The sequence below is a fragment of the Muscardinus avellanarius genome (genome assembly GCF_963383645.1).
Source record: "Muscardinus avellanarius genome assembly, chromosome: 16".
NCBI classification, from domain to species: Eukaryota; Metazoa; Chordata; class Mammalia; order Rodentia; family Gliridae; genus Muscardinus; species Muscardinus avellanarius.
Genome location: NC_137802.1, coordinates 27,267,250 through 27,843,965, shown reverse-complemented (window position 1 = coordinate 27,843,965; position 576,716 = coordinate 27,267,250). Strand labels below are relative to the sequence as shown.

The following is a 576,716-nucleotide window of genomic DNA, read 5'->3' as shown; positions in this document are numbered from 1 at the left end:
CAGGGACCGCACTGCCTCCCTGGATCCCATAGCTGGTCCTGGGTTCCAGGATGCCGGGTAATGACCAGAGGGTGTGCAGGAAGGGGACAGCAGGAGGAGGGGCCACCCAAGTCCCTGCTCCTTGGAGCTGCCCTGTCCTGCTGGGATGTCCCTTGTGTCCTTCAGACTCCAGCTCCTCCCTGGGCATCCTCCATGGGCTACCCCAGGAATCTATATGTGAGCAGTACTTAAGAGTACTTACTTTGCCAGGTACAATGGTGCACGCCTATAATCCCAGTACTTGAGAGGCTGAGACAAGAAGATTGCAGGTTTGAGGCCAGCCTCAGCAAATTAGTGAGATTCTGTCTCAAAATTTAAAAAAAAAAAAGTGCTGGGGGTGTAGCTCAGATGTAGAATACCCCTGGGTTCGATCCTCAGTATGAGAAAAAAAAAAAAAAGAAAAGAAAAGAGTACCTACTTAGTTCAGGCTGCTATAACAAAATACCCTAAACGAAGTAGCTTAGAAACAATAGAACCTTCTCACAGTTCTGGAGGTGGGACAGTCTAAGACGAAGATGCCGCACATTCCACGTCTGGTGTGGACCCGTGTCCTGGCTCTCAGATGGCGCCTCCTTCCTGTGTCCTCACAGCTGAAGGGACGAGGGTCTCTTTTTTTATTTTTTATTTTTTTATTTTTTTATTTTTTTTTATTGGTGCATTGTAATCATATATCACATTGGAATACAAGACTTGAGAGGATATACAAGCACACATCATCCAATTAGCCCTCATCCACTCCCCATCCCATTCCCTCCCCCTCCCTCGATCCCATGCTTGTTTGGTGATTAACTTTGATACATTTGTTTTTGTACCTCCTGCGTTTTAAAGAGGCTCCATCCTCCCCTATTCCATACCCTCTGATTAGTCACCTTAATTGCTTCACTATAGCGCCCTTTCTATAGCTCGACCTCTTCCTGTTGTCCCTTTCCTCCTAGTTATTGCTGATTAGGGGAAGCATCTGATTTTTATTTTCTGTGATATTTCTCTGTGCATGCCGCGTTGCAAGTACCGATCCCACTCTTGACGGCCCCAGTAGTGGCCTGGCTACCCGGTGGACTGATCCAGACCTCGCTGGCTCAAGCAGAGGCCTTGCCTCATGGGAGGCCCTGATTCTGGTCTCGCTGGCCCCGACACCAGCCTAACCCCTCAGCTGGTTCCGATCCCGGCCTCGGAGGCCCCAGCACCGGCCTTGCCTCATGGCAGGCTCCGATCCTGGCCTCACTGGCCCCAGCACCAGCCTTGCCTCACGGCAGGATCCGATGATGGCCTCGCCGGCCCCAGCACCAGTCTAACCCTTCGGCAGGCTCCAATCCGGCCTCGGAGGCCTCAGTAGCAGCCTTGCCTCACGGAAGGCTCCAATGCTGGCTGCTGGCCCCGGCACCGGCCTAACCCCTCGGCAGGCTCCGATCCCGGCCTTGGAGGCCCCAGCACCGGCCTTGCCTCACGGCAGGCTCCAATGCCAGCCATTGGCCCCGGCACCAGCCTAACCGGGACGAGAGTCTCTTTACGAAGGGCTTCACCTTCACCTGATCAACCCCTGAAGGCCCCACCTCCTAATATCATTATCTGGAGAATTAAGATTTTAGCACATGAATTAAGAATTAAGAATTAAGATTTTAGCACGGTCAGGACAAGGGGCATCAATATTCAGGCAAGAGCAAGGAATTTAGGTTCAAGAGCTTGAATCCAATCAAACCCTTAGATCTCGCACCTAGTGAACCAGGCATTGCGTCATAGATGGAGCTGCTTCCTGGTGGAGCTGATTGAACTGCAGAACTCGCTGGGTACAACTCTGCCCTGGCAGTGAGGCCACTGGGATCTACCACTGTGAGCCCAGTGATCCGAGGCGGAGCCTTAGCCTCCCTGAAGCTAAGGACAGTGGAGGCCATTCATTCATTCTCTTCTTTCTTTTTGGCTCTAAGTTTGTTTTTGTTGTTTCATATTTTTATAAATAGGGCTACACCCCCAGTCCTATTTTATTTTTATTTTGAAACAGGGTCTTACTAAGTTGCAGAGGGACCTCACTAAATTGCTGAGGCTGGCCTTGAACCTGCGATCCTCCTGTCTCTGTCTTCCAACTACTGGGATTATAAGTAGTTGAAAGTAGCAGTTGTCTGGCTTCTGATTCTGGGTATATTTTTTTAATGAAGTATTTTCAACATCAGAATAACAAGCGCCCCTTGTGCACATCTCAGCTCTGCCAAATTTCAACACTTTGCAGTTTGCTCCACAACTTAAGTGAAAGGAGCATCATGACCTCACAGCTCTGCTTTCCATGCCCTCTGCGCCCTCCCTGGCGTCGCTCCCCTCCCCTCATCCTTCTGCCTGCGCCACAGGAGACAGTGTCCTGCATCTGCTGTTCCTCATTTCTCTTTCTTGCACATGTGTTTATACTGTAAACATATGCATGCATCTGTAGACAATGTGTGGAGTTGTTTTGTACGATTGAAACCTTTTCATAAAACATACAAGCTATGCATCCTACTTTTATTTGTGCAATATTTTGTTAGATTTATCCTGGGTGACCTTCCACAGTTTATTATCCATATTCCCATTAATGGACATTTGGTTGCTGCTGCTGCTTTGTTTGTTTGTTTGTTTGTTTGTTTGTTTGTTTGTTTTTGCCATCACAGAGAATACTGTGGTGTATGTATTTTGTTTGTTTATTTGTTTGTTTCTTTGTTTTTGCGGGTCTGGGGATGGAACCCAGGGGCATTCGACCTCTGAGCTACACCCCCTGCCCTATTTTTTATTCTTTATTTTGAAACCGGGTCTCACTGAATTGCAGAGCCTAAGTAGCTGAGACTGTCCGCGAACTGCGATCCTCTGGTCTCAGCCTCCCGAATGCTGGGATTACAAGCATGCGCCACCACGCCCGGCTGGTGGTGTATGCATTTTGTATGTGTTTACACATACTGGTCTCCTTGTGCCCACATGAAACACTTTTTCTAGAGTATATATACTTGATATGTAACAAACAAGTAGCTTACAACAATAAGAATTTATTACTTTTCTGCAGGTGGTTCTTCTGCCCTCTGTGGTGACAGCCAGAAGATCTATAGATCCATAGATCCACAGAGCTGGCCTGGGCTTCTGCACAGCATGGTGCTGCAGTCCAAAAAGAGCATTTCTAAACACGAAGGTTGAAGCCACAGGTCTCTTAAGGCTGAGCCTTAAAAGTTACCCAGCATTGCTTCCACTGCATTTTTTGGTCAAAACAAGCCAGCCAGGATTCAAGGGAAATAGAAATAGACTTCAGTGAGATGAGTGGCAAAGAATTGTATTTTGTCTTTAATTGCGGTTGGGTTATTGCCAGTGTACGTGTTTACTTTTTGTTGTTGTTATTGCTGTGTGTTTTTTGTGGCACTGGGAGTTGAACTCAGGGGCATTGTACTTCTAAGCTACACTCTCAGCCTTTTTATTTTTTGTTTTGAAACAGGGTCTTGCTAGGTCACTGAAAATCTCACTAGCTTTCTGAATGCACCTGTGATTCTCCTATCTCAGCCTCCCAAGTACTGGAATTACAGGTGTGCACAACTATGCCCAGCCCAATGTATTTTTTTTTTTTTTTTTGTACTTGGGATTGAACCCAGGGGCATTCTGCCTCTGAGATATATCGCTGGTCGCATTTTATTTTTCATTGTGAAGCAGAGTCTTGCTAAATTGCTGAGCCTGGCTGTGAACCTGCAATCCTCCTGTCTCAGCTTCCTAAATAGTGGAATTACAGGAATAGGCCACCATGCCCAGCTCTAATGTACGTTTTTAACCTTACTAGATAATATCTAATTGTCCCGCAAAATAGATGTTTCAGTGTTTAATTCTATCATCCGTATAAAGCTCTTGCCTTTCCACAACTGTCTCCTGATCCTCCGTGTTGTCAGATTACACAAGTTTTAGCCAAGCATGACGGCACATGCCTGTAATCTCAATATTTGGCAGGCTAAGGCAGGAGGATTGCAAGTTCAAGGCCAACCCCAACAACATAGTGAGCCCCTCAGCAACTTAGCCTTGTTTTATTTTATTTATTTATTTATTTATTTATTTATTTATTATTTATTTATTTATGGTACTGGGGGTGGAACCCAGAGGCTTCCTACCTCCGGGCTATACTCCCAAACCTTTTTTATATTTTATTTGGAAACAGGGTCTCACCGAGTTGCTGAGAGCCTCACTAAGTATCTAAGGCTGGCTTCGAACCCGTGCGATCCTCCTGTCGCAGCCTCCCAAGTGCGGGGATTACAAGTGTGTGCAACCACGCCCGGCCTTAGCCTTGTTTTAAAAGAAAAAAGAAAAGGATACAGGTGCCAAGCATGGTGGTACGTATCTGTAATCCCAGTACAGGGAGGCTGAGACAGAAAGATCTCAGGTTCGAGGCCAGCCTCAGCAGTTTAGTGAGACCCTGTTACAAAATAAAAATTAAAATAGGGATGAAGGTAGAATGCCCCAGAGTTCAATCTCTAATACAAAAAAAGATTATATGAGTTTTGCCAGCCTGATGGGTATGAAATATTATCTCATACTGCATGAAGCTTTGTTTCCCCAGTGAGTTTAGGCATCCCTTTATAGGCTCATTGATGTTTGTAGGGTTTTCTCTCCTATGGGCTACATTTCATATTCCTGGACTATTTTTAAGCGAGTTTGTCTCTTTCTTATTGACACGTAGGAGTTCTTTATATATTCAAGGCACTACTCCTTTGTCAATTTCATACACTACAAATACTGAGTCCCTGGAGGAGGCTGGAGTAGAAGCTGGTTTAAAAGAGTTTAAGTGGAGTCAGCCAAAGGGCTGGGAGTGACTGGCAGCTGGACCAGGGAGTTGGGAAACTGGACAGCGCGTGTGACCTGGCCATGCAGGCGCCGGGAGGCCACCAGGAGGGAGTGCAGTAAAGGAGAGCAGCCTCCTGTGAGACTTCTGATGCAGGTGGTTGGGCTCATCGTGCTGGGTACTCACGGAGGCCTCAGCCTGCCTGGCTGCCCTGTGGAAACCGCACCTCGCTTAGGAAGGCTCGAGCGCCCTGTGGAGTTGCGGGGGGGGGGGGGTCATGCCGCCTCGGACTGAGGAGGAGGCACCGGTGTAAAAAGAGCCGCACCTCCACTTGAGGCGGCTTGTTTTCTGGATCTCCAGATGCCAGTTAGACCTTTGGGGAAGCAGTAATTTCAGGCCGTCCAGCCTATAATTCAGAGGCCCTGCTCTCAGGCTTGGCTGGCCTGTGAACCAACAATACCTAGCTCTGTGCAGCCTGTTCTGGAAGCCAAGAGAGGACGGCAGCCTGGAGCAGGAGCAAGAGAGGCACTGAACATCCCCATTTATGCTGTTCCTTGGGATGGTGAACTTGGCAAGATATACAGTGTTAAAAGAGATAAAGCAAGCCGGGCGTGGTTGGGCAGGTCTGTAATCCCAGTACTTGGGAGGCTGAGATAGGAGGGTCTCAGGTTTGAGGACAGCTTCAGCAAGTAGTGAGACTCTCAGCAAGCTAGCAAACTCTTGTTTCAGAATAAAAATAAAATAGGGCTGGGGGTGTAACTCGGAGGTAGAATGTCCCTGGGTTTCATCCCTGTCGGGGCCCACTCGGCAGGACCGAGGTGGCACCCAGGCTTGTTGCCAGCGTGGACTCAAGATGGCGCCTGGGCTTGCAGCCAAGTCACGAGGCTCACGAGGCTGGCGGTGCCCTGAGCCTGCGCAGTGAGCCCTATCAGGCGCCTTACGGATGATTAGTGACGCAGCGCCTCGTGCTACCACCTGCCCGCCCAGGAGAAGGTTAAAAGCGCGCATGCCCTAGCGGGCGGGAGCTAAGAGGGTTGGTGGAGTGATGAGGGAGAGGATAGAAGACTGATGTTGTTTTTACCTGAGAGGGCGTTGAGAGAGCATTGAAACTGGGGTAATAAAACTGCTTGAGGAAGATCGTATAAGAGTCGTCACTGCGACTGACAAGTGGTGGCCTGTACGGGGACCTTCGCTTTGATCAGAACCTCGGCAGTCCAGGGCAGCTGGCTGGTAAGTACTCCTTTGACTCCGAAAAGGGAGGAGGAGGCTCCGTTTACGGAGGGTTATTTTCCCCGATCAAAGGGGGCTCCATTAAGGAGGATATTTTTTAGTGTAAGCAAGTTACCCCGATCAAAGGGGGCTCCATTAAGGAGGATATTTTTTAGTGTAAGCAAGTTAGAGAATCAGGCTGGTCCTGATTCGACAAGATAGGAGTAAATAAGGCTCGCGGATAAGCGAGGCTCGCGGATAAGTGAGGGACAGCGCTGTGAAGGTTCGCAGGTGTTGCGACGAAAAGGTCTAAGGTTGCTAAAGTGAAAGCAGCCATTTTAGAAAATTTGAAAGCGAAAGAGATTTCTAAGAAGGAAGAAGCTCTGTTAGAATTCATAGAAAAAATTAAACGCCCTAAACCTTCCGCTCCTCCCCCTCCCTCTCCTAATCCGCCACCATAGATGGAAGACACCTGAGGTTAGTTGGAAAAGGCGCCTAATGTGTAAAGGATAGGTCAGAAGATTAGTTCCTAACGTAAGAGTTGTAAACTGCTGCTCGGTACCGTAGAGATGAGTTGTTTTCTTTAAGATCTTTGGGGAATTATTTCTACTTTCCCTCTTCCTTTACCTTGGTTAATGATAGTTTAGGTTGTTTTATTGATACCTGTTTTCTGACTTTCTGCTATGCTTCTATGCACCCTTGGAGACTTTGGAATTTCTGCTCTTATTGCTGTAATTGTGGCCTCTGTGGCCGTGGCAGTTATTGCAGCCACTATGAATGCTCTATCCTCACATGTGGCTGCTGGCATGGCTCAGCAAGCTCAATTATCTGGACTATATGTATAACGTATGTGCAGTATCAGAATTTCTCCCATGCAGGCAATTTGTTTCGTCAATTAAGCAAGACGCTTCTAGGAACTTGGAGCCGTGAATTTGAACACACCATGATTGAGCTACGAGCGTCCATCGCTGCAATTAATTCTACCCGCATAGAAGTCGCCGCAGTACAACAATGGATGGACTTAATACATGGAACATTGGGTTTTTTAAAAGACTGGGGTGGCATGGCGTTCTGGGCATTCTTGCTGGTGGTAGCATGATGTTTCATGGTTGGATATATCAGGCGAACTCGACAACGCACACTGCAACAACAGCGCATATTGGTGCAAGCTCTGGCAGCCCTTAAAGCTGGCTTATCTCCCCATGTATGGCTCAGTATGCTGGATCGGTAGTCAGTGACGGGTAAGATCGTCCCCGGGACCTTTCAACCTAAGACAGGGAAACAATCATGCTATTGTTCTCCCAATGACGGGTAAGAATGGTCCTTGAGGGTCGGCAACCTAAGACAGGCACGATCCCGAGCCTTATTTTAATAAAACAAAAAGGGAGATATGTCGGGGCCCACTCGGCAGGACCGAGGTGGCACCCAGGCTTGTTGCCAGCGTGGACTCAAGATGGCGCCTGGGCTTGCAGCCAAGTCACGAGGCTCACGAGGCTGGCGGTGCCCTGAGCCTGCGCAGTGAGCCCTATCAGGCGCCTTACGGATGATTAGTGACGCAGCGCCTCGTGCTACCACCTGCCCGCCCAGGAGAAGGTTAAAAGCGCGCATGCCCTAGCGGGCGGGAGCTAAGAGGGTTGGTGGAGTGATGAGGGAGAGGATAGAAGACTGATGTTGTTTTTACCTGAGAGGGCGTTGAGAGAGCATTAAAGAGGAACGGGAACTGTATAAGAACCTGGGGTAATAAAACTGCTTGAGGAAGATCGTGTAAGAGTCGTCACTGCGCACGACACATCCCCAGTGCCAAAAAAGTATAAAATATCGTGTAATACAAAGAAGACAGAAGTGTCTCCGTGTCTTTAATAATCCGTCTTCAAAATGTATATAAAGTTGTGTATGCAAAAATTTTCATTATAGCGTCATTTAGATTTTTTTCTCTTTTTTGGTACTGGGGATTAAACTCAAGGGCATTCCACTCTGAGATACACCTCCCAAGCCCTATTTTATTTTATTCTGAAGCAGGGTCTTGTCAGGTTGCTGAAGGTCTCAATACTTGCTGAGGCTGACCTCGGACCTGTGATGCCCCTGTCATGGGCTCCCAAGTACTGAGATTACAGGTATGTGCCACCGTGCCTGGCTTAGATCGTTTTTAAATGTAGTACTCGGCGGTAATTTATTTATTTAATTAATTATGATGCATCTGTGATGGGATATTTCACGGAGCCATTTGCAATGTCCCAAGTGACTGTTTAATATCCCAGAGAAACGTATACGTTGCTGAGTTCCTTTCCTAAAGGGTGATGCCCTCTCTTTCATCTTTCTTTCTTTCTTTTTTCTTTCTTTCTTCCTTTGCAGTACTGGGGATGAAACCCTAAGGTGTTCTACCTTCGAGCTACACCCTCCTGCCATATTTTAATTATTTATTTATTTGTGGTCCTGGAAGCCCTTCTACCTCCAGGCTACATTCCCAGACCTATTGTTTTATATATTTTTTTTTATTTGGAAAGAGGGTCTCTTAAGCCCGCACAGCTGGCTTCAAACCTGCATGATCCTCCTGTCTCCGTCTCCCAAGCGCGGGGATTACAAGCGTGCGCCACCACGCCCTGCTAATTCTTTATTTTGAAACAGGGTCTCACTAGGTTGCTGAGGGCCTCGCTAAATAGCTGAGGCTGGCCACGAACTGTGATCCTTCTGTCTCAGCCTCCCAAGTACTGGGATTGCAAGTGTGCGCCACCACGCCCAGCTTGCTGTAGTGTTGTTGTTGTTGTTGTTGTTTGTTGTTGTTCATTGTTCTCCTCCTCTTTTTTTCCTCCTCCTCCTCCTCCTCCTCCTCCTCCTCCTCCTCCTCCTCCTCCTCCTCTTCTTCTTCTTCTTCTTCTTCTTCTTCTTCTTCTTCTTCTTCTTCTTCTTCTTCTTCTTCTTCTTCTTCTTCTTCTTCTTCTTCTTCTTCTTCTTCTTCTTCTTCTTCTTCTTCTTCTTCCAGTACTGGGGATTGAACCACCCAGAGGCATTGTACCTCCAAGCTACATTCCAGCCCTATTTTTTTGGGGGGGGGGGTCTTCTTTTATTTTTGAAACAGGGTCTCACTGAGTTGCAGAGGGCCTCACTAAGTAGCTGAGGCTGGCCGCGAACCACAATCCTCCGGTCGCAGCCTCCCGAATGCTGGGATTACAAGTGTACGCCACCACGTCCACCTTGTCTCTCGTCTATAACCACAGTCCTACCAGTAAAACCAGGAAGCAAACACAGATATGTGGGTCGGGTTGCATTTTCCAGAAACAGAGGCAACGGTATCTTGCATCCCACAGGTCGTTTTACCACATGACGTCAACAGTCCTTCCACTGAGAGGTGGAGGTCTGCGTTTCCTTCCTCTTGAATCTGGACAGGCTTGTGACCCCCACAATGAGGCAGAAATGATGCTGTGTGGCTTCAAAGGCCAGCTCAGGAAAGGTGACACAGTGTTTACTTTTGTTACATTCTTAGAGCCCAGAACTTCCATATAAGACGGTTCCGAGGCCGCCCTGCCAGGCGGAAGCCAAGCACACAGAGAGGGCGTGTGTAGGTGCTCCTGCCAACAGACTCAGTCTGTGGGAGAAGTCTCTTTTCTCTGTAATTCACCAAATCTGTGGTAGTCTGTTACAGCCGCAGAAAAGGACTAAGTCTCTGATTACATGCTGGGCTGCCTCCCTCTGCGGACACCCTCCTCACTCTACTGGGTCTCTGACTCCCTATATTACCTACCACCCTATGTGAGCACCCTTTTCACTGAGCTAAGCTGTACCCCAATGCCACCCCTCTCAAGTCTAACTCCTTGCAACAGACACCCCTAGGAGAGAGGACATCTTCCTTGCTTTATGTGGGCTCCCATACCCGTGCAGCGCTGTCCCCGTATTCATCTCCTCCTGTATTAGTCTGCTTTTTGTTACTATCATGAGATATCTGAGGCTGGGTACTTTAAAAAGCAAAGAGGTTCATTTCACTCACAGTTCTGGAAGTTCAAGGACAGGGTGCTAGAATAAGCTTGGCTCTCCTGAGGCCTCCTGGGAGATGGCATCAGAGGCAGGAGCCTTTGCCAGCAGGAGATGGCACAACTAGACAGGACGCCAAGAGCGATTCAGAGGCCAGGCTCTTGAAAACTAACCTGAGTCAGTTCCTTCCAAAGGCAGCAGCCCCAGTAACCAGACCACATCACACAAGCCCCGCCTCTTAAAGGTCCCTCCACTGTGTACAGCCACATTGAGGCCCAAGCTCCCAGCGCATGAAAACTTAGGGGGCAAGCCGGGCGAGGTGGCGCACGCTGGTAATCCCCGCGCTTCGGAGGTGGAGGCAGGAGGATCGCTAGGTTTGGAGCCAGCCGCGCGCGCTGGCTTAGGAGACCCTGTTTTCAAAATGAAAATGTAAAAATAGGTCTGGGAGTGTAGCCCGGAGGTAGAAGGGCTTCCAGGAACCCCAGTACCACCAAAAAAAAAAAAAAAAAAAAAAAATTTAGGGGGCAAACTGAAGCCAAAACCAAGTCATAGCACCACCCCCCCACCCCCCTACCCCCCCACCCCGCGTGTAGACCCCTCCTCACCTTGCTCTGCCTTGGACACCCCACAGGGGACGGCCTTCTGGGTGAATGCCCTTCTAACCTGTTTGGGGTTGGACACTGCTCTGGGCCACTAGGACTCCCCATCCCCTCACCACTCCTGGGATGCCTACCTTGCTCTTGGTCTCTTGAGGAGACCAAATTATTTAGGAAGGTTGGGGGAAGAAAAGGGAAGGGAAAGGAAAACAGAAAGGGAAGCATTATTATTATTATTATTATTATTTATTATTATTATTATTATTATTATTATTATTTTAATGTGGCACTGGGGGTTGAACCCAGAGGTATTCAACCTCTGAGCCACATCCCAGTCCTGTCTTGCTATTTATTTTGAAACAGGGTTTCACTAAGTTGCTGAGGGCATCACTATGTTGATGAGGCTGTCTGCCTACCTGCAGTCCTCCTGTCTCAGCCTTCCAAGTACTGGGATTACAAGCATGCGCCTCCACATCCAGAAATCTTGATTTTAAGGAACTGTTCTTTATTTAGAAAGGACACTGAATTATTTAGGGTTCTGCAGAGAAACAAAACCAATAGGAGACATGTATATAAAGGGGATGGAACCCAGGGGCATTCTACCTCGGAGCTACACCCCCTACCCTATTTTGTATTCTTTATTTTGAAACTGGGTCTCATTGAGTTGCAGAGGGCCTCACTAAGTAGCTGAGGCTGGCCATGAATGTCGATCCTCCGGTCTCAGCCTCCCAAAGGCTGGGATTACAAGCACCACCACGTTGGGCTCAGCAAACATTTTTTTTTTTTTTTTTTTTTGGTGGTACTGGGGTTCCTGGAAGCCCTTCTACCTCCAGGCTACACTCCCAGACCTATTTTATATTTTTATTTGGAAACAAGGTCTCTTAAGCGAGTGCGGCTGGCTTCGAACCTGCGCGATCCTCCCAAGCGCTGGGATTGGCAAACATTTTTTTAAAGCAACCCTTTAATACAATGCAAAAGAGCAGTCAGTATAACAAATAGCGAGAGTTTGAAGGGATTTCTGGATTACTGGGAAGAACCTCTATACTACTGTCACTGTGTAGGGACCGAGGTCTCTCCAGAGGCAGAGGAGGCCTCTTCTGCGACCTTGCAGGTTCTTGACCACGTTGCAGAGAAGAATTTAAGGACAGAGCAAGAGATGTATTATAGCTGGGCGTGGTGGCGCACGCTTGTAATCCCCGCGCTTGGGAGGCGGAGACAGGAGGATCGCGCAGGTTCGAAGCCAGCCGCGCTGGTTTAAGAGACCCTGTTTCCAAATAAAAAAAAAAAAAGTATAAAAATAGGTCTGGGAGTATAGTCCGGAGGTAGAAGGGTTTCCAGGAACCCCAGTGCCACCACCACCCCCAAAAAAGATTTATTATAAAGGGAAGGCACACGCTCTCGGAGTCAAGTGTGGGCCATCCCAAGAGTAAGGCGCCAGAGGCCAAAATTTTGTTACAGGACATAATTAGGTGGAATATGGATGGTCCGAAGGGGCTGGACTGCCTTTGGAATTAGGACACATTGAGTTAGATCACGTTTCCCCTTTAGGGGTCTGGTCTGTAGGCTTCAGCATCTCTCACTGTCTCTGACCATTGGACCAGAGGGCTGTGGTCCAGGTGAGTGTTAGTCCCATCCTCAGGAGGGTAAGTGTCTCTTTTTCTTGCTCCTGTTTTTGCTACATGCCAGAAAACTTAGAGGGAACTGAGAAGTTGCAAAGTGACTTATGGGCTGTTGAGAAAAAGGACAGGCCCCCGTACAGCCTGTCCTTTTTCTGTCCCTTAGGCTCTTTGTCCAGCTCATGGGTTATTTATGAGTTGTTTGTTCTATATTTTAACAGGAATATTTGTCCTTTAGAGACTGTATTCTCTCTGTATTCCTAAATTTATTGCTACCTTATGATCAATATGGTACTAGTAAATAATAAATATTATTTTAATAATCAGTATACTAAGTTAAATCCTTGGGGGGAAAATGTTACGGTTTTTCCTGTGTCGTGTGTGTGTGTGTGTGTGTGTGTGTGTGTGTGTGTGTTACTGGGGATTGAATCCAAGGGCATTCTGTCTCCAAACTATTCCCCAGCCTTTTTTATTTTTGAAACAAAGTCTCGCCAAATTGCTGAGGCTGGCCTCAAATCCATGATCTGCCTGTCTTAGCCTCTCAAATACTATGATTACAGGTGTGTGCCACAACCCCCAGCTCTCTTACATATTTTAAAATAAACATTGGATCAACATTTTAGGACGTGTGTGTGTGTGTGTGTGTTGTTTTGTTTTTACTTAACAATATATCACAGCCGGGCATGGTGGCACACACTCTGAATCCCAGCATTAGGGAGGCTGAGACCGGAGGATCACGGTTCACGGACAGCCTCAGCTACTTAGTGAGGCCCTCTGCAACTCAGTGAGACCTGGTTTCAAAGTAAAGAATAAAAAAAATAGGGCAGGCGTTGTAGCTCAGAGGTGGAATGCCCCTGGGTCCCATCCTCAGACCTGAAAAAACAAACAAACAAACAAACAAACAAAAACCAATATATCACACAGTCTTCATGATAGCCCATATTATTTACAGCATCAATGTAAATGGCCAGAGTTGTTCCATTGTATAGCTATGTAGTCCATACAATATATCCATACAATGGAGCAGCTCTGGAAAATTATGGTTGCAATGATTTCTTTCATTTTCCCTTTCTTTCTTTCTTTCTTTCTTTCTTTCTTTCTTTCTTTCTTTCCTTCTTTCTTGGTACTAGGGATTGAACCCAGGGGCATTCTACCTCCGAGCTATACCTTCAGCCCTTTTTATTTATTTATTTGTTTGTTTTTGTTTCTTGTTTTGAAACAGGATCAAGCTAAGTTGCTGAGAGTCTGTCAGTTGCTGAGGCTATCCTGGAACGCCTGATCCTCCAGTCTCCGTCTCCCAAGTACTGGAGCCTGGGGAAAGAGGTTGGTTTGCACTGAAGCTTCACCGGGAGACGTCTTCTCTACATGGTAGACTTCTGTTCTGCTCAGCAGCCACGGGCTCTGTGTGTGATAGTAACTCAGGGCCCAGAGAAACTGAGGGAACACAGCTGCTCCTGGGTCCCCACCCCCACTCAGGGCGCACGGAGCAGTACAGAAACGAGAACTCCCTGATGGGCCTGAGACCCTCTCAGTCTTCTCTTCTAGACCTCCTTTGTATTTTGAAGCATTTAGCTCCTTTATCTGTAAGGAACTCTTCTGATACTACAGCGAGGTTCTGGCTTAAATTTTTTCCCCCAAAGTTCTAGCTCCAGCCGGGCGTGGTGGCACACGCTTGTGATCCCAGCATTTGAGAGGCTGAGACCGGAGGATCGGAGGATCGCGGTTCGTGGACAGCCTCAGCTACTTAGCGAGGCCCTTGGCAACTCAGTGAGACCCTGTTTCAAAAATGAAAAGACTAAAAAATAGCTCTGGGGGTGTAGCTTAGAGGTACAATGCCCCTGGGTTTCATCCCCAGTACTGAAAAAAAAATTTTTTTTTTCCCTCCAAAGCATTGACGAAATCAATTCCTTGTTGACCCGAAGTATCATTTTACCATGTTCTGGATCGCTTCCTTAAATCACACTACTAAACACCTGCTTTGAAAGGTGATACTAATTCCTTAATGACTCTCCCGGCAGGTGTTCAGCCTGCTTAGACTTCACAAGGCTTCACCATTGACCAGGCTCAGGTTTTCCAGTTGCTACTAAGATATCCTGTGTGACTTGTAAATTATTTGCTGAAATTCTGGAGCAGTGGTAGAAAACTTTTTTAAAAACCTGAGTATTTATTAGGTGCTTTCTCTGTACAGGCTCTGTTCTAAGCCCTTGATGTTTAATTTAATTTATATCTCAATACAAGTTACTGAAACATTCTTTGGCAGCTGAGAAAAACAAGGCCAGAAAGATCTTGTGGTTAACTTAAGATCCCTCAGTGTGACACTGTGTCTGCATTCATTTTAAACAGTTATAATAGTTTCTCTCTCTCTCTCTCTCTCTCTCTCTCCTCTCTCTCTCTCTCCTCTCTCTCTCTCCTTTCTTTTCTTTCTCTTGGTACTGATATTGAAGCCAGGGCATGTTACCTCTGAGCTATAACACCAGCCCTTTTTATTTTTATTTTTTATTTGGTTTTTGAAACAGGGTCTCTAAATTACTGAGGCTGTTCTGGAACCTGCTATACTTCTGTTTCAGCCTCCCAAGCAGTAAGATTGCAGGCATGTGCCACCGTGCCTGGAGTAATAGTCCAATAGTCCTTGGTGAGACTGACAAGTATTTAAACACCTCTGTTGAATATTTGGGTTGTTTATGTTTATGGTGTGTGTGTGTGTGTGTGTGTGTGTGTGAGAGAGAGAGAGAGAGAGAGAGAGAGAGAGAGAGAGAGAGAGAGAAAAGAGAAATAAGAGAATAGAGATAGGAGGGGGGCACTGGTAAAAGCAATACTAAGTAAAGACAGATATATATTATCTCCAAGCCTCAAACCCAAGTAGGCCAGGAAGAAGGAAGTCCGGGAGTAGAGAGAAGCAAGGCACTGGAGCTGCCAGGTGTGGAGGAGGGATGGAACCAGGCGACACCGCCTTCATGCCGCACCTGCACTCCTCACACTTTATCCCCAGCCAGAAGCTCCACTGGTCCAAGCCTCTGGCTTGCTCCTTCTCCTGGGGCCCCCGTCAGACGCCCAAGCGCTGAATGTCTGCCCAGCTCTTCTTGCCCAAAGCCTGCTCTCTGGGTAAGCTTGTGTGGCCACACAAGACGCCTGGTGGACTGTGCCTGTGGAGGTGGGCAGGGCCGGCCACCATGTTCTCCTGGCTCCCTGTATCCCCACGTGGGGTAGGGTCATTCTTGTCCACCCCCTTTGAAGTTAAGCTTGGCTGTGAGACGTGTCCTGGGCGACACTTTCAGAGCTAACATTTGACTCACCATGTCCACAGCACTCAGCCATGCTTTAGTTTGGGGAAACCTCCGTTCTGGAACTAGGTGGATATAGATGTGGGGCAGAGCCTGCGGCTGCTCCAATGGAGAGAAATGAGCCTCGCTGCTCAGAGCCAACAAGATTTGGGGTTGTGGTTGTTGTCGCAGCCTTGCGTAGCCTGTCCTCACTGATGCTGTCCTTCTGGTCAAATACTAGGACCCCAATTTCTGGTGACTTCCCATTTGCAATAGTCAATCCATTCTTCTAGAAATTACTGGACTATATATCAAATCGATAAAAATTTTGCCAAACATGGGGCCACATGTCTGTCATCCCAGTACTTGGGAGGCTGAGACAGGAAGATCCCAGGTTTGAGGCCAACCTCAGCAACTTGGCCAGAACCTGTTCCGGATAAAAAATAAAATAGGACTGTGAGTATATCTCGAAGGCAGAATGCTCCTGAATTCAATCTCAGTACCAAAAAGAATTATAAAAACTCCCCACCTGCACCTACCCGAACTATGCCTAACACGTTCAATCTTCTAATGAATTATAGGAAATGAGCCCAGTTTGGTGAGACTTCTTGCTGACCCAGCGGAAGCGCTGAGCGCGCACCCGGGTCCGCAGGAGTGTCCAGCTCTTCATACCTGGCTTTGGGGTTGTGCCCGGAGCTCCACTGACGAGCCCCGCCCTTTAGGAAGCGGTCACGTGGGCTTCCTTGGCTCCTCTCCAGTTGTCCGACTTCTCACACACTGTGTGGATTATTCTCTGGTTGCAAGGGCAAGTTTTTGCAGTCTCTTCACTCGTCCTCAACTTCAGTCCCACCTCCAATCTGTCTTCTTTAGTTTGAAGAGTATTCCGAGGACGAGCGCAAAATAAAAGCTGAGTGGCCCTGCTCCCTCCATCCTGTATTTACAGGACGTCCAAATCCCCGAGCCCCGACCTGGCCTTGACTTTTTTTCCCCCTTTCTCTGAATAAACCTTTAAAAAATTCCTTTGTGTTTGTTTTAGCACATTTCACAGGCCTCGGCTCATTTGGGATTAATTTATTTTTCCTCACGCTATTCCTGAATATTTATTTAAAAGTTACTTGATTGAAAAAATCCTGAAGTGATACATATCCAAGATAAAAATTACCCATGATTGTGGAAAATAATCCAACTCAAATTTTCCCGATGTTTTCTAATTTATTTTTCTTTATGCATATCTGGGGTGGGAAAAGCCTTGGGACTGAACCCAGGGTCCTTCTACCCCTGAGCTACATCTCCTTTTTATTTTTCATTTTGAAAATGATCTCCCTAAATTGCCCAGGCTGGCCTCGAACCAACAATTCTCCTATCTCAGCTCAGCATCCCAAGTACGCATATTTTATTTTTAAATATTGGCAGCAATGTTATCTGTAACATTTAAATATTTTTTCAAATCTAATACAGATACACAAAAGGAAAAACCTACATCTAAGTGGATTAACATAAAGCAGAGGTCAGTCCTCATTCTCCAAAGTCACAAGGCGGTAGGCATGGTCGGTCAGCTTCCCAGCAGCCCTCCTTGTGCCTTCTGCAAACCTGTAACCACTTCTTGAGGTGAATCTCCTCCTTCCTCTGTGCAGTGCTGGAGACTGAACCCAGGGCCAGCACAGGCCACGCAAGCGCCCCACCTCTGAGCCACATCCTTCGCCCTCCTCCTTACTTTTGCATATGGCTTTACCCACTAACCACGGGCTCCTAAGCCCCGGTGTGCTCTCACCTGCTTTTGAACCTCAGGTAAGTGCAATTCTAGGCATGTCCGCCTCTGTACTGGCTTGTTTTGCTGCAGGAGATCCATCTATCTTGCTACATGTGGCTGCTATTGAGTCATCATCTAAACATACCGAAAAGTAGTTATCCTTCCCATTTCTGATGACTATTTAGGTTGCTTTTAGTTCATGGCTTTTATAAGCTATGAACACCGTGTGTGTCAGGGGCTCCACAGCGTAATGGTCAATACTGTGTCTCTTGGTGCCCACGTGTGTGAATTTCTGTTGGGTATACGCCTGGGAATGAACTTGAGTCAGAGGCCAGGTAGATGTTCTGCTTTAGTATACGATGCCAAACAGTTTTCCAGAGGGGTCATAACAATGTAGCCTTCCATTGGCCGCATGTGAGAATAGCCATTGCTCTGTAACCTTGTCGACACTTGTAACTGTCACTGTTTGACTTTAGCCATTATGATGGATGTCTAATGGTATCACATCATGGTTAATGACCAAACCGAGCATCTTTTCATGTGTTTATTGGCCATTTGTATATGTCTTCTGTGAAGCACTCTTTCAAATCCCTTGCCTGGTGTTTTGTTTGTTTGTATGTTCAGATTTCGTGCCATTATTTACCCTTTTCTGATTGATTTGAAATCATTTTAAACTATGTCTTGAATGTGGGTCTCACAGTGTCGCGAATATCATCTTTCACCTATGGCTTGTTCTTTCTTTCATTCTCTTAATATCTTTTGATACTCAGAAGTTCTTAATTTCGTAATATAGTCAAAATTAGCATTCATTTCCTTTATGGCTGGCATTTCCTATGGCCTGTTGCCAAAAAAAAAGTTTCCCTCCATGAATTCTTGGAGAACTTTACCTCTATTATCTAGAAGGCTCCCTTGCTTTCTCTTTATTCCCTTCTTCTTTTCATCCTTTCTTCCACCTTTCACATTTATCTCACATTGTTTGTTGGAATTATATAACGTATATTCTTTCTTTGAAAGAATGTGCAATTATGTTTTCCAATGTCAATTATTGAAAAGTGCTGATTTCCTACTACTCTACAAGACTACTTATGTTGTTCATCAGATACGTGTATTATGTACATACATACACATCCACTAGCCATGGGCCCATATACACACGCACACACACACAAACACACGCACATACACACGCAGACTGGTTTATTTGTGAACTTTATCACTCTATTCTGTATTACATTAATTAATTTTCGTTCTTACATCTGTCCTTATATCATACTTTTTTTCTTTTTTGTGGTACTGAAGATTGAACCCAGGGGCATTCTATCTCAGAGGTTCATTCCTGGAACTTTTTTTTTAAACAGAGTCTTGCTAGATTGTTGAGAGTCTCCCTAAATTGCTGAGGCTGGTTTCAAACCTGTGATCCTCCTGTCTCTGCTTCCCAAGTACTGGAATTATATCTGGCCCACAACATATATCTTATTTCATGTAAGTAATGACAGTTCTATTTCTTCCTTTTTTTTTTTTTTTTTTTTTTTTTTTTTTGCGGGTCTGGGGATGGAACCCACAGGCATTCAACCTCCGAGCTACACCCTCTGCCCTATTTTTTTATTCTTTTTTGGTGGTACTGGGGTTCCTGGAAGCACTTCTCCCTCTGGGCTACACTCCCAGACCTATTTTTACATTTTTATTTGGAAACAGGGTCTCCTAAGCCTGCGCGCGTGGCTGGCTTCGAACCTGCACGATCCTCCTGTCTCTGCCTCCCAAGCGCGGGGATTACAAGCGTGCGCCACCACGCCCGGCTTTATTCTTTATTTTGAAACAGGGTCTCACTGAGTTGCAGAGGGCCTCACTAAGTAGCTGAGGCTGTCCGCGAACCGTGATCCTCCTGTCTCAGCCTCCTGAATGCTGGGATTACAAGCGTGCGTCACCACGCCCAGTTTATTTCTTCCTTTTCAATGTTATCTTATTACACTTGACTAATACGTTGAATACAATTAATGATAACAAACATCTTTATTTTATTTCTAATTTCAAAGGGAAATTTTTCAACATTTTACCATTACATATAAAAGTTAATAGGGCTTGAACCCAGGGGCATTCTACTGCTGAGCTAAACCCCAGTTCTATTTTATTCTTTTTTTTTTTTTTTTTGTGGTACTGAGGGTGGAATACAAAGTCTTTCTACCTCCTGGCTATACTCCTAGACCTATTTTATATTTATTTGTAAACAGAATCTCACTAAGTTGTTGAGAGCCTCACTAAGTAGCTGAGGCTGGCTTTGAACCTGCGTGATCCTCCTGTCTTAGCCTCCCAAGTGCTGGGATTACAAGTGTGCACCACCACCCCGGCCTTATTCTCTATTTTGAAACAGAGTCTCACTAAATTGTGAAATACCTAAATTGCTGAGGCTGGTTGCGAACCTGTGGTCCTCCTGTCTCAGCCTCTGAGTACTGGGATTACAAACGTGCACCGTCATGCCCGGCTCCAAACTTTTTTTTTTTTTTTTTGCAAGTCTGGGGATGGAACCCAGGGGCATTTGACCTCCGAGCTACACCCCCTGCCCTATTTTTTTTATTCTTTATTTTGAAACAGGGTCTCACTGAGTTGCAGAGGGCCTCACGAAGTAGCTGAGGCTGTCCGCGAACTGGGATCCTCCGGTCTCAGCCTCCCAAATGCTGGGATTACAAGTGTGCGCACCACGTCCGGCTTCCTAACTATTTTTTTAATACCAACTTTTTTTTTCAAAATGTCCTTCTCAAATTAAAGAAGCTCATTTCTATTCCTAGTTTTCTAATAATTGTGAATAGATATTGAATTTTATCAAAACCTTTGCCCCTGTCTATATTGATAATAATGTCGTTTTTAGTCATGCTTGCAGTGTAATAAATTGCATTGATTTTCGTGGGGTGGGGGGCACTGGGAATCGAACACAGGTCCTCTCATGTGCTAGACAAGTATTCTACAATCAGTCTATACTCCTGCAGATACCAGCAAAAGCCACGCTCTCTCGGCATCTGCATTTTCGCAGTTAAATAGGCAAAATCTCAAAGTGAGAAATAAGCCCGAGAGAAGGTGTGCTCGCTGGCCAAAAGCATCTTTCCAGTTTTAGATATTCTTGCATAACTATTATTCTTCTAGTATTCTTTTAACTCTCTACACGAATTGCTCCGGTGATGTGAGAACAGGACTATGAAAGAAATTGAGTCTGAGGAAATAAATTCTCTAATAATTTGTCCAAACGTCCTTGGCTCTGCTCAATAATAATAAAAACTGGCCAGAACTCAGATGCTGTGATAAGCACTCCAGCTGCAGCAATCACAAATGGCCTCCGACCCTCATTCCAATCACTAATTTAGGTTAAGCTATTAACTCCGGTAAGGTAGCTCAGTTTAAGGTAACTCTGTTTACCCTTGAGATCCTGCCTAGAGACAGAGAAGATAAAAACCTTGTGTGTGACCGTAAAGCAATTTAGTTGATAAACAACTTAGTTGCCCAAATACAATAGACTCAAGGAGAAAGATTGTTGACTTTTACCTCAGTATGAGCATTCATGGAGACAGAGACTGACCGCATGGTTAGATATGAATATGACAAAATAAAGGACAGACGTTTTAAGTATATATGTATGAAGGAAAGGAAATACCGTAAGAGTAAGAAAAGCATTTTTGCATGAAGAAGAGCTTATCATAAGAAAGTCCCAACTGGGAAAGGAAGGAATTAGAAGGTTAAAAGCAGGTTGCAGAGGGTTTGTGACAGGGAAATGGATTATTAAAGATGGATAGACCTTTAATAGGCTTGTGTCTAAAGAAGAGTGTTCAGCAGTTAAGGAAATACATCTGACAATTAAAACCAAGAACCTTGTGGTGTTGTTTGTGGTATTTTGCCTGCCAAACTGTGTTGTGAGTTTGCTTAAGCTTTCAGATTTAGAAGGTAAAATGCCAACACCTGGAGAAACTCTATCACATCCACCTGAATCACCACATCTCCCCACACTTGCTATATGAACTGAGCCCAAAAGATGGAAAGTTCCAAGAAAGTCAAAGAAGATTCCCCGAGAAGCCCCCAAGCCTTGGGCATGCCTGTTTGGAACTGCTTATCTGCAAAACCTGAGAAAGAATCCGGAGGGAGTTAATCTCTCGAAGATCAACAGCCAGCTGAAGGACTAGTTTTATTACCTTTGTTTACATGTCATTCATTATTATTTCACAATGATTACACCCACCTCCCTTTTCTCATTATTAACTTTACTGGTGAAGGGTATAAATTTCTTGGAGTTTTTGTAATAAAGTGTCTTTGGCTCAAGAAGCCTTTGTCCGCCTCAGATTCTTTCCCAAACGTCGTACCTAAAAACTTAGGGAATTCATAGAGGGGAAAGAATCACTGCAGATAAGTTTCTGCAGGACATCACCTGCCTTTTGCCCCATCTTTCTGAGGCTCCCGGTCGTGAGTGGACTTGCCCCTCCCACAAGGACTGAGCCCGTCGGTAACATACTCCCAACCCTAACTTTCAAATGTTAAGCCAACTTCACATTTCTAGAATAAGCCAAATTTGGTTATTTATAAATAGATTTGTAAATATTTTGTTTAGAATTCTTACATCTATGTTAATAACAAGCCTGGCCTATGATTTTCTTTCTCTTAAAGCGGCGACTAGATTTTATTGTGAAACTCATCTGACTTCACAAAATATATTAGAGGAAAATGTGTCATTTTATTCTCTACAAGTGTTTGCAAAATGGTATTATATCTTCTTTAGACAGAATTTGCTGGCAAAGACATTGAGGCCTATAGTTTTTCTTTGCCAGCAAATTTAAAATTACAGATTGAATGGTTTTTATAGTAATAGGACTACTTACAGTTTTTATTCTTTTTTGTGTCACTTTTAGTAGCTTGTATTTTCCAAGGAATTCATTAATTTCATCTAATTTTCCAAATGCATTGGCATAAGTTCACATTTCCTTATCTTTTCAATATTTGTGGAACTTCTGGTACGATTGCCACTTTCAGTGCATTTATCTTATTCATAGTTATGTTGACAATCTTTTCAATCTGCTTGAGGACCATCTTCCTCAATTTTTCTTAGTCAAACCAGTGGCTCCTATTTAATTGATGGAAGAATTGTACAATGTAGCTGGGCGTGATGGTGCACACCTATGATCCAAGTACTTGGGAGGCTGAGACCAAAAATCATAAGTTCGAGGACAACCTCAGCAAATAGTGAGACTCTCATCAACCTAGTGTGACCTTGTTTCAAACTTTAAAAAATAAGGGTATAGCTCAGAGGTAGAATGCTCTTGGGTTCAATCCCCAGGACCACACACACACACACACACACACACACACACACACACACACAGAAGTATACAAGATAATTCACTGAAAAGGGAAAAGTACTTTTGAGCAGATACAATTAGAGTGCCAAAGTTTAACTAAAACCTTAAGGTATCTGAGCCCCCAAAAGAGGGAGAAAAGAGAAGAGAAATGGGGCTATTGCTACCCCAAGGAGAGGACAGGAAGGGGACAAGTCTGCAAACAGGGCCTGGTGTGTGAGCCTGGTTTTACCAGGCACTACATCCTGGGGAATTGAACCCAGGGACATTCTACCTCTGGAGTTACATCTCCGGCCCTCTTTTTCTTTATTTTATTTTATTTTATTTTATTTTATTTTATTTTATTTTATCTTTTGGTGGTACTGAGGATGGAACCCAGGGGCCTTCTACCTCCAGGCTATACTCCAGACCTATTTTATATTTTATTTGGAAACAGGGTCTCTTAAGCCAGCTGAGGCTGGCTTTGAACCTGCACGATTCTCCTGTCTCAGCCTCCCAAGCATGGGGATTACAAGCGTGAGCCACCACGCCCAGCCTTTTATCCTTTATTTTAAACAAGGTCTCACTAAGTTGTGGATAGCCTCACTAAGTAGCTGAGGCTGGCCTTGAACCTGTGATCCTCCTGTCTCAGCCTCTCAAGTACTGGAACTACAAGTGTGCACCACCATGCCCAGTTTACGTGTTCCCGTTGAGAGTAATAAATGGGTGTAATAGGAAGAGCACTAGAGTTAGTATCAGCCCAGGCCTGGTTCTAGCGCTGCTCTTACTGCCCGGGGGACCTCAGACATACCATTCTGCCTCTGTCAACTAGTAAGGTAGATTGTATTATTAGTCCCAAATGTTTCTGTCCTTCCCCTTGGAGTATTATACATCCCCACCCTGTTGGTAAGATTTGGCTGGGTGATTTATTGAGTCCATGAAATATGAGCAGCAAGTGGGCGTGGTGGTACACACTTGCAATCCCAGTTCTTGGGAGGCTGAGACAGGAGGATCACAGGTTCGTGGCCAGCCTCAGTTACTTAGTGAGGCCCTCTGCCATGTAATGAGACTCTGTTTCCAAATAAAAAACAAGTAAGCTTGGCAAGGTGATATACCCCTGTAATACCAGTATTTAAGAGGCTGAGATAGGAGGATCACAGGTTTGAGGACAGCCTCAGAAAGTAGTAAGACTCTCATCAAACTAGTGAGACTTTGTTTCCAAATAAGAAATAAAATCATAGCTCAGAGATAGAATGTCTCTGAGTTCAATCCCCAGAACCACACAAAAAAAGAAAGAAAGAATAAAATAGGGCTGGAGTGTAGCTCAAAGGTAGAATGCCCCTGGGTTCAATCCACAATACCACAAAAAGAAAAAAAGAAAAAAGTGTGAGCAGCATTGAATTGATATGTGTCGGTTCTGGGCAGGACCTTTAAGAGCCTTCACACTTCACAATGACCAGCTGGTTGTCTGTCTCTTGGCCAGAGGAGGATTTCTATATAGTCTGGGGCTTTGCAGAGATGTTTGTGAGCTGCTGTTGGGGGTAATGACTTATTAATTGAGCATAAAATTTTTTGGTACTGGGGATTAAACCCAGGGTTATTCCACCTCCAAGCTATACCACTCCCAGGCCTTTATAACTTTTATTTTTAATTTTGAAACAGGGTCTCACTAAGTTGCCAAGACTTTCCTTGAACCTGCAATCCTCCTCTCTCGGTCTCCCAACTACTGAGATTACAGGTGTAGACCACCATGCCTGGCTCTTAAGCTTTTTTAAAAAAATCATGAAATAACTCACTTTTTTTTTTTTTTTTTTTTTTTTTTTTGGTGGTACTGGGGTTCCTGAAAATCCTTCTACCTCCGGGCTACACTCCCAGACCTATTTTATATTTTTATTTGGAAAGAGGGTCTCTTAAGCCAGCAAGGCTGGCTTCAAACCTGCGCAATCCTCCCGTCTCCACCTCCCAAGCGTGGTGATTACAAGCGTGTGCCACCATACCCGGCAGTAACTCACGTTTTTACTTCTTTTATGAAGTTCAGAAGTAGACAGCCTGGATCTGGTGTGGTGTGGTCATATCACAGAATTGTCAAGGTTGTAGGTTCCCTGCCAGCTCTTGTCTCTGTAGAATGTATCCCCTTGGTCCAAGATGGCTACCAAAGTTCCAGTCATTGCATGTGTGTTTTAGAAAGTGGGATGGGGTGAAGGAAAAGAAAGAAATAAAATACTCTCTTTCTCTTGAGGAGACTTACCAGAAGTCACTTATAACAGCAGGGTGAGGGGAGAAAGGTAGACACGGAACAGAAAGAACAAGAAGCAAAGGAAACGGAGAATAATCAAAACCACTGGGGCAAGGCCAGTGCCAGGGCCAACAAGGCCAGGATCAGAGCCTGCTGTGAGGCAAGGCTGGTGCTGGGGCCTCCGAGGCTGGGATCAGAGCCTGCCGAGGGGTGAGGCCAGTGCTGGGGCCTCCGAGGCCGGGATGGGAGCCTACCGAGGGGTGAGGCTGGTGCCGGGGCCAGCGAGGCTGGGATCAGAGCCTGCCATGTGGCAAGGCCAGTGCTGGGGCCTCCGAGGCCGGGACCAGAGTCTGCCATGAGGCAAAGTCAGTCCCAGGGCCAATGGGATGGGAGCCTGCCATGAGGCAAGACCACTGCTAGGGCCTCGGAGGCCGGGATCAGAGCCTGCCATGCGGCGAGGCTGGTGCTGTGGTCAGCAAGGCTGGAATCGGAGCCTGCTGTGAGGCAAGGCCAGTGCTGGAGCCTCCAAGGCCGGGATCAGAGTCTACTGGGTGGCCAGACTGGTGCCGGGGCTTTCAAGAGTGGGATCGGAACCTGCAATGCGGCATACACAGAGAAATATCACAGAAAATATAAAATCAGATGCTTTCCCTAATATGCAAAAACTAGGAAGAAATGGGTAATAGGAGGAGATCTAGTTGAAGAAAGAGCCCAATGGAGGAGCAATTAAGGTGACCAATCAGAGGGGATGGGATGGGGGAAAATATAATCTATTTAAAACACATGATGTACATAAATGTATGAAAGTTAATCACTAAATCAAGCATGGGATCGAGGGAGGGGGAGGGAATGGGATGGGGACTGGATAAAGGCTAATTGGATGATGTGTGCTTGGATATCCTCACAAGTCTTGTATTCCATTGAGATGTTTGTCCACAATGCACCAATAAAAATATATTAAATTCTTAAAAAATTTAAAAATAAAAGAAATAGAGATGGGAAAAAAAAACCACTGGGGCAAAGCCAGTGTCCTCTTGGGCAGCAATAATACAGAGCTGCCGGTGTGCTTCCAGCTCCTCTGCGGCCCAGGCTGGAGCCAAGCGGGAGGCAGGGCCTGGACTCCCAGCTTGTCTCCCGGAGAACTCACTGTGAGAGAACTTGAGGTCATGCTGAAGGTCAGGCCAGGAGCCGAGTCCAGACTTCTTGAGCCAGGAGGGAAAGGCCAAAGAAAGAGCTAGAAGGTAAGTGGCAGGAGGATGTATCAGTCAGGGTAGGATACGCTGAGGAAATAGATATGGAATGTCTAGAAACTGAAGCAAGAAAGGCTTGCGGCTGCTCCCAGAGTCCAGGGCCAGGCTCTAGGTTGGTCTTGGTTCAGCTCTTCACTGTTGGGCCTTTTTTTTTTTTGAGGTTGTATTATGGGAGGTTTTAGATATATGCAAAAGCGGAGGAATGGTATGATGGAGCCACTTTCAGAGAAATCTAGACTCCGCCTTTGCACCTCTACCCAATTCTCTACCTACCTTTCCCAGGCCGGCGAGGTGGTACACAGCAGAGCTGGAATTTGGACTCAGCCAAGAAATCCTTCCCTCATAGATAATACAACTCATGGCAGCCAGGTACAAAGGTGCACACCTGCCATCCTACTACTAAGGAGGCTGAGACGGAGAATCACGACTCTCAGCAACCTAGCTAGACCTTGTTTCAAACATTGAAAAGGGCTGGGATGTAGCTTGGAGGCAGAACATCCCTGGGTTCAATCCCTAGTATCACAAACACACACAAAAAGACACTTGGCCATCCTCATCTCATCTCAGCTCCAGTAATCACATCTCAGGTGGAGAAAAGCTGTGTGTGTTTCCCGCAATAGGGGCTGTAGCTCAGCGACCTCGTGGGATGGGGCTCCATCCCATTGGGGCGACCCCCGTGTTGGAAGCCGTCCTTCCTCCCCTTTCGGTGTGAGTCATCCCTTGGCAGCCAGCAGAAAGGAGCTGATGTTCTTCCCCCCATACGAGCATCTGTTCTCGTGCTAAACTGTGATGCATGAAGAGGCAGGATGAGTGTACCTGGCTCTCAGCTGCTTCTCTGGAGACAGTCACTGAGGGAGCACTTATCATTCTCGTTTGATAATAAAATGACTCAGCATCCCTCATGATGCTTTGGAGGCGAGCAGCTAATTGCCAAGAGGAAGGCCGGAGGGAGCGCAGAGAGCGCACGTCCTCACCACGTGGCCTGCACCCCCCAAAGATGTGCCTGTCTCACTTCTGGGTTTTTTAATATTTATTTATTTATTTATTTATTTATTTATTTATTTATTTATTGTTGTACTGGGGATGGAACCCAGGGCATTCTGCCTCTGAGCTACACCCCCACTCCTTTTTTATTTTTTTATTTTGAAACAGGATTTTGCTAGTTTGCTAAGGGTGTCACTAAGTGGCTGGGGCTGGCCTTGAACCTGTGTTTCCCTTGCCTCAGCCTCCCAAGATCTGGGATTATAGGTGTGCACCACTATTCCCAGCCATCACCTTCTTTTTGCAGGGGAGGAAACTGAGGCTTGCAGTGGCTCAAGGAGTTGCCCAAGCTCCCACACAAAAGGCAAAAGGCATTCAAATCTATCTCATCTGTATTTGTTCTAGTACCTTCTTTTCCTCTTCTGTAGAAGAGATTCAGGACATGCACAGGGAAACTTCCAGAATCTTTTCTCAGCGCCCTTTCTTGGGAAAACTTTCATTAGACTTCCTGCTGGGCCCTCCACTCCTGGGCCATCACCCCCTCCCCCGGCGATGGCACCCTGGACAGTGGTGGCGATCCATGTTAATTATGAGACAATGCACTCTAATCTGCACCCATGGCAGACATCATTAATCAATCAAGGCACTCTTCTGGATAGATCAGTCCCAACCTCCAAATCCTTCTCAGCATTCGGACCCAGCAAGCCAGGGCCTGTCAATCATACTGACACATGGGACAGTGTATCCTCCTGCTGGGCTAGTCTGCGGGGCATAGAGATACCACCTGGTGAGTGAGTGGCAAAGCCAGGCAACAGCCTGGACTCAGTCCATGCGGCCCGAGTTCTTTCTACTGACTCATGAGCATGGCGCAAATGACTGGGCTTCTGATTTAACTGAGCATCGAGGCTTTTTTTTTCTGGGGTGGGGGAGGAATGGTTCTGGCGATTGAACCCAGAGGCATTCTGCCTCTGAGCTATGCCTCCAACCCTTTTTATTTTTTCATGTGTAAACAGGATCTCACAGAGTTGCTGAGGCTGGCCTGGAACCTGCTATCCTCCGGTCTCAGCCTCCCAAACACTGGGATTACAGGCATGCACTGCCATGTCCTGCTAATGCTGAGGCTTTATGTCTGTGTGGTCCTAGGGATTGAACCCAGGAACATTCTACCTCCCAGCTACACCCCAGCCCTGTTTTATTTTTTATTTGGAAACAGGTTCTTGCTCAGTTGCTGAGGTCAGTCACAAACCTGTAATCCTCCTATCTCAAACGCTCAAATACTGAGATTACAGGCCTGGGCCACGACATCTGGCTAATGACGGGCTGTTAGAGGTTCCTAGTAGTCTTCAATGTGCAGGCAAGATTGAAAATCAGCAAAGTGTCCTCCCTCCATTAGCATCATTGGCCATATTTTCCTGGTGATAAGAATTACCTGGGGCCACTTGTTGAATGTACATAAGTGTCCAGCGCTCTCTCTCTCTCTCTCTCTCTCTCTCTCTCTCTCTCTGGAATACTCTGATACAGAAGGTCTAGACAGGGGCCAGGAACCTGCATACCCATAGGCCTCCTGGTGATTCTGATCCTCAGGGAAGTGGGGCAGTGCAGTTGGACACAGGCTCAGCTGAGGCTCTGGTTAGAAAACCCAAGAACAAGGCCAGTCAGCTACCGAGTGGACCTGGGAGGGACCTGGGCTTTATCTTTTGAAATAGTCGTGACGATTTCTGTCCGTTTACAGAGCAGTTGCCCTTTCTCTCTCAGTCTCCAATCTAGATTATTACGTAATCCATCTCAAGAATTTATAAGAATAATATCGCCTTCATGCCTGGCTTATGTAGAAAAGGGACAGCGAGAGTCAGGTAAAGTAGAACACAGAGGGGAGGACGAAATGAAAATTATTTGTCTATTTTAGACATGCAATTTTCTCTAATGTTCTGTTCTCTTGTTTGGCTGTCCTTCTGGGAGCTCAAGGACCTTTTAAGGTGGAGTGAATCCTGTGATTGTTCTCAGGGGAGACGGTTAGGCTTGGGTGGCTGAAACGTAGGTGGGGATGGCTAGAAGCTGAGCCAGGTGCCCAGCCCTGAGGCCTGGGCCAGAGCGCCCACTGCATGCTGCCTGGGCCCAGGTGAGAGAGAGATGTGCCAGGGGAGAGGTTTCACCGGTGTCAGGTGCCAGCTGCGTTCCTTACGCCACACGAAGTTCCTTCAAAGCATCGACAGTGTCTCCACGTCACAGGTGAGGAAACTGAGTCTCAGAGACCCTGCCAGTTTTTGGCTTCATCGAGGTACTTCTCACTCTGAGAGGAAATCTGTGTCTAATCCAATTCCCAAAACTGCTAAGAAGAGCCAGGTGCGTGGAGGCATTGTAGAAAGAATAAACTTGGCATTTGAAAGAACGGAAACTTGCCGTGCATGGTGGCGTGCGTTTGTAATCCCAGTACTTGGGAGGCTGAAACAGGAGGATTGCAGGTTCAAGGCCAGCCTAAGCAATCTAGCAAGATACTGCTTAAAAATAAAAAAAAATAAAAGGGCTGGGGTTGTATCTTGGAGGTAGAACACCCCTGAGCTTAATCCTCAGTAACCCCCCGCCCAGAAAAAGGAATGAAAACTAGAGTCATTTTTAGTTGTCCTTGAGCTAAAGTGGGCAAATCGAGAACATGAAAGAAACATGTCTGTATTTAAGAGCAGGCTGTGAGTGTGTACCCAAAACTTTCAAAGGTGTGCACACCTTTTGACCCAGCCATTGCACCTCTAGGAATTTATCCTCTCAGAATAGTGGGGTAAGCAGGGAAAAAGGCACAGTAGCACTGTTTACAGTTTTTTAAAAATGGAAATAATGACCAGGCGTGGTGGCGCACGCCTGTAATCCCAGTGCTTGGGAGGCTGAGACAGGAGGATCGCGGTTCACAGCCAGCCTCAGCTGCTTAGTGAGGCCCTCTGCAGCTTAGCAAGAACCTGTTTTAAAATGAAGAATAAAAAATAGGGCTGATGCCGGGTGTGGTGGCGCACGCTTGTAATCCCTGCGCTTGGGAGGCAGAGACAGGAGGATCACGCAGATTTGAAGCCAGCCGCGCGCGCTGGCTTAGGAGACCCTGTTTCCAAATAAAAATGTAAAAATAGGTCTGGGAGTGTAGCCCGGAGGTAGAAGGGCTACCAGGAACCCCAGTACCATCAAAAATAAAAATAGGGCTGAGGGTGTAGCTTGGAAGTAGAATGCCTCTGGGTTCCATCCCCAGTACCGCAAATAATAAATAAATAAATAAATAAATAAATAAATAAATAAATAAATAGTAATAATGGCCAGACATGGTCATGCATGCCTGTAATCCCAGTCTTTAGGAGGCCGAGATAGGAGGATCATAGGTTTGAATTCAGTCTCAGCAATTTAGTGAGACAAGACCCTCAACAACTTAGCGAAACTGTGTTTGAAAATAAAAAATAAAATTGGGCTGGGGATGTAGCTTGTAGGTAGAATGCCTCTCAGTTCAATCCCCAATACCAAAAAAAAAAAAAAAAAAAGGAAATTGTAATTGTTCAACACTGACTTTATAAATTATAGCACATTCACACAGGAAAACAACATAAAGAAAAATGGTCCTGTGGACATATGTATGTTGATGCAGAAAATCGTCCATCGCATACTTGCTGAGTGAGAAAAGCATGTGCTGGGCAGTCTGTCCGATGTTATTGTGGGTATGTTCAAAACAGGCAGTAATAAATTATCAGATTATTATAAATACATCAGCTATGTAATACATACCAAGACATTGCAGTGGGTAATTGGATTATTATCTCCAGATAGGAAGGATTAGAGATCATTTCTCTTTGGTTTAGCTTGTTTATTTATCGGAGATTTTTTGCTTTATTGCCCATTTTTTACCCTTTCTGGGAACATATGTTGCTTGTATAATTAAATGAAAGTTCAAAATGTCTTTCAAAGCAAAACACTCCCAAGATCCTGCATAACTGGCTGTTGTTAGGGTTTCTTCAGAAAGAGACTGCTGAGCTGGGCCACGGGAAGGGGACTAATGCCACCAACGACCAGGAGACAGAAGGCAAGCCTGGGGGAGGGGGCGGGAGGGGGCATCCCTATCAGGGGTCCAGGCCAGACAGGACCAGGGAGGCACAGAGGCTTGTGGACAGCCACAACTCACCTCACAGAGACACGCAGCTCACGGGCCCCATGGGCAGGTCTCATAGTGGCTTCTCAGCTGGCCCCAGGCGTGTGGAATTTGGCCCCTGGCACAATCCTGTCCCCTCTGTGTATCTATGCCAAGCCAGCAACTTACATAAACCTTGAACCCTGTCCACAGCTGGGGTCACTGGTCCTGGGAGCGTCTAGCTGCTCAGAGATAATAGGGTGCATGGAGGGAGGGGGAGAGTTTATGATGATGCAGGGGTGTCCAGAACAGGGGGCCTTGCAGAAATATGGGGCCAGGCGTGGTAGTGCACACCTGTAATCCCAGTACTTGGGAGGCTGAGACAAGAGAAACGCAGGTTCAAGGACAGCCTCAGCTACTTAGTGAGACACTCGGCAACTTAGATCCTGTTTCTGAATAAAAACTAAAACAGGGCTAGGGGTGTAGCCCGAGGTAGAATGCTCCTGGGTTCCATCCCCAGTAAAACACACACACACACACACATACACAGCAGAAGAAGAAGGAGGAGGAGGAGGAGGAAGGAAGGAAGAGAGGAAGAGAGGAAGGGAGGGAGAGAGGAAGGAAGGGAGGGAGGGAGGGAGGGAGGGAGGAAAAGGAAGAGGCTGGCCTGGGCATGGGTAGTCAGGTGGTCCTGGGTATCACATGACAGCTGGCTCTAGCCTGGGGAGAGGGGTATGAGTGTGTGTGTGTGTGTGTGTGTGTGTGTGTGTGTGTGTGTGTGTTGTGGTGTGGTGTGTGATGCTCAGGACCCAGGAGAGGGCCAAATTACTGCTATTTCTCAAAGCTTGTAAATTTTCTGGGTGAACGGGCAGGCACTTTGGCTCTGGTGGCCCTTGGAGGAAGCCCATGTGGAAAGTGAGGCCGTGAAGGCAGTGGTGTTTCAGAGTCACCAGGTGGCAGTGCCCACAGACGGGGCAGAGGAGGCCAGGCGGGGTGGCCTGGAATGACTGAGTGGCTGTCTGCCCTACCTGTGTGTGTTCCCTATTGCTGCTGAGACAAACTACCATACACTCGATGGCTTAACACAAGGCAGTTACCATCCTACCTACCGTCCCAGGGATTCGATGTTCGAGCACAAGGTTCTGGCGGTCCTTCTCGAGGCCCATAATTGTATGTATCCCCCCCATAATTATCATCGGTAGTTGAACCCAGGGGCATTCTACCTCTAAGCTATGCCCCAGCCCTTTTTCTATTATATATACATATATATAATGTTGTGTTTGTTTTTGTTTTGAAACAGGGTCTTGCTAGGTTCTGAGGCTGTCCTCAACCCTGCCATCCTCCTGTCTCCACCTCTCCACCACTGAGATGACAGGTGTGCGCCATCATGCCCAGTTCCTCACATTATTATTAAGTCACTTTTAAGCAAATGTCCGGAAGGGCAGGCGGGGCCTCTCAAACATGCGAGAGAGCAGAACTCCTGGAAGGACCGGGGCTTCCGGTAGCGGTTTTAGGCGTTACGGTAAGTGGTCACCCAAACTCACTGGTCAGTGTAGCTCCGGGACTCGTAGGACTCAATACCAGTGGGGAATCCAGGGCCTAAGGGATAGGGGTGTGTCAAAGCCACGGGGCTGTCCTGCAGCTTTTCTCCAAGCTGCCAGTACTCATTAGGGGAAAACTAGCCAAACATGGCGGCACATGCTTATAATCCCAGTACTTGGGAGGCTGAGACAGGAGGATCCAGGTTCACGGCCAACCTCAGCTACTTAGTGAGGTCCTCCACAACTTAGTGAGACCCTGTTTCCAAATAAATAAAAATAGGGCTGGGGGTGTAGCTTGGAGATAGAATGTCCCTGGGTTCAATTCCCAGTACCACAAAATAGAAAGGAAGAAAGGAAGGAAGGAAGGGAGGGAGGGAGGGAGGGGTCGGATGTGGTGGCACAGGCTTTCCCAGCATTCAGGAGACTGAGACCGGAGGATCGCGGTTCGATCTCAGCTACTTAATGAGGCCCTCCATAATTTAGTGAGACCCTGTTTCAAAATAAAGAATAAAAAACAGGGGAGGAGGTATAGCTCAGAGGTTGAACGCCCTTGGGTTCCATCCCCAGACCTGCAAGTGAAAGAAAAAGAAAGAAAGAAAGAAAGAAAGAAAGAAAGAAAGAAAGAAAGGAAGGAAGAAAGAAAGAGAATTGTTGTCTTTGTTCATGGTGGCTGGTTTTTACAACAAGAGAACACCATCTATCAGATTATTTTTCGAAATTTGCTTTGCAAGCAGAAGCCCCTAAGTGTAAGAAGTGCCAGGAACTCACTGTGCCTCTGGGTGATTTGAAAGGTTCCTCTCTACATCCAGGGAGTGAGGAGCCCCCTGGGGAGGGCAGGCAGCAGCCACGTGCCCCATCTGGGCGCAGCTCCCTGGAAGAATGGCCACCCTTCTATAGTGCCTCCATTGTGAAACATACCTCTTGCCTCCACCTGGACAGGGCTGGGTTTGGGGGATAAAATGAAAGCACTTGGGACCCACTCAGAAAAATGAGATTTCTCTCTGCGTCTTTGACCTTGGACAACCCACACATTCTCCAAGCCTGCCCGGGAACTGAGTGGTGGGAAAGAGAGTCTGGTCCATACGGATCCCTCCCTCCCTCCCTCCCTTTCTCCCTCCCTCCCTTCCTTTTTCTCTCCCTCCCTCCCTTCCTTCCTTTCTTTTTTTTTTTTTTTTTTTCTATTTTTGAGTCAGCCAATTTCCTGGTGTATTGGTCAGCAAGGACCACTGACATTGGGACGCCTAGGTTCTAGTCCAGCCCCTGATCCTCTCCCAGTACGACTCTAAGAAAACCATTTGACTGGTCCGGGCCTCAGCTTACCCATTTGTAAAATCAAGGGTGAGACTGGATGATCTCCCTAGTGTTCTCTAGGGTTACAAGATGCATCCAGCTCGTGCTTGAATATATACGCCAAGCTCCCATGTGTCCCTTGCTTCCTTCCTCTACTCCTGGGGTCTCAATCCCGCCCAGTCACTGGAACCAAAGCCCCTGACCACGCCTGCCTGGGCTCACCAGTGTCCAGCCCAGCACCTGGCCCTCCAAAGACTCAAAGTGTCACGGGAGCCTGGCACGGGCCAGGCCCACACTCTGTGCGCGGGAGGGAAGTCCTCCATTCCGGTGCGGCTCTGCACGCGGACAGCAGAATCCCAGGGAACCGGTTGTTAAGGAGCTGGCAGCCGGCTACCAAGTTAGATAATGATCACTTGGGTTTTTCCATCTCTGTTTACCTTGTGTTGAGTACACGAAAATGATGTCATTTCTGCACCGTCCAGCTGGCGCAACCGCCAGGGTCTCTGGGCCTCCCCTCTGGCCTCCTCTGGGGCTGCCCTCTCCTCGCTGATTGCGTGGATCGCAGCGTGCAGGGGTCGTGGGAAGGCCAGCAAGGCCGTAGGCGCCACTTCAGAGCCTGTCCCAGCCTCACCGCCCCTGCCAGGCTCAGCCCTTATCCTCACCAGGAGGACCCGGCTCGTCTCCTCGGCTTTGGAAAGGGCACCTTTCCTGGGGTTCGGCCCCGAGAAGAAAGCTTGGCCTGGCCCAGTCTTCACTGCCGCTTCCACACCCAGCTCTCGGCCACCAGAGTCTCTACGTTCCTTTTCTTGTTGTTCTTCTTCTTCTTCTTTTTGTTCTCTATCTGAGAACCACCCTCCCCACCCGCAGCGCTATTTTATTTTTTATTTGGAAACAGGGTCTTGCTAAGTTGCCACAGGTCTTCCTAAGTTGCTCAGACTGGCTTCGAACCTGTGACCCTCCTGTCTCAGCCTCCCAAATACTGAGATTCCAGGGGACACTGCCTCCCGCCACCCACATTCCGGAAGCCTTACTTCTCCCCAAGATCTTCCTCCCCAGGACCTCGTTTCTCACACTAACTCTTACTCAGCCTCCCTCCTCAGAGGCCCTTCCGGAGCCGCACATCCCTCCTCTGCGCTCCCTCTAGGTCACCCTCTGGAGAGTCACATGGCAAACTCCGTGGGACTGGGGGGGGGCCTGAGGTTTGCCACTGATCGACTGATTGTCCTAGGAAGAGATTGCGAGGGGCTGGAGGGAAGGGGGAGCCTGCTGGGGTGGTAGGGAAAGCTTCGAGGAAGAGCGGGCGGGACCTGGCCTGCAGGAGGGGCCCTCCTGGGACTCAGGCCGGACACCCTGAGGCCTGCTGCCGCCCTCCTTCCTTGCCACTCTGCCTGGCTTTGGGACGACTGCCTGAGCCCATGTGCCGCCCTGGTAGTTGCTTCAGGGGCAGCCGCCAGGGCTGGTGAGGATGGATGCGGCAAGGAAGGGTAAGCTGCCCGGTCAGTAGACATGCACAGTGGACCAGTGGGCGGTCACAGCACCCCTGGTAATTAGATCAGGGCCTCAGGAAGGAACTGGGACAGGGAGGCAGCTCCTAGCAATACAGAGGAAGGAGCAAGGGCTCCTCCCTCATTTTCCCAGCGAAAGCTGAGGGAAGATTAGTAGTAGCCACTGTGGCCCTTGGCTGGTTTCCTCTGACCCGGTCGCAGTGGGCTCCACTGAAAGGGTCTGCTGTGCAGAAAACTGGCTTCTACCAGAAGGGCAGGGGGATGGAGGGCCTGGAGCTCCTAGCCTGGCTCCCGTCTAGCAGCCTCTCTAGAAGAGGTGTCTCCTCGTTTCTTGAACCTGCGCCCAGTGTGCAGACCCGATGTAGAGGAGAGCAGAAGGGCTCTCAGGGGAAGTAGGAGGTGAAGACTGAGGAGCCCCCAGGGCAGGAGGGGCTATCCTGAACCCCTGCTGTGTGCCAGGCTCTAAGCAGGGGGCTGCGGTGACAGGAGGGACAAGACTCCTTCCCACACCCAAGGATACCTTGTCCAGAGCTAGAGACAGACAGAGGCGTCCTTTGATTCAATCTGCCATGCAGAATAAGCTGAGGAGTAGGGTTAACTGTGTAGACAGTACTCCTACCAAAAGATGGCATCAAATTACCAATGGCAAACTGGGCATGGAGGTGCACGCTTGTAATCCCAGTACTTGGGAGGCTGAGACAGGAGGATTATAGGTCCATGACCAGCCTCAGCAACTTAATGAGGCTCTCTGCAACTTAGTGAGACCCTGTTTTAAAATAAAAAATAAAATAGGGCTGGGAGTGTATAGCTCAGAGATAGAATGCCCCTGAGTTTAATGCCCAGTACCACCCCCCACACACAACAATTAACAAAGGCAATCCTACTGATCCTTTACAATACCCCCTCAGAGAGGTAGGAAGCTCACATTTTATACACGTTTACATGTGGGATGTATTTGGTTTTTTTGTACTGGGGATTGAACCCAGGAGCATTCTTTCTTTGAGCTACACACTCCCAGCCCTTTTTATTTTTATTAAAACAAATTAATTAAGATGGGCATGGTGGTGCACACTTGTAATCCCAGCATTTGGGAGGCTGAGGCAGGAGGATCTCAGTTTGCAGACAGCCTTAGCTACTTAGGTCCTTTGCAACTCAGTGAGCCCCAGTTTCAAAATAAAGAGTAAAAATAGGTCTGGGGTTGTAGCTTGGAGGTAAAATGCCTCTGGGTTCCATCCCTAGTACTGAAAAAAAATTAGTTAGAGCCGGGTGTGGTGGCTCACGCTTGTAATCCCAGCATTTGGGAGGCTGAAACCGGAAGATCACAGTTTTTAGGCAGCCTCAGCTACTTAGTGAGGCCCTCTGCAACTCAGTGAGACCCAGTTTCAAAATACAGAATAAAAAACAGGGCAGGGGGTGTAGCTTGGAGGTCGAATGCCCCTAGGTTCCATCCCCAGACCCACAAAAAAATTAATTAATGTATTTATGTTTGTAATAGGATATTGCTAAGTTGCTCAGGGTCTCATTAAGTTGTTGAGGCTGACCTTAAACCTGCAATCCTCCTGTCTCAGCCTCCCAAGTATTGGGATTATAAGCATGCACTACCATGCCCTTCTTACATATAGGACATATCTGTACATACACTCAAAGCCAGACAAGTTACCTTAACCGCTCTGAACCTCAGTTTGACTTCTGTTACAGGAATTTACATTACAAAGCTGTCGTGAGACTAAGAGACCTTAGGTGATGGGTCTCAGCCCTTGGTAGGTATCAGAGTATCAGTATCAAAGAGCAAGTGGTCACCCTGGCTATGGAGGGGGATGGCAGATGGGAGCAAGGGTCTTTGACAGATGGAGAAAGTTGGGACCTCAATATGAGAAGCACAAATGATATGGGGCCAAACCTCGGGCGTCCAGGCTGCCGGGCACTGCCTGGACCTAACCTCTTTCCCCAGCAGGGCCAGGGAAGTCCCTAGCCTGCTCACCCCGGGCTCCCGGCCAAGCCCACTGGTGACCCCCACCTCCGGGTGCTGAGTCATGGGGTGGAGGAGCTAATCCTAACCTGGAAGTCCCCCCCAGCGGGGCGGCTCACACCTCCCTCACTCCTGGCTCCCGCCCACCCCGCTGTCCTGTCTGTCTCCCTAGCACAGCCACTTCCTCCCGCCAGGCAGGGCCAGCAGTTGCGCCGCCTATAAATAGAGGAGTGAAATTCCTGGTGGCCCCATGAATGGCGTGAAGGGCGCTGACATCCTGCTTCTGCCTGACTGAGCCCTGAGTCATCAGGCCCCTGCCGGAGGCCGCCCGGGCGGGTGGACCAGGCCTGCACTGCTGCCTCGGCCTCAGAGGAAGCCTCAGGGCAGCCGGAGGGTCCCCAGGGAGGCTGAGTGAGGCTTAAAGAAACGCGGCTGGCATTTCCGCCCGCGAGGCCTGCCAGGGCCGCCGGGCTGCTGGGAAGGGAGCGTGCTGAGGGTCCCGTGTGCGATTTGCCTGTGCCACTCAGAGGCCGCGGGCTCCAGGAAGCTCCCTGCCCTGCCCCCTCAGCTCCTAGCTCCCACCCGCGTTGCTAATTCAGAGGCCAAAATCAAACTATTACAGAGAAGCCCCCCTCCCAGGAGCTCAGAAAATCAATGGGTAGGCTAGAAAAACAGGCCTGGGCACGGGCAGGAGCCAAGACAGCTTGGAAGGCCAAGTGGCTGGAAGGGCAGGCAGGGATCTGGGACCGGAACAGGACGCAGTGGGTCCCCACCGTCCTTCTCATTCCACCCAAGAGCTGGGGGCGGGGCAGGCTCCTCCTGGCTGGATGGGAGTCACCGTTCACTCTCTGGCAGGTTTGGGCAGAGAGAGCCTCGTGGACGCTCTCCACCGGAGAAGAATGTCCCCCGAGGCACTCAGGCCTGAAGGAGCAGTCTGGGTGGGCCAGGCCAGCACACGCCCACCGGAACCTCTGAGCCTAGATGCGGCCTGCTGGGAGACGCCACGCCACGGGGGCTCTGTCCTGCGGCTTCTGCCCCGGCCACCCCAGTGGGCTCACACTCACAGAACGCGTTGCGTTTTGTTCTTGTTTCTTCCGTTCACCTCCGCTGGGTCACGGCCTTCACACAGGTGAGTCCGTGTCCAGTCACCACGGCACACCTGGCACATTCTTGTTAAATGAATGAATGAGCAGGCTGCGCACAGGTGGGCACACACAGCCATGAGCGCTCGTGCTCCCACACGCATATGTACGCATGTACATATGAGTACACATGTACATATGTACGCATGTACTTGCACACCGGCTTTCCTCTGTGGTTTAAGGAGCGTGAGCAAGCTGGGATAGGAGTGTGCCTCAGAGGTAGAATGCTCCTGGGTTCCACCTCCAGTACAAAAAAAATGCAGCAGCAGCAGACGCACCCTCCTGAACAGCTGCCCCTCGCTGTCACCTCCAGCTTTTCCTACGGGAGCACCACAGAGCAGGACCCCTGTGCAGCTGCGTCCCCTGTGACCCATCCGGGAGTGAGATATTCTGATTCATCTGCCTCCGCTGCCTGGTTCTGTGGTCCAGGCCAAATTTGGGGGCTATAGGGTTTACATTACTGTGTTTCTCTTAAATAGCCCGAGCTACAGAGAGAGGGGGGTGGGGGGGGGAGACAGAGACAGAGACAGAGAGACAGAGAGAGCTAGGGACTGACCCCAGGGACTCGCACATGCTAAGCAAGCCCTCCATCACTGAGTCACATCCCCAGCCCTTTTTATTTTGAGACAGGGTCTCACTACGTTTCCCAGGCTGGCCTCGAGCCTGCGATCCTCCAGTCTCAGCTCCTGAGTTACGGGATTACAGGCATACACCACGCCCGCTGCTCTATACCTTTTGTGCCTCCCTGCCCGTGGGTGTGCTGGTCCTCCACCTAGGGGGTGTTTAGCTCCTCTCCATCCTCTACCCTTGCTCGTCTTACAAACTCCTAGGTACACTTGCACACCCTTCCTGATTTCATCTCCTGGTGTGACTGTGAGCAACATTCATTGTTTCTGCTCCCTCCTCTCCAATTTGTTCTGAATTCTCAATAAACACAGATGTCTAGGCCCACGGGCTCAGCGAGGCCCTTGAAGACTCACACTCGTCTGAGTCAGAGGTGGCTGGAAACATGGAGGGCTGATTTTGGTTGCCACCAGGGCATTTAATGGGAGGGGCCTGGGAATGCTAAGCACTGTCCCTTCCAAGCGTCCATCGCAGCCCTCCGGAGATACGAGCTGCTTCCTGCTGGCTAGAGAGCCCAGGCCAGGTCTCCCTCATGTCATGAGGCAGCTGGGCACCAGGGGGTCACTTCCTTCTCCCTGGGGAGCTCTCCTGGGAGGTGGTACTGGGACTCTGCAAGCCCTTCCATCCTTGCCTGATCCTGGCCACACTGCCCGTGCCAGGGAAGTTGTGGGCAAGGTGTCCAGGAATGCCTGTGGCACCCACCAGCGACGGCACCTTCTCCTGCCCATGCTGGCGGCCAAGTGTCCTGACGTGGCCGGGTGTGCCTGCGGCCATCAGCCAGTGTGCCCTCCAAGGTGAGAGCTTGTGGGCCGGGGCCAGAGTCCTACAGTTACAGTGTCCAGCTCCATGAGCTCGTCCAAGCACGGGGAAGGAGCCTGGGCGCCAGCAACCACCATCGATGCTCCAGGGCCCAGCCTGGCCAGGGAAGGTGGGGGGCAAGACTGGTGTCCTCTACATCAGCACCCCACTTCCTAGGGGCGTGGCGAGCCTCCCTCAGGCCTCGCATATTCAGACTCCTGCGATCACTAGAGGGACTTTTTTTTGGCACAGTTAATTATACATCATATATTCAAAGAGACACAAACATTCATGTACAAATCCCTCCATTACCGGCTCACCGTTCCCATACATGTTAGTGAGATTGGAAATGAAAGCTTCTCATAAAGACATAACCTGACGTGAACTTTTCCCTTCCTCAATCCTTGTTTCCTTTCTACACCTCCCTCCCCCAGCCCCCTTTCACTATTTACTGCTTTCTCTCCTCATCTGACTGAAGTCCTAGAAGGGACTTAAAAAAAAAATAAACTTATACACAAAAGCCAGAAACAACAGGATAAGACACCCCTGTAATTCCAACACCCAGCTATGACCAGACCCAACCCATGGCCCATTCCGCTTCATCCAGAACCCCCATCCCCATCCCTCCTCCAGTATTGTTTTGAAGCAAATTCAGGCAAGACATCATTTTGTCCATAAATATCTGTGTGTATCTCTAAATGGACTCTCTTTCTTACAAAAGCCAAACAGAAACACAATGACAATACCATTATCACCCCCCCAAAATAATAATTCCTAATATTATCAAAGAGCTGGCCCATGTTTAAATTCCTAATTATCACATAATTGCTCTTTGGCAGTTTAACTTTAAATTCAGATCACTTCTACACATTGCAGTTACTCGGTACGTCTTTCCAGTCTTTTGTCTTAGAGGTTTTTTTGCTTTTGTTTTTTATTGCAGTTTATTGGAAGAAACTAGTTGATTGTCTTGTGGCGTGTGGCCCTGCCTGCGTTTCGCTGATGGCTGCCCTGTGGCATAAGTCAACAGGTCCCTCTATTCTCAGCTTTTCCTGTAAGGTGGTAGTTAAAAGTAGAGGTTTGGTCAGATTCAAGTTTGTGTTTTGTTTTATTTTGAGACAGAGTCTCATTAAGTTGCCCAGTCTGGCTTCGAAACCATTATTACCCTGCCTCAGTCTCCCAGGTCACTGGATTCTTTTTTGTAAGACTATGTCACTAGGTCGCATAGAGATTTATTGGGTGGCACATGGTATCTAATTCTCTTTTTGTATGATTTTAGCAACAATGCATCAAGCAGTTCATTCAGACTTGGAAAGTAGAATTGTATTTCATCCCTTTTGAACTAATTAGTCGAACTCCATTATGGCTGTAATCTCAGTACTTGGGAGGCTGAGACAGGAGGTGGAAGCAGCTTCAGCAAATTAGTGAGGCTCTCAGCAACCTAGTGAGACCTGATTTAAGAAATAAAATTGGGCCGGGCGTGGTGGTGCACGCCTGTAATCCCCGCGCTTGGGAGGTGGAGACAGGAGGATCGCGCAGGTTCGAAGTCAGCCGCGCTGGCTTAAGAGACCCTGTTTCCAAATAAAAATATAAAAAATAGGTCTGGGAGTGTAGCCCAGAGGTAGAAGGGCTTCCAGGAACCCCAGTACCACCAAAAAAAAAAAAAAAAGAAGAAATAAAATTGGGCTGGGGTATAGCTCATAGGTAGAATGCCCCTGGGTTCAATCCCCAGTTCCACAAATAATAATAATAATAATAATAATAATAATAATAATAATTTCACCAGATATGGAGACACATGCCTGCAATCCCAGCGACCTGGGAGGTTGAAGCAGGATGATCATGGTTTTGAGGCCAGACTGGGCAACTTAGTGAGACCCTGTCTCAAAATAAAACAAAAGGGATTGTGGATGTAGCTCAGTAGTAGAGCACCCCAGGTTCAACCCTCAGCACCACACACAGACAAAAAAAATTTTTTTGAAAATTTCAAGATGGTACTGGACATGGTGGTATACATCTGTAATCCTAGTACTTGAGAGGCTGAGACAGGAGGATCACAGGTTCAAAGCCAGCTTTCAGGAACTTAGATACCTTATTCCAAAAATTAAAAAAATTAAAAGGGCTAGAGTTGTATCTCAGAGTTCGAACACCCCTGGGTTCAATCCCCAGTCCCAACCAAATTAGAAAAAAAAAACAAACTTCAAGATGGTGACAGTGGGTCCTTAAACCAACCACAGTGACCATGTGAGCATAAGGCTCTGCGTGCAGGGTCAGGCCATAGAGCTGGCCCAGCATCGTTCAAGGGCACATGGACACGTCTCTGATTCAACAAAATATGAGCCACACCCAACAACCCAAGTCAAACAAGCTTTGGTTAAAAGGGGAGTTTATAGTAAATAGGGCTTAAAGTCATTCTTACAAAGTAAATGTTATTTCTTGTCTTTTCAGTGTGTGTGTGTGTGTGTGTGTGTGTGTGTGTGTGTGTGTGACTGGAGATTGAACCCAGGGGCATTTTACCTCCAGTCTACATCCCCAGCCCTATTTTTTATTCTTTATTTTGAAGCAGGGTCCCACTAATGTGCAGAGGGCCTCAGTAAGTAGCCGAGGCTGGCCGCGAGCCTGCGATTCCCCCTCAGTCTCTCAAGTATTGGGATTACAGGTGTGCGTCTGGCTTTTGTTCATCTTTTGAATCAAACTGTGGTCGAAGCTGTAACAATTTGATTGTGGAAAAGAGAATGTGAATGTTGATAACACAAAAAGTATAAAATATTACAGCTGATGAAGGTGGGGGGTGAATAAGCAGAGAAGATAGAGATATCCATACACTTTCTTATCTTGAACAGGTTGGGACAGACAAGAAATACTGCTTAAAGTTGAATAAAAGAAGTAGGCATTTGTGTGTGTGTGTGTGTGTGTGTGTGTGTGTGTGTGTGTGTGATGCTGGGGAAGAAACTCAGGGGCATTCTACCTCCAGGCTGCACCCCTAGACCTCTTTGATATTTTATTTTTTTAATGGAGTCTCACTAAGTTGCTAAGGCTGGCTTTGAACCTGTTATCCTCCTGTCTCAGCCTCCCAAGTACTGGGATTACAGGCATGTGCCATTACACCTGGCTAAGAAATAGGTATTTAAATACAAGTGAGCAGTAGATAGATACTAGGAGTACTATAACTTTTCAAAATTGAAAAGGAAGTGAAGCTAGGTATGGTGGTTCATGCCTGTAATCCCAGTGCTTGGGATGGTGAGACAGGAGAATTGTAGGTTTGAGGCCAGCCTTAGCAATATAGCAAAACCCTGTTTCAAAATAAGAAAATAGGGCTGAGGGTAGAATGCCCCTGGGTTCAATCCCCAGTACCACACAAATAAGCAAATGAAAAGGAGATGAATAGTGTAAGCTAAATTCTCATGTATCTTACAGAAAAGCCAGTAGATATTGGTCTAAAGTTATGAATCAAGAAATAGATATGTAATATCTAGAGTTATGGTGGTAAATATCAGAAAAAAAGTACGAAAGGAAATATGTGAACTTGTGTGCCTCGGGAGAAAAAGAGAACAGGGCAGGGTCTAATGATGGCCTCTGTGAGCTCTTTTTGCTTTCTGGTTTGTTAGCATGTTCCTGTACTATTGATACTAACTAAAAGGTTAAAAGCGGGTGGGGATCTATTGCCCCAATGAAGCCAGACCCGGGACTGGTCTCAGCTAAAAGCTTAGGGCTTCCTTCTCAGGCTCTACCACTTGGCACTGTGGAGTCAGGTACTTACAGCTCATGATCCATGAAGGAAATTCAGAATGTTCAGGAAAGGACTTTGATTGGGTCACGTGTTCAGTCTTTGGACCAATCCAGGGTGTGCCAGACTGTGATTGACTTTACTAAGATCACATGACCACCTAGTTGCCAGGTAGGTTGAGATGCTCCAGGACCACATGGAATGCTAAAGAGGCAGTGTTCCATTAGAAGGCAAGAATGGATGCTGAAAGAGAAAACTAGCACGTGCTCATGCCAACAGACAGCGCTGCCAGGACACACAGTCCTCAAAGGCATGCAGAGCACTATTATTTGTGTGTAGTTTTGAGGACTGAACTTCACCAGGGTGTTCTACCTCTGAGCTACTCCCCAGCCCTTTCTATTTTTCATTTTGAAACAAGGTCTTGCTGAGTTGCTGAGGGTATCACTAAGTTTCTGAGGCTGGCTTTGAACCTGTGATCCTCCTGTCTCAGCCTCCCAAGTACTGGGATTGCAGGCATGCGCCATGATGCCCAGCTAGTGCTATTCACTTTTAAATCTCTCCTTCATGCCTCTCATAATGAACATGTTAATATTTTTAATTGAATATATGAGCCAATAAAGAAATGAGTAAGGCCCTAGAAAGAAAGCTTTCTAGAAAAATTGTGAGATTATGACAACAGGGGATCCGTTTGCCAAGACAGACTCCTGACAGCCACTCCAATGGGCTCAGAGGTCAACCGGGGACAAAGAGAGGGCAAAATGGGTCCTTCCCGTACCCTCCCTGGCAGGGTCTGGAAGGCAGGGCACCTGGAGGAAACAGTGGGCAATAGGCCTTCTTCATTTGTTCATTACATAGACATTTATTGATCAGCTGCTGTGTGCCAGACACCAGGCACCTGGGACAAACCCGTGCCCTCGGGAAGCCAAACCCAGGGCTTCACCTGTGCAGAGCAGTGCGGCCCCGGGGACCTGTATCCCAAGGTTGCATCTTCCTATGCTGTGTTAACAGTATGAACCGTAGGTGCCACGGTGATCACTTACATAGAACCTGCTGTGTTAGGGCTAGTTCAGTTAAGTAACAGAAACTCACCTTGAAGGGGTTTGAGCCAAAAAAGACAAGAAAGAAAAGAAGTTTGGCCAATGTATTGATTTATTTTCTTTTATGCGGTACTGGAGATTGAACCCAGGGGCATTCTGCCTCCGAGCTCCACCCCCAGCCTTATTTTTTTATTCTTTATTTTGAAGCAGGGTCTCACTAATTTGCAGAGGGCCTAAGTAGCTGAGCCTGGCGTCGAACCTGCGATCCTATCTCAACCTCAAGTACTGAGATTACAAGCATGTGCCACCACGCCTGGTTTGCCAATGTATTAATTTCCAAAAATATCAAAGGCTAGCTGGGTGTGGTGGTGTACACCTGTAATACCAATACTTAGGAGGCTGAGACAGGAAGATTGCAGGTTTGAGGCCAGCCTCAGCAATTTAAGACCCTGTTTCAAAAGAAAGAAGAGAGCCGGGCATGGTGGCGCACACTTGTAATCTCCGCACTTGGGAGGCTGAGACAGGAGGATCGCACGGGTTTGAAGCCAGCCTCAGCTACTTAGTGAGGCTCTCAGCAACCTAGTGAGACCCTGTTTCCAAATAAAATATATAAAAAAAGGTCTGGGAGTATAGCCCGGGTAGAAAGCCTCTGGGTTCCACCCCCAGTACCACCAAAAATAAAAAAATAAAAAGAAAGAAGAGGGAGAAAAGAGAGGAGAAGAGAGAAGAGGAGGAAGAGGAGGAAGGAGGAGGTAGAGTAAAAAGGAGGGGGGAGGAAGCAGAAGAAGGAAGGAGGAAGAGAGAGGCGGAGGAGGAGAAGGAAGGAAGAAGAGAGAAGAAAAAGGAGAAGAAAAGAAATAGGGGTAGGGTGTTGCTTATTGCTTACAGGTAGAATGTCCCTGGGTTCAATCTCCAGCACAAAGAGGGGTGGAATCTGAGGCTAACTGGCACCTGCTATGGCTGGACCCAGGAGCTGCAAAGACATGCCAGGGCTTTATGTCCTGCGCCGTCTCTTGCCTCTACTTTCTTGTGACTTCATTCTCAAGTAGCCAAAGAGTAAGAATGGCCTCTGGTAGCTCCAAGCTAATGATCTCAGCAAAGAGCAAGTTTCTCCTTCCTAATTTTTCCAGCAAACCTTTGGGGGCAGCGTTTCAGTGATTGGCTGGATGTAGGTCCCATGCTGATGACTGTAGTTGGTGCTTGGGGGTGCGGTGATGGCCTGGATCTGCTGGAGCAGCACCATTTATTCCCTTCCTCCATCCTCAGTCCCCATAGAGACTGAGAACGGAGGGAAGGGGAGGAGGTGATGAACAGAAGCCTCAACAAGGCCGCTATGCCCGGGCCCTATGCACAAAACTAAGCTAAGCCTCCCAAGGGTCCTGTGCAGTAAGATCATTCGAATCTGCACTTCACAGATGGAGCAACTGGCTCTGAGGCTACTTAGTATCTACTTAGTCACCTACTTAGTACAGGAGCATTAGGGAGTGGATTCCTTTGTACCAGACAGGTTGGTGGGAGGCTAGCGCCTCTGAGGTGCAGCAGAAAGTCAGAGGACTTGACTGATTAGACCTTGTGGGTGGAGGACAGAGATAAGAGGGAGTGATGGCTGATGAACTTGGTGCCTTCCTCGTCTCCTTTCTGCTCCCCCAGCCCCGTATCAACATAGAACCCAGTCGCTCCCTTTCCCCCGTCACTGCATCTGTTCTCCGTCAACGCCTGGGCGTGGAGCCCTGGGAGATGGAGCCTTGCATGTGCAGATAGAATCCCAGGCAGCAAGAGCGAGGGGCAGTGAGCGGGACGGAGGGCCAGTGATGGAGCACGGCCTCATCCAGGGATGGAGAGCAGCTCACCCACCTATCTCCAGCTGCTCAGAGTTCAGCCCACAGAACTCACTCCCCCACAGTCAGCCTGTGCTCTCTGGCCCCGCCGGTGCTGTTTGGGAGCCCGTCCCTTGTCCTGAGCCGATGTCTAGTGGGATCAGACTCTGGAAGAGCAGCAGGTTGGTTTGGATTGTGGGACTTTGGGACCCTGTGGGATTCTCAGCCAAGAGTCAGATGGGCAGGGGAGCTTCTGAGGGGAAGAGGAGGCCTGCAGGATGTATATATGCACTGCACCCACATCCCAGCTCTGTAACCTGACATTTCTGTGCCTCTATTTCCCTTGAAGTAAACTGGGGATGACAGTACCTCCCTCTAGGGTTGCTGAAGGGGCATACCAAGAATTTAGTTCAGTGTCTGGCCCCTGGGGGGGAAAGTGAACTGGTTATCAATGGATTTTTGCCAGAGGCTTCTGGGGGCACTTAGCTGGACATCACAGCTAAGCTGCATCCACCAGTACTTCCAGCGGCCGGCCAGCTCAGATGAAGCAAGAGCTGTGTCGGCCCACACGGTCAGAGGGCCTCAGGTGTCTCTGGCTTCGGTACAGTTGGCCCCATGGGCAGCTCAGGGTCCGAGGGAGAGAGATGACCCAGCGGGTTCACAGCATCGCCATCAAGGGAACGCCTCCCTTGTCCTCCATGGGCTGACCTAGGCCGAGACCAAGGGGCAACGCGGCTGAAGCACCTGGGCAGCCAGCCTGGCATCCTCCACGCCTCTGAGAGTCCTTGACCGTTGGTGCCTGGCCAAAACCCAAACAAGCCAAAGGTTTCTTTGTTTCTGGCTGGAACGACTTCAGCTGCAGATTTTCTTGTGGCTCAGTGCTCACAGTGCAGTCAGCGCAGATGGGCAGTCATCGACATATCGCGCAGAACTCATCTGGGGAAGCAGACGTTGGCTTCCTGAACACGTCTATTTAGATTTGATCTTTCCAACCCTAGAACCCACAGGGGAGGAGACTAATAACATGGGTCTAGAAGGGCGAAAAGGTGAGGACCAAGACACAATTGGCAGTTCCAGCAACCATTGTTGGCACCAGGAATCTGATAGCTCCTTCCCCAACTAGCACCTTTGATTAAGCATCCAAACATGCGTGCTCCGTTCCTCCAGCTACAGCACGGTGCCAGCCCCAGGATCAGCAGCTGTTGGCCTTGGACTAGTCATCCTGCCTCTCTGAGCCTGTTTCTTCAACTGGAAAGTGAGCCTGACATCTTTCTCCATTGTTGGCTTCATTGTCAAGTGGAGAGCGGGTTGGCCACCAGCAGCTGCAAGCTTACATCTACACATGAAAACTGAAGACACACCCAAGACTGCTGTGTAAATGTTCAAAACAGCTTTATTCATCATAGCCAAGCTCGGGAAACAGCTTAAAAAACATCATCTGATAAGTGGATAAACAAACCGTGGCATATCCTTACAATGCAATGCTACCCAGCAGAAACAAGGATGGATCTCAAAAATATGTCCAGAAAAAGAAACCAGACACAAAAGTCTATGTTAAGTCAGGTGTGGTGGTGCACGCCTGCAATCCCAGTACTTGGGAGGCTAAGGTCAGAGGGTGCAGGTTCTAGGATGGGTTCAGCAATGTAGTGAGACTCTCATCAACCTAGTGAGACCCTATTTAAAAAGTAAACTAAAAAATAAAAATAAAAAAGCGTCAGGCATGGTGATGTTTATAATCCCAGCACTTGGGAGGCTGAGACAAATGGATTGTAGATTTGTGGCCAGCCTCAGCAGCTTAGTGAGACCCTGTTTCAAAATAAGGAATAAAATAGGGCTGGGGTGTAGCTCAGAGGTCAAATGCCCTTGGGTTCAACCCCTGTACCACACACGAAAGGAAGAAAGAAAGAAAGAAAGAAAGAAAGAAAGAAAGAAAGAAAGAAAGCAAGCAAGCAAGCAAGCAAGCCGGGCGTGGTGGCGCACGCTTGTAATCCCCGCGCTTGGGAGGCAGAGACAGGAGGATCGCGCAGGTTCGAAGCCAGCTGCGCGCGCTGGCTTAGGAGACCCTGTTTCCAAATATAAAATGTAAAAATAGGTCTGGGAGTGTAGCCCGGAGGTAGAAGGGCTTCCAGGAACCCCAGGACCACCAAAAAAAAAAAAAAAGAAAGAAAGAAAGAAAGAGGAAAGGAAAGGAAAGGAGGAAGGAAGGAAGGAAGGAAGGAAGGAAGGAAGGAAGGAAGGAAGGAAGGAAGGAAAAAAAGAAAGAAAGACTGGTGATGTAGCTTAGAGGAAGAATGCTGCTGGGTTCAATCCCTAGTACCACATACACTAAACAGAAAAAAAGTCCACATTATGTGGTTACCTTTAAATTATAGAAAAGGCAAAAGGAATTTCTAGAGAGGTACATCAGTGGTTGCCTGAGGCCAGAGGCACCGAACATCAAGGAAAATGAGGGAACTGTTGGAAATCAGACATGATAGTTACAGGGCTGCACACGTTTAACTAAACTCATGAATATTACCCTTAAAATGGGGGTATGCTGTGTGTGGTGGTGCACACTTGTGATCCCAGCATTTGGGAGGCGGACAGCCTCAGCTGCTTAGTGAGGCCCTCCGCAACTTAGTGAGACCCTGTTTCAAAATAAAGAATAAAAAACAGGCAGAGGTTGTAGCTTAGAGGTCGAATGCCCCTGGGTTCCATCCCTAGACCCGCAAAAAAAAAAAAAAAAAAAAAAACCGGAGGTATGTTGTGATCACATGCACGCCCCCAAAATATACCTCAATGGCGCAAATTTTTAAAAATAAGACCAAAGAAAAACCCTGTCTGCATTGGGAACTGTGACAGAAGCCCAACTCAGGTTGGTGTTGGCAAAAAAGAAAGGTGTTGGCTCACATCCAGGTGTCCAGGGGCTTCCTGGGCAGCAAGTGCCTTGTCCGGAAAGCTGACTCTCCTGGGTTCGCTCCTCTTCGTTGGCTTCCCTGTCCAAGCATCTATCTTACTGACTCAGCAACTCCCACAGAGAGTGCTGCTTTCCCCATAGTTGCTTCACTGGTCTCACGGGGGCGTCTCAGGAGTCTGCGTCCAGGCCGCGATCACATGCACACCCCGAACGCCAGCGGGGACAGGGAGGGGAAAGGTGATCCCTGAAGAAAAGGCAGCGTCATCAGGAAAAGGGTCAGGGCAAGCCAGCAGCTGGCTGCCACCTCCCCAAAAACCCACGGAAGGGAGTGTCACTCATCCCTGCGCCCTGACAGCTCTGCGATGGCCGGGACACCCGGGAGGGACCCCACACTGGAGCTCAGGGCTGCTTTCTGTGATGGCAGAGGCCTTGCCCGCTAGCCACAAGGGCCAAAATGAAGGCGGGCACTAACTGTTTCTCAACAGAAAGTCCTTCCTGTCCAGGGAAGCTGGTGGGGAGGAAAACTTCTTGGAGCTTGGGCATCTGAACAAACCCTGCTCCGTGGGGCCAGACCACAAGGGAATCCAGGGCAAAGACTGCAACTGCCCCAGCTGAGTTCAGCCTGGGTAGGAGGCCAGAGCAGAGTGTCCTGAAAGGTCATTCTTGTAGGACCAAGGACGGAGGGCCCATCCACCATGGCAAGGCCTCGGCTTTACCTCTGGAGCAGCGCACCGACTGGCATTCACTGTGTGTGCCCCCAGGTGGGCATCAGCGTCCTTCACTCAACTGTACTCCTGGAGGGGAAAGGCAGCAGGCACTTCGTACCTGCACACAGAACAGGCAGAGGAAGCAGACATTTCCGCAGGGAACTCTCCTGCCCTGACAACGGGGCATGAGGCCCAGAGGACACAGACCCTTGCCAAGGTCCTCAGTTCCAGGCCTGAGGCTTCTCCCACCCCAGGACCCTGCTCAAAACTCTCGCCTCAGCCACGTCTAGCAGCTAGGGTGCTGCTCTGAGCTGAGGGTAACGCCCCATCCCTATTTCCCAGTGATGGTGGACATGGAAGGTCACAGCGGCTGTCCACGGCCCTGCTTCCCGGGCAGGCACTGGCTGAGTGCACCTGCACAGACCTCCTGCTTGCTGGAGCGCAGGCTTCATGGCTGCCTTGCCCAGGTGTGCACTGTGCTATAAAGGGCTGGGGGGAGAAGGTGAGACCCAGCTGAGGGAGGGGCCCATGGCAGTTAAGGAAGGAGTGCCCCAGGACTCTGGGGCCCTACTTTCCAAAGGAAGCCCGAGGGCCTGGCCCAGAGCCTCAGGGCTCCAGGAAAGTGGTGCTCTTGGCTCCCACCCCACCCATGTCCCAGGCAGGATGGCCCTCTGGCTGTGCAGACCCATGGAACAGCCCACCACTTCCTGGAGTCGCCAGTGCGCCCGCCCGTCCTCAGCTCCCTGCACTGGCAGCTTGCCCAGCCAGCCCTCAGGCCAGGCTTCTGGGGGTGGCTTAGGAGGGAGGGGCAGGGGCACCCCAGCAGGGCCTGGAACCAGCCCCATGTGGAGTTGTGCACCTTCCTGGCTGCCTGAGCGGGGAAGCAGCAGGCCGAGGTCTTGCAGATCTAAATTCCAATTCTGCCATATCTCACCTCTGTATCGTCCGGCAAGTCCTCCAATGTCCTTAGCCTGCTTTCTGTCTGAACGTGAGGATCAAAAGCAGCAGAGAAAATTACGGAAGCGAGAGCCTGCCAACTGCAAATGGTCTCAGTCCTCCCCGCGGCTCTGCAGACAGGGCTGGAGGGGCCTCGCCATCGCTACTTGTACCTAGCCCGACAGCTCTCCACTGGCTACTTAACAGAGCCGCCTCTGTTAAGCTACCTATTCCCGGGCTCCTCGGGGCCCCTGCAATTCAGATCCAGTTGGTCTTGGGTATGGGCCCAGAAACCAGCATTTTTTAACACTCCCCAAGTGATTCTTGGGTGTAACCAGGGATAGGAAGCGCTGCAGGAGCCCCTGGGCCAGGACCTCGCCCACACTTCTCGCATCCTGACTAGCCATCAGCCTGTCAGCTAGTGCTGCTCCAACTGCGTCCCGCAAGGTCTCCGTGCTTCCCGGCTGGGCTGGGGGTGCCCTCTGCACAGCCCACCTGGCAAAGGCAAAGCTCCCGCGGGCTCAGGGTCCGCAGGCAGAGGGCAAGGCAGGAAGGACACAGTTCATCAGCAGACAGCATCTCCAGGTCTGGACACCTGAGAGCCTCTTCCACCCTTCTAATGATGAAGAATGCTCTACAGCATTTTGAAAATAATTTGTTCCAATTTTCCAAATGCTCTATAGCATTTGAAGGCAATTCTTCTATAATCAGGGAAAAACAGTAATCAGTTTTATTTCTGATGTATTGCCTTTTTATATTTGTGTGTGTGTGTGTGTGTTACTGGAGATGAAACCCAGGGGCCTTTTACCTCCAGGCTATATCCCCAGACCTATTTTACATTTTATTTGGAAATAGGATCTCACTAATTTGTTGATCCTCACTAAGCTGCTGAGGCTGGCTTTGAACCTGTGATCCTCCTGTCTCAGCCTCCCAAGAACTGATGTGTTGCCTTTAAAAAAAAATGAACTGGGTGTGGTGGCGCACACTTGTAATCCCTGTGCCTGGGAGGCGGAGACAGGAGGATCGCGCAGGTTCGAAGCCAGCCTCACTGGCTTAAGAGACCCTGTTTCCAAATAAAAATATAAAAAATAGGTCTGGGAGTGTAGGCCGGAGAAGGGTTTCCAGGAACCCCAGTACCACCCCCCCCCAAAAAAAGATGTATTGTCTTTTGCAAATGTAAAGAATGAGAAACAAGCCAGGCATGGTGGTACACGCTTATAATCCCAGTACTTGGGAGGCTGAGACAGGAGGATTACAGATTTGAGGGCAGCCTCAGCTACTTAGTGAGGCCTTCTGCAATTTAGTGAGACCCTGTTTCAAGAAAAAAACTAGGGCTGGGGGTGTAGCTCAGAGGTAAAATACCCCTGGGTTCTATCCCCAGTACCGGGGGGGGGGGGGGCAAGTTAGGTACAGTGGTGTACTATTATAATCCCAGTGCTTGGGAGGCTGACACAGGAGGATTGCATGTTTGAGGCCAGCCTCAGTAACTCAGGTTGACCCTGTTTCAAATTTTAAAATAAAAGCAGCTGGGATTATAACTCAGAGGTAGACTGCCCTTGAGTTCAATCTCCAGTACAAAAGAAAAAAAAAAAAAGAAATGAGAAACACCAGCAGGAACAAGGCTTTTGGGGGATGGATGAGCAGGGGACCAGGCACCGCAGGGAGGGGATGGTGGGTCTGTGTTGGCAGAGCCCTGGGGACTGAGCAGTTGTATCGCCCTTGGCAGCTGGACACAGAAGATTCTCATTCCATGAGAGCCCTGCCCATCTTTTATCAAAAAGGACTAAATATCATCCATGCTTAAACTTCACCTTAGAGCAGCAATGTCTCCTGGGTGGGAGGGCGGAGGCCGCTGAGCAAACCTAGCCCCTTAAAAAGCCCTCCCTGGCAGAACCGTGCACCGGCACCGCACGGCAGGACAGGCGGGAGCCCAGAGCAGGGCTGAGGCTGGCAGGAGGGTCTCCTGGTCGCGGCCTGCATGTGCCCAGCGCTGGAGGCATCATCTGGGCCAGGGACAGCTTTCCAGCTGGGGCCTTAGAGATATCTTCAGGTTGACTCCCCTGCTGGGCCCTGAGGCGCTCGGACCCAGGGTGGCCCGTTGGAGCAGGCTGGGTGCTGCTAGCTGCTCTACTCCCCTGCCCATCTGCCCACCCCCGAGCAAGCCACCGGCCCAGCCAGATTCTGTCGCTCTGAGATCCATCCGGTGACACCCCTGTGGACCGGCAGTGCTGCGTAAGAGTGGCGTGTCACAAAGTGCTTCCCAGCTGGGCGTGGTGGCGCATGCTAGTAAGCCCAGCATTTGGGAAGCCGACACTGGAGAATCGCAGTTCGCGAACAGCCTCAGCTACTTATGCCCTCCGCAACTCAGTGAGACCCTGTTTCAAAATAAAGAAAGAAAAATTGGGCAGGGGTGTAGCTTGGAGGTCAAATGCCTCTGAGTTCCATCCCCAGACCCGCAAAAACAAAAACAAAAAAACAAAAAAAACCCAAAGTGGCTCCTGCTTTAGAAGGCATTTCTCCCACTGGGCATGGTGGTGCACACTTGTAATCCCAGCACTTGGGAGGCTGGGACAGGAGGATCGCAGGTTCATGCCCAGCCTCACCTACTTAGTGAGGCTCTCTGCAATTTAGTGAGACCTTGTTTCAAAATAAATAATAAAAAATAGGGCTGGGGGTGTAGCACAGAGGTAGAACACCCAGGTTCTGTCCCCAAGGGCTGCAAAAAAAAAAAAAAAAAAATATATATATATATATATATATATATATATATATATATATATATATATATATATGTAGATATTTTTCTGCTCTTCACAGGAACTCCAAGACAAGGTCAGTTGAAATAATTGTGGGGTTGGAAAAGGTGGGAGCACCTGTGAGAAGGGCAGAGACCCATGAAGTGAAGGGAAGGAAGAATACCCAGCCAAGAAAAAGCTCCAGGGTCACAGCAGAGGGGGAAGGCCCGATCTTCACAACCACCTCATGGTTGCCACATGGCCAGGTCTCTGGGTCTTGGAGAGCAGATGCCAAGGCCCCTTCTGTTCTCCAGAACGATGCAGGTTCCCACTCAGGTACCTTCTCCCCACCTGCTGACATCTTGGGGAAAGGTGGGGAGCGTCGTGTCCAGCCCACCACAGCCACTTTAACATAACTGACCCCAAGGACAACCTTCTTTGGGTGCCGCCTGTGCCACGAGGCTCTTCTGAATTGGTCACATGCCAACCAGAGACACCTATCCCAACACAGAGGCCTCCAGAAGAAAAGGTGTAAAATGCATGCAAACCAAGCCAGGCGTGGAGACACAGGCCTGTAACCCCAGTACTTGGGAGGCCGAGACAGGATGATCACAGGTTCAAAGCCAGCCTCGGACATTCAGCAATGCTCTCAGCAACTTGTAAGGTCCTGTTTCCAAATAAATTAAATAGGGCTGGGGGTGTAGCTCAGAGGTAGAATGCCCTTGGATTCCATCCCCACAAAAAAAAGTATCCAAAGCAACATAGTGACCAAATTGTCTGAATAATCTACAAGTCCTCATTCATTTTGGGGGGGTACGTTCCAATCTGACCCCAGGAAGTCCATTTCATCCCAGGGGGACAGGTGGCCGCCGCAGTCGCCCGATGCATATTGCAAGAACAATAAGGATTTTTAGGGGCATTATGACTGAGTCAGAAAACACAGCTGCCCCTGAAAGTCCCTCATTTTTCTTGCTGTCCTTGCACACTCTCCAGGTGAGTAGGACCTCCAGGTGAGGAGAGGTGGAGATGGCGTTCCCATGGGAAGCTCTGTGGCTGGCGGTGTGGCTACAGGGGCTCCGCAATTGTTCCCATCCTCTGCCAGGCCGGCAGCCAGCCTCCCTGCCTCCCGCAGCAGGCCAGGAGGGGCCGGCCCTTGTTCTGTCCAGAGCCAACTCAGAACCTGATGCCCTCTGGCTGCAGAGGACCGCCCTGGAGAAACTGAGCAAAGCGGCCGAGTGAAGGTCTCAGGCCTGATAGAACAGGAGAACAAGAAGGAGGGCCTCCCGCCTTCTTCAGGGGCTGAGGAGAAAGAGGACCAACCTGGAAAGCGCCTGCGGCGGGAACTGCCTCGCTCTCCCTAGCCCCTTTTGAAGGACTTGGGGATGGGAGGTTTGCAGAGGACCGAGCACCTGAACTCTGTTTCTCTGGAGCAGCCCGGGTAACCCTACAAAAGGGGCCTGGAAGAATCTAAGCTCCCTCCACCTCTTCCATTTCAAAGCAAAAGAGGAGAACTTCAGCTCTGTCACAGAGCCTGACTGTATGTAAGACTCACAGCCCTAGGTCCTTATCCCTCGAGGGAGGTCAGAGGCTGCGACCACCCACTCAGCAGGGGAGGCGGGGAGGGGTGCTGCGTGAACCAGGACCCCAGTCCTGCCCTCCTGCTTCTACAGGAGCTGCACGTGGCCCCGAGCAGGCAGGTGGGTCCTGCTGCTCGAACCACCCAGATGCACTACAAACACACGTTTGAAGACTTCTGGGATATCCTAGTCCACAGGCTCTGCTGGGAAGTGCAGGCTCGAAGGACAGGGAGGCGGAGGGTCAGAGAGCAGCCAGTGAGAAGAAAGGGAAGGCACCAGTAACTTGATTTTTTTTTTTTTTATGGGAAGATGAAAGAAAAATTAAAAAGCTTTCATAACTAGGACCTTACGATTCTCCTTAACAATACGATCTCTTCTGCTAGGCCTGGGGGAGCCACCAGAACAGCAGAGGGTCGACTCCCAGCACCAGGGCCTGGACCAGGAAGGCCCCCAGCAGGCTGCTCTGCACTGACCCCGGCCTTTCACGGGATGCCACCCATCAATGGGAAACTTGCCCCCTGAAGCCAGGCCACTCCACCCAGAGCCCTAGCACTGGAATCTGCCCCCCTGGTGGGGGAGCCTGCCCACCCTTGGGTTCTGGGGGTGCTGCAAGAAATTTGGCCTCTCAGAACACACCTGGCCCTGCTGTGCTGACAAGCGCATTCACGGGAAAGACAGACCTGAAGCTACGATCTGCTTACCCATGTGCAGCAGGCCTCAGTTTTCACATCTGGGAAGAGAAACAGCAACCCGACTCCATAGGAAGATGGAGAATGAAAGGAAAGAAAGTGGTCACAGGCGCCCAAGCAAAGTGCATTCCCCTCAATGCCAAGGGCAGGGCTGGACCCCGGACGACTCTTCCGCCGTGAGGGTGGCGGCAGGGGCCAGGCACGTGTCACTGTACCCAGCACTGACGCTGTACCTTCTCCCCATGCTCCAGGACCCTTCCCTCTCAGACCGTCCAGAAGCTGCCCTGACGCCCTGCTCCCACCTTGGCCCTCTCAAACGGTCCTGGCACCTGCCATCTCACCTGGGGCTTTCTGCGCCAAGTGAGCCAAGGTCACAACCATATTATACACCAGCCGCAAAGCCAAGCCAGCCAAATCACAGCGATAGCCACACTCCAGCAGCAAAGCCCAAGCCGTCTCTACACGCTAGCATCTGGACCACTTGAACACGACTGCACCAAGCTGAGACGCCCGTCCCTACAGCCGCCCTGACCCTGTCCTCACGCCGGAGGGGGCGAGGCCCGGCTCCCACTTACCCGCACACGAGCCTGGCAAGGCTACAGCCCTCTGTGCCTCTGTCTGCACCTTGTGAGACTGCAGTCACCTATTTGTTATTTATTTACGTCTTTGGTACTGGGGATTGAACTCAGGTGCACCATACTTTTAGGCTACACCCCCAACCCTTTTTATTTTGAAACAGGGGCTGCTCTCTAACCTGCGATCTTCCTGTCTCAGCCTCTCAGTACCAGGATTACAGGTGTGAACCACCGCGCCCAGCAGGAGTTGTCTATGTCATGGGGTTATTGGGAAAACTGAGTGCAAAGGGGCTTTGAACTGTGCCTGGCCCAAAGTGTTCAATCAAGTCCAGCCACCAGCACCGTCTCCTGCTTTGTTTCTGGGCGGCCTTCCTTGCCCTCCCATCCCCTCGGGCTGGGGTCCGTTCTCCCTGCTCTTCGTCCCAACACATACCCAGGCTCTGCCTTAACTTGGGAAGAGCACAGTTCTGTGCGTCACAATCAGATGCACTTATTACAATGCTGATTCAGGGTACCCTGAAGGCTGTCCAGGGGCCCTGGAACCTGCACTGCTAACAGATTCCTCTGGTGAATCTCAGAGATGCCCGTCTTTGGGAAACACCACTCTGGCACATCTTTTTATGTATGTTTGTAGTACTGAGTATTGAACCCAGGGGTACTCTACCACTGAGCTACATCCCCAAACCTTTGACTTTGAAACATCATCTTGCTAAATTGTCCAGGTTGGCCTCAAACTTGCAACCCTCCTGCACCAGCCTCCCAAGTACTGGAATAATAGGCATGTACCACTCTGCTGGGCTTCAGGGCTGTCTCACTATCATAGCTCAGAGTCAGGAGGGCCACACTGGGCAGTGGCCAGAAGACCCCCTGTGCAGTGCTAGGTATATGAAGATGACCCCTCTTGGCTTGGCCAATTCCACCAGCCTTCCAAGTCCTGCCTCTGTGACCGGCCTGTGCCTGGCACACGGGGATGCTGAGGTGCGCCCTTTCTTCTGGGGCTGACAAGCCACCAGCGCATACGAGGAAGCTGCAGGGTGAGGAGGGTCCACCGTAACACAAACTGTCTAAAGTAGCCAGCAACACAGAAAACCACGGTGGAAAAGGAAAGCCAACTAGATAACAGCTCTGGTTTGGAATTTGCTTTAGAAAGAAAACTATGCATGGGCCCCACCCTGGCTGAGGAAGAAGGTGGTCCTGGCAGAGGACACCAGCCCTTGCGCCTGGGAAGGCCAGGCCGAGAGTCAGGGGCCAAACATCTGTAGGGTCCTGCCTCTCTCCACACGCCCAGGCTGCCTGCTCCAGGCCAGAGCACTGTGGAGGTCAGGGGACTCGCCTGGATTCCAGCCTCTGCCGCAGTTTAAAGCCGTGGAGGCCTTGCTGGACCACCCTCCTCAGATGTTCCCAGAGGGGACGAAGCAGCCAGGAGACCTGAATTCAGTGCCAGAGCTGCTGGGTTCAACCTATCTCTCTCTGCCAGAAATTCGCTAGTAAGAACACACGCGCTCACCCCTCAGCTCCCCACACTCCACACAGGCTCCTGAGATGACCCTGCCTGGCCCAAGCCGATGGCCAGCACACCACGGGGCTTGGCTCAGAGAGTGGAGGCCCAAGCGCCTTTGCAAGGCTGGACTGGGGCCGAATGAGTTGGTCTACACAAATGCACGCTCCTGCTCTCTGGCCAGCCCAGGGAGGGCAGCCCCTTCCTTTCATCTGAATTTCCAGACCATCCGGAGGAGCCATGGCAAGCGGTGGCTCTGACAGGAAAGCTTCCACTTTTATCTCTGTAGAGGCAACTCAGGGGAGGGAACAAGACCAGTAGACCAGGCAGGCAGACAGCAGGCTACAGTGCCGGGAAGAAAAACGCCTGTGTTTAAGGATGCAGTTATCCCTTGGACTGGAAGTTGGTAACTACGGCCAACGGGCCTAATCCAACCCGCCACCAGTTTTATAAAGTTTTATTAGAACAGATGTGTACTCACTCACTGGTGTATTTTTTTGGTGGCGTTCAAGCTACAATAACCATGTTCCTCAACCTAGTGTGAGGCTACATCCTGATAAGTCCACTGTACACTGAAAATATTGCCAGGCACAGTGGTACACGCCTGCAATCCCAGTACTTGGGAGGCTGGGACAGGAGGCAATAAAATAGGGCTGGGGGTGTAGTTCAGAGGTAGAATGCCTCTGGATTCCATCCCAGCCCAAGTTGTAAAAGTGGTTACTGCACCTTACGTACAGAAAGTCCTGGCTGAACGACACAGGCACTGCAGAGGTTGTCCAGGCCGTCTCTCCTTCGGATCAGGGATGAGCAGGAGCGGCAGCCTGGTGCCGTGAGAGTATTGTATCACATGTTGCTAGCCCAGGAAAAGATCAGAATTTTTAAGCCAGGCATGGTGGCGCACACTTGTAATCCCAGCATTCGGGAGGCTGAGACTGGAGGATCGCAGTTTGCAGACAGCCTCAGCTATTTAGTGAGGCCCTCCGCAAATCAGTGAGACCAAGTTTTAAAATAAAGAATAAAAAATAGGGCAGGGGGTGTAGCTCAGAGATCAAAGGCCCCTGGGTTCCATCCCCAGACCCCCCAAAAAAATAAATCAGAATTTTTTTTTTTTTTTTTTTTTTTTTTTGTGTGTGTGTGTGTGTGTGTGTGGTACTGGGGGTAGAATCCAGGGCCTTTTCTACCGCCGGGCTACACTCCCAGACCTATTTTATACTTTATTTGTAAACAGGGTCTCACTAAGCTGCTGAGAGCCTCACTCAGTAGCTGAGGCTGGCTTCGAACCTGTGAGATCCTCTTGTCTCAGCCTCCCAAGTGCTGGGATTATACGTGTGCGCCACCACGCCCGGCTAAAAGATCAGAATTCTAAGAACGGTTTCTATGAAATGTGCATTGTTTTTGCACATTTTGTGAAGTTGAAAAATTGTTAAGTTGAACCACTAAAAGTCGGGGACTGTATGTAGCTGCAAGAGAGATGCCGTGCCCTCAGTATTTACTATTTTTTTACAATTACATATTTACTATTTGGACCTTTACAGCAGAGTATGCTACACCTGTCTTTGATCAATATTTGCGGTATGCATGGGCACAGAGCAGATAACGGGATACAACGATGAGCAGAACCTTCTCTGCTTTCAAGGCCCAGGGCCAGAGGGCTTCCAAGGGCAACCCGGTGAGCTGTGTGGGCAACTCCGGCTGTCTAAGGGCTGGCTGGACCCTCCTTAGGCCCACAGGCTCTTCCCGTGGCTGAAGGAGAAACAGGCCCTGGAAAGCTGTACTCTGCCCTGTCTCTGGGTGCATAGCCTGTTGTCGCCTTAATTAAGTAGATGCTACTATGCGGCTACGATCTCTTGTTCAGACCCTCAGACCTAGGTTCTGAAACTTAGGTATGTTTCAGAATTTTCCAGGGCTCAGGAATGTGGTGTCTGTGTTGCATATTACGCAACAACCCAGCAGGGCAGCACCCGTAATCAAATACATTAACATCACTGCAGTGAAATAAATGAATATTCACACTCCCCAGGATAAATATAGACCATCACAGTCTCAGGTCAGTTTGGGTCAGGTTTTTCCAAGAATGCAGTTACAAAAGAAACTTGTGGTTTTCAGAGTTTTTTGGAGTTCAGGACTTGGGAATGAGGGTGGTGCTGCTGCATGCGTGGTAACTGCAAAGGCTGGGTCTCCACTCCTCCCGGTAATGTCCCTGCCATGCTTGGACATCACCCCGGCCAGACAGCCCTTGCTGCCACCAGGCACGAAGAACTCACACCCAAGGCACACGGCGAAACACACCGAGGGCACACACACCACCAGCACCGCTTTTCCGCCCAAGATCGGCTACTGCCAAAAAATGGAGAAAGTTCTAATCAATGCCAGCTCTCATCTGCCCACTTCATGATCAGGAGCAGAGAGAGGCTGACGTTTGATGGATAGTTTTTCCAAGTCTGTTTAGTTGGGACAAGTACAATCAACTCTTTGTGTGTGTGCGTGTGTGCATGCGCGCGTGCGTGTGTGTTATGGGGATTGAGCCCAGGGGCATTCTACCTCTCTCTGAGCTATATCCCCAGCCCTATTTTATTTTCCTTTTGAAACAGTGTCTCGCTAGGTTGATTAAAGTCTGTCCTCGAACCTGTGATCCTCCTGTCTCAGCCTCCCAAGCCCTGGGACTGCAAGCGTGGCCACCACGCCCTGCTTCATCACCTGTCTGTGGTCACCACTACTGCCTGCTGGGCAGGTGCATAGGTTTCTCAAGGAGCAGGTGAGTGGGTGGGAGCCCAAACTTTAAAAATCCATTATTTTTCTCCCTTGTGTACTTACTCAGAGCCTCCCTGTGGCCGAAGTTTCCCATTTGGAAATCTAAAGTAATTTACCTCATCACAAATTCCTAACAGCTAATTAGAAAAAATGTACTAATTGGATAATCTGGGTTTCAGATGTTCTAATTATACTCCTTTGGGGGAGGGAAGCAAAAATATAAAATGTAAAAGCACCTCTTCCAAAAATTGTAAAATATTCAGAAGGCCTAAAGTATACAGTTCTAAAACATACATTTTAATATGGTAGTGATAATACAAGATTTGTGTATATGTGTGTATGTGTGTTACTGGGGATTGAACCCAGGGGCATTCTACCTCCAAGCTACAAGCTACACTCTCAGCCCTATTTTATTTTTTTTATTTGGAAACAGGATCTCTCTAGATTGCTGAGGCTGTCCTTGAACCTGTGATCCTCTTGTCTCAGGTTCTCAAATACTGGGATTACAGGTCTGTGCCACCATGCCCAGCTACAAGAATATTTTATTTTATTTTATTTGTTTTTGTGGTACTGGAGATGGAACCAAGGGAAATCCTACCTCTAAACTACACCCCCAGCCCTATTTTTTATTTTTCATTTTTGAAACAAGGTCTCACTAAGTTGTGGAGGACCTCACTAAGTTGCTGAGGCTGGCTGCGAACCTGCCATCCTCCTATCTCAGCCTCCCAAGTACTGGGATAACAGGTGTGTGCCACCACGCCCAGTTTAAAAGAATATTTTTTTTGTTGGTGGTGGTACTGGGGTTCCTGGAAACCCTTCTACCTCCGGGCTATACTCCCAGACCCATTTTTATATTTTTATTTGGAAACAGGGTCTTTTAAGCCAGAGCAAGCGGCTGGCTTCAAACCTGCACGATCCTCCTGTCTCGGCCTCCCAAGCACAGGGATTACAAGCGTGCGCCACCACGCCCGGCTACAAGAATATTTTAATACACATTATCTATATACAGATGGACATCCCCTATAAAATATTTCAATGACAACTCCCACCAGATGTCTGGAATTATATGGATTTCCCCCCTTTTCAGCGCAACATGGTTTTAGCATTCTGATTCAGTTTCTTAATTGAGTCCTCCCACAAGTGAGTACCAGAAATTTCCTCATCGCCTGAGATTTCTAAACCCCAAATTGGGAAAGAGGTTCTTGAGTCCACTGGTGATCTCTAGCTCCCCCAGCACCGGGCAGATTTTTGCAAGCGATTTTACTCCATGACTGGGCAACGCCTTTCATCTATGCAGGACAGGGTCTTCCTGGGAGAGTATACTGGACAGGGTATTCCTCTAAACACCTAATGCCTAGAAGTGTCCAGTCAACATGGTGGGGCCTGGCACGTGCTGCCCACCAACTGAACGCAGCCGGAGAGCTGCAGGGCTATATTTAGTCAAGGCTGACTGCCCCTCACAGGAGGGGGCCAGTAGGCAGAGGATGGCCACCTGCAAACTCCAGGGCCCTCAGCCCAGCCTGCCCCGTGGAGACCCTCTAGGGTGCTGAGCCTACATGCAAAGATCACAGGTGCACCTCTCTGCCCTCCGCAGGACACAGCCGTCTGACCAATGTGGCAAGCCCCACCAGGGGGGAAGCACGCCCGGCCTGGAGGGAGGACACAGGACTCACCGAGCACGGGGCTGGCGCCACCACAGCCAGTCACGTTTCACTTTCTGGGTTTTTTTCCCCCCTGGGTCACTTCTCACCCTGAAGGAAGAACATGTCCTTTAAATGCCAAGAGAGCGAATCCTCAAAAATGTTTCTTGTCATTTTCTTTTTGTCTGAGGACACTGTTTTTTCTCTGAAGACTGGGTAACAGGCTTTGGTGAAAACCCCAAGTACGTAACTTCAGTCCCCTGGGCCGCTTGGCTCTAATATGATTACACATCTAAATGCAATAAACGGAGCAAAGTGGTATTATTTTTCTGGGAAAAACCAACATCATAAAAGGGTCTTTATTGAATCAAGGGCCCGTGAACTGTTCTCTTGCCTAATTATGGCTCCCCAGCGAACGAGACCGGGTTTCCAGGCAGGACTCCGCACAGTTCTCCGGCCCAAAGAGCAATGGGATATTTGTCACAACTTGTCTAATTACAACAGAATCCACCAAGAGGAGCGAAGGGAGAATGCCAAGATAGGCTGGTAGCAGCCCTCTCCCCCGCTCGGGCTCAGGAAAGGTGGGGCCTGTTCGCAGGCTGCTTCTGATTGCAGAAGTTGCCCCCTACTCCATCCCTACCCCCTTACATTCAAAATGAGGATCCTGGACCCAGCCCCTTTCCAGGGTCAGAGCTAAAGTGGTTTTCCGGTGCTAAGCCTATCTCTATAGAAAAGGCCTATTGTCAAAATGTCATCTCTTGCCAGACGTTTTAACATTTAACAGTGAGGTCTGGCCAAGGTTAGCGTGTGCCCAGCCCTGAGCAAGGGTGAGCACTTGCCGCCCCGACAGGAGGAGACTGTGGCATGAGTATATGTCTCAGGCGGGGGGGGGGGGGGGGGCTGCCCTCCACACCAAATCAGCCAGCAGCTCCCTCCATTTTTCCCAGACCTGCAGGGGTCTCCCCACACGTGGGAAACTATCATTTTGCTTATACTCAAGTTCAAGTATCTGTTTGATCACCCCCAAACTTCCAAGAGCAAAGACCTTTTTTTAACGTATCCCCATACCCATGGTCTTAAGCACAGCAGCAAGCTCAGCAGAAAGAGATTCAGAAGACCATCACCCGGGCTCCAGCAGCGACCTGTCCCCTTGGACAGACTCCAGCAGTGAGCCCATGATCCCATCCCGGGAAAAGTGGGTGGCTCCTGGCCTCCTTGTCCCTCCCAAGCTGTACCAGAAGTCTCCCTAAAAGAGCAGGAACTACCTTCAGCCTGGCAAGGACTTACCGTCTTCCAGCACTTTCTCTCCAGCTATCAAGCCAGCCTCAGGTCATCCTGCCTTGACCTCAGTGGGGTTTGTTCATCCGCCTCTGGGCCTGGCAGTAAACTCAGATGTCACTTGGGAACAGCTACCACGAGCCAACCCCCACCACGGCTTCATACCTCCTACAAGCATTCTTCTTCGATCTTTGTAATGTGGCACAAAATTTCAAAGTGGGTGTAAATTTCCGGGCAGGGAAACTGAGTCTTGGCAAGCATCTCTATTCCTGTCTCAAATCAATGCCTGTCCCCCAATCCTGTCTTAACCAGGCAGGAAAAAAAAAAGAAAAAAAGAAAAAAAGCCTTTCCTCTCCTGGAAAGCCAAGTTCTATGAGTGCTGAACTATGATGCAATTTAACTCTTTTCAGAAAAGTGGGAGAGGAGGTCTCCCTTACCAAGCAAAAAAATAGAGGAGTATTTCTTATATGTTTGCTAGGGAGACCAGAATCGAACCACCCATCAGGAGAGGCCGGTGTTTGCTCTTGAACCCTACATCCCTCAGGGCAGCAATCCAGCCAGAGGAAGCAAGCTTCATGAGAATGAACCGCAACGTCTTCTCAGGCAGATCCAAATTTCCCAGCTGCTCATCTCTGCATCCTTCCCACACCCATCCTGTCCCTCCAAACCGCAGCCCCAGGTTCCACCCCGCACCCTCCCCTGCATCTGCACCTCCTGGTTTGGGCTCTCAGAGGAACAGTAAGGCTGCAGGGAGGATATGGTTTATTCAGTCCCATCGCCCACATGACAGAGAAGAATGCTCTCAGGCCCAGCTGAGATTAAAATCAGGCAGTAGTTCTTTCCACAGGCACCTTCCTCCCCAGTTCTCCTGGGCTGCAAACACAAGGGGTCTGGCTACAGGGCGATTTCAAAATTGCCCAGGCTGAGCCAAGGGGAGGGAGGGAGAGAGCACCCGCAGTGGGTGAGAAGTCACCTGCTCTGTCCCTTCTGTAAGCTCTGCCCTTTGCCCAGGGCCAGTTAGGGGTACGAGAACCAACACTGAAAAAATGATGATCCATCCCACCTCCTGTTTGAAATGCTAAATAAAACCATCTCTGCGCCGTAGAAAAGCACAAGTCCCAGCCTGACTGCATATGGTGGTGCTCGCCTGTAACTCCAAGACTTGGGAGGCTGAGACAGAAGGAACCTTGGGAGGTTCAAGGCCAGTCTCAGCAACTTAGCAAGACCCTTGGCAATGTAGAGAAATAAATAAAAATGAAAAAAAGTTTATGTTTCAAAATAAAATAAAACAGAATAGGATGTAGTTTGGAGGTGGAATATCCCTGAGTTCAATCCCAGGTACCAAAGAGAAAGAGAGAGAAAATGAAACAAAAAAGACCAAGTCCCGCGAAATTCTGATTTTTTCTCCATCTGATCGCTACTCTCAGTTATTTTTTTTTTAAATATCAAATTCTTTCCTTCACTCCTTTCTCTGTCCCGACAGGGTGCCAAGCTTGCCCCTCAGGTGAGTGAGCGTGCAATCCTGGAGCAGCTGTGGCAATTCAAACGCCTTTCGTGGGACCTTCCCAAGATGTGCTCAGCATTGGACGAGATGTGCTCAGCACTGGAGAGTCAGGGCTTTCCAGGCTGGCTGCACTGCAGAGCAGATGTGCAAGGCGCCACATCTGCAAACCAGGGTTCCTTTAAGGACTGCGCTGGCTACTCCAGACCCCCCCCCCATCTCCTGTGCTCAGGCTTGCCAGCCCCCAACCTAGAGGACTGCACCCAAAAGGATGGGTGTCCTGTTGCTCCAACGCCAGCTATGAGATCCTGGGAGAGGTCCTTCCCCTCCGCTCTGCATCTCAGCCTCAGCTATAAAGTGAGAACTCCCCATGCCCCTCAAACGCCGGCAGCTATCACGCCCATCTCCGCCAGCCTGGCCCCTGGCACACGGGTGGTGGGCAAAAAACTAAAAGGACTAAGACTCGAGACGAGCAAAGGGCTCCTAGATATTAGCCCTGCTTTCTGATTACAAAGCTGCTGTACACCGTGGGTTAAGGAACTTGCCGGAGGCCATATGCTTGCAAGCTGCAGAGTCGGCCTGAGAACCTGCCAGACCCACAAGCCTGAAGTCTCAATCACTCTACACCATCCTCAGCCAACATGCATGCACAGGCAGATTCAAAAGAGAGCCCAGAGGATGAGGACTACCCACCAAAGACCCACAGGGCTGTGCCAGGCAGCGCACGAGCCTTATGAGGTACGTACCATACCTCGTTTCACAAAGGGGGAAAGTGGGGCACAGGCATCACTTGACGAAGCCATGCAGCTAGCAGGAGAGTAAGAACTGGAATCCCAGCACATCGGGCCCCGAGCGCCTTTGTGGCCCTCACTGAGCCACTTCCACAGAAAAATCCTTCCTGGAAACCAAAGTGACCCTTCCCTTTTGAGATGACTTTCTTTGGGGGACTTATCACAGAAGAGTGCTGTGCTCTTGTGCAAAAGAACTGCGACTGGCTAAATATTTACCAACCTGCAAAGGAGCCTGACAGAGCAACCAACTCTGAGCTGTTGCCAGACAAGGGGAGAGAGAATCCATACCACCAGGATGGTTCAGACAGCTCCGCTTTGAGCCAAGAGACACTGAAGGAGAACTAAGGAAGCAGCTCAGAGGCCTGGAAACCCTGGAGGCATTTCTAAGTATCAGAACTTCCAAAGTTATCTTCTTGGCCTCTTGGCTAAAATCAAGTGTACAACTTCCAGAGTTGGTAGGACTTGGAAGTAGAGCCAAGAGGACCAGTTTCTCCCAATATATCCTTTGCCATTCCAATCCTGCTAGGCAAAACTTGACCTCTAATCTTTAATAGGTTGGAATTTTATTTTTTTAAGAAATAAGCTAGACGGGTGAGGTTAATTATTCATCAGGTTGCAATTTACTTAAGAGTTGAGGAAAAGTTTCCTCACAGTAGGCAGGCCCTGGAGTCCAGCATGGGTCTCCCTGGGGGTCTGGCTAAAACCCTCTCCTCTCTCGAGCTTTCCACCTTGCATTAGCGGCTTCCTGAAGAAGGCTTCAGGGCAAAGAAGCCTAATGTTCAAGGCACTTCCCCTCCAAACCTGGAGGTACCCATCTCTGAAGGGTGGATTGGGGGCAGGGCTGAGGTAGGAAGGAGGTGACGGCTTCTGGACACTCTGAGAATTCAAAAGGGACTGCAAAAAGCACAAAGCTGTCAAGTAAAACACAATTCCTAAAGGTACTGGCTTAACTCGAAGCAGAAATCAGCTGCTGGAGACCTGGCTAGTCCTGCCTAACTAATTCAAATCATACTTTCTTTTTCCTTGTGGTAATGGAGATGGAACTCAGGGGCGTTCTACCTCAGAGCTATACCCTCAGTCCTATTTTAATCTTTTATTTTGAAACAGGTCTCGCTAAGTTGTGAAGGGCCTCACCAAGTTGCAGAGGCTGGCCAAGAATCTTCCTTCAATCCTCCTGTCTCAGACTCCCAAGTACTGGGACTACAGGTGTGCGCCACCACACTGGGCTCAAATCACATTTTGCAAAGGGGGTGGGGGACATGAAGGAAAATCCAATAAATTAATTATCAAGTCATTTCGTGAAAAACCTCAAGCGGTGAGAATGAGACACAGCTCGATGGAGAACCGCAAGCCCCTGGCCCAGGCGAGGGTGCAGCCAGGCTCCTCGGCCCGGCCACCAAGTCCCCGGGCCCCAAGCCGGCCCCCTCCAGGGTGGGTGCCAAGCAGCCAACTGGGCATGCTCTTCTGCAGCACATTGCTCCAGCCCACTTCTGTGGCTGCTTTATGACCACAAAATATTCTGGAGATTTCTATTTCATTTGCTTTTTGATACGGATCCCCAGGGCTGGAAGAGGTATTGGTTCAATGGGTAAACTTTGTTCCCCCACCTGATTCAGTCAATGGCCCCAAAGAAAGCATTTTTCTTGATTAGGGGCAAGGCCTCCTGGGGAAACCACCTACCAGTCCCACTCCCAATTTTGTCTCAAAATTGAGAATTTCTCAAGATGCTTCCGATGACCCTGAAGCTCGCCTGACTGCCCTCCACACCTGACTCACTTCTGTTCCCACCCCTACACAACGCCAGAGCAGGCGTAGGGTCCGCAGCATAAGCACCGTTCCCACCAGGACCACTCGACAGAAATGTCGCTCTCAGAGGACTCTGCACAACTTCCAACCTGCCCAGTCTGGTTTCTCTCTCCACTCCTCCACGCTTCTAGAAACCTCTCCTGTTTCCCAATGTAAGAGAGCCAGAGGTACCCTAAAAGTATGCCAACTTGCCCTTTACACAGTTTAAGTCGCCTCACTGTATGTCTCTAAAAAAGTACTTCCAAGTCCCTGTCACCGAAACAACACAAAGCAAAAAAGAAAAAGTCTCAACACCGGGCAATTCACGATCTCGGTGGTGGTGGTGGTGGTGGGGGGGGTGTCTGGGAGGAGTGTTGAAGAAAACTTATTAGAGGATTAGCGTTTAAAGAAGGAAAATTTCCGCATCAAACCTGAAGAGGGCTGGCATATGGTATATACGTTACACATGTCGGGGAACAAAAGACCAGCCAGTTGGACATAGACCCAAAAAAGCGACTTTTTAAGAAGTGGTGTGCAGGGGAGGGGCTGGGGCTTCCCACCCCACAGGGGCAAGCCTAGAAATCAGGCTCGGTCTTCCCCACCCCCAAGCTCAAAATTGCCGCCTGGGAGCAGGGGGCGCCCGGCAGCGAAGCCAGCCAGGTAGGGAGGAGGCTGCTCCCTCCGGGAGCGGGGAGCGTCTCTCCCTCGCCCCATCACCCAGAAGGGATCCGGCTCGGCGGGGAAGGCTCGGACGACGGGCGGTAACGCGCTCGCTTCTGGGAGCCCTGCCCTCCCCCGGCGCAGGGCCGGGACCCCCGACTCCGCACGGTCCCCGCAGCAGGGTGGGCGTGGGGGGCGCGGTGCCCGGGACGCCGGCCGGGGGGCCGCCAGGCCAGGCAGGGGCCGCAGGAGACGCCGGTCCTGGGGGCCGAGGACTGGGACTTTGTAGGCCAGTTGAACCGACAGCCTCATCTCGCCCGCAAAGACCCAGCTCTCAGCTCCCGTCCGCCTTGGAGTTCGGGGCGCGGCGCCCCCGACGGCTTCCGCGGGCTGGGTCCCCCGCGCGGCGCCCCCCAAGAAGTCACCTGCTCCCCGGAGGGGTCCGCCCCGGGCCGCGGCGCCGAAACCGGTCCTCGAAGGGTTACACGGCGCCCGGCGCGGGCGCGGGCCGGGGCGAGGGGGCGACGGGGCGCGGGGCTGCCGCCCGGGGGGCCGCCGCCGCGGCCGAGACCCGCGCCCCGGGGCCGCGCCTGCCCGCCCGGGCCCTCGAAAGCCGGCGGACCCGCCCGCCCGCGCCCGCCGACCTGGCTCCACGTGCTGGTGACACATCAGGAAGGCTGCGCCCCGCGGAACGGCGCCTCCACCGCGGCCGCCCCGCCCCGGCCCGCCCGCCCGCGGGGAGGGGAGGAGGGAGGGGAGGAGGGAGGGGGAAGAGGGAGGGGAGGAGGGAGGGGAGGAGGGAGGGGAGGAGGGAGGGGAGGGCGCGCCCCGCCCCTGCGCGGCCCACGCCGCCCCGGCCCGGCCAGCCCCCAGGGCCGCCCCCCAGCCCGCCGCCCTGCCCACCCCCAGCCCGGGGAATTTTCCCTTTTCCTGCTCCGACCCGTCCGAGCCGCGGCCGGCGCCTCCTCCCCGGCCCCGCGCGGAGCCCCCTGCCGGCCGCTCGGCTCCCGCCGCCTCCCCTCGCCTCCCGGCCCCGGAGCCCGGCCCGGGCACCTATCTCTGGCAGCGCATGGGCGGCAAATCAAGTAGATAAGAAACGCAAAGCGCCAAGTGCAGGCTCCGCTCTGCTTCTCGAGATGATAAATTTGCGTTTTTAACAGGCAGGGCCAGGTGTCTGCAGACAACCTCTGTTCCTAACCGCGCTTTTGGAAAAGCTGAGTCCCTTTAGGAGGACTGGGAAGGGGGGGCGGACAGAACAGCTGGACGCTCTCCCAAGATGAGGGGGGAAAGGCGTCAGTGGAGCCCCTTGGGTGGGGGGGAGGCATGGGGAACTAACTGCGTATTCATTGGGGACCTGCCTAGACCACCCGTAGGCCTCTGCCCAAATGCCCCGCTGCAGTCCTGCAGGGACTCCAGAGACTGGAGGAGAGGGTGATGAGGAAGCCCGAGTCACCACTGAACCTGAGTTTCCCTTCGGGAAGAGCCTTGGAGTCACGAAAGAAAATACCGTGACACATCTGCCTGTGGCCTGACATAGATATTGGCTAGCTTCCGGTCTTCTCTTTCCTGGTCCTACTAACCCAAATCACGCCTCCGATCCTCACTGTGGCGGAAGCCGGGTGGCTCCTCTGTTCAAGCCGCTCTTCCCCTGCACCAGCCCGCGGGGATTCCTGCAGAACAGACAGATGTGCAAGACCAGCTGCTCGCAGAAGAATGCCAGGCTCTGGAAGGGATGGAGGGCAGAGGCGCCCAGTGGCCGGAAGGGGCCTGCTGCTGGCCTGGGTCTCTGTAATCCCCACTTGTGGGAGCCCAGGATAGGAAGGAAAAACAGAGGAGGATGCCCTGGCATTGCTGGTGAGGCCCTGGGTGCTGGAGGGGGGCTGGGATTCTTGTTCTGCTTTCTCTTCCCCCTTTATTGCCCTCTGCAAATCTGACAGACTCTTAGGATCTGTGAGACTGGAGGAGCCTGAGGAGCCAGTGTCCTGGGGGGATGAAAGGGCAGGGTTGTAATGGGTTTACCCAGGCACTGATCCCAGAGAAGCCCAGAGAAGATTAAGATTTGCTCCCCAGGCCTGAAATCTCCCTGCTGCCCCCTGACCACATCAAAGCACATGTCCGTGGGGGGCACCTAATCCCATCAATGGAATCAGAGCCCCACGAGAAAGGGAATTCTGCAAAGTTGGGGCAGCAGCAGGACATAGCAGAGAATGGCAGATATTAGGGCTCTGGCCTCCCTCACATCCCACAAAACCCAGCCCACAAACAGACTTCTTAAGGTGGCCCGTGCAGAAAGGTCAAGCACAAAAAACGTGGGCAGCCAGGCCACTCAGTGGGACTGAGCCTGGCTCCAGGAGCAGGAAGGGACCCGCAGGCTCCCAGCCGCACCTGGGGAAAGTGCCCCCGTGAGACAGACGCTTCTTGGCACCAGCGTCCCCACAAGGGAAGTCACTCTCACAGGAGACGGTTGTAGGTGGAGAAAACTATAAAAATGGGGTTTCGAATGTAAATGTTACAGCGAGGCCAAAGTGGTTAAGGCGACCCAAAGCAAAGTCAGGTATTTAGTAAATTATAGCACAAGTGGTATCTGATTAAGGCAGAAACGGTGAGAGTGGTGTGCACGTTACTAAAGTGAGAAAAACACATCTGCAGCCATCTTTAGAGACACCTCCTCAGCCAACACCCTTCAAACCCTTCCCATCATGCCCATGATGGGAAATGCGTGTATGTGGTATAAAGATCTGTACATATATATACATGTATACAGAATATTTTTACACAAATATATTTTCTATGTTATCCTATTCTGTTCTATTGAAAAGTGCTATTTGTGCCAAGCATGATGGTGCACGCCTGTCATCCCAGCTGTTGGGAGGCTAAGTAGGACAAAAAGCTACCTTAAAGAACATGCTACAGTGGTGGTGGCCATGATGATGATGGTTCTCAGTTAGTAAAGAATCTCTAGGTGCCAAGAATCTGTGCTCAGAAATTCTCCAATAATTAAACCAGGTGTGGTGACCCACGCTTGTAATCCCAGTACTTGGGAGGCTGAGACAGGAGGATTGTAGGTTCAAGTACACTCTCAACACAGTGAGCCTCTCAGAAACTTCACGAGACCCTGTTTCAAAATAAAAATAAGCCAGGCATGGTGGCGCACGCTTGTAATTCCAGCATTTGGGAGGCCGAGACAAGAGGATCACGGTTCACGGACAGCCTCAGCTACTTAGGCCCTTTGCAACTCAGTGAGACCCTGTTTCAAAAAAAAGAATAGCTGGGCGGGCGTGGTGGCACACGCTTGTAATCCCCACACTTGGGAGGCGGAGACAGGAGGATCCCGCAGGTTCGAAGCCAGCCTCTCTGGTTTAAGAGACCCTGTTTCCAAATTTAAAAATATGAAATTGGTCTGGGAGTGTAACCCGGAGGCAGAAGAACCCCAGTACCACAAGAAAGAAAGAGAGAGAGAGAGAGAGAGAGAGAGAGAGAGAGAGAGAGAGAGAGAGAAAGAAAGAAAGAAAGAAAGCAGGCAGGCAAGCTGGTAGCAGGGCGTGGTGGTGTAACCCAGAGGTAGAAGAGTTTCCAGGAACCCCAGTACACGAAAGAAAGAAAGAAAGAAAGAAAGAAAGAAAGAAAGAAAGAAAGAAAGAAAGAAAGGAGAAAGAAAGAAAGAGAAAGAGGCTAGTAGCCGGGTGTGGTGGCACACACTTGTAATCCCAGCATTCAGGAGGCTGAGGCCAGAGGATCGCAGTTCGCGGACAGCCTCAGCTACTTAGTGAGGCCCTCCATAATTTAGTGAGACCCTGTTTCAAAATAAAGAATACAAAACAGGGCAAGTAGTGTAGCTTGGAGGTCAAATGCCCCTGGGTTCCATCCCCAGACCTGCAAAAAAAAAAAAAAAAAAGGGCTGGAGGTGTAGCTCAGAGGTAGATGCCTCTGAGTTCCATCCCCCAGTACTGCAAAATAAATACATAAATAAATAAAAATAGACCTGGGGATGTAGCCCAGAGATATAATGCCTCTGGATTCTTTCCCCAGTGCCACACACACACACACACACCAAAAAAAAAAAAAAAAAGAAATTCTCTTATAATCACACAAGGCCCCTACGAGGTAGGTGTTTTTACCCATGTTTTACCAGTGAAATTCTTTGCCGGGGTTCATGGTCCCTTGGCTGGTAGGTGCAGACCTGAGGCCAGCCCCTCACCAAACAGCTTCTCCCTGGTCTAATGCACTCTCCGCCACCCCACCCTGACCTCCTGCTCTGACCAAGTATCTCAGAAAAGCCCAGACTCCGGGCATTTATGCCACTCTGGCCCTTTCTACAATGCAGTGCACCTTTCCAAGTCGGCCTCGTGACTCTGCTGTTTGCCTCCATAAATGACTCTGCAGGCGCTGGGCTGCTTGGCCAGCCATCCTCGGAGCTCCTGAAGTGGTCGCAAAGGCATGACACAGGAAAGCAAGCTGTACCGGCTACCCAGCTGCACACACGTCCTGGTAGTTGGGTGGGACCCACCTGCCTTGAGGACAAAACCCCAGAGCTGGAGACACTTGACCTTGTTCTCTGGCCCCCTCATTCTAGGTTTTCCCAGGCCTTCTCTGGCCACCCTATTTTAAGTTACAGCCCCTGAGCCAGGTATGGTGGTGCACGCTTGTAATCCCAGCATTTGGGAGGCTGAGACAGGAGGATCATGGGTTGCAGACGGCCTCAGCTACTTAGTGAGGCCGTCTGCAACTGAGTGAGACCCTGTTTCAAAATAAAGAATAAATCAGCCGGGTGTGGTGGCGCACGCTTGTAATCCCCACGCTTGGGAGGCGGAGACAGGAGGATGGCACACGTTCGAAGCCAGCCCTGCTGGCTTAAGAGACCCTGTTTCCAAAAATAAAATATAAAATAGGCTTGGGAGTGTAGCCCAGAGGTAGAAGGGTTCCATCCCCAGTACCACCAAAATAAATAAATAAATAAAATAATAATAAAATAAATAATAAATCAAAAATAGGGCTGGAGGTAGCTTGGAAGTAGAATGCTCCTGGGTTTCATCCCTATAACTGCAAGGAGGAGGAGGAGAAAAGAAAAGAAACAGGTTTCAGAGAGTCTCATTATGTTGCTGAAGCTGTCCTTGAACCTGTAATCCTTCTGTCTCAGTCTCCCAAGTACTGGGATTGCAGGAGTGCGCTCCACACCTGGCTTCACGCATTTATTTTTTGGTATAGTCTATCTCCCTGCTGTTGATTTCTGTCTCTACGCCTCAGAATACAAGCTCCACACGGGGCAGAAATCGTTGCCTCTTTCACACACTGCTGAGCCCCAGGGCCTGGCACATAGTGCCCCATCAGTAAATGTCTGCTGAATGCCTTTCAAGCTGCCTGTACCAGGCTAAGAACCTGACACATGCCAATCGCAGCAGTTCTCTCTCAGAAGACCACCGTATCCCCCATGGGCTGGAGCAGACACTGCCTGTGGCCTCTGGAGCCTGAACTGAATGAGGCATTTTGTATCGACACGTGTTACTGTTCTCTGCAGGTGATGAGTGCCTGACAACCCTGCGCTGTTGAGTGGCAGGGCAGGAGTGAGCGCCCCTGGTTTACAGGTGCAGAATGGAGGCTGGGGTGGAGTAAGATGTACCCCAATCAGCTTTTCTTTTTTTTTTTTTTGGTGGTACTGGGGTTCCTGGAAACCCTTCTACCTCCGGGCTACACTCCCAGACACCTATATTTTTATATTTTTATTTGGAAACAGGGTCTCTTAAGCCAGTGATGCTGGCTTCGAACCTGCGGGATCCTCCTGTCTCCGCCCCCCAAGTGCGGGGATTACAAGCGTGCGCCATCACGCCCCGCCCCAATCAGCTTTTTCCAATCGACTCTTGCCAGTCGACTCCCTCTTCTGCACCATCTGGCCTATCAACGTGGCATCAACTCAGGACAGCTGATTATTCTGGCTTCTTTCCAGCTGTTTGTCATCAGTCAGAAAGCGCTTTGGCAGGAGACATGGGTGCCCTGGTGACCAGAGGGAGAAAAGGACTGCAAGCCATCTGAAAGGGTTTTGTATGTGGCTATGGAATTCTCAGGGCTCATTTTCTCTGCATATTTCATTCAGATGGCAATTTGCCTGGATTTTGTTCCCTCAGCCTAGATGGTTTGGACAGAGGGAGAGCCCCAGAATCCATTCAAAAGACTGGCTGGTCCCAGCATGGTAGCGCATGCTTGTAATTTCAGTATTTGGGAGGCTGAGATGGGGGGAATCACAGGTTTGAGGCCAGCCTCAGCAACTTAGTGAGGCCCTTTGCAACTCAGTGAAACCCTGTTTCAAAATAATGAATAAAAAATAGGGCTGGGGATGTAGCTTGGTGGTAAAATGCCCTTCGGTTCCATTCCCAGTACTGAAAAATAAAAATAAAAATAAAAATAAAAATAAACAGCAGTGGTGAGACAAGCTCTCCACCACCAGGGGGCATCTCTCCCCACTGGCAATGCTCAGGCTGTGCTTTGAACTGGACTTGCTTTTCCTGAGTGTGGGGGCAAGGAGGCAGAGGTCTGTGTGTGCTTGGAGTGGGGGCTCCTGGGAAGAGAGGCTGCTCCTGTGGCTGCTGTCCCAGGATGCCACCTTCTTCCCCAGGGTCTGTGGAAGGCAGGTGGGCAGGATGAGTGCTTGGAGGTCTGGAGTCCTGAGAGCCCTCAGGTGGTGCAGAATCAAGCCTGGGCCAGATCCCTCACCTTCTATGACAGAATTGACAGCTATCTTTCCACCACTAGGGTATGCAGTGGGCACTGTGACTGTCAACAGACTGTGTTCTGCTATCAGAGCCGCAGGGTCAAAAGCCCCGAGGAAGCCACCGCCAGGGAGTGGCTGGGGGAGGGCTCTGTGCCTGCTCACCTGAGTGCAGGAGTGCTCCCTCTTGCCCGGGGCTGAGCCATGGGGCACCCAGCAGGGATGGGATGTGCCCCTGCCTCTCCCTTGCCTCCGGACTTGAATGCCGAGGTGGACTCTGGCCGTGTGGGGCAATATCTGCTCTCCCCGTGGACCGGAGCCCCACAGGGCTACGAGTGTAGACACTCACTGGTCACCCAGGTAATTGCAAGACTCGTCTGTCCCCAGGCTTTGCGCTGACTTGGCGTCGCTGTTGGTATCCCTGCCAACCCCTCTCACCACCTCGACCCCTGTCTCTGGCCCTTCACCTTTAGGGGCCTATGTGTCCCCAACATCCACACATTGACCTCTTCTGTACCTTCTGCACCAAAGGCCTTCTATTCCTGAGCTACACCGCCAGGCGATTTTATGTTTTATTTTGTAACAGAGGCTGTGAGCCTCCTCTCAGCCTCCCAAGCACTGGGATTACAGGCTGCACCACCACACTTGACTCCTCCAGCATCCTCTACGACTTTGGCTCGGCTCCTCCATGACATCCTTTGCTCCTAATTGGGGTGAAATGCTCTGTCCCAGCTATTGCCAGAAGCCTGATGTTCAGCCTAGGAGCTCCTTTTCATCAGGAATCCAAGGTAAGGCACAGGATTCAAGGCAGTACCCTGTAGTGCAGGGACTCCTTCTGACTACTGGGATTGTTGTTGTTGTTGTTGTTGTTGATGTTTGTTGGTGTTGTTGATGTTGTTGTTGTTGTTGTTGTTGGTGGTGGTGGTGGTGGTGGTGTGTGTGTGTGTGTGTGTGTGTGTTACTGGGGATGGAAACTCAGGAGTCTTCTACCTCCAGGGTACACCCCCAGACCTATTTTATTTCTTTTTTTAATTTTTTATTTTTTTTAATTTTTGGTGGTACTGGGGTTCCTGGAAGCCCTTCTGCCTCCGGGCTACACTCCCAGACCTATTTTTACATGTTTATTTGGAAACAGGGTCTCCTAAGCCAGCGCGCGCGGCTGGCTTCGAACCTGCACGATCCTCCTGTCTCAGCCTCCCCAAGTACTGGGATTACAGGTGTGCACCACCACACCCGGGTCCATCCCTTGAATATTTAGACTTTCATCTAGGCTGGGGGAGGGGGGCTGCACACCTACAATCCCAGTAGAGAGAGGCAGAGACAGGCAGAGACTTGGGAGGCAGAGAGGGGAAGATCACAGGTTAGAGACCAGCCTCAGCAATATACTGAGACTCTCAGCAACCTAGCGAGATCCTATTACAAAACACAGAATAAAAAGGCAAGGGTAGCTGGGCGCGGTGGCGCACGCTTGTAATCCCCGCGCTTGGGAGGCTGAGACAGGAGGACCACACAGGTTCGAAGCCAGCCTCAGCTACTTAGTGAGACTCTCATCAACTTAGTGAGACCCTGTTTCCAAGTAAAATAAAATAATAGGTCTGGGAGAGCCGGGCGTGGTGGCGCACACTTGTAATCCCAGCATTCGGGAGGCTGAGACCTGAGGATCGCGGTTCGTGGACAGCCTCAGCTACTTAGTGAGGCCCTCCGCAACTCAGTGAGAGCCTGTTTCGAAATAAAGAATAAAAAAATTGGGCAGAGTGTGTAGCTCAGAGGTCAAATGCCTCTGGGTTTCATCCCAGACCTATTTTATACTTTATTTGGAAACAGCTTCTCACTAAATTGCTGAGAGCCTCACTCAGTAGCTGAGGCTGGCTTTGAACCTGTGCAATCCTCCTGTCTCAGCCTCCCAAGCGCTGGGATTACAGCGTGTGCCACCACGCCCGGCTCAAGAACATCTTTTTCACTTATTAGGATTATAGAGTAAAAACCAATATTCCTTGCTGTCTGAGCTCAGTACCCTGCTTCCTGATAACCTGAGATTCGCTGATGCTCAATTCACCTAGAGCTCACCACGGTCAGCTGTGCGGCAGGTGTCATGAAAAGCAATGTGCTTTTATTTTTTGGTCACATCACCAGGCTATACGACGCAGAATGAGGGAGGTAAGGTTCTATTCATAAGACACCTTGGGTTAGTATGCTCCATACAAGTGTTAGCATTGAAAAGGGATCAGACAGACTGGAACGGATCAAAAGGGGCGTCCAGGAACCGAAGTTACTGATGTCAGGTCATATTAAGTCGGGCTGTTTAACGTACAAATGATAGGAGGAGCGTCATGCCTGGCTGGGGACCAGATTAAAAGGGCCAGCTTGGCAGGAGGCAAGCCCCAGCGAGGTGGGCTTCGCGGGCCTGCAGGCAGGGACGCCCGCGGGCTGCCTAGCCGGCCCTGGCAAGGACCCGCTGTGGGGAGGCCACCTCTCGGGAAACCGCACCTTCTAAAGAAGGCCCCGGGGTGTGTGGGGGGGGTGCAGTGATGGACGCGCAGCCTAGGAGGCCCGAGCAACCGAGCCCTGCATGCTGGGCCGCGGAGCTTGTAAGGGAGGAGGGCGTTTGAGCACAATCCGAAGAGGAAAAAAAGTCCTAGTTGGAGGGGTGATTGGAGAACGAGCAGCTCCCCAAGGAAGAATTCCAACCTTTAACCTAAGGCACGGACGGGGTTCGAACCCGCGATCTTCGGTTTACGAGACCGACGCCTTACCACTTGGCCACCGCGCCTGACAGCCGAGAGAGCGGCGCAAGCTCTCAGTGGAGGGGAGCCGGCGCGCGCGGAGGGCGGGGCGGCCTATTGGCCCCGCCTCGTGTGGGCGGAGCCCGGAACTAAACGCAGACAGGCGCGCCCCCCTCCCCGCGCTAGCTCACTCCTGCCCCCTGCCGGCCGCAGCGCGGCACGGTCCCCGCCTGGAACCCCAGGGCACCGCGCGGTCGGCCTGCAGGAAGGGCGGGCGGGGACCAGGGGCAACAGGAGCAAAACCTTCCCCTTACACCCTGCGGGCCTCGGACACCACACAGCCGCCGAGATGGGCGGGACGGTGGCGCGAGGAGAGGCGGGGTGGGGGTCCAGCCGACAGCGCGGAGGGGTGAATGTGCAGCCACCGATGGCCGGGCGGTGGGACCGCCCAGGGGACGTCCTGTTCTGGAGGCATCTGGAATAATAAGTGTCCAGACGCAACAGAGCTGATTATAAACACAGGACGCAACAGCACCGGTGTTAATAAAAGCAAGACGAGGGACGACACTCACCAGGTATTAAGGCAAAAGGAAAGACGAGCGACGTAAGAAGACTTCTATGGGAAAAGAGGGAGCGGAAGGACGAGACAGGGCTGGGGGACGACAGCCGGGACGTGGGTGGGGGGATGGAGCCCAGGGGCCTTCTACCTCCGGGCTACACCCCCAGACCTAGTTTATTTCTTATTTGGAACATGCGCTTGCTAAATTGCTGAGTGCCTCACTAAATGGCCGAGGCTGGCCTCGAACCTGCGATCCTCTTGTCTCAATCTCCCAAGTACTGGGTTTACAAGCAACAGTGATCTCCAAAGGGGACTTTAATTTACCAGGTTAGGTTGTTTCTTTTTCTGTGAAAGAGGCAAAAGTAAGGGTTTGGGGGCACATGTGCGTATGCTCCTGCATACTTTTTCTGTAGGTCTTTTGTATTGCGGATCTTTACATTTAATTTTAGAAATTTAAAAAAGAGAGCCGGGCAAGGTGGCACACGCCTGTCATTCCAGTACTTGGGAGACTAGGACAGGAGGATTGAAGGTTCGAGGACAGCCTCAGCAAGTAGTAAGACTCATCCACCAGCAAGACCCTGTTTCAAAAAAAAATTAAAATAGGGCAGAGGGTGTAGCTTGGAGGTAGAATGTCTTTGGTTCTCAGGAGAGAGAGAGAGAGAGAGAGAGAGAGAGAGAGAGAGAGAGAGAGAGAGAGAGAGGGAGACAGACAAACAGACAGACAGACAGACAGACACTGATTTAAAAAGGAACAAGGTGAGGCCAGGCTCACGCCTCTAATCCCAGCATTTGGGAGACTGAGACAGAAAGATCTGTTTGCGGACAGCCTCAGCTACTTAGGCCCTTTGCAACTCAGTGAGACCCTGTTTCAAAATAAAGAATAAAAAAATAGGGCTGGAGGTGAAGCCTGGAGATAGAATGTCCCTGGGTTCCATCCTAGTACTGAAAAGAAAAAAAAAAAAAAAAAAGGAGCTGGCAAAGTGACACACATCTGTAATCCCAGTACTTGGGAGGCTGAGACAAGAGGATTACAGTTCTGGCCAATTTTGGCAATATATAGACCATTCACAATTAAGGGAGACTGTTTCAAAATAAAAATATAGGGTTGGAGGTGTAGCTTAGAGGTGGAATACCCCTGAGTTCAATCTCTAGTAAATAACACACACACACACACACACACACACACACACACACACACACACACACACACGAAGCCGAGCATATAGTGGTACAGGCCTGTAATCTCATGGGGAGACTGAGACAGGAGGATCAGAGATTCCAGGCTGGTTTCAGTGACTTAGTGAGGCTGCTCCAAAATTTAAAAATATCTGGGGTGGTGGCACACACTTGTAATCCCAGCATTTGGGGGCTGAGACAGGAGGATCTTGGTTCGCAGCCAGCCTCAGCTACTTAGTGAGGCCCTTTGCAACTCAGTGAGACCCTGTTTCAAAATAAAGAATTAAAAAAAAATAGGGCTGGGGGTGCAGCTGGGAGGTAGAATGCCCCTGGGTTCCATCCTTACTACCACATAAAAGAGGGAGCTGGACGTATACCTGGGAGGTAAATGTCTCTGGTTCAACCTCTAGTACCCCCAAACATTTTTTAAAATAATGAAGTCACTCTGTCTTCATTTATGTTTATCCTGTAGCCACTGCATGTGTCTCTCCTCCTGCATCTCTCTACTCTCCAGAGGGGGGGAAGGGGTGGAGGAAGAGGCTCCACCTGGGATGGGCAGGGAGACCAGCTGCCAGCCTTCCTCAGCGCCCCACCCTCCTGTCAAGCTTATTGTGTGTTTAGTAAGGAAACAAAACAGAAACCCCCACAAAATTGATCATCGTACCCACTCTAAGTATACACATGTAGTGTTAACTATTTGCATGTTGCTGTACAACAGAACTCTAGAATTTTCCCAGTTTGCACAAGTAAAACCCTAGTCAATGAACAGCCATTTTCCTTTTCAGCACCCCCCAAGTTCCTGACAACTGCCATTCTTTCTATTTATAAGAAGTTAGCGGGGCGTGGTGGCCCACGCTTGTAATCCCAGTGCTTGGGAGGCTGAGACAGGAGGATCACAGGTTCGAGGCCCTCAGCAACCTAGTGAGACCTTGTCTCAAAGAATAAAAAACTGGGCTGAGGGGTGTAGCTCAAAGATAGAATGCCCCTGGTTCAATCCCCAACACCACACACACACACACACACACACACACACACACACACACACACAACTAGATGGGCATGGTGTTGCACACCTGTAACTACAGTACCTAATTGGGAGGCTGAGACAGGAGAATTGCAGGTTCAAGACCAGCCTCAGTGAGATCCTGGTCCAAAATAAAAGGGCTGAGGGTATAGGTTGGAGGTAGAATGCCCCAAGGTTAAATCCTCTGTACCAAAAAATAAATAAATAAAAATAAAAAATCTATTTACTTTTTATGTTATTTTACTTATTTATTATTTTTTTTTTTTTTTTTTGCAGTACTAAGATGAAACCACGGGCATTCGACCTCCGAGATACACCCCAGCCCTATTTGTTATTCTTTATTTTGAAACAGGGTCTCACTGAGTTGCAAAGGAACTAAGTAGCTGAGGCTGGCTGCATACTCGGGTCCTCCTGTCTCAACTTCCCAAATGCTGGGATTACAAGTGTGCACCATCACGCCTGGCTTTATTTACTTATTTATTTATTTATTTATTTATTTATTTATTTATTTATACTGGAGATAGAACCCAGAGGCTTTCTAACTCCAAACTATACCCCCAGCCCTATTTTTTATTCTTTCTTTATTTTTTGGTGGTACTGGGGATGGAACCCAGGGGCTTTTCTAACTCCAGGCTATCCTCCCAGACCTATTTTATACTTTATTTGGAAACAGGGTCTCACTAAGTTGCTGAGAGCCTCACTAAGTAGCTGAGGCTGGCTTCGAGCCTGTGCAATCTTCCTGTCTCCGCCTCCCAAGCACTGGGATTATAAGCGTCTGCCACCACACCCGGCTTATTCTTTATTTTAAAACAAGGTCTCACTAAGCTGTGGGGGGCCTCATTAAGTAGCAGAGGCTCTCCAGAAACCATGACCCTCCTGTCTCAGCCTCCCAAGTACTGTGATTACAAGCGTGTGCCACCAAGCCTGGTGAAATAAAATATCTAAGAAACTGACTTTATCCAAAACTTCAGATACCTTCAAATATTCAAAACTTCAGATATAAATGGAAGCATAGAGTATTTGTATTTTTTGTATTTTTCATATAGATATCTAGTTTTTTAGCACCATTCATTAAAGAGACAGGCAAACTTTTTAAAAGCATAAAGAGAATTCAAAGGCCCCTAAGTCCCGCACCTAGAGAGAATCACAATGTGTATGTTCAAAACATCGCAATTCTTTTATTCTGAGGTCAGGTGGTTCTTGCATATTGTGATAAATGATAAATCAGGATGGCAACTGTTAAAATTGACGGAGTCTTACAATTTAGTGGCAACTTTTAGGCTAGTGTGGTGGTGCACACCTATAACCCAGGACACCTGGGGGGCTGAGGCCGGAGGATCACAAGTTTGGGTTCAATCTCCAATAATGGAATAAAAAAGTTATGTTAGAAACCCTCTCCCCAGTGTGGAGGTGTTGGGAGGCGGGACCTAGGGGGAAAACAAAGAGTTTAGGTTCTGAAAAGACTCTGGGCTCACCGATGGGCGGATGCTCGTATCCAGAGCAGGGATTTTACCAAGGGAGGGGTTTGGCCCCCCCTTGCCCTCTCGCCCTCTCCTCATCTGCCATGAGACGGTCCTGCAAGAAGGCCCTTACCACACGCCAGCCCTTGATCTCGGGTTTTCCAGCCTCCAGACTGTGAGCCAGTAAGTTTCTGCGCATTACTAATTCCCCAAACCAGGTGTGGCTCACCTGTAATCCCAATACTTAGGACATTGAGACAGGAGGATCACATTGCTCAAAACCTATAGGCCAGGCATCTCCCGGAGTGAGCCCTAAGGTGAACTGTGGATTTAGATGATAAATGTGTCAGCAATTGTTAACAAATGTTCCACTCTGTGGAGGAGGCTGGGAGGGATCCAGGGGGCAGGGGTCTAGGTTCTAGGACGGCCTCAGCAAGTAGTGAAACTCTTATCAACCTAGCAAGACCTTGTTTCAAAATAAAAAGTAAAATAGAGCCGGGCGTGGTGGCGCACGCTTGTAATACCCGCGCTTGGGAGGCGGAGACAGGAGGATCGCGCAGGTTCAAAGCCAGCCGTGCTGGCGTAAGAGACCCTGTTTCAGAAATATAAAAAATAGGTCTGGGAGTGTAGCCTGGAGGTAGAAGGGCTTCCAGGAACCCCAGTACCACAAAAAAAAAAAAAAAAAGTAAAATAGAGCCAAGCATGATGGCACATGCCTGTAATCCCAGTACTTTGTGAGGCTGAGACAGGAGGGACACAGGTTCAAGGACAGCCTCAGCGAGTAGGGAGACTCATCAACCCAGCGAGACCCTGTTTCAAAATAAGAACAAAATAGAGGGCTGTGGATGTAGCTCAGAGGTAGAACGCCCCTGGGTTCAATCCCCAGTGCCACACACTCATACACAAAATAAAATTTTTTTAAATAATAAAAAATAAAATAGGGCTGGGGGTGTATCTTGGAGGTAGAATGCCCCTGTGTTCAATTCCCAGTACCACATGCACACAAAAATAAATTAAATAAATAAATAGCTGGACATGGTGGTTCGGGCTTGTAATCTCAGCATTTGGGAGGCTGAGACAGGAGAATCACAGTTTGTGGACAGCCCCAGCTACTTAATGAGGCCCTTTGCAACTCAGTGAGATCCTTTTTCAAAAATAAAAAATAAGCCAGGCGTAGTGGTGCACGCTTGTAATCCCCGCCCTTGGGAGGCGGAGACAGGATTGCTCAGGTTCAAAGCCAGCCTTGCTGGTTTAAGAGACCCTGTTTCCAAAAATAAAAAAATATATATAAAATAGGTCTGGAAGTGTAGCCCGGAGGTAGAAGGGTTTCCAGGAATCCCAGTACCACCAAAAATAAATAAGTAAATAAAAATTTAAAAAATAAATAAAAAAATAGGGCTACGGGTATAGCTCAGAGGGAGAATGCCCCTGGGTTCCATCCTCAGTATCACACTAAATAAATAAATAAACATTATATAGTGCTATTCTTTTTTATTATTATTTTTGGCGGGTCTGGGGATGGAACCCAGGGGCATTTGACCTCTGAGCTATAGCCCCATCCTATTTATTTATTTATTTATTTATTTATTTATTTGCGGGTCTGGGGATGGAACCCAGGGGCATTCGACCTCTGAGCTACACCCCCTGCCCTATTTTTTATTCTTTATTTTGAAACAGGGTCTCACTGAGTTGCAGATAGCCTCACTAAGTAGCTGAGGCTGTCTGTGAACCGCGATCCTCCGGTCTCAGCCTCCCGAATGCTGGGATTACCAGCGTGCGCCGCCACGCCAGCCGGCTTAGTGCTATTTTGTTAGAGCAGCACAAAGCTGACTAAGAGAGAAGCCAATCTGAAAAGGCTCCATATCCTATAATTCCAACTATATAACACTCCGAAAAAGGCAAAACCATGAAGGAAGATGCTTGGTGGTTGCTGGGGGTTACGGAGGGCATTTGGACTGGCTGAGCACGGCGGAGTTCTAGGTCAGTGGAGCGAGCCCATTTGTTACTGCAGCGGTGAGTGTCGCTCTTTGCACATTGGTCAAAACCTATAGGCCAGGCATCGCCCGGAGTGAGCCCTAAGGTGAACTGTGGATTCGGATGATAAATGTGTCAGCAATTCTAACAAATGTTCCACTCTGTGGAGGAGGCTGGGAGGGATCCAGGGGGCAGGGGTCTATGGGAACTGTTTTCTTCTCCATTTTGCTGTGAACCTAAAAACTTCTCAATAATAATAATAATTAATAATAATAATAATAAAATTAATAATAATGCCTGTTAGAAAAAAACTAAAAATATAGTAATTCTGGGATCCCTTCTCTCTGAGCCCCGGCTGAGTTGCCCTCAGCACTGGGCCACATCGGCTGCTCCTTGGTGCTATCGTCAGGGTGGGCACACTCAGGTCCACTCAGCCGGGCGGGCCTGGGAGCCTGACTCTGTTTCTCCCAAGAGTGACCAACAGAAGCTGTGGTCTCTGACTTCTATTGTCTAAACCTATCTGTACCATTTAATTAATTTATATATGTATTTTGCGGTACTGGGGATTGAGCCCAGGGGCATTCTACCTCCAAGCCTACATCCCAGCTCTATTTTTTATTCTTTATTTTGAAACAGGGCCTCACTAAGTTGCGGAGGGCCTCACTAAGTAGCTGAGGGCAGCTGCGAACCTGCGATCCTCCTGTCTCAGCCTCCCAAGCACTGGGAGTACAAGTGTGCGCCACCGCGCCTGCTTAGTACCATTTTTCATGTAGAATTTCATGTGGAATTCAGATGTTCTGAAACTTGAGTAAGAACTGGTTCTAGCAGGTAGGAATCTGACCATATTCACCTTCTTCTTCCTCATCCTCTTCCTGTCCTCCTCCTCCTCCTCCTCCTCCTCCTCCTCCTCCTCCTCCTCCTCCTCCTCCTCCTCCTCCTCCTCCTCCTCCTCCTCTTCTTCTTCTTCTTCTTCTTCTTCTTCTTCTTCTTCTTCTTCTTCTTCTTCTTCCCCAGGGGCATTCGACCACTGAGCGACACCCCCAGTCCTATTTTTTATTCTTTGTTCTGAAACAGGGTCTCACTGAGTTGCGGAGGGCCTCACTAAGTAGCCGAGGCTGGCTGTGAACCGCGATCCTCTTTCTCAGCCTCCTGAATGCTGGGATTATAAGCGTGCACCCCCAGCCTGGTGGTGTGTTCACCTTCTTGCATCAGTGATTCCTGCAGCAGTTCTCTGCGAACGCCTGCCACCTGCCAGATGCTGTGCTTGGTGCTGGGCCGTAGCAGTGAACTGAACAGTGCAGATCCCTGCCCTGGTGGAGGTTTTTGTTAGAGGTTTTAATTTTGTTCTGTTTTCAGTGCTTGAGATTGAACCCTGGGTGCTGGACAAGCCCTCTACCACTGAGCTACACCTCTAACTTTCTTCTCCTTGCCTTTTTAAAAAATTTGAGATAGGGCTGGGCATGGTGGCATATGCTTGTTTGTAATCCCAGTACTTGGGAGGCTGAGACAGGAGGATCGCACAGGTTCAAAGCCAGCCTCAACTACTTAGTAAGGCCCTCTGCAACTTAGTGAGACCCTGTTTCAAAATAAAAGAATAGTCAAGCGTGGTGGCACACGCTTGTAATCCCAGCATTCGGGAGGGTGAGACAGGAGGATCGCGGTTCGCGGACAGCCTCAGCTACTTAGTGAGGTCCTTAGCAACTCAGTGAGACCCGGTTTCAAAATAAAGACTAAAAAATAGGGCAGGGGGTGTGGCTCGGAGGTCAAATGCCCCTGGGTTCCATCCCCAGACACGCAAAAAATAAAATAAAAAAATAAATAAATAAATGAATAAAAAAATAGGTCCAGGTGTATAGGTTGGAGGTAGAAAGCTCCTGGGTTCAATCCCCAGTACTGCAAAATAAATAAATAAATAATAAAATAGGGCTGGGAATGTAGCTGAAAGGTAGAATGCCCCTGAGTTGCAGTTGAATCCCCAGTACTACTAAATAAACACACACACACACACACACACACACACACACACACACACACACACACACACACCTGAGGATGCTGTGTAAGGAAAGTTCCTGAAGGGTGGCAGGCCATAAGGCATCACCCGGCCAGCAGCCTGCACACCTCCAGACACAGCAGGTGGCCATCCTAGGCTGCCCAGCCCTGCTAACCTTCAGCTAACACCTGTGTGGGAAAATAATTAATCTTTCTTTCAACCCCTACCATCTGAGGGGAGTTCGTGACACAGTAATAGTAGTTCAAGCTGGGCACAGAGGCACACACCTGTAATAGCAGTTCTTGGGAGGCAGAGACAGGAGGATTACAGATTTGAGGACAGCCTCGGCAATTTAGCAAGACTCTGGTTAAAAATTAAAAATTAAAAAAAGCTAACCAGTTATGACGGCACATGCCTGTAATCCCAGTACTTGGAAGGCTGCAGTGGGAAGATTGCAGGTTCAAACCTCTCAGAAACACAGTGAGACCCTATTTCAAAATAAATTAATAAAATAGAGCCAGGGATGTAGTTTAGAGGTAGAACACCCCTGGGTCCAATTCCTGGTACCACACCAAAAAATAAAATAAAATAAAAAGGGCCGGGGGATAGCTCAGAGGTAGAATGCCCCTGAGTTCAATCCCGCTACCAATAAATAAATCAAATAAAAAATAAAAAGGGAGCCGGGCGTGGTGGCGCACGCTTGTAATACCCCGCACTTGGGAGGCAGAGACAGGAGGATCGCACAGGTTCGAAGCCAGCCACGTGCGCTGGCTTAGGAGACCCTGTTTCCAAATAAAAATGTAAAAATAGGTCTGGGAGTGTAGCCTGGAGGTAGAAGGGCTTCCAGGAACCCCAGTACCACCAAAATAATAATAATAATAATAATAATAATAATAATAATAATAATAAATAAAAAATAAATAAATAAAATAAAATAAATAAAAAGGGAAACGGGACGTGGTGGCGCATGCTTGTAATCTTAGCATTTGGGAGGCTGAGACCAGAGGATCGCGGTTTGGGGACCTCCTATTACTTAGCTATTACTTAGTGAGGCCATTTGCAACCCACTGAGACCCTGTTTCAAAATAAAGAACAAGCTGGGCGTGGTGGCGCACGCTTGTAATCCCGGCGCTTGGGAGGCAGAGACAGGAGGATCGCACTGGTTCGGAGCCAGCCTCGCTGGCTTAAGAGACCCTGTTTCCAAATAAAAAAATACAAAACTAGGTCTGGGAGTGTAGCCTGGAGGTAGAAGGGCTTCCAGGAACCCCAGGACCACCAAAAAAAAAAAAAAAAGAATAAAAAATAGAGCAGGGTGTGTAGCTCGGTGGTCGAATGCCCCTGGGTTCCATCCCCAGACCCCCCCACACACAAAAAGAATAAAATATAGGGCTGGGAGTGTAGCTCAGAGGTAGAATACTCTGGGTTCCATTCACAGTTTTGCAAATAAATAAATAAATAAAATAAAAAGAGTCAGAGGGTGTCGTTCTGTGGTAGACTGTCCCTGACTTCAATGCCAGAAAGCACGCACATATACACACACTGCGTGTTCACAGACACGTGTTCATCTGCAACCCTGACGCCTTTCTGTTCTAGGTTTGAGGGTTGCTGCTGATTTGCATGGAGTAGATAAAACTTTAGTTATGCTGGCGGGTGTGGCGAAGGCCGTGCCCAGCTCCCCCTCAGCCACCGTTTCATCTGTTGCCTCGCCCACAAACTGGAGACCAGCCATTAGCCACCGGGCCAAAATTAGTTAAAAATAGAACGGGCTTCTCCATTATTCAGTGCTAAAGGAGACGGGAAGGAATGCCAGCGTGCCCCCTCTTCACCCTGGCTCAGCAGCAAACTGGCCCTCTTCCCTCCGTGAGCTTTCAAGCCTCCAGGAAAGCTCCAGGTAAGGCTGCGGAACTCAGAACCTTTTGGAGACTATGTGGCCACATTTGTTTTGTTTTTGTCGTTCTAGGGGTTGAACCCAGGGCATTCTACCTTGGAGCCCTTTTAAGTTTTTTATTTTGAACCTGATTCTCACTAAGTTGATGAGGCTGGTCTATGTTTTTTTTTTTTATTCTTTATTTTGAAATAGGGTCTCACTGAGTTGCAAAGAGCCTCCACTAAGTAGCTGAGGCTGTCCAGGAACTACGAACCTCCAGTCTCAGCCTCCCAAGTACTGAGATTACAAGCGTGTGCCACCACACTTAGCCTGACTACTTTTCAGAGTTAGCATAATTTTCATAATTTCCCCCTCCCTTCTGTCTGTCTGTCTGTCTGTCTGTCTGTCTGTCTGTCTGTCTCTCTCTGAATGTGTGTGGTACTAGGGATAGAACCCAGGGGCATTCTACCTCTGAGCTCCACTCCCACTCCCAGCCCTATTTTTTTTTGGGGGGGGGTCTGGGAATGGAACCCAGGGGCATTCTACCTCCGAGCTACACCCCATGCCCTATTTTTTATTCTTTATTTTGAAATAAGGTCTCACTGAATTGTAGAGGGCCTCACTAAGTAGCTGAGGCTGTCCACAAACCGCGATCCTCCTCCGATCCTCCCGTCTCAGCGTCCCAAATGCTGGGTTTACAAGTGTGCGCCATCACGCCCAGCTCCAGCCCTATTTTTTATTCTTTATTTTGAAACAGGGTCTTACTAGGTTACTAGGCAAACTGGAGAACCTGAAGGTTTGGAACTCTGCTTCCCCTCAGACCCCAGCCCTTAAATGAAGCTTTTACATTGGTTTTCTTTCTTTCTTTCTTCCTTCCTTTCTTCTTTCTTTCTTTCTTTCTTTCTTTCTTTCTTTCTTTTATGGTACTGGGGATGGAACCCAGGTGCCTTCTACCTCCAGGGTACACTCCCAGACTTATTTATATTTTATTTGGAAACAGGGTCTCACCAAGCTACTGACAGCCTCACTAAGTAGCTGAGGCTGGCTTCGAACCTTTTGGTATCTGCTGGGGCGTCTTGGACCAAATCCCCTATGGATACCAAGGGGCACTGAGGGACTGAGGCAGGTAGAAAGAAATAAAAGAGGTAGAAAGGGGCCTGGTATGGTGGTGCATGCCTGTAATCTCAGTGCCTGGGAGGCTGAGACAGGAGGATCACAGGTGCAAGGCCAGCACATGATAACTTAGCAAGACTACATTTCAACATTAAAAACAAGCTGGGTGTGGTGGTGTATGCCTGTAATCCCAGTACTTGGGAGGCTGAGATAGGAGAGGCACAAATTTGAGGATAGCCTCAGCAAGTAGTGAGATTTTCAGCAATGTAGCAAGACCTTGTTTCAAAACAAAAAATAAAAATTGGACTGGGGCACAGTGTAGCTCAGAGGTAGAAGGCCCCTGGGTTCCATCCCCAGTAACACAAAAAAGAAATTAATTAGAAATATAATAGAGATAGGGTATTGCTCAGAGGTAGAGCACCCCTGTATTCAGTCCCCAAAAGAAGCAAACGAGAAACTATAATATAGGGCGCATTCTCAGCATTACCTGTAGATCAGAAGAGAAGTCAAGGTCAACCTAAGGATCCCGAGAACCGGCCAGACCATCATAACCTTCTGTGATCACCAGCCTGGCTCCATCCTACTCACCCCTCACCAAGTTCCCTTGGGGGTGGGGGAGGAGAGAGAAAGCTCATGCCCCCAAAGTGCCTCTCTCCTCTTTTTTCTTTTCTTTTTTTTTTTTTTTTGCGGGTTTGGGGATGGAATCCAGGGCCATTCTACCTCTGAGCTACATCCCCAGCCCTATATTTTATTCTTTATTTTGAAACAGGGTCTCACTGAGTCGCAAAGGGCCTCACTAAGTAGCTGAGGCTGCGAAGATCCTCCTCTCTCAGCCTCCCGAATGCTGGGATTGCAAGCGTGCGCCACCGCGCCCGGCTGCCTCGCACTCTTGAGGTAGCCTGGACTCTGTCCTGAGAATCGTTCACTTCCTAGTACCGTTCTTCCTCTTTGCTAAAACATGATGTGTCAGGAACCTAGGATGGTCAAGTGGAGGGAGGTCTCCTCTGCCCCCTTACAGTGACAGACAATGCTTTTTGTTATTTTATTTTGTTCCTTTTTTTTTTTTTTTTTTTTTTTGCAGTACTATGGGTTGATTCCAGGAACGCTCTACCTCTGAGTTACATCCCCATCCCTTTTTATTTTGAGGCAGGGTCTCACTAAGTTGCGGAGGCTAGCTTTGAACCTGCAATCTCTGCCTCAGCTTCCTGAGTCACTGGGATCACAGGTGTGCGCCGTGACGCGGGCTGGACTACAGTATTAACGACCTCTCTGAGACCCCCGCTGGCCAAGCCCAGGGACTGGCGGGAGAGGGGAGGCAGGTAGGGAGAGGAAGAGCGCCGCCAAGTGGACGGCCAAAGGGGCGCCCTGCTTGCACCTCAGTGGAAACCTTCCTTGACTTCTCACAAGATCCCAGGGGTCCTTGTATACCACCTCACCTCGAGCCGAACGCTGTAGTCACCTGAGGAGCTTTAAAAATGGCCCATGTTGGAGGACTTCCGGGAAGATGGCGACCGAGAAAAGTGGGGCTTAAGAGCCCCGCTAACAACCAATCTCCATTACCACAAAATCAGCGCCTTTTATAGCCAAAAAACACCATCACCAGAGAAACAAAAAAATCACCAGGCTCCAGAGAGAAAGCGGACTGAGAAAAGAGCTCAGAACCACAGAGGAGATACACCGGCCTCACGCCCGAGGACGCGGCAGCAGCGCCATACTGCCGGCGGCAGCGGCGAATTCACCGGACGGCTACGGCAAGCCGAGGTGAGCCGCTGCGGAACAGCCAGGTGGGATCTTTCGGGGCAGGGAGCATCTAAAGCTCCCAGTGGCTGAGCTCAGCACACGCTGCAGGGACTCAGAGTGGAACTCAAAACCAGAGAAGAAAAAATACGCCAAACTCACGGCCGAGGGCGTGGCAGCGGCGCCATATTGCCATCGGCGGCGGCAGCAGTGAATTCACCGAGTCCAGTACAGCTATATCTGCGTACTCAAGAACAGTGAGTCAAATTGCGGGCCACAGAGGAGAAATCCCAGTACTGTACTCCCTGGGACTTGACCCAGTGGGGGAGTGGCGGTGGCAGAGATATCACACCATAGGAGAACGTGCAACCTGGCACCCCCCATAGTTTAAAGCAGCCTCTATCGACTCCCTGGGTCGGAGACTCTGTGATACAACCCAGTAAAGGAGTAGTGGGGTCAGAGATACTACAGACTCGAGATCCAGAGCACCTTAAGCGAAGTCATAGTGACCCAAGGGAAGAACCCAGAGAAGGCACAAACTTCCGAAATCATGGGAAAGAGGAATAACACTGGAGCAATGAATGCTCACAACCCCACAACATCAGAACCCGATAAAACAGAAAATCAGAGATTTCTAGAAGATCAAATCAGGAAAATAACTGTAGAAATAATAGAGGTGCTTCGAAAAGAACTCAGAGAGAGCCAAAAAGAGATAAAGGATGCAATTAATGAAGTAAAGGCCTCAATTCAAAGCACAAACAACCGATTAGACCACATGGAGAACAGAATCTCGCACTTAGAAGATGATCATTCCAAAAATGAACGCATAGTTTCTAATCTAGAAAAAAATATCCGACAGCAGGAATCTGACATTGAAGAAATATGGGACCATTTTAAGAGAGCTAACCTAAGAATAATTGGAATAGAGGAGGGAAAAGAAAGTGAAACCAAAGGGATCAACAATCTCTTCAAGGAAGTAATAGCAGAAAAATTTCCAAACATAGAGCAAGAGGTTGATACACAGGTCCAGGAAACTTATAGAACTCCCTTTAGACAGGATCGGAGAAGAGGATCCCCACGCCACATAATTGTCAAAATGACCAATGTGGAAGCCAAGCAGAGAAACTTAAAGGCAACAAAAACAAAGGGCCAAGTGACATTCAGAGGCAAACCAATTAGAATCACTCCAGACTTCCCAAACCAAGTCATGAGAGCCAGAAGGGCTTGGAGTAACATATTCCAAACTCTGAAAGAAAACAACTTCCAGCCAAAAATTTCCTACCCAGCAAAACTTTCTATCAAATTAGATGGAGAAAGAAGAAGCTTCCATGACAAACAGAAACTGAAGGAATTTATGTCTTCAAAACCAGAGCTAGAGAAAATACTCAAAGAGATTAACTACAAAGAAGAAATAGGTAACACACACCAGAACCAGAGAAACAAGATTTTCCATCCAACAGACAACTAAGATTGGTTATCTGTGGAGATTCATTATTTATGTTAGTCTTTTACCTACCTCTAAATTGTATTGTTTGCCTTTATTGTTATTAATTTTTAGGATGTCTAGTTGGAATATTAATATACCTTCAGATATAGCATTTGGAAATATTTTATCCCATTCTATTAGTAACTGTTAACTCTGTTTACATTGTCTTTGGATATACAATATTTTTTTTATTTTTTAGGGAGTTTGTATACTCTTCTGTTGCCTGTGCCATTGAAATCATATCCAAGAAATCACTGCCAATTTCAATGTTGTGAGGTTTAATGACCCAGATTTTCTTCTAAAAGTTTATAGTCTTAAGATTTATATTTAGGTCTTTTATCTATTTTGAGTTAATACTTGTATATGGGATTAGGTAAGGATCCAATGTTATTCTTTTCCATGTAATTATTATTTTTCAACAATATTTAGTTAAAAGATTATTATTTCCACCACCAAATGTTCGTGGAAACCTTGTCAAAAATAACTTGACAATATAGGGAAGAATTTAGCTCTAGGCTTGTATTTAACTCCAATGGTCTATATATCTGCCTTTAGAACAGTACTACACTGTTTCAATTATTGTAGCTTTATATGGTTTGAAATCAGAAAATATATATCTTCTAGCTTTGTTCTTTTTCAAGATCGTTTTGGGTATCTAGAGTCCATATTCCATATTAGGATAGATTCTTTTCTGAAAAATAAATATATAAATATATGATAGTTTCACCTAAAAAAAATAGAAAAAAAAATATTCTCTGGTAAGAAAGAAAGCAAAAAGTAATATTGAAATGTTATCTTTAAGTCATCAAAAGCTTGGTATCAGACAAATGAAACTGTTATGTGAAATTATCATTTTTAATTTTGGATAAAGTGCTATAATACTAGATGTCAACCAGTAAGCCAAGCATGGGAAGGAGGGATGGGGAGAGAATGGGGTGGGGATCGGGTGGGGGCTGACTGGGCAATGTGTGCATGTATGTCTACAAAAGTTTGTATCCCACTATGATGTATGAATACAGTGCACCAATAAAAAATAAATAAATACAAAATGGAAAAAAATAAATAAAATAAAAATGGTCCATGTTAGCTGGTGTGGTGGCTCACACTTGTAATCCCAGAATTTGGGAGGCTGAGACAGGAGGGTCCGGGTTCGAGGACAGTCTCAGCTATTTAGTGAGGCCTTCTGCAACTCAATGAGACCCTGTTTCAAAATAAAGAATAAAAAATAGGGCTGGGGATGCAGCTCGGAGGTAGAATGCCCCTGGGTTCCATCCCTAGTACCAAAAAAAAAAAAAAAAAAAAAAGCCCATGTTGCCGGGCGTGGTGGCGCACGTTTGTAATCCCAGCATTTGGGAGGCTGAGACAGTAGGATCTCAGTTCGAGGACAGCCTCAGCTACTTAATGAGGCCCTTCGCAACTCAGTGAGACCCTGTTTCAAAATAAAGAATAAGTCGGGTGTGGTGGCGCACACTTGTAATCCCCATGCTTGGGAGGCGGAGACAGGAGGATCACACAGGTTCGAAGCCAGCCACACTGGCTTAAGAGACCCCGTTTGCAAATAAAATAAGTATAAAAATAGTTGCTGGGAGTGTAGCCCGGAAGTAGAAGGGTTTCCGGGAACCCCAGTACCAACACACACACACACACACACACACACACACACACACACACACACACACAGAATAAAAAATAGGGTGGGAGGTGTAGCTCTGAGGTAGAACCTGGGTTCTATCCCTAGTACTGCCAATTAAAAAAAAAAAAAAAAAAAAAAAGGCTTGCGGTGGGCCTGATGGCACATGTCTGTAATCCCAGTATATGGGAGGCTGAGACAAGAGGATCATAGGTTCGAAACCAGCCTGAACAATTTAGTGAGGCTGTCAGCAACTTCGTGAGACCCTGTTTCCAAATAATAAAATAAAAAGGGCTGGGGTGTAGTTTGGAGGTAGAATGTCCCTGGGTTCAATCCCCAGTACCACACACACAGAAAGAAATAAAAGAAAACTCAAAATTCTAACATGCAGAAGTGTAGTCAGGGTTTAAGAGCCTCACTGGCGCCTTCTGGAAGCCTCCTGTGCTGTGTGTCCAGAGCGGGTGTGCTTTGCTCACGGCCGGGAGCCCAGTGCTGCCCCTCAACAGGTCTCTGTCAGGCACAGATGAGGCAGCTGAAGGGATGGAGATAGCGCCACCCTCAGTTCACGGCTGTCCTCTGCCTGGCCACCCTCTCACCCTCCTCCCACCCCTGGAGCCCCAAAGGGCTGGGCTCTGGCCAGCTCAAGTTTCCTTACATGCTAGGATCTCTCAGGACTCTGCTGAGAGGCACCTTCCTCGGGGAAGCCCCGATCTTACTGGCACATCCCCCGGTCCCCACCTCCCAGTTTTCCCTCCTGGTACCACTCATTGTCCTGGATATCACTTGTGCTCTCCCCGCCCCCAGAGCCCCAGGACTCACAGAGGCCTTGCCTGCACCCACCCGTGCCTGGCACACCTGCGGTTCTCGGTACTGCTGTTAGTTGAGTAAGTTCTGGGCCCAGACATTTTTCTCCCATTCAGGAGACTTTGGCCTGGGTCCCGCAGTGGTCCTAAAGGCTCTCCAATGCAAGGCTCCCTAGTCAGTGGACTCTGACAGTGAAGGTCCTTTGTGGGTGCTAGGACCTCCGGGAGGCACAGGAATGACATCACGTGTCATGGCGAAGACTGTCAAATGTTCTCAAAGATGGGTGAGTGGGGAGCTCACTTGTGCTAGGGCACAACCCTTACACATGGAGTACCTGCTCCCAGCTCCTCCAGGACCTTCCTCCTTCAGTGGGCGTTGAGGTTGTTACATCCCCCCAAAAGGTATTTAAGTCTTAAGTCCTGTGACCTGTAATGGTGGCTTTATTTGGAAATAAGGTCTTTGCTAATATATTCAGAATGAGCCAGGTGTGGTTGCAGCATTTGGGAGCCTGAGAGAAGAGGACTGTGGTTCAAGGACAGCCTCAGCTACTTAGTGAGGCCCTTTACAACTCAGGGAGACCCTGTTTCCAAAAAGAGACTAAAAATTAGGGCAGGGGTGTGGCTCAGAGGTAGAATGCTCCTGGGTTCCATCCCTAGGACCGCAAATAAAATAAAATGAGGCTCACTGGATTATTTACCTGAAAGTGTGTGTGTGTGTGTGTGTGTGTGTGTGTGTGTGTGCGCGCGTGCGCGTGAGTGTGACACCGGGGACTGAACTCAGGGGCATTCAACCTCTGAGTTTCACCCTCAGCCCTATTTTATTTAGAAACAGTGTCTCACTAGGTTCCTGAGTCTCAATACTTGCTGGAGCTGTATTGAAACCTGTGATCCTCCTGTCTCAGCCTCCCAAGTTCTGTGATTACAAGCATGTACCACTATGCTGGCTTAATTTTTTTTTTTTTTTTTTTTTTTTTTTGGTGGTACTGAGGTTCCTGGAAGCCCTTCTACCTCCGGGCTACACTCCCAGACCTATTTTTACATTTTTATTTGGAAACAGGGTGTCCTAAGCCAGCGCGCGCGGCTGGCTTCGAACCTGTGCGATCCTCCTGTCTCTGCCTCCCAAGCGTGGGGTATTACAAGCGTGCGCCACCACGCCCAGCTAAAAAAATTTTTTTAAAGAAAATTTTTTATCCCTTGGTGGTGGTAGTGGGGATTGAACCCAGGTACATTCTAGCTCTGAGCTACACTCCTTGGCCTTTGCTTTTTTTTGGTACTGGGAATTCAATCCAGAGGCATTCTACACCCCCAGCCCTATTATATTTTTGTGTGTGGCACTGGGGTTTGAGCCCAGAGGCATTTTCCTCTGAGCTAAACCCCAAGCCTAATTTTATTTCCTATTTGGAAATAGAGTCTCACTACGTTGCAGAGGTCCTTGCTAAGTTGTGGAGGCTGACTTCAAACCTGTCTTCCTGTCTCAGCCTCCCAAGCACTGGGATTACAAGTGTGCACCGCCATGTACTTTTTTTTTTTTTTTTTTTCGCTACTAGGAATGGAACCCAGGGCTATTCTACCTCTGAGTTATACCCCCCACCTTTTTTTTTCCAGTACTGGAGATGGAACCCAGGGGCATTCTACCTCCAAGCTACTCCCGGCCCTATTTCTTGTTCTTTATTTGGAAACAAGAGTCTCACCGAGTTGCAAAGGGCCTAAGTAGCTGAGGCTTTCAGTGAACTGTGATCCTCCTGTCTCAGCCTCCCAATGCTGGGATTACAAGGGTGTGCTACCATGCCCAGCTTTTGTTCTTTAATTTGAAACAGGGTCTAAGTTGCAGAGGGCCTCACGAAGTAGCTGAGGTTGGCTGAGAACCTTCGATCCTCCTGTCTCAGCTTCCTAAGTATGGGATTACAAGTGTGCAATACCATACTCTGCTCAGTGAAGTCCTTTTGATACTGGGAATCCCATAATAATAAGAGGAAAGGACCGGCAAGGAGAGGCAGAACTCTGGGTGTGAACAACCTCATCCGAGGCCCCCTCGGTGCTCTAGGGAGCATGGCAGAGCCCAACACCTGCAGTTCCCTGTGGCCGGGGGGAGCCCCACAGTTGCTGTAGAGGACACATGGCCCTGGGACATTTGACCTGGGAGGCGCTTGCTGGGGAAGAGCATGATTTGTACGGAGGACACAATCTTCAAACATCACAGCTCCAAAGCTGGAATGGTGGTGTCGCAGGGGCTTCTGCGGACCCTATCTCCTCCCCTAGGGGCAACAGGCTAGAACCAGGAATGAGAAGGTGCGCCCTGCTCTGCCCTGCTCCACCCTGCCCTGGGGCACAGCACCAGCCACCCGAAAATGCACACTGAGCTGGGCCTGCTCTTCCTGAGGAAGACTGGAGCAGGGAGCCAGGCCTAGCCTCTGTTATGGTTTGGACCTGAAATGTCCCTGTGACATCAGAGCCAGCTGGAGGATGCATGTCACTGTGGGTGTGCCCTGGAAGGAATATCTGGCCCCTACCTCTTTCTCCGTCTCTCCTGTGCCAAGTCGCTGTGGACTAAAACCTGTGAAACTGAACCAAAATAAATCTTGCCTCCTGTACGTTTATTTGCTCAGGTATTTCTTCACAGCACTGCACAAAGCACAGCCTGCCCCCTCCATCCCTCCCGCCACAGAAACACAAGACTCAGGCAAGAAAAGGTGCTGTTTATTTACACCTTAGTCTGTTACACTACAGCTCCCTGGGAGGTGCCTGCTCTGAGAGCCTGTTTCTTTTGGGTAGAAGGAGGTGAAGAGCTGAGGGCCTGGGGCCTCACCCTGCACTCTTCCCTCCCTGGGGCCTGAAAGTGGAGGCCCCACCCAGACCTAAGGCTAAGGCTGCTTCTAGACACAGACTCCCAGGGCAAAAAGAACCCCAGGTTGAATTCCATGGGCCCCAGAGCAGGAAGAGCTGGAAAGAGGGGAGCCAATGGGCTTGAGCGCCCTCAGCAACGCACCGCACCATGGAGGTCGGAGGTCTCGGAGGTCTCAGCATCAGTCTGGTAGTTAATGGCACTCTGGTCTGAGCACCTTCGGCAGACTCGGAAGGGCTGGGCAGGTGTTGATAGCAGGCAGGGACAGTGCCAGAGTCTCTTCCTTCAGCCCCATCGGGTCGGCAGCTGTTCTGTACACCAGACACGTCAGCCCCAAGCCCACTGCCAAGCACTGGGGGCACATGGCCAGGGCTTCCTTGGGGGCCCTGGGGCTGCACAGAGCAGCTGCAGGCCAGAAGCATCCCCGCCAGGACCAAGGCCCCAGGTTAAGGTGCACTCCGCCTTCTACCACCTTCACACAGACACAGGAAGAGGCTTGTGGGAGAAGTTGCTTTACAGAAAGCTTACCCTTTTCTGGGATGCAAGGCTTCTACTCTAGCTGCAGGCTGGGGGAGGGTCTCAGTGGCCCCGTGCTTAAGACAATAACAAAAAATTCTGTACAAAGTCACCGAGTCTACAGGGCCGGGTGAGCCACGGAACCGCCGGGCACGCGCCTGCAAGCGCAGCATTACGTGGTGGAGGAGGGGCTACAAAGTGGACGCATATGTACACATTTACAGGGCTGGGGAAGCAGGGGACACGGGGGACGTAGAAAAGGGGGTGGTGGGTAACACGGAGAATCCTGCACAGTGGTGACAGGGAGTAAAAGGCACAAGGACAAAGACCCCAAATGATGCAGACGAGAACAGCCTGGGCAGCGCAGCAAAGCAGACGCCCCGGGGAGGCAGGGTCACCCCAGCACAGCAGGGCTGAGACTCACAGGAGAGGCGGCCTGGGGCAGGCAGCCCCTTGAGGACTAAGCTACAGTCACAATGGAAAGAACGAGCCTACAAGGTCAGGGCATCAAGGCCAGGCGGAGGCCACTGCCCGGCGGGAATGGGAGCTTTACCCCACACTGGGGCCACACTTTCAGAGAAACTCTTCTAGGAAGCAGCTCATTTGTGGGTATAGAGGATGGCAGAGGGGCCTCAGGTTGTCCAGGCAGGTAGGACAGGTCTGGGTGCCCCTCTTCGTCCTCCCCATAGCATTTGACAGAACAGGATGTCAGGAGCTGGAGGTCACCAAGACCAGCGCCCGGGAAGGGCACGGCTCCTGCAACCTCGGGCCCTTTGGGACGCCTGTCTTACCAGCCTCAAGTGCCACTCTGGAGGGAGTCTTGGGTCATAAAGGAAAGGGCTAGAAGGAGGCCAGCGCTGAAGTCCTGAATGGAGCTTTTTCAGGGATCTGCCGCTGACCAAAGTCATTTCCTCGGCATGGCGACAGCCCAAAATTTCCCCGTTCTGGTCACACCCGGAGTTGGTGTTAGGTTAGGATTTGCTGATGCATCTCACACACACAAAGCACAAAAACACGGATGTCAAGGTGTGGTGTCACCACGCCTTGCTGTAGGCTGCAGCTGGCTGGTAAGTTCCTCACTGGGGTGAAACGCCCCCTACTCGGGCCCCCCGGACCAGGAGAGACTGGCCAGCACACTAGCACCGGGAGTCTCTAAGGCCGAGCCTGGTTTGGCCACTAACAGGACAAGCTGGGACTTCAGCATGAAAACAGGCAAAACCCACGAAGCCTGTGTCCCCTCGGCCCCCACCCCAGCTGTGCAAGCAGGGTGGCTGTCTGAGGCAGCTTCCGGGGTGCAGCTTTTAGCTCTCCTACCCTCGCGCAGGAATGGGCGGGTGGCTGGTATCTCCCAACACGTGCTACCTGTGACTCCGGGGCACCAGAGGCCAAACTGCCTGCTTGGGTTTGCTACGGCTCCAGGCTGTGAGAACGGCCGGATCCAGCAGTACGGAAGGCATCTGGCCCCACATTGAGCTGAACAGAAGCCACCAGCTGCCATCCCAGTACAGAACCTGCCCCTCTGCAGCCCTGCTCCGCCCAGCGGCCCTTTCCGCCAGTCTTGTCTACCTCTGGCCACCAAGTGTCTAGGACAAGGGGCCTTGGCGCTGAGCCGCACATGAGCATCGCCTGGGAGGACTTTGCACATCTGGAGGCACAGCCCACACCAGTGACATCTGGATCTCCGCAGGCCAGTCCAGTCATCAGAATTAAAAAAAAAAAAAAAAAAAAAAAATCTCAGCTGACGCTAGCACACGAAATTGCAAACCATAGTTCTAGGCCTAGTGCTTTGGGAAGTTTCTTGAGCTCTGGGTTGGTTTTTCATGTGTAGGAAATAAAGACAAGAGAAAGGAATTTTACGCTGACAATTCTCAGAAGGAACCTACCTATTTAAAATAAAACCACCTAGGTCTAACTCTGGCCGATCCAAAGTTATAAAAAAAGAAAAAAAAAAAAAAGCCAGATGTGGTGGGGAATGTCTGTAGTGCCAATACTTGGGAGGCTGAGACTGGAGGATCTCAGGTTTGCGGCCAGCCTCAGCAAGCAGGAAGACTCTCATCAACCTAGTGAGACCCTGCTTCAAAATAAAAAAATAAAAACAGGGCTGGGCAGGAGCTTGGAGGTAAAATGCTCCCAGATTCAATCCCCAGCAAAACACACACACACACACACACACACACACACACACACACACACACACGCACACAAATTTTGTTTGGCTTCCAGCTGATGGCAAAGATAGCTCAGTGTTATGTAAAATGTGAATCTTCTACAAAACGACCCCCTCCCACAAACAAACAAACAAACAAACAAACAAAAAAACAAAAAAACCCACTTCTATACTTCAGACATGTTACTCAGGTTACTGCCACTAATCCCTCCTTGATACAGTTGCCAGGAACAAGCAAAAAAAAAAAATCCTCTGAACCCACCCATACAATGCCCAGTTAAACCAGACTCAGCTGGGATATTCAAAGTTTCAGAGGCCTGAGCCGCAGCCACACTAATTAAACCATCTAGGGATAAATTCTTTTTTTCCCTTCTTCATTTTAACACTAACACTGAGGATTGAATCCAAAGGCATTCTACCTCTGAGCTGTACCCCCAGTCCTTCTTATTATTTTGAAACAGAGTCTCAATAGCTAAATTGCTGAGGCTGGCCTAGAAGCTGTAATCCTCATATGCACCACCACACCCAGCTTTGGGGATAAAATTTTTTAAAAGCTAATTTAAAATATGTTCCAAGTATTGTACAGAACATATTTATTCTAAAAGCTAAGACTTCTTTACTGTGCCTCTGAAGTTCAAAGCTAACCAGGCACCGGTGTCTACCACCCAGCAGCCCTGCACAGGGAGCCCCCAGGGGAAAGTGAGGAGGGAGGCAAGAAACTCCGCCAGGAGCAGGCGCCATCCCACCAACCACAACTCCCGGCCTCTGGAGGGCGTCTGCCCGCGGCTGCCTTTCAGGCTTAGAAGAGCATTTAAAAACATACACCAGCCGGGCATGGGGGCGCAGGCCTGTAACCCCAACGCATTGAGAGGCTGAGACAAGAGTATCACAGGTTTGCAGCCAGCCTCGCAACTTAGTGAGACCCTGCTTCAAAATTTTAAAAATAATAAAATAGGGCTGGGGTGTAGCTCAGAGGCAGAATGTCCCTGGGTTCAATCCCCAGCACCCAAACAAAACAAACACAAACAAACAAACAACCATTCATGATCTTCAAAAGCCAAGTTGACCAAGTTTTATAAGAAATGTATTTTGGCTGAAGAAAGTAAGCAAGTTGAACGTAACTTGAGGTGTGTTATGTGAAGTAGTCTGTCTCTGTCTCTGTCTCTGTCTCTCTCTTTTTCGTGGTACTGGGATGGAACCCAGGGACACTTTCTACCCCTGGGCTATACTCTCAGACCTATTTTTACATTTTTTTTTTTTTTTTTTTTTTTTTTTTGCGGGTCTGGGAACGGAACCCAGGGGCATTCAACCTCTGAGCTATACCCCCTGTCCTATTTTTCTTTATTTTGAAACCAGGTCTCACTGAGTTGCAGAGGGCCTCACTAAGTAGCTGAGGCTGTGTGCGAACCACGATCCTCTGGTCTCAGCCTCCCAAATGCTGGGATTACAAGTGTGCGCCACCACACCCGGCTCTTTACATTTTATTTGGAAACAGGGTCTCACTAGGTTGCTGAGAGCCTCACTAAGTAGCTGAGGCTGGCTTCGAACCTGTGCGATCCTCCTGTCTCAGGCTCCCAAGTGCTAGGATTACAAGCATGCACCACCACACCCGGCATTCAGTCTCTTTTAAAAGGCTTCTCTGCACTGGCTCAGGTCCAGAGGAGCCTTCTGGAGGCTGTGGCAACAGCGCCCCCTACAGGGAGGATCTGCAGGACAGCTCTCCCCATTTCTCTGCCCCTGGCAAAAATTCCTGGTGACTAACTCTGGCCTCCACAGTTCTTTGGAAATCCAGAGATTTCCAGATTCTCTGGAACCTGCACCAAATGCAGCTAATGAACATATACGATTTTATTCTAAAGTACTTGGCCCTGGGGCAAGCCCCCCAAGGCCAGGACCCTGACTTGGCGGCCCTGTGGGGTACCTTCCCAGTGATACCCAGACCAACACCACACGTGGCATTTTTTCCTCTAAACCCGGTCCTTCCTTGCTATTGGCAAATTCTCAGGAGAGCTGTTCTTTGGACCTTTTTTTCTCTGCCTGCATTTCCTAAAATCCTTGGGGGAACCTAGTATCCCCAGAGCAAAGCTTCCCAGAGACAGACCCTTCACTCAGTCTTCCTGGCATGGGTGGCTCCAGACCCTGAGCAGTGTCAACATTACCTCGTTATGTGCAGAATGAGACCAACCTCACATACATGAATAAGACAAAATACAAACAAACAAACAAAAACCAACCAACCAAAGCCGGCTGATTGGAATGGAGCAGGTGGGTCCCGGCCTCGTCATCAGGGAATGCTCAGGTTCCCTTCCCACCCCCACTGCCCACTGCCCACTGCCGCCCCTCTCCAGCATGCCCAAACCTTCCTTTCTTCTCTAGATGTGAAGAAAACAAGCAGCTTCAGGGGGAGAAATAAGACCACATGTGTTTACATAGACCTGGGCTGAGGAAACCAATCACAGCCGTGTAAAACTGGGAGAAACTGGAAAGCCCAAAGTACCATATCTACTCCCAGCTGCCCGGAACAAACGGTCACATTAAAAACCCAGCATGTAAATCCCACTACTGCCCTTTGGACGGACAAAGTTTTCCCGCCACTTTCCCAGCTGCGGCTCCCACCAGCACAGCCCCTGCCCCCTGGCTGGGAGGCTCCCGGCTGGAGGAAGAGGCCAGGTGTGGACGACAATCCACGGCCAGCCCCCAGGCTGCGTGTGCTGGGCTCCTCCCTGGAAACCATGTCTTTGGTTGTCCAATGGCGACACTTGCCTTATACACCTCCAGCCCCTGGCCTTCATTCTTTCCTTTTTATTCCTTCATTTAAATTCAAGTGAATGCTGCTTATATTCCATTGTCTTAAAAACATAACAAAACCAGGAAGGGGAGGCCGGGGCGTAGAGATGAGGAGGGCACGGTGAACTCTAAAACGCCCTGGGAAGGAGGGAGGCCCCCGATAGCTGCTCTGCGGCCCTGAGTTCTCGGACACTGGCCCGTTGCAGAGGGCTGGCTGCCTGTGAGGCGCCTCCGTCCCCCACGCCCCTTCCTCCTCTCAAGCCACAGCACCTCGGCCCGAAAGGTGGCCAGAGGCTGGCAGGGACGACGAAACTCCTGTAAAACCCACGATCTCGTTCCCACACCTGGGGAGAGGAGTGGGGGAAGAGAGCCCATCTGCTACTTCTAATCCTTATCTCCAGAGGTAGAATCGCTTCATCCAGTATCAGAAACAAAAGCTTCCAGTTCTTATTACAGTCACTCCTGCTGGCAGGCCCCGCCCCTCCCACTCCAGCACCCTCTGCCCCTTGCAAAGGGGCCACAGAGCACACTGGCACTGGCACGCCGGCTGAGCAGGCGCCGCCTGCGGCCGCACCCTGCGCATGCGCCTACGCAGAAGGTACATTTACAGCGTGAGCGTGGGGCGCTGCCCCGAGCCCGGGCCTCGGGCAGGGCCTGCCCTCGTTCCGTTCCGGGATCCTGAGGCCGCTCTGCAGCCAGCCAGGTCTCAGTGTTTGATCTCCAGGATGGAGGGGTTGTGGTCCAGGATGGCCAGGATAATCTTGTCCATGTACTGCCTGAGCCGGAAGTTGATCTCCTCCTGCTCCTTCAGGGCTTCCATCAGCTGAAAAGAATGGGAGAGGAGTCAAGAGAATGGAGAGCTGGGCCTGGCTGGAGGAGGCAGACCCCAGGGGTGCAGTGGGCCAGGGCCCAACGACAGAAGGGCTCAGGGACCCTGGCAAGGCACGCCCCCAGACCGACGCCGAGACCTGGAGGACGAGAGTCTAAGGCAATGTGATTGGCCTGTGGCGGGGCCTGGATGTGGGTGGTTTTAAAATAAATGTTGAGAACACTAGCCAAAGGCACTTTGACATTAACAGTCCCAGCGTGCCAGGTGCTTCCTCTGCCTGGAGTGGCCCTCTCAGCCAGGTCTTGTCCTTTTCCAGGCACCTCCCACCACCTTGTGTACAACAGGGGCAGTGGTGTGATGGCACCCCAGGAGCCCCTTGAGGACAAAAGTCCTTAGTCCTGAGTCCTAGGCAAAGGGCAAGGTGCAGTGATGTGGGGTCTTAGGGTCAGGTTAAAACGCAGCCAGGAGCCAGGCATGGTGGTGCACACCTGCGATCCCAGTACTTGAGAGGCTGAGACAGGAGGATCCCAGGTTGGAGGACAGCTCAGCAACATACTGAGACTTTCAGCTAGTGAGATCCTGTTTCTTTTTTTTCTTTCATTTTCTCTCTCTCTCTCTCTCTCTCTCTCTCTCTCTCTCTCTCTCTCTCTCTCTCTCTCTCTTTTTGCAGTACTGGCGATGGGACCCAGGGGCATTCTACTTCTGAGCTACACCCCAACCCTAATTTTTATTCTTTATTTTTTGAAACAGGGTCTCACGGAGTTGCAAAGGGCCTCACTACATAGCTGAGGCTGTCCACGAACCGCGATCCTCCTGTTTCAGCCTCCCAAATGTTGGGATTACAAGCATGCACCACCCTGCCTGGCGAGACCCTGTTTCTAAACAAAAAATAAAAAGGGTTAGAGGTGTAGCTCAGAAAGGTAGAATGCCTCTTCGGTTCAATCCCCAGTATGACAAAAGATAAAAAATGAAACACAGGCAGGCAGGCAAAGCTGCTCCCTCACCCTCTTGGCACAGGTAGGGGAATCACAGCGTAATTGGGGACTCCATGTGCTGAAATGACCAGTTACTTCAGCATCCACCCAGGAGAGCGCAGACTCACACTGCACTCTGTCCTAAACCTGTGCTCCTTCCAGCAGGAACCAGGGCCCGTCTACTCCCCTCAGCCACCTCCTGCAGGCTCTGCTCATCACTTGGGACCGTGCAGGCAGGACCCTCAGGACAGGCCCTGGCAGGGGGAAGGCAGTGGTGCAGGACCCATAGAGGAGGGGCCGGGCCTTGGCCCAGAGCAGAGGGACCAGCTACCTCATCTCGAGAGGCTGTGTCAATTTCCGCAGCCAGAGACTGGGCTTTGGTCTGAGTAGCGAAGAGGTTTTTTGCTTCATAGAGGCTGAGGCTCAGGATCTGTCCGTTCAGGTCGTCGTTCTGATCCCGCAGCTTATGATTCTCCTACAGAGAGAGAACGCAGGCCACGTCAACTCCAGGAAGGCTTCAGAGCCTGCTGGAACCCACTTCCCCACATCCACAGTCTCTCAAGGGCACCGGCACCTCCCTCGGTGTGCGTCACAGCCAGCTCAGGGTCCCTAGATGATGTGGCCCTTGCTGGGAGTTGGGGTGGCAGGGCTGGGTCCTGGTCCAGGGTCCTGGAGTCTCACAAGCTCAGGGAGTTGCATGGGACTTGCAGCCCTGCTCAGAGGAGCCATGTTTCTGGACAGGAGTAGGCTGGTCATCCCTTCTTCCCTGGGGCCCTGTTTGGGAGGAGCCCAGAGCTGCTCATCCTTGCAAGCCCAGCCTAGTCTGGGCTTTGGGTAGGCAAGAAGGCTTGTCTCCTGGGCTCCCCCTGCAGCCCGCTTCTGGCACTGTGCTTAACGGAAGCTGTTTCAGGGCACCCTTGCACTGGAGGAGAAATGACCCCATGGTTCACCAGCCCCATGCACCAGCTCATGCCTAAGGCTGGCACCTGAGAAGAGGAGCCCTTCCTGGATGTGAGAAGGGGCTGGAGCAGAGCCGAGGAACGAACTCAGAGGTGAGACCTGTGCCGCAGCCTCCTGCTCACAGGCTCAGCTAGGCTGGGACTTCACTGGACATCGCTCCCTTGCTAGGTGGGTGGGTGTGGGTGGGTGTGTTGCTGGGGACAGAACTCAGGACATTCTACTATATTTGGGATGTTTGGGGTATATCCCTTGTCCATTTATTTGTTTTAAAAGAGGGTCTCAATAGGTTGCTGAGCGTCTCACTAAGCTGCTGAGGTTGGTCTTGAACCTGCAGTCCTCCAGTCTCAGCCTGCTAAGTACTGGTATTACATGTGTGTGACACTGTGCCTGGCTCGTTACCCCTTCCTGATCCCTGCTTCTCCCCTAGACTGGCATCCAATGGAGGGAGCACCCACAGAAGCTAGGCCAGGACGGTAGTGACTCCTTATGACACGAGGGAAAGCTCAAGAACCACTGTGCACAGTTGGAGCCGCGTCGCTTGCCCAGAGCGCACGTCAGGTTGTCGAGAGGAACAGGTAGGAGGTGGGTGGCTCCTCGGGCTCCCTTGCCATGGCCTCTGCATGGGAAGCTGCCCGGCTGCCCTGGCCACCCCATCCTGCCGACAGCAGGGCCCACCTGCTTCAGCCGCTTGACCTCATGCTCCAGCTCCACCTCGCGGGCCCTGGCGTTGAACTCGCCCAGGCTGGACGACGAGCCGCGGACCCTGCCCGGCCGCTCGCAGTCCAGCTTGTACATCTGCAGGTGCTCCAGCTCCTTCCGCAGGTCCTCAATGAGCTGCAAGGGAGAGGGCTGGTTGGCGGGAGCAGGCACGTCGTGGGGGGTCTGGGCTCCAGCCCGGGACCCACCTCCTGTGTGGCCTCCCGCTCTTTCTGGAACTCCAGGCGGTTCTGCCTCAACTTGTCCATCATGCGCTTGTACAAGTCCATCTCGTCTTTGAGCCGCAGGCTGGTGTCCTCCAGCCGGTCCGACATGCGCTGCCGCTCCTGGAGCCAGGGACACCAGGTCAGGGAAGGAGAGATGCCCGAGAGGGACACACTGCGCCCTGGGGCCCTCCGTGCAGATCTGAATGGCTACCCCGCATGGCCAGCAACAGGCCCTCCAAGTCACGGCTTAAAGAAACAGCCAGGACCTCTACGTTCTAGAAGCAAAGCTGTAAAATCTCAGGTCTCTGAGGTCCTTCGATGGTGCCAGCTAGAGCCTGAGCAGAAGCCGTCCGCCCCAACAGACCTCACTGCTCTCCAAGACTGCAATTCCCACCATATAAGCAATACATACTATACATTACATATTCACTGTACAAAACTTACAAGTAAAAAAAATATTATTCACAATTATTTTGGCTTTTTGGCAGAGCAATTTTTTGAATTCCAGAAACTAAAGGCCTCCGATGGCCAACATTGCTGCTCTGTGGGTCTGGCTCCCGCCCCAGCCTGCTGCTCACCTCATCCAGCTTCTCTGTTTGTGACTTGAGCCGACTCACTGTTGTTCTAAGCTCAGAGTTTTCTTCCTCTAATTGTTGCACCCTGGGCAAAGGACATGGATGTTGACATCAGAAATCTGGAATGGAAATTTTCTCACAAGGAATGACAATCTGTAGCTATTCTCTGCTTCCTGGACAAGGAAAAATACCAGAAACCAACTAAGAGAGAAAGAAATATGCCAACTCACAATACAGGCTGAATATACCTAATCCAAAAACCTAAAATGCTCCAAAATCTGAAACTTTTTGAGTGTCGACATGATGCCACAAGTGAGAAATCTATCACTATGAAACTTTGCTTGAAGCATGTGTTACCTTTTTCATCCCTACAAAATACCTGACAACCACAACTTAGAGGAAGAAAGGTTTATTTGGAGCTTATGGTTTCAGAGTTCAGTCCATGATCAGCTGGCTCCTCGGCAGGAACCACTGTGGCTGGGGCAGGGCCTAGGGGTATGGTGGAGGAAGCAGTGCGCATGCATGTGTGTGTAAGTGAGTGTGTATGTGTGTGTGTGTGTGTGTGTGTGTGTGTGTGTGTGTGTGAGTGAAGGACAGATGCAGTCCCATGTCCCACCTCCGAACCTGAAAGCACTGTCAACACATGAGGTTTTAGGGAAATTTTTAAATCCAAACCACAACAATGTACAAATTAAAAATATTGTATTAATTACTTTCAAGCTATATGTATAAGCTGTATATGAAACATAAATTTCATGTTTAGACTTGAGTCCTATCCACTATCCCCACGCTCTCCCATTATGCACATATAAATTTTCCAGAATCTGGAAAACACCCTGTAATCTGAAACACTTCTGGTCCCAAACACTTCAGATAAAGTTTACTTCCCCAGGTGGCCTGAGCTGCCCAGCAGTAGAGACAAAACAATGAAGGCTGTGAACTATCACTCTTTATTTTTTTTTGGTAAAAGGAAACACTCATTCATGAAAAAAAGAAAGATTCTTTTTGCATGCATCCTTTGAAGCCCAAAACAACACAAGGGGATGTTTTCTGCTAGGTGGAGTGAGTGGTCCCGTGGCTGGCTGTGACGGGTTAGAATGTGCAATTCGAAGGCAATGACCACATTTGCCTTCCATTCTCTGCCCCGCTGAGTGCTCACCGCAGCTGCCTCTGATGGTAATAACATGTCAGGCTGCCCTCAGGTGATTCCATGAGAAGACAGCCCAGAACTCAGGCAGTATCCACCCTACTGTCACCTCCTGGAGAGGTGGCTTCCTGGCCTCCACTGTTGCCCTCTGGGCTCCCCAGAAGCCTCCAGGCAGGGCCAGAGAGGAATTCAGAGCCCCACAGAAAGTAGCCTCAAGCTGGCAGAGAAAGTGAGAAATGGAGACTGCTGGGTGACTCTCAAACACCATCCGCACACTGTGCATGAAGAGCGCCCCCTGGAGGCGGCCAGAGAGTGCCAGTGAGAAGCCAGTTCCCAGGAGGGCTGGCTTTCTCTTACTGCTCTGGCCGCTGCCCGCTCTGTCCTCTCCCACACCCCGTGTTCAACAGCAGGGTGAAATCAGTAACCCTTGAGGGGAGGCCAGCCCCCAGAAAAGATGCAAACTGCAGCTTCTGGAGTACAGGTCCAATATTTTTTTTGTGATACTGGGGATGGGACCCAGGGGCATTGTGCCTCTGAGCTACACCCTCAGCCCTATTTTTTATTCTTTATTTTGAAACAAGGTTTGAGTCATAAAAGGCCTAAGTAGCCGAGGCTGGCCATGAACCCAGATCCTCCTGTCTCAGCCTCCCAAATGATGGGATTACAAGTGTGCACCACCATGCCTGGCCAGGTCCAAAATTAAGACCACCCCCCCCCCCCAGCTGGGTTTGGTGGCACATGCCTGTAATTCCAGCCACTCAGGAGGCTGAGGCAGGAAGGCTGCAAATCTGAAGCCAGCTGGATAACTTAATGAGACTCTGTCTCAAAATAAAGATTAGTCGGGCATGGTGGCACACGCTTGTAATTCCAGCATTCAGGAGGCTGAGACCGGAGGATCGCGGTTCCCGGACAGTCTCAGCTACTTAGTGAGGCCCTCTGCAACTCAGTGAGAGCTGGTTTCAAAATAGAGAATGAAAAAATATGGCAGGGGGAGTAGCTCGGAGGTCGAATGCCCCTCGGTTCCATCCCCAGACCTGCAAAATAAATAAATAAATAAATAAATAAATAAATAAATAAAGATTTTAAAAGGGCTAGGGATGTAGCTCAGTGGTACAGTGCCCCTGAATTCAATCCCCAGAATCAATCAATCAGTCAATCAAATCCACCCTGGTGAGAAAGACGACTAAGCTGGCCTTGGGTACCAGGGAGTCGGGAAGTCTCACCACACCGCTGGGGCTGGCCACCCAGTTCCTGGGGGCCTGCGTGGCTCAGCAGGTGGGGAGGTGCCTGCCTGAGAGCCTTGCAGGGCCCAATTCCCAGACACCTCAGCAGCCTGCTACCCTGCCCAGGTGGCTCAGTGGCTCGGGAAGGATGCGCAGAGAGACAGACCCAATTCAAAGGCGTCCCAGGACAGCGTCTTTTCTGCCAGGGCCCAGGTGACCCCATCAACACTGCAGGCAGGGTGTACTGTGTGCCTGGGGAAGGGGATCTGGGAGGCATACAAGGAGCGAGTGACAGGTGGGTAATGACACAGGATATCCAAGGCTGTGGAGCTGAAGGGTGACCAACCCAGACTCCTGGGCCAGTGTCGCCCCTTGCCCTGCCTGCCTCAGGCTCCGACAATGAAGTCACAGGAAACCCTGTCCTGGTCCTTTCTTTCCCTTGGCCTCCTGAGCCCAGGCTCAGTCCATACAGTGGACTGAGGTCAAGGAGAATCTGACAGCAGAGGGAGCTCCAAGCCTGGACAGTACACCCTGACTGTCTCAGAGGAAACAACACAGATGTCAATTAATAAAAGAATAGGTTAAAAAAACCCAACAACAACCCTGCTGGGCTGGCGTGGTGGCGCACGCTTGTAATCCCAGCGTTTGAGAGCCTGACAGGAGGATCGCACAGGTTCGAAGCCAGCCTCAGCTACTTAATGAGGCTCTTCAGCAACCTAGTGAGACCCTGTTTCCAAATAAAATATAAAATAGGTCTGGGAGTATAGCCCGGAGGTAGAAAGCCTATGGGTTCCATCCCCAGCAAGCCAAAATAATAATAAATAATAGTAATAATAATAATAAATATAAAACAACAACAACAACAACAAAAAAAACCCAAGGTTCGTGGCCAGCCTCAGCTGCTTAGTGAGGCCCTATGCAAACGTTGAGACCCTGTTTCAAAATAAAGAATAAAAAATAGGGCTGGGGGTGTCACTCAAAGGTAGAATGCTCCTGGGTTCAATCCTTAGTAACACACACACACACACACACACACACACACACACACACACACGCAGCAGAATTGTGTCAAGTGTGGTGGTGAATACTTTTAATCCCAGTGTTTGGGGGGGGGGGCGTTGAGACAGGAGGATCAAAGGTTCAAAGCCAGTGTGTAGTAACTTAATAAAACTCTGTTTCAAAGTAAAAAGTAAAAAAAAATATATAGGGCTGGGGTACAGCTGAGAGGTTCAATCCCCAGTAAACAAAACACACACACACACACACACACACACACACACACACACACACGAGTTGCAATTCAGAGGTTCAATCCCCAGTAAATACACACACAGTAGGACTGTTAGAAGAGGAAGCTCAGCCTCTGGGCTGCACAGTGGGGGTCCCCTGCCGGCCGCGGAGGGCACGAGGGGCGCACCTGGTGCTGAGCAGCTCCAGCTCCGTGCTCTTCTCCCGCTCCAGCTTGCTGTAGGTCTCGCGGTGTCGCCGGGCCTCATCTTCCAGCGCCTGCTCAGCCATGGTTTCCTGATCCTTCACCATCTCCTCCAGCTCATGCACCCTGAGGAGGGGGCACAGCTCAGTCCAGGTAAGCCCGCAGGCCTGCTGCGCAGGGGACCCCAGAAGCTCACCGCGTCCCTGACATCCCCACTGAGGGGATGGTAGGGCATCTGCTCAGCCTAGTTGGTAAGTCAGTCTGGGGTGCATCTCACAGGCAACAACAACGGTCCCTCCACCAGGCTGACCTGGAGTGCATTAAAGGGTCCATCTTGGGTCCCAAAGGCAGAGGACCAGACACCGGGCCAGGGTAAGTCTGCCAAGTTCCCTACGTTTGGATGGAATGCGACGTCTGTTTGCTTTGTCCACAGTCACCATGGGGGAGCATTAAGCTCAGGGGCCTCAGCTCTCCTTGCTGTATACACCGAGAGACAGTGGCTCTCAACTCCCGTGTTAGACACGCTGGGGGCTGCAGCCTGCTGGGGGAAATATGTCAGCCACGAGTCAGGGTTAAGGTCCTCTGGCCCTCAAGCTAAAATGACGGGTTCCCTTCTCCAGCTCCTCTCGGGGCCTCGGCGACAGGGCAGCCTGCACCCCAGGCACGGTTCCTCTCACCTGTGCACCAGCTGCGTGTTCTCTTGCTTCAGCTTGCTCTTCAGGTCTCCGTTGGTCAGACTGTCGTTCTCCAGCTCTGTCACCTTTTTTTCTAGGAAGCTCACCTGCGGCAGGGGTAGGAGCAGAGTGGAGAAGACCTCTGAGGCTACAGGCCTGAGAACCTAGAAACTATAGCTCTTTTTGTGTGCGTGTGGTGCTGGGGATTGAACCCAGGGGCATTCTACCTTTGAGTTACACCTCCAGCTCTATTTTTTATTCTTTATTTTGAAGCAGGGTCTTACTAAGTAGCTGAAGCAATCTATGAACCTGGATCTTCCTGTCTCAGCCTCCCAAGTACTGGGGTACAAGTGTGCACCACCTGCCCAGCTGAAACTACAGTTCTTGACCAAGATCTCCAACTCACAGTGTACAAATAGAGCAGTCATGCTTGGTGAGGGTGGGGCCCATGCTCTATTCCCCCAACCGCCAGCTCCTGGGCAGGTACAGCAGCAGCCCAGGCACGCCCCACTGCTCCGGGAGCGTGCACTCATGACACCTCCTCCACCCACCCAGGGGCCCACCTTCTCTGTGATGTCATTGTCACAGGAATCGATGCTGTCCCGGAACAGGTCCTCGGTGCTGCCATTACTGCTGCTGAAGTTGCTGTTGTGCATGAGCTGCCTGCAAGTTGGATGAGGGCACGTGGCTCAGGGGTCCTCCAGAGCCAGGGTCTAGGCCCCCAAGGGCTCCAGAAAGCCCCATCAAAGACTGTCCTCCCTCAGCCAGGGGAGGAGAACATTTTCTGACCACCACACTCAACAGGTCATCTGCTCAGAGGGCAGCAGAGGGGCTGCCACAGCTAAAGACAATCTGTCCCTCTTTCCGGCACATCTAGCCAGTGGCTGCAGTGACCAGAGCTGGCCTATGAGGCCTTCCCCTTCCAGCTAGAAAACCTCCATGGAGGGGCCTGGCTCCACGTGCTGGGCACAGGGTCTGGGCCTCCTGAGGCTGCCTAGCAAGGCTCTCCCTCTACCAGGCTGGCTCCTGCAACACCTCTGGGGGGACTGGAGGTGGGTGAAGGAGGGACATCTATCACACTTCATAGGTACTGTGTTGAGGGGCAGGGCTGGAAACAGGTGGGTGCTTGCAGAGGTCACCCTTGGCAAAGACTGGCTGCCCCTTGTGACATCCTTTACCTGCTCTGTCAGGCAGCAGCCAGGGCCTTTGCACAGGCTGTCCCACCTAGCACCGGGCCACAGCCTGGCGCTGGCTGGCAGCTCTTGATGCCCTGGGCGTGGGAAGTCTGAGCAAAGCGACCTGCTCCGACGGGCACACGCATACTGCGCCTTGGCCGGCAGGGCCAGCTGCAGACTGCAGGGAAGGGCACCCGAGGTTTGGGTGTGACTCTCAGGCATGCCCACCGGCCACCGAGCTGAGGCTGCAGAGGGGCTGAAGATGCCGGCTGCTGCCAAGAGGGGACAAGGGTGGGTGTGACAGGGCAGCGCAGGGGCAGGAAGAGGTGGCCCTTCTTTGTGAGAGCCTCATGCCCCTCTCCTCCACCAGCCACCTTGGGCTGCTGCCATGGAGGGGACAGCACTCAACCCTATGACCCAGAGGGAGGCTTACCGTCCAAAGGCCGTGCTGGAGATCTTGCGGTTGGGGCTAGAGAGAGAGGGAGAGGAAACAGTCACTGGTCAGAGGGGACTGGTCCATTCCCTTTACTCAGCCATTGCAAGACACCAAAGTACAGGACGCGGCTTCCCCCACTGAAGGGACTTCACACATCAGCATGGTCCCGAGAAGGAACAGTCTGATTTCCCACAGCAGGAAAAGCTCCGGGGCCAGCGCTGCCAGCAGCACTCAAGCCGCAGCAGGCCCTGCCCGCCCACCCCGGGCGGCCTCACCTGTTGGCCTTGAGGTTTTTCAGCCGGGCTTCCAAGTCATTCAGCAGGTTGATCTTCTTGCAGCACTGCGAGCAGTACACGTCCAGCAGCTCACTGTTGTACGCGTGCCGCGTCTTCCTGGGGGTCTGCCCCGCGCTGGCCCGGAGGGGGGAAATCAACTTCTTAGCTCTCAGCTGTGCCCGCCCCATCCCGCTGAGCTCGAGTTCCCAAGACCTGTGAACTTGGGGCAGAGCCTCCCTTCCCCAACACTCTCAAAGAGAAGCCAGTGAGAGGCGCTCATCAACAGCTGTGGCAGACTAAGAGCTAATGTCAGAGGCAGCGACCTAGCTTGGTTGGTGGGAAGGGACTACACAAGGCCACTTGGAAGGACTTTTAATGCTGAAGTTCTAGGAAAGAAGAGGACACACACCTTCCCTCCCCACTGGGCCAGTTGCTTCATTCCCAAAATGGAAAGAGGGAGGAAGAACTCTAAAACTCTGATCAGGGTGCAAAGGCAACACCCCAAGCTTCAGGAGCTGACTCCTGCAGCTTAGGGAAGAGGGCAGGCCAGTCTGCTCAGGACTCTGCCAGCCTGAGGCTGGATGGGTTCTGCCATTTTTCCTGGGCCCCAAATGCCATCCCGGACCAAGGGGACACCTGGAAGACACTGAAGACCCCAGGTCAGAGTAGACGTTGGTCCTGGTCTCATCATCGGGGCAGGGACTGCTGGGGGCACAGTCCACGTCATCTCCCTCCCCATAGTCTTCAAACTGCTCCTCATTGCTGATGAGCGAGGCGGTGGAGTGCGTGGAGAGGTCCGACGTCGTCACGGAGGGCGTGTGGCCCAGGGACCTGAGGGCCAGAGCGCCTGGGTTAGAGAAGGACTGCGAGGCCCGCCTGTAGACCCTGGTGCTGTACTGAGGCAGCTCACTGCACTGCCTCCTGGGGTGGGGGGGCAGCCAGGCCCCCAGGAAGGCACTCAGCTCTGCAGACCGTGAGAGCGATCAAGCTTGAGCCTTGAACCTCAGGACCAGGGGACACTCACCACAGAAACCTTCTGCATGAGACATACGCAAACCCGAGCCACCCGAGGAGCAAAACATCGGTTACAACTTACTGGTTTAGCTGCAGCTAGATTGAATAATAAACATTAAATAATGAAATATCAAACCATTGTTGAAATGTTTATAAAAATATTGGCAATAATGTAAGAAAATGAATATAAATTAAAATTAGGTGCAAACTTTTGAGACTTTTAAGACTGAGTACGTAAAGGGTTTATACCAAAAAAAAAAAAAACATAGAAAAGGAAAATATTAAAATGGAACAGGCAGCCAGGCGTGGTGATGCACGCTTGTAACCCCAGCATCCAGGAGGCTGAGACCGGAGGATCGAGGTTCATGGACAGCCTCAGCTGCTTAGCGAGGCTCTTTGCAACTCAGTGAAGCTCTGCTTCAAAAAATAAAACAAAAAAATAGGCTGGGGTGTAGTTCAGAGGTACAATGCCCCTGGGTTCCATCCCTAGTTCTGGGGGAAAAAAAAAATGGAACAGGCATGGTGGTGCACGCCTGTTATCCCAATACTTGGGAGGCTGAGACAGGAGGATCACAAGTTCACAGCCAACTTCAGCAAATTAGTGAGTCCCTCTGCAATTTAGTGAAACCCATATTTAAAATAAAAGAAGAAAATAGGGCTGGGGGTATAGCTCGGAGGTAGAACATCTAAGGGTTTCATTCCCAGTACCACAAAAATACATACATAAAAGTATTAAAACTGTCACTGGCCTTGGACTAAGGGTGGTCATTTCCCCTCATCTCACTTTTCCTCCCCTCTTCAAGTTCCATTTAATTAGCATGCACCACTTTTAAGATGAAGAGGTGAGAAGCTACAAAGTGTCTCCTGGATGAAAGGGGTGACTTCTGGCCCAAAGATACCTAACCCCAAAGAGATCCTGGGGTGACCAGGTGCGGCCTGTGCATACAGGAGCCTGGCTAAGCCCACCTGCAACCCAAGAACAAAGGGAAGCACTACACATCGCTGCCAAATGTATCTTCCCTTAGTCACCGTGTAGTGATGATGTATTATCCATAGCTCATGATGTCCCCAACCTCATTGAGCCTCCACAAAACTGGGGGAACCTGAGCCAGTGCAAGAAGCATGTCACGGGTTAAGGCAGCACTTCTCAAACTGCAGCCCTGAGGAACCCGTTTCTAGCCAAGGATCGCAGCATTAATGACAGGATGCTTGAAGATCGAGTCTCCTGGCATCTCACCCAGCTTTTAAAATGTATTCACTTATTTGTCTACCCTCAGGGTCCTTAGCACTTCAGGCTGAGTTAATCACCCTGCTCGCTTCGCTGTCTTCTACATCTAATAGAATCCGTGGCACCCATGGCTGGTACCCACTGCCTCCTGGAGAGTACTCCTAGAAAGCAACAGGATGGCCGAATGATGGATGTCTGGCCACCAGATCAACAATGTCTGTTGTCCCTGGGCTAGCTGGTCAGGGCTATGGCTGGTGAGGTGTTCCTAGAAGCCACACGGACCCTCTAACAGACCCCTCCCAGGGGCCATACCAGAATGCTGTGACTCTCTGACCCTCTTGAGTTTGAGGAGGCCAGCACAGAGCATACAGGTACGTAGGTCAGGTCACATGAAATGACTTTTTGGAGGGTTTGAGAATGGTTAAAAGTTAGCAATTTCATGTGGTTCAACCATACTGAACCCTCCTCTTCCTTCTCCAAATACCTGGGTCACCCTACCCATCACCTTCTTCTGATACATGGGTCACTGCTCCCAGTTGCCATGGCTACATGATGGCGTCTGCATCCCATCACCCCACAAGCATGAGGTCCCCCTAGAGATTTTCTGAGGGCTAAAATGGAACAGACTCCCTTCTGCTGACACAAACTAAAACTGACAGTGCTATTGGGACGTCTCTAGGTTCTGTCGTTGGTTTTGCAGCACCGGGGACGGAACCCAGAGTCTCATGCATGCAGACAAGTATCTATCACTGCGCTACACCCCAGTCCTACTTAAGTCTCAATTTTGTTTTTATTTATTTTTTATTTTTTGGTGGTACTGGGGTTCCTGGAAACCCTTCTACCTCCAGGCTACACTCCCAGACCTATTTTATACTTTTTTTATTTGGAAACAGGGTCTCTTAATCCAGTGCAGCTGGCTTTGAACCTGCGCAATCCTCCTGTCTCCGCCTCCCAAGCGCGGGGATTACAAGCGAGCGCCACCACGCCCGGCCTTCAATTTTGTTTTTAAATAACATTTCTGATAAGAATGCAGGATCAATATAGAAAATACATGGCAGAGTGGAGCATGGTGGCTCATGCTTGTAATCCCAGTACCTGGGAGGCTGAGACGGGAGGATCGAAAGTTTGAGGCCAGCCTCAGCAACACAGTGAAGCTATCAGCAACTTACTGAAACCCTGTTTCCAAATAAAAACATAAAATAGGGCTGGGGGTGCGGCCCAGAGGTAGAATGCCTCTGGATTAAATTCCTAGCAACATACACACACATACACACACACACACACACACACAGACAGACACACACACACACACACACACCACACACACACACACACCAAAAAAGGAAGGAAAGAATGTAGGCAGGCAGAGAGGGAAATATATGGCAGAGTGGGTGAAAGGTAATCCAATCAATTAATCATTATCCACTTTCCAGAAATAAATTGCTCAAAAAAATTTTTTTTCTTTTTGGTGGTACTGGGGATGGAACCTAGGGGCCTTCTACCTCCAAGCTATGTTCCCAGAATTCTTTTATATTTTATTTGGAAACGGTCTCTTAAGCCAGCTGAGGAGGGCTTTGAACTTGTGCAATCCTCCTGTCTCAGCCTCCCATGTGCAGAGATTACAAGCGTGCACCAACACGCCTGGCTACTGCTCAACTTCTAAGAATTTTTTCTAGGTATTTTCTAATATACACATTGTAAGGTTGTTTTTTGTTCGTTCGTTTTTCAGAACTGGGGATTGAACCCAGGGGCATTTTTTTTTTTTTTTTTTTTTGGTGGTTCTGGGGTTCCTGGAAACCCTTCTACCTCCGGGCTACACTCCCAGACCTATTTTATATTTTATTTGGGAACAGGGTCTCTTAAGCCAGCGAGGCTGGCTTCAAACCTGTGTGATCCTCCTGTCTCTACTTCCCAAGCACGGGGATTACAAGCATGCGCCACCACGCCCAGCAACCCAGGGGCATTCTACCTCTGAGTTACACCCCCAGCCCTATATTTTATTCCTTATTTTGAAACAGGGTCTCACTAATTTGCGGAGGACCTCACTCGTAGCTGAGGCTGGCTGTGAACTGCAATCCTCCTGTCTCAGCCTCCCAAGTACTGGGATTACAAACATGTGTCACCATGTCCAGCTGTAACCCAATTTTTAAAACTAATGAGATCATTTTATCTGTTACCATTAATCATTAAAACATAACTTTGCACAGCTGCCTGAAATACCAGAACTATTCCTACTGTTAGACATTTAGGCTTAGAACTTTTTGCTCCGCAGAATCCTCGTGAAAGTAAGGCTGTGGTGCCAATCCTAAGTATGTCTCCTGTACTTTCTGCAGAGACCGTCCAAGAACTGCCTTCTGTGGCTCAGAGGCCACAGACCAAGCTCCCAACACTCACTTGTCCTCCGGCAGGAACAGGCCCCCGATCCCCTGCTCCTTCTCCTCAGCGGGGCTCCCGACAGACCCCTCCAGGCTCTGGGTGCTCTCCATGGGGCTGTCCATGTCTGACTCCTGGGGTCCCTCGGGTGGGGCCAGTGTCATAGCCTCTTCCTCGTCCTCAGGAAAGATGCTGGGCTCCCTGGGGATGAGTTCGCCATCAACAAAGGTAGAGCCTGGGACCTCGTTGCCCTAGGAAAGATAGGAATGAGGGGGATTACTCACTCCAGTGCTCAGCAGACAGCAAAGCACCAGCAGGCCGGGGCCAGCGACTCTGAGGAGCCGAGCTTCCCTGGGACAGCCTTACGTGGAGAAGGGCCACATCACTGGGGCGCCTGGTTAGCATGCTGGAGTCCTCATCATGAAGTCTGCACAGGAGGCCAAATGACTTGGAGAGGCCTCCTGCCAATCTGCATTAGGGGCACTGCACACCTCGTGGCCTTCTAAAACAACCCTGATCTCACAGATTTTGAAGTCTATGCAGCTCGGGATCTGCCCTCCATGACTTGGGGCACCTCACGGAATCTCAATGCTCTCCTTTGTTTATAAAGCAAGAACAACGCCGGGCATGGTGGCGTACGCTTCTGATCCCAGCACCTGGGAGGCTGAGACAGGAGGATCACGGTTTGAAGCCAGCCTCAGCTACTTAGTGAGGCTCTCAGCAATTTACTGAGACCCTGTTTCCAAATAAAATATAAAATTGGTCTGAGAGTGTAGAAATAAGCCCGGGGGTGGGGGGAGCCCCTGTGTTCCATCCCCAGTACCCCCCTCCACACACACATACACACACACGGACAGCAACAGGGTCTTACAGGACCACTTTGTCCACTGAGGTATTTCAAGTTAGCTTCTGGCAAACAAATCCTGGCTGGAGGACATGATGCCCGCCCTGGCCCTGCCACAGCCACACGGGGAGCAAGAACACCAGACCCTTCCCCTCTGCTCTAGGCTCCAGCTGCCCGCACCGGTCCAGGGCACTTGCCTGCACCTTCGCTGCAGCCACCTATGGAAGAGTTCTGGCTTCGCTCAGAGTTCCCCCTGTTCAGAGGGGAAGCTCTGTCAACCACTTCTTGGAACACTTTGCTTCTGAAGAGACAGGTACTTCCCAGGTGGCTGTGTGTCTGCCTGTTCCCAGCAGAATGTCAACCTCTTCCTAAGGTTCTCGGGCATGCTCCTTGCTAGGGCTGGCAGGGCAGGCCAGTGAACATGCTCTCTCCTCATCCAACACTGTGAGGATGCCGGGAGCAAGGGCGGTGAAGAGCCTCCAGGAGGCCAAGACGAGGATGGTTTCCAGGACAGCTGCGAGGCAGGCCTGGATGTGCCGGCCCTGGCCCGCATGGCCCTCCTGGGCGTCAGACCCCGCCAGGAGATCCCTGGCTAGAAATGGATGGCAACAGACTCAGGATGAACACCTGCTGGACTAGCAAAGTCAGCATCACTGACTGTGGCGACCCTGGAGCTGAGTAATTAAAACGACCCCTAGTGAACACAGGGTCCCTTCCACCTGGATGTCACTAAGCCGCCTCACTCTGTGCCTTTCAACTTGGCAGCTGTAATAGACAAGAGAAGCCCTTGGTCACCCTGGCTCCTCCTGCAGACCACAGTCCCTGACCTCCAGCTTCTGTTCCTGTGGGAGCCACCAGCTCCTTTCCCCAGGAGAGCAGCCTGCTCTGATCAGACACCTCAGGAGAGCAGAGTGGGGACAGTCTTATCCCCATCTGTGCCCCTCCTCAAGCTGGGAGAGCCCAGAGCCACAATAGGGCCCTTAGGAGCCAATGTCTCTCTTTTATGATTTTTAAAGTTGCAGAGGGGAAGAACGCACTTGTTGATAATGAAATATCCCTGGCAGGGTTCTGGGCGGCCAGTGCTTCCTGAGAATGAGTCACCCTCTGGCCGGTCCGCCTGTCGGGTCAGCTGTACAGAGCACTTGTCTCCTGCAGCTTGGAGGAGGCCCCACTGCTGTGCACAGAAATCTCTGTGGAACGTGAAGAGCAAAAGGTGAATCTAAGCCAGGAGTGGTGGCTCACACCTGTAATCCCAGTACTTGGGAGGCTGAGACAGGAGGAGCATGTTCACGGCCAGCCTCAGCAACTTAGTGAGATCCTCAACTACTTAGCAGAAAGACCCTGCTTCAAAATAGAAATTGAAAATAGGGATGAAGGTACAGGTCACAGGTACAATGTCCCTGGGTTCAATCCTTAGTACCCCCCCCCCCGCAAAATTAACTGCTGGGCGTGGTGACGCACACTTGTCATCCCTGCGCTTGGGAGGCAGAGACAGGAGGATCTCGCAAGTTTGAAGCCAGCCTCACTGGCTTAAGAGACCCTGTTTCCAAATAAAAATATAAAAAAATAGGTCTGGGAGTGTAGCCTGGAGGTAGAAGGGCTTCCAGGAACCCCAGTACCACCAAAAAAAAAAAAAAAAAAAAAAAAAATGAATTCGCCTAAGGGTAGTCAGGCAGATGCTACTCAGGCTGATGTGAGGTGCAGCCTCGTTCTCAGCTAATCCATGGCTGATGCTGGTGTGTGTGTGTGTGGGGGGGGGGGGATCCGAGCTCAACAGGCTGCAGGGTCTCAGGTCCTTCTCATGGAGGTGGGAGACTGGGGAGAGGGTGCATTGCTCCCCTTGTCCCCATGCTGGCCATCCTCCCCACAGCCGTGCTCCCTGCTCTGGGGCTGGAAGGGTCAGGGAGCAGGGGATGAGCTTCCAAGAGCCCAGGTTTCCAGGCAGCCAGGTGAGAGTGAGCAGGGTTGTGGCCCAGGGCAGGCTGGTTTCCCTAGGACTCTGGAGAGTGTGCAAGGTATCAGGCCGCCTTCCAGTGGCCCTAGCATGGGGACGGGTCCAGGCCTGCAGCTTAACAAGGCCACCTCAGAGTTTTCAGAGAAAGCTGTCTTTGGGAGACTTGAGGGAAGACAATGACATCAACTGGCAGCACAGGGCATTGTCTGAGGTCCCCAAGCACAGAGCTCCTGTCCTCCCAGGCCCAGGGTGAGCTCCGCGGGCCAGAGGCTTGGTTGGTTGATGTCCAGACCACAGCAGGCTCGCCTCCTTCCCCTGCTGAGGGCTTCCAGGAATGGAGTGTGCATGCAGTGTATCCCTCTGCAAGCCCCAGGCCTTGTGGGTAGGATTGGTCGACAATTCCAGCTGGCCCAGCCACTCACAGGCTGTGTGCCCCTGGGTCTTCCCCTCCAGGGTGGGGATGGTCACCCCTACCTCAGAGGCTACTAAGGGCCATGTTGACAATTTGTACTAGCACCAGAGAGAAGCTCTGGGAGCCTTAAATCCTGGTGGCCCCTGCAGGGCCACGTGGGCCAGAGGCTGAGCTGTCCCTAGAGTCCCTGCCTGGTTGGCCGGCAAGGTCCTGACAGCTAGGCAGCCAGGCTCCGAGGTTTTCTAAGGCCCAAGGGTGGGGAAACAGGAGCCGGCCGGCTGCTCTGGCAGGACTGGTCTGTGCTGCCAGCCGCCCATCCCCACCTTGTTGTCTCTGCTGGCGCCGGATAGTGCTGGCCCCGGATGGAATGGGAGCCTGGAGGCACACAGCCTGCTGGAGGGGCCTCTCCAGCCTCAAGAGCTGTGTGCACCCATAGCAGGCCCAGCGTCACCCCTTCTTCTGTAGGAAGTTGGCAAGAGCTGAATTCTATAGCTGCTGAAAAGGCCGAGTGGCGGTACACGTGGGGGCCGTCCCAGGCTCAAGTGGCCCACAATGGCCCACTGTCCCCAGTGGTGGAGGGGGGTGTGGCAGGCCCAAACTAAACAGCTCCATTTGGCCCTCATCCGCCCCGCCTGGTGGAGAGCCAGCTCAGAGTCACAGTGCCAGGACGCTGCGTTTTCCTAGTAGAGGATACACAGAGGACTCTGACTGGAGGGATATCCTACAGTCCCTGCAAGAATGGATGGGTAGCCAGGGGGGTTCTGCATCTCAGCAATGGGGGCTCACATCATAGGGAGCACGCATAGGATCAAGGAGGACTGGCGGAACCAGGGCCTGGTGAGCTGGGAGGGGCCCCACTGCAGGACCCCGGGCCAGCTCTGGAGTCGGCTGTGAGGCTGTGTGACTGCGGGATAAGCTGTTTAATTTCTGAGCCCCATCTAAAAGCAGTGGTGAGAGTACCACGTGACGGGATTGCTGTAGAGAATCTAGGACAGCACCTCAAACCTCGAGGATGCTGAAAACATGGCAGAAAAGAGGGGGTGGTCGGCGTTAGCGAGGCGCTCTAGAGTGAGGGGTTCAAGTTCCGGCCCCACCACTTGTGAGTTTTGTGGGCTTAGGTTTACTGAACCTTTCAGTGCCCCAGTTTCTCATCTATAGACTAACCACGAATAGATATAAATCAGTTGGTACATGTACTAAAAGCATAGTTTGTACTTTTGTGTGTGTGTTTTACTGGGGATTGAACCCAGGGGCATCCTACCTCTGAGCTATACCCACAGCCTTATTTTTTGTTTTAAAACTGGGCCTCTCTAGGCTGTTGAGAGTCTTGCTACATTGCTGACGCTGTCCTCAAGTCTATGATCCCGTCCCAGCCTCCCACTACTGAGAGCTCAGGCGTGCGCCACACACCTGGCTCTAAAAGCACACGGAAAGCGCTCAACACTGTGAGCTGTCGCTATCCTCATGTTGAAGGCAGGCGCCCAGGGCTGCGCCTGAGCTACTGGCTCCTATGCAGCTTCTGGGGCCCCTTTTCTCTGACCCCTGGCGACATGCTGGGCTGGAGATAGGGTGGGCTTGGTTTTGGGACACCAGGCTTCTGCATGTTCCAGAGCCTTCCCCCGGTTCTCTCCTGCACACTCTCCTGGAAGGCCTGTCTGCACATTAATTATACCCTTTAATGAGTACTAAGATGAGACACTGCCTGGGGAAGGGAGTCTGGGAGGTTCGGAGGCTCAAGCTCATCCACCCCCAGCCCTGGCAACAGCTCCGCTCCGAAGGCAGTAACTCAGAGCCAAAGAACAGCTCTGTGGGGACAGGCTGGGTAAAAATAGCCTGGGCGGGCACATCCCAGCTTCCCTCGCAGCCAGGCACCAGCGGCTACATGTGGAACGCCACCACAGGGGCGGGGCGGGCAGTGGACGCAAACCAGCCCTAGCGTGGGGAGAGGCACGCGGCTCTGAGCTCCCCCAGGAGCAGAGGTGGCCCATTAGAACCAACACCCAGTCCGACCCACGGTGGCAGAAGCTTGAGTTCAGGCTGCTATATCATGTGGTGCCAACGCCACCAAGTCCACAAGGGCTGGAAGGGACCACTGCAGGTATGGAATCCTCGACAGCCCACCACACAAAGATGGTGGCAGGGAGGCCGGGGAGCAACCAGGCTGTCAGGGCCCACCACAGCGGCCGCCCCTGCTCCCCTCAGGCTCCACTCTGCAGACGGGCAGTTGGGTGCTCATGGATGGAGAATGGGGTCAAGTGGGGGGCCAAGCGTCTCCACACAGGGAGACCCTTCATTCACCCCAACAAAGCCAAGCAAGAGACAAACCAGTCACAATGAAGCCACCAGGGCCGTCCCTCGTCCCAGCCACTCTGGGACAATCACAAACTGTGAGATCAAAGCCATAGTGCTTCCCGCTCTGGTGGGGAAGGCCTGGATCAGGAAGGCAGGGCAGACTGCCATGTTCCGCATCCGAGGTCAGCCCCTCTCAGGAAGCAGAAGGAAGTGTTCGGGCTCTGTCCTCTCATCTGTCCACCTCCTGACCCCCGACCCCAAGAGAGTTCTCACAGCTCAACCCCGGAAACAGATCTCAGCACAGAAGCCCCAACTACTGCGTACTGCTATCATCCAAGGGGGACCCGCAGGGTGACAGTGGTGACAACTGCATTTCCTCGCTGGTCTCAAACAAAAGGACTTTGATCCTCACCTCACCCATGGAGGGAGCCTGTTCAATCACCCACTTTACAAATGGGGAGACCGAGGTGCTCAGACAGACGGGCTTCAGTCCAATCTGGCACCCAGTGGCTGTGAACCTCAGGCTGGGCCCCACGGCGTTCCAAGGCTCTGTGCTGCTCACAGAAAGCAAAGTTGCTCGTGTAACAAGCCCTGCAGCTGTGTGCAGTACATCAGAGGGGCATGCTGGAATCCCAGTATTTAGGAGTTTCCCAAGGCTCTGCACTGCTCACAGAAAGCAAAGCTGCTCATGTAACAAGCCAGTAGCTGTGCATAGCACCACATCAGAGGGGCTCGCCTAGAATCTTAGTATTTAGAAGGCAGAGATAGGAGGATCACTGGTTCAAGGACAACCTCAGCAAGTAGTGGGACTCTCATCGAGCTAGTGAGACTGGTTTCAAAATAAAAATAAAATAGGGCTGGGGGTATGGCTTGGAGGTAGAATACCCCTTGGGTTCAATCCCCAGAACCCCCTTCAAAAAAAAAAAAAAAAAAGATTGGGAAGAGGGAGACATGCTACAGCTTAAAAAAAGAAAAGGAGCCGGGCATGGTGGCGCATGCTTGTAATCCCCGCGCTTGGGAGGCTGAGACAGGAGGATCGCGCAGGTTCAAAGCCAGCCTCAGCTACTTAGTGAGGCTCTCGGCGACTTAGTGAGACCCTGTTTCCAAATAAAGTAGAAAATAGGTCTGGGAGCATAGCCCGGAGGTAGAAAGCCTCTGGGTTCCACCCCCAGTACCACCAAAAAAAAAAAAAAAAAGGAAAGCAAAGAGGGACATTAGACAGCTCCCTGGGACTAAACCCAAACCAGAGATGGGCAAATTCCTGAAGGTGGCAGAGGGGAAGGACTGGTGATATTAAAGAATCAAAGAGCAGGCCGACATGCGGTGGCAGACACTTGCCTGGCAAGCATGGCCCTGCGTTCACTCCCCATTATGCAGGAAAAAGAAAAAAGGCACGCGCTCAGTTCCTCAGTGAGGGGCCAGAGGGCGGCTCCTGAGAACAAGAGGGAGGGTCTGCGCGTCCACGCAGGCGCTGGACAGAGGCGCTCTGCCTGGAGGACCAGCGCGGCTGGCCTGCCCTCAAGACGACGACGGGGCCAGAGCTAGAGACTTACCAAGTCTACCCACACCTCGGGCCCGGGCCGTGTGCTGCGTACTCAGCTCCTTCTGGCTCTGTGCAAACGTCCCGGGACCGTCTGTCCCCCGGGGCTGGGTAGGCCGGAAGATCTTTGCACTATAAACCATGGTGCCCCCTGCTCCCCTGAAAGCTCTCTACCTAAGGGTGGAGACGTAGGGTTTTCTTGAGCCCTACATCCCCACCCTGGTAGCATGTGAATACATCAAAAGTTGCCAGCTGGACATGGTAGTGCACCCCTGTAATCCCAGTACTTGGGAGTCTGAGACAGGAGGATTACAGGTTCGACACCAGCACCAGCAACTTGGAGATACCTTCAGAAACTCAGCAAGCCCCTGTTTCTAATATAAAATAATAAGGGCTGGGATATGGCTCAGAGGTAGAACCCCCCATTCATCATCAGTACCTCACACACAGACAAAGCTGGCAGTTAACAAACAAAAGTAAAAATCTACTACTAAAACTCTAACAAAGGAGGAAGAAAAAAGGAATTCAAAGCATGAAAGAATACAGTAAAAAAAAGAGGAAGAGAAGATCAAAGACCAGACAGAATAAACAACAGCTCAACTATATCAGTAATACATTAAGTGCAAAATGGATTTAACAATGCAATCAAAAAACAGTGGCAGAGTAGTTAAAATAACAGCTACATGCTGCTTGCGGGAAAATATGATTTAAACTTAAGAATGTAGGTAGGCAGAAAGTAAAGAAATGAAAAATGATACACCAACACCAACCAAAAGAAAGCTGGTGAGGCCACGCTAATCTCAGAGGAAGCACTTAATGGCAAGAGGTAGCCGGATGCTTAAAAATGATAAAGGCTCAATTTAACAAGATGTAACACTCCTAAACCCGCATGGTGGTGCACACTTGTAATCCCAGCATTTGGGAGGCTGAGACAGGAGGATCACAGTTCGCAGCCAGCCTCAGCTATTTAGTGATGCCCTTTGAGACCCTGTTTCAAAATAAAGAATAAAAAACAGGGCTGGGGGTGTAGCTCAGAGGCACAATGCCGTTGGGTTCCATCCCCAGTACTGCAAACAAACAAAACCAAAAAACAAACAAGATGTAACACTCCTATCCCTGTATGTATCACAGTTTCAGAATTCATAAAGCAAAACTTAAGAGAACTAAGCGCTGGTCCCTCAGTAACGCCCAGAGAGCAAGCAAAGAGGATTAGAAAGAACACATCAGTCTACAGCTGTATCACCCTGAACGCGCCCGATCTCGTTGGGCCTGGTTAGTATGGGGATGGGAGAATACATCAACACTGATGCATACAGACCCTGCCCCAACAACTGCAGAATGACACCAGATCAAAGGGGGGGGGGGAGAAACTGGATACTCACAGTACCAAAGAATCACCTACAAGCACTTGTAATCCCAGTACTTGGAGGACTGAGACAGGAGGATCATGAGTTAGTTCAGGGCCAGCCTCAGCTACTTAGTGAGGCCCTCTGCAACTTAGTGAGACTGTTTCAAAATAAAGTGTTAAAAATAGAGTAGGGGGTGTGGCTTGGAGGTAGAGAGACCCTGAGTCAATCCCCAGTAACACACACACACAAAAAAAAAGAAAGAAAGAAAAAGAGAGAGAATTACCCTACAGATCACTGCAAAGCAAAAATGCCCTTCCTCCCCCTCTCCTTCCCTTCCTTTCTTCCTTAGGCTGGCCTCAATCTGTGATCTTCCTGTCTCAACTCCCAAGTAGTGGGATTACAAACATGCACCACTGCGCCAGGCTTGCCCCTGTATTTCTCCACCAAGGAGAAAATACTCTATTGTCCTTTTCTTTTCTCTTTTCCTTTCTTTTCTTTGTTGTACTGGGGATTGAACCAAGGCCTCTCTACCACTGAGCTACATTCCTAGCCCTTCTTAATTTTGACCTGGGGTCTGTCCCACTTTGAACTTGGGACCTTCCTGCCTCAGTCTCTCAAGTACTAGTGAGAAAGGGTCTTCAAAGAAGCAATTAAAATGTGGTCGTCAGGCTGGATCCTAGTCCATTATGACTTAGAGTCCTTATAAAAAGACTAGGACGCAGACACACAGAGGGACGATCATGTGAAGATGGGGTTATTAACAAGCCAAGGAGAGGGGCCTCAGAAGACACAACTGAAAGGTTTGAGTCCCCCTGCCCCGCAGGGGGCAGGGCCGGAAGTTAGGAAGTGGAGCTCTGCGATTCCGGGAGGGGACCAGGCCTCCTCCCGGTCAGGAAGAAGAGAGTGCAGAGTTCAGAGAGGAGCCCGAGAGGGAGGGAGGCTGGGGGACACACACGCTCATCAACCTTTTAACAACCAGGCCAGCACCTCGACCTTAGATCTGACTTCCAGATTTAGGAGAATATACGTTTCGGTTGTTTTAGATGCCGGGGTACTTTGGTATGGCAGCTGCAGCAAACAATTCCCCGTCCCTCTGTCCCTTAGGAGCCTGCACTGGGAAGCCTGCACCCAGGTTCAGGGTGGATTTTTTTTTTTTTTTTTTTTTTTTTTGTGGTACTGAAGATGGAACCCAGGGGCATTCTACCTCCGAGCTACACCCCAGCCCTATTTTTTATTCTTTATTTTGAAACAGGGTCTCACTGAGTTGCAAAGGGTTTCACTAAGTAGCTGAGGCTGGCCTTGAACAGTGATCCTCCTGTCTCAGCCTTCCAAATGCTGGGATTACAAGTGAGGCCTCAACCTGGGATTTTTATTCCTACCCTGTTAATGAGAGTGAATTGCTTCAAGGTCAATTCAAAATCCAAGAGAACTACTGGCTCCTGAGACCAACACAAGAGCCTCAAGGGATGAAGGATAGAGTTCGGTGGTAGAGCATTTGAACGTGCAAATGAGGTCCTGAGGTCCATCCTTAGCACTGAGAGAGAGAGAGACAACACTGACTCCTAGGGATTCATCTATTTACTTAGTCTCTTCAAAACAAAGGTCACATTCTTTTCCCTGATAAAAGTTTGAGATACCGCTGCTTCAGAAGGATTGTTTGCTGAAACCAAAGCAGATCTGTGCTGATCAGGAAGATGTCTTAAGAAATTCTACTCACACAGGAACCTTAAGTCACTTATTTCCATTTTCTCATGTTCTCTCAATAGCTATAGTGTTTTAAGAAAGTATACGTGCAGTTCAGAAACATTAGAATTCCAAAGCAATTTTTGTTTGTCCAGGACAGTATTTAGCGTAGTTATAAGACAGATCTAAAAGGTATTTTACTTAAACAGTGATTGGTTTACAAAAGGAGAGACAGACCAGCAGTCAGCCCTGAACCACAGGCTCCGCGCATGCAGCCTCTAATCCTGGGTCTAGTAATTGGCAAGATATTTCCAGTTTCTCCATGCCAGACGGTATTTCTGGCTTCTTGAGATCCAGTGCTGATTTCTTCCCTCTGTTGTGGTCAGTGTGGGGAGGAGGGCCCCTACTGCTCCTGGGACATGTGGGCACCAGCTCAGCTTTGATGCCAGCCTTCCTATGAGATGGCCGGAACCTGAGCGTCCTGAGTCCTCTGCACGCCGTCCAGGCTTGGCCCTGGTGACCGCAGGTGCAGCTGAATTTGGTAGCCTCATCTCCAAGCACCTTCTGACCAGGCCTTGGATGGGAAGGGACTACCCCCAAAGGCCCTGGGTCTCAATGCCCCAGTGAACGCACTTCTGCAACAAAAAGGAGCCGATCCGGCCTCCCCTCTGCCCCAGACAGAGCCGACCCACTGCCTTGACTTTCTAATGAGAATGTGGACCTCAGAGGCAAACTGTCAGGGATTATGAAAACAGAACTTAAATTGCTTCCACATCTGGAAACAAAACCCAGCAGCCAGTCCCAAGAATTCCAGGCATGCCAGCCAGTGGAGAAGCCGCGGGTCAAAGGCAGCCTTTCCTGTGAGCTGGAGTCCCCTCACCCCTACCTGAATCCACACAGGAGACTTTGTCTACACAGAGGGGCCGAGGGGAAAGGAAAGGAAGCTAGCACACCAGGCGCCTCCCACGAGCCTTACACAAGAGCTCCGGTTTTCTCCCCAAAAAATCCCTGCAAGGAAAAATGGTATCCTTCCTCAGAGACAAGGGAGCGGTAGGAGGGCGTTTGGCCCACCTGCCCCTGGAGTCACACTGGATTATCCTCTTCACTCTCCTTTGTAGTCATCTACAAATATGGGGCCTCATGAACCTGAGTCATGTTCCCCTAATTTCAATCACCCATCTAAACTCTCAAAGGTTTCTTGGGTGCTTGCTGGAAGCTCCTGTTCCCAGGCAGCCGCAGCACCTCCAGCTCTCCTGAGAATGCCCTGGGCCAGGTGTCAGGGCAACACACCTGTCAAAGCAGACTTCATGGGCTGTAGCCGAAAGGATACGCCCCAAGGGCTGCCTGGCTCTTGGGGCAGGCGGCTATTTTGGGCTACAAATTACAGTGTTCAGAGACATGGCTGTTTTGAAGTGAGGGCTTAATTACTCACAGCCTAGAGCTTATAGGGATGGTTTGGGGGGCTCCATATTTTAGTATAATAGGAGGAGCTTAGACTCAAAGTGAAGGCTTGGGGCAGGAGACCAATGGCTCAGGCCAGCTCCTTTCTTGCTGAGAGTCCACTAAGTTGATGCCTTCAAAAGTGGTGCACACCTGTAATCCCAGTACTTGGGAGGCTGAGACAGGAGGATCACAGGTTCGAAGACAGCCTGAGCAAGTAGTGATAGTCTCATCAACCTAGTGAGACCCTGTTTTCAAATAAAAATTTAAAAATTGAGCTAGGAGGTATAGCTCGGAGGTAGAATGTCCGTGAGTTCAATCACTGGTGCCACACACATATACACACACACAGAGGTAGTATAGTGGCACTCACTTGTAATCCCAGTACTTGGGAGACTGATACAGGAGGATTACAGGTTCTCAGCTAACCTCTGCAATTTAGTGAGACCCTGTTTCAAAATAATATAAGCCGGGCGTCGTAGTGCAAGCTTGTAATCCCAGTATTCGGGAGGCTGAGACCTGAGGATTGCAGTTTGTGGATAGCCTCAGCTACCAAGCGAGGTCCTTCGCAACTGAATGAAACCATTTCAAAATCAGAAATTTTAAAAAAAAAAAAAAGGGTAGGGGTGATGCTCAGAGGTAGAATGCCCCTGGGTTCCATCCCCAGTACCACAAAATAAATAAATAAATGAATAAATAAATATAGGGCTTGGAATATAGCTCAGAGGTAGAATGCCCCAAGTTCCATCCCCAGCACCACAAAAAAAAAAAAAAAAAAAAAAAGTAAAAATAGGTGACATGGAATTTTCAGAGAGAGGTTACTACCTGCTTCAGGGAGTGCAGACCTGGGTGGAAAGACACAACCTGAAGCCAGGGTGGGACCTCCCCATCCTCCCCACAGATGGCCTCAGGCCTCCACCCTCCCTGCAGTCACTACCCTCCCTGGCCCCATCCTCTAGGACTCCTGGCAGGAGCCCCGCAGTCCTCTGGTCTGAGCTGGGCTCAGGTGTCCCTCTTTGCCCCGTGACCTTCCTGAGGTCCATTCCAGGAGCTGGGGTCACTGGAGCACAGCCAGGTTGGAGGCCTGGAGCCATGGTGCTAAGGCAGCCCAGGCTCCTTGCCAGGCATTCACGCCCATGGCGGAGACAGCTGACAGGTGTTGGGTCTCACCATAAACCATGGCTTGGGGCTCAGAGGGCAGAGAGCCCCCAAGGGATGAGTCTACCAGGAATCTCCTCTAAGAGCCTGCAAACACTCCATTGCCCAAAGCACCAGGCCCTAGCTCGGCAGACCACTAGCAAAGCTCTCTCTGATAGGTCTTGGCCTTAGGACACACTACTGCCCTGTACCCCGCACCCTGAGCTCCCGTCCACCTGTACTGCCCTCCCCTGCCTGGACATGTGCACACACTTCTTGTACATTTGGGCATAAATACCACCTCATCGGAGAGAGGGCTTTGGATTCCTGACACAGTACCCAGAATTGAAGGAGCCAGGCCCTCATCAGAAGCTCAGGAGGGAGGAAATTAGGAAGCAGAGGCCGGAGGATTGTGGATTCAAGGCCAGCCTTGGCAACTGAGTGAGACCTTGTCTCAAGATAAAAAATAAAAAGGGCTGGGGTATAGCTCAAAGGTAGAGCAAGCACTCCTGGGTTCAATCCCCAGTATGGCAAAAAGAATTAAAGAAAGGAATCTCAGAAACTAAGGAGCCCCAGACCCCAGGGGCCCTGTCAGCAGCTCCTCCTGAGGCTACCTGTTCTGTGGCCAGCCAGACGCCCACGTGACTGTCTCCTGGGGCCGCAAAGTCACGTGGGCTCGCCCCTCTTCAGCCCGGCCAAGCCTGGCCAGTGGGTCATCATCCCAGTGTCCCGCCTGGCCCCCAGGCTGCAGCCCAGCCATCCTGGTCCCCCCAACCCCACCCCTGCACCCTCTGCCCAGCACTCTTCCACCTGCCTCAGGAGCCAGAGCTGGAGACAGCAGCACTTGGGCGGAAGGTTGCAGGGCAGCCATGCACTGGCTTCTGAGGTCTGTGCCATGCAGCCCTGCGGCACGACCCTCCTCCTCTTCCCACCACAGGGAGCTTCAAAGAGGCAACATGTGGGAAGAGTTTACAGAAAGGGAGAGGAGAGATTTGAAAGAAAATTGCTAAAGGGAAACATATGCAAAAATGAAAACTCAGGCAAAGTGGGAGGCGGAAGGGGAAGGAAGAAAAGACGCCCAAGGGCCATAAACCAAGTGAGAAGCCTCGTGATGCCACGTTCCTCCGGTGGAAAGGGGCCGTGTGACTTTCAAGGGTGCCAGCAAGAAATAGGGAGAGGTGGTTTGTTCCAGTCAAGATGACTGTCAGGCCATGATTCATGTGTGGTGGGGAAGAAGCTCAAAGCTCAGAGAGGTGGCTCTGCTCTCCCAGGCCACAGAGCTGGCCTGTGTCCAGTGTCCAAGTCTGTCCCCTTGAACTGCATCACAGTGCCCTGCATATCATCCACGGGCCACCACTACACGACAGCTCTACGTCCGCCTCGAAGAAACTGGGCAAATTATATAATTTCTCCAGAAACTGCCTAGTTTCTGTGTTTCGTTAAATCCAAGATGTCTCTGATTTAAGCTGCATTGTTATCTCAAGTACCAAGAAAGAAAAGGTGCTGTCAGTTAAATTATAACACGCCGGCAAATGCACAACACATACCAATCTTGAGATGCTAAAATGTGAAGGGAAAAAGAATGTGCCTCAGAAGCTACAAAAATCCGGTGAGTGTAAACAGGGGGGTGGGAAGCTCAGTCACAGTTTCTTAGACTGTGTGTGCACAACCGCAGGCAGTCCACGGCTCTGCGTGTGTGTGCACGTGGACACATACAACTGCCTGCTGCAAGATCTTTCTTTGCTAATAACTGATGCAATCGTGCAGATAATCACAGAAAAATGTGCTGGCACTGTCAACAAGTACCCTTGCTTGGCCAAAGGGCCAAGGATGTGCATTTACCTGACACTGTAGCTAGAGACTGTCCTGCCCACCACCTACCCGGCCAGGGCAGGTGGCCAGCTTCACCCAGTGGAGCCGCGGTCCTCAGAGCGGCCAAGCTGGAGGAGCAGGTAGGTTTGCTCCTTGAAAAACTACCAAGAACAGTCACCCACGGTGGCCGAGTGTCTGCACAGCCTGCACCTTTCGGTCTGGCCCTGCTCCTGACCTCCCGAGGCCTGCAGCCAGCCGGAGCTGCAGAACTTTCATAAGGCAGGTCATGGGCTGCCAGCAGTGGACGGGTGGCACTGCCTGGAGCTGGCTTTTCCAGCCAGGCACGGGGGCAGAGACAGGCAGACCCCAGGTGGAGGGGATGGGCAGAGGGCCACCCTCCCCGTGGCAGCTAACCATGGCGCGATGGTACAGGCTGTCTCTAGAAAGAAGGGCCAGGTGAGGCGGCATGCTGAGCCCAGGGGAGAAGGCTGCCACCTCAGAATGTGCTCTGCAGCTCCTTCACAGGTTGACACGCAGGCGCCAGGCGCTCCGGGCCCCAGAGGCCCAGTTTGTGTCTTTAAAAACACAGGCGCTAAGAAAGTAGAGCGTGTGTGTGTGTGTGTGTGTGTGTGTGTGTGTGTGTTGTTGTTGTTGTTGTTGTTTTTCTTCTTTTCAGTACTGGGGACTGAACCCAGGGTCATTCTACCTTTGAGCTACACCCCCAGCCCTATTTTTACTCTTTATTTTTGAAAAAGGGTCTTACAAAGCTGCAGAGGGCCTCACTAAGTATCTGAGACTGGCCAGGAACCACAATCTTCCCATCTCAGCCTCCTCAGTACCAGGATTACAAGCATGCACTACCATGCCCGGCTGAAAGTGTTTTGCTTCTCCTCAGGAGATAGCATGTTTTCCCCCTGCCACTTTTTTTTTTTTTTTTTTTTTTGGTGGCACTGGGGTTTCTGGAAGCCCTTCTACCTCTGGGCTACACTCCCAGACCTATTTTTTATATTTTTATTTGGAAACAGGGTCTCTTAAACCAGAGAGGCTGACTTCAAACCTGCACGATTCTCCTGTCTCCGCCTCCCAAGTGCGGGGGTTACAAGCGTGCGCCACCACGCCCGGCCCCCTGCCACTTTTCTATTTCAGCATGGGCATCTCTGCTAGAAACCCTGCTAGGCGCTAAGGCCATCAGTCCCCAGAACCACCCAGCAGCAGGCTGAGGGGACTGGAACAAAGCTCACGCACACACACCAATGCCAGACACGGTCTCGAGGGCTTCCTGCGCCTTCTGCTCCGGTGAGCTCAGCAGCCCGCCAGGCAGGTGCTTGCACCACCCTTGTGTTACACACGAGGAGACCCAAACACAGAACACAGGCGGCCCACTCTGGGTCCAGGCACCAGGACCCGCCTAACTGCCCAGCCAGTCCCCACGCGCTGCCAGTGGCGGGTCAGAACCAGCAGGCATCCCACATCATCGTGGCTCATGTTATTTTCACCATGGCCCTACAAGGCAGGCACTATCATCAACCCCATCTCACACACAGGGACACTGAAGCTCGTCCAAAGCTCCACAACTAACACACAGCAGGGCCTGGCCCCCAGCTTCCCGAAGTGGGCAAAACCGACCCCTCGAGATGCCGGAACAAGACTTACGATACACCACAGAACACAAATTTGTCACTGTGTCTTGCCATTGACTAGCTTAAAGGAGGTAGATTCCCAGAAGGGGAGATGAGTCTTTATTTTTTTTTCCCCCTAAAAAAGGGGGCAGGATACCAAATAAGTTTGTACTATACGTGCTAGACTTAGATTTTTTTTCTGGGGGAAAAAAGTTTCTTTCTGCCTTGAGGAAACAGGCCTTGGGTGACCGAATATGACTGGAAGGTACCTGGGTTTGAGGTGGGTGTGTCTCTCAGGAAAACCAGGAAGGAGAAACTGGCCCCTACTCTCTCCCCCCACCTGAGGAGGAGGGAGCAGGAGCAGAGCCCAGCGCTCCTCCCACGTCCTCTGCAGCTCGCAGCCGACTTGAAATGTGGGTCCCTTTATCTGGTGTCTGGCTCACAGGGCAGGATGGTGCAGGAAGCATCCCCACTCTCCCACACTCCAGTTGTTTACACCTTCCTCTTTTTGGTCTCTTATAAGAGAAATGCTCCCATGAGTAGAACCACAGATTATTAATAACTTCAAGAGAGCTCTGTTTTCATTTGAATAATGTTGACATGATTGGGAAAGAACCCACTTGTCTGAGAAGATGAAACAGGTTGAATCAACTAAAAATATGATCAACAGTTGGAAAACTTCCCACTTGTTAAAGGAAGCCAAGCAGTGAGGTTAGAAATGGTGGTGTTACTAGTCTTGGCCCGCCAGGCAGAACTGAGGCAGGAGGTCCCCAGTCCCCGCTGCTCCAAACCACAGTGGCTGCCTTCCCAGCCTTCCACTGACCCTCCCGGGGTGCATGAGTTTCTGGCTGTCTGCTTTTCCCTCCCTCGCCGCCTTCCCAGGTCACTGGAAAAAGTAAGGAAGTGACCCACAGGCTCCCTGGCTGCTCAGGAAGGTCCCGAAAACCCAGCACTGCGTGAAGGGCTCAGCTCCTTCAGAGCCAAGCATTAGGGCCCCTCCACCAGGGCAGCCGCGCATCCTGCGGCCACTCAAGAAGCCCAGACACACAGGTAAAGACCGTCCTGTGTAGTCAGACACCTGGCGTGAGAAAACAATGGCACCAAACAAAATCAGACAGCAAGGTGCTGCCCAGGCTTTGGGGGCCAACCCTCTGTAGCCCACCACCCCGTGCGGGCTCCAGATCACACTGCTTGGAAGTACAGTCAGGATCAGAGCTGGCAAATCTTCCAAGGGGCTGTGAGCTGGCCAGGAGAGACAGTCACATACTCGCCCCAGGCACTGGGAAGCAACCCAGAGGTCACGGAGGGCCCTGAGCCAGCACCCACAGCCAGGGGGCAGTGGGCGATACCCGCCTGGATATGCATGTGTGACACACAGCATGCTCCAGGGCCTCGGCTGGACAGACTCAGCCCCAAGCCACTGCCCAGATGCCTGCCTCTCTGGGCTCCGTAAGGGACCCAAGTGCAGAACTGTGCTCTAACTGCCCACAGGTACTGTGGGGAAGGGCACACACGGAAGCCCAGACAACCCAGGCTAAGAAAGAATCAGGACGCTGACGCGGAGGCAGGGCCGAGGGAGAGAGCCACCAGATCTTGGACAAGGAGGGGGTCCTGAGTGCGCAGGACGCTGTCCCATGGGAAGGAGATAGGCCCCGCGCAGCTCTCTGCCTGCTCCAAGGCTATACACATGCGTGTCTCAGCAAGGTGCTGTGTGGTAGACAGAGCAGAGTTTGGCAAGAAGCGCTACCATTTCCACATAGAGGGACTCTGGCTGAGGGCAGGAGGTCCACAGCAACTGCCACAGATGCCTCTTCCTCAAACCCCGCAACACAGAAGGATGAGGAGAAAGGCAATGTGCGCCATGACTTCTCATCCCAGCCATGCTGCTGTTCCCTCCCCGTTCTCCTCCTGGGACTCTTGGCTGGGAACTGGCACAGAGATGGCAGCCACCATCTCTCAGGGTTCATCCTGCCTCTGCAAGCACAGCCTCCCCTCAGTAGTATGGTGGGTCCGCCATATCAGCAAGGGTTCCACCACTGGGCCTCTGCACTTGCTGTGCCCTCTGCTTGTTCCTCTTTGGTCAAGCTGTCACCTTCTCAGTGAGAACTTCCCTGACTGCTGTCTTTAGAACCTAGCACTCCATCCTCCACCTGCGCCCCCAGCCAGCCCAGCTCCTGCACTGCGCCTCCTATCTTCCCATTGGTTGGCCTTGTCACCACCATGCAGGCTCTGTGATGGCAGGGACTCTGGTCTGTTTTGTTTACTAACACATCCCCAGCAGGGAATCTGGTGCAAATTAAGATACCCAAATATTTGCTGAATGAATGAATTCAGTACTTGCCTTGTGCCAGGCAGTGTGCTGTGAACTGGGCAACAGAAACGGGGAAGGCTCTCTGCCCTGAAATACCATCTGATGGAAGAGACTGTTGGGCCACCCTGGAGAGATCACCATGGCCAGTGCACCAGCAGGCCTGCCTGGTCACCATGCCTGTCTCCCCAGGCCCAGCTGGCACAGGCAGGAATACCCAGCAATCCAGCGGGGGACTCGAGCGGCCTTCCTCTCTGCAAGGCCGGTGATCTGATGCCATCAACACCCAGTTATAAAAGCCCCAGAGATCACCCAGGGGAAAGGAGAGAACCCTGCCCCGGGGTCCTGCCTGCCTGGCACAGCCGGGGCACGTGGCCCACTGCTTATACCAGGTGGACCAGGCAAGAACATTTCCTTTTCAAAGCACAATGAGCACCGAGCCAGGCCAGAGGATGGGGCGGGCGCTGCCCGGGCTGCCTGTGCCCCGGCCCGAGAGGCCTGTGTTCAGACTGCCCACCTGCGGTTTCCCCGGGAGCCCCTCCCACTCCTTCCACTTCCTCCTTACCCCACCTACAGTGCACAAGGCAAAGCGCCACGGTGCAGCCCCACGCAGCAGGATGGATGGTGAAAAGGTCTTCGGTGTAAGAGGCTGCCGGGAGGGACTGGCAGGCTCAAGGAAGGCTTCCAGCCACCATGGGGCTGGGAACAAAGAAAGGCAAGTTATGAGGCCCCAGGGGGAAGGGACTGGGAGGCCATGCAGGTGCCAGCAGATTTTGGGGAGGGACACAAATGGTCAGGAGGACACCTGCCCAGTGTGGTCTCCCTGGGACCTCTAAAAGAGATGCTAGCCTCCAACCTGTTATCCTCCTACCTCAGCCTCCCAAGTGCTGGGATCATAGGCATGCATACACTGCTCCGGCTTCTCGGTCCTTCTAATTTCTTCTGCCTTTCTTCCCTCACCTGACTAAATGTCCTTTTCAAAGACAGGCTCCAGGCAAATTCTCTGGAAAGATCTGTCTTGGGGCAAAGGTCACGACTCCAGCCAGCAACTTACTTGGCCGGTCAACCATCCCTCCCCTCGGGCCCAATCTTATCTCTCCCACTAGCCTCAGTCATTTGCTGTACTCCCTCCACCTAAACCCAGGGTCCCCACAATCCCAAAGCTGTTCTCTACCAGGCATTTGCCCGAGCTGTGCTAACTACATGCCCTCACCCCACATTCTTCACTGGCTCCACTCACTCCAGCAGGCCACAAGGACCTCCGATGGCCCAGGTCAACCTACCCAGGCAGCAGGGGAGTTAAGCAGAGCCCTATTAGACCGAGGTATTCAAGGTCCCTCATGGCCTGCAAACACCTTCAGGGCAGGGAAGTATTCCATGAATAAAATTCCTGGCATAGAATCACTACTTTGTGGATGCCAATTAATCAGGGTGAGGTGTGAGCCAGCACATGGGGAGGCTGGGGCAAGACCCTTCTGCAGAGCTGACCCCTACCCCCACTTCTGAGCCTAACGGGGAAGTCACTGTAACCAACATTCGCCTGGGGGAGGGCCCTGGGGTTGTCCCGGGGAATGTGCCACCTGTCTCCACTCCACTCTCCACTGCAAAGGGAGGGCAGAGGTTTGGTTTGGCACTCTAAGGCCTCTGCTGGCCGCAGAGGTGGGAACCCAGACCCCTCACATTCCTTGAGGCGGCCTATAAATAAGTCAGTCAATGAAAACTGGCATGCCCCTCAGGGCCCAGGGATGTGTCATTTCTAGCCCTCTTCCAGGAGAGTGAGGCCAAGGAGATGCAGAAACAGGGAGGAGGTGACACTGGCAGGCTTGCAGCGATGGCAAGGAACAGGGTCCAGGGCTGCGTGGGGGCCATCTCCCCACAGAACAGGCTGTTCTCCAAAGGCTGAACGGCCACGGCCTCCGAGACACTTGTCGCCTGAAGGGCAGCGACGGTGTCAACAACTACCAGCAAGACGGACCGTGGGTTCTGAGGGAGTCTGCGCACCCCCACAGCCAGAGCAGCATCTCGCTGAGAAGCGAGGGCTGTCCCCAAACCCTGGGAGGCTCTCTCTCCTGACCTCGAAGAGTTCCCTGAAGGGAGGAGGGAAGCCAGGAAACAAGCACCGTGCAGAGCCAAGACCTACGGAAAAACTTCGCCGCGCACGGTCCCCGTGGGTACGGCGGAGCCCGGGCAGGGCGCGGAGCCACAGCGGCCCCGGGGGGCGGGGGGCAGGGCCCGGGATGGAGGTGCGTGGGCGCAGACAAGCCCCCTTCCCAGCCCACGAGGTCCCCTGTTACACTTTCCGAAACTGCGCCGCAGAGGTCGCGGCCCCGTCCGGGCGCCCGGAGTCCGGCTCCCCGCACCTGGGCTGCGGGGCGGGGGGCGGGGGCCGGCCGAGGCGGCGGCGCAGGTAACCCGACCTCCCGGCCGGCGGGGCCGGGCAGCGGACACTGCAGGGCAGCGCGGCCGCAATTCCGCGTCGCCCAACTTCCCTGAACCGCCGCCGGCCGGGCAGGTGCGCCTGCCGCAGCCCGCGCCCCCGCCCGCGGCCGCTTACCTGGCTCCCGGGAGCCGGCGGGGAGCGCATCCCCCCGCCCGCCGCGGGCCGTCCTCGGGAGGCGTGCGGAGCCGGCGCGGGGCGCGCAGGACGGCGGCAGCCGAGCGAGCTCGGTCCCGCCGCGCCGCGCAGTCCAGGGCAGGCCCCGCCCCCGCCCCGCCCCCGCCCGCGCCGGTTGCCGGGAGACCCGCGTGGGCCGAAGGCGCTCTTTGTATCAGGGCGGCGGTGACGTCACGAGGCGCGGGGCGGGGCGGGGCCTCGCGCTGGGGGCGGGGCCGGGGCCCGAGCCGCTCGAGGGGCGGGGCCCAGGTGGCTCCGCCCACGCAAGGTAGGGGCAGGTGGTTGAGGCGGCGTCGACCAATGGCGGCAGGGCCTCGGGGTGGGCCGGGCCGCCGGGCGCCTATCCGGTGGAGCTCGCCTGGGCCCGCCCGAACCCGCGCCGCCAGGTTCCTGCGGCCGGCGACTCCGCGAGGCTGCCCCGCACGCCGGCAGGTTCCGCGCCGCCCTCACGCTGGCTGTGGCCGCTCGGCTAAGAGATTCCAGCCAGCGCTCCCCGACTCGCGCCCCTGCACCCCAACGAAGGCCCGCCAAGCCTTTCCTAACACAACACCACTGTGTCCACCGCCAGCCCGTCTCATGGTTCACAAATCAACTTTTATCCTGAACCTTATCTACAACTTTTCCAGTCTTTACATGTAAAGCTAAAGCGTGTGTGTGTGTGTGTGTGTGTGTGTGTGTGTGTGTGTGTGTGTTACTGGGGATTGAAATCGGGGGCGTTCTATCTCTGAGCTTCATCCTCAGCCCTTTTTTATTTTGTTTTGAAACAGGGTCTCCCTAAATTGCTGCGTTATGTAATTTGGGAGGGCAGATTATCTTCCTGACCAACTGGCTCAAGCCACTTTGACCATCCCTGAATCCTCCCTGTCCAGTAAGGTGGCAAGACCCTTGGGTGTGGGCAGGATGGGTTTGGCAGCTGTATGTTTTGATCTGGCACACGCCCTGCCCTGCAACAAACTGCTTCCCCAGGCTCTTTGCTCCCAACTTCCTTCTTTCCTGCTAATAAATTCCCGCCTGTCCCGCTATTTACCAAAGCAGTGCTCTCTGGGAGCACTACGGCTCCCCGACCTGCCTGGAACTTTCCCAAAGGGGCAGCTTAGTTACAGGGGGACCTCCTGGCAAGGGCTGCCTAAGAAAGGACACTGGAGTTGCGGGGATGAGACGAAAACTCCATTACCCCCGCCTCCTCTGAAATGATAGTTCCTTGGAGCTGCTGAACTGAACTCTGGATCTGTGGGCAGAGGCCACGTTCTGTCCACCCCCGCAGTCCATAACACACAGGAGCGCTGAAGTGTATCCTACAGGACCCGGCTTTGGTCCTGGAACAAGTTACGTTACCAAGATGCAATGGCACAGCCCACCTCAGAGGGTTCTGAGCACCCTAGCACAGAGAGCGCACTTAATTTTATGCCCTCATGGAAGGTGTGGTACCCAAAAGAGCCCAGGCACCGGGGGCTGGGCTCTGTCAGTTTTTCCAGCTCCACCCTGAAACCTGAACTCAGCAGCCTCTCCGGTTTTAGGGTGTGGCTAAGTGGGGAGATCTTAGTTTCCTTTCTTCCCTTCTGAGTCCCAGGTCACCCTTAAGGACCACTGGGCTCCCAAAAGCAGGTCACCCGCGGGCAGGACCACCCAGAACTGGGGAAGAGAAGCAGAAACTTAAGGCCATCAGCGATTCGCTGATCCCGGCTCTCAGCCTAGATCAGTGAAGAAAGTCAGACCCTGCAGGCCCCTCCCACCTTACCGAAAGCAGCCTGGAGTTTCCAGAGCTCTACGGTGGGGGTGGTGACAGTGGGTCTCTCTTTCTTTTTCCCACAGGTTGTGGGGGTGAGTATTTATCCTGCAAAGCAGAGTGTCCAAGAAGACGAGTCAGATACATTGGATACTTCGATGTTTGAAGCCTGCCTGGGTCTACTTATCACAGGGAAGTCATTAATATTTTCGGAGCAGGTATGTTGATGCACACCTGTAATCCCAGTACTTGGGAGGCTGAGACAGGAGGATCTCAGGTTCCTGGCCAGCCTCAGCCATTTTGCAAGGCCCTTCACAACTTATTGAAGCCCCATTTCAAAATAAAAGATAAAAAGTAGTGCTGGGGGTGTGGCTCGGGGTAGAAGCCTCGGGGCTTAATCCCAAGTATTACATATATATTATTTATATATATATTTATCATTTACATAGTTTTGGGCCTCAGTTTTTTTCTTTTTCTTTCTTTCTTTTTTTTTTTTTTTTTTTTGGTGGTACTGGGGTTCCTGGAAGCCCTTCTACCTCGGGGCTACACTCCCAGACCTATTTTATATTTTTGAAACAGGGTCTTTTACACCAGCGCGGCTGGCTTCGAACCTTCGCAATCCTCCTGTCTCTGCCTCCCAAGCGCGGGGATTACACCCAGCCTTGGGCCTCAGTTTCTACCTCTAGAGAATAGAAATGACATTTCCTCTTTTAGTTGTATCAGAAGTTGAAATGAAATATCAAATAAGCGCTTAGTACAGTGGTTATTGGGCTGCAGGCACTCAATCAGTAGTAGCTCTTGGTTATTCCAGCAGCATGAGCAAGCCTGTCTGATCACTGGTTATGTGCACGGTGCTGGAGGCAAAGGCCATGTCCTGGCAGCACCACCTTGTAGCTAAATGACCCCAGGCAAGTTTAATTGCCAGTGTCTCCATTTCCCCATCTGTGAACTGGAGATAATAGTAATATGTACTTTAGGATGATTGTGAAGACCATGTCATCAGCACCCATAAACTACTATAGGCAGAGCCTCCTACATAGCAGGTACTCAATAAATAGTAGCCATTACTAATTATCATGATGGCGAGAGGCCGGGAGGAAGAGAGGTGAGAATTAGCACCTGGAGCAGCTTGGGGGAGAATTTAGGAGCCTGGCTTTTAGGAGAGAGCTTGGCACCTGCCAAGAGTGTTCAAAGAAGCTGTAATGGGGGGGGGCAATGACTGTGTTTGGGGCACAGGATTGGACACATTGTGAGAACCAAGGACTCCAGGCCAGGTCTCAAAGCCCCTGGCTAAATTAGACTAAGAGGGAGTTGACAGGAAATAAAGTCCTGCCTCCTGAGCGCAGTACCCCCACCACCACTGAGAACGGGGTTCAGTGGGGGTCTTGAATTAGCCTTCCTGGTTCCTTAGCATAGCTGTGTTGTAGATGTCATGGAATCAACCCATTTTGAGCTAGGGAGACTAGATAAGCATCTAATGTATTCTTCCTCATTTTATGGATGAGAACACTGAGGCTTAGAGAGGGCTGGGGATTTGCCCAAAGCCACAAGGTGAGATGTCCATGGAGGAAGGACTGACATGGAGGCTCCTGATTGCCAGTGCAGAGCCTTCCCCTTCCTGCCCTGGTTTGAATTCTTGACTGATGGGTGAAGACGGGGAACAGGAAGGGTAGCAAGTTGATTTTTTCATCTTGTCTAGCACTGTGATTCTCCTTAAAAGTATTTTTAAAGAGAAAGAACAGAGCCGGGCGTGGTGGCGCACGCTTGTAATCGCCGCGCTTGGGAGGCGGAGACAGGAGGATCGCGCTGGTTCAGAGCCAGCCGCGCTGGCTTAAGAGACCCTGTTTCCAAATAAAAAATATAAAATAGGTCTGGGAGTGTAGCCCGTGGGAGTGTATCCCGGAGGTAGAAGGGCTTCCAGGAACCCCAGTACCACCAAAAAAAAAAAAAAAAAAAAAAAAGAGAGAGAGAGAGAAAGAACAGTCTCATCACAAACAGAAACCCTCTTCCAGAGAATTGCACCTGACAATAATGTTCAGGTATCGGTCACTCTGATTAATTCTTCTTATGTCATGAAAGTGATTTTCCTGTTTCTGTTCTGAGAACACTACTACTGGATGCCAGAGTTGGATGGAATAGATAGAATATTAGCACACAGGAACCACATCCTCCAGAGACCACTGGGCAGAAAACACAAGAGCAGCTGGACAGGGTGCCACACACCTGTGATTCTCGTACTTGGGAGGCTGAGATAGGAGGATCACAGGTTCGAAGCTAGCCTCAGCAACTTAGCAAGACTCTGTTTTCAATTAAAAAAAAAATAGGGCTAGGGGAATAGCTCGGAGGTAGGATGCCCCTGGGTTTAATCCCTAGCACCAAAAATAACTTCATAAGTAAGTGAGAAGAGCTCTTTGGGGCATCATATCTTGTTAACATTAGCTGAGCAATTGGTGCCCACCAGCATTAACCAAGAGAAAAGAGAATGCCAATATACATGATATCAGGGCTGGAAACAACATATCTGGTCCAGCATTTCCCCCAAACAGGCCTTGAACCCCACAGGGTTCTGTAGAGACATTGCAAAATGAAAGGGGTGCTCCAGGCAGGTAAAAATAGCTCCGCCTCTGTCTGTTTTGCAGGGAGTCGTCCACATGGGATTTCATGTGAACAAAGAGTGTTATGGTGTTAAAGATGTCTTAAGTCACTGGTCTCCTGTAACCACTCATTTCCTAGACAGAGAAACCAACTCCACCTATGGGAAATGGCGCCTCTCCTCACAGCGACCCAGTCAGTTCGTGGAGGAGCCGGGATCAAAGCCAGGTCTCCCCACTCCCTGTCAGTGCTCTCTGCGGCAGACACCAGTCATTAACCAGGACCGTCTCATCAGCCAAGCCCGGCCACACAGCAGGGCTTGGTTCTGTCCACACGCATGCCTGGATGTTGTTCCTGTCGGACAAGGCATCACTGGCCACTGCTCTGGGCAAAGTGACCTCACCACAACTCTGCCCTGTCCCACCTCTCTCTAGAAGGCCCTAGGCTCCATGCTCAGAAAACCTCAGCTATAGCGGGGTGGGGTGGCACTTGCCTGCAGTCCCAGTACTTGGAAAGCTGAGACAGGAGGATCATAGATAAAAGGGGCTGGGATTGTAGCTTAGAGGTAGAATGCCCCTGGGTTCAATCCCTAGTACCACAAAAAAAATAAAAAAAAAAAAACCACCCTCAATCAGCATTTGGTGACTGAAACAGTGGCTCTGGAAAGGGAGACAGGTTCCAAGCGAGCAGACAGGACCTGGAGGACTCGAGCAGCGTTCCTGTCCCACCACGGTGCCAGGGCCTGTGTCCGTTCTCTGCCAAAGAACTGATAGTGTCAGTGTTCCCAGACTGCAGAGCACATGAGAATCACTTGGGGAACTTAAAAATTTCATTGTGCCCCATAGCAATTAATGCAAATATCAGGGTAAAGCTAGGTGTTACCTTTTTTCCCCCTTAATACTAGAGATTGAACATGGGCATCCTACCTTTGTGCCCCAGCACTTTTTAAAAAAAATTTTGAAACAGGATATCCCTAAGCTGCTGAGGCTGGCCTCGAACCTGTAACCCTCCTGTCTCAGCCTCCCAAGACTGGGATTACAAGTGTGCACCACCACATAAGATTAGTACAGTTTTGTTTTTGTTTGTATGTGTGTATGTGATACTGGGGATGGAACCCAGGAGAAGTCTACCCCTGACCTACACCCCCAGTGCTATTTTTCAGTTTTATTTTTGAGATTGGATCTCTAGGTTATGAAGGCCCCACCAAATTGAGGCTGTCCTCAAACCTGTGATCCCCCTGTCTCAGCCTTCCAAGTACTGGGATTACAAGTGTGCGCCACCACACCCAGCATTCCGCATAGTTTTTTAAGATCCAAGGTTTGGGAACTGCTCTGAGGACAGTGGGCGTTGGCAGGATCACAGGTGAGGCAGTTGTTCAGAGGTTCGGCCCACGGGCTCATGCTCACGCAGGCGTGGATGTTAATGAAGATCACTTGGGTTAATGAAGGTCTCCGTGTCAGACCCTGTCCTAGTGCTGGGGATACAGCCGCGATCAACACAGTGTCCCGGCCGGTTCTCCTGCGGCTGCCTTTCCGATGGGGGAAGTCAGATGATGGATAAGCACATGGGTTAAGAATATACAGGATACAACCCAAGAAGAAAACCAACACAGCAGCTACTCAAGAGGCTGAGGCAGGAGGGTCGCAAGTCTGAGGCCAGCCTGGGCAACTTAGTGAGGTCTGGTTTCAAAATAAAAAATGAAAAACAAAGTGCTGAGCTGGGAGTGGTAATGCGTACCTGTAATCCCAGTGTTTGGGAAGCTGAGACAGGAGCATCTTAGGTTCATTGTTAGCCTCAGAGACTTAGCAAGGCCCTCCACGACTCAGTAAGACCCTGTTTCAGAATAAATTAGGGTTTAGGGTGCAGCTCCGAGGTAGAATGCCCCTGAGTTCAGTCCCCAGTACAGAGAGAGAGAGAGAGAGAGAGAGAGAGAGAGAGAGAGAGAGAGAGAGAGAGAGAGAGAGAACGTGAAAGAAAGAATGGGCTAAGGATATAACTCAGTGGTAGAACACCCCTGCATTCAATCCAAGGAAGGAAATTAAAAAGGAAGGATGGGAGGAAAGAAGAAAAGGAGGAATACAACTCAGGATTAGGGTGAGAGAGACTAGAGCTGAAGGAATTTTTTTGGCACTGCTTTTGCTTCAGAAAAGGGCACCTGGCACCTGTCCCTGTCCCTGACTTCCTCCTGCTCTCTACAAGACGGTTCACACCTGACCTGACAACCCGCAAGGTCCTACCCACTGCCCCACTTGACTTTTTCCCTTCAGCTACTTCTTTTCTTCTTCTTTTTTATTTTTGTACTGGGGATTGAACCCAGAGGCATTCTACTTCTGAGCTATACCCCCAGTCCTTTTTATTTTTATTTTGAAACAAGGAATCTCTAAATTGTGGAAGGCCTCATTAAGTTGCTGAGAAGGGCTATGGACCTACAAAGCTTCTGTCTCGGCTTGCCAAGTATGGAGATTATAGCTGCCTATTTTTTTTTTTTTGTATTGAAAGTTGAACCTAGAGGGATTCTACCCCGAGTTATACTCTAGCCCTATTTTATTTATTCATTCATTTATTTAGAAACAAAGTCTCAATAAATTGTTGAGGCTAAACTTGTGATCCTCCTGTCTCAGCCTCCCAAATACTAGGATTATAGGTGTACACACCATACCTAACTCTGGCTTATTTTTTGAAAGTCTCACTAAACTGCTGAAGCTGGCTTTTTTTTTTTCCTTTTCTTTTTTCTTTTTTCTTTTTTTTTTGGTGGTACTGGGGTTCTTGGAAACCCTTCTACTTCTGAGCTACACTCCCAGACCTATTTTTTTAAATATATATTTTTATTTGGAAACAGGGTCTTTTAAGCCAGTTGCGCGATCCTCCTGTCTCCACCTCCCAAGCGTGGGGATTACAAGCGTGCGCCACCATGCCCAGCTGAAGCTGGCTTTGAACTTGCGATCTCCCTGTCTCAGCCTCCACAGTAGGGCGAGATTATAGGTAGCTGGGCTTATAGGTGGCACCACTGCTTCTCTGCATCTGTGATCTTCACTCCAGCCCTCCCCCTCCTCTGTGGGTGCTAACGACTGACCCAGGCCTGGCCAGCAAGGGAGCCCTCAAGGATCACACGTGTGTGGTGCCAGGGCCTTCAGTCTTGTGAGGGGGAGTGTGAGGTCACGTGGAACAGTGAAGAGAAATTCAGAGACCAGAAGACTGGATTGAGGCCAGGCTCTGCCAAGAACTAGCCAGGCACAAGCCACTTTGCCGAGCCTGTTTCCCCCTCAGAGGAAGAGTGTGGCCAACTTGCATGACAGGGATGTGCATTAAAAAAGAAAATGTCAGCCGGGCGTGGTGGCGTACGCTTGTAATCCCCGCGCTTGGGAGGCGGAGACAGGAGGATCGCGCAGGTTCGAAGCCAGCCGCGCGCGCTGGCTTAGGAGACCCTGTTTCTAAATAAAAATATAAAATAGGTCTGGGAGTGTAGCCCAGAGGTAGAAGGGCTTCCAGGAACCCCAGTACCACCAAAAAAAAAAAAAAAGAAAAAAAAAAGAAAATGTCAGCACACGTTTGTAATCCCAGCATTTGGGAGGCTGAGACAGGAGGATGGCGGTTCACGACCAGCCTCAGCTACTTAGTGAGGCCCTCCGCAACTTAGTGAGACCCTGTTTCAAAATAAAGAATAAGCCAGGCATGGTGGCGGATTGTGTAGGGTCTGAAGCCAGACTCAGCTACTTACTGAGGCTCTCAGCAACTCAGTGAGATCTGTTTCCAACTAAAGAATAAAAAAATTAGGGCTGGGAGTGTGGTTCGGAGGTAGAATGTTCCTGGGTTCCATCCCCAGTACCCCCCACACACACACAAAAAAAGAATAAAATAGGGCTAGGGGTGTAGCTCGGAGGTAGAATGCCCCTGGGTTCCATCCCCAGTACCACGAAAGAGGGAAAGAGTTGGGGGTGGGGGGGAGGAAGAATAGGAAAATGTTTTACCAATTGATGTGTGTGTGTTACTGAAGATTAAACCAGGGTCATTCTACCTCTGAGCTATACACCCCAGCCTTTTTTTATTATTATTTTCATTATTATGATTTTAAACAGGGTCTTGCTAAATTGCTGAGGCTGGTCTCAAACTTGTGATTCTCCTGTCTCAGCCTTTCAAGTACTGGAATTATAGGCAAGAGCCACATATTAAGCATGTGTGTGTGTGTGTATGTGTTGCTGGGGGTTGAACCTAGGAGTATTCTACCTCTGAGCTATACCCCAGCCCTATTTTATTTTTTTTGGAAACAGGTTGCTGTCTCATTAAGTTGCTAAAACTGGCTTCAAACCTGCAATCTTCCTGTCTCAGCCTCCCAAATACCGGGATTATAAACCACCATGCCTGGCTCATATTCATTCTTTTAAGAATTATTACCTGGGCCTGTGTAGACATAAAATCACAGAGCATTAAAGCTAGAAAGGGAAACTGAGGCCCAAATTAAAGAGATGACTTGCCAGGTATGGTGGCAGTATACACCTGTAATCCCAGCTACTTGGGAGGCTAAGGCAGGAGAATGGCAAGTTGGAGTCCAGCTTCCGCAATGTAGCAAGACTCTGTCTCTAAATAATAAATACATAAATAGGGCTGGGGTATCGCTCAGTGGTAGAATGTCTCTGGATTCAATCCGCAGTATCACAAAAGAAGAAGACGACTATGTTGATAATTGAAGAAAGGATTTATCCATCGCCCCAAGGCTTGCTAAAGGCAGAAGGAGCCATACCAGCCCCAGAAAGAGGAGATGGCTGAGTCTACTGGGTATGCTGTGCTAACTCCACTCAGGTGTGAGTCCCAGGTGAGAACTGACTTCCCTGCCTTCCCAAGTGAGAGCACACTATCCTCTGCTTTGTGATCTCCATGCGGCAAACACATGCTCTGTCAGGAGCGCGTCTTATTGTCAGGATGGGCCTCTTGTCAGGTCCCCTTCCAAACCGTGACTCCCAAGGACAGGGTCTGTGTCTCTGGTGTCTTGGGCTCCGGCTCCCAACGTGTCTGGCACAATTAGTCACTCAGGGAACCTGTAGCCTCGGTGGGGCCGAGAGTCACACAGCGGAGAGTGGGGTGTGTGTGTGTGGGGGCAGCTTAGGCATGCATTACCAAGGACCGTTTTGGAAGTTCCTGAGCTATGCCTTTGAAAGGGGAGGGCCAAGGGTGTGGGAGGGGCCTCCTTCAAGATCAGTGCCCTCTTCCCACAGTATATGAGATCTCAGCTCTGAAGACTCTGCTCTGCCTAATGGGAGACCTGGGCAGGAGCCTGGAGACCAAAGGGAGACCATTTTCCTAAAATTTATTAATAACAGCTACCATGTGTGTGGGGGGCTAAAGAGTACTGGGGATGGAACCCAGGGCCTTGTACATGCAAGCATTCTACCACTAGTTACATCCCCAGCCCTTCTTATTTTATTTTGAGGCACAGTCTCACTAAGTTGTCAAGGCTGGCCTTGAACTTGTGATCCTCCTGCCCCTGCTTCCGTAGAGCTGGGGATTATAGGTGTATTCCACCATGCTCAGTTAGCTGCCAGTTGTTGAAGACCTACTATGTGGCAGCCACTTCATTTCTCCTCTTTTGTTTTAACCCAGCAGTCTTGGAGGGTGGATGTTACCGCGCCCATACTGCAGATGCAGAAGGGAAGGTGGCACGGCCTGGGCAGCAGGGCCAGGGGTCACCTAGATCTGGGTCTGCCCTTGGGCTCCCTGCTGCCTCTCTTATTACATATTCCGCTTATCAACAGCAACTGGAATCGGCTGGGAGGTAGCAGAAACTGATTAATAAGGCTGAGAAGACCGTGGGCAGCCAAGGGCCTCCCTCTGCTCTCTGTCATCCTGGGGCGCGGGCGTCCACCGCCCAGCTTAGCAGGTTTTAATGGTTGCAGGTCACATGGGGCCTCTGGGATTCGCCCACATACAGCTCCATGACACAGCCTGGGGAATGTCTTGTCTTGTGGGTGCTCTGCTCTGGCAGCCTGTTGGCCCAGCTGCTGGTTAGAGCTGAGGGCAGGGCCGTCCCTGGTGCTGACTTGGTTTCTGCCTCTTACCCCCGTTCCAGGGGACACATCCTGGTGTTTCCCTGGTGCTACTGGATAAGGTGTTCAGAATGAGGCCAGGGCTTTGGGAAAAAGGGCAGGAAGTAGTATTTGTTGCTTTCAAAAACATTGCTGTGGAGCTGAACGTGGTGGTAGAGGTCTATAGACCTTAAGAACTTGGGAGGCTGAGAAAGGAGGATCACAAGTTCAAGGACAGCCTCAGAAAGTAGTGAGACTCTCAACAACCTAGTGAGGTCCTGTTTAAAAATAAAAATAGCCGGGCGTGGTGGCACATGCTTGTAATCCCAGCATTTGGGAGGCTGAGACTGGAGGATCGCGGTTCGTGGACAGCCTCAGCTATTCAGTGAGGCCCTCTGCAACTCACTGGGCCCCTGTTTCAAAATAAAGAATAAAAAATTGGGTAAGGGGTGTAGCTCGGAGGTCAAATGCCTTTGGGTTCCATCCCCAGACCCACAAAAAAATAAAAATAAAAATAAAGTAGGGCTGGGAGCATAGTTTGGAGGTAGAATGACCCCTGAGTTCAATCTCCAGAACCATTAATTAATTAATTGGGTTGAGGGTATATCTGGGAGGTAGAATGCTCCTGGGTTCAATTCCCAGCACAATAAATAAATAAATAAATAAATAAATACATAAATACATAAATACATAAGCTGAAATACTCCTGGGTTCAATTCCAGTACCCCCAAAAAATGTTTTGTGGTACTCTCATTCTGAAGCAAGAAAGGTCAAATTGAAGCTCTGTAGTCAAACTGGCAAGTGAACTTGCTGTCCCCAGAGAGGCCTCAGAGCGCCTCAGCAGGGAGAAACCTGCCCTTGTGAGCTGGGTTCGTAAAGGCTGGCTTTGGACAGACCTGCTCACCTAACATTTAGCAGCACAAGGACTCAGTGTTCTGTGAGGAGCATGCTTGGAAAACTCTGCACACAACCCCCTACACACACATACCCAACACACACAGGCCAGTGTAAAACCTTCCTTTTAAAAATATAATAACAACAAATGCCTTCTGTGTACTCATTCTGTCTGAAGGGCCTCCCATGATACAAACTTACTTCTGACAACCCCATGAGGCAGGTCTCATCCCCATTGCACAGATGGGGGCAACGAGGCTCACAGGGGTTGCTCAAGGACATATCAGCAAGTGGAGAGGAGCAGGGTGTGCAGCCAGGCAGCTGGCTCCCAGGACTGCACCCGACCATACATCAAGAGAGACTTGGGTTGGTCAGATAACTTCCCCAGAGCAGCCAGGGTAGAGTCAAAGCCACTCATCCATCGGTTCCTAGTTCACTCATTTACTGAGAAGACATTTACTGGACAGAAACTGCAGGCTGGGCACTGCAAAGCCATGGTCACAGACCATGGTGACTTTACATCCTTTTTTCAGTCCGAAGGACTAATATACTAAAGGGTTTGTAATTCCACTTTGAAAGCAAACACAGATCCCCGCAACCATCTCCAAATTATCTTGGTCATGCCGGAGTAAAAAACACTCTAAATCTAACACAAACAGTCACCCTGGAAGGCAGTGGGGATGGGGAGACAGCGGGGGGCCTGGGGCGGTTCCCACTCACCGGCCTGTCCAGGGTCATCCCCTGAATAAACAGGAGGCCCAGTGTCAACGGACAGGCTGGCCTCTTGTCTGGGGGCACACACCTCCTCCGTGGCTCCCTTCAGGGCTGGACCCCACAAAGGAAAACCAGAGGCGCCTGGCCCAGGACACTGAGCCAGTGTTCCTCCCACTTAGGAAAAACCACAGCCGGTATCAGCTTGGTGGCTGCGTCCCAGGCCGCTGAAGGGCTGCCTGTGTTCAGGTGGAAACTGGAGAGTCCGAGCCCAGAGGAGGCCGGTACAGGGGGAGGGAGAGGTCACCAGTTCCGTAAAAAGAAACCATTTTTCCAAGCCAGGTCCTCTGCCATCCCCAGAAGACCACGAGGTCACGTTCGTGGCTGGGAGGCCCCTGGTGCCCCAGCAGCACGAGCTGAGCCCCGGCTCTGCTCACCACCGTGGCTTGCCCAGCCTCAGCCTGGGTCTCTCCCTTGGACAGCAGGATTAATAATGGTAGCACAGTCCCCTCTTGTTCTGTGCAGTAGCTACGCCCCGCTCAGTTGCCGGGAACGCTGATTCAGTGAAGAGTGCGCAACTGCTCCTGGGGGAAAAACCGCGTTTGATTCTTAGGAGCCTCCAACCACGTGCTTGCCAACCAGTCAATACCTAACCTTGTTTTATGCGTGTCTCTGTTTAAAGACACCTTATTTAGTAGCTGTTGTTGACTCATTAACATCGAAGTCACTGCCAACCGCAGGGTACCTCAGACTGCCTGGGACAAGCTTACTGCTTGCTGGCGTTTTCTCCACAGGGCACATCGCGGCCTCCTCGCACTTGGGAATACTAGCCGGCACTAGGGGACTGTTTGAAATAGCAAAACCACCAACAAAAAGCACCAAGATGCAGGAAACATCAAATGGGCATGGAGTAGACTGTGACGAGGATCCTTGTTTTCATCATGAGCCGAAATGGCAAAGCTGCATGTCACCCTCGGCTGGCGACACACGAGCAGGCAACCGAGATCGTCTCCACTCTGAGCGCGACTTGAACCCACGAAAGCACCATGAAAGCACCGCCAGCTCCAGTTCGGGGGTTCCAGACACATTTCAGCCATGGGGTCAATTCTCAAGTGAGGATTAAGGACCTGTGTCCTAGGGTTGAGGGAGACGGAAGAGCCTTAAATAACAAAGTGCATGAAGAACTTGGCATAGCAATAGCTAGTAAACGCCTTCACTGTTGCTATTATTACTTGCTGAACACGCTGGGTCTTGATACCCTGGCTGTTCCCTGTCCTTGCGCTTTCCCATCTCACGAAGCCCAGGCTTTGAATCATGCACACGCCAGGTGCCAACCAGAGACCTTCAGGTTAGGCTTGTTCCCTTGTCCTCATCGCCAGCACGGCTTCCCCCTGTTCACAATGGTGCCTCCTAACAACAGAAGAGCCCTGCCTCCTCTTCCCACCAGGTCTCACGCCCACTGCACAGGCGCGGCGCCATGATGTGATCACAGGTGGACTCTCGGTGGGCCCTGGACCACCCCCTTGGAGGGTGCTTTACTCCTCGGTCCACCCTCCCTGGTACCTTCTGCAGCACTGATTTCTCCATTTCCACTCACTTCTCTCCCCACCACACATGCTACACCTCCAGCCTATTTTTTATTCTTTATTTTGAAGCAGGGTCTCACTGAGTTGCAAAGGGCCTCACTAAGTAGCTGAGGCTGTCTGTGAACTGCGATCCTCCTGTCTCAGCCTCCCAAATGCTGGGATTACAAGGGTGCGCCACCACGCCCGGCTAGTCTCTTCCTTTTCTCTTTTCTTGGGTCCTCATCTAACTGTGGCTTCAATCCCATTGGGCACCGATGCCTCTAAACGTCTCTGTCCAGCCTGGGCCTCCACTGTGCTGCAGACTCCTGCACCCACCGGCCCTGGACAAAGCTGAGAGGTGTCTAATGCTTGGCCCTGGGAGGGTGCAGGGAAGCCAGAGGGAGGAGAGAGAGGTTCATGGCACCTGTACTGGGATTCAGCAGATCCTGTGGGGCCTTGAGCTGGGGTGAGCGGCAGGCTGCAAATTTGTTCCCCAAAGAGGCAAGGGGGCAGCAGGGCATGGTGGCATACGAATGGAATGTAATCTCAGTACGTAGGAGGCTGACACAGGCTCACAGGATCAAGGACAGCCTCAGCAATGTAGCAAGTCTCTCAGCAACCTCCTGAGACTTTCAAAAACAAAAAATAAAATAGGGCTGGGAGCAGAATGTCCCTGGATTCAATCTCCAGCCCCCCCTCCCCCCGCCACAAAGGCAAAGGCAAAACCCTTGAGTCCCCACGTGGCCCGGCCATGAGATGCAGGTGGCCCCTGGAAGGGCCTGTAACCTTGGGCCAAGGCAGCCCCTCGGCCCTGGGAAGGTCCCGACTTCCAGGTGGAGACAATGGGGTGCTCACCACATCATGCAGATGGTCCAGTTAAGATATTCCAAACCTCAACGCCAAATTTCCCATTGAACCTGCTGCTTCTTCCAGTCTCACCCCACCCCACCTCAGCAAATGACACTATCATCCTCCCACCCCCACGGGAGCTCAGGTGATAACCTCAGGAGTCCCACTGCTCTCACCGCCCGCCACCACCCAGACCAAGTGCCCCCTCCTCAGTCCTCATCTACACCACCAACAGGTCTTGCCTCTTCCCAGCGGAAAGCCTCGCCTGGCCTCACCTGCACTGACCTGCACCTCCGCCCGATCCTCCCCACCATTCTTCCCCTCCCCCACACTGCCGCTCTTTTGCTCATTCCATTTATTTATTTGTGTGTGTGTGTGTGTGTGTGTGTGTGTGTGTGTGTGTGTGTGGTACTGGGGATGGAACCCAGGAGCACTCTACCTCTGAGCCACACTCTAGCACGATTTCATTCTTTTATTTTGAAATACAATCTCCCTAAGTTGCAGAAGACCTCACTAAGTTACCGAGGCTGGCCATGAACCCGAGATCATCCAGTCTCAGCCTCCCAAGTACTGGGATTACAAGATGCGCCACCACGCCCAGCCTTCTTAAACCGTCCTCAGAGTCCGAAGGCCTCTCTCACCTCTAGGCACCTCCATCTGCACCGCTGTCCACAGCTCATGTCACCTGCCACCTCCGAGAGAAACACCCCCACGTCACTCCTTCTCTGGGCATCAGTGTTTTTGAGCAACTTAGCTCTATCTGATTTCCATTACTGACTGTCATTTTGAAGCAGGGTCTGAAGAATAAAAAATGGGGCAGGGGGTGAAGCTCAGAGGTAGAATGCCCCTTGGTTAAATTCCCAGTACCTAAAAAAAAAAAAAAAAAAAGCCAGGTGTGGTGGCACATACTTGTAATCCCAGTACTTGGGAGGCTGAGACAGGAGAATCAAAGTTAGCTGAAAGCCTTAGTTATTTAGTGAGGCCCTCTACAACTTAGCGAGACCTTGTTTCAAAATAAAAAATATAGTAGAATACCTCTGGGTTCCATCCCCAGTATGGAAAAAAAAAAAAAAACTGCACACACATTTAGTAAAATGATTACTGCAATAAAATGAATTATCATCAACTTACACAGTTATGCATTTCCCCTTATGGCAAGAACAGCTATAATTAACCCATTAAGCAAAAATCCTGGATGTAATAGCTATTACCAGCAACAGGCCTTGTTTTGTACACTAAATCATTGCCCTTGTTTATCCTGCTTGCTTCTTGGAATTCTTTGACCTGCCTCTTCCCAGTCCCACCTCCACCCATTCCTGATAAGCAGTTTTATTCTCTATGTATTTGAGTTTCTCTCTCTTTCACTTTTCACTTCGGTACTAGGGATTGAACCAAGGGGTGCTTTGCCACTAAGCTAGGTCTCTAGCCCTTTCTATCTTTTATTTTGAGACAGGGTCTAGTTAAGTTGCCCAGGCTGGCCTTGAATTTATTTATTTATTTATTTATTTTGCGGGTCTGGGGATGGAACCCAGGGGTATTCTACCTCCGAGCTACAGCTCCTGCCCTATTTTTTTATTCTTTATTTTGAAACCGGGTCTCACTGGGTTGCAGAGGGCCTCACTAAGTAGCTGAGGTTGTCCTCGAACCACGATTCTCCTGTCTCAGCCTCCCAAATGCTGGGATTACAAGCGTGCACCACCACGCCTGGTTTGGGCCTTGCATTTACAATCCTCCCACCTCAGCTTCCAGAGCAGCTGAGATTACCTGGGGCCTGCGCCAACCACGCCCTGCCCCTTCTCCTTTAAGATTCCACAGATAAGTGAGATCATGTGGTGCTTTCCCTTCAGAGTGAAGCTTATGAGGTTACCATGACTCAGCTTCCAGGCCAGCGTGACCACCCGTCACCCCCAGGGCAGAATCGACCTCTGCCCCTCAGGCTCGGAGCAGCTGGGCTCTCTTCCCGGCAACGGCCTCAGGTGGGGAGAAACAAGGTGCTTCACTTACGCCAACTTGAGTGCCAGGTGAGGGGCTCGACCTTCACATCCTACAACAGTGCTCACGCCTGCGAAGTGGGGACAAAAATACCCTCTCCACAAAATTGTTACTTAGTAGGTTCCACACACCTGGCAGAATGGATGCACCTTGCAGATACTTAAGCTTCAGTCTGAGCAGGGCGTGGCATATGTTTGTAATCCCAGTACTTGGGAGGCTGAGACAGGAGGGTCACAAGTTCAAAGCTAGCCTCACCAATTTAGTTAGACCCTGTTTCCAAATAAAAAATAAAATAGGTCTGGGGGTGTAGCCCAGAGGTAGAAGGTCCCTGGGTTCCATAAAAAAAAAAAAAAAAGAAGTTTCTGTCCTAGTCCAGCACGCCAGTAATCCCAACACTAGGGAGGCTGAAATGGAACTGCAGGTTAGAGGATAGGACTCTCAGCAACCTAAAGACACCCTGTTTCAAAAAAGGGGGGGGGGATACCTCTGCATCCATGGCGCAGAATCACAGAGAGCCTGGAGTCCCGGGTGGAGGAAGGAGAAAGATGGGGCTCATTAGTGAGGTCTCGGCAGCTGCAGAAGAGACATCCAGCTCTAACAGGTTGTGCCCAGTGCAAGGGATTGGGTTCTGTTTATGGCAATGAGGACATTTTCTTTGGATATCTAGTTCTGTAACTTTCAGATATTAAAATTTGTATATGTTTTATAGGAAAAAAAAAACAAAAAAAAAACAAAAAGGGGGGATAGAGATGTATCTTGTAGGTAGAGTGCTTCTGGATGCAACCCCCAGTAATCCCCCCATAAAAAGAGGCTTCTGTGCCTGTGTCTCCACCACAGCCCACCTGTTAGGTACTTGTTTTCCTCCGCTGATGAGAGCTACGCATCACCCCTTGCCCCTTCTCCCGGGCTTATGGGGAGCACTGAGATAAGCTTGTTCCTGGGTATACGGGCTCAATGCTTAGGGACCCTGCTTCCTCGCTTGTGGTTTGCACTCTGACGTCTCCGTGGTCTGAGCGCATCGCATCTGCTGTCTCTCTGTGAGCACCTGGGGCCTCAGTCACCCTTCCAGGAAGCAGTGAGCCTCCGGAAGGGCAGGAAGCCCGGAGAGGGCAAGGTGTGTGCAGACACGCTCAGGTTGCAGGGGCAGGAGGACCGCCGCAGGGGCTCCAGAGTCTAGGAGACCATTTTTGGACATAGATACTCCAGAGAGGCCACGGGCGCTGTGTTGAGGGTTGGGCTAGGTGTGTGTGTGTGGGGGGGCAGAATCAGTGCCGCCAGCCCTGGGCTTCCTCCTCTCCAGCTGTGAGGGGGAGGAGGCCAGACCTTGTGACCTCTGAGAAGGTCCTGAAGTCCCTTGAGCCTGTGGGGCACCCCTGCCTGTGGCAGCCCCAGGGTGGAAGGGACAGCTCGAAGTCAGGGCAGTGGAGGCTGCGACCCTGACTCTAAATAGTGCCTGCCCGCTCAGGTTAAACTGTTTTTTTCGCCTGGTCTTCATGGTCTCATCCAAGCTTGTCAAGAGGACCAAAGGAGATGATACTAGTGTCTCAGAGAGGCCTTCCTTCATAATCCTCATTGAATTACGTCCTAATTTTTCTTTCCCCTAGATATGGCCTGGCTCCTCATAGCCGTTGTCAGCTCACTGGGAATCGTCTGTTTGTTGATCCGCTGGATGTCTGGTGACCCGTCCCAGACCAAAAGCTGTAGGAGAGGCCACTTGCCCGCAGTGCTGGGAGGAGCCGCTGGCCCCTCGTGAGCAGTAAGCACTGGGCGGGCTGATGAACGGATGGGTCAAGCGCCAGCGTCCGCAAAGTCCTGCATCCTTGCTACTTGGGTAACTCAGGAGAGCCGTGTGGAGAGGATGGTGAAAGCCCCACATTGGAGGGAATTACTGTGTGCCAGGCCCTGTCCAAGGGCTCCAGGAGTGTCAGCGCACTCCACCCTTTGCACCAGGTGGGCGTGGACACCCCTGCATTTACCATGGAACAACCAAAGCTTCCAGGCCCTCCTGTGCTCAGGGGATCCTGTGTTCAGAGGGATGGTTTGTCAAATTTGTATAAGTAAGACATGCTGAGATTCTTTTTCTTTTTCTTTTTCTCTTTTTTTTTTTTTTTTGTACTAGAAAATAAACCCAGGAGCATTCTACCTTTGAGCTATACCCCCAGCTTTATTTCACTTTTTGCTTTGAAACAGGGTCTCACTAAGTGGCTGAGGCTGTCCTTGATCCTGGGATCCTCCTCTCTCAGTTTACCAAGTACTGAGATTGCAGGTGTACATCACTGCACCTGCCCTTGGGCTGATTTTTTTTCCCCAGTACTGGGGATTGAACCCAGGGGCATTCTACCTCTGAGCTATACCCCCCAGCCCTGTTTTTTATTCTTTATTTTGAAATAGTGTCTCACTAAGTTGCAGAGGACCTCATTAAGTAGCTGAGGCGGGCTGTGAACCTCCATCTTCCTGTCTCAGCCTCCCAAGTACTGGGATTACAAGCATGCACTGCCAAGCCCCACTGGGCTGAAATTTTTTACCTTAAAAAGGGCTTCAGGGCAGCGTGGTGGTGCACGCTTGTAATCCCCGCGCTTGGGAGGTAGAGACAGAAGGTTCACATAGGTTCAAAGCCAGCTGAGCGTGCGCTGGCTTAAGAGACCCTGTTTCCAAATAAAAAAGTATAAAAAAAAGTCAGGCATGGTGGCACATGCTTGTAATCCCAGCATTTGGGAGGCTAAGACCGGATGATCACGATTTGCGGACAGCCTCAGCTACTTTGTGAGGCCCCCCCACAACTTAGTGAGACCCTGTTTCAAAATAAAGAATAAAAACTAGGACGGGGGTGTAGCTCAGAGGTCAAATGCCCCTGGGTTCCATCCCCAGACCCGCAAAAAAAAAAAAAAAAAAAAAAAATATATATATATATATATATATATATATATATATATATATATATATATAATAGGTCTGGGGGTGTAGCCTGGAGGTAGAAGGGTTCCATCCCCAGTACCACCAAAAAAAAAAAAAAAAAAAGCTTCACACATGCCCGGCCCTGCATATGCCTGTGATTCCAGTACTTAGGAAGTAAGACAGGAGGATTGCAGGTTTGAGGAAAGCCTCAGCAGGTAGTGAGACTCTCAGCAACCTAGAAAAGACCCTGTTTCAAAACATAAAAAGGTAGGGCTGGGAGTATAGCTTGGAGGTAGAACGCCCCTGGGTTCCATGTCCAGTACCGCCAAAAAGAGAGCGTGGCTTCATGCAATGTAAGAACTTCAGGCCCTGCACACTCAACCTGTACCCACCGAGTATGCACTGTTCTCCCATTTCACAAATGAGAAAGCTGAGACTCAGAAGGACAAAGTCCCCTGCCCAAGAACATTCAGAGTCAGGATTTGAGAGCGGGTCTGCCTGTCTGCAAAGCCCTTTCCACCTTGAGCAGGCGTCCCAGATACAGGGAAAGAAGCTGGACTGTGGTAGGCGCAGGTGTGGCTGTGGAAGGGCAGCTTTGCAGCCCTGTGAGATTCTGAAGGTGGGGGTCAGGGATGGAAGGAAGGTGGGAGGAAGAGACTCTCTGATGAGAAGGGTCCCAGTCCAGAGCTGGCATCCCAAGCACCAGCTATTTGGCATGGCAGTCCTGCCAAAACTGACCATCTCCTCCCCCGCCCAGCCTGGGTGACCCAAATCTATTGTTTGCCTTTCCAGCTTCCGGAAGCACCAAGTACAAGCTGCAGTGGACCAGCCCGGCTCACCCTAAATAAACCTGCTCTCCGTCCCCTGGCCCTGCCTGGGCCCCTCCTCCAGGGCTGCACAGCCCAGTCCATGTCTACTACCAGGCTGGGGTGAACAAGAGCTGGCTGGCCACTCCCTCAAGGGAGGCCCTCCCTGCCCACCGGTCTGCAAAGGGCCAGTTATATAGTCCAGGCATTCAGTTACCTTCATTAGAATGGACCCCGAGTGAGCTGGCCACCGCTGGCCACAGGGCCGATTCTATCACAGCAGGGATGAAAGAAGAGAAAAGGAGGGTAAAGGAGCTGCCTTTCCCGCCCTGAGATGAGAAGGCGGAAGGCACAATGGGCCCGGGCTCGAATGGCCTGGAGCAACCTGAGAACAGAGGGGTCACAAAGCCCGTTCTCAGGGTGAGGGTCAGTGGAGACAGAGACAGACTCACCGAGGTAACTCCAGACCAAACAGAATCAGAACCACTCAGAAAAGAGAGGAAGGTTGGCGGGGAAAAGGGGGAGATAGCAGAGGAGTGACAGCTTTCTGGGAACATCAGAGAGCTGGATGCGGAGACAGTAAGGACGCCAGCCTGAGTTCTGCTTCACCCCTGGACAAGGAGGTAGACTTGCTAACACCAAGGCGTGGAAACAGTCTCTGTAGGTGCGGAGGGGGTAGAGTGCTTGCCTAGCATGCACCCTGGGTTTGATGCCAGCATCTCCCAGCAAATAAAAAATACAACATTGTTAGCCGGGCATGGTGGCGCACGCTTGGAATCCCAGCATTTGGGAGGCTGAGACAGGAGGATCATGCAGGTTCAAAGCCAGCCTCAGCTACTTAGTGAGGCCTTACAACTCAGTGAGACCCTGTTTCAAAACAAAAAATAAAAAATAGGGCTGGGGGTGTCGCTTGGAGGTAGAATGCAACTAGGTTTCATCCCCAGTACCACACTCACAAAAAAATAAAATAGGATAAAATAAGATAAAAAAAAATAAAAATACAACATTCCTTTAGACCTAAATGCATAGATTCCAGGTATGAATTCTTCTAGAAAATGGAAACAGGTTTTTTTTTTTTGGGGGGGGGGGAGAATTGAACTCAGGGGCATTCTACCACTGAGCTATATCCTCAGGCCTTTATTAATTTTTATTTTGAAACAGGATCTCACAAGGTTACTGGGAATCTTGCTAAGTTGCTGAGACTGGCTTCCAACCTGTGATCTCCCTGTCTCAGCCTCCCAAGTACTAGGATTACAGTCCCGCGCCATTATGCCCGCCTGGATAGAAATAGGTTTTGCGTATAAGTTGACATTAGCATAATGAATATTGGGCTTTCGGGACTGAAGTGGCAGCCACCCCACTGGCTGTGTGTCCCCATGAGGGACTTTCAGGGCCATGGGAAACTGAGCTCCTATGGCTCTGTGTGACCACCTAGTTTGCATAGCCTCTGCCTGCCTGGCTAATGGGCTTGGGGATTTATCCCAAACTCAGAAAGAATGGTGAGGGGTTGAGGGAATGGGACAGCGGGAGGGTCTTTTAGCACCATGCTATAATCCACAGAGCAGCAGCTGGCCGGGAGGTATGCGGCTGCCCTGGACATGCAGGCAGGGCCGTGTGGGACCAAGGTTGAGGCCCAGCCAACTATGCTACTCACTGGCTCATAACCTTGGGAAAATCTCTTAACCTCTTGGCATAACTTTCTCAGCCTGTAAAATGGGCACAATAATAGCTAATCTTTATATAGCACTTAGACCCTTCCCCTCCCCAGATACTAATCTTAGCGCTTCATTTACACCTTAGGAGGGAGGGAGGCAGCACCATCTTCATCCCAAAGGAGAGAAAACACAGGCACAGATGTGTGAAGATGTGTGAGGGCATGCAGCTAGAGTCGCAGGCCTCTTGGGACCAAGGCACAAGTGTCTAACCCTGACAGGTTACCATCTGGCCCCCTCACCGCATGGAAGCAAGTTGGTCAGCGCCCTGGATTCCTGAGTGGTGACTTGATGCAGGATGAGAGAGGAGAGGCCCGGGGCACAGGTGTGGGCTTCGGGACAAGAAGGAGCGTCCGCAGCAGCCATCCTAGAACTTTGGTCAGGCGAGCTTGCTGAAGATGCAGGTTCCCAGGTCTACCCCAGATCCTAGGCTGGTGGGTGAGGCTCAGGACTGCACTTGGCACAGACACTGAAAAGCAGTGAGACCCAGCCCTGGCGCTCTGGGCCAGGCCCACAGCTGCCTTGGGAAGTCCCGGGCAGAGGACAGGGGCCCTCTGCCACGCCAGCTTCCCCATCTGTGAGACAGAAGTGCTCGGTCAAGTGGTGCCACTGCTGGCTCTGTCCTCAGGCCCCGGGGACCCCCTTCCTTCTCTGCTTGCTGCAACAAGGCAGCAGTACTGGTGTCTCTCCCTTTGATTATGGGCCCTTAGAGGGCAGAAGAAAAATAAGGTAGCCATGACAGGAACAGCTGCTGTCAGGAGTTGGCCACAGGGTGGGAAGGGGGCCACCCGGCAGAGTTGGCAAGCCCAGCCGGGAGGCCCCACCCTGCTATGCAGGTCTTCTCCCAGCCTCATTCAGACAAAAACGAAGGACCACGGAGCCTATGGGCGGGCAGAGGAGAGACACTGGGAGAAGGTGAAGGCAGGGCGAGGGAGGTGCCCCGGCCAGCTGAGAACCTCAGGCCGCCTGCGTCTGTGCCAAAGGCAAGAGCTCACCTGACTGACCAAGTGCCACTGCAGGCCAGGGAGGGTCGCCCTCCCTCCTTCCTTTTCTCCTTCCCTCCCTCCCTCCCTCCCTCTCTGGTAAGGTGTTCTACCTCTTAGCTACACTCAGCCATTTATTTATTTATTTATTTATTTATTTATTTATTTATTTAGTGGCACTGAGGATTGAACCCAGGGACGTTCTACCTCTGAACTACACCTGTAGCCCTATTTTATTTTTAATTTGAAACAGGGTCTCGCTGGGTTGATGAGAGTCTCACTACTTGCTGAGGCTGATCTTGAACCTGCAGTCCTCCTGTCTTAGCCTCCCAAGTACTGGTATTAGAGTATTTTTATTTTATTTTCACATTCTTTATTTTTATTTTGGTGGTGCTAGGGGTGGAACCCAGAGGCTTTCTACCTCCAGGCTATACTCCCAGACCTTATTTTATTTGGAAACAGTTGCTGAAAGCCTCACTAAGTAGCCGAGGCTGGCTTCTCACTAAATTGCTGAGGCTGGCCTGCAGTCCTCCTGTCTCAGCCTCCCAAGTACTGGTATTAAATGGGTGCGCTATCACCCTGGCTGTCTTTCTTTATCTTTTTTTTTTTTTTTTTTTTTCAGTACTGGGGATTGAACCCAGGGGCATTCTTCCTCTGAGCTACACCCCCACCACACCCCCTTTTTTTGTGGTTCTGGCGATGGAATCAGGGACTTCTACCTCCGAGTTCAATCCCCAGCCCTATTTTTTATTCTTTACTTTGAAACAAGGTCTCACTAAGTTACAGAAGGCCTAACTAGCTGAGGCTGGCCACAAAACTGCAATCCTCCCGTCTCAGCCTCCCAAGTACTGGGAGTACAAGAGTGCAGCACCATGCCTGGCTACTTTCTTTATTTTATTCCTCTGTGTCCCAACCTAGCTGGTGGCTAGGGGCTAGAGAGGGGAATGGGGCGGCTGGAGGGGGCCAGGCTGGGTCTCTGTGTCTGGGATCGCTTGCCTAGGATCCCGTCTCCACGCAGTGGAGCGACTGACTGTGCCCTGTGGTTCCCCTGGCAGTTGCTTACCCTTTCATGGCTTAAGCTCTACTGGCTCTGGGGACTGCTTGTTGGAGTTTGAAGTTAGCAGCCAGTAAAGTAAAGAGGCCACCTCGGGATCAGATAGACCAGCTCTCAGCCAGTAAAGGCTTTTGTTTGGGCACTAGGAGCTGAGAATCAGGAGGGAGACTTTCCCCAGAGACATGTGGAGGTGGCCTCTCCACGATCCATACCAGGAGCCGGGGTGGAAGCTGAGTCCTGGCCCAGGCTTTGCAACCAGCCAGCCACTGGACCTTGGGACGGTCCCTCATTCTCCGGCCCTCACTGGAGCTGGTCCAAAACTTTAAATGAACATATTTCTCACCGTATCTAATGTTCACCCATCCGTGCAGCTGGCCATGCATTAAAGCCACCTGGGGAGTTTTTCAGACTTTCAAAGTCTGGACCAAACTGCAGACTGATTAAATCAGGACTCAGGCATCAGGTTTTTTAAAGCTCCCCATGTGATTTCATTAGGTGGCCAAGACTCAGACAGACCTACAAAAGCTCCTGGTGAACAGCGAACTGCCTGGGGTGTTAATGTTCAATAGGAATAGATGAGGCCTCCAATTCTGCATTTCCTTCCTATTTATTTATTTGCGGTCCTGGAGATGGAACCCAGGGGCATTCTACCTCCGAGCTACACCCCCAGCCCTATTTTTTATTCTTTTTTTTTTTTTTTTGGTGGTACTGGGGATAGAACTCAGGGGCCTTCTACCTCTGAGCTACACTCCCAGACCAATTTTATTTTTTTTTTATTTGGAAACAGGGTCTCTTAAGCCAGCTGAGGCTGGCTTTGAACCTGTGCAATCCTCCTGTCTCAGCCTCCCAAGCGCAGGGATTACAAGCGTGCACCACCACGCCCAGCTTTATTCTTTATTTTGAAACAGGATCTCACTGAGTTGCAAAGGACCTCACTAAGTAGCTGAGGCTGTCTGTGAACCAACCACAATCCTCCTATCTCAGCCTCCCAAATACTGGGATTACGTGCATGTATCACTAGGCCCAGCTCTCTTTTATTTTTTATTTGTATTTTTGGGGGCCTTGGGGATTGAATCCAAGGCATTCTACCTTGGAGCTACATACCTAGCCCTATTTTAATTTTTATTTTAAAACAAGGTCTTGCTAAGTTGTTGAAAACATCACTAGGTTGTTGAGGCTGGACTTAAACCTATGATCCTCTTATCTCAGCCTCCCAAGTATGGGGATCACAGGCACACACCATGGTGCCTGGCTCCAATTCTACATTTCTACCTGCTCCCAGGTGATACTGGGAATGTTATACAGAGAATGGCAAGGAGCTGGGATGTCCCTGATGTATACACCAGAGAGGAAGAAAGGTTTCCCAGCCACTAGGTGGACTCTGCATACACCCCCTGACCCCTGAAGTTGGGGGGGGGGCTTGGAAGCTCTGAGGGACCCGCACTGAGGGGCCCATGGATTTCTGACTGGCCATCAAGGGCGCCAGCCATCCAAGTGCTAAATGTGCCAGGTGTCACAGTGGTTCTTAGATGTACACCTTAGGACCAGCAAAGGGCCTGTGGGCAGGTGGAGCTGTGGACAGTGGGTGAGATCGGAATCTAACAAACACCAGCTTCAGGCTGCGTAGGGAGGGGGTATTACTTCCTCGCCTGCACCTCCAAGGCGGGGAGGGGGGGCTTGAGATCGATCAGACAGGTGAAGCTGTGGGCAGGGGGCTGGGAAGCCAGTGGGGACCACGGGAGGCTGTTAGCACGGAGTGTAAGTGTTCCTGGTAGTGAGGGGTCCTGGTGGGGTCTGTGAACAGAGGGCTGTGACCCTGAAAGCCCCACACGTGGCCCAGCAGGGTCTGCACCACAGCACTGTCTACTAGTCACGTGGGATAACTCCTGTGATTAAAAAATACGCACATGACTATTTCTGTGAGAAAAAAAGAAAACAACACTCGAGCCGGGCGTGGTGGCGCGCACTTGTAATCCCCGCGCTTGGGAGGCTGAGACAGGAGGATCGCACAGGTTCGAAGCCAGCCTCAGCTACTGAGTGAGGCTCTGAGCAGCTTAGTGAGACCCTGTCTCCAAATAAAAATATAAAATAGGTCTGGGAGTATAGCCCAGAGGTAGAATGCCTCTGGGTTCCACCCCCAGTACCACCAAAAAAAAAAAAAAAAAAAAGAATAAAAGAAAAGAAAAGAAAAGACTCCCAGAGACCTGCTTCCACTAGTCATGGAGAAGAGAAAACGAAGAGATCCAAGAAATTAATGGTTCTCTGCCAGAAAATAGAAGCAAGCGGCGGTTATTTATCGGCACCAAAGTTTCCAGCGTTGTCACACCCAGGACTTCAGCTGCACCTCCCGGAATCCTCACAGTGAGCCCCGGAAGGCCCTGGTGGGTGCCCACTTCACAGACACAGAAACTGTGGTGCCCAGAGGTGCCAGGACTTGCTCAGGATCTCATTAGGAAGGGGCAGAGCTGTGGCCTTAGACCCAGGCCCTTCCACTCAAAGTGCCTGCTTTTAACTGGGAAGCCCCACCCTTCCCCCATGGACTGCAGACAGTGCTTGAATGCTGAGTAGCCCAGTTTCCCACCCCAGATTTAATGTACTATGATTTTATGTCTGTATGGGTTTAGATAATAATTACTTAGAAGCCTTAATATGTGGTACATGCCTGTACTCCCAGTACTTGGGAGGCCGAGACAGGAGGATTGAAGATGTGAGGCCAGCTTCAGCAACTTAGAGAGACCCTGTATAAATAAATAAATAAATAAATAAATAAATAAATAAATAAATGTCTGGGGATGTAACTCAGGGGCAGAATGTCCCTGGGTTCAAACCCAATACTAGAAAAGAAAGAAGAAGAAGAAGAAGAAGAAGAAGAAGAAGAAGAAGAAGAAGAAGAAGAAGAAGAAGAAGAAGGAGAGGAGGAAGAAAAAGAAGAAGAAAGAAAGAAAGAAAGAAGAAGGAGGAGGAGGAGGAGGAGGAGGAGGAGGATCATTGTAGCAGGTATGGTGGCACACGCTTGTAATCCTAGCATTTAGAAGGCTGAGACAGGAGAATCACAATTCGCAGCCAGCCTCAGCTACTTAGTGAGGCCCTTTGCAACTCAGTGAGGCCCTGTTTCAAAATAAAGAATAAAAAACAGAGCTGGAGGTAGAGCTCAGAGGTACAATGCCCCTGGGTTCCATCCCCGTACTGCAAAAAAAAAAAAAAAAAAAAAAAAAAAAGCAGCATTGTAAACACACTTTTTCTGTGTGTGTATAGTACTAGGGATTGAACCCAGGGGCATTTGATCTCTGGGCTACGCCCCCAGGCTTTTTTTTTTTTTTTTTTTTTTTTTTTTTTTTTTGGTGGTACTGGGGTTCCTGGAAGCCCTTCTATCTCCGGGCTACAGTCCCAGACCTATTTTTACATTTTTATTTGGAAACAGGGTCTCCTAAGCCAGCGCGCGCGGCTAGCTTCGAACCTGCACGATCCTCCTGTCTCTGCCTCCCAAGCGCGGGGATTACAAGCATGTGCCACCACGCCCGGCCCCCAGGCTTTTTTAATTTTTGTTTTGAAACAGGGTCTCCCAAGGTTGATCAGAGTCTCACTACTTGTTGAGGTTATCCTCAAACCTGTCATTCTCCTGTCTCAGCCTCCCAAGTACTGGGATTACAGGCTTGTACCACTGTGCCTGGCTTCAATGCACTCTTTTCTAAACCGCAGATCAGTAAGCCAAGACACCAAACGTGGATCTCCAACATGCTGACTTTTCTGCCCAACAGCCCTAAACCTGAACTTGAGGTGCCCCCAACCCCGAGCTGGGCCTTAGAAACGGAGTGTCCTGCGGCTGTGGGCAGGGCCGTCCTGCCAGGCTGCACTATGGCACCATTTTCTTCTCTCTGTGAAGGGGCTTGACCAGGGCTGGGAGCAGCGGGGAGCGAGGGAGCAGTGCAGCCGCACCAGTGGCCAGTGCACTCTGGGCCTGCTGCCCTGAGCACTGGCTCCACACAAGCCCTGGGAATCCCAAGAGCAAGTCAAGTCCCCGCTGCCCGGTGCTGCCCGCTGGGACAACAGAGGCGCCTCCGGGTCGCAGCTGGAGGAGCCTCCTGGGGGGCCGCCGAGCTGTCCCGGACACTCAGAGCTGTGGGTAGAGCAGGGCACGTCTAGGAGAGGGAACAGAACAGAAAAAAGGCTGCAAGTGGGGAGGAAGGGCGGCCGTGTGTGGGAACGCTGAGTGGATGGTCAGGCACAGAGTGAGGCTGCGGAAGGGTGCTGGTCACAGGGACAAGTATTCGCTTATTCCGCAAATATTCACCTGGAGCTGGGTGCGGCGGCGCACGCCTGTGACCCCTGTACCTGGGGGACGGAGACAGGGTCGCAGGTTCAAGGAAGCACAGGCTAACCTAGCCAGGCCCTGCTCCAAAATAAAATGAGACGGCTGGAGGTGTAGCTCAGAGGTAGAATGGAATGCCCCGGGGTTCAATCCCCAGTACCTCATTATCATCAACAAAATCATTCCCCAGACCTACTGTGTGCTGGGCACCGAGGTACAGAGATAAACCAGAGACAGTTGCTGGCGTCCTGAACCTCAGAATCCAGTGATTTAAAAAGAAGACTATTAGCCGGGCGTGGTGGCGCGTGCCTGTAATCTCAGCGCTTGAGCGAGGCTGAAACAGGAGGATCATACAGGTTCGAAGCCAGCCTCAGCTACTTAGTAAGCCCCTTAGCTACCTAATGATACCCTGCTTCAAAATAAAATATAAAAGGGGCTGGGGGTATAGCTTGGAGGGTAGAGCACCCTTGGATTCAATCCCCAGTAGCACACACGCGCGCGCACACACACACACACACACACACACACACACACAGAGACTATAATCAGGTGGGCATTTTATTCCCATTTTACAAATAAGAATATTGGCCCCAAAGAGGTTAAGTGGTTTGCCCCACACCACACAGCCCATCCATCTCAGGCAGGACTACACTCACTCCCCGGGCCCCGCAGAGCTAAGGGACTTGTGACTCTAGGGACAGAGTAGATAAGGGACTCGGAGGGGGCAAGACTGGGGAGGCGACACAGAAGAGGGATGTGGGTGAGACTAGAGAGCAGATCAGAGGCAGGAAGTCAGCAGAGAGGCGGCTGCAACAACCAGACAACCATGCTGAGCACGGGCTGGAACCCGGGTTGCCGTGTCCGGCTGCACACCCTGTGCCCCGCGCGGTCCCAGAGCTGGCCCTCCCTCGGGTCACAGGACGCCAGTGCCCCTTGGCGCTGCATGGCGCGGTGATTCTAGCTATCAGATAGTGGGACTGGGCACGCGTTTGGCAGGGCGTGTGGCCACAAGCCTTCTAGTTTCTGGGCAATAGGTGCCAACCAAACCCCACACCAACGCCAGAGGCTCGTGTTTTGTTTCTTCCGGGGAGGAAGTGGCAACTACACCCCAGATGTTTTTCACACCACACCCTGGGCTACCCACAGGCCCGTCACTTTTGCACTCCTGTGACAAGGATGCTGAGGATGCTGGTGCATAAAGGGGTCCAAAGAGAGACGGGTGTGGTGGTGCACGCCTGGAGTCCCAGTGCTGAGGAGGCTGGGACAGGAGGACAGCTTCAGCAAGTAGTGACACTCATCAACCTACCAAGATTTTGTTTCCAGATTAAAAAATAAAATAGGGCTGGGAGTATAGCTCAGAGATAAAATGACCCTGAATTCAGCGGGCGTGGTGGCGCACGCTTGTAATTCTAGTACTTGGGAGGCTGAGGCCGGAGGATTGCACGTGTTCAAAGCCAGCCTCAGCTACTTAGCAAGGCTCTCAGCAACTTAGTGAGGTCCTGCTTCCAAATAAAATATAAAATGGGTCTGGGAGTATAGCCCAGAGATAGAAAGCCCCTGGGTTCCATCCCCAGTACACACACACACACACACACACACACACACACACACACACACAAATGACCCCAGTGTCACACAAAAAAAGGGGGTCCAAAACGCCAGGAAGGTCAGCATTTCCAGCTGAGATGCCCCCAGTGTTCCCTGAAAGGCTCTGAAGTCCCGCAGCCAGGACGCTTGCCCACCTCCTTGCAGAGGCTGAGGCAGAAGGATCACAAGTTAGAGGCCAGCCTAGGCAACTAAGAGAGGCCTTTAGCAACTTAGTGAGAGCCGTTTCAATAAAAAGGAGCCAGGCATGGTGATGCACAACCGTAATCCCAGTACTTGGGAGGCTGAGGCAAGAGGATTGTAGGTTCGAGGCCAGCCTTAAATGAAGTGAGACTCAGAAACCTAGCAGGACCCTGTTTCAAAATAAAAAGTGGGGCCGGGCGTGGTGGCACACCCTTGTAATCGCCACACTTGGGAGGTGGGGACAGGAGGATCTGGCAGTTTCAAAGCCAGCCTTGCTGGCTTAAGAGACCTTGTTTTCAAATAAAAATATATATAAAATAGGTCTGGGAGTGTAGACCGGAGGTAGAGGGTTCCATCCCCAGTACCACCAAAATATAAATAAATTTTAAAAATTAAAAAAAAAAAGTGGGGGACAAAAGAAGGGTAGGGAGTGTAGCTCAGAGGTAGAATGCCCCTGGGTTCAGTCCCCAGCGCCCAAACTAATTAATCAGTTAATTAAATGGCTGGGTGTGTAACTCTGGCAGATACCCCTGAGTGCAATCCCCAACACACAAACAACAACAGCCACCCCTGCCCAACTTCAGGGCTGCAGTGTGGGCAGGAAGACGCTGCCCCCTCCTCTCCCTGTCCTGTCTGCCGCTGTGCTCCTGATGGGTGCTAGGAGAACCCTCAGAGTGAGCCTTTCTGGTCTTTCTCCCAGGCTGGGGCCAGTGAGAAAGAAACCTCAGGAAAAGTGGCCCTGAGCTGGCTGTCTGCAGTCCAGGGCCCGCGGGAGGGAGAGTGTTGGCGTCTGCAGTCCAGGGCCCGCGGGAGGGACAGTGTTGGCTCTGTGCTCTGGGCTCCAGGACCCTGGGCAGAAACTTCAGGCTGCCGAGGCCGCGCTTCCGTCAGTGACTGGGTGACTGCGTCCTTGCTGGGGCTGGTCTCCGTGGACAGCTGGTGCCTGCAATGGTGACGGGCAGACGTCCCTCCCTGCCCCGCCCTGTCAGGCTCTGGTTGAGCTCTGGGTCCAACTGGCCTGAGACTGGAGATCCCAGAAAGGTAGAGGTGGAGGGAGGTAAGAGACAGAGGGGCAGGGGGAGAGGGAGAGAGAGCAGTGGAGAGGTGCGGTCATCTGCTGAGGCCCAACATGCGGCATTAGGCTTCCTGCCCTTCTGCGGGGCTGAGCCCTCAACACTGGGCTGCGGGTGGCCTTGCTAGCTGGGTGACAGTGGAGAGGCAGGGGGACCCCCGTAAGGAGGCCCAGCACATGGTCCAGGAGCTAGGGACCCCTCAGGGAGGGTTGGGAGCATGGCCTGTTCCTGGACCTACTCGAGGGGTGAGCCCCTGATTTTGAAGGCCCTTCTTGAGTCAGTCAACAAACAGTGCTCATGCTGGGCAGGCTTGTCGGAGCAGGCTTGTCTGGGCAGGGAGGAGGTGAGGAGGCCGTCCTGCCTCCGGGGGCTGGGAACCACACTCCTTCCAACACAAAGCTTGCTGACCACTGTTGAAGCGTCTCTTCCTGCCACCGGTCAGGCCTGCCTCAGTGGAAGGCGGGCACCACCTGTCTTTGCAGGCCCTCCAGAGAGCCAGTGGCCCGGGAGGGGTCTCTTCAGGTGACTGCACCGCTTTTTCAGCCCACATCCCGTGCTGGGTCTTTTCCAGCTTTGTTTACTGGTCCCTATAATACGCGGCTCCTTTTTGCCTGGAGAAGTGGGCTCTCTTGTTAGGGTCTCAGCTCTCTCCCCATCATGACGCCGCGCCCCCTACTCAAGGGTCCCCACCGATTGGAACAATCCCTCCCTATAACGTCCTTACTAACTCAGTGTTCTTCCACCCCCACATCTGCAAAATTAGTTACAATAAATGACACATTCACAGTTGGCCTAAGATAAAAATAAACCACACAGAAAAAAAAGGAAGTAAATACTGATATTGAAAGATTCTATTGATTTGCCATCCTTATTTGCTTTCTAACTACTAAAACCAAAGAGGGCAAGCGCGGGGTCACTCGTACGCCTGGTGGGAAGAGGATTTCATTCCGTCAGGAAAGACTCTTCTCTGATGCAGAATCCCAAAAGGAATGTACTGGATCAAAGAGCACAAATCCCCTAAGGTTTCTGGTAGCAATTCTAAGAAAGTTAAGAACTCTTCTGTTTAGAGTTGCTTGACACTAAGCCGGGGAATAGAAACAAAATGTAGGCTGCTGAAGATTTTGTAAGGCAGTAACATGGAGTTCAACTCAATATCAGGAGGGAGATGGAAAGTCTAAAGGAAGAGGGGTTTTAAATTGTGTGTGTGTGTGTGTGTGTGTGTGTGTGTGTGTGTGTGTGTGTGTGTACTGAAGATTAAACCCAGGAGCACTCTAAGCCACACCTTTTTATTTTTTAAGACAGGGTCTCCCTAAATTGCACAGGTTGGCTTCAAACTTGTGACCCTCCTGTCTCAGCCCCTCCCAAGTACTAGAATTACAAGTGTGTGCCACCACACGCAGCTGGAAGAGGGGTTTAATGTGTCCTCCTAGGGGCGTTGTCTGCTGTCACCTGGAGCTCATCTCCAGCTGTGGATTCAGGACTGCGCTGTTCCCAGAGGGGAGGGGCAGCCACCTCCTGCTCCTGGCCTGCAGTTGGCAGAGCTGAGGTGCACTGTGCAGTCACGGGCCCTGCCGTGTCTCCCGCCTGCTGCCCACCTCAGGGATGCTATCAGCCTAGATTAAACACTGCCTTGAGAGGCCAGGTGCCGTGGGGCATGCTCGTAATCCCAGTACTTGGGAGGCTGAGACTGGAGGATCACAGGTTCGCGGCCAGCCTCAGCAACTTAGTGAGGCCCTCCACAACTTAGCGAGACCCTGTTTCAAGATAAAAGACAAAAATAGGTCTGGGAATGTAGCTCACAGGTAGAATGCCCCTGGCTTCAATCCGCAACAACAACAGCAGTGAACTGCCTTGGGAAAGTGTGTGGGCAGGAAGGGCACAAGCCCCAGTACAAGAAAGAAGACCCAGGCTGGGTGCAGTCAAGGCACCTCTCCTAAAATCAGCTTCTGGCCTTAAATAATGTGTGCGTGTGCGTGCGTGCATGCATGCGCGCGTGTGCGTGTGTGTGTGACTAGGGATGAACCCACCCCTTTTATATTTTTTGTTTTGAAACAAGGTTTTGCTAAGTTGCTGAGGCTGGTCTCAAACTTGTGATCCTCCTGCCTCAGCCTCCCGAGCACTGGGATTGCAGGTGTGTACCATCTTGTGTGGCTGGCTCTTGGTTTTAAAGTCACATCATTGGAGCAGAGAGATGCTCAGCTTCCCAGGCCGTGGTCAAAGGCACCTAGTTCAAGTGGACACAGTGAGGTGCTCGTGTGCACAAAGCAGGGCCCAGAGACGGGAACAGGGCTTCAAGAAGAGCAGAATCTGCCACCCCAACCTGCCACTTTGGGATAAGATTTTTTTGTGTGTGTGTGTGTGTGCTTGGGATGGAACCCAGGGGCATTCTACCTCCAAGCGACACCCCAGCCCTATTTTTAGTCTTTATTTTGAAACAGGCTCTCACTGAGTTTCGAAGGGCCTCACTAAGTAGCTGAGGCTGTCTTCGAACCACGATCCTCCTGTCTCAGCCTCCCGAATGCTGGGATTACAAGTGTGCGCCACCACACCCAGCTTGGTATAAAATGATTTTGAACTAAAGGCAACCAAGAGACAGTGGACACCAGAAATTGCTCTCTGCCCTCTCCTTTGTGCCTTAATGCGGGGCACAGATCTCCCTTTATAAAGGAGACATAAATTTTCATTTGTTGGGGTGTCCCCCTCTCCTGTACCAGAGTAAAATGAATAGAGAGGCCCTACATCTGCATAGCAAATCTAAGCAAACCTTCTGTAGCCTGTGCGACCTGCTACCGCTCCACGGTGCTGCCCTTACGATCGCAAGCCCTCATTTCCTTTGTGCAGTCCCTCCTCCACAGTTTATCCCCCTTTGCTAAAATGCTCTAGAAGCCCCAGTTATAGCATGCCTCTGGGTTCTCACTTCTTTCTTTCATGTGAAGTACCCATGCATGTAACATTTAAAACATCAAGCTGGGCATGGTGGCACATGGCTGTAATCCCAGTACTTGGGAGGCTGAGACAGGAGGATCACAAGTTCCAGGACAGCCTCGGCAAGTAGTAGTGAGACTCTCATCAACCCAGTGAGACGTTGTTCCAAAATAAAAATAAAATTGGGCTAGGGGAGTAGTTCGAAGGTAGGAAGTCCCTGGGTTAAATTCCAGTACCACAATAAATAATAAATGAACAAATAAAAAATAAAGCCACGTGTGGTGGCACACACTTGCAATCAATCCCAGTACTTGGGAGGCTGAGACAGGAGGATCACAGGTTCAAGGTCAGTTTCAGCAACTTAGTACTCTCAGTAACCTAGTGAAACCCTGTTTCAAAATAAAGTACAAAACAGGGCAGGAAGGGGTGTAGCTCAGAAGTAGAATGCTTCTGGGTTCAACCCCCAGCACTGCAGTAAGTAAGTAAGTAAGTAAGTAAGTAAGTAAATAAAACCTCAAGCCAAGAATGGTGGCATAAACCTGTAATTAACCCCAGTACTTAGGAGCCGAGACAGTTGGATCACAGTTCGAGGACAGCCTCAGCAAGTAGTGAGACTCTCATCAACATAAGGGAGACGCTGTTTAAAAAAAAAATAAAAATAAAATAGGACTGGAGTGTAGTTCAGAGGTAAAATGTCCTGGGTTCAATATCCAGTAACACACACACACACACACACACACACACACACACACGCACACACACACACACACACACATACACACACACATAAAGCATCAATAAAGCCGGGCGTGGTGGTGCACGCTTGTAATCCCCGCGCTTGGGAGGCGGAGACAGGAGGACCGCGCAGGTTCGATGTCAGACTCACTGGCTTAAGAGACCCTGTTTCCAAATAAAAATATAAAAAATAGGTGTCTGGGAGTGTAGCCCAGAGGTAGAGGGGTTTCCAGGAACCCCAGTACCACCAAAAAAAAAAAAAAGAAAGAAAAGAAAAAAGAAAACATCAATAAAGTGTTTTTTTCTTTTCTATTAATGTGCTTTTTGTCAGTTTCATTTGCAGATCTCAGGTATAAAACTTGTCAGGCACAGCGTGCATGCCTGTGACTCCAGTACTTAAGACAGGAGGATAGCTGGTTCAAGACTAGCCTCAGCAATTTAGCAAGAACCTGTATCAAAAAATTAATTAAGCTGAGTGTGGTGGTGCATGCTTGTAATCCCAGCATTTTGGAGGCTGAGACAGGAGGATCTCGGTTCATGAGCAGCCTCAGCTACTTAGTGAGGCCCTTTGCCACTGAGTGAGACCCTGTTTCAAAATAAAGAATAGAAAATAGGGCTGGAGGTGTAGCTCAGAGGTAGAATGTCCCTGGGTTCCATCCCCAGTACAAGAAAAAAAACCTAATTAATTAATTAAGAGGGTTGGAGATGTAATTTGGAGGTAAAATACCCCTGGGTTCAACTTCCAGGATGTTCCCCCTCCCAAAACAGCTTAAGAGAATAGAGAAAAGTTTTTTCTTCGCAGACTTAATCTGAAGACAGGAGGCTGGGAGGCCAGTCCTGCTGCGCACTCACACTGTGGTGAATCATAGAGGCCTTGGGAGCCCAGCAGGCTGGATGGCACACGCCTGTAATCCCAGCACTTGGGAGGCTGAGACAGGAGGAACACAGGTTTGATGATAACCTCAGCAAGTAGTGAGATTCTTATCAACCTAATGAGACCCTGTTTCAAAATAGGGTTAGGGGAAAAGCCTGGAGGTAGAATGTCCCCAGATTTGATCCCCAGAAACACACACACACACACACACACACACACACACACACACACACACACACACGTGAGCGCACGCCTGGGGAGAACTGATAACTGGCCCGAGACTGCCACAGTGTGCAGTTGGCAGTTGTCACGGGGTCTAGCTCCGTGGGAGAGCACCATCTCTCTCGCGTGAGGGTCGTCAGTGACGCTGTGTCCTCGGTCAGTCTCACTTTCAGAGGCAGAAAGGAGATGGCCACAGTGACCAGGAGGAGAACAGCTGTGTATGTCTAATAAAGTGTCCCACATTTCCCCTCAGGCTCAGCGGCCTGGTTCTCGGTGGGGGAGGGGGCAGTCTCAGTCCCAGAAGATCTGACGAAGGGTAGGTGAGTTCTGGGGAGCGCCGGGGCTGATTTCTAGTTTGCTCAGAGCTGAGGTGACTAAGGGGAGGGGTGCAGTGTTGGGGGAGGCCGGGGACTCAGAAACTGTCAGTCTCCCGATCTATGCATTAGGGATTGAGAGTTCCAGCCTCCTCTAGGCAGTGCGGGGTGCTGTCCATGCAGTCCTAGCTCCTCGTTTTTGCAATAAGTAATGAGGAAGACGCCACTGATCACCCCACTTTGCATGGGACAGGATTGAGATGCAAACCCAAGATCCTCAGACCTGGAAGGCCAAGCTCTCTCCAAGTCTGAAGAAACCCTTTGGGGCTGGGTGTCGTGGCCCTTTCCTGGCACCCCAGCTCCTGGAGAGGCTGAGGCAGGAAGATCACTTGAACTAAGGAGTTCCAGACCAGCCTGGATAACTTACTGACAGTTGAAATGGGGAGACCCCATTTCAAGCAAACAAACAAACAAATAAAAAATTAACTTTTTGCCTCCAAAGCTGGTCAAATATGGTGTGTGTGTGTGTGTGTGTGTGTGTGTGTGTGTGTGTGTGTGTGTGTGTTTACTGGAGATGGAACCCAGGGGCATTCTACCGCAGAGCTACACCCCCAGCTCTATTTTATTTTGAAACAGGAAAAAGGGTCTCACTAAATTGCTGAGGGCTTCGCTAAGTTCCTGAGGCTGGCATACATCCTGCCTCCTATCTCTCTCAAATCCTGAAATTTCAGGTGTGTGCTTTGACACCTGGTTCTGTACCTTTCTACTTTTTTTTGGTGCTGGGGACTGAACCCAGGGGAATGCTACCTTCAAGCTATACTCCCAGCCCTATTTCTATTTTGAAACGCAGTCTCAGTAGGTTGATGAGAGTCTCACTATTTGCTGAGGCTCGCCTCAAACCTGAAGTCCTCTTGTCTCAGTCTCCCAAGTATTGGGATTACAAGCCTGTGCTACCATGCCTTCATACCCTTTGGGAGGGGGGTACTGGGGATGGGACACAGGGGCATTCTACCTCCAAGCTATACCCCAGCCCTATTTGTGTGTGTGTGTGTGTGTGTGTGTGGTACTGGGGGTGGAACCCAAGGCTTTCTGCCTCCGGGCTATACTCTCAGACCTATTTTATATTTTATTTGAAAACAGGGCCTTACTACGTTGCTGAGAGCCTCACTAAGTAGCTGAGGCTGGCTTCGAACCTGGGATTACAAGTGTGCGCCACCACGCCCGGCAGAGAGTCTTAAATGAGAGAGTTCTAGCTCCTGACTTAAGAGTTTAGAGAATGCTGGGTGTGGTAGCACACACCTGCAATCCCAGTCCTTGCGGGGCTGAGGCAGGAGGATCACAGGGTTGAGGGCAGCCTCCGCAACACAGAGAGGCCCTGTGCAATTTACTGAGACCTTGCTTCAAAACCAAAAATAAAATAGGGCTGGGGGTATAGCTCAGAGCTAGAACGCCCTGGTTTCAATCCCCAGTCAGTCTGTCTGTCTGTCTGTCTGTCTGTCTCTCTCTCTCTCTCTCTCTCTCTCTCTCTCTCTCTCTCACACACACACACACACACACACACACACACACACACACACGGTATATCTTGGAAGTAGAATACTCATGGGTTTAATCTCTGTGGAGAATAGCCAAAGGTTTGAGGTCATGGGTGGAGACTTTGTCAGGCTGTACAGGGGGGGTGGGGTCTGCCGTGGAGGTAGGAAGGGGTGGGCTATGGCTCAGGACAGATCAGAGGCCAAAATAAATGGGCCTTTTGGAGCGTTGGATATGGAAGGGAGAAGAAATGAAAGATGGCTGGCCTTGGGAGGCAGTGTCACTTCCAGAAACGGGGGGGGGGGTGGGGGGGTGGGGGAGCGCGGCTGGGGAAGCCTCTGGGAGTCGGCGGGCCCTCCCTCGGGCATTGCAAGGGTCTCTTCCTCCTAGAGCCACGGGGGTACTTGCTACTCTCCCTGTCCTACAGTGTTCTTGGGAGAAAGCCACCTACCCCAAAGTCTTTGTGTCAGCACGGAGGATGGAGATGTGGCCGTGCCACGAGGCAAGGTCCCAGGCTGTCTTTACGCAACACTGGGCCCTTCCCATTCCCACCACACCCAGGGGCCGGGCTTCGCCACATACCATAGGACACTCATTCCTGTGACCCTGGCCACAGCCCGTTCCCAGGGTCAGGGTGCCCAAGGCCTGCCGCTCCTCGCTGTTCTGGGCCAGATGCTGAGAAGCGCACACTGTCCCAAACCAAGAAGGCCCTCCGCCCAGGCGCATCCCATCTTCTCCATACCCCAGGGCAAAGGGGGAGCAGAGGTTTTGACAGAGAGAGTGGGGTGGGGCACTTCAGCATTGATTCCTTCCTCTACTTCATACTTTTTGGGGGTCTAGGTGTCTATTTTCCAAAAATCCTATAGTAAACAGAAGCTGGAAGGGGCACTGGGCATAGGCTTCATCTGGGAAAAACTGAGGCTGATGGGTGGGCAAACATCAGCCCCTGCAGCCCCCCAGGCTGGGGGCCAAACCCAGGGGTGCTCTACCACTGGGCTAGACCCCAGCCTTTTCATTTGTTATTTTGAGACAGGATCTCACTAAGTTGCCCAGGCTGCCCTGGAACTTGCAATCCTCCTGCCTCAGCCATCAGAGGACTGGGATTACAGGTGTGTGGCACCACGCCGGGCCCATGAGCCCTTTAAAAACGTTTTCTCCCGGGCTGGACTGCGCCTCCAGGCCTCATTTCACTTTGTTTTAATTTTTTTTTGTAGTAGTAGTAGTAGTACTGGGAATGGAACCCAGACATTCTACCCCCGAGCGACACCCCCAGCCCTATTTTTTATTCTTTATTTTGAAACAGGGTCTCACTGAGCTACAGAGGGTCTCACTAAGTAGCTGAGGCTGTCTGTGAACCACGATCCTCCAGTCTCAGCCTCCCAAATGCTGGGATTCCAAGCGTGTGTCAGCACGCCCGACTTTTTTACTTTTTGTTGTCTTTGTTGCTGGTACTGCACCAGGGCTTCCCTCATGCTAAGCATGCACACTACCACTCAGCTACACCTCCAGCCCCTCCTTGGGATTTAAACTTAAATTGTACTATGCCAAAGGACTAGAAAATCAATAAAGGTAGGTCCAGATTAAGGGACATTCTTTGAATCATTCTTCTTGCCTGGTCTTAAAAAACGTCCATGTCATTAAAAATGGAAAAACAAACACAAAATGGGTAGGGAACCATTCAAGATTGAAGAAGACATAGCAACCAAACTTACTGTGACCCTGGCCTAAATTTAAGATAAAAAGCCTGGTGTGGTGGCATATACCTGTAACCCCAGCACGTGGGAAGCTAAAGCAGATTGGAGGCCAGCCTCAGCGGTTTAGTGAAACTCTTAGCAACTTAACAAAATAAAAAAATAAAAAAAATGGAGGGTTGAGGGTTAAAAATAAAAAACATTGAAGGTCAGCACAGAGGAAGAATGTCCCTGGGTTCAATACCCAGTACAAAAAACAAAAAAACAAAACAAAACAAAACAAAACAAAAAAACCCTGAGATTAAAAAATAAAAGCTAAAGCCGGGCATGGTGGTGTACGCTTGTAATCCCAGTGCTTAAGAAGCTGAGACAGGAGGATTACGCAGGTTCAAAGCCAGCCTCAGCTACTTAGTGAGGTTCTCAGCAACTTAGTGAGACCCTGTTTCCAAATAAATTATAAAAAATAGGGCTGGGGGTGTAGCCCGGAGGTAGAATGCCTCTGGGTTCCATCCCCAGTGCCCTAAAAAAAAAAAAAAAGAATAAAAAAACAGGGTTGTAGCTCAAGGTAGAATGCCCTTGGGTTCAACCTCCAGTTCTGCAAAAATAAATAAATAAATAAATAAATATGAAGGCAGGTGTGGTGGCACACACTTGTAATTCCAGTACTTGGGAAGCTGAGACAGGAGGATCCAGGTTTTTGTGGCCAGCCTCAGCTACTTAGTGAGGCCCTCCACGACTTAGTGAGACCCTGTTTCATTTTTTCTTTTCTTCTTTTTTTTTATTTTTTATTTTTATTTTTTGCCATACTGGGGATGGAACCCAGGGTCATTCTACTTCCTACATCCCCAGCCCTATTTTTTATTCTTTAGTTTGAGATAGGGTCTCATGCGTTATGGAGGGCCTCACTAAGTTACTGAGGCTGTCCACGAACCACGATCCTCTTGTCTCAGCCTCCCTAATGCTGGGATTACAAGCGTGCTCCACTACGTCCAGCTTGAGACCCTGTTTCAAAATAAAGAATAAAAATTAAAATAGGGCTGGGGGTGTCGCTTAGAGGTAAAATGACCCTGGGTTTAATCCCCAGTACTACAAAAATAAATAAATAAATAAATAAATAAATAAATACTCTAGAAATATCCCCGAGAAACCATGAATATGGAGTTTATGTGAGACAATATGTTGTGTCCATATTGAATATCCTACAAATGACAAGTGTATTGTGGCTGTGGGAGAATGTCCTTGTACTCAGGGATGGTCAAGTATTTAATGGTCAAGCGTCATGATGTCCAAAACTAACTTTTGAATCGTCCAGCACAAAACAAAAGTGCACAAACAACTACACAGGCACGTGTGCAGGCCTGCACAGAGTGAACACACTAACGATTCAGGAATCTTATTTGTTGTTCTGCTCTTGCGACTTTCCTTAAAGTTAAAACATTTTTAAATTAAAAAGCTGGAAGCTGGGTGTGGTGGCGCACGCTTGTAATCCCAGCATTCGGGAGGCTGAGACAAGAGGATCGTGGTTCGCCGCCAGCCTCAGCTACTTAGTGAGGCCCTTTGCAGCTCAGTGAGGCCCTGTTTCAAAATAGGAAATAAAAATATAGGGCTGGGGGTGTTGCTCGGAGGTAGGATGCCCTTGGGTTCCATCCCCAGTACTGCAAAAAAAAAAACCTGGAGATAAAGACTCCCCCCCCCCCGCACACACACACTAGGGATAGAACCCAGAGCCTTGCACAAACGCTCTTCTACTGAGTGACATCTCAGCCCCCAAGGTCCCCTTTCTGTATCTTTGCTGACCTTCTATAGCAGGAACCTGAGCACTAACCTTAGAGGGCTGGCAGGACCTCTCCAGCAAGATTCCCATTTGGTCCTGAAATCCTCCCTGCCCGCCTGCTCCCACGGACCCGGTATCCCTGTGGGTCCTCGGGGCTTCTCTCTGGAAAAGCAAAACCATGGCTCACTGGACACCGAGAATGCTCCCTGCTGGGATCGAGCATCCAGGCTGGACGCTCAATGCCTCAGGCTAGCGCCCTGTAATCCCAGACCACTCTTCCCAGAGGATATCTTCCAGGGTCATGGAAAAAGGGCAGCCGGTATTAATCACACACACAGGCTGTGACAGTCATTGACCATATCCAGGGTACAAGGCTCTTCCTCCCACCCAGCTCTGCCTTTCATTCTTAGAGAAAGAAGTGTTGACATGAACTGGCCAAAGTCCAGAACCCTGTATGGCCTTGGCTTTGAGGTATCCCTAAGAGCTTAAAAATGTTGCGGCCTGGTTCTCTTCCTCCCCTCCCTGGGAGTTCTGATCTGAGGGCTGGTATACACATGGAGAACCATAGACTAAGTTTCCAGGTGCTTCGTGTGTGTGTGTGTGTGTGTGTGTGTGTGTGTGTGTGTGTGTGTGTGTGTGTGTGTTCCTGGGGATTGAACTCAGGGTGATCTATCTGTAGCCCCAGCCCTTTTTATTCCCTACCCTGTGATTCCAGGGATTGAGCCTAGGCACATTCTGCCTCCAATCTATGCTCCCAAGCCCTTTTTATTTTTTGTTTGAAAACAGGGTGTAAGTTGTGGAAAGCCTCACTACTTCACTGAGGCTGTTCTCAAACCTGCAGTCCTCCTGTCCGTGCCTCCCAAGTACACAGATTACAGGTGTGCACCCTCATGCCTCCCCAGGCCTAGGTAATCCTAATAGGCAGCAAAGTTCGAGAACCCCAGACTTTGACATTTACTTTTAACACCTAATCTGTATTAGAATTACTTGGAGAGCTTTTAAAAACAGAAGGCTAGCCAGGCGTGGTGGCTCACGCTTGTAATCCCTGTGCTTGGGAGGCTGAGACAGGAGGATCGCACTGGTTCGAAGCCAGCCTCAGCTACTTAGTGAGGCTCTCGGCAACTTAGTGAGACCCTGTTTCCAAATAAAATATAAAATAAGTCTGGGAGTATAGCCCGGAGGTAGAAAGCCTCTGGGTTCCACCTCCAGTACCATAAAAAAAAAAAAAAAAAAAAAAAAACAGAAGGCCAAAAGCCAGGCGTGGTGGCACACGCTTGTAATCCCAGCATTTGGGAGGCTGAGACAAGAGGATCGTGATTCGTGGACAGCCTCAGCTACTTAGTTAGGCCCTCTGCAACTAAGTGAGACCCTGTTTCAAAATAAAGAATAAAAAATAGGGCTGGGGATGTAGCTTGGAGGTCGAATGCCCCGGGTTCCATCCCCAGTACCGTAAAAAAAAAAAAAAAAAAGGCTGAATCAGGTGTGGTGGCGCACACTTGTAGTCCCAGTACTTGGGAGGCTGAGAGAGGAAGATTGCAGGTTCACAGCCAGCCTCAGCTACTTAGTGAGTAAGGCCCTCTGCAACTTAGTGAGACCTTGTTTCAAAATAAAGAATAAAAAATAGGGCTGGGGGTATAGCTCAGAGGTAGAATGACCCTGGGTTCCATCCCCAGTACCGCAAAAAAAAAAAAAAAAAAAAAAAAAAAAAAAAGATTGCAAATATAGATACCAAATGTGTAAATATCCTACAGGAGAATAAAACCAAGCTTTCCCTTTCTTAGCTTTGAAAACATGGTACGAAGGCAGGTGTGGGGGTGCCAGCCTGTGATCTTAGCTGCTCAGAAGGCTTAGGCAGGAGGATAGCAAGTTAGAGCCAGCCTGAGCAACTTAGTAGGACCTTGTATCCAAATTAAAAAAAAATTAAATGTCTTAAGGATGTAGATCATTGGTAGAGTGCCCTTGAACTCAGTTCTCAGCACCCTCCTGACACACACACACAAGATGGAAGCCAGGCATGGTGGTGCACACTTATAATCCCAGTACTACTTGGGAGGCTGACACAGAAGGATTGCAAGCTTGAGGCCGGCCTTAGCAATTTAGCAAGACCTTCAGCAACTTAGAGTGGCTTGGAGGTAGAATGTTCCTGTGTTTAACCCCCAGTAGGACAAAAGGAGGAGAAGGAAGAAGAGGAGAAGGAAGACGAAGAGGAGGAGGAGGAGGAAGACGAGGAGGAAGAGGAGGAGGAAGACGAGGAGGAGGAGGAGGAAGACGAGGAGGAGGAGGAGGAAGACGAGGAGGAAGAGGAGGAGGAAGACGAGGAGGAGGAGGAGGAAGACGAGGAGGAAGAGGAGGAGGAAGAGGAGGAGGAAGACGAGGAGGAGGAGGAGGAGGAAGAGGAGGAGGAAGACGAGGAGGAGGAGGAGGAGGAAGACGAGGAGGAAGAGGAGGAGGAAGACGAGGAGGAGGAGGAGGAGGAAGACGAGGAGGAAGAGGAGGAGGAAGACGAGGAGGAGGAGGAGGAAGAGGAGGAGGAAGAGGAGGAGGAAGACGAGGAGGAGGAGGAGGAAGACGAGGAGGACGAGGAGGAAGACGAGGAGGAGGAGGAGGAAGACGAGGAGGAGGAGGAGGAAGACGAGGAGGAGGAGGAGGAAGACGAGGAGGAAGACGAGGAGGAGGAGGAGGAAGACGAGGAGGAGGAGGAGGAAGACGAGGAGGAGGAGGAGGAAGACGAGGAGGAAGACGAGGAGGAGGAGGAGGAAGACGAGGAGGAAGAGGAGGAGGAAGACGAGGAGGAGGAGGAGGAAGAGGAGGAGGAAGACGAGGAGGAGAAGAGGGGGAGGAAGAGGAGGAGGAAGAGATGCGGTGTAAGCTTCATCAGGCTTTCTCTGGGTGAGTCTGAGTTCTAAAGCCACCAGTGCATGGGGTGGGGTAGGGCCGAGGTGGTCCTCAGGGTGGTCCTAGAAGGGGTGCTCTCTGGCCAGCTCAGCCCAGGCTTCCGAGGGAGGGGACGGTTAGGGCAGGCGGCGGGGCCAGACGGTCCAGCCAGACCAGGGCTTTGACATCTGTACAGCTTGGCCTAGCCACCTATGGCTTAATCAGAGTTGACTTACTGCCCAAAGATACAAGTAGAGGATCTTTTTATTTTTATTTTTTATTTTTGCTTTTGTACTGGGGATTGAGCCCGGGAGCATTGTACCTGAGTCATACCCCCCAGCTCTTTTTACTTTTTATTTTGAAACAGGGTCTTGCTAAGTGGCTAAGGCTGGCCTGAAACCTGTGATCCTCCTGTCTCAGCCTCCCGAGTCCTGAATTACAGGTGTGGACCACTTCACCCGGCTTAGAGGATCTTTTTACGTTTATGGAAGCTCTGAGCCTTAGCATAAGGAAGTTATTTGTGTATTTTTCTTAGTGGAGATAGATACATGTTGGAACATAGAAAACAGTACCGGGCTCCTGTGTAAGTAGAAAGGATTCAGGAAGGCTTCCCCTGAGCCGTGGAAGGCCCTGTGCCCACCAGTGCGGGCACTGCCCCGCCCGCATCTCCCCGCCACGGCTGAATTACAGCTCTGCTGCCAGAAAGTCTTTTTAGAAGTTAAAAGTGCTATTGTCAAAGTGGTTTTAGAGCAGCTGCTTCAGGATGGACAGAGGGAGCAGCAGTGGGTGGGGCTTTGGGCACACGGAGAGCTTGATGACTGGGCTTCGTGTTGGCAAAGGACTTTCTGGCCAGGCACAGAAACCATGGAGGCCCAGGCTGAGCCCAGAGTGCCAGCACGCCCCCTTGTCTCGGCTATCAGGGAGCTGCTTGAGCACAACCTTGCAAAGAGCTGCTGGCCCACAGAAGGGAGGACGGAGGGAGGGGAAGAGGGGCCAAAGGGAAAAGGCAGAACTCAACCCTACCTCCCTCCAGACTGCGACACCAGTTCTATGGAGGAAAGCTCTCCTTGTGAAAGTCAAATACAGTAAATAAAAATAAAATAGGATGTTTCAGGATCTTGGGTAGGAGAGTTTTCCAAGCACTACACTAAAGGATAATGCCATCAAGGGAAAGACTGAGGAATTAGCTATAAAAAAAAAAAACTTAAAATTTTACTATAGTAAATAAATGACAAGGTAAAAAAAAAAAAAGGCATCATCAAAAAGTCAATATTTCGCCAGGCGTGGTGGCGCACGCTTATAATCCCAGCATTCGGGAGGCTGAGACCAGAGGATCACGGTTCACGGACAGCCTCAGATACTTAGTGAGGCCCTCTGCAACTCAGTGAGACCCTGTTTCAAAATAAAGAATAAAAAATAGGGCAGGGGGTGTGGCTCGGAGGTCGAATGCCCCTGGGTTCCATCCCCAGACCCGCAAAAAAAAAAAAAAAAAAAAAAAAAAGTTAACATTTCTAGTGTTTCTAGTTCTTAAAAATCACTAAAAATGAACACATCCATAGAAACCAGGGTGAGTAGTATGGACAGGAAAATCATGTAGAAAGAATGCATTATTGTTGTTGTTGTTGTTGTTGTTATTATTATTATTATTATTATTATTATTATTATTTTGAACCAGATGTGGTGGTGCACACTTGGAATCCCAGTACTTGGGAGGCTAAGACAGGAGGATTCCAGGTTCAAGGCCAACCTCAGCAAATTAGTTGAAACCTTCTGCAACTTAGATCTCAGTTTCCAAATAAAGAATGAAATAGGGTTGGGGGGTTAGCTCAGAAGTAGAATACTCTTGGGTTCTATCCCCAGTACAATGAATAAATAAATAAATAAATAAATAAATAAATAAATATAAAAAATAAAACAAAGGGGAATAAGAATCTGACACAGTCCTGAAGGAATTCCTGGAAAGGAATTTGGCAGATGCATTAGAAGTTTTAATATTTTGCATCCTTTTGATAAATAGTTTCCACTTACCAGAATTTATCCCAGGAGTTGGCAGATTTTTTTCTGTAAAGGGTAGATAGTAAATATTTCAGAATTTGTAGTCCACACGGACTGTGGCAATTGCGCTCAGCTCTTTGCCTCTGTGCCCTTGGGTTCTGCATTTTGTGTTTAATCAACGACGGATTGAAAATATTAAAAAGAAAGAGGAAAAAACCTGGGAGTGTAGCTCAGTGGTAGATACCATGCTTAGCATATGTAGGCCCTGGTTCAATCTCCAGCAGCAAAAAGAAAAAAATATCACCTGAACTGAACATGTACAGAGTGTGTGTGTGTGTGTGTGTGTGTGTGTGTGTGTGTGTTACTGTGGATGGAACCGAGGGGCATTCTGCCTCCAAGATACACCCCCAGCTCTATTTTTTATTCTTTATTTTGAAACAGGGTCTCACTAAATTTCATAGGACCTCACTAAATAGCTGAGTCTGTCCTGGAACCTCGATCTTCCTGTCTCAGCCTCCTAAGTACTGGATTATAAGTATCCACCACCACACCCAGCTCAGACTTTTCTTCTCCTCCCCCCCCCCCCCAGTACTGAGGATTGAACCCAGGGCATTCTGGAGATAGAACCTGTGAGCATTCAACCTCCGAGCTATACCCCAGCCCTATTTTTTATTCTTTATTTTGAAACAGGGTCTCACTGAGTTGCAAAGGGCTTCACTAAGTAGCTGAGGCTGGCCACAAACCCGTGGTCCTTATGTCTTGGCCTCCCAAGCATGCGCCACCATGCCTAGCTTATTCCTTGTTTTTGAAACAGGATCTCCCTAAGTTGTAGAGGGTCTCGCCAAGTAGCTGAGGCTGGCCGTGAACCTATGACCCTCTTGTCTCTGCCTCCCAGGTACTGGGATTACGAGCATGCACGGCCACACCTGGCTCTCGTCATTATCGCTTAACCAGTACAGTATAACGACCACTTACTACCACAGATTCCTCCTTAGAACTAATAGGGAGGTTAAGAAGGGTTGTCAGGACAAGATCAACACCAAAAATCAAAACTCTTCCTATCTACCAGCAAACCAGTTAGGAAAAGTCATAGCAATAAGATCATGCATATAAGAGCAATTAGAAATTCTGAAATGTAGTGTCCCCAAACGAGAAATGTGCAAAAGCTATCTGAAAAAGTCATGGAACTTTCCTGGAGGGCATGCGAGAGGCCAGAATCGCTAGTCGAAGGCCTGTGAGACCAGTTATTTGGAGGCTGAGGCAAAGGAATTCCAGGTTGAGGCAGCCCTGGCAACTTAGGGAGACCTTGTCACAAAGCAAAACAATACAGCTTTGGGGATGTGGCACAGTGGTAGAACACTACTGGGTTCAATCCCAGTACAGACCAAAAAAAAATAATAATAATAATAAAATAAAATAAATAAATAAGTCAAAATAAATAAAGAGCTATACTATGTTCCTAGATGATGAAACTCAGTGCTCAGTGGTTAGGGCATGTTCAATCTTTCTTTCTTTCTGTCTTTCTTTCTTTCTTTCTTTCTTTCTTTTTTTTTTTTTTTTACGATACTGGGAATTGAAGCAAGGGGCATTCTACCTCCCAGCTACACCCCCTACCCCCCAGGAACAGCTGGGTCTTAGGAGGGACTCCCAGGGCAACCTTCCCCATGTCCCCTGCAACTCCTTTGAGTGGTTCTGCACTCCTGGGGGGGGGGGGAGGAACTCACTCAACAGCTGCCTGACAGTGGGGTGCCAAGCCTTCAGGAAAATACAAGGACACAGACAAGCCGCCTGGCCTGTAAAGTCCGGAGCTGGTGCCACGCGGGCTACCTGGATGCACTTGTGCTGGTCCAGGGTCTGAAGAACAGCCAAGGCCCTGAGGTGCCCAGGGTCCAGGGCTTCGCAGGGCCTGGGCGAGGGGTGTGGTGGGCAAGGTGCTCCTTGGGGGGCTGGGGTAGTAGCTGTCTACTGTCTACTAGCCATCCAGCATTAAAGCATTCCCCACAACCCACACTGAGCTGTGACATCGGTGACACAGAGGCCTCGCCACACACTGAGGGGCGTCTTCCCCCTCCATAAAAGGCATAACCCGTCTCTCACGGATCCTGGGGCAGCACCCCAAATCACTCCTCAGATATGCATTCCCAGGGGTACCAGGAAGCCTGTATAGGAAAGAGCAGGATCTCACTAGCTTCAGGCTCAGGCTGACCTCTAGGGGACGGCTGGGACACCGCAGGGCACTGCAGACCTGCCTGGCCTGGCTGTGATCCGCCCCTGCTGTAACAGGTGGCCCTTGGACTGTCCCTTTCTCCTCTCCCAGCACTCTGGAGCACGGGGAAGGAACAGTGCCCAGCTCACCCATGCTGTCCCGCTGAGCAGAGGGAAAGGGCCACCCACATGTCCACCATGCGCTGCTGCAGAACTGGGCCCTGGCCAGCACAGCCACCTGGCAGGGCCAGACCTTATGTGGGAGACAGAAAGGAGTTTGCTGGGAGAAACTTAAAACCAAAGCCACAGGCAGTTACAATCGCAAAGTCCCCTGGGACAGTGAGAAGCGCAGCAGAGCTGCTGAGGACGTGGCCCTCCTGCCTCTGGAAGCTCAAGCTCGGAATGTAGAGGAGCGTTTCCTTCAGGGGGAAACGCGCCCTCTGGGAGGCCAGCTCCGCCCTCCTATTTCTTATTTCTTTTTCTTTTCTTCTGGTACTGGGGATTGAACTAAAGGGCACTCTGTCACTGAGCTACATCCCTAGCCCTATTTATTTTATTTTGAGACAGGGTCTAAGTAGCCCAGGCTGGCCTTGAACTTGTGATCCTCTTGTCTCAGCTTCCTAAGTAGTTTGGGTTATAGACATGTGCCACCATACCTATAACTAACTTTTTTATTTTCTTTTTTGCGGTGCTGGGGATGGAACCCACAGCATCTCAAAAGCTAGGCAATGGCTCTACCAACCCCCAGCCCTAGAAGTACATCCTTGTAAAGGGTCTCACTAAGTAGCTGAGGCAGTCTGTGAACCGTGATCCTCCTGTCTCAGCCTCCTAAGTACTGGAATTACAAGGGCGCACCACCATGCCTGGCTCCCAATTTTTTTTATATTCTTTCTTTATTTTTATTTATTCTATTTTATTATTATTATTATTATTATTATTATTATTTTTTTTTTTTTTTTTTTTTTGGTGGTACTGGGATTCTTGGAAGCCCTTCTACTTCCGGGCTACACTCCCAGACCTACTATATATATATTTGGAAACAGGGTCTCTTAAGCCAGCGCGGCTGGCTTTGAACCTGCACGATCCTCCTGTCTCCGCCTCCCAAGCGCGGGGATTACAAGTGTGCGCCACCACGCCCGGCTATATTCTTTATTTTGAAACAGGGTCTCATTAAGTTGCAGAGAGGTTCAGAAATTACTGAGGTTGTTCATGAATCTGCGATCCTCCTGTCTCAGGCTCCCAGCTACTGGGATTACAAGCCTCAGCCACCATGCCTAGCTGTAGATCTGTCTTTTCACAGCGCCTTGGCCTCCTCCTCTATGACTTGCTTGGCTGCCTTCGGCAGTATGGTCCTCCTATGGACTCCCTCTCTCCCAGTCCTGCCCACAGAACCCAACTCTGACCCCATTGCCCAGAGAGATCCCTGGAGGCCCACAGTGATTCCAGTGACTTCTGGGGTTCTGCACCTCCCTTAGCTATAAGTGACATTTGAGTTTGGGGGATCTGGAAGAGACAAGACACCAAGCAGAGATGGAGATGAGGTTTTGGAGCTGGCCTGGTTGAGAAACCAAAATAGTACTCTTCTAGCACCTCAGCCAGAAGGGAGCCTGGAGATTGTCAACGAGTGCATCTTAAACCGTTTCTCTGTAGGATGAAACTGCAAATGTTCGGAAAAACATGTTCCATGTTTTATAATAAGCATACATTGGGCAATGCTAATGGTGGAACGGAGCGTGAGAGCTGTGTTGGGATGTGTGGTCCTTGTCCTCGCTTCCTGGTGCAGAACTCCTGATACCCTTGGAATTCCCTGGTAGAGGGGCCTTCATTCCTAGCAACCCCTTTTCCCCACACTTGAGTTTATGCCAACAAGGTAACTCAAGGCGGGAATTCTCGATGGCTGCAGGATGGCGCTGGTCACCACAAAGACCGCACAGGGTTAGAAGGTGAGACTTTAGCCCACCTCGCCCCACCTCCAGGGGCCTGGGGACTGGGTCATAAACTCTTGGACAACTAGATTCAGGGAGCTTTGGGGTTGGTAGACACGTTGATGTGCTGGGAAGCTCATGTGCACAGGAGGTGTAGAAGTGTGCACCAGCCTTTCCTATACATTGTCCGGTGCGTCTCTCCTTTTGACTGTTCCTGAGTTTTATGATAAAGTGAAAATCCCAAGTACAGCATTTTCCTAATTTGTTCTAGTGAATTTGTAGTTGGCCAGGCAGAATCGAGGTTGGCATGTGAAGCAGGGACAGTCTTATGGGATTGTCCCTTGACTCTGCAGTACCTCTAGGAAGTATCAAGTTGGACTGAATGGCTGGACATTCCAGTAGGGCCAAAGAATTAGTGAGTAAGTTGTTTTGTGGTGGGGGAACCACATAGGGACCCATCGGCTCAAAGACTGACAAACAGGAGAAAAGGGAAAAAAGCCCAGTCTTGCCTGCCTGGCCTCAAGTCCCTCCGTGGGCCTCAGATTCTCCTCGGCACCAGAGTGGCCAAGGTCAGTGGTCTGTGAGGACCTCCAGATCTGACACGCTCAGCTGTGGCTTCCTAAGAGGCTTCAGTGCACCTGCCCCCCCACGCTTTCTTGACTGTGAAGCCAAGGGTCATAGAGGGAGTCTGGGTCCTCCTAGATGCCACAAAAGCAAAGCAATGCAGAGAAAGAAAGTCACCAGCGCAGGAGGCCCAAGGCCGCGTCCTACCTGCTCCACACACTCGGGGATCTCGCGCGCGCAAGGCAGCGTCCCCGCACCCTCCATGGACAGCACATCCTTCAGCAGCTCCTCGCACCCTGTGGGTAGACAGACAGACGTGAGCGATGGGAGCCTCGGCCTGGCACGGCTGCTCTGCTCTGGCCAATGGGCCTGGGTGGGAAGGGCTGGAGGTGGCCATTGTCTCCAAGAGGCCAGCTGACCATTCACAGACAAGAAGGAGCACCCAGGCCTGGGAAGCTGGTCCAGGGCTCCGCAGAGGGAGGTGGAACTGGCCCTCCACCCCGAGGTGTTCTGCCATGGGGACCAAGCCCAACAGGGGACACACAGAGGAGGGCTGAGGGCCACTGGGCCAGGGAATGAAGGCAGACTGCCTGGAGGAGGAGTGAAAGACCACACTGCCCTGCCTAGCTCTTGGGGATTTGCACACACAGTACCCCGAGGCTGAGCACACCTCAACAAGCCAAAACACTCAAGAGTCTAGGGCACGGCCATTCCCGAGGATGGGCTGGCTCCACCTCCAGCTAACCCGTTGCACAGGCTGCTGGGTTCTTCAACAAATGCCCCAATAATATCCTGGGTGGTGCCTCGCACGGGCTCATGGCAGGCACAGTCTGTGGTGTCCCAAAGATTCAGACAAACACATTTCAGAAAACCTTCATGGGGGGGAGGGGTGCTCACTTAACCTCTCTGCTCACACCCCTCCGCCCCTCCTTTCTGCTAGAGGAATTGGCTTTCTTCTCACCTCTCAGAACTCCAAGGAACCCCACAGAGCGGTCCCTGATCTGACCCCACAAGGCCAGGAAAGCATGGCTTCCTTCCTAGGCGAGAGGCACCTCGGGCCTCCTAGAGATGGCTGTTTTCTCTGGGCAGCCAGCGGAGACCTCAGCAGCTTGCCCTGGCTACTGACCTGAGACAGTCTCTCCCAACAAACAGCTTATTAGTAAGTTAGAGTGGACATATTTTGACTCGTGGGCGTTTCTTGCAAATGACCTTGGAATTTGGAAAAAAGTAAGAGAGGGATTTCACATTGATTGGGGGGGGCAGGAAAGAGAGGAATTAGGTGAGGAATTAAGAGGAAAGAGGGGAGGAAACAAATTGGGGAGCCCTCGTAGGAGGGAGGGGGAAGGGCGGCTGGCTCCATCCTGGTGGGGCCAGAGGGGCCGGAGCTGGGCTGAAGCAGGAGGCTCCTTCCTGGGAAGCTCCCCAGGACTGTGCTCATCCCAGAGGGAGAGAGAGGGAAGCAAAACAGAGACGAGCTTTCTCCAGAGACCAGACCAGGGGAGGGCAGAAAGGACTGCTCTCAGTCCAGGCATCCCTGACGCGGGTTGGGACACCGTGGCGGAGGTTCAGCGACACCCACAGCCCCACACACTGTCAACAGCTGGCCCAGCTGCAGGAGCCTATGACCCCCTCATGGGGGCCAGACAGCCCACCTGTGGGGCTGCCTCAGGCTCTGTGTTCCATGGAGTGGAATCCCAGCTGTGGCCCATGCCCTGCTGGACAGCACCCCAGAGAGCCCCATGGCCCCGCCAGGGACTCACCTTTCATGGCGAACACCCCACGGCAAAAGTCCTTGAAGTTGATTCTCCCCAGGTCGTTGGGATCCAGATATTTCACAAGTTTTTCTACCTGAGGGAAGGAAAGAGGACGGGTGTGAGAGACCCAGGGCACTGGGTGGGTGGGGGGCTGGAACAGAGGGGCCACTGACAAGCCGGGAAGACAGCAGGTCCCCAGCCCTGTGCTTCCAGGGTCTGCACCAAGCCCAGGGCAGCTGTGGGGTCAGTTCATTCCCCACGGGCCTGGACCTGTGAGCGAGGAGCAGCCACAGGGCTCCGCGGCCCAGGGCGTGGTTCCCACAGGGCTCCCCCTCCAAGGTGGCCCCACAACGCCGCCATGTTGAAAGCAAAGCCTTGGCCGTACTGTTTTAAAACAGGAGTTTCTTTCACATGTGCACAAACCCATTGCATTTAAAAAAAAGCCAGAAACCCAATGTTTCCCACTTTTCTTTCAAAGGATAGTTTAATCACATTTAAGGAAAAAAAAATCTCTGTAGTTTATAAGTCTGAGACCCTTGGTCAAATTCCCCTTTTCCAACTAGAAGAAAATAGTATGTGACATATGCATTAATAATTTAAAATTACAAATTAAATAAGGCTCAAGGTAAAACCCAAGCTCTGTCTGTGGGTGCTCTAAAAAGGACAGCACACGGGGGGCGGGGGGTGTTCTGGACCGTGGCTGACGGTCTATTTTTGTTTTGTTTTGGGGGTCTTGCTGTGTTGTCCATGCTGGCCCTTGGCCCCTTGCCTCAGCCTCCTGAGTAGCCGGGACTACAGGCGTGTAGCTGGGCTTTTGGGTACGCTTAACATTTGCTACTGCAACTCATCTACACTGTGTAGATGACGGCGGCTTGTCTGGGCTCTGGGGTCCTTGACTTTCTTGTTCCTAGCCACTCCCTCCAACATGCCACCTCGGCCACGGGGACCCAGGGCACCCCAGTCACTGCCTCCGCCACCCCTTGCTCAGCACCTCTTTCCCCTCACTGCGCGGCTGTTCAGCATCACTGGGGCTGCTCCCTCACACCACGTCCAATCCGCACCCCACTGTGTCCCGGCGCCACCTTCCTTTCCACATCACCCTTCCGACCCACCTGGCCACACCACCGTGGCCCTCCTAAACGATACAAGCCTCCGAGTTCATCTACCTCTTCAGCCTCCAGCCCTCTCCAGTTCATCACTGCCATTCCAGTTGAAATCAGGTCACCCCCGCACGGGGCAGGATCCTGAGGTCCGGGCCATGGGCCCCGACCCTGGGCAGATGGGCAGGCGCTGGCGGGGCACCCTTAGGTGACCTCCTCCCCACCCGGAAGGACCCTGAGGTCTGGGCCTCTGGCCCCGACCCTGGGCAGATGGGCAGGTGCTGGTGGGGCACCCTTAGGAGACCCCCTCCCCACCCAGAAGGACCCTGAGGTCCGGGCCTTGGGCGGATAGGCAGGTGCTGGCGGGGCACCCTTAGGCAACCCCACCCCACACACCTAGAATGAAAAAAAATTTTCACCATTACCAAGTGCCTGATCACACATCCTCCCCAAACCACACATACGCTCTTTTCTTATTTAAAAAAAGGGGGAAGCCGGGTGTGGTGGCGCACGCTTGTAATCCCCACGCTTGGGAGGCTGAGACAGGAGGATCGCACAGGTTGGAAGCCAGCCTCAGCTGCTTAGTGAGGCTCTCAGCAACTTAGTGAGACCCTGTTTCCAAATAAAATATAAAAAAGGTCTGGGAGTATAGCCCGGAAGTAGAAAGCCTCTGGGTTCCACCCCCAGTACCACCCAAAAAAAGGGGGGGGGGAATATTTGAGAGGGGTTAAGATGGCCGAGGCGACAGGTAGAATATTGGAGATGTAGACAAAACATACACATCTGAACTGGAGCTTTTGGAAAAATTCCCCGTGAAGGAGGATTGAGGCTTCTCTACATCTTTAAGAGTCCTGGACTTCACCTGTAAGGAGAGAGTCTAGCGGAGACCTAGGAGGAAGGCGGTGGCGGCAGCAGTGGCCGAGATGGCGGTGGAGACTTGTCTTTGGGAGAGGCAGACATCTGATCCAACCCACCCTGATCCTCTGAAGAAATTACCCCAAAGGTCGAATGCTACTGTCGCACAGGATTAGGAACACTGGACATTATGCGGTATGGGAAAAGAACTTGGGAAAGATTTGAAATGGTGGAGACAGTCGCATTGGCAGCGGCAAGTACTTAAGGGAGGCAGAGATCTGACATAATACACCTGGAACTTCTGAAGAAATTACCTCAGAGGTGGAATACTACCACCACGCACCTCAGGAACGTGGGACAACCTGCTGGGTGAAGAGGGGGCTCAGATCAGAGCCTGCCGTGAGGCAAGGCAGGTGATGGGGCCTCCGAGGCTGGGATCGGAGCCTACCGTGGGGTTAGGTCGGTGCCGGGGCCAGTGAGGCCGAGATTGGAGCATGCCGTGAGGCAAGGCCGGTGCTGAGGCCTCCGAGGCCAGGCTTGGAGCCTGCCAAGGGTTTAGGCTGGTGCTGGGGCCAGCGAGGCCATGGTTCAGAGCCTGCTGTGAGACAAGGCTGGTACTGGGGCCTCCGAGGTTGGGATTGGAGCCAGCTAATGCGTTAGGCCAGTACAAGAGCCAATAAGGCTGGGATTGAAGCCTGCCATGAGGCAAGGCTGGAGCTGAGGCCTCCGAGGTCGGGATTGGAGCCTGCCGAGGGGTTAGGCCAGTGCCAGGGCCATTGAGGCCAGGATTGGAGCCTGCTGTGAGGCAAGGCCGGTGCCGGGGCCTCCGAGGCCTGGATAGGAGCCTGCCGAGGGGCTAGACCGGTGCCGGGGCCAGCGAGGCCGGATCGGAGCCTGCCTTAAGATATGGCCGGTTCTGGGGCCTCCAAGGCCGGGATTGGAGCCTGCCGAGGGGTGAGGTCAGTGCCAGGGCCAACAAGGTCGGGTTCAGAGCCTGCCGTAATGAAGGCCGGTGCTGAGGCCTCCGAGGCAGGGATCGGCGCCAGCTGAGGGGTTAGGCCGGTGCCAGGGCCAGCAAGGTCAGGATTGGAGCCTGACGTGAGGCAAGACCGGTGCTGGGACCTCCGAGGCTGGGATCGGACTCTGCCAAGGGGTAAGGCCAGTGCCAGGGCCAGCGAGGCTGGGATTGGAAACTGCCGTGAGGCAAGGATGGAGCTGGGATGTACGAGACCAGGATAGGAGCCTGCCGAGTGGTTAGGCCAGTGCCAGGGTCAGCGAGGCCGGGATCGGAGCCTGTCGTGAGGCTAGGCCGGTGCTGGGGCCTCTGAGGCCGGGAGAGGAGCCAGCAGAGGGGTTAGTTCGGTGCAGGGGCCAGCGAGGCCAGGATCAGGGCCTCCCATGAGGCAAGGCTGGTGCTGGAGCCAGCGAGGTCGGGATAAGAGTTCTCCGGGTGGCCAGGCCACTACTGGGGCCGTCAAGAGTGGGATCGGAACTTGCAATGCGGCATGCACAGAGAGATAGCACAGAAAATAAAATCCAGATGCTTCCCCTAATTAGTAAGAACTAGGAGGGAAGGGGTAACAGGAGGAGGTTGAGTAGTAGAAAAGGCCCTATTGAGAAGCAATTAAGGTGAGCAATTAGTGGGGAAGGGATGGGGGAGGATGGAATCTCTTTAAAACTCATGAGGTACGTAAACAGTTATGTCAAAGATAATCACCAATTAAGCATGGGATCGAGGGGTGGGGAGGGAATGGGATGGGGATTGAATGAGGGCTTATTGGATGATATATGCCTGTATATCCTCTCAAGTCTTGTACTCCAAAGTGATGTATGACTACAAAATAATAATAATAAAAAATAATAAAAAAAAGAAAAAGAAATCAGGTCACCCCCTCCTTGGCTTAAAATTTCCCAAGCCGAGCGTCATGGCACATGCTTATAATCCCGGTACTTGGGAGACAGAGACAAGAGGATCGTAGATTCACAGACAGCCTCAGCTACTAAGTGAGACCCTCTTTCCAAATAAGAAATAAAATAGGCCTGGGGGTAGAATGCCCCTGGGTTCCATCCCTAGTACCATAAAACTGAACACAAACAAAAACTTCTTAGCTACTTTTCCATTACTTAGGATAGAATCCAAACTGCACGTCATGGCCTACAAGGCTCTGTTTGATCTTCAGCCTTCTCCTCCCTCCATCACACTTCCCTCCAGCCACACTGGCCTTCCACCAGCTTCTCAAATGAGAGAGAGAGAAAGAGAGAGAGAGAGAGAGAGAGAGAGAGAGAGAGAGAGAGAGAGAAGGAAATGAAACACAGGACCTTACACAGACTAAGTACATACTGTACCACTGAGCTAAACCCAGGGTGTTTTTGTTTGTGTGTTTGTTTGCTTGCTTTTTTTTTTTTTTTGGTGGTACTGGGGTTCCTGGAAGCCCTTCTACCTCCGGGCTACACTCTCAGACCTATTTTTGCATTTTTATTTGGAAACAGGGTCTCCTAAGCCAGCGCGCGGGGCTAGCTTCGAACCTGCGCGATCCTCCTGTTTCTGCCTCTCAAGCGCGGGGATTACAAGCGTGCGCCACCACGCCCGGCTATTTGCTTGCTTATTTTAAGAGATGGGGTCTTGCCAGGTGTGGTGGTGCATGCCTGTAATTCCAGTATTTGGGAGGCTGAGACAGGAGGATCATGGGCTCGAGGGCAGCCTCAACAACACAGCAAGACCCTCGGTAACATTGCTAGATCCAGTTTCAAAATAAAAATAAATAAAAGGGGCTGAGGGTATAGCTCAGAGGTAGAAATGGAACCCGGGTTGGGGGGGGACCCAGAGGATTTAGTTTAGACCTTCATCAATGCCCTGTATGAGAGAGACAGAGACAGGGAGAGAGAGGGAGAGAGAGAGGGAGAGAGAGAGAGAGAGACACGCTCAAGTTCCCTGCCTGCCTCAGCCTCCCAATTAAAGTGGCTGGGTGTACTGGTGTGCACCTCCACACCTGCTCTGTCCTCTGTACCTTGAATGCCTGCCCTCCCTGCTCATCATCTGGCAATTTCTATTCATCCTTGTATACCTCTATTAAATGTCTCCACCCAGAAAAGCCCTCCTAACCACCCCACCTGATTAGGGCCCCCTGCTGGCATCCTGCCTTTCAGCACTCTAAACTTTCCTTCAATGATTGTGCAATTTGTAATTATATGGTCACCTGATAATTCGATGGGTGTACATCTCTCCTCTGTAGAGTAAGCTCCCTGAGGGCAAGGCACCCGCCTGTCTCCAGCAGATTATTATGATTGGCCCATTGTAGAAACCCCACAAATATTAGTTGAATAAATGAATATAAATGGTTCTACAAAAAATCTAAGTTGTTGAGGCTTTTATGTTTAACAGTTGCCAAATGATTCTCTGTAAAGATGTCTTAATTTAGTCCTCAGTCAGAGTACCTGACTCCAAACTTGCCAGCCCCGGGTATATTCTTCCTAATAATTTTGGCAACTAGAAGAATTTTATAAGAAGTATCTTTTCCCAGCCGGGCGTGGTGGCGCACGCTTGTAATCCCAGCATTCGGGAGGCTGAGACCAGAGGATTGCAGATCGCGGACAGCCTCAGCTACTTAGTGAAGCCCTCCGCAACTTAGATGAGACCCTGTTTCAAAATAAAGAATAAAAAATAGGGCAAGGGGTGTAGCCCGGAGGTCAAATGCCTCTGGGTTCCATACCCAGACCTGCAAAAAAAAAAAAAAAAAAAGAATTATCTTTTCCCATCCTCCGAATTTCATGATCCTAACATTGCCTCCCAAAGCTTGTTTCCTAATTAGCCTAACTTCAGCGGCAGCTCCTCCGTATCACACATTCGTTCATTCACTGATCATTTGTTTGTTCATCCATTCCTTCAACACTGAGCACGGAGCGCCTCCTACAGCCAGGTGCTCCGTGGGGGCTGACAGATAGGTGCTGGTTTGGCTGGCTAATCACGCCCAGTCACAGGGACATACAACCACACTTATGTTACACGTAGGCACACTTGTTGTCAGGACCTCATGCCCCTAGTAATCACCAGCAGCATCTACCACCTGGCAGGGCAGGACCAGCTGTTTGCAGAATTCTCTCCGGCTGGGTTGCAGATGATAGATACAAAAACATCCCTGACCCGCGCAGAGCCCAGCACGTCGGAAAGGACCTCCTGCCACCGCTGACTGTGAGCAGCAGCACAGCCTGGCACCGCTCCCGCCCTGCCTGTGGCACACCGAAGTCCCATCCTGGGCAGATTCATCTGTCTACGAAGACTGCTTGCTTCCTGCCCAGCCATACGGCTGTGGCCGCTGCAGCAGAGTCCAAAGCCCTGGTCACTGCAGTGGCCTGCCGTCATGGGCCCAGCGGGCAAGAGCCCTCCACGACTACCTCCCGCCTCCATGAGCGTGGTGGCGCTGTGCTTGGCCACTCTGGCGTGAGTGCAGGGGTGAGGAGCGGGCAGAGCAGCTGTGCACCCCTGCTGACACCTGACCGCTGCCCCGCAGGATCCTGGGAAGGGCCTGCGGAATTTCAGTGGAGGAGCAGGGAGGCTTCTTTGCCAGCTCCTGGCCGTGCTTCCTCTGCACTGCAGCTGCCACCCCACCTCACCCAGCCGTGGCAGCCGCTGACACTGCCAGGCGGTGACGTGGCTTCTGAGAATAGCAATGCCAGGTGCCACCTGCAGGCTGCGAGGGCGCCCACCCACAGCCCAGCCGGTGGCTGCCTCTCCCCCTGCCCTCTCCTCACACGTGTACAGCGAGGCTGTGATGGTATCCTGAGCCCCAAGCCTCCGGGCACACCTCTCCATCCTCTCCAAGGTCAGGGGCTTTGCCTTAATTATCTCTGATGCAAGTCGGGGGCGGAGTCTGGCCCAGCGTATAGGATGACTGATAAAGAGCCCAACTTCAAACACACCCAAGAGGCAATAGGCTTCTGTAATCAATGCGTCCATAACTCCCTGGGGCTAGGAACACTGCTGGGGCAGGCTGTCCACTCCCCTATCCCCAGGGACAGCCAGCCCAGAACAGGGTGGGGTGGAGAGTGTGTGTGTGTGCGCGCGCGCGTGCTGAGGATAGAGCTCACAGGTATTCTACCTCTGAGCTATTCTCACAGCCCTATTTTATTTTTTATTTGGAAACAGGGTCTCATTTAGTTGCAAGAGCCTAGCTAAGTTGCTACGGCGGCTGAGATCCCGCAATCCTCCTGTCTCAGTCTCCCAAGGATTACAGGTGTACACCACCGTACCGGGCTGCTGGGTTGTTTAATGACAGACAGATGGAGTCTTGGGGTCCATAGCATAGTCAGCTGAGCCCCCTGAGCAGTGGCCCAGGCTGTGGTTGGGGGCTTGTATTTGCTGGGAGCCCCCCCCCCCATGGCTTCTCCCATGGGTTTTTCAGAGAGCAGCAATCTCAGGACACTAGTAAACGACCAGACAGCACTTGTAGGAAACAAGATCATTGCAAATTTCTTGTAACAGCACATACTGTTTAGTGTACACAAAAATCATAACCGTAGGTGCAATGATTTAAAATAATAGCGTCATTAAGCACACAGTATGAACAATCCATACAACAATCTAAATAGCATAGTCTCCCATTTTACAGTTGGGGAAACTGAGGCTCGGGGAGGTTAAACCTAAGTTGGCTACAGAGTTTGATTGTTTTTGGAACTGGAGGTTAAACCCAGCAGTGTTCTACCTCAGATCTAAACCCCCAGCTCTCTTTTATTTTTTTATTTTTATTTTGAAAGAGGGTCTCCTGCCGGGCGTGGTGGCGCACGCTTGTAATCCCTGCGCTTGGGAGGCAGAGACAGGAGGATCGCGCAGGTTCGAAGCCAGCCGCGCGCGCTGGCTTAGGAGACCCTGTTTCCAAAATGAAAATGTAAAAATAGGTCTGGGAGTGTAGCCCGGAGGTAGAAGGGCTTCCAGGAACCCCAGTACCACCAAAAAAAAAAAAGAGGGTCTCCTAAGTTGCTAAGGGTTTCACTAAGATTTTGAGGTGACCTCAAATCTGTAATCTTTCAGTCTCAGCCTCCCAAGCACTGAGATTACAGGTATGCATGCACCACCATTCCTGGCTCCGCGGTTAACTCTTGAACTCAGGTCTTATTGATCCGGCCTCTGCTGTCTCCCTGCACTCCTGCCAGGGGGCATGGCCTCACCTGGGCCAGAGGCGGGCTGTGCAGTTTGCATCAAAAAGCTTCACCCTCAGCAGAACGTGGTGGCGTGGTGGCGCAGGCTGGTAATCCCAGCAGCTGGGAGGCTGAGACAGGAGGATCGGGGTTCGTGGACAGCCTCAGCTACTCAGTGAGGCCCCTCTCCAACTCAGTGAGACCCTGTTTCAAAATGAAGAATATAAAATAGGGTTTGGGGTGTAGCTCGGAGGTAGAATGCCCCTGGGTTCCATCCCCAGTACCGCGGGAAAAAAAAAAAAAAAAAGCTTCACCCTCGTGGCTGGGGCCCCACCCTGCGCATGGAGGGGCTCAGCCTTCCTGGACACTGCTAACGTTTCGCAACGTGGCCCCAGGGCTGCGTTCTGCTGATCAGCCCTTTCCTAAGGTCTTGCTCAAGCCCACACAGGAGTCCCACAGACACCCAGGCAATGTTCTTGCTGACCCTGGTCCCGGCAGGGCGCTGGGGGCGAGCGCACACTTGGGTAGGCTGTCCAGCTCCCCCGCCCCAGCTCCCCGGCGAGGAGAGGGAGGGGCTGGGACTGGCAGGGATAACAGCAGCAGCCCGTCTCTGAAGTGCCCACAGCTGGGCTGCCGAGCTTGCTGCCAGGAAAATTGGTTGTTTTACTGCCTGTAAAATATTGATCTTTCCTTTTGTGGGCCTCTCAATTGCCAGGCTTCCCCTTCTATTTCTGTTGCCTTTCTCTCCAGGCTGACTCCCCCCTTCATTCCCTGGGGTCACATCTCCTCTAGCTTGGACCAGACGGTGCAGGAGGCTCCTTGTGTGGTCGCGCTGGCTGCCAGCAGATCCTCCCTGTCTGTATCCAGCCGCCCCCGCCTCCCTCGGTGGGTGCAGGCAAGCGGGCTCTTGTCTCCTGTGAACAAGAGATGACACACCACTGTGTGGTACCAAATAAAGGTTAGCCATTCCTATTACCAATTAGTCGCTGAGCGACTCTGCCACCATGCCAGGCACTGTCCTGCCAGGTACGTGTGAATGTATTAAGTCTGCTAACTGCCTGGGCAAGGGTACTGTTTTTATCCCTAGTTCACAGGTGAGGAAACAGAACAGGGCTCAGGCACTCAGGATTAGGTCACATGGCTGCTTGGAGGCGGCACAGAGGCAGCTGGGCTCCAGAGTTCACCCTCTGAGTCAGCAATTACCAGCATTTTTGTAAAATAATTATGATCACTATTATTATTACTACTATTCCTTTGGTGCTGAGGATTGAACCCAAGGGGTCTGTTCTACCTCTGAGTTACAACCCCAGTCTTATTTTATTTTTTAATTTGGAAACCGGTTCTCATTAAGTTGCAGAAAGCCTCTCTAAGTAGCTGAGACCGGCCGTGAACCTGCAATCCTCTCTCAGCCCCCCAAGTACTGGAATTATAAGAGTGCCCCTCCACTCCCAGCTGTGATCACTGTTATTATTGTCACAAGTTTGGGGCTTGCTCTGACCAGGAAAAGAACAAATCTGTATTCCATTTTGTTTTTATCTAGAAAAGCTACCATTGGTACAGGGAACCCTTGCTTAGAAATTTGAATACTAAAGGGAAAATTCAATTCAAGATGTTGTACTGGTGTTGGAATGCCAGTTAGTGTCCTACACAAGGCTTACAGATGGACTTAAGATTGGCTAGTTAGATGCCAATATTAAAAACCAACGGAGCTCCGGGCTAGGTGGCATGGGCCACCTAGCTGAGAAGGATGAGACAGTCGGGTGGCAGACTCAAAGCCAGCCTCAGCAAGTTAGACCCTCAGCAACTTACGAAGACTCTGTTTCAAAATTAATAAAAGTAAAAGGGCTAGTACACACCTGTAATTCTAGTATTTGGGAGGCTGAGACAGGACTTCAGGTTTGAGGACAGCCTCAGTAGTAAAAACAAAAAACAAAAAACAAAAAACAAAAAACAAAAAACAAACAAAAAAAAACACCTTTCTGATGAGAAGTTGGGAAATTGGGAGGAAAACCCCCACCCCCACCATGTGCATGCATGTGCTAGGGACTGAGCCCGGGGACATTCTACCTCTGAGCCTACCTCCAGCCCTATTTTATTTTTCCTTTTGAAACAGGGCCTTACTATATTGCTGAGGCTGTCTTTGAACCTGTGACCCTCCTGCCTCAGCCTCCCAAGTACAAGAATTACAGGTGTGTCACCACACTCGCAGAAAGGATTCCCTTTTCTAACAGATAGAAGGAGATAAATGCCCTGCTTTGTGTTTCCACTCTCCCAGGCCTTCCCCACGAGGCAAGTCCAACCCCCAGAGCTGGGCAGCAGCAGCCACAGTAGCGGTGTTGGGTGGGGGGGGCACGAGGGACTGAACTCTAGGAGAGGGAGGAAGCCTTTCTGCCCGGAAAGAAAAACTAGGAGCAGGAGCCCCTGGGAGCTGGAAAGGTTGAAGCACAGAGAGGAGGGAGCGGGGAACGGGATCTGTAGGGTGGTGTTTGGAATCCTAGGCCCATCCCTGAGCTGTGCCTGCACAGAGCTGACTTGGAACAACCCACAGGGTTTCAGAAGTGAACGACAATGTGGACCAAGCCGACGGCCCTCTGCAGTGTGCACACTTGAGGTGGATTTGAATAGCACCGCACAGCCTTTGAAAATTGAACTGGCCTTAGAAACCGGGCTCCCAGAGGCAGGCTGGGATCTGAGGCTTCAACCCACCTAGATTGATTTCCTGATTAAAAAGAAACCAATGAGCCTGGCGTGGTGGCACATGCTGTAATCCCAGTACTTGGGAGGCTGAGACAGGAGGATCAAAGATGTGAGGACAGCCTCAGCAACATAGTGAAGCCCTTTGCAACTCAGTGTGACCCTGTTTCAAACTAAAGAATTAAATTAGGGCTGGGGGTATAACTTGAAGGTAGAATGCCCCTGGGTTCCATCCCCAGTACTGCAAACAAACAAACAAACAAACAAACAAAAAACAAAAAGACCCAACTGACAAAATTCAACATTCATTCATGATAAAACAAACAAATTCTGGAAGGGAACTTCCTTAACCTTCCCAATCCTAGAGAAATGAAAACTTACACACACAAGCATGCACACACACACACACACACACACGTGTGCACGTGCGCACGCTGTACTCAAAAGTCCACAGCAGCATTATCCATAATTACCCTAAACTAGAAACATCCTAAATTTCCTCCAAGTGAATAGATAAGCAAAGTGTTCTGAGCCGGGCGTGGTGGCGCACGCTTGTGATCTCCGCACTTGGGAGGCTGAGACAGGAGGATCGCACAGGTTCGAAGCCAGCCCCAGCTACTTAGTGAGGATCTCGGCAACGTAGTGAGACCCTGTTTCCAAATAAAATATAAAATGGGTCTGGGAGTATGCCTGGAGGTAGAAAGCCCCTGGGTTCCACCCCCAGTATTACAAAAAAAAAAAAAAAAAGAATCTCAAAGACATTTTGTTAAGTGAAAAAGCCAGCCCAAAAGCTTCTGTACTATGAGATTCCACTTAGGTGGAAATGACAGAACTATAACTACCAAGGACAGGTGCCCAGGTCGGAGGAGAGGGAGCTGAAGACGAAAAGCAGAGGGAATCTGAGGATGAGCTGATCACCCTGAACCTGACATCCCCGCCCTGCCCTGAAACTGTGAGCTTTACTGTATATAAAGTGTGTGTACGCGTGCGTATGCAGTGTGCACTATACCTCCAAACCTGCCTTATTTTTAAATTTTGAAACAGAGTTTCACTAAGTTGAGGAGGGCCTCAGCAACTTGCTGAGGCTGGCTGGGAACCTGAGATCCTCCCATTCCAGCATCTTAAAAACTGGGATTACAGGCACCACCACACCTGGATTATTATTATTGTTGTTGTTGTTGTTGTTGTTATTATTATTATTGTTATTATTAGTAGTAGTATTATTTTGCAGTACTGGGGATAGAACCCAGGGGCATTCTATCTCCAAGCTACACCCCCACCCTATTTTTTATTCTTTATTTTGAAACAGGGTTTCGTTGAGTTGCAGAGAGCCTCACTAAGTAGCTGAGGCTGTCCTTGAACTACAGTCCTCCTGTCTCAGCCTCGCAGATGCTGGGAGGATTACAAGTGTGCGCCACCACACCAGCTTCATTTTTTTTTTTTTTTTTTTTTTTTTTGTGGTACTGGGGATGGAACCCAGGTGCCTTCTACCTCCGGGCTACACTCCCAGACTTCCAGACCTATTTTATATTTTATTTGAAACAAGGTCTCTTAAGCCAGCTGATGCTGGCTTTGAACCTGTGTGATCCTCCTATCTCAGCCTCCCAAGTGCGGGGATTACAAGCCTGTACCACCATGCCCGGCATGCTTAATTTTTTTTTTTTTTTTTAACCAAGGAAAATGCACACACACAAAATTGGGCTATCTGGCTTTTTTTTTTTTTTTAATTTTTTACTGGAGGTTGAACCCAGAGGGATTTGACCTCTGAGCTATACCCCCAGCCCTATTTTATTTTTACTTTTTGAAACAGGTCTCCTGAGTTGCTGTGGGTCTTGCTAAATTGCAAAGGCTGGTCACAGACCTCCAATCCTCCTGTCTCAGCCTCCCAAATTCTGGCCCTACCACACCTGGCTCTCTAATCTTTTCTTTTCTTTTCTTTTGGTGGTACTGGGGTTCCTGGAAACCCTTCTACTTCTGGGCTACACTCCCAGACCTATTTTATATTTTTATTTGGAAACAGGGTCTCTTAAACCAGAACGGCTGGCTTCAAACCTGTGCGATCCTCCTGTCTCCGCCTCCCAAGTGCGGGGATTACGAGCGTGCGCCACCACGCCCGGCTCTCTGGTTTTCTTGAACAATAAGAATGGGCAACATGGGGCCCATATTCCCTCCTAGAAATGGTGGGAAAGGGAGGCCCAGCAAGCTCTTCTTCTTCTTTTTTTGGGGGGGTACTGGGGATAGATCTCAGGGGCATTCTACCTCCAAGCTACTTCCCCAGCCTTAATGAGACCCTAAGTTGCAGAGAGCCTAAATAGCTGAGGCCGGCCGCAAACCTGCCATCCTCCTGTCTCAGCCTCCAAGTCCTGGGACGCAAGCGTGCAGCCCCACGCCTGGCTTGCTCTTCATTTTTAGCTGCCGTCAAGCTTGTTCCTCCCCCCACCCTGGTGGCTGGGATTACAGGTGTCGGGTGTGCACCACCACCCCGGGCTCCAGCAGAATCTTCAGACAAGGCATGGGCTCTGCCCCCCAGTTCACAGTAGTAACCCCCAAACTGGGTCCCATACAAAGCTCCGTGCACCCCACCCAGGCGGCTCCCACACCTTAGAGTCTGCTCAACAGCTTTGACCAAGGGGGGCCATTCTCCTCTGGCAGCCCCCGCTCCAGGGCACCAGGGGGAAGGGAGAAGGGGGAGGTCCCCAGGCCCTGGCTCTGCTCCCCTCCGGGCGGGTCCTCCCAACCCCTTCTCCCAGCTGCTTGTTTATCCACTTTCCCAGGCTGTCCGGCTGCCCGGTGTCAGGCACACAATGGGGCCCTGTACTGGGGACCCGCAGCACAAAGGGCTCAGGCAGCCTCCAGCCTCTCCACTGATTCTCAGGAGGGGAGGGCGGGAGCCAGGCAGGGGCTTCGCGGCAAAAACAGGGGCCGAGAGAGCAGTTTCCAAAGAGGGTCCTGCCGGTCCCCGCACCCTGGGCAGCGGAGGGTCCCGTGGAGTAGTCGGAGCACGGCTGCACATGTCGAGGGTGGCACAGCCCACACCGGGCTTTAATACAGAATCACTCTGTGGCCCTGGGCAAGTCACGGCACCACCCCGGCCCTCAGTTTCCTGATCTATAGCTTCATACGGACCAGCTCTCAGGTTGAGAATCAAGTGAGGTGGTGTCTGATAAATAAAGAGCACCGCAGAGTGCAGAGCGCCATGGTAGTGCCAGGTCAAAAGGTACGAGGCCAGGGACTGGGCGCAGCGGAGGGCTGTCCCGCACCTCAGCGCCAGGTAACCAGTGGGAGTCGCTAAGAGCCTCCGCAAGCTCAGCCCATCGCAGCTCCACCGCTGGTGCTCTCACTGAGTGGTCTTGATGGCCCCTTCCCCCCTCTGGGCCTCAGTTTACCCACTTGGAAAAAAGGAGCACCAAGTGGCACTAATATTGAGGATCTCTGCAAGCCTGGAAGTCTCCATGGCCATAGTGTCTCTAGGGGCACTTGGGGTGGGCGTGGGGATGGAGGAAGAGAAGAAAACCCAAGTAGAGAAATAGGACGGAGCGGGATTGGGGGGCGTCTCCACCCAACACAGCTCACCTGGGACCAAGTAAATGGCCTGGGCACCCAGGCCTGCCATCCTCCTGTCTCAGCCTCCCAAGTACTGGGATACAAGCGTGCACATCTCTCAGGTGGCTCTGAGCGATGACTCAGCCTCTCTGGGCCTTTAACTCCTCTCCTATACAGCCAACAAGGCCGGGCGTAGTGGCACATGCCTGTAATCCCAGTACTTGAGAGACAGACAGGAGGATCATAGGTTCACAGCCAGCCTCAGCAACTTAGTGGGGCCCTTCCTAACTTAGTGAGGCCCTCTGCAACTTGGTGAGACCTTCTTTCAAAATAAAATATAAAAATAGGGCTGGGGATATATATGGCTTGGAGGTAGACTTTTTTTTTTTTTTTTGGAGTATCAGGGATTTAACCTAGGGCCATTCTACCTCTGAGCTACACTCTCAGCCTTTTTTTTTTTTCATTCTTTATTCTGAAACAGGGTCTAAGTAGCTGAGGCTGGCTGCGAACCTGCGATTCTCCTATCTCAGCCTCCCATGACATAATATAGCCAAAAAATCCTGACAAGGACTGACCAGGTCCTGCGGGCCACCTCTCTGCTGGCCTCCCTCTCCTCTCCCAGGTAGGGCAGCCCTGGGTGGCTGAGGGGGCATCTCAGAGTCCCTGGGCCTGGGCAGGATTCTGACTGGGCCAAGCCAGTCAGGTGGGCTCAGCCCCCTTGTCAGTGACTCGCTAAGCATCCGGAGACCTGAGGAGGTGTGGGCTGGGGCTTCGGCAGAGACAGTCTCTGACGGTGGGGAAAAAACAGAAGTCCTCCCTGCTTCCCTCCTTGGATTTGGGCTACATGGGGGAGATCAGTGGAGGGGCCAGGTCCTGGAGGAGCCAGCCCTAGAGCTGACCAACCGTGGGCCTGCTAGAGAGGGAGGGAAGGAAGGAAGGAAGGAAGGAAGGAAGGAAGGAAGGAAGGAAGGAAGGAGGAAAGACAAGCAATGCCCTCAGACTTTCAGCTATTCTGCGTTGCTTCCTGGTTCTCAGAGCTACAGGCACCCCGATGGAGAGCCCTCCCCAAAGACCCGTGGGGGTGAAGGGCAGGCACAGGAGGGAGGTTCCAGGAGTCAGGTGTTCAACGCAGATGCACAGAGCAGAGGGCGTGTGTGGTACCGAGTGCCCCTGGCCAGGGAGGCCAGGCATCTCGAAGGACCAGTGGGCAGCATGGCTCAGTGACAAGGTACCCGGGCCACCACCTCTGACCCCAGCAGGTCCTCGTTTACAGCCTGGTCTGCTACTGCCCAGCATCCCTGTTGGCCACCCACGAGGGCTTTGTCTGTCATGTGAATAGGAATGAAAGTGACGGAAGCGTGGGTGGTCTGTGATGAGGCCTCAGCCCTGTGGGAAGACAGACAAACTCCCAGGAAGCTCTCGGGGAAAGGACAGGCGTCCTGCTCTATTTTCTGAGCGAAATAAAAATAGCCTGAGGAGTAGCATGAGGGTGTAGCTGACTGTTCCCGCTGCCACACGCCAGGGCGCACGTCACCCCAGGCTCTGTAGGTAGGCCACGTGGCTGGAGCCCCCTCCCCCCACCAGCTGTGTGCCCAAGGATGAATGAGTCAAGCTCTCTATGTGACAAAGTCTGCCTCCGTATGTGCTGATTTAAAGGGAACAGCCCGTGGAGACTTAGCCTGGAAGCTACCACGGAGCAGGCTCTAGATAAATGAGCACTGTATGGGTGGGCCCAGCCCGGGGGGGGGGGGTCACACAGCTGTCAGCACAGGTGGCACCCCCAGCCAGGACTGCTAATCCTTCCACCTCTCCTCCAACCGGCTTTAATTGCTTTATAGTGTGCTTGCGTGTGTATAACTGGGGATAGAATCCAGGGGCATTTTACCTCAGAGCCACAACTCCAGCCCTATTTTATTTTATTTTATTTTAGTTGAACCTATGGACATTGCACATCTGAGCTACAGTCATCAGCCCTATTTTATTTATTTATTTATTTATTTATTATTTTGAAATAGGGTCTCACCAGGTTGCTGAGGATGTGGGGAGCCATTAAGGCTTTCCCCTGAATTAATGTCTCTAACTCAGTTGACTGTCCTTCGCCCAGAGTCAACAAGGTTTGGGGAGAAGATCAGGTGATGATGGCACAAGGGTATTGATAATCTACCTGTAATGTATGTGCTTTGGAGTGGTCTGTATTGTATTCCGGTGGTGATGGCACGAGAGTGTTGATTGACCTGTAACTTTGTATAAGTACCTCTGGAAAAACAAACCCAGGGTCGGCATCTGCGCAATAGAGATGAGATTCACCCAGAAGTAGGTGTCGGCCAGGAGCGTCGGTGCAATAAAGAATACTGACCCAGGCATAGTCGTTGACCCGTAGGAAATATTGACCCAAGAACAGGGGTCGGCCAGTAAAGATAGCAGGCTGGTGGCTCCCCCACGTTAGAATTAAAAATTCTTCATCCCACGCCGGGCGTGGTGGCGCACGCTTGTAATCCCCGCGCTTGGGAGGCGGAGACAGGAGGATCGCGCAGGTTCGAAGCCAGCCGCGCTGGCGTAAGAGACCCTGTTTCAAAAATATAAAATAGGTCTGGGAGTGCAGGCCGGAGATAGAAGGGCTTCCAGGAACTCCAGTACCCCCCCACACACACACACACAATTCTTCATCCTCAAGCCTCTCTTCAGAACCATACTCTTGCCGGCTGGCTCTGGCAACTAAATTGCTGATGCTGGCCTCAAACCTGTAATCCTCTTGTCTCGGTCTCCCAAGTCCTGGGATTATAGGTCTGCATCACTACACTTTAGCTAATTGGCTTAATCTTAAAAATGAACTGGAACCAGGCATAGTGGTGCTCACCTGTAATATAGCTAAATTCAGTGATTTAGCAAGACCCTGTTTCAAAATAAAAAGGGCTGAGGGTGTAGCTCAAAGGTAGAATGCTCCTGGGCTGAATCCCCAGTACAACACACACACACACACACACACACACACACACACACACACACAATGAATTATGTCTTTTTTAAATTTGGGCCTCTTCTATTGTTTTAAAAACTGCTCATAGTATTGCAGGGGAAGGGAGACAGAGTCCATCGGAGTGTAACCTCCTGGAAGAAGCTGCCCAAATTGTCACAGTGAGAGCCCAGAGCGCAGGCACACACAAGGAGGGGCCTCTGAGGAGGTGGCTGTGGTGGACCTAAGGGATGGTATCTGTAGGGGGAGGCTGTTGTGGGGACTGGGGACTGCAAAGGGGGGCTGGCAGCAGGAGCAGAGGCAGGGAGGAGGGGAAGGGCAGACAAGACCAGGCTGGGGGGCGTGACTTTGGGAACTGCTCTGGTGGCGGGAGGCAGGGGAGGCTAGCCTGGGATGAATAGGGAGGATGCTCCCCTCTGATGGGTGGGGAGCAGTTCTGCACTTGAGAAGGTAGCCAAAGTTCACAGAGCAGAGTGCAGGGAGGCAGGGGGACCAGCAGAGAGGCCACCCCAGTCCAGAAGAGGAGGCTCTGCTGACCCCGGGCTGTGTGGGGGATGGAGAGGAGGGTGCAGAGGAGCGAGCGTCAACCTGAGGCAGGGCTTGCTTGCCCCCCCACCATGTGCTCACAGCCCCGTTCCCTCTCTGGCCAGGCCAGGTGGCACCGGCAAAGGCTTCCTCCCATTTCTTCTGACTTTGCCACGGACCTGTATTCAAGAGTGGCAGTGGCCACTCTGACCCTCCCCACGGAGGCAGGAGCAGGGAACTCATTTGTAATGGGGAGGGACCCTGGCAGAAGGGGGAGGCTCTGACCTCATGGCCTCCGGGAGGGAAAGCCTTACCGCGCTGCCCTGCGGAGGCTCCAGCCCCAGCGGGCAGCTGGGTCACTGCGCACCAGCGTAGTAAGGGAGAGCAGGGCAGGCAGCATGTCTGCCCTGGGCTTTTGATGGGCTAGACCAGAGCTCACCTATGAGGCGCTGGGCCTCATCTGAGTGTGGGCTCTGATTCAGCAGGTTGGGTGGGGCCTGGCACCCTGCATTTCTAACCAGCTCCTGGGATAGCCCAACACCGCCGGTGCCCCAACCACACCTGGGGTACCATTTCTCTTTGACCTCTAAGGCTCTGTCCAGCGTTCTGAGGCAGGGTCCAGAGAGGAGTCCACTGTGTGTTTGCCACCAAGTAAGGGAGACTGGGGGCGACGAGGCCAAGGCTGCACCTCCTCTGGGGGAGGCTTTCTGGCAGGGGGTCAGCCTGCAAGGGGGCAACCCCTGTCCTTGGACACTGCTTCTGCAGGGAAGGCGCGACGCTGGGCACCCTGGGAGGGCTGTCCTGTGTCCACCCAGCCTGAGGCATCTCTGAGTCTCTGAGGAGCTGGAAGGGTGCTGCTCGCTCCAGGGCTTGGCTGGGTTTGCATCTTTATTTAATGTTAGGAAACGTTTGCCCATCAAAGGCCAGGCTGGCGTGGGCTCCAGAGAGGTGTGCCTGGCCCTGCCTCTTCTTCTTCTTCTTCTTTTTTTTTTTTTCTTTTTTCTTTCAGTACTGAGGATAGAACCCAGGGGCATTCTATCTCTAAGCTACACCCCCAGCCCTATTTTTTAATTCTTTATTTTGAAACAGGGTCTCACTGAGTTGCAAAGAGCTTCACTAAGTAGCTGAGGCTGTCCGCAAACCCAGATCTTTCTGTCTCAGCCTCCCAAATGCTGGAATTACCAGCGTGTGCCACCACACCCAGTTTGGCCCTGCCTCTTCTAACCTGCCCATCCCACCGCCCTGCACAGCGGCTCCACCTCACACACTGCCCAGGCCCTGCAGCTCCTGTGTGTCCTCCCCAGCATGGATGCTTCCACTGAACTCTGTCAGAAATGCCTTCCTGCCACTCTCCCTCAACCCCCAGAAAACGGAGGTAAGCAGAACACCCCCAGCCTCCCTGGAAACTGGGGTTAGCTTCTGAAACAAAGCAAAATATGGTGACTTCAGCCAAAAAAGCCAATGTTGTTGCTGTTGACTTGGCAAAAGAAAGGCTAAGCCGGGCGTGGTGGCGCATGCTTGTAATCCCAGCATTCGGGAGGCTGAGACCAGAGGGTCACGGTTTGTGGACAGCCTCAGCTAATTAGTGAGGCCCTGTTTCAAAATAAAGAATAAAAAACAGGGCAGGGGGTGTAGCTTGGAGGTTAAATGCGCCTGGGTTCCACCCCCAAACCCGCAAAAAAAGAGAGGGGGGGAAAGGCTATAGGTTCTGGGAACATGTTATGGGGTTTCTGAATTAATGAGGGACCTGCAGCCTCACTGTAAACCCATCAGAGACCCTGGCAAATCACACGCTCCCTGAGCCTCGGGTTTTTCACCTGTGAAATGGAGCAGGTGGTACTCACCACCCCCCACTGTTACCATAGAGATCAAGGGAGATCACAAATCTGACAAATTTTGGCCTTCAGGAAAACATTGCATGGGGTTTGTTAACCACCTCCAGCCTGTTTGAGTCCTGCAGCAGCATCCTTCCTGTTGCATGGCAGGCTCAGCCAGACCCCTAGGAGACTGCAGGAGACAGGGACGTCTGCCACCAGAGGGTCTCTTCCTCACAGGGGGCCTCAGGGGAGCTGCTCAGCTCATGCCCTGGCAGAGGACCTGAAGCTGAATGTGAGCCTGCAGGGACCATTTCTGGGTGCTGTCTACCCCGTGGGATTCACTGGTGTCAAGTGTCTGCTTCCCCGGGCAGGCCCACAGGGACACCAAAAGGATCTCTCAGGCAGAGGGGGCAGCAGAGATTAACGTGGCCCAGCCCCTTCCCATCGTTGTCCCTGCATGGCATGGTAAGAGAATATGGTACTAACTCCAGCCACTAAATAAGTAGTACCAAGAGAGGCTGAGTCCCTTGCCCAATGACACCAGAGGGCACTTCTTAGTGTCAAAGTATCACATGAAAAAGGATTTTCAAACCGGGCGTGGTGGTGCACACTTGTAATCCCAGAATACGGGAGGCTGAGACGGGAGGATCGTGGTTCGCGGACAGCCTCAGCTACTTAGTGAGGCCCTCTGCAACTCAGTGAGATCCTGTTTCAAAATAAAGAATAAAAAGTAGGGTAGGGGGTGTAGCTCAGAGGTAGAATGCCCCTGGGTTCCATCCCCAGACCCGAAAAAAAAAATGGATTTGGGGATATAGTTCGGTGGTAGAGCAATGGCCTAGCATATTACAAGGCCTGGGCTCGAGCCCCAGCACCATGGGGGGAAGGAGAGAAGACGGTAACACACGTCTGGAATCTGAGCTACTCAGGAGGCTGGGGCAGGAGACTCTGAGCAAATCTGGACACTTTAGGGAGATCCAGTCTCAAAAATTAAAAAATAAAAAGGGCTGAGGGTAGAGCCCAGTGGTACAGTGCTCAATTCTCAGTACCACAAAACAGGGTGCTCTTGGTGCCCTCCTGTAACTGGAGTACATGGGAGGACTGCAGCTTGGAGGCCAGCAGGTTGGACTGCAGGTTGGAGGACTGCAGGTTGGAGGCCAGCAGGTTGGAGGACTGCAGGTTGGAGGCCAGCCTCAGCAAGTAGCAAGACTCTCAGCAACCTAGTGAGGCCCTGTTTTAAAACAAAAATTGAGAGCCGGGCATGGGTGGCACACAGCTGGAATCCCAGTACTTGGAAGGCTGAGACAGAAGGAGTGCAAGCTCCAAGTCAGCCTCAGGAACTTTGTAAGGCTCTCAGTGACTTAGTGAGACACTGTTTCAAAATAAAAAGGGCTGAGGGAATAGTGGTAGAATATCCCTGAGTTCAATCCCCAGTACCACACACACACACACACACACACACACACACACACACACACACACGCGGGACAGGGGTTCTCAGATCAGTAAGTTGGAGTCACACTGGGCCAAAGTCAGAGTTTCTTTGTTTTATGTGGTACTAGGAGTGGAGCCCAGGAGCGTTTCTACCTCCGGGCTACACTCCCAGACCTATTTTATATTTTATTTGGAAACAGGGTCTCACTAAGTTGCTGAGAGCCTCACTCAGTAGCTGAGGCTGGCTTCGAACCTGTGCGATCCTCCTGTCTCAGCCTCCCAAGCGCAGGGATTACAAGCGTGCGCTATCATGCCCGGCTCAAAGTCAGAGTTTTTCATTAGCGCCCATATTAGACCCACTGGAGGAACAGGCAGGTGCCCCTTCCAACCAACCCCACATGACTGTAACACCCTCTCCTTGCTCACATTGCAGAATCCGGACTTCCCACACACACGGAGGGGGTTCCAGTGGATCTCTGTGATCCACCAAGCGGCCTGCTCCGGACCAGCCTGGCCACAGCCCTCCCAACCCCTGCCTGGGTGGGGGTGAGGTGCTGCCCCATCTTCCTTGTCCCCCCATTCTCTGTCACCTCTGTCCCTTCTCCATGGAAGGAAGTCCTGAAGTCTGAGGCTGCCCCTGGAAAGGACCCTGGTCAGTCGGGGAAATTCCTTAGCATCCAGCAGGACGGATGGAGCCCTTGGCAGAGGCAAACTTCTTCCTCGGCAAGCACAGCAAGTAAAAAGCAGAGGCGAGAAGGCTCATACATGATTTAGGTCCTTATTCATAATTTACACCTCTTCCCCCAAAGAAAGCATCTAGGGTGGAGGCTGGGGGAGGAAGGAGGGCCGACGCACAAGGGCACCAGGAAGGACATGGGCGCTTGACACCTGCAAGCCCTCATGCCAGCCCTTGCAGGGAGATAACTGGCCTCCCTAATACACCAGGAAACCAAGGCTCCGGAGTGCCAGGGACTTAGCAGGATCTCCAGGTCAGAAAACAGGCAAGCCAGGCTGGAGCTGGCAGGGCCCCAGGGAGGGCCCATGCTAGCCATCCCAGCACAGATCAACAGTCAGTGGGGGACCCTGGAATCTGTGTTTTCTTTTTCGTTTTCTTTTTTCTTTTCTTTCTTTCTTTCTTTCTTTTTTTTTTTTTTTTTTTTTTTTGCGGTACTGGGGATGGAACCTAGGAGCATTCTACCTCTGAGCTACACCCCCAGCCTTATTTTTTATTCTTTATTTTGAAACAGGATCTCACTGAGTTGCAAAGGGCCTCACTAAGTAGCTGAGGCTGTCAGGGAACAGTGATCCTCCGGTCTCTGCCTCCCAAATGCTGGGATTACAAGTGTGCGCCACCACGCCCGGCTGGTATCTGTATCTTCAAAGGCCCCTGGAGATTCTGATGAAGAGACCCTGGGGGAGGAATCTGACTGAGCAGCTGGTGGACGCCCCTGAGCAGAGGGTGGCAGGGGCTGGTCTTTACCCAGGGCCCATGTCTGAGCAGGCACAAGCCCTCTGTGGCTAGCTCCAGGGCAGTGAGGTGGTGGTGGCAGAAATGGCCCCACCAGCAACAGGGCTGTTTCCCCCAAGGAAACTCCACCTTCAGCAGTCACAACCCCTTCAGGGATGTGATGACCCCCACTCCCACCATCAGAACCCCAACTAGGCTGGGAATTCCATGAAGTAATAGCAATGGTGATGGTGGTAACAATAAGAATCAGTGACACTGAGGGGCAGTTACTCAGAGCCGGGCGATGCTCTGCATATTAATTTTCTGCATATTAATTCATCCATGCCTCCTAAGCCTATGAGATCGTTTCTATTACTAGCCCCATTTTTCGGATGAGGAAACTGAGGCCAAAGAGACAAAGCACTTGCTAAGACACGAGGAAGCCACAATTCACACGAGCTTGGACTCTTCTTCACAGGGCAGCGCCTTGGCGATTGAGCCTGGTATGCGCGGTGGTGGGAGCTGGTGTGTTTCTCCACACTGCCACCGTGATAGCCCAGGCCACACAGGACCCGCAGGTCACCGGTGGCAGGAGAGCCAGCCCCGCGGCTGTGAGGCAGGAGGGAAGGAAGGATAGGCAGAAGGAGACCAGGGGAAGGAAGAAGAGGCCGCAGCTGCACATCAAACGCCCCGTGAGCAGACTCACTCCCCAGACCTGTCACTCCAAACGCCGCAGACAGCTACACATCTTAGTTACTGTAAAGCCATTCACCCGTGAAAATCTGTCTTATTTTGATTAAAGCTTATGTTCACTGCTAGCCTACACAATGTATTTTCAGATCAGATAAAGCAAAGGGAAGTATATTTTCCTAGAAAAATGGACACATTCCAAATGTCATCTATTACAGAGGAGAAGCAATCAGGCTGAAGATCCTGGGCGGGGTGGGGGGCAGACTGCCATACGGTCTCGTGACCCATGATCAAGGAACCGGGCTGACCAGCCAACACCATTCCCCCACCTGCCCAGGCCCGCCCCTCACAAGTCTCCTGAGAAGAACCCGAGACCCAAAGCGCCCTGGAACCCTCGAACGCACACGCTCCTCCTCTGAGCGCATGCTGCCTGTTGCCCCCTTTCACACAAGCCTCTGTCAGGCTTTCTAATGTACCCTGATTTTTTTTTTTCTGTAGTAAATATCAAGAACCTGCCTAGAGAGGTCTGTGTGGTGGCGTGTATAATCCCAGTACTGGGAAGGCTGAGATTGAAGAATTGCAGGTCTGAGGCTAGCCCCAGAAAGTCAGCGAGACGATCAGCAATGAAACAAAACCCTGTTTCAAAATAAAAAAAAAAAAATTTTTTAAAGGGGCTGGGGGTATTGCTCAGAGGTAGAATGTCCCTGGGTAGAGAGAGAGAGAGAGAGAGAGAGAGAGAGAGAGAGAGAGAGAGAAAGAGAACCAGCCCAGTCCAAGTTGCGGTCCCCTTCTCTCCTTTGTAGGAGCATGCTCAGACTCCCTCTATTAACACTTGGACTTGAATGTTTATTCCACCCCCACCAAGAGCTCCAAATTGCCTGTAACTCACGTGGTACTTCCTCCTCTACATGTTGCTGAAGCCACAGAGCTCACAGTGGTAACTCCCCGAACCAGAGGCTTAGGGTGCCCCAGGAGCTGTCCACGAGCTTCTCTTCATTCTTTTTTTTTTTTTTTTACTTTACTTATTTATTTTATTTTTTTCCATGCTGGGAATCGAACCCTGGGACATCTGCCTCTGAATTCTATCTTGGAGCTACACCCCCATCCTTTTTTATTTTTTGCTTTGAAACAGGGTCTTGCTAAGTTGCTGAGAGTTTCACCACTTGCTGAGGCTGTCCTTGAACCTGTGATCCTCCTGTCTCTGCCTCCCAATTGCTGGGATTACAATTATGTGCAGCCATGCCCTGCTCTCCGCAGTCTTCATTCACACAGTGACCCTCCAAATGGAGCGTTACTGAATCCCCATTTCATAGATGAAGTTCAAAGTGAAGAGGCCTATCCAAGGTCACAGAGCCAGTGGCTGGCAAGTGGGAACTGATCTCCCATCCATTGGGCCCCGACCTCCGTCCCTGGTCACGAAGCCCCCCTCCCCCAACATTCCCCTAACAGCCTCGGGAAGCAGAAGCAGAGGAGGCTGCTCAGAGCTGAGGCAGGCGGAGCGGGGCTCTCAGGGCCGGGCATTTTATTCATTCTCTCACTCAACAAACTGTGCTCATAGAGAGTCACAGGAGCACGGACTCTCCCGCTCCTCAGGGCAGGCCAGGAGCACCGACAACTAGGAGGCTGGGCTGTCCTGCCTGAGGGTACTTCAAGGCTACGGCTGTCCTAAACATCTGTAGTTTCTGCCCAGTGTCCCCAGGAAGCACACCCTGGTGAGCCTGTAGGGTGCTATCCCTCCCCTGTTCTGTGTACTGTGTGGCCCAAAGTCAGGCACTGGGATGGAGGATGAGCACCTTGCTGGGGGGGGGGGACTGAGGATGAGCACCTGGCCAGGGAGGAAAAGGACTGAGGATGAGCACCTGGCTGGGGGTCCATTCATAGCGTACACACACACACACACACACACACACACACACACACGCAATAGCTTTTTGTAATACCAATTAAACATGTTACAGACTTAATAATCCATGGCAGAGAACATTATAGAGTTATTTTAAAAGGCAATGAGGGGCGAGAGAGCTGGGGCTCTGTTGTGTATATAGCACTTCCCAAGCATAAAGCCCTGTATTTCATTCCTAGCACCAAAATAAGTAAATAAATAAAAATAATAATGATGATCAAATGTTATAACATCACATTGAAACAAAACAAAAAATCTTTGAGCATCAAAAAGAATGGAATGGATTATAACTTAGTAGTTAAGAAAGAAGCCGTGAGAGTTCATGGTGAGATGCAGAAAAGAGAGTGAGGGGTCGGGCGTGGTGCTGCATGCCTGTAATCTCAGTACTTGGGAGGCTCAGACAGGAGAATCACAGGTTCGAGGTTAGCCTCAGCAATTTACTGAGGCCCTCTGCAACTTAGTGAGACCCTGTTTCAAAATAAGAAATAAAATAGGTCTTGAAGTATAGCTTGGAAATAGAATGGTCCTCAGTTCAATCCTCAGTACCACAAAATAATTTTAAAAAAGGAAAGAAAGAAGAAAAGAAGAAAGGAAGGAAGGAGCCAGGTATGAGGTTAAGACAGGAGGATCGGAGGCTTGAGGACAGCCTCAGCAAGGAGGCTTGAGACTCTCAGCAACCTAGCGAGACCAAATCAGGCTGGGGGTGTAGCTTGGAGGTGGAGTGCCCCTGGGTTCCATCTCTAGTACCACACACACAAAAAAAAAGGAAAGAAAGAGGAAAAAAAGGAGGAAGAGGAGGAGGAAGGAAGGAAAGGAGGGAAGGAGAGAGGGGAAAGGGGCGAGGCGAGGGGCCTGGGTGTGAGCACACGCTTAGCATGCACAAGTCTTAGGTTTAATCCCCGGGCCCAAGGGGGGAACTAGTAAGGAACACTATGGGGAAAAATGCCAAGTTTCATTAGCAATTAAGATGAAAATTTAAACAAGCTTGAAATACCATTACACATCTATTACACTGGCAAAAAGGAAATGAAAATACTACTGAGTGTTGAGGGGATGTGGAGAAACAGACCCGCTGGTGCCCTGCAGGGCTTGTGGTGGGAGAGCGGTGGAGAAAGCGGGGGAGGGAGGAGCAGACGGCCATCCAGATGGCTCCAAGAAAGGGTGGCCGGAAGCCCAACAGCCAGCGCCTCTGGCCAGAGAGGACCGCAGGCCAGTCCACCCACTCGGGCCTAGGACATGGCCATGCCCACTCGCGGCCAGGGCTCTGAGACACCCACACCAGAAGCCAGTGTTCTGGCTGGGAGCAGAGCCCTGGGGCCATCAGGGACTGAGGAGAGGCTGGGCTGGGCTGCCCACACCGCCTCTGGCCAGCGCTGGCTGCAGACAAGACAGGGCCCTCCACCCTCAGGAGGGCATTGTCTGGGGAGCGCTGTGCCTGGGGCTCCCCTCCCGCCCACCACTCAGGGGCCGGGATTGGCCAGCCTGCCCAGGTGGTCCGGGTTCAGTGAGCCTCGGGGCAGATGGAATGCTGTGCAGATACGAGTGAGTGGCAACTGGCTCTAGGACCATCCTGCGCCCGGGGTGTAAAGGAGCCGGTCGCCCGGTCACTGCCGGGCAGGACCTCAGCTCCCAGCTACATGCCCAGCTCAGGCTAGCTAGCTTTCTTTTCCTATAATGTGGTTTAACTACCTACATCAACAATGATGTTTGGAAGTTTTTTGTTTGAAAACAAAGAGCATCTGTCCTTGGAAAGATTTCTGAGTACAGGCAGATCTCTGAGCTGCATGAGCTTGGCAGGCAGGTGGACGTCCCAGAGCCAGTGGTCACCTGTCTCCACGGCGGGACTCGTGGGGGACCCAAGGGAGGTTCCGTGGCCCACCAAGAAGCTGCTCCTGAGCCTCAGCTCCTCCACCCGCCCTTGGGGGCCCCTGCTCCAGGGCTCCAGGGCAGGACCCCACCTCAGCCTCCCCACTGCTTCCCCAGGCTGGCTGCAGGGGGCCTGTCTGAAACCTGACAGAGCCTGGTGCCCTCGACTTCACCTTCTAATCCAGCCCCGTGCTCTCCCCCTGGCCTCTGTCAGCCCTCCCTCCCTCTAAGTGGGCCTCTGCCTGTAGGTCTCCCCGGGATGCCCATCCTCTGCCTGATCCAGACAGCCCTGCTTCCCTATCTCCTGGGCAGAGTCGCCTCCTGTCTCCAGCCAAGCACAGCTGGACGAGCCCCAGCCGCCCGCTCACAGACAGGTGTGTTCTGAGACTTCCACCCTCGAGGCGGGGGGGGGGGGGTTGAGGGAGATGTTGGCCCAAGATACAAGTTCCAGTTAGACGGGAGGAATAAGCCATGGTGATCTATTGCATAGCAAGGTGAGCACAGTTAGTAGCTATGTATCATATATTTCAAAATCACTAAGAGTGGATTTAAATGTTCTCATTAAAAAGAAAGAAACCCGTGAGGGGGTAGGCATGCTAATTCACCTAATTTGCTCATTTTACAATATATATGCGTGTTGACAAGTAGCCCATCGATACGTATAGTTACTATTTGTCAATAAGAATACAACTTTAGAAAAGATTTCTATCTTAGTCAATCTGTCCCATGGTAGAGAGAGCACTCAAGAAAGAAATCCTGCCTTATTCATCTGGACATCCTCCAGCCCACAATACTACACAGAGCAGGTGCTCAAAAAAAAAAAAATATATATATATATATATATATGAAAGAGTGGAAATACAAAACTTACTCAGAAAACCAGAGTTAAAGCCAAACCTGGTGGTGCACACCTGCAATCCCAGTATTTGGGGGTCTGGGGATGGAACCCAGGGGCATTTGACCTCCGAGCTACACCCCCTGCCCTATTTTTTATTCTTTATTTTGAAACTGGGTCTCACTGAGTTGCAGAGGCCTCACTAAGTAGCTGAGGCTGTCCGTGAACTGTCCGGTCTCAGCCTCCTGAATGCTGGGATTACAAGTGTGCGACACCACGCCCGGCATCAATCCCAGTATTTGGGAGGCTGAGACAGGAGGATTTCAAGTTCAAGACTAGCCTCAGCAAGTTAGCGGGACTCTCCGCAACCTAGCAAGACCCTGTTTCTAAATAATAAGTAAAAAGGGCTAGGGGTGTAGCTTGGAGGTAGAACGGCCCTGGGTCCAATTCCCAGTACCCTTAAAAAAAAATGTAGTGCTCACATGCAGTCCTATGAACTCTTGGCAGTTAGATGTGTCAGGCACGATGGTAAGGGCTGAACACACAGAGCTAACTAACATTATCCCTACTTTGCAGATGAGACTGAGGCAGAGACTAAATTAAGTAACTTCTCAGAGCCTCGCAACAAGTTAAGTGGTAGGGCTGGGGCTCAGCCCAGAGGCCCCAGATGCCAGGCCCCAGCTCAGATGTTCGGGCGGCTTTGCCTGCACTGAGGTGCTGAGAGGTGCTGAGGATGGGACACAGGGAAGAAGAGGGGCCACAGGACCTCAGGAAGATGGAGGAACTGGAGAACATGGGCAGTGCTGGAGGACTGGCCAGCTGAGCCCGGCCCACCCGGCCTGGCCCCGCACAGCCCAGACCTGCAGATTACAGGGGTGGCTGGCAGGAAACCCCAGCTGCCCAAGAAACATGCCCGGGGCCTGCTTAACCACCATGTGACAGGAGGTGGAGGGGATGCCAATTCAGGACAGTGAGCAGGTGGCTTCCTCCACGTCTCAGGTCCCCAGGCCTTCCATGGAGGCCACTTCCTATCTTCCTAGCACCTGGTCAGAGGACCCCCCCTGCTATGCAGATCACAAGCCTCCTCCCCTCCTCCTTCCTCCTCCCCCTCCTCCTTCTCTTCTTCCTCCTCCTCTTCAGTACTGGAGATTGAATGCAGGGGTGTTCACCTCTGAGCTAGACCCCAGTCCTATTTATTTGTTTTGGAACAGGGGTTCATTAAGTTGCTGAGGGACTTGCTAAGTTGCTGAGACTGGCCTCAAACCTGTGATCCTCCTGTCTCAGGTACTGGGGTTACAGGCATGCACCCCTGCACCTAGCCACAAACCTACTTCTACTCTGTTCCAGTCCCCATCCCAGCCCACCCCAGGCTCAGAAAGCCAGATGAAGCCTCTGATATGAAGGGTCTTTCCATCTCCTGACTGCCCAAGAGCCCGAGATCCCCAAATGCAGGCAGCCACGAAGGCAGCTTTAGATCCAGACAGGCCATGTTCAAATCCCAGCTCCTCCACTGGCTGCGAGAGCCTTCCCAGGCCACACCCCCATCCTCCAGGCCATGTTCAAATCCCAGCTCCTCCACTGGCTGCAGGAGCCTGCCCAGGCCGTACCCCCCATCCTCCTGGGAATAAGAAGTACAAAGGTAGCGGCAGGGTCTAGCACATGGTCTCTTACCCTTTCTGCCCAAGGAAAACCACCATTGGCTGCAAGAGGAACCAGCCATTGTACAAGGGAGCGCCATCCCTGAAGGAGGGTAGAGGAAAGGGGTCTGAGGGCTGCAGGGAGGCCCTGAGTCTGTGGTCGAAAAAACAGTGAAACCGGCACTTGCTAGGTCTTTTACTTAGCGCTTATCTCCAATGCTCTAAACACTCACACAAATAAGGGCTGTGGTCTCTGCTTTACCCATAAGCTAACAGAGGCCCATCCATCGCAATAAGCACTTTAAGAAAGAATCTGGGCTTCGATTCCTTCTGGAAGGCCGCAGCCCTTGCCAGAACCAGCAGCCTGTGTGGGAAATAAGAAATTATAACAAAAGTCAATCTCAGTGAAGGCAGGCACATTCTGGGGTTTGCTGTCCTTCCAGAATTCATCTGAGCCAGACAGTCCTAGTTCCAGATTTCCCCTCCACCCCAGGTCACCATCTGGCCCTGGTTCCAGTCAGAGTTTTTACTCTTCTGGCCCTCCCTGTGTCATGCCACACGGAGCTGCTTGTCACGCCTTGAAATCGCCAGCTCCCGTCCCTGGGTCTGTGGAGGCCTCATGCACGGTGGACAGTAAGCAGAGTCTGGCAGGTGGACCAATGGACGGGCGAATGGGAGCTGGACACGCGGATGGGTCATAAGTGGGTGTGGAGACTTGACGGGTGGGTGGCTGGGGGCATAGATGGTCAGCAGGTAGATGGCTGAGTCTACAGGTGGGAGGAGGGGATGAGGAGTGGGTAGATGGGTGGCACACAGGATGTACACAGGACACATGGGGAAGGGGCAGGTAATGGTTTGGTGGGATGGGTGGAGGGAAGGATGAGCTGACGGACCTCAAGGAGACAGACCTCAGCTCACTGTATGAACGGGAACTCAGCCAGAGCCCGGCCGAGACAGAATGGCCTTGCCCTGGGAGCAGCGAGTCCCCATCCTGGCAGGGTTATTCTAAAATGACACAAGTACCAAGTGGAAGGTCCCGTCCTATGACCTGTCCTCTCAGGACTCGTTTTGGTGCCGGTCAGCCCTTGGTCTGCCTCTCCAGTGCTGGCCTTAGGCTGGGATCCTGGGGACAGTGCTCACTATAGGTCCATGCACAATCCGCTAATGCTTTTGGAGGTAGGTGGCAATCTTCTCAGAGTTTTGTGCCTGTGAGCTGCAAGCAAGTGGGGTGTGGGCCAGACTCCAAGCCTGAGGTCTGAAGGCGAGACCAGAGATGCTCACGGCTGTAATTTGGGCCCTGGCTACTTGTAGGTCCGCCTCCTCTTGGATCATTGGAATACACACCTTTGGGTGTGGGCTGCTTTCTTCCCTCTTCCCTAAGACACACAACGCTATGGGCAATGGATCCTTAGGCTACGGCTCCTGGGGGCTGCAAGATGCTGCAGGGAGTGGGGGACGGTGAGGAGCAGAAGGGTACTGGAGCCCAAAGCCTACCCGGGGGCAACTCCAACCAAGCCCCACTAGAGAGAGCCTGCAGCACGTTCGAGGACCATGGCCTCGCTGGCTCTTGTCCGGGCAAGGGGCCGGCAAGGGCAGCTCTCAGCCAGGCAGGCTGGCATGTGGGCAGCTGCATCCCACAAAGAAGAGGGCAAGGCAAGGCCACGCTCCAAGAAAAGATGCCCACAGCTCCCCAGTGGGGTCCCTGCGTGCCGAGAAACAGGCCTGGTTTTTGTTTTGTTTTTGAGCTATGCCCCTATTTTTAAAAAAATTTGAAACAGGGTCTTGCTGAGTTGCTGAGGCTGCCCTCCAACCTGTGATCCTCCTGCCTCAGCCTCCCAAATATTAGGATTACAGGCATGCACCACGTCTGGCACATGTCTGGTCTTTAAGTGACTCTGCATTAAGGTTCTGGGCTTCCTCCTCTAACCATCTCCATTGTGGACAGTGAGACCTAAGGACTGGGGTAGAAGAAAGGGAAGAGAACCGAGGGTCTGCCAAGGAGGAGCTGGGCTGAGGCTCCTCACCTGCACCTGGAAGCCTGTCTCAGGCAGAACCCTGGCTTCTCTTCACCCGCCCGGCCCTTCCCCATCCGGCACAGGGCGGCCCATCTCCAGGCGGCCCCTTTGCTCGCTCCCTCTTCCATTCAGCTGTTTGCAAAATCCAGCCATTCTTCCACCACCACTCTCCTGCTCCATGCCTCCAGCCCCACCCCCAGGTCCCACTGTCCCCGCCTCTCAGCAGTCAGGAAGGTCCTGCCAAACCTGAGTCCTCTGAGCCAGCCCAAGTCGCTCCTGCTCAGGACTCTCCTGGCCCTGGGGTGGGGGCACAAACATGGCCGCCTGGCCCTCCCTTCCCTGCTGCGCCTCGGTCCCCACTCCCCAAACATCTACAAGGCGCAGCCCCCTTCACTCTGGGCCACCTCTGTTTCCATCCGCAATACCATGTGAAGAGCGTCAGGTCTTGTTTAGTACTTTGTGTTTCTTCCTAGAAATTAACACCTGGTGGCTTTTGTCGGTCTCTTTTCTAGCCGCAGACCCCTCCCTAGTCAGAATGCAGAGTCCTACTATTTCCCACTGCCTGGAACAGGGTCGGCACACAAGAGGTGAATGGGGTAAAAAAAAAAAAAAAGATATTTTAAACCTAGAAATATGCGTTAAGGGTAATAAAAGGATATTTCCATAAAAACTACTCTATAAAAAATTTATGGCATTTGCTCAATAATGGGGGTGGCGTGGACAGCAGTTAACCCAGGCAAGACAGAGTTTCCAGGTCAGTGGGCATTTCCCCTCCATCCTGCCCTGATAAGTTCCACTCTGAGCCAGCTGTCAGGAGGGGGAGCCCCCAACACACTCTGGAGCCAAAGACCTCTAGCCATGACCCCAGTGGGCCTGGGGCACCAGCAGGTGGGGCCCCCACACACCTGCTGCAGCAGTCCCCAATCTGCACTCCCTCCAGGGGAGCACTGAGCGGGGCAGGCCTTGCTGAGCGGGCGGAGCTCTGCCCAAGGAGGGCGAGGCTTCTTAGCCCAGCCTCCCAGCCTCCCATCCTCCAGCCCAGGTGCGAAGCTCCGCCTCTGCCCTGCTTCCACAGCCCATCTCCGGCTGTCTTTGCCCATTTGATTTCCTTTCTGGCGCTGGTGAAAGTTCCTGGGCTGAGAGCTGGGGCTGGGTCTGCAGGCTGCTTAGCCTGCCCTGCCTGCTGGCCTGAGCCCACCTGCACCCCCTGTAGAGTGGGAGAGTCCACTGCACAGGCTGAACGCCCCAGGGGAGCTCTTGAGTGCAGCAGTGCTTGGGGGCTCTGGGTATACTGAACCCCCTCGAGGGCGCCTCTCATTGCGTGGAAGGTCTGACGCTCCCCAGCTCAGGGCTGCACGTTCCCCATTCAGATCCCAACAAGGGGAGAGGGACCATGCCTGTGCCCTGCCAAGGCCCCCACAACCCCGGTGCTTCCTCCGCCTCTAGAAGCCCAGCAGGTTTTGCCAAATGGATTCAGGCTGCGTTGAGGATGACAAGACAGATAAGTTCCCTTGGGCCTTCCTTACACGTTCCTCCTCCCAGCACAGCCAGACTGTGGTGTAGGTCTGGGGGGCCTTAGGGATAGGTGTCCCCACCGGGGCTCACTCCCCCACCCGGACCCACACCTTGGTGTCTCCTGCTGGTCCCTGGGCCTCATCCACCTCCATGACGGCCTCCAAACCCAGAAGCATAGGAATCCCGGTGGGGCAGGAACACAGGAGAGAGAAGGTCTCTCTGGCCCATTTCTGTCCCACTCCCCGCAGTGGCCATGGCACCCGCCTTTCCTGCCAGGACCTGGGTCTTCCCTCTGTTTTGCCAGCTCTGCCTTCCTGTACTGCAGCCCCACGCGGTGGGCCACATAGACGGGGCCTGTTCTCAAAGAGGCTCCCTTCAATTCTACCACCGGGAGTGGTTCCTGGGACTCTGAGGGCCTCCCTTTCAAGTCTGGACCCCTGCCACTGCCCGAGTCAGGGGCCCCTTGCTCTCTGGCATGTGTCACAGCCTCCTGAGACATGTGTCCTGAGGCATGTGTCACTGCCTCCAGTCTGGCCCCTGACACCTGTTCTAAACACACATCTGATCTTGGCTGCCTGATCTTCCTATTGCCTGCAGAGAACGCCTGGTCTGGCCTCTGCCTTCCAGCCACAGATACGGGGGACACAACTCCTTCCTCCCCAGCATCTAATTGTCCCTCCTTCTAAAAAGAACCAGCTGTGGTTCTGGGTTCTCCTACTCCTGGAAGCTCATGTATCTCCGAGGGCTCAGGGGCTGGCTCCTGACTAGTCTTGGCGGGCCCCCCCGCCCCCCCAGTTCCAACACTCACTTGGCTTATACCAAGTGGTGCCTGCATCTCCTCGTGGCACTTGCTACTGCAGAGGCGACACAGGGTTGAAGGAAACTGATATTTCACAGCCCCTGAGTAGGAGCAAGGAGGTGCATTGCCCCAGTTTCCAGACATACCCAGGGGCAGCTGCAAAGAAGAGGGAGATTACAGGCTAGTCGCAGGTTAGCTAGAGCTGAGCTACAGCCGGGCATGGGTGGGTCAATCCCAGCCCTGGGGAGGCCGAGACAGGAGGACTGCAAGTTCAAGGCCAACCTCTGCAACTCAGCGAGACCCTGGTTCAAAATAAAAATTAAAAAGGGCTGGCGGTGCAGCTCAGAGGTGGAGGGCCCCTGACTTCCACTCCCAGTACCGGAAAAAAAAAAAAAAAAAAAAAAAAAGACTGAGCTACTTCTACTTCTCCCCTAGTAATTACTAGTCTCCTTTTATAAAGTGGAGTAGAACTCATTCTGAAAAGAAAAGGCAAGCCCACAACCCAGAATATAAGGTGCTGTGTTCATGAGCAACAGAAACCTATTCAGCTACTTTTGCTTCTGTAATTTTAGCAAGAAGAAGGTCTTCAAACTGAAAAGGAGACGAGAATATACAACAGGGGCTGGGTGTGGTGGCACACACCTAGAGTCCCAGTACTGGAGAGGCTGAGACAGGAAGGGCCGAGAGAGTAGCCTCAGCAACCTAGCAAAACCCAAGCCGGGCGTGGCGGCGCACGCTTGTAATCCCAGTGTTTGGGAAGCTGAAACAGGAGAACTGCACAGGTTTGAGGCCAGCCTCAGATACTTAGTGAGGCCCTTTACAACTCAGTGAGACCCTGTTTCAAAATAAAGAATTGAAAAAACAGGGCTGGGTGTGTTGCTGGGAGATAGAATGCCCCCAGGTTCCATCCCCAGTACCCAAACGATCAAACAAGTTTCAAATTGGGCGGGAGGCATAGCTGAGAGGTAGCACGCTCCTGAGTTCAAGCCCCAGTGCCGCACACACACAAGACGACAGAGTGGGCTGTGGGGAGATGCGCCCCAAGAGATCTCTGGCTGCTGCCGCTGTCGCTCTGGGAACTGCACCCAGGGCCTGGTGCACGCTGAGCGCACTCTGCCACTGAGCTGCACCCAGCCCTCTCTGGCCACTAAAGGGATGCAAGGAGGGCAGGAAGATCAGAGGAAGACAGGGAGGGTACCGGGAGACCAGAGATGGTCCAGCTCTCGACCTTAATCCCAAGCAAATCCCCAGCCCAGAGCAGCTTCTCAAACCGATCTGCAAGTTTGGAAATTCTGTGTATCTCACCTGCGCAGATGCATGCATTAATGCCTTCAAGTCCCACCAAAACCTGGGGGGGGGACCTGTTAACACCCCCACCTCATAGAGGAGAGGGCAAAGGCCTAGAGAGGCTGGAAAACAACAGCGCATCAGAAGCCTCACGGGCTCAGAGCCTCGCTTTTTGCACTTGCTGTGGCCCCGCTCCTGGGGCTGCTTGCAGGGTCAGGACAGTGGGGACCCCTGCCCCCATCTCTCCATTTCCTAAAAGAAACACTTTCATTAACTTTTATTGTCTTCTCTGCTGGTTCCTGGGCCAATAAATTAGGGAAATATCACAGATCAACCTTATACATATTATTAACTGAAGACTACACTGTATTTGAATCTCCTTGATTTTTTTTTTTCTTGTTCTAGGGGATTAAATTCAGGGGCAAATACTTCCAAGCGACACTCCCCAGCCTTTTTTGTTTTTTGTTTTGAAACAGGTTCTTGCTAAGCTGCTGAGGGTCTATGTTGCTGAGGCTGGCCTCGAACCTGTGATCCTTCTGTTTCAGCCTCCCAAGTACTGGGATTCCAGGCATGCGCCACCACGCCCAGCTGTCCTCTCTCTCTGAGATCCCTCACAGAACGTTTAGTCACCGTGGCTCCTTAGGCTCCACTTGGCTTGACAGTTTCTGACGCCTCTTGTTCTGGATGACCTTGACATTTTGAGGAGCCACTAACCAGGTATTGGGTTGGATGCCCCTCTGTTGGGATTGATCTGATTTTCTCCCTGATTATTCTGGGGAGGAAAACCATTCTCATGACGTCATATCAAGGGCACCTACTCTCTACAGGACCTGGCCCTGCCCATGCTGACCTGGATCACATTCTGACAGTGCTCGTCAAGTTTCTCCACTGTGAAGTTACTCTTTTCTCTCTTTTCTTTCCATATTCTACTTTCTTTTTCTTTTCTTTCCTTTCTATTCTTTTTTTTTTATTTTTTTGGATGCAATGGGGAGTGAGCCCCTGGGGCATTTTACCTCCAAAATATACCTCAAGCCCTATTTTATTTTGAAAAAATAAAAAGGGCTTTATTAAGTTGTTAAGGTTGGCCTCAAACCCGCAGTTCTCTTGTCTCGGCCTCTCAAGTACTGGGATTACAAGCACGTGGCCACGCCTGGTTTGGAAGGACGTCACTGCACATCTCATACCCAAGAGGTGGGCAGTTATGTGTGCCTCCCTCCTCCACAGGGGAATTAATTACATAAGTGATTTGGATTTCTTCTATGTGGGAGGCTCTCCTATTATTTATTCATCCACTCATCATTCATTCAGCCAGCCGTTTATAGCCTCCTGGGTATTTGTTGCATACTCTGCAACCTAGCATGCTTTCATTTTTGCAACGCATTTGATCCTCGTAGCCCTGGTATTCTAGTTGGTAAAATGTAGACATGGAACCCCGTATCTAATGAATGATAATTATCCGCTTGGGAACACCAAGAGAGTGGGAAATGGGTCGCCACCTGAGTTTTAAACAAATGAAACAGAACTGTCAGAGTGCACAGGAGCCCCCTGCGGAGAACACCACTCCTGCTGTGTCATGCATCTGTGAATTTGCTGTGAACAGAGACGCAAAATGTACGTCCACAGGTCTCAGCCCGGCTGTGAGCAGAACGGCCCCCGCCGGGCTCGGGCCCTGTCCGTGGTGCTGCCCTGCGCTCACACACAGCACCGGCTTCTCCAGCCGCACACAGCAAGAGAGTGACAGGCGGGATCTCAAAGTCTCTCAGCTGCAACCGTGAGATGACATGAGCACGATGAGCCTCCGCAGGACTAAGGGTCAAGTAGCAGGCTCAGGTTCTAAAAATTAATCGCAGACAAGAGGCCAGATCTCTTCGACAAGTTAGGATTATTAGAGATAGGAGATTAGAGGGAGCTCTAAGGGCCACCACAACCAGACGCCCTGCATAGTTCTGAAGAGGAAACAGGTTTAAACAAAACAGTACAAAGTGGACATTTTGGGGTCAAGTAGGGAAATTTGAAAAAGGTCTGCATACTAGGTGTGATGAAAGTTTATTGAAGCAGAAAGGTGGCACTCATTTGCTGGGGAAAAATTTGGTTACAAAACACTGCACAGTATGATCTCATTTTACGGGGAGAATTTATATATAAGCATAGAAACAGCTCTGGAAGGGTGTAGCCAAAGTGTCACAAGGGCTCCCCGGGAGATGGGAGCATAATGTTTTTATTTTCAAGTGTCCATATTTCCAATTTTCTACAGTACATATAAATGACTTCGGTAATAAGATTATGGCCTAATAAAAAAGAAATCACCGGCCCTCCCCCCAAGGCAGAGGCTCCTGTCTGGGTGAGGGGTTTCTAAGACCTGCAGGTTTAAGTGGCCAGGAACTTGTGAGTGGACGGCATGCAGCAACCCCACCCTGAGCTGCGTGAGCATGTGCTGATGAGGGGGGTCTCCTGGACCGGGCCCTCATGCTATGTCTAGGGAAAAAAGTTAATGAATGGCAGCTCCAGGGCGAGATGCCAGAGATTTGGACCCTGCTGGGCCACAAGGAAATGGTTTGGGGCTTCAGGGTGGGTACATTTGGCACGGAGAAGGGAATATGGGAGGGAGAGGGTGGGGTAGTGAGGGGCAGGAGTGCTGTTTTCAAATATTGGAAGGCTGCCGCGTAGAGGGAAACCCACATGAGTCCCTGCGCAGAACCACGATGGGTGGTACAAGCAGGTTTGTCTCTGGAGTGTTGAGGAAGCGGGTTCAATGACAGGAGCTGTCCAGCTTGGGGCGTATGCCAGAGGCTGCTGGGATGCGGCTCCCAGGGCCCAGGCTCAGTGGTTCTGGAATTCCAGGGTTCAGCCAGAGCTGGGTAACATCTCTCTGCCCGGGCTTTCCTCACCCTGCCTCAGATGGGAGCCTCTGGCCAAGGGGAGGCTTGGATCAAGGCGGGGGCAGGCAACTTGCCTGAGCCAAGCCCCCAGAGGGGGAGGGCAGGTGCCAGGGGAACTGCAGCCATGAGCTTTCTGGGACAGGGACCTGTGTCCTCGAGTCTCACACCTGCCTCTCTCTTCCCCTGACCACTCTTAGGGGCTCTCAGGTCTTGGCCTCTGCCCAGGTGCCCAGGGCGAGATGATCACCACCACCCGCCTGTCAGGTGACAGGGAGCACGAGCCCAGCTGCTCACCACGGGGCTCCTCCCGAGCTCTAAAATGCCAGGGCTACCCCATCCTGAGAAGAGCATGGGGCTGGTGGCCCCAGGGTCCCCACGCAGGGCTCGAGGCCTCCGGTGGCCTTGGCAACCCACTGCACAGGACTTCTGTCCCCAGGAGAGAAACCTGCCGGCTGCAAAGTGGGCAAGAGCAGGAGGGTGGGGTGCTCTCCAGCCAGGTGAGTGGCTGTCCTCCCTCGGAGGCACAGCCTGGCTGATGGCGTGAGGCCCCCTCTGGGGCATTTGCCGGTACCATTCTGTCCACCCGCTGGCGGCGCCGGCCCTGCTAGCCATCCACACAACTCCTGCTTCCCACACCGACGCGGAGGCTCCCGCGGCCCAGGCGTGGCGCTGGCTGGCCTGTCGGCGGGCGCAGCAGGCCTGCGGGTCAGGGCTGGAGGTCTGCGGGCGCCGGGGTGGTCCCGGGCGGACCCTCCCGGGTCCGGGGGGCAGAGCGCCCCTGCGTGGCGAGGTCCCTGCGCCCGGGTCTCCGCAGGGCGGGGCGGGGGTCGGATTCTGACAGCTCGGATCCCGACACCCCAACGTGGGGGCGCCGCGGGGGGGAGGGGCCGGGGCCGGGGCGCCTTACCTCCTCGCCCTGGCCGAAGCGCAGCCCGAGCGCCGCCACGCGCTCCACGCGCAGGAAGCCGTCGGGGTCGCGGCCGCACACCTCGAACACCTCGCGCAGGCGGCGCACGGAGCGCAGCAGAGCCGCGGGGGCGCCCGCCCAGCCCGCGCCGCCCGCCATCCGCGCCGCCCGCAGCTAGCCCGCGCCCGGCGCCGCCATGGCCCGCAGCGCCGCCGCCGCCCGGCTCCGAGCCGCCCGCCGCCGGGAGGGGGCGCGGGGCGCGGGCACGGGGCGGGCGCGGGCACGGGGCGGCGCGGGCACGGGGCGGGCGCGGGCACGGGGCGCGCGCGGGCACGGGGCGCGCGCGGGCACGGGGCGGGGCGGGGCGGGCGCGCGGACAAAGGGCCGGCCGCGCTCCGTCCCGGGGGGCGGGGGCGCCACCGCGCGGCCGGCCCGGAGCCCAGGGCGCCCCCTCCGGACAGTCCCGGGTTAGGAGGCCGGAGCCCGGGCCCCGCGGCGTCCCGCAGCCCCCCGCCGCTCACCGCGCCTTTGTTAGTTCGTACGCGCCGTGTACCAGCGCGCTCCGCGTCCAGGGCCCCCCCCACCGCGTGCGCTGCTTCTTCCATTGAGCTCGGAGGAAGAAGCCGAGCCCCAGAGAGGCTGGTTGCTTCCCCGAGGGCGCACAGCTCGTGGGGGGCGACGCCGGGCGGCTTCAGACCCCTCGCAGGCCTCCGGGCTGTTCTTCCCCCGCTCCGTGCGCCCAGCCAGCTTCCAGGCACCCCCCCCCCCCCGTGGCTTAGGCCCCCAAGTCCTCCCCAGCTGCAACCGTGGGGCCAACTCAGGGCGAGGGCAGGGCTGGAGAGGAGCAGGGAGCAGGGCTCAGCCTGGAACAGGGAGCTCGGGAGGAGGCGGTAGAGAGGACGGGGCAGCCCGAGGAGGGAGGCGCCAGCCCCTCCACTAGTCTTGCCTGCAGCAGAGCTCAGGCACAACCAAGACCCTGGGGACGCGTCTCGCCCCGGCTTCCTCAAGGTCGGAGCCCGAGAGGGTCTCCATGCTGGCGCGCCCGGCCTGGCCTTAGCCTCCTCCCGCAGTGCTGGGCTGAGCCTCGACTCCCAGTCTGGGCCCTCCTTCCAGATGCCCGCTTGGCTTTGTCAGTCTCTGCTTGAGTGCTCCTCGCCCCACCACACCGGGAAACCCTCCAGGGCGAGATAGGTGAGATAGGTCGGATGACCTCATGTCCCTCCTCTCCATCAGCGTGGGCCTGCCATTGGGAGGAGCCAAGGACAAGGTGGTGACCAGAGAAGACAGGGTTATTGGGGCAGAGTTCCGAACACCCAGAGGCTATATATGAGGCCTCAGTTTCCACTTCTGCGGGCCTCTTGCTCAAGTGTGTGTGTGTGTGTGTGTGTGTGTGTGTGTGTGTGTGTGTGTGTGTCTCCCATGCAGGGCCCTTCATGGGGCTTCTCTGACCCGTGCTCCTATAGGGTAGCCCTGGCTCCAGGGGAGAACCTGGCTTTTCCCCTTCCATATTTCCATTCCTCTGAGAGCCCTTAAGGCCGCACCGCCTGGGAAGAGATGCTCCTGAGGACCGCAGAGCCCGCCAGTGGGAAAGCGGGACGGGAAGCTGTGGAGGTGGGTGGGAGGCATCCTGGGAAAAGTGTGGGCTTCTCCGCTAGGGGATGCCCCTCAGCAAAGGACCGTTTCCCCAGGCTCCGTGGTGCCGTTGGGAGGCTGAGACAGGATGGTAGGTTCAAGGTCAGCCTCAGCAACTTAGCAAGGCTCTGTTCCAAAATAAAAAATAAAAAGGGAGCCAGGTAAGGTGGTGCATACCTATAATCTCAGTACCTGGGAGGCGGAGACAGGAAGATTAAAGGCTCAAGGCTGGCCTCATCATTTTAGCAAGAATCTCAGCAACCTAGCAAGACCTTCTTTCTTTCTTCCTTTCTTATGTTCTTTCTTTTTTTTTGCAGTACTGGGGTTTGAACCCAGGGACAGTCTACCTCTGAGCTACACCCCAACCCTAGCCCGATTTTTAATTCTTTATTTTTGAAAGATGGTCTTACTAAGTTGCGGAGGGCCTCACTAAATAGCTGAGACTGGCCACAAACCTGCGATGCCCCTTTCTCAGCTTCCCAAGTACTGGAATTACAAGTGTGCGCCACCATGCCTGGCAAGAGTCTGTTTCAAAATAAAATGTAAAAAGAGCTGGGGGTATAAAAGCGCAGAGGTAGAATACCCCCGAGTTCAACACCCATACCACAGATAAAGGGAGGTGTGGCTCAGAGGTAGAATGCCCCTGGGTTCAATCCACAGTACCAAAAACAAACAACAACAAAAACGTTTTTGAGCCTGTTTTTTTCTCATCTGTGTAATGGGATAGCATCACTTCTCTTATGGGGTCACCAAAGATAAAAACGACTGCTCAGGAAGGGTCTGGTGTTGCTTTCCCGCCTTGAACTCTAGTTGGAAGTGCAGGAGGATGAGGGGGCGGGGGCAGAGGCTGAGAGCTGGAGATTCCCCCGCTCCTGCGGGGAGGTGGGGAGCCGAGGGAGACCCTAATATTCCTTCCTTCAAGGTCAGCTTGTGCCCTTTTTCCTCTTACCCAAGGCGGTCGCAGGCACTGTGCTGCCCCCTGGTGGAAGCAGCAGAAGTGGCTCTCAGAGCTGTCCCCGGCCGGGCATCCCCAGAGAGGGGACCAAGGCAGCAAGTTAATTTTTGTTTGTTTGGTGCTAGAGTTTGAACCAAGGGGCATTCTACTTGTAAGCTACTCCCAGCCCCCCTCTTCTGTACTGGGGATTGAACCCAGAGGCATTCTACCTTCAAGCTACACTCCCAAACCGATTTTATATCTTATTTGGAAACAGGGTCTCACTAGTTTGCTGAGAGCCTCGCTAAGTTGACAAGGCTAGCTTTGAACCTGCAATCCTCCTGTCTCAGCCTCCCAAGTACTGGGATGTACATGTGCCACCAAAAAGTTTCAAAATATTTTTTATTTTCAAACAAGGTCTCACTATTGTGGAGGGCCTCACTAATTGCTAAGGCTGGCTGAGGACCTGTGATCCTCCTGTCCCCGTCTCCCAGGTGCTGGGATTACAAGTGTGCTCCACCACACCCGACTTCCCCCCCCCAACCAATAAGTTATGAAAAAGAATAAATCAGGGTGTGCAGGCTGAAAAGTGTTGCCCTACTAAAGCTATCCTTGACCTGTAACTGTCACCTTATTCGAAAAGGTATTTGAGCTGGCGTGTTTCAAAATAAAAAGTGAAGTGGAGCTGGGCGTGATGGTACACACCTGTAATCCCAGTACCTGGGAGGCTGAGACAGGAGGATCTCAAGTTCAGGGCCAGCTTCAGCAAGTACTGAGACGCTCGGCAACCTAACAAGACCCTGTTTCAAAATTTAAAAAATAAAATAAAATAGGGCTAGGGGTATAGCTCAGAGGTAGAATGTCTCTGGGTTCAATTTCCAGAAACACACACATAAAAGGGTCTTTGCAGATGTGATTAAGGATCTGGAGATAGGGAGATTATCCTGAGTTATGGAGGAGGCTATGTGCAGTCACATTTCCCTTTTAACAGGGATCAGAGGCAGGCTTGACAAGAAGAGAGGTGGTGTGACCCAGGCAGAGACTGCAGCTGCGTCACCACAGAGCTGGCGACAAGGCCCGGGTCTCTGGAGCCTCTACAGGGAGGGAGCTCGGCCCTGCCAGTCCCTTCAGCCTTCCAGCCTCCAGCACTGTGAGACAATATATTTCTCTCTCTCTTTTTTTTTTTTTTTTTGGTGGTACTGGGGTTCTTGGAAGCCCTTCTACCTCTGGGCTACACTCCCAGACCTATTTTATACTTTTTATTTGGAAACAGGGTCTCTAAGCTGGCTATGAACCTGTGAGATCCTCCTGTCTCCATCTCCCAAGCATGGGGATTACAAGCGTGCGCCACCACGCCTGGCTTACATTTCTCTTGTTTAAGCCACTGGGTTTCTGGTAGTTTATGGCAGCACAACAGCCATAGCAAGTGGATATATACGGCTCAAATATTATGTGTAAGCTTAATTCAAGATCATTAAGGGCCAGGTTTTGGAATCCAAAACACCTGAGCTGGGCACCGAGGTCTGCTGTTTGTAAGCCCCTGATTCTGGGCAGTTTCCCTGAGCCTGTTTCCCTGTCTGTGAGAAAGGGTTGTCGTTCCCACCTTGGGGTCCTGCGAGTCACGGGCACGAGGCGGCTAGTCCCTGGGTCGTGGGTCCGTATGGAGAGGCGGGCAGGGTTCTGCATTTCACCCCCGGCCTCCACTGTCAGGAAATGGGGCAGGACTCACAGTTCTTCCTGTGTTCACAACCTGCCAGGTGTTTTTGTTTTTTTTTAAGCCATGAATAATTATCACTTTGGAGGGGAAGAAGGCGGTGTGAACTCCTTTTTCTTCTTCACCTGTCTCAAAATACACCTCAGTCAGCAGAGGCAGAGCAGCCCGGTGCTTGGAGGCTTAGCTGGGGACCCTGCTGGACTGGGCGCACGGGTTGGGGGTGTCGTGGAACCACATCCTTCCTCTGCTGCAGGGGCTCAGGAGGGGTATCCACCCAGCACCTTCTCTGACTCCCAGAGGTAGGACCAGCTGTTGGCTAAAATTCCTTCCAGGATTTGAAGAAAAATGGCAAAAGTCTGACTTATTCTTCTTCTTATTTATTTATTTGGTGGTACTGGGGTTCCTGGAAGCCCTTCTACCTCTGGACTACACTCCCAGACCTATTTTTATATTTTTATTTGGAAACAGGGTCTCTTACGCCAGCGTGGCTGGCTTCGAACCAGCGGGATCCTCCTGTCTCCGCCTCCCAAGCGCGGGGATTACAAGCGTGCGCCACCACGCCCGGCAAAAGTCTGACTTATTCTATTTAACTGGGCCGCAATTCCTATAAATGGCCCCTGGAGGTGGTTTAGGTGACTAGCACTTACCCAAGGCTTCCTCAAGGTTTCGGAAGCAGCTTCCTGCCTGGTCTCACCTGTTGGCAAGCACATGGATCAGCACGGGCCCCTGCTTCTGGTCTTCTCTGCTGCCCCCTTCTCCCCCAAAGAGACACTCCTACGTCCCAATCTGAGCCGTGAGCAGGAGAGGCCCTTTGCAGCCTCTGTCCTCTTTATTTAAGACCGCCGGCCCCACGCGGGCACACATTTATCGAGCACCTACTACATCCCAAGCATTGGGCGGCACAGACCGCAGACAGCCTGGCACTGGTTGGTGAAATGCCCCTCGCCTTGCCTGGGCTCCCCTCTCCCTGGACGGCCCTCCCTCCTGCAGAGCTTCCTGCAGCCCCTCCCAGCGCATTTCCAGGCTGCACCCCGATGCCTGCCCATCTGCTGTCCCTGCCCTGGCCAGGACCCCAGGCCCTCTTCTCAGGGCGGAAGGAACATTGATGCAGGGGAGAGGGCTGAGGATCACGGCAACAGAGGAGAAGGGGCCGCGAGAGCTGGCCGCCGGCCAGTGGCCCGAGGGCGGTGAGTGTGTGCATCCCTCACTGTGCACTCACATGACCTGAGGAGCCAGCCTGCTCTCCCAGCAGCCTCAGCGAATCTAAGGGCCCAAGCTGGGAGGAGTACTGAAGTCACAGCCAAGGGCCTGCAGTTGTGCAAGTAAACAAACCCAGCTCCCTAGAATCCAAACGCCGTAAAAAGCCACCTTTTGACAGAAGGAAAAAGAAAAAAGGGTCTAGGAGATGATAATTTAATACTGAATAAATCCCACTATAGGAATACTTCTTAGAGTACTGTGAGGGGTCAGCATTACTCTTTTCTCCCTTTTTAATTTTGCTTTTGGTGCTGGAGATTGAATCCAGGGGTGCTCTACCTCTGAGCTAATCCCCAACCTTTTTTTTTTTTTTTTTTTTTGGTGGTATTGGGGGTGGAGCCCAGGGGCGTTTCTACCTCCGGGCTATACTCCCAGACCTATTTTATATTTATATTTTATATTTTATTTGGAAACAGGGTCTCACTAAGTTGCTGAGAGCCTCACTCAGTAGCTGAGGCTGGCTTCGAACCTGCGCGATCCTCCTGTCTCTGCCTCCCAAGCGCGGGGATTACAAGCGTGCGCCACCACGCCCGGCTCCCCAATCCTTTTTTAAATTTTGAAACAGGTCCCACTCAGTCCCTGAGGCTGACCTTGAACTTCCTATCTATCCTTCGTCTCCCAAGTAGCTGGAATTACAAGTGTGCACCACACCCAGCTATTGGGCACTTTTAAAGAAAACCAGATCTGCCCCTGGAAGCCCACAGTCCAAGGATGATGGTCACAGCATCGTGAGGAGGGTCATGGAGTTAGAGGAAAGTGCTCTCAACACAGCCCGTGGACGCGAGAGCGCACTTCCAAGGGGTCTGAAAATAAGGAGCCTGGGAAATATGTTTGCTGAATAACTATTGAAACACTAGGACAGACAGACACACAAACTTTGGTACTGGAGACTGACGGGCACTCTACCACTAGGCTACACCCCAGCTGTATTATTTTCAGACGGGGTCTAAGTTGCCCAGGGTGGACTCAAACTTAGAATTCTCTTGCCTCAGCCTCAGCTTCTGAAGGCAGAGATCGCCTGTTCTCCTTTCCACCCACAAATGACCGACTTGGTATAGAAGCGTCCCCTCCCATCAAGTTTTCATTCTACCTTGACTCAGGGCCATCAGGGCCAGACTTAAAACACTTATGATGGAAAGAGTCCCTACTTCCGTGGCAGGCCTTCATGCATGTTTTAGATGGAGGAATTGAGGCCGCATCCCCAGTGTGGGGCCAAAGAATGAAGAACGATAACATAATCCCCCAGTTTCCTCATGGTGTGCCGCCTTCGGGCTGTCGAGGTCACTGCTACTTGCCCTCTGAGGGTCAGTTTCCCCGCGGCCTCTGTTTCCCTCCTACACGTTAGAGACCCCATGACCCTGCTTGCAGCTACTTCCTGGACACAGCTCCACCTGGATATTTTCTTTCTTTTTTTTTTTTTGGTGGTACTGGGGTTCCTGGAAGCCCTTCTACCTCCGGGCTACACTCCCAGACCTATTTTTACACTTTTATTTGGAAACAGGGTCTCCTAAGCCAGCGCGCGTGGCTGGCTTTGAACCTGGGCGATCCTCCTGTCTCTGCCTCCCAAGCACGGGGATTACAAGCGTGCGCCACCACGCCCGGCTGCCACCTGGATATTTTCAAAGCCCACTCCTCAGCTGCTGAGACTGTGGGCGACTCTGCATCCCTTCAAGAATGCGTCCAAACCTGGCATGGTGCACACGCCTGTCATCCCAGAACTTGAGACCGGAGGATCAAGGTTCAAAGCCAACTTCAGTAACATAGCAAGACTCTGTTTCAAAACGAAAAATAAAAAGGGCTAGATGCCGGGCGTGGTGGCGCACGCTTGTAATCCCCACGCTTGGGAGGCAGAGACAGGAGGATCGCGCAGGTTCGAAGCCAGCCGTGTGCGCTGGCTTAGGAGACCCTGTTTCCAAATATAAAATGTAAAAATAGGTCTGGGAGTGTAGCCCAGAGGTAGAAGGGCTTCCAGGAACCCCAGTACCACCAAAAAAAAAAAAAAAAAAAAAAAGGGCTGGAGGTGTAGCTCGGAGGTAGAAGCCCCCTGGGTTCAATCTCCAGCACTAAACAAAAACCAAACAAACAAAAAATGTGGGAGAACACCTAGAAAATTTTCACAGTATGATCCTATCTATATAATGCAATAAGATAAAAGGCAATTAGTTTGTAGGTAAAATGTATGAGGTTCTTTTGGGAATCTTAAATATGCACACACACACGTGTGTATGTGTGTGTGTGTGTGTGTATGTGTATATATATATATATATATATATATATATATATATATATATATACTTTTAGAAGATTTATTTTTTATTTATTTATTGTGCTGGGGTGGAACCCAGAGGCTTTCTACCTCCAGGCTACACTCCCAGACCTATTTTATATTTTATTTGGAAACAGGGTCTCACTAAGTAGCTTAGGCTGGCTTCGAACCTGTGTGATCCTCCTGTCTCAGCCTCCCAAGCGCGGGGATTACAAGCGTGCACCACCACGCCTGGCTAGAAGGTACTTTTAAAAAGTAAGCCAAACCTATCGATTTAAAATTACAATTCCTTCTGGGCATGGTTGTGCATGCCTATAATCCCAGTACTTTGGAGACTGAAACAGGAGGATAAGCTCAAAACTAGCCTCAGCAACTTAGTGAAGCCCTGTTTCCAAATAAAAAATAAAATAGGGCTGGGGGCATAGCCCATTGGTAGAAGGACCCTGGGTTCCATCCCTAGCACTACAAAATTCCATGTGACATTATAACGTTTCCATTGATGAATAGTCAGTGTCTTTTTTTTAGGTGTGTGCTATTGGGGATTGAGCCTAAGGGTGCTCTACCTCTGAGCTATAACCTCAGTCCTTTTTCATTTATTTATTTTGTGTGTGGTACTGAGGATTGGATCAGGGGCATTCTACCTCTGAGCTACACTCTCAGCCCCCTTTTGTGTGTGGTGCTGGGGATGGAACCCAGGGGCATTCTACCTCTGAGCTACACCCTCAGTCCAATTTTTTATTCATTATTTTGAGACAGGGTCTAAGTTGTGGAGAAACTCACTAAGTAGCTGAGGCTGGCTGCAAACCAGATCTTCCAGCCTCAGCCTCCCAAGTTCTGGGATTACAAATGTGCGCCACCATACCCGGGCTCACTTAGCCCTTTTTGTTTTGAAACAGGGTCTCACTAGGTTGCTGGGGTTGTTCTTCAACCTGAGATCCTCCTGTCTCAGCCTCCTAAGTAATGGGACCACAGATGTGCACCATCACGCCCAGTTCCACTTTACTTTTTATTTTGAAACAGGGTCTTGCTAAGTTGTTGAAGCTGGGCTTGAATCTGATCCTTCTGTCTCAGTCTCCCAAGTACTGGCATTGCAGGAGTGTACCACCACGCCCAGCAATAACCAACACTTCTAAAAGAACATGTGAGCGATTCAAGCCAACAATGACTATATTGCTGTAGTGTGGTCCTAATATTTATGGAGAACGTGATTAATACTGCAAAAGGGCTTCTTTTAAATTTGAAGCTAAGCTGGGCATGGTGGCCCATGCTTGTAATCTCAGTACTTGGGAGGCTGAGACAGGAGGAGTGCATGTTAGAAGCCAACTTCAGCTGCTTAGTGAGGCCTTCGGGGACTTAATGAGACCTTGTTTCCAAATAAAATATAAAATAGGTCTGGGAGTGTAGCCCAGAGGTAGAAAGCCCCTGGGTTCTATCCTCAGTACTACGGCAACTAAGCAATCTTAAGGGGAACCCACTTTGGTATGGAGACTGGGCTGGCAAGTCACTCAGGCTTCCCCCTGGGAGGATCTGGGGGTTGTCAGAGGCCTTCAGACCTGCAGGGGGTAGGCCAAGTCAATTTACTGATAAGGAGATTAAGAGAATTGGGGATGAGGGGAAAGTCACAGACATGGGCCCAATTCTCGCTCCCAGCACCTCCTGCGCTTGCTGACTCCCCATGGGAATCAACTCTTAAGGTCAGCGTTAAGAGCTGCCAAAAGCCCCGTGCAGGTAAAGGAGGGGCCCAGGGGCCTGGTCCTGGCCTCAAGGAGCGCTGTCCAGGATGGAGGGGCCTGGTCCTGAGGCCACTACCACACACAGCCCTAGCTCCAGGGAGGGCGCTTTAGGCCATGGGACAAAATTTGCCGTAGTGGGTTTCCAGTTCTCTATTCTAGTGGTCTTTGCGGCCGGCCAGGGGGTGGCTGGGCAGCTCTGCACTCCCTCCCAGGGCCCCCTGAGGAGAGGCTGCCTTTGGGGAGGGCTTTGGGCTGGAGCAGAACGCTCTGCGCAGGCCGTCCTGCTTCCTGTTCCTTGCCTCTGCTTCCCTTCGCTCTCCGTCCTTGGTTCAAGGCGACACCATTACCCTTCTGAGGACAGCTCTGTCCTGCCTGCAGGGTTCAGGGGAGGTGACCCACATGACGGGTAAGTCACACAGTGCCACTCAGGAGAGGTGGTTCGTGTGCGGAGTCCCGGGAGGTCAGCTGGGGCCCTAACACAAGGTGTCGACTGGCCGATGCCCTAATAAGCTTTTCGCCAAAATTGTTTTATGTATAGTCTGGAGAGGTTCTGGAAAAAGAAACAGGGTGTAAGAGACCCAAAAACCCCCTTAGAAGAAAGAGGCCTTCATGTTCCCTGCGCTCAGGGAGCAGTGGGAGGAAGGGAGAACACAGAGGCTGACGCATCTGAAGAAATCCAACAATTCACATCGTAGAGCAGATTGAATGTACATTTTACTTAAAAAAAGGGGAGAAGGGAATACATACACAGGAGGTGAGCAGGGTGGGGAACAACATCGATGAGAAACAGAGTTCTACCCATTTCCCCTGTGATGCTGGAGTCTGTCTGTTGGGCAGTATTTCTCCTGCTGGCGTACAGCTGCGTACAATATTAACAAGGTCGCAGACAAGGGAGCTGTCCAAGTTTGGGCCCGATGGGAAGGAGAGTAAGTTATCGTACAGGATAAGTTTACAATACACAGCATTTTCTTTAAATGATGTAACGCGGTTGCAGGAGGAAGTTAACAATACTAACACGAGAATAGTCAAATTTTTGCTTGTTATCCATGTACAGCAACTAACTGCTTTACAAAAAAGCAAAATAATACAATATATCATCACATGTATTTACAGTGTAGTAAATATACTTTTCTGTCAAATTTTACACAAACTATTTACAAGTGAATATACTGCATTAAAAAAAATCCTGTGGCTGACACTAGGTGAAGGTGTGGATGTGTTCATCGCAGAACTTCGAGTAAGACATGCCTCGTTATGCTCGGGGCCAAATGCAGAAAGAAACAGAAACCTCACAAAGAAACCGGAGACCCCTAAGGCCTGCAGACCCGCAAGGCTGGCTGCTCTCGCTGTCCCCACTGCCGGGACGCGAGCCACGTCTCCACGCTGGTGAACAGGAGCCCTGGCCTGACAGGACGGCGCGCGCGACACAGCGGGGTGCTTGTGTCCTCTAAAGAGCTGGGGACACGTCACAAACCCAGAGCGCATTCTAGAACTTATACCCAATTATGAAAAATGGGCCCCTGTCCTGAATTTCCCAGTTTATTTTATAAATTACAAGTATGAGGACTACAAAAGTATCTCATTTCTTGAGGGAAGCATATTGGAGAGAGACGTATCTCATGTTCATCTTAGTTACTTGGAAAACTTGATTTTCCTTGAAAGCTAGAAGTTCTTTAACAAGGCAAATGTAAAGCCTTAGTAAGCTTTCAAATTCCAGGATGTACTGGTCCAAAGTACTTTACAGTTCACGGAAGGCCTGCTCTTGATTTGCGGGCGCTGACCACGCCCTGAGGCACTTCATCGTTCCATTGGCTAGGCTGGAGCATCCCAAGCTGACCTGACGCGCCCCTCTTCAGAAGAACCACTCACCCTCTCTCCTAGAAACTGACCTTCTTTAAGAAAGGAAGTGGAAGGCTGCAGGACACGTCTGTGTTCTTTACGTACCTCTATTTCACTCACTCCAGTGCCCACTTTGGGAATCTATGTACTAGCGGGAAATAATAAATATCATACTTTCGTAAACTTGCTTATGGAAAGGTCAACATTTTGAACAGTAAACCTTTGGAAATTTCTCTGTTTTGATGAAAGAAGCAAAATAGCGCAACACCCAGTGTCATATGCACCAAGTCAGCAAAGAGAGAAAGTATGGAACCAAAGTTTTGAGAGGCTGGCATCATCTGCTGTCTAAAAGCCAAGAAGCCGCGCTGGCGTGTGCCAGGAGACTGGCTACCGGGGCTAAGACCACGACGGTGCTTGGCGCCCTTGGTACTGGTCACTGTGTAATTCTAAACTCGGCTTTAATCGTAGCGTCTGTGTAGTCTTGGCTGGTCTGTTATTATAAACATTTTATTTTAATGCAGCCTCTATGATAGTTAAAGACAAAAACTTATTTAATTGCACCTGTCTTCAATACTTTCTGACAATTCTATGTTAAAATCACTCTACTAAGTTTATTTTTCTTTTTATTTTGGCAAATGGTTGTTACTTTTCCCAGGACTGTAAACAAAATTAAAAAATTAAATTCTTGCTATTTCTGAATATCAAAAGCAATTTTATTTACACTAACATATTACATTGTTACTGTGTAGGTAAGTGTGAAATGTGTTATATTATTAAAATCAGAACACTTAAATGTACCATTATTTACTGAATTAGCTGTGGAATTTAATTTACTGAAATCCACTAATGAACTAGCACTACAGGAAAGCCCCTCTCCCCTAGGTTTCCTTTTTCTTCGGTGGTAGTGGGGATACCAGGAATTGAACCCAGGGGCATTCTACCTCAGAGTCATGACCCCAGTCCTTTTTATTTTTTTGATTTTTTTGAAACAGAGTCTCAATAGGTGCCGAGAGTATCTAGTTGCTGAAGCTGTCCTCAAACTTGTGATCCTTCTGTCTCACCCTCCTAAGTACTGGGATTACAGCTGTGCGTCATCATGCCCAGGACTATTATATCTTAACAAAGGGAACCTGGGGGTAGGGGATAGTATCTTTTTGTAATAAATATAGTTTAGTTCTACATTAGAACATCCAGATATTAATATGCTCACTGAAGTAAAATTATTTTGCACAATGCAGTTACCACAAAGAAATGGATCTGCATGACGGAGGAGCTGCTTCGCCGTGACCACCAGAGTGCTCGGCCCGGCGGCAGCTCTAACGGGCCCTCCTCACACGCACACTCTGGGCGGACCAGACCTTTCACACTGATCACATGCAAGTCCATCATAGAGAACCCGAATGTGCGGCTAAAGAGATTCCTGATTTCTTAGAGGAGAGGGGGATGACTAACGAACTTTTAAAATGCGTCTTATCAAAGAAATGTATGGTAATATACAGCATACTCTGTTTATTGGGAAAGTATATATCAAAATAAAAAGCATTAGCTACTCTAAAAATCACGTACCATTCCATTTTGCTATGGAGCTAATGCAAAGGTCTATAAAAATGATCTTCTGGGAAGAATTCTCAATACTTTGTTCGATGATTACCCTGCTAGGAACTTTCCAGGAAAGAAGAGGAGGCGAAAATTGTGTAATTACTATACTTAGTATAGTTTTGGCTTATAAAAGCCCAAACAAACAAACAAGCAAACAAAAAACATAACAACATCTTTAGCACATTTAAACATTAAGAGATAATCAACTGGAGGAAATAATAAACTAGTTTGGCTAGCTGAGTTTGGGTAAGGCCTCAGAACCCAGGGCTTTAATTCGGTAATGTTAAGATATATGTGGTCACGCTTATTTTCCTGTAATTATTGCTAATACTCAAGTGTTAGTATTTCTTTAGACTCCTCTACAAAACACTAGACACCCAGCCCCAAAATGCCTTGACTGTGGCCTGAAGCCGCTGAGGCTAGGCCTCTATGGTTCCTTCCGTCTCCTAAGGTAAAAAAAAAGTCCACAGCTAAAAGACAGATCAAACGTACTGGGCTTATAATTTCTCCCATACGCGTCTATCTTGACACGCGTGTAAGTAAGACCAACGCTGTACTTTGTGTGATGAGGAAACAGGAGGGCAGAGCTCTGGGCAGCGGCGTCCACAGCTGGCCAGCAGGAGCGCGGTCCACAATTCACCCTCGCTCGCAGCTCAGATGGTCTAGTTTCCTGACCTCCCCATTCCTTTTAACCTCCCCACTTTCTTTACGTTGTTCTGAACATTTGCTTACCCCAGATATACGCCAAAAGTGGAAGAAAAAAAAGTTAAAGAAGAGCGGCATCGACTTATTAACCTCAGGCGACGCTCCCGGAGCGGGCCGTCCCGGTGGCGGCCGGCGGGGTCCATTAGGAGCAGGAAGTGCGGCATGGCGACGGGACGGGCGAGGGCGGCGGTCACTAGTGCAGAGCCCAGGCTAGGAGGGAGGCTTCACACGACCTTCTTAATGCTATTACGTTTGAAACTGCCAGCGCTTCTCTGCTTCTGCACCTGGCTTGCGGATCCATGGCGAGTCCGTCCGCTGTTACAGTGGCCGGCGGCGGGGGACAGCTCGACGTGCTCCTTGTCGATTCCTGGGGAGACACAGCGGCCGGTTGGTTACCCCCCTTTACGGTGTGAGCTCCGCGGCTGCGTCTCCTGACTGTGCAGGAGACAGAGCCTGAACTGCTTCTGTGGTTTTCATCTAAGAGTCAGCTACAGGAATGAGTGTAAAGGCCTCGGCACACAGGGAGCCTCACATTTTGCTCAGCCATGTTCACCATCACTGCAGAACAACAGCATGACAAGAAAGGAAAGTTGCAAGGAGACGCTGGAGGAGGGAGGTGGGCGGCCGCAGGGGGCGCCAGGCCAGCCTCCAGCCGCGCTTCTTCACGCCTGTCCAAAAAGGAACTTGTCTCCAGTTGCAAAGGGTACTGATCTTTCTGCGAATTTGTTCTTTCCAAAAAATAGCAGCTGCGTTTTACTTTTTGGATCACAATGCCCGTCCCGAAGGAACGCAAGTGTTCACTGAGAAAACGACACAAGTTATACTCGAGAGCCTGCTTCTTTCCAGCTACGGCAGGTCCCTGTGCATGGCCTCAAGGTTTTGTCATCTTGCCATTTATTCCCCTCATGGAAGTTCAGCCTCCAAAACAAGGACCTAAGATGGATTTTATAAATTATTTAAGCCGGGCATGGTGGCGCACGCTTGTAATCCCTGCACTTGGGAGGCTGAGACAGGAGGATCGCACAGCTTCAAAGCCAGCCTCAGCTACTGAGTGAGGCTCTCAGCAACTTAATGGGACCCTGTTTCCAAATAAAATATAAAATAGGTCTGGGAGTGTAGCCCGGAGGTAGAAAAGCCCCTGGGTTCCACCCCCAGTACCACCAAAAATTATTTAAGTATTAACTTTGGAAAAAATAACCAAAACCAAAAGGATACTTTTTTTTACTGGTAAGATTAGTAAAGATGGCAGTGGACTCCCTCAGGGAGTGACTGAAGGAGGCTGCAGGTTGCTTCTTGGGGGACTGATAATGCTCACTTTCCCTCTTTCCCTCCCTTCATTTTTGTGGTACTGGAGACTGAACCCAGAAATATTCTACCTCTGAGCCACATCCCCAGCACTATTTTTTATTCTTTATTTTAAATCAGGGTCTCACTAAATTGCTAAGGGCCTTGCTAAAGTTGCTGAGGCTGGCCACAGACCTGCGATCCTCCTGTCTCTGCCTCCTTGGGATTACAGGTGTGTGCCACCATGCCTGGCTAATGCTCTGTTTATTTTTTGCGGGTCTAGAGATGGACCTGCGGGCATTCTACCTCCGAGCTACACCCCAGCCCTATTTTTTATTCTTTATTTTGAAACAGGGTCTCACTGAGTTACAAAGATCCTCGCTAAGTAGCTGAGGCTGTCTGCGAACCATGATCCTCCTGTCTCAGCCTCCCAAACACCCAGCTAACGCACTGTTTTTTTTTTTTTTTTTTTTTTTTTAATCTGGATGTTGCATTTCAAGCAAGTTTACTTCATAAAAGTTCAGCAAGCCTTAAACTTAGGATTTATATACTTTTCTGTTTATTACATTTCAATAAAATTTGCCCCAAAATTAGAGTGATTATCTTCACTTCTGGTATAACAACTGGAAGAAGAGGAAATAGCTGAAGAGTATTTTTTAAATGTAAATTACCGATTGATATTCACAGATACAGAAAGATGACCAGAACTTTTTGGGGGGATGTACTGAGGACTGAAGCCAGGGGTATTCTACCACTGAGCTAGACCTCCAGCCTTCATTTGTTTATTTTAAAACAGGGTTTTACTAAGTTGCTAAAGCTGGCCTAGAATCTGCAATCCTCCTTTCTCAGCCTCCAAAGTACAAAGATTATAAGCACTGTGCCACAGTGCCTGGCTGATCATAACTTTTCAAGTAGAAAAAAAAACCAGATATAAAAAACATACATATACACAAAAAGGCTAGGAACACATTTGCTAAAATGCATTATCTCTAGATAGAATACTTTTTTCAGGTAATTTTTACTTTATTTTTATCTAGACCATTTTAATTTAAAATTTTTTGTAGTACTGTGAATTAAACCCAAAGACATTCTACGTCTGAGCTACATCCCTAGTCATATTTATTACTTATTTTTTGCAGGCCTAGGAATCAAACTTAGGAATATTCTACCTCTAAGCTACACCCCCAGTCCTATTCTTTGTCTTTATTTTGAAACAGGATCCTTCTAAATTGTGGAGGGCCTCACAAAGTAGTTGTGGCTGGCCGCAAACCTGCAATCCTCCTTGTCTCAGCCTTCCAAGTACTGGCATTACAAGTGTGTGCTACCAAACCTTGCTTTTTATTATTTATTTTGAAACTGAGTCTAAGTTGCGGAGGGCCTCACTAAGTAGTGGAGGCTGGCTCCAAACCATACGAATTTTAAAATAATCATTAAGCTGGGCATGGTGGTAATCGCTTATACTTGGGAGGGTGAGACAGGATTGCAGGTTTGTGGCCAGACTCAGCTACTTAATGAGGCCCTCCCATAACTTAGTGAGACTGTGTTTCAAAACAAAGCATGAAGAATAGGGCTGGGGGTGTAGCTTGGAGATAGAATGCCCTTGGGTTCAATCCCGTGTGTGTGTGTGTGTGTGTGTGTGTGTGTGTGTGTGTGTGTGTGTCTGTCTGTTTGTCTCTCTCACATACATACACAACTAATTAAACTAAGAATGGAAAATTTTGATTTGGGGGAAAAAGTAGTATTTCAAGTCAAGAAGTACTCATGATGTTACAGAAATGTACACACATCACAGTTATTTCTTGGCTGATAACAGAAATGAACTGGGGATGATCCCCTCCAGGAGCCGTACACTTCATGGATTCAGCCTGAATTCAATTCCGAATGCCAGTTATCCAGAAGTGCATGATGGCCTGCTTTATACAGCTCAGCAGAGGTTTGTTATGTAAAGAAAAGCAACAGAGCACGGGCAATTTGTTCGTATTTATAAAAATGTGCACTGCACTGGACAGACGAGCAGTTAAAAATGTCATCAACACCTCTCTAGGAGCCAAGATGATGGAGCCAGTATCTAGAATTTCTACACGAATCCATCACATTCTTGAAAGCTGTAGAGAAGAAAACACTACGATGTCCGCAGAACTTCTATCTGGGCAACAGAGATCATTCTGGATGACTTTAATTCTCTTCTGTATATTTGTATGCATCATTCCCAGAGTTATTTAAAAAAAGCAGTAACAAAGCTGGGTATGATGGTGCACGTTTGTAATTCTAGTACTTGGGAGGCTGAGACAGGAGGATCACAGGTTCGCGGTCAGCCTCCGCTACTTAGTGAGACCCTGTTTCAAAATAAAAAATAAAAGAATAGGGCTGGAGGTATAGCTCAGAGGTAGAATGGACCTGGATGGCTCAAACACACACACGCACGCACGCACACACACACACACACACACACGCAGAAACAAAACTGAAAGAAAAATGCTCATATGCCTTAAACCTCCTTGTGACGTGCCTCTATGTGGGCTCTTTTAATGTCTTCCCTAGCTCTACAAGATACAGCTTAATCTCTGTCTCCCTGGTCTCTACTTCCTTTGTAGTACACACTCCTCTGCCTCCCACCAGCGACTCTCTATCTCATGTTTAGTTACTAACTTGCCTCTATGGTCACAGCTACGTCACATCTTATTTCTTCTCCTACAGGAAAAGTATCCGCAAGGGGATCATTTACTACTCATTCTTCTCCTACACAATTTAGTTAATTCCTTCTCTTTTTTTTTAAATTTTGTGGTGCTGGGGGTGGAAGCCAGGGGCCTTCTACCTCCTGGCTACACTCCCAGACCTACTTTATATTTTATTTGGAAACAGGCTCTCACTAAGTCGTTGAGAGCCTCACTCAGTAGCTGAGGCTGGCTTTGAACCTGCGCGATCCTCCTGTCTCAGCCTCCCAAGCGCTGGGGTTACGAGCGTGAGCCACCACGCCCGGCTTAGTTAATTATTTCAAACAAATATTGATTGAAGCCTGGTGTGGTGGCACATACTTGTAATCCCAGTGCTTGGGAAGCTGAAACAGGAGAATCACAGGTTCCCGGCCAGCCTCAGCTACTTGGTGAGGCTCTCTGCAACATAGTGAAACCCTGTTTAAAAAATAAAGAATAAAAAAAAGGGTCGAGGGTGCAGCTTATAGGTAGAATGCCCATGGTTCAACCCCCAGTACCACAAAAAAAAAAAAAAGAAAAGAAAAAAAGAAAAAAGAAAACTAAATATTGAGCCAGGTGCAGGGGTACACACGTGTAATTCCAGTGCTTGGGAGGCCGAGACATGAGAAGTTCAGGTTTGATCCTAGCCTCAGCAAGCAAGACCCTGCTTCCAAATAAAACATAAAATGGGGCTGGGGGTGAAGCTTGGAGGTAGAACGCCCCTGAGCTCAATCCCCAACACCAAAAATAAAACTGGTTGAACTGAATACTTCCATTTTAAAACATGACAATTCGATCCTTGTAGTTCACAGCCCAAAAGCAAGACGTCCCTGATCTCTCTCCAGGAGGTGACATATTTTAAGTAGGGGTTAGTTCCTTAATATGAGTCTATTTCCAGAATCTTATTTCCTAATAAGGAAATTGGAAGGCAAAACTAGGACCTCCAGCAGACTTGGGTCTGAACGGCCGAGGCCGTGGGAGGCCTGCCAGCCCGCTCTGCCCTGCAGGCCTGTCTGGGGCGCCTCACGGCCGCTCTCTGTGGCTCACCGTGAGGGCAAAGCAGGCCCTGCTCTGCCAGGTGTCCATGCTTCTGTCTGGGGACACAGCCTGCTCGGCAGTAGTCTTGTCAATTCTTAAAAATTCAAATTATGGCCGGGCGTGGCGGAGACAGGAGGATAGGGCTGGTTTGGAGCTTAAGAGACCCTGTTTCCAAATAAAAAAACATAAAATAGGTCTGGGAGTGTAGCCCGGAGGTAGAAGGGCTTCCAGGAACCCCAGTACCACACACACACACACACACACAAAAAAAAAATTCAAATTATGTAACTTTAGTTACATAGATTAAGTTGCTAGGCTGAAGGCTTCTTTGAAGAAGTGCTAAGTACAGTTTACTTGTTTTATTAAGCAGAAAATATTAAAACAGCAAGATTAAAAAAAAAGTGTTTGGCCGGGCGTGGTGGCGCACTCTTGTAATCCCTGCACTTGGGAAGCGGAGACAGGAGGATCGCGCTGGTTCGAAGCCAGACGTGCTGGTTTAAGAGACCCTGTTTCCAAATAAAAATATATAAAAATAGGTCTGGGAGTGTAGCCCGGAGGTAGAAGGGTTCCCAAGAACCCCAGTACCGCCAAAAAAAAAAAAAAAGCGTGTGTGTGTGTGTTAAAAAGGACACAAGCTCCACCCCAGCCCTTTAAAAATAAAAAAAAAAATTTTTTTGAAACAGGGTCTCACTAGGTTCCTGAGAATCTCGCTATCTTCTGAGGCCATCCTCCAACCTGTGATCCTCCTGTCTCAGCCTCCCAAGTGCTGGGATTACAAGCGGCTTCTGTACGTCCAGCTGAATGTGTGTTTTCTTTCTGATTATATGTGTGACTCAATCCTATAAGTTGTACATCAGTAAATGTGGTATGATTGGAATTCCTAAGTTCAACCTCACAGCAAAGATGTTTTCTACTGTAAGGATCAAAAGGAAAGTTGACATAAAAATCTTATCTTGGAAGTTATTAAAAAATGAAAATCCACTATATTTTCACCAAAATATAGCATCTTACAAAAGTCAAGTTAGTGTGAAACAGAATGTTCATAGTTTCTGGTCCTGGCACTTTTAAGTGTTTAAATATAAAATTCCATTCTAGAATTTTGGCAGCATTCTTTTTACCCTCTAAAATTAAATCTGGAAATGCCTGTAGGGGCTGGTGAGAGTCTTAACGCTCTCATATTATCAGCCAGGCTGCCCGTATGGGATGGAACCTGCACTGCACTGGTGTGGGCTGGGTTTTAGAAGCCCTCCCCATGGCCGAGCATCTCCCCACGGAGGGGGTCTCACTACCTAAGGGGAACCATGGGCCCTACTGAGGGTCCAAACTGTGAAATGGGGTTTTGCTGTTGCTTTTCTCTTGGGAGTGTTGCTGTGTTGCCCAGGCTGAGCTCAAACTCACATTCCTCCCGATTTGGCCTCCCAGGTAGCAAGACTGTAGGTGTGTGCCACCACCCCCAGCTCAGGCTACATTTCACATCTTGACTTTTCTTATCAAAGCTCTCTGAAGATCTGTATTCTGGTCTCTTATGCCCTAAGGCACTAACTAGCTCTCCCTTTCTGCCTTCAGTGGGCACAGCAAAAAAACGCAAGAGCTGATAAAAGCCCAGAGGCTGCCCCAAAGGAAACAGCTATCCCTAAGTAGTCCCCGCCCAACCCCCCGGCCATAGGCTGTGGTCAGACGTGCAGCCAGTCACAAGCATGCAGGGCAGAGGACGCGGGGGTCCCCACAGCAGTGTATTAATAGCACTATACTGCAACAAATTGTGCTGGTTCCAGATAAAGACAAAAACCTAAGTTAAAACGTGTTACTGGCCAGAGTTGTGAATCAAGTGGGGAAAAGAATGGGTAGAGGTGACTTCAGAGCGATCCATCTCTCCCCTAGACTGAGTTCCTTGAAGGCAGGCATCATCAGGATTGGCTCATTTTGACAACTAGTGGTACATGGCTTCAGCCTGCCAGATAAGTTGAGGAAAAGCAGGCTGGGTGGTTTGTGAGAAATTATACTAGAAAAATGATATACTAATAATAACCCAAATCCCCTGCCACCCGCACAGGAGCGCTGGTAGGCCCCCTCACCTGATAGTGCTTGATTTATTACATGTGCAATGAGACAGCCCTGTCAGGAAACCACTCTTACATATGTGAGTCAGCAAACATGGCAGAGGGCCAAGGTCTGAGTCCTGGTTGGAACAAGCTCTTTCCCAGCTGTAGATGCCGGGAGATGAATCCAGGGACCACTCATTCTAAGCTCTCGTTTGCCCCGGAGTGACCCCTTCCTCCTGGCTCAGTTCTCAGTGTGGCAGCTAAGGTTCATAGCTGACTCGCCTATTTTAAAAGGTTGATGGAAAAATCAGATAAAATATCTGTGTAAAGAATTACTAGAAAATTAACATGCTCCTAATGCCTGAAATAAAGACTAAGTGATATACTAAGAGGAGTTTCAGAGCAAATGCATAGGATTTGAAACTTATGCTAGAATTTGTAAACTTACTGCCATGACTGTAAAGAAGCACACTAGGCAGCATATCACAGAAGGAACTGTAACTATGGTGACTAGTAAGCATACGCATGGAGATATGTTAGATATATATTTAGAAGTATCTGTGTTTTGAGCCAGACATACAAGATTATAACTTTAAGAATTTAAATGGGCTTTTTACCAATTGCTAACATTTCTGTTCTGCCTAGGTCTGTATAATAATGATAGAAAAATAAAATAAGGTATCTTTTATAATATATCACATTTTCCCTTCTTAGTCCACAGAGGTAACTAATGACCATATTCCTTAAAAAAGAAAAAAACACAAGCAAAAGAGTGAACATTCAGCTTTAATGTCTAGGGAAAAAATAGGAGCTGCCTTTTTTGTGTGTGTGTGGTGCTGGGGATGGAACCCAGGGACATTCTACCTCTGAGCTACACCCCCAGCCCTGTTTTTTATCCTTTATTTTGAAACAGGGTCTCACTAAGCTGCAGATGGCCTCACTAAGTAGCTGAGGCTGGCCATGAACGTGTGATCCTCCTGTCTCAGCCTCCCAAGTACTGGGATTAAAAGCATGTGACACCACATTTGGCTAGGGGTTACCTTTTTGGGAGGAAAAAATCGAAACATTCTGTAAGCTAAAAATAAACTTCCTCAAGTTTCTTTTTTTTTTTTTTTTTTTTTAATTTTGAGACAGAGTCTCACTAAGTTGCTGCGAGCCTTCTTGCTACGCTGTTGAGGCTGGCTTAGAACCTGCAATCATCCTGTCTCCGCATCCCAAGTACTGGGATTACAGGCATGGTCCACCACACCCAGCTTTTTTTTTTTTTTTTTTTTTTTGAGACAGGGAGGGTCTAAGTTGCCCATGCTGGCCTGGAACTTCAGATCCTCCTGCCTCGACCTCCAGAGTAGCTGAGGTTGCAGGTGTGCACCGTGGTGCCCGCTCTCCCTTGAGTTTCCTGCTAACCTGCTGTGTTAGTCCAGGCCTGGGACTGTGATTTCTGTGCTCAGAGCAGCTCTAGGCGGCTCCTCAGCAGAGAGGACACGCTGGCCCTCCATTTCTGGACGCTGTTAGACATTATACAGCAGTGGCTTCACACGTTCCTAGGTGCCTAAGCCAACTGAGCTTCCAGGGCTGGCGGGCGAGGGCTCATGCCTCGTGCCCGGGGTGAGCGGGGCGGGGTGAGCACAGCGAGGAGAACCTGGGTGAGGGGACAGCGGTGTGGAAGCTGCTGACTTAGAGCCGGCAGAGGAGCTTCACAGACAAGAGCAGAGGAAAAGCAAAGTGAGTGACGCCTGAAGATGAAAACGAGGATGAGCAGGGACTAGACACTGAGTAATTATTATTCCTTGGTGTTCAGGAGGAGTCTGGTTTTCATTACTGAATTCTGACCATTAGTTCCCTAAATGTTACAATCTGTTAACAAATGGTAGAACTTACAAGTCTATAGATAGAGATGTTCTTAACATCTATATTAGAATTAAGGTTTTTAGTTTAAAAATTAAAATAAAAAACTAGCTGAAAAATTAGCATAATTTATATCAAGTAATTGTTCAATTTTAAATTATTTTTACAGAGTAATAACAAAAAAAGAGACGGGAAACAAATCAAGAAAATACCAAGCAAAGGTCTGGTGATACCACAAGCATCCCTTTAAAACATTAAATGAACCGGGTGTGGCGGTGCACGTTTGTAATCCCCGTGCTTGGGAGGTGGAGACAGGAGGAATCCTGCAGGTTTGAAGCCAGCCGCACTGGCTTAAGAGACCCTGTTTCCAAATTAAAAAAAAAAAAAAAAAAAAAAAAAAATATATATATATATATATATATATATATATATATATATATATTAGGTCTGGGAGTGTATCCCGAAGGCACAAGAGTTTCCAGAAATCCCAGTACCACCAAAAAAAAAAAAATCAAATTTATGAAAGTTTTCCTAGTTAAAAAAAAAACAATGAAAATAGATCACATGCTTGTTTTGGGGAAGGAAGGGAGGAGAGGGAAGATTACCCATGATTGAATCCAGGGGCATTCTACCGCCAAGCTATACCCCCAACCCTTTTTACTTTTGTTTTGAAATACAGTCTTACTAGGTTGCTGAATCTAAGATGCGGAGACTGGTCACAAAACCTCAATCCTCCTGTTTCAGCCTCCCGAGGACTGGGGTTATAAGTATATACCAGAGTACTCAGCTTTCGATTCAAGGTACAGAATTGTTTCTATTTTTGTGGTCCTTGGAAGTGAACCCAAGGCCTTTTGCATACTAGGCAAGTGCTCTACCACCAAATGACATCACCAGTCCTAGCTTGTTTTTGTCAAACAAAAAACAAAAGCTAAATCACACACACACACACACACACACACACACACACACACACACACACACGTATGTATATATTTGGTACTAAGAATTGAACCCAGGGGCATTTTACCTCTGAGCTACACCCCAGTCCTATTTTATTTTATTATTATTTTATTAACTTATTTTTTTTTGCGGGTCTGGGGTGGAACCCAGAGGCATTTGACCTCCGAGCTACACCCCCTGCCCTATTTTTTATTCTTTATTTTGAAACCGGATCTCACTGAGTTGCAGAGGGCCTCACTAAGTAGCTGAGGCTGTCTGCGAACCGTGATCCTCTGGTTTCAGCCTCCTGAATGCTAGGATTACAAGCGTGCGCCACCACGCCCGGCTCTATTTTATTTTTTAAATATGAAACAAGATCTAAGTTGCAGAGGACCTCACGAAATTGCTGAGGCCAGTCTTAAACTTGTAATTCTCCTGTCTCAGCCTCTCGGGTAGTGGGATTACAGGCGTGCCCTACTATGCCCAGCTCCCCCCACCTTTTTATTTCTGTGGTACTAGGGGTTGAACCTGAGGCAGTCTACTACTGAGTTACACCCCCAGCCCTATTTTAAGTGTGGACTTAGGCATTTTTAGAGGCAAGTGCTTTGTGATCACTGCTTCCTTAAAGCTAGTGACAGGTATAGCATTGCCAACATTTTTATTTAAGTCAGGTCTCATGCTGAGTCAGGGTGGAGATGGGGCGGGAGAAGGAACTTTATGAATCTCTTATCTCGTTGATTTGCCAGCAAATGAAAGTTGGGGAACAAAGGAAAAAGTCCAGCTTAGTGGCTAAGTCGGCTAAACCAGGGATCTAGAATGCAGAGTCCTGCACTGACATGGAGAGTTTGTAGCAAAAGGCTGACTTTGTGCAGATCAACAACCTTTGCTTTTTAAGACAAGGCAGCAAAGCCAGTGTCCGCTGCAAGCTCAGTATACGGGTACCAGTTGACAGTGGTTACCTGATGGCGAGTTCCACTGTGGGAAGTGACACAGAGCTGCCCTGGGTACCACTGTTTAGGACCTGGCTGGTTGGAGTGGAGTTAGCGAAAGAGTCTGTTTTCTACACAGCTAAACAGCAAAGTTGAAATGCCTGAATGAGTTAGAATTCTGGACAAGATTCCTTGCTTCTGTTAGCCCTCTGATACTGGCAAACTGAGTTCATAAATGAGATAAAAGCTGGGCATGGCGGCGCACGCTTGTAATCCCAGCATTTGGAAGGCTAAAACAGGAGGATTACGGTTCATGGACAGCCTCAGCTCTTTAGTGAGGCCCTCTGCAACTCAGCAAGACCCCGATTCAAAATAAAGAGTAAAAAGTAAGGCTGGGGTGTAGCTCAGAGGTAGGATGCCCCTGGGTTCCATCCCTAGTACCTCAAAAAAAAAAAAAAAAAAAAAAAAAAGGAGCCGGGCGTGGTGGCGCACGCTTGTAATCCCCGCGCTTGGGAGGCGGAGACAGGAGGATCGCGCAGGTTCGAAGCCAGCCGTGCTGGCGTAAGAGACCCTGTTTCAAAAATATAAAATAGGTCTGGGAGTGTAGCCCGGAGGAAGAAGGGCTTCTAGGAACCCCAGTACCACCAAAAAAAAAAAAAAAAAAGGAAATAAAAAGTAAAAAGAAATGAGATAAAGATATAAGATCATGTAGAGCTCAAGATATTAAGTGATATATCTAATTCTAAAGTATCAACTCCTACCATGAAGAGAGATACCTCATAAGAGCAAATGATAAAACCACAGTAGCTGGGTACAAAGAAACCAGGGTCCTTCTGTGGAGATGAACACACTATCTGGAAGCACAAATGAGCTTTCTGGACAAGTTACTACTGAAATTCTAAGCCCTTTCTCCAAAAACATGTGGTCAAGTAGCGTGACACCAAAGGACACAAAATACAGGAAGAACTCAATGCTTGATTCTAACTCACTAATTCCATTACTTGTGGAGCTCCATTTTCTTTTAAGCATAGTTAGAAGTTCCCAGGGTATTCATGTTCTATTTGGACAGTCATCTTTGGAGAAGTACTGGAGGTGATATCATTGTGGGGTTTTTTTTTTGGGGGGGGGCAGTACTGGGGACTGAACCAGGGGCATTTTACCTCTAAGCTACACCCCCAGCCCCTATTTTATTCTTTATTTTGAAACAGTGTGTCACTAAGTTGCAGAGGACATAAGTAGCTGAGGCTGGCCAAGAACCTGTGATCCTCCTGTCGCAGCCTCCCAAGTACTAGGATTACAAGAGTGTGTGTGCCACCATGCCCGGCTGACACCATTGGTTTAACATTAGCCAACACCTTACCAGCTACTCTGATTTTTTTTTGGGGGGGGCACTAGAGATTAAACCCAGTTTGAATTCTCCTGTTGAGCTATACCCTCAGCTCTCTGTATTTTTAATTTTGAAATAGGGTCTAAGTTGCTGAGGCTGGCTGCGAATCTGAGCTGCTCCTGTCTCAGCCTCCCAAGAACTGGGTTTACAGGCATGTGTTGCCATGCCCAGCTTATTCTTTGATTTTTAAAAATAAATCTAAAGCCGGGCGTGGTGGCGCACACTAGTAATCCCCACGCTTGGGAGGCAGAGACAGGAGGATCACGCAGGTTTGGAGTCAGCCGCGCTGGCTTAAGAGACCCTGTTCCCAAATTTAAAAAAGTGGAGGTCTGGGAGTGTAGCCCGGATGTAGAAGGGTTTCCAGGAACCCAAGTACCACAGGGGGGAAAAATAATTCTAAATAAGATACAGAAAAAGAGTGTTCTAACAAAGCAAATCATATAGCTAGTGTCTAAATAACATTAGGTAGAACAATTGATCCCCTAGCAGAGGAACCTGTACTAGAGACTTTATTCTCAATCTTATTATTTGTCTCCATCAGTAGCCCAAATGGGCATGAATCCTCCGAATCCTCCTAAAATAAGTCTGGGTTAAACAATTTAAAATAATAACTAATCATTTTGACATCAACACCACTTAGTAGCTTAAGAAGCAGAAGTTTGATCAAAACTAACCAAAATTTAAAAACAGGAGGCCCATAGAAACGGTCTCTTTTCTTTTCGTAAGAGCTGGGAATCAAACCCAGGGTCTCATATATGCTGGGCAAGCACTGTATCACTAGGCTAAGCTTGACCCAGCCCATATTAATTTTCTAACTGTGATCAACTGTAGTGGCTTATAGTTATGAACAACAAATAACTCAGAAAATAGGGAGCTCTATAGAAGAAAAGGTGGATTTTGGGTTTAGGCAAATAGAAGTAATGAGTAAAGCACAAACAAATGAGGGGGAGAAGGAGGAAGGCAGAGAAGGAGAAGATGCCAGGTACAGGTGGGGAAGCAATGAAAGTGAAGGAAACAGCCCTGGGCCTGGTTCTAGATCAGAACTCAGTGTTAAAGCAATCAGTGCTTCTAAAACCCAGTCTCCTCCTTGCAAACAACACTGTAGCCTAGAACTAAACTGTCAGAGGAGTCCCCAGTTCCAAAATGCTAAGAGTTAACTGGGGTTGGAGGGCTGGGCAGGGTGGGGGGAGAATTCAGTAGCTACAGTATCTGGAAGAAAGTACATTTTAAGTTCTACCCTGGCCTGAAGAGCTGAAATGCTAATAGTGGGGCAGGATCAAGGCAGACCTTGGGTAGTCATTCTCAAGTTCAAGTTCAAGCTTACACAGAAATCAACTGGGTGTTCATCAAAATAATGATTGCTGGCTGGGCCCCACTCTTGGGAGTTTCTTGTCCAGAACTCTGAGGTAGAACTCCAGCATTTGCATTTCTTTCTCCTTTTGTTTTTGGTAGTGCTGGAGATTGAAGCCACGGACATTCTATCCCTGAGTTATAACTCCATCCCTATTTTGTTTTATTTGTGGTATTGAGGATTGAACCAAGGACAATCTACCTCTAAGCTACACCCCCTACCCTAGTTTTTATTCATTATTTTGAAACAGGGTCTTATTAAGTTGTGAAGGGCCTCACTAAGTAGCTGAGGCTGGCTGGGAACCTGCACTCCTCCCAAATACCAGGATTACAAGCAGGCGCCACCATGCTCATCTTCCTATTTTATTTACTTGCAAACGGGGTCTTGCTAAATTGCCGAGAGTCTTGCTAAATTGCTGAGGCTGGCTTTGAACCTGTTATCCTCCTGTCTCAGCCTCCCAAGTACTGGGATCAAAGATGGGTGTGGTGGCGCATGCTCGTAATCCTAGTACTTGGGAGGCCGAGACAGGAGGATGGCGGGTTCGCAGCCAGCCTCAGCAACTTGTGAGGCTCTCTGTAACTTAGTGAGACCTGTTTCAAAATAAAGAATACAAAATTGGGCTGAGAGTGGAGCTCGAGGTAGGATGCCCCTGGGTTCTATCCCTGGTGTGTATGTGTGTGTGTGTGTATGTATGTATGTATGTATGTATGTATATATATATATTAATATTACTGGAATCACAGACCCGTGCCACCACGCTTTGCTCAGCATTTTCATTTCCAATGAGCTGCCAAAAGATGCCGAAGCTCTAGGTCTGAGGCCACACTTGGAGAAACGCTGTCCTAGAGAGCAAACGACAGGGACAAACGAGCGCACGGGTACCTCGGAAACAGTGGCCACAGGGCTGGCGCCGCAGCTCAGTAGGACGCTCACGGGGCAGGCACAGAGCCCTGGGGTCAGCCCAGCACAGCCCCACCCACCCAAGGGAAAACTGGCAAGACTTATCTCCTGAGAAAAAAACACAAGCACCTGTAAAATGACTGATAAATAAATACTAAAGTAAGGCTTAATAGTTGAATAGCTATTAATTTTGAATATGAATTGGGTACTATACTTGCCAAATTCTTCAGAACCTTCAAAACTATCCTATAAATTAAAATATTTATGCAATAGTGGGATCAAAACTGGAGAATGGTTATGTCACTTGACTCTAGGGTGGGGAGTACTAGGGATCCAGGGCTTGTGCATGCTAGGCAAGGTACCACTGAGCTACATTTCTAGTCCTTTTTATTTTGTTTTGAGATAGTCTCACTAAATTGCTCAGACTGGCCTAGAAATTGCAATTCTCCTGCCTTATCTTTCAGAGAAGCTAACATTATAGCTGTGCCATTGTGCCCAGTATATCATTTGATTTTTTTTTTTTTTATGGTCTGGTATTGAACCACCACGGGTGTTCTTTCACTGAGCTACACTCCTAGCCCTTTAAAACTTTTTGAGAGAGCCAGGCGTGGTGGCGCATGCTTGTAATCCCAGCATTCAGGAGGCTGAGACCTGGAGGATCGCGGTTCGCGGACAGCCTCAGCTACTTAGTGAGGCCCTCTGCAACTCAGTGAGACCCGGTTTCAAAATAAAGAATAAAAAATAGGGCAGGGGGTGCAGCTCGGAAGTCAAATGCCCCTGGGTTCCATCCCCATACCCACAAAAAAAAAAAAAAAAAAAAAAAAAAAAAAAAAAAACCTTTTTGAGACAGGGTTTTACTAAGTTGCTGAGGCTGGCCACAAACCTGTGGTTCTCCTGTCTCAGCTTCCAAGTACTAGGATTACAAGTGTGTGCCGTTGTGCTTCACTATATCATCTGATGGGTTTTTTTTTTTTTTCATTTGATTTTTAAAAAGAACATTTAAAGCTGGGCATGATGGTGCGTGCCTATAATCCAAGTATATGGGGGCTGAAACAGGAGGATTTCAGATTTGAGGACAGCCTCAGCAACATAGTGAGACTTTCAGCACTTATTGAGATTACGTTTCAAAATAAAAAGTAGCAGCCGGGCGTGGTGGCGCACGCTTGTAATCCCCGCGCTTGGGAGGCGGAGACAGGAGGATCGCGCAGGTTCGAAGCCAGCTGTGCTGGCGTAAGAGACCCTGTTTCAAAAATATAAAATAGGTCTGGGAGTGGAGCCCAGAGGTAGAAGGGCTTCCAGGAACCCCAGTACCACCAAAAAAAATAAAATAAATAAATAAAAAATAAATAAAAAATAAAGTAGCTGGGCGTGGTGGCACACACTTTTAATCCCAGTACTTGGAAGGCTGAGACAGGAGGGTTACAGGTTTGTGGCCAGCCTCAGCAACTTAGGTCCTCCACTACTCAGTGAGATTCTGTTTCAAAAGTAAAAGAATGAGCCGGGCGTGGTGGTGCATACTTATAATCCTCGCGCTTGGGAGGCTGAGACAGGAGGATTGCACAGGTTCGAAGCCAGCCTTGCTGGCTTAAGAAACCCTGTTTCCAAATAAAAATATAAAATAGGTCTGGGAGTGTAGCCTGAAGTTAGAAGAGTTCCATCCCCAGTACCACCAAAAAATAAAAAAGTAAAAGAATAAGATCGGGCTGGAGGTGTAGCTTGGAGGTAGAATGCCTCTAGGTTCCATCCCTGGTACAACACACACACACACACACACACACACACACACACACTAAAAAAAGAAAGAGAGAGAGAGGAAGGAAGGAGGGAAGGAAGGGCTGGGATGTAGCTCAGCTTAGAATGCCTCTGGCTTCAATCCCCAGTACAAAAGAAAAGAAAGGGAAGAAAGACAATTCAAGCTGAGTACAGTAGCTCAAGCCTGTAATGCCAGTACCTGGGAGACTAGGACAGGAGGATAGCAGACACCAGCGCATGGTAACTTAATGAGACTTCTTCCTTCCTTCCTTCCTTCCTTCCTTCCTTCCTTCCTTCCTTCCTTCCTTCCTTCCTTCCATGGTATTGGAGAGGGAACCTAGGGGCTTTACTACCTCCGGTCTATACTCCCAGACCTTTTTTATATTTAATTTGGAAAAAGGGTCTCACCAAGTAGATGAGGCTGGCTTTGAACCTACACGATCCTCCTGTCTCAGCCTCTCAAGTACTGGGATTACAAAGTGTGTGCCACCATGCCTGGCTCCCTGTTTAAAAAAAAAAAAAATAATAGGACTGAAGGTATTGCTCAGAGACATAATGGCCCTGGGGTTCGATTCCCAGTACTGAAAAAAATTTTATGCTTACATTAAAATTTATGCTAACATTTAAAATTATTTTATAAACTATCTAAAAGAACTTTTCCTTATAGAATGCTATGTTTCATAACTGATCTTTTCTGATAATGGAACTTTAAGCAACAAATCCTCTTTTATTTTAGCGATTTCAGTAGGATCTTTCTAAAGAGAAAACGTGACCACAGCAGTTCTCTGATGAGTAGGACCAGTGGGGTCAAGTGAAACTACGCCTTCCACTGAATGAGTTCAGAGTTCTGTAAGTTTGCTGTTTCTGCCATCGTGTTTATCTCAGTCCTGCTGGAGCTGTTAGAATCTTTTTCCCCAATGCTAGAGATTGAACCCGGAGCCTAGAACATTCCACTGAGTTACATTCCACACCCCTTTTGTTTGTGGTACTAGGAATTGAATCCAGGGGCATTCTACTTCTGAGCTACGCCCCCATCCCTAGTTTTTATTTTGAAATAGGGTCTCACTGAGTTGCAAAGGGCCTCACTAAATATCTGAGGCTGGCTGCAAACCCGGATCCTCCTGTCTCAGCCTCCCAAGTACTGGGATTTCAAGTGTTGGACATTATGTCCGGCTCCCTAGCCCTTTTTATTTTTGAGACAGGTCTTACTAAGTTGCCCTGGCTAGCCTTGAACTTGTGATCCTCTGGCCTCAGCCTCCAGAGGAGCTGGGAGTCAGGCATGCAAGACCATGCCTAACTTTAGCTATTATTTCCCAGTGTATCAACCTCTAAATTGCATGTTTCATTGGGATACTTTTTTCACACGGACCTCCATAGTAAGGATTATACTTAAGGGCTTTAGGATGTTATTTTTTTTTAGATTTTTAATCTTTTCTATTTAATCACACGTCACGTTAGTCCATGAGAGGTTGAGTTGTTGCTGGCAGCAAAGAAGTGGGGCACTATTAGCCTGTGTACGTGGTTTTTGATATAGCATGCTAAAGACATGGAGGCCCTCGGCAGTGGTGGCAGATGTAGTAAAGGAACGGAGCTCTGTTCACTTATGGGGTAATGTCAGTAGGTTGTTCTTACCCAAACCCTAAAAGCTTGTCAACCCTGGAAACTTCTCTGAACACTATGAGCATCTTACTATCTTATGTTCAACTTGTTGGAAAGTATAAAGCTTTATAGAGTAATGATATTCAGTTCTGTTACAAGGTAAAGAAGGTGACACTCATGAGGAAAAGGAGCAAACCTGCTGTAATCTGACCCCAAGGGAGTCCTGATGTTGTATCTTAGTATTACTTCTCAAAGTCTTATAAAGATCACATTTACTGACCTGGGGAATGCTGGGAAGTTGCAAGTGAGGTCATGGAATTAGAGAGGTTAAGGTTGGCAGTGATACTAAGCTGACTCTGCAGTGCAGGAGGGTAAGGAGATGTGGGTGTCAGGAGGGACTCCTCACTGGTTTCTTCATCAATTCCAGGCAAGTACGTGTCAATCAAGGCATCAAGAAACTTAACAATGAGCTCAGCATAGTCTGGGATTTGTGTTTGCTGTAATGGAAAATAGGAAATTATTTTAGCTCCATTTTTCAAAAAGTCTCTTCTGAAGCCAAAAATGATTAATTCAATTTTTGTTTTGGGCTTAATTTACTATTTTCTATCCTTTTAAAAAATATAAATTATTTAAAAGGGAGGTGGTGGAGGAGTAATATTTATAGACTACTATAGGCTCGCAACTGGGAAGCTTTATTAAAGCTTCCAGATGAATGTGCAGTTTCCGGAAGCCATGCACAGATGAAATGAATTCAGTACCGAGATAATACAATCGTCAGGAATGATGTCTAGCTGATTTTCTAAAACACAGAAAACGAACAGGGCATCATCACTGCAGCTGCTGCTTAGACCTCACTAACTGGGCCCCGAAGGCTATGAGAATGTATCTACAGACCTCCTGCATGATACACTTATTTCTGGGAATTAAGGCCCATTTTTTTTTGTGTGTGTGATAACTTATGCATGTCAAGAGATATTCAGTAACTGCTGAATGAAATCAACTAAATATTCAATTTTTAAAACTGGAACGAAGTTTAGATAATTCATATTGATTTAATACCTCTTTGTCTAGAACCCTTCACTAAGAGCTGTGGGGAGTAGAAGTCCTGCCTTCAAGGAACTTGATCAATTTGGAGAGAGGCCATAAACAAAGAAAATAATTTAATATAGATTTATGTAGCACTATATCAACTAATGCCAATCAAAGAAGAAAATGAACAAACAGAAATGAATCTAATCCAATAGCTGTTTGTAAATATGTTTCATGAGGTAGATTTTAACCATAGGTAATCAAATATGTAAAGGCCTGAGGGCAGAAAAGTATAACAGAGATCATGTCCTTCTGAGAAGTCAAGAATGAACTGAGGTTTTTGGGGGGGGTTTGGGATGCAACCAGGAGCATTAGACCTCCGAGCTACACCCCCTGCCCTATTTTGTATTCTTTATTTTGAAACAGGGTCTCACTAAGTTGCAGAGGGCCTCACTAAATAGCTGAGGCTGTCCACTAACTGCGATCCTCCTGTCTCGGCCTCCCGAATGCTGGGATTATAAGCGTGCACCACTACGCCCGGCCTGAGTTTTTTTTTTTTTTTTTTAACTAACATAAACATATTAATGGTGCTGCTCTTGAAAAAAATCGTGTGCTGAAAACTCTTTTTAAAAGTAGTATGTTTATTTTGAGTTGTTACTCTGGTTTGCAGCATATCATGTGTTTTTAAAGCAGGCCTACTAATGTGGGCAAAAGCTTTTGTTAAAAAGTTAGAGAAAAATAGATTTTTTTTACCTTTGAAAAGGGTCCTGCAAACCGCCATAAGCCATTAAAACCAAAACCTGCAACAAATCAAATGTTATTCTTATAAAAAGTAAGGTAATGTTTAAGTAACAAAATTAAGTTGTATAGTTGATATATAAGGTCTACACATTCACACATTGAAAACATTTTGGAAGCAGACTTAAACTTCCTTAAAATAAACTCTGAATACAACCCTATTTTAATAAAGTTTTCAAGCACTTATGTTGAACATATAACTAAGAACAAAAAGAAAAGCCAGGCATGGTGGTACGTGCTTGTAACCCCAGTACCTGGGAGGCTGAGAGAGGAGGATGGCAGGTTCAAAGGCAGCCTCGGCAAGGCAGCAAGGCTCTCAGAAACCTAGTGAGACCCTGCTTCCAAATAAATAAAAAATCGGGCTGGGGGCGTAGCCTAGAGGTAGAATGCCTTGAGGTTCAACCCCCAGTGCCAAAAAAAAAAAAAAAAAAAAAAAGTAGCATATGGAGAGAGAAGTATGAAGAAGCCTATTCCTTAAAAAGAATTTTTCTTTTTCTTTTTGTACTGGGGATGGAACCCTTCTACCTCCAAAATGCACTCCCAGACCTATTTTTACATTTTTATTTGGAAACAGGGTCTCCTAAGCCAGCGCACGGCTGGCTTCGAACCTGCGCCATCCTCCTGTCTCTGCCTCCCAAGCGTGGGGATGACAAGCGTGCGCCACCACGCCCGGCCAGAATTCTTTATTCAGTGCCCACAGTAGCATCTCAGTCAACCATCCTCCCGGTGCATTTATTTACTTTGCAGGTACGATGTCTGGTACTGCGGGGGGGACTCTTCGTGGTACACCACACTCTGCACAATCCCGTGAATGGGATTTAACAAATTTGGATCTTGGCACAAGGACAGCAAGGTATTGATCTTAGAATCCAACAAATTGTGCCTAAAAACAAACAAACAAACAAACAAAAGTCAACAGAGAAACATTTTGGAGGAAAATTAAATAAAAATACTTAGTGGAAAATATAGCACACATTTCTTTTTTTTTTTTTTTTTTTTTTTTTTGGTGGTGGTACTGGGTGGGGTTCTTAGAAGCCCTTCTACCTCCGGGCTACACTCCCAGACCTATTTTTACATTTTTATTGGAAACAGGGTCTCCTAAACCAGCGCATGCGGCTGGCTTCGAGCCTGCGCGATCCTCCTGTCTCTGCCTCCCAAGCGCGGGGATTACAAGCGTGCGCCACCACGCCCGGCAGTACACATTTCTTATAGAACAATGTGGTAAAAACTGACGGAAGGGGAATGATCTTCAACTTTCTAGTTCTTTTTATTATAATATTTTCCATATTTTCTATAATGAGTATGTACAGTTGCTTTTTGAGTGTCTTTTGTTTTAGTCATAGGGAAAATATGGTAAAAGCAAACAAGGAGCTGTGCTACATCATAATGTCTAGCTATAAAGGTGGATGTTTTTTCAAGACAAGGATGGCTTCCATCGGCCATCCAGCATGCTTCACAACCATCTTTCTGCTGTGCCAATAGGCACCCCAGGAATTAAAACTAAATTTAATAGAAACAGAACCTTGCTAAAGAGCAGAAAATTAACTTGGAGATGATATTATCCAATGAAATTTTAGGAAAAAACCGACTATTTCTAACCCCAGTTATAGTCCATATTTAATAAAAGAACTAGGACCTAACTTTATAAAATCTGAAAATTTAGTCAGGCGTGGTGGCACACCCTTGTAATCCCAGTACTTGGGAGGCTGAGACAGGAGGATCACAGGTTTGAGGCCAGGCTCAACTACTTAGTGAGGCTGTCCACAACCTAGTGAGACCCTGGTTTCAAAATAAAGAATAAAAAATAGGGCTGAGGTGTAGCTCAAAGGTAGAATGCTCCTGGGTTCAACCCCTACTACCACAAAAAAAAAAAAAAAAGGAAATTTAAAAATGAGATAAGCAGCCAGGCATGGTGGGACATGCTTGTAATTCTAGCATTAAGGAGGCAGAGACCAGAGGATCCTGGCTCGTGGACAGCCTCAGCTACTTAGTGAGGCCCTTCCCAACTCAGTGAGACCCTGTTTCAAAAAATAAAAGAGAGAGAGAGAGAGAGAGAGAAAACCAGCCTGGCATGGTGGTGCACGCTTGTAATTCCAGCATTTGGGAGGCTAAAACAGGAGGATTGCAGGTTTGCAGCTAACCTCAGCTATTTAGTGAGGCCCTTTGCAATTTAGGGAAACCCTGTTTCCAAATAAAGAATACAAAATTGGGCTGGGAATGTAGCTCGGAGGGAGAATGCCTCTAAGATCTCATCCCCATTATCTCTTCTCTCTCACACACAATGAGATGACCAAAAATAAGGGGAAATGATAGAAGGCCTGGTAAGGGAATAAAGTACTCAAGCTTCTTTGGGCTATTTGAGGCTAAAGTGTTAAGGAAGAAGAGAATGTACTGCCCAATCAAAGGTCAGTTTTGTTTCCACTCATCTGTAAATACAAAAAGCTCTAAAAAGAAAAACCAAAACAATATGCTGGCCGGGCGTGGTGGCGCACACTCCTAATCCCAGCACTCGGGAGGCTGAGACCGGAGGATCGCGGTTCGCGGACAGCCTCAGCTACTTAGTGAGGCCCTCTGCAACTCAGTGAGACCCGGTTTCAAAATAAAGAATAAGAAATAGGGCAGGGGGTGTAGCTCGGAGGTAGAATGCCCCTGGGTTCCATCCCCAGTACTGTAAAACACAAAACAATATGCTTCCAAGTAAGAAAAATGAAGGATGTTTATCAAGATGAAAAGAGATACTTACACAACAGGAAACACCTTAGGGAACACAACACTGGCCTCTGCCAGGTACTCATAGAGGATTCGCTGGTCAAACTCGTCGGTGGTGTACTTCACCAGCGTAGCCTGCCAAGATGCAAACAATGTCGACACACTTGTTAACTTTGTAGCTGAATTGTCATCTATTTTAGCAAGAAGTAGAAGGTGATCTTTTTTGAAAAAATTGTTTTGACGCAGGGTCTGAATGAGTTCCAGAGAGCCTCACTAAGTGGCCGAGGCTGGCCGGGAATCTGTGATCCTCCGGTCTCAGCCTCCCAGACACTGGGCTTACAAATGTCTGCCACCATATCCGGCGGTGATTTTCCTTTCATGATTTAAGTGGCTCTTTTAGAGTTGACTGGAATAAAAACTTGAGGAGGGGGAAGCCCTCAAGAAGGGGAGATCCTTACTAGGACAGTGAGGAGAAGTGCTTGGATCTTCGGGTCAGTAAGCACTTCTTCATCCAAGAGGACGTTCGACTCTGACACGGAAACTTTACGCAAATGTGGGTGCTGTTGCGATGAGGAAATTCTCTGAGTTTCTGCACAAGACATGGATTAACACAATTAGGTGTGCTAATAGAACACCTGGATAAACACTTTCCCTACCTCAAGGTCACTTTTAAAATTCAACAGATCTTTTAATAGAAACTTTAAATTGCATAAGCATCATATAAAATTCCAATGCACCTATTCAAACGCCTGGCCAGCTATTTGTAATGTCGTTCCTCATATATAAGGTTACTATTGACAGTTTTCAGGGCAACTGGCATTTGAAGGACTTTAGAGCTTATCTTTTAACAGAGAACAAATGTTTCTGTGTTGCATCCTGAAGAGCTAGGCCTTGCTTGGAAAGTCTAAGCACATGGATTCTGGCACATGGCTGGCTCGCTCTCCCACCTTAGCCGCAACAGTCTAGATCAAGTATTAACTTCGTTTCTCACCCATTTCATAATCAGTTTCTGCTACTCTCCTCATTTTTGGGGGTGTTGTGATCCCTGATTCCATCTCTTGCCTTTTAGGAGCCTTTGTGTCTGATATCAAGTGATCAAAGCTTTTCCTGGTTCCTAGAAACAAAAGTTACAGAATATGGAAGTTCATTAAGCACAGTGTCTTATGAACAGGAGCATGCTCAAAAGAAAAGGCTTAGAAATAAGTGTTTAAGCTTTCACTCAAGGACCCAAAGTAAGCTCAAACATGCCCCGGGAGCGGATTTTCTCTCCTTTGTTTCCTCTTCTCAAGGGGTTTTGGCCCCACAGCTTTCTATTTCAGGACAGGAGATACTTTACTGGTCCTAATGAAACTAAGATGACATTGACTACACTGTACGTCAACCGGGCTCCACCAAGTATAATTACTGGTAACAAATACAGGGGTATGCACTGTTCACTAGCAAAGACCAACTGTAGCTAAACTTAAGAAATTCTGCTGGTGCCAAGAATTCGTTATTAATGTATGAGAAGCTCTCAAACTTGGGCAAAAATTAAAGTTTGGTTTTAATTTCGTAAGTTTTGAAAAAAGATGCATGCCTGAAAGTACCAGGAGACACATATAATGGCAAGCAGTAGGATCTCATAATTGCTTTTTACTTTCTCTAACCATGTACACTACTTAAATATCTTCCTGTAATTTAAAGTTAATTTATTGAAATTGGGTAATTTGACTCTTATGTTTTTTGTTTTTTTTATATTCAGAGATTTCTCATATGCTTCCTGGAGCTTTTTATTTTTGTACTGGGGACTGCACTCAGGGCATTCTACCTCTGTGATACACCCTCAGCCCTATTTCATTTTTTAGTTTGAAATGTCAAGTTGCTGAGACTGGTCTCCAGCTTGTGACCCTCTCTTGTCTGAGCCTCTCAAGTACTGGGTTTACAGGTGTGCACTACCAGGCGTGGCCTGGAGCAGCTCTAAGAAATTTTCCTTATAGTATCCTTTAAAAAAATAAAGCCAGAAATGAAGTCAATGACAAAATCTGACAGATACAATGCTCTATTAACCTCAAGTGTTAATATTAACAAATATTAATAACTGCCATAAATACAAGTCAAAAGAGAACTGGCCCCGCCTCTTCATTTCACACAAATAGGAAGCCGTGAGCGTTATATGATCAGCCCGAGGCAAGGAGCAGGTGAAACCTCCATTTCCCTAAACTAGTCAGTGCTTCCCACTGCGAGAGAGTTGATGTAAGCCTCACTGAGTTGAGGAGGCTGGTTTTTGGTGGTGGTACTGGGGTTCCTGGAAACCCTTATACTTCCGGGCTACACTCCCAGACTATATATATATATATATATATATATATATATATATATATATATATATATATATATATATATATATATATATATATATATATATATATATATATATATATATACATACACACACACACACACACACACACACATATATATATATATATATATATATATTTTTTTTTTTTTTTTTAATTTGGAAACAGGGCCTCTTAAGCCAGCGAGGCTTTGAACCTGTGCTATCCTCCTGTCTCCGCCTCCCAAGCGCGGGGATTACAAGCGTGCGCCACCACACCCGGCGAGGAGGCTGGTTTTTAACCTGGGGTCCGTCTGTCTCAGCCTCCTAAGTACTGGAATTACAGGTATGCATCACTGTGTCCAGTTCCAGCTAATCCATCTTATTTTCTTGGGGCACTAGGGATTGAACCCAGTGGCAGTCTACCTCCAAGCTACACCCCCAGCCCTATTTTCTTTTGAAACAGGGTCTCATTAGGTTGACGAAGTCTCACTATTTGCTGAGGCTGTCCTCAAACCTACAGTCCTGTCTCAGGCTCCCAAGTACTGGGGTTACAAGCATGTGCCGCCGCGCCTGGCTAAAGCTAAGCACTTTTAAATGGGTTACATGTTTCTCCCTTCCTGAACTGGATTTGTCTTTTCACTGGTCTTTTACTACATACTCATACATATCCTAAAGGAATTACATTTTTTTGGTGTATGTGGTACTGGAGATTACACCCAAGGGGCATTCTACCTCCAACTACACACCTGACCTGATTTTATTTTTTATTTTGAAATGGGGTCTCATTTAATTGGTCTTCAATCTATGATCTTCCCATCTCAGCCTCTCAAGTACTGTTATTACAAGTGGACGTCACCATGCCTGACTTAGGAATTACAAGTTTAATATTAACAAATCTAAATTTGTCGTGTACTATATACACATCAGTCCTGATTTCTATAAATGGAACCCTAGTGGGCCAAGTTGTTTTCTTATTTTCCTGTCCTTTTGCTTTTAATGTACTTAATCATTATGTATGCATGTATAATATATATATTACATATGTGTATGTATACACACATACACATACATAAATTTTTTGTGGTACTGAGAACTGAACTCAGGGGCATTCTACCTCTGACCTACATCCTCAGCCCTATTTTATTTCTTATTTTGAAACAGGATCTCACTAAGTTCCTGAGGCTGGTCGCGAACCTACCTCCTGTCTCCGCCTACCAAGTACTAGGATTACAAGCATGCGCCATCATGCCTAGCTCTATATCATTATATTTAAAGTGAGTTTCTTAAAGAGAGCACATATTCAGGTCTTATTTAAAAATTAAAATTTTAACTGATACATAAAACAAAAAATTATACATATTAATGGGGTACCATATGATGTTTCAATACACATATACATTGTGCAGTAAAGCAGAAAGGTTTAAGTGTCAGGGTGAACATCTCTCTTCAACCGTTTATTCTTTCTGGAAGGTGAAAACATTAAAAAAACTTCTCATTTTTTAAAATGTATAGCACATGACTGTTATCTACATGAACCTTTCTGTGTAATAGCACAACAAAAAATCTTGTTTCTCTTTCCATCTTAGTACTCACTGGTGAACCTCTCATCATCCCCTGCTTCCCATCTCCTCCCCGGCTTCTGGTAACTACCATTCTATCTCAGTGTTTATGAGATCAATTTTTTTATCTTTCACATATGAGTGAGACCATGTGATATCTGTTTTCCTGTGTCTGGCTTATTTACTTAACATTAAGATCTCCAGGTCCACCCATGTTTTCACAGATGACAGAATTTCATTATTTTTCTCTTTTTGCGATGCGAGGAATCCAACCCAGGCCCATGCATATGTTAGGCAAGCACTTTATCTTAAGTTGCATCCTAATCCTTTAAACATTTTACTTTGATACAGAGTTTTGCTAAGTTTCCCATGCTGGTCTCAAACTTGCAAACCTCTTGCCTCGGCCTCCTGAGTAGATGGGATACAGGCGCGTGCCACTGTGTCCAGCTCAGAATTTCATTTTTTATGGGTGAATATTATTCTATATTGCATATGTACACATTTTCTTTACCCATTCATGAGTTGAGAGCCACTGTGGTTGTTTCCATTACTTGACCATTGTGAATACGACTGCAGTAGACATGGGAGCGCAGATGTCTCCTGGACACACTGACTGGTATCCTTTGGATACATACTTAGTGCGGGACTGATGGATCACGTGATAGCTCCAGCTGTTTATTTTTCTTGTGGTGCTATGAATTGACTCTATGGGCATTCTACCCCCAGGTACACCCCCGGACTTATTTTATTTTTTGTTTGGAAACAGGGTCTAAGTTGCTGAGAGCTTCACTAAATTGCTGAGGCTGGCTTCAAACCTGAGATCCTCCTTTCTCAACTTCCCAAGTACTGGGATTATAAGTATGTGCGACCACACCCGCTGGTGTCATTAGTTTTTGAAGTCAGAAACTTCTGACATCTGTCATAGTCTTCTCCCTCCCCACTTGACCAAGTCACTCAGGCACCGAGTCCTATCCATTTACTCTAGAATCTATCCCCAAGCCGACTCTTCTCCACTTCCCAATGCTCCTGCCTTAGTACACACCTATACCATTTTTGCCTGGATTACTGCATCAATCTCCTAAATGGGCCCCTTGCCAAAAAATCTCTTCCTATTTCTCTACATTGCTGCCTGTAAAACTTTCTAAAAAAAATAAAATTTGGTCATGTTCTTCTTCTACTTAAAAATCTCTGCTGGACACATGATAAGGATGAGTTTCTTCACATGGCACACGAAGTCACTGCGAGTCGAGCTCCAGGCCTCCTCTAGCCTCACTTCCTGCTTGCTGTCCTAGCCTCTTCAGTCCTCTCTCTGGAGTGGATGCCTGTCCTTATCCTGTGTCTACCTGGCAAGCATAATTACACTCTGAAGATCTGGCTGAAATGTTACCACCCAGACCCTTTGTTTCCCTCGTCAAAACACATCACTTCAATGGCACCTGGCCAATGTGTTGTCGTTAACTGAGTCTATATTTTAGCCATGAAACTATAAGCCCTGCCAGGACAGAGACCAAATCTTTTGCACCGAGAACATGGGTTGAATAGAACTGAATATGGCATTTTCTCTGAGATTATTTTTTCATTTATAACTTCCTTGGCATTAAAATCTAAAAGTACAAAGTGCAAAGTAACTGGGAAACTCCTGGAAGATTGCTTAAGTCAAAATATTAACAGAAAGAAACCCAACCAACAGGCAATAGATCGATGTGGCTAGTAACCCTGATTACCATCCATGGTTTCTATTTCTCTCATGGTTTATTGGCAAGTTATTTGTGTTATGTTGTTTGTTCACTAATTTCCTTATGAACACAAACATTTCCCCAATGCTACTTCAATATGTTTGCATGGATAACTGAAACCCACCGACCCATTCACACTGTTGGTCACTGACAGATCCCAATATATTCCGGTAACAATGAGAGCTTCAGCCAAGGCAATGCAGGGCTGCTTTGCATTTCCTCTGTGCTGTGAGGTGCGATCAGCGGGCTCTTTCAGGAATTTACTTTCAATGACGGAAACAGAAAAGGACCTCACAGCATTTTATGTGTATTTCTCATACACAAATGTTGATGTAATAGAGAAATTTTAACTCTCAAGAACTATATCTTACAACAGTTGAAAATATATTATCTTACTTTTTTATCTTTTCAAACAAAACAGGGCAAGTAGTAATATTAAATCTTTGTATCATACTGGTGTACTCAGCTCTCAGATGCTTATTTGGGCAATATTATATCGCTAAAGACCCCGAGTGCAGCAACTCTTTTCTGGCAGGTATTTGATGGCTTTCCTCCTCCCTTTGCCTGCCACTCACCCAAAACAGAACGAAGCAGAAGCCATGCTATTTAAAGCATCAGAAGAGGAGGAGGAGGGGGGGGGGAGGAGGAGGAGGAAGAAAAAAAAAGACCCAAACCTTTCAAGGTCCCATTCACATTTTTCTATTTCAATTGATACGGCTTAACGGATCTACCAAAGTTTCTTAAAATTGACATAAAAAACTTAGCTATACTGAAACAGAAAATTTTAGTAATCTTAAACAGGTTCAAATAATTTTTCAAAAGTGGAACTATCTGATTTTTAAAATAACAATAATTTTAGAAATTGTATAAAATTAAGATAAACTAACCAAGCAACTTCTTAGTGTTGGCCTGAGAAGGCTGCCCCATGTCCAAGCTCATGGATTTCCTGGCTCGGGGGCTGGTCTGGCCCACAGCTGGACAGGTGGCTGCAAGGTACCCTTCAGATCCTTTGGGAGAGGACCACGGCTGGTTCTCCTTTAGTGTCCTGGGAAATTTAAACCAAGAAGAATTCATGAACACGGTGACAAACACAAATACTGTCTGACCATTCCAAGTAGCTATCCTATCTTATATTTATATTCCAATGACAGTAATCAATTAATTTTAAAACTATACTCTAAAGGACTTTGTGGTATAAACCCTTAATATATCCTCAGGAAGTATCAACTTTCTTGCCCTCATATCTTGTGCACTGTAGATACTTGCCAAATGCTAAACAGAAAGAACTATACTGCACTGTTATGTTAATCAATTTCCTAACTTACTTATTTTCTCTTTTTTTCTCTGTTAGAGATTAAACCCGGGGCCTCAGGCATGCCAGATAAGCACTCCACCACTGACCGACATCAGCTCTTAATCACCTTTTCAAATTGACGAAAATTGTATCTGTTAATGCTATACAAAATGTTTTGAAATATGTACATATGCGGAATGGCTGAATCAAGCCAATTAACTAACATGTATCACCTCACACACTTACCATTTATTTGTGATGGGAACACTTAAGATCTACTTTCAGCAACTGTCAAGTATATGTTGATAGTAAATACAGCCACCATGCTGTATAATACATCTCTTAAATTTATTTATTTTTGTGGTACTGGGGGTGGAACCCAGGGGCTTTTCTACCTCCAGGCTATACTCCCAGACCTATTCTATACTTTATTTGGAAACAGAGTCTCACTAAGTTGCTGACAGCCTCCCTCAGTAGCTGAGGCTGGCTTCGAACCTGTGTGATCCTCCTGTGTCAGCCTCCCAAGTGCTGGGATTACAAGTATGAGCCACCACGTCCGGCAGCTTAGATCTCTTAAACTTATTGCACTGGCTTTTCTTTTCTTTTTCTTCTTTTTTGTTTTTGTTTTTGTTTTTGTTTTAGGGACTGAACCTAGAGGCCTTCTACCTCAAAATTGTGTCTCCAGCAGATAAAATTTCTTCTTTTTATTTTCAGTACTGGGAATTGAACCCAGGGGCATTCTACTTCTGAGCTAACCCCAGCCCAGCCCATTTTTAAAATTCTTTATTACAAACAGAGTCTCACTAAGTTGTCGAGGGCCTCACTAAGTAGACAAAGCTGGTCTCGAACCTGTGATCCTTCTGTCTCAGCCTCTCAAGTACTGGGATTACAGGTATGTGCCATCACACCTGGCTCATTTCTTTATTTGGAAACAGGGTCCACTAGTTTTCTGAGAGCCTCACTATGTTGCAGAAGCTGGCTTTGAATCTGTAATCCTATCTCAACCTCCTAAATACTGGTATTATAAGCATGTGCCACCACGCCCGGCTCTGCACTTATTTTTCAAACAAGGAAAATCAAGTTTAGGGAATTTTAATTTTCACTTAAGTACCAAGAAAATCAAACTTTATACTTTGCCAGGGGAACTGTCAGGCAAATCCACTTTCTCCTTTTTTTTCTTTCTTTCTCTTTTTTGGGGGTTGGGGGTACTGGGGATTGAACTCAGGGGCATTTTACCTCTGAGCTATACCATGTATGTATGTATGTATGTATGTATGTATGTATGTATGTATGTATGTATTTATTTATTTTGAAATAGGGTCTCAATAAATTGCTTAGGCTGGCCTTAATCCTCCTCTTTCACCCTCGCAAGTCTAGGAATATAGGAATGTGCCACCACACCCAGCTTCACTTTCCATAATAAAAGGGACAAATCTCAAAAAAAAAAAAACTCATATAAATGGCTGAAGAATAAGACTATTAGAATACTAAGTATATCTGGAAGAATGTGCATATACTGTTAAAATCTCAGTGAGACACTATGAGGGGCTTTTTATAAAAAAAACAGGATATGAATAAGTTGAATGATATAAGCTCTATAAATAAAGATTACTTTTCTATATTCAACACTGTATCTAAACCTTAAACATATTTCTCCTTAGTTGAAAACAGAAAAAAGCTGGGTGTGGTGGCGCACGCTTGTAATCCCAGCATTTGGGAGGCTGAGACCAGAGGATCTCGGTTCGCAGACAGCCTCAGCTACTTAGTGAGGCCCTCCAAAACTTAGTGAGACCCTGTTTCAAAAAAAAAAAAAAATAGGGCAGGGGTATAGCTCAGAGGTCCAAATGCCCCTGGGTGCCATCCCAGACTTGCAAAAACAAAACAAAACAACCCCAAACAGAAAAAAACCCAAATGATGCTTTTCCTGTAATTTCTCCAAGTTGTATTGAAAATTATTCTACCCAAACCAAGTGTAATGGTGGACATGATTTTATATTTTATCATCTAAATTTGTACTGCTAGAAGCTCTGTAATAACTTTATTGTGGTGTAAATGAACACAACAAATGCACGGTCACACACATTTTTACAAATCTATATAGTTTGGTTTCTGTCATTAAGCATAAACTGTGGTTTATAGTTTGTTAGTTTTTTACTGAGTCCCCGTGACAACCCAATACTTCCAAGATCATCTCTTTATACTAGTGAACTGGTTTGCGTTTAAAAAGGCACACTAGTGATACCACTAACACAATTAAACTAGATGAAAAATAACATTCCTACTACTAACTCACAAAAATACTATATATTTATAGAAGTTTTGATTCACATAATCTTTCTAGACTGTACTATTTATTTATTTATTTATTTATTTATTTATTTGGTGGTGCTGGGGTTCCTGGAAACCCTTCTACCTCCGGGCTACACTCCCAGACCTATTTTTGTACTTTTTTATTTGGAAACAGGGTCTCCTAAGCCAGCGCGCGTGGCTGGCTTCGAACCCGCACGATCCTCCTGTCTCCGCCTCCCAAGCGCGGGGATCACAAGCTGCGCCACCACGCCCGGCCCTTGACTGTATCTAGATTCCTCCCTGTAGTGTCTTCTTGTCTTCACTGACACAGAAAACTGAAATCTGATTACGGTATGTAATCATGGGAGCGCAGGCCATTTACCTATAGCTGGGATCACCGTGGTGAATGGGATAGGTATCCATTGGAACATTTTCCATTGAAATATCAGTAAGAAGAAGGGACTTTCTGTGTTTGAGGCTGCAGCGACTTCGAACCTCTTCAGACACTGTGAGTAAAGCTAAGAGGAAAAAGAAAGAAGATTAAAATATGTAGCATATCACTAGTGTGATCAAAATCCATTCCTTACAACCTCCTAAAGAGGATAATACTTGTTAGATGTACATAAAAATAGCCCTAGAGAGTCTGAGGTTTAAGAGCATAAACTGGACAGACTTATTTATCTACGGTCTGTTTTGAAAGATTGTACATAAAATTTAAAGAGATTTAATAGGTATTTTTTTCAAGTGCCTGAATATACATTTGATATTAACAAACACAAAAAGTAGACAGGGCAGGTATTATTAAGTTTACTCTGAGATGTAACACAATTTGCTCAGGGTCACATGGTTCAAACAAAAAAAAAAACTGCCACAGACAGGAGCCTGCGAAAATGAGAACCAGCACCTTCCATCAAATAACTATATTCAAGAACTGTATTATATATGAGGGCTAGCCGGGTGTGGTGGCACATGCTTGTAATCCCAGAACTAGGGAAAAGACAGGAGAATTGCAGGTACGTGGCCAGCCTCAGCTACTTAAGTGAGATCCTATTTTAAAATACATAAGAAATAGGGCTGGAGGTAGCTCAGAGGTAGAATGCTCCTGAGTTCAATGCCCAGTACTGAAGAAAAAAAAAAAAAAAGTGTGTGTGCACATGCACGCACTGAACCTTGTTGAATAAAGAAACAAAAATCAGATAAGAACAAATAGGGAATATTTAATGAAATGGTGGGGGTAGGGCAGACATTCCAGGTAAAATAACATAACATACCTTTTTTTTTTTTTTTTTTCTCTTTTTGTGGTTCTGGGGATGGAACCCAGGGAGATCCTACCTCCAAGCTACACCTCCGGTCCTATTTTTTATTCTTTTTTTTGTTTTGTTTTTTTTTGGAAACAGGGTCTCACTGAGTTGCAGAGGGCTTCGCTAAGTAGCCGAGGCTGTCAGCGAACCGTGGTCTTCTGGTCTCCACCTCTCAAATGCTGGGATTACAAGCGTGTACCACCATGCCCCCCCCCCCTTACAACAATTAATTATAAAGAGGTATAAAGTCACTTGTAGGACATGGTAAGTAGAACAGCTTAAAATATCTCATCCATTTGGAGACATAATAAGAAATTAGGTTTATGAAAATTAGATGAAGAAGACAGAATCAGAGAGGGCTATGTGAGGACCTACGATGCTAGGCTAAGCTATTCAGATTTTAGGACAGAAACTGCTGTCTTGCACCGAAGACAACAAAGGAAGCACATTTCCCATTTTAATAAAATTATTTCATAAGGAAAAATGTTTCGATAGGGCCAGGCATGGCAGCACACTCTTGTAATCCCAGTACTTGGGAGGCTGAGATATGAGGATCGCAGTTCACAGCCAGCCTCAGCTACTTAGTGAGGCCCTCCACAACTTAGTGAGACCCTGTTTCAAAATAAAGAATAAAAAATAGGGCTAGGGATGTAGCTTGGAGGTAGAATGCCCCTGGGTTCAATCTCCAGTACTGCAACAAAAACAAAAAACAGAAAAAAACCTCATTGCAGTAAAACCTTCAAAATTTTAAACACCTTAAAAGGGCTGGACTGTGAATTCTTTGTCAATTAACTAGTTAAAGGACCCAGAAATAGGTATGTGCCTTTTTAGCGATCCTAAAATAAAGATGTGGTAAGATTAATTTTGTCTATTTTGTGTCTTTACCTGCTAAGTAAGCCACGCTCTGCGTGTTCACCTCAAATTTGTCACAGTTTCTGTGTTTGTTAACCAGAGTCAGTAGTGTATGCAAAATCCTGACTGTTCTTGCAACAATGGCAGGTGAAGGATGCCTGTATCCTACAAAAAAATCAAAACAAATAAGTTAATTTATGCTATGAACAAGTATTTAAATTTGTACTCTGTGAAGAGCAACTCAGCAAGAAAAGAATAAGGGACCCTGTGTTCTGAGCACAGCCATTTGTGAAGGGAAAAGTTAGCTATGTGAATACTTAATTAACGACATACAGGATTAAGTACCAAAAATGTATTGAATAATGTTCCAGGAAGCCCTTAGGTATTTCTGGGAAAGAAAATTAGGGAAGTTGATAGTGTTTCAAATGCTCCATTCCCTAACGCAGCGTAGTGATTTTTTAAAAAAAAGTCTATGAGTTAGATTTCTTTTGAAAATAGGATTCCATTGTTGAAAATTTCTTTTTATTAATTAAAAGAAAAAAAATCTAATGATATAGAATATATGCTCTACAAGCCCAAGGCACTGGGCTGATTGGAGGATAAGTCTGATGTCCACTGAGCCTTTACTCATTAATGCGATTCCATTCTAAAGTAGAAATCTGAACATTTAAAATATCTAATATCCTTTTAGAAATACAAAATAATCAAGCACTCTATCAGCGTAATAGCTTTTGAGCAACCCTTATTTACTTTGAGAATAAAATAGTTAATATTTTCTACAGCAATTTTATAAGGAGGTAAGATCAAACGTACACATCTATGACCCCTTAAGCCTAAGATTTATTTAAGTTGACACAAAACCGCAGATTCGATTTCTAGCTCGACACTGCATTACCTACACTCCACCAGTCCATGCCCTAGCTGCAGCCTTTGGCCATGAGTGCATCACATTAATAAACCAGGGTGATCAGGCTGGAAGTCAGCAGCAAGGAGTAAAGCCAGTCAGAAAGGGAATGAGCTCTGAGGAATAGCTGGCCATCCCTGGCTACAGGCAGTCTAGAAATCTGAAAGTGAGGCTGGGACTGTGGAGATGAGGCTCTGTGGAACATACTAATGATCTACAAGATAACAGAAACAGGTTAAAAAAATCTGTGATCAACACTATACAATAACACACTAGTTTATAATCCCTTATTTTAGTAACCAACAAAATACTTAAGTATTATTGTTAATAACACAGCTATTAAAAGGCTCAATAGCTAGGAATTTTTTTCCTTTGGTGGTGCTGGGGATCAGAGGGCCTCACACATGCTAGGCAGGTGCTTTACCACTGAGCAACATTCCCAGCCCCAATACTTAGGAGTTTTACCAGAAACAACTCTTTTGCTTTTATAAGGGAATCTGATATTTGATATGAGAATTAAAATACATATTGAACAAAATACAATTTAGTAAAACAGATACATTTTGCATTTAAAATAAGACATATAGGCTAAATTGTTTCAGTTTATTCCAAGTAACCAATTATTTTAATCACTTCTGGCTTTGACAGTGTTTCATTAAAACCTTTTGACATAAGGTCTCTCTACCTTTTAAGAGGTGTCCAACCAGCGCAAAGTTAAAGTTAGAGTTGAAATTGAGTCCGACAAAATGATCCATTTGTTTGCAGTGCCATTCCAGAGGATTCCGAATTGCCATAAATACTTCTTCTGGACTCTATTAAAAACAATTATGAGACGATGATGGAGTTCATGCAGAAAATGCTTTACTTTTTAGCTTTCTAGTGGTGCTAGGAATCAAATCCAGGGGCTTACAACGGGCTAGGCAAGCACTTAGCCGCTGAGCTCAGAGCTTTCTGTAAGAGATCACTTGCTGAGCTGGATGCCACGATGCAAACCTGTAATCCCAGCTACTTGGGACGCTGAAACAGGAACTGGAAGTTTAAGACAAGCCTGAACAATTTAGCAAGATCCTGTCTCAAAATAAATAATAATAATCATAATAATAATGATGATGATTATGATGATGAACTGGGATGTAACTCAGTACAAAGAGTGTCCTGGGTTCGATGTCCAGTACAAAAAACAATTACATTGGTTTTCATTTGTGTTTAGTAATTGCAAGGTAAATAATCCTTTCAAATTGAAGAAAACAAATATTTTCAGACTACAGAAAACCACAAAGAACATTTAACATACTATAAATTAATACTAATTGATGTGAGATAGTCAAGCAGATAAAAAGATAGTAGAAAAACAAAATAGAAGCTGGGAGTGGTGGTGCACACTTGTAATCCCAGTACTTGGGAAGCTGAGACAGGAGGATTGCAGGTTAGTGGTTAGCGGCCACCCTCAACAACTTAGTGAGGCTCTCAGCAACTTAGTGAGATCCTGTTTCCAAATAAAAAATATAAAATAGGTGTAGGAGTGTGACCTGGAGGTAGAAAACTCCTGGGTTCCAAGTTCTACCACCACCATCATCACACAACAAAAAACAGAAATAGTTTTTACTTACAATACACAATTTTTGACTGTCTATTTACATTCTGGAGACTTTTGTTTGCTTTAAGACAGGGTCTTGTTCTGTTGTCTAGGCTGGCCTGGCACTCTTGGGCTCAAGTGACCCTCCTGTCTTAGCCTCCCAAGTAGCTAGGTCTATAGGTATGCACTAATGTACCCAGTGATCATCTTGGTGACTTTTAACAAGATTAACTCTGATCCCTACTATTCTGGGGTGTTGGAGTCAAGATTAATTTCTCCTATGGAGTTGTGTCTGGCAATGAAAATGTCAAGGCAAAGTATTCATATACTTAATTTGCAAATATTCTTAACATGCACAAAGCTAATAGCTAGATATAATTCTGACCATTATTGTCCCAAGACAATTTCAGAAAAGAACAATGAAGTTGGGCATGGTGGTGTACACTTGTGAGGCATTCTGTAAATCAATGAGACCCTGTTTCAAACAAAACAAAACCAAACAAAATAATAAAAAATAGGGCTGGGGTGTAGCTTGGAGGTAGAATGCTCCTGGGTTCAATCCCTAGTATCACAAAAATAAATAAATAAATAAATAAATAAATAAATAAATGAATGTTAAAGAAAAAAAAAGAGAAAAGAAAGAACAATGAAATTAGAAGAGTTCTAGTCTCAAGCCAGATGTAGAAAAAAGAACAAGTTACCTCTTTCTATTTTATAAAATGGGGATTTAAATGATAACTTCAAGGTATCTTTTATCTCTAAAATTTCACTTCCAAACTTCTCAGACCCCCAACTATTTTGGTTCTATACCACATTAGGCACACTTAACAGTATTTCTTGTGGTTGTAGGGATTGAATTCAAGGGCATTCTACCTTTGAGCTATACCCCTAACCTTCTTTGTTTGTTTTTGCGTACTAGGGATGGGACCGAGGGGCATTCAACCTCTGAGCTACACCCCCAGCCCTATTTTTTATTCTTTATTTTGAAACAAGATCTCACTGAGTTGCAAAGTAGCTGAGGCTGTCCTCGAACTGCAATCCTCCTGTCTCAGCCTCCCACATGCTGGGATTACAAGTGTGCACCACCACGTCCAGCTTTATTTTTTGTTTTGAAACAGGGTCTTTCTAGGTTGCTGCAGCTTGTTTTGAATTTGTGATCCTCCTGTCTTGGCCTCCCAAGTACTGGGATTACAGGCATGCACCGCCATATCCAGTTGTTTTTAATTATTTATTTTTGTGGTGATGGGGATTGAACCTAGGGGCATACTACCTCCGAGCTACACCCCCAGCCCAATTTTTTATTCTTTATTTTGAAACAGGGTCTCACTAAGTTGCAGAGGGCCTCACTAAGTAGCTGAGGCTGTCCATGAAACCAGGTCCTTCTGTGTCAGCCTCCCTAGTACAGGGATTACAAGCATGTGCCGCCACACTGGGCTTATTTTTTTATTTTGAGATAGGGCCTCATTAAATCCTGAGGCTGTTCTTGAGCTTGAGATCTTGGCTTAACCTCCCAAGTAGCTGGGATTATATGTGTGTGCCACCATGCCCAGTTTGAACAAACACTACTTAACAAGTATCTTCACATTTAGTACTATGTTCACTCTTTCTACCCAAAGCTCAGTTTATTTCAAGAACATTTCATACACACACTCACACACACACACACACACACACACACACACACACACACACACACACACTCTGCCTTTAAAAAATGCTATTTCCAGCAGGGTGTGGTGGCATACACCTGTAATTCCAGTATGCAGGAGGCTGAAATAAGAGGATCACAGATACCATCAGCCTTTGCACTACAGTGAGATTCAGCAACCTAGCATGGGTCTGTTTCAAAGCACAGAAAAAAGAAGAAAAAAGGCTGGAGATTAGCCCAGAGATAGGTTGGGAGTATAGCTCAGAGATTTAATCCCCAAGAGAAAACACACACACACACACACACACACACACACACACACACACACACACACCACAAACACACAACACACACACAACACATATACACACACACACTCTTCCCCCCTAGACTTTTATCATTTTCTCAAAAGACAAAATGCACATAATTTCAAAATGTACAAAACACTTCTTCTATACTCTTAGCCAAAATCCAACTAAAATCAAAGTCGGTATACATTAAGAGGCATGCTAATGGTATATTTTAAAGTGATATTAAGCAGAAGAAAAAAAAGTAGAATTTTTTGTTTTCTTTAAATTCTCCCAGTTTCAAATTTGCTATAAATTATACCTACATTTCATTTAGGTAGCACTGTTCAATAAAAAAATAAGCTATAAGCTTATTTTTAGATTATTTCTTCATTTGAAAAAGTGGATGGAAAATACTATCATCTTAAAGTTATGAAAATTAAAAAAGGATGTACACAGTGTTTTGCACAGGACCTGGCATGACTATTATCATTACTCAATATTATTATTATTTTTTATTTTTTAATGTGTGTGTGTGTGTGTGTGTGTGTGGTACTGGGGATGTTCTACCTCTGAGCTATACACCCAGCCCTAATTTTTATTCTTTATTTTGAAAAAGGGTCTCACTGAGTTGCAAAGGGCCTTACTAAGTAGCTGAGGCTGTCCTCGAACCATGATCCTTCTGTCTCAGCCTCCCAAATGCTGGGATTACAAGCGTGTGCTACTACGCCCAGTTCACTACTCAATATTATTATTTGTCCCTATTCTATTTGGTAGCATCAGGCAAGTACCAATTTTTTGCTACCTTTTTATAGAAAATATGTACTAACTAGTATTTTTCTAGTCAGGCATGGTGGCCTTTAATACCAGTACTTGGGTGCTAAAACAGGAGAACTACAGATTGGAGGATAGCCTCAGGAACATAGCTAGGTTTTGTTTCAAAGCAAAAATATAAAAAAGGTTGGAGATGTAGCTCAAAGGTAGAATTCCCCTGGGTTCAATCCCCAGGTAGTGCATCAAAACCCCAAAGCTATTTTTTTTCTGAGCCCCCCCCCCTCCGTACTGGGGATTAAACCCAGGGGCATTTGATGGCTGAGCTATACCCCCAGCCCTATTTTTTATTTTGAAACAGGGTCTCACTGAGTTGCAAAGGGCTTCATTAAGTAGCTGAGGCTGGCTGCGAACCAAGATCCTCCTGTCTCAGCCTCCCAAGTACTGTGATTACAAGCATTAGCCACCATGCCCAGCATTTTTTCTGAGCTTTTAAGGAACTATACTCAAAATAAATTGCACTATAAATATTTGTCATGGACCTCTTTTGATTTGAAATAAAGCACAAGAATAAAATAAAAAGGAGTACTAAATATAAGTAATGCAGGAATTCCAAAGGAAAGCTTGCTTACCTTGTCATTGAATATCCGGAGACTATCTAAGGTATGCAGATTTTGTTCAAGAAGGGCGGTGCCTGCTGAGTACAAGTTGACCTCATCCAGCTGAAGCACTGCCACAGCTACCCAAAAGAGGGCTTTGTGCAGCGGGGAGTCCTGGCAGAGAAGACACGTCATCACGTGTCAGTCACGTCACCACGAGGCAGTCTCCCTCATGCTCACTACAGCAGACAGCAGAGCACGCTACCTCACTAAATTACCCGTGTTTCCTCTCTTGGCTTAGGCGAGCAGACGATAAGCTCCTTGTCTTTTCCACGTGCATACGGCACTGTTAGTTGAGTGTGTGTGTGTTCTGAGGAATAAATCCAAGAGCATTCTACCTCTGAGATACACCCCCAGCCCCTCCCTCTTTTTTTGAACAAGAGTCTCACTAAATTGCAGAGGGTCTCACTAAGTTACTAAGGCTGGCCTGGCCATGAAATGGCAATCTTCCTATCTCCGTCTCCCAATTACAAGGATTACAGGCTTGAGCCACCACACCCGGCTTAAATGATGCTTTTTTTTTTTTTTTTTTTTTTTTTTTGCAGTACTGGGAATGAAACCCAGGGGCATTCTACTGGGAATTAAACCAAGTGGCTTTCTTTTTTTTTTTTTTTTTTTTTTTTAGTGGTACTGGGGTTCCTGGAAGCCGTTCTACCTCCAGGCTACATTCCCAGACCTATTTAGCGTGGGGATTACAAGCGTGTGCCACCACGCCTGGCGTAACCAAGTGGCTTTCTACCATGGAACTATGCCTCCAGCCCTTTTTATTTTTTGTATTGAGACAGGGTTTTGCTAAATTGCTGGGGCTGGCCTTGAACCTGCGATCCACCTGTCTCGGCTTCCCAAGTGCTGGGATTACAGGTGTGTGTTAACATGCTTGGCTTTTTGCTCTATTTTCTTGCCTGCTAGATAATGGTACATTTCCAAATTCCTTTCTTAAGAATGTTGAACGTCAGCTTAGTTCTGTCTAATCTTCACAACTCCCCCTCTCACCACTCTCTTGGAAAGTCTCCTCATAACAACTAGGACGGCCTCCCCATCCCGCTGTGGTCCCAGTGTTCTCCAGCAGCTCACCACTTTCTACCTAAACCAGATTCTGTCTACTGCTAACTTTAAACACTACCCATTTAACTTCCTGTCACTCTTGCTAGCAATCTCTTGCTGCTTCGATTAAAAATACATATTATAGCTGGGCGTGGTGGCGCACACTTGTAATCCCCGCGCTTGGGAGGCTGAGACAGGAGGATCGCACAGGTTCGAAGCCAGCCTCAGCTACTTAGTGAGGCTCTCAGCAACTTAGTGAGACCCTGTTTCCAAATAAAATATAAAATAGGTCTGGGAGTATAGCCCGGAGGTAGAAAGCCCCTGGGTCCCCCGTCCCAGTACTACACACATACACAAATACATTTCATTGATAATTCTTACTTAGCACTGATATATGAGAAAATACATAGACTTTATCTTGGATTAAGATCATGGTTGTCTTTTATTAGGTATGTGACTCTAAGCCCTTCTAAGTCTCATTTTTACTTATATGTACCACTGTGTATTATTTAAGATTAAGATGTTGCCCGATGTGGTGATGCATGCCTGTAATCCTAGTACTAGAGAATCTGAGAGAGAAGGATCACAGATTAGAGGCCAGTCTCAGCAAGATGGCGAGGCCCTTAGCAACTTAACCTGTTTCAAATAAAAATAAAAAAAGGGCTAGACACATAGCTCAGTGGTAGAATGGCCCTGGGTTCAATTCCCAACAACACACACACACACACACACACACACACACACACACACACACTCACACACACACACACACACCCCACACCTGATGTTTATAGAACATTTAACATTATCAGGAACATAATATTTACTTCTCTTTAATCTCTCTTGAGACTGCCAGATCTTTGAATTACATTCAAAGAATTTTATAGCTTTAGACTTGGAAAGTAAATAACATGCCATTATCTGTTTCTGTTTGTTTATTTATTTACTTATTTATTTAATTTTGTGGTACTGGGGATGGAACCCAGGGGCATTCTACCTTCAAGCTACACCCCAAGCCTTATTATTTTTTTAATTATTTTTTGAAACAGGGTCTCACTGAGTTGCAACGGGCTTCACTAAGTAGTAGCTGAGGCTATCTGAGAACCGCGATCCTCCTGCCTCAGCCTCCCAAATGCTGGGACTGAATCATTTTATCAGTATGGAAACATCATGTTAAATCACCAGCGGAGCTCACAAAGTTGAGATGAACCCAGGCCATTCTATAGCTGAATAACTTTGTTCCTTTTAAATATATTTTACTTTTTTTTTGGTAGTGCTTAAACCCAGGACCTTACATATGCTAGGCAGGCGCTCTATCACTAAATTATATCCCCAGCTCAACACCCAACTCTCCAAACATCAGAGAGACTTGTTCTGGCTTTACATTTCTCCATAGCAATGACCACACTGTGTACTCTATTTACTTTGTTTTTTATCCATTGAGTCTTCAACCTCCCATGCCCACCCAGAATGTAAGCCTCATGGGGGCAGGCCGGGCCGTTTTATTGGTTTTGTTTGGTCCTATGCATATCTCTAGCACCTAAATGCTGGCACACGGCCGATACTCAATCATCAGTGTCAACGAAAGAATTAAAAATATACGCCTATCTTTCCCATGTAACTGATGAGATTAAAAATCACAAGTACTTGAAGACATATTCTCTACACTAATTCTTCTCCTAATGTAACTGCTTCAAGTAGACTTTGTGACAGAGTTCTGCTTTAACTTCAGCTTCTTCTTTATGTCCATTCCTCACCCACCTTATTTTCTAAACTCTTCACAAGAACATGTACTATCGATACCCAAAATAAATAAACTCATGTTCTACACAATAATTACCTTATTAAGAAGCGGCTGTAATTTGGTTAGGGCTATTACTGTAGCTTCTATCAAAACTTGACTGTTGTAGGTATCAGGTCCTTTTAAGCAACTCTCAAGTGCCTTTTAAGGAAAACAGAATTCTTTATTTTACTTTCATTGAAATAATATATAAACTCCTGAGCTGAATATCACAATCAGCTCAGGAACATTAACTTATTTGATAAGTATTAGAATTATTCCTAGGACAATGGTGATTGTGGTAGCTAGCTCAATACACATTAGGTTTCTTATTTTTTAAATATTTCTATATTGTATCATATTCTAATAAGTCAGGCATTATTACAATAATATCTGATTACATGATTTTATTATATAAGGCCAAGGTTTACCATATAGTTAAATGCTTTGAAAACCTGATAAAAATATTAAGAGTACAGGTTTGACAAGAGGAAAAGTACTTACTTTCTTTTAAAGACAGAGGCTTCTTTACTTCAAAGAATTACAATAAAGAACATGAAAAAGCATCTTTTAAAAAGATTTAATAGGTAACATATAAGATGTTTTGTTAAATTTAAATGTCTTTTAAAAAATGAAAGATATGTGAACCATAAATATCTGGGAGAAGGGAAAGAGAAGTACCTTGCTAAGAATACGGATAATTTGCTTTATCTGCCCATGAGATACACGTTTGCTAATACAGCCAAAGACCACAAGAGCTCTTGGTTGCAGGGATGGATTGTATTGGAATGCAAATCTGCAATTAAAAGATCAAAAGAGTTTATAAAAATCTTTGTGTTCACACACAACCAAATGCTCAAAATAAGATGTTGATTATGCAACAGTATTTATCTTTCCCACAATACACATACTTTTACAATTTATAATTAATTTGGAACATACCTTTGAGCTAGTTCTGTCCACTGATCCAGCCACTTGCATGTTGGAATATCTCTCATACATGCCTAGAAAAAAAAGGGTACTCTAAATACATATGTGTACACAAATGTTTTTGGAAACATTTAAATAATGTTCGTTATAATGAAATAGATGGTATTTATGTTATCAATAACAGTCCATAGAAGTGTTTTTATTAAGCATTAAGTGAGAAAAAGCAAAATAAACTAGTATTTCTTTTAATACTTAAAACAATTTTTAACTTAATATATATACATTTTTTTGTGGGTCTGGGGATGGAACCCAGGGGCAATAGACCTCCGAGCTACACCCCCTGCCCTATTTTTTATTCTTTATTTTGAGTCAAGGTCTCACTAAGTTGCAGAGGGCCTGACTAAGTAGCTGAGATTGTCCGCAAACCGTGAGCCTCTGGTCTCAGCCTCCCAAATGCTGGGATTACAAGCGTGCGCCACCACATCCGGCTTAATTTAATTTTTAAAAAGCAATTTTAAGTAAAAAATGATTCTAACTTAGTTCCTAGTAATTTTGTCTTATATACCTCCATGATTTCCAATAATGCTTCTGTGACTGTTTCCAAGGATGTCAACGCAAAAGTCTCCCTTTCATAGGAGCCAGGAGAGAACGACCTGTCTCGGTAACTGGAACGGAAGGCAATGACAGCAGCTGACTTAACTTTGCTAATGCCAAACAGCAAGTAAAATTTGGGTAATGAGAACTCTGTTAGACTGAGTCTCAAAACTTGCTTGGTTTCTTCTGTAAAAGAAAAAAACAAACAAAAACTTTGAAGATTTTAATTTTCTAACTGTAAAGGGCCATGTTTTATTTTTAATTTAGAAAATTTGAATATCACATAAAAGAATACATCTACGCTCCCTAACTCAAACTTCTAGATATACTAATGCTTACTGTTTTAACTCCATTTAGCCACAGATCAGTACTAGTAATACACACTGCCACCATACACTGAGTATTAGCTCATTGACAGCAGTGGAGCCTGCATGACAGATGTGTACAGAAACCTTTACTGTAGTTAGATATGGAATAAAGTCATTTTTTTCTTTCTTTATGTGGTACTGGGGATGGAACTGAGGGGTATTTTATCTCCAAGTTACACCTCCAGTCCTTTTTGTTTTTTATTTTGAAACAGGGTCTTTCTAGGCTGCTGAGGCTGGTCTTGAACCTGTGTTCCTCCTGTCTCAGCCTCCCAAGTACTGGGATTACAGGTGTGTGCCATCACATCTGGTTTATCTTTTTTCTTTTTGGTACAATCTCAGGTTACTACTACAGACTTAAATTAGCACCTTGGTGTTAAGATGCTACTAATGAGAATTTATTGTCACAAATAAAAAGCAACCTATAGAAGCCAGGTAAAGTAGAGTGGAGAAAGGAGCTGATGAAACACAAGTGCGTCTCCTGGAACTTACCGCTAAAATGAAGCTGTGAGCAAGTGCACAGAGAGTGAATGATATTGATGACTAGGCCATGTGTGGACGCTCTAAGGGACAATGGACCTGTTGCTACTAAGAAAGTGACAACGTGGAAGAGGTAGGGGAGATGAGCTGCCACGTCCAGGGAGTTATTGAAGGACAGCATCAGCATGTAGCGGGCTAAAATGGCAATATCGTCCCACATCAGATGTTGCTCTAGGGTTGGAGTTGGAGATAAGCATGTTTTGTCAATTATTTTGCACATCCTCCCAATAACCTGTAAAGAAACAGAAATTTTTAAAACTCAGGGCTAAAAGTTATACAAGAAAAGACTCCAGTTTAACTTAAAGTCCTCCTGATGGTCCAAACAGATCTGCTATGCCGCAGTCCCGGAGGCAAAGAAAAAAAAAGTAAAAAAGTGATTACCTTGCTCGAAACTAATTTCACATTTCCAGAAGCTAGAGCTACAGCCGTATCTGCCATCACCTCAGCTTTTATGGATCCCAAGCCACCTGTCGCGCTGGTTTTGATGAAACTGTCTAGCACGACGTCAAGCAGATCTGTAATCTGATGAAAGAGGGGAAATAACTTATGTTTCAATCACAGTGCCAGCTTAACTTTTAATTTAATTAATACACACACACATACATACATACATACATACATATATTTTCAGTACTGGGGACTGAACCCAGGGACTTTCTATCTCCTAGCTACCTCCCCAGCCCTATTTTTTATTCTTTATTTTGAAACGGCTAAGTTGCGGAAGGCCTCACTAAGTAGCTGAGGCTGGCTTTGAACCTGTGCGATCCTCCTGTCTCAGTCTCCCAAGCACTGGGATTACAAGCATGCGCCACCACACCCGGCCAACTTAACTATTTTAAAATACAGAAAATGATATTAGGTACTGAGAAATTTTCTAGGGTTATAAAACTGGCTCCAGTGGGCGTGGCGATGCATGCTTGTAATCCTAGTACTTGGGAGGATGAGAAAAGAGGATCACAGGTTTGTGGCCAGCATGCAATTTGTGAAGCCCTCCACGGCTTAGTGAGGCTCTATTTCAAATTAAAGAATAAAATAGGTTTGGGGTGTAGCTTGGAGGTAGACTGCCCCTAGGTTTCATCCCCAGTACCACAAAAAATAAAAATAATACAAAATAAAAATTTTAAAAACTGGTTTCAAGGTCATTTAAAATTATTTAGGGGATTCATAGCAATGTTTGGGTAAGGATACTGCTTCCTTAAGTGATTACTTTGAAAAAATAATGTATATAATTTTTATCACAGAAACTAAGCATATTATATCCTTTTTTTGTGTGTGTGTGTGGTACTGGGAATTGAACCCAGGGGCATTCTGCTGCTGAGCTACATCCCCAGCCCATTTTATTCTTTATTTTGAAACAGGTCTCACTAAGTTGTGGAGGGCCTCACTAAGCAGCTGAGGCTGGCCGTGAGCCTGTGATCCTCTTGTCTCAGCCTCCACTGGGATTACGAGCATGGGCCACCACACTTGGCTATCTCCTTATTTTAGTAGTGGCATTCTTATATTAGAACTATATGCGAAAAGATGCCCCAAATAATACCATAAAGAAACAATGACATCTATAGGAAGAACCAGAATACATCTAAAAGCACTATTTACTAAAAATGACATCATATATAAGACCAAGGATAGAAATGAAGTCTTTTTCTATAGATAACTGAATGTATTTATGGAAGAGCGCTGAAATAACTTTTCCTCTGGCTCCAAAACAAGTATTGGGCATTTACAATTTCAAACCAGATTAAGATTTGGGTGGGTGCCTGGATGCTTTTGAAAGAGGGAACATGTGTTACATAGCGATATCCCTGATGCCTCGCATGGTGATTTGCACCAAGTGGGCACCAGATAAACATCTGCGTCAAGGAGCTACTAGATAAATATTTGATTAAACTCAATACCTGCCCAAGGCTCCCCCATATTTTTGCCTGAATAGACGGGTACATCTGTTTCTCATTTATGGTCATTGTTATCAGCTTGTCAAGAATAGCGGTAACTCTTTGTCGCTTCGCATCATCATTATGCTTGCAAAAGCGGACTAGATTTGACAGCCACGGGGTCATATATTCCAAACAAAGGTGTTTCAGTTCAATACCTAATGGAGAAAACGCACTGTTAGTATAGATGGTCAATGAGAATGACATAAACAATCATTTCAATACAAAAGAATGCAATGGGGCAGTAAAGACCATTACTTACAATTGGGTCTGGAGAAAAAATATTTGGCAAAGATATTTTTGAAGATAAGAGGTGCAAAACGAGAATAAACCTTGATAAAAGTAATTTTAAAAAATCAGTAGACCAAGTTTTGAAACATAATCTTGTTTTTCTTCCTTTTAATTTCTCTTCTAGCTAAAAATATATTTAGTTGTATTCTCATTATGAAAGAAATATGTGATAACCATAGTAGGTTTGATAAAAGGAAAGCATTTAGAATGAAGCGGGTATTAACATATTAATTACCAGTTAATACCATATAAGTGGTATTAACATATCACTTCATCTCCTCATGCTTTCAGATCTTTGTAGAGGTGTGTGTGTGTAATCCTGTATATATATATATGTATACATATGTATATACACATACATCCTTGAACAGGATTATTCTTATATATGCAGTATACCCTAAGTATTTTTGTTAAATATTATACTGAGATTATGTATTCATATTTTAAAATTTTCCAGAAACATTTTTTTTTTTTTTTGGTGTGTATGTGGTACTGAGGATTTGATTTTTTAAAAGTTTCTTTTAAAGTTTTATTTTTTTTGTGGGTCTGGGGATGGAACCCAGAGGCCTTCTACCTCTAAGCTACACCCCCTGCCCTATTTTTTCTTCTTTATTTTGAAACAGAGTCTCACTGAGTTGCAGAGGGCCTTGCTAAGTAGCTGAGGCTGTCTGCGAACCACGATCCTCTGGTCTCAGCCTCCCGAATGCTGGGATTACAAGCGTGTGCCACCATGCCCAGCCATTACTGAGGATTTGAACCCAGGAGCATTCTACCTCCAAGCTATACCTGCAGACTGGTTTTATTTATTTATTTTTTTATTTTAGAACAAGGTCTCACTAAGAGAAGGACCTACCTAAGCTGCTGAGGTTGCCTCAAACCTGCAATCCTCCTGTTTTAGCCTCTCGAGTACCAGGATTACAGGTGTGCACCACATTTGGCTTCCAAAAATGTTTTTAAGCTTATTTTGAAAAAAACCTCAGACCAGGAAGATAAAAAATTGCTGATTCTTGGACACCCAAGTTTTAGTTATTGTACTACTAATAAAGTACCGAGACATCTGTAGTATCAAGTCTGTTTTATTTCCTTCCAGTATTTTCTTAAAATCATTTTAAGTTTGATCTCTATTCTCCTCAAACTCCGTGGCTATACTGATGAGACTACATTAAATTTATGAACACCTAGGAAGAACTGCTCATTCAAGCACACAGTACGCCTGTCTATTCACACAAATCTTATTTCATACTAATACTTATCAGTAAAGCTTTATACGTTTTCTCCTTTGTCAACCATCCACATTTTTTTTTTTTTTGTGTGTGTGTGTGTGTGTGTGGGTCTGGGGATGGAACTCAGGGGCGTTCGATCACTGAGCTACACCCCCTGCCCTATTTTTTTATTCTTTATTTTGAAACCGGGTCTCACCGAGTTGCAGAGGGCCTCACTAAGTAGCTGAGGCTGTGCGCGAACCACGATCCTCCAGGTCTCAGCCTCCCGAATGCTGTGATTATAAGCGTGCGCCACCACGCCTGGCTCACATTTTCTTATCAAGGTTATATTACTATATCTCCTACTTGAAAAATAATATACATAATGACCTAGTCTTGATGTACTATTAAAGCTTTCAATAAAGCTTATCTAATACCCCCTCCTCCAAATCAAGACGTGTTTGAGCACAAGAAAAAAATGTATATATTATGGGGGTGGGAGGAGAGAGAGGAAAATGGCAAGAGCTAAAAGCTGGGAGAAGACCATCATTGACACTAGCATGAGTTATGAAGATGGGCAGATAAAGAGCAGATGTTAAAGTCATGAGACTTCTTACAGCATGCGAGTACTCATTCTGGGCCCTGTATCATGCGTCACCACACTGTTCATGAACCACATATTTCAATAAAATCATATTTAGCCTAAAATCAAAGAGACAAACTTTCTTAAGTGCAATTAACTGCTAAGAAGAGAAATGTGGATGCTCATTAAACTGAAACAGTAAAGAAAGTACTTTTAAGTGGCTTAGAGACATGTAAGATACCAAAATCTTGCCACCAAGCTTGCGTTGCCAGAATTTTGGTAGATTTTGTAATGTTTCCTAAACAGGAAATTCCTTCAGAGTTCTTTTAGTTACAAGGTACCACCAATAAAAAAATCTGAAGTGAAAATATAGTAAGTGAAAGACTTCACTGGTAAATTCTGAAACAAAAGGGTTTTCTTTGATTTTTAAAAAAATCATTGTTAGTATTAAAGAAAGTTATCATTACTTACTAGATTTGCTAAATCCAGAAATACATTCTTCCAAAAATTCTAACGTGAGGTGTGGCTCATTGGCTGCCAGTGTCTTACTAATAGAGACAATAAAGAGGGTGTTGTTGGCTGGGATACATAAACCTGATGTCTCTAGTAACTGGCCCTCGATTTTTAAATTAAAGGTACAAGTTAAGGCACACAGAAGATTATAGGCAGCTGACCTAGGAGAAAACACAAATGAAGTTGTTTTAAAATTTACTTTTCCTTATCATTTCAAAACTCTTTCATAATGCACACTTGTGATTCTAATACAAAACATGATCAACTACTTTTAAATTTTATGATAAATTAAAGATGCTATGGCAAACCCAAATACTTCTTGATCATTTAGAAAAATTTTTTAATGAGAAATTCTTGACATAGCCAGAAAAGCACTATGAGGCTGCCGAGGGAAGTGGGGGCAGGCCTCCCCACAGACAGTTCACTGGGACAGAAAACACAAGAGGCTCATGGTCCTAAGTTGGATCAACAGAAAAAAGCCAGAAGAAAGCATGTCATGTTTTTAGTGGAGCCAAAACTCAAACTGTGGTTTCTTCTCTGCTAGATCCAGTTAAAATCGGAGAAAACGATGCGGCCTCTCATCACGTCGGAATGTTAGGTTCTTTAAAGTCAGCAGCTACTGAATTTCTTCCTGGGTGGCCTACAAGGTACACTACAAACTAGAGGTAAAAACCAAAATTAACTACAATTAAATCCCCGTTTTTTCTTCTCTGATTTCATCATACATTGCCAATGAAACAAACCCTGTAATATCCAGGTGCCATTAGAAGTTCACATATAAATGTTGAAAAATATATAAACAATTTGAGAGACTGCTTAAAAAAATCAGACTAAATTTTAAAAATCTAATTTTTCTCCTCAATGTAACAAAAGAAAAAAAATATAGCTCAACTGCTCAGTAAATTTTGGCTTTTCTTCACTTCTGAATTTTTATCGTGCTGATATAGTAATGCAACAACCATACAGGGGGGGAAAAAGCCATAGAATTTTAAGTTTGCCTAAAAGGTTTGTTCTTGGGGATGACAGGCTTCCGCAAAAAGCAGAAGTTTCTCTCTCTCTCTCTCTCTCTCTCTCTCTCTCTCTCTCTCTCTCTCTCTCTCTCTGTTGGCAACCTTGCTTTATTTTACTAGAAAAGAAGGTAGTATCATTTAAGCTAATAGTGTTAAAAAGCTGTTAGCATTCTTCAAAAAGAATTCTGAATTAGAAATTAAAGGCAGGCCTATAATTCCATTTTCCTAAAATGAGTATCTTACTGTTGTTTCTAAGTTTTTATACCTTTTAGTAAGCTTGAAAACTGGTTTTTTTTTTTTTTTTTTTTTTTTTGTAGTACTGAGGATGGAACACAGGGCCATTCTACCTCTGAGCTACACCCCCAGCCCTAACTTTCTTTCTTTCTCTTTCCTTCTTTCTTTCCTTCCCTTCCCCTTCCTTCCTTCCTTCCTTCTTTCCTTCCTTCCTTCCTTCCTTCCTTCCTTCCTTCCTTCCTTCCTTCCTTTGTGGTACTGGGATTCCTGTAAACCCTTCTACCTCCGGGCTACACTCCCAGACTTTTTTTTTTTGGGGGGGGGGTCTGGGGATGGAATCCAGGGGCATTTGATCTCTGAGCTATACCTCCTGCCCTACTTTTTATTCTTTATTTTGAAATTGGGTCTCACTGAGTTGGGGAGGGACTCACTAGGTAGCTGAGGCTGTCCGAGAACTATGATCCTCCAGTCTCCGCCTCCCTAATGCTGGGATTACAAGCATGCACCACCACGTCCAGCTTCCCAAACCTATTTTATATATGTATATATTTGGAAACAGGGTCTCTTAAGCCAATGAGGCTGGCTTCGAACCTGCATCACCTCCTGTCTCCGCCTCCCAAGTGAGGGGATTACAAACATGTGCCACCATGCCCGGCTATTCCTTATTTTGAAACAGGGTCTTGCTGAGTTGCAAAGGGCCTCACCACGATCCTCCTGACTCAGCCTCCCGAATGCTGGGATTACAAGTGTGCGCCACCACGCCTAGCCTATAAAACTTACAGCTTTTAAATTATATGTATATAATTTAAGAGGCTGGCTTTGGACTTGTGATTCTCCTGTCTCAGCCTCCCAAGTACTGGGATAACGAACATGTGCCGCCTCTCCCAGCTAAGTCATACCATTCTGATATTAGCTTTTACTTCTATAACAGCTATATAGAATTGGGTTCCTTTCTCTGGGGGTAAGTGTGACAGATTCTGCTAAAATTATGCAAGTTCAGCATACATAAAATTTGTGTAATTTCAGGAGCTCATGGACACTCTTAGTCCAATCCAGGCAGAGAAATCATGTATATTTCTTAAATAAAAGTAGATCTGGAATTATAAAAGGCCTACTACAGCCTGGACTATGCTATAACTGAGGAAAGAGTTGTTCTGTGTGTGGTACTGGAGTTGGAGCCCAGGACATTCTACCTCCAAGCTAAACCGCCAGCTCTGTTTTTTATTCTTTATTTGAAAACAGGGTTTCACTACGTTGTGGAGGACCTCGCTAAGTAGCTACGGTTAGCCGCAAACCTGCAATGCTCCTGTCTTAGCTTCCCAAGCACTGGGATTACAAGCGTGTGCCACCACGCGGGGCTCAGGAGAGAAGAATTTCTGAAGCTGTGGATTATACAGGTTAAACATCTCTTGTCTAAAGTGCCTGGGACAAGAAATGTTTCAGGTTTCAGTTTTTGGAATATTTGCAGAGACTTTAACCAGACAAGCACCTCTAGTTCTTGAAGTTCTGAAATCCTCCAAATTATGAAATGAAAAAAAATGAAATGTTATGAGTATTGGACATGACACTCAAAACGTTTCAGATTTTGGATTTCATACTAAGAATGTTCAACTTCCATCAGTAAAAATACCGACAGTCTCAAGATACCTAAGATAAAGAATTATCCTAACATGAAAACGGGAGGGTGGAAAAGGGACAATGGGTATAAAAAGACCTTGGCAGGGAAGGAAAAGGAGGAGAAGAGAAAAATACTACTTACTAAGTGCAAACTATTTGCTAGGTGCTATACTATACTACCACACAGACTGCTTATTAAACTACTGTAGGTACATAAGAAAGACATGTTACCTTAATTTTATAAATGCGGTAACTAGAGCCCAGAGAAAGCCAGTCCCTTACACAAAGTCTACACAGCTAGAAAGCAGCAGATCTAGGTTTAAAGCAAAGCTACTAACGCTATACATAGGCCACGCCTTTGCATGCTCATGTTCAAACTACTAAGCTTAAACAGAACGTTATACTCTGTGCAGATGGCATTTATACTTGGCTTAAGATTTCTTCTAAGAATCCTACTAATGTAACACAGGCCCAAAGTATGCAATTATGTCTTTCTCTGAGTAACTGAACATTAGGCCTTCCTTTGTCAAATAATGATAATCTGTTTTTGTTGTTGTTGTTGTACTGGGGATTGAACCAGGAGAACTGTATCTCTGAACTTCACTCCCCACCCCAATTTTTGTTATTTTAAAACAAGGTCTAAGTTGCAGAGGGCCCCATAAGTAGCTGAGGCTGGCCATGAACCTGCCACACTCCCATCTCAGCCTCCCACTTACTGGGATTATAAATGAGTGCCACCACACCCGGCTAATAACCTGATTTGACTATTAAGAAATTTAATAGTGATATACTTTCAAACATGAGAAAACTTCTTAGAAGACTCAGAAGAGAAGAAAGTTAATTTAGAAGTGGACTTTTAAAAAAAGGACATTTTTTTCTTTTTTTTTTTTTTTTGGTGGTACTGGGGGTGGAACCCCGGGGCTTTCTAGCTCCGGGCTATACTCCCAAACCTTTTTTATATTTTATTTGGAAACAGGGTCTCACTAAGTTGCTGAGAGCCTCACTAAGTATCTGAGGCTGGCTTTGAACCTGTGCGATCCTCCTGTCTCAGCCTCCCAAGCGCTGAGATTACAAGCGTGCGCCACCACTCCCGGCAAAAAAGGACATTTTCTTAAAAAACAAAATTGCTATGTTGTCTGTTTTGGATGAAAGTGTCCTGGATAAAGAACACATACTGATTTAGAGTGAATCACCCTGTCCAGAATTCCACAGTTCATGTGAATACCACACAACTTGATGAGGTCACACTGGTTAACCAACACAGCATGCCTCAAGATGAAGTAAATTTAAAAAAAGAAGGAAAAGAGCCTACCGTAAGCTAGGGTCTGAGCTGCCTAAATTAAGTAATGCAATATTGAGCAGTGTCCCAGGGACATCTTTTGGCCGTATCTTGGTATGCTGGGGGATGGAGTCAGGCTGCGACAGCTCCCAGCGGGTCCGGATGTGAATGATGGACTGGACGATGGCGTCACACTCCTGGTGCATGAAGGTGAGCGGCGTGCCCTGGTTGGCAATGGTTAAGGTGAACTGGTTCTCATCCACAAGGCAGATCTCTTCAATTTCCGAGGCATAATAGATGTCATTGAGAAAGACTGACTGCCCTAGGACTTTTGTTCTCTCTGCTGACGTTACTTGAACAGCAGTAGAACCGACCTGGAGAGCGGCGTGGAGGAAATGGAGTAAAGAAGAATTCAATCCCATTACGTAAAATTCACAGGGACTCCCAAACCAGCCAGCCCGCCTCTAGCCACGTGCTGGGTTTGCCATTTAAGGAGGCATTTCTACCACTATGTATTCAAATGGCTCCATTAATTATAGTGATCAATGCTGACCAAAAAAACCCCAAAAAAACCAAAAACTAAAAACGTTAGAAAAAACTAAATTTTGCTTTTAAAATAGGTCAAGAATCCTAAAGATAAGCACTGATTTCATCCTAAAGGTTTGTGTTCTACACTCTGCAAAAACTGTGTCCTAATCAGGAAAAACCTCAGTAGGTAGCTTCCAGTCTGCACGCATTCCTACACTCTGATGTAGAGAGAGCCAAGCACCCTCTCTCCCCAGCCTTCTTCTGCCCCTGTCCCAACCTGGGTTGAGTGTACAGCTCTTGGATCTCCGCGGGGACTTCAGCGAGAGAGAATCCTGGGCTCTCCACATCTGGACTGACTTAGCGTATGCCGTACGACTATGAGGACACGTGGGAGGCCAGGATGTAGACTGGCTAGCCAAGAAAGGCAGCGAGTCCTTCAGAGACACACAGGAAAACTTACCTTGATAGAGACTTTGGTGTCTTTGTGCGCGAGCTTGAGAGCATTGTGGAACACCTTCAGGTCCTCTTCCAGGGCCAGCGTGGCCGCGGGCAGTTTCTGCTGCTCGTGTTCGATGTGCTCAGCCAGCTTCCCGGGACAGTCTATGAAAATGAGCCTTTTGCTGCCTTTGAGGCCAGTCAGCAGCCGCTCGTGATACTTGGTGTATTCTCTGACCCAGGAGTTGCAGTTATAGATATAGACGGCAGAGACATTGTCATAGGCAAAGCCAGGAAACACCACGAACCATTTGGAGAGGAAGTCCGTTTTAAAGCGGTTGCTAGGCCCAGTGTGGGTAAGGTCCACTACAATTTCATATGGCTTTGCATAATATGGCTTTAGAGTCAGTAGGACATGGTAGATCAGTAAGTCACCATTGATTTGACCAGTTTTAAACCTAAGCAAGACGACAAAAGAAGACATAGATTATGAACAGAGTCTGAATAAATGTACACATACTGTGTTTTTTCTTTATATCACTTTTTTACTTTGTGGTTAGATTTTTAGAAAAGACGGCAATAGATATTCACATCCTGAATTCTGTTTTAAGTCAGCTTTCCTGCTGGGTGTGGGGACACACACCTGTACCCCAGTACTTGGAGGCTGGGACAGGAGCACTGCAGGTTTGAAGCCAGCTTCAGCAACTCAGTGAGGCTGTCAGCAACTTAATGAGATGCTATTTAAAAATCAACAACCAGGGTTGGGGGTATAGCTCTGAGGTAGAATGCCCCTGGGTTCAATCCCCAGTGCCATAAAAAACAAAAATAAAAATAAGAGGAGAAAGAGGAGGAGGATGAGAAGAAAAGGAAGTCGGGCACAATGGCACATGCCTGTAATCCTATTACTTGGGAGGCTGAGACAGGAAGGTTGCAGATTCAAGATCACTCTCAGCAATTTAGTGAGCCCTTGTTTCAAAATAAAAAATAATATTGGTCTTGGGGTGTGGCTTGGAGGTCAAGTGCCCCTGCATTTAGGGGGTGGAGGAAGGACACGGGTTTTCTTCAGACACTGAGAAATAAGGGTATAGTAAAAGGAAAGATAAAAATCTCCAACTTAAAACTTTGGGACATCAATAGTAAGTCTGCCCACCAATCAAGGGCACAGTGGGTACTGGTTGGTGTCTCTGGGCCCACCTGACTTCCCAGGCTAACAGTGTGGGTCTCTGCAAGGAATACACTAAGCTCCAACCAATACATTCATCCCACATGACCGCAGACTAGCCCAGCAACAAACACAAGGCTCAAACCAGGATGCTGGCCAGAGGCGTGACTGAGGGGGTAGCTCTGATTGCTGAGATTGAGACTTTCCTCTTTCTGATCTTTATAAGCAAGAAAACACACAGTCCTGGGAAATGCTAGCCCACAGCAGGGACATGGAGGAAAAGCCTGCTTAAAAACTGAAGAGAGCCCGGTGTGGTGGCGCAGTCTGTAATCTCAGCGCTTCAGAGGCTGAAAGAGGAAGATCCTAGTTCAGGACAGCCTCAACAATGTAGCAACCTAGGGAGAGATTGTTTCAAAATAAAGATAAAATAGGGCAGGATGTGTAGCTGGGAGGTAGAATGCCCCTGAGTTTAATCTCCAGTACCCCCCTTCAAAAAACCCTGAAGAGTAAGAACTAAGAAATAAAGAAACTGGGGCCTTGGCCATATCATTTGAGTCCTAAAGTCTCTCCTGAAATCAAATTTATCCCTGGAGTATTTAACTGTGTAAGCCAATAGATGCCATTTTTTATTATACCATATTAAGTTGTTTAAAATGCAGAGAACACTAATCAGTATGAGTTCCGTGGTGAGAAAGCCGTGGAGAACATGACACTAGAATTTCAAATCCAAACGACCTACATTAACTCAGGCCTACTATTTTCTATACGTAATAACTTTGGTGACAGTAGTGTGTAGTTAAGACCAGTATCTTCTCAGAGTTTTTAATCTTATTGAGAGGAAAGAAAGATGACAAGTTAATTGATTTTAAAACAAACTTTTTCAAAATAAAAGATTCAGATTGATCATCCTGACTTCAAAAACCTGAAATTCAAAATGTTCCAAAATCTGAAGCTTTTTGAGCACCAACCTGACTCTACAAGTGGAAAGTTTACACCTGACCTCATTGTGATAGGTCACAGTTAAGCCACATGCACATTAAAAATAATGCATAGCCGGGCGTGGTGGCGCACACTTGTAATCCCTGCACTTGGGAGGCTGAGACAGGAGGATCGCACAGGTTCGAAGCCAGCCTCAGCTACTTAGTGAAGCCCTTTGAAACTCAGTGAGACCTTGTTTCCAAATAAAATAGAAAATAGGTCTGGGAGTATAGCGCGGAGGTAGAAAGCCTCTGGGTTCTACCTCCAGTACCAAAAAGAAAAAAAGAAGCATAAAATACTTTGGGGAATGTACATAAGGTATATACATATATGAATATAAATTCTGTGCTTGGACTTAGTCCTCATCCCCCAGAAATCTCATTATGTGTATTAATTATTTAAAAAATAAAAACTACTTGAATCCAAAACACTTCTGACCCCAAGCATTTTGAACAGGGGATACGGTACATTCAACCTATATAATATAGTACATAATCACTTATTCAAAGGAACGACAAGAGAAAAATACTGCTGCTGAGTTTAAGAGAGACGAATACCGACTGTGCATTACGGAAGAGCTGCAGAGAAGATGCAGGAGACTCAGCTAAGAATTTAGAACTCACAAGAGGAGTGATCACACAGGCCTCACAGAGAGGAAAAGCGGAAAAAAGCAGGCAACTCAGTGTGTTGCAAATATATCTAGTTTAATTGGAATGGAGTATTAATGTGGTGAAGTTTTGAGAGATACAGCTCAATAAATAAAAGCCAAATTATCGCTGGGCATGGTGGCACACGCTTGTAATCCCAGCATTTGGGAGGCTGAGACTGGAGGATCGCGGTTCGCGGACAGCCTCAGCTACTTAGCGAGGCCCTCTGCAACTAAGTGAGACCCTGTTTCAAAATAAAGAATAAAACACTGGACAGGGGGTGTAGCTCGGAGGTCAAATGCCTCTGGGTTCCATCCTCAGACCCACAAAATAAAATAAAATAAAAGCCAATTATTAAGGGACCATAAATATTCAACTAAGGGGCTAAGAGTATTGTGAATACCTTCACAAATTGCCATAGTATTATGTAAACTGTCTCCTTCTCTAGTTCTCCTCCATTTTCCCCTCCCTAATTCTCACTCCTAACCCCCTTCAACTACTCTACAGATCATTGTATTATTATTATTATTATTATTATTATTATTATTATTATTTTGTTGGTATTGGAGATGGAACCCAGGGACCTTCTACCTCCGGGCTATACTCCCAGACCTTTTTATACTTTATTTGGTAACAGGGTCTCACTAAGTTGCTGAGAGCCTCACTAAGTAGCTGAGGCTGGCTTTGAACCTGCGCCATCCTCCTGTCTCAGCCTCCACACCTGGCTTGTATTTGTATTATTTAAAGACCTTTATGTTTCTTATTTTCTCTTTAGCTTCCACATATGAGAGAAAACATACCACCCATGACTTTCTGGGACTGATTTCACTTAACATTATCCAGTTCCATCCATTTTCCTGCAAATGACATCATTTTATTCTTTTTTATGGCTCAACAAAATCCCATTGTGTGTACATATCCCATTTTATTTATTCATTCATCTATAAATGGACAGCTGAGTTGGTTCCAAAATTTGGCTACTGAAAATCATGCTGCTATAAACATGGGTTTGCTTGTATCACTATAGCATTCTTTCTTTCTTTCTTTCTTTCTTTCTTTCTTTCTTTCTTTCTTTCTTTCTTTCTTTCTTGGTACTGAGGATTGAACTCGGGGCTACACCACCCCCAGCCTCATTTTTATTTATCTTTTGCAATTACATTTTATTCCGTATCTAAAAAGTACAGATTTTGTGGCAACTTACACATTTTTACTGTAATAATAATCTGATACTTTAACCCAGCCTCATTTTTCAATTTTTATTTTGAAACAGGGTCTCGTTAGGTGGATGAGAGTCTCACTACTTGCTGAGGCTGTCCGCTCACCTGTGATCCTCTTGTCTCAGCCTCCCCAGTCCGGGGATTACGAGCGTGCACCACTCTGCTTACCTTTGTATTCTGACTTCAGTTCTTTACAAAGATGCCAAAGAGTCGTATAGATGGGTTATATGATAGTTCCATTTCTAGTCTTTTGAGAAACCTTCAAACTGATTTCTATAATACTTGTTTACAATCCCACCAACAGTACATCAGAGCTGCTTTCCCCCATATCCCCATTAATATCTGTTGTTGTTTTTGTTATTTTGTGTTCCTGGGAACAGAACCCAGGGGCACTGCACCTCCAAGCTACACCCCCAGCCCTATTTTGTAGTCTTTTTATTTTTGAAACAGGGTCTCACTAAGTTACAGAGGGCCTCGCTAAGTAGCTGAGGCTGTCGGCAAATCTGAGATCCTCCTGTCTCAGCCTCCCAAGTACTGGGATTATAAGCGTGCGTCACCACGCCGCTCTGTTAGGCTCTGTTATTGTCTGTATTCTTGGTAGTTGCCATTCTAACTGGAGTAAAGTGAAATCTGAGTGTAGTTTTTATTTTCGTATGTTAGTGTCTCTTGTTTTTAAACAACTTTTTTATCTGATCTTTGTGTGCACAAATATCATTGTTGAAAATATCAGAGGGTTTATTCAGAGGAGCAATAAATAGTTATAAAAGAGTTGGGACTAGCAAAGAGGATACTGCGGTAGTCTGGAAATGACCTAAAACACTACGATAACAATAAAAATAGGAAGGAGAAAATCAACCCAGGAACATGATCCAGTCTAATCAAGACTGGAAAGCAATGAAAAGCACCTGCTGTAGACCACGCCGTGAGAGGACAAAGAAGGCTACTACCGTAAGACAAACAAGGAGACCACGAGGGGCAGCCACCTAAGGAGAAATAAGGGCCACTTTAGACGTGTTAGACTGAGGTAACGACAGGACATTGGGGGGGGGGGAGAATCCTATATCACACAAAAGCATTTTCTGCTCTATAGTCTAAGTTTACTAGACATTTTCTCAAATCACTGTTGAAGTTTCCATTTGAAATGTCAGATATTTGTATCATTTTTATTATCTGACAAATCCCCCAAGAACGCTAAACTCATGTTTTCAAATCTACATTAACAAATAAAAAATTTAGAGAAGATTTTGATGCTACATTAAAGTGTCATAATTGCTACTGAATAATACAAATCACTCAAATGCAGATAGCGACTGTAATGAGCAAAAGGTCAGAGGCATGAAGTGGAAAGGCCTCCTCCCCGGGGCGGGGCCAGGCTCCACAAAGCCTCCTGTCATGCCAGCGGCAGCTAGACAAATTGGAGGGCTTTTTCTCCTGTGACATGTGCTTCGGTTGCAGCGGAAAGGAAATGTGTCATCTGTGGTTTGGTTTTAAAAGTGGAAAGCTAGCTGTACATGTCCTTCTTTACTGCAGATGTACTCTAAGTCTCGCAGTCGTCAATTCTTTTCTACTTTAAATAAGAAGACAAGAAGTGATTTATTAAAATCACATTATAATCAGATTTTGACCAAGCACTTTGTAAGGTAGGTCATGTATGTGGCTTTAATGACTTTTAACTTACAACTTTGTTCGACTGAGTATTTGAGGAAGTGCTTTGAAAGAGTACGGAAGAATCTCACTAACAAAATAGAATCATAAGTGGTTGAGAAGGTATTTTTTCTGGTCTGTTATGTAAAATTATGTAAATGTACAAGTTAGAAATTGAACGACTGTTAACATGGAATTCTATTTAGGATTAAGAAAGATCTAAGTCTGGCTTCCACAAGTGATTTGCAAAGGATTATTGGTTATTTTAAAAACTTAAAAAATGATTTCTCATTATTAATGCTTAGGCATAAAGTTGGTTGAGAATGGCTAGAGATTAGAAAAAACCTTTTGATAACACAACCTCGCCTCAGCACAAATCAGAGATGCAGAAATATCCTTGATCCTCAGGCATTGGTAAGGGCAGAAGAAAGTCTCACTTTGTCATCAGTTTGTTTATTTGGGCATGGCAGTGCATCTGGCTGAGGACAATCAACAGCGGGCCTATTATCTGTCCCGTGGTACGCAATGCCCAAATGCGTATGAATGCTATGATGTATACGGCACTGCTAACAAGCTAATTCGACAAGAAAAACCCCCTTTAAATCATTTTAGCATCTAAGTCTGAAGTCTAACTTAGTGTAAAAAGGTGGAAATTACTTGCTAACTCTCTTCCGTGAAAGAATTGTAAAGTCTCCAAGGACTAACATCATTCCACTTAAAAACCGAAGCCGAACAATATTAGGGAAAAAAAAAAGAAAAGAAAAGAAAAAAGAGTGCTGGGCGTGGTGGTACATGCCTGTAGTCCCAGTACTTGGGAAGCTGAGGTGGGAGGATTGCAGGGTCCAGGCCAGTGCGAAGTAACTTAGCAAAGCCCAGATTCAAAATGAAAGATGAAGAGGGATGGAAGTGTAACTCAGAAGCAGAATGTCCCTGGGTTCAATTTCCAGTAACACACACATGCACATATGTGTGCAGATGCACACACACAAGTCAGTGCATGGCATCTTCCACTGTCTATTAAGATCATAATTCAAAAAGTGATCTTGGTCAGGTGTAATAGCACATGCCTCTAATCCCAGTATTTGGGAGGCCGAGATAGGAGGGTTGTGCATTTGAGGTTCTAGTGAGACTCTCAGCAACCTATTGAGACCCAGTTTAAAAAAGAAGAGTAATCTTGATCCTAGAACAATTAATAAAGTTTTTTTTTTTAATTTTTTCTGGGGGGTGGTGGTGCTGGAGACTGAAGCCAGGGGCATTTTACCTCCAAGCTACAGCCCCAGACTGATTTTTTATTCTTTATTTTGTGACAGGGTCTCGCTAAGTTGAGGAAAGCCTCACTAAGTGGCTAAGGCTGGTCTCGCACCTGTGATCCTTCTGTCTCAGCCTCCCAAGTAAGGGATCACAAGCGTGCACCACTACGCCTGGCTGATAATGCCAGATTTTTAGGCTGAGAAAACATGCATGCCCTTGCTTTTAGGAAGCCCCAGTAAGTTAGCAGAAATGCAGGTGAAAATAGAGAGCCACCATCACAAAACTGCTTTCACAAATACTGGGACTAGAGTCCTTAGTACTACTTTATCCTACGTATCAAGATAGACACCCACAACGGAAAAAGGAACACTGAGCTCCTATTTGAAGTCCATTTTCTTTTGGTTTCTACCAAACTTTTCTGCTCTCCCTCCCCCAAAAAATTCGCTTGCATTTTCTTTTCATACATGAAGCAAAACATTTGAGGCCACGTTCTCCTTTACTGCAAAGACTGGTGACATGTTACTTGGTGGGTAGGGAGTTTCAGCAAAAACGATCCTTAATTTTTTTTTTAATTAAAAGAGGAATCAAAAAAAGTAAAAGCAGAAGTATCTCATTCAAAGCTGAAGTCTAGCATGCTTACAAGAGAGAAAAATTTGTAAAGCCATGGTATTCAGTTTAAAGTTATATATAGATATTTGTAATGCCAATGAGTAGTACCTAGAAGTATAACAGAAATAAAAATGCTTCCTTTATTCATAGTATAAGAAAAACAGACCATTCAGTGAGGAAGGGACTCAACAGCGGTGTCAGGCATAAGCCTGTAGTTTGCTCATGGCATCTCAACTATCTGTCTTCCAGCCGTGATCACCAAAGCCAGGAGCCACTATTCTTTCACAAAGTCACCAGTGGCACTGCTGTTCCGACAGACTGCCGGTCTACGCGGACATGGGACACACGGGACGCTACCTGCATCTCGCCTTTCTGATGTCAACAGCTTTTTCTTTGCCTCCTGGCACAGAAGCAAACTCTCTGTATTTGTGGACTAACAAATATGTTAACTCGGATTCAGTTATTCAAAACAACACCGGCAGATACCAAAATGAAAACGCGCACACAAACCCTGCAACTCCAGAAGTGGCTTACAAAGTTAATCCTACAAATACGCCTGAAATAGTCACATCATCTCACACCGTCTCTTTAACTCCTAAGTCAGAACGGGAGTTTTATTCGCCCTCTGTCGTTGGGTACAGTTCTCCAACAGCAGAAAGCATTGAAAATACAAGCAAAAGCCATGGTGACGTTTTTAAAAAGGATGCCTGTGAGGAAAACAACAAGAACATGGCGGTGTTGATTTGCTTAATTATAATCGCAGTGCTTTTCCTGGTCTGTACCCTTCTCTTTCTATCAACTGTAGTATTGGCAAACAAAGTCTCGTCTCTCAGAAGATCGAAACAAGCGGGCAAGCGCCAGCCCAGAACCAATGGTGACTTTCTGGCAAGCAGCGGGCTCTGGCCTGCCGATTCAGACACTTGGAAAAGAGCGAAGCAACTCACAGGGCCCAACCTCATGATGCAATCTGCTGGAGTGCTCACTGCAGCAAGGCAAAGAAAAGATGAAGGAGGAACCGAAACACTTACCAACTAACAGATGCCAAAGAAAAGGAAAATGCAAAGTAGTCACAAGAAAGGCTACGGCGCGGGGCAAAATGCAGTCAGTCAGTCTTTAATGCCAATGCATTTGGTCAGATGACCTAAAATTTGACAGGCAATGAGACGGGAGATGTACACCTGTTTACTTAATTAATGAACGTGTGTATTTCTGTTTGGCACTGAATATTTTAAAAGCAAATAAAACAACCAAGTATTTGGGTAGAGTTTAAAAGTTAAGTTGAGGAAACTGATTAAGAAAAATAGAATTAAATAAATATTCCCTATTCAGTGATAGCAGTTAGAAGATTTTTGTCTGAATGTAATTAACTCCGCAGTTTTAGTACGTCGTCAGAGCCAAGCATATGCTTCAATGTCTAACAGGAGTTAAATTTCTAATGTGTAAAGTTGAAACTGTGTGCTTTAAGGGTGCCTTCTTTGCTGGATGGAGCGGAATCCATACCAGCTCACACAGCACAACTTATTTTAGGCTACATGCTTACATCTTTACATATGGCACACATACACTTTTCTACTAAAAATATCAAATTAAAAATTTTATATAATAAATTAAGATTCATCAGAATAAAACTAGAACTATATATTTGTATTTGCTTGTCTTAGGAAAAACATTGTAAAGATGAATTAGAAATATGCACAATTAAAATAGATGAGCATAAAGTATGTTTTACTATTTAAGAGTAAGATCCATCTTTTCTATAAATACTGCTTACTGGAACATTAATAACAAATATCCTAAGAGTAGTTAACATTTGGATGTCAAGGATACCAAGTGCCTTAATAAGTGACTTACTTTATTTCAGTAATGGAGGTTGAACCCAAGGTATTTTACATTCCAACTGCACCTCCACTGCGATGCTGCTGCCTCAGCCTCCCAAGTGCTGGGATTACAAGTATGTGCCACTACACCTGGCTCCGGTTTTATTTTTAATTTGCCAATGGGACGTGAGCAAAGGAAAGGGTGTGTGTGTGTGTGTGTGTGTGTGTGTGTGTGTGTGTGTGTGTCTGCCTGCGGGTGAGGTTTGGAAAACAGGGAGAAAAATAATGACATATATTCAAGTCAAGACCTCCATATTTAATGAAATATATTAAAATAATTGATTTCAGATACTTTTCAAGTATCTCCTGAAACTGACAGAGGGCAGGCATACCAATTAAAGATGTGGTTATATTTTTAAAACTCTCATCCCTTCATATGTATTTATTCTGTGCAATATGCTAGCCATCTGAGAAAATATTTTATATTTTTTTTCTGAGTATGACCACAATCTTACTCTCTCTTCCTTTATATCATTTTTTGTGGAACTAGGGATGGAACCCAGGAACATATTATCTCTGAGCTCCAGGCTTATTTATTTATTTATTTATTTATTTATTTATTTATGTGTGTGGTGCTTGGGATGAAATCCAGGGGCCTTCTACCTCCAGGCTACACTCCCAGACCTATTTTATATTTTATTTGGAAACAGGGTCTCACTAAGTTGCTGAGAGCCTCACTAAGTAGCTGAGGCTGGCTTCGAACCTGTGTGACCCTCCTGTCTCAGCCTCCCAAGTACTGGGATTACAAGCGTGCGCCACCATGCCCGGCTCCTATTTTATTTTTACTTTGAAACAGGATCTCACTACTTGCTGAGGCTGTTCTTGAACCTATAATTCTGTCTTAGCTTCCCAAGCACTGAGATTATAGGTGTGTGCCACCATGCCAGGCTTACTTTCCCTTCTTGACTAGTAATTTTTATCCTGGCTACATAAGAGAACCACATAAAGAGTATTTTTTTAAATGCCCTCCTTCTGTTTTAATTATTTAGAATAGATAAATTTCAGTCATTGGTAATGTTTATATAACTCCATAGATGCAGCTTTTGACATCAAATTCACTTTTTACAAGCTGCATGGCTCCATATCAACTCTATTATCAATTTGTAAAAAAAAAAAAAAAAAAAAAGTCCATTCTGTAAAATAAAGCATAAATAGCTGGGCATGGTGGTACATACTTGTAATCCCAGCATTTGAGAGGCAGAGACAGGAGGATCGTGGTTTGTGGACAGCCTCAGATATTTAGTGAGACCCTTTGTGACTCAGTGAGACCCTGTTTCAAAATAAATAAATAAATAAATAAATAAATAAATAAATAAATAATAGAAATAGGGCTGGGGGTGTAACTTGGAGGTAGACTGCCTCTGGGTTCAATCCCCAATACTGCAAAAAAAAAAAAAAAATCCACATGAAGAAATAAAGCATAACTGTATTATTCTAGGTTAAGCTAATGGTCAACAAAGTAAAAAGGAATGCATGAGAATATTGATTCCAGTCTTATTGACATCAGGTTATATTTTGAGGATAAATGATTATGGGCAGAATTCCCATTTTATACAAACTAAATTTTGAGGTTGTACATCAGAATGCATAGTAACACCCAAAGTTCTCCTTGAATGAATCAGTTATAATACTGTCAGAGGAAATTAAAACAAATATCGTCTTCATAAATATAAGAAGTTAACTAGGAGCTGGGCATGGTGGTGCACACTTGTAATCCCGGCATTCGGGAGGCTGAGACAGGAGGATCCCGATTCGTGAACAGCCTCAGCTACTTAGTGAGGCCCTCCACAACTTAGTGAGATCCTGTTTCAAAATAAAGAATAAAAAATAGGGCTGGGGATGTAGATCGGAGGCAGAACGCCCCTGGGTTCCATTCCCAGTACCGCAAGAAAAAAAAAAAAAAGTTAACTAGGAGAGTCGGGTGTGGTGGCACATGCTTGTAATCCCAGTACTTGGGAGACTGAGTCAGAAGGGTCACAGATTCAAAGCCAGCCTAGGCAATGTAGTGAGGCTCTCAGAAATCTAATGAAACCCTGTTTCCAAATAAAGAAGAAATAAAGTCAGGCTAGGGGCGTGGCTTGGAGGTAGACAGCCTCTAGGTCCAATCCCTAGTACCCCCACCCACCCCAAAAAAGTGAAGATTTTTAAGCCAGGTGTGGTAGTGCATGCTTGTAATTCCTGTACTTGGGAGGCTGAGATAGGAGGATCATAGGTTTGTGGCCAGTCTCAGCTACTTAGGCCCTTTTCAACTCAGTGAGACTCTGTTTCAAAATAGAAAAAAAAAAAAATAGGGCTGGGGGTGTAGCTCAGAGGTAGAATGCCCCTAAGGTTCAATCCTCAGTAATGAAAAGAAAAAAGAAAAAAAAAAAGTTCACTAGAAAACTTCTCTCATATTCAACATACAGGTGAAATATTTTCTCACCAAACAAAGCTTTTTGGGGGGAGGAAGGGTATTGGGGATTTGACCCAGGGGCATTCTACCTCCGAGCTACACTTCCTGCCCTATTTTTTATTCTTTATTTTGAAACAGGGTCTCACTAAGTTGTGGAGGGCCTCACTAAGTAGCTGAGACTGTCTGTGAACCACGATCCTCCTGTTTCAGCCTCCCGAATGCTGGGATTACAAGCGTGCGCACCACCATGCCCGGCCAAAAAAAGCTTTTACATAACTGCAGGAATAGCTAAACCTATCACTTACTACCTTGGCTACTAAACACACATCCTCAGAATCATTCAATGATACTTCACAAAAAAACAGAAGTAATTTCTTTCCAAACTTGATAGGTACTTAAAGATGTCAGGTAAGGTAACTTTGACTTCAAAATGTATAGGTTATTTTTTAACAAAAACACTTTCATTTTCTACCCTTGGGATTATAGTTCCTCAACTTAATTCAGGGATTTAAAAACAGTGAATCAAGCTGGGCGTGGCGGCGAACGCGTGTAATCCCAACATTTGGGAGGCTGAGACAGGAGGATCACGGTTAGCGGACAGCCTCAGCTACTATCTAGTGAGGCCCATTACAACTCAGACTCTGTTTCAAAATAAAGAATAAAATATAGAGCTGGGGATGTAGCTCAGAGGTAGAATGCCCTGGGTTCCATCCCCAGTACTAAGTAAGTAAGTAAGTAAGTTAAGTAAGTAAAGTAAATAAGTAAATCAAGCCAGGCATGGTAGCATATATCTGTAATCCCAGTACTTGAGTCTGAGATGGGAGTAACACAGGTTCCAAGCTAGCCTCAGCAACTCAGCAAGCTCTTGTTTAAAGGTTTAAAGTATTTAACTCTGCGGTAGAATATCCCTGGAGTGGTTCAATCCCCAGTACTACCAAAAAAAAAAAAAAAAAAAAAAAAAAAAAAAAAAAAAAATCAAAAGCTTCCTAACAGCCGGGCGTGGTGGCGCTCACTTGTAATCCCAGCATTCGGGAGGCTCAGACAGGAGGATCGCAGTTTGTGGGCAGCCTCAGCCACTTAGTGAGGCCCTCTGCAACTCAGTGAGACCCTGTTTCAAAATAAAGAATAAAAAATAGGGCTAGGGGTGTCACTCAGAGGTAGAATGCCCCTGGGTTCAATCCCCAGTACCGAAAAAAAAAGAAGGAAAAAAAAAAAAAAGGCAAGGCTGAACCTTGGGTGCAGATTTCCCAGTACAGCCTCCTAAGGGAGAGAGGGAAGGGGAATTGGTTGCTTTGTAACATTTTTTATTTTGGTATTCTTTTTGTACCAAGTTATAAGTATCCTTAAGTTTAAGAACCAGATCATAATCATCTGTTTTCTTCTGCAGTGACCAGGGGGAAGGGGGAAAGTAGAGCATGATTTAGTGTTTATCATCCCTACTATAGTATGCAAGGCACGCTACAGTTCTGTGATTCCATAATAAACTTATAAATTAGGAATGACGATCTCCATTTTTCAGATGAGAAAGAGGCTAGACTGTGGCGTGCCCAAAGAAATTTTCATTTTGACAGAAGATTCATACTGCACCTGCCCAGCATGCATGAGGGCCTGGAGTCAACCCCGACCACTGAAGGGAAAACATATTTGGTGAAAATGGTTTAATTACGCTTTACCAGGGCTTTGCCTATATTATCAATGAGGAAATAACGTTTACTGGGCACCTGTGTGAGAGATATTTATAGATGTTGTCATATTTAACTTTCACAATAACCCAATAAGGGAAATATTTCTTCCCAGAAGGAAATGGTGACTCAGAAGAGCAGTGACTTGTCTAAGGTCAAACTACAGAAGCAAACACAGTGCACCATTTACTTCTTGTTCTGTTGTTGTTTTGGTTTTTTTGTGGTCCTGGATATGAACCCAGGGGCATAAACAGGGTCTCTCTCAATAGGCTGCTGAGGTTAGTCTTTTTTTTTTTTTTAACAGTACTGGGGATGGAACCCAGGGGCATTCTATCTTCAAGCTATACTCCCGCCCTATTTTTTATTCTTTACCTTGAGATAGGGCCTCACTCAGTAGCTGAGGCTGGCCTCCTGTGATCCTCCTGTCTCAGCCTCTCAAGTACTGGGATTACATTTTTTTTCTTTTTCTTTTTTTTTTTTTTTTTGGTGGTACTGGGGTTCCTGGAAGCCCTTCTTCCTCCGGGCTACACTCCCAGACCTATTTTATATTTTTGAAACAGGGTCTCTTACGCCAGCACGGCTGGCTTCGAACCTGCGCGATCCTCCTGTCTCCGCCTCCCAAGCGCGGGGATTATAAGCGTGCGCCACCACACCCGGCTGGGATTACAATTGTGTCTGTCACGCTCAGCTCCGAGGCTGGTCCTGAACCTCAAATCTTCCTGTCTTAGCCTCCCAAGTACTGAGATTACAGGTGTGCACCACCATGCCCAGCTTATTATTTACTTATTACAAAAAGAAATCTCACTATAGGTAATAACGAATTGGCAGCTTTTCCTTAAAATATATAAATTTCCCCTTTGGGCTCCATTCTAAATATTTGAATTAATAGAATCACATTAATAGAGTCTTAAATATTTACTTGCAAACATTAATTAAAAGCATTCAAATCATATAGTTCCAAACTGTTTCAAGATAAGTTCTGTGACAGTAGTACATTTCTTAGTCATTTTGTGGTTTATTGCACTTCCGGCAAGAGGTATTGATAAACTTCCTCTCTTCTAGAGAAACCATTTCAGTGTGCTCTTAGAGGACCATTTTTAATCTGAATTGAACCACCCCTTTTGCTTTCTTAGCCAAATCACCAACATGTCCTGTTAGAACAAGAATTTAGCACTCTGCAAAAGAAGTTAACAGGTAAGAAAACTTTCACACAGGCCATTTGGTTTGATTTGCTTTATATAAAATTTATTTCAAAATTAAAATATTGTTAGCAGTTTGAACTTAAATTCAACTCTTTATAGATGTCTATAACAGGTTTTTGTGGGTTTACTACATGAATTAAAAAATATTCAGTGTGGAACTTGCCTTAAAGAAAGATTTTCATCTAGGTTTTTAGAAAATAAACACTATGAAGTTTATTCAATCAAAAGGTTTGCCTTTAGTTTTATAATTAAAAGAAATAAACTATAGCTATGGCAGATAAAGCTAAAAGTTATAAATAAAATTAGATTTCATGGGCTATGACCAAATTTATAACTTATAAAATACTGTTAAAAAATTCTAACTACTGAGATTACAGGCGTGTGCCATATGCCTGGTGAGTTTCACTTTTAAAAATTCTAGGCCGGGCATGGTGGCACACGCTTGTAATCCAGTATTTGGGAGGCTGAGACAGAAGGATAAGGGTTCACGGGCAGCCTCAGCTATTTAGTGAGGCCCTTTGCAGCTCAGTGAGACCTTGTTTCAAAACAAAGAACAAAAAAATTAGGGCTGAGGGTATAGCTTGGAGGTAGAATGCCCCTGGGTTCCATCCCCGGAATCGCAAAAAAAAAAAAAAAAAAAAAAAAAATTCTAGGGGAAAATGATGTAGCTTAGTGGTAGAGTGCTGATCTAACATAAGGCCCTGGCTTCAGTTCCCACTATCCCTTGCCACACACAAATTCTAATTTGCTTTCTATAAAATTTTCATGCCCATAATATAACCTATAGGTTTAAATTATTTTTAAAGTCCCCTTCAGTTTCCAAAGTAATAATAGTTACCTTCACCTTGACTTAATTTAAAAGAAATAGATGTGGTATTCGATTATCATTATTAGGCTTTATTTTATAGAAATAAGACTTTTATATTTAAGTAATAAATGCCATGAAAATATAATTCATTTAAATGTTCCCTAAGACAAAAATGCTATGATATGATAAAAATATGTATACATGTATTTACATCATATATGTGTTTATATTGCATATTCTTACTTGAGCCTTTAGTAAAAAGTGTTAAGATACAGGAAATAAAAAATACCCACAGAATAAGCAACAGAAAACTTACTACACAAAAAAGACACTTACTTAATGTGTGAGTACCCTGGGAAACCACAAAGTAAGCTTGTTCTCTAAGTAAAAATTACAAAGAGTTTACACAGACCTGTAATTTTCAGGAATAATAAGTTCATAGTGGGTTATATCCTACTTCAATACATCATAAATACTTGTGATTTTCTCTTATAGAAATTCATTTGGGATTTCTTCTAAGTAATTATTACAGAAACTAGAAGATAAAGGTATTAATTTTTAAAGTAAGATTCATCTAAAACAGGGTTAGTCCCTAATTTAAAGCTTAAGAGTGTCTATGTTTTTAACTAATTCATATAAGTCTATTTAGAAGTAAATTACCAACTGAGTAAGTCTGAATTTGCTAAACATAAATCTGATGCCTTCAATATCCAGTCTTTAAAAGAGAACCACAAAGTTTCTAGTAAATTGTTAAATATGACAGTTTATATACTAACCATTCAAAACTCCCATAACTGTTTTTATAGAATCACAGGACTAACATGAGTTTTCTGATGGTTCTTTTCCTACCCTTTATGTAAACCTATCTCCAAAAGTTACTCCCTTCCCCACAAAACATCTCTTTCATTCATACATTTATGTATTTATTTATGTATTTATTTTTGTGGCACTGGGGATCAAACCCAGGGACACTGTATCACCCAGCTATACCCCCACGTGTTTTATATTTGTTTTGAAACAGGGTCTCTCTAGGTTGATGAAAGTCTCACTCCTTGCTGAGATTGTCCTCGAACCTGCAATTATTCTGTCTCAGCCTCCCAAGTACTAGGATTACAAGCGTGTGCCACCATGGCCAGCTCATAAAATGTTTAGATTCATAATTGTGATAGGAAATCAACACAGAATGTAATAAAAGGGAAGGGCTCTGTTTCAACACTGGCATGGTTTGTTAGCTCCACAACTTAGAGCTGAGACATTTTGCCAAGTTATTTAACTTGTCTGTGTTTTAAGTGTCCTCATCTATAAGATGAAAATACAGCTACCCAGCTCATTAAAATAGGATAATGCCTAGCATTTTTTTTGTACTCACTAAGTGGCAGCTATTATGGATAAAACAGGACCATCAAACACTACCTGCTGTAGTTCAAGATCAATTTCCCTTTCTGCTCTTCCTCAAGATAGAATTGCTATTTTAGAATTGTTATTTTCTTCCTTTGATAGTTTCAAAACTACACTAGTTGGAGATAATACTATTAAGTTGTAATCTATTGTGTTTGTACTATAATTGACATATCAAAATAACTATACTATAAATATGAGTGTGTGTGTGTGTGTGTGTGTGTGTGTGTGTGTGTGTGTGTGTGTGTGTTGCTGGGGATTTAACCAAGGGGCATTCTCTGAGCTACACCCCCAGCCCTATTTTGTACTTTTTATTTTTAAACAGGATCTCATTAAGTTGCAGAGGGCCTGATGAAGTAGCTGAGGCTGCCTGCAAACCCATAATCCTCCTCAGCCTCCCAAGTACTGGAATTACAAGTGTGTGCCACCACGCCCAGCTAGAGATGACTTTTTTTGATATAGCTATCTACACCTGCCCTCCTGTCTTGTGTATGTTCTCCAACTCTCTCTTATTTTACTTTATTTTTGCGGTACTGGAGATGGAACCCAGGGGCATTCTACCTCTGAGCTACTGGTTTTTATTCTTTATTTTGAAACAGGGTTTCACTGAGTTGCAAAGGGCCTCGCTAAGTAGCTGAGGCTGGCCATGAACCATGGTTCTCCTGTTTCAGCCTCCCACATGCTGGGATTACAAGCACACGCTACCACACCCAGCGGACACAATGACATATTTCTTATCATATCCAACTTAACACATCAATTTTAAATGCTGGACCCTTCATGAGAACGTATCTAATACATGGGGCTCCTGCGTCACTGTAGTGCCTTTAGAATGCTTAATTCATTTAAGCCTCAAAGTGCCAACCTAAAATAGTTCCAAATGAAAGTGAAAAATTTGGGATTTGTCCGAGCAGGAGATTAAATGATTTCTAGAAAAATCCCACATGGAATGTATAGAGGTTCTTCGAAGTAACTGGATGGGTGGGGTGGGGGCTTACGGACCCTTACAGCAGAAGGAGAGCCTGAGTTAAGGTTAGTGCATTGGAGAGGACATTTACTGAAGGCCTCTGCCCTGGCACACAGCTCCGTTTTCTGGTTCCTGTACCCACAAACACAAGCCAGTGACAGGGAGGAGCATTCTGAAGTTACTTCTTTTATCTACTTCAGTCTTCTCTCCACGTTACCCCTTCAATCTTCTTTGGTTACCTCTTGCTAATCACATTAACTATTACTTTTCTTCCAGCTGTTTATTAACTTTTCTTCTTTCAAAAAGCCTTTCTAGTCAATTGCTCTTCACTCTTTCTACATGTTCACTACGTCCTGTAATGCTGGTTTTACTTTTCTCTTGTGTTATTTGGCCATGTCACTGTACTCCCCTCTCACCATGTTTTAAAGTTTCTTCTTAGCTGGGCGTGGTGACGCACACTTGTAATCCCCGCATTCGGGAGGCTGAGACAGGAGGATCGCGGTTTGTTGACAACCTTAGCTACTAGTGAGGCCCTTTGCAACTCAGTGAGACCCTGTCTCAAAATAAAGAATTAAAAAATTGAGCCGAATCCCCGCACTTGGGAGGCAGAGACAGGAGGATCGTGCAGGTTTGAAGCCAGCCTCGCTGGCTTAAGAGACCCTGTTTCCAAATAAAATATATATTAAAAAAATAGGTCTGGGAGTATAGCCCGGAGGTAGAAGGGTTTCATCCCCAGTACCACCAAAAAAAAACCCAAAACAAAAATTGAGCTGGGGCCGGGCGTGGTGGCGCACGCTTGTAATCCCCGCACTTGGGAGGCGGAGACAGGAGGATCGCGCAGGTTCGAAGCCAGCCGCGCTGGCGTAAGAGACCCTGTTTCAAAAATATAAAATAGGTCTGGGAGCGTAGTCCGGAGGTAGAAGGGCTTCCAGCAACCCCAGTACCACAAAAAAAAAAAAAAAAAAAAAAAAAAAATTGAGCTGGGGTGTATCTTGGAGGTAGAATGCCCCTGGGTTCCACCCCCGGTATGCAAAATAAATAAATTAATAATAATAATAGAGTTTCTTCTTTTCACTTCACTATCCTATCCTGTTTTCCCTTACTGCCTTTCCCCTAGTAAACAATGTATTCCCGGTACCTGTCACTTACAAACTAAAGACATGCATGCAAATAACTTCATGTGTGGTAATAACAGAAGTCTGTCTCTTTAAGAATGTCATTTTTTTTTTAAACCGCTATCCTCCCTTCTTACTCGTTTAAGCCTTGCTGCTTGTTTTCTGGACTATCTGAGTTGCTGTAGTAGGATTCTAACAGATTCTCTCAGTACTCGGATATAGCGGATCATAAGGAGGCTAACCCGGTAACTGAAGCGTGGGGAAGTGGCAGGACAGGTTAACATGGAGTTTGGTTTTAACCTGCCTACAATCCTTAAATGACAAGTGACATCTTACACGGAGGTGCTATGAACTTCCTGTTGACATAGAGGAATGAGCCTATCAAGATTCACCTTACAAACTAAGCTGCTTATAATTACCTCCCTGTTTAAGCTCTTTCCTCTTCTATTGCCTTTTTCAGAGAACTAAAAAGAGGAACCATATGGTTTCTTTATTTTAAGCAAAGTTACAAAAGAGGAAACATTTTAGACTGAAGAGAATTCATGGCCTATATATTTTGCTGCTTTAGAAAGCACTTTCTAAAAACATTTTTAAAATAAAAAACAATATTTTCTAACAAAGCTCTTAATTTATTTCAGTCTGTAAGAATAGCAAGTTGGAATTGCATAGATGACCATCTAGAGATTATTCAAGTCCCAGTTGTTATGCCAAAAGCTCAAATTTTCCCCTTCTAAGCATTTTGCAAAATGGACAAAACCCAGAATTTATTTACTTGGATTGTACCCTTTCTGCTTATATACTGGTAGAAATCTCAGTAAGAAGTGAGTAAGAACCAAGACGTTCAATTCAGGCTGTTTACTTATCTCCTAATACAAGAGATACCATGCTAGAGAGAAATCAAAACATAAAAACATGACAGTGCGGAGCAATAGAAAGATAGCAGCGTCGGGAGCCGGGTGTGATGGCTCACACTTGTTATCCCAGGCCGTGGGAGGCTGAGACAAGGAGGATCGCAGGTTCTCTGCCAGCCTGGGCTACTTAGTGAGGCCCTTGCAATTTAGTGAGACTTTGTTTCAAAATAAAAAATAAAAAAATAGGGCTGAAGGGTGTAGTTCGGAGATAGAATGCCCCTGCATTCCACCCCCAGAACTGCAGAAAAATAAAATAAAATAAAAATTAAAAAGCAACTGTTTGGAGAGGAAAAGTGAACGTAAAACTCATTTTAGAAGTTTATCTTGACAGTACGAGGGACTCTCCAGCAAAAGAGCAGTAACTAGATTGTGGATGCTTTTAAGAGTAATTCCAGCCGGGCGCGGTGCGCACACTTGTAATCCCCGCATTTGGGAGGTTGAGACCAGAGGATCGAGGTTCACGAACAGCCTCAGCTACTAAGTGAGGCCCTCTGCAACTCAGTGAGACCCTGTTTAAAAAAATATAGGGCTTGGGGTCCATCCAAGGGTGTAGGATTCCCTTGGGTTCCATCCCCGGTACCACACACAAAAAAAGAACAATTCATCTGCAGTGGGTAGGAGAGGCCAGAGAAGAAATATTTTAAAGTTTAGACTTACAAGAAAAAACTGTAGTCTTTTCAGCTACTGAAACATTTTTCACCACTGTGTACCAGGTGGTAGAAGAGTAAGCAACTGAGCCGGGCGTGGTGGCGCACGCTTGTAATCCCTGCGCTTGGGAGGCTGAGACAGGAGGATGGCACAGGTTTGAAGCCAGCCTCAGCTACTGAGTGAGGCTCTCAGTAACCTGGTGAAACCCTGTTTCCAAATAAAGTATAAAATAGGTCTGGGAATAGATAGAGCCTGAAGGTAGACAAGCCCCTGGGTTCTACCCTTAGTAACACACACACACACACACACACACACACACACACACACACACACACACGAGAGTAAGCAATTAAAACTACTTGAGTATAGTGAAAAGTCTACTTATTTTTAAAACCTTCATTTTAAGGCAGCGTGGTGACGCCTGCTTGTGATCCCAGTCCTTGGGAGGCAGAGACTGGAGGATTGCAGGTTGGAGGACAGCCTCAGTAAACAGTGAGACTCTCATCAACCCAGTGTGACCCTGTTTCAAAAGAGAAATAAATAGGGCTGGGGGTGTGGCTCGGAGGTAGAAATCCCTGGGTTCAATCTGCAGTACCACGAAGACAAACAAAAAAACTTCTATTGTACCTTGCAAAAGAACATTAAATATCTCATGGATAGGCCCATGATTCATAGGAAAACTATAGTTTCTTATCCTACATACCAGGAGCTAACACTCTGAGATTTCCCTTTTTCTAATATTAAGAAATAAGTGATAGTTACCACCGTGTAGGGTGATGTGTAAAACAGCGCTAGTCAACTCAGGGCTGATAGCTGTCTGAGTGTAACTCGTGTTGGAGACAGAGCGACAAGACCAGGAAAGATAAAGCGACTGGTTCTCACGGCTGGACAGGAAGTCAGCCAGCAAAAGGAGAAGCGACTCAGTCCTTGAGGTTCAGCACTGCCACGCCCATGACACTTTACCTGACACCTCTACACATGCACCTCCTTTTCCCGCGCTCACCTGCTCTCTTCCTGGCTGAAACGTTTGTTTTCTTGCTTAATTAGCTCTTACAAACCTTTTAAGATTCAGTTCCAGTTTTGCTTCTCTGGGAAACCTGCCTGAAAGTCTTCCCAGGCTACATGAGTTCCTCTGTGCATCTCCTGAAGATTTTTTCTTCCCCCATTACTGGAGATTGAACCCCGGGGACATTAGACTTCAGACATACATCCCAGCCCTGTTTTTAATTTTTTATTTTGAAATAGGGTCTAAGTTGCAGAGAGCCTAAGTAGCTGAGGCTGGCCTCAGACCTGCGACCCTCCTGTCTCAGCCTCCCAAGCACTGGAATTACAAGCATGTGCCACCACCCAGCTAGAACTTTTGAGTTGAACTGGGTCTTTTAAGAATTGGGAATCTGCCGGGCGTGGTGGCGCACGCTTGTAATCCCCACGCTTGGGAGGCAGAGACAGGAGGATCGCGCAGGTTCAAAGCCAGCCGTGCGCACTGGCTTAGGAGACCCTGTTTCCAAATAAAAATGTAAAAATAGGTCTGGGAGTGTAGCCTGGAGGTAGAAGGGCTTCCAGGAACCCCAGTACCACCCCCCCCAAAAAAAATTGGGATCCTGATCCAGGAAGATTGCAAATTTGGGGAAGCTTCAGAAATTTAGCGAGACCCTGTTTCCAAATAAAAAAATAAAATGGGTCTAGTGGTGTAGCTTGGTGGTAGAATGCCCATGGGTTCAATCCCTAGTACCACCAAAAAGAAACAAAAAAAAATCTGTAAAGTAAGGTCAAGGTACTAGGCACTGAGGATGCCCCAAAGATTACTAATGCAACAGACTTTGTACCTAAGATTCTGTGGTACAGCAGGGCATAGTGGTACATGCCTGTAATCCCAGTTCTTGGGAGGCTGAAAAAGGAGAATCATAGGTTCAAGGCCAGCCTCAGCAACTTGGCAAGATCCTGTTTCAAAAGCAAAAAACAAAGAGGGCTATGGGTACAGATTTGAAGTAGAATGCCCCTAGGTTCAATTCCTAGTACCACCAAAAACTAAAAAATAAATAAATAAATAAATAAATCTGTGGTATGATTAATCAAGGAGATAAGTTAGTTTTGAAGTAAAGATGAATTCCCTTAAAAAATCTGTGTGTGTGTGTGTGTGTGTGTGTGTGTGTGTGTGTGTTACGAGAACTGAACCCAGAGGCATTCTATCTCTGAGCTATACCCCCCCAGCCCTATTAATTTTTTTATTTTGAAAAAGGTTCTCACTAAATTGTGGAGAGGGCCTCATGAGGTGGCAGATGCTGGCCTCAAACCTATGACTCTCCTGTCTCAGCCTCCCAAGTACTGGGATTACAGGCATGTGCCACCATGCCTGACTGAATTCCACTTTAAATATCTTCAATTTGCTGAGTTGGTAGTAGAATACCTACATGGAATGTCCACCAAGAAGTCACACGAATGAAATGAGAATGAAGGAGATTTGGGCTGGACATACAGTTTGGGAGCTATGGCATAAAGACAAAATGTGAAATTTTATAGGATCAGGAACAAAGAAAGTCGGATGAGGACGAGGACTTAATATCAAGTAACTACATTTAGAAGGCAGCTGAAAAAGGGGGAGTGGACGTGACATGGGAGGCCGACTATGACAACAAGCTGCGCAAATATTAGTGAGTACACAGGGTCAAATGTGGCAAACAGAAAGGAAAAGGGGGAAAGGGGAGATTTTAAAACAGGAAGACAATTGGATTAAGGTAATAGATGGTTAGCGATCTTTTTAAGGCAGGAGAATCAATATACAGAGGGTGAAAAAAGTAGACAGCACAGGGATCCAGCCTCTGAGCCTACACACGTACAAGTGTGATATGAGAAGAAAGAACATAATTTAAAGAGGCTGGAGGGGCGGTAGAGCTCACTGCACATCTTACATAAAAATTACAAGAGCTGGGTACGGCAACACACACTTGCCATCCAAGCGACTCGGGAAGCTGGAGCTGTAGATGAGCTAGTACAGCCTGAGCAGCAGGGTGAGACCCACCCCACCTCAGAGCACAGAGAGCACTGCCTGCAAAGTGCACATGCCGTATGCAGAGTTGGAACACGGTGGACTGTAAGTAAGAATCGTCTGCTTAATGTCAGGTACTGTAATGCAAGTGAGACGTAACTAGACACTAAGTGAGACCTAACTGTCTTTCTTTGTTTTATTATAAAACTGCTGGTCAAGAGGAAACACTCTGAAATGGATGCCAAATATTCCATCTTGATTTTGCTTTTTGGACACCTGAATAACGTCGCGGAGACAATGGCAATCACAACAGAGAAGCAGCCAACATCCACTTTATTGACGTCATCAATATCACATAGCTCAGCTAATTCTCAAAACACAAGAGGGAATCCTTGGGATCAACCAATGCAATTCAACAGCATTGCTTCTGAACAACCAATATCACCTGCCACAGGCACTCATGGGCAACCAACGCCACCTATCCAGGTCCTTTCTAGAAATGCAACAGCAAACACTTCTTTGAGACCACCTGTCACCACACAACCAATCCCAATGTCCAATACCTCCTTCTTACAAACAGCACCTGTGAACACCTCTGCCAGACAACCTCCACCTTCTGCCCACTCTTCTACCAGACAACCACCAACACCACCGTCTATCTATACTCCCACTCAACAACCATCGTTACCAGCCCACACTTCTGGAAAACCAGTCCTACCAACTGATCGTCATCTATTCACACGGCCACAGTCAACTGTCAAAAGCTCAACTAGGATTACACCAGTATTCATCTTGGAAACTACCACTAGCAAAGGCAATTCACATAAAACCAATCATAACTTAATAGCTGCCATAGTAATTGGCGCAATCCTAACTTTTATGTTGGTATCTATAATCATAATTGTACTATGGAAATGCTTGAGAAAACGAGTTTCGAATGATCAAAACTGGGCAGGTAGGTCTCCATTTGCTGATGGAGAAACCCCTGACATATGTATGGACAATATTAGAGAAAATGAAGTATCTCTGAAACGTACATCGATTATCTCACTTATGACCTGGAAGCCAGGCAAAAACACACTTTTAGCAGATGACTTAGAAATCAAGTTATTTGAATCGAGTGAAAACATCGAAGACGCCAACAACCCCCAAACGGAGAAAATAAAAGATGAAGTAAATGGTACATCAGAAGATAGTGTTGGTGGGTCAACCGTCGGAACTGCCGTTTCTTCTTCAGATGAGGCAGATCTGCCCCCGCCACCTCCCCTGCTTGATTTGGAAGGACAGGAGAGTAACCATTCTGGCACACCCACAATGACACCTGTGTCACCTCTGCCAACTGATCCTACCGATCCCCAACCATCTCTGGACAGTCTAAATGAAGCCTGTGAAGATCATATTTCTGAGCCTGAACAGCCACGTCCTCCAAGCCCTGACTCACTTAACTTGCCCTTACCACCAGGAGATTTTATGAGGAATCAAGAAGAGGCCAACAATGAGATCCAGGGCCAGTGCTCTAGCGAGGGCCAAGACCTCAGTGAGTCCCTGCCACCACCACCTGCAGAACTGTTATAAGTGTTACAGCTTGCTTTGTAGCCAGCTCCTGCCCTCAAATGACCCCATCTTTTGTTGTTCCTCATGTGACATACAAAATGATAACTAGCAATCAAGTTTGATTTTTATTCAGGAGCTACCAGAATCTGCTCAAAGCCTATGTGAATAAGTGAAAAAAAAATTTTTTTTTTTAGTTTTTTTGCAATTATGTAACAATGGTGTATTTACTAGCTATAGTACCTACTTTTAAAATATAGTGCATTTTACATATAAGGATGGCATATATGTCAGTAACTTAACCATTTGAAAGTTTGTAATCTGCATGTACTTATTATTATCCAATAGGCTTTTTCTTGAAAAGCTGTATAGAAACTTATTTTAAATAAATAAAATTTTATTTTTCCATTTCAAAGTTGGGGAGGCAGAAATGAGACATTAAATACGCAATCCAAGTTTTAAATTAATATCTCAAGTGATCCATAGTCCAAGTTTATGAGTGTGAGAGATTAAAATGCATATCTGAGAATAAAGAAAATCTTTCTGGTCTCAGTTGGGTTGGGGACTTTACCTTGAAAAAAATGTGAACATGAACCATGAAATTCAGGCATTTTCCCATTATGTTAAAGGAGTGTAATTTTAAAACTAGCCTATTTTAAAATTTACTTCTTAGCTGGTTGTGGTGGCACACACTTGTAATCCCAGTACTTGGGAGACTGAGACAGGTGGATTGCAGGTTGCAGGCGAGTCTCAGCAATTTAATGAGGCCTCCTGCAACTTGGTGAGACCCTGTTTCAAAAACAATCCAGGCCCCTGGGTTCCATCCCTAGCAAAACACACACACACACACACACACACACACACACACACACACACACACAAACACACACCCTCCCCTCTGCTTCATATACCTTAAGCACCCAAACAAAATAAAGTCTTATGAAGGAGGAAGGGCTTCTGTTTAGATTCATCTTTCAATCACCTTTCTTAAATGTAGAATTTTACCTTTTATCCATGACCAGACAACTGATTAAGTGTCAGATTCAGAATAGGAATCGGCCCAACCTTTGTTGAGGTGGAGGAGGAGTATAGTTATTGCCCTCCACCTGCTGAGATGCCAGCTTGGGTCTGTAGATGTGCTCCTTTCCCAGTGAGCAGACTTTTCCTCCTTATCCCCACCCTTACCCCAGAGGAAGAAAATCACTTAGAATGAAATGTGGTAGCTTTATTGATAGCTTAGCTTAAAGAACTTTACACAGTTCTGGAATTTTCAGAAGCCAATACAGTATTTCTTTGTAGTACTAGTGTTTAAGAAACAAAACATCCTTGAATTTATACATAATGTTTGCCATTAAGTCTCCTAGGCTATCCCCTACTGACCATTAACACTTTTGTCTGTAAAGCACTTCAAGCTACTGAATAGAATAATAACAGTGTTTATCATCATACTGCATTGGTTCTCTTTGTCTTCCACATCTAAAAAGTTTCTTTCATGTTTTTCAAATGTAGCACTTTAAAGGCTATTTATTAAGCAGTAATCGGGAGTTGGAGAACTTCTTAGTATTCCTTTGAACTTTAAGTATTTTAGTTAGGGTACATGAGGTATAACGAGCTTATGTTTGTTTGGTCAAGTCTGTGACATGCCTTAAGCCACCATGGCCCTTCTCGTTTCCTAGAGTGCTTTCTCCACAGGGCAGACCACGGGCAGCAGATGGAGCTTTGTTTTTGCTTTAAAGGAATTCTCTGCCGGGGTAAAAGTAATTCACGTTTACTACATACAATTTTCCATACTAAGGGCAGCGGGAGGTGAGCAGCCAAGCAGCAGCAATCCTTGCCTAAGCAACAGGAAGAAATGGAATCTAGTAAAAGAAATAGAGAAGAAAATGCCAGAGCAAAGAAAATCTAGAACAAAGATTAAAGAAGTAGGAACCAGAGGAGTTTATTTCATGAGTACAGCAAAGGATAAGGCCCAGGGGAATAAAAGGTAGAGTGAATGTCATATCCCATACCAGTGGTGTTCTTTTCAGATCAGCATTAACCTGTTTCAGAAACAACCCTGAAAACCACCTAGATCAGTTCCTTTTGTTTGTGAACTGCTGAGAAAGCTGAAGCAGGGAAAGAAGTGACTTGCTTAGAAGTAGTGCCCACAACAAAGTCTGTGCCCTGATTCCCAGTCCAACACTCTTTTCACTAATATAGAACCAAAGATCACTTACTTGCCCGGCGTGGTGGCGCAAGCTTGTAATCCCCCACCCTTGGGAGGCGGAGACAGGAGGATCGCGCAGGTTCAAAGCCAGCCACCTGGTTTAAGAGACCCTGTATCCAAATGAAAAAGTATAAAATAGGTCTGGGAGTGTAGCCCGAAGGTAGAAGGGTTTTCAGGAACCCCAGTACCACCAAAACAAACAAACAAACAAACAAACAACAAAGATCACCTACTTTATGCACTAAGACGTGTGTGTGTGTGTATGTGTGTGTGTGACAAAAGGACTCCATTTGATGGTGGTAGAGAAACGATGAATCAGATGGAGTGACCCATATTGTGATGACCTAATCCTGATCAAAGTGTAAGGCAGTAATAACTGGAGCACCTATAACAAAACTAGCTGTAATTAGTACTAGCTGGTGTGGTGGCGAAGGCTTGTAATCCCAGTACTTTGAAGGCTGAGACAGAAGGATCACAGGTTCAAGGACAGCCTCAGCAACTTAGTGAGACCCTAAGCAACTTATTATTGTTTAAAAATAATAAATAAAGCTGGTCTGGGAGTAAAGCTCAGAGACAGAGTATTCCTAGATTCAATTTCCAGTACCCTCCCCCAAAAGATTCATTCATTAACATACGAAATTATTTAGATAGAAGAGTATTTACTTGTGGCATTATTTACAATAGGAAAAGTATGGAAACAACTCAGATGCACCTACCAATAGAGAATGGGTTGAATAAAACATAGTATATTCCAAAATCCAATACTCCGAATCATAAAATGAATGAGACAGGTCCTTAGCTACTGAGATGTAATGATTTTCAGTATACATTAAGAAAAAAAAAAAAAAACAAGCTGGGCGTGGCGGCGCATGCTTGTAATCCCAGCATTCAGGAGGCTGAGACAGTAGGATCGTGGTTCGCAGACAGCCTCAGCTACTTAGTGAGGCCCTCTGCAACTCAGTGAGACCCTGTTTCAAAATAAAGAATAAAAAATAGGCCAGGGGGTGTAGCCCAGAGGTCGAATGCCCCTGGGTTCCATCCCAGACCCGAAAAAGAAAAAAGAAAAGAAAAAAGGAACAAGATATATAAACATATATACTATGTAACCTTTTATATAAAAGGGGATAAAGCCATAGAACACATAAACATAGTTTTATATATTTGCAAAAAGAAATACTGTTATGATATAACCAAAAGGTAAGCAAAACAGTCACCAATAGGAGGAAGAGAGAGAATGAATGAGTGCCCAGAGAAATAACATTTCTCTTAATACAACTCGTTACATAACTTTACCTTGAGTGATCCCTAAAAACTAAAAGCTAATTGAAAAAAAGCGAGTCTAACTTTATGTCAAGTTGGTAAAACAAAAACAGAAAAAAGCTGGCCATGGTGACATATACCTATAATCCCAGTACTCTCTTGAGAGGCTGAGACAGAAGGATTGCAGGCATGAGGACAGCCTCAGCAACTTAGCAAGACTCAGCAACCCACTGAGACCCTGCTTCAAAACAAAAATACACAGATGAAAGGAGCTGGGGGTGTAGCTCAGATGTAGAATGCCCTGGGTTCAACTCCCAATATTACATGACACGCACAAAATAAATATAGAGAAAAAATTATTTACACTTATATTAGAGCACAGGATTGAATATATGTCCTTAGTGAAAATATTCTAGGAAAAGAACTTCAAAGAAATCTTAAATTTTATTCAGTAGTTTGTAATCTAGTTATAGCAATACTGATATTATTTTGAAACTACTGTGTTATGATACAACTAAGCAATTATGTTAATGCTGTTAGGAACTGTTCCTAGGAAATATGGAAGAAAAACAAGTTCAATCTAAGGAAGCAAACGGATAACTCCAGAATGAAGAATATTCTAGAAAACAACTGGTAGAAAAAAAAAAAGAGTGGAGAGACGGTGAACAGACTCATTTACTTGGATCCAGGTGTGGTAATTTCTATTTTGCTAGTTCTTTCTTTTCCCAGTACTTGGGATGGAACCCAGGGGCATTCTACCTCAGAGGCATACCCCCAATCCTATTTTTTATTCTTTATTTTGAAACAGGGCCTAAGTAGCCGAGGCTAGCCAAGAACCTGTGATCCTTAGTCTCAGCCTCGCGAGTACTGAGATGGCAGACGCGCTACTCCGCGCCCAGCTTTCTACCATTTCTTTCATGCTCTAACCCCACCCCCCCTCAGTGTATTCTTGTATTCTGCAGGGAATTCAGTCTAAATAACTATTACAGGTTGAACACCCCTAATCTAAAAGTCCAATATATTCACTCTCAAAAAGCTTTGGATTTCAGAGCATTTTAGATGTTCAGATTACGAATGTTTAAGTGGTAAAGCCTATGCACATATTCTAAATAAAAAAAATAGCTTTGAAATCTGAAACACTTCTGGATGCCAAGCATTTCAGGTAAGAAATTTTTAATCTATACCAAAATGAACAGTATTTGACTCTCAACTAATGAGAGCCAACTCAGAAACAACTGATATCATCAATTTTAGAAATAAAGGGAAGTTGGATTACAGAGTAACATGAGAGGGCCATCTCCTGACAGGTGGTCTGTTATATCTTCCATAATGTTGGAGAAATATATCCTAGGACACACACGAAAGAAAAAAAACACATAAATTAACTTACTGTTTAATCTAGAATAGCTGCCCAAATAAATATGATTCTTCACCGTGGCGACTTACCTAAAATTTAAGTAATGTGTTTTAGATGGTAATCTAAGATAAACTGTAGCAATTACTTGAGCTTCTTAAAAATTATTTTTGGGTAATAGTGATATGCTATTGTTTTATTTAATTAGAATATCTAAAATCATGAGAAGAGAGTGTTATAGTCTCATATATACTGAAATGATTCACCCTTTACTAAGAATTTCATAGAATTCTTGAATAATATGAAGCAACATGGCTTGTCTCCAAACATGAAATAAGAAACAGCTGGGTATAGTGGTGCACACTTTTGGTGCCAGCAGTTGGGAGGCTGAGACAGGAGAAGCACAGGTTCAAGGCCAGCCTCAGCAATTTAGTGAAACTGTTTCAAAATAAAATAAAATAAAATAAAGCTGGGCGTGGTGGTGCATACTTGTAATCCCAGTATTTTAGATTATAAGGACAGCCTCAGCAAGTAGGGAACTGAAATCAACCTAGCAAGACCCTATTTCCAAACAAGGAAAATCAGGCTGGGTGTGTGGCTTGAAGGTAGAATGCCTCTGGTTTCAGTCCCCAGTACCACCAAAACAAATATATAAACAAAAATGAGATAAAATAGGGATGGGGTATAGCTCAGAGTTCAATCCCTAGCACCACACAAAAAGAAAGCGAAAAATAAAAAAAAACTGTTAAACATCATTAAACAATCAGAGAGATGCAAACTGAAACTACCCTGAGATTTCACCTATCTCCAATTAGAATGTCAATCATTAAAAACACAAACAACAAGCTACACATGGTGGTGCACGCTTGTAATCCCAGCATTTAGGAGGCTGAAACAGGAGGATCACGGTTCATGGACAGCCTCAGCTATTTGGTGAGGCCCTTTGCAACTCAGTGAGACCCTGTTTCAAAATAAAGAATAAGCTGGGCATGGTGGCCCACGCATGTAACCCCAGCACTTAGGAGGCTGAGACAGGAGGATTGTGCAGGTTTGAAGCCAGCCTCAGCTACTTAGTGAGGCTCTCAGTAACTTAGTGAAACCCCATTTCCAAATAAGATATAAAATAGGTCTGGGAGTGAAGCCTAGAGTTAGAAGGTTCCTGGGTTCCTTCCCCAGTAAAACACACACACACACACACACACACACACACACACACACACACACACACACAGAATGAAAAATAAGTTAAAAAAATAGGGTTGGGGTGTATAGCTTGGAGGAAGAATGCCCCTAGGTCCATCCCCAGTACTGACAAAACACACACACACACACACACACACACACACACACACACACAACAAATGTGGAAGATGTGGAGAAGTGAGAACTCTAATACATTGTTGGTGGGATTGCAAATTAGTGAAACTACTTTGGAAAACAGTATGGAGGCTCCGCAGAAGAATGGGAACAAACTTACTATTTACAATATGATCCAACAATATTACTTCTGGGTATCTATCCAAGAGAATCTAAACCAAACTAATGCATGTGTATCTATGTTCACAAAACTATGGGATATATACACAATGGAATTTTACTCAGCCATAAAGAACAAATTATGTCATTTGCAGAGAAATAGATGGAACTGGAGAACATTATGCTAAGTGAGATTAGTCACCAAAAGTAAAAATCAGAGCTGGGTGTGGTGGCGCATGATTGTAATCCCAGCATTCAGGAGGCTGAGACCAGAGGACTGCGGTTCGAGGCCAGCCTCTGCTACTTAGCAAGGCCCTTTGCAAGTCAGTAAGACCCTGTTTCAAAATTAAAAAGACTAAATTAAATAGGGATGGGGGTGTAGCTTAGAAGTAGAATGTCCTTGGGTTCTATCCCCAGTACTGGGGGAAAAAAAGTAAAAAATTAGATGTCCTCCCTAATACGTGGAAGCTAGGGAGAAAAGGGGTCATAGGAGAAACTTTAGACAAAGAAGGAAAAACCATAGATGAGCAAATAAGGCGACTTCACTGAGGGGATGGGATGGGGAAGAGGGAAACTCCCTAATGTGCATGATGTACATTCACAATATATCAAAGCCAATCACTAAGCCAAACATGAGAAGGAGGGAGAGGGAGGGAATGGGGTGGGAACTGGGCTCAATGAGTGATGTGTGCATATACACCTCAACCATCTTGTACCCCGTGAAGATGGACGACTACAATGCACCAATTAAAAATACCATTGTATTACAATTATTACAATTTTATAGTATACACAGCAAGATCTAATCTTGATAGACTAAACCGAAATTAAAAGTTTTTCTTTTTTTCTGGTACTGGGGATTGAACCTAGGGGCATTCTACCTTGGAGGTATGCCTCTAGCCCTATTTTTAATCTTTTTAAAAAAAATTTTAATATATATTTTATTGGTGCACTGTAGTCAAACATCACAATGGAATATAAGACTTGTGAGGATATACAAGCACACATCAACCAATTAGCCTTTATCCAATCCTCATCCCATTCCCTCCTCCTGCCTCGATCCCATGCTTGATTTGGTGATTAACTTTGATATATTTGTTTACATACACCAGGTGTTTTAAAGAGATTCCAATCGCCAGGCGTGTGGCACACGCTTGTAATCCCCGCACTTGGGAGGCAGAGACAGGAGGATTGTGCAGGTTCAAAGCCAGCCATGCTGGTTTTAGAGACCCTGTTTCTGAATAAAAAAAAGTATAAAAATAGGTCTGGGAGTGTAACCCAGAGGTAGAAGGGTTTCCAGGAACCCCAGTACAACCAAAAAATAAAAAAAAAAAATAAATAGATTCCATCTTCCCCCATCCCATCCCCTCTGATTGGTCACCTTAATTGCTCCTCCATTGGGCCCTTTCTTCAACTAGATCTCCTCCTATTACCCATTTCTTCTTAGTTTTTGCATTAGGGAAAGCATCTGATTTTTTATTTTGTGTGATATTTCTCTGTGTATGCCACGTTGCAAGTTCCAAACCCACTCCTGAAGGCCCTGGCGCTGGCCTGGCCACCCGGCACTGATCCTGGCCTTGCTGGCTCCAGCACCGGCCTTGCCTCACGGCAGGCTCCGATCCCAGCCACAGAGGCCCCAACACCAGCCTTGCCTCACGGCAGGCTCCAATCCCGGCTCGCTGGCCCCTGCACCAGACTCACCCCTCGGCAGGTTCTGATCCTGGCCTTCAAGGACCCAGCACTGGCCTTGCCTCACGGCAGACTCTGATCCCAGCCTCGCTGGCCCTGGCACCGGCCTCACCTCTTGGCAGGCTCCGATCCCGACCTAAGAGGCCCCAGAGACAGCCTTGCCTCATGGCGGGCTCCAATCCCGGCTTCACTGGCCCCAGCTCGGGCCTCACCCCTCAAAAGGCTGTGATCCCTGCCTCAGAGGCCAGAGCACCGGCCTTGCCTAAAGGCAGGCTCAAATCCCAGCCAAGCTGGCCCCGGCTCCAGCCTCACCCCTCGGCAGGCTCCGATCCTGGCCTCGGAGGCCCCAGTACTGGCCTTGCCTCACAGCAGGCCCCGATTCCGGGCTCACTGACCCTGGCACCGGTCTCACCCCTTGGCAGGCTCCAATCCCAGACTCAGAGGCCCCAGCACTGGCCTTGCCTCACGACAGACTTTGATCCCGGCCTCACTGGCCCCAGCACCGGCCTAACCCCTTGGCAGGCTCTGATCCCGGCCTCGGAGGCCCCAGCAACAGCCTTGCCTCACGGAAGGCTTCGATCCTGGCCTCACTGGCCCCAGCTCCGGCCTCACCGCTCAGCATGCTCTGATCCTGGCCTTGGAGGCCCCAGCACCGGCCTTGCCTCATGGCGGGCCCCAATCCCGGCCTCGCTGGCCCTGGCTCCGGCCTCACCGCTCAGCAGGCTCCAATCCCAGCCTCGCTGGCCCCAGCTCCAGCCTCACTCCTCGAAAGGCTGTGATCCTGGCCTCAAAGGCCCCAGAACCAGCCTTGCCTCATGGCAGGCTCCAATCCTGGCCATGCTGGCCCCGGCTCTAGCCTCACCCCTTGGCAGGCTCCGATCCTGGCCTCAGAGGCCCCAGCACCGGCCTTGCCTCATGGCAGGCTCCAATCCTGGCCACGTTGGCCGCAGCTCTGGCCTCACCTCCCGCCAGGCTCCAATTCTGGCCTTGAAGGCCCCAGCATCGGCCTTGCCTCATGGCAGACTCCAATCTCAGCCACGCTGGCCCCGGCTCCAGCCTAGTTGCCCGGCAAGCTCCTATCCTGGCCTCAGAGTCCCCGGTATTGGCCTTGCTGTGCACTGGGCTCTGGTCTCTGTCACTATGAGTAGATCTACAGATGTTTCCTCCCTCCCTCCCTCCCTTCCTTCCTTCCCTTTCTTTCTTTCTTTCTTTGGTGGTACTGAGGTTCCTGGAAACCCCTCTATCTCCGGGCTACTCTGGAGACCTATCTCTCTTTTTTTAATAAATATTTTTATTTGGAAACAGGGTCTCTTAAGCCAGCGAGGCTGGCCTCAAACCAGCGCAATCCTCCTCCTGTCTCCACCTCCCAAGCACGGGGGTTACAAGCATGCGCCACCATGCCCAGCATTCTTCTATTTTATTTTTTTAATATGAGAAAGCAGTACATGTCTTTTGCAAAAGCTGGGACCCCAAATACCTAGTGGCAATAAATTCTGTCTTCCCTCCAAAGGCAGAAGTCCATAGCTTCTCTTCGGAAAGCAGGCTCCTCTATTCCATGTGCACCCTGGCCTCCCACTCTGTGCAGAGGAGCGCGGTGGCCACGAGGACTGATGACTCCCAGAACACACAATGTGTAGGCCCATCCCGGCTATGCGGGGCTCCCTCTGATATCCCCAAAGCCTTTTGCCACTTAGCATGTTGTCCAGACTTCTCGAGCATGTGTGGCAGATGCAGCCAGTCTACTTTTGGGGAGATTTCCTCAGAAGCTCAAGGTGTACTGGACTGGATGTGTCTGCTCCTCCAAATTCTACCTTTGGGGCAATTTCTTCAGAAGATCAACGTGGGCTGAATCAGGTCTCTGCCTCTCCAAAATAATAGCCTCCACCTCTGCTGCCGGCACTAGCGCCCGCGCCTCTACGCTGCCCTGCCGCTGCTCCACGGGTGCCACCTTCCTCCTGGTTCTCTGCTGAGCTCCTTCCTTACATGATATGGTGGCCAGAATTCTTAAGCATGTGCAGCAGGGGCAGTCCCCCTTAGTAGTTTTTTTCCCCCCTAAAAGTTCCAAGTGAACTGGATAGAGTTTGCCTGCATCTCCTGAGTCCTGGCTGCTGCTGCTGCCATCTTAGCCCCTCTCCTATGTATGTATGTATGTATGTATGTATGTATATATATATATATATATATATATATATATTCTTTTTTTTAATAAGAGAAGACAGTATGTTTGTTTTGAAGGGGTTGTGAGATTGAGCACTCAGCAGCAATGAATTTTATCTCCCTTCCAAGAGCAGAGGCCCACAGCCTCACCACGTAGAGCAGGGTCTGCTGTTCCAGGTGCACCGCAGCCCCTGGCACAGCACAAAGGAGCATGGCGGCCGTGTACGCTGAGGTCCCAGGATGTGTGGCTCGGCTCCCTCTACCACGCCTGGCTCATTTTTCTTACAAGGTGTGTTGTTAAGACTCCTCAGCATGCGTAGCTGAAGTGGTCTTTTCTCTAATCCCTTCTGGGGTGTTCTTCCAGAAATTGCTTTTCTTGCATGGTGGGCGCCTCCTTGTCATCTTGCTTCTAATTCCGCTGTTATTCACTCTCTCTCCTGTATTCTAGATTGGAAGTCGCGGCTGGAAGTGTTTCCTTAAATTGTCCCAATCCGATATTACACTGAACTCTGGTGTCCAGGGCTTCCCCGAAGAATGCTTGTCCTGTTCTGCGGCCTCAATCGCTGCCATCTTCCTCTGCCTAATCTTTATTTTTGAGATAGAGTGTCACTAAGTTATAGAGGGCCTCACTAAGTAGCTGAAGCTGGCTGTGAACCTATGATCCTGCGCCACCATGCCTAGCACTAATACATTAGGATGATGAATAGTCGTCGTCGTCATTGTCATCACCATCCTGGGGCATTCTACCTCTGAGCTACACCCCTAGCCCTATTTTATTCTTTTACTTTAAAACAAGGTCTCACTAAATTGCAGGTGATCTCACTAAATTGCTGAGGCTGGCCATGCACCTGTGATCCTCCTGTCTCAGTCTCTCAAATACTGGGTAACACGCATGTGCTACCACACCCAACTTGCCCTAACACATTATTTTTAAGTACTATGATTGATGACTGGATTTTGAAATTCATAGAACAAATACAGAGTTCAAATGAACCCTCAAAGTAAAGTGTAATAAAGCACCTAATCAATAAATAAATTCCCCCCCCTTTTTTTGCAGGTCTGGGGATAGAACCCAGGGACATTCGACCTCCAAGCTACACCCCCTGCCCTATTTTTATTTTTATTTTTGAAACAGGGTCTCACTAAGTAGCTGAGGCTGTCCGAGAACCATGACGCTCCTGTCTCAGGCTTCCAAATGGTGGAATTACATGTGCACCACCACGCCCGGCTCAATAATAAATTTCTAATGTTGCATATTCTTACAATATACTTTTCAAGACCATTATTTGATATAAAAGGAGACTCCTATAGCTTTCTCTCTTTTATACCCCCATGAGGTCCAACGTGATACTTCACACAGGCACCCTGCGCTTGCTGCGCTTCCTTCTGCACTCCACCCTCTCCCCTTCCTGTCCAGGTAGGTTAGAGATTGGCAGCGAGCCCTTCAATGTGGGCATAGTGTTATTTGAGCTATTTCCTTCCTCCTTCCCTCCTTCTCCCACACCCTTTCCACTCTCTACTGATCTCTCCCCTCATTTATCTAAAAGCCCTTCTGTCTCCTATTTTCTCTCTAGCTTCCACATATGAGAGAAAACATAAGGACCCTTGACTTTGAGTCTGCCTGACCTTGACCAAATATTTTCTAGTTCCATCCATTTTCCTGTACATAATAGTCTTCTTCATGGTTGAGTAAAATTCCATTGTGTGTATGCACCACATTTCCTTTATCCACTCATCTGTTGATGGACACCTGGGTCGGTCCATAATTTGGCTATTGTGAATTGTTCCGCTATAAGCATGGATGTGTATGTATCACTGTAACATTCTGATTTTGATTCTTTTGTAAAGATATCAAGGAGCAGTATAGCTGGTTATATGGTAGTTTCATTCCTTGTCCTTTGAGGAACCTTCATACTGATCTCCCTAGAGGTTGTATTATTTTACAATCCCACCAGTAGTGTATAAGAGTTCTTCTTTCCCTGCCTCGTCAGTATTTATTATTGTTTGTACTCTTCATGATTGTCATTCTAACTAAACTTAGACTCTTAGTTTTTTTATTTCTTTTTGGGGAGTTAGGGAGGTACCAGGGGTTGAACCCAGGGACATTCTACCTCTGAGTCACACCCCCAGCCCTATTTTATTTATTTACTTATTTATTTTGTGGTACTGGGATAAAACCCAGGGGTATTGTACCTTTGCGCTACGCCCCCAGCCTATTTTTTAGTCTTTTTATTTTTTTGAAACAGGGTCTCACTAAGTTGCAAAGGGCCTTGCTAAGTAGCTGAGGCTGTTCGTGAACCCCGATCCTCAGGTTTCAGCCTCCCGAATGCTGGGATTACAAGTGTGCACCACCATGCCTGGCTATTTATTTTCAAAACAGAGTCTCATAAGTTGCTGAGAATCTTGCTAAGTTGCTGATCATATCAAACATATGATCCTCCTCACAAGTACTGGGATTACCGGTGTGCACCACGACTCCCAGCTTCACATAAAGTTAATTTGCATTTCCCTGACTGTTAATGATGTTGAAGATGTTTTCATATATTTACTGACCATCTGTACTTCTTCTATAGTTTCTTTACCAATAAAATAAACAAGCTGGGCACTGTGATGGACACCTATAATCCTAGCTACTTAGGAGGCTGAGGCAGGAGAATCACAAATTTGAAGCCAGCCTGAGCCATTTATCAAGATCCTCTATCAAGCCAGGTGTGGTGACACACACTTGTAATCCCAGTATTTGGAAGGTTGAGACAGGAGGATCCAGGTTCTTGGCCAGCCTCAGCTACTTAGTGAGGACCTCCACAACTTAGTGAGACTCTGTTTAAATAAAGAATAAGAAATTGGGCTGGGGGTATAGCTTGGAGGTAGAATGCTCCTGGGTTCAAGCCCTAGCAGTGTACACACACACACACACACACACACACACACACACACACACACACACAAAGATCCTGTATCAAAATGAAAAAGGTTCAGTGGTAGAGGGCTTCTGAGATCAATCCCTAGTACTCCATACCTGCCCACACACAATACCCCTAAAAACTTTAATACAATAAATTCTACTGGAAGTGCAATTCAAATAACAGTAAATTGAAGTTGGAAATGGTGGTGCATGCCTGAAATCTCAGTACTTCAGAGGCTGAAATAGGAGAATCGCAGGTTCAAAGCCAGCCTCAGTAACTTAGTGAGGTTCTCAGCAATTTAGTGACACCTTGTTTCCAAATTTAAAAAAAGGCTGAGAGTGTAGCTTGGAGGTGTTAATGTCTCTGGGTTCAATCTCCATCACCATCAAATAGCAGTAATAAAATTGAGAGAAAAAGGATTTATAACTAGGCACAAAGGGATCTTCCTTATATGTAACATGTTAATAGTTATTGGTCTTCAAATAATGACAATTTGGTAATGAGTATATCATAACATGCTTTCTTTTCTAAGGTAAAATGCCCATTATAAAAACTAGATGGCAGCAGGGCGTGGTGGTGCACACTTGTAATCCTAGCATTTGGGAGGCTGAGACAGGAGGATCCTGGTTCACGGACAGCCTAAGCTACCTAGTGAGGCTCTTTGCAACTCAGTGATACCCTGTTTCAAAATAAAACATAGAACTGGGGGTATAGCTCAGAGGTAGGATGCCCTTGAGTTTCATTCCCAGTACCACAAAAAAAAAAAAAAAAGAAAGAAAGAAACTAGATGGTGTTCTAACAGTTTATTATACAATCAGACTACTAGAGAGTAGAATAAAAGCTTTCATAAATCTGATCTCATCTTTTGGCACTAAGGATGGAACCCAGAGTTATTCTACCTCCAAGCTATCCCCTCTCAGCCCAGTTTTATTTCTTATTTGGAAACAGGTTCTCAATAGACTGCTGAGAGCCTTGCTAAGTTGTCGAGGCTGGCTTGGAACCTACAATCCTCCTGTCTCAGCCTCCCAAGTACTGGGACTACAGGACTGCACTACCCTGCCCGGCTAAATCTGATCTCATTTTATAAACAGTCACGACTAAAGTTTTATCTTTTTCATTATTTCATGTAATTTTAAATCTATGAATTTTCTCAAAAAGATAAAATATGAACACTCTGAAGAAATCATTTGCAATTGATACTATTATTTCTGAAACATAAAATCAAATAAATGGTCACTCATAAAGTACCAAAATGTCTCTGGAGAAAACAATCCTCATTCACTTACCATCCAGAGTAAGTTTCATGAAGAAAAACATGTTTAACCTCAAGTAGAGAAAGTATAAAACATGTTTATTTTTACCATCGGACCTAAAAATTAAAAGCATAATATGCTTTATTTTTTTTATTTATTTATTGTTTTGGTCCTGAGGATTGATTAACTCAGAAGCATTCTACCTCTAAGCTATATCCTTATTCCTTTGAAAAATTTTTGTTTTGAAATAGCGTCATGTTAAATTGCTGAAGCTCCCCTTAAACCTGTGATCTTCCTGCCTTAGCCTATGAGATTACAATTTTAAATGTTGCCTACATTTTTGCAGTGGTAGAAATCAAACAGTGTTCAACTCCTAGCACTGCAGGGCAAAACAAAAACAAAACCCCACAAACAACATAGCCTGACTTGTATGTAACCTTGGGTCAAATGCTCTTTGTATCAGAAAGATAAAGACAAAAATAATCTTGATTACTTCCATACCTCCTAAAAGGAAAGATGAAACAAACAGTTGATAAATTTGAAAAGCTGACTAAATATGATAATCGCCATGGTGGGGGTGAACATAAAAATTATATCACGATATCTGAAGAGATAACATGACAAGTGAATCATTTTAGACAAGCACAGAAAGGAGCAGCAATTCAAAGCAGTTACTCTAGTATCCTAGAAATCCATCCAGGAGGAAGGACAAACCCACTTTTCACAACGTTCAATGTATAAACAGAATGTGGGCATTTAAAAGAATGACAGGTTCTTAATGAGTGAACTGCTAAAATGTGAAACCCAAGCTCAGACAAAGACACCAAAAGGAGTCAAGTCCAGCTCCAGTGCTCATGAGGCATCCTGTTCTATAGAATATCTGTGAGATATAGACACGCTGGAACGCCATAAATTTTCTTGAGCAAACGTGTCTATTTTGTGGCGTGCGCACCTCTGGTGCTGAGTTTGAGTCAGCACCAATGACAGCGCTGCAGCCTCCTGTGTGGTGCTGATCAGGTGGTTGCAGAGCTTCGGCTCCAGCCACACAATGCAGCTGAGCAGCGCACAGCACAGCCGGAGCCGGGCTCTCCAGAGCAAGGCGACCTTTAAGCCTCAAGTTCCCGGGGAGAGGAGATGCTGATGCTGAAGACGACACTAGGGTAAGTTCTTATTTACATCAGCAAGAGATAGACTCTTTCCTTTTTTTTTTTTTTTAAAGAAAAAGACAGTGTTAGGATTGAATATATATTGAATAGCAAGTGTATGCACCAGAAATTTGCTGCAGTGTCAGTCGAGGATATTCTTTTCGATATTCATTGACTTTGTAAGTATACACGTTGTTTTCCCTTTAGAATTGGTACTAGCATACATAGCGGGGGGGGGCAACCTTACAAAATGTGAGCTTTAAAGGTGTGGTGTGGGTCTTGATTTTTCATGTGCCTTAGTGTCTTTACAATGATATGTTCATCCGAAAAATGATGAAATTTCAAAGAACTGCTTTAATATCTAAATAAGAATCTCATCCTACACACACACACACACACACACACACACACACACACACACACGTCTTATATTACTGCAGAGATTTAAAAATAAAAAGCAAAACCCAGACACGACAGCCATTTTTTCACATCTAAGTAAGAAAGCATATTAAGAAAAACAGTAATAGCTTAAGATTGTAACTCTTTATTTACAGAGAATTCCATGTTTTCCTATTAAGATTCTGATTCTGAGACATTGAGCAAAAAAAAAAAAAATATGGTAAAAGAAGAGAGAAAATAAGGAAGAAAATGCAGGAGAGAGTGGGGGAGACTCATAGCCAGCCCCTCTCTCTCTCTCTCTCTCTCTCTCTCTCTCTGTGTCTGTCTGTCTGTCTCTCTCTCTCTCTCTCTCTCTCTCTCTCTCTCTCTCTCTCTCTCTCTCTCCCCCTTTCTACCAACATAGCCCCAATTGAAGGATTAGGCATTTGGACTATAAATGAAGGGGAGCTTTGTTAGTTTAATCACTGGAACAATTATAAAAAGACTCGACAACAAGGAGGTTTATTGAAAATTTTGCCTAATGCTAACTGACCCATGCAGATGCTTAAATTGTATTTGCATATTAAAAGAAGGGTGTATCTGTTTGTTTCCAGGCTTTGATGGAATATCAGATACTGAAAATGTCTCCCTGCCTGTTCATCCTTCTGTTTCTCGCGCCTGGTATTTTTTGCATTTGCCCTCTCCAATGTATATGCACAGAGAGACACAGGCATGTGGACTGTTCAGGCAGAAACTTGACTACATTACCACCCGGACTGCAAGAGAATATAATATATTTAAACCTGTCTTATAACCACTTTACTGATCTGCATAACCAGTTAACCCAATACACCAACCTGAGGACCCTGGACATTTCAAACAACAGGCTGGAAAGCCTGCCTGCTCAGTTACCTCGGTCTCTCTGGAACATGTCTGCTGCCAACAACAACATTAAACTTCTTGACAAATCTGATACTGCTTATCAGTGGAACCTTAAATATCTGGACGTTTCTAAGAATATGCTGGAAAAGGTTGTCCTCATTAAAAATACACTAAGAAGTCTTGAGGTCCTCAACCTCAGCAGTAACAAACTTTGGACAGTTCCAACCAACATGCCCTCCAAACTACATACCGTGGACCTGTCTAATAATTCCTTGACACAAATCCTTCCAGGAACATTAATAAACCTGACAAATCTCACACATCTTTACCTGCACAACAATAAGTTCACATTCATTCCAGATCAGTCTTTTGACCAGCTCTTGCAGCTGCAAGAGATAACCCTTCACAATAACAGGTGGTCATGTGACCACAAACAAAACATTACTTACTTACTGAGGTGGGCAATAGAAACAAGGGCCCACGTGGTAGGGACTCCTTGCTCCGACCAGGTATCATCTCTCAAGGAACACAGCATATATCCTACACCACCCGGATTTACCTCAAGCTTATTCACTCTAAGTGGGATGCAGACAGTGGAAACCATTCACTCTTTGAGTATGGTAACTCAACCCAAAGTGACCAGAATACCCAAACAATATCGAGCAAAGGAAACGACGTTTGGCGTCACACTTAGTAAAGGCGGCACCTTTACTAGCACTGATGAGGCTGTGCCGCCCTATCCCGAAGACACGGCCACAGAAACCATCCGCTCACACGAAGCAGCAGCTGCAACGCTAACCATTCATCTCCAAGATGGGCCGGTTACAGACACAAGCCTCACTGGCTCCACAAAATCACCCCCAACACCCATGACCCTAAGTATCACTAGTGGCATGCCAAATAATCTCTCTGAAACGCCTCAGCAAAGCACAACCCTTAACGTACGGAGGGAGGAAACGACCACAGGCGTAAAGACTCGCCTGTCTTCTGGGGCAAGTGCTTGGAAAGTAAATGCTTCATTTCTCTTAGTGCTCAATGCTATGGTTGTGCTGGCTGGCTGAGGGTCCGCCTTTCCTGCACCTAAGGAAGTCCACCTCCCTGCTGTACAGTGGGGACCATCCCTATCTAACCAGTGACCCCGCTATGTTAAGTACTCAAGAAAGCCGGTCTCACACTTCCGACTCCATGTAAATGAAGTTCACGGTCTTAAACAAGTGCACAGTGTCTTGGGACTTGCTGCTATTTTACTGTCTTAAGTAAAACTAATGAGTTTTTTCTTACATAAAATGTTTTCTTTTTAAGGCTTCGATTTATTGCACAAAATATAAAGCATCTAAACTTTAATATGCATTTTATGTATGTTTACACTGTCAAACATCTGGGAAAAATAAAAGGTCTATGCTCAGCACTGTGTCATTTGGCTTTCTAGTTATACCCACTTTACCTAGCAGAATCGAAATGACCTAACCACTTTTGTTGTAGAAAACCTGGGAAAAGACTTTAAGGTGGATGAAATGTGATGGCGTTCAAGGTTTTTGCCACTCAAGTGAAACTGGGGCTGCCACACCATGGATGGTTATGCCTTATCACTGTTTTACACACAAGCCATAATTGTTTTAAATCTAGATGATGTCTTACTTCTGAGAACTCTTGGCTACTTCACAGATTATATAATGGACAAAGGCTCTTTAAAAGGCCAGAAGACACGAGGCTTTGCATTTTAATAAGAAAAATTTAACTTTGTTTTTGCATATGAGGAAAGTATTAAAACAATATAATGATATTTTAGCTTAAGGACAAGAAGTAGTTGTAGTGCATGTTTAACAGAAGTAAAAAATTAATATTAAATTTAATATTAAAATATAAAAATTAAATTAAAATATTAATAAAACCATAAAAATGTACAAAATTACCATTTTACTATTGGTGCAAGAGAGAAACTTAACTTTAGCAGTTAGAAATGAGAATTTGACGCTGGGGCCGGGCATGATGGCGCACGCTTGTAATTCCCGCGCTTGGGAGGCAAAGACAGGAGGACTGTGTAGGTTCGAAGCCAGCCACGCCTGCTTAAGAGACCCTGTTTCCACATGAAAAAAAGTATGAAAACAGGTCTGGGAGTGTAGCCCGTGGGAGTGTAGCCGGAGGTAGAGGGGCTTCCAGGAACCCCAGTACCACCAAAAAAAAAAAAAAAAAAAAGAATTTGACGCTGGGGCTGTGGTGCATGTCTTTAATCCCAGTACTTAGGAGGCTGAGACAGGAGAATTGTAGTCTTCAAGGTCAGCCTCAGAAATCTGGACAAACCCCGTTTCAAAATAAAAAATAAAGCTAGGCATAGTGGTCCACACTGTAATCCTAGTACTTGGGAGACTGAAACAGGAGGTTCACAGGTTCAAGGATAGCTTCAGCAATGTGGAGAGACTCAGACACTTATACCTTGTTTCAAAGTAAAAAATAAAATAGGGCTGGGGGTGTAGTTTGGAAGTAGACTGCCCCTAGGTTCAATTCCCAGTACCACCAAAAACAAACAAACAAACAAACAAACAAACAAAAATTGGGCTGGGGATGTAGCTTGGAGATAGAATGCCCCTGGATTCAATGTCTAGTACAGAAAAAGGAGGAGAAAGAGGAAGAGAAATTGATCGACCTAAATTAAAAATAAAATTAACAAGAATAAAATCATGAGATCTAATAAACTTCGGCCACTCTGAGGGAAGGAGGGAGGAAGGGAGGGAAGGGAAGGAAGAAGAGAGAAACGAGGGGTGGAATTCATCTGGTGCTGCGACCTGCAATGAGCCTAATGCAGCCGACTGAGGAGCAGAGCTGGGCAGTCAGACCCCACACCCCACATCAAACAGTACTGGGATTCTATACAGAAAAACATTACTGAAAGTCTACAAATACAAAAACAGCAAGTCACCTTATGAATTAATGACAAACACAAGAAACAGAAAAGAATCCACGAGAGAAGCCCTAAAAAAAGGTTGGAATGAAATGTGAGAACGCAGAGTTGAAACCGAAGTATTTAATTTGTGAGGCATAGGAACAGTAAGCTCAGCATGTCTAGAGTTGAGAAAAAACATAAGTAAGTGTCACTTCTGTAGTAAGAAAGTTTTAAAAGTCAAATAGTCTGTCCTAATTTAAGAACATATTTTTTGAGAGAGAAAAAAGTCAACAACATTCGAATGCATTTTTTTTTTTAAGAACCAAGCCTATGGAAAAATTACAGTAGCCTCAATAAAACAACTTCTCCATTATACCACCCAGAACAGTGGCTCTTGAATATTATTTTGCCTGGCAAACCTAACTGGCTTACCATATTAGGGAATCTCGCTACGAACAACAGGGGTTATCTGGAAAACCCCTAAAGTGATGTTAAAACACACTACCTCGGCCAGGTGTGGCGAACTTCTGAAATGCCAATACTTGGGAGGCTGAGACAGGAGGATCACAGGTTTGAGGCCGGCCTTAGTAAATTAGCGAGACTATTTCAAAATCAAAAATAAAAATGGCTGGAGGTGTAACTCGAGATGTGGAATGCCTGAGTTCAATTCCCAGTACTAAAATAAAAAATACAAACAAGAAACAACAACAAAGCATTCCATCTTGAAATGGACACGCTATCCCCTCTTCCTTCCAAATAATGGTCTAGTTGGTGCCTTCATCGTCCATGACAGAGTTTAACTGCTTAGCTGGTCCCTACTCTACCACGCACTTGGGTCTTGTTTTCTTTAAAAAAAAAAAATTACACATACATACAATGTTCTACAGGAAGGAGGTTTCTCAGAATTAACGGTCTTTTATTCTGAGGGTGCCAAGAATTCAATGCTGTCTTAGAATTCCTACGGGGAAATGTGATGAGGGAGTAAAATTGTGGACCATAGCAAGAGTATTACCTATGCCGATCCCACTGATGTGCCGGCAACATACAGAGAAAGCTTGGTACGTTTATAAGGATGGCATGTATTAGCTGTTAGGACTCTATGTCCTTAGGAAGAAGATAATCTGGCCTTAAAGTAATTCAATAATACTTTTTTCCTAAGGAAATTAGATTCTTATCATTATTAATCATTATTATTATATCCTATCATTATTAATGAAGGAAGATTCATTATTCGCTACTTTGGCAAACACTACTGTATTACTAGACTCCATAAACATTTCAAAATGCAGTAGTCCTCAGTATCTGTTCAAGCTCATCAGACATACCAATATATGTATATGTGTATATATATAAATATATATATATTTATTTATTTATTTATTTATTTAGGCGAGTCTGGGGATGGAACCCAGGGGCATTCGACCTCCGAGCTACAGCCCCTGCCCTATTTTTTATTCCTTATTTTGAAACTGGGTCTCACTGAGTTGCAGAAGGCCTCACTAATTAGCTGAGGCTGTCTGTGAACTGCCATCTTCCGGTCTCAGCCTCCCGAATGCTGGGATTACAAGCGTGCGCCACTACGCCCAGCTACAAATATATATATGAATATGTCAGTTTGACTATCTTATGTAATTTACTGAATACTGTACTGAAAGGAAAAACAGAATGGTTTATAGTTTTTCACTTTCAGTACAATATTCAATAGATTACATGAGAGAGTCAAATTTTATTATAAAATAGGTTTTGTTAGATGATTTTGTCCCACTGTCGGCTAATGTAAGTATCCCATACATATTTAAGGTAGGTGAGGCAACCTTAAAGATTATAAAGATTACCTTAATTATAAAATATATTTTAAGAGCTAGATAAGAAATAGTACCATGTACTGCAAGCCACCAACCAATATCATGATAGTGAAAAAGAAGGTTTCTGTTTTGTTTTTGTTCATTTGTTTGGTATTAGAGATTGAACCCCTGGGGCATTCTGCCTCTGAGCTATATTCCCAGCCCCCCCCCCCGCCCTTTTTGGTGGTCCTGGGGTTCCTGGAAGCCCTTCTACCTCCGGGCTACACTCCCACACCTATTTCATACTTTTTATTTGGACACAGGGTCTCTTAAGCCAGCGCGGCTGGCTTCGAACCTGCGCGATCCTCCTGTCTCCGCCTCCCAAGTGCGGGGATTACAAGCGTGCGCCACCATGCCCGGCCTCCCAGCCCTTTTTAAAAATGAATTTTTTATTTTGAAACCAGGTCTTACTAAATTGCTGAGGCTGGCCTCAAACCTACAATCTTCCTGTCTCAGCCTCCCAAGAACTGGGATTATAAGGCGTGTACCACAGCACCCAGCTAGGGTTTTGTTTTTAAGTGGAGAAAATAAGATTTGTCATTAGTTTTATGAGTCATGTTACACACAAACATCCATTCTGGTACAAATGGCCCAGTACTAGAACATCACGAGAACCGCTCCACCCAAAGAGCCCAAGAGGCTACAAACCACAGCGTGTTAGGAAGAGTTAATTATTGATGCCTGCTATTGTCCAAATTCTAAACATTATTTGGGAAATTCCAGAACAAAAACCAGAAATGGTTGGCCGGGCGTGGTGGCGCACGCTTGTAATCCCAGCATTCGGGAGGCTGAGACCGGAAGATGGCTGTTCGCGGACAGCCTCAGCTACTTAGTGAGGCCCTCTGCAACTCAGTGAGACCCGGTTTCAAAATAAAGAATAAAAAATAGGGCAGGAGGTGTAGCTCGGAGGTCAAATGCCCCTGGGTTCCATCCCCAGACACCCCCCCCACACACACACACAAAAAAAAAACAGAAATGGCAGATAAAATTCTAAAAAATTAAATGACCACTGTTAACAAGTAAACTAATTGTCTGTCCAGAAGATTCCTAAGAAACACTTTCAGAAGTACGCATTTAAATAACAAAAAATAAATACATTTGGAGATATTAATGATTTCCTCATGTGTTGGCAAAAATAATTATAAAATTATAGAGAAAAATAAGCAGTGCTAAGAAATAACATTCGCATGAAATATGCAGACCAAATGGGGAAGCCTGGAAACCATTACTGACAGCTCTCAACCGACTTGATTGAACTGGTACCTGAAGGCTTTCCAGGCCTGACACCCAACAAATACTCAGTTGCCACCTGAAACACACTGAAGAGAAAATATAGAGAACATATCTAAATTGGATGTTGTAAGGCTGCAATTATTTCCAGTATAATCCATGGATTAAGTGATTCTTTTTGTCATGTGTGTGGTACTGGGGATTGAACCCAGGGGCATTCTACCTCCAAGCTATACCCCTCCAGCCCTGTTTTTTATTCTATATTTTTAAACAGGGTCTCACTAAGTAGCTGAGGTTGGCTGCAAACCTGGGAAGTACCAAGTACTGGGGTTACAAGCGTGCACCGTCACGCCAGCTCCTGGATTAAGCTAATTCAGACAGTATCGCAATGAGAATCTTTTTGGAATATGAGATAAAAAAAATGTAAGTTCATTTGGAAAAATAAACAGGGGGGAATAAAAAAAAAGGGAAGAAGTCATAAGGCATCTTAGCCTTTCTTGAGAGGAAAACATGTACAAGCCATAACAATGAAGACTGGAGTGCAGAAATAAAAAGAGAAAGGAGGAGCTGGGGTGGAGCTCGGTGGTAGAGCACTTGGCTCACATGGGTCAAGGTCTGGGGTTGATGCCAGCATGTCCACCCCACCCCACCAAAAAAGGGAAGAAAGAAAATAACCACAATATAGAAATGACACACAGGGGGACCCACATCAGAACTCGATATATGGCAAAGCTTTTCTTAGCCGTGTAATACCAACCAGCATACTAATTCTCTGTACCTCCATTTCCTCACAGGGCTGCTATGAGAAAACAAGGAGATAACGTGTAAACGTGCCTTGAACAGTGCCTAGGACCTAAGTTACCAAATGCTAAAATCAGAAATCAAGACAGGTGTGGTGGCGCACGCCTGTAATCCTAGCATTCAGGAGGCGGACACTGGAGGATCACAGTTCTTGGATAGCCTCAGCTACTTAGCGAGGCCCTTCACAACTCATGAGACCCTGTTTCAAAAATAAAAAGACTTACAGAAACAGGGCTAGGGTGTAGCTCGGAGGTAGAATGCTCCTGGGTTCCATCCCCAGTACCATTAACGTACACGTACACACACACACACACACACACACACACACACACACACACACACACACCAGAAATCAAAGTAAAAAGGTAAGATTAAATAAACAGTGCTGGCAAACTGGAAAATATTCAAACTTGACACTTAAAGATAGTATTAACAAGAAAATCAAAATAAGCAAAAGAATTTGAAAATATAAGTCTCTAAGTGAAACACTCTCTCTCTTATATAAAATATATCTATATCTATATCTATCTATATATATATCTATATATATATATATTTTTTTTTTTTTCAGTACTGGGGATGGAACCCCGAGGCATTCTACCTCTGAGATATACCCCGCAGCCCTATTTTTTATTCTTCTTTTTTTTTTTTTTGGTGGTGGTACTGGGGTTTCTGAAGGCCCTTCTACCTCCGGGCTACACTCCCACGGGCTACACTCCCAGACCTATTTTATATTTTTTATTTGGAAACAGGGTCTCTTAAGCCAGCGCGGCTGGCTCCGAACCAGCGCGATCCTCCTGTCTCCGCCTCCCAAGCGCGGGGATTACAAGCGTGCGCCACCACGCCCGGCTTATTCTTTATTTTGAAACAGGGTCTCATTGAGTTGCAAAGGGCCTAAGTAGCTGAGGCTGCTCATAAACCGAGATCCTCCTGTCTCAGCCTCCAAAATGCTGGGATTACACGCGTGTGCCACCATGCCCGACTGCCAGTGAAACACTTTTTTGTTGAATTAGAATAAGAGAAAATCACAAAGAAATCAACAATAGATTTGTCTATACAAAATATTCAAATAGAATACATTAAACGAGATTGTTAATCAGGAGTTCATAAGATCGGTAAGAATAAATACTAAGGTTTCCAGTGGAAGAATGGGCAAGGGACACAAACAGAATGTTTATAAGACACAGTGATTAATAAATATATGGAGCCAGGCGTGGTGGTGCACGCTTGTAATCCCAGCACTTGGGAGGCTGAGACAGGAGGATCGAGCAGGTTCTAAGCCAGCCTCAGCTACTTAGGGAGATCCTGTTTCCAAATAAAGTATAAAATAGGTCTGGGAGTATAGTCCAGAGGTAGAAAAGCCCCTGGTTCTACCCCCAGTACCACAAAAACAAAACAAAACAAAACAAAAAAACCAAGTATTTTTTAAAAAATAATAAAAATACTGGAGAAGGTATAGATCACATTCACATATAGGTACAATTCTTTTGAATAGGAATTTGGTAATGGACAAAACCCAAAAATATTTTAACTTTTACTTTGTTAAATTATAGGTAAACTCACATCTTTCTCTCTCCTTTGTATCGTTCTTTCTTTTACCCTGCAGCACTGGGAATCAAACCATGGGTCTCTCACATGCTAGGCAAGCACTTGACTACTGGAGATGAGTTATATATCTAGCGCGCACGCGCGCGCGCGTGTGTGTGTGTGTGTGTGTGTGTGCGCGCGCGTGTGCGTGCATGCGTGCCTGTGTGTGTGCGTGTTTACTGGGGGTGGAACCCAGGGCATTCTACCTCCAAGCTACACCTCTAGCCCTATTTTATTCTTTTATTTTGAAACAGTGTCTCACAAAGTTGCACAGGGCCTCATCAAGTTGCTGAAGCTGCCTGGGAACCCATGATCCTGTGTCAGCCTCTCAAGTATTAGGATTAAAGCATGTGCCATCATGCCTGGCTTCAATAACATCATCTCTAACAGCAAGAAAGAGACAATACTGCATATTCCTACCATTAGGAAATTAAGTAAATGCTGCCCCACAGTCCAAAATATTATGTGACTAATAATAATATTTATGAAAAGTTTTTTGAAATTTGAAATGTGGCCGGGCATGGTGGCACACACTTGTAATCCCCACGCTTGGGAGGCAGAGACAGGAGGACTGAGCTGGTTCGAAGCCAGCCGCGCTGGCTTAAGAGACCCTGTTTCCAAAAATAAAAAAGTATAAAACAGGTCTGGGAGTGTAGCCTGGAGGCAGAAGGGCTTCCAGGAACCCCAGTACCACCACCACCAAAAAAAAAAAAAGAAAGAAATTTGAAATGTGGAAGATGCAAATATTAGAAAGATAAACAAAAATTATAGGATATAAAAACACATGCTATAAATCACTATATAAAAAACAACAAAAATGCTGGGTATACCAGTACTTGGGAGGCTGAGACAGGAAGATCCCAGGTTAGAGAACAGCCTCAGCAAGTAGTGAGACTCTCATTAACCTAGTAGACCCTGTTTCAAAATAAAAAATAAAAAAGGGCTAGAGGTATAGGTAGAATGCTCGTGGGTTTAATCTCTAGTACCACACAACAAAACCAGAAAGAGCCAGGTATGATGCACACCTATAATCCCAGCAATTCAAGACACTGAAGGAAAAGGACCCCAAGTTCGAGGCCAGCCTCAGCAACTTTAAAGTAAAATTAAAAAAAAAAAAAAAAAACCTCAAGATTTTTCAAAAGGGCTGAGAATGAAGCTTAGTGGCAGGACACTTGCCTCACATGCCTGAGGCCCTGGGAATAAGGAAACAAAACAAAATGAAAGGAAAGAGAGAGACAATGACAAAAGGAAACATGCCAAAATGCTAACTTTGTATACCAAGCCTGTCTTATTACCAGCCTTGTCCTTGAGAAGTGCAAGGGGCTTAGGCACACAGAGGAGAAGAGCAAGGTGCCGTGAACAGGTAGGAGAGCGCAAGGAACTAGAGGTCATCGTGAAGGTCAAAGAACAGAGAACACAATCACAGTGCTTCAAAGCACATACACACTGTGCTAGTTCAAATGAGCTCCGTATGGTAAACTCTGGGCAAGATTACTTCTCCAAGAAACCTTCCTTCCAAAAGCCTTCAATAATTTTCCCTTTCTCAGAATATGACTTAATTTATGACCAGGCTTTGCCTCCCGTTATGATAACCATCTTAAAAATTTCCAGCCCCTTCACATTCTACAGTTCAAACAAAGCTTCTTTCCCAGCAATTCACCATACTCTTTTGCCACCAGAGAAGCTGAATATCCATCCTTTGTACACCCCTCTCCTTCCTCTTACCAGGGCAACCTGACTCATCCTTCTTCTGTGTATGATTCTGAGGGTTGAACCAGGGATGTTCTACCTCTGAGATACCCCCCTACCCATTTAATCTTTTATTTTACTGTGTATTGGCCTTCAACCTGCAATCCTCCTGTCCCAGCTTCCCAAGTATTAGGATTACAAGCATGCCCCACCATTCCCAGCTCCTACTCAGCTTAGATATAACTTCCTCTTAAGTTTCATTTTTTACCATTTTAACTTAAATTATAAATAAAAAGAATGAATAAACATAGCTAAAACATGTGATTAGTGGGCTAACAATGACTTTCTAAGAGAAACAAAACAAACTTCCGACTCTCACTCCGCAGTATAGATTTCCAAAGTTATTGGCTTATCGCCCCCTTTCAGGAAAAAATAATTACTCAATGCTCCCTGGGTGCCTCCATAGCTCCCTAATTTTTTCAGTGCCCTCAATTCCATCCCCCAGGATCAGCCTAGCATTCCCCCAGGGCGGTATCATCCACTTTGGGGTCTAAGTTTATTCTATTTAGATATAGCATCAGAGTCCTGAGACTACAGAGATCAAAGAAACATAAAGAATGAAGGACGACCTGGCTAGGCTCTAACTGTCATATGAAACTAGTTCTGGATACTGTGGAGTTAGATTTGAGACCAATCTAGAAGTGTTAGCTATGATTAACTCTACTAATCTGCAAACAATTCAGTATAGTAAATTGTTCAAGGGAAGTTTGGGGAGGTAAGAACAAATCACCTTGATGTGTTAATAATGTGCTAAGTAGATGAGTTTGCTTCACACATTGAAAACTGTGGTGCAAAGTGAGGTCTTTAAGAAGTGCAACTTTTAAGAAATGCCATTTTGGTTCAACAGCCCCCAGTCCATTAAACAGATTTAAGAAATAAGTGAGATATATAGGAAAAATATACCATTCGTCCCTGTTCGGAGTTCCTGGCCTGAGATTCTGCCTGCCTCTGTGTGTGTGTGTGTGTGTGTGTGTGTGTGTGTGTGTGTGTGTGTGTGTATTGAACCTAGGGCCAGTCTACCTTTGAGCTACACTCCTAGCTCTGTTTATTATTTTTTTCTGAAATAGAGTCTCATTAAGTTGCTGAGGCTGGCCTGAACTGAACCCTAGTCTTCATGTCTGAGATTCTTAAATACTTGAATTATAGGAGTATGCCACTATGCTCAGGTAACCATTTGGTTCTTATCTGATCAAAATAATCCCTAAACGTATTTAAAGCACACTGTGAGCCGGGTGTGGTGGCGCACGCTTGTAATCCCAGCACTCGGGAGGCTGAGACCGGAGGATCGCGGTTCGCGGACAACCTCAGCTACTTAGTGAGGCCCTCTGCAACTCAGTGAGACCCGGTTTCAAAATAAAAAGAATAAAAAATAGGGCAGGGGGTATAGCTCGGAGGTCAAATGCCTCTGGGGTCCATACCCAGACCCGCAAAAAAAAAAAAAAAAAAAAAGAAAAAGAAAAAGAAAAAGCACACTGTGATTTAATAGAGCATGATATAAACTTTTGACACCTATAATTCGTGTTATCATCTTGGGCAAGTGATTGTGTCCTCTGGTTAAAAAATATATAGTTAAAAATTTATGTAATTCATAGGTTGTTTCAAGGAATGAAATAAATCTTTCATATTAAATACTTTGTAGGTGAGGCTGGGCCTGGTGGCGCACACTTGTAATCTTGGTGCTTGGGAGGCTGAGACAGGAGGATCACACAGGTTCAAAGCCAGCCTCAGGTATTCAGTGAGGCTCTCAGCAACTTAGTGAGACTCTGTTTCCAAAGTATAAAATAGGTCTGAGAGTATAACCTTGAGGTAGAAGGCCCCTGGGTTCCACCCCCCAGGACCACAAAAATAAATAAATAAATATTTTGGCCGGGCGTGGTGGCGCACACTTGTAATCCTCTCGCTTGGGAGGCGGAGACAGGAGGATCGCGCAGGTTCGAAGCCAGCCGCGCATGCTGGCTTAGGAGACCCTGTTTCTAAATAAAAATATAAAATAGGTCTGGGAGGGTAGCCAGGAGGTAGAAGGGCTTCCAGGAACCCCAGTACCACCAAAAAAATAAATAAATAAAATAAAAAAAATAAATAAATAAATAAATATTTTGTAGGTGCTATATAAACATTTTAATGATTACTACTGTTCCTTGTGTAAGAGATTCTTGAATAATTAAAAATTAGAAATAGAAATAATGGAGCATGGGAAATGCATAATTTCCCATGCAGTTTTTCTTTCTTTTTCAGTGTTTATTTACTTATTGGTTTTTTACAGTACTAGGAATTGAACCCCAGGGCGTTCTACTACTGAGCTATATGTCCCAACCCTTTTACTTTTATTTCTATTTTGTGCTAATGGGGGTGGAACCAAGCTACATTGCCAGCCTTATTTTTTATTTTAAAACAGGATTTCACTAAATTGAGGAGGGCCTCACTAAGTAGTTGAGGCCAGTAGTTGCAAACCTGTGATCCTCCTGTCTCAGCCTCCCAAGTACTGGGATCACAAGTGTGTGCCACCACGCCGTCTTATTTCTTATTTTGAATCAGTATCTCACCAAGTTACTGTTCATTAGTCTCAAACCTCCCAGTACTGGGGTTATAGGCTGTGCCACCATGCCCAGCTAATAATTGGTTTTTCATTTACAAAGTTTGCTATTTATTTATCCCATGGAAAATAATAGCAATAAAAATAAGTTATCAGAATATTTCACATGGGCCAGCTGTACCATTTTGGGGTATAATTCCAAAGGGACTGAAATAAGAAAATTACAGTAATATATGCATATCCATGTTCATAGCAGCACAATTCACAATGGCCAAATTATGGAACCAATATAGGTGTTCATCAACAGATGAATGGATTCTAAAATTGTGGGATATACACAATGGAATTCTATCAGAAATAAAAAACAAAATTATGTCATTTGCAGGAAAAAGGATAGTCCTGGAGAACATTATGTTAAGTGAGATTCACCAGTCACAGAAAGTGATGGGTCAAATGTTTTCTCTAACATGCAGAAGCTAGGGTGTAAGTGGGATACAAGAGGGGCTCCAGATAATGGAAGAGAAACCTCAGTGGAGCCAGACAGGTGGTCGGGGGGAGGGGAAGAATGAGGATCAGTGAAGGAATTACTACCACTGGCTTTGTGTGCATATGAAAAAATACCAATGTCAACCTCAGTACCTTGTACAGGGAAGGAGGGAAGGAGGGGGCCAGCAAGTGCTGTGTGTATGTATGTCACTGTCAGCATGATTTCCACTACGATGTGAGACTATAATATACCAATAAAAGTATATTTAAAAATAAAAAAGATCTGGGCATGGGGGTGTACCTTTGTAATCACAGCATTTGGGAGGCTGAGACAGGAGGATTGCAGTTCTCAGACAGCCTCAGCTACTACTTAGTGAGGCCCTTTGTAACTCAGTGAGACCCTGTTTCAAAATAAATAATAAAAAATAGGGCAGGGGGTATAGCTTAGAGGTAGAATGCCCTTGGGTTCCAACCTCAGTACTGGGGGGAAAAAAAGGGATATTCCACATGGAAAGTCCACAGCCAAGGATCAATTAATCTGATAAAAATAAGCATACCCAAAAATATACTTTTGACTTTGCATTACTTCGTTGCCCATGGTCACAGTTCAAACAAACTGAACACTTCTGAGACTGAAGGGGTGTGAATGTTAAATGCTTGCCTCAACAGAAAATAAACTAAGACTTAATGGCTTTTCATCAAAAAGAAGAAAAAAAATCAACCCATCAGTGAGGGGAAACGCGGATGCCGTACGCCACAATAACCACTGGAAAAGCCCTCATTTGCCAACCAAAGCCTCAGCAACCACTACCGCATCTGAAACATCATGTGGTGTGTTAAGAGTGCCTGGCACAGAGCCACACCATTTACCAATTCTATTACTTAGACATTAGACATTAAATATCCAGGCGCATTTCCTCATAACAAAGAAAGCACATAACTTTAAAAATAATTCCATCTATTTATAGGGCCTAATGTCTCATTACGGCATGGCTTTTCTACAATGATCACATCAAATCTCTTGCTTTAATGACATACTATTTTATTATTTATTTTTTATTGGTACACTGTATTCATACATCATAGTGGGATACAAACTTTTGTAGATATACATGCACACATCGCCCAGTCAGCCGCCACCCGATCCCCACCCCATTCTCTCCCCATCCCTCCCTCCAATGCTTGGCTAAGTGGTTGACATCTAGTATTATAGCAATTTATCCAAAATTAAAAATGATAATCTCACATAACAGTTTCATTTGTCTGAAACCAAGCTTTTGATGACTTAAAGATAACATTTCAATATTTCTTTTTACTTTCTTTCTTACCAGAGAATATTTTTTCTATTTTTTAGGTGAAACTATCATATATTTATATATTTATTTTTCAGAAAAAAAATCTATCCTAATATGGAATATGGACTCTAGATACCCAAAACGATCTTGAAAAAGAACAAGGCTAGAAGATATATATTTTCTGATTTCAAACCATATAAAGCTACAATAATTGAAACAGTGTAGTACTATTCTAAAGGCAGATATATAAACCATTGGAGATAAATAAAAGCCTAGAGCTAAATTCTTCCCTATATTGTCAAGTTATTTTTGACAAGGTTTCCAAGAACATTTGGTGGTAGAAATATATAATCTTTTAACTAAATATTGTTGAAACATAATAATTACATGGAAAAGAATAATGTTGGACCCTTACCTAATCCCATATACAAATATTAACTCAAAATAGATAAAAGACCTAAATATAAATCTTTTTTTTTTTTTTTTTTTTTTTGGTGGTACTGGGGTTCCTGGAAGCCCTTCTACCTCCGGACTATACTCCCAGACCTATTTTTACATTTTTATATTTGGAAACAGGGTCTCCTAAGCCAATGCGCGCGGCTGGCTTCGAACCTGCGCGATCCTCCTGTCTCTGCCTCCCAAGCGCGGGGATTACAAGCGTGCGCCACCACGCCCGGCTAAATATAAATCTTAATACTATAAACTTTTAGGAGAAAATCTGGGTCATAAAACCTCACAACACTGAAATTGGCAGTGATTTCTTGGATATGATTTCAATGGCACAGGCAACAGAAGAGTATACAAACTCCCTAAAAAATAAAAAAAAATATTGTATATCCAAAGACAATGTACACAGAGTTAACAGTTACTAATAGAATGAGATAAAATATTTCCAAATGCTATATCTGAAGGTATATTAATATTCTAACTAGACATCCTAAAAATTAACAACAATAAAGGCAAACAATACCATTTAGAGATAGGTAAAAGACTAACCTAAGTAATGAATAACCACAGATAACCATTCTTAGTTGACTGTTGGATGGAAACTCTTGTTTCTCTGGTTCTGGTGTGTGTTACCTATTTCTTCTTTGTAGTTAATCTCTTTGAGTATTTTCTCTAGTGCTGGTTTTGAAGACATAAATTCCTTCAGTTTCTGTTTGTCATGGAAGCTTCTTCTTTCTCCATCTAATTTGATAGAAAGTTTTGCTGGGTAGGAAATTTTTGGCTGGAAGTTGTTTTCTTTCAGAGTTTGGAATATGTTACTCCAAGCCCTTCTGGCTCTCATGACTTGGTTTGGGAAGTCTGGAGTGATTCTAATTGGTTTGCCTCTGAATGTCACTTGGCCCTTTGTTTTTGATGCCTTTAAGATTCTCTGCTTGGCTTCCACATTGGTCATTTTGACAATTATGTGGCGTGGGGATCCTCTTCTCCGATCCTGTCTAAAGGGAGTTCTATAAGTTTCCTGGACCTGTGTATCAACCTCTTGCTCTATGTTTGGAAAATTTTCTGCTATTACTTCCTTGAAGAGATTGTTGATCCCTTTGGTTTCACTTTCTTTTCCCTCCTCTATTCCAATTATTCTTAGGTTAGCTCTCTTAAAATGGGCCCATATTTCTTCAATATCAGATTCCTGCTGTCGGATATTTTTTCCTAGATTAGAAACTATACGTTCATTTTTGGAATGATCATCTTCTAAGAGCAAGATTTTGTTCTCCATGTGGTCTAATCGGTTGTTTGTGCTTTGAATTGAGGCCTTTACTTCATTAATTGCATCCTTTATCTCTTTTTGGCTCTCTCTGAGTTCTTTTCGAAGCACCTCTATTATTTCTACAGTTATTTTCCTGATTTGATCTTCTAGAAATCTCTGATTTTCTGTTTTATCAGGTTCTGATGTTGTGGGGTTGTGGACATTCATTGCTCCAGTATTATTCCTCTTTCCCATGATTTCGGAAGTTTGTGCCTTCTCTGGGTTCTTCCCTTGGGTCACTATGACTTCACTTAAGGTGTTCTGGATCTCGAGTCAGTAGTATCTCAGACCCCACTACTCCTTTACTGGGTTGTATCACAGAGTCTCTGACCCAGAGAGTCGATAGAGGCTGCTTTAGACTGTGGGGGATGCCAGGTTGCACGTTCTCCTATGGTGTGATATCTCTGCCACCGCCACTCCCCCACTGGGTCAAGTCCCAGGGAGTACAGTACTGGGATTTCTCCTCTGTGGCCCGCAATTTGACTCACTGTTCTTGAGTATGCAGATGTAGCTGTACTGTATTCTGTGAATTCTCTGCTGCTGCCGCCGGTGGCAATATGGTGCCGCTGCTCCGCCCTCGGCCGTGAGGCTGGCATATTACTTCTTGGTTTTGATTTCCACTCTGAATCCCTGCGGCATGTGCTGAGCTCAGCCACTGGGAGCTTTAGATTTTACCTGCGGCGAGAAATCCCGCCTGGCTGTTCCACAGCGGCTCACCTCGGCTTGCTGTTGCCGTCTGGTGAATTTGCTGCTGCCGCCGACAGTATGGCGCTGCTGCCGCGTCCTCAGGCGTGAGGCCGGTATATCTCCTCTGTGGCTCTGAGCTCTGTTCTCAGTCCGCTTTCTCTCTGGAGCCTGGTGATTTTTTTGTTTCTCTGGTGATGGTGTTTTCTGGCTATGAAAGGCGCTGATTTTGTGGTAATGGAGATTGGTTTTTAGCGGGGCTCTTAAGCCCCGCTTTTCTCGGTCGCCATCTTCCCGGAAGTCCCTACTTTTATTATTATATGTCTTTTATTCTAAGTTCTATAAGAAAGCTGTCAGTCATTAAATATGAACTTAGAGACATATTGTGAAAGCCAAAGTCTCTTTAAAACAGGTTAAAATCAAAGATTCAAACAAGTAAAATATCTTCATATATTAACTGTAAGACTGACTATATACTGATTTTAAATTTATTTTTTTGTCATCAGGGATTAAATCCTTCAAACTGTACCCCCAGCCTTTTTTATTTTTTGTTTTGCAAAAGGGTCTCACTGAGTTGCGGAGGGACTTCACTGAGTTGCTAAGGCTGGCCTCAGCCTCAAGCCTGCCATTATTACTGCCAGAACCTGCCATCACTACTGGTATAAATACAGAAAATGAACAGGATAAAGTACAGCCTGGACTAGTGGCCAGCAAACTACAGCCGACTGGCACTATTCTGTAAGCCAAGAATGGTTCTCATGATTACTATCTGGTTTCTTACAAAAAAGTTTGCTAACTTCAGCTTAGACAATGAATGAAACTACCAACTAAGTCTGTAAGATGCGGTAAAAAAATAAAAACTTTCGGAAGCAGAATCAACAAGACTTATTGGTTTATCGCATGTATTATGTGAGAGTGGGTTTAAAAGCAAAGACCATGCACCAGGCGTGGTGGCGCACGCTTGTAATCCCTGCACTTGGGAGGCGGACACAGGAGGATCGTGATCGCGCTGGTTCAAAGCCAGCTTCACTGGCTTAAGAGACCCTGTTTCCAAATAAAAATATAACACAGGTCTGGGCGTGTAGCCCGGAGGTAGAAGGGTTTCCAGGAACCCCAGTACCACCACCAAAAAAAAAAAAAAAAAAAAAAAAAGCAAAGACCAGTTCTAACACATATTACAACTCAAGGGCGACAGGGGCCCCATTATAAAAGAGAAACAGAAAGGGAGAATCTTTTAAAACTTATTTTTCATTGATTATGAAAGCGAGTGATAGTAAGCCAAAATTAAGATAAAACACTTACAGTGTTATACCACAAGGGAGAAAACTTGCCCAAAGATAGGCATTTGCCCTAGAGCATGTGGTTTATAACTAACGGGATATTTCTTGTATTAGATTTCTAAAATTAAAAAGCTGATACTTTGCTATAGAAAAAAAAGAGAGACTATGTGTAGTTTTTTTTTTTTTTTTTGGTGGTACTGGGGGTGAGATGTTATACCTGAAGTAGGGGTGAGAAGGGAACAATTCCCAGAAATCAGACACAGAGAGGCCCATACAACCCAAACCATAATCTCCAGCTGGTACAGTGGTGCACGTTTGTGATTCCAGTAGGAAGGAGGCCGAGATAGGAGGATCGCAGGTTTGTGGTCAGCCTCAGCTACTTAGTGAGGCTGTCTCAAAATAAAAGAATAAAGTAGGGCTGGGGTGTGTGGAGGTCAGAGGTAAAATGCCCCTTGGCTCTATCCCCAATAAACAAAACAAAAAACCCCACAGTCTCCATGGAGAGATACAGACAGCACACAGGGACCCTGCAGGGAAGGGAGCCAAGGTAACACATACCCTAATTTATCTTTCTTTCCCTCAATCTCAGGCTTGTATTCCTTACAAGCCAACAGGAATTCATAGAAGAGAGAAGTCTGATAATATTCTCTACACAGGCCAGCCTCTCAGGGTACAGAGAGGGAAAATAAAGTGGACTCAGAGAGGAAAAGGCAGGATACCCAGCACACAGTTACCTTAGTCAGCACAGACTAACTTCTGTCACAAATATCCCCAAATAACATTAGGACAATGAAAGTTCATTTCTCACTTATATCATGTCATCTAGTGGTTCTACCATCTTCAAGGGGCCTGGAGATGGTTGGCATGAAGTTAGACGCCAGGCTGGATATGTATCACTTACGCCTCTATCTTCCTGACCCTGTCGCATGGTTCCACCTAAGTCAAAGGAACTATAGGAAGCCGGGAGTGGTACAATGTCCACGGCGAGGTGCGGACAGCTCACAAGGACCCCGCAGGGTAGGAGAAGCAGCACAAAGACACTGAGAATATGCCCTGGTGCACTGTATGGAAGACATCAGTGGGAACTGGGGACAGCACCTCAAAAATCAACCCAGGATTTCTTTTTTTTGGGGGGTGGGGTATTGGGGCTTGAGCCCAGAGGCACTCTACCTCCAAGCTACAGCCTGAGCCCAATTTTATTTCTTATTTGGAAACGGGGCCTTGCTAGGTTGCTGAGAGCCTCACTACATTGCCAAGGCTGACTCTGAGCCTCTTGTCCTCTTGTCTCAGCCTCCCAAGTACTCGGGTTACAAGCACGTGCCATCATGTCTGGCTTAACCTGACTACAGTGGAACATTAATATCAACACTAAGTACACAGATAAAAATGCTAGGAATAAACAGCAAAAAACCTCACACCAATGCCAGTAACGTATTCCAAATTAATTCTGGTGCCAAACTTTTTTTTTTTTTTACACAACTTTAGGTTTTCAGAGAATTTAGGATTTCAGAATTGTAGACAGAGAATTATACATGTGCATATGATCCATTAAATAGGAAACAAAGAGGAGAGATAGGACTTTAAACTTAGGCCTATGATTTGCAAATGCATGCTTATGATGCCGCCCAAAGGACCAAATGTCTCTTTTTAGTACAGACATTAATATTATCATCCCTCAGACATGCACTTGAGGGTTTTCAATGAACTCCAATGTTTACTGTGTCCTATTCTATATAAGTACCCACCATACTCCAAAACAGAGGAAATATAAAGAATAAGAGGTGGCGCCTGACCATAAGAAAGCCAAAATATAATGAAAGAACGATTTAAAATACAAGTTGGGCGTGATGACACATACCTGTGATCCCAGTACTTGGGAGGCTGAGACAAGAGGACTGTAGATTTCAGGCCAGCCTCAGAAACTTAGATTCTCAGCAACTTGGTGAAACCTTGTTTAAAAGAAAAAAATTAAAAGGGCTGGGGTATAGCCAGGACATAGAATGCCCCTGTGTTCAATCCCTATGATAGCTAGGTAGCTAGCTAAGAAAGATGATAGTAGTATAAGCCAGACTCCATTGAATGCAGAAGTATAGGACTAAAAGTCAGTGACGGTCATCAGAGAGCACTAGATGTTTTGTTTAAGATAGATGGCAAGAGCCGGTCATGATGGCTCAAGGCTACAATCCCAATACTTAAAAGGTTGAAAGAAGGATCACAGGTTCACGGACAGACTCAGCAACTTAGTGAGGCTCTTAGCAACTTAGACTCTGCTTCCAAATAAAAAATAAAATAGGCCTGGGGGTGTAGCTTGACGGTAGAATGCTCCTGGGTTCAATCCCTACCACCATGAGGAGAAAAAAAAAAAAAAAAAAAAAAAAAAATATATATATATATATATATATATATATATATATATATATATATCTCAGAGTAGAAACTCTCTAGGTTTAATTACCAGTGCCACAAAGATAGAAAGATACATGGATCAGAGGCACAGACAGGTATATAGAGCTAAAAAGTTTAAGTTGGAGATAGTTAAAAGAAAAGGCACTGCATGCTTTATGTTTACAGTAATAAAAAGGCCTTTTACATCAATTTTTCAAGATAAATATGAAAACATTAAAACTGATACAAGTGGGTCTGACCACAGCCTCCTGATGGAAAGTAATGGAGACCATTATTTGAATGTATTTTTATGTTAAGTTGGGTGTGATGACACATGCCTGTAACCCCAATATTTGGGAGGCTGAGATAGGAGGATCATAGGCTAGAGGCCAGCTTCAATAACTCAGTGAGACCCTGTTTTAAAATAAATAAGTGCCGGGCATGGTGGCGCATGCTTGTAATCCCCGTGCTTGGGAGGTGGAGACAGGAGGATCTCACTGGTTTGAAGCCAGCCTTGCTGGCTTAAGAGACCCTGTTTCCAAATAGAAATATAAAATAAGTCTGGAAGTGTAGCCCGGAGGTAGAAGGGCTTCCAGGAACCCCAGTACCACCAAAAAACAAAAAAAGGGTTGAGATTAGAAAAACAGTAAGTCAACAGTTCAAGACTGTATTAATCTCCGATTAGTATTTCTGTTACCAACCACACACATGCTCGTGCCCCTGCGATGAGTGAGCAAGGTCGTGGAGACAGTGGCTCACCAACTCCTGGGCACTACCTTCGCGCTCGGGTCGCCGAGAGGCTTCTTTTGTTGACTTCTTAGTTCTGCCATGCTAACGGCCAGTTGAGTGAGTTTATTACCATGTGCCATATAAATTAAGACCTAGTAAGCCTTTGTTCTGTTCAATCTCCGTACAAAGTAAAACAAGCCAGGAAGCATGTGCTGACTTGTGATGTGCCCTCTGTGCAGCGGTTTCCCTGTGTGCCAACACCATTGTTCACGGCAGTGCTGCCAAGGTGATGAGAACAGCAGCACACCACAGTCAACTTCCTTATGCACTGGTTATTAACCAAAACCCAGCTCCTTTGCAGAACTGCCGAATTATAAACTTATTATCACTTTCACAAGCAGTTCTTAAGTTCCATATGAATCCAGTTTAACTTTTCCCAAAGGCTTTTATTTACCAAAACCTTAAATTCCTGGAATGCAATATTCCTAAATTATTTTTAAAACTTAAAAATACACATGGCTAGAAACTACCCTATAAAAATATATATGCATATATCTATAATGCTTTGTAGAAAAAAATAGACATCTACCTTTAACATACTTACTTGATTTTAAATCATGCTAAACAGAAGCAAAATAGTATTTTCATCTAGTTAAGAGTTAATCCAGTGAAGAAATTCATTAATGTATACACATAGATAAGAGAAATAACAAAGTGGTAGTCACTAAATTCTTTAAATAAGTGAGTAGATTTTACAAATATTTTATTTAAATCCTTAATCTCTGCCAAAGTTCAATTGTCTAACCAGTTGTTTGGAAAATAGCTAGATACTTCCAAAGAGCAAATGGCAGATCAAGTTTCAAACATGTGACTTCTCAATAATCATATTTAAACAGCAAGCAGTGGGTGGGAAATCCCCACCAGAAGTAGATTCTCCAGGACACTAGAGAAAGGCTCAATTCTCAATCGCCAAAAAAACTGAAGGTAATATTAATTTGAAAATTTTCCAATTATATGTTAGAGCCAGATATAACTTCTACTATCTACTAAAGTTCTAAAATGACAGTTTAAGCTTTAAGTTTAATAAAAATTGCAGTATTTAATTATGTCCGGCCTGTGCTAGTTAAATTATCTCAAATATGACAAGCCATTCTATTTCAGTACAGGATAAAAGAAAATTAGCCCTTACTTTAAAAGTAGTTTCTATTGAACCTTTGGTATATGAATATACTGTTTTTGCAGTCTACATCTACTCAACAAAGATGGGAACTTAAGTTCTAGTGCTGGTCGTTTTTAGGTCTGCAACCTCAAGCAAGTTTTACCTTGTGTACGAGCCCATTCGTATAATGAAGGAGTTGATTTTAATCAATTCTAGATTTCCCTCTCTCTTAAAAGCTATGAGATTATCTAAAAACTATTTATATTTTTCAGCATATATTACTACCTTGTAATTCCTCTTACCTGTGTATATACATTAATTTAATAAACAGCCCAGAAATGAAAGTAATCCCACCACTGGAGAAATTCTTTGATTTAATCTCTTTTAGAAATTGGTGTAAATCAAGATATTTAAGCCAAATATCTTGATTTGTGACCTAAGCTTAAACCTTAAATTGTTGGAATAAAGGCCATGAGAAATCTAAAAAAGAAAATGTCAATATTTGTTTCATTACTTATTTTGCTACTTTAGCCTCCAAACTGCCACTACTCTACTCTGCATCTAGATATCAAGTCCCCACATTCCTACCAGATTTCTAGTGTTTAACTTATTTTCCTTTTTTTAAGTAGGAAGACCAAATCAAGCTCTTTTTCAGTCATTAGATTGCTTATGCCTTACGATGATGACTCTAGATAGAAAAGGGGTCTACGTCAACAGATGTCGGGAAGGAAGCTTTTAACCTGTTCACTGATAAATAATGAAAAGTATATTTAGGTAACACGAATATACTAAAATACAAGACTATGCTTGCCTATTTGTGGTCCATGTGTCCGACTAACTTTCTCTGATTATTTTAAGGCAGAGGAAAATGATGTTCAAGACACTCGTCCTCAGCCTGCTCCTCATGTTTGTTCACAGTCCGGAAACAGCTTCATCATCAACCTCAAGTTCAGGGGGAGTCTCAAGTCCCAGCACGAGCCCATTTTCCAGGATGAGCCCAAATTCCAGGACCAGCTCAAGTCCTAGGACAAGCCTCTATTCTGGGACCACGTTGAATTCTACGAGCCCAAATCCCAGAACAAGCCTCAGTCCTGGAAAAAACCCAGAGGTCACGATAACCCCAAAACACAAGACAACTCTGAAGCCAGCAGCAACTCCAGAGGCTGCCAGAACCATGGCTACAAAGACTGTGACAAACGGCAGCACAATACTCGGTCCAGTGTTCAACGGGCACTTTCTTTTCTACGCAATAGTTTTGCTGTTTTGTGTGTACTCAGGCTGAAGCCAACACGAACTGCCTGAATTTTTATCTCAGTTTCTTCTTATATGCTGAATGACAAGCACACTAGGAAAATAAAATTTATTTCAACTTACTACTTAAGAAAATATCATTATCCTAGTGTGATTTCATTGTTTTTAATTGTATAAGTATAAATATTATCTTAATATGATAGTTTCCTTCCTTCTAAAAGTATGCAGTGCCCTATTAAATGGCAAAATAAGCAAGATATCACATTTCTCTTTTAAATGTTTGTAAGACTGAACTGAAATTCAGATGTTTGTAAGAAATTCTGTAGGTAGCATTTAATCAAAGGGAGGTGGGCAGAGGATGGGAGATAAGGAGTGGTGTGGAGAACACTGTTTTTGTATTATCTTATTTTTTATTAAATAGACCAAAAAGTGCTAATCTAGTAAGAAGAAACAACAGTGCTTTACAAGACAACATGCCCATCTGTATTATCATTGCCATAAACTGTTGGTCAATAAGAAGATGATCTTATTTTAGCCAGGCATGGTGGCACACACCTGGCATCCTAGGACTTCGGAGACTAAGAAAGGGGATCACAGGTTTGGAGGTCAGCCTCAACAACTCAGTGAGACTCTAGGCAACCCAGTAAGACCCTGTTTCAAACAAACAAACAAAGAAACAAACAAACAAAAAAAGTAGCTAGGCATGATGGCAAATGCTTGTAATCCCAGCATTTGGGAGGCTATGACAGGAGGATAAGAGGGTCCTGGCCAGCATCAATAACTTAAGAGAGGCTCTCCACAACCTACTGAGACCCCAAAATAAAAAAAAATAAAATAGGGCTAGGGATGTAGCTCAGAGGTAGAATGCCCCTGGCTTCAATCTCCACTGCCACAAAATAAACAAACAAACATAAAAGAAATTAAAATCTTTTTAAAAGGGCTAGGGGCATAGCTTGAAGGTAGAATACCCCTGGGTTCAATCCCCAGTACTAAAAAAATTGCCTTATTTTAAGTAAACCCTTGTTTTATATTCAAAAGATAATTTGTAAATCAAATACTTGGAACTCAGAATTCATTTCCTCTACAGAAATGTTAAGATTTTCATGCTTGTCTATAAAAGTTGACTTAACCCAAAATGAACTTTGGCTTAGGTTTGAGACTCAATTCTGATTTTTACTAATTGTGTTATCAGGGGTTAAATATATGAGCCAGCAGGGTTCTTGAAAATTTTCAATAATAAACTGGCTGCAAATGAATCATAAAGCACCTGTTAAATACATAAATTAGGCATTGCCCCTAGGCTGGAGCGGGGAAGATAGAGATATATTTTGTTTGGTTTTTGTTTTTTAATTTTCCAAATCATTCTGATAGGAAGTTTGGGCTTCAGTTTATACACATGTCAATTACTGTTAATAATACTAAGCTGTGAGGATAGGAAGTTTGGGCTTCAGTTTATACACATGTCAATTACTGTTAATAATACTAAGCTGTGAGGACTATTGATAAATAATGTATACAGTTCAGTTCACCTGATGCAGAGAAAGAACTCAGCAAATGTTAGCTATTATCATTATTAATGCTATCAAAAAGCAACTGCTGAGTACCATATTATGCCAAAAAGTGAAGCTGTGCACTGTAACTTTAAGGTTTTGGACTTTTAGGGGTGTGTGTGTGTGTGTGTGTGTGTGTTTTACTGGGGACTGAACCCAGAGGCATTCTTCTTGTGAGCTTAATAAACTCCCAGTCCTCTTTTATTTTTTATTTATATTTTATCTTTTGGTGATACTGGGGATAGAACCCAGGGGCATTCTACCTTTGAGCTATACCCCCAGACCTAATTTATTCTTTTATTTGGAACTCCTGTTTCAGTCTCCCAAACACTGGGATTACAAGTGTGTGCCAACACACCCGGCTTTATTTTTTTATTTTGAAACAGGGTTTCACTGAGTTGCTTATGGCCCTGTTAGGTTGCTGAGGCTGGTGTCGAACACGAGATCCTCCTGTTTCAGCCTCCCAAGTACTGGGATAGCAGGCATGCGCCACCAGGCCTCACCTCTTTCTGGGTCTTTTTCATTTAAAGCTGCATGTAAAGAATCTTGACTTTTGCCTTCCCATAGCCATTGTTCCTCCAAGTTTCCACTGGGACACCCTCCCTCAGACTTGCCTTTCAGTTCATACAATTCAGGTATGGCTGGTTCCACCACTGAGCTTCAGGAAGGACGCATGAACCAGGCCAAAAAACCCAAGAAAGTCGATCCCCCTTGCCATAGCAACGGCCTCAGGAACTAACAGACGACGGGAGCCCTGCCAGGCAGACCACGGACTTTACTGAAACTACTGGGAGGGAGGCGCTTTCCCCTGGGGTTGATGAGCTGAGATCACAAACCACTGCTTGCCACAGACTGGGAAGAACTTCTTAAGAATAAAGCCACATGAAGACAGAGTCAAAACCAGAGAAGACATGCCAGGCTCTCCAGATGACAGCTCAAAACTGGGCACCTAGTCACAAGGAAGCTAGCCTATCTCTTGATCTTGCATACATGTGCAAATAAGTCCTCTTGGTTTACACATACTTGAACTCCACTTCTGTCACTTAAAATAACAAAATAAGCTTTTACACTGTAATAATCCATAATATATTTATTATTTATTTAAAAACTCCCCGTTCAAAACACATGATTTCATTTCTGTCACTAAAACAATGCCACCACAACGGTCCTTTCCTACTACAGGTAAGAGCAGAAGTATATGAAATGGAATAGCAGGAAAAGTGCAAAAAATTAATTTGTGCCAAGTTATGAAACACCTTGCATATGAAACCACAGAACTTGGAATTCATATGAAGACTAATGGGAAAGACAGATCAGATTTGTACTGAAAAACAGTTTCAAGCTGGGTGTGGTGACGCACACTTATAATCCTGAGACAGGAGACAGGAGAATCTCAGGTTTGAGGCCAACCTTAGCAACTTAGTGAGACTTTGTTTCGAAATAAAATAAAATAAAAATAAAAATAAAAATAGGTGTGGGTGTGTAACTCAGAGATAGAATGCCCTTGGGTTCAATGCCTGATATCCCCTTCCCAAACCAACAAGACAAAACCAAAAAAAAAAAAAAAAAAAAAATTCCAGAAATAATGTTAAGAGGACCTGGAAGGAAGTGTGCGTGGTGGCGCACACTTGTAATCTCAGTGCTTGGGAGGCTGAGACAGGAGGATCGCACAGGTTTGTAGGCAGCCTCAGGCACTTAGTGAGGCTCTCAGCAACTTAGCAAACCCTGTTTCCAAATAAAATATAAAACAGGTCTGGAAGCATAGCCCGGAGGTAGAAAGCGTCTGGGTTCCACCCCCAGTACCACCACCAAAAAAAAAAAAAAAAAAAAAAAAAAAAGAGGATCTGGAAGTAATCATCTGGGAATTAGAAAGGAGGAAGAGGATGTAATATAATAGGTTAAAAAAAAAAAACCTGAGAGTTCCAGTAATGCAGTAATGGGAAAAAAAATGATTTCCAAAGACATTTCCAAAGTACTTAATGATAATATTAGACCATTAAGATAAAATTTATTTACTTATTTACTTAGGGTTTTTTTTTTTTTGTTTTTTGTTTTTTTGGTGTTACTGAGGTTCCTGGAAACCCTTCTACCTCTGGGCTACACTCCCAGACACCTAATTTTTATATTTTTATTTGGAAACAGGGTCTCCTAAGCCAGCAAGGCTGGCTTCGAACCTGCGCGATCCTCCTGTCTCCGCCTCCCAAGCGCGGGGATTACAAGCGTGCGCCACCACGCCGGGCTAAGATCCAATTTAAAAAAAATTAAAACACAAGGTGAAAAACAGCCCAAAAGGGAACATTCTGAATCCCATGACTGCTGAACCAGGAGTACATATCTGGCTAGGGACAGCTGGAAACCTACAGGCTGGCCAGTGTCTAGCATCCAAAGTTTGCCAACAATGAGATTTTTTGGCTGAACCACGTTTTCTTTCTGGAACTTCCGGTAATCAGTACTGAGGTACTGAAGGGGTTACCAGCTGAGGGTAAAGCTAAAAGAACACAGAAAGGAGAAAACCATGCAGGCATAGGAAGAGTCAAGGGCATGAGCTGTTCCAGAACTGACATCTACCTAGTTTGTTTACATCTAGGAAGGCTATTTTCTATTCTTTCCCTGAGGTCTATGCTTTTGTGAAAATAAGAGAGACTTTGCAATAACAAAGGCCTAAGAAAAGATTATTGGCCAGCATCTTACAGGTACAGTCAAGACCTGGTCGCTGACAATGAGGAAGACAAGAGAGAAGAATTTTAAATGATTCGGGTCTCCGCGTGGGGAGATAGGAGGGATGTTAATAAAAACAATTATGGTATAAAGATAAGCCTGATTTGATTTACACTGAGCTATGCTTTGGACATTTCAAGTCTGAAATGTCTATGGACTACTTCTGAGATTGAAATTCTATATTGAAAAAAATACTACCCAATACATGATAGTCTAAACCACAGACACAAAGAAATATCAACAAAGACATCAAACTCAAAGTTGACAAAGCCAGCTAGATAAAGCTAGGCCTTCACTAATATCTAAGACGTGTGCGACGAGAAACTGGGCGTCCTCTCTGCTCCATCTGCCCTGTGCTCGTTTGTCCTGGATGCCAGGGATAACCAGGTAAAATGAAAGCCAGACGAAAGTGAGGACCAGGAAGCCTCAATGAGAAAACAAGGAGGGAGGGAGGCAGCGAGGGAGGAGGGAGACGTAAAATTTATTCTATACACAACAGGTCACAAAACACAGCAGGGGAGGTACAGAGATTTTATAAGAATCTTTTCTTTTCTTTTCTTTTCGTGGGGATTGAACCCAGAATCTCTTTACCTACAAGCTACACCTCCAAGTCTTTGTTTTTGTTTTGTTGGAACAGAGTCTCTAGGTGGCTGAAAGTCTCACTAAGCTGCAGACACTGCCCTTGAACTTGCAGTCTTCCCATGTCGGTCTCCCAAGTACTGAGATTACAGGCATGTGCAACCACACCCAGCACCGCCTCCCTTTATAAACCATGAAGAAATGTTCAGAAAATTAAACTCACTCCTCTAAGTTATGCAGCTAGTAAGCGGCAGAGCTGGGAATCCTTTGCAATATCAAGCCCCGTACCTTGTAGATCTAGCATACACATGAAGACTCCACAGACTTAAAGCCCTTCCTGCTTTCTTTTAGCCTTTGCTAGACCACCACAGAAAAGGAACAGTTTCTTGGGGGAGGGAAGGATCCCGCTTTGACTTTTTCTAGAAATCTTTACTACCTGTAAACCAACTAGAAATCAAAAGGGATTGAAAATTGGGGCATGCATTCACCAACCTCCTTCACCAATTTTCTTTCTTTTTCTCTTTCTTTTCTTTTCTTTTCCTTTTCTTTTCTTTTGTACCAGGGCTGGAACCCAGGGACAGTCTACCTCCTAGATACAATCCTAGCCCTACTTTTATTTTGAAACAGGGTCTCACTGGGTTGATGAGAGCCTCACTACTTGCTGAGGCTGTCCTCAAACCTGTGATCCTCCTATCTCAGCTTCCCAAGTGCTGGGATCTCATGCATGTGCCACCATGCCCAGCTAATAAATAAATTTGTTTCTTAATTACTTACACAAAATAAGGAAAGTCAAAATATCCTGATAGTAGTAATGGTTGAGAATGAAATACAAATAAGGTTTATCTCAAGTGCAAAAGAAAATTAAAATTATCTTAGGCAATTTAGGAAATACAGAGGAGATGCTAGCGTTGTTGAAGAGGAGGGGCCAGGATAGATGCAATTTTCCCAGTTCTTCAGACATCTCAGTCTTGCTATCTGAACTATCCAATTCAACAAGTCCCCACCTTCCACCTCTTTCCTCACTCCCTCACTATTTAACCTCGACTCAACTCCAATACACTGCCTAGTTTTGGCCACCCATGAACATTAAGCATACTGACATAATTTCTCAATTTCTGTTAAATTCAGAAAACGCAGGAAGATTATCCTATAGCTCAACGAACAGCACAACTAAGCCTGAACACAGTCCTTGGGATTCCCAAGTCAATAGTCTTTGTGATACATCGCACTGGCTCGAAGGCTCAACGGCCACACGTCTATGGCATGCGAAACGGAAAGAAGTAAAGCTGGCCAAATACTCTCACGGGCGAGCCATCCAAAGGCGGCAGAATGAGGTAAGAGAGAAAGGTCATGGGAAAGGCAGGCCAATGTAGCCTCACATCACCATAAGGAAGATCACAGCCAGGTGTGCTCTCAAGAAATCATACCAAAATAGTCATATATAACATCTTATTAAAAGTCCTCAAAAATAAGCTCTTAAGGTTTTATTTCTTTTTGAAAAAAAGTTCCTGATTATCATGTTGTAGAATCTATTAAATGACAATATACCTAAAAACAAGAGTCTTGTGACTTTTCACTCTTTGTTAGTAATCCACTGTAGGTAGTATTTTAAAAAATAATGTGGGCTGGGTGTGGTGGCGCACGCTTGTAATCCCAGCATTCTGGAGGCTGAGACGGGAGGATCGAGGTTCACAGACAGCCTCAGCTACTTAGTGAAGCCCTCTGCAACTTAGTGAGACCCTGTTTTAAAATAAATACAAAATAGGGCAGGGGGTGTAGCTTGGAGATCGAATGCCCCTGGGTTCCACCCCCAGACTCACACACACACAAAAAAAAATGTGGAAGCTGGGTGTGGTGGTGCACATTTGTAATTTCAGTATTTGGGAGTCTGAGACAGGAAGATTGCAGGTTCCCTGCCAGGCTCAGCTACTTAGTGAGACCCTGCTTCAAAATAAAGAATAATAAATAGGGCTGGGGCGAAGATAGAATGCCTCTGGGGGTTCAATCCCCAGTTCTAGAAAAAAAAAATGATGTGGGGGAAAAAGAAGACAATATGAACTGAGGAGTTTTTAAAGCAATTACTAATAAACTGAAAAATGCTTTAAGACAGATTAACTGTTTACCCAGATGCATACTCCCTGGTAAACTTGTTTTCAATTCCTATGAATTAAAATAGGAAAAATCAAACTTGCCACCTCTCTATATTTGCAGTCATTTGTAAAACTCTATCAAAAGAAACTAAAATATATCACTTCTTACCTCCGTGCAACATAATAGAAAATAGGATTCCCAGCTTTGGAAGTTCCAGCTTGGTAGAAAATACTTAGTGTTTTCAAAGCTTTGAATTCTTCTTTTTCATGTACCTGATGCCTAAATGGAAAAACAGAATAACTCAGAATATACACACAGTTCACTGAGCATTTACAAAAGGCTATGACTGAATTATTGATAAAATATAAAATTACACTGGGCGCGGTGGCGCACGCTTGTAATTCCAGCATTTGGGAGGCTGAGACTGGAGGATCGCGGTTCGCGGACAGCCTCAGCTACTTAGTGAGGCCCTCTGTAACTCAGTGAGACCTGGTTTCAAAATAAAGAATAAAAAAAATAGGGCAGAGGGTATAGCTCCACCCGCAAAAAAATAAAATTACAAAATATTTAAAATCAACAGGCTTTTAGAAGGCCAACTTGACAACATGTACCAAAAACGTTAAGATGTTACTCTCTGAACTAGAAAAACACGTAATAAAAAACATCTGTTACACTGAGAAAACTCTAACAGAGTTAAATTTTAAGCTGGATAGGCTATTTATTTATTTATTTATTTATTTATTTATTGGTACTGGGGGTGGAACCCTTCTATCTCCGGGCTACACTCCCAGACCTATTTTTAATATTTTATTTGGAAACAGGGTCTCTTAAGCCAGTGCAGCTGGCTTTGAACCTGGGTGATCCTCTTGTCTCTGCCTCCCAAGCCCCAGGATTACAAGCGTGCGCCACCACGCCTGGCTCATATATTCATTTTTAGCAATATCAATGAATTAGAATCCTGTGTAAAAAAAAAAAAAAGAACTATGACCTATTTGTAAAATGACTAATAGGCCCTTACACTGGAAGTCAAGGCATATTATTAGAAATTCTTTAATGTCAATTAGCTTCTGAATGTGTCAGATTCCTGGGAGGCTTGAGACAGGAGGATCACGATTTGAAGACAGCCTCAACTACTTAGTGAGGCTCTTTGCAACTCAGTGAGACCTGTTTCAAAACAAAGAATAAAAAAATAGGGCTGATGGTGTAGCTCAGAGGTGGAATGTCCCTGGGTTCCAATCCCAGTACACAAAAAATAAAAAAAATATATAATATATATATATATATTGCAAAAACATATCAAAGCAAGATGATAAACTATGATTTAATAAGATATTATTTTTATAAGAAAGTCTATATATAAAAGAAAACTACATATATATTTCAATAATACATGGGATAGGAAAAAATTAGATCCCAAAACATGATAATGTATTACTAGGTACAACTTTCCTGCTAATCTTCTATCAAAAGTTGTACAAGCTGGCTGTAGTGGCGCACACTTGTAATCCCAGCATTTGGGAGGCTGTGACAGGAGGATCTCGGTTTGCAGACAGCCTCAGCTACTCAGTGAGGCCCTTTGCAACTCAGTGAGACCCTGTTTGAAAAAAATAAAGAATAAAAAATAGATCTCGGGGTGTAGCTCAAAAGTAAAATGCCCCTGGGTTCCATCCCCAGTACCAGAAAAAGAAGAAAAAAAAAAAAAAAAAAAACTTGTACAAGCATATTTATTTAACAAGTGGCCTAGTGGTAAAACTTTTTCTCAACCAAAAAGAAAGCAATCATCATCTCTTGTTTTACCTTGTCATAAATTCCTCAAACTTGGAACTGGTAAGGTTAAGGCTGGACCAATGTGTATCTGCCACAGGTTTGTGCTCTGGGGGACCCAAGTATGCAAGGAGTGTCGCCATCTTATCAAAAGGTCGTCTTCCAACAGCTTTATGATCCCTAGGAACAGCAAATTACTTAAAAGAAGGTAGCAATTCACATTTAGCAGTATATATTTCTTTAAATTGCTATTGATTGCTTTCCCTTTTATCAGTGGCCCCTACTGATTTGTAAACAGCACCAAAAAGTGTATATTAACCTGGGCATGGTGGCACACGATTGTAATCCCAGCATTCGGGAGGCTGAGACCAGAGGATCGTGGCTCGCAGCCAACCTCAGCTACTTAGTGAGGCCTCCGCAACTCAGTGAGACCTTGTTTCAAAATAGAGAATAAAAAACAGGGCAGGAGGTGTAGCTCGGAGGCCGAATGCCCTCGGGGGGGGGGGGGGGTTCCATCACCAGACTCACTCACAAAAAAAAGTGTATAAGTAGACAATGAAACATCTTAGAAGCATGACATTTCCACAGAAAGTGAGGGGTCATATGTTTTCTCTCATATGTGGAAGCTGGGGAGTAATCAGGATACCAGAGGGGCTTCAGATGACGGAGGAGACACTTCAGTGGAGCCAGACAGGTGGTCTGGGGGAAGGGGGTGCAGAGGGAGGATCAATGAGGCATCACTCCACCGCCATTATGCACATATGTGGGAATGCCAGTGCCAATCACAATACCCTGTATGGAGTTAGGGGACAGGGGAAGCCCACCAAGTGCTATGTGCATGTACGTCACTATCAACACAATTCACATTGTGATGTGAGACTATAATGTACGAATTAAACTGCAAGAATAAGTATGACATTTCCCAAAGTATAAAGCTTACATTCAGCTTTGTAGAATTCTTAATTCAGCAAGTAAAAAATAACATCTGACCTACTTTTTCTCAGGGCAAAAAAAAAAAGAAAAAAAATTTCATCTTGAGAAACCAATGTTTAAGAAATGAACATATTTAACCAGGAGAAATCTTAATTTTAAATGATTATTGAACATTCAATACTAGGTAACAGGATATTATTTCATAAACATCAAACTGACAAAAATGATTAAGTACTCTCTCATAGTGCTGATCAAAGCATAAAATGGCACATAAACATTTCAAAGCGATTTGCAGTATCTAGTAAAGTTCAAGCTGGGTAAATCCAGACCCAGCAATTACACATTTAGGTAAAACATAAGGAGACAAAATGAGAATAATTATTGCATCACTATTTATAATAGTAAAAAACTAGAAACAAACCTAAACGCCCATCAACTCAGGAAAACAAAAGTAAACTGTGACATAGTTAATAAAATACTAATACAGCTAAATAAACGAGCAGGTGCAATGGCACACACCTATACCCCCAGCACTTGACGGGCTGAGACAAGAGGAGCACAGATTTGGGGCCAGCCTCAGCAATCTAGCAAGGCCTGTTTCCAAATAAAAACTAAAAGGGGCTGGGGTGTGCTGTGGAGGCAGAACCCTGGGCCCAGACCCCAGTACAAGAAGAGAGGGAGGAGGCCTGAAGTATTAATATTAAACAAACATTGAAGCTAAGTGGCAGGAGTGGATGCTAACTTTATGTCTAAACTTTTCTGTATGTTTAAAAATAGCTTTTTTTTTTTTTGCTACACAAAGCATAATTTCCTGTTTTATTTACTTCTTCCAGAGCAGTTCTCCCGTGTTTTGGGACAGGGCTCCTCACATGGACTCTGGTGGAGGTCACGGGCTGTGCCCGCAGGTCTACAGCGGATGGGCGCCGGTATCTCCCGGCTCGGGTCTGTTCCTTACTTAGCGTTTCTGAAGAAGCGTATGGTGGAAAAAAAAGAAGCGTCTAGACTTTACGTATGTATGGACCAAAGTACCTATGGGCCTCTTTACCCACCTGGCAGAGGAAAGCTAGAGATGTACTTTCCCACAGGCAACGCGATGCCCAGCCTGGGCGCAAATCTGGACGGGTACAATTCTTGTTTGCCCGCCCCTGGGAGCCCTAAAATTAGCCTAATTTTTAAAAGCGCATTTTCTTTTCTTTTCCTTTTTTTTTTTTTTTTTTTTTTTTTTGGTGGTACTAGGGCTCCCAGGCACATTCTACCTCTGAGCTGCAACCCAGCTCTATTTTATTCTTTATTTTGAGACAGGGTCTCACTAAGTCGTGGAGGGCCTCACCGAATGGCTGAGGCTGCAGTGAAGCCGAGATCCTCCTGTCTCAACCTCCCAAGTACTGGGATTACAGGGGAGCACCGCCACGCCCGGCCTAAAAGTGCATTTCAAAAAAACGCTCTAGCTTAAACTGTGAATATATATATATATATATATATATATATATATATATATATATATATATATATGCAAACTACGTACAAGGAAAGAATGCGTACATTGAAGTTTCACAATTCATTTTGGTGCCCCGTGGAAAAGCATCTTCCTTTTTCTACTTGAGGGGCACATAGCAGTCATGCCCATGTCTACTTCAGTCCATTAACAATTCGTCAATGATTACAACGTTCTCTCTTCTAAACTTGGAACTCCTAGCTTCGGGGTCTCCTACTCTTCCCACGAATGGGCCAATCATTTTTATTGGTGTTTAAAAATAAATTGGATTCATTTTACCTTTAAAAGAGAACTTCGTATACGTGGGAATTTGAGGCCTTTGCTAGCCGATATAAATTGGAAAGGAGAAAAAGTAACTTATGCTATAAGACTCAAAACAGCTAATGAAAGAATTCCCAAATTAATCACTTCAATTACCGAGTCATTTCTACGGGAAGATTTATGGGCATATACTTCAGAGCATCACAAATGGGCTCATTACAGAAGTTAAAGAGTTGTGATGTTATTACTGATTGATTTATTTGCTTTTGGTACTGGGGACTGAACCCAGAGCATTCTACCTCCAGACTCCACACTGAGCACAATCTGGTTTCTTATTTGGAAACAGGATCTACTGGGTTGTTGAGAGTCTAGCTGAGTTGCCAGGACTGGCTCAGACCTGAGATCCTCCTGTCTCAGCCTCCCAGTACTGGGATTACAAGCGTGCACCACCACACCCAGCAGTTGTGATGTTTTAACTATTAAACCCCGAGAATTATTAATTCCCAAGAATTAGCTGTTCAGATTCGAAATCCAAAACTAACCTGATATTCCAGTAAGTTTAAACTTCTGTGTCTTGTTGCCCATTATGTTCGGTTTGCACTTACAGGCCTAATTTGTGATCTTGACAATTAAAAAAATCACTAACACCTAAGTAAGCTCATTAATCATTTAATATGACTGAACCCTTCACACATATACATGTATGTATGCATGTATGTGTATATATATATGTATGGATTTTTAAAAACCTACATTTCTCAAATCATAATTCTTACTGCAAAAATCTGCAAAGTAAAAGGTACTATTCGTTATAATATCAGCTTAAGAGTGTTCGATTTCCTCACGACCAGGAACTCATACCTGTTGCTGGAAAGATACTGGCCAATTTTTTCCTGATTGTTCCAGAGCAGGCGATGTAAAGCAAGCACATTGCCGTCACTGATGAAGGAAAGGCTGTGATTTACTGCGTCACTTGTGGGGCAATCTGAAGCTATATCAAGGAAAAACCTTCAAAAAGGCAAGGCCATTAGAATTTTCAACGCTAGATACACTCATATCTGCATACAAAGTAAATGTATACTAAGTATAATATATAATTTTGTGAAGTAACTGAAATTCCCAAACTGGAAGGCTTGTTCACACAATGTCACTATCCTTAAAGCGAGCAAAAGGGACAAGGAGAAGCTTGGCTGTCCATTCTGATACCTGGCTTCAGCTGCATGGTAGGCACTCAAGTCAGAGGCCAACGGATTTATATGGGTGAAATATGGAAAGAAGATAGTGTTTTCAGCCAAGAAAAGAGGCCCAGATAATACAATAGACCTCCCAAAAGTTATCCAGCCTGTTAGGGAAAGCCAGAGAAGTCGATCTGCTAGAACACACGTCCTAGGCTAATATTCCCCTTTCCCCCACGGCTCACTGCTCAGCTGTCTAAACTCCACCTCCCTAGCGGAAAGGCCATGGTGAGGAGAGCTGCATGAGGCCAGCTTAGACTACAAGTCAGTTCAATTAGATGTGTACTGCTGGAAAACAGAATTCTGTACATTAACTCCCATTTACAAAGCACTTTCCCATTTGTTTTTCTAAAAGAACTTAGGCAAAAAAAAAAATAGTATTATTTCTAGTTTACATATAAACCAACAACTCAGAGAAATAAAGTGAAATAATTCATTATTGAAATCTGGAAGAAAAAAATTTTTAAATCAGAAAGCTTCAACAGCTGTTCAGCTATTCACAGAGAAAATCTTATGTGTTCGCATTACTTGACTTAAAGAGCAACCTTTGCTTGGTGTGGTGGTACACACTTATAATCCCAGCATTTGGGAGGCTGAGACAGGAGGATGTTGGTTCCTGAGGCCCTTTGCAACTGTTTCAAAAATAAAGAATAATTTAAAAAAAATTAAATTTTCTGTAGCTCAGAGGTAGAATGCCCCTGGGTTATATCCCCAGTACTACAAAAATAAATAAAAATAAATAAAAATTTAAAAAGCAACCTTTTAGTTCATATATACTTCTCAATTTAAGTTTCAAAAGTATATCAACACCAAAAAGTTCTATTTATACATTATTACATATTAGCTATATTTGGAAGGCCATCAGGGGGATCACAAGGTTGAAGGCCAGCTTCAACAATGTAGTGAGACCCTCAGAAACTTCAGTGAGACGGTTAGACTGCAAGTCAGCTCAAAATAAAAAATAAAATAGGGTTGGAGGTTGTGTAGACCACCCCTGGGTTCAGTCCCTAGTACAATACCAGAAAGAAAAGAAAGGGAGGGGGGGGGAATTTCTTTCTTGCTCCTCTATTACAGCAAACTCAGGTCCTTATTTTAGTAGATATGTTAAAAATTCCTCTTGGTTTTCAAATATGGAAACCACTACCAAGTTATCTTTTATAGTAACGTAAGACAAAATATGTTCTTAATCTGGAGAGGGAAGAGAAAACAATCTACACAGAAACTTCATGTGGATCAAGTATGTGGACCTAAGAGAAACTGCAAACACCTGATTCAAACAGAGGCGCGAGCTAAGTGTGGGCTGCTTACCTGCGAGCCGCGTCAAAGTTGCTTTTCACAAAATCGTTAAAAGGCCGCATATGTTCTTCTTTTGTGAAGAGAACATGATTGGCAATACTTTGAAGTATCTAAACAATCCAATCAAAGAAGGTTATAAATAGATTATTTAGGAAATCTACATATTAATATATTCTTTAAAATATGAATGTTTTCATTGATATAATTTCTATTGGCAGTTAAAATCAATGTCTTCCTTGTTCTATAAATTAGTTTAGCTGTTGTTTCTATTCTTCCCAAATATAATAATTTTAAAAATATATATATCTACATATAAGAAATATTAAAAAATTTTAAATGTCTTTTAAAATGAAAAAATCTTGCTGGGCACACACCTGTAATTCCAGTATTTGGGAGACAGAAGGATCTCAGGTTAGAGGACAGCCTCAACAAGTAGTGAGACTCTCATCAACCTAGTGAGACCCTGTTTCCAAATAAATAAAATTGGGCTGAGGATGTAGCTCAAAGATAGAATGCCTCTGGGTTCAATCCTCAGTACCCCACACAAAAAAAGAAAAACTCCTATACTCTACATTTCAAAATTTCCAGATTATACAGAAAGTCATCTTTAAAAGATATTTGCTAAAATGTTTTCCTATGATTGTATGGCCCATCAGTATCTGTCTAATGAAATCTTTGTAATATAAAGAAAATAAAACACAAGTGCATAATTGAGACCCATGGGGCACTTTGAAAGTAAATTCAAAAGAAAGTACTATATGAAAAACTGAAAATTTTGTTGGAAGGGGAATTTGACATAACTGGATTATCATAATGTACCTTTGACATTAACTTCAGGCCCCTTTCGATTCTAGGCGGTGGCTTTTTATCTAAAATCCCTGCTTCATATGGTGAGACAATGGCAGGATTGATGAATCTGAGGAACATGGCGCTTCCCACGGCGCCGATGCTGTTCTGAGGGAAACGCTGGCTAACCACCTAAAAACAAGGAGTTGAGAGTTGAGAACGAGGTCTGAATTAGAATAAAGACATGGGAACAGAGAGGTCAGAGGTCCACCTTTACACAAAAACTCTGAACCAACCAATCCTTGTGAATATCATGTTTCCTTTTACTTCTCAAATGTCAGAAAATATAATTTACCCTCAGCTCTCATCTTACATCATTTCAAAGAACAACTAAGGCATCTCAGAGAGAAGGAATATCTCACAGATGAGTTGTGTAGGAGAGACCTGGGGAAAAAGACCTTATTTGATTGTCATTGTTTGTTCTACAAGTCTGTTCAGTAACGAAAGCAGATCCGATTTCAGACAAAGAATATTTCACAAGGGCTATCAGGCAGGAAGTGTGGCCGACTTTCACAAGGAAGAGCCCAGTGCTCCACAGCACGCCCTGGAATGTCCTGCCCCTAAATAGATATTTACGTTTTATTATATACCAGTTACAACTGAATTATTTAAGGAAAAACACTTTCCACCATGTACAAACAAAATTTTTTCTTATATTCCTACACCAAGAGAAAAAAAACTTACAAGTAATGTTACTACTCGTTTCTTTTCTTCACCAGCATGGTTTATAAAGTAACCACCTATCTATTATTTAAACCATGGAGGCTGGGCATGGTGGCCCACCAGTACTCAGGAGGCTGAGACAGGAGGGTCACAAATCCAAGGCCAGTGTCAGCTACTGAGGCTCTCCATAACTTAATTAAGACACAGTTTCAAAATAAAGAACAAAATATAGGGCTGGGAATGAAGCTCAGAGGTAGAACCTCCCTTGGTTCAAGTCCCATAACTAATACACACACACAGACACGCATGCACACACGCACATGCACCCACACACCCAAAAAAAAAAAAAAAAGACACACAAAAAAAGCCATGGAAGAACATAAATTGTTGGGGCCTAAAAAAAAAAAAAAAAAAAAAAGATCCCACTAGAAGTGACCCTTATGTCTACCTCAATTTATAATTCTGCAAAGCTAGAAAAAAGTAAGGATTCAGAAAAAAAACTGCCCATGTAGAGAAACAATGTAAACCCAATATCCAAATTAATTTACTTTCTTTTAGGGGGAAAAAATCTACATTAAATTAAAGATAAAGCAACAGGTAGTAATTAGATTGGGAAAAGTGTTATGAAACTGGCTTAGCTTCCATCTCTTTTTAGGTTAACATATGAAAACTGTTTTACTTTGAAATTTACATTTCTATTTTATTTTTATTTGGGTGCTGTGGATTGAACCCAGGGGCATTCTACCTCTGAGATGCATTCCCCAGCCCTATTTTATTTTTTAATTTTGAAACAGGGTCTCACGAAGTTGCAGAGAACCTCACTAAATTACCAAGGCTGGCTGTGAACCTGCAATCCTCCTGTCTTACACTCCCAAATACTGGGATTACAGGCATGTGCCACCACACCGGTTTAAGTTCACTTTTTTAAAAGTAGCTATTTACTGATTTTCTCTGGGATAATATCTTCAAAAGTGTCTTACATTGATGCCTGTTTTATATTTAGTGGTACTGTCAACCTCAGAATTTAAGTGAAGAATTATTATTCTTCACTTAAACGAATTATTTCCCAAAAGGAGACTCTGGTAAAGTTTGCAAAAAGTTTACTATACTTTCACCATCTTCCACATCCTCAAAAATAATTCATATCAAAACCCAGAATATCCACACCTCCAGAACACACATTGTTTCATGTATCTCTGTATCTTGAAGCCGGGTATGGTGGTGCGTGCTTGTAATCCCAGTACTTGGGAGGCCGAGACAGGAAGATCTGGGTTCTCGGCCAGGCTCAGCTACTTAGTGAGGCCCTCAACTCAGTGAGACCCTGTTTCAAAATAAAGAATAAAAAATTGGACTGGGCGGTATCTCGGAGGTAGAATGCCGCTGGGCTCAACCCACAGCACCATAAAAAATTAAAAATTGTATCTTACTAATGGTAGTATCAATGTATTTTTGGAACTGATAAAACATGATTACTGTTAGTAGGAATGCTGTAAAAATAGTTTCACAAATCATTTGTGACAGAACTTTTTTTTTTTACTTGATACACAAACTCAAGTTTTTGTTCTTTTAAAAATCCATAAAAATCTAACTTGGATCCAAAAGGCATCCTACATAAAAGGTCAACATTAAGGTTCAGTCTATTTAATGAAACCAGTTATCAGCTAATGTCCCCTTTACTCCCTTTGCTAAAAGCTGAACTACATAATGCAAATAAATGCAGTAATAAACTGCACATCCACCAGAGGATAACTACCTAAGCATGGTTAATTAATGAAAACTCTCCCTGTGGTAGGCAGACAACTTCGAAAGTAAATCTAATCATGCGTTACGTTTAACAAACAGAATTATCTGCAATAGGACTGCCTCGTTAGACACCAGAAGCCGAAGCCTTTTTTCTATATTTTAAATATTCCAATAAAAAACACATACACTCCAAAAGAAAGTCAGCTTATTCATAAAAGAACAATAGACTCTGATTAGCAAACAGATCCAAAGAATGACTTTTTAAATTTATAATGACCATCCTGTCTGCATACTTTGAATGTGCTCCAAAATGTCAAGTTACCAATTAGATTCCCCTTATTTATAGGAGGCCCTCAAACTTACTGTTACCCAGAAACTTAAAAAAAAAAAAAAAACCACCAAAAATAACTCTAGTAAAAAGAAAAAAAAACATTTCAAGGAGCAATTTTAGACAAAGTTCTAATAAGTTAAGCAAAGGCAGGAAAGCTAGAGACATGCTGTAGATAACCAGAAAGCCTGGACTGTATGTGATACACTGCACAATAGCATCAGTGCAATGCTGAACAAGAATGTTAGGCACAGTAAGTTAATTTCAACAGTTATGTGTGCACTGTGTTAAACCCACATGAGAATGACAAGGCTGCAGTATTAGAAGGAAATGTTATTAAGCAAGATGGCCATCCAACCCAGCGCATTTGCTCACAGCCAGCCAAACCTAGTTAACATACTCAGAATGACATATGAAAGTAAATGTCTCTAATGTTTCATTCAGCTCTGAATTTAAAACAGAAATTTCCACGTATAGCTTAGACAATGTATAAATTTATATGTAAAGCTAAGGCAAGGCATGAACGATGAGACCAGATGAATACTATACTTTAAATTATCCCTTTTAAGGAAAATTATCTACCTGGCTTCTAAAAGTTTTCTTTACATTTTTCTCTCTGATATTTGGAAATCAGAACACAGATAGGACGCAGCCTCAGAAGAATAAGTCACACTGACAAAAAATGACAAATTTAAAGTGAATGCAAGCTATCTTTTTGACAAATTCCATTCACTGGGAGAAGACAATTATGAGCACCATAATTTTCTTCTTTGAAATGAGGGCAAATTCAGAGAAGCAGGCAGTTTACTTATATCATGTTTGCAAAATGAGCTGTTTCTATGTGAATATGGATTCACTGGGTTTTCCTTTTGAATAACTTAATAATGATTTCCCCTGAGGTCAAAGTAGAATTTCTATAATCTAAGGACAGATATCTATTCTGGCTATGACTATGTAGATAAAAGCATAAAGAAAGAGAAATAAAATTTAGCAACTTTTAGATTAGAGTTAGAAAATGATACTGTCTGGCAGAGTATCTGCCTGGCATTTGAGGCCCTGGGTTTGCCCCAACACCAAGAGAAAAAATAAAGAACTTAACACCTTCCCACCCTATACTTCTAAAAATTAAGAAAACCTCTTGTTTCTAAGAAACCACTCACATGACCTGCAAACAAGAAGCAAGAATGAAGACAGTCAGCATTTCCTTAGGCCTTGAAATTAAGTTTCTTTTGCATTCACTTATAATTTTAACAGTAATGATAAAATTAGACCCAGGATATTCAATGCGACAAATGCCCACAAAACGCCTTTGGGATAAATCATACCAAAGGAACACAGAGAATGTTTTAATGTAACTTAATTCCAGGGTTAATTGAAATGAAAGCTATTTGGTGCCAGAATTAGTAGAATGATTTTACAGTGAAGGTCAAACAGGCTGAAGTGAAGATGTTCTTAAACAAATAGCAAAAGATTTGGGGTTTGCTTTGAAAGAAACAGCTAATAAAAAGTTCTCCAAACTTACTGATTTTTTGTTTTCCTTTTTTTCTTTTACTGTAGCTTTATTCAGTAGGGAGTGGCAAGTTGCCTACAGAACAGAGATGAGCACAAACAAGTCACAGCACCGACTACATACAGCAACAAAAACAATGTTGGCTTGTACATAAAATTACACGGTCAAATGTAACACAAATGGGATTAACAAAAAATTAGAAATCAACAGAATTTTGAGGGATGAATTTAATTCTGGATTTTTATTTTTATTACATTTTTAAGCCAAGTGCTAAAATAAACAGCAAGAAATGTTGAGAACCAATCATGTCTACTATTTCTGGCTATGAATCATAGGAAAGCTCTCCCCAAGTGAACTTGAGGGTGTAGAATATTTACATTTTAATTAATTCCCAGTTTTTGATAAATTTCATATAATAATTTCATTATAAGTAGACCAAACACAAAAGCATTTCTTTGTGTCTACATTTCTTTTTTGATATGTACAAATACTTCTCTGTGTATCCTTCAATTGATTTAGAATTATTTTTCCAATATCTGGCACTTAACTAAGATCCTACTAAAATAAAAATTAATTGACTAAAAGTAATAGAAACACTCAGTTTACAGATTCTGAATTTTAAAACCCTCTCTGTAGAGCCTCGTGTGGTGGCACACTCCTGTGATCCCAGTACTTGGGAGGCTGAGACAGGAAAGTCATAGGTTTAAGGGCAGCATCAAGAACCTCATAAGGCCCTCTCCAAACTTAGTAAGACCCTGTTTCAAAATAAAGAATAAAAATAGGGCTTGGAGTGTAGCCCAAAGGTAGAATGCCCCTGGGTTCCATCCCCAGTGCCCCTCCCCACCACACACACAAAAAAAACCTCTCTCTCTCTCTAAAAAGGATTATTCTTAAAATTTCACATATTTTTCAATGTTTGCAGGCTACTACCTGAAATAGTTCTAATCAGAGGATGTTAGAAGCTCTGCAATATTTGAGAGAAAAATGTTATCAGCTCAACTAAAAAAAGCATTAATAAATATTAAGGTTAAGAAATTGCAAAGAAAATTATAAAATTGTAAGCTTGCTTCAAATATTTTTACTTGCTTAAATTTTTTTTTTTACTTATTACAAGCTGACCATTTATCAGAATGCCCCTCTCCCAAAGATACTCATCAAACCCACAGAGACTTATTGGTTTCCTATGGTTTCTCAGAGTTTCTTCTAGGCTGAAAGTTCTTTCAAAATTAAAACACTCCTGATGGGCCTACATTGGGAAGAATATTTATTTTAAAAATATTAAAAACCTGGGAGACTGAGACAGGAGGATTGCAGGTTCACTGATAGCCTTGCCAACCTAGTGAGACCCTGTTTAAAACAAAAAAAAAAATTTTTTTTAAAGGCTGGGGGTGTAGCTCAGAGGTAGAATGCCCCTGGGTTCAATTCCCAGCACCACGAAAAAGGCCCAAATAACAATTCTTTAATCCACCAATAATGGCATCTTATGCTAAGAATCTAGAAATCCAACACCATAACCAATAGCAACTTGGGTTTAAATTCTGTTTCACATCCATCATCCATCCATCATCCATCCATCTATCCATCCATCCATCCATCCAATAGTTCTTGTGCACCTGCATGCGAGATACCATTCTAAGCACTGGGAATCAGTGGCAAAACAAAAGACACAGTTTCTTGATTTCCACGGAGCTTTGGCTGAAGCTTCTGATTATATATAAAAAGAGCAATAACCACATAAAATTTCAGTTTTACACATATATTTTATGTGGTACGTAAAGATCATTTATAGCCCTAAAATATTTGTGTAAACTAGTTTGGAGAAGCAACTTTACTGGCAAAAGATGGCATTTACTTAGACGCATAATAGCTCTATCTCAGATTTCTCTCACCAGAAGAGAATATGCACTCTGGGAATCACTTTCTCTTTATTCTAAAACTATCAGGATGAAGAGTGGGAAAACATAAAAAAGACTTAATTATGAACCTGACAAATGTTCACGGTTGACTATTCCTACACCACTTTAACTCAGTCCACCAACTGAAGAAGGCAAAGTTACAGCTGGTTAAACATAAACAAAGGCGTAAAGGCTAGGATACAAACGCAGGTGAAGTGAGCCAGCACTGGGCATGTGCCAGCGAGCAACACCCTCACGTAGCTTTCACGACTTCCTCGGCAGGTTCCCAAGGCAGGAGCCATGTTTACTAAAGGAAAACATATCATCAACTCCTATCCCTCCCAGCAGAATATACAAAGGTACCATTATGTTACTGCCAAAGTCAAAAGGCCAGGAAAAAGCCAAAAGAGGAAAGATAAAAGCAGAACAGCAAACCAAAAGGAAAAACTAGGTTTGGAAGGAGACTTCATGAAAAAATATACTGAGAGCGAGGCTATTCTTTTTCCCTTTTCTTTGTCATTAGTGAATATAAAATTCTGTCAGCTTAATAGAAAACAAAACCTTAAAATAATGCACTGACACAACATTTAAATACTTGTTTGTTTGTTTGTTTGTTTGTTTGCAGTACTGGGGATGGAACCCAGGGCATTCTACCTTCAAGCTACATCCCCTGCCCTATTTTTTATTCTTTATTTTGAAACAGGGTCTCACTGAGTTGCAAAGGACCTCATTAAGTAGTAGCTGAGCCTGTCCACAAACTGCGATCCTTCTGTCTCAGCCTCCCAAATGCTGGGATTACAAGCATGCACCACCATGCCCATCTTTGAATACTTTTAAAGAGGATAATTTAAAATAAAATTAAGCAATTCAAGTGTCATTAAGGTAGTAACAGACTGTTTTATTACGCAGTACTCTGAAAAGTACAATACTAATATCCACTAGGTCTATGTAATCAATCTCTATTTCCTTTTAACTAGCTAAAGTTAAAGCCAGGTTACTTTCATAACCCTTTTCTTTCTTTTCTTTTCTTTCCTTTCTTTCTTTCTTTCTTTCCTTCTTTCTTTCTTTCTTTCTTTTTTTTTGTGGTACTGGGAATGGAACCCAGGGGCATTCTACCTCTAAGCGACACCCCCAGCCCAGTGAGACAGGGTCTCTCTGAGTTGCAAAGGGCCTAAGTAGCTGAGGCTGGCTGGGAACCATGATCCTCTTGTCTCAGCTTCCCAAATGCTGGGATTACAAGTGTGCGCCACCATGCCCAGCACCCTTTTTCTTTTTAAAAACAGTTAATACTCAACTAAGAAACGGACCTAGACTGTTTTTAATATGTGCTCACTATTTCTGTTCTGCCTAGTTTTATGAACAGAATAATGACTCTACTTGATGTTAAGAGAAATCTTAAGGCTTAAATTAAGTGAAAAATATTCACTGTATTCTTCCATGTTATAATTAATCTACTCTCTAGCCTTAAATTTAACTATCCAAATAAACCATGTACGGGGTTTTCCTAAGCTTCTTTAAGCTTTTTAAAAAGGCAGTAAGGCAGCCAGGCACAGTGGCCACAGCCTATAATCCCAGCTATTCAGGAGGCTGATGCAGGAGGATTTCAAGTTCAAGGTCAGCCTGGGCAACTCTGTGGAACCCTGTCTCAAAATAAAAAGCACTGGGGTGTAGCTCAGTGGTAAAGAGCCCCTGGCTTCAGTTCCCGGTTTAGGAAAAGGAGAGGAAGGGGAAGAGAAAAAAAGGGAAGGAAGAGACAGTCAACTCATGATAACAAATTAAGAGAGATTAATCTGAAGTGTGCTTTATCAGCTATGTATATTGTGAAGAGTTTTCTTTTTATAGCTATAACAAATACATCTTTAAAAATAGCAATGGGGAAAAATTCACACAGAGCAGCTCCAGACAGCTTTTTAGAATGGTGATTTCACTGATGCTGTTAATGTCTCTAAGCAACTGAAGCTGTGTGCTAAAAAAACAAATGCCTGGGGATGGTTCTGGGCAAAGAGACAAAGGCTTGGATTTTAGTGGCTGAGTAAATGCTTTCCTGTTCCCATGCCTATCCCAAACTACTGACCCAACAGTATTCCTTCTTCTTAGAGGGCTAATGTGGATTTGCAAGATTTCCTTTAGGATAAATAAATCTCATTCCTAAAACTGCAAATGCAATTCAAAAGCACATGAGATGCCATTAAGAACATAAACCAAGCCGGGCGTGGTTGCGCACGCTTGTAATCCCCGTGCTTGGGAGGCAGAGACAGGAGGATCGCGCAGGTTCGAAGCCAGCCTCACTGGCTTAAGAAACCCTTTTTCCAAATAAAATATAAAATAGGGCTGGGAGTGTAGCCCGGAGGTAGAAGGCCCCTGGGTTCCATCCCTAGTACCACCAAAAAAAAAAAAAAAAAGAGCATAACCAAATCCCCTTAACAAGACTAGACATCTGAACTCGGGAGCACTTCTTGTAGTAATAGTATGAGAAAGTCTAACAACATGGTCTGAATGATAAGTCAGTATATCTTATAAGTAGCATTCTATATACAGTAAACAGAATAATCCATCTCTCCTGAGAAAATGACAAGAAACAATCTTAGTGAGAAATCCAAAATTATATATCAAGTAATTTACAGCATAAAAATCAAGGGGCCTGCTTCTCATGTGAGAGACCTGTAAAGTACTTTGGATAAAAGATTCTAGCCCCCAATTCCATAATACATTTCATTTCAGCCACAGCCATCATATCCAACAGACTGAATGAAATTTAAACTCGTTCCCAAAGCAAGGAACATTTAACATTTTAAAATTTTCTCTTAAAATATTTCAAATGTCTCTGGGGGAAAAAAAATCCAAGTTTCTTTCAAAGCCATTCCAACAGTTCTGAATGTATTATTCATCCAGCTGACTCAGTCAACCACCCACTGGTAGCAGCTACATCTCGTTTTGGTAAAGCATCCTTCTTAAATTTAGTTGGGTTACTCATGACAATTGATAACTTGCAGCATACCTGGTATAAACAGTGGCATACACTTCGAAGCTGAGGGGGAAATTCTGAGGAGGAGCTGATGATGGCATGGAAGAACTTCTCAGTCATCTGAAGGAGGTTCCGCTGGTTTTCCTCAAGGCTCTCGGACGGTTCTAACCTACAAAAAAGGAAAGGTGAAAATTAAAACAATCCTATCGAGCCGGGCGTGGTGGCTCACACTTGTAATCCCTGCGCTTGGGAGGCGGAGACAGGAGGATCGCGCAGGTTCGAAGTCAGCCTCGCTGGCTTAAGAGACCCTGTTTCCAAATAAAACAAATATACAAATAGGTCTGGGAGTATAGCCAGGAGGTAGAAGGGTTTCCAGGAACCCCAGGACCACCAATAAATAAATAAATAAATACAACACTCCTATTGAAAACAAACAGAATCACTATTTAAGAGATATATATATAGCCAGATGCAATGAGTGGACTTTTGATCCTAATTTGAAAAAGTAACAACTTTCTAAATAAGACAACTTTGAAATAACCAGAAAAAAAATTAACACAAAATAGTATTAGAGGTGCTGGGCATGGTGGCGCACGCTTGTAGTAATCTCAGCATTCGGGAGGCTGAGACAGGAGGTTCGCGGTTCACGGACAGCCTCAGCTACTTAGTGAGGCCCTCTGCAACTCAGTGAGACCTGGTTTCAAAATAAAGAATAAAAAATCGGGCCGGGCGTGGTGGCGCACGCTTGTAATCCCCGCGCTTGGGAGGCAGAGACAGGAGGATCTCGCAGGTTCGAAGCCAGCCGCGCGCGCTGGCTTAGGAGACCCTGTTTCCAAATAAAAATGTAAAAATAGGTCTGGGAGTGTAGTCCGGAGATAGAAGGGCTTCCAGGAACCCCAGTACCACCAAAAAAAAAAAAAAAAAAAAAAAGAATAAAAAATCGGGCAGGGGCTGTAGCTCGGAGGTAGAATGCCCCTGGGTTCCATCCCCAGGCCCGCAAAAAAAAAAAAAAAAAAAAAAAAAATAGTATTAGAGATTATTTTTTCATTTTATAGGGTATGGGAATACTAGGGCTTCATGTGTTTTTTTGAAGTCCAAATCTATAGGAAACATCATTTCTGGAGGTTTCCTTAAAATATAGGGGGCAAGGAGCTAAAATAAGAATGGCAGGTAGCCAGATATGGTGCATGCCTGTAATTCTAGTACTTGGGAGGGTGAGACAAGAGGATTGCAGGTTTGAGGATAGTCTCAGCAATACAATTGAGATTCTCAGAACCCAGTGAAACCCTATTTCTAAAGCAAAAAATTAAACTGGGCATGGTGGCATAAGCTTGTAAACCCAGTACCTGGGAGGCTAAGACAGGAGGATTCAGGTTCACAGCCAGCTTCAAACTACTTAGTGAGGCCCTCCACAACTTGGTGAGACCATTTCAAAATAAAGAATAAAAAATTGGACTGGGGCCGTAGCTTGAAGGTAGAAGCTCCTCTACCACCACAAAATAAGTAAAATAAAATAAAATATGGCTGGGAGGTAGTTAGAGGTAGAATAATCCTGGGCTTAACCCTCAATACCACAATAACAAAAGATGGAAGATATTTTTACAATTCATATTCCTCTATATAATATGTTCTTGGAAATTGCAAGTAAAAAAGGAATGAGCAGCTGTCAAAAAAAAAAGTAAAATTGCTTAATGATGACAGAATACGTGATAACTTTAAAATATTTCTGCTTTTAAGTCTTAAACTATTTTACTATTTTAACAAGAATTGGCTGATTTGGTGCTGGGGATCCCCCTCTTTTGCTCCATCTCCCCAGCACTGGGAGTAAAAGCAGGGCCTTGCACTTGCTAGGCAAGTGCTCTAACACTGAGATACATCATTCATTCATTTACTTACTTACTTCTTTATGTACTGGTGCTGGGAACTGAACCCAGCAACATTCTACCTTCGAGATACACACCCAGCCCTATCTTTTATTCTCTGTATTTTGAAACAGGGTCTAAGTTGCAGAGGGCCTCACTAAGTAGCTGAGGCTAGCTGAGAACCTGCAATCTTCCTGTTCCTCAGCCTCCCAAGTACTGGGATTACAAGCGTGTGCTCCCATGCCTGGCTTCATTTTTTCATTCTGAGACAAGGTTTCACTCAGTTGTCCAAGCTGACCTTGAATTTGAACTCTTCCTGCCTCAGTCTCCTGAGTAGCTAGAATAACAGGATTGAGCCACCGTGCCAGCTAATGCTAGAATACTGACTGGGTGTTACAGCTGAAAATCCAACAAAGGCAGAGCCCAAAATACCAAGTGACGTCAAGCTGCTAAGTAATTTAGGAGGTGAACATCAAGAAGCTCTGAACTTGGCCGGGCGTGGTGGTACACGCCTGTAATCCCAGCATTCGGAAGGTAGAGACCTGAGGATCGAGGTCTGCGAACAGCCTCAGTTACTTAGCAAAGCCCTGCGTAACTCAATGAAACCCTGTTTAAAAAAAAAAAAAAAAATACTAGCTGAGCGTGGTGGTGCACTTTTATAATCCCAGTATTTGGGAGGCTGAAACAAGAGGATCCAGGTTCCTGGACAGCTCCAGCTATTTAGTGAGGCCCTTTGCAACTCAATGAGACACTGTTTCAAAACAAAGAATAAAAACTAGGGCTGGGGGTGCAGCTTGGAGGTATAATGCCCCTGAGTTCCATCCGCAGTACTGCAAATAAATAAATAAATAAATAAACAAGTAAGTAAGTAAGTAAAAATACTGGAAAAAATAGGACTAGGGGTATAGCTCAGAGGTACAATGCCCCTTGGTTCCATCCCAGGTACCACAAAAAAAAATAATAATAATAATAATAATAAAAAGCAGCAGCAGCTCTGAACTTGAAAGTAAAAAATAAGCTTAACCTTAGTTTGATCCTAACCAACCCAAAGGAGAAAGTTAACATGTAGCTTAGAAAAAAATCAAGCATGAGATAATTGGTCAAAAACCACTCATTCAGCTGGGCTTGGTGGCTCCTGCCTATGATTCCAGCTCCCAGAGAAGCTGCATCAGGACGATCCCAAGTTCAAGGCCAGTCTGGGCAAGCTAGGAAGACCTTGAACTTAAAATAAAATACAAACGGGGACTGGGGACACGGCGCAGTGGTAGAGTACCCCCCAGTCTGGGCAAGCTAGTAAGATCTTGAACTTAAAATAAAACACAAACGGGGACTGGGGACACAGCGCAGTGGTAGTGTACCCCTGGCTTCAATCCCTAGTACCATACAAAAAATAAATTCATTCATAAGTATTTCCAAAATATTAATCATAAGCTAGATACTATGCTATGTATAGATACTTGTGAAAGGATAAAAAGCTGTTCAAATGTGCAAGAATCAGTAATCTAGAGAAAAAATAAATTGAGAAAACGAATTAGCAGAAGTCTTACAGTAGTCATGCAGAGCACAGAAAAAAAGGATTATTTCTTTGTTCACGTGAGGCCCTGTCATGCAAGGCCCCTGGATACAGGCAGAGAAAACTTCACAAAGATGGTGCTTTAAACTGTACCCTAGCCAGGCATGATGGCGCACACTTGTAGCCCAGTACCTGGGAGGCTGAGACAGGAGGATTTCAGGTTCAATGACAACCTCAGAAAACAGTAAGACTCAGCCGGGCGTGGTGGCGCACGCTTGTAATCCCCGCGCTTGGGAGGTGGAGACAGGAGGATCGCGCAGGTTCGAAGCCAGCCGTGCTGGCGTAAGAGACCCTGTTTCAAAAATATAAAAATAGGTCTGGGAGTGTAGCCCGGAGGTAGAAGGGCTTCCAGGAACCCCAGTACCACCAAAAAAAAAAAAAAGAAGAAGAAGAAAACAGTAAGACTCTCATTAACCTAGCAAGACCCTATTTCAAAATAAAAAATAAATAAAAATAGGGCTGGGGGTATAGCTCAAAGATAGAATGCCCCTGTGTGAAACAATAAATATAAAAATAATAAACTTAACCATGCGTTCCCCTTGGCCTCTTTCCCTCCCCTAGGTCAGTCATCATTATAGGGGTAGCCGTGAGTTAGGAGGAAGGTGCTCGCATGTGAGCTCGGTGCCATCCTCTTCCCTCTAGGTACACTTGCCTACAGGGACGAAGTATTCTGGTCTGCTCTTCAGTTGTGTGGAAAAAGAACTTGCCAGCCCCTGGAGGGATGCCAACAGTCATCTAGCGGAGCATGGGATGAGGGAGATGATTCTACTTCAAGGTGAAGTGTTGGCAGGTCTGTTTACCCACAGGATCTAAAGCCACATTCTCTGATCACTTTTACCAGAATTAAAGCTGGTATCTGCTTTCTGAGTGCCTCCCTTTCAACTGCCCCATAACCTTTCTGGTTTTAAACTTCTTAGTTTTAAAATGAGAGCTATCATTGATAAGGTATTTCCAAACCCAAAGAACCTCATGTGCCAGAGCATTTTAAAAATATATATATCAGGTGCATTCTTTCTTGGAATTTAGGGTACTAGGATACATTTGAAAGAGCAACAGGGAAGCGGGGCACGGTGGCATATGCTTATAATCCCAGTACTTGGGAGGCTGAGACACAAGGATCATAGGTTCAAAGTCAGCCTCAGCAACTTAGTGAGGCTCTCAACAACTTAGTGAATCCTGTTTCCAATTAAGATATGAAATAAAAAAAAAAATAGGTCTGGGGGTGTAGCCAAGAGGTAGAAGGCCCCAAGGTTCTAGTCTCAGAACCACAAAAAGAAAAAAAAAAAAAGGGAGGAAGGAAGGCTATATAATCCAGGAAAGGTGAATTACAGCCATACTACTAAGCAACAAGAATGTACTTTATCTTTCTGTCAATAAGGAGCCATTGATGGTTTCTAAGGAAGTAAGCAACAAAAGATTTATGCTTAGGACAATTTCTACCGAAAAGGAAAAGATAATGCTGAAACAACAGCTAGGAAAGAGCTCACAAAAGTCAAAGTGAACAGCCGGGAGTGGTGGCGCCTGCTTGTAATTCCACTACTTGGGAGGCTGAGACAGGAGGATCGTGGCTTGAAGACAGCCTCAACGACTTAGTGAGGCCCTCCACAACCTAGTGAGACCCTATTTTACTTTATCTTATTCATTTATTTTTTATGGTATGGGATATGAAACCCAGGGGATTCTGAGCTACACCCTCAACCCCCCCATATATATATATTTGGGGTGTTTGTGTGTGTGGTTCTGAGGGTGGAACCCAGGGGCTTTTCTACCTCCAGGCTACACTCTAAGATCTAGTTTATATTTTATTTGGAAACAGGGTCTCACTCAGTTGCTGAGAGCCTCACTAAGTAGCTGAGGCTGGCTTCAAACTTGTGCGATCCTCCTGTCTCAGCCTCCCAGGCACTGAGATTACAAGTGTGCACCACCATGCCTGGCTCCCAGCCCTATTTTTTATTCTTTATTTTGAAACAGGCTCTCACTGAGTTGCAGAGGGCCTCACTAAGTAGCTGAGGCTGTCCGCGAACTGCAATCCTCCTGTCTCAGCCTCCCAAATGCTGGGATTACACGCGTGCGCCATCACACCCGGCTGAGACCCACACACATATATGCTTTTGTAGGGGGACAGAACTGGGAGGATTAAACCCAGGGGCACTCTACCTCCAAGCTACACTCCCAACCCTATTTCTTATTCTGTATTTTTTTTTTTTTTTTTTTTGGTGTGTGTGTGTGGTACTGGGGTTCCTGGAAGCCCTTCTTCCTCCGGGCTACACTCCCAGACCTATTTTATATTTTTGAAACAGGGTCTCTTACACCAGCACGGCTGGCTTCGAACCTGCGCGATCCTCCTGTCTCCGCCTCCCAAGCGCGGGGATTACAAGCGTGCGCCACCACGCCCGGCTTCTTATTCTGTATTTTGAAACAAGGTCTCATTAAGTTGCAGAGGGCCTCACTAAGCAGCTGAGGCTGGCCTTGAATCTGTGATCCTCCTTTCTCATCCTCCTAAGTACTGGGATTATTAGCATGTGCTACCACACCCAGCACACAGTCAGATTTTTAAAAGTTAAGGTAAGGACTGGGATGTAGCTCAATGGCAAAGCGTTTGCCTTTCAAGTGTACTATCCTGGGTTCAATCTCTAGTACCAAAACAGACAAAAAACAGAAAAAGTTGTAAACCATATATACTTCACCATTTATATTAAAAATCACATTATAATCCATAATTTTTCTTTTTCTTTTTTTTTTTTTTTTTTTTTTACGGTACTGGGGATGGAACTCAGGGGCATTCTACCTCCAAACTACACCCCCAGCCCTATTTGTTATTTTTTATTTTGAAACACAATCTCACTAGCGGAGGCCCTCATTAAGTACCTGAGGCTGGCCACAAACCTGTGATCCTCTTGTCTCAGCCTACCAAGTGCTGGGATTACAAGTGTTGCCCGCACACCCAGCTTATAATCTATATTTTCTACAATTACAAATATACATATGCCAATGCATGGAAAAAGCACAGAAGAACAGAATAAACTAGTAATAGTCTCTGGAGGTAATATCTATAATTTTATTTTTAATAACTTTTTTGTGTGGTACTGGGGATAGAACCCAGGGGCATTCTACCTCTGAGCTATGCCCCCAGCCCTATTTTTTATTCTTTATTTTGAAACAAGGTCTCATTAAGTTGCAGAGGGCCTCACTAAGCAGCTAAGGCTGGCTGTGAACCTGCAATTCTCCTGCCTCAGCCTCCCAAGTACTGGGATTACATACGCCACCATGATTGGTTTATTTTTATTTTTTAAGCAAAAGTGTACTTGTGCATAATTAAAACTGATTTCAAGACTGAAGGGGAAAAATTTTGAGGGCCTTGCTTCATGCAGCAGTAGTAGGGGAAAAAAGAGCAGCTAAAATCAAAAAGGTGCCAGACCTGGTAGGATCCACTTCAAAGCTGACATGCTGCCAATCAGAGGATGTGATGACAATTCGTAATAAAGGATCCAAGAGTTTTTGTAGGTAGGTAGCACCATATACCTTAAAAGAAAAAAAGATCAGGAATTTATTATGCTGGCTCTATATGTATACTCTACACTGCATATTCCATACATAATTACTGCTTGACAAACCTTAGCACACACACCAAAAAGGAAGATTACGAACCTTGAAGCAGAACGTCATTATTTTACTGGCTAAGCTGTTGCCTCGGAACAGAGTCTGCATGGAGTCTGCCAATTCTACTTCCTTAGAAAACATGTTCCAGAGCAGCTGGTAGAGTAGGTGCCGGGAATCAAACAGAGTAACGAGGACTCGGGCGAGTTCATCCTGAAAACGGAACAGAACTGTGAGAACGATGGCGGTTCACGTCAGCAGGAGACGTGACAGCAACCGTGAAGTGCAGGTAAGTGGCACCTGATTCCTGCTTCCCGGGGGCTCGTCTGCATGTGTCTGTCCATGGTAGATGGCTACCTATGCATTTGTACAGTAACTGTCAATGCTAAGGATTAACTGGCAAGATGTAGGAAAGACCTAGACTTTCCCAGGAAACCCAAAGACTTCAGGGTTTAGCTCAGATTGTATCACAAGATGAAAGGGAAGACATGCACCATGCCAGCGCGTCCTGCTTGATTTGCAGAGGCTCGTGCACAGATCGCTCTCGTGGAAATCACCGAGTGGAAGGAGGACTCGGTGACAAGAAGAGCTCGACTCTCCTCATGCTGTAGGGAATGGGATGAAGACAGAACATGGACTGGGAGGCTGGGACAGGAGAACTGCAGGTTGAAGGACAGCAAGACTCGGAGTGACCTAATGAGAATCTGTTTCCAAAAAATGAATAAGCCAGGATGGGGGTGGAAGGCTGAGACAGGAGGACCTGGGTTCACGACCAGCCTCAGCTACTTAGTGAGGCCTGCTATAATTCAGTGAGATCCTGTTTCAAAATAAAGAATAGCCAGACATGGTGGCACATGCTTGTAATCCCCTCGCTTGGGAGGCTGAGACAGGAGGATCGCACAGGTTTGAAGCCAGCCTCAGCTACTTAGTGAGGCTCTCAGCAACTTAGTGAGACCCTGCTTCCAAATAAAATATAAAATGGGTCTGGGAGTATAGCCTGGAGGTAGAAAGCCTCTGGGTTCTACTCCCAGTACCACCAAAAAATTAAAATATTAAAAAAATAAAGAATAAAAAATAGGGCTGGGATGTAGTTCAGAAGTAGAATGCCCCTGGGTTCCATTCCCAGTACCACACACACAAAAAAAGAATTAAAAATAAAAATTAGGGCTGGTGATGTAGCTTAGAGGTAGAATCCCCTTGGGTTCCATCTCCAGTACCACAAAAAATTAAATAAAAATAAACAAACCAGGGGTGGTGGCACATGCTTTTAATCCCAATACTTGGGAAGCTGAGAAAGGAGAATCTTTCTTCATAAGGCCACCTCCTCTCTCCCTTCTTGGCCAGCCTCAGCAACCTTGTGAGCCACTCTGCAACTTAATGAGACCCTGTTTCAAAATAAAATAATAAAATAGAGCTGGAAATGTAGCTCAGAGATAGAATGCTCTTGGGTTCCATCCCCAGTACCACAAAATAAACAAACACATAAATCTGGCCTGGTGGTATACACTTGTAATCTCAGTACTTGGAAAACTGAGACAGGAAGACCACAGGTTCAAGGACAGCCTTTGCAAGTAGGGAGACTCTCAGAAACCTAGTGAGACCCTATTTCAAAAAAATAAAATAAAATCAGGCTGGTGTGTGGCTTAGAGATAGAATGCCTCTGGGTTTAATCCTCAGCACAATAAATAAATAAATAAATAAATAAATAAATAAATAAATAATCAGGCTAGAGCGCTGCTTGGAGGTAGAATGCCCCTAGGCTCAATCCCTAGTACCACAAAAAGAAAAAAGAATGATGTAATTTTGGGAAATAATCGTGTATGTCTTTATGTTTATAACAAGCAATATCACAATCTCAAATACAAGGCATTTTAAAGAATGGCAAGCCAAAAGTAGTAAAAGCAGGCACAAATAATGGATTTCAGTTATAACATTTCATACATTTAACCACAATTAGGTTTAATCTAGTTACCTTATCTAATATATGCAGACACTGAATCAGAACAGCAGTTTTTAAGGTTCTCTTAATGAAAATTTAAATAAACTTTTCAGTGGGTGGAGTAAGACAGGATAGTAGTAAGGACTAGGGATACCAACCACTTCCCAAAGCTGAAAACCACTTAACTAGTTCTAGCTCTAATTTTATCAATTTATACAGTAAATTTGTTTTTTTTTTTTTAGTATTGGGGATTAAACCCAGGGGCATTCTACCTCTGAGCTACATCTCCAGCCCTTTTAAAAAGGGTCTCACACTACGTTTCAAAGGGCCTCACTAAGTAGCTGAGGCTGGCTGCAAAACTGAGATCCTCCTTTCTCAGCCTCTCACATACCTGGGTTACTAGAGTATGCCACCACGCCCTATCTTGAAGCACTTGCTATGTGCCAAGCACTCTTCCCCACTGGCTCAATAAACGTACCCACTGAGAACAGGGAACCACGTTGGCCAGGGCCATCGCAATGGGGAGCTCTCCCTGATCCCCCATCATGGTGACTAACTCCACAAGTCTCTCAAACCGATCTGCCAAAACTGTTTCTGCAAGCGTGTCAAATTCTGTCCCTTGTTGAAGGATTTTTGTCAGAACTTCCATAAACGTAGCTCTTGTCTGGAGGTCTTTGTGATAACCTAAACCTGATAAAGACAGACAAATAGATTCAAATTTACTAACACAGCCTTGATAAAGTCAGATTTACTTTTCTTACAAGACAAAAAAAAAAAAAAAGCACCTCTCTAGGTTTTATATTTTTCTTTTCTCTTTTTTTTCTTTCTTTTTTCTTTCTCTCTTGCGGTACTGGGGATTGAACCCAGGGCATTCTACCTCCAAGTTACACCCCAGACCTATTTTTTTATTCTTTATTTTGAAACAGGGTCTCACTGAGTTGCAAAGGGCCTCACTAATAGCTGAGGCTGATCACGAACCTGCAATCCTCCTGTCAGCTTCCCAAGTACTGGGATTACAAGCGTGCACCCCACACCCAGCCTTAGGTTTTACATTTCTATACAAAGCTTCCATTTGCTCTCACCTATGGAGTGCATGAGGCCGCTGTCCACATTAGCATTGAGCAAGTTTGACATTGCCAGGACTGTACAGTGCCTCAGGGATGCCAGCCTCCGAGACATGCCACGTTTCCTGCCACCTGTTTGTGCATTTTCATCTTCGACTTCACTACAGTCATTCAAAAGGTTCATAAATAATGTGAAGTACCTGAGAAACACAAAAACTGACCCTTACACAGTGAAGGTCATGTCAACCAGAAAGCTCATCCGGCATTCTAAAATAATCCCATGCGTGGTACGAGTGGCCCTGGGTATCTGCTTCTCTCCACTCTTAAGAGTTATCAGATAAGATGGCTTATTTTGCAACAGAGGTCAAGACTGTTGAATAAGGGAGAAAGATTCTATTCACTGCAGCAGGAGTCAAGACTGCTGAATAGGGGAGAAGGGAGAGAGGAGGTGGCCTTATGAAGGTGCCTACTGGAGATAATTTTTTTTTTGGGGGGGGGGGGCTGGAAATTGAACCCAGGGGCATTCTACCTCCAAACTACACCCCAGTCCTATTTTTTATTCTTTATTTGAAACAGGTTCTCACTAAGTTACAAAGGACCTTACCAAGTAGCTCAGGCTGGCTGCAAACCTGAGATCCTCCAGTCTCAATCTCCCAAGTAATGGGATTACAAGTGATTACAAGTGTGTGTAGCTAATGGGGATAATTTTATCTTGGCAAAGCCCAGGACATATTTTGTGAAATAAGCATGAAACAGATACAGTGTTTCCCAGTAAAAGTATCACTTTTAACATTTAACATATAAAACTAGTGGTCTAAATTGTTTAGACAACTTCATTTTAAATAACTTAATAAATCAGGAGATGCTAGGTGTGGTGGCACACGCTTATAATCCCAGTACTTGGGAGGCTGAGACTGGAGGATCCCGGGTTCATAACCAGCTTCAGCTACTTAGTGAAGCCCTCCACAACTTAGTAAGACCCTGTTTCAAAATAAAGAATAAAAAATAGGGCTGCAGGTGTAGCTCGGAGGTAGAAGGCCCCTAGTTTCAATTCTCAGTACTGCAAAATAAATAAATATATATAATATATATATAATAAATTACATATTTTATATATATATAAAATCAGGAGACACTGTCCCAGGTCTGTCATTGTGTATATTTTATGAGAAAGCAGCAATGGCCATCATACCAAAGCAATTAAATATATATTCTAAATGTAATCATTCGCTACTTTGACTGCACTTGCTGCATTATGGGGGTGGGGAAGCTGTATTTGCTTTGTGTTCTGGGTGGCTGGAATTTACTTAAGAAATAACTGTGATTTGGCTTCCATCAGTTCCACGCCATCTCCTTCCTCCGGCTGCAGCGGAAGACCAGCGAGGAGTGACACTACTGCTTCCATGCTCGCCTGGTCCAAATCTCTGAGGAAAAACAATTCAGACACTATGAGCGCTTCAGGTTCTTCCACTCCACTGTCCCTGCGGATGAGCCTCCAACAGACACAAGCTTTACAACTGCCCATTTCACTAAACAAATCTTTAGCTCAGCCTAAGTAATTTGAGTAAATATATAGATCCCAAAATGCAAAAAAGGACATTTTGAATGAGGGAGAAAATGACAGCAACTTTCTGCAAAGTAATCTTGGCATAATAACTATCGTTAACTCAAACACGTGGTCTGGAGATGTGGTCTGCTTAACATGCAGGAGCCCTGGGCTTGACACCTAACATCACGAGAATTCATTCAACAGTTTACACCATCCCTCTAGACCTGATGGAGGTCTCTGCAAACGCTTATGGTGTAACTTATAGTATCTAATCACTTTCTAATAACTGCAAATAAGTACTGCTTCTCAGAAACACTCAGGAAAATTAAGTTCCTCAAATAACGCCTTTATCTCTCTAATCATACGGCTTTATGTATATTTCCCCAATAATTATATACTATTTGCCCTAAACTGACAATACTAACTTTCAAAACAGAGCACTGTCTGAAATATGTTTTGGTTAAGTCTTTTAGTTTAAAAAGCAACAATAAAAATTACTATCTTTACAAGCTTCAAATGCAAAAGCTTGACATCTAAAAAGCAACTTAAATACCCACAAAAAATATGTGTAACTGCTATAATTAAGTAGGGTCATGCCTAGAGTAAAGCCTGCCAATATTAAACGTCACTCTCTTCTCTTACCTTGTCAAACACTTTACATCATCATCTGCTGCTTGGTTTGATGTTCCCATAACCCAGTCTGTTAGGTATTCCACCATCTTATTCCTACAGAATGATAAAGAAAAGGAAAAGAGTAAACTTTAAAAAAAAAAAAATAACACACATGCCTTTATATATGTTTTTTGTTTTGTTTTGATTTTGCAGTACTGGGGATGGATCCCAGGGCCATTCTTCCTCTGAGCTACACTCTCAGCCCTATTTTTTATTCTTTATTTTGAAACAGGGTCTCACTAAGTTGTAGAGGGCCTCACTAAGTAGCAGAGGCTGTCGACAAACCATAATCCTCCCATCTCAGCCTCCCAAGTACTGGGATTACAAGCATGTGCCACCACGTCCGGCTATACATAAGATTTTTTTAAAATAGTGCCAATAGCCAAATAATCCAGGTGACACAACTTTATAAGCGATCTTGCTGTCACTGAAGTATAGTCAGAAATGCACAAACACATGTAATTTGGATACTGGTCCTCTGCACTGGCCCTTCGCTATGATACTGGTTCAAAAGAAAAAAATTCCTAGCCGAGCATGGTTGCACATTTTATTATAATCCCAGTGCTTGGGAGGCTGAGACAGGAGGATTGCAGGTTTGAAGATAGCCTCAGCAATTTAGTGAGATTCTCATCAACTTAGTGAGACCCTGTTTCACTAAAGGCTAGAGGTTAGCTAGAGGCAGAATGCTTGGGGGTTCAACCCCCAGTTACTACCAAAAAAAGAGAAAATCTTAGTTTAAGTACAGCACAGTTTTAGAAAATAGGAGGACTTCCATGGGCACCAAGTTCTGGGAAATTTCCAAAGCTATTCAAAGAAAATCAAATATGCAAAACCCTCCTTTCCCACTTCCCCCTTCCCTAGACAACCATGTCCAACAAAAACATCACCGAAGATAGTATTTAAAAGTCCCCAGTTTGTTCTTTTGTGAACTCACCTAAATTTCATCTCTTGACAAAATGAGAGGTCATCTCTCCTTGCCATCATTACTTCGACTAACTGACACAGTTTCGTTTTTATTTGAATTGCATGGACCATATTCCCAAGCACACGGACATATCTAGTTAGACACAAAAACATTTTTTATTTTATTTATTTATTTATTTAGGTGGTACTGGGGGTGGAATCCAGAGGCTTTCTACCTCCAGGCTATACTCCCATACCTTTTTTACATTTTATTTGGAAACAGGGTCTCACTAAGTTGCTGAGAGCCTCACTAAGTAGCTGAGGCTGGCTTTGAACCCGTGCGATCCTCCTGTCTCAGCCTCCCAAGCGCGGGGATTACAAGCGTGCGCCACCACGCCCGGCAAGAAACATTTTTTAAAAATTACCAGGTACAGGCAAAAGTAGAGGTGTTCTAAATGCCTTAATCTCTAAGTAAAATGTAACTTTAAACATGATTAACATCTTTATTTCATTTAGGTGAGAATATGCTCAACATCTGGTTTAGCTACTTCAGGTGCAGTAAAGAAAGCGATGGCAAATTACCTTCATCGCTCACCTGAGAGGTTACTCTTACCTCTTAAATAGGTTCCAGGAGCAGATGCTTACCTGACCAGATTTAACATCATTGTTTCAATGCTCGCTTGCCCCAGATGTTCAGAGCTGCCTTCAGTATGATTATCCAGCAAGTTCTTCATTATAGCTATGGTTTGCTCTACAAATTGAGTATTGGTGTCCGTCAATAAAACCTATGCAAAGAATACAATAAGTCAGTGATCTGCCATCAAAACACACAAGACAAAGCATAGACAGATGAAACTGACTGACCTAAGTGTGACACACGCATAAATACCTCCACAGGTCTATGCTCAAACACACAGATACATGTAGACACTCGTACTCCTACCCACGGCACTCGAACCTCCAGGCACACTCGCAGGCCAGAGTTCCTAAGAAGCAAACTGAAGCCTACAATAGGTGACTCTTCTTTCTGCAAATTTTCCCCTATTTTTAAAATGTGTGAGTGTATATTCATGCCAGTACCTCATTTAAATAATACAAAAGAAAAAGGCTTCATCATTTCAGACAAGTCACTATTCACAGAGAAGGGTGAAAAATAAAGCAGAGAATATTTTACCTGTCCTTGGGAGTCAAAAAACTTGCTGATGGTATTCTTCAGTTTGTTAAACAGCATTGGATAAAGGGCAGGACTCAGTTCTAGGCCCACCAGATCCTTAACGTTGGTCCGTATTTGAAGTCCTACTTTCTCGTGGTTACACACCATTAAGGATAACAACCGATCCATAAATTTGCTGACAGGTGTATCTGGGTTTCCCTCTGAGGACATCACTGAAATCATGGACCCTTTTCGTTCACTGACAGGGCCCATGGGTGGGCTATAGGTTGCCAGGCCAGAATTGCTTCTCTGTTGTAGACACACGCCCCCCAGGGCACAAAGGAAGCCAGTCATGTTGATCCATTCCTGTAGGGAGTCTGTGTCAGACAAATCGATGGACCCTCCTCCACTCACGTGGGACATTCGTCTCTTAACAATGGTCTTATGAAGGCTTTCAGCAGCCTAAACACAAAATTTTAAGAAATAAGTTCAACCTAAATTGGCTGAGATCTGACAGTACTCCTTTTTATTTCTTTCTGCACAAAGGTACATATTTAACATTATTAAAAACATAACTTAAAATTACTGTATATATTTTTAAAGAGCCACTAATATATTTTTGCCACAGCTGGGTTAATATAATCAACTCAGACTATCAAAGTTCTTCTAAAAAGCCTAATTTACATGAATAAGCTCTGAAAGCATTATGCTAAGTAAAATAAGTTAGTCACAAAAGCCCACATAGTCTGTGAACACTTATAGAAAATGTCCTAAATAAAAAAAAATTAGGAACAGAAAATAAATAAGTGGTTGCTAAGGGCTAAAGAGGCAGGGACAGAGAGGCATGACAATAGAGGACTAGGGATAGAAAAACATGGGTTGGGGGGGGTTTCTTTGAAATAATGAAAATGTTCTAAAATTGACTGGGTGATTATAACACAACTCTGTGAATACAATAAAAACAGTTACTAAATTGAACACTAGCCTGACGTGGCACACAACTGTAATCCCAGTACTTGGAAGGCTGAGATAAGAGGATTATAGGTTCGAGGCTAACCCTAGCAACTTAGTGAGACCCTCAGCAACCTAGAGAGACCCTTCTGAAAACAAAAAATAGTGGAACTGTAGCTCAGAGGTAGAATATCCCTGGGTTAAACTGTATGATATGTGAAATATATATATATATATATATATATATATATATATCGATTAAACAGCTACTCAACATAAAAGGCTTTCATTCTAAAGCTATGCGTAATCTCCACATAATAATATTAGTATATAGTTTTTGCTTCATGAAAACATAACTTTTTTTGTTCTAATTAAGCATGATAGTAAAAAGCAATGGTAGAATAATCAGTGTCTCTCAAACAGCTAATAACAAGAGCAGCAGGGGTGATAAAAACCCAATGTCCACACATACCAGATATTAACAGGGTCTCACTAGATTGCCGAGAGCCTCTCACAAGTGTGCGCCACCATGCCTGGCTCTAATTTTATTTTAAATTCAAATATCCAGCTGGGTATGGTGGTACAGCCTATAATCCTAGAACTTGGGAGGCTGAGACAGGAGGCTCTCAGATTCACAGGCAGTCTCAGCAATTTATCAAGGTCCTCTGAAACTTAGAGAGACTTTGTTTCAAAATAAAAATAAAAATAAAAACTGGGCTTGGGGCGTAGTTTGGAAGTAGAATGCCCCTGGGTTCAACCCCTTGTACAAATAAATAAATAAATCATTCAAATAGCCACATGTAAGTCAGGCTTGGTGGCGCATGCTTGTAATCCCAACATTTGGGAGGCTAAGACAGGAGGATTGTGGCTCACAGCCAGCCTCAGCTACTTAGTGAGGCCCTTTGTAACTCAATGAGACCCTGTTTTGAAATAAATAAAAAAAAAATAGGGCTGGGGATGTAGCTCGGAGGTAGAATGCCCCTTGGTTCCATCCCAAGTATCGCAAAAATAAATAAAATAAGTAAAGAGCTTGGAAGTAGAATGCCCCTGGGTTCCATCCCCAGTACCACAAAAAAAAAAAAAAAAAAAAAAAAAAAAAAAATAGCCACATGTGGCTTGTGGATATTTATTCCATATTAGGCAGTGCCAATTTAGATGAACCACAACTAAATAGTCTTAAAATGACTCTATACTTAATAAACTAAGAGCAACTCACAGAGTACCAAAGTGAAGTGTATATGTTTAACAGATGAATTACAGACATAAATGAGTTTACAAACTCACCTGGCCATCTTCCATTTTGGCTTTTGGATAGTTAAGGATTAGTTTTGTAGCTTGTTCCCACTTGGCATGCGTATCTTCCCACGCCTAAAATGAAGGCAATTATCACTTGAGAGCAAATTTAAGCCGGAAGCTAAAGATCAATGAGTGGCTGCCAGGTTTCAAACTTCAAAATACGTGCATTCTAAGTATCTTTGCAATATCCCACTTGTCATGTGCACATATTTCAGATCTGCTTCAAAAGCAACTCCCGATCATACACCTAACAGCAGGCTTCTACCACGGAAGGTGGGAGGGGAGAAGGGGGCCCTGCCACAGGCATACCTCGGTGTTCCCCGCAGTGGGGTGCTCGATGCGCCTCAGCAGTGCCATCACTCTTTTCTGAAGCGCTGTTCTTCCTAAGCAAAGACAAAAGTGATCAGGAGAGCACAGGAAGAGCCTGCCTGCCCCGGACATGGCAAGCCCCGCCCACCAGGCAAGCCCCGCCCACCAAGCCGAGTGGGCTGTGGACTGGAAGCAAAACCTCCTTTCACTAGCCTCCCAGGAGAGGTTATTTATCTTGAACTCCACTATGTCCACAGCCTAACAGCCACGCTTAAAACTACCATATACAATTCTGGCCGAGTATGGACCATCTAATACATAACAGACGTGATTTACACTGCCAGTTTTATAATAAACACATAGTGTATTAAGAATCAGTGAGAATAATGATTTATTTCAAATGTTACTGATAAGCCTGGTAGTGGCACACATCTGTAATCTCAGTACTTGAAAGGCTGAGACAGGAGGATCAAAGGTTTGATGACAGCCTCATCAAGAAATGAGACTTTCAGACTCTCATCAACCTAGTTAGACCCTGTTTCAAAATTAAAAAAAAAAAAGGGCTGGGGTGTAGTCCAAGGTAGAATGCCCCTGGGTTCAATCCCTAGTAACACACACACACACACACACACACACACACACACACACACTCATTCTACCTGTTGAGAAAAAGATTTCAACTAAGCTAGGTGAATTAGCCCTGTAAACTTACAAAATAATAATTTAAAATATACTCAAATCCTTAACACAATCAGGTGTGATACAATTCAAAGCAGACTAATTTTTTAAAGCCCTATTATTCACATTTACCTGTTGACATCATATTGCTGACAGAGGCAAACTCCATAAATGTATTATAGTTGGGCAGGAAGTTGTGCACGGATACTTCATCCACCCCACACCGGATATCCGCTTCCTCACAGAGGTGGCGGAAACAGGACATGGCAACCAGGACAGCTTCAGTGTCAGGGCTCCACAGAAACATGTACAGGGCCACTTCTAGCTTGGTCTGGGCTTGTCGGCATATAGGTGGAGTTCCACTGCACCCTGCTGCACTGTCCTGGGAGTCCAGAGTGGGAGACATATATTTGCAAGTTAGGTCAATTTTATTTGCCAAACTCAATAAAGCAATAACTATATCCAATTAATATACACCAGCATACAAAAATCACAAGCGCTTTCGTCTTTTTGTGTGTGTGTACGTGCGTGTGGGGGAGAAGGGTATTGGGAGTGGAACCCAGGAGCACTCTACCTCCAAGCTATACTCCCAGCCTATTTTTTATTCTTTATTTTGAAACAGGGTCTCACTGAGTTGCAAAGGGCCTCACTAAGTAATAGCTGAAGCTGTCTACGATTTGCGATCCTCTTGTCTCAGCTTCCCAAATGCTGGGATTACAAGCCTGCGCCACCACGCCCAGCTCAAGAGCTTTCTTCCTTAATGAATTTTTTCAAACATACCTTTTGTGTGTGTGTGTGTGTATGTGTGTGTGTGTGTGTGTGTGTGTGTGTGTGTGTGGTACTGAGGTTCCTGGAAGCCCTTCTACTTCCGTGCTACACTCCCAGACCTATTTTTATACATTTTTACTTGGAAACAGGGTCTCTTGAGCCAGCACGGCTGGCTTCGAACCTGCGCGATCCTCCTGTCTCCGCCTCCCCAGCGCGGGGATTACAAGTGTGCGCCACCATGCCTGGCACCAAACATACCTTTTTCTAAATGACATCTGAACTATAACATAAAGGTCAAATTTCAAATCAAATAGGTAATATCCCATTCTAGATTCCAGAAATGTAAATTAAGTCTAGCAAACCCAGGTAAAACATCACGACATAAATCTACTGTAGTAAAAATGTTAAGCACTTCCCAGTCCATTCTAAATTACAAAAGAGAGGAATGGGAAATTATACTTCCTAGAGGAAAAAAATAAGTACACTGCAACACTGATTCCAATAAGAGTATTTAAAAAAAGGAAATAAGGCAGGCGTGGTGGTGCACGCTTCTAATCCCAGCATTCAGGAGGTTGAGACGGGAGGATCCTGGTTCTCGGACAGCCTCAGCTACTTAGTGAAGCCTTCTGCAACTTAGTGAGACCCTATTTCAAAATAAAGAATAAAAATAGGGTAGGGGATGTAGCTCGGAGGTTGAATGCCCTTGGGTTCCACCCCCAGACCCGCAAAAAAAAAAAAAAAAAATGGATAATACAGTATAAATATAGCTCTATTCAGAATCTACCATACTATAAATCTGACCTAACATTAATGTGAATGTTATAATAAACATTTAATTACAAGTAATTGTGTGTGTCCCTTCAGACTTCTGAAAACCTTTCGGATGACTGAACAGGCTGGATGTATCTTAAAGTTCCCCAAATTAATTTTACAATTTGGCCTTCTTTTTCTATTTTTCTCATTTTATTTAAAAGTATGTCATTTGAAGCTGAGCATGGTGGCTCGTGCTTGTAAGCCCAGCATTTGGGAGGCTGAGACTGGAGGATCATGATTCGAGGACAGCCTCAATGAGGCCCTCTGCAATTTAGTGAGACCCTGTTTCAAAATAAAGATGAAAAAATGGGGCTAGGGGTGTAGCTCGGAGCTTGAATGCCCCTGGGTTCCATCCCCAGGCCCACAAAAACAAAAAACAAACAAAAAACTAAATATTGCAGTAGGAGACACACTTGATTTTGAGCCACATATTCTCCAATTAGAAGACAAAGGAACTCATTTACAAAAAAATGCAAATTCTGCAGAAGCACAAAATAATAAAGACCATTCTGCTTAGCTGTTACTTATTTCCTCAATGAAAAGCTATACTAAAAATTAAGAACAACACACATTTTGGTCTGGAAATAAAATTCTTCTATCATGATTTAATATTTTCACTTGTACTATGATTTAAGTTTAAGAGAAATTAGATACACACCAAAAAAACTGAAGAATTATCTGTAACATTAAGCAGAGTATTTTGTTTCTATCCAGGTATATTTGGACCTTTGTTATCTGATACAACTTTTAAACTTTCCAGTAAGAATGGTCTTCCTTACTGGGTGGAGGATTACAGTAATTACAGTTATCGGCTTTGGTGTCAAATAAGTGATGTTTACACATAACCAAATATCAGCCTCATAACAACTCTGGCACAAAATTATTACTATCCCCACTTTAAAGCTGAGAAAACTAGCTAGACACAGTGCTGTACTCCTGTAACTCCAGTACGTGGGAGGCTGACACAGGAAGACTGCAGGTTCAAGCCCAGATGCAGTAACTTGGCAAGACCCTGCTTTCAAATTAAAAAATAATAAAAGCCAGGCGTGGTGGCGCACGCTTGTAATCCCAGCATTTGGGAGGCTGAGACCAGAGGATCACAGTTCGCGGACAGCCTCAGCTACTTAGTGAGGCCCTCTGCAACTCAGTGAGACCCGGTTTCAAAATAAAGAATAAAAAATAAGGCAGGGGGTGTAGCTCGGAGGTTGAATGCCCCTGGGTTCCATCCCCAGACCCGCAAAAAAAAAAAAAAAAAAAAAAAGGATAAAAAATAGGGCAGGGGCTGAAGCTCGGAGGTCGAATGCCCCTGGGTTCTATCCCCAGACTAATAATAACAATAACAGTAACAGTAACAATAACAATAACAATAATAATAATATGCCGGGTATAGTAGCACACACTTGTAACCTCAGTACTTGGGAGGCTGAGACAGGAGGATTACAGATTTGCAGCCAGCCTCAGGTAGTTAGTGAGGCCCTCTGCAACTTTGAGACTGTTTCAAAATAAAGAAAAAGAGGGAGGTTGGGTGGGGATGTAGCTCAAAGGTATAATAGCCTTGATTTCAATCATTAGTACTGCAAAAAAATAAGTGTAAGAGTAAGAATAAGACAAAGGGCTGAGAGTGTAGTGTAGAGGCAGAACATCCCTGGCTTAATCCCTGGTCTGTCTGTCTGTCTGTCTGTCTCTCTCTCTCTCTCTCTCTCTTTCTCACACACACACACACACACACACACACACACACACACACACACACACACACACACACAGCTAGAAACTGAGGCACAGAGATATTAACAACTTGCCCAAGGTTCCACAAAGAACAGTGATAAAACTAGAATCTAAGCAGCCTACTATGCTAAATTACCTAATTATAATTTATCAAAGTTCTTTCATATAAAAATAGAAACTGCTAGCTGGGTGTGGTGGCGCACGCTTGTAATCCCCGTGCTTAGGAGGCTGAGACAGGAGGATCGTGCTGGTTCGAAGCCAGCCTCTGCTGGCTTAAGAGACCCTGTTTCCAAACAAAAAATATATATATAAAGTAGGTCTGGGAGTGTAGCCCGGAGGTAGAAGGCCCCTGGGTTCCATCCCAGGTACCACCAAAAATAAATAAATAAATACACTAGAAACTGCTTACCATGGAGGAGTTTCCTTTTCCCTTCCGCAGAGATGCCCCAGGAGTACAGGTGCGCAGCAACTCTTCATGATCCATGGACATCTGAGTGGTGTTTCCACTCACAGGAACATCACATCCCACTCCATAAAGGAAGACAAAGTGACAGGAACTTCTGTCTGCCTGCTAGAGAAAAGGGAATGAAAAGCTCTACCGCAGCACGGACAGCCGAGAGTAAAAACACTCAGTGTTCCTTGTCTTCCTGTGTGAGATCACCCTGAAAACCCTCTCCTTCACTCCCCATGGCCGGCCTGGAGAAACTCCCACTGGGAGCCATTAGGACAAGTCATGATGCTCAGTGTCTTTGAAATGCATCTCAGAAACAGCGATTCCAGAAATGCAAATACGTCTAAATGGAAACAGTGAAATATCAACATAAACAACATAAATCTACCACCTGAAAACCACGATGCAATCTCAGTCAGTTATACATGGCAGCTGTCTCTCCCATAAGACTGAGTCCTCTGCTCCATCGGGGTAACTGAAAGCTTAGTCTTGCATCACATGCCAAGGATGTCACAGGAGTGGCTTCACTGACCACACTATCTTTGATTTGTCACTAGACTGCTAATGCTTGTACTTTCAATATTACACCATAAGCAAGGGTATCAAACTTGCAAGACTAATTTCTTATTTTTAGAGTAATCTCAAATTCCTCCATATTAACATACCCAGAGAAGCCAGATGTGAATAAATTCATCTCACCATTAGCACATTTCTAACAGAATTTAACAAGATTTATGTACTGAGAATCATATGAATTTGACACATTTAAAATTTTTTCACGGCTGGGGCTGTGGCGTATGCCTATAATCCCAGACTTGGGAGGCTGAGACAGGAGGATGACAGGTCAAAGGTTCAGCAATCTTCTAAGGTCCTCGGCAACTTGGGGAGGCCTTGTTTCAAAATAAAAAGTAAAATAGGGCTGAGGATGTAGCTCAGAGGTAAAATGCCTCTGGGTTCAATCCTAGCACCACAAAAAAAGAATTTTTTTTTCAGACTATGATTTCTAGGACTGGATAAAAATTCATTAAATTAAGTACTCCTAACTACAAAAATAAGCCTTGAGTCGTGGCGCATGCTTGCAATCCCAACATTTGGGAGTCTGAGACTGAGACAGGTTCGCAGTTCGTGAACAGCCTTAGCTACTTAGTGAGATCCTTTACAACTCAGTGAGACCCTGGATAAAAATAAAGAATAAAAAAATAGGGCTGGAGGTGTAGCTATAGTGGTAGAACATCCCTGGGTTTCATCCCGAGTACCACAAAAATAAAAATAATAGAAAATTTTTAAATTGATTAATTATAAAAACTCTATGTTAAAAGAATTGAGATTCTATCATTTTCCCCAAAACCTCACCATATTTCAATAGTTCAGGATCAAAACATTTCACTCCAATCTAGAAAGATCTTTTTCAAAGACAAATCTTTACAGAAAAAAAAATATAAATAAATCTAGATTAAGGACTTCATTCCTTCAGCTTGCAGCACTGGAGGTGGAACCCAGTGCTTCACACATGCCAGGCAAGGGCTCTACTGCTAAGCTAAATGCCAAGCTCTTTACTTTTATCTTATTTTGAAGTGGTCTAAGTTGCCCGTGCTGGCCTTAAGCTTAGAATCCTCTGCCTCAGCTTCCTGAGTAGGTGGGATTACAAGCAGGAATCACTTACACTCAGTTACCCTTCTTTTTTTTTTTTTTTGGCGGTACTGGGGATTGAACCCAAGGGGATTCTATATCTCCAGCCCTATATTTTATTCTTCATTTTAAAACAATGCCTCACTAAGTAGCTGAGGCTGGCTGCAAACTTGCAACCCTCCTGTCTCAGCCTTCAAAGTACTGGGATTACAAGCCTGCACTGCTGCACCCAGCTACTCTTCAGTTTTTGTTTTTGTTTTTTTTGTTGTTGTTGTTTTGTTGGTACTGGGATTCCTGGAAACCCTTCTATCTCCGGGCTACACTCCCAGACCTATTTTATATTTTATTTGGAAACAGGGTCTCTTAAGCCAGCCAGGCTGGCTTTGAACCTGCGCGCGATCCTCCTGTCTCCGCCTCCCAAGCGCAGGGATTACAAGCGTGCGCCACCACGCCCAGCTCTCTTCAGTTTCTTGATAGATAACATTATCTGGACTAGTTGGGCCATGAGATCCAAACCTCATGCATGGACTTAAGAGTAAAGAGAATGTGCTCCTCCACCCACTTTGGTTATAGCAGCCTCCACTCTTCCTAGCCCCAGAGTCCTACCTAAGTCAACTAGAATTCATCAACATTACAGTTTTAAGGCCAAAGCCTCGGGATAATTGTTTAAATGTTTATTTGCTAGCCATTGTCCTCTGCACATATATTTTGCTCTTAAGAGCCCTGGAGGAGAGAGGAGCTCAAGTAGAGCCCAATTTGTGCCAGGTGTGGTGGCACGTGCCTGTAATCCCAGCACTTTGGAGACTAAGACAGGATGACTGCAGGTTCAAAGCCACCTTCAGCAATTTAGCAAAGCTCTCAGCAATTTAGCGAGACTTTGTTTCCAAATAAAAACTAAAATAGAGGTGGGAATGTAGCTTAGGGGTAGAATGTCTCTGAGTTCAATCCCCAACACCACACACACACACACACACACACACACACACACACACACATTGCCAGTGAACAGCTCCTTATCTATCCTATTACTATTTCAAATATTCTTCCAGTTTTATTTTATTTATTTATTTTTTCTGTGTGTGGTACTGGGGGTGGAACCCAGGGACTTTTCTACCTCCAGGCTATACTCCCAGAACTATTTTATACTTTATTTGGAAACAGGGGCTCACTAAGTTGCTGAGAGCCTCCTAAGTAGCTGAGGCTGGCTTGGAACCTGTGCAATCCTCCTGTCTCAGCCTCCCAAGTAATGGGATTACAAGCGTGGGCCACCATGCCAGGCTTATTCTTCCAATTTTAAAGATGCCATTATACTTACCTTATTTTTAAGAAGAAATTTATTCCTGCAGATTAAAATTTCTCGTAACCACTTGAGAATTTCTGTGCTGCTAAGCATTTGATGGCTAGTCAGTTTCTTGCAGATGTAAAAAAGCATTTGTGAACTGCAGTAACACAAAGTTCATAGTTACTACCATTATTAGTAAATACCTAATATAAAATACAGCCAGAACATGAGAATGGCAATCTCTCATAAGGATTCAACCTCTCATAACGATTAAATTTAGAGAAACTTAGTCTCCCTTATAGGGTCGTTTAGAGAAATGGCTATTCAAGTGTTAATAGCACCACAATCAAAGGAAATAAATTACATTTAAAAAGCAAATATTTATAAACTCCTTACTCCCCAAACACCTAGCATTTTGTCTATGTATCCCAACTTTGGGATACAGAGTGGGTATAAAAATAATAAATCAGAGGAAATAGGGTAGGAATTGGGGAAGGGCTGAATGTGTGATGTGTGCATGTATGCCTTTAGCATCTTGTACCCAATTAAGATGTATACAACAATGCACCAAGTAAAAAAATTAAAAAAAAAAAAAACAATGTGTGCAGCAGATACCGCCTACAAGCTTAGTGCTCTAGAGCGACAGTCTGCAAACCGCCATCTGCAGGCCAAAACCAGCCCACCATTTGTTTTTAAAATAAAATATCGCCAGGCGTGGTGGCGCACACTTGTAATCCCAGCGCTTGGGAGGCAGAGACAGGAGGATTGCGCTGGTTCGGAGCCAGTCTTGCTGGCTTAAGAGACCCTGTTTCCAAATAAAAATATAAAACAGGTCTGGGAGTGTAGGCCAGAGGTAGAAGGGCTTCCAGGAATCCCAGTACCACCAAAAATAATAATAATAATAAAATATCAATCCGGGCGTGATGGCGCACACTTGTAATCCCCGTGCTTGGGAAGCGGAGACAGGAGGATTATGCAGGTTCGAAGCCAGCCATGCTGGCTTAGGAGACCCTGTTTCAAACAAACAAACAAAAAAAAAGTATAAAAATAGGTCTGGGAGTGTAGCCTAGAGGAAGAAGGGTTTCCAGGAACCCCAGTACCACCAAAAAAATAAAAAAATAATAAAATAAAATAAAATATCAAGCAGGGTATAGTGGCCCACACCTGTTATCCCAGTACTTGAGAGGGTGAGACAGGAGCATCACAGATTTGAGGGCAACTTCGGCAACCTAATGAGATCCTGTTTTAAAACAAATAAATACATAAAATAAAATAGGGATGGGGGTAGAGCCCAGAGGTGGAAAGCCCCTGTGTTCAGTCCCCAGTACCACAAAAATGAATGAATGAACCAGTGGAATACAGTTATAGCCAATCAGTCGCATGGTTTCTATGGCTGCTTTCTTGCTCCAAAAGCAGAAGTAAATAGTCATGAGAGAAATGGGATGACTCACAGAGCCTAACAGATTTACAATCTGGCCCTTCAGAAAGTAAGTTTGCTGATCCTTATTCTAGAGCTGTACTGTCCAACATGGAAACAACTAGCCAGCCACATGTGTTATTGTTATTGAGCACTTTAAATCTGATTTGTCCAAATTAAGTTGTGCTGTGTGAAACACATTAAATTTGAAGACTTTGTGAAAATAAGGATACAAAAATATCTCATTAACAACTCTAATACTGAGTATATTTTGAAATTGTAACATTCTAGATATATACATAGACTGAGTTAAATAAAGTACATTATGAAAGTTATTCTTGATTTTTTTTTTTTTTTTTTTTTTTTTTTTTTGGTGGGTCTGGTAATGGAACCCAGGGGCATTCGACCTCTGAGCTACACCCTCTGCCCTATTTTTTTTTTTTTTTTTTTAATTTGAAACCGAGTCTCACTGAGTTGCAGAGGGCCTCACTGAGTAGCTGAGGCTGTTCACGAACCGCGATCCTCGGGTCTCAGCCTCCCAAGCGCGGGGTTACAAGCGTGTGCCACCATGCCCGGCTTATTCTTGATTTTGAAACAGGGTCTCACTAAGTTGCAGAGGGCCTCACTAACTAGCCGAGGCTGGCTGAAAATCAGTGATCCTTCTGTCACAGCCTCCCGAGTAGTGGGACTTCAAGTGTGTGCAGCCATGCCTGGCCATAAAAATTAACTTTACCTGTTTTTATTTTATAATATAGTAACTAGAAAATTTTGAGTTACATCTGTAGTTTACATTATATTTTTATTGGACAGCAAAGCTCTACAGTTTAGATTTAATTCAGCTGTCAAGTAATTTACCTCATCCATTTTTTTAAGATAAAAACCTTGAAGTTCACATATTCAAATCTTCCTCCATATGTAGATTTTTGATACTGGGGATTGAACCCAAGCGCTTTCTACCTCTGAACTACAGCCCCAACCCTTTTTTATTTTAAAACAAGGTCTTGCTAAATTGCTGCAGCTGGCCTTGTACCTGCAATCCTCCTGGCTCAGCCTCCCAAACACTGGGATTACAGGTATGAGCCAACCATGTCCAGCACTGAGATAACTTCATGTAGGAAACAGTGGATTTCTGTGTATATTTCTGCCTTCTAAGCAACTGTCATTCATCAAAAGCACTAGTATTATGAAAAATTTATAAAAGATCCAGTTTTAAAGACTATAAAATTAATATTGCAAAATGTAACTTCTGGGCTTATAATTATAAAAACTATAAAAACACAATTATAACTGTGTAGAAATATGAAACAGAAGATAATACACCAAACAATAGTACTTATGCCTGGGTGATAAAATTTAGCACTATTTTAAAATTTTTATTTTCTATATTATTGTGATTTTGTTCTTACAGTTAAAATTATTAAAAGATATTTTAATAATTTCAAGACAAAAAACATAAAACCTCAAGGTATAAATTAATAAAATGGCAAGGTTAATATTTAGGAATAAAAGTGCAAAATTAAAATTTTAAACTGAATTAAACATTAAAAGTATATATACCTAATTTCCCAAAATGTTTCTACTGGAGCATCAGGATTCCACAAATCAATACTATCTAACTGATGAAGAACCAGCAAAGCCTGAATTTAAAAAAGAGAGAGAGAGAAAAGTCATTCAAATAATTTTTGGAAAAAATATCATTGGAGAACATTTTTACAAATGCTAACAAAGTAATGTAATTGTAACTTTGACATAGAGTAAAGACAAAAGAGAGAATACCAATCTCTAGACAAAACAAACAGGATGACATTACTTTATTCCTACCATTCTTATTCTAAATAACACACAGATAAACTTAAATGACTGTTTAATTCAAAACAACATATATGCACAAAAACCATCTTAAGCCAGGCATGGTGACACATGCACTTGGATTACTTGTAATCCCAGTACTTGGGAAGGCGAGATGGGGGATCACAGGTTTGTAGCCAGCTTCAGCAGCTTGTGAGGCCCTCTGCAACTTAGCAAGACCCTATTTCAAAATAAAGAATAGGGGGCTGATGGTGTAGCTTGAAGGTAGACTGCCCCTGGGTTCAATCCCCAGAACTGCAAAAATAAATAAAATATATAAATAAAACTATAAAAACCAAATCAAATGCATGAACTAAGTAGCTGGACTGACAACCTGCCTTGCACTAGAAAAAGACATATACATGTCTAACCTTGGACCACTACAAGCTACAAAAGAGAATAAAAATAACCCAGAGGCTGCCAAGGGAAGGAACGGTGGGAGACTGTGGAGTGATGAGTTTCATTTAGTAATGACAAAAACATCCTGGAATCAGATAGTGGCAACAGCTGTATGAACATGTAAATACACTTAAAAACCACTGACAGGCAGCCTTAAGATAGCAAACTTTGGCATGTGAATTCTGCTTCAATTTTAAAATCTATACAAATTAATAAATCTTTAAAAATAACTATAATTAGAAAACTTTGACCTTTTTCATTAAGCAGAAAAATGTACATGGCACAGGGGTGCGTGCCTGTAATCCTAGGGATTCCGAAGGCTCAGTAGGAGGACCGCTCGAGCTCATGTTGGAGGTCAGAATGGACAATATAACAAAACCCCATCTCAAGAAGAAAATGAAAAGAAGAAAAGAGAAAAGAAGGAAAGGAAAAGAAAAGAAAAAGAGCTAAGGATGTGGCTCAGTGGCATGGCGCTTGCCTAGCAATGCATGAGACCCTGGGTTCACTCCCCAGTACCAGCAAAACAATAAAAAAAAGTATTTGTAGAAGACTGCTGCTACCAGTGATATAAAGCAAATCAAACTCTACTTTCTCCATAGTTTCCATAACAAGGTATAAACACAACATAGCATTTGCAGAAACATTACCTACATATTACTAAAAAAAAAAAAAAAAAGCCATATACCAAAGGACCATCAAGAACGTACACAGAAAGGAAAACAAAAGGTTGTAGGTAGCTGCAGCCTAGCGTTCACTGCCCCTTACCTCCATAGCTTCCTGAGCAATCTCTGGCATGTGAGACTGAGGAACCAGCTGCACAAGCCCTGTAATCAATTCTGCTGTGCTGCCTTGGGTTTCAGGCCCCTGTTTCCTTGGATTCTGCAAGGTAAAAGACATTTCAATTTTAAAAGTCGATTGATTGAGATTACGAGGAGTAAAAAAAATAGTAACTTTTTAATTTTTTTTGTTTTGAAACAGGGTCTTGCTAGGTGACTGAGAGTCCCGCTGTATCATTGCTGAGGCTGTCCTTGAACCTGCAATCCTCCTGTCTCAGTCTCCAAAGTCACTGCATTTACAGGCATGTACCACCACACCTGGCCAGGGTTAAAAAAAAAAAAAAAATTAGCCAAGCGTGGTGGCACACACTTGTAATCCCAGCATTTGGGAGGTAGAGACCAGAGGATCGCAGTTCGCAGACAGCCTCAGCTACTTAGTGAGGCTCTCCGCAACTTAGTGAGATCCTGTTTCAAAATAAAAGAATAAAAAATAGGGCAGGGGGTATAGCTCGGAGGTCGAATGCCACTTAGTTCCATCCCCAGACCCACACACACAAAATAATTTTAGGAAGGTGTAAGGGGCTAGGAAATGTTTAGACTAAGTGGTTCAATCCCCAGTCTCTCCCTCCCCCTTCCTTCCTTCCTTCCTCTCTCTCTCTCTCTCTCTCTCTCTCTCTCTCTCACACACACACACACACACACACACACACACACACACACACACACACACACACACACACGGAAATTCCTAAACGAAAGCAAACAAAAATAGGTATTCTCTAATCAATTAAGAAATTCTATCAAGGACTAGGAGTAAAAATCAGTGGTAGAGTAATTGCCTACTATGCACAAGGCCCTGAGTTCAATCCCTAGTATTGAAAGAAAAGAAGCTGGTTTGGAAACCATTGGTTTTGAGCTAATAAATGGTTGTTACTAAAGGGAGAGAACATTCATGTTGGATTGGGACTGCATAACTAAGCCGTCAGCGCCCTTTAGTCGTGTAGAAAGGTCCTGCCCCAGCCTATAAGCTGTGTCAGAGGCAGAGCTAGAATCCACACCTCCAGATACCCAGACTTCAGCCCTTTTATTGTGGAAAAATACAGTATACTAAGCAAAAATAAATAAATAAATAAATAAATAAATAAATAAATAAAATACTGGTCTATATAAATGTGACTGTCAACCTACATAAAGAGACTGAAAGCTTGGTGCAAAAGCAGATGCCTGTCATCCCAGTACCTGGGAAGCTGAGATAGAAAGATTGCAGGTTCAAGTCCAGCCTCAGCAACCTGGGGAGATCATATTAACTTTTGTTAATTTGGAAACAGGTTCTCAAACTGGCATGGTGGTGCACTCCTATAATCCAAGTACTTGGGAAGGTGACAGGCTTTGAGGACAGCCTCAGCAAGTAGTGAGCCTCTCATCAAACCTAACAAGACCCTGTTCAAAGTAAAAATAAGATGGGGCCATAGTAGAGCTCAAAGGTAGAATACCCCTCAGTTCAATCTCCAGTACCCCTCTCCCCAAAAAAACAACCAGATTCTCCCTAAATTGCTGCGAGCCTTGCTAAGTTGCTGAGGAGAGTCTCAATCCTGTGATCCTCCTTTCTCAGCCTCCCAACTACTGGGACTATAGGGGTGTACCACCATGCCCGGCTCTAGTACAAAGTTTAAAAGAAAGAGGGGATGGGTGTGTAGCTCAGAGGCCCATCTGAGCTCAATTCCAAGTACCAAAAAAAGAGGGAAACTAAAATATTTGTCACTTGGAAAATCTATTTACGCTTCAAGAGTATATGGTGTATTTATGTGAGGATAACTTAACTTGTGTCCATATTTTATTTTGCTAACTACAAGTTCTTCCCCATTATAATGACCAAATTAAGCCCTCACCCCAGTATATGTATAATTCAAAACATTTATAGTCATTCCTTCATGACCCAATAGTATTTACTGAATATCAAAGACACAACAATTTAGAAAGATGTTCCCTGAAGTGCAGAAGCATGTTATCTCAGGAAGAAAAAAAATCAATAAAATAATCAGACCAAGTAAAAAACTGCAAATGAGACAGAGACTGAAGTTACCAGGTAACGAGGCCTAGTCAAGAAAGCTTCCTAGAGCAGTGATAACAGTTTAGAACTAGCAGAAATTATTATGTAAAAAAGGAGTAGGAAACAGATTGTAGGCAGAGGCAAGAAGCAAATACAGGGGCACATATGAGGAAATACGGTAAGTAAGAGGGACTGAAAGAACGGCAAAGTCAGGCACGTGGTCCCTGTACTCGGGAGGCTGAGACACAAGGATCACAGGTTTGAGGACAGCCTCAGCAAGCAGAGAGACTTTCATCAACCTAATGAGACCCTGCTCCCAAATAAGAAATAAAATCGGGCTGGGGGTGGAGCTTAAAGGTAGATGCCTCTGGGTTCAAAAAGAAAGGAGGAAAGAAAAAAAGCCATTATGACAAGAAGGGAAGTAAGGAAGACCGTTATGACTAGAGAAGATAAAGAAAAATGTAATGCCAGATGTGGAAGGGGTAGGGGAGAGAAAGGCCTTGTACATCTGCCTGGAGTCTGGTCTTTACCCCAAGAGCAAAGTCAACCAAAAGGCTAACACTGGGTAGGGACCATGATAGGATTTGCTATTAAAGAGATTGCTGTAAAGTATAGAGAAACGACCAGGGGGATACAAGAAATGATAGCGGCTAAATGACTTGGCTTGAAAAATAAGAGTAAAAGGGGCCGGGCGTGGTGGCGCACGCTTGTAATCCCCGCGCTTGGGAGGCGGAGACAGGAGGATCGCGCAGGTTCGAAGCCAGCCGCGCTGGCTTAAGAGACCCTGTTTCCAAATAAAATATAAAAATAGGTCTGGGAGCGTAGCCCGGAGGTAGAGCGGTTTCCAGGAACACCAGTACCACCAAAAAAAAAAAAAAAGTAAAAGGGATTAGGGCAGGGATGAAAGAAATGAAAGGCAACAATCCTATTACTTTTAAAATACTATGATTGAGAGAATTTATTATTTATTCCTTATCAACTAACATTTAGGATTGTGATACATAAAATACCAAGTAATCAAATATGTACAAAGGGTCTTTCACTATCATTCTGACATACGGTGACGTTGAGGAAAAACACTTAACCACTAGATGGCAGCAAAGGAAATAACTTTCATTACCTTTGGGAAACAGCAAATCTTCCTTAAATTCCCATTCTTCAGTTATTCGGCATAAAATACACTAAGGACTTTGGTACATACTTTTGTGGATGTGAATTACAGCCGTGTAAACAGAGGGATGCTGTAACGCCACAACTTAGGCCACAGAGCAAAAGGACGGGGAAAGGGCATTTCACCGCTTTCAAAGGCTCGTGATGAGAAGAAACTTTTTAGTTTGATGCCACCCACTTGTTAATTCTTGCTCTACGTTCCTGTGCTTTGGAGCTCTTGTTGAGAAAGTTACTGCCTGTGCGTCTAAGTTGGAGTGTTGAGCCTATGCCCTCTTCTAATAACTTCACAGTCTCTGGTCTAACTTTTAAGTCTCTGGTCCATCTCAAGTTGATTCCTGTGCACAGTAGGAGGTAAGGATTTAGTTCCATCTTTCTACAAATGGATAGCCAGTTCTCCCAGCAACATTTGTTGAAAAGGCTGTCTTTTCTCCAGTGTATGAGTTTGGCCCCTTTGTCAAAGATCAATTGACACTAAGTGTGTGGGTTTGTTTCTGTATCTTCAATTCTGTTCCACTGGTCCATCTGCCTGTTGTTGTGCCAATACCATTCTGTTTTTACTACTATGCTCTATAGTATAAGTTTATTTTCAACAAAGGAAACCATTAAGAACCTAAAGAGGAAGCCTACAGAATGGTAGGAGATCTTTACCAGCCACCACTGTGATAGAGGGCTAATATCCAGAATATACAAAGAGCTCAAAAGACTCTACACTAGCAAAACAAACAACCCAATCAAGAAATGGGCAACTGAACTGAATAGACACTTTACAAAAGAAGAGATACAAATGGCCAATAGATACATGAAAAGATGTTCAACATCACTAGCCATCAGGGAGATGCAAATCAAAACTACTCTGAGATTCCATCTAACCCCAATCAGAGTGGCAAACATAAAGAAGTCAAATAACAACAAATGCGGGCGAGGATGTGGGGAAAGAGAAAGTCCTTTACACTGTTAGTGGGAGTGCAAAGGAGTTCAGCCACTATGGAGATCAGTGTGGAGATTCCTCAGAAAACTGGGAATAGATCCACCATATGACCCAGCTCTACCTCCCCTGGGTATTTGTCCAAACGGGTTGAAATCAAAGAACTATAGTAACATATGCATACCCATGTTCAGAGCAGCACAATTCGTAATAGCCAAAATATGGAACCAACCTAGGTCTCCATCAACAGATGAATGGATTGCAAAATTATGGGAAATACACACAACGGAATTCTACTCAGCAATAAAGAACAAAATCATGTCATTCGCAAGAAGATAGAAAGACCTGGAGAACATTATGTTAAGTGCGATCAGCCAAGCACAGAAAGAGAAGGGACTTATGTCCTCTCTAACATGGTCAAACTAGGGAGTATTAGGGATACCAGAGGGACTCCAGACAATGGAGGAGAAATCTCATCCAAGCTAGAATGGAAGGAAAGGAGAGAAAGAAGGCTGAGGTTGATTAATGAAGGAACTACATCCGAATTTGTGTAAAAATATAAATATAGCATGATTGACCTGGACACTCATTGTTGGGAGGGGGAAAAGGAAAAGAGGGGGGCACTAAGCACAGTCTGAATGTATGCCATTTTCAATATGTCCCACATAAAAATAAAAACAATTAAAAAATCAAAGACTCACTGACAAATTTATGGAACTCTTCCAAGGGAAAGACTTAACTACTTATACTACTAGACTCTAAACTTTGGGTAGAGGCTGGGCGTGGTGGCACATGCTTATAATCCCAATACTTGGGAGGCTGAGACAGCAGGCCTGCAGGTTCACAGTCAGACTCAGCAACTGAGTGAGACCTTGTTTCAAAATAAAGAAGAAAATAAAGCTGGAGTATGGCTTGGAGATAGAATGCCCCTGAGTTGAATCCCCAGTACCACAAAAAATAAAAATAAAATTTGGATGGGCATTTCAAAAAGTTCAAAATAACACAGGCTTTCCTTTTAGGGTCACTGATCCTTTGGGGAGTATCTGTTTTTCTCTCACTTGTTCTCTGTCTCTCTCTCTCTCTCTCTCTCTCTCTCTCTCTCTCTCTCTGCCCTTGTGTTCAATCCCCAGTAGCACCAAAAACAAAAACAAAAACAAAATGATTGCTAACTATATCTGTATGATTACTATAATAACAACAGCTAGTTCTTCGTGATTATCATGCATCGGGATTTATTCCTAAAGCCTTAAATGTACTATTTCAATCATCTTAATGATCTCTGGGGTAGGCGCTATTATCCCCGCATTTCAGATGAGAACCTGAGCAACAGAGAGGTAAGGGAATCACCTAACTAGCAAATTAGTCTGTCTCGAGAGCCCAGGCTTTAATTACTTCATGTGATCACTTTAGTCACTCGCTCACATCAGTTCTTAATTACTCAGAGATCACAGTGATGCTCTCAAGAGGAACCAGCCCAAGAAGTAAGAGCAGAACTACAACGGTGACAAGCACTGGCCACACCCGCTTTCCTCCTTCCTCCTTCCAGTGCAGAATGTGCAGGCAGAGCCCAGGCTAATAGAAAGCTGCTAACGGAATACAGGGGGAGAGAAAAGGCTCAACTGTTTGCAATAGCAACTGGAGACTTAAAAGGAGCCGGGCACGGTGGCGCACGCTTGTAATCCCAGCATTCGGGAGGCTGAGACCAGAGGATCGCGGTTCGCGGACAGCCTCAGCTACTTAGTGAGGCCCTCTGCAACTCAGTGAGACCCGGTTTCCAAATAAAGAATAAAAAGAGCAAATGGGTGCTCATTACCTCCACCCCATCTCAGGACTATCAGAGTATACAGACGATGCCACAGAAATTATTAATGAGTAGGGACATTAAGAAGAAAGTTTAGGAAATCTGACCTAACTATATTAGCATTCTCTATGTTAAATGTGTTTTCTTAGGAATGTCTTAGTTTTTAGGTTATGATCAGAATGAACTCATAACTTTACATTTGCTAGGAACTATTTTTAAGGTATTGGTATAGTAACATAGTATAATAATTTCAAAGCATTTTTAAAAAATACTTACACAAAGCAAGAGCTTTGGATCTGCATGAATTAGTTTCACCATTGACAAAAGAAGATATTTATAGCTTCTTGTCTCCAGGTCTGTAGGTTTTTCTTTAAATTTAAGGCTTGTTACTTTTTCCTTAAATGTAAGACTCTAAGAACAAAACAAAAATATGGCATTACCTTGTAAGAATAGACATCAGATTCAAGATAATAGCTATACAACTTTTTAAAAGAAATTCATTATCCAAAAGCTTTGGAAAAATAGACATTTATATCACCAAATGCGTGGTATTAGTAGAAACACTAAATAAAAATAGTAAGCACAATGTTAATGTTATTAAATATTTTAAAATAAAGGCTGTTTTTATGCCACTTATTTTTATATAATCAGTCTAATAAGATTTATTATAATAAAAATTCATTAAAATACTAAAGGCTTAATATCAGGTTGACTCCTATGTAAAAAGTGATTTTATAAAATATGAAAACATAAGAGAAAAATATTTGGTCTATAGCTTTCACAAATACACACACTGGGAAACTCATTGAGCAAACACTTATCCCACACAGTGATCTACAGATATTTTGTAGACTCTACAAATATTAATTATAAGATGCATCATTATTTCCTATACCACAATAAATGAAAAGCCACTGTCAAGTATAAGAAACTATATAAAGACATGCTTTCAGTTTCAGAGAAACGTTAAAAAAGTGCTTCTTAAAACTGATGAAATGTACTATATAGGCAATCTCTGTATTTAGCAATCTAATTATAAATGCAGCTTTTTCCTTAGATGGCAGTCCATCTTTCAAACAAGAATGGATACATTTTGTCTGAAAAACATTTGTAAAAGAAAAATCTCTATGCAAAAGATCAGATCAAGGAAAATGTGCTTAATTACAGAGACTAGTACTATAGTAAACTAAAATAATTAACTATGGATGTTATTCAATCAAAACTACACCAGACATGCTGGTATATATATGCCAGTAATACAGTATTTAAGAGGCTGAGGCAGAAGGATCACAAGTTCAAGGCCAGCCTCAACAATTTAGCAAGACTCTCAGCAGCTTATGGAGATCCTGCTTCAAAATAAAAAATAAAAGCCAAGCATTTTGGCGCAGTCCTGTAATGCCAGTGTTTGGCAGGCTAAGACCTGAGGATTGCAGCAACTTGGTAAGATCCTGTTTCTGAATCAAAGCCTAAAAAATAAAGGGCTAGGGGTATGGTCCAAAGGTATAACGCCCCTGGGTTCAATGGTCAATACCACACACATACCTCCCCCCACACAAAAAACCTGCAACAATTATATTCTGGATCCAGTGATACCTTTATTCTTGTAAAGCATTTCCTTCTTTCCTTTAAAAAAGTCAAAACTATCTGCTTTTGACATGGATGCCTTTATGTGAGCATAGATGCAAATATATAGATAGCAAATTATGCAGCATCTATCCAACCATAATAAAAGTGTCCACGTAAACAGACTGTCTTCCTTCAAAGTTAAGTGGAAACAAACACCTACAGCACACGGCAACTGTTCTCAGTGATTAAGCACAAGAAATACATTTGTAAGAATACTGATGAGTTGTAGTCCTCAGGATCAGGGGTAAAGAGCTATTTAATATACATTTATGTTCAAGCATGTCATTACAGAACTGAAATATCAAAACTTACAAACAGTATTTGCTTTAATATTTCTAAGCCCCAAAACAAATGTTAACCAAATGTATTTAATAAATTGGTTTTAATGATTATTGAATAAATGGTATAATGTAAATTACACATTTTTTTGCTAGGCATGGTGATACACGCTTGCAATCCCAGAATTTAGGCGGCTGAGACAGAAATATCTCAGGTTTGCGGCCAGCCTAAGCTACTTAGTGAGGTCCTTCAAAACTTAGTGAGAATTTAAAATAAAATTAAAATAAAATTAAAAATAAAAGAATAAAAAATAGGGCTGGGGATGTATCTAGAAGGTAGAATGCTCCTGGCTTCAATCCTCAGTAGCGCACGCGTGCACACACACACACACACACACACACACACACACACACACCATTCATTTTTTTTTTATTCTAAGTCAAAGTATTTAACCTACAATCAAGTTGAAACCGTCATTGAACAAATTCATTTACTATGATGTAACAAAGCATATCCATTAAACCACTCTTGCCTGATGCCAACACTGCACAGGACCACAAGACCAGAGAATAACCAGCAAATACAAGAGTTATCTCTTACCTAATAATTATTTTCCAAAACATAAACATTGGTTTAATTATATCATCACTTGATCTCAGGTATCATTATGCAAATTTTGTTACAGTGTAGATGTATAATATAAAATATAAAACTGGAGAAATCTCAACTGGGCATGGAGGCACTTTGTGTGTGTGTGTGTGTGTGTGTGTGTGTGTGTGTGTGTGTGTGTGTGGTATTCAGGATGGAACCCAGGGGCATTGAATTTCCAAGCTACACCCTCAGCCCTATTTTTTAGTATTTTTTTGGTTTTTGAAATGGTCTCACTGAGTTGCGAAGGGCCTTGCTAAGTAGCTGAGGCTGTCTGTGAACCACGATCCTTAAGTCTCTGCCTCTGGAATGCTGGCATTACAAGCATGTATGCACCACCACGCCCGGCTCTGGAGGCACTTTTAATCCCAGTACTGGGAGGCTGACAGAGGAGGGTAACAGGTTCAAAGCCAGCCTCAGTAACTTAGCAAGACCCTGTTTCAAAATAAAAACTAAAATAGGGCTGGGGCTATAACTTAGTGACAGAGCACCTGGGTTCATTCCCAAACATCACCATCGCCAAATCAAAGACTTTGAGAAGCTATTCAAGAACCGTTTATCTAATGACCATTAGTAGGTTATATAAAGTCAAAAACAACTTGTAAAAGAAGAGATGTGTGTGTGTGTGTGTGTGTGTGTGTGTGTGTAATGTTCAACCTCTAAACTACACTCTCAGCCCTACTTTACTATTTATTTTATTTATTTATTTATTTGTTTGTTTATTTATTTTTGCAGTATTAGGAATTGGAACCCCCAGGGGCATTCTACCTCCAAGCTACACCCCCAGCCCTATATTTTATTCTTTATTTTGAAACAAGGTCTCACTGAGTTGCAAAGGGCCTCACTAAGTAGCTGAGGCTGTCTGTGAACCATGATCCTCCAGTCTCAGCCTCCCGAATGCTGGGATTACAAGCGTGCACCACCAGGCCAGGCTTACTTTTTTTTTTTTTTAGAAACAGGCTCTTACTAAGTTGCTAAGATCTTACTAAGTTGCTGAAGCTTGCCTCAAACCTGGAATCCTCCTGTCTAGCTGCCCAAAAACTAGAATCACGGGTTTGTGCCTCTGTGTCCAGCTAAGAAAAATATTCCTTAATTCAGATGTAAGAAAAAAATTTCTTTATTAACTTATCCTCTATAATGCAGATATTAGTAGGACTCCAAACTGGTACATGTGTTCTGGCCAAATAAGAGAAGCAGTTAGACCTGAGAAGAAAATTGTGAACCAGAGGCTTCTGGTGGCTATTAAGGGCCCAAACCTCTAGTTAACTTAAGACTAAATTATAGGCATATAAAAAGCATTTGCTGAACCCAAATTCCCTTTAAGACAAAAAAAAGTTTAGAAATCATATATATTTATAAAATTTATTGGACATCTACATATTTATTAAGTTTATTGGACAGCTATTATTGGCAGGCTTACATTTTATGAAAGCAAATCTTAGTTTTAAAATGCAAACGATAGATAAATGTTTCAAATTTTAATAAATACTACAAATGTACAAAGAAGAAGCTACAGCTCAGTGTTTATGAGCAATGCTAAAGAGTTTGAATGATTAAAAGCTCAAGGTAAGACAATATAATAATAGGTTAATGATAATAGGTAAACTAATAATATAATAGGCAAACTATATTATTAGAAACATGGTATCAGACACAGCATGCTATAGCTTTTACCAATTATTATTCCACTTAATATCTTAAGATCTTAATATGTCATCTTAATTTTTTAAATTTTTGTTAGGCTTGTGTTTCCCAAATGGGGGCAATCCAGATGGAGAAGTTTTCTTGAAACCATGTCAAAAAAGAAATTGACTCACTCATTCACTAACTATGTACTCCGTGTGCTCCAGGTGCCGGAGGCTGTTCTAAGGACAAGGGAAGCAGTACCGAGCAAGCCAGACAGCTCCTGCTTTCACCAACTAAGCCACGGCGTGGAGAGGCCCGAGGAGCCTGGCAGGACCCTGGACGGACGCTAGGAAACCTCAGGACTAACTGGGGGCCACTCACCGAGCGCCTGACTATTCGTATTTCACTGAACAAGGTTTGGACCTTCGTCGGATTAGCTGTTAGAACAAATCAAACAGAGCAAACACACATACACCGTGAAAGAGGTGAAGTAATAAAACGCCTTCCTATGTTAAAATCACACAAAGTAAAAAGAATCCGAAGAACACAGGAAACTTTATTCAACTAACTGCAGGGCTGCCTTGTGAAGAAGTTGGAAGTATTCTACGAAGCTCCAAAAGAAAGGGGTCAATACGGCAGGAAATGACAGAGGTATGATTATATCTTGTGGAAGAGAAAACTCTCCAGTAATTAGTTTTATCTACCAGGTAAATAACTTGTCACCAAAAAAGAGACGGTCACAAAATTCTAAACATGATATTATTTTACTCTTTTACTGATGAGACTCCTTGACTACTACTTCTGCAGGAAGCTGCAAGCTCAGATTTATCCGAGTCCCAAATCATTTGAGGTGATGCAAATGAGGGGCAGCACACTGAACGTATCAGGTGTCAAAACAGTTTCTCACTGGGGACTTCTGAGAACCTTCTGGTTTTCATGAGGAGAGGGTCATGGGATAGGTGCTAAAAAAGATGCTGCAGGTGTGTGGTGCACATACTTGAAAGGCTGAGACTGGAGGATCCCCAGGTTCCAGGCAAGAGTCAGCAATTTAGTGAAACCCCCAGCAGTTATCAAGATTCTCTTTCAAAAAAAAAAAAAAAATATATATATATATATATATATATACACACATACACACACACACACACACACACACACACACACACACACACACACACATATGGCTCAGAAGTGCAACACTCCTGAGCTCAATCCCCAGTACAGGAAAAAACAAAAAAAAAGCCTGGCGTGGTGGTATATGCTTATAACCCTAGTACTCGGAGGCTGAGACAGGAGGACTGCAGTTCGTAGCTGGCCTCAGCTGCTTAGTGACACCCTGTTTCAAAACAAAGAAGAAAAAAATGAGGCTGGAGGTGTAACTCGGAGGTAGAATGCCCCTGGGTTCAATCTTCAGTACTAGAAAAAATTAAAAAAGGAAGAAAAAACAGATGCCACCAAGCCAAAGACGCTGCTAGACACCCACAGTGGCAGGAGCCCCGAGCAGAGAGCTGTCCAGTCTAAAGGTCAGCGAGGCCAAGTTTAGGACGCCCTGGTGTAATGACAAACCGTCTCTACACCATCTGCCACGAGTGTACGCCTGTATTTCCAGTCTTCTCGGCCACCTGCGCTAAGTTCCTCATCAGATGCACTTGTGCCTGGACTCGCCATGGGAGCAGCTCAGCTCTGCGAGCATCAGGCCGCCAGCGTCAGCACCGTGCCTGGCGGCAGAGGGAGGCCGACACGCCGCCATGTTTGTTGTCTGACAGTTTCAAACGGTTTATGAGGAGTCACACTCAACTTGAGGATCTTCCAAATTCTGAGAGTGACTTATTCTAAAAATTTATATCATTCTAAACTTATTATTTTCTATGATGAAAGTATCAGCTAGAAAGCTGTCCTTTAGCTATTCCATACATATATTCATAAATCTCACAAATACATATAAACATACAAATATAAAAGCTTCAAAATGATTTTAAAAATTAAATGTATTATTTATACTTTCAAGGAATAATTAGAAATAAAAACCAAACTCTTATCACAGGTGTCCTTGGCCCAAAAAGAGTAAAATCTCTCTAGTTATCCCTTTTATAAAATAATGATCCGTAGTATAATACATTGCTTTTAAGAGTCAACCAACAACTAAAGCTTAAAAGTAAAATAATTAAATGTGGAAAACATCTTCAGATTACCAAGAAAAGACATTGTTCAAAAGAATAATTTAAGCTGGGTATGGTGGCATACGCTATATGTAATCCCAGCACTTGGGAGGTCGATACAGGAGGGCTGCAGGTTTGAGGACAGTTCCAGCAGATAGCAAGACTCTCGTCAACCTAGTGAGACCTTGCTTCCAAATAAATAAAACCGGGTTGGAGGTGTAACACGAAGGCAGAATGCCTCTGGGCTCCATCCCCAGCACCACACACACACACACACACACACACACACACACACAAAGAGTAATTTAAGCTGGGCAGGATGGCGCACACCTGTAACCCCAGTACTTGGGAGGCTGAGACAGTAAGGCTGCAGGTTTCAAGACCAGACTCAGAAATGGAGCGAGGTTCTCAGCAACCTGACAAGATCCTGTTTCAAAACAAATAATAAGGCACTAAAAATGGAATTCAGGATTTCTCACCGGTGCCATCCGAATGGCTGTGTGTGCTCCGCAACCCTGCACTGCTTTATGAAGTGTTTCACCAAACATATTTCGAAGTTCCACTGAATGACAATACACAGCGTCAATCTTGGGCCACCAATCCAATGCAGACTGGAGGGAAACAAAAACCAGAGAGAAGAAAGGGCACAATTTCCCATGAGCTGCGTGCTCGGTTACCACTGTAGGTTTAAGTTTTATGCTTTCGTGAGAAGCTTTCTAAGACCATGCAAACACACATCTTAACTTTCAGTCTTTAACTCAAACACTAACCCAAATATATTATATTTTAAAATAGAATAATCAGCATGTGCATATGAGATTTTTTCTCACTGAAAATTGAAATACAAAGTCTTTAGAGACCTAATTCTGTAGCCAATCTTAAGTTGAATGTTTCATACACATGCATATAGTGTATGTTTTTCCCAACTACAAATGCTATTATCAAAGCTTTAAAAGAGATTAGTGGTTCAACACAATCTTGAAAGAGTATGTGGTCAACCATTACTTAAAGGATTACAGACAATGATAATTACAACATGAAATTAGTAAATGAGATAAAGCCCTTAGTAAATCCATAATCTTGCGTTTATATGCAATGATGGCACAATACACGGAAGACTGGTGATAACCATAAACAAAGACAAGCTGGTCATCTCTTAGTATCTTTAAAAGAATTATTATATGTAGATATTTTTCTATTTTACTTAACATATCTAATCTTGATACCTAGTTTTAATGCCTATTTTATTTGAAAGTATATCTTTAAAATTTTACTTTAAATGAATTATTATAAAAACATTAACTATGAAAATCACTAAATTATAAAGTTTATCAGTTCATAGAAAATTAATGATGAATTTTTCATAACATATTAAGATTATGTACAAAACAGTATGACTTAAAATACAGAATTCCAATTTATGCTCCGGTTAAAAGAAACACCTGGAAGAATGACAATATATTCAAATAGTAAATAAAAAAGACTTAATAGCTTCACATCCCATTCCTGGATTCCTTCTCATTAAAAATCAAGTTGAGGTCTCAACATTTAACCTCATAATTCTCAGAATATTTTAAATAGCACTAAAGTTATTTTAACCTTAACCCAAACAGTGGATTACAAACTTCATTTACTAGACTGCAGAATATAACAATAGTTTATGGTACACCATTTGAACACTGAACTCCAATCAAAAAAGAATTATAAAGATGTGAGGAAAGATTGGTATGTGCGGGGAGGGCTCGGGAGACTGGAGACTGAGCCCAAGAGCTCAGACCACCAGGCTACATCCCCAGCCCTCTTTATGTTTTACTTTGAGGCAGGATCTAGATAAGTTGCCCAAACCAGCCTCGAACTTATGATCCTCCCTGCCTCGGCCATCCAAGTAGCTGAGATTACAGGTACAAGCCACTACACCTGGTATCCTACAAATACGTGTGTGTGTGCGTGTGTGTGTGTGTGTGAGTGTGAACATACTTTCATCAATTCCTTCCGAGATGTGTATGTGCGTGTGGTGCCAGGGATTGAACCCAAGGGCACTCTACCTCCAAGCTACACCTGCAGCCCTATTTTATTTTTTAGTTGGAAACAGAGTCTGGCTAACTTGCTCAGAGCCTTGCTGGCTTCACACTTGTGATCCTCCTATCTCAGCTTCCCACGTACTGAGATTATAGGTGTGCACCAACATGCCTGGCCAATTATTTTATTTAAGATGGTTTGTTCAAATAATCAATTCTCAATCTGGCAATATAGGAGATTTCACAAAATGGAATGATTTTGGTCATCTGACTTTCCAAAGCAATTAATGCAACTTGATTTTCCATATACTTACTAATTTATACAACTTGATTTAATCAGCTTAAAGTAAAAAAATGCTGAATGATGACAAAATACATTGAGAAAAGGGTCCTCTTCACCCTACAGGTTCCATAACATCTTGTTAGAAAATGATAAAGAGATATGCATCCTATTTAGCATCTTAACCAAATTACTGTGTTATTTTATTATTTTTGATAAACTGTTTAAACTGCATTGTGGTACTAGGTACACCTATAAAATAATTTTAGGCTTAATATTCAGTGATTTTCATACTTTTCACTTTTTATAATAAAATAATCCATCACTTTAAAGTAAATGATACACTCAAATAAAATAGTAACTAAAAACTGGGCATCATAGAGTTAGTAAAAAAAAAAATTATATAATCTTGAGCAGTTACTAAATGTGTCCTTTCTGAAACTAGTCCATTGAAATAGACATTTTTCCTTGAAAAATACTAAATTGATTGCCAAAAATATAAAACTTATATGAACAAATTATGTGGCAATTCCATTAAGAAATAATTTCAATGATCTTCAAATGCCTTGAAAATAATTCCTTTTACCATGAGTTCTCAGAAGAGATCCTCTCAATATGTGAACTGTCAATAAGTTACAAGAAACTGCCACAAGAAAAAGAAAGAAAACTACACCACAGCATATATGATGATAGCTAAGATAAACAGCTCATATGTGGATTATTATTATCATTTTTTTGTAAGTGGTACTGGGGTTCCTGGAAGCCCTTCTACCTCCGGGCTACACTCCCAGACCTATTTTATACTTTTCTATTTTTGGAAACAGGGTCTCTTACGCCAGCACGTCTGGCTTCAAACCTGCGCGATCTTCCTGTCTCTGCCTCCCAAGTGCGGGATTACAAGCATGCGCCACAATGCCCAGCTGTGGATTATTTTTTTTTAATTCCCAGTAAAATATCTAATTTAACCTAAAGGAAACTTAAAAGATTAAGTATATAACTGTAATTCACCTCTTATGGCATATCATAATAAAAAAGGTGATAGTTTAATCTTTTTTATGATATTATGGATTGTACCCAGGGGCATTCTATCTCTGAGCTACACCTCTAACCCTATTTTATTTTTATTTTGAAACAGGGTCTCACGAGGATGATGAGAGTCTATTTGCTGAAGCTGTCCTCGAACTGCAATCCTCCTGCCTCAATCTCCTAAGTGCTGGGATTACAGATGTGTACCACCATGCCCAGATTAAGTTTCATATTAAAAGCTGATAAAAAAAATTTGCATTGCAGTTAAATTCAAATAGTGAGTAGACTTTCAGATTTTCTAAGAAACAATGAAATGTTTTAGATCTAAAAGCAGTACTTAAGAATTGCGTTGCCGGGTGTGGTGGCGCACGCTTGTAATCCCTGTGGCTTGGGAGTCGGAGACAGGAGGATCACACAGGTCCGAAGCCAGTCTCGCTGACTTAAGAGACCCTGTTTCCAAATAAAAGTATAAAATAGGTCTGGGAGTGTAACCCAGAGGTAGAAGAGTTTCCAGGAACCCCAGTACCACCAAAGGAAAAAAAAAAAAAAAAAGAATTGCAATTAATGCCATATGTGGTGGTGCACGCTTGCAATCTCAGCATTTGGGAGGCTGAGACAGGAGGATCACTGTTCACAGACAGCCTCAGCTACTTAGTGAGGCCTTTGCAACTCAGTGAGACTCTATTTCAAAATAAAGAATAAAACATAGGGCTGGGAGTGTAGCTCAGAGGTAGAATGTCCCTGGGTTCCATTCCCAGTACTGCACAGAAAAGAAAAAAAAAATTGCATGAGTATAGCCAGGCGTGGTAGCACACTTGTAATCCCAGCATTCAGGAGGCTGAGATGGAAGGATCGCAGTTCAGGGACAGCCTCAGCTACTTTGTGGGGTCCTTTGCAATTCTGTGAGATACTGTTTCAAAATAAAGAATAAAAAATAGGGCTGGGGATGTAGCTAGAAGGCAGACTGCCCCTGAGTTCCATCCCTAGTACCACCAAAAAAAAGAAAAATTGCATGTTTCACAGAAGAAAAATAAAACTCTATATACCCTTACTATTTCTACATAAACTAAAAAAAAAAAAAAAATCAGTAAAACTTTAATCTTATTTGAGAATGTGACAGTTTTTAAAATTGTGTGAACTGCCAGGCATGGTGGCACAAGCTTGTAATCCCTGCGCTTGGGAGGCGGAGACAGGAGGATCACACTGGTTCGAAGCCAGCCGCACTGGCTTAAGAGACCCTGTTTCCAAATAAAAATAAATATATATATATATATATACAAAGATCTGGGAGTGTAGCCCGGAGGTAGAAGGGTTTCCAGGAACCCCAGTACCACCAAAAATTAAAAAATAAAAATAAAAATTGTGCGAACTGTCTAAAGAACCATGAAAGAAGAGAATTTATAAAATGTATAAAAATCATTTAAAAAGAAATTTCACAGTACTAATGAACTTAAGATCAGGATTCCAAATATCTAAAAAAAAAAAAACTTCCTGTGATTTCAAGACATAAAATATATCTGTAATAAATTTCTTTAGTTAAACTATAATAGACAATTCCATTAATTTTCATACTTTTATAAACAGACCTTTCCAGTCAGAAAATACCTTAGAGCCAGTATCTCTTAGCCTTAAACCAAAGGGAATGGAGGGCTGACAAAAAAATAAAAATTTACTAAACAATCTTTAATGGTCAAGTGTCACTTTCTAAGGAATAACTTTAAGAAATACTTTGGAGTAATATTTATGTTACTTTTAAGCTACTCCATCAAAAATTACTGATGCTTAATATTTTTTAATTAATCATACAGATTCTTTACGAAACAGATATTCGTGTTGACGACCTCAAATACAGACACACCCCTCATACATGCAGTGCTCGTTCCCACACAGGAGGATGCACAACCACTTCACCAAGTACACTGAGGCATGCACGAGGTACCACCAGGCAGGCTCGAGGCCCGACAGGAGCAGCTCAGCCACTTACAGCAGTGCCCAGTCCATGCTTGAAAGTGCTCTATATATTCAATTGTAGACAAAAACAGTTCACAATTAAGGCAACTAGCCACAAAGCATCAACCCAAACCCTTGGGTTTATTAAATACAAATTTTAAGCATTTATTACAAAACCATCCACTCTAATAAAAGGGATACTCTTGGTGTTATGAGCCAAAGGAGGAAAAAGTAACATTTTGCCTCTGATTATACATAAACCTGAAGTGGGGGCAGAGAAATCTTTTTTTTTTCCTTAATGAACTTAAAAGTAAACCCTGAGGGTACAATGCCCTGGTGGTTCACTGTACTGCCAAAAGTACAGCCACTTTCTTTTTCCAGTTTTTAGTACAAATATGACTTATCTACAATCAGATTCATTAAACGTTCCCTTTGGGAACAGAGTAGTCAATGTTACTTACACCTGTAATTTAACTCAGCGATACTCAACTGAGGAGGGTACCATTCCCCCCAGTTCATAATGCAGGGGTGTGGCCCACTTAACATCTAATGAGACAAGGACCACAGATGCTAAAGATCCTGCACCGCACAGGGCAGGCCTGAATAACAAACAGCAGTCTTTCCCAAATGCTTCTAACACTCCGTAGAGAAAGCTGAATGTATGGCCAAATAGCTCTAACAACAGCCATATTTCCCTTGAAGGTATGTCTAAAAAAAGGAAATATATAAAGAATTTGGTTTAATTCAATACATTCAAGTCAAATGAGAGGAAGGTAATTTCACCTCACCAAATAGTCTTAAAATGAAATTTGATTATAAATGGGATAAATATACTAAGTTATCAATGAGTAAAGCCTTTTTAAGGGAGAAAAACAAAAACAAGCTAACCAATTTACACGTAAACATCTATCAATGGATAAAATATTATGGAAATAACACCTGAGGACATTCAAGTTACAACTGTTTATACATAGATAAATGGAATTTTAAAGATCCATAGTATGAATCTAATAAAGTTTCACTATCTTTCTAATTAATGTGCCCACATCACAACTATCTTTTAATAACTTCATTTGCGAATATCTTTTTGGTTTGAGGATTATGAAGTACAATCAAATGTGGTCTCACCATTTTGTATATGTGCCATACTGGAATACAATATAAATGCTATTACTTTACCTTAAATGGTAAGGTCATAAATCAGAATGCATCAAATATTGAGAAAGAGCTAAGAATATTCAAATAAAATGTGAAGAACTTTGGAATGAAAATGATAAGTTATATTTTCAGTGACATTACTCTCAAGGGCTTTTGTTTAAAAAATGTTTTAGGTTTTATTCTTCACAAGATCCTATTAACTCCATCTTTCTCAGTAAGAGCTCTCAGGCCAAGACTGAATATTAAAAATACAATCAATTAGATGGGCATGGTGGCGCACGCTTGTAAGGGAAACTGAGATGGAAGGATCTTAGGTTCACAGCTAGCCTCAGCAACTTAGCAAGACCCTGTTTCAAAATAGAAAATAAAAAAGGGCTGAGGGTGGAGCTTGGGTAGAAGGCCCCTGGGTCCAATCCTCAGCACCACACGCACGCACCAAAAAAAAAAAAAAACAATCACTAGACAAATCCTCCTATGCTATAAGTTGAGAACATTTGTGAAAGCCAAGAACCTCTTTTTAAAAGGCAGGGAGGAGGAGCCGTCCGCAGTGGTCATCAGTGCCTCTGGACTTACATTGGTGATGATCCGGTGCAGTGAGTTCACAAGCACATAATGAAACGTGGACGGTGAGCTCTGAGACAGGCAGATCTGGGGGAGAGAGAACAGCAGACCCTTCCATCAGCAATACAGGTGAGGACGAGTGACAGCAAGGCGAAATTAACACCAAAGCACCACAGCAAGAGACAATGATAAGGAGCGCCTGTTCCTCCTTCTAGTCTTTTCACATCTGTGATAACAGCATCAATAGACATCGCTGGATAAAACCAATGCTTTCACCTTGAAGTGTTGGTTGTTGTGAGGACTTATACGAAAACAAGAAACAAGGCAGTCGATCATTAGATCCACATCTGCAGGCTGACTCCCTCTTGAGAATGGTTTACTTGGATTAAAAAGCAGGTTCTATTAAAAAAAAATAGAGAACAAAGGCCTTTAAGTAGTTATATGGTTTGTTGGTTTGTTTGCTAGTATGTAGTAACATCAATCAGCCACATAGGTGACAGGCACTTATAGTTGCCAGAAAAAGCACTGTTATACTACTACTGTGGTTCACTCATCTGATGCAAGCCTTCCAACGCCACGTATGGCTCCTATGAGGAGATATTTTCTTCATTATGTTAAACTCAAGTCTGTATATACATGCTAACTTAAGAAAACTGGTTATTTCTGTTGTTCTTCAATTCTCCATCTAGACTGACAACAAAAGCAGGTCCGATGAACCTGTGGTCAAGGGTTACTTAGAACTCTAGGCCGCAGTGAGCTCCAGCATAAACTTCTATTAGTCTACTCCTCATTTACTTTTCTTAAAATTCATAGCAGAGAGAGGATAGAATGGTACCTTCAGATCAACCACCATGGACTGAACCAGCAGGAAAATGACCGAGTTATCTTCCCAGTTGATGTAAGTACTCGCTTTGCACAGTTTGACACAAGCAATGGCGGCACTTTCTGTCAGCTGCCTGCTTCCTCCATGGCCAGCAAGTGCTTTTCGTAGACTGTCCAGAAACAACTTCTACAGAATGAATATACAGCAATAAGATCATCCTTGAAGTTCCTTGTATTTCAGACCTAACTACTAAAATAGAAAATTAGGAGCCTCAAAATGCTGACAGTAAAGAACACATAATTTATATTTTGGTTTTCAATTTCATAATGTAAATAGTTGTCATTTAAATCTTTCTCAAGTCTAAAAAAACAAATCTCTTCTCAATTATCCCCGTTGAATTATTACAGTTAATATAAGAAACAGTCCTGGGATGAAGATATGGCTTAATGGTAGAGGCTTGTCAACTTACAATCAGACTTGAGTACTGGCACAAGGTCTGACATACAATTCCCAGAATTAAGAAAGAAAGAGAAACAGACCTTCCCAAACATTTAAACTCAAAACAGAATTAAGATGACCATAACCTCCTTTTCAGAATTATCTTAACTATATAAATATTTTACCATTATATGCCAAACTGCTTCTTCTTTTTATTTATTTATTTATTTATTTATTTATTTATTTATTTATTAGCGATACTGAAGAATAAACCCAGGGGTGTTCTACTTCTGAGCTACACCCCTTGTCCAATTTTATTTTTTATTTTGAAACCGGGTCTCAGTAAGTTACTAAACACTGCTAGCACCACACCTGTGATCCTCCTGTCACAATTCCCCAAGTACTACGATAACTGTGCCAGCACACCTGGTCTACCCTTTATTCTTCTAAATAAGAATATACCCTAGTTGTTCTACTACTCAAAATTCTGTCCCCTCCAAAAAGATTCCCCATTCTTGCAATTCAACCCTTTGCAGCTCACTGACATATTTCTTTACTTGGTTTCTCTCCTAAATGAAAACCTCACATCTCCACCTACATATATTCTCAAATATAATCTGTCAAAAGATAAACTCATCAAACACCAGAATAATGCACATTTGTCTCAAGTGAACATGGGGCATTTTCCAAAACAGACCATATGTTATCAAGAAAAAAGTATCCACAGTATCTTATCTGATCGTAAGGAAATGGAACTGGAAACCAAAAGCAAAAGGAAAACTACCAAATTCATAGATATGAGAAAATTAAACAACACAATCTTAAGCAATGTATCAAAGAAAAAAATGAAAAGTGAAAGGGAATTTAAAATATCTTGAGATAAATGAAAATAAAACAAAACATACTAAAACATACAGGATGCAATAAAAGCATATCTAAGAGAAATATACAGTTGTAAATACTTATATTAAAAATAAAAAAGCTCTCAAATCAGTAACCTCACTGCACATCTTAAGGACCTTACAAAAGAACAGCAAACAGCTAGCAAAGGGAAGAAAATCAAGATTACCGAGGAAACTAAACCGAATACAGGAAAACAAAAAAGAAAACGCAAGAAAAACAAAAGTTGATTTTTTAAATCAACAAAATTGACAAAGCTTAGCTAGATTAAGTAAAAGAGAGCAGACTAAAATTACTAAAGTCAGAAATGAATGTAGTAACATTATTATAGAATTTTTAAACATAAAAAGGGTTGTAAGACAATACTATAAAAAATTGTGCATCAACAAATTGGATACTATGAACAAACTGGACAAATTCCTAGAAATATACAATCTACCAAAACTGACTCATGAAGAAAAAGAAAATATGAATGAAACTATTAAGGAGATTAAAGCAGTAATGAAAAGTTTCCAATTCAACAAAACATTTAAAGAATTAGCACCTAACCTTCTCAAATACTTTCAAAAAATTAAAAAGAGCTGGGTGTAATGGTTCACACTTGTGCACACAGTACTTGGGAGGCTGAGGCAGGAGGATTGCAGGTTCACATTCAGCCTCAGCAACTTAGTGAGGCCCTCCACAACTTAGACCATTTCAAAATAAAAAATAAAAGGCCAGGCGTGGTGGCATATGCTTGTAAATCCCAGCATTCGAGAGGCTGAGACTGAAGGATCACGGTTTGTGGACAGCCTCAGCTACTTAGTGAGGCCCTCTGCAACTTAGTAAGACCCTGTTTCAAAAATAAAGAGACTAAAAAATAGGGCAGAGGGTGTAGCTCGAAGGTAGAACGCCCCTGGGTTCCATCCCCAGATCCGCAAAAAAATAAATAAATACATAAATAAATACATAAAAAAACAAAAAGCCCCGCATTGTGGTGCATGCTTGTAATCCCAGCATTTTGGAGGCTGAGACAGGAGCCTGAGACAGGAGGAGTACAGGTTCGTGGCCAGCCTCAGCTACTTGGTAAGGCTCTTTGCAACTCAGTGAGACCCTGTTTCAAAATTCAAAAATAAAAAATAGGGCTGTGGGTGGAGCTCGGAGGTAGAATGCCCCTGGATTCCATCCCCAATACCACAAAAAAAATAAGAGAAAATAAAACAAAATAGAGCTGGGGGTGTTGTTCAGAGGTAGAACACCCCTGAGTTCAATCCCCAGCACCAACAAAATTAAAGGCTATCATTACCCTGATATCAAAGCCAGATAAAGACACAATAAGAAAACTATATACCAATATCTCCTAAAGATATCCATGAAAGAATCCTCAACAAAAAATAGCAAACCAAATTCAGTAGAATTTAAAAAAGAATATGTACCATGACCAAGTAGGACTTATTTCTGGAGCTAAAGGAAGTTTTAATAGTAAAAAACCACCAATGTAATATATTTATAGACTAAAAGAAAACTCCTGCATGGTCATTTCAATTGATATATAAAAAGCATTTGATAAACTTCAACATGACAAAAACACTCAAGCTGGGAATAGGAGAAATATTCCTTCAACATGATAAAGGCCATATAGTAAAAATCAATAGCCCACTGCTGTGTGCGTGTGTGTAACTATCAACATAATTTACATTATGATGTGAGACTATAATGCACCAATAAAAGCATATAAAAAATCAACAGCTAACATATTAAATGGTAAAAGACTGAAAGCATTTTCCCAAAATCAAAGTTTTTTGGTTGGGGAGGGGGGCAGGGATGGAACCCAGGGGCATTCTACCTCTGAACCACATTCCCAGTCTTATTTTCTATTCTTTATTTTGAAATAGGATCTCACTAAGTTGCAGAGGGCCTCACTAAGTAGCTGAGGATGGCTACAAACCTGTGACCCTCCTGTCTTGGCCTCCTAGGTACTGGGATGACAAGTGTGCACCACCATGCCCGGCGGACACTTCTGAGACCTTGTCTTAAAAGAATAAAAAGGTCTGGAAAATTAGCTCAGTGGTAGAGCACTTGGCTAACATGTGCTACGTCCTGGCTTAATCCCTAATAATGCAAAGAAGAACAATAAAATAAGCCATTCCAAACACACACACACACACACACACACACACACACACACACACACACACCATTTCACTGTTATTCAGGCTTGAACTTACAACCTTCCTGCCTCAACCTCTCAAGTAAGTAGGCCCAGCCGTACTTTTTTTTTTTTTCTTTTTGGTACTAGGGAATTGAATCCATGGGTGTTTTGCCTCTGGACTAGACATCTTGACCTATTTTATTTTTTAATTGGCACTTTTTTTTTTTTTTCAGTGTTGGAGATTGAACCCAGGGACATTCTACCTCCAAGTTATACCTCCAACTCTATTTTGTTTTCTTTATTTTGAAATAGGGTTTCACTAAATTGCAGAGGGGCTCACTAAGTAACTGAAGCTGGCTGCAAATCTGCGATTCTCCTGTTTCAGACTCCCAAGTACTAGCATGTGCCACCAGCCCCAGCTTATTTTTTATTTTAAAACAGGGTCTCACTAAACTGCTGAAGGCCCTGCTAAATTCCTGAGGCTGGCCTTGAATGAACCTACAACCTCCTATCTCAGCCTCCTAAGTACTAGGATTACAGGTGTTCATCACCATATCCTGACCCCAAATGTTTTTTGTTTGTTTTTTCATGTCTCCCTTTCCTGCTACCCTGTTTGTTAAGCTACTTTCTCCATTGCAGCTTTCTACAGGCCTTAAGCTCGTGCTGAGACTGGAAGCTGAAACTGCTCCCAAAACCCTGATGCCCACAAAATTCTTGAGAACCAGAGCTGCAGCATCTCCCTAGCTACATTAAATCTACACTTGTATTTCCTGGCTTTTTGTTCCTATCAATTATAATATTTGCATAGAATGGACAAAGGCAGATAGGCTGTCTTCTTTATTTGGAACAAACTGCAATAGAATTGATTTTCCCTTTTTAAAAACGTTTTCTGGGAACTAGGCATAGCAATGTATGCCTGCAAGCCCAGCACTCACGAGGCTGAGACAGGAGAATCACAGGTTCAAGAAGAGCATTAGCAGCCTAACGGGACTCTCAGCAACCTAGCAAGAGCCTGTTTCAAAATAAAAAAATAAATAAAATAGAGCTAAAGGTGCATCACAGAGATAAAGTGCCCCTGGGCTCAATCCCTACTACCACAAAATAAATAAATCATTTTCCCTTATTTACAATGTGGGAAGGCTACAAAATCTAGTTAGCCAGAAGCCCCAGCAGCCTCTGGTCTAAGCCTGGGTAACAAAAATAGACATTCTAAGCCAGCTGTGGTGGCACACTCTTATAATCCCAGCATTTAGGAGGCTGAAATATGAGGATTGCAGTTCGAGGACAGCCTCAGATATTTTAGTGAGGCCCTTTGCAACTCAGTGAGACCCTATTTCAAAAAATAAAGAATAAAAATAGGACTGGGGGTGTAGCTCAGAAGTAGAATGCCCCTGAGTTCCATCCCCAGTTCCGCATTAAAAATTTTTTTTTAAAAGTCATTCAGTGTTGGAGAAAATCTGATCTACTACAACTACTGCATAATGTAAACCTCGAAATAGCCATTAGAAATCTTAACTACAAGCCGGGCATGGTGATGCACGCTTGTAATCCCCACGCTTGGGAGGGAGAGACAGGAGGATCGTGCAGGTTCGAAGCCAGCCACGCTGCTTAAGACACCCTGTTTCCAAATAAAAAGTATAAAAATAGGTCTGGGAGTGTAGCCCGGAGGTAGAAGGGCTTCCAGGAACCCCAGTACCACACACACAAAAAAAAAGAGAGCGAGAGAGACCAAAAGAACCCAAACTAAGTTTAATTTTACTACACACAAATTTTAACATCTACATAGCATAAAGAATCCATAAAAGTTTAAAAACAGAAACCAGACAAAAATGTATTACCCATACCCCTTACAAATCAACAAAAAACAAAAATTTCAACTGAAAAATTAGCAACTCAATGAAGATATACAAATGACTGATAATTAGAAAGATATAGCTGTGATTATGATTATTAAGATATAGCTGTGATTATGATTATTAAATATAAACTCACTTAAGAGTACTGAACTTATAGTAGCTTTTTAATTATTTCTATTTTCCCAATAAATAGAAACAAACAAAACTCTACCAATGTAAAAGGCTCCAAACAACCTAACATGAAAAATTGTATCCTCAAAAGCTGACACAAAGATCTAAGAAGAACACTACAAATCTATGGACTGTCAGTAACTCCTAGTTCATTTATCTACTCTCCAATGCATAAATTTCCCATCCAATATTTCTACAAAGTAGTGACTCATTAGGCTGATTTTGAGCATCTTTATCTACAGCCAAGTTATATAAGAGTCCATTCGTGTTTAGTGTAAGAATATTTCTCCCCAACTGGCAAAAGAAAGAAAGAAAGAAAGAAAGAAAGAAAGAAAGAAAGAAAGAAAGAAAGAAAGAAAGGAAGGAAGGAAGGAAGGAAGGAAGGAAGGAAGAGAAAAAAAGTGTAGCCGGGCATGGTTCAGAAGCTGAGACAGGAGAATTACAGGTTCAGCATCAGCCTTAGCTACTTAGTGAGGCCCTCTGCAACTTATCAAAACCCTGTTTCAAACATAATAATTTAAAAAATGGGACTGAGAGAGAATGTCCCTGGGTTCAACCCTAGTACCGCAAAAAAGAAAAGAAAAACGTGTATAGCACAACAAGTACATACTGAACTTTAAATAAAGCAGGAACATTAATAACTCAATTCTTAATTTATATAAAATTGTAAGATTCTCTCTCTCTCGCTCGCTCGCTCGCTCTTCCTCCCCTCCCCCTGTATGGAGAGTGACTTCAGGAGGTTTCTACCTCTGAACTACACTCTCAGCCGAATTTTTTATTCTTTATTTTGAAACAGGGTCATACTAAGTTGCAGAGTGCCTCACTAAGTAGCTGAGGCTGGCCTCAAGCCTGCTATCTTCCTGTCTCAGCCTCCCAAGTACTGAGATTACAAGCATGTGCCACCATACCCGGCTTATAAAATTCTCTTCAAATGACAAGTTTGTGATAGTGTCAATTTCAATATAGATGGATATGTAGTAGACTGCCTTCTTAATAAAATTCTGTGAAAACTGTTCTAAAATGAAGTAAATTATTTCAGTAGTACTAGGTGAACATAAATATAAGTACACACAAGTAACACACTATAAAAGTTACAACGAAGTCAGGCATGGTGGCGCACGCTTGTAATCCCAGCATTCAGGAGACTGGGACAGAAGGATCGGAGTTCACGGACAGCCTCAGCTACTTAGTGAGGCCCTTTGCAATTCAGTGAAACCCTTTTTCAAAATAAAGAATAAGAGACTTCCGGGAAGATGGCGATGGAGAAAAGCAGCGTTTACGAGTCCTGCTAACAATCGATCTCTATTACCACAAAATCAGCGCCTTTCATAGCCAGAAAACACCATCAGCAGAGAAATAAAAACTGTAAATACAAGGAACAGAGAAAAAGAGGGCTGGAAGAACAACCAGACACCAGAAAAGAAACCAGCCCACAGTGCCTCGGCCAGAGCCCCGGTGCGGAGCTGCGCCTGCGCCATCTTCCCTCACAGCACCAGGCTCCAGAGAGAAGGGGGACTCAGAACGGAGCTCAAAACCAGAGAGGAGAAACGATGCCAACCTCACGGCCGAGGACGCAGCAGAAGCAGCAAATTCACCGGAGGGCTCCAGATCAGCGCACTCAACAAGCCATCAGGCTCCAGAGAGGAGCTGTGGACAGCAAGCTGCGGTGAACAGCTGCAAAACAGCCGGAGAGCATTCAGCAGTTTTTTCAGCGCAAGGAGCGTCTAAAGCTCCCAGGGGCCGGGCTCAGCACACCCTGCAGGGACTCAGAGCGAAGCTCAAAACCAGAGAAGAAATACGCCAGCCTCACGGTCAAGGGCGTGGCAGCGGCACCATATTGCCAGCAGTGGCAGCATCAAGTTCACCAAGTCTACTACAGCTTCATCAGCACACTCAACAACCATAAGTCAAATTGAGGCCCCTAGAGGAGAAATCCCAGTACTGCACTCCCAGGGATTTCCACAGATAGTCTCCCTGGGTCAGAAATTTTTGCAGTCCAACCCAGTGGGGGAGTGGCGGTGGCAGAGATATCACACCATAGTTGCAGCTCCCTCTGGAGAATGCCCAGCCTGGCTCCCCCATGGTCTAAAGCAGCCTCGATTGACTCCCTGGGGCTGAGACTTTGCGATACAACCCAGTAAAGGAGTAGTGGTGACTGAGATACCACAGACTCAAGATCCACAGCAACCTAAGTGAAGTCGTAGTGACCCAGGGAAGAACCCAGAGAAGGCACAAACTTCCGAAACCATGGGAAACAGGAATAACAATGGAGCAATGAATGCCCACAACCCCACAACATCAGAACCTGATAACACAGAAATTCAGAGATCTCTAGACGAACGAGTCAGAAAAATAACTGTAGAAATAATAGAGGACTTTCTAAAAGAATTCAGAGAGAGTCAAAAAGAGATAAAGGATGCAATCATTAAAGTAAAAACCTCAATTCAAAGTATAAATAACAGATTAGACCACATGGAGAATAGAATTCCGCTCTTAGAAGATGATCACTCCAAAAATGAATGCATAGTCTCTAATTTAGAAAAAAAAATCTGGCAGCAGGAATTTGACATTGAAGAAATATGGGCTCATTTTAAGAGACCTAAACTAATAATAAATGGAATAGAGGAGGGAAAAGAAGGTGAAATCAAAGGGATCAATAATCTCTTCAAGGAAGTGATAGCAGAAACATTTCCAAACACAGAGCAAGAGGTTGATACACAGGTCCAGGAAACTTATAGAACTCCCTTTAGACAGGATTGGAGAAGAGGATCCCCACACCACATAATTATCAAAATGACTAATGTGGAAGCCAAGGAGAGAATCTTAAAGGCAACAAAAACAAAAGGCCAAGTGACATTCAGAGGCAAACCAATTAGAATCACTCCAGACTTCCCAAACCAAGTCATGAAAGCCAGAAGTGTGTGGAGTAACATATTCCAAACCCTGAAAGAAAACAACTTGCAGTCAAAACTTTCCTACCCAGTAAAACTATCAAATTAGATGAGGAAATAAGAAGCTTCCATTACAAACAGAAACTGAAGGAATTTATGTCTTCAAACCTAGCGCTAGAGAAAATACTCAAGGAGATTAACTGCAAAGAAGAAATGGGTAATACACGCCAGAACCAAAGAAACAAGATTTCCCATTCAGCAGACAACTAAGCAAAGAAGAATAAACAGTATTTCAAACAGAAATAAAATCTTAACATGTTAGGAATTAAAAATTATCTCTCTATAATCACACTAAATATAAACGGCCTCAACTCCCCAATAAAAAGACAAAGTGGCAAAATGGATTAAAAACCAGAATCCATCCATCTGCTGCTTACAAGAAACACACCTTACAAGTAAAGATAGGAACAAACTCAAGGTAAAGGGCTGGAGCAAGGTAATCCATGCTAATGGAACCCGAAGACAAACAGGAGTAAGCAACTATGATAACAGACAAGTTAGACTTCAAACCCAAACTTATTACAAGAGACGAAGGTCATATTTTACTCATAAAAGGAATAATCCAGCAAGAGGAAATAACAATATTCAACATCTATGCCCCAAACTTAGGTGCAGCTACTTTCATAAATCAAACTCTTTGTGACATGAAGTCACACACAAATCCCAATACAATAATACTGAGAGACTTCAACACACCTCTCACAACACTAGACCAATCTTAAGACAAAGGGTCAGTAAAGATGCCGCAGAACTAAAGAACACCATTAACCAAATGGACCTGTTGGATACATATAAAATATTTCACCCAACTACAGAGGAGTTTACATTTTTCTCAGCTGCTCACAGAACCTTCTCCAAAATAGATCACATCCTGGGACACAAGATGAGCACTAGCAAATTTAAAAAATGTTACATACTTCCCTGTGTCATATCAGACCATAATGGAATGAAACTAGAAATAAACTATAAGAAGATCCAGAGAAACAACATAAACATGTGGAGACTGAACACCACACTTCTGAATGAAGAATGGGTCATAGAAGATGTAAGAGGTGAAATCAAGAAATTTCTAGAAACAAATGAAAATAAAGATACAACATATCAAAACCTCTGAGACACTTTGAAGGCAGTATTAAGAGGAAAATTTATAGCACTGAGTGCTCACATAAGAAAAAAAGAAAATCTTCAAATAAATAACCTAACGACACACCTCAAAGCCCTTGAAAATCAGGAACAATTGAACCCCAAAGCCAGTAGAAGACAGGAAATTATTAAAATTAGACCAGAAATGAACAAAATAGAGAATAAAAAAAAATACATTTGTTTATGTACCTCCTACATTTTAAAGAGGCTCCATCCTCCCCTATTCCATACCCTCTGATTGGTCACTGAGGGAAGGGGAGGGAATGGGATAGGGAGTGGATGAGGGCTAATTGAATGATGTGTGCTTGTATATCCTCTCAAGTCTTGTATTCCAATGTGATATATGATTACAATACACCAATAAAAATAAATTTAAAAATATAAAAATTTAAAAAAAAATACAGAAAATCAACAAAACCAAAAGCTGGTTTCTTGAAAAAATTAACAAGATAGATAAATCACTAGGCAACCTAACAAAAATAAAAAGAGAGAGAATCACCCCAAATTATGAAGATAAGCAATGAAAAAGGAGACATTACTACTGACAGTGTAGAAATCCAGAGGATTATCAGAAACTACTTTGAAAAACTATACTCCAACAAAATGGAAAATCTGGAGGAAATCGACAACTTCCAAGATAAATACAACCTTCCTAAACTGAGTCAAGAAGATATAGAACACTTAAACCAACCAATAATAATCAAAGAGATTGAAAAGCAATAAAGAGCTTACCATCAAAGAAAAGCCCAGGACCAGATGGTTTCCCAAGTGAATTCTATAAAACCTTTATAGAAGAGCTAACCCCAATACTCCTCAAACTCTTTCGCGAAATAGAAAAAACCAGGACTCTCCCAAATACATTCTATGAAGCCAACATCACTCTAATACCCAACCCGAATAAAGGCAGTTCAAGGAAGGAAAACAACAGGTCTATATCTCTGATGAACTTGGATGCAAAACTATTAAACAAAATACTAGCAACACGCATTCAAAACCACATCAAGAAAACCATACACCATGACCAGGTAGGGTTCATCCCAGGGATGCAAGGCTGGTTCAACATACGAAAATCAATCCATGTAATTCACCATATAAAAAGAACCAAGGACAAAAATCACATGATAATTTCAATAGACACTGATAAGGCATTTGATAAAATCCAACATCCATTTATGATAAAAACACTGCAGAGAATTGGAATAGAAGGAACATATCTCAACATTATTAAGGCAATCTACAATAAGCCTACTGCCAACATCATATTAAATGAGGAAAAACTTCAAGAATTCCCCCTAAAAACAGGAACAAAACAAGAATGTCCATTATCACCACTTCTCTTCAATATAGTACTAGAGACTCTAGCCAGAGCAGTGAGGCAAGAAAAGGAAATCAGAGGAGTACAAATAGGAAAAGAAGAACTCAAACTTTCACTATTTGCAGATGACATGATACTATATTTAGAAAACCCAACAAACTCAACCAAAAGGCTTATAAAACTGATCAACAAATTCAGCAAAGTATCTGGATACAAAATCAATCTTAAAAAATCAGAAGCTTTCCTGTACATCAACCATAAATCCACTGAAAAAGAAATTCAGAAAACACTTCCACTCAGGATCTCCCACAAAAAAATAAAATACTTAGGAATAAACTTGACCAAGGAGGTAAAAGATCTCTAAAAAGAAAATTATAAAACACTGAAAAAGAAATTGAAGAAGATCTTAGAAGATGGAAGGATCTTCCATGTTCATGGACTGGCAGAATAAATATCATTAAAATGGCCATCCTTCCAAAAGGGATCTACAGATTTAATGCAACGCCCATTAAACTACCAAGATCATTCCTCACAGGCATAGAAAAATCAGTCCTTAAATTTATCTGGAATAACAAAAAGCCCAGAATAGCCAAGGTAGTTCTCAGTAACAAAAACCACACAGGAGGAATCACAATACCTGACTTTAAACTATACTACAAAGCCATTGTAATAAAAACAGCATGGTACTGGCAAAAAAACAGATACATAGACCAATGGAGCAGAATAGAAGACCCAGAAACAAGTCCACGCACTTACAGCCAATTGATTTTTTACAAAGGGGCCAAAAATATACACTGGAAAAAAGAGAGCCTGTTCAACAAATGGTGTTGGCAAAACTGGTTAACCATATGCAGAAAATTAGAAATTAACCCCACTTTCTCACCCTGTACAAAAGTCAATTCAAGATGGATCAAAGACTTGGAAATCAAACCAGAGACCTTGAAGCTCCTTGAAGAGGGCATAGGTCCAACACTGTAACACATAGGCACAGATAAACACTTTCTCAACAAGACCCCAAAGGCACAACAAATTAAAAGGCGAATCAATACATGGGATTGCATGAAACTGAAGAGCTTCTGTTCAGCAGAGGAAACTGTCAAGAACCTCAATTGAGAACCAACAGAATGGGAGAAGATTTTTACCACCTTCTTCTCCAATAGAGGACTGATATCTAGAATACACAGAGAACTTAAGAAACTCAACACTAAGAAAACAAAGCATCCAATAACAAAATGGGCAAACGAACTAAATAGACACTTCACAAAAGAAGAAATTCAAATGGCCAATAAATAAATGCATGAAAAAATGCTCAACATCACTGGCAATCAGAGAGATGCAAATCAAAACTACCCTGAGATTTCACCTAACTCCAACTAGAATGGCAATCATTCAAAACACAAACAACAACAGATGCTGGCAAGGATGTGGAGAAGTGGGAACTCTAAGACATTGTTGGTGGGATTGCAAATTAGTGCCACCACTTTGGAAAACAGTATGGAGAATCCTCAGAAGAATGGGAACAAATCTACCATTTGATCCAGCAATAGCACTTCTGGGTATCTACCCAAAAGATAGGAAGACAAACTACCAAACTAATGCATGTGTATCTATGTTCATAGCTGCACAATTCACCATAGCCAAACTATGGAACCAGCCAAGATGTCCATCAACAGATGAATAGATATGTACACAATGGAATTTTACTCAGCCATTAAAAAAAACTCATTTACATCATTTTCAGAGAAATGGATGGAACTGGAGGACATTATGCTAAGTGAGATTAGTCAGTCACAAAAAATAAGAAAGCAGATGCTTTCCCTAATATGTGAGAGTTAGGGAGAAATGGGTCACAGGAGCAACTCTAGATGAAAAAGGAAATCCTATATAGGAGCAAACAAGGCAACCTAAAGGAGGAGAAAGGAGGGGGGAAGAGGAAAATCTCTAAAACACACAATGTACTTAAACATATCAAAGTCAACCACTAAGCCAAGCAAGGGAAGGACGGACGGGGAGGGAATAGGGTGGGAATTGGGTAGGGGTTAAATCAGTGATGTGTACAGGTATGTACACACAAGTTTTTTACCCCAATATGATGTGTGAATATAATGCACCAATAAAAAATTTAAAAAATAAAATAAAATAAAGAAAGAATAAAAAATAGGGCTGCAGGTGTTGCTCAGAGGTAGAATGCTCCTGGGTTTCACCCTAGTACTGCAAAAAAAAAAAAAAAAAAAAAAAAGTTACAAAGACTAGTTGAACAATCTGTGAAGTGGAAATTAGAGAAACCAAGTTTAACTGTTTAACACTAGAAGAAAGAAACTAAGAAATTTCTCTTCTTTTTTCTTTTTATTTTTCAGTACTGGGAATTGAACCCAGGGGTATTCTACCTCCAAGCTCCACTCCCAGTCCCAGTCTTTATTCTTCATTTTGAAACAGATTCTCACTAAGTTGTGGAGAGCCTCACTAAACTGGCCGCGAACATGTGATCCTCCTATCTCAGCCTCCCCAGAAGTACTGGGGTTACAGGTGTGCACCACCACACCTGGCTTTGTTTTAATCTTTGATCACTGGATGGCATTATTTGTCTTTCTTACAAATAAAATTATGTATAAGTATGTCTCTGCGAAGGCCAGCAAAGAAAGAGACCTAAAATGATTATAAAGAATAATAAGTCTAAATTAACAAACCCCTAGAATAAAATTAATTAGTTCTTTACCTTATTCATGTTGTTCTCATCAACCACATCCTTGGATATATCCTGGATTATTTCTGGACACAAAATAAGGAGAATGATCTGTAGTGGCCAGACTGCTGCTTTACGTTTGGTGCTCTCAGCAAACCCATCGACCAAGTCAAACAGCTTCTCTGCACACTCTATATGAAAAATATTAAACAACCTTACTAGATGAGAAGAAAATCCCTGGCATCAATTCAGAAGATAGCACTATCACAAAACCAAAAGTCCACATTCCTAAACAATGACCTTGGAAGTTCACTTAAGCAATTATACAAATTCACTCAGGTAAGTAGGAAAACAGTGTGACATTGCCTGCATGTTAGAAGAGCTATCTTGGCCATGTGTGGTGGCACATGCCTGGAATCCCAGCACCTGGGAGGCTGAGACAGAAGGACTGTGGGTTCAAAGCCAACCTCAGCAACTTAGTTAAGACCATTTCTAATTAAAAACTAAAGCCGAGTGTGGTGATGCACACTTGTAATCCCAGCATTTGGGGGGGCTGAGACAGGAGGATTGTGGTCCACAGCCAGACTCAGCTACTTAGTGAGGCCTTTTGCAACTCAGTGAGACCCTGTTTCAAAATAAAGAATAAAAAATAGGGCTGAGGTGGAGCTCAGAGGTAGAATGCCCCTGGGTTCCATCCCCAGTACTGCAAATAAAATTAAATGAATGAATGAATGAATGAATGAATGAATTGGGCTAAGATAGAAATACCTCTAGGTTCAATCCCTTGGGGGCGGGGGGTGAGAAAAATAGTGAAATAAAGAGAAGAGCTATCTTGATCCATCTAGAAAAGTCCACATTTTCGAATGGCTAATCTTATGCTTGATGTCAACGTGCAGGACCTTATGCAAAGTGCAACGTATTCAATCTAAAATACTAGACAGCTTCCCAAAGAGAATTTCCCAAGTTCTCCAGGAGTCTATATTCTCTATCATGTAGCTGTGTCCCAAGAATCCTTAGATCACAGGTAAAAATAGAATGCTACTTTATACATATCCCTCTAAATACTTAGGCCTTGGAACACAAAAAAGTGCTTCTCTATAATGAAGAACCATCAAATATCCAATCGAAACTCTAAATATTAGAGCTTCATTTCAAATTCCTCTCTTTGCTCAAAGGAAGGGAAAAGTTTTAGAGGCAATTTAGACATGTGACAGAAAAGGATGGTTTCCTATTTGCTATCAGTTGACATAGATGATATAAACACAACTTTATAACAAGAGTAACTTGAAGAGATTGAGTTCTTCCCTCATAAGCGTTTAAACACACACACACACACACACACACACACACACACACACACACACACACACACATCTTATCCTTACCAGCCATATCAGTCTGTGGAATCTGGTACAGCTTGGTAAATTCATCTGGGTAATTTTCTACCCAATTCCAAAAGGCCTACAAAACACAAAACATATGTCTTTATATGAAAACACTGAATATTTCTTGATACAGTAAATGTCACAACTTTCAATCGCCTCCATAAAAATATTACAAGGCATTCTTCCTAAATATTGATGTTAAACTACCATGCCAGTCATGAATTTCTTACTCAAAGTACTATAGACAGAAACATCTATACCAAAAACAAACACATTTTTAATAACAAAAAATTGCTTACCTTTTCCAGGCTATTTATAACTGCTAACTGTGCAACTTTCTTTAGGGCTTTAAATTTAAATGCTGTTTCTGGGGAAGGAAGTGAAACAATTTTTTAGTTAGCTCTAGATTATTTAATTAAAATAAATACAGTTCGGAGCTACCACCAAAAGTAAATTTTCTTTTCCAAAAATGCATACTAATTTGTTCAAGCATTACTTATAAAGCAGTATAAATACAATTAACACAAACTCAAAACTCACTAGTTATATCCACTAAAGACAAAACTCAATAAAAAGAAAACATGAACTTGAAAAGCTGTAATAATTTTCCCTTGTTTTGGTTTTTTCTTTTTTATTGTTCTGGAGGGATTTTTTATGGTATTGGAGATGGAACCCAGGGGCATTCGACCTCTGAACTACACCCCCAGCTCTCTTTTATATTTTATTTGAAAAGGGGTCTCTCTAGATAGCTGAGAATCTCACTATGTTGCTGAGGCTGGCCTTGAAGCTGCAAGTCTCCTGTCTCAGCCTCCAAATACTGGGACTAAAGGCATGTACCACCACACCCAGTTCCTTTGTTGTACGTATGTATGTATTTTTTGTGGTATTGAAGATTGCTTCCAGGGGCATTCTACTTATGAACTATACCCTCAGACTAAATACTGGGATTGCAGGTGTATGCCAGCACTCCCGGCTCCCTTATTTCATTTTTAATAATAATTTGCTTTTCATAAAAATATAAAACACATGCTCACTATGGAAAAAAGTTTAAATATACAACAGATAAGGAGAAACTTAAAATAACATCCATGATTCAACCAAACTGAAACAGTCACATGTAACAGTTTAGTAAATTTTCTTCTATCCCTTTTCCTATGCACATATAAGACAAATAAGTTCAGCACAATTGAGACTGTATTGACCATAGCAAACCTGTTTGTTTTTACTTTTCACAGTATCCTCAATCTTCTCTATCATTAAGAATTTTTCATATGTGTTTTCCATGACTCTATGTGATACATATCAAGTATTTTCAATGTATTTAATTTCTTCAAAATCTTAAAACTTAAAAAATATTACGATTGAGCAAAATATATGCCTACAGTTATACAGAATTTACTGAATTCAGCTTCGGAGTCGTAGCTTTCTCAGTATAGTATGACGTTTCTCAGAATATTTAACAAACAGAATTAAGTCAATAGCTTTTTAAACATTTATCAGGTGTACATTTATTTCCAAAAATTCACTATTATTAAAATAACATCACTGCCGGGCGTGGTGGTGCACGCTTGTAATCCCCGCGCTTGGGAGGCTGAGACAGGAGGATCACACAGGTTCGAAGCCAGCCTCAGCTACTCACTGAGGCTCTCGGCAACTTAGTGAGACCCTGATTCCAAATAAAATATAAAATGGGTCTGGGAGTATAGCCCAGAAGTAGAAAGCCCCTGGGTTCCATCCCCAGTACCACCAAAAAATAAATAACAACATCAGTAAAGTATTTACTATCCAACACTTTTTCCATATTACTCATTATTTCCCATATGGTAATCAAAAATCTAGATGTAAAAGTGTCTAGCAAAAAGATGAACACTCTTTAAGGACTTTAATAAATTCTGCCAGACTGTTTCCAGAGTGTTGAGAAAATGCCACTCCCAGCAACAGCCTATCAAAGTACCTCAGCCGCATCCTTGCCATCACTAAGCAGCTGTCTTAAACAAATCATTATCTGTGCACAACCTGCACTAGACTCCCAAAATGTAAGTGAACAATTATGAAAAATCATGAAACTCCAATTACACTTCCTTCTTAAATCCATTCCTCCTTTCCTCCTCCTGTTTCTTCTGCCCAAGGACCTCAAACCCAGGGCCTTGGGCGTGTAAGTATACACTCTTCTACTGCGCTATACCACCACGCCCTTAAATTTAACTCCTCATAGATTTCCAAATTCTAAGATTCATTTTCTTAAGTACTCAGTGTTTAATGATACATATTAAGATCACGCAGATTTCAGAGCTGGAGGTATAGCTCAGTAATAAAGTACTGCTGACTTAAAGGAAGGCCTGGCTTTGACCCCAGCGCTGCAAACACACAACAATGAGACAGTGCACGTTTCAACTAGGAGCTGAATGGTGACATCACAACCTGTAATAACTGCTACCCACACGCACATATCCTGCCATAGCAAACTGACCCATTTTTCTCTTCATTAAAATTGCTGAAAACTAATCCATTTGTTGCTTTAATTTACAATGGCAATGACCCAAAATCATAAATTCTATTTTTTTTCCTTTGTTTTTTTTGTTTCTTGGCAGTGCTGAAAATCAAACCCAGGTTCTAATACATGCTAGGTGAACCATCTATCAAAATCCCCAACCCCACCAAAAATCATATATTTGAACAAGGGTAATACAGACAGAACACAACCTTGTTATCCCTCTATGTAGACATGGCATTTAAATATATTTTTCTAAGACTGGCGTGGTGGTATACTCTTGTAATCCCAGTAATCGGGAGGCTGAGACAGGAGGATCGCGGTTCGTGGACAGCCTCAGCTACTTATTGAGGCCCTCTGCAACTCAGTAAGACTCTGTTTCAAAATAAATAAAAAATAGGGCAGAGGGTATAGCTCAGAGATTGAATGCCCCTGGGTCCCATCCCCAGACCTGTAAATACATACATACATACATACATACATACATACATACATTTTTCTAGCCCGGAGTGGTGGTGCACACTTGTAATTCCAGTACTTGGGAGGCTGAGAGCACACGTTTGAGGACAGCCTCAGCAAACAGTGACTCTCATCAACCTAGTAAGATACTGTTTCAAAATAAAAATAAAGCCGGGTGACGAGGTGGTGGCGCACGCTTGTAATCCCAGCATTCAGGAGGCTGAGACCAGAGGATCACTGTTCGTGGACAGCCGCAGCCACTTAGTGAGGCTCTCTGCAACTCACTGAGACTCTGTTTCAAAATTAAAGAATAAAAAGTAGAGCAGGGGGTGTAACTTGGAGGTAGACTGTCCCTGGGTTCCATCCCCAGTACCTCAAAAAATAATAAAATAAAATAAAATAAAATAGGGGTGGGGTGTGGCAAGGTAGAATGCCTGGGTTGAATACCCAGAGCACCATAAAAAAATAAAATAAAAATATTTATCTGGTGCGATAGTTATGGAGTTTAAAAAAATGTTTAGAAAACAAAGTAGTTTTGAAAACTACATTATAACTACTTGTAATCCCAGCTACTCAGGAGGCCAAGTTTTACACAGCCTCAGAGACTTAACAAGGCCCTGCCTCAAAATTTAAAAAAAAAAAATTAAATATTGTAGGACTGCGGGGACTGGAATTATAATCCCAGTCCTTATAAGGTTGAGATAGAAGGATCATAGGTTTGAGGCTACTTCACAGGAACTTAGCAGGACCCCATTTTAAAATAAAACATAAAAAGAAATGGAAGGGTAGGTCAGTGGTAAAATGTCCTTAGGTTCAATCCCCAGTACCACAAAAAAGGGAAAAGTTTGCAAAGAAAAAGGGGCTGGGGCTGAAGCTCAGTCGCAGAGCACTTGCTTAGCATGCGTGCGGCCCTAGGTTCAGTCCCCGATAGTGCCAAAACAGAAAAGAAAACTCTGTTGCACAACTGCTGAGGTTTTCTTTTTTCTGTTTTTAGCAATTGTTATTTGTTTGTTTGGGTTTTTGTAAACTAGTGATTGAACTCACAAACAGTCCACCTGAGCTACACTGCAGCCTTATTTTTTAATTTTTATTTTGAAACAGGTTCTCACTAGGTTGCTGAGTCTCACTGAATTGCTGAGGCTGGCCTCAAACCTTCGATCCTCCTGTCTCAAACTCTCAGGTTCTGTTGAGGTTTTCAAAGCTAATATAACTCAATCTCCTTCTCTTAAGTAAGACATTAAAAACACTGTTTGGCAACACCTTAACCAAGATACAAAGTAAAATATAAATAAGCATAAACTTATTTTTAGTTTCAATAAAATTTCATATTTAAATTAGTCATATTTAAATTAGTTTTAAATACCTAAAACTAAAATACAGTTTTTGTGAAGTGAAACTTAGGCATTCACGCTCAGTTTATAAATAATGCTCATTGATAATTGATGTCACTGCTTCCCACAGTAATTCTCTCGATTCCTTCTGACAGTTTATTTCAAATGACAAAATCATGTGAAGCACTCCCCAAAGCTTTAAGATTACATACTAGGTATTATTCCCATGTGGAACCACCACTGATATGGTCTATAGGGAAGCAAAGCTACACACTGAAGGGTCAAGGGCTTTGTACGGCTGGTCAGGAAAAGAGAGAAGAGCAGAAATGTCAGCAATGAGACCCTTGGCTCCGTCCTCTTACCATACAATCAAAGTATGGCTCCATTCCGCGCGGGGACTTTGATTCACTCCAACAGGCCACCTTTAAGCACTACCATAGCTAAATAACTTTGTTTGTTTGTTTGTTTGTTTGTTTGTTTGTTTGTTTGTTTGGTGGTGCTAGGGATGGAACCCAGGGGCATTCCACCTCTGAGCTACACCCCCAGCCTGACTTTTTATTCTTTATTTTGAAACAGGGTCTCACTGAATTGCAAAGGGCCTCACTAAGTAGCTGAGGCTGTCTGCGAATTGCTACCCTCCTGTCTCAGCTTACCGAATGCTGGGATTACAAGTGTGCGCCACCATACCTGGCTTCGCTAAGTAACTTCTATAAGAGATCAAATTCCAGAAAAATTAACCAGCAGTACCCTTACACTTTCTTTATAAAAATTAAAAGCTGTAGCTGAAGAAAACCTCCCATTGCCAAGATATGATACTCACTCTCTCTACTTTATTATTTGAAAAGGTTCAAAAATTAGTGAACCACACGCATTACTGGTCATTTAAAGAATTTACATTACAAAAACGTACTCTGTCGTTGTTCTTGTACAATTAGAACATTCATAACACTGAATTTTGACCCACAGTGATTAATTTGAGATATATCATACATTTAAACTTGCCTTTCAAGAGTCGTTTTAATTTTGCACAGTCCACATTAATATACTGTAACAACTCTATGTCATGGACATCAACATTGTCTTCGGAACAAACAGTCAATTCTTGTAACCTGAAAAGTAAAAAGCAAAAATAATTTCTCCACTTAAGTCTTACGATGTTCCAATTTTTTTTTTTTTCCAGTACAGGGAATTGATCCCAGGGACATTCTACCTCCGAACTACACTTCCAGCCCTAATTTTTATTCATTTTGAAACAAGGTCTTATTAAGTTGCAGAGGGCCTCACTAAGTAGCTGAGGCTGGCCACAAACCTGCAATCTTCCCGTCTCAGCCTCCCCAGTACTAGGATTACAAGTATGTGCCACAACAACTGGCTCAAATTTTTGAATTCAACAGATTCTTCTCCCAATTATCAGCTTATAAGAGTAAAGACAAAAATAAGAAAACAAATATTTCTTTTTTTTTTCCATCCCAATACTGGAGATTGAAACAGGAGCATCCTACCACTAAGCTACATCCCCTGCATTTTTTTTATTTTTTATTTATTTTTTATTTTTATTTTTGGCACTGAAGATGGAACCCAGAGGCATTCTACCTCTGAGCTAAACCTCCAGCCTGATTTTATTTATTTGGAAACAAGAGTCTCACTAAGTTGCAGAGGGCCTCACTAAGTTGTCATGGCTGGTTTCAAATCCGTGATCCTCTTGTCTCAGCCTCCTAAGAACTGGGATTACAAGTGTGTGTCACCATGCCCAGTTTTACTGTTTTAAGACAGGGTCTCTTTAAGTTGCTATCACTGGCTGGCCAGACTTGCCCCAGACTCCCAAGGAGCTGGGAGAGGAAAAAAAAAAAATCTCATTAAAATAGAACATGATAAAAGAAACCACAATAATCCAGCAAATCTTTGTCTTAACAATTGAGGTATCAAAATTATTTTTCCCACTTTTAGTCAATGTTTTTCAGGAAAACTAGCTAATTTCAAGATTGGGCAGCAGATTTTAAAGGTGAACCTTGATCACCTTGAGCTTAAAACATGAAAACCAGTACCAGCCACCAGAGTCACCTCAAAAATCACACAGGTTTAAAGTCCTGAGCTAGAGCCAGGCATGATGACACATGTTTGTAATTCCAGTAACTGGGAGGCTGAGACAGGAGGATCGCAGATTTCCAGCAAGCCTCAGCTACTTAGTGAGGCCCTCTGAAACTTAATGAGACTCTGTTTCAAAATAAAGAATAAATAAGACTGAGGTGTAGTTTGGAAATAGAATGCCCCTGGGTTCAATCCTTAGTACCACAAAAAAAAAAAAAATCCTGAACTGGGACTCGGCATGGTGTTGCACATTAGTAATCCCAGTACTTGGGAGGCTGAGGCAAGAGGATCTCAGGTTCAAAACCAGCCTCAGCAACTCAGTGAGACCCTGTTTAAAAAAAAAAAATAGGGGTAGGGGTATAGATCAGAGGTAGAGTACCCCTGGGTTCAATCTCCATTACCACTGGGGATGAAACCCAGGAACAGTCTACCTTCAAGCTACACCCCCAGCCCTATTTTTTAGTCTTTATTTTAAAACAGGGTCTCAGTGAGTTGCAAAGGGCCTCACTAAGTAGCCGAGGCTGTCTGCAAACCAAGATCCTCCTGTCTCAGCCTCCCAATACTGGGATTATAAGCATTCACCACCACACCTGACCTCCTTACAAGTTCTAAAAGGAAAAAATAATCACACAATGTGCACCCTTGACTTTCTACTGTCAAATTAACATTATTTAGCCAAGCATGGTGGAACATGCTTGTAATCCCAGTACTTGGAGGTTGAGACAGGAGGACCACAGGTTCAAGGACAGCCTCGACAAATAGTGAGACTCTCATCTGGCCATTTCACAAGAACATTTGCATTACAAAATCTAGTCTGCTGTTCTATTGCAATTAGAACATCAGATCAGAACCTAGTGAGACACTATTTCAAAATAAAAGTAAAATAAGAATGGGGGTACAGCTCAGCGGTAGAATGTCCTTGAGTTCAATCCGCCTCTCCTAGAAAATGGCATAATTTGAACATCAAAAGAATTATTTCTACAACTAAAACACATACAATAAGTAAAAATCAATGTAGTAATAGTAAAAAAAAATAAAAAATAAAAACTCATGTTAACCTTTCACAGCTATAAAAGTAAACCAACTCACTCTGAAAATGAACAGTAAGGAAATGTACACCTCTATCTACACAGCTTTCCCTATACAGACTATTATAACAATATAAATAATGAAGTGTGTGTGTGTGTGTGTGTGTGTGTGTGTGTGTGTGTGTGTGTGTGTGTTGGTAGCATTCCTACCTCTAAGATACACTCCTCAGGCCTATTTTGTTTCTTATTTTGAAATAGGTTCTCAATAAGTTGCAGAAAGCCTCACTATGTAGCAAGGCTAGCCAGGAAACTGAGATCCTCCTGTGCCAGCCTCCCAAGTACTGAGATTACAAACGTGTACCACCATGCCCAGCTCAGTGATCTATTACAAGAATCACAATCTAATGCACAGCACCACAAAAACGTTAAAGTCATAATTTAAAAGTAAAGAATAGAAAAATAAGGCTTGGCCGGGCGTGGTGGCGCACGCTTGTAATCCCCACGCTTGGGAGGCGGAGACAGGAGGATCGCGCTGGTTCGGAGCCAGCCGTGCTGGCTTAAGAGACCCTGTTTCCAAATTAAAAATATATATATAAAATAGGTCTGGGAGTGTAGCCCGGAGGTAGAAGGGCTTCCAGGAACCCCAGTACCACAAAAAAAATTTTAAAAAAAGGGCTTGGAGTGTCGCTCAGAGGTAGAATGCCCCTGGGTTCTATCCCTAGTACCGCAAAAAAGAAAAAAAGAAAAATAAAGAATAAACAACAGCATAGAAAATTTATCATTTTGCAATCCTCAATAAGATAATAGATCCACTGATCATAAGTAGCTACTGAAAACATTAAGTAAAAATTTTATGAGAAACTCTATAATGATAACACTGATAACACCTAAGTCTAATAATCAATCATAAACACTAAAAGTAGAAAAGACATCCTGTTTCCTGACATGATGCAATATGAACTGTCGTCTATAGTGTTCTGATCTCCCCAGCCAAAAGAATTTAAATCCACTCAAAGTTAGCCAAATTCTTAAAAAATGTAAAAAATGCTACAATGTAAACAACCCAGCTCAACAAATAAAGAGCATGAAAAAGATGGGTAGGCTGGAGAAGATACTATATAGATACTATATACTATCCATGATACTATATATATACTATCTAAGATACTATATATGAAGATACTATATAGATTGTGAGATGCAGGGAAATATCAGCCCATTGCAAGGTCTAGAGAGTTTTAAATCCTATTTTGAACCAGCCAAGTGAAAAAGCCATTTTGAGATCATAAGGGAAAAGTGAAATACAAGCTTTTAATAGATGATATTTAAAATTATGATTTCTAGTATGAATGTAAAATGTTTACTATTACAATGGCATTAGAGTTAATGTTTTTAAATCTACCTCTCAGAGATACATACTAAAATATTTACAAGTGAAATGATGCGCTATCTGGGGTTTGCTTTAAAGTATTGGAAAAAAGGGGAAGAGAGAAATCAAGAATGGCAAGCTAGGCATGGTGGCACGTGGCTGTAATCCCAGTCCTTGGGAGACTCAGGCAGGAGAATCATGGTTTGAGGACAGCCTCAGCAAACTCAGCCAGGCCCTGTTTCAAAACAAAAAATAAAAAGGGGTGGGAGTACAATCCCAATCTTAAGAGAGAAACATTTTTTGACAAGAATGGCGAAGCACAAAACATTCTCATGATAAAGTCAATCTTCAGAAATACCTGCCATTCGAGTTGCTTACATATTTTAAGTTATCTAACGCAAAGACAGCAATGTCCCAAGTTGTCCCCATCTAAATTAAACTATCATAATGGTCTTTGGGTAAGTGGTTCTCTAATAAATTCCACTCCTATTTCTGGCACTAAATGGGAAAGGTAAATGTACTTGTCTAAAACATGTGATTTCGTATATCCCATTTCCGAGCAGTATGTCCCCTGAATGCTAATGAAATTTTACACAGTTAACTGCTATTCTGGCAACAGTGAACTAGATTCAAGAAATTTTAAAATGTTGTCTATTTTTACATGTGCTAATGCTGTAAAATCTCATAAAACAACACTTTGGTGACTAGAAGATTTCTAGGGTTTTCAAAGAAAGTTTATTGCTATGTTTTATAAAGCAACCTATGCTTGGACAGACTAAAAAACATTTGTATTCCTCTGAATATTTTCTACCTTTTTTTTTTTTTGGTAGTACTGGGGATTAAAACCAGGATCGTTCTACCTCTGAGCTATACCCCTAGTTTTTTTCCTCCCAGTACTGGGGATTGAACACAGGGGCATTCTACTTCTGAGCTACCCCACCCCTTGCCCTATTTTTTATTCTTTATTTTAAAACAGGGTCTCATGGCCGGGCGTGGTGGCGCACGTTTGTAATTCCCGCGCTTGGGAGGCAGAGACAGGAGGATCGCACAGGTTCGAAGCCAGCCGCACTGACTTAAGAGACCCTGTTTCCACATAAAAAAGTATAAAAAATAGGTCTGGGAGTGTAGCCCAGAGGTAGAAGGGCTTCCAGGAACCCCAGTACCACCAAAAAAATAAAAAGAAATTTAAAAAATAAATAAATAAAACAGGGTCTCACTAAGTTGCGGAGGACCTCAGTAAGTATCTGAGGTTGGCCATGAACCCACAATCCTCCTGTCTCAACCTCCCAAGTATTGGAAATACAAGCCTGCGCCACCACGCCCAGCTCCCTCTAGCTTTTTTAAAGTTTTTTATTTGAAACAGTCTCTCTAGGTTGTGGAAAGTCTCACTACTTGCTGAGACTGTCCTCAAACCTGTGCTCCTCCCAAGTACGGGGATTACAGGTGTGCGCTACTACACCCAGCTGGTTTCCACCTTCATATAATTTTTTTTTTCACGTAGGTTGGTCTGGTAGTAAACTAAATAAAAAGTGCTGTTTTCTCTAACTTTCTAGCCTTCTAGTACCTAGGTGATTTTACCTCGCTGATTCCGTGTATGAGTATTCAGAATATGACTACTCCAAAGATTTAATGGCCCACCAACTGTTGTGTGCACGTATGTCACCATCACCATAAACTACATTATGATGTGAGACTATAATGTATAAATAAAAGTATAAGAGTAAAAAAAAAAAAAAACCAGATTTCATGAAGCCAGTCATGGTGGCACATGGTGGCACCGATACTTAGGAGGCTGACTGAGCCATGAGGATGGCAGGTTTGAGGCCCTTAACAACTCAGTGAAACTCCATTGCAAAATAAAAATAAAATAGGGTTGGGAGTATGGTTCAGAGGCATAATGCCACTGAGTTCAATCCCCTGTACAAAAAAAAAGAAAAAATATCTTATGAGGGGGGTGTGGTGGTGCACACCTATAACCCCAGTACTTCATAGGTTAAGACAGGAGGATCACGCGTTCAAGACCAACCTTAGCAATATAGTAAGGCCCCCTTAGAAATTTAGTGACACCCTACTTCAAAATAATAAAATAAAACAGAACATAGCTCAGAGACAGAATGCCCCTGGGTTCAATCCCCAGTACTGAAAAAAAATGATTTCATGAAAATATTTTTTTTTACCATGTAAAACATTATTCAAAATTATCAAACCATTAAATAAATTTTTAATTTTCTTTTGAACAGGTATTCTGTTAAAGAATATTGTTGTCGAGCATCATAGGGAGATCATTTTTTAAAAAAAAAGATTGTAGGATTTTAAAGTTAGCCGGCTCTCTAAAATACCATAGCACAAATTCTTAAACTATAATGTATGTTCTCATTCACATCTGCTAGAGAACAAAAGAATGGGCAACTTGACTAACGGGACAAGGAGGCAGGCACTGAGAGACAAAGAGGATTGTTTTCCCTGTGCCGTTAGTGTGTGAGTCACCACATCTCTAAGTGATTTGTTATACTTGGTCACAATTAGGCTGAAAACCCATTTAACTTCACGTTCATGAGATAGGTAAGTCATTTACACAAAAGCAAGTCTCAGAGTTACTTATCGGAGTCGGTTATAATTCTGTCCTGCAGAGGACCACGTACGTCTCCACTGGTGACATCACAACTAATGCTTTCAATGATAATCCCGAATGATCAATAAAGGCTTATTTTTATGATACATTTTTGTGTGTATATGGTACTGGGGATTAAACCCAGAGGCATTTAACCTTCAAGCTACACCCCTGGCCCCGATTTTACTTCTTTTGTGGAAACAAGGCCTCCTTAGGTTAATGAGAGTCTCACTACATACTGAGGTTATCCTTGAACCTGCCATCTTCCTGTCTCAGCGCCCCAAGTATGGGGATTCTAGGCCTGCACCATCTGTATTTATGGTACATTTTTTTAAGTACAGACACATGTATTATAAAATGAATTTCAGCAAGCCCTGCACTGTAACACGCATGTATAACCCCAGTATCTTGGAAAACTGAGACAGAAGGATCGCAGGTTCAAGACCAGCTCACAGTAACTTAATAAGACTTGTTTCAAAATAAGATTAAAAATTTTTAAAGTTTAGGGAGCATCAAAGGAAGATTTCAGTAGGTCTCATAGTGGCTTTCTAATTTTGGTAATCCACCCAAGAAGGAAGTTTGAAAGTTGTTGTATAATGTTGTTAATAATTCTCTGCCCATATTCTGCCTGAAATACCATGACTGTTTATAAAAAAGTATTTTTAACAAACTGGGATACAGTTTGGCTTGGGGGAAAAAAATCTCCAGTATCCCATACACATAGGAAAAAAAATTTATTTTTTTATCAAAATATGGCTAAAATAGCTGGGCATGGTGGCACATAATTTATAATCTCAGCATTTGGAAACAGGTTTTTTGGAAACAGGTTTTTTGTTTTGTTTTGTTTTGTTTTGTTTTTGTGGTACTGGGGTGAAACCCAGAGGCTTTCTACCTCTGGGCTATACTCCCAGACCTATTTATACTTTATTTGGAAACAGGGTCTCACTAAGTTGCTGAGAGCCTCACTAAGTAGCTGAGGCTAGCTTCGGACCTGTGTGATCCTCCTGTCTCAGCCTCCCAAGTGCGGGGATTACAAGCGTGCGCCACCACGCCCGGCTAATCTTAGCATTTGGGAGGCTGAGACAGGAGGATCACGGGTTCACGGCCAGCCTCAGCTACTTAGTAAGGCCCTTTCCAACTCAGTGAGACCCTGTTTCAAAATAAAAAATAAAAAATAGGGCTGGGGGATAGCTCGGAGGTAAAATGCCCCTGGGTTCCATCCCCAGTACTGCAATATATATATATATATATATGGCTAAAATAGAAGTATCAGAAACAGGCTGGTATAATGAAACTAACAGAGAATCTAACAAGAATTCTAGCATAAGTTAAACTTAGAAAATTTTGGGTCCTCCATTATTTGGCATTTTAACTTCTGGGGATATTAGTTTGCTTGCCTATGAAATATGGAAGTATTACCAATACCTTTCAGGGGTTGTTGTTGTTGTTGTTGTTGTTTTTGGTGGTACTGGGGTTCCTGGAAACCCTTCTACCTCCAGGCTATACTCCCAGATCGATTTTATATTTTTATTTGGAAACAGGGTCTCTTAAGCCAGCGAGGCTGGCTTTGAACCAGCACGATCCTCCTGTCTCCACCTCCCAAGCACGGGGATTACAAGTGTGTGCCACCACGCCAGGCCCTTTCAGGGTTATTTTAAGGCTATGAAAGCATTTTTTTAAATACACAGTTAAGATGGGATCATGTTACATACTCTTAAAACACAGGTCAGTGCTCACTTTAGCAGCATATATACTAAAATTGGAAAGATGCAAAAATTAGAATGGCCCCTGCACAAGGATGATACTCAAATTTGTGAACTGTTCCATAAGGTTAAAAAAAATAGTGCACTCTCTGGAGAATTCTACTTCGTAATTACTTCCTGTGCTTCTATATTGCTTAGGGGGTTTTGTTGTTATTGTTTTTTAGTAACTAGAATCCTGTGATAAGGAACAAGCTATGATATCATTAAAATATTGACTGCTGGTCAGGCATGTGGCACATGCTTGTAATCCCAGCATTCGGGAGGCTGACACAGGAGGATCCCGGTTCACGGACAGCCTCAGCTACTAAGCGAGGTCCTTCGCAACTTAGTGAGACCCTTTTACAAAAATAAAGACACTAAAAAATAGGACTGGGGGTGTAGCTTGGAGATGCAATGTACCTGGGTCCATCCCCAGTACTGCCAAAAAAAAAAAAAAAAATTCTGACTTATCAATTATTTCAATTGACTAATTTCACTTAAAGGGCTATGTTTAAAAAATAAATATAAGCCGGGTGTGGTGGCGCACACATGTAATCCCCGCACTTGGGAGGTGGAGACAGGAGGATCGCAGGTGTGAAGCCAGCCTCACTGGCTTAAGAGACCCTGTTTCCAAATAAAAATATTAAAAATAGGTGTCTGGGAGTGTAGCCCAAAGGTAGAAGGGTTTCCAGGAACCCCAGTATCACAAAAATAAATAAATTTTATATATATATATGTAAATATATATATGCATGCGTGTGTGTGTGTGTGTGTGTGTGTGTGTGTATGTGTGTGTGTATGTCGTATTTAAAAGAAAAGGCCTGGGGTTGAGGATGTGATTCAGTGGTACCTCAAATACATACTTAAGGCCCTAAGTTCAATCCCCAAGCAAACTTCCCCTACAAAAATAAAAAGGAAAAGGAAAAGAAAATACCTGGCCACGAGAGGTAATTTTTCCTAAAATTTAGACCTTCAAGTTTATGACAATACTCATTATTTATTCGTATATATTGATATCATAATATTACGTAAGTAAAATTTCAAAGATATTAATGCATAAAAATTTTAATATGGTTTTATTGGTGCATTATATATGCATGAAATGTCTACAAAAGCCAGATAAAGCTCATTTTTGTTGACTTGTTTTTATGTAGGCAAAAACAAAGACTTCTAAAATTCACATTACTTTAATAGTCCAATGTGATTTACACACTAACCTGGTAGAAATTCGGCTAAAGACTGCATTGAAGTTGTTGCAGCTAAGAGAAAATAAAACTCCAGAGGCAGAATTCCGAAGTTCAGCCGCATGTTGGTTTCCTTCACGACAGGTGTGAAGAAAGTGGCAGATTTCTGGCAGCAACTGTTTGACAAGCATCGTTTCATCTAATCTCATTGTGTCCTTTGGTTGCTAAAACAGAAATAATCACATAATTCTAAAATCTTAAATAAACATTTGCTTGTATGAAAATTTTCATACATACAAGAGCTAATGAATAACCATCACCTGCATCCAATAATTAACATTTCCTTATGTTTGCTATATTATCTATATCTATGAAAGATGATGGTTCCATTTTTTACTCCACAATCATAATTAAGGTACCAATCCTCTGTCCTTCCTCACTAATGTTCCCCTCACTTCAGCTTGTTCATCAAAATGATTTCCTTTCTGTAAAAAGCCCGAGTTTTCTATGAGTTCTAATAAACTTTATTCACATTCCATATGTCATCCATCTTATTCTCCAAATAAATTCCTGGGTAGGCAATCACACCTGCCTTTGTGCAGACTGACCAAAACAGGTACTACCTACTACAAATAGTGTTGTTTTGGTTCAATCATTTCAGAGTAAGTTTTACACATTGTAATACTTCACCCTTAAGTACTTTCCCAACTATCTTAAAAATAAGAATTTTCTCCAACTTAATTTCAATCCAGTTAATACACCAACGGAAAAGAAAGAGTTTCCTTGTATCATCTAATAATCTCTACTCGAATTTCACCACTGCTCCCAAAATGTCTTTCATGGCTTTTCTTATTCAACTGGGATCCGAAAAAGGTTCAAAGCCTGCAGTATGATAGTTATACTCCCTGTGTTTCAGTATTCTAGAGCAATCTCCCACACACCATATACATCACTTTTATCTTCCACGACATGGACTTGTTTAAGAAACTGGACCAGTTGCATCTCAGAATGTTTCTGATTTGGGATTTGATTGTTTCCTAATGATGTAACATAACTCGTCCTTATAGCTACTATGTTTTCTGTAAGCTGGAATTTAAATCCAATAGTCTCCGGGATCAGAGCCTGCCTTGAGGTATGGCCGGTGCTGGGGCCTCCAAGGCCGGGATTGGAGCCTGCCAAGGGGTGAGGTCAGTGCCGGGGCCAACGAGGCCGGGATCAGAGCCTGCTGTGAGGCAAGGCCACTACCAAGGCCTCTGAGGCAGGGATCGGTGCCAGCCAAGGGGTTAGGCCGGTGCCGGGGCCGGCGAGGCCGGGATCGGAGCCTGCCTTGAGGTATGGCCAGTGCTGGGGCCTCCGAGGTCGGGATTGAACTCAGCAAAGGGGTAAGGCCGGTGCCGGGGCCAGTGAGGCCGGGATCAGAAACTGCTGTGAGGCAAGTACGGAGCTGGGACTTGCGAGACCAGGATAGGAGCCTGCCGAGGGGTTAGGCCAGTGCCAGGGTCAGCGAGGCCAGGATCGGAGCCTGTCGTGAGGCTAGGCCGGTGCTGGGGCCTCTGAGGGCGGGAGAGGAGCCAGCCGAGGGGTTAGTTTGGTGCAGGGGCCAGCGAGGCCAGGATCAGGGCCTCCCATGAGGCAAGGCCGGTGCTGGAGCCAGCGAGGTCGGGATCAGAGTCCTCCAGGTGGCCAGGCCACTACTGGAGCCGTCAAGAGTGGGATCAGAACTTGCAATGTGGCATGCACAGAGAAATAGCACAGAAAATAAAATCCAGATGCTTCCCCTAATTAGCAAGAACTAGGAGGCAAGGGGTAACAGGAGGAGGTCGAGTAGTAGAAAGGGTCCTATTGAGAAGCAATTAAGGTGACCAATCAGAGGGGAAGGGATGGGGGAGGATGGAATCTCTTTAAAACTCATGAGGTGCGTAAACAATTATATCAAAGATAATCACCAATTAAGCATGGGATTGAGGGAGGGGGAGGGAATGGGATAGGGATTGGATGAGGGCTTATCTGATGATATGTGCTTGTATATCCTCTCAAGTCTTGTACTCCAAAGTGATGTATGATTACAAAAATAATAATAATAAATAATTGCCACAAAAAATAAATAAATCCAATAATTTAGTTAGATTGAGATTAAATATTCTAGAAATTCAGTACAGTTTATAGTATATCACTTTAGGTGCACATAATGCCAGATGGTCTTCTGTTAGTAAGACCACGTCTGAGAGCTTTGATGTGAACACTGAGGTCTCCACTCTGTGAAACAAATGTCTACTTTACAGGATGACCAACCAACAGAGAGGCCGACCTGAAGGGAAGTGGCTCCACATCACTATTTCACCTGATGGCTTTAGTGTCTGCACATGCTAACAATTTGGATAATACTGAGCAGGGTGGCAAAGGGCAATTTTTTGTATAACTATGTAATAAGCACTACACCCTATTCTGTAACTGAAATCCAAGTGCAAATACACTGAAATCTAAGAACAGTAAATACACAGATTCCTCACAAACCTGCAAAATCTCAGCTACAATGTCCATTTCTTATTTATAAGCCACCCAAAATATCCAAGTGTCGAAACTAACTCCAATAAATAAATAAAAATAAAAAAGTATTAAATCTTTTGAATACCAGTCATATACAGTAAGATTCCTCAGACCCTACAAAGTTTCAGTCAAAACATGATATTGGTAAACATTCCCTTTCACTTAGCTATCCCAGCTACTTATAAACACACACTTGCAGGTCCCGTTCTTCTAAACTGCCTCAACTTAATTTGCTCTAAAAGCAGAAATCAAACTTAGCAAGATACTAACAAAACACAAGCTATTGTTTAAGGGATAAACAAAGCTGACTAATTCTAAAAATGAGAATCGAGAGACAGGCCTCAATTCTTGGATGACAACCCTAATGAGGCAAAAGGCAAAAGAAGGCAAAACAGAATCATTCACCAATATGAACAGATTCCGTTGCGCCCCAGGTATGCTAGGCTAGTGTTTTACCCCTAAGCTACATTCCTAGCCCTGTATAATTTAAAGGAAAAACACTTATCAGGGTTGAAGGTACAGCTCAGCACTGAAAAAGAAAAACACATTCATTCATACATACGCACATACACTTTAGATAGTAGAGCCTGGGAAGGTAATATATATTTTATACAAGTTATATCCTGTCTACTTTCTACCATTTCTTTTTTCTTTTTGTTTTGGGGGGGGTGGTACTAGAAATTGAACCTGAGGCGTTCTACCCTGGAGCTATATTCCCAACTCTATTTTATTTTTTTATTTTGAAACAAAGTCTCATTGAATTACAGAGGGCCTCACTAAGTAGCTGAGACTGGCCACAAACCTGTGACCCCCCTGTCTCAGCCTCCCAAGTACTGGGATTACAGGCATGTGCCATCACACTTGGCTTTTATTAGCATTTCAGTTAGGCAATATCCCAAGAGTATTAAATCATAACAGAGACCAATTATATCAGTGGTCATTCTCCAAAATACATTTACCATTATCTCTCAATTAAAATTTTTAATGGAGAAATGTTGTCAAACTGAAAGAAGCAATAAACTACCTTGGTCCTCATTCAATTATAAGAATGGCTGATATACTGGTAATTTATAATCAAAGTAATAAGACTAATACACAGAATTGATTCAAAAGTGTAAAAACTGCCCACCTTTGCTGGGTGTGGTGGTGCACACTTGTAATCCCAGCGCTTGGGAGGCTGAGACAGGAGGATCTCACAGGTTTGAAGCCAGTCTCAGCTGCTTAGGCTCTCAGCAACTTAGTGAGACCCTATTTCCAAATAAAATATAAAATAGGCCAGGGAGTATAGCCCAGAAGTAGAAAGCCCCTGGGTTCCACCCCCAGTACCACCAATAAAAAAAAATTGCCCACTGTCACAATTCATTATCCTATATAACAGAGCTTCTGCTCTTTCATTCCATTTTAGAAGTAGTATATCACAAATTAATAGAAGGCACTAGATTAAAACAACCAGCTTGCCCTCAATAAAGGTGAAAAATTTATATACTGTCCCACAACTTTGGAATATGCCCTAGGGTCAATAAGAGTTTAAAATATTATGCTTAAGCTGGACGTGGTGGTGCACGCTTGTAATCCCAGCATTCAGGAGGCTGAGACTCTAGGATTACAGTTCACAGACAGCCTCAGCTACTACTTAGTTAAGCCCTCCACAACTCAGTGAGACCCGGTTTCAAAATAAAGAATAAAAAATAGGACAGGGGCTATAGCTTGGAGGTAGAATGCCCCTGGGTTCCATCCCCAGACCCACAAAAACAAAAACAAAAAATTATACTTAGATTTTGAGGCCTACAGAAAACACAGTTGTATATTTTTTCTAATTCCCTACCTAGTACCCAATCCCCTTAATACACACATCAGATGATTCCCTCTATCCTCAACCACAAAAAGAGTCCTTAGATATTAAAGCCCCTTCCCCTTAAGCTTACTATGAAGACTGAGTGTATATAGAAAAAAGAATGTAAGAAATAAGCTAACTCTTTTGTGAAGTGTCTATTTAGTTCACGTGCCCATTTTTTTTAATTGGATTATTTTTTTTTTCTTAGTGTTGAGTCTCTTGAGTTCTCTGTATATTCTAGATATCAGTCCTCTATTGGAGGAGTAGGTGGTGAAAATCTTCTCCTGTTCAGTTGGCTCTCAAATGAGGTTCTTGACAGTTTCCTTTGCTGAGCAAAAGCTCTTCAGTTTCATACAATCCCACATATTGATTCGCCTTTTAGTTTGCTGTGCCTTTGGGGGTCTTGTTGAGAAAGTTTTTATCTGTGCCTATGTGTTGCAATGTTGGACCTATGCCCTCTTCAAGGAGCCTCAAGGTCTAATTTCCAAGTCTTTGATCCATCTTGAATTGACTCTTGTGCATGGTGAGAAAGTGGGATTAATTTCCAGTTTTCTGCATATGGTTAACCAGTTTTGCCAATACCATTTGTTGAACAGGCTATCTTTTTTCCAGTGTATGTTTTTGGCCCCTTTGTAAAAAATCAATTGGCTGTAAGTGTGTGGACTTGTTTCTGGGTCTCTATTCTGCTCCACTGGTCTATGTATGCTGTTTTTTATTACAATGGCTTTGTAGTATAGTTTAAAGTCAAATACTGTAATTTCTCCTGCATGGTTTTTGTTGCTAAGAACTACTTTGGCTATTCTGGGCTTTTTGTTGTTCCAAATGAATTTAAGGACTGATTTTTCTATGTCTGTGAGGAATATCTTGGTAATTTAATGGGCCAATAAATGCATGAAAAAAATGCTCAACATCATTGGCAATCATTGAGATGTAAATCAAAACTACCCTGAGATTTCACCTTACCCCAACTAGAATGGCAACCATTCAAAACACAACAACAGATGCTGGCGAGGATGTGGAGAAGTGGGAACTCTAAAACATTGTTGGTGGGACTGCAAATTAGTGCAACCACTTTGGAAAACAGTATGGAGAATCCTCAAAAGAATGGGAACAAATCTACCATTCAATCCAGCAATACCACTTCTGGGTATCTACCCAAAAGGAGGGAAACCAAACTACCAAACTGATGCATGTGTATCTATGTTCATAGCTGCACAATTCACCATAGCCAAACTATGGAACCAGCCAAGATGTCCATCAACAGATGAATAGATTACAAAACTGTGGTTTATGTACACAATGGAATTTTACTCATCCATTAAAAAAAAAAAAAAAAAAAAACACAGCCAGGCGTGGTGGCGCACACTTGTAATCCCAGCATTCGGGAGATTGAGACCGGAGGATCACGGTTCGCAGACAGCCTCAGCTACTTAGTGAGGCCCTCTGCAACTCAGTGAGACCCGGTTTCAAAATAAAAAATAAAAAATAGGGCAGGGGGTGTAGCTCGGAGGTGGAATGCCCCTGGGTTCCATCCCCAGAAACAGACCCACAAAAAAATAAAAAACAAATAAATAAAAACCACAATTGCAGCATTTACAGGGAAATGGATGGATCTTGAGGACATTATGCTGAGTGAGATTAGTCACAAAAAGTAAGAAATTGATGCTTTTCCTAATATGTGAAAGCTAAGGGGGAAGGGGTCATAGGAGGATCTCCAGGTGAAAAAGGAGATCCTATAGAGGAGCAAATAAGGCAACCTAACTGTGGGGATGGGAGGAGGGGAGAGGGAAACTCTTCAAAGCGCATGATGTACTAATTCATACCCTAGTCAAATACTACGCCAAGCATAAGGGAGGGAGGGGGAGGAAGTAGGGTGGTGACTGGGTGGGGCTGACTGGGTGATGTGTGCATTTAATTCTACAAATTTTTTTTGCTTCATCATGATGTATAAATACAATGCACCAATAAAATTTGAAAAAAAGAAAAGCTAACTCCAATATATATGGGACAGATTTTCTTTTTGCTTTTTTTTTTTTTTTTTTTTTTTGCAGTACTGGAAATTTAACCCCAGTCAAAACTCTACCACTGAGGTACATCCCCAGCCTATTTCTGTTTATTTTTTATTTCCTTGTTTGAGACAATATCTCACTAAATTGCCCAAGATGGCCCCAGACTTTTGATCCTCTTATCTCCACCTCCCAAATCGCTGGGATTACAGGCAAATGCCTCTGAACCAGGCCCAAACAGACCTTTAGATGGAAATATTTAACTTAAATATTCAAGTAGCCAAGCATGGTGGCGCACGCTTGTAATCCCCACCCTTGGGAGACTGAGACAGGAGGGTTGCATAGATTTGAGACCAGCCTCAGCTCCATAGCAAGGCTCTCAGCAACTTAGTGAGACCCTGTTTCCAAATAAAATATTAAAAATAGAAGCCGGGCGTGGTGGTGCACGCTTGTAATCCCCACGCTTGGGAGGCTGAAACAGGAGGATCGCACGGGTTCGAAGCCAGCCTCAGCTACTTAGTGAGGCTCTCGGCAACTTAGTGAGAACCTACTTCCAAATAAAATATAAAATAGGTCTGGGAGTATAGCCTGGAGGTAGAAAGCCCCTGGGTTCCACCCCCAGTACCACCAAAAAAAAAAAAAAAAAAAGTCTGGGAATATAGCCTGGAGGTAGAAAGCCTCTGGGTTCCACCCCCCCAGTACCCCCAAAAAAGTGAATAAATAAATAAATAAATTTATATAAACTTCCTGTGTTCCAGGAAGAAATAAGACTATTGAAGAATATAAATACTTTGCTTTACACAATCAAAATATTCCTGAAAAAGTTCAAAATAAGGTAGACTGAAATATACTGAGAAGCTGGGCATGGTGGTACACATTTGAAATCCCAGCATTTGGGAAGCTAAGACAGGAGGATCATAGTTTGCAACCTGCCTCAGCTACTTAGTGAGGCCCTTTGCAACTCAGTGAGACCCTGCTTCTAAACTAGGGCTGGGGGTGAGGCTCAGAGGTAGAATACCACTGGGTTCCATTCCCAGTACTGCAAAGGAAGAAAGGAAGGAAGGAGGGAAGGAGGGAGGGAGGGAGGCAGGCAGGCAGGCAGGCACTGAGATGACCCTCTTAGAAGAAACCTGAAGACAAAAAGGTTGGTTCTCAACTATCCTTTCACATGCCTATTATATAGGCGCATATTTACATAAAACAAGTGTTCTTACAGTAATATCTATCTGCAACAGGATAGGCTGAGTTCTCAAGCTCTCCTTTACACAGACTTATACAGCAGAATAAAAAAGCCATATTATACAGGAGGGAAAATAAAATGGCTCTTGGTCGTCTGGATCACACCCTTTCACAGCTCCACAATGCCACAGGCCTAACAACAGCTAAGAAATTAACTAAACCAAATAGTGACTCCTTTGCCATAAACTCTTTCCTAAATAACTTTAGAGACAGGTACGTGGCTTAAACATAATACTTTAAACCTTAGCATCTGTTTCACTTACAAACACTGAGAGAAAAATTTTCTTTTGAAAAACTGTCTGTTCAGCCAGGTGTGGTGGCGCATGCTTGTAATTCCCAGTACTTGGGAGGCCGAGACAGGAGGATCACATATTCAAGGACAGCCTCATCAAATAGCAAGACTCATCAACCTATTCTCATCAACCTATTCTGTGCCACACAAACACACACACACACACACAAAGAAAGAGCTTTGGTAACAAAATTCATATATATATATATATATATATATGTATGTATGTCTTGGATAAAAAGTCCGTGTGTGTTCTCTTTGCCTACACCTATACTGATACACAGATCATTCCCAAGGCTGAAGTCACAAAATCTCCCTATTTAAGAATGATGTACTTACCCCAGCAAGACATTTTTCCAGTGTATCCAATATAATCAACTGAGAGAGATATAAATTTTTTTCAGCAGCTTCTCCAAATATCCTCTAAAAGAAAAGATATTCAGAATACAAAAGTTGATTATCAGTCTCCACTATAAACTGGTAAACTTTTGAAAGTGAAGGACTACAGGTCAAGAAAAACCCAGAGTCTCCCATTTTACCTTCCAGATCAGAACATATTTACATCTTTTTTGTGTTATGTTTTGTTTGCAGAACTAGGGGTTGAACCCAGGGGCAATCTACCTCTGAGCTACACCCCCAGCCCTATTTTTTTATATATATACTTTATTTTGAAACAGGGTCTCACTAAGTTGTAGAGGGCCTCACTAAGTTAACTGAGGCTGGCAACACACCTGCCATCCTGTCTGAGCCTCCCAAGTACTGGGATTACAAGTGTGCACCATCACACCAGCTTTATAATTTTTTATTTTACCCAAATCCTCACACAAAATAAATTCTCAGGCAAACATAAATGCAGGCATTTATTAGTCTGCCATTAGCCTCAGCACAGTAAAAGATGTTGTATTTGGTTAGGATTTAAAAATATATATGATTTTGAAATCTATACCAGACTTTGTGTGTGTGTGTGTGTGTGTGTGTGTGTGTGTGTGTGTGTGTGTGTGTTAGTACTGAGATTTGAACTAGTACTATTTTACTTTTTACTTTTTATTTTGAAGCAGAGACTCACTAAATTGCAGGGAGCCTCACGAGATTGCTGAGGTTAGCTGTGAACCTGTGATCCTGTCTCAGCCTCCCAAGTACTGCGACTACAGGTGTGCACCACCACACCCAGCTAAAGAAACTTAAAATATGGTTTAAAAACTTTTGTGTGGGGGGGGTGTCTGGGAATAGAACCCAGGGGCATTTGACCTCCAAGCTACACCCCCTGCCCTATTTTTCATTCTTTATTTTGAAACCAGGTCTCACAGAGTTGCAGAGGGCCTCAATAAGTAGCTGAGGCTGCCCATGAACCGCAATCCTCTGGTCTCAGCCTCCCAAATGCTGGGATTACAAGCGTGCGCCACCACACCCGACAAGTTAAAAAGCTTTTAACGATACTTTTTTTTTTCTTCTTTTTTTGGTGTGTGTATGTGGTAGAAATTGAACCCAGGGGTGTTCTACCTCTGAGCTATACTCCCAGCCCTATTTTGATTTTTATTTTGAAAAACGGGCTCATTAATTTGCTGAGGGCCTTGCTAAATTGCTATAACTGGCCTCAAACCTTCAATCCTCCTGTCTCAGCCTACCAAACCTACTGAGATGACAGGTGTGCACCAACACGCCCAGCTTAACCATACTTTTATGATAAACCACAAAACAATTGAAGTCTTAATTCTTCTAGCAATAAAATGCTATTAGAGCAATTGTGGTGACTTTCAAACATTCATTATCCTCAAATTGAATGCTACACCACCTATTTACTAACAGGGCACTATGGTTTGCACAATATAATCAATCAATAATAAATCAGCACCAATATCATAACACTTTTTGGATTTTTCATATTTTCCCATTTTTGTTTGAAAAGACCCCCAAATATTAAAATATTTCAATCTAACTGGAAACAGTCACACAGTCCTGTGTACAAAATCCTAGAACTATGCCCTATATACTATGCATGAAAAATCTGACAAAATATTAAATGCATAAAAGATTCTGTGCTTTTTAAGAAAAGTTTAATTTGTTTCCATAAAGAAAAGAATATCTTTGTAAAGCAAATAACTGCTCACACCTCTGGTTTATTAGTTCTGCAAGTTTACTCCTTTTTTCTTAAAGGGAAATGGACCAAAGATGATGCGGCTATAAAAAGTGGGAGCAATCTTCACAATCTACAACCAAAAGGTGCTTCATTGCTCTAATTTTACTGTTTTCATAGGAACGATATAAATTGCGATTATAAGTGCTAAAGACAGGCAGAGTTTGGAGTTAATAGAGAAAAACCTCGATCAGTTGTTTTGCACTGAGTATGAAGGAGATATTCAGATAGAAATTGACACAGAGGGAGGGATTACCTGAGGGGAAAACTCGTGTTTCGAGGTACTGAGGGAGAGCAGTTGGTCTACCTATCTGAAAGCTAAGGGAATGTCAGCAGATTATATCAAATGGAAAAAAGAAATTATGAGCTGTGTGTAACGGGGTGGTGCTGGGAATTGAACCCAGGGGCTTTACCTCTGAACTACACTTTCTTTTATTTATTTTATTTATTTTTATTGAGAAACAGGGTCTCACTAACTTAGTGAGAGTCACACTACTTGCTGAGGCTGTGATCCTCCTGTCTCTGCCTGGGATTACAGATGTGTACCACCATGCCCAGCTGAAATTATGAGCTTTTAATAGCAAAATTACTTGATGAAATTAGTACCGGCATGAAAAAAATTGTTTCAACAACAAGTTCTCTACTACAGAATCTATCACTGGTTACAGGGGGAATGAAGAAATAATATATTCATAAAAATCAATTCCACATTTTAGGAAAAAATAAAATTTTATTCATCATCTACTTTAGACTATGGCAGTATAAACTCAAATAAGAGGCTAAAGAGAAGTATACAATAGATTATGTAGAGCTGGATGTGTATCTGAGAGATAGAGATCTTGCCTAGCATATGTGTAGCCCTGGGTTCAATCCCCAACACAGGAAAACAAAAAAAAAAAGGCAAAAAAAAACCCAGAAAAAATATGATATACTATGATAAGTTCATATATGATACAAAAATGTATAAAAACCTCATTCCAGAAAAATACTAGAAAAAATAATAGAGTCAAGGACAAAGTATTTAAGAAAAATCTAAAATGAAAAGACTAAGTATCTAAGGAAAATCTAAAATGAAAGCTAAAAGGTTAAACCTGTGCTCATTTATTAACTAAGACAAATTGTTTATATCTAACGGTCACAGAAAATTGGTTCCCATCATTTAAAATGTGCTCCAAATGACTAAGAGAAAGTCAAAGCAAACTCAATAAAACAGTAACCCAGATACTCACCATATTGTTAACATTCTTTAAGATAGTAGTGAGGCCGCTTATAACCAAAGAAAATTTGTACTTGGAAATATTGATTAGACATTCCTTGTTGTGTTCAGTACTGACTTTGGTATGTGTGTTCTGCTGTCCTGTTTTTATTGGAAGCTGAAGGGGAAAAAAAAAATGTTAAAAGCTTACCCTTCAAAATGACAAAATAACCTTTTCTCATTGTAAATCATGACATTTTTAGGAAAATTATCAACTACAGTTATCTATATTTGTATCTCAAGCTTCAATTTTTAATATATAATCGTATTTACAGAAAATCTTTAATTCTTTGGACATTTTTATTTTGCAGTTTTCTTTCTGGAAATCATAAATTTCTATCTACAAAATTAAATCTTTCACCCAACATATATAAGAGAAAATGCTAATTCACAAAAATAGAGAGACTTCCCTATAGATGAAAATTATTTCAGAGAATGTCTGCAATAAAATTCATGCACATCCTTTCCTTATATACTGAAATTTAACATTAAAAGAGCAAACACCCAGGCCGGGCGTGGTGGCGCACGCTTGTAATCTCCTTGCTTGGGAGGCTGTGACAGGAGGATCGCACGGGTTCAAAGCCAGCCTCAGCTACTCAGTGAAGCTTCCAGCAACTTAGTGGGAACCTATATCCAAATAAAATATTTTTTAAAAGGTCTGGGAATATAGCCCAGAGGTAGAAAGCCTCTGGGTTCCACCCCCAGTACCACCAAAAAAAAAAAAAAAAAAAGAACACCTATATTCAAAATATAGACTAAGCCCAGTGTGATGCACATGCCTAATAATCACAGTACTTGGGAGGCTGAGACTGGAAAATTCTGGGTCTGAGGCTAGCCTTAGTAACTTAGCAAAACTCTCAGCAACCTAGCAAGACACTGTTTTCAAAACAAAAAAATAAAAAGGGTTGGGCATGAAGCTTAGAGGTAGACTGTCCCTGGATGATTCAATCCCCCTATCAAAGGGTTGGGAATGGATAGAGACTGGACTGTCCCAAGCATAAAATGAAATCCGTGGTACAAGTAAAGTGCCTGGAATAAAATACATATTTAATAAATATAATATGCTTTTCTCATTAATAAAAACAAGTAAGAATAGCAGATCAAAAAAAAACTAAGCCCTTGCCCAGCGCGGTGGCACATGCTTGTAATCCCAGCATTCGGGAGGCAAAGACAGGAGAATCACGGTTCGCGGCCAGCCTCAGCTACTTAGCGAGGCCCTCCGCAACTCAGTGAGACCCTGTCTAAATAATAGAACTAGGGGTATAGCTCGGAGGTAGAATGCCCATGGGTTTCATCCCCAGTACTAAAAAAAAAAAAAAAAAGGAAAAACAAAAACTAAGCCCTAGACCTTGTCAACTTGTCAATAATGGCAAATCTCAAACTGTTTGGAAATAAGAACTATAAAACTTGAAACAATACTCATTTAGGTAAGATAACTACCCTCATCTACGTAATCAAGGAGTACCAAGACAAATAAATATTATATCTCATAGGTCTCTCTTCAGAGACCTAGAAAAATCAATCATGAACTTCATATGGAGAAGGAAAAGACCTAGAATAGCCAAAGCAATTCTCAATAACAAACACGCAGGAGGCATTACAATCCCAGACTTCAAACTATACTATAGAGCAATAGTAGTAAAAACAGCATGGTACTGGCACAAAAACAGATATACTGACCAGTGGATTAGAATAGAAGATACAGAAACAAACCCACACATCTTTAGTCAATTAATCTTTGACAAAGGGGCCAAACACATATGCTGGAGAAAAGACAGCCTTTTCAACAAGTGGTGCTGGGAGAACTGGCTATCCATTTGTAAAAAGATGAATCTAAACCCCTATATCTCACCAAACACAGGAATCAACTCAAGATGGATCAAAGACTTAGAAATTAGACCTGAGACGGTGAAGTTAGTAGAGGAGAACATAGGTTCAACACTACAACATATTGGCACAGGCAGTAACTTTCTCAACAAAACCTCCAAAGCTCAGGAAATTAAAGCAAGAATAAACAAGTGGGATAACATCAAACTAAAAAGTTTCTTCTCATCAAAGGAAACTATCAATAACCTAAAGAGGAAGCCTACAGAATGGGAAAGGATCTTTACCAGCCACCACTCTGATAGGGGGCTAATATCCAGAGTATACAAAGAGCTCAAAAGGCTCTACACTAGCAAAACAAACAACCCAATCAAGAAATGGGCAAATGAACTAAACAGACACTTCACAAAAGAAGAGATACAAAGGGCCAATAGATACATGAAAAGATGTTCTTCATCACTGGCCATCAGGGAGATGCAAATCAAAACTACACTGAGATTCCATCTAACCCCAGTCAGAGTAGCAAGCATAAATAAATCAAACAACAACAAATGCTGGCGAGGATGTGGGGAAAGAGGAACTCTTTTACACTGTTGGTGGGAGTGCAAACTAGTTCAGCCACTATGGAGATCTGTGTGGAGATTCCTGAGAAAGGTGGGAATAGATCCACCATATGATCCAGCTATACCACTCCTAGGTATCTTTCCAAAGGGGTTGAATTCAGAGAAATACAGCAACATATGCATACCTATGTTCATAGCAGCACAATTTGTAATAGCCAAAATATGGAACCAACCCAGATCACCATCAACAGATGAATGGATAGCAAAACTGTGGGAAATACACACAATGGAATTCTATTCAGCCATAAAGAAGAACAAAATCATACCATTTGCAAGAAGATGGAAAGCCCTGGAGAGCATCATGTTAAGTGAGATCAGCCAAGCACAGAAGGAGAAGATACACATGTTTCCTCTAATATGCCCAAACTAGAAAACACAAAGGATACCAGTAGGACCCCAGATATTAGAGGGGAAATACTAGCTAAGTTTTAATGGAAAGATAGGAGAGGAGAAAGGCCGATCTGGATTAATGAGGGTCTACACCTGAACATGTGTAAAATTATGAATAAGACATGGTTAACCTGGACAACCATTGGTGGGGGGGGAAAGGGGGCACGGGGGAGAGGGCACCAAACATAGTATAAATGTATACTACTTATGTTCAATAAAAAATTGTTAAAAAAAATAAAAATAAATAAAAAAAACTTGAAACAATACTCATTTAGGTAAGATAACTGATAACTACCCTCATCTACGTAATCAAGGAGTACCAAGACAAATAAATATTATATCTCATAGGAAACCCATCTCTACTCCATTCCAAAGAACCATTCCATGTACTTAACGCATCATAAATATATTTACTGTTAATATTAGATCCTACTATTGCTAAAAGAGAACTCGAATGAGGTTCCCCTGTTAACTCAAACCAATCAACCTGAGTAACTTTCCTAATCTAAAATGGTACAAGTAAAGGTGGAAAGAGAGCAATTGGCAGGTCCCTCAAACGCTCAATCCCTGGTCTTTCTCTCCCTAGAGTGTGAGAACGACTTGTAAATATGATGGATGGGATAATTGCTCTCATGATGGTTACATGACAAAACAAGCTTTGCAGACGTGATTAATGTAATCAGTCAGCTTCAGTTACTCAAACGGTTATTATTCTGGATGAGAATGAACTAGCCAGAGCGTCTTCTAAAGGAGATATAAACAGCTTGGGATGTACTCAGTGGTAGACCACTTGTCTAGCAAGTGCAAAGCCCTGGTCTGGTCCCAAGCACCGCAAAAGAAGGAAGGGAGGAAATGAGGGAGGAGCAAAAATGCTTTTCATTGGACATGAAGAAACAAAGGTGGAGGAGGCCACATGGCAGCAAATGGCCTTGAGGAAACGAGGCTCCAAGTCCTATAACCAAGGAACTACACCTGCGGACAGTGAACTAGGAAGAAACCCAAGTGTCAGATGAGGCTGCAGCTCCAACTCACACCTGATTTCAGCCTGGTGAAAATGTGCTAAAGAACCCAGCTAACCCATTCCCAGACTCCTAATCCACAGATATCGTGACATAACTTTGTACTGATTTATCTGTCTATGTTTGTGGTAGTTGGTTACAAATTAATAGAAAACAAACACAACTATCAACCCTGTGTTTTTCATGTAAATTTCTCTCCTGAGCTTCAGGTGGTAATTCAAAAGCTTATCTGGCTTTTTCCATGGTACCTTATGGGCATTTCAGACTCAGTATTTCCAAGCCTTTAGCTTATAATCTTCCTGCCACATTTCCAATCTTAGTAAATAGTACCACCGCCCACCCTGTTTCCTATGTCTGAAAGTATCCTTGACACTTCCTTTATTCCTTTCCCCCCTTAGTGAGTCTGATTGATAAAAACAGGAGAATAGCTGAGCATGCACAACTCATCCCCGCCCTTCTTTACTCAGGAACAGGTTTGCTACTGAATGGACTCTAATATGCAGGGTGGCAGGGTCCTCGCCCTGCAGTGGAAAGTGGCCAGCACCACCTGGGACTGGGTGGGCAAGTCTGCCTAACTCTTAGATTTAGTTAGTAGGCCCATTTGGGTCTCCAACTAAGCACTGATCAGTTTTATGTCCACATAAGTATCTATATTTAGATAGATAGATAGATAGATAGATAGAATTTTTTAAATTTTGGTCTCCAACTTTACTCTTATTTCTCAACTTTCCCAAAGAACATGCAAGGAAGCAAAGTGGCATTCAGGCCCATCAGGCTCCCACACAGAGCACCATAGTCTACAAAAAAGAAAAGGCAAGATTAAGGAGTTCTGAGTAACCAAGAACTGCAAAGGTAAGGCTGCTGGGAGAGCTCCCTGGAGATGCAATGTGTGAGGAGAGACCTAAATCAAATCGGGATGGGAAGATCCACGCAGACGTCTGAAGGAGACACTCAAGGCAGCAGCCACAAGTACAAGGGGCCCGATATTGGAGTGAGCGCCCAGGTTCAAAGCCTAGCAATGTGGTCATTGTAGCTAAACCAGAGGAAAATGTAGGCAATGAAGTCAGAGAGAGAAACAGCGGTGAGATCACGAGAAGCTTTACAGGCCAGTTTAAGAGTTCTAAATTTATTTTGCATTTGATGACATGGGAGATTATATTTTCCAAATATGGTCAAAGTACCTTTTTCCTCACATGCCTTCCTACAATAAGACTTTACCACTACCCCTGGAAAAACCTAGTGGGTGTGGGAGTGTTCCATCTCTGGGCTACACCCCCAGCCCTATTTTATTTTTATTTGAAGACAGGGTCTCACTAGGTTAATGAGAGTCTCACTTGCTGAGACTGTCCTCGAACCTGTGATCCTCCTGTCTCAGCCTCCCAAGTACTGGGATTGCAAACATACACCATCAAGCCCAGCTATTACCTATTAAAAGATAGTCTAGGTAACAGAGGATGGTAGCTTGAATTAAGCTAATAAGAGAAGAGATGTAGTGAGACTGAAATTCATTTGAAAAGATAAATTTGTGAGAATAACAAAGAAACTTTAGAAAACAAAAACAAGATCTGCAATATCAAGTACTAAAACCTAATATTAAGGTACCTATACGTGTGCATTATTTATAGTCACAAAATAGATATGTAATAGGTGTATGTTAATGCATTTTTCCATTGCTAATGAAATACCTGAGGTTAGCCAGGCGCAGTGGTGCACACTTGTACTCCCTGCACTTGGGAGGCGGAGACAGGAGGATCGTGCAGGTTCGAAGCCAGCCTCAGCTACTTAGTGAGGCTCTCAGCAACTTAGTGAGACCCTGTTTCCAAAGTAAATATAAAATAGGTCTGGGAGTATAGCCCGGAGGTAGAAAGCCTCTGGAATCCACCCCCAGTACCACCAAAAAAAAAAAAAAAAAAAGCAAAACAAAAAGCAAAAACACCTGAGGTTGGATAATGTATGTTTTAAAAAGCTGCCATGCATGGTGGCGCACACTTCTAATCCCAGCACTTGGGAGGCTGAGACAGGTAGAATGCACCTGGATTCCATCCCTAGTACTGAAAGAAGAAAAAAAAAAAAAACCTTGCTGGGCATGGTGGCACTAGCTTGTAATCCCAGTATTTGGGAGGCTGAGATAAGAGAATCTGGGTTTCCAGCCAGCCTCAGCTACTTAGGGAGGCCCTTTGCAAGCCAGTGAGACCCTGTTTAAAAAAAAAAAAAAAAAAAAAGACCAAGGGTGTAGCTCAGAGGTAGAATGCCCCCGGGTTCCATCCCCAGTACCACAAAAAAAAAAAAAAAAGCAAGCTTATTAGTTCACAATTTTAGAGATTGAAACCCCCAAGAATGGTGGTCCCACTTTTTCTGTCTGCCACAGTGAGAGAACATGCAAAAGGAAGAGATCATATGGCAAAATGGGAGGCCAGAGAGCAGGGAAGGTCATTCCTGCTCTTTTTTGACAGCCCACCCTCAAAGAAACTGAATGGCATTCATCCTTTCTAAGAGCGGCACCACAAGAAACTGCATCATCTCCCATTAGGCTTCATATCTGTGTGGGGGTGTCTCTCTGTCTGTCTCTAGGGATTGAACCCATTAGGCTTCATATCTGTGGGGGGGGGGTGTCTTTCTGTCTGTCTCTAGGGATTGAACCCAGGGGCATTCTACCTCTGAGCTACACCCCTGCCTATTTTATCATTATTTTAAACATGGTCTTGTTAGGTGGATGAGAGATCCACTGCCTCCTGAGGTTGTCCTCGAACCTGTGGTCCTCCTGCCTCAGCCTCCCAAGTACTGGGATCATAGGCATATGCCACCACACCTGGTTGGGGTTTTTTTTTTTTTGGGGGGGGCGAATGAGATTAAACCCAAGAGCATTCTATCTCTGGGCTATACTCCCAGCCCTACTTTATTTTTATTTCTGAAACAGGGTCTTGCTAAGTTGCTGAGAGCCTCACTAAGTCGCTGAGGCTGGCCGAGAACCTGTGATCCTCCTGCCTCAGCCTCGCAAGTACTAGAATCACAGGGCAGCACCACCACACCCGCTACCTTCACATCTTAAAGGTTTGCCATCTCTCAGCGTGTCACACTGAGGACTAATATTCCAACACATGAAATTCTGGGGAACACACTCAAAACACATCAATACGTATATACAAGCTTAACTACAGGGCGCGGCGGCGCACACCTGGGAAGCCGAGGCAGGAGGAGACCGGGTTTAAGGCCTGTGCGCAGTTACTTGGCAAGACCCTATTTCAAAAATAAAAAACAAAAAGGACTGGAAGTGCAGCTCTCTGGTAGATCACACTGGGGTTCAATCTCCAGCATCAAAAAATAAGAATTTAACATGATAAAGGTACTACATATTAGTAGCAAAAGAATGGATTAGTCCATAAAAGTATTGCCAGATAAACTGGCTATCCATCCAGAAAGAATTAACTTGTACCAAATTTCTCTTTTCTTCTTCTTCTTTTTTTTTTAATTTGGAAACAGAGTCCCGCTAAGTTGCAGAGGGCCTCACTAAGTAGCTGAGGCTGGCCACAAACCTGCAGTTCTCCTGTCTCGGCCTCCCATGTCCTGGGATTACAAGAAACTAGGCCTGGCTCCAAATTCCAAAATACGTACATGTCTACTGAATGACAAGACAAACACGAAAGAAAGGCTCTGATACTGGAGTGGGAAAGACATGCTTAATACAAAAACATAGCAGCTATAAGAAAGACATAAACATTTGCCTACTAAAACGTGTGCAAATTTTGTAAGGAAAAAGATACTGCTAACAAACAGTAAAAATATGTACAACAACTAGCTACAAAAGGTTTACCTAACTAATAGATAAGGTTATTTTATCTATTAATAAGATTGTTCAGTTGAAAAAATTACTAAAGAAAAGGAAGCAATTTAATTTATTTTGCAGTACTGGGGGTTTAACCCAAGGACATTCTACCTCTGAGCTACACCCCCTGCCCTATATTTTACTCTTTATTTTTATTTAGTTAGTTTTGTGGGGGGTACTGGGGTTCCTGGAAACCCTTCTACCTCCAGGCTACACTCCCAGACACCTATTTTTTATAGTTTTTTTAATTTGGAAACAGGCTTCAAACCTGAGCAATCCTCCCATCTCCGCCTCCCAAGCGCGGGGATTACAAGCGTGCGCCACCACGCCCGGCTACTCTTTATTTTCAAAGAGTCTCACTAAGTTTCGGATGGCCTCACTAAGTAGCTAAGCCTAGTCTCAAACCGGCAATCCTCCATCTCAGCCTCCCAAGTACTGGGATGACAAGGGTGCGCCACCACATAGGATGCAATTTAAAGTGATGAGTGGCTGCCGGGTGTGTGGGACGTGCCTGTAATCCCAGGACTTGGGAGCCTGAAACAGGTGAATGACAAGCAATTAGCAATTGCTTGCAGGCTTAGCAATTTAGGGAGACTTTCGGTAACCTAGTGACACCCTGTTTCAGAACAAAAATAAAAATGGCTGCAGGTATAGCTCAGAGGTAGAATGCCCCTGGGTTCAATCCTTAGTACCCCTCAAAAACATAATGATGAGTGGTGAGTAAATATAGGACATGCTCAGATCACGTGTGTGTGTGTGTGTGTGTGTGTGTGTGTGTGTGTGTGTGTGAGACTGGGATTAAACCCTGGGGCATTCTACCTCCAAGCTACACCCTCACCCTATTTTATTTTTATTTGGAAACAGGGTCTCACTAGGTTGGTGAGAGTCTCACTGGTTGCCACGACTGTCCTTGAACCTGGGATCTTCCCGTCTCGGCCTCCCATGCACTAGGATTACAGATCACCACACCAAGCTCACTAATAACTTTTAGAGTACAAAATGAAGGTGTGGGTGTAGCTCAGTGGTAGAGCACCTACTTAGCATGCACAAAGGGTTCAATCTCCAAAACTGCAATAAATACAGTGTAAAATAAAATTAGACCATTTTTGTGACATTTTCACCAAAAAAAAAAAGACCGACTAGAATACATATAAGGAAACACTTATGCCTGGAATGGGAGGGGGGAATTTGAAAAAAATAACAAAGAAAAGATCATTCATTGTATTTGAGAGGCTTTTTCTTTATCTTTTATGAGTTTCTTTTCAACTAGTATGCATTACTTTCACAAGTGGAAATAAATAGATATTTTTTTAATATGTGCTACATTATACAAAAAAATCACCTTTTAGTTATGATCCCTATTAATACACTATTAGCTACTTAAAAGATTTTAGCAAGTAAGAGTATTTAATAAAAGAAGGCAAAATATGAAGCAGAACATTCCATGAACAATGGATAATTTGTTTCTAGTTTCACTCAGAAAATTCTTCCAAAGGTCACCGGCTACAATTTTTGCCTCTGTGTACATTCCAATCATTTTTTTTTTCTTTTCCTTCTGTACTGGGGATTGAATTCTGTGGTATAATACCTCAGAACTATAACTCCAGCCCTATAATTATTATTATTTTTTGAAACAGGGTCTCGCTGGGTCGATCAGAGTCTCACTACTTGCTAAGGCTGTCCTGGATCCTGCAATCCTCCCCTCTCAGTCTCCCACCACCACACCCAGCTCCAACCAATTTTTTTTTTTTTTTTCAGTACTGGGGATTGAATCCATGGGCATTCTACCTCCGGGCTACATCCCCAGTCTTAATTTTTACTCTTTATTTTGAAACAGAGTCTTACTAGGAGGCCCTCACTAAGCAGCTGAGGCTGGCGGTGAACCAGATCCTCCTGTCTCCGCCTCCCCTAGTACTGGGATTACAGGCGTGCAGCCACCACGCCCTCCTTCCAGTCAATTATCAAAAGTCTTATCAGACTATAATGGAATGAAGATTATATTAAAATTCACTTAATGTAGCCGGGCGTGGTGGCGCACACTTGAAGCCAGCCTCGCTGGCTTAAGAGACTCTGTTTCCACATAAAAATGTTAAAAAATAAGTCTGGGAGTGTAGCCCGTGGGAGTGTATCCCGGAGGTAGAAGGGCTTCCAGGAACCCCAGTACCACCAAAAAAGAAAAAAAAAAAAAAATTCACTTAATGTGATTTTTCATATAGAGAGAAAAAAGCAGAGGAAAAAAATCCTACAGGAGAAAAAAACAGCTAACACATCATATACCAGGTAATAAACATGTATCAAAAAGAATCAAATATTAGTACTGGTTATATTAACACGTTTTCCCAAAGTGGATCTTACTGGTTTGTAACAGAACTTTATATAACACCTAATGAACTTAATTTTAAGGCTTTATTTTCATTTAATGTCATTTAAAATATATAATGCAATCAAACCTATTATTACAAAGATATTATTTTGACAAGAATAAATGAAAAAGGTAAACCCACTCAAGTTAAGTAAGGAACCACCGGGCGTAATGGCACACACTTGTAACCCCAGTGCTTGGGAGGCTGAGACAGGAGGATTGCACAGGTTCAAAGCCAGCCTCAGCTACTTAGTGAGGCTCTCAGCAACTTAGTGAGACCCTGTTTCCAAATAAAAATATAAAATAGGTCTGGGAGTATAGCCCGGAGGTAGAAAGCCTCTGGGTTCCACCCCAGTACCACCAAAATAAATAAATAAATAAATAAATAAATAAATAAATAAATAAATAAATAGTAAAGTTAAGTAAGGAGCAAATGGCACAGGATGTGGCTAAAAAGATGGCATGTGAATGGCTAAAGTTAGGAAGACAGTGTGATAACATTCTGAAATTCAATACTGAGCTCATAAATCATGTATTAAATAATTAACTTTTTAAAAATATATGTGGGTGCTAGAAAGACATCTTGTAGGCAGAGATGAGCACGGAGCCAAACCAGTTTTGCCAAGAAGTGATTCCAGTATCACTCCACCCTAAATACTTTATTTTATTCCCTTCCTACTATTCTGAACTTACAAATTACCCAAGTTTTTCACAAACAGAAGCCCCTGATTCGAAAATAAAGAAGCTATTTATACTCGACTCACAAATAAAGAACTATTTATACCAATCGTCCCAACCGCTACTGAAGCTCAAAAGCCAATTTCCAAATGCCTTTTCTAGACTCTCCAGATTATCTTACTGCCCAGGTAAGGAAGGATTTGTTTCTGTCCAATGTAAACTTGAATCACACTGTTCCCATAAAAAAATCCTGCCTCTTCCCTTTCCCTCCCTCTCTGTGCAGGATGATTTAGTAGGAGCCCTTCGGTGGTACAGATCTAGTAGCCAGCTGCATATGTGTTTGGGGGAAGGGGAGATGGACGAGGAGAAAGAAGCTTGAAGCCGACAGACTCCCCTGCAGAGGGCAGCCAGGCACAGGATATCAGAGTTCACCAGGTGGGAAGGGAATGTAGCTGGGAGAGCAGGCCGCGCAGGGTGTGAGAGCCCAGGTGGATGAGAATGGAGACAGCCCCGAGTGGGTGACAAGAGAGTGAGGTCCAGCGAGGGCGCAGGAATGCGCCAGTCCTCTTCAAGGGGGTGGGTCTTCAGCATAGAGTTTGAACTGGCTGAGGCCAGGCACACTCACAAGCAGCACAGGCAGGGTCTGAGCCCGAGCAAGGGAAGGAGGATGTCCACAGGGTGAGAGTGGGGCAGACAGGCACCAAGGGTATGGTGCCCAAGCAAGATGAAGAAGCCATTTGTACTTGATACGACTTGTTGTGGTGCTCCAGGTGTAAGTTGAAAGTACTAAGTAGCTCATGAAAACGCGAAGCTACTATTTTTTTTTTATAAATTGGAGAGATACAAACATGAGAGCAGGGAAAGCAAAGCGCTCAGAGCAGCAAGACGCCTTATGTTCAGAAAGTGCGGGATACCTCAACCTACAACAGAAACAAGACGCAAGTATCGACCACGTGCTGGTTTAATTAGTATGCACTTCTACACAGAGCTGATGTACTGTCTCAAAGAAGTCAGTCCATGGATGGAGTGTGGAGTAGCCCGTCTGCAAGACCACCAGTGACCCACAACGCCTGGTACTCACGCCTCCCGCAGCGCATCAGGATCAGTCATCTCAACAAACAAAACGTGGAAGTGACGATGGACTGGCGTGTTCCTCAAAACGCCTTCTCTAAAGAAAATCGACATCACGCCATGAGGATGCTCGGCAGCCTAATGCAGATCCACAAGGCAGGGACCAAGTCTTCCTGCAACAACCAGGTAAGGGGCTCACACTGCCTACGTCTCCCAGGAAGCTGACAACAGCCACAGGCCATGCTGCCCAGCGTCCCTCCTTATTTTCTTTCTTCCTTTCCTTCTTTCTCTTCTTCTTTCTTTCTTTCTTTCCTTTCGTACTGAGGATTGAACCCAGGGGCATTCTACCTCTGAGCTACACTCCAGCCCTGTTTTATTTTTATTTTGAAACAGGGTGTCACTAGGTTGATGAGAGTCTCATTACTTCCTGAGGCTGTCCTTGAACCTGTGATCCTTTTGTCTCAGCCTTTCAAGTCCTGGGATTACAAGCATGCACCACCACACCCAGCTTTCCTTCTATTTTAAGACTCAGCAACACACCATTGTATACATACATCATGTCTTCATTATTCATTCCCCTACCAACAAACACTTAGGTTGCTTGCGTTTCTTGCTGACTGAATAAAGCTTTAATGAACATGGTGTTGCAGGCATCTTTACAAGGTGGTGACCTCATCTCCTTTAGGTATATACCCAGAAAAGAGATGGCCTTGGCAATACTTCTGAAACACTAAAGCTTCTATAACATAAGGGAATTTGGGGCAATAAATGATTCTATGTATATAGTGTGTATGTATATAGATAGATAGATAGGTAGATAGATGTATATGTATATATATGTATGTATATGTATATGTATATGTATATGTATATGTATATGTATATGTATGTGTATATGTATATGTATATGTATATGGCGCACGCTTGTAATCCCAGTACCTGGAAGGCTAAGATAGGAGGATCTGGGTTCCTGGCCAGCCTCAGTTACTTAGTGAGGCCCTCTGCAACTTAGACTCTGTTTCAAAATCAAGAATAAAAAATAGGGCAAGGGTTTAGCTCAGAGGTAGAACATGCCTCTGGGTTCAATCCCCAGTGCCAAAAAAAAAAAAAAAAAATCTATATTTGGAGAGCCTCCAACAAGTTAACTCTCCAACTTACCCTATAGTAAAGCCCATACACACAAACTCCAATTGTCCAATATTTAAGAGCATACTTTTTAAAATTTATTGTTTTCTAGCTTTACTGAAATATCATTAATAAAAAGTATGTATTTAAATTGTACAGCATAATTTGATATAAGTATATACTTTAAAATGATCACAACAATCATGTTTATTGACATATCTATCTCTCCAAATTGCATTTTATTCTTTTATTTTGCAGTATGGTTTCTCTACTGTGGAAGACCTCACTAAGTTGCTAAGGCTGGCCTCAAACCTGAGATCCTCTTATCTCAGCCTCCCAAGTACTGGGATTACAAACACCACCATGCCAGGCTCAAAGTTACCTTTGGTGAGAGGGACAGGGGCAACACTCAAGATGTAAGAGGAGATATTTAAATATTTAAAGTGAGAACAGATTGTCTAGCATCTCCAGGTGTAAGAAAGGCCTTTTAACATAGAAAAAATGAAATGAAGCGAGCACAAATTAATTTTGAGAAAAATAATCCAGGGATGAGAAGAAAACTAACCAGAAAAGTTAATTACTGCCAGGTGTGATGGCATATACCTGTAATCTCAGTACTTGGGGAGCTGAGAAAAAAAGATGGCAGGTTCAAGGCCAGAGGGTGGTAATTTAGTGAGATTCTGTCTCAAAATGAAACTAAAAAGGGCAGGGGGGAAAGCTCAATGGTAGAGCCCTCCTGGACTCAATCCCTGGTAATTCTCTCTCACACACACACACACACACACACACACACACACACACACGAGTGTTAATTATTAATATCTAAATGACAGCAGGAAATTTTAATGGATGCTAATTTGGGGAGAGTATTGAGGATTGAACCCAGAATCATTCTACTTCTTATTTATTTTGAAACAGGGTCACAATAAGCTGTGGAGGGCCTTACTGAGTTCCTAAGGCTGGCTTTGAACCTACTATCTTCCTGTCTCAGCCTCCCAACTACTGGGATTACCAGCTAAAACCAATGGTATTTTAAAAACAAAGAACAAGTGAGAAAAAAAGTCTAATAATGTTCAGAATGTTAACTGTGACAGCCTACTGGGAGACCCCAAGACAATCCATAGGTTCAGTGGTTTGCTACAAGGACTCACAGTTTGGTTTTGTTTCTGTTTTGTGTACTAGGATTTGAACCCAGGAACATTCTACCTCTGATCTATACCTTCAGCCCTACTTTACATTTTATTTTGAAACAGGATCCCACTAAACTGCTAAGGGCCTCGCTAAGTGCTTGAGGATGGCTTCAAAACTGCAATCCTAGCCGGGCGTGGTGGTGCACACTTGTAATCCCAGCATTCGGGAGGCTGAAACAGGAGGATCTCGGTTCGCGGACAGCCTCACCTACTAGTGAGGCCCTTTGCAACTCAGTGAGACCCTTTGCAACTCAGTGAGACTCAGAAAGAATAAAAATTGGGCTGGGGGTGTAGCTCAGAGGTAGAATGCCCCTGGGTTCCATCCCCAGTACCACACACACACACAAAAAAAAAAAACCCTGCAATCCTCCTGTCTTGGCCTCCCAAGCACTGGGACTACAAGCATGCATTACAATGCATTACAGCTATTGTTTATTACAATAAGAAGACATACAGCAAAATGAAGAGAAGAAAAAGCTAAAATGAAGCAAGGTCCAAAAAACCCACAAATTTCCAAGAGTCCTCTCCCAATAGAGACACAGAGGAAATGTTAAATTCCTCCAGCAATGAGCTGTGACAAGACATGTGTAAATATTTCTGTCAGGTAAGTTCATTAGATACTTAGTGATGAGGGTTTTTATTGGAGGCATCCTCTGCCTAGAACATGCCAAAATTTTAGACACTCAGCGAGAAAGCAGGTGTTCAACATAAATCACGTGGCGGGCATAGTTTCAAGCACTATAACCTATTCTTATCAAGAAATGGTGGGAATCCTTCCAAAATCCAAGTTGCCAGACACCAGCCAAAGGCCAGCCACACATGCATACCTTTCTAAGGATAACAGTCCCAGGCCTGCTATGTTGACTCTACACAGATTAAAAAGAAAAAGTCAAGACTCTCCTTAGAAAAACAAAAAAGGCATATACTATGATAAAAAAAATTTTTTTTAATTATGTGATAAATCAACTTCAACATTTTGTAGGGAAGGGCAGACAAAAAGAAAAGAAGAAATAAACACGGAAGAAAAATATTGCCAAAGAAATCTCTCTGTCCTGAAAAGCGAGAGTTCCCAAAATGAAAAAGACCTATTTGATTGATATTCAAGTATGCTATTATCCTATTATTGAAGTGAAGAATAACAAGGACAAAAAATATTCCAAGGACTTCTGGAAATGAAAAAAATAAATTGCTGACAAATTTTTTTTTAAAGCATGGTATTAAACTTATCCATAGCCAGGCATGGTGGCACACACCTATAATCCCAGTACTTGGGAGGCTGAGACAGGAGGATCTCGGCAGATTCAGTCAGCCTCTGCAAATTAGTGAGGTCCGCAACTTAGCAAGGCCTTGTTTCAGAATTAAAAGAAAAAAAAAGTTTGTTAAATAGGGCTAGGAATGTAGCTCAACGGTTTCCACCTAGGTTCAATCCCCAACACCACCAAAAAAAAAAAAAAGTTAGCCATAATCTCAGTGATAAACTAAGGCAAATAAATAGTAAAAGGCCGTAAAGATACTTTTGAAATTCTAAGAAAAAATATTTACACATTAGAACTTAATAAATGATTAAATAATAAGTGTCAAATAATAAAAAGAATAAAGACATTCTCAAATATGTAAGGTGTCAAGATTCGGCTCTTCTAAATTTATTTTTTCCAGCAAGTAGTGCTTGAAACTAAGGTGCTTGAAACTAATGAGACCCATAAGACAGGGAAATCAACACAGGAGAGAAGGGGAACTTCCAAAATGATGATGAGGCGAGAACCAAGAATGACAGACGCACACCTGGCCTAGCAAGCAGCCCTAACCAGGGAAACGGGAGCAAGTGTTCAAGAAAAAGTCCTCGAGTTCATGGCAATGGTGGGTGAACAGTGCTGCCCTATGTGGGCATGTGCTAGGCAGGTAAATGATGGGAAGAGTGAATAACAAGCACACATAAAAAAAAGCAAATGAGCTGGGCGTGGTGGCGCACACTTGTAATCCCCGCGCTTGGGAGGCAGAGACAGGAGGATCGCGCTGGCTTAAGAGACCCTGTTTCCAAATAAAAACTATCAAAAATAGGCCTGGGAGTGTAGCCCGGGGGTAGAAGGGCTTCCAGGAACCCCAGTCCCCCCCACCACACACACACAAAGCAAATGAAGATAAAAATGAGGCGGTTACTAACTTTAGGATACATAAAAACTTGCAAAAGAAAGTGATCCAACCCAGGGGCATTTGAACACTGAACTACACCTCCAGCCTTATTTTAGTTTTTATTTGGAAACAGGATCTCACTACTTTGCTGAGAGCCTAATTTGCTGAAGCTGGCCATGAACCTGTGATCCTCCTGATCCTACCCAAGTATGTGAATTACACCTGTACCCAAGTACCCAAGTACGTACCCAAGTACCTGAATTACTTGCGATCCTACCCAAGTACCGGGAATTACGCCCAGCTGATGTAACTGCCCCAGCAAAAATTAATAGAGACTTAAAAAATAAAATATTGAAAAGGTAATGGCTTTTGTTAGAACTTAAGATTGTTAGATGATGATACTCCTCAGTCCCAAGAAGTCTAAAAACCCAAAGCAATATTAAAATATATATTTACATATGTGTTTGCATTACTTGCATAAATATATATTTATTTACATCCATACACACAGAACATTTTGGTGAAACTATTGAGCAATAAAGAACAAAGAGAAGACCTAAAATCAGCCAAAAAGAAAATATCATCTACAAAACAATGGCGTGCATGGTGTGTGTGTGTGTGTTTTATTGAAGAAGGAACTCAGGGACATTCTATCTCCCAGCTATACTTTCAGCTCAGTTTTATTCTATTATTTTGAAATAGGGCCTCACAAAGTAGCAGAGGGCCTTACTAAGTTGCTGAGGCTCGTGGCCAACTTGTGATCCTTCTGTCTCAGCCTCTCAAATACTGGGATTACAAGCATGCATCACCGTGCCCAGCTAAGTAATGGCAATTATAAAAACAACTAAATTCTCAACAGCAGTGGTAGTAGAAAGGTAAATAAATGATATTTTAACAAACTGATAGAAAAATAACTACCTAAAATTTTATTTATCCAGCAAAACTTTCATTCAGGGATAAGGGAAAATAAAGATATTGTCAAATAAAGGAAAATAAGAGCAATTACTGTAATCGACCCTTATTAAAAGAAATTCTAAAGAATAATTTTCAAACACAAGAAAAAAATGAACCTAGAAAGGCCTAAAATGAGAAATATTGAAAAATCTGACAAAAGGATTATAATAAAATGGCAGACGTCAATCCCAAAATATCAGTAATCACAATAAATGTAAATGGATTAAACTCTCCAGTTAAAAGGGGGAAGAAACATTATTAGAATGGTTTCATATGTATTTATTTATGAAAGACAAACCTAAAACGTAAGGGCACAGAAAGATTGATAGTCAACAAATTAAAAAAAAAAAGATCTACCAGGGAAATACTAAACTAAGAACACTGGAGCAAGTGCTGGGGACGGAGCACAGTGGTCGAGCACTGGGCAAGCATGCACAAGGCTGTAGGCTCAAATTCCAGTATCACAAAAAAGGAAAAAAAAAAAAAAAAGAAAGCCAGAGCAAGCTAGGTAAAAAGTTCTAGGGGAAGTCTCACAATACAAAACTCAAATTAACTGAAGATACAGCACACATACAACAAAACTGACACATCTATACAAAAAAGTTATGCAAATACTAATACAGTGAAAGATTTCCTAACCTCTCAGTAATAAGATCTAGCAGACCAAAAAAAAAAAAAAAAAATCAGTCAGAATTTTAAAAAGACGAACTGTTTAATTAGTAAGCTTGATCAAGGAATGGTGATGTAGCTCGGTGGTAGATCACATGCCTAGTATGCATGCGGCCCTCTGTTCCCTCCCCAGCACTACAAAAATATAAATAAACCTAATCAAACTGACATATGTAAAAGTTATGCCCCAAAAGTAGGGACTATATATTCTTTACATGAACATATGGAATCCTTACAGAAATGGACTATATACTTACTGTAGCCAAATTCTAAAAGGGTCCACAATAATTTCAACTTTCTAATACCCACACACTTGTGTATCCCTCTCTCTCTCTTTAACATGGTCATCCTGCATGACCAACCAATAAAATATGGCAGAAGGAAAGGTAAATCACTTCCAAGAGTATAAAAAGTGGTGGCTTCTGGCCAGGTATGGTGAATCACACTTGTAATCCCAGCATTTTGGAGGCTGAGACAGGAGGATCACAGTCCAGGAACAGCCTCGGCTACTGGTTAGGCCCTCTGCAACTCAGTGAGACCCTGTTTCCAAATAAAAAATAAAAAATAGGACTAGTGGTGTACCTCGGAGGTAGAATGCCTCTGGGTTCCATTCCCAATACCACAAATAAAATAAAATAAAATAAAATAAAATAAAATAAAATAAAATAACAAAGCTATGGATTCTGATTCTGTCTGGTCACTCATTCTGGGGAATGCCAGCTGTCATGTCACAAATAGCCCTATGGAGAGAAGGGCCCAGGTGAAAAAGAACTGAAACCTTTTGAAAATAGCCAACAAAAAACTGAGGCCCCCTGCCAGCAGTTCAGAAGTAAATTCACTTGGAGGTGAATGCTTAGCGCTGGTCAGATCTTCAGATGACTACTGCCCCAGCCAAGAGCTACACTGCAGCCTCTTGAAAGACTCTGGGCCAGAAACACCCAGATAAGTTCTCTAATGGAATCTGGACATGCAGAACATTTATGAGATAATAAATGTTGACTTTCGAAACTCTTACATTTTGAATAATCTGTAGCATAGGAATAAATAATTAATATAAGCTCAAGACTAAAAAGCTAAGTTTACATTTGCAAGTACTAGTAACATACAAACCATATTCTCTAAACACAGTATAATCAAGATAGAAATTAATAACCAAAAGCTAACTAGGAAAACTACTGAAAAAAGCCAGGCGGGGAGTGCATGCTTATAATCCCAGTGGTTTGAGAGGCTGAGACAGGAGGATCGCACAGGTTCAAAGCCAGCCTCAGCTACTTAAGTGAGGGTCTCAGCAACTTAGTGAGACCCTGCTTCCAAATAATGTATAAACAGATCTGAGAGTAAAGCCCCTAGGTTCCACCCCTACTACCGCAAAAAAAAAAAAAAAAAAAAAGAGAGAGAAAAAGAAAACTGAAAATAAAGAAATACTCTGGGTGAAAAGAGAAATCAAAATCAAAACGAGAATATCTAGAATTGGAAAAATAACAAAAAGCCAATTATCAAAACTTATGGGATACAATGAAAGCAACCTATAATACATTTATAGTTATCTGATGGGTAAGAAATGCTATGACAGGTGTGATGGCAGGCACCTCTAATCCCGGTATTTGGAAGGCAGATACTGGAAGACTGCAGACTTGAGACTACTCTCAGCAATTTAGTGAGACCCTGGTTTTTATTTTCTGGGTTTGTTTTTTTTTTTTTTTTTTTTTTTTTTTTTTTTTTTTTTGGTGGCACTGGGGGTGGAACCCAGAGGCTTTCTACCAACGGGCTATACTCCCAGACCTATTTTATATTTTGTTAAAAACAGGGTCTCTCAGCTGGGCATGGTGGCGCGGGCTTGTAATCCCCGCGCTTGGGAGGTGAAGACAAGAGGATAGCGCAGGTTCAAAGCCAGCCGCACTGCCTTAAGAGACCCTGTTTCAAAAATATAAAATAGGTCTGGGAGTGTAGCCCGGAGATAGAAGGGCTTCCAGGAACCCCAGTACCATAAAAAAAAAAAAGAAAAAAGAAACAGGGTCTCACTAAGTTGCTGAGAGCCTCACTAAGTAGCTGAGGCTGGCTCCCAACCTGTGCAATCTTCCTGTCTCCGCCTCCCAAGCATGGGGATTACAAGCGTGCGCCACCACGCCCGGCTGCCATTCATCTTTTGACAGACACCTAGATTGGTTCCATAGTTTGGGGTTATTGTGAATTGCACTGCTAGAAACATGGGTCTGCGTGTATCACTGTAATATTCTGACTTCAATTCCTTTGAAAAAAATATCCAGAATGGTATGGCTGGGTCACATGGTGGATCCATTTCTAGTCTTCTGAAGAACCTCCATACTGATCTCCATGGTGGCTATACTAATTTGCAGTCCCATCAGGAGTGTACACAGGTTCCTATTTTCCTACATCCTCACCAGCACTTATTATTGTCTACATTCTTGATGATTGCCATCCTAACTGGGGTCAGATGAAATCTCAATGTAGTTTTGATTTGTCTTTTACTGACTGCTAATGATGCTGAACATTTTTTCATATATTTTAAGCTATTTGTTTTTTTGTTTTTTTTGTTTTGTTTTGTTTTGTTTTGTTTTGGTGGTACTAGGGTTCCTGGAAGCCCTTCTACCTCCGGGCTACACTCCCAGACCTATTTTTACATTTTTATTTGGAAACAGGGTCTCCTAAGCCAGCGCGCACGGCTGGCTTCGAACCTGCGCAATCCTCCTGTCTCTGCCTCCCAAGCGCGGGGATTACAAGCGTGCGCCACCACGCCCGGCTATTTTAAGCTATTTGTATTTCTTCTTTTGAGAAGTGTCTATTCAGTTCAATTGTCCATTTTTAAGTATTCTAGATATTAGTCCTTTATTAAATGAGCAGCTGGCAAACATTATCTCTCATTCTGTAGACTCCCTCTAGACCTCTCCTCTGAACTAAATCCCTAGCGCCTAACATGTGTCATGTGTGTGCGCGCGCGCACATGTGTGTATGCGTGTATGTGTGTGTTTGCTGGGGATGGAACCCAGAGGCATTCAAGGCTTAGGGGTAAATCTCCCAACTACACCCCCAGCCCTATTTTTTTTTACATGAGGTTTTGCTAAGTTGATGTGAGCCTCACTGAGTTGCCGAGGCTAGTTTCAAACCTGAGTTCCTTCTGTCTCAGACTCCCAAGTACTGGAATTGCAGGTCTGTGTCTCTGTGCCTGACTTTTTTTGTAATTCTGAAACAGGGTCAACTTAAAAAAAAAAAAAATCCAGGTAGTTTAAAAAATTTTTTTTCAAATAGGATGCGAATTCTCTGAGTGGCTGTAACTGATAAAGTAAATACAGAACATGAACTGATAATAGTATTGTTACAATGCTAAATGCCTGCCTTTGATAATTATACTATCATTAAGAGATATTACTTATTCTTCCATACACTGAGGTATCTAGGAGTAAAGGGGGTGGAAACATGATTCCTAACACCTTACTGTCAAATGTCTTCCTTGTCTCCCCCCCCCAAAATGCATGCATATATGGACACACAGAAAGAAAAATAAAACATAAAGAACAAAATGTCAACAACTGGTAAACCTGGGCAGAGGATTTAAGAGGCTTCCTTATACCTCTGTATAAGATGAAGACACAGCTAGAAGGCAACGTCCGTGAGGAATGGGCCCGCGCACCTTACTCCAAGGCTTCTGAGACTTCAGAACTAGGAAAATGAATTTCTGTTGTTTACCTGGTCTATGTGTATTTCTTATAACAGCCTGAACAGACTAAGACAGAAACTGGTACCAAAAAGTGAGGGTGTTGTTATCACAAAAACCAAAAAATGTAGAAGCTGCTTTAGAACTGAGTAAAGAGTAGAGGCTGGAAGAGCCCCGCAGAGCAGGATGGAAAGGGCTCTGTGATACAACAGCCTACAGAGATGTCAAGAGACTGCGGCAGCACGCAGCCTTAAAGATGATTCTGCCGAGGACTCAGAAGACTGACAAAGCCTCAGGCTCCTGAGAGAGTACCAAAGTGGCTGTGAATGGAATATAGAAATGTGAAGAGTAAAGGTCATTTTGATGACGTCTCAGACCGAAATGAGGAACACCTTATTGGAAATTGGAAGAAAATGATCCTTATTATAAAGAAGCAAAGAACTTGGTTGAATCGGGTTTGTATCCTAGTGTTCTGTAAGAGGTAGAACTTGCAGGTGGTGAAATTAGATATCTGTGGAGGAAATTATCGAACAAAATGTAGAAAAAGTGGCATGGCCTTAATCTTGCCTACTTATAGTAAAATGCAAGGACAGAAAATTACTTTAAGATGAAATTTATCATTAAAAGGGAAACAGAGCCAGGCATGGTGGTGCATACCAGTAATTCCATACTTGGAAGGCTGAAACAGGAGGATCACATATTTGAGAACAGTCTCAGCAAGTAGTAAGACCTTGTTCCAAAACAAAAATAAAATAGGACCAGAGGTTTAGCTTGGAGGTAGGATGCCCCTGGGTTCAAGTCCCAGTATCACAAAGTAGTTAATAAATAAGCAAACAAACAAGAAGCACAACTTAAAGGTTTGAAAACCTTCAACCTTGCTGCATTGTAAAGAATGAGAGTATTAGCTGGACGTGGTGGCGCACACCTGCAACCCTAGTACTGTGCAGGCTGAGACAGGATTATTGAAGGTTTAAGGTCAGCCTCAGCAACTTGACAAAATCCTCAAGCAACCTAGTGAGAATGCTTCAAAATAAACAATAAAAGAGGGCTGGGGTGTGGCTGAGAAGTACAATACTCTGGGGTTCAATCCCCAGTACCAAAAAAAAGGAGGAGGAAAGTGTTTGGGAGAGCACAAAGGATGTCCATTTGATAGGGTGACTAATAGAAATCAGTGGAAGCCAAGGTGCCAAGCATCAAAACAACAGAGTAACTCCAGAGACATTTCAAGAAGTTACACTGCTGCCCCTCCGGGGCCTGGGAACAGACGCATGTGAAGAGAAGTCGAGTCTCTGATGGCCGTGGGACCTCTGCACTCACTGCTGGGACTAGCTGTCCCCAATGTAGTATGAGTGGCCATGGCTGCCCTTCTGGGGGACACAAGTGGCAAACTTTGACAGCATCTGAGCAGTGCTATCTCAATCAGTGCGCAGAGTACAAGGAACTATGGGTGTGGCTGTTTCTAGTTAGATTTCGAAGATGCCCCAGAGAATTGTAGGGCCCTCATAGAGCTCTATGGCAGAACAGGACCCTGTAAAGAGCCCCCACAAGGGCAATACTTATCATCAGAGCCATGGCCGCAACAGAGCGCTCCTACTAGGGCACTGCCCGGTGCAGCTGTGCGGGAAAGGCTACCCAGCAACCTCAGCATGACAAAACTAAAGCTTACAACTCCAGCCTGGAGTACCACAGAGAAGCATTCCAAACCTTGCCACAGGGGCTGTGCCCAGCAAGGCCAGAGAGGCAGGGCTGCCAAGAGCATCGGAAGACCAGCCTTCACTCCACTGTGTCAGAAGATAACACATGGGGCCAAAACAGATTACTCTTAGCTGGGCGTGGTGGTGCACGCTTATAATCCCAGGACCTGGGAGGCTGAGACTGGAGGATCGTGGTTCACGGCCAGCCTCAGCTACTTAGAGAAGCCCTCTGCAACTCAGTGAGACCCTGACTCAAAATAAAGAATAAAAAAAAAAAAAAAAAATAGGGCTGAGGGTGTAGCTCAGAGGTAGAATGCCCCTGGGTTCAGTCCCCAGTTCTGGGGGGAAAAAAAAATTACTCTTGGCTCTTGAGATCTGTCATTTACATTGCTGGGTTTGGGGTTTGCTTGGAACTCGTGATCCTGGTCTTTTTTCTCTTTCTACCTTTTGGAATGGTATGTTACCTATGCCTGACTCACCACTGTATTTTGAAGCATACAATTTGTTTAATTTCACAAGTTTGCAGTGGGACCGTTATTTGCCCCAAGATGAATTGTACCTTGAGCTTCATCCTTATCTAGTTTATGATACTGAGATGTACTCAAGACTTTTTTTTTTTCTAATGGTAGTGAGGATTGAACCCAGGGGCATTTTACCTCTGAGCTACACTCCCAGCTCTGTTTTGTTTTTGTTTTGAAACAGGGTCTCGCTAGGTTGATGAGAATCTCACTATTTCCTGCCTCAGCCTCCCAAGTACTAAAATTAAAAGCACGCACTGCCAGGCCCAGATGAGTGTAGACTTGAGTTAATGCCTGGAAGTAGCTAAGCCTTTGGGGGCAACTAGGGTAGTGTTTTGTGCAGGCAAGCACTCTGCCACTGACTATGTCTCCAGCCCGTTTCTTTAGATTTTATTTTGAGACCGGGTCTCTAAATTGTTGAGGCTGGCCAAACTTGTGATCCACCTACCTCAGCCTCCCAAGTAGCTAAAAATTATAGGTATAAACCATCATGTCTGGCTTATGAACAATGTATCCGACATATGAGAAGACATGAATTTTAGGGAACTATGAGCAAAATACTATGGTCTGATTTCCAACCCTCGAAAATTCACATGTTGAAACCTAGTTTTCATTTCAACTGTATGAAGAGATGATGCCTTTAGGGAGAGGTCATAAGGGTAGAGCATTTGTGGATGTGGTCAGTTCACATCCTTGAGCAGAATTAATTAATTAATTTAAAAATCAACCAAGTTGCCAAATTATTCCTTTTTTTCCTAGTACTATGGAGAAATGTCATTGATGTTAAAAATTAAAATGGTAAATAAGGATTTTAAAATACTGACGATGAAAGCTAAACATGTTTAACCAGATCTATATAAATGTGGCTATTAGCCCTGGGACTCAAATTTTTAATAACAAATAATAACAAAATATTCTAGCATATTTCACCAGTTAAAACTACAGAAGAAAAGTCATAGTCAGTGAAGACTCTCACCCAGGCTTTACCCATTGTGGGGGTTGAAAAACAGCTTTTGAAGGCAAAGAGCCCGTGCTAATTGTAACATGGCATTTATAACAATTCAAGCACCTGCCACTGTGCTAAGTTTACAATTTAACTCAGTTCAAGCCAGAAGCTAGAGCTATTTCTTCATGTAATAACAGCCATGTCACATAACGGGCTGAATGGCTGAATGAAAGAAAATTTCATTCATGAAAAGAGAAAGATGCACCAGGCATGGTGGCGCACGCTTGTAATCCCAGTACTTGGGAGGCAGAGAAAGGAGTATTGCACAGGTTCGAAGCCAGCCTCAGCTACTTAGGCTCGCAGCAACTCAGACCCTGTTCCCAAATAAAATAGAAAATAGGTCTGAGAGTGGAGCCTGAAGGTAGAAAGCCTCTGGGTTCCACCCCCAGTACCACGAAAAAAAACAAAAAGAAAGCCTCAGCTACTTAGTGAGGCCTCAGCTACTTAGGCCCTTTGCAACCCAGTGAGACCCTGTTTCAAAATAAAGAATAGGGCTGGGGTGTTGCTCAAAGGTAGAATGCCTCTGGGTTCCATGCCCAGAACCGCAAAAAATAATAATTTATAAAAAGAATTTTAATAAATTTAAATAGGGCTGGGGGGTATATATAACTCAGAAGTAGAATGCCCCTAGGTTCAATCCCCTGTACCACAAGGGGGGAAAAAATTAGATGAAACAGGAAATACCCAACTTCAAAACAGTAGGTCCCTTACTGAAACTGGAAACAACCTTTCCCTAAAGAATAAGAAACTGTCACTTACAATTTCCATGTCCAACCATCTCTTACTCACTTCAGCCTCTTGCTGTCTTCCTTCCCCATGCCCCAGCTAAAGCCTCCAACTCCATCCCCTGTACGTGTCCATCTCTCCCCAGATTTCTACTCGCCTAGTTCAGAGCATGACCCCATTACAATTTCTTAATTATTATTATTCTTGTCTTTACTATTGTCCTCTCAAATCCCTCTCCTATGTTACTACAAAGAAACACACGTGAGCATGTCATTGATGCATAGAATCCTTCAATGGCTCCCTGTCGCACAGAATAAAGTAAAAGCTCCTTCACACATTTAGTGGTTGATTGCCTATTATGACTCTTCAAGCAGGAAATGTACTGTGCCTGGGGAGATTAATGAAGCACTATTTAAAAACCTGCATTCTTCAAACCCAGAATGAACTTTGGAGGATGAAAAAGCCAAAGTAAATTCTTACCAGAAAAACAATTTCAGTGCCTAGACTGCAACTGAGGTCCCTTACACTTTAAAACATTTATGACATTCTTTTAGAATCCACTGTAATTTGTGATTGCTTCAAATCAAAAGTTAAGAATGCCTTCGACTTCTAGGTCCATGAACCCTTTTTAGGAACTTTTATGCTTATGACCAAAAGATAGAGATTAAGCCAGACATGGTGGCACACACTCGTAATCCCAGTACATGGGAGGCTAAGGCAGGATGACTGCAGTTTCGCAGCAGCCTCAACTATTTCGTGAGGTCCCCTGAAACTTACAGAGACCCTGTTTCAAAGTAAAGAATAAGAAAATAAGGCCGAGAGTGGTGCATATTTGTAATGCCAGTACTTGGGAGGTTATAATCCCAGTACTTGGGAGGCTGAGACAGGAGGATCACAGGTTCCAGAACAGCCTCAGCAAGTAGTGAAACTCTCATCAACCTAGCAAGACCTCGTTTCAAAATAAAAATAAAAGAGGGCTGAGAGTGTAGCTCAGAGGTAGAATGCCCCTGGGTTCAATCCTCAGTTCCATGAAAAAAATTAAAAAAAAAAAAAATATATATATATATATATATGTATGTATATAGAGAGATTAAGACCATAAAATACCAAATAAAAGTCAAATGCCTACCTCATTTAACCTAGTAACCTAGTAAACACCAAATACAGATTAATTTAATATGTGTGCCATATTCAAAATACTTTAATTTCTCCACAACTTAACCCCTTAAGTAAGGCTATGTCTAATTCACAAATGCTGGGGTTTATACTATATTTTGACATTTTCCCAGGAGTTAAAAAAAAAAAAATGCCAGCCCAGGCATGATAATACACACCTGTAATCCCAGTAGCTGTGAGGCTGAGACAGGAAAGTCACAGGTTTTAGGCCAGCCTCACCAATTTAGCAAGGCTCTCAACAAGACTCTGTTTCCAAATAATAAATAAAACAGGACTAAGGGTATAGCTCAAAAGTAGAACACCCTTGAGTTCAATCCCCAGTTCCACACACAAAAAAAAGTAGATACCAAAATACTTTAAAACAGAAAGCATGTAAAAATCATACATATACATACAGCTATACATGCAGAGGACAGAAATACTTCCTAACCAGAGTAAGCATGTTCTAGACACGGACTTGCCTCCCTATTCATAATGCTTCTGCTAGCAACGCCATCAAGGACCATCAGTACAATCTGTATCAGAACAGGGCCTTTTGCAGAAATTAAAAAGCCATATGAAGACAAAGGAGCTGGACAAAACTATTTCGGGAAAGAGTGAAGTTGGAGGACTTACACTACCTGATTTTTTTTTTAACTATAAAGCTATAATTAAATCAAGACTATGCAATACTGGCCTAACAGTAGTCATACAGAATCCTAAGTACAAAAACTCAGTAAACTGAGTCAAATCTCAGTATAAAAGCCCAAAACAATAAAGCTTCTGTAAGAAAACACAGGGAAGTCAGGCGTGGTGGCGCACGCTTGTTTGTAATCCCAGCATTCGGGAGGCTGAGACAGGAGGATCCTGGTTCAAGGACAGCCTCAGCTACTTGGTGAGGTCCTTTACAACTCAGTGAGACCCTGTTTCAAAATAAAGAATAAAAATAGGGCTGGGGATGTAGCTCGGAGGTAGAACGCCCCTGGGTTCCACCCTCAGTACAGCAAAGAAGAGGAGGAGGAAGAGGACGACGAAGATGACAACACAGGGAAAAAAAACCTGTGACCTTGAATTAGACAAAGGTTTCTTAAATATGCCTATAGCATGCTACTTTTTTTTCTAAAAAAAAAAACCAATAAACTAGCCTTCAGAAACATTAAAAACACCTGCTTTCAGAAGACTTTTTTTGTGTGTATTGTGTAAGTGTGGTTGGTGCTGGAGATTGAACCCAGAAGCATTCTACTTCCAAACTGTACCCCAGCCCTTTTTTAAAGTTATTTTTATTATTTTGAAACAGATCTCACTAGGTTGATGAGATTCTCACTATTTGCCGGGGCTGTCCTTGAACCTGCAATTCTCCCGTCTCAACCTCCCAAGTACTGAGATTACAGGCATGTGCCATGGAGCCCAGCTTTCAAAAGACTTTGAAAGCCGGGCGTGGTGGCGCACGCTTGTAATCCCCGCGCTTGGGAGGCGGAGACAGGAGGATCGCGCAGGTTCGAAGCCAGCCGCGCTGGCGTAAGAGACCCTGTTTCAAAAATATAAAATAGGTCTGGGAGTGTAGCCCGGAGGTAGAAGGGCTTCCAGGAACCCCAGTACCACCAAAAAAAAAAAAAAAAAAGACTTTGAAAACAAGCAGCCAAAAAGTAGGAGAAAGTATCTGCATATCACTTATCTAAAAACAAACTGTACTCAACAAATATTACAAACTCTCAAAACTCAAAAATAAAATCCAATTTTTAAAAACTGGGCAAAAGACTTGAATGTAAGTTTTCCTAGAGAAAGTATTCAGACAGGAAGTACTCTATGAAAAGATGCTCAGTGTCGTTAGTCATTAGGAAAGTGGGCACAAAATCCTCAGTGAGCAGTCACTCCACACCCACTACTATGCTATGATTTTTTTTTTAAAAAAGAAAAGGCAGTGTGGGCAAGAACGTGAAGCAACTAGAAGTCTCATACTGCTGCAAAATGGTACAATCACCTTGAAAAGCAGCTTGACAGCTTAAAAAAAAAATTAAACATACAAGCCAGGCATGGTGGCGCACGCTTGTAATCCCAGTACTTGGGAGGCTGAGACAGGATCGCACGTTCGCGGCCACCCTCCGCAACTTGCAAGGCCCTCTGCAACTTAGTGAGACCCTGTTTCAAAATAAAAAGTAAATAGGGCCGGGGGTGTATCTCGGAGGTAGAATGCCCCTGGGTTCCATCCCCAGTACTACAAAAAAAAAAAAACAAATTAAACATACAGCCACCACATGGCCTACACATTCCACTCAAAGGTATTTACTCAAGAGAAAATATAAATCTATAGAGTCATGTTTACAAATCTTTGAGACAACTTTATTTGAAATCACTACTTGGGTTGTCTCTAGCTATCCATCAACAGGTCAAAGGATAAACAATTTGTGATATATCCACTGAGACAAAAACAGCTCAATGGTTACCCAGCAATGACATGGAGGTAGAAATCGATGACAGGAGGGCTGGAGAACCTGGCACAGTGAAACAGGCCTATAATCCCAGTACTCACAAGGCTCAGACAGAGGATCACAGGTTTGAGGCCAGCCTCGGCAATTTATCAAAGCCCTCAGCAACCTGCGACCCTGTTGCAAAATAAAAGATAAATAGGGCTAGGGGTTAGCTCAAAGGTAGAACATACCTGGGTTTGATCCCAGTATCAAAAAATATATTTGTAGATTATTGTATGGCAATTTTATCTCAATCCTATTATTCTAAATAATAAAAATACACTTCCTAAAATTTGCAACCAAAAAGGAGCCATTATTATTTTATATTTACTGACATATTACTCAATTAAGTGTTCTTACTTTTTCCTATAGTCTTGTACTTTCCATTTGAGGCATTTTCCTTCAACTTAAAGATCTTTCTTTAGTAATTCTACAGTACAGGTCTGCTCATAATAAATTCAGCTTATCTTTGTCTAAATTGGTTTTATTTCACCTTCATTTTGTGTGGGGGGGGAGTGAGTACTGGGGGTGGAACCCAGGGGCTTTCTACCTCCAGGCTATACTCCCAGACCTATTTTATATTTACTTTGGAAACAAGGTCTCACTAAATTGCTGAGAGCCTCACTAAGTAGCTGAGGCTGGCTTCGAACCTGTGCGGTCCTCCTGTCTCGGCCTCCCAAGTGCGGGGATTACAAGCAGCAAATTCTCGCTTCACAGTTGTTGTTGTTGTTGTTGTTGTTGTGTGTGTGTGTGTGTGTGTGTGTGTGTGTGTGTGTGTTGTGGTGCTGAGGATTGAGCCCTTGGGCATTCTACCTCTGAGCTACACTTAGAGCCTTATTTTATTTTTTTATTTGGAAAAAAGTGTCTCACTAAGTTGCTGGGAGCCTCTCAACTTGCTGAAGGTAGCCTCAAACTTGCAATCCTCAGCCTCCCAAGTACTGAGATTATAGGCATGTACCACCATGCCGGGCCAGTTTTTTTTTTTTTTCTTTTGACACTTTAAAGACATATTTATGTCATTTCTTAGTTTCCACAATTGTGTTGAAAAGTTAGCCATCAATTAAATTATTCCTCCTTTTTGTTCTTTAGATAGGGTCCTGCTAAATTGCCAAGGCTGGTTTCGACCTTGCCATCCCCTGCCTTAACTTCCCAGTAACTAGGATTACAAATCTGCACCACCACAACAAATAGAGTATTGCTCATTTGAAAGAATAAAAAATACATCTGGGGAGGTGTGGCTTAAAGGTAGAATGCTCCTGGGTTCTATCCCCAGTACTGCAAAAATAAATAAATAGTTTCCCCCTTCAGGCTGCTTCATCTAGCTCCAGCTGTCGACAGTTCAATGTACATAAGCCTAAGTGTGGTTTTCTCTGTATTATCCTGCTTAGAGTTACAGGTTGGTATCTTTCATCAATTTGCTCCCACACTTCTCTTTCTTCTCTACTTCTGGGTCTCCAATTACACATCGGACGTTTTATTAGTGTCCATGTGTCTCTTGGGCTTCGTTCCACTTTTTCAATTACTTTCCTGTGTTTTCCTACAAATTCTCTAACCTTGACTTTTGCTGTGCAGTGTCTGCTATTAAACCCAGACAGTGAATTATTAATTTCAGAAATTATAGTGTTGTTGTTGTTGTCGTCGTTGTTGAAGGGGGTTGTATTGTTTTTTAATGTGCCAGGCACTGTTCTGAGCCCTGGGAATATAGCAGTGACCAAAACAAACATGATCCCTGATCTCATGGAACTTAAAATACTACATACTCAACTGATCTGGTTTCCTTTCTAGAAAGAAAACAAGGAAAGAAGAACAAATAGTAGGGCCTGGTACTTGAGAGGTGGAGACAGAAGAATCATGGCTTCAAGGACAGCCTCAGCAACCTAGTGAGACTATGTTTCAAAACAAAAAATTTTTTAAAATGCTGGGTGTAGAGCTGGGAAGTAAATGCCCCTGGACTCAATCCCTAGTACCAGAGAGAAGCAAGGCCCTAGAGACTTAAACCAAAGTTTTCTAATTAATCTATGAAAGGCCCTGAGCACTTGATATTGTGGTTTTTATTCCGAGGATATCCATTTGATTTCTATGAATTCCCATTCTGTATGGAAATTCTCATCCATTTTATCTATCTTTTCCTCTATTTTCTTTAGCATATTAAAATTTTTGGTTGGGGGGGGGGGTTGCAGCACTAGGGATGGAACCCAGGGGAATTCTACCTCTAAGCTACACCCCAGTCCTATTTTTTATTTTATTTTGTATCCTTTTTTTTTTTTTTGGCGTATCTGAGGATGAAACCCAGGCATTTGACCTCCGAGCTACACCTCCTGCCCTATTTTTTATTCTCTATTTTGAAACAGGGTCTCACCAAGTTGCCAAGGGCCTGAGTACCTGAGGCTGTCCGCCAACAACAATCCTCCGGTCTCAGTCTCCCAGATGCTGGGATTACAAGTGTGTCACCACACTCAGCTTATTCTTTATTTTGAAACAGGGTCTCACTGAGTTGCAAAGGACCTTACTAAGTAGCTAAGGCTGTCCACAAACCACAATCCTATCTCAGTCTCCCAAATACTAGGATTATAAGCGTGTGCCACCAAACTATAATGTGTGTGTGTGGGGGGGGGGGTAACCCAGGGTGGAACCCAGGGGGCTTTCTACCTCCGGGCTATACTCCCAGACCTTTTTTTTTTTTTTTTTTTTTTTTTTGGAGACAGGGTCTCACTAAGTTCCTGAGAGCCTCACTAAGTAGCTGAGGCTGGCTTCAAACCTGTGTAATCCTCCTGTGTCAGCCTCCCAAGCGCTGGGATTACAAGCGTGCACCACCACACCAGACAGCAAAATACCATAATTTTAAAGTTTTTGTCTACTGTCAGAAAAGCCTGCTTCCATAGTTTGTTTTGTCTATGTTTTGTATTTTGGGTTTTTTTTTTGGGGGGGGGATGTTGTTTGTTTGGGCTTTGTTTGGTTTTTGTATTGGGGATTGAGGCCAGGGGTATCTACCTCTAAAATATACCCACAATCCTTATTATTTTATTTGAAACAGGGTCGTGCTAAGTCCTGAGTTTACAGTCTAAGAACAAAGAACATACTTTTTTTGGCCTTCTACCTCTGAGTAGAATACTACCTCCTAGCCCCATTTACATATATATATATATATATATATATATATATATATATATATATATACACACACACACACATATATAAATACACACGTGTGTGTGTGTGTGTGTGTGTGTGTGTGTGTCTGTGTGTGTCTGTGTGTGTGTCTGTGGATGGAACCCAGGGGCATTCGACCTCCGAGCTACAGCCCCAGCCCTGTTTTTTATTCTTTATTTTGAAATAGGGTCTCACTGAGTTGCAGAAGGCCTCACTATGTAGCTGAGGCTGTCCGCAAACTGCAATCCTCCAGTCTCAGCATCCCGAATGCTGGGATTACAAATGTGCACCACCTCGCCTGGCTTATTTATATGTTTAAATAGGGTGTAAGTTGTGCAGGGCCTAAATTGCTGGAGCTGGCCTTGAACTTGCAATCCTCCGGTCTCAGCCTACCAAGTACTAGGATGACAGGCATGACCACTACGCCCCTCACATAGTAGTTGTTACTTGAATATGAGCCACATTTTCTACCTTTTTGACATCTCTAGAAATTGTTAATTGTACATCAGATTCTGCAATTGAAAGAACCTTAAAAACTCCAGAATGTTTCTTCTCGGTGAGAATTCTCTTAGCAAGAGGAATAAAAAAAGGCAGATAATCTCAATCCATGAGGAATAAATCTGGGCCAGGGCTCTGTAGCAATTTTAGTGAGATTCAGTTCACCTCTGGTTCATCTTTTTTTCTTCTTCAGTTCAAGTCCAGAATCTGCTTGCCTACAAAGGGCTCCTTTATCTTTAGAATTTTAATTCATTTAGTCTTCATTTCATAGCCCTGCAATTTTTTTTTAAGATAGGGTTGCCCAGGATGGCCTCAAACTCCATATCCTCCTGCCTCAGCCTCCCATAAACCTTGATTTTTAAGGTTCACCCAGGTTTGTTTGTTTAATTTGTAAACTAAATATTACTCAGAAGCTAAGTCTCTCTGCATATCACATAGCTGTCACAAAGCCAGCTTTATATAAAAAATGACGAAGGGAGATTAAGACTTTTCTAAAACTATAACCCACTATCCTCACCTCTAGAACTCATAGATGTTCAGTGGAACCAGATAGTGTGTACTTTCCTTTAGAGTCTTAAGTGATTTGATAAAGCTGCTCCTCCCACACCACCCCTTCCAGGGATTGATTCCAGGGCTTCCTACATGCTAGGCAAGCACTGTACCACTAAGCTACATCTCCAGCCCTTTTTATTTTATTTTGAGACAGGTCTTGCTAACTTGTCCAGGCTGGCCTTGAACTTGTGATACTCTGCCTCAGCCTCTCAAGTAGCTGAGTTTATAGGCATCCCTACAACACTAGGCTAAAATGGGCATTTCTAAAGAAACTATTATTCCTCTGCAGAGGAACTAGAGGTTCCTCCTATTCCCTTCCCCAAACTGTATATTTATAAGGACATTCAAGAAAGAATAAACCGGGCATGGTGACACATGCTTGTAATCCCAGCATTCTGGAGGCGGAGACCAGAGGATCGTGGTTCACAGACAGCCTCAGCTACTTAGCGAGGCCCTTCACAACTCAGTGAGACCCTGTTTCAAAAAACATAAAATAAAAAAGACTGAAAAATAGGACTGGGGGGTGTACCTTGGAGGTACAATGCCCCTGGGCTCCATCCCCAGTACCACAAAAAATGAAAGAAAGAATATACATCATACAAAATAGATGTATCAAAAATGAATGCCAGGCGTGGTGGTGCATGCTTATAATCCCAACATTCAGGAGGCTGAGACCGGAGGATCGCAGTTCACAGCCAGCCTCAGCTACTTAGTGAAGCCCTCTTCAACCCTATTGAGACCCTATTTCAAAATAAAGAACAAAAATAAGGCACGGGGTATAGCTCGGAGATCGAATGCCTCTGGGTTCCATCCATCCCCAGACCCGCAATAGATAGATAGATAGATAATTTAAAGTCTTTTAAAATTATAGGAATCAAGCCGGGCATGGTGGCACAATCTTGTAATCCCCGCGCTTGGGAGGCGGAGACAGGAGGATCGCGCAGGTTCGAAGCCAGCCGTGCTGGCTTAAGAGACCCTGTTTCCAAATAAAAATATAGAATAGGTCTGGGAGTGTAGCCCAGAGGTGGAAGGGCTTCCAGGAACCCCAGTACCACACACACACACAAAAAAAAAATTATAGGAATCAAGATGATATAGCTTGCCTAGCACATGGAGGCCTAGGTTTCATCCCCAGTACTAAAAAACTAAAGTGGGGGATGAGGAAAGAAGGACAAGACTATACAATATAATACTAACACGTGACTAAAACAGAATCATTCAAAGAAACAAAATGACTTTCAAATGTGAGTGTTGCTAAAATCATCAGAACCCTTAGATAAAGTAATAAGAGCCCACCTACCTGCTTTATCTAAATTCAAGTCTACATTAGTTAATCCAAAGGTGCAGCTGAGAACTTAAAATAGAAAAAAGCCAATGCTGTGAGTGGACTTAGAGGAGTCATGAAGAGTAGACAGGTGCCAGACTGGGAGCGAGAAACTGATGCTCCTCAAGCTGGGTGCAGTGGCGCACACTTGTGATCCCAGTACTTGGGAGGCCAAGACGGGAGGATCATAGGTTCGCGACCAGCCTCAGCTACTTAGTGAGGCCCTCCACAACTGAGTGAGACCCTGTTTCAAAATAAGAATAAAAAATAGGGCTGGGGTGTAGCTCGGAGGTAGAATGCCCCTGGGTTCCATTCCCGGTAACACACACACACACACACACACACACACACACACACACACGACAAAAATAAAGAAACTGCTGCTCCTGCCTCTTTTCAAAATGAAGGGGTAAGTAGGTGAAAATATGATTGCAAAGCCAGACATGGTGGTGATTGCTTGTAATCCCAGCATTTGGGAGGCTGAGATAGGAGGATCATAGGTTCGCAGACAGCCTCAACTACTTAGTGAGGCACTCTGCAATTTAGTAAGACCTTGTTTCAAAATTTAAAAAATAAAATAATATAAGAAATAGGGCTGAGGATGTAGCTCAGAGGTAGAATGTCCCTGGGCTCCATTCCCAGTACAGAAAAAAAAAAAAAAAAAAAAAAAAGACAGTTGCAGTGATACGGACTTAATGTCAACGTCCAGATAATTCAAAGACTCTTATACAGACGGCTTCTTAGCACTTATACAGGAAAGCAGCGTTTACTATTAATAATAAAATCTTACCTGTGTAAAGTACATTTCCTTTGAATTTATTTTACAAAGTACCCTCACATACATTTTTTTTTTTTTTTTTTTTAGTGGTACTGGGGATAGAACCCTTCTACCTCCGGGCTACACTCCTAGACCTATTTTATATTTTTATTTTTGGAAACAGGGTCTCTTAAGCCAGCCCCAGCGCGGCTGGCTTCTAACCTGCGCGATCCTCCTGTCTCCGCCTCCCAAGCGTGAGGATTACAAACGTGCGCCACCACACCCGGCCAGCTGCAAACCTTTGGTTCTCACAAAGCTTTACTTCCAGGGGCAGGTCCCTCTACTACCTGCACACTCTCAAACATACTAGGACTTTAGGGCTCAGACAGCTTGGCTTGCCCAGGTTAGAACTCACTCTAGTAGGAAATCAGGATACAAGTCAGGATTCTGGTTCCTAACTGAGCTCTGCTTTTATATCACACAGCCCCTAAAGTCAGCATGAGTTAACACTAAGTCATGCTGAAATGATTTACAGGTTTCCTTCTAAATAATGAAAAGGTGGGAGCAGAAAACAGGTAGGAATATGGATTAAAAAAAAAAAAAGACAATGTAAGCCAGGCATCACCGGTCAGCACAGTACTGAGGAAGCTGAGATAGGAGGATCCAGTTTGAGACCAGGCTCAGCAGTTTAGAAGACCCTGTTTCAACATTAAAATAAACAAACTTATTCTATCAAGTTATAGAGGGTAGAATTAGAAACAATGAATAGAAGATGCAAAAAGGCCAAATGCCAAACTTTTCTTCTTTTATAAAAACCTACTCTTCCTTGAGGCTCATGACTCATACACTCTAACAAACCTAATTTGTCACAATCACCTAATGATTTTCAAGTATTTTACTCCTATTTTAAAAAGGTGGCTCCTGACTCAGTTTCTCTTCCACCCCTCATTCGCTACTATCCATCATCTAGGTTAATGTTGGCTGATAGAATAGACTCCCAGTTAAACCTGATTTTCAGATGAGCATAAGTAAGTTTTTCAGTGTAAGGATACCTCATGCCATATTGGGGAAATATTTATATTGAAAAATGTGTTATTTATCTGAAATTCATATTATAGATTGAGTGTGCCTGTGAGGCTCTCTGCAACTTAATGAGAGCCTGTTTCAAAATAAAGAATAAAAAAATAGAGCTGGGGGTGTAGCTCAGAGAGAAAGCTAAATATATTCTTAAATATATAAAAGAAAATGTAAGCCGGGCATGGTGGGGCACGCTTGTAATCCCAGCATTTGGAAGGCTGAGACTGGAGGATTGCGGTTTGCGGACAGCCTCAGCTACTTAATGAGGCACTCTGTAACTTAGTGAGACCCTGTTTCAACATAAAGAATAAAAAACAAGGCAGGAGGTCAAATGTCCCTGGGTTCCATCCCCAGAACCGCGGGTGCTTGGGGGGGAATGTAATCACATATAAAGTACTCTCCACATTATAAATTAAAAGAGATTAAACACCAGACGCATGTTTGTAATCCCAGTAATTGGGAAGCAGAAACAGGAGGATTGAAGGTTCAAGGACAGCCTCAGCAAGTAGTGAGATGCTCATTAACCTAGCAAGACCCTGCTTCCAAATAAAAAATAATATAGGTTTGGCGGCAAAGCTTAGAGGGAGAATACTTTTGGGTTGAATCCCCAATACAAAAATAAGAATAAAAATTTAAAAATAAAAATAAAATAGGACTGGGGTGTAACTCTCAGGAAGAATGCCCCGGGTTCAATCCTCAGTACCAAAAAATAAGAATAAAAAAGAGAGATTACAAAACAATGTATCTCATTCAATTACAACCTAAGATAATAACAGTGCCAACATTTACTAAGCTCTATGAGCCAGAAACTGTGCCACATGCTTTCTGTGTATTTCTTTATTTAAATCTCACAACCACCTTTGCCAAAGTACTATCATTGACTTTTTTTTTTTTTTTTTTTTTGGGTACTGGAGGTTGAACCCAGGATCATTCGACCTCCGAGCCACACCCTCAACCCTATTTTTTATTCTTTATTTTGAAACAGGGTCTCACTGAGTTCCAGAGGGCCTACGTACTTGAGGCTGGCCGCGAACCTGCGATCCTCCTGTCTCAGACTCCCAAGTCTGGGATTACGAGGGCACGCTTCTCATTGACTCTTATAGGTGAAGACATGGACACCTCGAGAGGTGAGGTCATTTGGCTAAGGGCTACTCAGCAGTGGCAGGGCAGGAATCCAATCCCAGGCAGTCTCACCTCAGAACTGGCACACTTAATTACATATAGCAGAACATTTTAACCGTGGGTCTCAGTTGTGGTATTATAAATGACTTTTGCTTATTTTGTGACTTTGCAGCACTTTCCGTATTTCTAAAAATGAAATACTACTTCTGTTTGTTTTTTAGTGTCCAAAATAAAGGTTAGGCAATCATCTGTGAGGCTACCGTAGAAGGAGGACTTAAATGATTTTAGACTCCTTCTAAGGATCTGTGACTAATCAATTACTGACTAGAATTATTTTTCCGAATACTCACTCAAAAAAAAAAAAAGACAAAATTAGCACATTTTAGAAATTGTAAAAGCTTTGCACTGTCAGCTCACTGTCCTGCTGTGCAGATGACACAGGCTCAGAACTCAGGAGATGCACAAAACATCACAAAGGTAGTTTGTGTTGGGGCAGAAACCAGAGCTCAGGTCTTCACTGATCTTTGCTGCCAACATCTGACCAAAACAAAGCCTAGTCTCTCCTGTCCCCACTGCAGCCACTGTCAGGAACCAAACACTGAAAGCTAACAGGAAGCGCAGGGGCTTCTGTTCTATTCTCCTCCATTACTCAAGAAGAGTAAGACCTGCCTGGCGCCTGAATCACCCTTTCCGAATCCCAAGGCGGGACAGACGTAGGACTCGCGATGACAGCACAGTAGAAAGGACACTGAAGACAGCGTGACGGCTGTAGGATTCGTTATGGGGGAGGGGGTTGAAAAAGTAGAAATGACAAGAAAAACACACACAGCCAGGAATCCAGAAGCCGAAGAGGTGCTTCATATGTAATAGAATTTCTAAGCCAAGAGTTCTTAAGTTATGAAAAACCACCTCACAAAATTGGACGTAACACACCAAGACAGGAGAATGCCATGCATAATCTCATATTCATAATTATATATTTCTATTGTATTCTCATAAATTCTCACCTTTAGAATTCAACTCTGCTTACCTAAAAGACTACAGTGAGTATAATGTTAGGAAACTAAGTAAAAGTCACCGGGCATGGCGGCACGTGTCTGTAATCCTAGTACTTAGGAGGAGGCTAAGACAGGAGGATCGCAGGCTGGAAGGCCAGTCTCAGCCATTTACTGAGGCCCCAGCAACTTAGTGAGACCCCGTTTCCAAATAAAAAATAAAACTGAGCCAGGGGTATAACACGGAGGTAGAATGGCCCCGAGTACCATCCAAAGTATTGCACCTACACAAAGAAAAAATTAAGAGTGCTCTTTGGGCTACTGACTACATCATCAAAAGAACTGTTGAGGCAAGATAACCCTAAACTAATTTGAAATTTCATCCTATTATAATAAAGACTTGGGGGAGTTATATTTTTAAAAGTTATATATTTCCCCCATAAATGATACTAATTACTTTTCAGTAGCAATAACTTAATGGTGCAAAGCTACAGATTGCATATTTTCTTTTTCTCTTTTTTTTTTTTTTTTTTTTTTGGTGGTACTAGGGATGGAACCCTTCTACCTCCGAGCAATACTCCCAGACCTATTTTTTATATTTTATTTGGAAACAGGGTCTCTTAAACCAGAGAGGCTGGCTTTGAACCTGCGCGCTCTTCCTGTCTCCGCCTCCCAAGCGCTGCATATTTTCTTTAAACCAGTCTGGCACTCTTAGTTTGGCTTAGTGTTACTTCCACAGCTTAGAAGCTGTTGCCTGCCCTTATTCACGTTTTATAGCTTTGGGTGTCTTATCCTACTTAATTTCAGAGAACTGGAATTTTCCTGATGAAATCCTTGGCCCCTCCCCCATGCCGCCCTTCCATTTAGCTAAGCAAGCCAGTGTATAAAGGACATTAATAAAGAGTGGGACCTCTAGACACTTTGTTTTTCAGTGCTGGGGATTGAACCGAGGGATTTATACATGCAAGGCAAATGATATACCCCAGGCCAGAAACTTGCCTCTGTGTGCATGTGTGTGCTTGTGCACACATACATGTGTGTGTGTGTTAGTTACTAGGAACTGGATCAAGGGGCGTTCTATCTCCAAGCTATGTCAACAGCCCTATTTTCTATTTCTAGCTAGGCTGCTGAGTGTCTTCAAGTTGCTGAGGCTGGCTTTGAACCTGCAATCCTCCTGTCTTGACCTCCCAAGTACTGGGGTAACGGTCACGTGCTACCATGTGCGGCGAAACTCAACTTTAGTGACTTCTATGTAACTTACTTTTAATCATAACTGTATGCCCAGATGATGACCTCTTGGATAATTATGGCTCATAACAATCTTAAATGATCTTTGTCTCCTTAAACAGATTTCCTTGGGAGTCCTTAAGGTAATTTGGGCATAAGAAAACAACTCTTACTATCTCTAGTTTATGAAGACAGCAAACTAGGCACTAGAGAAAGGTTTGGACTGTGCAATTTGCATTTGCTCTCGGTCAGTCGCTGACCTCTCTGAGCATCAGTTTTCAGCTATGTCCACCCGACTCACATTCTACACTCACTCACCGTGTTAGAGGTAAATCTTTTACATGAAAGAAAGCTGCATATAGTCATAAAAATGTATTATCAACTGTGCAGCATTTTTCTATCTCTTCTCCCGAATTTGGGGATTATCATTATTTCTACTCTGCATAAGAAAAAATGAGGCGAAGCAACTAATTCACAATCATAGTATATGTAATTAATTAAGTTTAAACTGTAGTACAAGCCTCTTAATCTTTAGATCGGTAACTTTCCTTTTTTTTTTTTTAATTGGTGGCACTGGGGGTTGAACCCAAGGGCCTTCTACCTCTGAGCTACACCTTCACTATTTTTTATTCTTTAGTTTGAAACAGGGTCAACAGGTTGAGGAGGGCCTCACTAAGTAGCTGAAGCTGGCCGGGAACCCTCAATCCTCCAGTCTCAGCCTCGTAAGTACTGGAATTACAAGCATGGGCCTCCATGCCTGACAACTGGTAACTTTTCAGTAAATGCAGTTTTACCAAAGAGGCCTCAATTTCATGGTAGCACAAACATGTAAAATGTGGGATGTATTGTTGCTTTTTCACTCACAGATATATTACACTTTGTGTGTGTGTGTGTGTGCGCGCGCGCGCGCGCTGGGGATGGAACCCAGGCGCATTCTACCTCCAAGCTACACCCCCAGCCTGATTTTTTATTATTTATTTTGAAACAGGGTCAAAGCTGTGGAGGGCCTCACCAAGTAGCTGAGGCTGGCTGCGAACCCAGGTCATCCTGTCTCTGCCCCCCAAGTACTGGGATTACAAAAGTGTGCAACCATGCCCAGCTTACACTTACCTTTTATATTCACATCAGAGTATCTATGAGTCCTTTTTGGTTGACTTTATGTTAGAAGAAGACATAAATTTTGCTAAGAACGCCAGGCGTGGTGGCGCACGCTTGTAATCCCCGTACTTGGGATGCAGAGACAGGAGGGATCACACAGGTTCGAAGCCAGCCACACTGGCTTAAGAGACCCTGTTTCCAAATTTAAAAATATATAAATATAAATAGGTCTGGAAGTGTAGCCCGGAGGTAGAAGGGTTTCCAGGAACCCCAGTACCACAAAATAATAATAATAATAATAAATAGATAAAATTTGTTAAGTATGGTGATGCACACCTGTGAGCCCATCTACTTAGGAGACTAAAACAGGAGGAATACAAATTCAAGGTCAGCCTCAGCAATTTAGTGAGACCTTGTTTCAAAATAATTTTATGTGTGTGTGTGGTACTGGGATGGAACTCAGTGGCACTATACCTCTGAGCTACCCCCAACCCTTTTGTTTTATTCTTTATTTTGAAACAAGGTCTCACTCAGTTGCAGAGGGCCTCACTATGTAGTTGAGGCTGTCCTCGAATGGTGATCCTCCTGTTTCAACCTCCCAAATGCTGGGATTATAAGCGTGTGCCACCATACCCGGCTCAAAATAAAAATTTAAAAGGTCAGTGATTAGTTCAGTAGTAGAGCATTCCAGGTTCAATTCCCACTACCAGAGAAAGAAAGAAGAAAAAAAAAATAAGATAGGAAAGGAGGGAGGAAAAGATACAAGTTTTAAACACTGTATTATTTCATTATTTAATCTTTCTCCTTGTTACCTTGTTACCTCTTTCTCTGGCTGCTACAAGTTGCAACATCAGTTCCCTTTTACTTAGTGCTCTATGATACCCAGCTTCTTAAAACACTTAAAAAATGTAACTATGTATCAAAAGCATATAACATTTAAAGTGGTCAATTAAGCAGTCTACTGCACATACTTTAAGAGACTTTAGTAAGGGGACTATCAGTACCAGTTATTTATACTCTACAGTGTCACATTTTTCTTTATCACACCTCTAAAAGTATTACTGAAGGCTCTAAGGTGTAGTATCATACAGAAATTTACAAACTAAAATCTAAAACTTAATTCATAATCATTACAATGTAAAACAACTTTTCTATTCTTCAAGGTCAAAACACACTTTGTCTCAAGTTTCCTTCCCCACCCCTAAAAAGACAGGGTATTCTAAAAATTGTTAATGTGAAACAAGTCAATACTTTTATAAACACAAGTCAATCTCCTGCAAAGAAATAGCTTAAGATACCCATATTCTGCTTCAGTATTGATTCTAAGCCTTTTAACAGCTTAAACTGACCACAAGCCTTCCCCTCCACTTCTATAAAACATTCTCCTCAAAGTTCCTTCAAAAATAAGCCTTCCTATACCCCCATCTCTTGTCTTACACACTCACACACATAATTCCCAATGAAAAATAATCAGCCTAACAAAACAGGTGAGCAAAACACACTTTTAATTAATACACTGTTCATCCCTAAAAGCACACTGTTAATAGTGCAACAATATAGCCTTTATAAGCCAGGCGTGGTGGTGCGCGCTTGTAATCCCAGCATTTGGGAGGCTGAGACAGAGAATCGTGGTTCTAGGACATCCTCAACTACTTAATGAGGCCCTTTGCAACTCAGTGAGACCCTGTTTTAAAATAAAGAATAAAGAACAGGGCTGGGGTATAGCTCGGAGGTAGAATGCCCTGAGTTCCATCCCCAATACTGCAAAAAAAAAAAGTGTTTGTATATGTGTGTATTATATATGCATATATAAATTATATATATATATATAGCTTTTATAGAATCCTAGAACATTAAATTTGAAGGCTAAAACAAAAATTCCCCACAACAGTCTAATTTAAAGAAGATATAAAAGAGATACTTAACTACTGTATTATGTAACTAAGTTTTTGTTTAAAGACAAAATTCTCCATGTTAAGCATATTTTTTTCAGCCAGGTGTGGTGTCACATGCTTGTCATTCCAGTACTTTGGGAAGCTGAGACAGAAGGATTACAGGTTCAAGGACAGCCTTGGCTACTTAACAAAGCCCTTTGCAACTTAATGAGACCTTGTTTCCAAAAAAAAAAAAAAAAAAAATTGAAAATAGGTCTGGGGATGTAGCTCAGAGGTAAAGATCCCAAGATCAATCCTCAGTACCCAGTATCACAAAAAACAGTATATTTTTTCAATAAACAGATTTAACACTGGGCAGGGTGGCACATGCCTATAATCCCAGTACTTCTTAGAAGAAGACATAAATTGGAGCTAGACATGGTGGTACACGCTTGTAATCTCAGTATTTGGAAGGCTGAGACAGGAAGGTTCCAGGTTTATGACCAGCCTCAGCTACTTAGTGAGGCCCGCTACAACTGAGAGAAACCCTGTTTCAAAATAAAATAATAAAATAGGACCAGGAGTGTAGCTCAGAGGGAGAAGCCCCTGGGTTCCATACCCAGTACCACCGGGGGAAAAAAAAAAAAAGAAAGAAAGAAAGGGAAAAGCATAATGCTTTTACATCTGAAGAACACTCCTGGACTTCTGAAGTGCTCACTTTCATTTCCTATCAGACCATTACAAAAAACGTCCTTGTGGAGACTCGCCACTAACAATAAGGGACAACTGCAAGATCACAATGGTCGTTAATGAGATGTGAAACCTGATTCAAAAACCTGTTCACTAGCCAGGCGTGGTGGCGCACGCTTGTAATCCCAATACTTGGGAGGCTGGGACAGGAGGATCGCAGGTTCGCAGCCAGCCTCAGCTACTTAACGAGGCCCTCCACAACTTAATGAGATCCTGTTTCAAAATAAAGAACAAGGTGTAGCTCAGAGATAGAAGGTCCCGGGATTCAATCTCCAGTATTACAAACAAAAACAAAAAAACAAAAAAACAAAAATTTCATGCTACAGGAGGAAACATAAAGATTTATAAGTTCCTCCTTTAAGCCCACTTTCTTTAACCATTCCTAATCATTTAGCTTAGAAAACCTAGGTTCTTATAGACACTGAATAAATATTAACTTTTCAGAAAATGTACACCTTATTTGATGAAAAAACAACAGAAGAACACTAGGCCGTATTCAGCAAACCCTCTGAGGAGAAAAACCTTACAGTGTCTCTATAAACTCCCAGGCGAGCAGGACACCAAGACAGGAGTGCGTTTAGTCTAAAATGACTTCACGGGAAAAAATGAATGTTGACCGGCCATTGAAGGATCGACAGGAACGAGAAAAGGAGGAAAGTAAGCATTGAGACAGGGCCCCACCCAAAGCCTGAGAAGCTGGAATAAATATGATATATCCAGAAGAGCAGGCCAACCTGCCTGAAAGACAGGCCCACTCTGAGACTTAAAGAGAAAGACTTTGGTAAATTAAGTGGGATCGGCTCCCAACAGACTGCCGGGTCAGAAAGAGATGCTTTTAAAATATTAAAGTTATCAAATATCTAACCTTGAAAGAACCTTAAAGATTTTCTAATCAATTCTCTTTCAACAGATGAGGAACTCTAGGATCTGTAAGAGAGCTAATGGCTGGCATAAGGACAGGCAGTGAACAGCAGAACAATCCTCAGACCCCGAATTGGAAACCCTGGCCCAGTGACAGACAAAGAGATAAAGAAAGCACATCTGGAGCGAGGCGTGGTGGCACACACCTACAATCCCAGTACCCGGGAACCTGGCATGGCAGGTCAAAGGTTGGAGAACAAACCCAGTAATAAAAAGATTCTCAACAACCTAGTGAGACCCTGCTTCAAAAAAAAGGGGGAAAGGGGATTGGGGGGTACCTCAAGGGTAGAACACCACACCTGGGTTCAATCTCCAGTACAAAAAAAAAGCATATGTGTTCAAGGACTGGTAAGAATCTGGGCTGGACATAATAGCGCAACCCTGTAATCCTAGTTCTTGGGAGGCCTAGACAAGGGGATCAGAGGTTCTCGTGTGTGTGTTTGTGTGTGTGTGTGTGTGTGTGTGTTGTGTGTGTTTATGAGAATATATATATATATATCCGGGTGTGGTGGCGCACGCTTGTAATCCAGGTGCTTGGGAAGCTGAGACAGGATGATCACACAAGTTGGAAGCTAGCCTCAACTACTTAGTGAGGCTCTCAACAACTTAGTGAGACCCTGTTTCCAAATAAATTATAAAATAGGGCTGAGGGTATAGGCAGGAGGTAGAAAGCCACTGGGTTCCACCCCAAGTACCACCAAAAAAAAAAAAAAAAAAATATATATATATATATATATATATATATATATATATATATATGGAATGTACATACAAGAAAGTATTGTCTTGGGAACTAAGAGAGGCTGGTTCCTGACAACAGTACCATCAAGGTGGCTTTATAATTGGAAAAAAAAAAAAAACCTCTATGCTATTATAAATTTAAAAACCAATAGTTCAATGCTGGGAGTGGTGGTACACGCTTGTAATTCCCACTTGGGAGGCGGAGACAGGAGGATTGCGCAGGTTCGAAGCCAGTCTCAGTCTCAGCTGGCTTAAGAGACCCTGTTTCCAAATAAAATATAAAATAGGTCTGGGAATGTATCCAGGAGGTAGGCCACTGGGTTCCACCCCCAGTACCACCCAAAAAAAAAAAAAAGAAAGAAAAGAAACAAGAGTTCATTTCAGCTGGTGGAATATACCTGTAATCCCAGTCCTTGGGAGGCTTAGACAGGAGGATCACAGGTTAAAGACCAGTCTCTGCAACTTAGCAAAACTCTTCAGCAACTTACCAAGACCCTGTTTTAAAACAAAAAATAAAAAGGGCTAAGGGTATAGCTTGAAGGTAGAATGTCTCTGGGTTCGATCTCTAGTATCAAAAAAAGTTTATTTTATAACAACCTCTATAAAAGTTTTTTGGTTTTATGTACTCTTTTACTTGACTAGACATGGAAAATGGTGCTTAAAATGAACATTTTTTTCCAATTAAAAAAAAAAACTTCACAGCCGGGCATAGTGACTCACGCTTGTAATTTTAGTATTGGGGAGGCTGAGATAGGCAGATTGCAGGTTCGAGGACGACCTCAGCAAATGATGAGACTCTCATCAACTTACCAAGACTCATTTCAAAACTGAAAATAAAATAGGGCTGGGGGTGTAGCTTGGAGGTAGAATGCCCCTGGGTTCAGTCCTCAGTGCCACAGACATACATACACACACACACACAAAATTTCCAAACAGCCATATTTTTCCTTATTCCTTTTCAGAAAAAAAGTACTACAGAGATGGGTAGTTATAGAACTGAGTGAGGCAAATGAGAAGTTTTTATTTATAAAAACCAGGAGTCAGCCGGGCGTGGTGGGTGGCGCACGCTTGTAATCCCAGCATTCGGGAGGCTGAAGGATCACGGTTCACGGAGAGCCTCAGCTACTTAGTGAGGCCCTCCGCAACTCAGTGAGACCCTGTCTCAAAATGTCCCTGGTTTCCATTCCCAGACCAGCGGGGGGGGGAAAAAAATAGGAGCTGAGCCAGGCATGGTGGCACACGCTTGTAATCTCAGTACTTGGGAGGCTGAGACAGGAGGATCCCAGATTCAAAGCCAGGCTCAGCAGCTAAGTAAAGCTGTCAGCAATTTAGTGAGATCCTGTTTCCAAATAAAACATAAAATAGGCCTGGAAGTATAGCTTGGAGTAGAAGGCCCCTAGGTTTGATCCCCAGTACCACAAAAAAAAAAAAAAAAAAAAAAAAAAGGAACCAGGCATGGTGGTACATGGTTGTAATCCCAATACTTGGGAGGCTGAGACAGGAGGATCGCAGGTTCATGGCCAGCTCCAGCTACTTAGGCCCCTCTGCAACTTAGTGAGACCCTGTTTCAAAATAAAAGAATAAAAAATATCACTGGGGTTGTCACTCAGAGGTAGAACGTCCCTGGGTTCAATCCCAGTACCACAAAAACAAAAACAAAAACAAAACCAGGCTAATGAGGCACAACTTTAAGCAACATGCCTAAAACTCCCCGGCTTAATTTAGAAACCTAGTACAGGACACCTAGTACAGGCAGGTCAAGGGCACTGAGCTGCCGCTGATCGAGGTGGCGCTCTCACTGTCTGCTTCTGCAACTGCTTCTGAAGTTGACAAATGCTCATTCAACTCGGGCGGGGCATAAATATTAGGCTTACACACAGTAGCAGCAGATCACAGAAACCTCTTTACCTGGAGGCAAGGATTTGAGCTCAACAATGTTAAAATGAAGCCGGGCACGGTGGCACACACCTGTTAATCAGCACTTGAGAGGCTGAGGCCTGGAAGGATCACAGGTTCTGGGCCAGCCCCAGCAACAAAGCAAGGCACACCACAACTTAGTGAGATCCTGTTTCAAAAATAAAACAAACTAGGGCTGGAGGTATAACACAGATGTGTTCAATCCCCGGTAAGTAACATATACAAACAGCTGAGATAGGAGGACTGAAGGTTAGACAACAGCCTCAACAACATAGCAACACCCTGATTGTGTGTGTGTCTGTGTGCGCGCACAAGCGCACGTGCGCGTGTGGTACTCGAGATTGAACTCAGAGGCATTCTACCTCCAAGCTACAACCCCAGTCCTTTTTATTTGTTTTGAAACAGGGTCTCACTAGGTTGATGAGAGTGTCACTACTTACTTGGCCAAGGCTGTCCTCCCAATTTGCAATCCTCCTGTCTCAGCCTCCAAGCACCAGGATTATAACCATATGCCACTATGCTCACCTCACAAGACCCTGTTTTAAAATAAAAAGGAACCGGGCATGTTGCTGCACGCTTGTAATCCCAGTACTTGGGAGGCTGAGACAGAAGAATCACAGGTTTGCAGCCAGCCTCAGCTACTTAGTGAAGCCCCCTGCAACTTAGTGAGACCCTGTTTCAAAATAAAGAATAAAAATAGGGCTGGGGCCGGGCGTGGTGGCGCACGCTTGTAATCCCCGCGCTTGGGAGGCAGAGACAGGAGGATCGCACTGGTTCGGAGCCCGCCTCGCTGGCTTAAGAGACCCTGTTTCCAAATAAAAATATAAAAATAGGTCTGGGAGTGTAGCCTGGACATAGAAGGGCTTCCAGGAAGCCCAGTACCACCAAAAAAAGAAAAAGAAAAAGAAAAAAAGGGCTGGGGATGTAGCTCAGAGGTAGAATGCCCCTGGGTCCCATCCCTAGTACCCCCAAAAAATAAAATAAAAAATAGGGCCAGGGATGTAGCTTGGAGGAAGAATGCCCCTGGGTCTCATTCCCAGTACCACCAAAAAAATAATAAAATAATATAAAAAGAGGTGTAGCTTGGAGGAAGAATACCGCTGGGTTCAATTCCCATGACACTCCTTATTCCCGCCCCAAAAAAGAACACTACCATTTCTTTGAACTTGGTACACCAAATGCACCAAGCTGCTGAGTAATACTTATCAGCGTTCAATACGTCTGTAATCAGCAGAGGCTAGTAATGCGCTTCTGTGATCAGAAAAACATGCAAAACAGCAATTCCGTCATAAACAGCCGCCGCCTGTAGACAGGCGTGAGTGTGCTCCCTGGGGACGAACAACCTGCACTTCTGAGTTGTAATAAAAAGGAGAAGCTTGACCTCCTTCCCCCTGGGGAACAAATACAACCAGTGTACATTTAAAACTTTCAGGCAGAATAAAACTAGTTAAGACTTTTATACAAATACTTCTCAGTATAGGGCTTTTCCTCCCTCAAGAAAAATGTAAACTGTGTGTGTGTGTGCGTGCGTGTGTGTGTGTGTGTGTGTGTGTGTGTGTGTTACGGGGGATGAAACCCAGGGGATTTCTACCTCCGGGCTACACTCCCAGACCTATTTTATATTTTATTTGGAAAGAGGGTCTAAGCTGCTGAGAGCCACACTAAGTAGCTGAGGCTGGCTTCGAACCTGCGCGGTCCTCCTGTCTCAGCCTCCCCAGCGCGGGGATTATAGGTATGCGCCACCCTTCATGTGCCTCAGTTTTCTCACTAAAAAGATATCTCCAACATTAAGATAAACTCTCAGTTGAATTAAACATTTATTATTTCTTTTTTTTATGGTCTGGGGATGGAAACTAGGGGCATTCAATTTCTGATCTATACCCCCCTACCCTATTTTTTATTCTTTATTTTGAAACGGGGTCTCACTGAGTTGCAGAGGGCCTCACTAAGTAGCTGAGGCTGTCCTCCAGTCTCAGCCTCCTGAATGCTGAGATTACAAGCGTGCGCCATCACGCCCAGCTTATTATTTCTATAATAAATTAACATATTACTTTATGTAAAACACTAAAAATGCCTATACTTGTGCATCTCAAATTCAGTGGGCTTTAACCTTGTAAAGTATGAGAAATAATTTGTCTTCTTTATTTTTCCCTTAATTATAACATAAGGAATATAGAAAAATGGCATTTTAAAAACTTCATCCCAGCCCGCCGTGGTGGCGCACGCTTGTAATCCCCGCGCTTGGGAGGCAGAGACGGGAGGATCGTGCAGGTTCAAAGCCAGCTGTGCTGGCTTAAGAGACCCTGTTTCCAAATAAAAAAGTATAAAAGTAAGTTTGGGAGTGTAGCCCAAAGGTAGAAGGGTTTCCAGGAACCCCAGTACCACCAAAAAAAAAAAAAACTTCATCCTTAACTTTTAGCAGATGATGGCAAGTTTCACTCCACAATACATATAACAAAGCAATCAACAAAGCCTAAGATTTTTTAACACTGGGGACAGAAAAAGAAAAATTTTCTTGCATTAGTGAGCATATAATCAAGTTCATACCTTTATTTATTTGTTTATTTATTTATTTATTTATTTATTTATTTATTTATTTATTTATTGTAGTACTGGGGATTGAACCACCTAGGGGCATTCTACCTCTGAGCTACAACTCCCGCCCCATTTTTTAATTTTTATTTTAAGACGGGGTCTCACAAATTGCTGAAGCTGTCCTCAAAACTGCAGTCCTCCTTTCTCTGCCTCAGTACCTGGGTAGAGATTACAGGCATGTAGCACCATGCCTGGCTTTTTTTTTTTTTTTTTTTTTTGCACGATACTGGGAATGGAACCCAGGGGCATTCTACCTCCAAGCTACACCCCCAGCCCTATATTTTTATTTTATATTTTGAAACAGGGTCTCACTGAGTTGCAAAGGGCCTCACTAAGTAGTAGCTGAGGCTGGCCTCAAACCTGGATCCTCCTGTCTCAGCCTCCCAAATGCTGGAATTATAAGCATGTACCACCATGCCCGGCTTCATATCTCTTTTAAAATTTGGAAAATTATATCTTTTTCTTATATGGTAAATAAACCTAATGCAACAGGTAAGAGTAGGGGTTTTTTGTTTGTTTTTTGTTTTTTGTTTTCTGTAGTGGTGGTGCTAGGGATTGAACCCAGATGCATTCTACCTCTGAGCTACACCCCCAGCCCATTTTAGTTTTTACTTGGGAACAAGGTCTCAACCAACTTGCTGAGAGCCTAAGTAGCTGAGGCTGGCCTCAAACCTGAGATCCTCCTGTCTCAGTCTCCCAAGTACTAGGATTGCAGGCATGTGCCACCATACCTGGCTTAAGAATTTGTCTTTAAAATTAAAAATGTTTTCAGCTTTAGAAATTGGGAACAATTTGATATGAATCCTTCAAATCCATACATTCAGGTTATGCTATCTATGAAGCTCAGCTCTGGGGTTCTGTGTGTCTTTTATTTTATTTTACTTTATTTTTGCAGGTTTGGGGATGGAACCCAGAGGCATTTGACCTCTGAGCTACACCCCCTGCCCTATTTTTTATTCTTTATTTTGAAACAGGGTCTAAGTTGTGGAGGGCCTCACTAAGTAGCTGAGGCTGTCCGCGAACCACGATCTTTTCTCAGCCTCCCAAATGCTGGGATTACAAGCATCCACCACCACGCCCGGCTCCTTTTAAATATAGTTTTTAAAGCCAGGTGTGGTGGTGCACGCTTGTAATCCCAGCATTTGGGAGGCTGAGAAAGGAGGATCGCGGTTCGCGGACAGCCTCAGCTACCTCGTGAGGCCCTTCTGCAACTCAATGAGACCTTGTTCCAATATAAAGAATAATAAAAAAAAAATAGGGCTGGGGATATACCTCGGAGGTAGAATGCCCCTGAGTTCCATCCCAGTACAGCGAAATAAATAAATAAATATTTTTTAAATTACACATAGAAGCTGGCCGGGCATGGTGGTGCACACTTGTAATCCCAGCATTTGGGACGCTGAGACAGGTAGATCAGATTCGTGGACAGCCTCAGCTACTTAGTGAGGTCCTTTGCAACTCGGTGAGACCTTGTTTCCAAATAAAAAATAAAAAACAGGACCGGGGGTATAGCTCAGAGGTAGAATGCCCCTGGGTTCCATCCCCAGTACCACACACACAAAAAAAAAAAAAAATTAAAATTAAATTTAAATTGTACGTAGAAAGTCTTTTCTATCAGGTTTTAAATCTAATGCTCTAGCTGGACATAATGGCACACACATGTAGTCCCAGTACTTGAGAGGCTAAGAGAGGAGGATTGTAGTTTTCGGACAGCCTCAGCAATTCAATATAAAAAATAAAACAAGCCAGGCGTGGTGGCGCACGCTTGTAATCCCAGCATTTGGAAGGCTGAGACCGGAGGACCGCGGTTCGCGGACAGCCTTAGGTACTTAGTGAGGCTCTGCAACTCAGTGAGACCCGGTTTCAAAATAAAGAATAAAAAATAGGGCAGGAGGTGTAGCTCGGAGGTTGAATGCCCCTGGGTTCCATCCCCAGACCCGCAAAAAAATAAAATAAAATAAAATAAAACAGGGCTGGGGGTGTAACTCAGAGGTAGACTACCTCTGGGTTCAATCCCTGGTACTACAAAAAAATAAATAAACCTAATGTTCTAGCAATAATGCAATCTGTTTTACTCAGTAACATTTTATTTCATCAGACAGATTAGTAGTACAGTTGGTTGAGCTGCCATTTGGTCTGGGAACAGAAGGATGAATGAAACAACTCCTTCAAGTTGCTAACAGTTTCGTAATTCTATTTTATCTATGAAGTTTACTCTCAATTTCCTCTGCCGTGTCCCAAGTATCTTTCAGGTATGTCAGAAAGACTATGAGTCCTTAAAGGAAATATTTATGGACCAAATAAAAAAGAAGCTCTTTCCCCCACCTTTTAGTTTCCATAATTAGTTTAATGATTATACCCAGTAAACAAAATAGATTGACTCAATCCTTTCTTTTTCTTTTTTATTTTTCCTTTGGTACTGGGGGGTTAAACCCAGGGATGTTCTACCTTAGAGCTATACCCTCATCCATATACATATATATATATATATATATATATATATATATATATATATTTTTTTTTTTTAAACAGGGTCTAAATTGCTTCAAGCTTTGCTAAATTGCTGAGGCTGGCCTCGAATCTGCTATCTTCCTGTCTCAGCCTCCCAAATACTGGGATTACAGGGTGCACCACTGAACCCGACTAGATTGGCTCACTCCTAAACAGTTCCATCGTCACAGAAAGCCCACCACAGAGCTGTGGCTGCAGAAAGCATCCCTTTTACACCAATCCCAACTACCCACAGCAGCACAGAGTTGAAGCTCATTATCCCTGACAAAATTCTCAATGACCGAGCACTGACTCTGATCAGCCCCAGAATTTAGTATATAAAACTCAAGGAATAAAAAGCCACCTCCTTAAACTACAAAACTTTCCCCTCCCCCGTCCCAAATATTCCAGTGAAAGTTTTCTCGTCGGCGGAGAGCGAAAAGCACTAGCAGAATTATGAGCTCCTGGACCACATCCCAGCTGTCTTTGCACGGCGTTATCAGAAGCTCACGTGTGGTCTCCCACTCTCCTTCCTCCCCTCTCCCCTTAGAGCTCCCCAGATTCTCACTCAGAAAGCAATATCCACATCCTCAGTCCGCTGGCAAGAAGAGGGAAGGGGAGTTGCAATTATCAAAGAAAGAAAAGGAGAGGGAAATATTTCTGAACCACGGTTTCCATTGCAAACAGCAATGTAAAAGGTAGTCTGTGTCACTGGGTTGGGGGGGGGGGGGACCTGTGGGGCATTAAACAGATGTGCAGTGTGTGTGCTCGGGGCGGACTGCGACCGTGGAGCGGAAAGTAAGAGAACCTGCCCTTTCCCTGCTTTCTTCGACTCTTCCCCCTCCAAGAGAGGAAGCTAAGAACCTGGGGGAGGGGCGGGATGTTATCGTCCTCCTACTGGGGTACACGAGACAGGCCCTCGGGTTCCTTCGGTTACCCCCAGTTAGGGTGGCGAAGGGTAAAAAGGAAGCCCCCTAAGTGCTACCTACCTCCGTACAGAAAGGGGGAAAGTGAGGGGGACTGATTCGACCCAGACGGCGCAGCCCGGAGGCGACCCCGGGTCACCCATCCCCACTAGCGAGCGGAAGGGCTGGGATCCAGGGGACGGAGGGCTGGAGGGCCGGTCGGGAGGAGGCCCCACCCCCGGCTTCGGAGGGGAGCGGCGCCGGGCCCGTCCCTCCCTCCCGCGCCTCCCCCGAGGCCGCCCCCTCGGGTCCCGGCCCGGCCCCTCCGCCCGGGCCGCCCAGCCTCCCCGCACCCACCGGCGCCGCCCGCGGCCCGTTACCTGCTCGTCGAAGCGGCTCACCACGGCCTGGACCCACTCCACCGGCCTGTGCGCGGCCATGTCCTCCCCGCGGCCGGGGGCGGCGGGGCGCGGGGCGGGCGGGCAGCGGCCGGCCGAGGGCTGCGGAGCGCGGGCGCCGGCGTTCCCACGGGGGTGGGGACGGGGCTGCCCGAGCGGGAGGGGCGGGGGGGGGGCGCCGGGCCGGAGGCGGGGGAGGGGCGGGGAGGGGGCCCGGGGAGGGGAGGGGGCCTCCGGATGGCTGCCCCCACTAGCGCCGGCTCCCCTCGGCCATCACGGCCCGAGACGCCGCCATGACACCCCACCGGAAGTGGGATCCTTTCCACGGCCGGGGAGCGGGAGCGCGGGCGAGCTGGAGCTGGAGAGCGCGCCGGGAAAGGGGAGGGGGAGCGCGGCGCCCGCGCGCATGCGCCCGCGCGGCCGGGTTCATTAATGAAAAAGCGAGCCCGCCTGGAGGTGACGTCACCGCCGCCGCGGGCCCGGGGCGCGCGTCCCGCCACGCCGCGGGGCGCTCCCGGGCTGGCGCGGGGCTGCGGCGGCGACCCCCGGAGCTGGCCCCGAGCCTCCGCGCGCTCCCCCGCCGGCCTCGGCTTTGGACTGCGCCCGGGGTGGGAAGTTAGGGCGCCCTGAGGCTAGCTTTTCTCCCAGCGCGCCGCTCTCGGCCGGCGATCCCTTGGGGAGACTGCGTTCGTTCAGCACGTCGCTGCCGGCAGTCCTCGCCCAAGATGGGGCGCACAGCCTCGGCTTTTCAGGTCCTCCGTAGCGTCTACAGTCTGCCGAGAGACGGGAAAAGGGAAGGCCAAGAGAGATTTCGTGATTCTTGCTTTTTAAAGGTCGCTTAAATCCCAAAGCTCACGCCCAGTCGCAAAGTACTGTAACTCTTCGATTCCGGCCCGCACTTCCTCTGCTAAACTGACAGGCACCCAAGTTAATAAAACTTTTGCCCCGTTGGTCATAGGAAAATACAAGTTTCGCTATCCTCAAAAAGCCTTGAAGGTCTGCCTCATTAATTCAGTCTTTCAGTCTTTCAACAAGCCTTTCCAATAGGTAGTATCCTCGCCCGACTAATGGTCGGATCGCAGGAAGTTCCATTATTTGCACAAGGTCACAAAGATGATAGGTGTCAGGGTCAGGATGCAGACCTAGGAGACTTGACTCCAAAAATAGACTGTGGCTCTCCAGAAACAAGGGCCTTCCCTTAGATCCCTAGGATTTCAGGAGGAATTGGCTATGCAGTTTTCCAGGAAAAGGATTACATCCCAAAAGGGATGATCTGACTATTGGAGTTTGGAATCCGTTTTTTTTTTTTTTTTAATTTCTCTCTCTCTCAGTGTATTTTGCTTAGGCTAATGTTAAAGTGTGTTTAGTTATCCTGAGAACACTCTGCAGTAATCAGCCAGCTAGGCCACACAGAAGGAGACTAACTGGGTGAGAAGGGGAAGCCAAACCATGAGTTCCATCTTACTATAGCAAATCCAGCCAGCCATAGCTCACACACAGAGAGATGTACCTGTAAGAGAAGGTTGGTGAGTGTCCAAAATACAAATTAATGTTTCATTCCACTAGAGCAAAAGGGCAGAGTTTGGATGTTTCTTTGGTCACTTCTTGAGGAAGCAACGTGAATGTTCGCTAAGTTTTTGTTGTTGTTGTTTGTTTGTTTGTTTGTTTGTTTTTATGGTCCTGGGGATGGAACCCAGGGGCCTTCTACCTCCGGGCTATACTCCCAGATCTATTTTATATTTTATTTGGAAACAGGGTCTCTTAAGCCAACTGAGGCTGGCTTCGAACCTGCGGGATCCTCCTGTCTCAGCCTCCCAAGCACGGGGATTACAAGCGTGCGCCACCACGCCCGGCTTTCGCTAGGTTATTTTAGATGATGTCAGAAATGATGACAACCTGAGCAGAAGTGGCTGAGTATTGAACAAATGTCTCTCTATGCTTTCCCCAACTACAAACCCTGTAAAAGCTCTTCCCCAGATAGGAGTCCAATGCCTCTGCTTCGCTGCTAAACTTCTAGACCCACAAACTTCCTTTTCTTCTCCCCCCCACCCCCGCACTGCCCCTGAAAGTCCTAGTTACTTCCCATTGGCTGGCTTTGTGCCTGTCTGATCCCCTCAGCTCCTCTGATACATTGGATGCTACCGACCAAGTTCTCTCTGGACTCCCTCTCCTCCATTGACTGGCATCCCTCTGTGCCTCCTTCTGCTCTGTGCCTGGTTTCTCCCATGATTCCCCATTTCTTTCTAACTCTGGAGCAGGACACCCAACCCTCGGTGTTGGCTGCTGCCAGCAGGTCATGATTCGTCCCTCTCTGTACTTGCTGTCCCGTTTCCTCTGCTGAGTACCGTGTCTCTTGTTACAGCTGGAAGTCTGGCCTTCACCCCAACCTCCTCTCCAATGAAATCATTCAATTCTGTTGAATCAGAACTAAGTGTCCAAGCCAGGCGTGGTGGCCCACGCTTGTAATTCCAGCATTTGGGAGGCTGAGATAGGAGGATTACGGTTTGAGGACAGCCTCAGCTACTTAGGGAGGTCCTTTGCAGCTCAGTGAGACCCTGTTTCAAAATGAATAAGCTGGGCGTGGTAGTGCATACTTATAATCCCAACATTTGGGAGGATCACAGGTTTGTGGACAGACAGCCTCAGCTACTTAGTGAGGCCCTTTGCAACTCAGTGAGACCCTAGGGATGTAGCCTGGATGTAGAATGCCCCTCGGTTCCATCCCAAGTACCACAAAAATAAAGAATAAAAAATAGGACTGGGGGTATAGCTCAAAGGTAGAACACTCTTGGGTTCCATCTCCAGTACCACAAAAAAAAAAAAAAAAAATTAAGTGTTTAAGAGCGGGGATGGTGGTGGTGGACACTTATAATCCTAGTACTTGGGAGGCTGAGACAGGAGGATCACAGGTTCATAGCCAGCCTCAGCTACTTTATCAAAATAAAAAATAAAGAGTCGGGCGTGGTGGTGCACCCTTGTAATCCCAGCATTTGGGAGGCTGAGAAGGGAGGATCAGGGTTCAAGGACAGCCTCAGCTACTACTTAGTGAGGCCCTTTGCAACTCAGTGAGACCCTGTCTCAAAATAAAGAATAAAAAATAGGGCTGGGGTGTAGCTCAGAGGCAGAATGCCCCTGGGTTCCATCTCTAGTACTGCAAATAAAATAAAATAAAAAATAGGGCTAGGATGTAGCTTGAAGCTAGAATGCCCCTGGGTTCAATCCACAGCACCACCAAAAACATTTTTTTAAATTAAGTGTCCAAATGCCTTTTATGCACCATACTCTTTATCAGGCAGTGCATAGTATGAAAAGAAATTCTAAAACAAAGTGCTGAAGAAGGCAGTGCATAAACTATGACAACTAACAGCATGTGCACACACACATACATACACACACACACACACACACACACACAAACACCATTTAAAAGGGCATTGTTGCCAGGCATGGTGGCACCACCTATCATCCCAGTACTTAGGAGGCTGAAACAGGAGGATCACAGGTTTGAGGACAGCCTCAGCGAGTGTATCAAGACTCTCACCAAAGTAACAGGACCCTGTTTCAAAAACAAAATATGGTGGGATTACACGTGTGGTGGTGCATGCACATACTTGTAATCCCAGCATTTGGGAGGCTCAGACTAGAGGATCACAACTCAGTGAGACCCTGTTTCAGAATTAAAAAGACTAAAAAAAAATTAGGGCTGGGGGTGTAGCTCAGAGGTACAATGCCCCTGGGTTCCATCCCCAGTACCGCAAAAAATTAAAATATTTAAAAAGGGCTGGAGGTATAGCTGGAAGGTAGAATGCCCCTGGGTTAATCCCTAGTACCAGGGATGGAGGAGGGGGAAGACAGCTATCAATCAATTCCAGTCAATTACTGCCATACAGGAATGTTGACCCAGTGTCGCTAGATCTTCCTATTACTCAAGAGAAGCTGGAGATCGGAACTTATGTATAAACTCTTACAAATTTTACACAGTAACAGCCAATTCACATTTTTTAAAAAGCATTGTGGAAACTAGTTTGCCTGCTGTAGTCTAGTGGGAAGACATGAACTTTTTTTTTTTTTTTTTAATTGATACCAGGGATTGGACCCAGGGGCATTCTACCTCTGAGCTACACCCCCACACTCCCAGTCCCATTTTATTTTTTCTTTTGAAATAGAGTCTCCCTAAATTGCTGAGGTTGGCCATGAACCATGAACTTCTGAGCAGAGTATAATTAGGTTTGTATCCTCACCTTCCATACTCTATACTGTTCAACATGAATATGATGGGGATTCTGAGTGTCTGGTATAGTTCTAAATGCACCTTGCTCATTCACCCCCTCTTTTGGACAGGCAAAAATCTCTGCCAATTTTTTTCTTTCAAGAGTCTTGTTTCAAAACTGGAGGTGCTGGTGCATTCTTATAATCCCAGTACTTGGGAGGCTGAGACAGGAGGATTATGGGTTCCTGGCCAGCCTCAGCGTCTTAGTGAGGCCTTCTACAACTTAGTGAGACCCTGTTTCAAAATAAAGAATAAAAAATAGGGCTGGAGGTGTAGCTCAGAGGTAGAAGGTTCCTGACTTCAATTACCAGTACTAAAAAAAAAAAAAAAAAAAAAAAAAAAAGTCTTATTCCATCAGGGCATGGTGGTATACACATACAGTCCCAGTACTTGGGAGGCTGAGACAAGAAAATCACAGGTTCTCAGCAACTTAGTGGGACTCTCAGCAGCCCAGCAAGACCGTGTTTCAAAATAAAAAAATAAAATAAAGCTAGGGGTATAGGTCAGAGGTAGAATGTCTCTATATTTATATATACATATACGTGTGTGGCCAAGCTAAACTCCCAGACCTATTTTATTTTTATTTTGAAACAGGGTCTTGCTAGAGATGAGAGTCTCACTATTTGCTGAGGCTAGCCTCGAACCTGTGATCCTCCTGTCTGTCTCAGCCTCCCAAGTGCTAAGATTTCAGGCATGCACCACACACACACACACACACACACACACACACACTTAAATGTATAGACATACAAATATACACGTGTGTGTATACAAGCACACATTCTTTTTTCTTTTTCTTTTTTTTTTCAGTACTGGGGATGGAACCCAGGGGCATTCTACCTCCAAGCTATACCCCCAGCCCTATTTTTTATTCTTTATTTTGAAACAGGGTCTCACTGAGTTGCAAAGGGCCTCACTTAGTAGCTGAGGCTATCCGCGAACCCAGATCCTCTTGTCTCAGCTTCCTAAAGGCTGGGATTACAAGCGTGCGCCACCATGCCCAGCTACAGCGCACATTCTGAGGACAGCCTCAGCAAATAGTGAGGCTCTCACCTGCCTAGCAAGACCCTGTTTCAAACTAAAAATAAAATAGGTCTGGGAGGTGTATCTTGGAGGCAGAATGCCTCTGGGTTCAATCCCCAGAACCAAAATAAACAAACAAACAAAAAATAGAGCCAGGCATGGTGGCACATACCTGTAATCTCAATACTTGGCTGAGACAGAGGGATCGCAGGTTCGGGGCCAGCGCTAGCAATATAGCAAAGCCTTCTACAATTTAGTATGACGCTGTTTCAAAATAAAAATGAAATAGGGCTAGGGGTGTAGCTCAGAGGTAGAATGCCCCTGGATTCAACCCCCAGTATCCCCCACACACACATGAACACACATAATAAACAGGGCTGGAGTTGTAGCTAAGAAGTGGAATGGCCGTGGGTTCTTTCCCCAATACCACACAAAAAAAACAGTTTCAATATAAATTTACCAAGAAAACGCTAGGCCTGCTAAGGGAGGAAAGGCTCTCCATGTGGGAGGAGCTGGAAGGCCTAGACAGCCGTCCCTGTACCTGCAGAGGTCAGGGGGACATGGGAGGGGTCACTAGACTGCTTTGGGGAGGAGGGAAGGGGGAGGAGCACACCAAGCTACACAGAGGAGTTCATTGATGGAGCACATTCCTGTACCGCAGAGGGCACATCCTGGCAAGGCCCCCAGGAAATGGTGCTAACAGGTTGCCAGGGTGGCTCTAAGAAGCTCGGAGAAAGTAACAGCTCACACCCGGCAAAAGAGAGAGGCCGGAGCTGCCTGGCAGACAGTGGGAGGAGGGAGCAAAACCCTCAGAGAAGTGGGACGCCAGAGCAGATGGACCACACACAGGTCGCCGGCTGACCACGCTCATCCCAGCAATGAGGCAAGCCCTGGTGACGGCGCCGCCGAGCAGCTCGGGTGGTTCTGCAGACCAGGACGGGCAGTGGTAGGTGTTACAGAGCTCGGTGGCAGTGGGCCTGATGGAATCCCAGAGAAATAGAGGCCAGGGGGCAGTGTTAACTGGCAGAAGCAAAATGAAAGTGGCATCATTCTGAGCGCCATGAGTAGAGCGCCAGTCACGATGGCCTGGCCCATAGACAGCAGTGGAGATGGTTAATAGATTATTAGAGCCGGGCGTGGTGGCACACGCTTGTAATCCCAGCATTTGGGAGGCTGAGACTGGTGGATCGCGGTTCACGGACAGCCTCAGCTACTTAGTGAGGCCCTCCGCAACTCAGTGAGACCCGGTTTCAAAATAAAGAATAAAAAAAAAAAAAAATAGGGCAGGGGTGTAGCTTGGAGGTCAAATGCCCCTGGGTTCCATCTCCAGACCCGCAAAAAAAAAAAAAAAAAAAATATTAGAAGACACGTAGACGAGCAGCCAATAAGGCTGCAGCCTATGGGACCCAGAGGCACTCTACCTCCAGCTACACTCCCAGCGCCATTTTATTTCTTATTTGGAAACAGGGTCTCACTAGGTTGATGAGAGTCTCACTGAGTTGCTAAGGGTGGCTGTGAACCTGTGACCCTCCCATCTCAGCCCATGAAGTACTGAGATTACAGGCATGCACCGCCGCCACAGGCTACCCTCCTATTTTTCTTTTTTGTTTAAAGTCCTCCACATACTATTCACACACTTCACCACTGAGCTGCTTCCATGCCTGCAGTTTCTAGCTTCTTTCTCTGAATGCAATGTTACCCCAAAGCTGGCCCAAGTGAGGCCATTTGGATTATTTATCATAAAATAAGTACTTCTGCAATTATCATAAGTAGTAGTTGCCTCATTAGTACTATTAGAACGAAACACTGTAAAAGGAACATTGAAGAACACAAAGAGAAATGAGAGCCAGGCGTGGTAGTGCAGGCTCGTAAGCCCAGTACTTGGGAGGCTGAGACAGGAGGATCGCAGGTTCGAGGCCAGCTTCAGCAAGTAGTAAGACTCTCATCAACCTAGCAAGACCTTGTTTCAAAATAAAAATAAAATAAGACCAGGGGTGTAGATGAGAAGTAGAATGTCCCTGGGTTCAATCACCAGTACCACAAAAAATAAATAAGTTAATTAAATAGGGTTGGGGTGTACTTCAGAGGTAGAGCACTCTTTCCCAGTACCAGACACACACGTGTATGCACACACACACAGACACACATGTGCACACACAGAGAGGAGAGACAGTAAGAGCAATGAGAACCAGAAATCTATCATTACTGCCTTTGTTCCTTTTATCTAAACCAGAAATAATTTCTCTTCTGTCCATCCCTTAAAGCTCACCTTATCCTCCCACCCTGAACCTGCCTTGGCCACTGCGGTCCTTACTTCTCTGAGTGTGTGTGTGTGTCTGTGTGTGTTTGTCTGTGTGTGTTTGTGTGTGTGTGTGTGTGTGTGTGTGTGTGTGTGTGTGTAACTGGGGACTGAACCCAGAGGTGGCGTTTTACCTCTGAGCTTTACCCCCAGCTCCATTTTATTTTCTGTTTTGTTTTTTTGTTTGTTTGGTGTTGGTGGTACTGGGGATTGAACCCAGGGACATTCTACCTCTGAGCTATTTTTCTACCACCAGACCTATTTTTATTTTTATTTTGAAATAGTGTTTTGCTAGGTTGACGAGAGTCTCACTACTTGCTAAGGCTGTCCTCAAACTTGCAATCCTCCTGTCTCAGCCTCCCAAATACTGGGATTACAAGTGTGCACCACCATGCCTGGCTTTATTTTCTGATTTGAAACAAGGTCTCGCTAGGTTGCTGAGGCTGCCAGGCATGGTGGCACATGCTTGCAATCTCAGTACTTAGTAGGCTGAGACAGGAAGATTGCAGATTCGAAGCCTCAGCAACTTAATGAGGCTTTCAGTAACTTAGTGAGACCCTGTTTCCAAATAAAAAATAAAATAGGACTAGGGGCATAGCCCAGAGGTAGAATGCCCCTGGACTCTATTCCCGGTACCACACACACACACACACACACACGTAAATAAATAAATAAATAGCTAAGGCTGGTCTTGAACCTGGAGTCCTCCTGTCTCAGTCTCCCAAGTACTGGGAGGACAAGCCTGTCTTGGCCCTTACTCCTCAAACTTTTTTTTTTTTCTTTTTTTTTTGGTGGTACTGGGGATGGAACCCAGGGGCCTTCTACCTCTAGGATACACTCCCAGACCTATTTTATTTGGAAACAGGGTCTCTTAAGCCAGCTGAGACGGCTTCGAACCTGCGCGATCCTCCTGTCTCAGCCTCCCAAGCACAGGGATTACAAGCGTGCGCCACCACGACTCCTCAAACTTCTAATCACACATAGTCATCTTATCTTCATCTCAGGCTTCTCACTGTAGCAATACCAAGCCACGGGAGAGCTGTGGGAAATTTGTTTTGATTGATCCCTCAAAGGGGAGCAGCTGGAAACAAGTTGTTACAGGCTAATTGTTATCAACTTCCTAGGTAACTAGAGCTACCGGGAGGACTCACTCATCCTATGGGATGTCCAGGTTCAGCCATCAAAATAGCCGGGCGTGGTGGTGCACGCTTGTAATCCCCGCGCTTGGGAGGCAGAGACAGGAGGATCGGAGGATGGCGCAGGTTCGAAGCCAGCCGCGCGCGCTGGCTTAGGAGACCCTGTTTTCAAATAAAAATGTAAAAATAGGTCTGGGAGTGTAGCCTGGAGGTAGAAGGGCTTCCAGGAACCCCAGTACCACCAAAAAAAAAAAAAATAGCTGAGAAGCAAGGGCTTCCCTCGCTGGTAGCCTAGTGGGTAGGAAACTTTTATTTCTCTTCAGTCTTCAGCGATGTAGTTAGTCTGGCAGGCTTTCCTTTCGGACAACTCTGCTTCCATCATTCCTTTTTTCCTTCATGGATGCTGTTGCAGCTAAGTATTATACGGGGCCTGCTAGGGACAGAGTCTCCTCTCTAGCCCAGGCTAGCCCCAAACCCTTGGGCTCATGTGATCCTCCTGCCTCAGCCTCCAGGAGCTGAACTGCAGGCAAGCAGCACGGCACCTGGCTTCCTTTGTGGTGCCGGGGATGGAAGCAAGGACCTTGCACGCGCCAGGCATGTGCTCGCCCACTCAGCTACACCTCAAGGGCTAAGTTCAGCCCTGAATGTCTCCCTAGGCCCGTGTTGAAGGCTTGGCCGGGGTGGACCTACTGGGAGCTGGGGAAGCCTTTAGGAGCGGGCGCTGAGGTCATGGAGGGCTTATCCCCAGCAGGGCTGTGGGCTCTGGCTCATCCCTCGCTTTCTTTACTCTCTGGCCTGTTGGTCAGGGTGGTTTTTCTCCATGTGCTCCCACCGCAATGTGCTGCCCATTCCTCTTTTCCTTCCTTTCTTTTTATTTATTTTACTTTATTTTTGTAGCACCGGGTATTGAACCCAGGGACATTCTACCATGAAGCTAAACTCTCACCCTTATTTGTTTATTTCTTTATTTACTTATTTACTTTTCTTAGGTACTGCAGATGGAACCCAGGGGCATTCTACCTCCAAGGTATACCCCTAGCCTGATTTTTTGTTCTTTATTTTGAAACAGGATCTCGCTGACATACAAAGGGCCTCACTAAGTAGCTGAGTCTGTCTGCAAACCGCGATCCTCCTGTCTCAGCCTCACCAATGCTAGGATTACAAGCGTGCGCCACCACACCCAGCTCTCTTTCTTTTTGAAACAGGGTCCCACTGAGTTTACTGAGGGCCTGGCTAAGTTGCTGAGGCTAGCCTCAAACCTGTGATACTCCTGTCTCAGCCTCCCAAGATATGGGATTACAGGCATACACCACTACACTCAGCTTGTATATTTCAATCAAGTTAAAAAAAAAAAAAAAGTTAGCCAGGTATGGTGGCACACGCTTGTAATCCCAGCAATTTGGGAGGCTGAGACCTGGAGAATTGTGGTTGGCGGACAGCCTCAGCTACTCAGTGAGGCCCTCTGCAACTCAGTGAGACCCAGTTTCAAAATCAAAGAATAAAAACATTAGGGCAGGGGGTGTAGCTCGGAGGTCGAATGCCCCTGGATTCCATCCCCAGACCTGCAAAAATTAATTAATTAATTAATTAATTAAATTTTAAAAAATGATGTGCCGGGCATGGTGGCACACACTTGTAATCCCAGCATTCGGGAGGCTGAGACCTGGAGAACTGTGATTGGAGGACAACTTGCAACTCAGTGAGACCCTGTTTCAAAATAAAGAATAAGCTGGGCGTGGTGGCACACGCTTGTAATCCCAGCATTTGGGAGGCTGAGACTGGAGGATCGCGGTGCACAGACAGCCTCAGCTACTTAGTGAGGCCCTCCGCAACTCAGTGAGACCCTATTTCAAAATAAAGAGTAAATATTGGGCAGAGGGTGTAGCTCGAAGTTCAAATGCCTCTGGGTTCCATCCCCAGACCTGCAAAAATAAAAAATAAAAAAATAAAAAATTAGGGCTGGGGGTGTCGCTCAGAGGTAGAATGCCCCTGGGATCCATTCCCAGTACCACACCAAAAAAAAAAAAAAAAAAATTGTAAGCACCCATGCTCAGTACCAGGAGTTCCCTTTTCACCATGCCACTTGCTTGCTTGCTCCAGGAGGAGCTCCTGGTCGGCTAGCTGCGGCCGGGAACGGAAGGGGGAGACAGCCAGTTCTTTGTTCTATCTGTGTTTTCTGGCACCGCTCTTATTTCTCCAATCCTGGGAATCCACAGCATGAATGTTGTCCTGTATCTACTGCAGCTCACATTAAAGGGAAGAACGAGAAAGTGGTCTGGCAAGGCGACCGCTCCATCCTCAGGCACAGGCCCTGGTGAGCCCCGGCCCCTCCCCAGCTGAGGGTTTTGGGGACCTGGTTGTCCAAGTCTGGCTGCTAGTCCTGCCGAGTGCCCCGGTCTGAAGGGGGGATTGTCTAGAGAAAAAAGGGTCTGGAGCAGAACAGATCAATCCCAGTTGCTTCCAGCAATATGAAGAGGTTTCGCCAAAAGTCTTATAGAAGATGCTTGAAAGAAGCTGGGTCTAGTGGTCCATGCCTGTAATCTCAGTACTTGGGAGGCTAACACAGGAGGATCTCAGGTTCAAGGACAGCCTCAGCAACTTAGCAAGGCTCTCCACACTTAGCAAGACCCCGTTTAAAAATAAAAATAAGAGCCAGGCATGGTGGCGCACGCTTGTAATCCAAGCATTTGGGAGGCTGAGACAGGAGGATCATGGTTTGCGGACAGCCTCAGCTACTTAGTGAAGCCCTTTGCAACTCATTGAGACCCTGTTTCAAAATAAAGAATAAAAAATCAGGTTAGGGGTGTAGCTTGGAGATAAAATGTCCCTGGGTTCTATCCCCGGTACAGCAAAAATAAATAAGTAAATAAATATAAAAATAATAAAATAGGAGCCAGGCATGATGGCACACACCAGTACCAGTACCTAGGAGGGTGAGACAGGACAATCACAGGTTTGAGGCCAACCTCAGCAAGTAGTGAGATTCTCATCGACATAGACTCTATTTCAAAATAAAAATAAAAGATGGTTGGAGGTGTAGCTCAGAGGTAGAATGCCCTTGGGTTAAATTCCCAGTAACACACACACACACACACACACACACACACACACACACACACACACAAGCAGGGCGTGGTGGCACACACTTGTAATCCTAACATTTGGGAGGCTGAGACCGGAGGTTCGCGGCCAGCCTCAGCTACTTAGTGAGGCCCTTTGCAACTCAGTGAGACCCTGTTTCAAAATAAAGAATAAAAAATAGGGCAAGGGGTATAGCTTGGAGGTGGAATGGCCCTGGGTTCCATCCCCAGACCCCCCCACACACACAAAAAAAAAACTAGAGCTGGTGGTATAGCTCCAAGGTTCAATACCTTTGGTGGTATCCAGTACCACAAAAAGAAGAAGAAGAAGGAGGAGGAGGAGGAGGAGGAGGAGGAGGAGGAGGAGGAGGAGGAGGAGGAGGAGGAGGAGGAGGAAAAGCTTGAAAGGAATATCAGGCCCAGACCGTAGGAGACTCCTCCACTTACACACCCTGGGGGCTTAATCCTGTCCTCCTTTCCCCTGCGACTCAGAGAAGCAGCTCTCCAAGAGTTTAGATCTTTCTTCTTCTAAATTTTGGTTCCCTTTCCAATTGTGTCAACATCTGGTAATGTGAGTTACGTACATTCTCTGGGGTGGCGTGGCAGAGGGCGGGAGACCCACCTTGCCTCCTGCTTCCCAATAAGGCAAGTAAGTTTAGCAAAGATGACTTCATCCCCTTTTTAGAAAATTATAATACACATTGGCTTATGGAAGTCTCCGGGAAATGCTATCATCAACAGCAATAAGGTAAAAGAAAAAAAAAGCAGTGTAACAATATGACCCACACATAGCCAGGCGTGGGGGCACACGCTTGTAATCTCAACATCCAGGGGGTTGGAACCGGAGGATCGTGGTTCACAGACAGCCTCAGCTACTTAGTGAGGCCCTCTGTAACTTAGTGAGACCCTGTTTCAAAATAAAAATAAAAATTAGGGGAGGGGATGTATCTCGGAGGTCAAGATGCTCCTGGGTTCCATCGCTAGACCTGCAAAAAAAAAAAAAAAATGGCCGGGCGTGGTGGCGCACACTTGTAATCCCCGCGCTTGGGAGGCGGAGACAGGAGGATCGCGCAGGTTCAAAGCCAGCCGCGCGCGCTGGCTTAGGAGACCCTGTTTCCAAATAAAAATGCAAAAATAGGTCTGGGAGTGTAGCCCGGAGGTAGAAGGGCTTCCAGGAACCCCAGTACCACACACACACACACACACAAAAATGGACAATACAGTATAAATATAGCTCTATTCAGAACCTATCATACCATAATCTGGTCTAACATTAATGTGAATGTTATAATAAACATTTAATTACAAGCAATTGTGTGTGTCCCCTTAGACTTCTAAAAACCTTCCAGGATGATTGAGCAGGCTAGATGTATTTTAAAGTTGCCCAAAGAAATTTTACAATTTGGCCTTCTTTTTTTCTATTTTTCTCATTTTGTTTAAAAGTATGTCATTCGAAGCTGAGCATGGTGGCTCATGCTTGTAATCCCAGCATTCAGGAGGCTGAGACTGGAAGATCACGGTTCGAGGACAGCCTCAGCTACTTAGTCGAGGACAGCCTCAGCTACTTAGTGAGGCCCTAGGCAATTTAGTGAGACCTTGTCTCAAAATAAAGATTTAAAATAGGGCTGGGGGTGTAGCTCAGAGGTAGACTGCCCCTGTGTTCCATCTCCAGACCCTCAAATAAATAAATAAATAAATAAATAAATAAATAAGGTTATTTGGTTTAATTCTACACTTGACACTCTGTTGACAGCCTTCAGAGTCCAGCACATTCTGCCAGGAAGTCCTGGAAAGAAGGGCTTAGACTTGCAAACAGAAGATGAATCCTAACTATGATGTGTGGATGTGAGCGCATGATCCATGCATGCACATTTACATACATGTGCACACCTGTGTGAGTGCATGTTTGTATATGGGTGCAGGTATATTCATCCACACATAGGGTTTGTGTGTGCAGATGGGTGTATACATGTGGGTGCATATTTGTGTGTGTGTGTGTGTGTGTGTTAGGGACAAAGGACGACTCGAGATCCTGCTTCCTGGAAGTCCATGTGGAGCTTGGGACAACACAACTCTTAAACTCTAATGAGCCCCTAGACAGAGGAAAAATAGCAGAAGCCTTTCAAAGAAATCAAAGAGCAATATAAAAGGTGAGCATGATTAACTCTTAAAAAAAAGAATGCAAAGCACGCTTGTAATCCCAGTACTTGGGAGGCTGAGACAGGAGGATTGCAGGTCTGAGGTCTCACAGCCTAGTGAGGCCCTGTTTCAAAATAAAAATAAAATAGGGCTGGGGTATAGCTCAGAGGTAGAATGCCCCTGGATTCAATCCCCAGCACCACACACACACAAAAAGAGGAATGAAGATGTAAATAAAATGCTAAAATGAGCATTAAATTCTTCCGGAGGTTAAGAGGGAATAGGCCTGGCTTGATTACATTATATTGAAACCAACACTAGCTATTCCTTTCAAACTTGAAGGTGTTTTGTTTTGTTTTGTTTTGCAGTACTGGGGATTGATCCCAGGAGCATGCTACCTCCAAGCTACACCCCCAGCCCAATTTTTTATTCTTCATTTTGAAACAGGGTCTCACTAAATTGCGGAGGATTCACCAAGTAGGTGAGGGTGGTCGTAAACCCGGATGCTCCTGTCTCAGCCTCCCAGGTACTGGGATTATAAACGTGCACCACCACGCCCGGCTTGAAGGCATAAGTTTTTGATAAGTCTTTTTTCTAGGCTGGGTTTCTCAGACTCTGAAGCCTGAGAGGAAGACGTGTGCAAGTGATTTATTAAGAAAGGGAGCCGGGCGTGGTGGCGCACGCTTGTAATCCCAGCATTCGGGAGGCTGAGACAGGAGGATCACGGTTCGCAGACAGCCTCAGCTACTTAGTGGGGCCCTCTGCAACTCAGTGAGAGCCTGTTTCAAAATAAAGAATAAAAATAGGGCAGGGGGTGTATTTTGGAGGTCAAATGCTCCTGAGTTCTATCCCCAGACCCACAAAGATAAAGAAAAAAGGAAGGAAGGAAGGGAGGGAGGGAGGAAGGAAGGAAGGAAGGAAGGAAGGAAGGAAGGAAGGAAGGAAGACAGGAGACATCAGTAAAGGAGCCGGGCAGGCAGGAGAAGGAACAGCCCAGCCAGGCTATGATTCCATCTGATCGTGCAGGGAACTCTGGGGGAAAATCACACCCAAGTCTGTTTCAACCTAAGGCAAGGGAGCTTGAACATCCTTGGTCTTCTGCTAAGGGCCACACCAGGAAGACGAAAACCACCAGTCACTTCCAGAACTCTGGACTTGAGGCACAGCTGCTCCGGCGGCTCCAGGGGAGGGCCCCAAAGAAGAGTGTTCCTAGGTTCAATTCTCAGTACCAGAAAAAATAAATAAAATAAAAAGAATAAAAAGGGCTGTATGTAGACAGGGAAATATCCTAGTTCAGTGGAAGCCAGTGCAGGCCAGGAACTGTGTTCATACCAAATACCAGGAGGTCCGGGGATCTGCTGGGCCCTGTTCCTTGTGGCTCCGATTCAACAGGATGACACAAGTTCAGAATGGAATTAGAGCATGACTACAAGTGCAGTTGGGTTCGGGTTTTAAATTTAGAAACAAGAGGTGGGAGGACACTGCATCAGAAGCTCCTTTGAAAGTGTCTCTCATTCTGTAATTCAGTGGGTTCCATGCTCTGAGGAATGTTTGAATAGATAACTCTGAGGACTCCTCTACATCTTTAACACGTGCGCCTCACATTGGGACTGCTTCTGTTAGTCCAGCCCTTGTGATCACAATAAGATACCGCGGGGCTTATATAGCGAAGAAATCATTCACACCTTGGAATGTTAATTACATTTGCTCCTGGGCCTGCGGCTGGAAATGCATCCGGCTCATTGTGAAACACCAGCGCGCCCTGGCTTGCCTGGCCGGCTCTGTCTGTAGAAATAAAGAGAGAGAAGAAAATCATTTAAGTTTTGTCTCGAGTTAAGGTTAGTATCTGTCTGTCTGTCTGTCTGTCCCTCTCTCTCTCTCTCTCTCTCTCTCTCTCTCTCTCTCTTTCAGTACTTGGAGGGGCACTCTACCTCCAAGCTACACCCCAGCCCTATTTCATTTTTTATCTTGGAAGCAGGGCCTCACTAAGTTGCCGAAGCTGTCTTGAAACCTGCAATCCTGTCTCAGCCTCCCACCTGCAGGGATTACAAGCGTGCACCACCACACCCGCACAGCTAAGGCTAGTCTCTCGATGATTGCCTGCCTCCCCATTCAGTCTCCTAGAGAGGCTGCACTGGATAGGGGACTTTAATGCTCTCTCTATTTTCTTTAAAGGTGATTGGTTTGGTTGGTTTGGGTTCGGGCTTCAGCCTATCAATGTCTGGTCACCGTCATCTGACATGAAGGTAACATAACCCAGGACTAGCCTTCTCCTTTATAGTTCTCCTTCAGAATATCTTGTTTCTTTTTCCAGTCACACAAGTATCAGGGTCCCAGTGTTGGCAGAAGTCTTCCTGAAACTTGGAAAACATAGATGAGCTAGTCATGCAAGCCCTGCCAAATGAACTAAAAACTAATAATAAATAAAATATCATCAATACACGAGCCGAAAGCACAGCCTTTCATTTTAGACAGACTTGAGTTTGAATCCCATCACTTACCATGAAATCTGGGGCAAGTTTGAAACTCTCTGTGCTCGTAACTCCAGGACTCAAACGGTAGCTGTCTCGTGGGGTTGGCTTGAGGATCATGGGAGATGAGGCACCTGAGCATTTAGCACAGTTCTGGACACACAGAAAACACTCAAAATCACTAGCTATTGTCCTCATGCCTCTCATGATCGCCACCATTCTGTTACACAAGTTATTTATAATAGATATGGTTGCAAGACAGATTCCCAGATAGGATGGTACAACATCCACCCAAAACTTTTCTAGAACCTACCGTGGCCAGGCACAGTGGCACACAGCCGTAATCCCAGTACTTGGGAGGCCGAGACAGGAGGATCGCAAGTTTGAGGCCAGGGACCCTATTTCAGATCAAGCATGTTCACGTTGGTATGGCTGAAGACAAGAAGACCTTGTTTCAAAATTTAAAAAAAAAAAAAAAGGTCTGGGTGTATAACTCACAGGTATAACCAACCCTGGATTCAATCTCCAGTGCCACAAAAAATAAAAATAAAAAAACCCACTGTGTCTAGACTCCTTTGTAGCTGGGCTTCTAGGTGGGATATAAGTTCTGCCAAGATGGTACAGCAAGGTGGAAGAGATTCCGTGAAGTGGCAGCTGCCTGCAGGTTGATCTATCCCATGTAGCAACATGGCGGAAGAGCTTTGTTAGAAGTAACCAGTATCGCCGGGCGTGGTGGCGCTCGCTTGTAATCCCGCGCTTGGGAGGCAGAGACAGGAGGATCACGCAGGTTCAAAGCCAGCTGCACTGGCTTAAGAGACCCTGTTTCCAAATAAAAAAGTGTAAAATCGGTCTGGGAGTGTAGCCTGGAGGTAGAAGGGCTTCCAGGAACCCCAGTACCACCAAAATAAATAAATAAATAAAAGAAGTAACCAGTATCTTGCTGGGCGCCGTGGTGCACGATTGTAATACCCGCGCTTGGGAGGTGGAGACAGGAGGATCATGCAGGTTTGAAGCCAGCCTGGCTGGCTTAAGAGACCCTGTTTTCTTTTTTTTTTTTTTTTTTTTTTTTTTTTTTTTTGGTGGTACTGGGGTTCCTGGAAGCCCTTCTACCTCCGGGCTACACTCCCAGACCTATTTTTGCATTTTTATTTGGAAACAGGGTCTCCTAAACCAGCGCGCGCGGCTGGCTTCGAACCTGCGCGATCCTCCTGTCTCTGCCTCCCAAGCGCGGGGATTATAAGCGTGCGCCACCACGCCCGGCGAGACCCTGTTTTCAAATAAAAAGTATAAAACGGGTCTGGGAGTATAGCCCGGAGGTAGAAGGGCTTCCAGGAACCCCAGTACCACCACCACCAAAAAAAAAAAAGTACCAGCATCTAGCCTCTAGCATCGTAGATACTTACTGGTGAGAACCAGCAGTGGGGTTTCAATGAGAATTTTTCTCTTTCTGGTTGGGCATTTCTCATGGGATTGTTTCTTGCTCGTGCTATACTATCCTGTCTCCCTGCCACTAATGGAAATCCTATGAACTCCCTAATACCCTTTTGTATTACCTGTTAAAACTAGCTAGAGTGAATCCTGTCGTCTGCAACTGATAACATACTCGTTATGGGAATAATCAATACCATAATTATCAGAATAATTCCTACTATTACGAAAATAAAGCTTTATTAAAAATAAACAGGCTCCTAGGGATAAATAAAAGCATGTATAAAAACTTTGTCCTTGCCTTCAAAATATCTTTGAGACAATTTTTTTTTTTTTTTTTTTTTTTTTGGCAGTACAAGCCTTTTGTGAGGAGCTAGCAGAATGAACTGATTAAACTTGAAGTCGTAGAGAGAAGAATCCTCGCGTGGGTCTTTCTGGAGGATGACAAGTGAGGCTAACTGGAGAGTGTTCTTTATCATTTTGGTGGGGAGGATACCAGGGATTGAAGGATTGAACCCAGAGGCATTCCACCTCCAGACTTTCTTAACTATTATTTTTGTTTTGAAATATGGTCTTGCTGCATTGCTGAGAAACTTGCTACTTTGCTGAGGCTGTCCCCCAACCTGTGATCCTCCTGTCTCAGTCTCCTAAGTACAGGGATTACAGGCGGTGTCACCACGCCTGGCTGGCACTTAACAGCTTTGCCTGTTCCATTAGCACTATGGAAAGTTCCCTGATCTGCTTTTGAGAGGTCATTACATTTTTCAAGGGGGGGGGGAATCAAAAAGGGAAAGCAGATATTAAAATGACAAGAGTTGTCAATGGAGTCACATTCAAGAGAATACACCAAACCAGGCATCGTAACACATGTCTGTAATTCCAGTACTTGGGACACTGAGAGACAAGAGGATTGCAGGTTTGAGGCCAGCTTCAACGATTTAGTGACTCTCAGCCACTTAATGAGACCCTGTTTCAAAATAAAAAATAGCTGGGCGTGGTGGCGCATGCTTGTAATTCCCGCACTTGGGAGGCTGAGACAGGAGGATCGCACAGGTTCAAAGCCAGCCTCAGCTACTTAGTGAGGCTTTCAGCAACTTAGTGAGACCCTGTTTCCAAATAAAATATTTTAAAAAAAGGTCTGGGAGTATAGCCTGGAGGTAGAAAGCCTCTGGGTTCCACCCCCAGTACCACCAAAATAAATAAATAAATTAAATAAATAAATAAATAAATAATAAAAAGGACTTGATGCAACTCAGGGGTAGAATGGCCTTGGGTTTGAAACGGGGTCTCTCTCACTAAGTTGCAAAGGGCCTAAGTAGCTGAGGCTGTCTGCAAACCGTGATCCTCCTGTCTCAGCCTCCCAAATGCTGGGATTACAAGCGTGTACCACCACGCCTGGCTCACACCTTGTTTTAAAATAAAAAATAGTGCTGGGGTTGTGGATCAGAGATAGAATGCCTCTGGGTCCCTAGTATGAAAAATTAAAAAGAAAAAAACCCAACTGGCATTGGGAATATAACAAAGATAACTGCTTACCTTGTCCCTTTGGCAGCAGGTACCTTTTGCTAAAAACTCTAGGATTCTACCGTGATCATGAGTGTTTCTGCTTCTTCTTACAATCACACCAGTTTAATAACAGTCAAACCAGTTTAATATCACTGGCAGTCAAACTGAGTCATCCTAGCTGGGCATGGTGGTGCATGACAGTAATCCCAGTACTTGAGGTGCTAAGACAGGAGGATCTCCAGTTCAAGGACAGCCTCAGCAATTTAGCAAGGCCCTCAGTAACTTAGAGCCTGTTTCAGAATAAAAAAATAAAATAGGGCTGGGGAGGTAGCTTAGAGGTTGAATGCCCTTGGGTTCAATCCCCAGGAACACACACACACACACACACACACACACACACACACACACAGATATGCAAAGCACCAAAGGAGGTAAGGAGGTCTTCAAGGTCAAAGACCTGTATGGTACTCCAGGTTATAAAAAGCAACATAATGGAATTCCCAAGCCCTGAGTCACACATGAAAAACAGCCCTTATACCTTTCAGAACACTGAGTTTATTATTATTTTTTTTGTGTGTGTGTGGTATTAGGGGTGGAACCCAGGGGCTTTCTACCTCCAGGCTATACTCCCAGACCTATTTTTATACTTCATTTGGAAACAGGGTCTCACTAGTTGCTGAGAGCCTCATAGGTAGCTGAGGCTGGCTTCGAACCTGTGTGATCCTCCTGTCTCAGCCTCCCAAGCGCGGGGATTACAAGCGTGCACCACCACACCCGGCTCAGAACACTGAGCTTAATTCAGCAACTGTTTTATAAGTGTTTACTCTCTGTCAGAGAGCTCAGGCATAAAGTGGTCCTTAGTGTGCACAGACTCAAGCAGACTTCTTCCTCATGGGAGGCCCAGAGCCTGTTCCACAGAAGATTCTTGGATCACGTCGGATAATCACAGGTTCAGCCCCTGGATTAGTCATATCATGGATTTCATAATCACCATGTAATTGACACAGACCTTTAAACAGTCCTTTCTCTTTGGAAGCCAGTTTATTGCTGGAATTAAATGAACTGTCACTCTGGGGAAAATGGAACCCGCTTTTCACTTGGCTCACCTTGGCTGTGGGTAGGCGCTTTCTAGGAGCTAGCACTCTTCCTGCCAAGCCGTCCAGTGGAAACAAGCAGGTTGTCTTTAAGAATGCAAATGTTCGTGCTCCAAGTGGGAGCCCAGAACCAAGGTAAAATAGACAGTGTTAACGGCTAGGCTGCTGAGGGGAGTAATTAACAGATTGTCCTGTGTCTGCAGCATAAACACCAGCAATTAAGCCTTTGAACAGCTCAGGGGCATCTACTCTGGCCTGGTCTCCAGAACCAGAAGGACCATTCCAATCCAGATTGGCCACTACCTGTATGTTTGGCAGATGGAAGCTATAAGGATGCAGGTTCCAAAAAAATATTGTGATGAGTTGGACCTGGTGGTGCGCAGCTGGAATCCCAGAAGTCGGGGTGCTGAGACAGCAGGATCACAGGTTGTGCCAGCTTTGGCAATTTAGTGAAACCCTCAGCAACTTAGCAAGACCCTTTTTCAAAATAAAAAATTAAAAGGGGGAGTTGCAGCTTGGGGGTAGAATGCCATGGGTTCAATCCTCAATACTCCAGGAAAAAGGGAAGAAATGAAGGGAGGGAGAGAAGAAGGGAGGGAGAAAGAGAAGCAACATAGCAAGATCCTGTTTCAAAATAAAATGGTGTTGGGAGTGTAGCTCAGAGGTAGAACACGCCTGAGATCTCCAGTACCAAAAAGGGGGGAAAAAAAGAAAGAAAGAAAAAAAAACGTTGAATACTGTGATGATTAAAAGTAGGTCCAGTGCCGGGCGTGGTGGCGCACGCTTGTAATCCCCGTGCTTAGGAGGCGGAGACAGGAGGATCGCGCAGGTTCAAAGCCAGCCTGGCTGGCTTAAGAGACCCTGTTTCCAAATAAAAATATAAAATAGGTCTGGGAGTGTAGCCCAGAGGTAGAAGGGTTTCCAGGAACCCCAGTACCACCAAAAAAAAAGTAGGTCCAATGCATACCGGGTCAACCTGAGGGGAGCCTGGGAAAGTGTCCCCTGATTTTGTTATTCATTGTCACTCTCCCCATCCTAGTCCCCAGGTCCTTCCCAGAGTTCCCAGGACATCGAGATACCTGTCCCGTTTTTGAAACTCAATTCTAGAATCTGTTGGTGTTTATTTGGACTTTCCAACCTTCTGTGACACTTTCTTTTTCTTTTTTTCTTCTTCCTTTTTTTTCTTTCTGTGTGTGTGTGTGTGTGCGCGTGTGTGTGTGCATGTGTGTGTGTGTGTGTGTGTGTGTGTGTTACTAGGGATTGAAGTCAGGGGCATTCTACTATTGAACTCTGAGCTGAGTCTCACTAGTGTGCCGGTATTGGAAAATCGCTCCAGTATTAATTTACAAATATAAAAAGCAGTCAGAGCCTAGGTGCTGCCCAGGCACTTGGGCAGGGAAGGGCGGCAGCTGTTATACTGCAGAGCTCCTCTCTCTCTCTCTCTCTCTCTCTCTCTCTTCCTTTGTGCTAATAATTAACCTATAGTAAAAATGTAAAGGAAATTATGGCTTTTAGCTTTAGAAGCCCGAGAGACAATTGAAGTCTTTAGCCTTAGAAATACTTAGAGGCAATCAGTACCTCTGTTTACCTCCTCTTCTTTGTGACCCGGCCTGGGTATAAAAAATGTAAATTCAGTCGGGCATGGGGGCGCACACTTGGAATCCCAGTATTTGGGAGGCTAAGACAGGAGGATCACAGTTTGTGGACAGCCTCAGCTACTTAGTGCAGCCCTTTGTAGCTTAGTGAGACTCTGTTTCAAAATAAAGAATAAAAGGCTGGGTGTGGTGGTGCATGCTTGTAATCCCTGCACTTGGGAGACTGAGACAGGAGGATCACACAGATTCAAAGCCAGCCAGCTTCAGCCTCATTGAGGCTCTCAGCAACTTAGTGGAACCCTGTTTCCAAATAAAATATAAAATAGGTCTGGGAGTATATCCCTGAGGTAGAAAAGCTGCTGGGTTCCACCCCTAGTATCACAAAAAAAAAAAAAAGAAAGAAAGAAAGAAAGAAAGAATTAAAAATAGGGCTGGGGGTGTAGCTCAGAGGTAGAATGCCCCAGGGTTCAATCTCCAGTATGAAAGAAAGAAAAAAGAAAGAAAGAGAGAGAGAGAGAGAGAGAGAGAGAGAGAGAGAGAGAGAGAGTGAGAGACTATGAAAGAAGCCGGGCGTGGTGGTACACTCTTGTAATCCCCGCGCTTGGGAGGCTGAGACAGGAGGATCGCACAGGTTCAAAGCCAGCCTCAGCTACTTAGTGAGGCTCTCAGCAACTTAGTGAGACCCTGTTTCCAAATAAAATATACAAAAAGGTCTGGGAGTATAGCCTGGAGGTAGAAAGCCTCTGGGGTTCCACCCCCAGTACCACCAAAAAAAAAAAAAAGGCAGGCGTGGTGGTGCACGCTTGTAATCCCAGCATTTGGGAGGCTGAGACCTGGAGGATCACGGTTCGCGGACAGCCTCAGCTACTTAGTGAGGCCTCTGCAACTCAGTGAGACCAGGTTTCAAAATAAGGAATAAAAAATAGGACAGGGTGTGTAGCTCGGAGGTTGAATGCCCCTGGGTTCCATCCCCAGACCTGCAAAAAAAAAAAAAAAAAAAAAAAAAAAAGAAAGAGAGAGAGAGAAAAAGAAATGTAAACTTCGTGTTTCAAAGAACCCATAGTTGATGGGCAACCAATACAGCTCAATATAACAGAGGTAAGAGCAAGGAAGGTTATTGACCCCTGCACTTAGTAAGTGTACTGTCTGGAGACAAAGAGGCACCAACTGGCAAAAAAAATAATAAGTTAGTAGGGCATTGCCTTGGATAAGAACGTACCAATACGACATCTGCATTTAAGGTCGGGGATGGGGGAGAGTTCCATCTTGGGCTCTCCAGTGTGCCCACCAGGCGTGCTGCTTTTTCTTCTCTTCCTTTTTTTTTCTTTTGGTACTGGGGATGGAACCCAGGGGTATTTTACCTCCAAGCCCTATTTTTTATTCTTCATTTTGAAACAGAGTCTCACTGAAACTCTGTTAATGCTGGGATTACAGGTGCTTGCACGCCTGGCTTCTTCCTTTTCTATTTCCTACTAATTTTGTAATAAAGAATTGTTAAGCCGGGCGTGGTGGCGCACGCTTGTAATCCCCGCGCTTGGGAGGCGGAGACAGGAGGATCACGCAGGTTTGAAGACAGCCGCGCTGGCTTAAGAGACCCTGTTTCCAAATAAAATATAAAATAGGTCTGGGAGTGTAGCCTGGAGGTAGAAGGGCTTCCAGGAACCCCAGTACCACCAAAAGAAGAAGAAGAAGAAGAAGAAGAAGAAGAAGGAGGAGGAGGAGGAGGAGGAGGAGGAGGAGGAGGAGGAGGAGGAGAAGAAGGAGAAGGAGGAGGAGAAGGAGAAGGAGGAGAAGAAGAAGAAGAAGAAGAAGAAGAAGAAGAAGAAGAAGAAGAAGAAGAAGAAGAAGGAGAAGAAGAAGAAGAAGAAGAAGAAGAAGAAGAAGAAGAAGAAGAAGAAGAAGAAGAAGAAGAAGAAGAAGAAGAAGAAGAAGAAGAAGAATTGTAATTGTAAGATTGTAAGGCTGGGCATGGTGGTACATGGTGGCACATGCTTGTAATCCCAGTACTTGGGAGGCTGAGACAGGAGGATCACAGGTCCGCAGCCAGCGCCAGCTACTTAGTGAGGTTCTCTGCAACTTAGTGAAACCCTCTTTCAAAGTAAGAAATAAAAATAGCTCAGTGGTATAAGGCCACTGGGTTCCAGCCCCAGTTCTACCAAAAAAAAAAAAAATTGTTAAAGCTGCATCAAGCTATTAGTTTTAATTTCCCTATTCAGTAAGTTTTAGTTGAATTGAGGAAAAGAGCCCTCAGTGCCATTGCAACTGTAACAACTAGATTGCTCAGTGTCTCACTAAGTAGCTGAGGCTGGCTGCAAAACTGTGATTCTCCTGCCTCAGTCCCCCAAGTACTGGGATTACAGGATTACCAGCTGCTTCCTGGTAACAGTTTCTAACACCTAACCCTAAGTGTGGGGGCTGCTGCAAGCACTGCATTTGACTTTTTTTTTTTTTTAAACAATGCTAGGGATGAAATCCAGGGCCTCATCCACGCTAGGCTCTACCGCTGAGCTATAGCTTAGCCCCTGCATTTGGGTTTGTATTTTTTTTTTGGTACTGAAACGGGGGTTTCTTGAGAGAAAACCCCGGCGAGTTCACACCCACAGACCTCAGGAAGGGGAGTAAAAGGTTTATTGGAAGCAGCAGGGAATGGGGCAAGGGTGGCTGAACACCCCCAAAGGGGCTGGAACTCTGGGTCCAGCAGCTGCCTTCAGGACAGTACTTGAGAGTAGCCCAAGCCGAATTGCCTTCAGGTGCAGGCTGCTTTCTTCCAGAGTCCACGCGATCTGCCAGAAGGGAATAGAGAAAAGTGGCCGAACACCCCAAAGGGACGATCGGAACTCCGGGGTCCAGTAGCTGCCTTCAGGGTCACTATCCGAGTGTTGCCCGAGCCATGTGCCCTCAGATGCACTCTGCCTTCTCTCAGTGCCAACACGACCTGCAAGAGAGAGAACAGCTCCCCAAAGGGGGAAGGGGTCCCGAGCGGGAAGTCCCCACTTTTGCCATCTGACTGGCCAATGCCTGACCGCTTGCAAGTCCGTTTGTGGTTAGGGTGACTTTGAGATTCCAAGGAGAATTTGCATAGGACATTTGCAAGTTCTTTGAAGGGTCTCCTTGCAGGAATGCCAGACTTGCTCGGTGGGTTTGTTGATTAGGAAACTCAGGATGGCTTTGTGAAGTTCTGGCCTTCTTATCTCTGAGCCTTTGGAATTTTAGGCATTTGTTGCCCCTCAGGAAACTCAGGAAATTAGCTTTTTTCTACCAAGGCCTTTTCCCTATCTGCCTATTTCCTTTCTATCTCCTCAATACTGGGGATTGAACCCTATCTCTGAGCTACACCCCCAGAACATTTTTTTTTTCAGTACTGGGGATGGAACCTAGGGCACTGTACCTCTGAGCCACACCCCCAGCCCTATTATTTTTTTAGTCTGTTTATTTTTTTATTTTTTTGCAGTACTGGGGATGAAACTCAGGGGCATTCTCCCTCTGAGTGACACCCCCATCCCTATTTTATTTTTTATTTTTTATTTTGAAACAGGGTCTCACTGAGTTGCAGAGGGCCTCACTAAGTAGCTGAGGCTGTCTATGAACCGCGATCCTCCTGTCTCAGCCTCCCAAATGCTGGGATTACAAGCGTGCACCACCACACCCGGCTTCTCCAGAACGTTTTTTGTTATTGTTTTTGTTTTATTTTGAAACAGGGTCTCTCTGGGCTGGTGAAGGCTACTAAAGTGCAGAGGCTGATCTTGAATCTGCAGTCCTCCTGGCTCAGCCTTGTTAAGTTGGGTCCTGCACTCATGTGACTTTGTGTCACATGACCTCTGCAGGGCAAGGGAGGGGCTGAAACCCCCGCGAGAATTGGGTGTTCCTGCGAGTAAACCCCCATCTCGCGAGATGCATACCTTGAAAAGGAGAGCCCGCGTCCTCAAGCTTCAGACAGGCGCGCGGGCCCCACGGTGCCTCGCCCTGATCCCCGGGAGAGCCGTGCCATTAAAACTTTACATGCCACGTGTACCGGACCTCTCTCGTGTTTTTCACACTCCGCCGTACGCACATTATTTTTATTTTACTCGCATTTAATTTTTTATTTTACTTATCAAGCCTCCCACATCCTGCACCACCATGCCTGGCCTTCATTTGGCTTTTGGCTACATCTTCTCCCCACCTATGTCTTAAGCCTCTCTCACTTTCCCTGCAATTTTCACCCCTGGTCTTCTCTTTCCATAATTTGTTTCTCTAAAGCTCAACATTTAGATTAAAGAGGAGAGAGAATTCCTATCAAGTTTAGAAAATGTAAGATATGAGCCAGTTGGGGGAAGAAATCATGCCAGCCTCTTATAAATAACTCCCTATCCTTCCTGGTCTGCAACTTGTCAATTTTTTAACCCTTTTTTTTTCTTCCCAGTACTGGGGATGGAACCCAGGGGCATTCTATCCCCAAGCTACACCCCCAGCCCTATTTTTTATTTTATTTATTTTATTATTTTTTTATTTTTTGGTGGTACTGGGGGTGGAACCCAGGGGCTTTCTACCTCTAGGCCATACTCCCAGACCTATTTTATTTGGAAACAGGGTCTCACTAAGTTGCTGAGAGCCTCACTAAGTAGCTGAGGCTGACTTCGAACCTGTGCAATCCTCCTGTCTCAGCCTCCCAAGCGCGGGGATTACAAGTGTGCACCACCACGCCCGCCCGGCTATTTTTTTTTATTTCAAAACAGGTCTCATTGAGTTGCAAAGGGCCTCACTAAGTAGCTGAGGCTGTCCTTGAACCGTGACCCTCCTATCTCAGCCTCCCAAATGCTGGGATTGCAATTAATTCTTTTTTTTTTTTTTTTTGGTGGTACTGGGGTTCCTGGTAGCCCTTCTACCTCCGGGCTACACTCCCAGACCTATTTTATATATTTTTTTAAAATTTGGAAACAGGGGCTCTTAAGCCAGCGAGGCTGGCTCTGAACCAGCACGATCCTCCTGTCTCCGCCTCCCAAGTGTGAGGATTACAAGCCTGCGCCACCATGCCTGGCTAATTCTTTATTTTGAAGCAGGGTCTCACTGAGTTGCAAATGGCTTCGCTAAATATGTGAGGCTGTCCACGAACCATGATTCTTCTGTCTCAGCCTCCCAAATGCTAGGATTACAAGTGTGCATCACCACGCCCGGCTTTTTGTTTTAACCCTCTTGCAAGAATCTAAATATCTCCTTGAACACTGCACCACAGTTTTATTCATAATTTCAAAATAAATGGAATGGCATGACTAAAAACATATTAAGACAATGGTCATCCTAGACTATACCTATTCAAAGCACACAGGACCCTCAGAGATTTGAAATCTCCTACCCAGCCTCCTCTCTACTCCAAAGCTTTTTGTTATGACATTACTTGTATCTCTACTTGATAAGTAAAATAAAAAATTAGTCCACGCAGGCACGGGGCGGCAGCGGCGGCAGTGGTGGGAGCAACGCCTGCAAGCGGAGCGCTGCTGTGGGACCTCACAGTCGAGCTGCTGGCGGGTTGGAGAGTCCGGGGCTCAAAAAGAGAGTAAAAATAAAAAGAGAAAACAGAAAAAAAAAAAAAAGGAAAAAAAATGGGGAGGGACCCAAGAGTTCTCCCGGTTCGGCACCAAATGATAAGTAAAATAAAAAATTAAATGCGAGTAAAATAAAAATAATGTGCATACGGCGGAGTGTGAAAAACACGAGAGAGGTCCGGTACACGTGGCATGTAAAGTTTTAATGGCACGGCTCTCCCGGGGATCAGGGCGAGGCACCATGGGGCCCGCGCGCCTGTCCGAAGCTTGAGGACACGGGCTCTCCTTTTAAAGGCATGCATCTCGCGAGATGGGGGTTTACTCGCGGGAACGCCCAATTCTCGCGGGGGTTTCAGCCCCTCCCTTGCCCTGCAGAGGTCATGTGACACAAAGTCACATGAGTGCAGGACCCAACTTAACACTACTATGGAAGTTTGGGAAGAACTAATGAATATATGAATATGGGCCGAACCCACCATAGTACAAATTTCTTAAAGTTAAAAATTGTCATCATCAGCCGGGCGTGGTGGCGCACGCTTAAGAGACCCTGTTTCCAAATAAAAAAGTATAAAATGGGTCTGGGAGCATAGCCCAGAGGTAGAAGGGCTTCCAGGAACCCCATTACCCCCCCACACACACACACAAAATCATCATCTGATGGGCATGGTGGCACACATCTGTAATCCCAGGTACTTGGGAGGCTGAGACAGGAGGATAGCAGGTTTGAAACCAGCCTCAGCAGCCTAGCGAGGCCCTCTATAACTTAGTGAGACCCTATTTCAAAATAAAATAGGGCTGGAGATGTAGATTGAAGAAAAAGAAAAAAAAAAGAAAAAAGAATCATCCACCAAAGACAATAAACAAATAAATTCTGAAAAAGAAAATCATCATCTCCGTAATCATTTGTCCTTTGATGGCACCATCTCCTTTAATCTTCACAGCAGTCTTGTAAGTGGTATTCCCACTTTACAGATAAGGAAATGATACCCAGAGAAGCTCAGGGACATGGGGAAGCTCACCGGCCAGGGCCCCCGGCAGAGCCTGCCTCACTGCAGAGCTGAGCTCTCCCGTGCTGTGTGCCCGAGACCACATTCTCCTGGGCATCCTCAACACCTGGAATCTCACTTGGGACTTTGTATTCCAAACATGTATATTTAGTCAGCTCTTGGTTTCAAGCAACAAATCTGATGATTCTAAACAGAAAACATTATAAACTGGACGTGACGGTAGGATTACAGGTTCACAGCCAGCCTCAGCAACTTTGCAAGACCCTTATTCAAAACAATATAGGGCTGGGGGTGTAGCGTGGAGGTACAGTAACCCTGAGTTGAATCTCTAGTGCCACAAAAAAAAAGAGATTTAATTAATTGATTGATTGATTGACTGATTGATTTAGTGGCTGGGGAACTGGGGATTTAGTGACTGGGGAACTGGGGACTGAACCTAGGGGCATAACACCTACCTCTGAGCTACACCCCCATCCCTATTTTCTATTCTTTACTTTGAAATAGGGTCTCAATAAGTTTCAGGGGGCCTCACTAAGTAGCTGAGGTTGTCTGTAAACCTGTGGTCCTCCTCCCTTAGCCTCCCAAGTCCTGGGATTACAAGCATGTACAACCATGCCTGGGTAGAAAAGAGATTATCATTATTATTTGTGGCACTGGAGATTAAACCCGGGGACATTCTATTTCCTAGCTGCACCAAGCCCTCTTTTATTTTTATTTTTGAAACAGGGTCTCACTGGGTTGATAGATTCTCACTACTGGCTGAGGCTGCTGAGCGAGACCTTGATCCTTGAACCTGCAATCCTCCTATCACAGCTGCCCAAGCACTGGGATTACAGGCATGTGCCACCATGCCCAGCAAAAATAGCGATTATAAGAATACTAAAAATTTACTAGAAGCTGGAGAACTGGACAAAAATTAAGAGAGGGATTGCATGCTTAAAATCCCAGTACTCGGGAAACTGAGATGGGAAGATCACAGGTTCTAGGCCAGTCTCAGCCACTTAACAAGGCCCTCTGCAACTTAGTGACACCTTGATTTAAAATAAAAAATAAAGTAGGATTGGGGTGTAGCTCAGAGGTAGAATGCTCCTGAGTTTAATCCCCGGTAAAACACACACACACACACACACACACACACACACACACACACACACGAGGCAGAGTGTACAGTAGGGTCACTATAGTTAATAATAATATTTTGATATATTGTAAGGGCTGGAGATGTGCTTGCTTAGCATATCCATACACTTACATGCTCATGTGCACACGCGCATGCGCACACACACACACACACACACACACACACACACACACACTAAAAGATAGAGACAGGAGCCGAGTTGCTGAATCCAAAATAATCGTCTTGAAGGGGGGAACAGTCCTCCTAGGAAGGCTCAGCCAAATCCCGGCAGGGCACAGGGACTCTAGCATCCCGTTCATCTCCTCGCCTTCTTTACTAAGAACTGAGATCTGGGACAAGAGCAGCTGATTGGCCAGCTGGGCGCTTGCAGGGGAAGAGATCAGTCTCTACCCTCTGCTTCCCGAGTGGGAGGCCAGGCTGGCCTGGCCGTGACTCACACAGTGGGAAGTTCCTGCAGCTAGAGGGCGGCTGGGATGCTTGGCAGCCACAAACATTGACAAATCCACTGCCACGGGGTGAATTAATTCAGGCCTGCTGCAGTCATTGAATCACAATTGATATTTTAGTCCCCTTGCTGATATTAGAGAAAGCCCAGGAGCACATTTACGAGTCATCGTGTAGCACAGTTTACAAGCGTGATTCATTTTCATTTTCGTTTTAGAAGGTGACATTTTCTGAGCGGCATTGGGGAAGCTTCCTAATAAGGAACCTGTAGCCTCCGGCTTTGTTTCCAGTGGTCCACGGGTGAGAACTTCCAGGTTCCAGGTTGGAGAGACTATCCTATTCTGAGTGCGGGGATCCAGATCCATTGTTAAAGAATCGCCTTTGGAGCTGGGCGTGGTAGTGCATGCTTGTCATTCCAGTATTTGAGAGGCTCAGACAGGAAGATCACAGGTCTGAGGACGACCTCAAGCCTATAAGGACAGCAAGTAATGAGACTCTCATCAACCTAGTAAATCCCTGTTTCAAAATAAAAAACAGAAAGGGGCCGGGCATAGTGACGCACGTTTGTAATCCCAATACTTGGAAGGCTGATACAGGAGGATCACGAGTTCCCAGCCAGCCTCAACTATTTAGTGAGGTCCTCTGCAACTTAGTGAGACCCTGTTTCAAAATAAAAAATGAAAAATAGATCTGGGGGTGTAGCTCCAAGTTAGAATGCACAAAAAAGGGGGGCTGGGGCGCAGCTCAGAGGTAGAATGCCCCTCCTGGGTTCAATTCCCATTAACACACACACACACACACACAAACACACACACACAATCACTTTTTTTTTTTTTGGTGGTGATACTGGGGTTCCTGGAAACCCTTCTACCTCCGGGCTACACTCCCAGACCATATATATATATGTGTGTGTGTGTGTGTGTGTGTGTGTGTGTGTGTGTATATATATATATATTTTTTTTTTTTTTTTTAAAACAGGGTCTCTTAAACCAGAGAGGCTGGCTTCAAACCAGTCTCCGCCTCCAGGGATTACAAGCATGCACCACCACGCCCAGCTCACAATCACCTTTTGATTGTCCCAAGATAAACTATCTTTAGAACACTGTGGGCACGTGCGCTTCCTGCTCTGAGGGACTTCAGAGCACCTGGCCTTCCTGCCCCATCGCCTTGACCTTCCACCTAAGTCACATGGAGGCCAGATGGGCACCGTGAGGGCAGCTGGGCCCACTGGGGTTACAATGGCTCTATGTTTGAGACCAAATGGATGCTACACAGTCCTGGCAGGAAAAGATTTTGCAAATAGATACAGCCCTGGTTTTTGTTGTTGTTAATTTGCATGTGTGGTTTTTGTGGGAGGAAGGTTACTGGGGATTGAACCCAGGGACATTTTACCTCTTAGCTACATTTCCAGCTTTATTTATTTATTCATTTATTTATATATAAATATATTTATTATATTTAAATATTATATTATATTATATTTAAATATTATAAATAAATATTCATTTATTTTTGGTACTGAAAGTTGAACCCAGAGGCATTCTACTTCTGAGCTATACTCTTAGACCTGTTTTATGTTTTATTTTGAAATGAAGTCTGTACCGGTATTGGGAATGGCCTAGGAAGATTTGAGAAAGCTATGATTATTAATATATTTCAAAAATTGGGGGAGGGGCAAATCTGTGCAAGGACTTGGTTTCTGCCTAAAAGCAGGCAACTATTCCAATGTAAATTAACCTAGCCAAAAGCAATTAACCAGTCAATAGGAGAGGAGAACTAGGCCTGTCTTGGTCTAAAGACAGATCTTAGTTGAGAACTAGGCCTTTATCTAAAGACACATCTACATGATTGGATAAGCTAGTTAAGATGGTAGGAGGGGTCAACCTTCATGAAAGGAGACACCACGCCACACCTTATTGGGGGAGGTACCTTACAGGGACGTTCACTACGTCAGAGTCACTCAAACAAGATGGAGGTCATGGGTATAAAAGGCTGAGTCCACGTGTAAGCCCTTTGGTGTATTCATTTCGAGTCACCCCTCCATGCCTGTCTGGGATGGAGCTGTATTTCTATTTTCTGTATTTCTATCTTCCTAATAAACTTCTTTAAAGCTTCAGCAACTGTCACAAGAACCCGCGGTAATTTTCTGGTTTTTGGTCGTTTTTGGCTTTTGTTATGGGTTGGGGGAAAGTGTGTCTGGAACCTTAGCAGGGGTTCCCGGGGCACAGTTTCCCAAACCATATTCTCCCAATCCGTAACAAAGTCTAGAGTAGTTGCCGAGATTGGTCTCAAACTTGCAATCCTCCTGTCTCAGCCTCCCAACTACTAAGATTGCAGGCCTGTGACAACCTCAGTTTTAATTAATTAATTTATATTTATTTATTTATTTATTTATTTATTTATTTATTTGGTACTAGTGGCTGAACCAAGGGCATTCTGCATTTGAACTATACCCTTATCTCTCTATTTTTATTTATTTATTTATTTATTTATTTATTTATTTATTTATTATTGGCAGTACTGGGGATAGAACCAAGGGGCATTCTACCTCCGAGCTACACCCCCAGCCCTATTTTTTCTTCTTCTTTTTTTTTTGAAACAGGGTCTCACTGAGTTGCAAAAGGCCTCACTAAGTAGCTGAGGCTGTCCTCAAACCATGATCCTCCTGTCTCAGCCTCCCAAATGCTGGGATTACAAGCCTGTACCACCATACCTGGCCCCCCATATCTTTCTCTCTCTCTCTCTCTCTCTCTCTCTCTCTCTCTCTCTCTCTCTCTCTCTCTCTCTCTCAGACTTAATAAAAGACAGAAATACAGAGGATAGGTACAGCTCCATACCAGACTGGCATGGAGGGGTGACTTGAATGAATACACACTATTTTTATTTTTTTGAAACAGGGTTTCCTACATTGCTGGAGCTGACCTCAAACCTTAATTCTCTTGTCTTAGCCTCACAAATACTGGAATTATGGGGATGTAGCACCATACCCCGCAACAACCCTAGGGGGTGTGTGTGTGTGTGTGTGTGTGTGTGTGTGTGATACTGGAAGTGGAACCCAGGTGTCTTCTACCTCTGGGATATACCCCCAGCCCTACTTTATTTTTTATTTGGAAACAGAGTCTCACTAAGTTGTTGAGAGCATCACTAAGTTGCTGAGGCTGGCCTTAAACCTGCATTTCTCCTGTCTCAGCCTCTCAAGTATTGGGATTATAGGAGTGTGCCGCCAGGCCTGGCATAACCCTAATTTTTATATGGGTCTACTATAGTTGCCTGCCTACCTGATACTGTCTATAGATAAATTACTTTTAAATTTTACATCGAATCTAGTTGTGGTAGCACATGCCTGCAATCCCAGTATTTAAAAGGTTAATAGAGGACGATTGCAGGTTCAAGGACAGCCTCAGCAACTTAGCCATGCCCTCCACAACTTATACCCTGTTCCAAAATAAAATAAAATAGGGCTGGGGGTGTAACTCAGAGGCAGAATGCTCCTGGGTTCAATCCCCAGTAGCCCCCACTAGGTCCCCAAATCATAAAAGACCTGGGTGTATAGTTAAGAAGTATAATGCCCCTGGGTTCAATCCCCAAATTCCCAGTACCACACAGAAGAAGGAAGGAAGGACGAAAAGAAGGAAGGAAGGAATAGAAAGGCCAAGATACCCTCAGTGTGCCCAGTTTCTTGGACTGCTAGCTGATACAGAATTCAACAAAAGAGCTGGGATGGCTGTTATTGAACTATATCTGGTGCCTAAGTATAAGAAACAGGTCAGGAGCCGGGCATGGCGCACACTTGTAATCCCCGCGCTTGGGAGGCTGAGACAGGAGGATCGCAAGAGTTCGAAGCCAGCCTCAGCTACGCGAGTGAGCCTTTCAGCAACTTTGTGAGACCCTGTTTCCAAATAAAATACAAAAAGGTCTGGGAGTATAGTCCAGAGGTAGAAAGCCTCTGGGTTTCACCCCAAGTACCACCAAAAAAAAAAAAAAAAATTAGGTCTGGGAGTGTAGCCCAGAGATAGAAAAGCCCCTAGGTTCCACCCCTAGTACCACCAAACAAACAAAAACAAACAAACAACAACAACAACAAACAGTTTGATCACAGACTGGGAAGGCCCAGCATCGTGGCACATGCTTGTCATAACACTACTTGGGAGGCTGAGACAGGAGGATCACGCAGGTTTGAAGCCAGCCTCAGCTGGCTTAAGAGACCCTGTTTCCAAATAAAATATAAAATAGGTCTGGGAGTGTAGCCTGGAGGTAGAAGGCCCCTGGGTTCCATCCCCAGTACCACAAAAAAAGAAAGAAAGAAAAAAAAGAAAGAAAGAAACAGGTCAGGTTGGTGATTTTTAGGACACTGTAGGACACCTAGAAGCTCGGGAATGTGGGACCTCTTGTTCTATGTACTTGAGTGTTTGCAGCCAACAGGTTCAGAAGGGAAATGTGTACATCCTGCAGAGAGGCCCAAAGCTCTGTAAGAAGGAAGAACCAGGCTCTGCATCAAATGCAGAACTGGAGGAGCTCCTCCAAGGCACTACTAGCCATTTCAGCATGGCTAAGCAGTCACCAGAGGGATGGAGGAGCTGCCTGTCTTTAGGGAGTTATTTAGCCCTGACATGGCTGCATCATTAAGAATAGAATGACACTGGAATTGTGCAATGTCAAACCTGCTGGCACAACTGTACACACCAGCCCTGAGTAGGAGAATAGGCTTCAGAGTCGGGAAAACCTGAGTCTAAATTTCACTTCTGAAGAGCCAGGTGTGTTGGCGCATGCTTATAATCCCAGTACTTGGGAGGCTGAGACAGGAGGATTGCAGATTTGAAGCCAGCCTCAGCAATTTAGTGAGGGTCTCAAAAACTTAATGAGACCCTGTTTTCAAATAAGAAGTAAAATAGGTCTGGGAGGTAGAAGGCCTTGGGTTTCATCCCCAGTGACACAAAATAAATAAATAAAATAAGCAAATCCCACTTCAGCTATTTATTCTCAGTAAAACACATGAGCAAATTGATTTTTCTAAATCTCACTTTCAGGTGGGTTTAGTGGTGTGCACCTCTGATCCCAGAATTTGGGAGGCTGAGACAGGAGGATCACAGGTTTGAGGACAGTCTCAGCAAGTAGTGGGATTCTCATCAATCTATCAAGACCCTGTTTCAAAATAAAAATAAAAGCCAGGCATAGTGGCGTAAGCTTGTAATCCCAGCATTTGAGAGGCTGAGGTAGGAGGATTGTGGTTCAAGGACAGCCTCAGCTACTGAGGCCCTTTGCAACTCAGTGAGACCCTGTTTCACAATAAAGAATAAAAAATAGGGCTGAGGATGTAGCTTGGAGGTAGAATGCCCTTGGGTTTCATCCCTAGACATGTAAATAAATAAATAAATAAATAAATAAATAAATAAATAAATAAATAAAACAAAACAGGTCTGGGGATGTGGCTCAGAGGTAGAATGCTCCTGGGTTTATTCCCCAGTATCACAAACAAAACAAAAAAAAAAACCCTCACTTTCCTCATTTGTAAAGCTGTAAAATATAGTAACTACCTCTTGGTGTTGTGAGGACTAAAGTGAAATAATATGCATATATATATATATATGTGTGTGTATATAATAATATATATTATATATATTATATATATATTATATATTATATATATATTATATATTATATATACTGTGTGTATGTGTGTGGCTGTACTGGGGGTGGAATCCAGGGGCATTCTACCTCTGACCTACACCCCCAGCCCTACTTTTTATTCTTTATTTTGAAACAGGGTCTCATTAAGTTGTGGAGGGCCTCACTAAGTAGCTGAGGCTGACTGAAAACCCCTATTTCAGCCTCCCAAGTACTGAGATTACAAGTGTGGGCCACCACACCTGGACTGTGGAAAGTGTGTGTGTGGGGGGAGTTGTCTCTTTTGTTTTTTGTGTGGTACTGGGGATTGAACCCAGGGGCATTGTACCTCCGAGCTACACCCCTCGCCCTATTTTACTTTTTATTTTGAAACAGGGTCTCACTAAGTTGCAAAGGGCCTCAAGTTGCTCAGGCTGGCTGCAACCCTGCCATCCTCAGCCTCGTAAGGACTGAGATTACAAGCATGCGCCACCACACCAGGCTTTCATGTAAAGATTTTAAGAGAGAGCTGGGCTTGGTGGTATATACTTGTAATCCCAATACTTAGGAGGCTAACACTGGATGTTTAGATTTTCAAGGGCAGCCTCAGCAAGTAGTGAGACTCTTACCAACCTAGTGAAACCCTGTTTCAAACTGAAAATTAAAAATAGGACTGGGGTGTAGCTCAGAGGTAGAATAGCCCTGAGTTCAATCCTTAGTAATACACACACACACACACACACACACACACACACACACACACAATTTTTTTTTTTTCTTTTTTGGTGGTACTGGGGTTCCTGGAAGCCCTCTACTTCTGGACTACACTCCCAGACCTATTTTTACATTTTTATTTGGAAACAGGGTCTCCTAAGCCAGCGCGCGTGGCTGGCTTCGAACCTGCGCGATCCTCCTATCTGCCTCCCAAGCGCGGGGATTACAAGTGTGTGCCACCATGCCCGGCTCGTTTTTTTTTTTTTTTTTTTTTTGGTGGTACTGGGGTTCCTGGAAGCCCTTCTTCCTCCGGGCTACACTCCCAGACTTAGTTTATATTTTTATTTGGAAACAGGGTCTCTTAAGCCAGAGCGGCTGGCTTCGAACCTGCGCGATCCTCCTGTTTCCGCCTCCCAAGCTCGAGGATTACAAGCGTGCGCCACCACGCCCGGCCACACACACGATTTTAATGTAGTGCTTGGCACATAGAAGATGCTTCATAATAATCATAATAATTATTATTTCTCATGGCTTTTACTCTACTTTTAAGATCAATGTACTTTTACTACACCTGGAGGCCTTTTGTTTAATTAATTTATTTATTTACTTAGTGGCACTGGGTATTGAACCCAGGGACATTCTCCCTCTGAACTACACCCTAGCCCAATTTTATTTTTATTTTGTAACAGCACCTCACTATGTTATGAGTCTCACTACTTGCTGAGGCTGGCCTCGAACCTGCAGTCCTCTTGAGTACTGGGATTACAGGCATGTGCCACCAGTCTCGGCTACCTGGAAGCCTCTTCTGCTTTCTCCCCACGCTCAATCAAATACCTCTTCTATGTGATTCTATAAGGTTGGGCTCCTTTGGGCTGCCTCTAATCCTGTTAAGCTTCCTTTTGGAACTGTGGCTCTGTGTGTGTGTGTGTGTGTGTGTGTGTGTGTCTGTCTGTCTGTCTGTCTGCCTGTCACTGGGGATTGAACCTAGGCGCATTCTACCTCTGAGCTACACCCCCAGCCCTATTTTTACTTTTTATTTTGAAACAGGGTCTTGCTAGGTTGAGGAGAGTCTCGCTATTTTCTGAAGCTATCCTGAAGCCTGTGATCCTCCTGTCTCAGCCTTCCAAGTACTGGGACTGGGTAGGTGGCCTGGGCCACCATCCCCGGCTGGAACTGCGGCTTCTTAGTGTCAGGAATCCTTTCCAATTAGGACCATCAGTACCTAGAACAGAGCCGGCACGCAGTAGCTGAATGAATGAGTGACTGCGCTGCCTTTGGTGGGCCCGGGTAACCCTGAGCTTGGCATGTTCTGTTAGAAGCCAGAGGTAGGGAGAGAGGCCGAGGAAACGGGAAGCGAGCTCACAGCCTGGACGTGTGGCAGAGGCCGCTCAGCTCTTTCCTGTGGTCACTTTCCGTATAGAAGGAAAGCGAGTGAAACTTTGTACCAGGCTGGGTCTAAAAGATCAACAAGCCAAGCGCTGTACCTGGACAATGGCCCGATTCTCCCTGACCAGGGAAGGTGGGAGCGTGGGAAACCAGATAAACATCCCCTTCTAATTTCCGTCGGTGTGCGCTGGCTCCCGCCAGGCGCCCCAGCCTCAGCCCCAGCCCCAGTCCCAGCCAGCCCCAGCCCCAGCCCCAGCTCCAGCCCCAGCCCCAGCCCCAGCTCCAGCCCCAGCCCCAGCCCCAGCCCCAGCCCCAGCCCCAGCTCCAGCCCCAGCTCCAGCTGCCCGGCGTCCCTTCGCCGGAGGCTCTTGGGATCCCGAGTCTAGCTGGGTGAGATCTGCGAGGGAAGGCACCGGGGGCCTGCGGCAGCGAGTCAGAGTCACTCCGACCCACCACCCAGGCTGTGCTCCAAACTGGGTTTCCAGTGGCACCGTCTGCTTCCCCGTGGCCCCTGCCCGCCGGGGAGCTGGGATTAGCAGTCTACACGGAGCCAAGAGTCGAACCTCAAAACACTCGTGAAAATGTTGTAAAAACCAAACGAGAGCAAAACAGAAAGCTGGGGCAGATGCGGCGGCCCCGGCAGCCGGGCGCCTGCGGGTCGGCGTGAGTCAGCCGCGGGATGTGGGCGCCACCACCGCGGGCCAAACCCAGCGCCCAGAAAAGGAAGGCTGCGGGCTCTGTCCTCCGCCTGGTCAGACCACCCCGAGGGGGGATGGCTCTGTGTGCGCGCCCATCCCGGATAGAAGAGGGTGTGCTCTGAGTGGAGCCGCCGAGATGGGGAAGGAGGTGGCCATGGAGAGGACCCAAAAGCTGGAAGAGGGGATGGGGGACTGAGGACCAAGGGCGGGGCGGGGCGGGGCTCCTGCTTACCCTCTCCTCCGGCCTGCCTGCTCAGCCCCCCGGCCTCAGTGCCGTCCACCCTTCTGAGAAGCCTGCCTCACCTCTCCACCTAGCGCGCCCAACTCCCTCGTCTGCATCTGAGGGTCACACCTGACTCCTGGGCATTGAGTCGAGGGGCATTCTACCTCCGCGCTATTCCCTAGACTGATTTTATCTGTGTGTGTGTGTGTGTGTGTGTGTGTGTGTGTGTGTGTGTGTGTGGATTTTAGTGAGGTTCTTGCTCAGGAGCATTCTATCTCGGAGCTATAACCCCAGCCCTATTTTATTTTATTTATTTATTTATTTATTTTTGGTGGTACTGGGGTTCCTGGAAGCCCTTCTATCTCCAGGCTACACTCCCAGACCTATTTTTACATTTTTATTTGGAAACAGGGTCTCCTAAACCAGCGCGCACGGCTGGCTTCGAACCTCCCAAGCGCGGGGATTACAAGCGTGCGCCACCACGCCCGGCCCTATTTTATTTTTATTTGGAAACAGGTCCTTGCTAAGTTGCTGAGGGCCTCTCTAAATTGCCGAAACTGGCCTTGAACCTGCGATCTTCCTTTCTGAGCCTCCCAAGTACTGGGATTACAGGCATGGTGCCTCCACGCCCTGCTGGGGGCTCTATTTTGAATGCCTGGCTGAGCAGGGTCCCATCCTACTGGTATTTGCATCCGTATCCCTAGTGACTTTGCAACCGTGCCCCTAGTGTTTGACCCAGTGACTACACCCGCAAATGTCTGATGAATTAAATCACTGGCATAATAACTGTTGCCGTTTTGACTGTGAGAAAGGGAGCTCATATTCTTTCCATGTGGCTTGAAAAGATGGAACTGGGAGAGAGAGCAGGGATTGCAAGATAGTAGATTTAAACTCAAAATTAGGAAGTACTTAATAATACTAATGACGGACAGTTTTATTGCATGTTTTAGTCATCTACCGCTACAGCATAACAAATTACTCCAAAGCTTAGCAGCCTACCACAATAATAAACATTTACTATCTCACACGGTTTAGACGGGTCAGGGATCTAGGAGCGGCTCAAAAGAGAGGTCCTGGCTTGGGATCACGCATGGGGTTGCAGATCCCAGCTGGGGCTGCAGACAGACCTCTGAAGGCTGGGTTAAGGGCAGAGGGTGTGTTCAGGATGGCGTCCTTGCACGGCTGTGGCGGGAGGCCTTGGGTCCTTCCTGTGGGCATCTCCACCGGGTATGAGAGGGACCTCAGACACTGGCTTCCTCCAGTGCAAGTGACCCAAGAAGGAGAACAAGGAGGAGATTGCAGTGTCTCCTATGACATTCCTTACAAGTCCAGTGTCATTTCTACAATACTTTTTTTTTTTTTTTTTGGTGGTACTGGGGTTCCTGGAAGCCCTTCTACCTCCGGGCTACACTCCCAGACCTATTTTTACATTTTTATTTGGAAACAGGGTCTCCTAAGCCAGCGCGCGTGGCTGGCTTCGAACCTGCGCGATCCTCCTGTCTCCGCCTCCCAAGCGCGGGGATTACAAGCGTGCGCCACCACGCCCGGCCTATTTCTACAATACTTGAGCAGAAAGAGACTGCATGAGCACTAGGTGCTGAGACTAGTGGGGCCATCTTGGAAGTTGGTTATTGCATTGACAAAAAGCTTTTTAAGTGCTGGGCTCAAGCCCAGGGCCTTGTGTGTCTAAGGCAAGTAAGTGGTCTTTGATTGAGCTACGCCCCTAGGCCAAGATGACTTAATTCTAAAATTTAGTTCTCTTCCCAATTAATCCATAAATTTATGCAATCTTGTTCAAAATTTCAACAGATTACTTAGTTGTTTATTTTTTGTGTGGTGCTAGAGATTGAACCCAGGGGTGTCCTACCTCTGTGCTACACCCCCAGCTCTTTTATTTTTTATCTTTATAGATAACATGTTTTCACTAAATTGCTAAGAGCCTCATTAAATTATGGAGGCTAGTTTCAAACCTGCAATCCTTCTTTTTCAGCCTCCCAAAGTACTGGTATTATAGGCATGTGCCACCACACCTGGCTTATTTATTTATTTATTTTGAGATCGGGCTTTAAATAATTGCCAAGCTGGCCTCAAATGTCCGATCTTCCTGTCTGGGCCTGCTGAGTAGCTGGGATTATAGTATTGTGCACCGCACCTGGCTTGGATTTTTTTTTAAAGAGATTGGATCTCTAGCTGGGCATGGTGGCACATGCCTGCAATCCCAGTATTTGGGAGGCTGAGACAGGAGGATCACAGGATTGATGACAGCCTCAGCAACTTAGCCAGACCCTAAGCAACTTAGACCCTGTTTCAAAATAAAAATTCGAAAGAGTTGGAGGCATAACTTGGAGACAGAATGCCCCTGGGTTCAATCCTCAGCACACGTGCATGCTCACACACACACACACACACACACACACACACACACACACACACGCTTTGTTGCTCCGGCCAACCTTGAACTCCTATGCTCAAGTGATTTTCCTCCCTAAGCCTCTCAAGTGGCTTGGACCACAAGAGTGTGCCACCATGCCCAGCTTTCCAGAAGGCTCTGTGTGTGTATGTGTGTGTGTATGTGTGTGTGTGTGTGTGTGTGTGTGTGTGTGTTTTACTGGGGATTGAGCTCAGGGACATTCTACTTCTGAGCTATATCTTCAGCCCTATTTTATTTATTTAATTAATTGATTAGTTTTATGGTGATGAGGATTGAACTCAGGGGTGCTCTATCTCCAAGCTACACTCCAGACCATTTTTATTTTTTATTTAAGTTGCTGAGGGCCTCAGTAAATTTCTGAGGCTGGTGTGAACCTAAGATCCTCCTGTCTCAACTTCCTAAGTACTGGGATTACAAGCTAGCACCACCATACCCAGCTCCTATTTTAGTTTTTATTTTGAAACAAGATCTCACTAAGCTGCTGAAAGTCTCACTGAATTGCTGAGGCTGTCCTCAAACCTGGAATCCTCCTGTTTCAGCTTCCCAAGTATTGGGATTATAGGTGTTTGCCAGTACACTTGGCTTCCAGCAGGCTTCTTTTTCTTTTCTTTCTTTTTTTTTTTTTTGGTGGTACTGGGGTGGAACCCAGGTGCTTTTTACCACCGGGCTATACTCCCAGACCTATTTTATACTTCTCACTAAGTTGCTGAGAGCCTCACTAAGTAGCTGAGGCAGGCTTCAAACCTGTGCGATCCTCCTGTCTCAGCCTCCCAAGTGCGGGGATTACAAGTATGCACCACCACACCCAGCTTCCAGCAGGCTTTTTAAAAATGAAGTGTAACAAGCCAAGTGTGGTGGTGCACACTTGTAATCCCAGCATTTGGGAGGCTGAGATAGGAGGATCGGGTTTATCCTCCTGAGGCCTCAGCTACTTAGTGAGGCACTCTGCAATTTAGTGAGACCCTGTTTCAAAATAAAGAATAAAAAATAAGTCTGGGGGTGTAGCTTGGAGGTCGAATGCCCCTGGGTTCCATCCCCAGTAGCAAAACAACAACAACAACAACAACAACAACACACATACACACACACACACACACACACACACACACACACACAAATGAAGTGTAACAGAAGGCTATGCCCATCCTAACTATATAACACAATAAATTTTGCCAAGGGACTGATTCTAAACCGTGACCCAGATGAAAAGCTGCATATTATAGCATTTCAAGACACCCCTGGTACCTCCCAGCCCACCAAAGAATAGCTTTAAGCCAGGCATGGTAGTGAATGCCTGTTATCCTAGTACTTGCGAGGCAGAGACAGGAGGATCGCAGGCTCATGGCCAGCCTCAGCAATTTATTGAGGCCTCTGCAACTCAGCGAGACCTTGTTTCAAAATAAAAAATAAAATAGGAGCTGGGTGTGGTGGCGCACGCTTGTAATTCCAGCACTTGAGAGGCTGAGACAGGGGGATCATGGTTCTCGGACAGCCTCAGCTACTTAGTGAGGCCCTCTGCAACTCAGTGAGACCCTGTTTCAAAATAAAGAATAAAAAATTAAAAAATAGGGCTGGGGGTGTAGCTTGGAGGTAGAATGCCCCTGGGTTCCATCCCTGGTACTGCAAAGAAAACTAAATAAATAAGATAAATAAATAAAATAGGGGCTGGGAATGTCGCTAAGAGATAGAATGCCCCAGGATTCCATCCCCAATATTACACACACACACACACACACACACACACACACACACACACACAGAGAGAGAAAAAAGAAAAAAAAAAGAATAACCTTGCCTGTTTTGAACCTTAAATGGAGTGTGGGTGAAATATGGAAGGAACGTATATAATTGAATAAAGTGAGAGCAATTCCTTGATGATGTTATGCTACTGAGCTGAGAGGGCTGTGAGGGCCGTCATTGACTCAACTGTCTACACCTGAGGTCTTTAAAAAACCTACAAAATGCGCCGGGCGTGGTGGCGCACGCTTGTAATCCCCGCGCTTGGGAGGCGGAGACCGGAGGATCGCGCAGGTTCGAAGCCAGCCCGGCTGGCTTAGGAGACCCTGTTTCCAAAAATAAAAAAGTGTAAAATAGGTCTGGAAGTGTACCCCGGAGGTAGAAGGGCTTCCAGGAACCCCAGTACCACCAAAAAAATAAATAAATAAAATAAAAATAAAAAACCCTACAAAACAAATTCAACATAAAGACTTCTGGTGAACCTCCCTTACCAAGTCTAGACATGTCTGGATTCCAGTGGGTCATCCTGCTTCCATCTCCCCATTCTTCACCAGCTCCAAAGAGAACCAAGTCCCTTTGGGGACTAATAACTTCCTGGACGGGGTGGTAGAGACTCTGGACTCCTGTAGTTGTGCCATCCTCGTCTTTTGTTAGTTTCCTCATCTGCTAAAAAGGTTTACTCGAAAGTCAGCTGTGGTGGCGCACGCCTATAATCTCAGCATTCAGAAGGCTGAGACCGGAGGATCACGGTTCGCGGACAGCCTCAGCTACTTAGTGAGGCCCTTTGCAACTCAGTGAGACCCTGTTTCAAAGTAAAGAATAAAAAGTTGGGCAGGGGGTGTAGCTCAGAGGTTGAATGCCCCTGAGTTCCATCCCCAGACCTGCAAAAAAAAAAAAAAAAAAAAAAAAAAAAAAGAAAAGAAATTTACTTGACTTATCTAACTCACAAGTATAGCTAGGTGTAATGGCACACACTTGTAATCCCAGTACTTAGGAGGCTGAGATAGGAGGATCACAGGTTTGTGGCCAGCCTCAGCTACTTAGTGAGGCCCTCCTCAACTTAGTGAGACCCTGTTTCAAAATGAATAAAAAGTAGGGCTGGGGCTATAGGTTGGAGGTCGACTGCCCCTGGGTTCTATCCTCAGATCCACAAAAAAAATTTACTTGACTTATCTAATTCACAAGTATAGCCAGGTGTAGTGGTACTTGGTAGGCTGAGACGGGAGGATCACAGGTTTGCAGCCAGCTTCCTCTACTTAGTGAGGCCCTCTGCAACTGTTTCAAAATAAAGAATGAAAAATGGGGCTGGGGGTGTAGCTTGGACATAGACTGACCCTGAGTTCTATCCTCAGTACATTAAAAAACACACACATACAAGTATTTGAGGAGGGAGATCAAAATCAGGTAAGATATAAAATAGCCAGGCAGGCAGGTAGTGCACTCCCAGTTCTTGGGAGGCTGAGATGGGAAGATGACAGGTTTAAGGACAGCCTCAGTAACTTAGCGAGTCTTTCTGTCTGTCTTTCTTTCCTTTGTGTGTGTGTGTGTGTGTGTTACTGGGGATTGACCCAGGGAATTCTACCTCCAGGCTATACCCCTAGCTCTATTTTTTATTCTTATTTTGAAACAGAGTCTCAATTTAGTTGTGGAGGGGGTCTCATTAAATAGCCGAGACTGGCTGGGAATCCTAGTACTTAGGAAGCTGAAACAGGAGGATGGCAGTTTTGAGGCCAGCCTCAGCAACTTAACAATGTCCTCAGAAACTTATTGTGAGACCCTATTTCAAAACTAGTAAGATAAAAAGGACTATAGGAACAGCGTGGAGGCAGAATGCCCTGGATTCAATCTCTAGTACAAAGCAAAAACAAAAACAAAACAAAGTCATCATACTTCTTATTTTAAAAGGAATTTTTCAAGCAACCCCAGCCTGAGTTAAAAAAAAAAAACTTTTAAATTGTTTTATTATGTGAAATATTTAATAAGATATAAGAAGTATTTTGATTTGTGGGGAAAAGATAAACCCCTGAATTGAATTCTTAAGTGCTATGGTTTGTGTATATTACTTATTTATTTGTGTGTTAAACTTCAGATTATGTGTAATAAACTGTCTGTGGTACGATGCTATTGATTTCCCTGCATTAGAAGCTGAATTAAATGTGCATTACTCTGGGGCTGGTCACCATGGGGGAAGCTTTAAAAGTTTTGAGGGATAATAAGGGAATACCATTAAGGCTCTCTCGCCCCCATCTCCTGTCGATCCCGGTCACCCTGGGAACGTCTTATTGCAGTTTGGTCGCATGTCCATCCTTGTCTTAAAGCTTCCTCTAATGGTTTCTAATGGCTGCTTGGCTACATCGCTCACTTTGTAAGCAAACATTGGTGTCCTGGGCCTTGTCTCGGGCATCTTCTATTTTAGTGTGACTTTGGCCGGGGGTGGTGGCGTACGCTTGTAATCTCAGCATTCAGGAGGTGGAGACCAGAGGATCGCAATTCACAGCCAGCCTCAGATACTTAGCGGGGCCCTTTGCAACTCAATGAGACCCTGTTTCAAAAATAAAGAATAAAAATATAGGGCTGAGGGTAGAGCTTGGAGGTAGAATGCCTCTGGGTTCCATCCCCAGTATGGAAAAAAAAAAAAAAGTGTGACTTTGAGTATATCTATGTCAAGTACAAATTTTCTTGGTGAAATTATTTTTTGTTTGTTTCATGTGTCCATTTGCACACTCATTCATTTATTCATTCATTCACTTAGCATTTATTGAAATTTCTAGGCATTGAGCCAGTTGTAGTCTTTACCACCAAATTAGAATACTTAGGATCTCTGTGATCAGTACTTGGAAGTGAATTGCAATTTACTTGTGTGGATGCATATTGAGAGCCAGGCGTGGTTGACACACGCTTGTAATCCCAGCTTTCGGGAGGCTGAGACAGGAGGATCATAGTTTGAGGCCAGCCTCAGCTACTTAGTGAGGCCCTTTGCAACTCAGTGAGACCCTGTTCCAAAATAAAGTATAAAAAATAGGGCTGGGGGGTGTAGCTCAAAGGTAGAATGCCCCTGAGGTCCACCCCAAAACAACAACAAAAAATTATTG

At 45.5% G+C, this 576,716-nt stretch overlaps 5 protein-coding genes across 7 annotated transcripts; 3 read left to right on the top strand and 2 right to left on the bottom strand.

Moving 5' to 3' along the window:
* Positions 1-103,796: 103,796 nt before the first annotated feature.
* Positions 103,797-230,693, bottom strand: RAB11FIP4 (RAB11 family interacting protein 4; the record flags this gene model as incomplete). 3 transcript variants are annotated; one of them, XM_080712141.1, is made up of 15 exons in its annotated part: positions 103,797-103,913; positions 105,225-105,368; positions 106,529-106,687; positions 106,759-106,896; positions 107,355-107,436; positions 111,139-111,279; positions 111,831-111,934; positions 112,391-112,490; positions 113,436-113,471; positions 113,714-113,848; positions 114,350-114,544; positions 118,350-118,579; positions 190,137-190,225; positions 191,690-191,777; positions 230,535-230,693. In XM_080712141.1, 15 exons carry the CDS (start codon positions 230,691-230,693, stop codon positions 103,797-103,799), a joined length of 1,917 nt encoding a protein of 638 aa, XP_080568267.1. The 3 variants fall into 3 exon arrangements, with proteins under 3 accessions (XP_080568267.1, XP_080568268.1, XP_080568269.1); XM_080712142.1 differs by lacking the exons at positions 190,137-190,225; positions 191,690-191,777; positions 230,535-230,693 and adding an exon at positions 139,273-139,302; XM_080712143.1 differs by lacking the exons at positions 114,350-114,544; positions 190,137-190,225; positions 191,690-191,777; positions 230,535-230,693 and adding an exon at positions 139,273-139,302.
* A 13,744-nt stretch (positions 230,694-244,437) lies between these two features.
* NF1 (neurofibromin 1) lies at positions 244,438-530,718 on the bottom strand (the record flags this gene model as incomplete). The annotated part of the gene is given in 58 exon segments (XM_080712594.1): positions 244,438-244,580; positions 262,253-262,469; positions 263,755-263,801; positions 264,540-264,682; positions 266,543-266,643; positions 266,967-267,097; positions 267,500-267,622; positions 273,011-273,168; positions 276,089-276,224; positions 277,893-278,024; positions 279,449-279,575; positions 283,678-283,818; positions 286,589-286,690; positions 287,210-287,324; positions 287,471-287,532; positions 288,024-288,238; positions 288,910-289,189; positions 289,339-289,479; positions 290,853-291,046; positions 293,436-293,638; positions 297,651-297,991; positions 298,606-299,038; positions 371,082-371,192; positions 372,711-372,857; positions 376,228-376,374; positions 377,910-378,007; positions 378,717-378,875; positions 383,000-383,062; positions 387,881-388,016; positions 394,701-394,804; positions 394,931-395,092; positions 397,297-397,508; positions 397,901-398,082; positions 399,190-399,306; positions 400,074-400,157; positions 401,038-401,160; positions 401,652-401,791; positions 402,181-402,621; positions 404,395-404,478; positions 404,716-404,789; positions 405,526-405,775; positions 409,112-409,273; positions 412,098-412,221; positions 415,039-415,118; positions 416,494-416,607; positions 422,727-422,861; positions 429,268-429,399; positions 435,794-435,868; positions 436,058-436,180; positions 436,617-436,790; positions 450,226-450,383; positions 451,578-451,653; positions 451,877-451,942; positions 456,850-456,967; positions 465,914-466,104; positions 474,138-474,221; positions 477,162-477,305; positions 530,659-530,718. Coding segments are annotated over 58 exon segments (8,535 nt in total).
* Positions 306,425-307,188, top strand: EVI2A (ecotropic viral integration site 2A; the record flags this gene model as incomplete). The annotated part of the gene is made up of 1 exon (XM_080713692.1): positions 306,425-307,188. The coding sequence occupies one exon, from the start codon at positions 306,425-306,427 to the stop codon at positions 307,121-307,123; it is 699 nt and encodes a 232-aa protein (XP_080569818.1). The 3' UTR covers positions 307,124-307,188.
* Positions 322,309-323,649, top strand: EVI2B (ecotropic viral integration site 2B; the record flags this gene model as incomplete). The annotated part of the gene is made up of 1 exon (XM_080713390.1): positions 322,309-323,649. One exon carries the CDS (start codon positions 322,309-322,311, stop codon positions 323,647-323,649), a length of 1,341 nt encoding a protein of 446 aa, XP_080569516.1.
* Positions 340,070-341,392, top strand: OMG (oligodendrocyte myelin glycoprotein; the record flags this gene model as incomplete). The annotated part of the gene is made up of 1 exon (XM_080712206.1): positions 340,070-341,392. The coding sequence occupies one exon, from the start codon at positions 340,070-340,072 to the stop codon at positions 341,390-341,392; it is 1,323 nt and encodes a 440-aa protein (XP_080568332.1).
* Positions 530,719-576,716: the final 45,998 nt, after the last annotated feature.